Raw genomic sequence first — 534,123 nt, 5'->3', positions numbered from 1 at the left:
CGACCGTGGATATCTAAGGAAATAAGGGAGAGTGTCAAATTGAAGGAAAAAGCATATAAAGTGGCAAAGATTGCTGGGAGATTAGAGGACTGGGAAATCTTTAGGGGGCAACAGAAAGCTACTAAAAAAGCTATAAAGAAGAGTAAGATAGAGTATGAGAGTAAACTTGCTCAGAATATAAAAACAGACAGTAAAAGTTTTTACAAATATATAAGACAAAAAAAGAGTGGCTAAGGTAAATATTGGTCCTTTAGAGGATGAGAAGGGAGTTTTAATAATGGGAAATGAGGAAATGGCTGAGGAACTGAACAGGTTTTTTGGGTCGGTCTTCACAGTGGAAGACACAAATAACATGCCAGCGACTGATAGAAATGAGGCTATGACAGGTGAGGACCTTGACAGGATTGTTATCACTAAGGAGGTAGTGATGGGCAAGCTAATGGGGCTAAAGATAGACAAGTCTCCTGGCCCTGATGGAATGCATCCCAGAGTGCTAAAAGAGATGGCTAGGGAAATTGCAGATGCACTAGTGATAATTTACCGAAATTCACTAGACTCTGGGGTGGTCCCGGTGGATTGGAAATTAGCAAACGTGACACCACTGTTTAAAAAAGGATGTAGGCAGAAAGCAGGAAATTTAAGGCCAGTGAGCTTAACTTCGGTAGTAGGGAAGATGCTGGAATCTATCATCAAGGAAGAAATAGCGAGGCATCTGGATAGAAATTGTCCCATTGGGCAGATGCAGCATTGGTTCATAAAGGGCAGGTCATGCATAACTAATTTAGTGGAATTGTTTGAGGACATTACCAGTGCAGTAGATAACGGGGAGCCGATGGATGTGGTATATCTGGATTTCCAGAAAGCCTTTGACAAGGTGCCACACAAAAGGTTGCTGCATAAGATAAAGATGCATGGCATTAAGGGTAAAGTAGTAGCATGGATAGAGGATTGGTTAATTAATAGAAAGCAAAGAGTGGGGATTAATGGGTGTTTCTCTGGTTGGCAATCAGTAGCTAGTGGTGTCCCTCAGGGATCTGTGTTGGGCCCACAATTGTTCACAATTTACATAGATGATTTGGAGTTGGGGACCAAGGGCAATGTGTCCAAGTTTGCAGATGACACTAAGATGAATGGTAAAGCGAAAAGTGCAGAGGCTACTGGAAGTCTGCAGAGGAATTTGGATAGGTTAAGTGAATGGACTAGGGTCTGGCAGATGGAATACAATGTTGACAAATGTGAGGTTATCCATTTTGGTAGGAATAACAGCAAACGGGATTATTATTTAAACTATAAAATATTAAAGCATGCCGCTGTGCAGAGAGACTTGGGTGTGCTAGTGCATGAGTCACAGAAGGTTGGTTTACAGGTGCAACAGGTGATTAAGAAGGCAAATGGAATTTTGTCCTTCATTGCTAGAGGGATGGAGTTTAAGACTAGGGAGGTTATGTTGCAATTGTATAAGGTGTTAGTGAGGCCACACCTGGAGTATTGTGTTCAGTTTTGGTCTCCTTACTTGAGAAAGGATGTACTGGCACTGGAGGATGTGCAGAGGAGATTCACTAGGTTAATCCCAGAGCTGAAGGGGTTGGATTATGAGGAGAGGTTGAGTAGACTGGGACTGTACTCGTTGGAATTTAGAAGGATGAGGGGGGATCTTATAGAAACATTTAAAATTATGAAGGGAATAGATAGGATAGATGCGGGCAGGTTGTTTCCACTGGCGGGTGAAAGCAGAACTAGGGGACATAGCCTCAAAATAAGGGGAAGTAGATTTAGGACTGAGTTTAGAAGGAACTTCTTCACCCAAAGGGTTGTGAATCTATGGAATTCCTTGCCCAGTGAAGCAGTTGAGACTCCTTCATTACATGTTTTTAAGGTAAAGATAGATAGTTTTTTGAAGAATAAAGGGATTAAGGGTTATGGTGTTCGGACCGGAAAGTGGAGCTGAGTCCACAAAAGATCAGCCATGATCTCATTGAATGGCGGAGCAGGCTCGAGGGGCCAGATGGCCTACTCCTGCTCCTAGTTCTTATGTTCTTATGTTCTTGTATGCAATTCTTGATCCAGGAGGTAGTGCCTGCCAACTCTAGAAGCAGACTGAGGTGACCACCAGGGAAGGCGAGCGCTGAGGTGGGCTTGTTACAAGAACTCCCTCAGTTCACTGGGACTTTTTCCACAGTTTTAAACGTTAGGACCTTCATGTCCACTCACCTAGTATGCATTATGTATAGAAAAATTAGTCATATAACAATGGAAATGATGAATGGATAAAAACACCCATTCACAAATCTGCTTTGAAAAGATTTCAAATAAAAATCAAAAATATTTGAAAAGAAAAACTGTGATTCTTGCAACCCTATAAAGTGTCAATTGGATAACTGTGGCATCAATAGCAGAAGCTTTTCCTCACTTCACACCTTTTAATCTTGTCCAAATAAACATAGACCGACAAAACAGAACACAGAAAGAACTTCAAAAGATGTTAATCAATCAAAGCAAACCCTCCGTTTCCATCTGTCAAAACAGAGCACCTGCTGCTGAGGTAACCCATTTCTTAGTCTTGGAGCTCAGCCAAGCATTTTTGATGAGGCCATCTGGAAATGGTATAAACAGAGACATGGCCAGACACCTGTTTCTCAAAATGGAGATTCTGACTGGTAAATACTTCAATTAGCTTCTGCAATGCATGCTATACAGAATAGAAAATGTTTGCTTATGCAGGTTCTAAGATATTTTGTCCCATATTTTGCGATATCCTTAAGATTCCGGGGTATCTGGCATCTGTTCCTATGTTTCCTATGCTTCGCTGTTATTAGTTTTGACTCTAACATAGTTTAACTAGATTAGCCAACCATGTTGTGAAATAAAGCCATTTATAAATGGCTTAGATGAAGAAATAGAGAGCCATATATTATGTTCACTGATACAACATTAAGTGATATTAGGAAGCACGTCACAGGTGAAAAACTTGCTACGCTTGCCACCGCTCACCCTACAAAAAAGGTGTTAGGCGAGGTCAATTGAAACCTTCAAAGCAGGTAAATTATTTAGAGTCCAGTAAAGGTATTAACAGTTACAAAATCAAGGGGCACGATTCAACTAACAAAATTCCAAGTGTCATTTTGGGTGAGTTTGGTTGGGTGTTTTGGGTGAGATCCGGACTGGTATTCACCCCTACTTAGTCATTCTTTGGGCCTTGGGGAGTTTTTCAGCAGTGGGGAGCTGAACCTGTCGGCAAGATTGGCTCCTCCGAGATTGGAGCATCATTTTGAAAGGGTGCCCCAAACCCAAAGTTAGCTTGAGGGTCCCCCACACAATCCTCCATGGGCAATGCAACCTCGGCAGACATGGGCAATTCCCTTAAGTGAAGCCACCCTGCTACGGGGTTGCTGAGGATCTCGCGGTTCATGGGCCACCAGTATTCCATCTCCAGCAGCAAGCCAGATGCAGAGATAGGCATTGTTATTGTCAGTGCATACATATGCCATCAAAATTTGTAAATCAAATCTCCATGGATATGCTGATGGACTCTCTACACCACTGTTTTCCAAACTTTTTTTCCGTGCATCCATTTTTGCCAACCGGCCAACCTTCGTGACCCACGCTGGCCGACATTCGAGACCCACCATTTTATCTTACCTTTAATGTGATAGGTGAGTCCGCTTGGTCCTCACGATCTCACTCTATCAGGTTCACAAGAGGAGAGGGCAATGCACATATCGGGTGCAGGATTCAGCCGGTTCCTTTGTGCCATCTTCATCTTTGTGAGGTTGGAAAATCCAATCTCGCACGTGTAGGTCATTGTGAAGGACAAAAGCAACAAAATGCTTGTTTTACTCCGCTCCGGATACTTCTCGGCGACGCTGCTCCAGAATGCTGACAGTTTCATTGACGTGTGCCATGTTTTTAATGTGCTGTCAACGCTGAGGTGCAGAAGTTCAGTCAGCTTCATTTGGAGTCAGGCTTGCCAGTCCATTTACAGTTTCCTTACTAATGCTGTTTTCTTCGATGTGTCGTAGCAGTGTGGGGAACATGTAGTAATTTTGGCTTTGCACTCACAATTGGCAAATGTTCAATGACTTTTGGAAAGCTGCGATTTCTTCACAATGCCGAAAGCAATCATCATCCTTCCCTTGCAATTTGAGGTTCAGTTCATTTAGAATTGAAAAGATGTCTGCAAGGTAAGACATAGTTAGCATCCAAGCTTCAGCAGCAAACGAATCAGCCAGAGAGGACAATTTCTCTAGGAGGAAAGTGTGGATTTTGTACCTGAGTTTGTAAACTTTGAGTACCTCCCCTGTTGACTGATCATTACAGTAACTCTTCAAGCGGATGAAGTCTACCATTATTGGGATTGGCTGGTCACTGTTTCAATTCAATGCTTTAATGTACTTTAAAAGGTCAGCAAAATAGATTTCTGGTGGCAGCCAGGAGGAGTAGGTTGCACATTTGATAGCTCCCGCCTGTGACGGTTTTTTGGACCTTTTTTCCCGGATTTTATGGGATAAATCGGTAAAGAGTGTGACAGTGAGAAGAAATCCCCCTCCAGTGTATGGTGAATTGGACCAGAAGTGGCCGTGTGAGATGACAAGGTCCTATAAGGAAGACACGAACCGAGCTGGCAACTCGGAAAAGCATGGCGGAGAGCAAGGGCTGCGGGGAGACAGCACAGTGCAGCTGGTGAAGCTTCTCGAACATTGCTTTGCCAAGCTGATGAAGGACATGCTGGACCCAATTAAGGCTTTGATTGATCAAGTTATGCAGAATCAAGAAACCCACGGGAGAGCGATCCAGGTGGTGGAGAAAAAGGTGTCCAAGCATGAAGAATACATAACCGTGCTGGAGACCAAGGTGGAGATGATAAATGACCGCCAGAAAAGAATGCTGGAAGACCTGCAGAACAGGTCCAGGAGGCAGAATCTTAGAATTGTCAGCCTCCCTGAATGCAGTGAGGGATCGGATGCGAGGGCTTATGTGATGGACATGTTGGAGAAGTTGATGGGGGCTGAGGCGTGCCCTCGGCCTCTGGAAGTGGATAGAGCGCACAGAGCCCTCGCGAGGAAGCCCTGAGTGAACGAGCCACTGAGGGCGATGGTGATACGCCTTCACCAATTCCTGGACAAGGAACACGTTCTGCGGTGGGCCAAGAAGGAACGGAGCAGTAAGTGGGAGAATTGTGAGCTGCGCATTTATCAGGACCTGAGCGCGGATTTGGCAACACGGCAAGCTGGGTTTAATCGGGCAAAACAGCCCTCTTTAAGAAGGCGGTGAAGTTTGGGATGTTGTACACAACCCGTTTGTGGGTCACACATGAGCAATGGGACTTCTACTTCGAAACACCAGACAAAATATGGACTTTAATAAAAAAGGCTGGAGGCGAACGAAAAGACACTGAAGCCTTGGAGAGTACTTTGGCAATTTGTTGTGCTGGACTGTATAAATATAAGTAGTCTTATGTGTAATAAGGGGCTATTTTGATGGCTAACGTTAACTTTGACTTGCAGGGGGGTGGTCTTTGGGGCTGGTTCTGCTTTTGAGTGTTCTTTTTTTCTAAAGTGGCTGTTTCTTCACTGTTTTTTCTGACGTTAGTTTATTGGGGAATGTGATGCTTTTAATATATTTGTCCAAGTGGGGGAGAGGGAAGAGAACAATGGGGAGACATACTGCTTGGTGCCATGGGCGGGCGCTGTCCAGTCAGCATGGGTCAGCTGACCGACAGAAGCACAGTGGGGGGTGAGCAGGTGTTAAGCTGGAGCTTGACTTTGGGGGTTGGGTTTCTAATGCTGTTGCCAGGGTGGGAGGGGGGGCTGCTTTGCTGACCGTGGAGGAATGGTTACTAGGGGACAAATGGGAGATCAAGAACGGCAAATGCCCGAAGGGGGGGAGGTCTCGAGGAGGTGGAGGGTGCGTGCTAGAGGCTGGCCTTAAAAGGGTGATGGCTAGTTGGCTGGGGGGGGGGTGGGAAGCCCCCCGACCAGGCTGATTACATGGAACATCAGAATGTTGAATGGGCCAGTCAAGAGGGCTTGCGTGTTTGCGCAGTTGAGGGGGCTGAAGGTGGACATGGCATTGCTACAAGAGGCACACGTATAGGTTATAGACCAGACGAGACTGAGAAAGGGGTAGGTTGGCCAAGTATTCCATTCAGGGCTGGATTCTAAGATCAGGGGGTAGCAATCTTGATCAATAAATGAGTGGCATTCGAGGCAGGGAGAGGGGTAGGTACATAATGGTGAGTAGGTAAAGGGGTAGGTACATAATGGTGAGTAGGAAGCTGGAGGGGGTGCGGATGGTACTCGTGAACATATATGCTCTGAATTGGGACGATGTTGGACCAGTCAAAATCCAGGACAGGGAGGAAGCTGGCTGCGGCAAAGGAATTGAAGGGGTTTATGGAACAGATGGGGGGAGTAGACCCATGGAGATTTGCATAGCCACGGGCGAAGGAGTTTCTTTTTTCTCACATGTCCACAATGTGTACTCGCATCAACTTTTTTGTTCTGAGCAGGACGCTAATGCCAGGGGTGGTGGATACTGAGTACTGGGCAATCGCAGTGTCGGATAATGCCCCAAATTGCACGGATCTACGAGTTGGTGTGGAGACTGGATGTGGGGTTGCTGCCGGACGAAGCAATCTGTGGGCGGGTTAACAAGTCCATCCAGAACCACCTGGAATCAAATGATACAGCGGAGGTCTCTGCAGCGACGGTTTGGGAAGCTTTGAAGGCAGTGGTCAGAGGGGAATTAATCTCGATACGGGCCCACAGAGAAAAGGAGGAACGGGCTGAGAGGGATAGGTTATTGGAGGAGATATTCCAGGTGGACAGGAGATACTCTAAGACCCCAGACGCGGGGCTACTGAGGGAGCGGCGGAGTTACAGGCAGAGTTTGGACTGCTAATACAAGGAAAGTGGTGGAACAGTTGAGGAAGGCAAGAGGGGGCGATCTATGAGTACGGGGAAAAGGCAAGCAGAATGTTAGCACACTAGCTCAGGATAAGGGAGGTGGCCAGGTAGATATGGAAAGTAAAGAGTAGAGGCAGGAATACTCTCCTGGATCCAGTGGGGGTGAATGAGGTGTTTAGACTTTTTACAGTAAATTATATGAATCAGAACCCCCGGCTGGGGTAGAGGGGATGAGGCAGTTTTTGGAACATTGAAGTTTGAGGGTAGATGAGGATCTGGTGGAAGGGTTGTGAGCCCCAATTGAGATTGAGGAAATAATCAAGGGGCTGGAGGGCAAGCAGTTGGGCAAGGCCCGGGGCCTGACAGCTATTCGGTGGAATTCTATAAGACGTTTACAGAGATATTGAGCCCACTGCTAGTGAGGACATTTAATGAAGCAAGAGAGGGGAGTCCTCCCCCCAACAATGTTGCAGGCCTCGATTTAATTGATCCTGAAATGGGAGAAGGATCTGGAGCAATGCGGGTCATACGGGCCAATTTCTCTACTGAATGTGGACGCCAAACTGCTGGCTAAGATACTGGTCACAAGGATAGAGGACTGTGTCCTGGGGGTGATAGGGGAAGACCAGACGGGATTTATAAAGGGCAGGCAACTCGAGGCCAATGTTCGAAGGCTTTTAAATGTTATTATGATTACCTCAGGAGAGAAGGTGGAGGTGATGGTAGCGATGGATGCGGAGAAGGCTTTGATTGGGTGAAGTGGAATTACCTGTGGGAGGCACTGGGAAGGTTTGGGTTGGTGAGGGCTTTATTGACTGGGTGTGGTTGCTCTATCAGGCACCAGTAACGAGTGTGCGTACGAACCGGCTGAGGTCGGGGTACTTTAAACTACATCAAGAGATGAGGCAAGGGTGCCCTCTCCCCGCTACTGTTTGCTCTATCCATAGAGTCATTGGCCATGGCGTTAAGCACCTCTAGGAACTGGAAAGGGCTGGTTCGGGGGGCGGGGGGGGGGGGGGGGGGGGGGGGGGGGGTTGGTGGAGCACCGGTCTCGCTTTACGCAGTTGACCTGCTGTTATATATTTCAGACCTGTTGGAGGGGTGAGAGAAGTATGCGAACCCAGAGGGAATTTGGCAATTTTCCGGGATATAATTGAACATGGAGAAAAGCGAGATGTTCGCGATCCAGGCAAGAGGACAGGAGAAGAGACTGGGAGAGCTGCCGCTTAGCATGGTAGAAAGGAGCTTTCGGTATCTGGGAATCCAGGTGGCCCGGGAATGGGAGACACTGCACAAGTTAAACCTATCCCGGCTGGTAGAAAAAATGAAAGGGGACTTTAAGAGATGGGACATGCTCCTGCTATCACTGGCGGGGAGGGTACAGACCGTGAAAATGACGGTCCTCCCCGGATTTCTGTTTGTCTTTCAGTGCCTCCCCATTTTCATCCCGAGGACCCTTTTTAACCGGGTGAATAAAGTTATTTCGGGCTTTGTGCGGGAGGGTAAAACCCTGCGAGTGAACGAAGTGTTGCTGGAGCGCAGTTGGGGGGGAAGGTTGGTTTGGCGCTGTCGAACTTCTGCAACTACTACTGGGTGGCTAATATAGCCATGATTAGGAAGTGGGTAGTGGGTGGGGTCATTCAAAGACACAAGCTTGGGAGCACTGATAACGGCACCCTCTTCTGTTCTCCTCGCCAGGGCCAATACTCCACAAGTCTGGTGGTGGTTGCGGCTCTGAGAACTTGGGGCAATGGAGGAAATATAAGAGATGGAGGGAGCATCGGTTTGGACCCTGATTTAGAATAATCATCGGTTTGTACCGAGTAGGCTGGATGGTGGGTTCCGGAGATGGCAAAGGGCAGGATGATGCACGATCAACTTGCACAAAGACGAGAGTTGGATACAACTGAGGCTTTATTGCTCTAAGATGTGTGCCTCCCACAGCAGCTGGCGAAATGGCTGCAGCAGGATGCCACGCACATTTATACTCCTCCTACTGGCTGAGCCAGCAGGCAGGGACTACCAATGTACCTGTAGTACAGGTCCTACCTTACATCACCTAATCCAGATGCAACAGTGGTTTACCACATTCACCCCTTGTTAAAATTGAGTCCGGCCGTGGATGGTGAGAACTATGTACCAACAATAAATTTACATTTACAATATTTGAGAGAAACAAAAAATGTCTCGAAAGTCCAGTGGACCAGTTAGAGGTTTAACTGGTCCGGGGCCTTGCTGTGCCGCTGGGAGCGACACAGTGGTGGTGGTGGCGATGCCGATGCTGGGTCTGGTCTTCAGTGACTCCGGGAGCGTGCGAAATCCTCTTCATCTTCGGGCGTGAGCAGTGGGAGGACGGTTGGTCCTGGAGGGTTGCTGCTGGAGCGCTGTGGGAGGGGAGGGGTGGCGTCGGTCCGGAGGGGTGCATGTGTGTAGAGCCTGCTGGTGCCAAGTCCCTGAGGGAGACCGTATCCTGGCGGTGTCTGGGTACGTCACGGAGGCATCTGGGGGTTTGCATGGAGCAACTGCACCCTCTCCATCAACGGGTCCGCCTTGTGAAGTCGGACGTGCCTACTGAGAAGGACGGGTCCTGGAGCTGCGAGCCAAGTCGGGAGCGACACCCCGGATGTGGACTTCCTGGGGAAGGCAAAAAAACCGTTCATGGGGGTGTGTTGTCGTGGCAGTGCACAGTAGTGACCAAAATGGAGTGTAGTGCAGCAGAAGGACCTCCTGCCAGCGGGGGCCGGAGGGTTCCTGGACGTAGGCCAATTGGAAGGCCCTCCCTACCATCCCATTCTCCCTCTCTACCTGTCCGTTTCCCCGGGGATTAATAATTGTCGTCCTGCTGGAGGCGATACCCCTGCTGAGCAGGAACTGACGTAGCTTATCACTCATGAATGAGGATCCCTGTCACTGTGGGATGTAGGCTGGGAAACCAACAGAGCGAAGATTTTGTAGAGGGCTTTGATGGACGGTGGCGACGTCATGTCGGGGCATGGGATGGTGAAGGGAACCTGGAGTACTCATCGACCACACTGAGAAAATACATTTACGGTCGGTGGAGAGGAGGGGCCCTTTGAAATCCACGCTGAGGCATTCAAGGTGGCGGGAGGCCCTTCACCAGGCGCGTGCGGTCCGCTGGTCGAAGTGGCGGTTTGCACTCCGCACAGACATGGCAGTTCCTGGTGATTGTCCGTACTTCCTCGACGAGGCTCACACAGTGAGGGTGGTTGGGACCTGCCGAATTTCAGGGTTAGGCTCTGGAGGTTACACTGGAGTCCAGGCCAAGTGTAGGGCAGCGCAGAGATTAATAGGGAGGACGTAGAGGCAGAAGCCGTTGAATTCTACGCCCTGACCGTGAGTGTGACCGTACAGTACCTCTGGATTGCCACGGAATGGGATCCGGAGGCCAGGGAGTTTCTTTGGTTGGCAGGGTGTACCACGAGGGAGCAGCGCCTGACCGTATCCGGGTGAATGAAGCTTTCGGTGCTCCCGGAATCCAGCAGGCAAAAGGTCACGTGACCATTGATCCTCACGCTGGTTGATGCGGTGGCCAGGTTGTGCGGACGAGCCTGGTCGATGGTTACTGAGGCGAGTCGTGGTTGGTCGTCGCTGGTGTCGGATGATGGGGTGCCCGGGGGACACGGGTCCTGGATCGCTGGTGGTGCCCATATGTCATGGGGAGACAAGATGGCAGTGCCTGAAGGTCTTGGGAGACAACAATGGGCAGGCACCCATAGGGCCGCAGGTGGCGGGGGTTGAAAAGATGGCGCGCCCATGGGGCCGCACGTGTCACATGGAGGGGGAACAATGGCGGTGCCCACTGGCCGCGCTTGGTCTGAAGGGGAAGAAGATGGGCGGCGCTCACAGGGCCACGCGTGTTCTGAGGGAGAGATGGCGGAGGACAAGATGGCAGGCCGCCCACTGGCCCGCGGCTTGGTCTGAGGGGGAGAAGAATAGCGGCGCCCACTGGCTGTGCGTGGTCTGAGGGGGGATGAGATGGGGTGCCACATTGTAAACGGGGTTGGGGCGGATAGCGCGATCTGGCGCGGGCCGGGCACACCGCGGCAAAAGTGCCCCTTCTTACCGCAATGCCTTACAAAGGGCAGCGGGGGCCGGTGCAGCTTTGCTCGGGCTGTTTCGGCTGGCCGCAAAAGTAACATCGCCGACCCCCGGGGTTTGCTGGCCCTGCGCGTGGGCAGGCGTAGTGGCTGGGTGAGGCCCCCACTGGGACGGCCGTCTGTGGGGTCCACGATGCGTAGGAGGGGTGGGCCACACAGATGGGGGTGTAGGCCTGACCATTGCGTGAGGTGATCGTCATAGAGCGTGCTAGCTTCTTTGTCTCTGCGAGATCGAGCGTGGTCCCCTTCAAAAAGTCTCTGGCGTATGAGGTCCGACTCAATCCCTGAAACAAAAAGCGTCCCGCATAAGGAGGTTAGAATGTTCAATGGCCGTAATGGCCTGACAGTCACAGACCCGGACTAGTGGGATTAGGGCCCGCCAGAAGTCTTCTATGGACTCACCAGGGAGTTGAGAGCGAGTGGCGAGCACGTGCCTGGCGAAGAGCGTGTTCGTCTTTTGGGCGTAATTCTCTTCAAGTAGCATCATGGCTTCGGCGTTGTGGATAGCACAATTGCTTCACAGCTCCAGGGTTCCAGGTTCGATTCCCGGCTTGGATCACTGTCTGTGCGGAGTCTGCACATTTTCCCCGTGTGTGCGTGGGTTTCCTCCGGGTGCTGTGGTTTCCTCCCACAGTCCAAAGATGTGCGGGTTAGGTGGATTGGCCATGCTAAATTGCCCTTAGTGTCCAAAATTGCCCTTAGTGTTGGGTGGGGTTGCTGGGTTATGGGGATATGTGTGGACCTTGGGTTGGGTGCTCTTTCCAAGAGCCGGTGCAGACTCGATGGGCTGAATGGCGGCCTCCTGCACTGTAAATTCTATGATTCTAACCTCGAGCGCAGTATCTGAACAGGGCTTGGCGCCGAGTTAATGTACGCCTCCAAACAAGCTCGCCAGTGCTGAAAGTCCTTTTTGGCATTGCTTGATTGCGGATCCACCTGCAGGCGATCCGGTTTGATACGGAGGTCCATCTTCTGAAAATCTTAGAGCAATAAATTGACGCACGATCAATTGCACAAAGACTAGATTTGGATACAACTGAGGCTTTAATTGCTCTAAGATTTGTGGCCTCCCACAGCAGCTGGCCGAAATGGCTGCAGCATGGATGACATGCACATTATACTCCGCCTACTGGCGCGGAGCCAGCAGGCAGGGACTACCAATGTACCTGTAGTACAGGTCCTACCATACATCACCTAATATAGGCACAACAGTGGTTTACCACACAGGAATTAGAAGGATGGGTATCTATTTATAGACGGGAGCTTCCCCAGCTTGAAAGCCTTGGTGGATACATTTGAATTGCCAGCAGGGAATAGGTTTAGGTATTTGCATGTGCGAGACTTCCTGAGAAAGCAGGTTCTGGCCTTTCCGCTTGCTGCTGGCCATGTGGGATACAGAGTAGAGTATTCTCCAGTACCTGGGTTGGAGAGGGGAATGTATTGGATATTTGCCAGGCACTTTCGGAGGCGGAGGAAACGCCGGTGGAGAGCTTAAGGGCAAGTGGGGAGGACGAGCTAGGAGGAGAGATAGAGGTGGGTCTGTAGGCGGATGCCCTAAGCAGGGTTAATACATCCTTATTATGTACCCAGGCTTAGCCTGTTACAATTCAAGGTAGTCCGCTGGGCGTACATGACAGTGGCCCGGATGAGCAAGTTTTGGGGTAGAGGACAGGTGTGTGAGGTGCACGGGAGCCCAGCAAATCATGTCCACATGTTTTGGGCATGCCCGAAGCTTAGAGGGTTTTGTCAGGGGTTGTGCTAAGGCAATGTCCACGGTACTCAAAACACGGTTGGGGCCGAGTCCGAAGGTAGTGATCTTGGAGTGTCAGAAGTGCCGTTAGTTCAGGGGGGTGAAAGAGGCTGACATCTTGGCCTTCGCCTCCCTGGTAGCCCGGACACGGATCTTGTTAATGTGGAGAGACTCGATGCCCCCAACTGTAGAGACCTGGGTTAGTGACATGGCTGAGTTTCTCAGTCTCGAGAAAATAAAGTTTGCTTTAAGAGGGTCAATGGTTGGGTTCACCCAATCGACAAACAGTTTGCCACCTCTGGATGAACCCAAACATGACCCTCTGAAGGCAAACTTAATTTTCTCCATACAGAGAAAGCTAGCCATGTCCAATAGCCAGGTCCTGACTTTGGGGGACTTCCCTCCATGCCATGTCTGGTCCTCTGGGCTACCAGGGAAGCAAAGGCCAGAACATCTGCTCTTTCTCCTCCTGGATTCCCGGCCTTCTGACACCACCCAAAAATCGCCACCTCTGGCTCACGGCACCCTTGTTTTTACCTGGACGTGAAATCCACAACCCCCTGCCAAAATCCCCTAAGCTTTGGACACGCCCAGAACATGTGGACATGGTTCGCTGGTCCTCCTGTGCATTTTGTGCAACTGTCCTCCACCCCAAAGAATATGCTCATCCAGGCCACTGTCATGTGAGCAAGATGCACAACCTTAAATTGAATCAGCCTGAGCCTGGCACATGTTGCGGATGCGTTTACTCTACTCAACGCGTCTGCCCATAGACCATCCTCTATCTCACCTCCCAGCTCCTCCTCCCACTTGCGCATCAGCTCCTCGGTCTGCGTCTCTTCCGACCCCATAAACTCTTTATAGATGTCCGAGATGCTCCCCCCCCCCACCCACCCTCTGGAAATTTCCCTGTCCTGAATCCCCCTCAGCGGTAGGAACCGGAAGGTTGACACCTGTTTACAAAGGAAGTCTCGCACCTGCAGATACCTGAATTTGTTTCCCCTCGCCAACCCAAACTTTTCCTCCAATGCCCTCATACTCAGAATGCTCCCCACTATGAACACATCCCCCATCCTCTCAATCCCCGCTCTCCGCCATAACCAGAACCCCCCATCCATATTCCCCACAGCAAATTGGTGATTATCACAAATTGGGGCCCAGACCGAAGCTCCCACATGTCACCTCCACTGGCCCCAAACTTTCAGGGCCGCCATCACCACGGGGCTGATGGAGTACCGCGGGAGCGCCAGAGGCGTAGTTACCAACGCCCACAGACTGGTGCCCTTACAGGAAGCCGCCTCCATACGCACCCATGCCGACCGCGCACCCCCCCCCCCCCCCCCCCCCCCCACCACCACCCACTTCCTGATCATGGCTATATTAGCCCCCCAGTAATTGTTGCTAAAATTTGGCAGCACTTGCCCACCCTCTCCCCAACTCCGCTCAAGCATTACCTTCCTTAGCCGCAGGGACTTGCCCTCCCAGACGAAACCCGTGATCACTCTGTTGACCCGCTTAAAAAAGGACCGCGAAATAAAGATGGGAAGGCACTGAAATACAAATAGGAATTTCGGGAGGACCGTTGTTTTCACCATTTGCACCCTACCGGCCAGAGACAACGGAAGCGCGTCCCATCTCCGAAAATCATCCTTCATTTGGTCCACTAGCCAGGCCAGATTCAATTTGTGCAGCTGGTCTCATTCCCACACCACTTGGATGCCCAGGCACCTAAAACTACCCCCTACTGACCTAAACGGCAGCTCTCCCAGTCGCCCCTCCTGTCCCCTCGCCTGAACCACAAACATCTCACTCTTTTCCATATTTAGCTTATACCCCGAAAACCGTCTGAATTCCCCTAAAATCTTCATGGTTTCTTCCATCCCCACTACTGGGTCCAAAAAGTACAGAAGCAGATCATTCACATAGAGGAAACCCTGTGCAACCCCCCCCCCCCCCCCCCCCCCACACCCCCTGGGCCAGTCTCCTCCAGCTCTCAGAGCAATTGCCAACGGCTCTATAGCCGGCGCAAACAACAGTGGGGAGAGGGGGCATCCCTGTCTCGTCCCCTGGTGCAGTCTAAAATAGTCCGATGCTGTCCTATTTGTCCGTACACTCACCACAGGAGCCTGATACAGTAACCTGACCCAGTCAATAAAGCCCTGCCCGAATCCGAACCGTCCCAGTACCTCCCACAGATAATCCCATTCTACCCGATCAAAAGGCTTTTCTGCACCATTGCGATCACTACCTCCACCTCCCTACCTTCTGGGGGCATCATGATCACATTTAGCAGCCTTCTTACATTGACCACCAACTGCCTTCCCTTAACAAACCCCATCTGGTCCTCCCCATAATGTCCGGAACACAATCCTCGATCCTGGAGGACAACATTTTGGCCAGCAACTTAGCATCCACATTCAACCGGGAGATCGGCCTGTAGGACCCACACAGCTCCAGGTTCTTGTCCCGCTTAAGAATCAGCAAAATTGTTGCCTGTGGCATCGTCGGGGGCAGCACCCCTCTTTCCCTTGCCTCATTGAACATCCTCAATAACACCGGCCCCAATATCACCGAGAACTTTTTATAAAACTCCACTGGGTACCCATCCGGACCCGGGACCTTACCCGCCTGCATAGGCTTCAAGCCCTCCACTATCTCTTCCAGCCCAATTAGGGCCCCCAGACCTTTAACCCACTCCCCGTCCACCGTTGGGAAATTCAGCCCCTCCAAGAAGCGCCTCATAGGGGTTCCGACCTGTACAGCCTGCTGTAGAAATCCCTAAACGCCTTATTCACCCCTACTGAATCACCAACCAGGTTCCCATCACCGTCCTTTACATTCCCTATCTCCCTAGCTACCTCCCTCTTCCTAAGCTGCTGTGCAAGCATTCTGCTGGCCTTCTCTCCATGTTGTTATTATTATTACAAAAACTTTAAAATACCTTAACAAAAATATATATATTTTTTTTAAATAATTTTTATTCAAATTTTTCAACAACAAATTTTCTCCCAACAATAAAGTAAACAAGGTGTCGAAATAAACAGAAAGAGAAATCCCCCCAATACAAAGCAATAGATTAATAACTTAATAACAATACAAAAAAGAAGAAAATAGCAAACACACCGTCGCAAAAACAAACCCCCTTAACGGATTGACCACCCTCTAACCCTCCGCCAGAAGATCGAGAAAGGGCTGCCGCCGGAAGAACCCTTGTACCGACCCCCGCAGGGCAAACTTAACCTTCTCCAGCCTGATGAACCCGGCCATGTCATTAATCCAGGCCTCCGGGCTCGGGGGCTTCGCGTCCCTCCACTGTATGAGAATCCTACGCCGGGCTACTAGAGACGCAAAGGCCAGTGTACCGGCCTCTCTCGCCTCCTGCATTCCCGGCTCCGATGCTACCCCAACGATCATGAGCCCCCAGCCTGGCTCCACCCTGGAACCGACCACCTTGGACAAAGTCCCCGCCACCCCCTTCCAAAACCCCTCCAACGCCGGACATGCCAAGAACGTGTTGGTGTGGTTCGCCGGACCTCCCACACCTGTCCTCTACCCCAAAGAACCGGCTCATCCTGGCCCCAGTCATGTGTGCCCTATGCAGTACCTTCAGCTGAATTAAGCTGAGCCATGCGTAAGAAGAGGACGAGTTCACCCTCCCCAGGGCGTCTGCCCACGTCCCAGCGTCGATCTCCTCCCCAGCTCCTCCTCCCACTTCACCTTCAGCTCGTCCACCGAGGCCTCCTCCCCCTCCTGCATCACCTGATAAATTGCCGAGATCCTACCCTCACCGACCCACGTCCCCGTGAGCACCCGATCCTGCACCCCCCTAGGCGGTAGTAGTGGGAACTCCGCCACCTGCCGCTTAACAAATGCCCTAATCTGCATGTACCTGAAAGTATCCCCGGGGGGAGACCCCACTTCCCCTCCAGCTCCTCTAAAGTCGCAAACTTCCCGTCGAGGAAAAGGTCCCTCATCCGCCTGATACCTGCCCTGTGCCAACTCAAAAACCCACCACCTATTCTCCCGGGTGCAAACCGGTGATTGCCCCGTATCGGGACCCACACTGAGGCCTTCACTTCCCCCCTATGCCGCCTCCACTGCCCCCAAATTTTGAGGGAAGTCACCACTACCGGACTCTTAGAGTACCTTGCCGGGGGGAGTGGGAGCGGGGCCGTCACCAATGCCTCCAAACTCGTACCCACACAGGACGCCACTTCCAACCTCTTCCATGTGGCACCCTCCCCCTCCATCACCCACCTACGAATCATTGCCACATTCGCAGCCCAGTAATACCCACACAAGTTGGGCAAAGCCAAGCCGCCTACCTCCCTTCCTCGCTCCAGGAATACCCTCCTCACTCTCAGGGTCTTCCGCGCCCACACGAACCCCAGAATGCTCTTATTCACCCTCTTTAAAAAAGCCTTCGGAATCAATATGGGGAGGCACTGGAAAAGAAACAAAAACCTCGGGAGCACCGTCGTCTTAACTGACTGGACCCTACCCGCCAAAGAGAGTGGCAGCGCGTCCCACCTCCTGAACTCCTCCTCCATCTGTTCTATCAGCCTTGAAAAGTTTAGCCTATGCAGGGCCCCCCAGCTCCTAGCTATCTGGACCCCAAGATATCTAAAGCTCCTCTCCACCCTTTTCAACGGGAGTTCTCCTATCTCCCTCTTCTGGTCCCCCAGGTGCAGCACAAACAGCTCACTCTTCCCCACGTTGAGCTTATAGCCCGAAAAATCACCAAACTCCCCAAGTATCTTCAACACCTCTGGCATTCCCCCCCCCCCCCCCCCCCCCCCCCCACCGGATCTGCAATGTACAACAGTGAATCATCTGCGTACAATGACAACCGGTGCTCCCCCCCCCCCCCCCCCGCACAATCTCCCTCCAGTTCTTCGAATCCCTCAACGCCATGGCCAAGGGCTCAATTGCTAACGCGAAGAGCAGGGGAGACAAGGGGCACCCCTGCCTCGTCCCCCGGGAAAGCCGGAAGTCCTCCGACCTCCTCCCATTTGTCACCACACTCGCTACCGGGGAGCTATACAGCAACCTCACCCAGCTAATGAATCCCTCACCAAACCCAAACCTCCTCAGCACTTCCCACAGGTAGCTCCACTCCACCCTGTCAAAGGCCCTCTCCGCATCCATCGATGCTACTATTTCCGCCTCCCCAGCCGCCGACGCCATCATCATAACATTAAGAAGCCGCCGTACATTGACATTCAGCTGCCTCCCCTTCACAAACCCCGTTTGGTCCTCATGGATAACCATCGAGACCACATCTTCCACCTCCTGGACAGTATCTTAGCCAACAACTTTGCGTCCACGTTGAGGGGCGAAATCGGCCTGCAAGACCCACACTGGAGGGGGTCCTTATCCCGCTTCAGGATCAGTGAGATTATTGCTCTAGACATCGTCGGGGGCAGAGCCCCCCCTCCCTCGAATCTTTCAGGGTCCTCATAAGCAGCGGGCCCAGCAGATCTGAAAACTTCTCATAGAACTCCACCGGGAACCCGTCAGGTCCCGGTGCTTTCCCTGTCTGCATGCTCCCCAGCACCTCCATCAGCTCCTCCATCTCGATTGGGGCCCCCAGACCCTCCACCCGCTCGTCCCCTACTCTTGGGAACTCCAACTTATCCAAAAAGCGGTCCATCCCGCCCACCTCCCTAGGGGGCACAGCCCGGTACAGCCCCTCGTAAAAGGATCTGAACACCCCATTAATGTCCCTGCCATGCCGCACCAAGTTCCCTCCTGCATCTGTGACTCCCCCTATCTCTCTCGCTGCCTCCCGCTTCCAGAGCTAGTGGGCCAGCATCCGACTTGCCTTCTCCCCATACTCATATACTGCCCTCTGCACCCTCCTCCACTGCGCCTCTGCCTTCCGGGTGGTCAGTATATCGAACTCCGCTTGGAGGCTGCAACGCTTCCTCAGAAGCCCCTCCTCCGGGACATCCGCATACCTCCTGTCCACCCTTAACATTTCTTCCACCAACCTCTCCCTCTGAACCCTCTCCCCCCTCTCCCTGTGTGCCCGAATGGATATCAGCTCCCCTCTAACCACCACCTTCAGCGCTTCCCAAACCACCCCAACTTGCACCTCCCCGTTATCGTTGGCTTCCAAATACCCCTCTATACCCCTATGGACCCGCCCACATACTTCCTCCTCTGCCAGAAGCCCCACATCTAACCTCCATAGCGGGCGCTGATCCTTCCCCTCCCCCAGCTCCAGGTCCACCGAATGCAGAGCATGGTCAGATATGGCTATCGCCAAATGCTCCGCCCCCACCACTCTCGGGATAAGCGCCCTGCTGAGAACAAAAAAGTCAATCCTGGAATAAGCCTTGTGGACATGGGAGAAAAAGGAGAACTCCCTGCCTCCCGGCCTCAAAAACCTCCAAAGGTCCACCCCTCCCATCTGATCCATGAACCCCCTCAGCACCGAGGCCGCCGCCGGCCTCTTACCTGTCCTAGACTTCAAACGATCCAGAGCCGGATCCAACACCTTATTAAAGTCCCCTCCCAAGATCAAGCCCCCAGTCTCCAGGTCCGGGATCCGGCTCAACATTCGCCGCATGAAGCCCGCATCGTCCCAGTTGGGGGCGTACACATTGACCAGAACCACCCGCTCCCCTTGAAGTCTACCACTCACCATTACGTATCTACCTGCACTGTCCGCCACCACACTCGACGCCACAAACGACAAGCCCTTGCCAACTAAAATCGCCACCCCTCGATACTTCGCATCTAGCCCCGAATGAAACACCTGCCCCGCCCAGCTTCTTCTCAGCCTCACCTGATCCACCACCTTAAGGTGCGTCTCCTGGAGCATAGCCACGTCCGCTCCCAGCCCCTTCAAATGCGCCAAGACCCGGGACCGCTTCACCGGTCCTTTCAGCCCCCTCACATTCCATGTGACCAGCCGAATCTGGGGGGTCTTCCCCCTCCCTCTGGGCCGGTCAGCCATAGCTCTCCCTCGGCTCACCACGTGCCCGCAGAACCCCCAGGCCAGTTCCCCACGGTGGCAGACTCCCCCCTCAACCCCTCCCTTCATCAGCAGTTCCCCTACGGCCCCTGCAGCAGCAACCTGGTACTCCCCCCCCCCCCCCCCCCCCAAGCTAGGGCCCCCCTAGCTGCGTAACCCCTTCCATTGCAGTTCCGTAAGTCAGCCGGCTCCTACTGACCCTGGCTGCTTCAGCCATCCCAACGACCCCCCCCCCCCCCCCCCCCCCCCCCCCCCCCGATGCAACACAACCACCATTCCCCCCTCCCTGTGCCGGCCGGCCCCGCCCACTACTCCTCCAGCGCGGGAAGAAAACCCGTGCTTCCATCCCAAACCCTGCCCCACGACCCAACACGTGGGAAAGATACGGGCACGTGACCCAGCGGGACCGCGAGCAGTTCCCCAACCCTCCACCAGTGAAAAAGCGAAAAAGCACCACAGTAAATAAATAACAGCCCCAAAAAGCGAGAAAGCCGAACAGCAAAAAGGCAACATCGAACACAGCCAATAAAACGAAAGGATACCAAGGAGGATAGAGCCTCCGGACTATGTACATCATTCCCCAGCCCCCCCAGTCCTCAGTTCGAGTCCAACTTCTCTGCCTGGACAAAGGCCCAGACCTCCTCCGGAGAATCAAAGTAGAGCTGGCGGTCCTTGTAAGTGACCCAGAGGCGAGCCGGCTGTAGCAGGCCAAACTGCACCCCGTTCCTGTGAAGCACTCCCTTCGCCCGATTGAAACCAGCCCTTCTCTTCGCCACCTCCGCGCTCCAGTCCTGATAGATGCTGATCTCTGCGTTCTCCCACCTGCTGCTCCTTTCCTTCTTCGCCAATCTCAGCACGCACTCACGGTCAACGAAGTGGTGAAAACGGACCAGCACCGCCCTAGGCGGCTCGTTCAGCCTGGGCTTCCTCAACAGCACTCGATGGGCCCCCTCCAGCTCCAAGGGCCCTTGGAAAGACCCCGCACCCATTAACGTGTTCAGGATCACAACCAAGTAGGCCCCCAAATTCGAACCCTCCAGCCCCTCCGGGAGATCCAGAATCCGCAGGTTCTTCCAACGGGATAGGTTCTCTATCTCCTCCATCCTTGGCAGCCATTTCTTGTGAAGCGCCTCGTGCGACCTCGCCTTCACTGCCAGGCCCAGGAGTTCGTCCTCGCTCTCCGAGGCGTTTTGCCCTAACTCTCGGATCTCCGCACCCTGAGCCGTCTGAGTCGCCATGAGCTTGTCAAGCGAGGCCTTAAACAGTTCCAGGGTCTCAGCCTTCAGCTCTCTGAAGCAGCGATGGAGCAGCTCCTGCTGCTCCTGCGCCCACTGCTGCCATGCTGCCGGTTCCCTGCCTGCCGCCATCTTGCTTTTCCTGTCTCGCACCTTTCTCTGCTCCAAAGCCGATTTTTTGACCGCTCCGCTCCTGGTCCAGTCCATCCACCGGCAGATAGGCACAGTGGATGTGTTCCCACCCGGGGAAAGATCCAAGCAGCACCGCTGCGGGCCCTTAAAAGAGCCTAAAAGACCAAAAATAGCAGGAGCTACCGAACGTACGGCTTAGCTCTGCATCACCGCAACCGGCAACACAAATATTTGTAAACAAAGGTCAGCAAAAAACATATAGCCACCCTTCAGTGAACAGAGGGCGACGATGTGATGATTTCCCATGGCTTTCATTATATCTCTTGCCAAACGTTCAGTTCTGTCCATGATTAAACCATGAGGAGTATATACTCTCTCCAGATCATTTGAGTAATGTTGAGGGATGCAAAACAGATCAAGGTCATAGCCTTGTTCATCATCAGTGATCACTACTCAGTTAGCCACCACCATACCGCGATCACACTTTGACCCCGGGTTCAACACTCCCGGGCCGCATGCGCAGTATGGCAGCATTTATTTTAGCTGGTTGCGGCCGCAATTTTTAACGCCATTCACAGCTGGCATTGTTAAAAGATGGCTGTTGCGCATGAATTCCCACGATCGGGAACGATGCAATGGCTGGCTCCACAACCCATCCGCAGGTCTCGACCCCCACTTTGAAAATGTCACCACCCTCTGTGTAAAAGAAAAACTTGCCTCGCTCATCTCCTCTAAACGTTGCCCTTCGCAACTTAAACCTATGTCCCCAAGTAATTGACTTTTCCACCCTGGGAAAAAGCTTCTGACTGTCTACTCTATCCATGCCACTCATAATTTTGCAAACTGCTATCGGGTCGCCCCTCAACATCCATCATTCCAATGAAAACAATCCGAGTTTATCCAACATCTCCTCATAGCTCATACCCTCTAGACCAGCAATATCCTTGTAAATCTCTTCTGTACTCTCTCCAAAACCTCCACATCCTTCTGGTAGAATTGTAGCAATAATCCAAGCATGGTTCTGTTCAGCTGCACCATGACTTGCCAATTTTGATACTCAATGGCCCGACCGATTAAGGCAAACATGCCATATGCCTTCTTGACTACCTTATCCACCTGTGTTGCCACTTGCAGTGATCTGTGAACCTTAACGCCTAGATCTCTCTGCCTGTCAATACTCCTAAGCGCTCTGCGATTATACTTCCCATCTGTATTAGACCTTCTAAAATGCTTTACCTCATATTTGTCCAGATTAAACTCCATTGCCCATTTCTCTGCCCAAATCTCCAACCGATCTATATCCTGCTGAATCTTCTGACAACCCTCATCACTGTCCACAACACCTTTGTGTTACCTAATGAGTCATCAATGAATAGTTCAAGTGGTACTATTTTCAATTTCAAAGAAGTCTTGTAACTGCAGAACAAGTTCAGAAGTATACCGGAAATAATTCACTTCCGTCAAAAGTTATGGACATGGTACATTGTGGCAAGACCCCATAAGCAAACCCAAAGTTGAAGCCATATGTTACCCGATGACCCGAAATATCCGTGCTTGCTGGCTGTCTCCTCTGGAGAATGAAGGTCATCATTCTGCCATTGTTTTTATTGGAGTTTTTCATTTATGACTGGTGAATCTTTGTTTCATATTGTTCCATCTTACAATTGTGTACCTCCTTACCGAGGTTATAAATAATTTACATCTCTTGGCTAGACAAGTGGTCAAAATTTACATTAGTGTTATCAAGACGTAGAGAACTTTGGGGAAAAAAACCACATGGAATAAACAAATGAGATGAAAATAAATACAGCAAAAATCGGTGATCTATTTACATTGCATTAACTGGCGTTTTTGCATAAATATAGACGAATGACTTCATTTCCTGAGCTTCTTTTAGGTCAATGCATTTCTTGAAACTATGTGCAGTTTATATTTTATTTGGCATATCTGTGTGGGACCTGTGCCCCTCGGTGCATGTGGTGCATGTATTATGGCAGCCATTCACCACTGTATTGCATTGTACGATGTTGTTGCCCTTGTGGGCTCCACCTATGGACCATTGTATTGTATTTTCTTTTTAAATTTAGAGTACCCAATTATTTTTTCCAATTAAGGGGCAATTTAGCATGGTCAATCCACCTAACCTGCACATTTTTGGGTTGTGGGGGTGAAACCCACGCAAACACGGGGAGAATGTGCAAACTCCACACGGACAGTGACCCAGAGCCGGGATCGAACCTGGGACCTCAGCGCCGTGAGGCGGTTGTGCTAACCACTAGGCCACCGTGCTGCCCTGCCATTGTATTGTATTACACTGCATTGTATCATGTTGGTGCCCTTGTGGGCTCCGCCCCTGGCTTCGCTCCCTCGGGGGACTTATATAGAGCTGCTGCCCTGCAGGCGGCTCTCAGTGCAGAGCAGTCGCAGGCAGGCACAGTTCCAGCTGATTAAAGCCACAGTTCACTTCAACTCTCCGTCTCGGGTGGATTGATGCACACACAGTGCGTAGGGCAGATTTTTCCTTTTCCTCGCTGTCGTGTGGGTGCTCCCTCTTCGTCCCCGCCCCGGTGCCTGACCCCTTCTCTGGTTGTTCCTCCCTTCCCACACAACCCCTGCCCCCCTAGTTGCTGGCCACGAACAGGCCTTCAAAGAGACTGGAGAATTGTTTCCACGTATGGTGGAATCCTTCATCTGATCCCCTAATTTTAGGAACTACTATAGGTCGGAGAGCCAGTCTGAAGCTCTGGCTGGTGCTGCCGACCTCCATTGAAATAGAAGTCTCCATCTGGCAATCAGGGAGGAGAGGGCCAGGACATTGGCCGCTCTCCTCCTAAAAGAGCTCTGGATGCCCCGAAGACTGCCACTGAAGGGCATGGCTCCATCTTTAAACCCATCACTCTGGCCATGGCCTCAAAGAAGGCAGTCCAGACACGCTGGATTGGGGCAGGACCAGAACATGTGGGTATGGTTGGCCGGACTCTCCCTGGCACCGCTTGCACCTAACCTCCAGGAAGACCCCACTCATGTGTGTCCGGGTTCGGTGTGCCCTGTGCACTCCCCTTTAGCTGTGTTCGGCTCAGCCCTGCGCCTGAGGAGCTGTTGACCCTGTGCAGAGCTTTGATCCAGTGGCTTCCCCCTATCTTCATGTCCAGCTCCTACCATTTTTGTTGTGTCTCATCCAGTGGGGCCCACACCTCTTCTAGCAATCATCTGTAAATTTAGCCACATTTACCACACCTTAGCTAGTCCTGGATGCTAGTAGCTTGTCCAGTACGGTGTGTCCGTTATCTGGGTGAATGACGTGGTCTCAATGTGGAGGAAGTCTCGCAACTACGATTACTGAAACTCATTCCCTTTCAGGAGCATGAACTTCTCTAACTCCTCCAGGATCGCTACTCTACCATCCGCATACATGCCCCTCACTGTCAGTACCCCTCAGTCCTCTCTCCGAGTTTTGAAGGTGGCGTCTATTTTTGCTGGAATAATTTTTTTTTTTAATAAACAATTTTATTGAGGTATTTTTGGCATTAAAAAATAGCAATATTATACCGTAGCGTACAAAAAGCAAATAAGACATAATGCAAGCATCGGCTCCCCTCTCGCAAGAACCTGCCTAAGCAACCCCCTACTCTAGGCTCCCCTAACCCCTCCCCTGCTGACGATTAATTCTCCCTGAAGAAGTCAACAAATGGCTGCCAACTTCGGGCAAACCCTGACAGCAATCCTCTCAAGGCGAACTTAATTTTCTCCAGCCCGGGAAAGCTCGCCATGTCCGAAAGTTATACTTCAGACTTCGGGGGCTTTGAGTCCGTCCATGCCAACAGTATTCGCCGCCGGGCTACCAGGGAAGCAAAGGCCAAGACGTCGGCCTCTTTCTCCTCCTGGATTCCCGGGGCCTCCAAAACCCCAAAGATTGCCACCTCAGGACTCATTGCTACCCTAGTTTTCAATACCCGGGACATGACGTCCGCGAATCCCTGCCAGTATCCCCTTAGTTTAGGACGCGCCCAGATTATGTGTACATGGTTCGCTGGTCCTCCGGAACATCTAGCACATTTGTCCTCCAGCCCAAAGAATTTGCTCATCCGGGCCACTGTCATGTGGGACCAATGTATGACCTTGAACTGGATCAGACTGAGCCTGGCGCATATTTCGGTCGTGTTTACTCTACTCAAAGCGTCTTCCCATATGCCGTCCTCTACCTCCCCCCCACCCCCCGAGCTCCTCCGCCCACTTAAGCTTCAGTTCTTCAGTCTGTGTCTCCTCTGCTCCCATTTGTTCTTTATAAATGCCGGAGACTCTCTCCTCTCCCCTGGAAACTACCCTGTCCTGGATCCCCCTTGGAGGGAGGCGTGGAAGGATGGGACCAATCTGCGTACGGAATCCCGCACCTGCAAGTACCTGAAATCATTCCCTCTCACCAGCCCGAACTTCTCCTCCAACACCCTCATGCTTGGGAAGCTCCCTTCCAGGAACAGACCGCCCATCCTCGCAACCCCGCCCTCCGCCATAATTGGAACCCACCGTCCATATTCCCCGGGGCAAATCGGTGGTTACCGCAGATTGGGGACCAAACCGATGCTCTCACTTCCCCTATATTCCTCCTCCACTGGCCCCAGATCCATAGAGCCGCTACCACTATAGGGCTTGTGGAGTATCGCGCCGGTGGGAGTGGCAGAGGCGCCATAACCAAGGCTGCCAAACTGGTGCCCCTGGACGAAGCAGCCTCCATCTGCTCCCAAACCGACCCTGAACCCACCATACATTTCCTTACCATGGCTTTGTTAGCTGCCCAGTAGTAGTTGTTAAAGTTTGGCAACGCCAGCCCCCCATCCCCTCAGTTCCTCTCGAGCATCGCCTTTCTCACCCGTGGGGACTTTCCCGCCCAAACAAATCCCAGGATAATTTTATCTAGTCTCTTAAAGAAGGACCGCGGAATGAAAATGGGGAGACACTGAAATATGAACAAGAATCTCGGGAGAATCGACAACTTCACCGTCTGCACTCTCCCCGCCAATGACAGGAGGAGCGCATCCCAACTCCGGAACTCGTCCTTCAATTGCTCCACCAACCAGAACAAGTTTAGCTTATGCAACTTACCCCAGTCTCGCGCTACTTGTATCCCTAAATATCTGAAGCTTTCCCCTTCCAGCCTGAACGGCAGCCCCCTCAGCCTACTCTCCTGACCTCTCGCCTGCGCTACCCACATCTCGCTCTTTGCCATGTTCAATTTATATCCTGAGAACCGACCAAATTCCCTCAGGGTTTCCATGATTCCGTCCATCCCCGCCATTGGGTCTGACATGTATAACAGCCGGTCATCCACGTATAACGAGACTTTATTTTCCGTTCCTCCCTGGACCAGCCGTTTCCAGTCCCTTGAAGCTCTCAGAGCAATTGCCAGCGGCTCTATAGCCAGCGCAAACAGCAGTGGGGAGAAGGGGCATCCCTGTTTAGTCCCGCGATGTCATCCTGTTCGTCTTCACACTAGCCTCTGCGGCCTGATGTAGCAACCTAACCCAGTCAATGAATCCAACCCCGAACCCAAACGTCCCAGCACCTCCCATAAATAGTCCCACTCAACCCGGTCGAAAGCCTTTTTGGCATCCATTGCTACCACTGCCTCTGCCTTCCTGCTCTCTGAGGGCATCATAATCACATTGAGCAGCCTCCTTAGATTGGCCACCAGTTGCCTGCCATTTACAAACCCGGTTTGGTCCTCCGCAATCACGTCCGGTACGCAGTCCTCAATTCTAGACGCCAAGATCTTGGCTAGTAACATAGCGTCTGCGTTAATCAAAGAAATCGGCCTATAGGACCTGATGGAACCAGCAATTCAGCGAACACGTGTAGTTGGATCTGAACAGAGGCTTTAATACACTTACAATAGAGCCAACCTATTCGCCGTTGAACTTCAGGTGAAATGGCAGGCTGGCTCTAAGGCACTGATCTTTATACATCGGACCCAGGGGGAAGAGTGCTGGGCGGAGCCAAGGCAGGAGCCCAGTACAAACTCTCGCGTACTCCCAGAGCGACTCCCCCCTGGTGGTCGGATAGTGCAACTGCACTTACAATGGGTAGATAACGAACATATATACATGGAGTGATATTGGCAACTATATGTAGTGTGAATCACATTCACCACAGGACCCACATGCCTCCGAGTCTTTATCCAGTTTCAGTATAAGTAAGATAGTGGCCTGCGACATCGACGGGTGTAAGACCCTTCTGTCTCTTGCCTCATTGAACACCCTGACCAGCACCGGCCCCACTATCCCGGAGAACTTTTTATAAAACTCCACCGGGTATCCGTCCGGCCCCGGGGCTTTACCCGACTGCATGACCTTCAGGCCCCCCAGTACTTCTTCGGTCCTAATCGGGGCCCCACCGGCCCTCGTCCCAAAGCAGGAATGGTAAGTCTGTCCCACCCAGCCCTTCCTTACTCGTTGTCGGTCCTGCTCTCTCAGGTGCGTCTCCTGGAGGAAGACTATGTAGGCTCTCATATTTCTTAGGTGGGTGAATACTCTGGATCTTTTCACTGGATGTTCCAGGTGACTATCCTGGTGGGGGGGCTTTTGTCCCCTCGCTCCTGTGGAATTAACCACACTTACCTGGTGGACACGCCCCTGCACTCCGGGGTTTCTCTTTGTTAGGGAGGCGTCCAAGGTGTCCACTATCACTGCCCTCCCCGGGACTTCCTGTAGCGGCGATGAGTGAGTGAGCCGCACATTCGGTGGCTCTCAGTCCAGCAGAATTTGAGAACCTGGTTCCCCAGTTTTGCGGGACTGTGGAGAGCTGAAAGGACGGCCACGGAGCGGGCAGAGCTGCATGGAACCACGGGAGGGCAGAAAGCAGCGAAAACGGGAGAGGAAGGGACAAAGGCAAGGTGCAGGGGAAGCTGACCCGGGAGCCAAGATGGCGGACCTACGGACCTCGGACCCGGCGATCCAGCAAGCGCTGGAAAACATGCTGCAGGTTATTAAAAACAGTTTTGAGTCATTGAAGCGGGATAACTTGGACCCACTTCAGAAGGCAGTGGATCAGCTGAACCAGAGACTGGATGCCCAGGACGAAAAAGTTAAGGAGCTGGGAGAGGCGGTGGAGGAGCAGGCGGATGCGCAGACGATTGCTGCGCTAGAAGTCGATGGATTGAAGGAGAGACAGAGAAGACTGCTGGACAGAGTAGAGGAGCTGGAAAATCTGAGGATCATCCCGGAGGGGGCTGAGGGAGCTGATGCCACAGCATTAGTGGCTGATCTGTTGATGCAGCTGATGGGGGCTGAAGCCTTTCCGCGACCGTCGGAGCTGGAGGAGGACGTATAGAGTACAGGTGAGACAGATGCGTCCGGGGGGTTGTCCCCCCCCCCCCCCCCCCCCGGTCTGATGGTGATCAGGTTCCACAAGTTTGTGGAGAAGGAGCAGGTGCTGCAGCGGGCAAAGAGCGCTAAGAGCAGCACGTGGAATAACAGTGTTCTTCGCATTTACCAGGACCTAAGCCAGGAGGTTGCCAGGCGGTGAGCAGACTAAATAGGCCAGTTAAAAGGCCACGTGTGTTCGCGCATTTGCGGACTCTAAAGGCGGACGTAATTATGTTGCAGGAGACACATTTGAAAGAGTCTGACCAGACTAGGCTAAGGAAGGGCTGGATCAGCCAGGTCTTCCACTCGGACTTGGATTCTAAGTTCAGGGGGGTAGCAATTATGATCAATAAGCGGGTTCAATTTGAGGTGGAGGGCGTAATCGCAGATGGCGGAGGCAGATTCCTTATGGTAAGGGGCAAGCTGGAGGGGAGATGAGTGGTGCTGGTGAACATATATGCTCCGAACTGGGACAACGTTGACTTTATCAAAAGAGTGCTGGGGAAGATCCTGGACCTAGACTCACGTAGGTTGATAATGGGGGGGGGGACTTTAATACGGTCCTTGACCCGGGGCTGGACCGGTCATGTCCCAGAACGGTAGACTCTCAGCAATGGCAAGGGAGCTGAAAGGGTTCATGGAGCAAATGGGGGCAGTGGACCCATGGAGAGCCAGACAGCCGACAGGAAGCGGCTACTCGTTTTACTCACATGTTCATAAAGTATATTCTAGGATTGATTTTTTTATCTTGAGCAGGGACTGTGTAGGGGAGGTAAAGAATATGGAATACTCGGCAATCACTATCTCGGACCATGCCCCGCATTGGATGAACCTGTAGGTCGGGGGGGGGGCAAATTACTAACGCCCACAATGGAGGTTAGACGTAGGATTGTTGTCGGAGGAGGGGATATGTGAGAGACTTCGTAAGTGTATGCAAAATTACTTGCAGGTGAACGATACGGGGGAGGTTTCAGCAGCGACCCTGTGGGAGGTGCTGAAGGCAGTAGTGAGGGGGGAGCTGATCTCAATTCGGGCTCACAGGGTCAGGGCGGACAGAGCAGAAATGGACAGATTGGTTAGGGAGATTTACCAGATAGACGAGGGACCCTGCCGCCGCCGATGTCGCGAAGAACGAGTTTCGGAGATGGGATGTACTCATGCTGTCACTGGCGGGGAGGGTGCAGACTGTAAAGATGACAATCCTCCCTAGATTCCTGTTCATCTTCCAGTGCCTCCCGATCTTTATCCCACGGTCCTTCTTCGAAAGGACTGGCAAAATCATCATGAGCTTTGTCTGGACGGGAAAATCCCCGCGGGTGAAGAAGGCATTGCTTGAAAGGAGCCACAGCGAGGGAGGACTGGCATTGTCGAGTCTGATCAACCAGTAGTGGGCGGCTAACATAGCCATGATAAGGAAATGGATGGTGGGTACTGCGTCTATCTGGGAGTGAGTGGAGGCGACTTCATGCAGGGGCACCAGTTTGGCAGCCCTGGTCACGGCTCCCCTACCACTCTCACCGGCCAGGTACTCCACCAGCCCGGTAGTGGGGGCGGCCCTGCGGATATGGGGCCAGTGGAGGAGGCATGTAGGGGAGGTAGGTGCGTCTGCCTGGGCTCCAATATGTGATAACCATCAATTTGCCCCCGGGAACAGGGATGGAGGGTTCCGAACATGGCGGTGGGCGGGGGTGAGGAGTGTGGGCGATATGTTCCTGGAGGGGAGCTTTGCGAGTCTGAGGGGTTTGGAGGAGAAATTTGGGCTGGTAAGGGGAAATAACTTTATTTACTTACAGATGCGGGACTTTGGACGCAGACAGGTCCCATTCTTCCCACGCCTCCCGCCAATAGGGATCCAAGACAGAATAGCCTCTAGAGGAGGAGGAGAGGGTAGAGTCTCAGATATTTACAAGGTGCTCATGAAGGGGTAAGAGTCCCAGATAGAGGAATTGAAACTCAAATGGGAGGAGGAGCTTGGCGGGGAGATGGAGGACAGGGTGTGGGTGGAAGCCCTGAGTAGGGTAAGCTCAACCGTAACATGTGCCAGGTTCGGCCTGATTCAGTTTAAGGTCGTTCACCGGGCCCACTTGACAGTGGCTTGGATGAGCAAATTCTTTGAGGTAGAGGACAAGTGCGCTAGATGCGCGGGAGGACCAGCGAACCACGTTCACATGTTTTGGGCATGCCCTAAGCTTAGGGGGTACTGGGACGGATTTACGGGGGTCATGTCCCGGGTGCTGAAAACAAGGGTGGCGATGGGTCCAGGGGCTGCAATTTTTGGGGTTTCAGAAGACCTGGGAGTCCAGGGGGAGAAAGAGGCCCATGTTCTCTTTAGAATAGGAGGGATAAATAGATGGGTAGTGTCTATGGGAGAGGAGCGGGTATGTGCATTATGGTTTGATTGAAGTATTGGCTTTCCGTTGATGTTTGCATATTTCTGTTATCTGTAACTGTTTACAATGCCAAAAAATACCTCAATAAAATAGTTTGTTAAAAAAAAAATCACTGCTCTCCCCATTCGCTCGGGTCCCTCTGCTCCGGGGTGTCCCTTTGTCCAGGGGGCACCCAACACAGCCGCCAATAGTGCGCCCGCTACATAGGTGGGCCCCTGTACTCCAGGGTCTCCCTTCGACCAGAGACCATACTGGGTGATTGCCTGCAGTGCTTCTTTGTTCCGTGACACTGGTTGCGGCACTATGAAGCCATATTATCTGTTTCGCTCCATTTCTGTCTCTTAGAGTATTAAATATAAGACAGGTATTGGATTGGATTGGATTTGTTTATTGTCACGTGTACCGAGGTACAGTGAAAAGTATTTTTCTGCGAGCAGCTCAACAGATCATTCAGTACATGGGAAGAAAAGGGAATTAAACAAATTTCAAGAAAATACAAGAAAGTACATAATAGGGCAACACAAGATATACATATTGATAAATCCAATAAGAAAATCAGGATTAATTTCTTCACCCAGAGAGTAAGATTTTCCCACCAGATGGCGTAGTTGAGCTAAACACTCATCTATTGTCGATGCACTTCAGGGCAGCTGGACAAGTGCTTCACAGTGTTTCAGTTAAGTTCTCATAAGCTTGAGGAACAGCACCCCCTCTTTTGATCAGGCATTTTTTTTTACAGCTGCCTGAACTCAAAATTGGCTTTGACAATTTCAGACTGTAAACTTTGCCCACTTTAGTTCCCATTTTTTGCACATTTCAATTATGTTCTAATTTTCTTGTTTTTGCTTTTGTGGCCAGCTGTTCATTGTTCTAAACACATTTTGTTTCTTCACGTGGCTCATTACTACTCCCTTTGATCTTGCACCACTAACTCTTTTGTCATTTGCTTTCTCCTGTCTCCACCCTATCACAGACCTTCCCTTGTGTTCTTTTTTCATCCTCCCCTCTTTCTCTTGATTAAAAACCCACAACATAGAACTCAGAACTCCTACAGTGCAGAAGGAGGCCATTAGCGCATCGAGACTGCACCAACCCTCTAAAAGAGCACTCCACCCAAGGCCACTTGTCTGCCCTACCACGTAACCCCATCTAACCTTTGGACACTAAGGGGCAATTTTCGCACAGCCAATCCACCTAACCTGCACATCTCTGGACCTTGGGAGGAAACCGGAGCACCCGGAGGAAACTCATGCAGACACGGGGAGAATGTGCAGACTCCACACAGACAGTGACCCACCATCAGAATCGAAACCTGGTCCCTGGTGCTGTGCTCACCACCATGCCACCCACATTTCTAACTTCTCCCATTCTGAAGGAAGATCATCAACCCAAAACGTTAACTCTGTCTCTTTCCTTCAAGTACTGCCAGACGAGCGGAGTATTTCCAGCATTTTATATTTTTATTTCAGATTTCCAGAATCTGCAGTAATTAACCTTTTTATTAATGGCATTTTTTCCTTTATTCTGTAGTGGGACGTGGGCATCACTAGGAAAGAACAGCAATTGTTGCCCATCCCTAATTGCCCTGGAACTGAGTGACTTTCTGGGCCATTTCAGAGGACAGTTAAGAGTCAATCACAACAAGAGAAAGGGGGCACCGGAGGTGGACGGGGCAAAGGGCAAACCAGCTTGGGCGAACGAGTCAACACGCGAAGCAGCGGGAAGAATGTATCGCCGCATCCAAAAGGGCTGGACGGGCGGGCAACCTCTCCCCTGGGGTTAGAGGGGGGCGTGAATTGGAAGGAAGCCATTGCAGAGGTGGTGAGGGAGCAGCTGCAGGCAATCAAGGCAGAGTTAAAAGCAGACACAGAGGCCGCAGCACAGGCAGCAATGACCAGGGCCATGTCAGGGGTGCAGCAGGCTCTGACCAGAATGGAGGAGAAAGTGGATGCCCAAGGGAGGATACTGGAAGCCCAAGGGAAGATACTGGAAGCCCACGGGGCAACCATTAAAGAGCTGGAGAAGGCAGCGACTGACGTGAGCGACCGGGTCATGTCCCTGGAGAGGGGAATGGTGAAACTGAGTGCAACACAGGGGAGCCTGAAGGGCAGGGTAGACGACCAGGAGATCAACTCGAGAAGGCAAAACATTAAGATAGTGGGCCTGCCAGAGGGGATAGAGGGTAGAAATCCCACAACATTCGTGGCTGCGATGCTGGGCTCCTTAGTGGGGCGGGAAACTTTTCCCACCCCACCGGAAATGGACAGAGCTCATCGGTCACTGCGCCCGAAGCCCAAGGAAGGGGAAAAACCGAGAGCAGTTATAGCCAGACTGCACCGGTACCGGGATAGGGAGACAATCCTGCGCTGGGCCAAGGAGAATAGAGCCTGCAATTGGGACGGGCACGCCATCAGAATCTACGAGGATTTTGGAGCGGACATAGCTAAGAGACGGGCGGAGTTCAACAGAGCGAAAGCAGCTCTCTATAAGAACAAAGTACGTTTTGGTATGCTGTACCCAGCAAAACTCTGGGTCACATACCAACACAAGGAATATTTCTTTACAGCCCCTGCCGAGGCGAATAGATTCGTTGAGGAGCACGGGCTGGAAAAACGCCATGGGAAGTAGGGACGAGGGGCTCATGGCAAGGAGATACGTCATGCCGACGGGGGGGTGGGGAGGGGCGAGGCAAAGCCAGCCCCCTCCCCCCTGGCAGGAGCACCCAGGAAAAACAACCCAATGCCCAAGGGCCCGCTCCAGGTGGGAGGCCAGGCCCCGGCACGAGGGAACGGGAGTACTGGAGAGGGGAGAGGGGAAGGGGGACAGCAACCTCCGAGCGGGGAGCCACCGTGCTAGCAGGAAAGCTAGCGAAGGGGGCGCGCAACAGAGCAGGGCCGCAGCGCACCCCCAACAGGGGGGAAGGCGCCAGGCAGGGGAGGGGGGGGATCACCCATCAAAGGTGGGAGAGCAAATGGGGACAGGAATGGGGGAGAGAGGGGCAATGGAGGGGTACACAGGGGTATCCCCGAAAGGGATAGAGCGGGGGGGGGGGGGCACTCGGGGGGCGAGAGACCAGGGAGGGGAAATGCAGGGACGAAGGGACAAAAGAGGCCAGAAAGGGAATAGGGCCACAAAGTGCCACAGACAAGGGCTCGAAACAGGGAACTGCTGCAAACACCCACCCAGTACGGTCTGTGGGTGAAGGGGCCCCCCGGAGTGCAGGGGGCTACCCGCGTGGCGGACACACAGTGGACGGCCATGGCGGGTGTCCCCGGGACAAGGGGGAACCCCGGAGCGCAGGGACCCGACCGCATGGGGAGAGCAGTGATAGTGGACATCCTGGACGGCCCCCTAACAAAGGGAAACCCCAGAGGGCAGGGGCGCGTCCACCGGACAAATATGGTTAACCCCACAGGAGCAAGGGGGCAGAAGCCCCCCACCAGAATAGTCACCTGGAACGTAAGGGGACTTAATGGCCCAGTGAAGAGATCTAGAGTCCTCACCCACCTTAGAAACATGAGGGCCGACATAGTCTTCCTCCAAGAGACGCACTTGAGGGAGCAGGACCAACTGCGGGTAAGAAAGGGCTGGGTGGGACAAACCTATCATTCCTGTTATGGGGCAAGGGCCAGGGGGGTGGCGATCCTGATTGGCAAGAGGACAATGTTTAGGGCGACAAAGACGGTTACGGACCCAGGGGGACGGTATGTCATGGTCAGCGGGGCCCTGGATGGGGCGCCGGTAGTCCTAGTTAACGTGTATGCGCCCAACTGGGACGACACGAGCTTCATCCAAAAGACCATGGCAGAAATCCCGGACATAGCGACGCACCGACTAATCATGGGGGGGGACTTCAACTGTGTACAGGACCCAACGACGGACAGATCAAACCCCAGAACGGGGAAAACCTCAAACATGGCAAGGGAACTCAGTCACTATATGGAGCAGATGGGAGCAGTAGACCCCTGGAGATTCGCCCACCCGGGGGAGAAAGAATTCTCTTTCTTCTCCCCAGTACACAACGTGTACACCAGAATTGACTTCTTTGTGGTGGGGAAAACGGTGCTTCCAGAGATAGACAAGGTGGAATACTCCGCAATTGTGATATCAGACCACGCCCCACACTACATGGATGTGCGGCTAGAGACGGGAAGGGCCCAGCGCCCCAAATGGAGGTTGGACGGTGCCTTACTAGCTGACAAGGCCTTCAGCGAAAGGATAGCGCGGGCCATAGCGGAGTACACTGAGATCAACCAAAACGGGGAGGTCTCACCCTCCACGTTCTGGGAAGCGCTTAAGGCCGTACTAAGAGGGGAAATCATAGCCTACAAAGCGCAAAGAGATAGGGAGGAAAGGGTGGCTAGGCAGAAGCTGGTCGACTCCATACTGGAGGTAGACCATAAATACTCCGAGGCCCCGACCGTAGAACTCCTGGCGGAGAGGAAAGAATTACAAAGGAACTTTGACCTGCTCTCCACCAGGAAAGCAGTACACCAACTCCGCCAGGCACGCGGGGCCCTATACGAACACGGAGACAAAGCCAGCCGCCTGTTGGCCCACCAGCTGAGAAAGCAGGCAGCCAGCAGAGAAATTGCGCAAATCAGAGATACCAGAGGCACGTTGGAAACAGAACCAGAGAGGATTAACAAAACCTTCAAGGCCTTCTACCAAGAGCTGTACACCTCAGAGCCCCCAACGGGGAAGGCTGGGATGAACCGGTTTCTTGACGGACTGGACATACCAGTTGTGGGAGAGGGCAGAAAACGGGATCTGGAAGCACCACTAGCACTGGGAGAGATCATGGACAGCATTAGCTCCATGCAGGCGGGGAAGGCGCCGGGACCGGACGGATTCCCGGCGGACTTCTACAAAAAATTTGCGACAGCGCTGGCCCCGCACCTGCGGGAGATGTTCACAGACTCGCTAGCTAGGGGCACATTGCCACCCACGTTAGCACAGGCCTCAATCTCGCTGATACCTAAGAAAGACAAAGACCCAACGGAATGTGGGTCATACAGACCCATATCTCTGCTGAATGCAGACGCCAAAATACTGGCCAAAATCCTAGCCAAGAGGCTAGAAGACTGTGTACCTGAGGTGGTCACAGAGGACCAGACGGGCTTTGTCAAAGGTAGACAGCTTACCGCGAACATCAGGCGCCTGCTGAACGTGATAATGACCCCCTCCGGGGAGAGAACACAAGAGGTGATCGTCTCCCTGGACGCAGAAAAGGCCTTCGACAGAGTCGAGTGGAAATACCTCATAGAGGTACTGGAGCGGTTCGGGCTTGGAACAGGGTTCACCGCTTGGGTAAAGCTCCTGTACAACGCACCCATGGCGAGTGTACAGACCAACAATACCAACTCCCAATACTTCCAGCTGCACAGGGGCACCAGACAAGGATGCCCACTGTCCCCGCTGCTGTTCGCACTAGCAATTGAACCGCTAGCAATCGCGCTCAGGGCAGCAAAAAAATTGGAGGGGGATCCGAAGGGGAGGTAGAGAGCACAGAGTCTCACTCTATGCGGATGATCTGCTCCTCTATATCTCGGACCCACAAAGCAGCATGGACGGAATCATCGCGCTCCTGAAAGAGTTTGGAGCCTTCTCGGGCTACAAACTCAACATGAGCAAAAGTGAGATCTTCCCAGTACACCCGCAAGGGGGGGGGGGGGGCAGCACTAAAGGGGCTGCCGTTCAATCAAGCCCGACATAAATTCCGCTACCTGGGGATCCAAATAGCCCATGACTGGAAAGGGATCCACAAATGGAACCTCACCAGCCTGACGGAGGAAGTTAAAAAGGACCTGCAAAGATGGAACACACTCCCGCTCTCCCTCGCGGGGAGAGTTCAGACGATCAAAATGAACGTACTGCCCAGGTTCCTCTTCCTGTTTAGATCCATTCCGATCTACATCCCCAAGGCCTTTTTCAAAGCGCTGGACAAACTCATCATGGCGTTCGTATGGGGGGGTAAAAATGCTAGGATCCCAAAGAAGGTCTTACAAAAAACAAAAACCAGGGGAGGGCTAGCCCTCCCGAATCTACAATTCTACCACTGGGCAGCAACAGCCGAGCGAGTAAGGGGATGGATCCAGGAGCCAGAGGCTGAGTGGGTGCGTGCGGAGGAGGCCTCCTGCATGGGAACCTCCCTCCGGGCCCTCGCCACGGCAGCACTCCCATCCCCACCCAAAAAACACTCCAGCAGCCCAGTGGTGACAGCCACCCTCCAATCCTGGAACCAACTGCGGCAGCAACTTGGCCTGACCAAAATGTCGAACAGGGCTCCCATCTGCAACAACCATAGGTTCACACCAGCACTGACTGACGCCACCTTCAAAAGGTGGAGGCAGGACGGGGGGACACTGACAGTCAGGGACCTATACACGGACGACAGGATCGCAACACTGGACGAACTGACAGAGAAGTTTCAGCTAGCTGGGGGGAACGAGCTACGGTACCTGCAGCTCAAAAACTTCCTACGAAAGGAGACAAGGACGTACCCACAACCGCCACGACAGACACTACTGGAAGACCTACTGGACGCAAGTATCCTAGAGAAAGGGAACTGTAGTGACATGTATGACCGACTGGTAGATAGGGACGACACCGTACTGGACGCAACAAGAAGGAAATGGGAGGACGACCTGGGGATGGAGATAGGGTGGGGACTCTGGAGCGAAGCACTGCATAGGGTCAACTCCACCTCCACGTGCGCAAGGCTCAGCCTGACGCAACTAAAAGTGGTACATAGAGCCCACTTAACAAGAACCCGTATGAGTAGGTTCTTCCCGGAGGTGGAAGACAGATGTGAACGGTGCCAAAGAGGCCCGGCCAACCACGCCCACATGTTCTGGTCTTGCCCCAGACTCGTGGAGTACTGGACAGCCTTCTTCGAGGTTATGTCCAAAGTGGTGGGAGTGAGGGTGGAGCCATGCCCGATAGTGGCGGTCTTCGGGGTTTCAGAACAGCCAGATCTATTCCTGGGGAGGAGGGCGGACGCCCTTGCCTTTGCCTCCCTGATCGCCCGCCGTAGAATCCTGTTTGGCTGGCGGTCAGCAGCACCGCCCAGAGCTGCGGACTGGCTGTCCGACCTCTCGGAATCTCTCCAAATGGAGAAAATCAAATTTGCCATCCGAGGGTCGGACGACGGCTTCCACAGAACGTGGGAGCCATTCATGCAACTGTTCCGGGACCTATTTGTGGCCAATGTACAAGAGGAAGAATAGTCGGGGGAAGGTAGCGGGAGGGGCTACAGGTTCGGTACGGGGGTTCGATGGCTAGCTAAGGCCCAAAACCAAACTAAATAAACATGTTGGGGGGGGGGGGGGGGGGGGGGGGCGCAGTTACTACTACGAAGATGCTTACCTGTAAATATGTATGTTAATTTTTGCGTGTTTGTTTGTTGTTTTTTTTTTTTTTTTTTTTTTTTTTTTTTGTTCTTTTTCTCTCCTAACAATTTGTAATTTGTTCAATATAAAATATGAAAACTGAATAAAAACATTTATAAAAAAAAAAAGAGTCAATCACATTACTGTGGCCTTGGTCACTGTCATAAGACCCACTCCTGTATATAATGAAGTGCAGACAGGCAGTGATTGACACACAGGATGACCAGTGAGCACACAGTGCAGCCAATCACCAGACAGGACACTACCACTATAAAGCCAGAGAGCACTAGGTTTCCCGCTCTCTCTGGACCCAGCCAAGGAGGTAACCCTTCACGGAAGTTGCCACCAAAGTCCATCTGAGGGTCACCTTCCCTCACACAATGCAAGACGTGCCCAATCCCCCCCCCCCCAACCCAGCCCTCCGCACTGCCCTCCCCCCACCCCCCAGCCAGTGACCCCTTATATAAGAAGACCCCCTAAATAAGGACCCCCCGAGACTCCCTAACTAAAGACTCTCCACGCATGACCTCTAAATGAAGAGGCCACCCACAGATGACCCTTAAATAAAGAGACCCCCAGAATATGGAGACACCCCCAGAAGAGAGATCCCTGTCAGGAAACACCCCCAGAAGAGAGACCCCTTCAGGAACCCCCTAGAAGAGAGACCCCTGTCAGGATGCCCCCTAGATGAGAGACCCCTTCAAGACCCCCCCCTCCCCCAGAAGAGAGACCCCTTCAGGACCTGCCCCGGAAGAGAGACCCCTTCAGGACGCCCCCCCTGGAACAGAGACCCCAATCAAGAAGCTCCCTAGAAGACAGACACCTGTCAGGAAGCCCCCCAGAAATGAGATCTGGTGGTGAGTGTGGTGTGAATGGTCGCACACAAGGCAGCACCTGCTTGATGGCTTAGAAAAGAGCTCTTTTTACCTGCAATCGGGTGCAACCTTGACAGAAAAATGTAACAAGATCGGAGGAGATGTTCCCCCCCCCCCCACCAGGAGTGGTGTCTGCTGGTTATTAAACCTGGCAGAAGGTGAAGGACTTAGCCAAGGAGTTGGAAGGGACCTGTGGGCGGCAGCCAGTGAAACGATGGCTGAGTGGGAAGAGCTTGTGGCAGTAGCAAAGCCCCAGAAGGAACAGTTGATGGCCTTGATCAAGGAAGAGTTCTGCCAGCAGAGGAAGGAGATGCAGGAGGATCCTCGAAGACCATCGAAGGGACTGTGGCACCCGTGAAGGCTCAGTAGAGAGGGTGGAGAAATGCTTGAGTCGCAGATCCGAGAGATTGAGAGGGTGTTGTTGGACCACAGCGATTGGGCTTTGGCATTGGAGGCAGAGGTAGGGTTCTTAGGAGACCTTTGCAAGACGTTGAGCAAAGGTGAAGGTGCAGGAAAATAGGTTGAGAAAGTAGAATCTGCATATGTGGGCCTGTCTGAAGGAGTGGAAGGTACGAGTGCCACGAGGTACATTTCGAGGCTGGTGGCAGATGGGGTTCTGGACAAGGTCCCATGAGGTGGGAATAGTGTGCAGGTTTCTGAGGCAAAAGCCTAGAGCAGGGGACCGCCGCGGGCAATGATCATGAAGCTCCACAAGTTCGTGAAGAAAGAGAAGATTCTCCAGTGGGTTAGGGAGATGCGGAACTGCGAATGGGAGGGCAACAAGGTCTGAATATACCAGGATATTGGGGCTGAGCTGGCAAAACAGCATGCGGGATTCAACAGGGCCAAGGTGCTGCTGTATCGACAGCGGATCAGGTTTGGGGTGCTCTACCCGGCTAAACTATGGGTGACCTATGCAGTCCGAGAATACTATTTTGAGACCCCAAAACCAATGACTTTATCAAGTCACGGTAGCATTGTGGATAGCACAATCGCTTCACAGCTCCAGGGTCCCAGGTTCGATTCCCGGCTGGGTCACTGTCTGTGCGGAGTCTGCACATCCTCCCCGTGTATGCGTGGGTTTCCTCCTGGTGCTCCGGTTTCCTCCCACAGTCCAAAGATGTGCAGGTTAGGTGGATTGGCCATGATAAATTGCCCTTAGTGTCCAAAATTGCCCTTAGTGTTGGGTGGGGTTACTGGGTTATGGGGTTAGGGTGGAGGTGTTAACCTTGAGTAGGGTACTCTTTCCAGGAGCCGGTGCAGACTCGATGGGCCGCATGGCCTCCTTCTGCACTGTAAATTCTATGTAATCAAGGAGCATACACTGAGGGTGAACTGAACGGTTTTGGGAGGTGGAGGTGTTGGCACTTTGAAGTAATTGAGTTCACGGGTACAGTGGGGGTTGGAGGTGGGGTTTCTTTTCCTCTGCAAAAGTTTGTGGAGAATTTAGAGAATGCGGAGGATTTTTTCTTCTTTTTACTGATGGGTCAACAAAAGGGTAGCAGCGTGAAACGTTTGTTAGGAGACGGCTGTCCCCACTCCCCACTGGCTGCCTGGGGCGGTGTTTTTTCTTTTTGTCTTTCTTCAGGGAGGTGACCTGTGGTTCAAGGTGAGTCTTTGTTCGGGTGGGGGAGGGGGAGGTCAGTGGGGAGCCTTCTTCACTGAACAGAGAGGTGAGGGTGGGGGGGAGGAGTCTTTGGGCAGGAGTTGCCACGCTGCCAGGTAATGCTGGTGAATGGAAGTGAGGGGGGGCGGGAGAAGGCCAAGATAGGTGGCCGTAGGGGGGGCAGAGGGGAGGGTGTTTTGGTGGGTGTGGCGCTAACAATTGCACACAAAGACTCGAGTGATGTACAAGAGAGGCTTTATTACAGTGAGATGCTATTCCTCCGGCGGCAGCTGTAAAATGGCATCTCAGTGAAACTGACAAATATTTATACAGCTCTTTGTGGGCGGAGCTAGCCGGCAGGGGCTTACCGGAGAAACCTGTAATACAGGTACGGCCATACTGCAAGCACACATATATACAGTGGTTGGATCACCACATTTACCCCCTGTAAAAAATGAGTCCAGCGGGGGTGACGTGGAACTATAATACATAAAGTGATCTATTTACAAAAGGGTAAAACACAAGAAAAGCAAGAGCCCATCAGGCAATCCGGTCACAGGTTGAGTCGGATCGGCGGTCGAACGTTCCGTTGCGAGTGACGTAGCTGTGGTGGCGACGTCTGCACAGGCGGCGTTGGTGACGACGGTGCAGGTGCTGGCAGTGTTGGTGCTAGCCAGTGGCGGGATGATTCCGGGAGCGAGCCGAAATCTTCCATGTCCTCCAGTGTGGGCAGGGGAACGAGGGATGGACCTGGTGGGGATGAATACAGGGGGCGCCGGGGAAAAGGAGGGTAGCACGGGGGGGGGGGGGGGGGGAAGGGGAGTGGGCATGGGATCGGCACCCGAGGGAGCCAGGTCCCTGAGCGAGACTGTGTCCTGGCGGCCGTCGGGGAACTCCACGTAGGAATGCTGGGGGTTCGCGTGGAGCAGGCGTACCTTGTCCACCAGGGGTTCCGCCTTGTGGAGTCTGACATGCCTACGAAGAAGGACTGGGCCCGGAGTCGTGAGCCAAGTCGGGAGCGACACCCCGGATGTGGACTTCCTAGGGAAGGCAAAAACACGTTCATGGGGTGTGTGGTTAGTCGCGGTGCACAGTAGTGACCGAATGGAATGGAGCGCGTCAGGGAGGACCTGCTGCCAGCGAGCGGCTGGGACGTTCCTGGACCGTAGGGCCAACTGGACGGCCCTCCATACCGTCCCATTCTCCCTCTCTACCTGCCCATTTCCCCGGGGGTTGTAGCTGGTCGTCCTGCTGGAGGCGATACCCCTGCTGAGCAGGAACTGACGCAGCTCATCGCTCATGAATGAGGATCCCCTGTCACTGGGGATGTAATCGGGGAAACCGAACAGAACGAATATGGAATCGAGGGCCTTGATGACGGTGGCAGACGTCATATCCGGGCATGGGATGGCGAAGGGGAACCTAGAGAATTCATCGACCACACTAAGGATGTGGGTGTTGCGGTCGGTGGAGGGGAGGGGCCCTTTGAAATCTACGCTGAGGTGTTCAAAGGGGCGGGACGCTTTCACCAGGCACGCGCGGTCTGGCCGGTAGAAGTGCAGTTTGCACTCCGCACAGACCTGGCAGTCTCTGGTGACTGTCCGTACGTCCTCGACGGAGTAGGGCAGATTGCGGGCTTTGACCAGATGGTACAACCGAGTGACCCCCGGATGGCAAAGGCTCTCGTGCAAGGCACGGAGCTGGTTCACTTGTGCGTTGGCACATGTACCTCGGGAGAGGGCGTCTGGCGGCTCGTTGAGCTTGCTGGGGTGATACAAGATCTCGTAATTATAGGTGGAGAGCTCGATCCTCCACCGCAATATTTTATCATTTTTGATCTTGCCCCACTGCGTGTTGTTGAATATGAAGGCTACCGACCGTTGGTCAGTGAGGAGAGTGAATCTCCTGCCGGCCAGGTAATGCCTCCAGTGCCGCACCGCATCAACGATTGCCTGGGCCTTCTTTTCATCAAACGAATGTCGAATTTTGGAGGCATGGAGGGTGCGGGGAAAGAATGCCATGGGTCTGCCTGCTTGGTTCAGCGTGGCGGCAAGGGCGACATCTGAAACGTCGCTCTCTACTTGGATGGGCAGTGTCTCGTTAACTGCGTGCATCCTGGCCTTGGCTATGTCTGAGCGAATACGGGCGAAGGCCAGTTGTGCCTCGGCCGTGTGGGGAAATTGTGTGGACTGGATTAGTGGGCGGGCCTTGTCCGCGTATTGTGGGACCCACTGGGCTGTTTTTGTAAATTCACCACTCTGTCTTAGAATTCCCCCTATACCAAAAAGGGCCGATAATCCAAATGGTGAACAGGGATTCTCACTCCCTGACTCCGATGCAGGCTTCGGTGGGTGCTATTCAGGTCAAACTATATTTCCAAGTTATTCCCCGGTATAACCCATACCTTCACCAAAGCATTTTACCTACTTACCCCTTAATAGCATCGATGTCCTGGGTCCTGCGTTATTAAGGAAGTGAAGTAAGCTAATAACCACTTTTTCAGGTTAAGTTATTTTATTATTATACTTTTTTTTAAAGTTGCAAACACTTTCTTTACAGAAAGGAAAAATGATTAGTGATTCTGGATGCTGCTGGTTTGTTGTAGGAACCTTCAGACTCTCTCTCTCTCTCTTGTAGTTCTCCTCCCCTTCTCTCCTGTTGCTGTTTCTCTGTTTTCTCTGTTCTCTGTGTTCTGTCCTCTGTCCTCCCCATTGCTGCTGGTTTGTTGTAGGGACCTTCAGACTCTCTCTCTCTCTTTTAGTTCTCCTCCCCTTCTCTCCTGTTGCTGTTTCTCTCTCTCTCTCTCTTTTAATTCTCCTCCCCTTCTCTCCTGTCGCTGTTTCTCTCTCTCTCTCTTTTAATTCTCCTCCTCATTCTTGCTGGCGTTGATCTTCGAGCCTTCCACCTCCTTGAGGGGAGCGGAGCTCCCCCGGGCCATGCCCCGGCCACCAGCTGTTGCTGCTTCACGTTCTGCTGCTCTCTGCTCCTGCCTCGCGCGTGGGGGGAGGGGGAGGACCGAGGGGAGCCCGCGCTTAGTGCTTTTTGGCGGGAGAGATCAGGACCTCTGATAGGGGATGGGCTACGGGGCTTAAAGGGGCATGGTGGGACACAACCAGGCCAATGGGTCCCCCTCTATTCAGTACATCACAATGTTTCAACACAGCACAAAGAAATCTATGCAAACTCTCTTTTTCTTTTTCCCTTTCTCCTGCTGCAGGTTGTAATAACAATTCTGACAGACTGAAATTGACTGCATTTTTGACAGAAGAGCTGGCCACAGTGTCTGCTCTTTTCAGCTGCCACCAACCTCTTGTGGGATCTTTCCCTGCACTCTCCCAGACCAGATATTGGCAGACTTCTATGTTTCAAATGACACATTCTGTATTTTCCAGAACACCCCGTCTTGACATTTGAAACATTACTATAATTTGGTTTATTTTCCTTATCATTGATGTACATCATACAATTAAGGCCTGTTAAGCCTCCTCCTTCTGTCATTGCACCCCTGAGTGAGAAATTGTGATACAATTTCTTTTGCTCCAGATACCATGCTTCTCTAATTCAACTGTATGTGTACCCAGAATCTGAACAATCTTGTCTTTACATTTTACAGCTTCACAGATTATTTTCCCTGCAGTCTCAGTGGGTAGCTTCACCCAAATTTCCTCTGTATTATCAATTGGTTTCAATATCTTTATTTTCTAAAGCTCCTTCTTCAAGATATTTAGCATTCTAAACATCATTATTTCTGCATATGACTTTGTGTGATGACTTTGTGTGATCACCAGGCACTAGGACCCTGCGGAGCCATGCAGTTTCAATTTCAACGCAGCAATTTCAAAGTCTGCAAAGCAGTTGACTGCTGCCTGCTGTTTATAACTTCCAATTTATGTGAAAATCAGCTTTACAAAATACAACATTTTTTTAAAAATACAAACATTAAAGGAAATTCACAATTCCTTATTAGACATACACACACACATTCATCCACTCAGATCTTGGATCTCTACTCTGTAGGATTTCACAAATCCTTATTAAACACACACATACACATTTATCCACTGAGATCTTGGACCTCTATTCTGTAGGGTTTTAGTTATTCTTAACAAAATTTTGAGACCCCTCCATGCGGTTAAGTTTCACTTCTGCAGGAGTTTTTTTTTGCCTCTGTTAAGCTTTTCTACTCTTGTTTCATTGTTTCAACTCTCTTGACCATGTTTCAGAGCAAGAGGATTATTCTCATTGCCATTTTTCGGAATTCAAGTTCTGTTCCTGGTTGTCCCTTTCAGTTGCAATCTGAAATTAAGGATAAGTACCCTTTCTGGGCCCTATCCAAGGCTGACTAAGGCACTATCTTCCTGTTTTAGTTAAGGGTCGATTGGTTATTGGTCTCTGAATTCTAGGCGTCCCCATTTTCCAGAAAATTTTCCGCACAGTCTGCCTTACTCTAAGGATGATTTATTTTTTGGCCTCCTTTTACCAGTAATGGATGCAAGATTTTTAGTGCTGTCACCAAGATGTCTTGCAGACTTTCACTCAGGGTCAGCATCTTCTAGTCTGCTGATTCACACCCAACCTGAGTTTCAGTCCCCTCGATCCACAGAATATCCTTTCCAGACTAAACTTGGCAGGTAAAGTCTGACTCACACATAGACCAGAAACTTCTAATATTCTAGCCTTTGTGCCGGTTAGAAACTTCTAATATTCCAACCGTTTCTTGGGAACTAGAAACTTCTAATATTCTAGCCCCTACTCTAGCCCCCATTCTGCTCAGCTAGAAACTTCTAATATTCCAGCCTCGCTTTACCTAGAAACTTCGAATATTCTAGGCCTCCATGCTGGATGCCATGGAGAAAGCAAAAAAAACAGGCTGGGCGTAATTATGGGCTTCTGCCCCACGTTGGGCGCCATGTTTTTGTAAATTCACCACTCTGTCTTAGAATTCCCCCTATACCGAAAAGGGCCAATATTCTAAATGGTGAACAGGGATTCTCACTCTCTGGCTTCTGTGGGTGCTATTCAGGTCAAACTATCTTTTCAAGTTATCCCCCGGTATAACCCATACCTTCACCAAAGAATTTTACCTACTTACCCCTTAATAGCATTGATGTGCTGGGTCCTGCGTTATTAAGGAAGTGAAGTAAGCTAATAACCACTTTTTCAGGTTAAATTATTTTATTATTATTATACTTTTTTTTTAATAAGTTGCAAACACTTTCTTTACAGAAAGGTAAACAGATTAGTGATTTTGGATGCTGTCTGGTTGGTTGGGGACCTTCAGACCCACCTTAACATTTTAACTTTAAATCCTAGCCTTCTTTAAATCTATTACAGTTTACACTCAGCTGCTTGCCTTGCCTTTCCCATGACCGAGTTCTCTCTCTCTCTCTCTCTCCTCCTCTTCTCTCCTGATGCTGGTTCTCTGTTTTCTGTCCTCCTTCCTCTGTGCTCCGTTCTGACCTCTCCAGCTGCTGCTCCCTCGCGTTCTGCTCTCCTGATGGCTGCTGCCTCGCACGTGGGGGGAGGAGCGAGGGGAGCCCGCGCTTAGTGATTTTTGGCGGGAGAGATCGGGACCTCCGATAGGGGATGGACTACGGGGCTTAAAGGGGCAGTACATTACAATGTTTCAACAGCACAAAGAAATCTATGCAAACTCTCTTTTTCTTTTTCCCTTTCTCCTGCTGCAGGTTGTAATAACAATTCTGACAGACTGAAATTGACTGCATTTTTGACAGAAGAGCTGGCCACAGTTTCTGCTCTTTTTAGCTGCCACCAACCTCTTGTGGGATCTTTCCCTGCACTCTCCCAGACCAGATATTGGCAGACCTCTATGTTTCAAATGACACATTCTGTATTTTCCAGAACAGGGCGTAGTAAGAAAAGAACCCCAGGCATCATTTGAGAGCCTTGGGGCAGTGGGGGAAGGGAAGCTCCATGAGGCGCATGCGGTCGGGATCGGGCCCCAGTAGTCCATTTTGGACAACGTAGCCGAGGATGGCCAAACGGCCTGTGCGGAACACGTACTTCTCCTTGTTATACGTGAGGTTAAGGAAATATGCGGTGTGGAGAAATTTAGCAAGGTTGGTGTCATGGTCCTGCTGGTCATGGCCGCAGATAGTGACATTGTCTAAATACGGAAACGTGGCCCACAGTCCGTACTGGTCAACCATTTGGGCCATTTCTCGTTGAAATACCGAGACCCCGTTAGTGACGCCGAAGGGATCCCTAAGAAATTGATACAGGCGACCGTCCGCCTCGTAGGCACTGTAGGGATGGTCAGATTTACGAATGGGGAGCTGGTGGTAAGCGGATTTCAGGTCAATTGTAGAGAAGACCCGGTACTGTGCAATCTGATTGACCATATCAGAAATGCGAGGGAGGGGGTACGCGTCGAGCTGCGTGTACCGATTGATGGTCTGACTGTAGTCCACGACCATCTTGTGTTTCTCCCCAGTTTTAACCACCACCACCTGGGCTCTCCAGGGACTGTTGCTGGCCTCAATAATACCCTCCCGAAGCAGCCGCTGGACTTCGGACCCGATGGAGGCCTTGTCCTGGGTGCTGTACCATCTGCTCCTGGTAGCGACGGGCTTACAATCTGCGGTCAGATTGGCAAAGAGGGAGGGAGGCTCAACCTTGAGGGTTGCGAGGCCGCAAACGGTGAGGGGAGGTAGGGGTCCGCTGAATTTGAGGGTGAGGCTCTGGAGGTTGCATTGAAAATCCAGGCCTAGTAAGAGTGATGCGCAGAGGTTGGGGAGAATGTACAGACGGAAACGGTCGAATTCCATGCCCTGTACAGTGAGTTTAACCAGGCAGAAGCCCTGGATCGGGACAGAGTGGGAACCGGAGGCTAGGGAGTTCTGCCGGTTGGCGGGATGGACCACAAGGGAGTAATGCCTTACCGTGTCCTGGTGAAGCTCTCGGTGCTCCCGGAGTCGATGAGGCAGGAGGTCACGTGGCCGTTGACGAGCACCGTCGTGGAAGAGGGTGCCAGGTTGCGAGGACGGGACTGGTCGAGCGTCACGGAGGCGAGTAGCAGGCGATCGGCCGACGAGTCTGACGAGTCCAACGAGTAGCGGCAGCGACCCGGGTCCCGTGGTCCCGTCCCGAAGGAGGACAAAATGGCGGCGTCTGGAGTACCTGTGAGGAAGAAGATGGCGGCGGGCAAGATGGAGGCGCCCATGGAACGCACATGGCGGCGGAGGGTGAAGATGGCGGCACCCACGATGCGCACATGGCGCGGTTGGCGAAAGATGCCGGCGCCCACTGATCGCACGTGGGCAGCGGACGGCAGGGCCCATTGTGCGATTGTGATCGGCTGAGGCGAGGGTGGGGTTATGGGCATGATAGCGGCAACCATCCGGGACTGGCACACCGCTGCAAGGTGGCCTTTCTTGCCACAAGCTTTGCAGGTCACGGTGCGGGCTGGGCAGCACTGGCGGGGATGCTTCTGCTGACCGCAGAAGTAGCAGCGGGGACCCCCAGGGTGCATGGTGCAGCGAGCAGCGCAGGCATAGTGCGCGGGGGCAGCTGCTGGGGGAGCCGGTGGCGGGGTCCATGAGGGGTAGGACGGGTGGGCCGGGGGGGGCGGTTGCGGGGTCCACGAGGGGTATGATGGGTGGCCGAGTGGCCAGCAGGGTAGGATCGCACGTTACGGGAGGCGGTCATCATTGATAGCGCCAGAGTCTTTGTAGCCGCGAGATCAAGAGCGGCCCCTTCCAGCAGTCGTTGCCGGATGGGGTCCGATGCAATGCCTGTAACAAAGGCATCTCGCATGAGTAAATCGGAATGTTCTGTGGCCGTGAGGGCCTGGCAGTCGCAGTCTCGTACTAGAGGTACAAGGGCCCTCCAAAAGTCCTCTATCGACTCACCTGGCTGTTGGACGTGAGTAGAGAGTAGATGTCTCGCAAACAGGGTGTTCGTTGACTGTGCGTAGTTCTCTTTGAGCAGTTCCACGGCACGGGTGTAGTTAGGCGCGTCTCGAATTAACGGAAACACGCTGGAGCTGAGTCTTGAGTAAAGAAGCTGTCGTTTCTGAGCCTCCGAAGGTGGAGGGTCCGCTGAAGAGATGTAGGCCTCGAAAACTGCAAGCCAGTGAACAAAGTCTTTCCTGGCGTGGGGCGACTGCGGATCCAGCTGCAGGCGGTCAGGTTTGATCCTGATGTCCATGGTGTAAGGAAAATCTCACTGTAATAAATTGTACACAAAGACTCGAGTGATGTACAAGAGAGGCTTTATTACAGTGAGATGCTATTCCTCCGGCGGCAGCTGTAAAATGGCATCTCAGTGAAACTTACGAATATTTATACTGCTCCCTGTGGGCGGAGCTAGCTGGCAGGGGCTTACCGGAGAAACCTGTAATACAGGTACGGCCATACATCCCCCTACTGCAAGCACACATAGTGGTTGGATCACCACAGTGGGAAGGGAGGGTGATGCGACGAAGCGAGGTTGGAGAAGAAATAAAGCCAGGTCGGAGAGGGGGGGCATCTTGGATGGACCAGGTACAGGGTAAAACTAATGGTGTTAGAGCTGATAGGACAGTAGAGGGCAATAAAGGCATACCTTTGCGCACCTAAGGATTTAAAAAGTGGAGGTAGTCTTTCTGCAGGAAATGCACCTCCGCATGAAGGACCAGGTTAGGCTGAAAGAGGAGTGAGTGGGTCTGGTTTTACACTCTGGGTTTTATTCAAAGTCACAGGGGGTGGCAATTTTGATGAGTAAGAAAACGGTGTTTGTGAACGTGAAGGAAGTGACGGACCCGGGTAGGAGCTACGTGATATTGAGTGGAGTATCAGAGGGGACACCGATGGTGCTGGTAAATGTGTATGCATCTAATTGGGACGATGTAGGTTTTATGAAGGGGTTGCTGGCAGCAATCCCTGACTTGACCACGTACCAGTTCATTATGGAGGAGATTTTAATTATGTCCTAGAGCTGAGGGTAGATAGGTCGAGTCCCAGGTCACTAGGTAGAATATGAATGGCAAAGGAGCTGGGCGGGTTTATGAAAAAGATGGGTATGGTGGACCTGTGGCACATCAAGAACCGAGGAGGAAGGGAGTATTCCTTTTTCTCACATGCCTGTAGGGTGTATTCAAGAATCGACTTGCCACCACATCTCTTGGGGTTGTTTAATGAGGCATTGGAGAAGGGGGAACTGCCAAATACCAAAAAATGGGGAAAGGACCTGTTGGAATGTTGGTCGTATTAAGTCCTCTCAATCTCTCTTAATGATTCTGTTACCACGGTTATATGGTCCAGTTAAGATATTCTAATCACTTTATTAGTATGAAAACAATGTAAAGAGAGCAGTTTGCAAGCCACAAAATGATCCAAATGGGAAAGCCAACTCACCAGGAAGAAAAATCAGCCCAATCTCCCTTTCATAAAATCATGTTGACTCTCTAATCATACCTAATAATGGATTCATGACTCATTTTGTGCTGTTTGGTCTGAACAGAGGAACATGGAAACAGGAGCATGAGAAAGCCCGCTTCACTATTCGGCTGGATCATGGCTGGTCTTCTACTTCAACACCACATTCCAGACTATCCCCATATCCCTTGATGTCTTTAATATCTAGAAATCTAGAGAATTGCAAATATTCACACCCTCTGGGTGAAGACATTTCTTCTCACCCCTGTCCTAAATGGCCTCTCCCTTATTCTGAGACTGTGTGCCCTGGTTCTAGACCCACCCCTAGCCATGGTGAAACATCGTTCTTCCATCTACCCTGTTAAGCCCTGTACAAATTTTGTACACTTCAATGAGTTCATCTCTTATTCTTCTAATCTCTAGAGAATACAGGCCCCGTCTCCTCAATCCCACCTCATTCGAGAGCTCTGCTATCCCAGGAATCAGTCTGGTGAAGCTTTACGGCACTCCTTCTCTGGCAAGTACATCCTTCATTAGGTTGGGAGACAAAACTGCACAAATCTCCACGTGCTGTTGCATCATGGTTCTGTACAATTGCAGCAGGACATCTTTCCTCCTGTACTCAGATCCTCTTGCAATAAAGGCCAACATACTCTTTGCCTTCCCAAATGCTTGCTGCACCTACATGCTAGCTTTCAGTAACTCATGAACAAGGACATCCAGATCCCTTTGGATATCAACACTTTCCAACCTCGCACCATTTCAGAAATACTCTGCATTCGTGCTTTTCCTACAAAAGTGGATAACTTCCCATTTTTCCACATTATATTACACCTGCATTGTTAATGGCCACTCACTTAGTCCATCTAAATCCCCTTTAAGCCTCTTTCCATCCTCCTCATAACTCACATTCCCACCTCGCTTTGTGTCATCAGCAAATATTGGAGATACTGGGCAGGATTCTCCGTTGGCCATCGCCGAAATTGGGAAGGTGGTTGGGTAGAGAATCGGTCACGAGACCAAAATTGTGGCCGGCGCTAGGCACCCGCCAGAATTCCATGCTCCGGTGCCTCATCAGCGGGGTCAATGCGTTCTACTCCACACGTACAGTGAACACTGTCTGCATATCATTAGAGTGCCTGACCAGGTATTCTCTGGGGCTTCTACGATGCTCCGCCTCAGCAGTGAGGAGGTACCGACGGTAGTTTCACTTGTGGTTTCAAAAATTAGGAAACAGATGCCATGGCTACTGAGGGAGAGAGAGGGGCTAGAGGATGTGTCCAACTGTGGTGTGCTGGCAGTTGTGCCGCTGGCCGGAGGACCTTCTGCCAGGACTGGGGGGAGTAGTGGGGGGGGGGGGGCAGCCAGGAGGTGGGCTGTGGGGTCAGGGGGGGACCAGCCTGGGACACCATTTCTGCAACCTGCAATAAGGCTCCACACAAAGGGTCAGTCTGCGCATGCCGCTGACTGCCTACTGTGAACTTAGTGTCATGGGCCGTGTGGGTGTCCTTCCCTGGCCACCCCCCTAGGTATCCTCTGGCCCCAGCTGACCCATCAACGGGATAGGCGCACTCCAGCACAATCAGTGCCATCTTGTTGGCTGGATGAGTGTGTGTGTAGGGGTATTGGATTGCTAATATACAGCTGCAGCTTGTCAGCCTCTCGAGTGCCAATCCTCACTCCGGCATAGCCAACACCATTTCTCATTGGAATCGCTCATGTCCATGTGGTGCCGGTGCTAGCCCATTAACAGTTGATGAATTGCTCTGGGAACGGCACCCATTTTGCTGTCGTAGAAGTCCACTGATTCTGTTCCGATGTCAGCACTCTGAAAAGGAGAATCTGGCCCATTATATTTGGTCCCACATCCAAATCATAGATGTGTATTGTGAATAGCTTGTGGAACCCCACTAGTCACAGTCAGCCAGCCCGAGACGGACCCATTTATTCGGACTCCATGTTTTCTGCCATTGACCAATTCTCAGTCCATGCCAGTATATTCCCCCCCCCAATCCCATGTGCTCTAATTTTGTTTACTGATCCTTTGTGTGGGTACTTATCGAAAGCCTTCTGAAAATGCAAATACACCCCATCCACTGGTCCCCAACTTATCTATTCTGCTAGTTACGTCCTCAAGAAATAGATTTGTCAACATGGTTTCCCTTTCATAAATCTATGTTGACCCTGCCCAATACTATGAATGTTCAGTTATCATATCCTTTATTATAGATTTAAGCATTTTCCCCACTACTGACTTAAGGCTGACAGGTCTGAAGTTTCCTGTTTTCTCTTTCCCTCCTTTCTTAAATACAGGGGTTACATTTGCTCATTTTCAATCTGCAGGAACAGTTCCAGAAACTGAAGCATTTTGGAAGATGACCAGCAATATATTCACCATCTCTGCAGCCACCTCTTTCAACATTGTGGGATGTAGATCATCAGGCCCATAGAATTTACTTTTACTAATACTAATTTATTTAAATTCCTCATTCTCGCTAGTCCCTTGGTCCATAGTATTCTATAGGTTCTAAATAAACTTAAACTTTACCATACAAGGGGCTGGATTCTCCCCTACCCGGCGTGACGGAGGGTCCCTGAGTAGGGGAGTGGCGCAAACCACTCAGGGGTCGGGCCTCCCCAAAGGTGGGGAATTCTCCCCAGCTTTGGGGGCTAGCCCCGCGCCGGAGCGGTCGGCACCAGAAGACTGGCGCAAAAAACCGGCGCCCCCGGCAGCGGGGCTGGCCGAAAGGCTTTCGCTGGTCGGCGCATGCGCCGGCAGTGACGTCAGCGACCAGCTGCCCAGCTGCCGCTGACGTCACCACCGGCGCATGCGCGATGTGGGTTTCTCTTCCGCTCCGCCATGGCGGAGGCCGTGGCGGCCGCGGAAGGAGAAAGAGTGCACCCAGGGCACTGGCCCGGAGTCTGATCGGGGGGGCCCCGATCGCGGGCCAGGCCACCGTGGGGGCACCCCCCGGGATTCGATCGCCCCCCCCCCCCCCCCCAGGCCCCCGGGGCCCGCTCGCGCCGCTGATCCCGCCGTTACAGAGGTGGTTCAAACCTCGGCGGCGGGAGAGGCCTCCCAGCGGCGGGACTACGGTCCATCCAGGCCGGAGAATCACCACAGGGGCCTCGCCAATCGGAGTGGCAAGATTCCCGCCACCGCCACTTCCCGGGTGGCGGAGAATCTCTATCACGGCGGGGGCAGGATTTCCGGCGGCCCCAGGCAATTCTCCGACCCTGCTGGGGGTCGGAGAATTTCGCCCAAGGTCAGAAAGATAAAGTAACTTACAATATAGAACATAGATCAGCACAGTACAGGCCCTTCAGCCCACGATGTTGTGCCAACCATTTATCCTAATCTAAGATCAACCTAACCTACACCCCTTCAATTTACTGCTGTCCATGTGCCTGTCTAAGAGTCGCTTAAATGTCCCTAATGACTCTGACTCCACCACCTCTGCTGGCAGTGCATTCCACACACCCACCATTCTCTGTGTAAAGAACCTACCTCTGACATCTCCCTGAAACCTTCCTCCAATCATCTTAAAATTATGTCCTCTCGTGACAGCCATTTCCACCCTGGGGAAAAGTCTCTGGCTATCCACTCTATCCATGCCTCTCATCACCTTGTACACCTCTATCAAGACACCTTCCCATGTCTCACCAATAAAGCTTTACTATTACTAATACATCTCACTGCTGTAATAAACCTTACTGACACTGATAAACCCTAACGATACTTAATGCACCTTAATAGTGGTAATAAGCCATACTTAAAATAGAAAACTCACCAGCTACTCACTTTTTCCTTTGTTGTTATTAATAATTAATATTTTTGATGCTTGTTAAACTTCCAGTTGTTTAGATTAATTGCCTGAACAGCCACACTCACCAGCCAATCAACATACAGGCTTCCTGTGGTGCCACTGTTCACTTTGTTTTCAAACTCAGGGCACTTCTAGACTTATCCACCTCACTCCCCAAAGGTAATTGCTGCAGGTTTCACTCCTCAGGCTTTATTCACTCCCTCACTTGTGTTTCTCCTTCAGGTTCTCTCCTCTCCCTGCCTCTCTCCCAGAGAGATGTGAATGTTCAGTTGATGTGCATATTCAAGACTGAGATGGATAGACTTTTAGTCATTAAGGGAATCGGGGAAAATGGGAATAGAGCAAGAAAGTGGAGTTGGGAGTTGAAGAAGGTCAGCCATGATTGGATAGTGAAACAGACTCTGGGTACCATGAGACACATTCAAACTTCTATTTCGGGCGTCCTTATTTTCCTAACTAGTCATCAACTTGAGCTGTTTGCCCCCAGAAAGTCTAGCCAAATAGGCTGAGAATATATATTTGAACAATCCATGCTAGCTTTTACTTTTGTATTATCTGTCAATGTTCTCTTTCTCTTGAGTAAAGAGTTGCTTTGCCCAGGCAGCAGCCACCAAGATCTTTGATTGTCATGAATTTCATAGAATTTACAGTGCAGAAGGAGGCCGTTTGGCCCATCGGGTCAGCACCGGCCCTTGGAAAGAGCACTCTACTTAAGCCCACACTTCCAACCTATCCCCGTATCCCAGTAACCCCAGCTAACCTTTTTGGACACTAAGGGCAATTTAGTATTGCCAATCCACCTAACAGCACGTCTTTCAGGACTTATGGGAGGAAACTGGAGCACCCGGAGGAAACCCACGCAGACACAGGGAGAACGTGCAGACTCCGCACAGCCAGTGACCCAAGTCGGGAATTGAACCTGGGACCCTGGAGCTGTGAAGCAACTGTGTTAACTACTATGCTACTGTGCTGCCCCCCATGAATGCCGCCCATATCATCATGATGGGTGTAAACATGCGAAACCTACGAGGTGAAGTGTCTGGATGAGGAGCCTTACAGTGTTTTGAGAATGGCTCAGAGCTTGCATCCTCTGGATTGCTGTTCCTTTAAGACGGAATCAACCGCACCTAATCTGAACAAATTAAACAAGTGGCTTTTACTTTGTTTTAATTTTAAAAAGATTTGTGAGCATTCAAAGCATTGTAAATTGTATTGATTAATGCATTGTAAATTGTATTGACGACATCATGCTGAATATGCCATTGAGCTCTTTTGGGCGTCTTCCCTAAACAACAGGGGAAAATGAAGCAAATACAGTTCTTCATAACAGCAGTATCTCTGGTAAAACTGTATGTTCAGTCACATAAATTTATGTGTTAGATTGTTATATAAATTGTGTTTATATATTTTGGAAGAATTTGGCACTGTATGAATAAATCCTTCACAGTTTTTTGACATCTTTAGACTAGTACTTCAAAAGATCAGTTATATAAATGTACTGCGTTTAGTATCACATTACTGTTTAGTTGTACAATACTTATATTATAAAACTGATGTCAGGGAATTTGAAGATGCCAGACTTTTACCCCAAATTGGCAACATATTCCTGACTATTTTTGAAAAATCAGCTCAAACCAATTGAAAAATGAAATGAAATGAAAATCGCTTATTGTCGCAAGTAGGCTTCAAATGAAGTTACTGTGAAAAGCCTTATTTTAATCTCCTTTTTGCCAGAAACTGGTGAAAATAAAAAAAATGACTTATTTGCCAAACTAATCTGATTAATGCAATAAAACTTTTAATTATAAAAATAGTTTTATAGTTTCCAAAATTTGAAAAAGTGTTTTGGATAAAGGTCAGATTTCATCATCAGGTGAAGCTTGCGTAGCCTGAGCTTGTTGAAGACAAACATCTAATTCTGAATTCGTTATAATTGAGTGTAAGGGTCGTTCCTGTTGATTCCCTTAGTTCGTCTTTCTTTTATTTTGCTTTTATCATTTTTTATCCATGGATCGTTAATGGTGACATACCTCTAAGTCGAGCGGAGTAAGGAATTCAAAGTGTCAAAATAATACACTATGTTATAACATTTTGCATTTTGGGCAGAAGAACCCAGACTTTATGGTACCTGAGAGATTGGAGAGGTTCATTTCAATTGGTTGGCTGGTGGCCAATGGATTGTCCAGGGACTGTATTCTGCCCGGCAGCAGACAGTGATTGGTTCCTGTCAGGTGGGATTTTTCAGAGCGAACCTAGGAGAAGCCACTGAACTCTCAAGGTGGAAGCAGCTCTCTCTCTCTCTCTCTCTCTCTGTTCTGCTATAGATATAGAGAAATACAGCACAGAACAGGCCCTTTGGCCCACGATGTTGCGCCGAACTTTTGTCCTAGGTTAATCATAGAATTTTGGACAATTTTTCATGGCCAATCCACCCAATCTGCACATCTTTGGACTGTGGGAGGAAACCGGAGTACCCGGAGGAAACCCACGCAGTCACGGGGAGGATGTGCAGACTCCACACAGACAGTGACCCAAGTCGAAATCGAACTTGGGACCCTGGAGCTGTGAAGCAATTGTGCTATCCACAATGCTATTTACTGTCTGAAGTCAGAAACCTCTAAACCCTAAAAGGAGAACACGTGAAATTGGACCCGGGCCCCCAGGAGGCCATATTCGGGGTGTTGGACTAGCCAGGGTTGGAAGCGGATGCGGAGGCAGAATTTGTAGCCTTCGCCTCGTTGATCGCCAGAAGGCGGATCCTGATGGATTGGAGAGCAACCTCTCCACCCTGTGCCCTGGAGTAGCGGGGGGACCTGTTGGAATTCTTGACTCTTGAGAATGTTAAGTTTTAACTGAGGGGAAGGATGGAGGGGTTCTACAATTCATGGGCATTATTCATTATGCACGTTCAAGAACTGGATAACATTGAACATTAATGGGGGGGTGGGTGGGAGGGAGGACTGGGGCGGAGGGGGGGCGATGGGTGTTAATGGTGACTATGGGTGATTCCTGATTCCTTTTTGTCATTTGTCTATGTGAACATGTGGGCTAATGGTTTGGTGGGAGGATGGGATCGTTGTTATTGATATGGGGATTGACATATTTGTTACTGATTATTGTTTATTGTTGGTGGGTGTAAATTTGGGAGAAAATGTGAAAAAGGAGGAGAATAAAAAATATTTTTTTTAAACCCTAAAAGAAGAAGCTGTCTCTCTCTCTCTCTCTCTCTTGAAGGCTGGCTGTCTGCTATTTCTGTGAGTCTACAGTGAGAACCATTACAAGCTGAAAGAAAGATAATATCCATCTGAAGGCCTAGACTAAAGAAGCTAACTGGAAGACATCCATCTGAAACAAAGACTTTTATCCTTTTGCTTTCATCATTATTTTACACCCCTCTTTCCCCTCTGTGTTTGTCTGTCTGTGTGTTTGTATAGAGGATGGGTCAAGTAAAAACAGGTGGAGGAGATAGAGATTTAACAGTAGTTAACCAGTTCTATTTGTTGCATATTTAATTATAGTTATTGTTAATAAGAAAAAGTTAATTGTGTTTAAATTTACAAACCTGGTGATTGATGTGTTGGGTGCGCTGGATCCGTGGAACACATACAGGCCACCAACACTTAAAATAGCACAACACTATTTTATTAAACTACAAACTGTTGAACATACTCTAACTGTGGGTTAACATGATGTTAGATTAAACTAAAAACCTGTGCCTATCCTAACCAGTCTATTCACTCAGCACATGGTGAGGATCTGTGCTGTAAGCTGTAAGCTCTGTACTTCTGAAAAGCTGCATCCCAAATGAGCGGGAAAACTGATGCCCTCTGTCTTTATAGTGAGTGTGCTCTAACTGATGATTGGCTGCGGTGTTATGCATGTTGATTGGTCCTAGTGTATGTCCATCAGTGTGTGTGTCTGCACCATGATATACTGGTGTATATTATGGCAGTGATAACTTTAGTTATTGGGCAGCCAATTAAAAATAAAAGTTAATTCAACTGTTGCGACTCAGATCAAAATGGGGCTGAAATTGACCGTGCACTTGTAGAAGTGGATTTCATTTGGAACTTCGCTGATAGGGTTAATATAACAGTTCTGAAAAGCTCTGTGAAAGAGATGTCAACAGGTCAAGGGATGAAATAAAGGGAGTGTGTCTGACCGTATCTGTAAAAGCAAAGATGTCAGAAGGTTATGGGATGGAATATAGGGAGTGTGGCATTGGTACTAATTAATGTTCTGACCCGTATCTGTAAAAGCAGAGAGGTCAAAAAGGCAAAGAATGGAATGAATGGGAACCGTTACTTTATTGCAGAGATAAACATAATTAAGCTCGTTTGACCAGTTGGAACAATTAAACATTGAAATGTAAGGGGGACTGTCTTTGGAGTGAGTTGAGCCATATGGCCATGGGATACAAAAACCTTTGTATTAATATTGATAGTGACTTGTGCTAATGATTATGTCAAAAATAACCTCCCGACCTCGAAGAATAATTCCATATATGTACATGTTCTGGATCCTTGCAAAATCATAGGTGTATCTAGGAATTTAAAGGGACCACCTCTAAGCTGTGATTGTATAAAGAGACAGTCCATATTTTGGACTTTGGCACTTCTCGAAGGTGGTTACCCGACTGCTTAGAGATTTGTCCCGGCCGTAAATAAACGAATATTCGTTACTGACGTGTTCGAGTGTTTTACTTCTGGACTGACGATCAGATACGTGAAAGCGCAATTCACACACTCACGCAGGGTGTTGTATCATGAGTCTGTGCTTAAAGGTAGAACAGAGCAAGCCAGCAGAGTCCAGATCATACATAAAAGCTAGAGGGGCCGCTACTGCCTTCCATTGTTATGTGAAGGGATAAAAGGGCGGAAGTGGTGGTGTTCGCTTACCTGCAGAGACAGAAATTGATGAAACCTTGGTGATGTTCAGATCCCACTACTCCAATCTGAACATCACCAAGGTTTCATCAATTTCTGTCTCCTGAATGAATGTGGAGGAGTAAAGTTGCAGGGTATGAAAGAAAGACACGAGATGTGCAGGTTAACATGGAGTTATACAATAAAAAAGTTGCATGGCAGATAGTGAAATCTGGAATTAAGAGTCCAATGATGACAATGAAACAATTGTTAATTGCCGTAAAAATCTATCTAGTTCACTAATGACCTTAAGGAAAGGAAATCTGCCATCCTCAGCTTGTCTGGCCTAAATGTGACTCTAAACCCACAGCAATATGGTTGACTCTTAAATGCTCTCTGAAATGGCTTAGTAAGCCACGTGGTTCAAGGTTATTAAGGGATGGGCAACAAATGCAAGCATGGCCAACATGCCCACAGCCCATGATTGAATTTTTAAAAACTATTATTGGTGTTTAGAGGACCAAAACAAAAGTGCAGCTGTGATTAACTCCATGAGCATACTTGCAGAACCATCCATGATGTCCATGATGCAGTTTCTGGTGACTGATGTCTGAGCTTCCATTGCAGCTCCTTCAGAAGGTGCACAGTGTCTGGGTGCAGTAGCAGAGATCTATAAAGTAAGGTCAATTTTCTGCATGATGTGGAGATGCTGGCGTTGGACTAGGGTGAGCACAGCAATAAGTCTTACAACACCAGGTTAAAGTCCAACAGGTTTGTTTCGAATCACTAGCTTTCGGAGCTAGTGATTCGAACCTGAGGAAGGAGCAGTGCTCCGAAAGCTAGTGATTCGAAACAACACCTGTTGAACTTTAACCTGGTGTTGTAAGACTTCTTAATTTTCTGCATGGAAGCTCATCCCATTGTTTGGTGCCACAATGGCTGCAATTGCCGGCATTCAAAGGAGTTTACAGAATGTCACAACCATCCAACAATCTGTTCTCCAGAGCATTACAAGGGTTGCTGAGGCAACGTCCTGGGAGAGTGGCCGTACTTCCGTAGAGGACAAATTTGCCTTCCTGTCTTAGCATTCCAACAATTGTTCTCGCACCACTGCCATTCTGCAAGGTAATCTGATTGGTGTCCTGCAAAAATCTGTTTGGGGTACCCCAATTATTTACTGTATTTATAAACGACTGATATTATGGGATAGAAAGTCACATATTTAAGTTTGCAGATGACACAGGGACAGGTGACAGTGTAGATACAAGTATAAAATTGCAAGTGATATTAATAGGTTAAGTGAATGGACAAAGCCTTTTCTAAATGATAAAAAGCTAGAAACAACAGAAATTTAAAGGGTCATTAAAATCTTATGAACAGGTACAGAAAAAAATCAAAAGAGATGGTGGGATGCTGGCCTAGGGGACCAGCATGCAATTGGGTTGAAGGCATGCTATCACTTTACAAAGCACTGGTGTATTGTGAACTGTTCTGCTCGCCACATCTTAAGAAGAATATATTTCTCTTGGAGGACGTACAATGCAGATTTAGCAGAATGATACCTGGATTCCAAGGGTTAAATTACGAGGAGAGATTACATAAAAAAGACTGTTTCCCCAGGAATTTAAATGGTTAAAGGGATGATTTGATCAAGGTCAATGGAAACAGGACTTCCGGTAACAGCCATAGAGTGGTCGCACGTTTGGCAGCTCTCGCTCGAGGTGGCTTTCCCCTCGCTTGTTGGGTGGATCTTTCGGTGATAAAAGGTGAAGGAGTGACTGAAGAAAGTTAAACTCCACTGGTGGATGGATCCATGGACCAGAAGTGGGTCGAGAAAAGGGAGCAGTTAGAGCAAGGGGATCTTAGTGCACCACAGGTCAAGATGACGGAGGATAAAGGGTCAGCCCTGCCTGCCCAGTGGTCAACTTCTTAAACAAGACATTCAGCCGGCAGAGAAAGGAAGCCCAAGAAGACCTAGCCAAGGCCGTGGAACCATAAAAAGTGGGAATTGACCTTGTGGAACAGAGACTGGCGTCCCACGGCCAGGCTGTTCAGGTGGGGCGGACGGTGAGGGAGCACGAGGACCAGCTTGTCTCTTGGCGGCTGAAATAGGAATGATGTGGGAGACCCAGAAGCAGTTAAGGAGAAGGTGGAGGATCTGGAGAATCGCTCCCGGAGACATTGTGGTGATGTCTGAAGGCATCGAGAGAATGGACGCTGGCACGTATGTAGCCAAGATGCTGGAGACATTGATGTGGGAGTGGGCATTGACCAGCCCTGAAGCTCGACAGGGCTGTGATGCCGAAGCCGCAGGTGAACGAGCCGCCGAGGGCGATGATGGTGCGTCTCCACCGATTCCTAGATAAAGAGAAGGTATTGAGATGGGCAAGGTAGATGGGAAGGGAACGAGCTTTGGGTGTACCAGGACCTGGACGTGCACCTGGCGAAGAGGAGAGCCCTTTGAAAAGGGGGTGATGTTCAGGATGCACCTGGGTGACTTTTATCAGCCGAGGACATTATTTTGGGACACCAGAGGAGGCGATGGAGTTTCTAAGAGACAATGGATGGACAGGAGAAGGAGGACATTAAACTGTGGAGGGGTTTGAGCAGATGTTTGCTTTTTCTGTCTTTTTTTTGTTTGTTGGTTGTTGAAGAACTTCTCTCCTTGGAGATGTTTTGTTGGGTTTGATGGCAGGATGTTTGGGGAGCATTGAGAGTTGGGGGCACCTGTTTTCATGTTCCATTGTTGTTTGTGTTATGGAGGCAGGTGAGCGGCGGGGGAGGCGGATCAGTGGGGGGTAGGAAGCTCAGGCACCTTGAGCGGGGGCTGCCAGGCTAGCTGGGTGGGCTAGTTAATGGGGGCGCAGTGGGGGGTGGCCAGGGTATTCGTGTAGTAGAGGGGGCTGGGGTTGTTGTTTTGTTCCGGGGAGGGGGATGTTGTTGACAAAGGTGTGGCAGCTGTGGCAACAGGGGTGGTGACGGTGGGCATTCGTGGGTGGGCCTGGAGGGTCGCGTGACATGTGCCAGGGGCTGGTCCAAGAAGGGATATTGTTGATTGGCAGGTGCCTGTGGCGGGGTGCCCCCGACCAGGTTGGTCACATGGAACCTGAGAGGGCTGAATGAACCAGTCAAACGGTCACATGTGTTTGTGCATTTGAGGAGCTTGAAGGCTTGGGGGACTTTAACACGATCATTGAACCAGGTTTGGACCAAGGTCAGGGAGGGTATCAGCAGAGGTGAGGGAGCTAAAGGGGTTCATGGAGCGCATGGGGGGGGGGGGGGGGTGGGGTGGACCCATGGAGGTTTGGGAGGCTGAGGGCAAAGGAGCTCTCATACTTCTCCCATTTGCACAGGGTGTACTCTCGGGTTGATTTTTCTGTGGTGGTCAAGATGCTGCTGGTGGGGTACTCGACGATCATGGTTTCAGACCACACGCCACATTGGGTGGACTTCTTGTAGACCCGAGGGGGGCCAATATTCCAAATGAGGCCTAACTAAGGTCCTGTACTGCTGCAACATGACTTGCCAATTTTTATATTCAGTGCCCCGACCATTGAAGGCCAGTATGCCGTATGCTTTCTTGACCACATCCTACCGCCTGATATTGCTAAGTTTCTGGCCTCGCTAATCGAGGACTGTGTGCAGGGGGTGATAGGGGAAGATCAGACAGGGTTTGTAAAGGGGAGGCATCTGTTGGCGACTGTTAGGAGATCACTAAACCTGAAAGTGATGCCCCCGAAGGGGCAGGAGGTGGAGGTGGCTGTGACAGGGGATACAGAAAAGGCTTTTGATCGGGTGGAGTGGAAGTATCTGTGGAAAGTGTTAGGACGGTTTGGGTTGGGGCAGGGGTTTGTGGACTGAGTCCAATTGTTGTATAGGGTGCTGGTAGCGTGCATGCGGACACATTGGATGAGCTTGGGGTACTTCGCACTACACCATGGGACAAGGCAGTGGTGCCCACTCTCCCTATTGCTTTTTTGCCTCAGCAATGATGACAATGGTGCCGAGAGCTTTGAAAAGCTGGAGAGGCATTGTGTGGGAGTTGGGGTTGAGCACAGGGTTTACATTTCGGAGGTGGTGGGGACGAGCTTCAGATATTTCGGTATCCAGGTGGCGCAGGGAGGGGAGCCTACCCTTTAGAAACCCTGTCTGATCTTCCCCTATCAGCCCCTGCACACAGTCCTCGATTCACGAGGCCAAGACCTTTGCCAGAAACCTAGCATGCACAAGTTGAATCTGGAGCGGTTGGGGGAACAGATGAGGGCGGCACGGTAGCACAGTGGTTATCACTGTTGCCTCATAGCTCCGGGGTCCCAGGTTCGATTCCCAGCTTGGATCACTGTCTGTGCGGAGTCCGCGCGTTCTTCCCGTGTCTGCGTGGGTTTCTTTCGGGTGCTCTGGTTTCCTCTGGCAAGTCCCAAAAGACGTGCTTGTTAGGTGATTTGGACATTCTGAATTTTCCCTCTGTATACCCGAACAGGCGCTGTAGTGCGGTGACTCAGGGATTTTCACAGTGACTTCATTGCAGTGTTAATGTAAGTCTACTTGTGACAATAATAAAGATTATTATTATTTAAGAGGTGGGTGTGCTGCCACTGTCGCTGGTGGGGTGGGTGCCGACAGTGACAATGATGATGCTGCTGAGGTTCTTGTTTGTCTTTCAGAACCTCCCGACCTTTGTCCCAAAATAATTCTTTAAGAAAGTCAATACTTTGATCTGGGGGTTTGTGTCTGGGGAGGGCAAGCCCACGAGTTAAGAAGGTGCTGTTGGAACGGGGGCAAGATGGGGGTGGGGTGGGTTTTCCTTGACAAATATAATGAATTATTACTGGGCAGTGAATATCGCCATGGTAAGGAAGTGGGTAGTGGGGTGGCGTCGGAGTGGATGGAGTCAGCCTCTTGCAGGGGTACAAGTCTGGGGGCATTGTTGACGTTGTCTCTGCCTTTCTCACCGGCTAAGTACTCCACAAGCCCAATGGTGGTGGCAGCCCTGTGGGGGACAGTGGCGGCAGCATCTGAGGTTGCAAGTTGCCTCGGTGTGGGCACCAATTTGTGATAATCACAGATTTGCACCGGGGAGGGGGTTGGACACAAGGCTTCGGGCAGAGATCGAGTGGTTTGGAGACCTGTTTGTGGGCAGCAACTTTGCCAGTATAGAAGTCTTGGAGTAGCAAAACGAGCTGCCCAGTGGGAATGGGTTCAGATACATACAGATTTGAGATTCTGTGAGGGAGCAGGTGACGTCCTTTCCCAGTTTGCCGCCCTTGGGATGACAGGGTAAGGTTCTATCGAGGGGAGGGCGTCCAACATCTGTAAGGAGCTAATGAACTGGGACAAACCCCGAGAGGGGAAGTCAAAGGGAAATGGGAGGAACTTGGATGGGGGGAGGGGGGGAAATGGAGGCTGGGTTGTGGGATGAGGCTCTGAAGAGAGTGAATAAGTCCTTGTCATGTGCGAGGCTCAGCCTTATCCAGTTTAAGGTAGTTCACAGGGCGCACATGATGGTGGCTAGGATGAATAGGTTCTTCGAGGGGTTAGTGGACAGGTATGGATGGTGCGCAGGGAGGCCCACGAACCGTGTTCACATGTTTTGGCCATGTCCAAAACTGAAGGGGTTCTGGCAGGGGTTCGCGGACATAATGTCCAAGGGGTTGGGGGTGAAGGTGGTCCTGAGTCCTGATGTGGCGATGTTTGGAATGTCGGAAGACCAGGGAGTCCAGGGGGCAAGAGGCCGATGTTCTGGCCTTTGCCTCTCTGATAGCCTGGAGGGACTCTCAGCCACCGAAACTGGGGGTGTGGGTGAGTGACCTGGCGGAGATCCTGAGGTTGGAAAAAAATCAAGTTTGACTTAAGAGGGTCGGTTGATGGGTTTTCCCAGAGGTGGAAGCCGTTCATCGACTTCTGCAAGGGGGGGGGGGGGGGTGTAGATAAAGGGGTTAAAATGGAGGAGGCAGGACAGGAGGAAGGGAATGGCAAGGGTTTGGGGTGTTGTTTAGATAGTTATTTATTTAATATAATGTTCCTGTTGTTCTTGCTCTTGTGTTTGTTTGTATTTGCTGTTTATACATATGCCTTAAATAAAAATATACTTTTAAAAAATGTTAATGGACACATTTGGTTAGGTGGAGACAAACTATTTCCATTGGTTGCTGAGTCTAGGACTCAACCATATTAGATGCAGACCTGTTGGGAATGGATGAGGAAATATTTCTGCACACGTAGGGTGATAGAAGTTTGGAACTTTTTTCTGAAAATGGCGATTGCTTGTTGATCAATTGTAAATTTTATATCTGAGATTAATATATTGTTAAATGAAAATATAACGGTGCAAAAATGGGTATGTGGAGTTAGGTTGCAGATCATGATCTCATTGAACAGTGGTGAAACCGGGCATTTTGATGCTTGAACATGCTCCTGTTCTTGTCTTCCTTTGCATAAGAAAGGGAAGTGTATCAGTGAATGTGGGGCAATCTGTTTGTGAAGTGTGGTTGTTAATAACCAGTAATGTGCACAAGTTGTGAGGTGATAGTGTGAAGACTGCAGCAGTGCTAAATGTGTGAGTCCGAATTGAAACTGTGCATGTTCAGTATGAGTTCTGATTGATAGATATATTGTTAGGTGAGAGGTGAGTGATGGGGCTGTTGTGAATTGAGCAGATTTGCAAGGCTAGTGGTGAAGTTGGCATTTTAAGATGCATTCACTGACCTTGCCGTTTAATGTGAGGTGATTAAATATTTTGTGAAAATAATCAAAACAACTAAATACCTAACCACTGAACTATTTTCGAAAAAGTCGATGAACAGCTGCCATCTCCGGGCAAACCCCTCCACAGACCCTCTCAAGGTGAACGTTATCTTCTTCAGCCTGAGGAACTCTGCCAGGTCACTCACCTAAACCAGCCCCAAGTCCTGCCATTCCAATAAGATCCGTCTCTGGGCCACCAGGGAGGCAAAGGCCAAGACATCGGCCTCTCTCGCCCCCGGACTCCTGGGTTTTCTGACACTCCAAAGATCGCCACTTCTGGGCTCAGGACCACCTTCACCCTCAAGATCTCCGACATAAGGTCGGCGAACCCCTGCCAGAATCCACCAAACTTCAGACAACCCCAAAACATGTGGACATGATTCGCAGGCCCATCCGCGCCCACCCACACCTATTCTCCACGCCCTCAAAAACCCTGCTCATCCTGGCCACAGTCACGTGTGCCCTGTGGACCACCTTGAACTGAATAAGACAACGCCTAGCACACAAAGAGGATGCATTCACCATCCTCAAAGCCTCCTCCCAAACCCCAACCTCCACCTCCCTCCCCAACTCTGCCTCCCACTTACGCTTCACTATTCCTATCGGCTATCGGAGCTCCTCCCTAATCCACCAACTCCTTACAAATTTCCAACACTTTACCCTCACCTACTGCTGCTTTTGACACCGTCTTGTCTAACCCCTGGGGCGACAGCTGGGGAAAGGATCGTACCTGCTTCCTGACAAAATCTCTCACCTGTAAATGCCGGAATCCATTCCCAGCGGGCAACTAAAATTCCTCCATCAGCCCCTCCAAGCTTGACACGCTGAATCCCTGCCATTTGCCACCCCAAAACCCTCTGTCCAGCGAGCAAACTGAATATCGGTGCCCAAACTGAGGCCCACTCTGCAGCCATTGTTCCCAAATCCTCAGGGCGTCACCACGACCGGGCCTGTGGAGTATCTGGCCAGCGAGAACGGTAAAGACGCCGCCAACAGTACCCCTAAACCCGTGCCTTTACAAGGGGCTGCCTCCATCCGCTGCCATACCAACCCCTCCCCCGCTACCCATTTCCAAACCATTTCTATATTCAGCGCCCAGAAGTAATTCAACATTTGGAAGAGCTAACCTCCCCCCCCCTCCCCCCTCCCCCGGCCCGGCGGGCTTCAATCCAACAGCACCTTCTTCACCCACGGGACTTTGCCCGCCCAAACAAACCCTGCAAAAAGTGAATTCACCCTTCTAAAAAAAAGCTTCAAGAATGAAGATCGAGAGATCCTGGAACACAAGTAAGAGCCTTGGGAGATCCATCATCTTCACCGATTGTACCCCTCCAGCCAGCGACAGCAGGAGCACATCCCACCTCCTAAAATCCCCTTCATCTGTTCCACCAACTGATCCAAATTCAGCTTGTGGAGTTGCTCCCATCTCCACGCCACCTGAATGCCCGAATACTAAAAGTTCCCCTGCAATACTCTAAACGCACATAGATTTTATCCTAACAGTATGACTGAAAGTGATACGCACATGAAGCAAGGGCACATGAAATAAGCTGCTTTCTGACTGCACACTACATTGACTGTGGGAGTTGAGCACTCCCTCTGCTTCTAAACAAAGTGCACTGAGTAGTGTGTAATTAAAGTAAGCATAAATATTTATTTTATTTTTGCCATTTGAAATTGATTACAGTTCAATTAATATATGAATAATTAAGCATTTTCAACAACTCATTATTCAGTGTGTATTAAATGTATATAATCTTGTCCATGGTGAAGGACATGACAATTTCAATCATGCAGCTCACTGAGAGCTGTACATGTGGCCCATTCACTAGCATAGGTTGCCTTTCACTGATTTATACTGTACACTGATTATTAACATTAATAAACCCACTTCAAAACTGAAAGCCTTCTGCTACAGTGACATAGAGCACTGGTGATATTTTCATTTTACTTTTTACATAAATATTAGCCATTGTCTCTTTTGCTAATCAAAATGAGATGTAGCCATGTTAAGTAATGGAACATTTTTCTTTTTTTAAATAAATTTAGTGTACCCAATCATTTTTCCAATTAAGGGGCAATTTAGTGTGGCCAATCCACCTAGCCTGCACGTTTTTGGGTTGTGGGGGCGAAACCCACGCAAACACGGGGAGAATGTGCAAACTCCACATGGACAGTGACCCAGAGCCGGGATCGAACCTGGGACCTCAGCGCCGTGAGGCCGCAGTGCTAACCCACTGCGCCACCGTAATGGAACATTTTTCTGCGTTGCAACCAGTATCAAGGATTGCTAATTAATGATGAAGTGTTGTATGATTGGAGAAAAGAAAAACAGTTAACAAACTGCATCCTCAATTACAAGCTGAAGAGTCATCCAATAAATTGAATCCTGTCTCAAAAATCTAGATCAGTATGTGATTTTATTTCCCATCAATCACTTTATGAGTTGAAAAGAACTCTTCTGATAATTTAAGAGCAGAAGAAGCTATCCATAGGTAGAAAGATGAGTAGATTCACTTGCATGTGGAATGCAACACACATCGGATTAGAATGACAGGGCACTTTTACCACACTAATACGCATGCTGACTGCCAGAAGGAACCGTATTGTTGAAGGAAGTATTTTCAGATTTAAACACAATTTTCAGATTTTTGCTCTCATTGTGTGATCTGAAATACATGCATGCATTCACATCAGACAAACATCAAGAAAACAGATGATCTTTGTTAATTGTTTCTACTTCTCATCCAGCCCTTTGACTGTCAATCAATTAATAGCATGCTGTGGACATACCATTTGATTGGTCGATTTTTGCTTAGGTTTAGTGGGAAGAGCTATGTGGAGAATGAATATTCTTCTAAGAGAGAGTTTAAGAAATCGGGTTTGTCCACCAGGCGATTCAGTGTGTGTTTTACCAGGCAGCCTGACTTTTGAAGCTATTTTCAAAGAACAAGACAACAGATCTGAAACAGAATAAGCAAAGAGGACTTCAAGGTGTTACGACAAGTGCTTTCTTAAATTTGTCAACAGGCAGAGAAACAAAAGCAGATACAAATGAAAGCAACACTGCAACAGAAGTTTGTAGTTGATGTGCCAGAACAAGTACAGTCACTTTCTGCAAACAGCTGATGAACACCAAAAAGGTCCCCAGCTTTCAAGCACGGGTAATTTCTTTGATATCTTTGGTACATCTAATTTCATTTAAGATACAGTAACTATTTTAGCTCTGAGAACTTAATAACTTTGCCAGTTCTGTGAACAAAGTTCCAGAGTTCGTTTCCAATGGGAAAGTGATTACTGAAAACGCCTTTACAATCTTGTTTGCAAGTTACCCACACTTACTTTCACATTGTCTTCATTATTGAACCTTTTGAATGATGAACGTCACAAGTTTAATTCCTATCGGAACATTGCCGCAGGACATTACATCCCACTGGTTGCCAAAGAGTTCCAACAGTTCATACAATGCATCCACTTTAAATTGTGAACCAATCAGTATTCCGGAAGAGATTTTCTTAACACTTGGGATTGTAAGTTTGGTGGAAAATATTCTGGTTATCGTGGCAATTATTAAAAACCGAAATTTGCATTCTCCAATGCATTATTTCATTTGTTGTCTGGCTGTGGCAGATATGTTGGTCAGTTTGAGTAATGTAATAGAAACAATTGTTCTTATTCTAATGGCGAGAGGAGCTTTGACTGTACGGAACCATGCTCTTAAGCAAATAGATAATCTCATAGACGTGATGATCTGTAGCTCAATGGTATCCTCACTCTCCTTCCTGGGTGCCATCGCTGCTGACAGGTATGTCACCATATTCTATGCCTTACGATATCACACCATTATGACAACTCGACGTTCCATGATCATTATTGCTGGAATCTGGGTCATTAGCAGCATCTCAAGCATCTTGTTCATCTTCTACTCAGAGAATAGTGCAGTTGTCATCTGCCTCATTTCCTTCTTCTTTGTGATGCTGGTTATCATGGGCGCCTTGTATCTCCACATGTTTGCTCTCGCTCGAATCCATGCCAAGAAGATCACAGCCCAAAAGAAGAACCGAGCTGGTCATCAGGCCACCAACATGAAAGGAGCTATTACGTTGACAATACTGCTGGGCCTCTTCCTGATTTGCTGGAGTCCTTTCTTTCTTCATCTTCTCCTCATTATCATTTGCCCTAAAAATCCCTACTGTCTGTGTTTCACTTCTCATTTTCACATGTTCCTGATACTCATCATTTGCAATTCAGTCATCGACCCAATTATCTATGCCTTCAGAAGCCTGGAACTCCGGAAAACTTTAAAGGAACTTATTTTCTGTTCTTGGTAGTAAATGCAATTTTGGGGAAAAAATGATTTATTTCAAAAAAGTAATTTGTGATTGAGTTATTTCCTCCTGATTCCCCATTTCTAACACTAAAGTCTCTTGGATTACTTATTTTGTTCAAAGTGTTATCTTCCCTTGTTGTCAAATTCAAGAATACCTTCCAACATCAGAAAATCCCCAAATGTTTTGGAATGGGTGCAGATTAGGAATGATATTTATTTATTTTCTGTCAGGTAAATGAGATGTTGCTTCTGTGTCCAGCCATTCAGACACTCCCCCCCCCCCCACCCCCCCTCCCCGTGCGCGCCCCCCCCCCCCCCCCCCCCCCCCCCCCCCCCCCACCCAATCTCCAACCTTTTTGGGCTTTGGGAGCTATAATAGGAATCACATCTCTGGGTGATAATCATTAAAACTCCTATTCACCATGCGCCCCATGAATTAAATATGTTAAAAAAACACACCTGCAAAGAAATTGATCGCAGTAGGAATTGTGCTTTTTCTCCTATGGAATGAATAAACTGTGATTTAAGTGTCTTTGGGAACCACAGAAGCAGCAAAGCAAAATTAAATGGGTTTAAATTTCTTCTATTTATTTCAAAGGAGAGCTATGAAATGAGGATAATTGCTTTGATTATTAGCATTCCACTAGTTCTATCTTTAATCACAAGAAATTTTGAAAATATTTTGATATGACAAAATAAAAGAAACCCTCGTATTTGTAAAGCTGGAAGAGTCATTTAAGTATTAAATGAACAGCAACATAGAAGCATGTGTTTGTTGCAGCAGCTCAGGCTAACTCAATTTTTTTATTCCTCCATGAGATGTGAGTGTTTCCGGTTAGGACAGCAGTTATTGCCAATCCCAATTGCCCTTGAGAAGGTGAGGGTGAGCCACCTTTTTCAACTTCTGCAGTTCTTGTGGTGCAGGTACACCCATGATGCTGTCAGGGAGGGAGTTCCCGGATTTTGACCCGGCAACATTGAAGGAACTACACTTTTTTCCCAAGTCAGAACAGTGTGCGGCTGAGAGAAGAACCTGCAGATTGTGATGTTGCCACATGTCTGCCATCCTTGTCCTTCTAGAAGATAGAAGTTGCAGGTTTGAACGGTGCTGTTGGTGAGTTACTGGAGAGCATCTTGTTCATGGTGCACACCTCTGCCACGATGCAACATAGGGAGGGAGTGATGATGTGCCAGTCAAGTACTTTGGCTTGGATAGTATTGAGCTTCTTCGGTGTTATTACAACCACCCTCATTCAGGCAAGTGGAGTGTATTCCATCAGACTTGTGCCTTGAAGTTTGTGGATAGGCTTTGTGGAGTCAGGTGGTGAATTACTTGTTGCATAATTCTCAGCCCCCCCTCACCCGCTCTTCAGTCACAGTATTTATATGGCTGGGCCAGTTATATTTCTGGTCAATGGTAACTGGGGGAATTCAGTGACGATAATGTCATTGAATGTCAAAGGGAAATGGTTAGATTATGGCTTGCCTGAAATGTGACACAAATGTTATTTGCCATTTATCAGTTCAAATATAAATGTTGTCCAGGTATTGCTGCATGTGGGCACAGACTCTTCGTTATGAACTGGGGAAAATGAAATTGAGATAAAACAAGTTATTGGTACAAGTTATAGCTAAATGGGGAACCGGTCAAGATGTTGAACTGAGCAGATTTCACTTTTGCTGAAACCGAAGACAGTTTTCCCAAACATGGCCAAATAACCTGTGTGTGGTAATTAACTGCTGGATTTCACTTAAAGACTTATATAATATTGAATGTTGTTTGGGGAAAAAGGGGCATCTCACAGTTCAGGAAATGTAGGTCATTGGGAACCAAGGGGTAATTTCATGAAACACTGTGTGTGTATAGCCATCAGTGTAATAAGTGTATTATAGTCCTTGTGTGTTTTTTTTCTTTTAAGATAATAAATATTCTTTATTAATTGATGACAATGACTGGACTATTCATCCCTGGCTTGCATATATTTTCTCACAGTATACCAAACTAAAAATATATACCACAAAGACCCAGGGTTCCACGTTACCCTTCTGAGTTTTCAGATACCCTCGCATTTTACATCAGAGAGGTTCTCAACACTCTTTCAGAATATGGGGAATCCTGAATGAGACTGAGCACTGTGCCATCATCCATGAAGATCCTCACAATGATTTAATGATATAAATTGAATTCAGAAAAGAATTATCCCTTGCATTCTCAGTCAGTATACTTTACAACCATACTCAAATGTTGGGCAAGTCTTAATTTTCTATAGTGATCAGCTATACAATCCAACCCAACCAGAAACAATCTAAGGGATATCTTGGCTATGCATAGCAGATATTAAAAGCTAACTACTTCGGAGCTGGAATCCACCCCTTTTCATTTAGGAGGCAAACTCAACCATATTAAATGGTCTAGAATTTTTTTTATTGTCACTGGGATATATTTGCGTCAATACAATTCTCAGTATAAATTAGGGAATTCCAGAATTTTGACCCAGTAACAATGTCGGAGCAGCATTATAAGTAGGGTAGTGTGTAACTTGGCAAGAAAGTTGGATACTCCAATTAACCAAAGTTACAGCGCAATACTTGCAGTGTGAACTAATACTCGGAAATAGAGACCAGTATTCCTTTTACTTAATATCCTCAACAGTATGTGAAAACATAAATTAAAGTATAAAATAATACAGCCTACAAGTGCGGGTTCTGAATAATACCATAATTGCTTCTGGTTGGTAAAGGGACGATTTGTAATAGGGAACATCAGAAATTCTGGTTAGTAGAGAATTCCATTTGGGAGAGTGCCGGATAATACAAAGGTTACTGTATTTGATGATAAAAGAGCTGATAGGAAATGATAACGGAATATGAATTGTTACATAGACAACTGAGCAAATGAAAAGAGATAGGAAGTACCGTGATGAACAATAGTCAAAGGAATACTGGTAATTAAAACTGCTAATGTTTCTTTAATCGTAAAGCTTTAAATTATGGTAAGCAGTGTTTTGAGTCCAATTTGTATTTGGTATATTTACTAAATTTGTGTAAGATTTGTTATGCATCTCCAATAGCAGATATTGGGCTGGGTCTTGCTGGACTGGGTTTTTTCCATGCCTTCTTAGACTTGTTTACTCACCCTTCATCTCCAAATCTTTTTGCATTGTAATTTAATGGTGCAGCAAGTGCAAAGGGGCATCTGCAACCTCAGTGAAAGGCAGGACCGACAGAGTATCCATATAAACAATTAGATTTAAGGATTGAGAAAGAACAGGAGCAATTGAAAAGGCGAATTAATTAGATTCAAATTAGGCACTGAGAGGGAAAGGAGGATAGAATTAAGAGAGAAAGAACAGAAAAAAACATGAGGATAAAATTCAACGTTTGACCTTTTGAAAATCTCTAAGAACAATTTACCACCTGAAGGAAGAAAACTCCACAGATTAAATTGTTCAATATCTGGGTGTGAGAGATTGATTGGGATTGCATCAAAAATGATTACATTGTGAAAAAGGTTAATTACTATATGTAACTTTCTGAGCGGAGGTTAAAGGGCAATTAATGTGCAAATCTAGCAAGTTTTTATTATAATGTTATAATGTAATTTGATCAGTTTTTTTTGCACAGATTATATGCTGTAAAGAAGTATTTAGGAATATCTACTGATATACCATGTTGCTGTAAAAATAGATTTAAATATTATATTGTGCCTTGGAACACTCAGTGAGGGAAAGAGCATTTTGCCTCACGCAGTTATTACCTGGATGTTTTCGGGAAATTTGAGGTCTCTTTAAATTTTAGGAGGTATTTAAAGTGAATGAATGTAACAGAGTATAAATTCAGTTTGAGCAGCAAGGCAAAACAAGTGATAGCAAATGAGCTGCAAACTGTAGACTTTGCTCAATGTTCTTCCACTGATGTCAATATAGCCTATTCTGCGCTGCTAAGCAAAGTTAATTTACATTCAAATGTTTTTCCAAAAATGTAATTTTGCAGTTCTGGAAAATTCAGTGCATGTGCTTAAGATATAAACAATCTGCCTGACTTCTATAATGACTCACTTTATTCGTTAGCTGTAGTATATTGGTGATTGATGTGTTTTGCAACTGTAACAGAGCATTTATCTAATAACATGTATTGCATAAGATGCTGTGATTTTCACTGAACGGTGGATTTTATATTCCCCAACCAATGTTTACCCTAATCATGCATAAACAATCTTGTTGCAAGTGTGACTTTGTTTTTCATGTGATACTTTTATGCCTCTATACTGACCTACATGTACTATGTTGAAATAAAATCTCAAATTTCAAACCTAAGGATGTTCACTAGTTAATTCTTTCCCATTCAACAGACCTTTGTGTCTGTATGCCACTTCAAAGGCTGCACCTCTTCTATAAATTGAAGAATATAGTTCACGATATGTACAGTAAGAGCTCATTCACATTCCTATTAATTGTACAGCGGTTGTTGAGCAAGAGAACCTTCAATGAGAAGTAGATATCAATGAACATTTTTAAAGTTCTGACTCCATCAACAACCAGCATTAACACTGGTTGGAAGCTCGGAGATGTACTGAAAACATCAACTCTTTTTAGATGTCCTTGTCATCCCATTCATTGGTTTTCATCCTTCAGAAAGTGAGATGAATCCCTCTACTGCATCCACCCGCTGTTCGGCGGGGATGAGGGCCCAGAGGTCCACCCGCTGCTTGGCGGGGGTGAGGGCCCAGAGGTTCACCCGCTGCTTGGCGGGGGTGAGGGCCCAGAGGTTCACCCGCTGCTTGGCGGGGGTGAGGGCCCAGAGGTCCACCCGCTGCTTGGTGGGGGTGAGGGCCCAGAGGTCCACCCACTGCTTGGCGGGGGTGAGGGCCTAGAGGTCCGGGGCACCACCTCCGGTCTTCTCCGCTCCTTTCTGTTATGGGCTGTCTTTTCCTCGGGGACACATGAAGGACATGGTGAGACACATGGTGGAGAGTTACACGGGGTTGTCTGTAGCTGGTGGCATGTAAAATCCATACAATCCCTACAGTGCAGAAGGGGGCCATTCCACCCATCGAGTCTGCACCGGCCCTTGGAAAGAGCACCCTACTTAAGCCCACAATTCCACCCTGTACCTTTAATCCATTAACCCCACCTAACCTTTTGGACAGTAAGGGACAATTTAGCGTGGCCAATCCACCTAACCTGTACATCTTTGAACTGTGGGAGGAAACCGGAGCACCCGGAGGAAACCCACGCAGACGCAGTTCAAACTCCACACAGGCAAGGCCATATTACCCAAGGCCAGAATTGAACCTGGGTCCCTGGAGTTGTGAGGTAGCAGTGTGTGTGCAAGGTACCTGGCCAAAGAGGACAATACAGGTGTTGGAGTTTGGTGCAGGGTGGGAAGTGAGGGAGATACAGGCAGCTGGGATTTGATTGGTCTTTATGGGAGTGGGGGTGTGGTGTGAGGAGTTAGGGACAGGAGTGATGCCAGGGGCACAGAGGTGGTGGCTCACCTGAGCTGCCCCAAGGAGGTCGTTCATCTCCCTGTGGCACTATCCACCTGATGAGCCTTACCATGCTGAGCGCCTCGGCCACCTCTGCCCAGATCCAGTTAACGACCGCTGGCGGTAGCCTCTTGTCCCTCCAGGGATGTCTCGCCTTTCCTGCAGCTCATCCAACATTCTCTCAAACTGCCCGTCCACAAAGCGCGGTGCTGCTCTACAGCGGAGGCATCTTCTTCACTGGAATGAGAGTGTGTGCGTGTGTGCGTGTGTGTTGGGGGGGGGGGGGGGGGTGGAATGCTTATCAGCAGCTCCAAATATCAAGCTCTCTGATGCTAATTCTGGCCCCAGCTAATTCGACACAGTCGGGAATGAGAATTGCTTTAGATTCATGTGGGCAGAGTGCTGGCCCATAAGCCTTTGTACCAGAAATAGCACCACCCATGGGAACGCAAACTGCACGCAACTCAGTCCCAGCACCAACACATAGCTTCCCAAATGGAAAATCTCGACCTAAGACTGATAAGATTTTCATGATGAATTTTTCTGCATTTACTGAAAAGTAAAATTGCTTTATCAGTTTCCTTGGCTTTCCTGCAGCGGTTAGATTCTTCCCTGAGTGATTTGCAACAGTTAACCAAAGTTAGATTATTGGCATTGCCAGAAAAATTGAGTTAAAATCAAGGATAAGAAAGCAGACATTGTTGATGTAACGGCACAGCATTTCGAATGAGAACAAAAAACGCCTGAAACAGATTTGGCACAGCTTCAGTTGCAGATGAAACATCTTGAGATGGAAAGAGATAGAAAAAAGCAAAAGCTTTTAATGAAAATGACAGTATAAAGGATAAAAGTGATGTGGTTGGTTTAGCACAGGACTAAATCGCTGGCTTTTAAAGCCGACCAAGGCAGGCCAGCAGCGCGGTTCAATTCCCATACCAACCTCCCTGAACAGGCATTGGAATGTGGCGACTAGGGGCTTTTCACAGTAACTTCATTTGAAGTTTACTTGTGACAATAAGCGATTTTCATTTCATTTTTCATTTTTTCATGAAGAAAGAAACCAAAATGCTTTTCTTGCCATAAGACAGAGCATATAAAAGCAAAGTGTCAGAAGCAGAATTGTAAACCAATGGCTATAACAAGTACACTTAAGGAAAAGGTCTGCAGAAAAGGTTGTACCAGAAAAGTCAATGTCACTTGGTGCAAGTGACAGGAATTTCCACAGAGAATGATGCACCGGTAAGTGAAGGTTGTGAGAAACTTTTTGTTTCTAATATTTTTACAGTGGGGATAGGTAGGAATGTAAAGGATTATAAGGAGTTGATGGCTGAAGAAGTCATTCCATTTTAGTCCAAGCAAGTGCCTAGAAAGCTTGTTATCCTGAGAGATACTGGTTTGACTCAATGCGGATCATTAGCATAGTGTTACAAACAGGAGAGAGACAGCAACTTGTATTTATTTCCTCTCGCTGCCTGTCTGTAAATAGAAGTTGTTTTAAATCACTTTTAATCTATGTAGTGACATATTATCCCAAATTTTCAGTTTGTGTGATCCAGTTTACTAATAACCCACAGCAAACTTGTTATGATTAACTCAGGTTAGTTGATTTCACATTCAAAACCCCGTGGAGGAGTATTTACACCTCCCATCCCACTTGTTTAAAAGTGATTTAAAACTACTTCTATTTACAGACAGGCAGCGTCAGTATGGGGGTGACCTGACCTGTACCTCCCCCATGAATCCCTAACTAGGGAGACCCCCCCCCCCCCCCCCAGTGATCCCCTTAGTAGGGAGATCCCCCAGGGATTCGCTTAATAAGGAGACCCCTCCAAGGGACCCCCATAAAAGGGAGACCCCTCGCCAGGACCCCCTTAATAGGGAGACCCCCTCAGGGACCCCCTTAATAGGGAGACCCCTCCAGGACCTCCGAACTGATGGAACCCCCTACAGGGACCCCCTAACTAGAGTGATCTCTGCAGAGATCCGCAACTAAAAGAATCTCCCACAGAGATTAAAGGGCTTCCTGACAGGGACCCCCTGACTAAAGGAACCTACTTCACAGAGCACACCCCCCTCCCTCCACCCCAGAAATGAGACCCCTGTCTGGAAGCAAGAGAGCAGTGAAGGGACAGTTTAAAAAGTACATTTGTGACACATAATTGGAAGCTCCATATGTTAATTCCTGGAAGGATAACAACTGTGACCAGGGTTTCAACCCCGCAAATCCATCAGCTGCAAGCCATTATTCCTTTCTAGTAGTGGGCTGTGATTGACAGCCACAACATACCAGCTGCATCCTTGATTCATTCATTTCCCTTCATGGATGAGTGATTCTAAGTGCTGAAACCCCCACTGGTTACAAACAGCAACTACATCAAAGAACGGTAAGTGCATTCCAATCACTAAGTGCATTCGAAGCACTCCTTAAGGAGTTATCACCTTGGCCCACTGTGAGGTCCATCATGTCAGGCTCACGTTTGGTAAGACCTATGATAATCCCCGCCCATGTGATTGAGCAGAATGCTTCTGCAACAGGCTGCAGAGGTCATCACTCACTCTGCACCATCCATCAATTAATCCTCCAGGATCAGTAAACCACTTTCACCTGTCATATTCTTTTCTTATCTATTTTAGCTAATACGTCATATCCAAACCATTGCTTCTTAATTAACTTAACACACTACCTCAAAATCACCACATAAAATTCTGAACCACCTATGCTGGGTGATCTGTGACTCCTAAAGCCTAAACCTTACAAACCAGTGTCAGGAGCAGAATTCGCAGTGAGTGAGAGATCATTGGTTTGAAATTTGTGAAGCAACAATCTTAAATTGTGTTCAAACTTGTGTAGAATAGTTCTTAAGTGAAGTCAGGAGTCAGAATGGATTTGGCTCGGGGAAAGACTGATAGAGGGTTTGACTGAGAAAGCTCTTGACTGAGATATCTTGGGAGCTGTAGAAGGTTGTGTATGTATTCTTAATAGGCTTTCCAAAGAGGTTCAGAAAGGCAGGATTAAGCTATAGAAAGTATGCAATCAATTGTCCTATATTGCATATATGTGTGCATTACAGATGAATAAAGAATACAAAGAGTTAAGGGAATGGGTAAATAAGTCGCAAAAGTTGGAAACTGTTGATTAGCAGGAGAACATTGCTGTTCTGCACAATTAGTCACACTGTGAACAGAAAGCACATGATAGTGTATGTTAGACAAGGATATAACTAGACCTAATACTGGAACAAAATATTGATTTACAGACAGAAAATACCAGACTAAATGAAGACATGCAAGGGAGCTCTGAGGGAGTTAACTTGACAACAAAGATTTGCCTCCCTGTTGCAGACCACTCCCCGTGTTTAGCTAAACCTTCACCTTCAGGCACAAATCAGTAATCAGTGGGCACTTGTAGTTGCTCTCTCCGAAACCAGGACAGGTGGCCTCAACCTTTGATGGAATAATATAGTTGAAAGTACTTCCCCCTTTGCTCTGCCTCTCCTGTTGGATGTGGGAATGTCAGTAGGTGTAGTCACATGACTACATGTGTCAACGACAGTTTGTCAAAGAAAGTAGTGCGTATCTTCCTCAACCGGAAACCATGGCTTAATCGGGAGATTGATTCCATATTGAAGGCCAGGTCTGAGGTGTTCAAGTCAGGCGAACCTGACCTATACAAGAAATCCAGGTGCGACCTGGATCATCAAAGTCATCAGGGGTGCCAAGAGACAATATAGACAGAGCTAGAGTCATAGACTAGCGTCACGGACTCTCGTCAGTTGTGGCAAGGCTTAAACAACATAACGGGCTACAAAGCGAACCTGAGCAGAATCTCCGGCAGCAGTGCACCCCTCCCTGATAAACTCAATGCATTCTATGCTCGGTTTGAGCAGGAAACCAACAATTCGCTGTCAACTGCCCCAGCAGCCCTGGACGTACCCATGCCCACCGTCACAACTTCCAAAGTCAGATCGGCATTCCTGACTGAACCCTCGGAAGGCGATGGGTCCTGACGGGGTCCCTCGTCGTGCACTCAGATCCTGTGCGGACCAGCTGGCAGATGTGTTCATGGACATCTTCAACCTCTCCCTACTCCGTTCCGAGGTCCCCACCTGCTTTAAGAAGACTCCCATCATACTGGTACCAAAGAAGAACCAGGCAATGTCCCTCAACGACTGTCATCCAGTTGCCCTGACAGCGACCATAATGAAGTGCTTTGAGAGGTCATGAGGCACATCAACGCCATACTCCCAGAATGCCTAGATCCACTGCAATTTGCATACCACCACAACTGGTCTACAGCAGACGCCATCTCCCCGATCCTTCACTCATCCCTGTAGCATATCGATAACAAAGACTTCTACATCAGACTCCTATTCATTGACTACAGCTCCGCCTTCAACACCATAATCACAGCCAAGATCATATCAAAGCTCCAAAACCTAGGACTTGGCTCCTTACTCTGCAACTGGATCCTCAACTTTCTGACCCATAGAGCACAAAAGTAAGGATAAACAACTTCACCTCCATGATAATCCTCAATACCGGGGCCCCGCAAGGCAAGTACTTAGCCCCCCTACTGTATTCCCTATACACACACGACTGCATGCCAAAATTTGACTCCAACTCCACCGACAAGTTTGCTGATGACATGACTGTAATGGGTCGGATCTCGAACAATGGTAAGTCAGAATACAGAAGGGAGATAGAGAACCTAGTGGTGTGGTGTAACGACAACAATCTCTCCCTCAATGTCAGCAAAACGTTTTCTTTAAATCTTTATTGCCACAAGTAGGCTTACATTAACACTGCAATGAAGTTACTGTGAAAAGCCCCTCGCCGCCACATTTTGCCACCTGTTCGGGTACACAGAGGAAGAATTCAGAATGTCCAATTCACCGAACAGCATGTCTTTCAGACTTGTGGGAGGAAACCGGAGCACCCGGAGGAATCCCATGCAGTTACGGGGAGAACGTGCAGACTCCACACAGACAGTGACCCAAGCTGGGAATCGAATCTGGGACCCTGGCATTGTGAAGCCATAGTGCTAACCACTATGCTACCGCGCTGTCCTGATGGTAATGCAAGCAACCCAGAAACGTTGAGAATTAAAGCGCAGAATGTTGACAGTTCATAGAAACATAGAACTTTATGCAGAAGGATGCCAGTCAGCCCATTGAGTCTGCACCAGCCCTTTGAAAGAGCACTCTACCCAAGCCCATACCTTCACCCTATTCCCATAACCCCACCTAATCTTTTTTGGGGGGGCACTAAGGGCAGTTTGAAGTAAGGTCTTCGCCCTCTGAAGATCAGGCTTCAGTCACTCAGATCATTTGTCATCTTGCAAAGTGCTTGAGAATGGGAGATGTGGGGCGGGATTCTCCCACCCCCCGCCCCGTCGGGGCAGGGAGAATCCCGCTCGAGGTCGCTACCTCCAGCATGACTGCAATCACTTCTATCTCTAATGTAAAGGCAGCATTTCAAATCACCAAACCTGAGCATAATTGTTTCTGAAATTATCAAAAAAAAAGTTTATTTTGGGAACAATGGAGTGCACCGGGGTAAGCAATGCAAGGTTATGCCCACTGCTCTCCTATGTTCTTGTGTCAGTAAATGTTTGCTTTGCACAATGTCCATTTGCAGAATGGAGCAGCAGCAACTACTTTGTTTCCTTAATCCTCATGCTGTTTGTCATCCATCAGATGGATCATCATCCAGAGCAGTGGAGAATCCGGATGGTCCACCATTAACCTCGGAGGAAGTGGTGCCCTCAGATATTGCTGTGTCACATCTTTGCGCCACACCTCGTACCACCTCACACACTGGCACTTTGGTGGGCTTGAGCGTGTCAGTACAAAGAGTTGCACACACTGGGGAAATGATCACGGGCTGGATTCTCCAAAAATGGGGCTATGTCCCCACGCTAGAGTACAAACGCTGGTGTTTCACTCTGGACTTCCGTTAAGAAAGTCCTGAGCGATTCTCTTACCTGCAGGGGGCTGGCAGGGCCCTGGAGTGCTTCTCGCAGCTCTGGCTGCAGATACGGGGTCCTGCACTTCCGGTTGGGAGTCCGCACATGCGCACGGCGGCGACCTCCAGCGGCCGGCCTGTGACATGGCTGTCTCGGATGGCGGAGCGGCACAAAAAATGTAGGCCACCCCAAGATTGCGAGCGCCAATGGGTCCGTGATGCCTGATCGCTCCCCTGGCTGTCTATGAGACCCCCCGTGTGATCGATCCCTCCGCCCCCCCACCAGGGCTACCGCGGATTGAGTCCGCAGCCACCACCCAACGTTCCCGATGGTCAATAGGTGGCTAGCACCATGCCGTTGTGAAATTGGCCAGTTTTGCGGGGAGAATCGTGGGGGGAGGGCCTTTGTCAATGGCCCCCTATCCGTGCCGTGTAGTTCGTGCGCGAGAGACCTCCGAGCGATTCCGGAGCAGCGTCGGACCTAATTTCTGGGTTGGCGACTATTCTCCGCCCCCGTGCTGAATGTGATTTCGGTGTGGAGGCTCAGAGAATCCAGCTCCACATTCCCCTGAGCCGCTGCTGGAGACTGAGCTCCCAGGCCTCTGACATCCGAAGTGTTAGAGACAAGGAAGCTGCAGAGCCCCAGGCAGATGCTCATTGTCAGTCCATCAGACAGCAAATCCAGTATGATGCATGGGGAGATCTGGTCAAGCTTCCAGATGGTTTGCGTGCCATACTCACAGAATGGATTAGTCCATGTGGAGCATGGAAACTGTGGTCACATTCAGCTCTGAATGCACAGCATCCTCCATCGAGAGATTGGTGTTTCTCACAATGTGCCAGCTGCAAGAGCTCAATCAAGGGTTTCTGGGTTCATGGGCTGTGGGCTATTATTTAACTGCAGCTTTTCAATGATGTGGAATAGGGATTTTGGAAACCTACTGGAAGCTCCTTTAAATGAGAGCTTCCCTGGTCCTAATAATAATAATAATAATAATAATAATAATCTTTATTGTCACAAGTAGGTTTACATTAACACTGCAATGAAGTTACTGTAAAAATCCCCTGGTCGCCATATCCCGATGCCTGTTCGGGGACACGGAGAAAGAATTCAGAATGTCCAAATTATCCAACAGCGCGTCTTTCGGGCCTTGTGGGAGGAAACCGGAGCACCCAGAGGAAACCCACGTAGACACTGGGAGAAAGTGCAAACTCTGCACAGACAGTGACCCAAGCCGGGAATTGAACCTGGGACCCTGGCGCTGTGAAGCCACTGTACTAACCGCTGTGCTACCGTGCCACCCTCCCAGGTCTTCCTGGCTCCCAAAGGCTGCTGTTCCTCAACATGGTCCTGTGGCTATGAAGGTTCTTCCTCAGAGTCTGTGTTGGATTCATCCTCAAACATTTGTGACTTAACATCTTCCTCCTCCATCTAATCTCTCTGTGAGAGAGCCAGATTTGGCAGGGCACAGCACATAACAACAATGAGTGACATGTGATTGGTGCATATTGAAGAGATTCCCAGACTGGTTTAGGTAACAGAACTTCATTTTGAGCAGGCCAATCACTTTCTCAATTATGTTCGTGGAGTCATGGCTTCTATTGTACCTCTCTTCAGTGGGCGTTAGTGAATGTCATCAGCCATATTTTCAGATGGTATACGTTATCCCGCACCAGCCAGCCATCCAAGTGTGAGAGGGTTGGGGGGGTGAAAAACCAATTGGAACCTGGGAGTGTTGGAGCAGAGAAGAGTCATGACATCTCCCAGAATACCTTGCACAAACTTGGGGAATCTGTTGATGATGATCATACACTAGCTGGACATTGAGCAAACGGAAGCCCTCACAATTTCTGGGCAGCACGGTAGCATTGTGGATAGCGCAATTGCTTCACAGCTCCAGGGTCCCAGGTTCGATTCCAGCTTGGGTTGCTGTCTGCACATCCTCCCCGTGTGTGCGTGGGTTTCCTCCGGGTGCTCCGGTTTCCTCCCACAGTCCAAAGATGTGCAGGTTAGGTGGATTGGCCATGATAAATTGCCCTGAGTGTCCAAAATGGCCCTTAGTGTTGGGTGGGGTTACGGGGTAATGGGATAGGGTGGAGGTGTTGACCTTGGGTAGGGTGCTCTTTCCAAGAGCCGGTACAGACTCGATGGGCCAAATGGCCTCCTTCTGCGCTGTAAATTCTATGTAAATTCACAAAGGCTCCCAGCTCGCCAGCAGTTCTTGATCACCACATGAGTATAATCAATTGCAACATCAATCTTTGGGAAGGCTGTGTTGTGTTATGCTGCTTCGGATAACACAGGCTGCTACTTGATGCAGTCTTAACTAAAGGATGCTCCAGACTCTGAAATGTGTTCAACGTGTTTATTGAACTATAAACATAGTTCTCAAATGAGTTCAACTCTCTGCTAATCTAACTGTAGTAACTCAGTCTAACCGAACCAGCTTGGTCTAAGCCACGTGCTGGGATGTGATGCTGCTGATCAACCCTGTCTAACTCTCTAGATGTCTGTCTGTGGAAAGAGGCAGGGCGTGAGTGCCTCATCCCTTTTATAGTATTGATGTCATGCCCCCTTGTGGTGATGCCACCTCTGAGTTTCCTGACTGTCCATTGGTTGTGTCATATTCTGAGTGTTTATTGGTTGCATGTTTGCATATCATGACAGGCTGCAGAGTTGAAAATCCTCTAACACGCTCTGCCTGGATACCCTCATCTGTTCTGAAATATGGGAAGGCATTCATCCTTCTGAAGGGTGCATCTGTGACTAGCTTTATGGAGCTGTGAGCTGTGGATTGTGACACACTGCAGAAATCCGACAGGATCATGGTAGGAATATGGAGCATAAACATTGAGAGTGACAGTCACTTTCAGTGCCACAGGCATTGGGTTACCACCCACACAGTTGGATGCGATCTCCAGACCAATCAATTCACAGATGGAAGTCACTATCTCTCTTGAGAGGTGCGGATCCTTCTTTTGCACTGTACATTGTTCGGGTCCAGATAGTTGAATCTAACGTACAGCAGGGCATCTATCCCTTCTCCCTTGCAAGCCTCGCTGGGCTTCAATCCCTTCAGGGTGTGCTGCTCTGGCGGACATGCTGATGGTGCCTTACTGACCTCCCCACCCACCTTCTCCTCTTCTCCTCATCTCAGGCAAAGCCTCCACCTGACTCAACAATTCCCATTTTTAAGCTGCTGGATTGCTGAGGGTGCAGACTTAATGTTGCTTTGGGCAGTAACCTTTTATTAGAAACAATTATTATAATTAAATAGGTAAATATACAACTGGCTCTCTACTATCTGATTCACAACACCCCCTTTCCAACCACCCCCCCCCCCCCCCCCCCCTCCCCCACTCTCCACACAGGTAAACAACAGAGGGAAAAAACAATTGAGAGGTAAAGAAAATATTAATTTAAAAAAGGCTTTGATTCAGATGGATGTCTTACAGTTAGTCTCTTTCTCACAGCTAGGCCTTCAGTTGGGTGCTTTCTTTTCCTTCAGTTTATAATGATCTTCACCGCAGACTCACAGAGATAGTCGGCAACCAGCAATAGAGAGAGGGAGGAAACATAACCCCTCTTCCTTCGAAGGTCTCAAGGCCTCTACCCAGGTCTCACAAAAAGCAGCACACAGGAATCAAGCATTTAAAAAAAATTTTTAGAGTACCCAATTCATTTTTTCCAATGAAAGGGCAATTTAGCGTGGCCAATCCAGCTAGCCTGCACGTGTTTAGGTTGTGGGGGTGAAACCTATGCAAACACGAGGAGAATGTGCAAACTCCACACGGACAGTGAACCAGAGCTGGGACCTCGGCGCTGTGAGGCAGCCGTGCTAACCACTGCGCCACCGTGGTGCCCAAGGAATCAAACATTGACTGTAGTCAGGCTCATTTATTCTCGTTATTCTCCCAGGCTCGTTCCCAGCTCTGGTTCACAGTCCGTGTGGAGTTTGCACATTCTCCTCGTGTTTGCATGGGTTTCACCCCCACAACCTAAACACGTGCAGGGTAGCTGGATTGGCCACGCTAAATTGCCCTTTCATTGCAGTAGTTGCACAGTTCTGTATGTAATGTTCTTCAGAGTTAAAAATTCACTGTTGTGGTTTAATACTGCCTCGTTGCTTGCCTCGCAATATAACTTTGGCTCTTAACCTATAAAATTGACTAAATTCCACCCCAAATCCCCTTTGAAAACCAGCTGAAAAGGGCTTAAAACCAAGTTCTCTGGCGGAAGCCACCTCATGTGCGACTGGTCTCTACATGTACCAGCCTCCCCGAACAGGCGCCGGAATGTGGCGACTAGGGGCTTTTCACAGTAACTTCACTGAAGCCTACTCGTGACAATAAGCGATTTTCATTTCACATGTCACCACCGGAGGTCCGTAGTTGAACAACCCTAGAAAGGATCAAAACTGGTTAACCTCCTGAGGAGGAGGTGCCTCTGTGATAGCGTTTATCTTCGAAGGAGATTTGTGAAGGCTCGTGGCATCGATCACATGTTCCAAATACTCAATAGAAGACTGGAAGAACTCACACTTGTCCTTGTGGACTCTCAGTCCATAGTCTTCCAATCTTTGAAGGGTGGCATCCAAATGCGGGAGATGTTCCTCCTCGTATTTTCCAGAGACTAGGATATCGTCCAGATAGCACTGGACTCCGTTTAGTCCACTCATGATCTGATCGGTTGCTATTTGAAACAATGCCAGAGCTGATGTGATACCAAATGGCAATCTTCAGTATCAAAACAAACCTTTATGTGTCACAATTGACGGAAATTCCTCTGACTTCCGGTCTATATCCATCTGAAGTATACCTGGCTCTGGTCGACTTTGCTAAATGTTGGCCTCCTGCAAATAGGTCTTTGGTGTGCAGCAATAGATAATATTCCACACACAACATTGGATGAAGGGTGATTTTGAAGTCTCCGCAAATCCATACAGATCCATCTTTTTTATGATTAGTGTAGCCCTTTCGCTCATACTGACAGGTTCCAAGACTTGCGTCTTCACCAATCGTTCAAAGTCAGCCTCCATTTTCGGCCTGATAGGGTAGGATACAGATCTTGCCTTAAAACATTTTGCTTGGCTTCCTTCTTTAATCTTAAATTTAACTATAAAGTATTTCATACTTCACAGTTCTCCATCAAACACAACAGTATGCCTCTTTAGAGTTCTTGTAAGGCCTGATTCATCATTGGTCACCTGGTTGAATTGGACCCAGTTCAGTCAAATTCGGCCCATCAATGCTGGAAAATTGCCCTTTACTACATGGAAAGACAAATCTGCTGTTTGTCCATTCAGTTGAAAAGCTACGTCAATGCGGCCTTGCAATGCAACCACATCACCAGTGTATGTCTTCAATACTATTCTTGAGGGTATTAAGGGAATGTGTCTGAGTTTTTTCTTACCTCTGACAGCAGTGAGACTGCCATTCTTACTGGCTATCCATCCAGTAGTGGAGTGGCCCAGTATTTATTTGTAGCACCAGCAATGGCTAGCATATTCAGTGACAATTTGGCTCCGGACTCCAACTCGTCTTGTTTCTCTCGACCCTTTTTGCACGATATGAACACATCGTCTTTTGTTCTGTTTACATGCTATTTTGGTTCGTGCCTGCTTCTTATTATTTTTGCTCGTAGCTTCCTTTTTCTTCCAGTAGGCATGCTCTGGATGACCTTTCTTTCCACAGCTTCTGTATATTAAATCCTCGCACCAGCATTCCGTAGCTGAATGGCCTGGCTTTGCATATCAGTGACATGTACGAGTTTTAAATCTCTTAGGTGTTGATTCAGCTGACATTTTGTGTATCCGAGTATTCAAACTCAGTTGCTGCGCTTCGTTCGTAGCCAGCTCCATCGAAACAGCAATTTCCATGACCTTTTTCAGAATAAGCTTACTCTCGGTTAGCAACCATTTCTATGTTACCTCACTTTGCAGACCACAGACCAATCAGTCCCGAATTGTATCATTCAGCACATCACCAAACTCTCAGTACTCTGCAAGTCTTTTTAATACAGCCACGAATTGAACAATTGCTCCCCCCTCTTCTTGATGCCTTTTGTGGAATCTGAAATGCTCTGCAGTTATCAAAGGCTTTAGCGAATGGTGTGCTTGCAGAGTCTCTACAATTTGCTCATATATTTTAGTGCCTGGCTTCTCCAGCTGCATTAAACGTCTGAGGAGACTGAATGATCCCCCGCCACCCCCCCCCCCCCCCCCCCTCCCCCCCCCCCCCCCTCCCCCCCCCCCCCCCCCATCAATGTGGGAACTCTAATATATTTGGCAATTTTGTTTGCCTGCGAAAAATAGTCGAAATAGACGCCAGCGCGGCATGGTGGCACAGTGGTTAGCACTGCTGCCTACGGCACTGAGGATCCGGGTTCGATCCCGGCCAAGGATCACTGCCTGTGTGGAGTTTGCACATTCTACCCATGTCTGCCTGGGCCTCACCCCCACAATCCAAAGATATGCAGGTTAGGTGGATTGGCCACACTAAATTGCCCCTTGAGTAGAAAATAAAATAATTGGATCCTCCAAATTGGTAAAAAATTAATAAATAAAAATGAGCTCCGTTGCTCCAAATTGTCATCGAAGGATTCCACGGCGCTGAAACTCCTGCCATTTTCTTCCTAATGGAGGTTCCCCATATTCACACTTCGCAATGTGTTTTCAGTAACTACCTTACTTTTCCCATTTAAACAAGGCAACAACCCGAGCTTCAGTCTCTTTTTTTAAACACCCTAGCTTTATAATTGCTCTGTGGAGGGTCGCTACTCACATCTACATTGCCCATTTGTTCCAGAGAACACACAAGAGCTCTTCTAAGTTTTCTTTTCCAACCAACTTTCGTTAATTCCCCCCCCCCCCCCCCCCCCCGCCCCCCACCACCAAAACAGGTGGCTATCAAGCATCATTCAACGTCCTTGTCGATGTAATGATATGTAGATAGACAAGTTAGTGAAGGGTTAATTATTACATCTCAGTGTAATTCAAACACTAGAGGGCACCACCGGTTCTCAATATAAATATCAGACCTCGGGAATGCTGGGAATGTTAGCAAACGAGAAAGCCTGAGAACAGCACGAGGAGTAGTTTCGGTTAGAGAGAGTTAACACGAGGATATCATCAGCGACTTCTAGATTATTGATTACTGCTCGACAGATTCAATATTACTTTATTACTAGTTATAGCTCAGTAGTGTGTGCAAACCTTATTTAATTAATCGTTATCCAATAAATTAGTTTTTTTCATACTAATGATTTTTCCAAAAAATATTTTTATTCTCCTTTTTCACATTTTCTCCCAAATTTACACCCACCAACAATAAACAATAATCAGCAACAAATATGTCAATCCCCATAACAATAACAATGATCCCATCCTCCCACCAACCCCCAAACATCAGCCCGCATGTTTACATAAACAAATGACAAAAAGGAATCAAGGATTACCCATAGTCATCCTTAATACACACAGCCCCCCTCCCCCCCCAACCCTCCCACCCACCACCCCCCGCAACTAATGTTCGATGTTATCCAGTTCTTGAAAGTGCATAATGAATAATGCCCATGAATTGTAGAACCCCTCCGTCCTTCCCCTCAGTTCAAACTTAACCTTCTCAATGGGTCAAGTATTCCAACAGGTCCCCCCGCCACGCCAGGGCACAGGGTGGAGAGGGTGCTCTCCATCCCAGCAGGATCCACCTTCGGGTGATCAACGAGGCGAAGTCTGCGATATCTGCCTCTGCACCCGTTTCCAACCCTGGCTGATCCGACACCCCGAATATGGCCTCCCGGGGACCCGGGTTCAGCTTCACGTGCACCACCTTGGAAATGACCCTAAAAACCTCCTTCCAGTAATCCTCTAGCTTTGGACAGGACCAAAACATATGAACGTGATTAGCCCCCCCGCCCCCCCGCAACGCTCGCTCACATCTTCTACTCCTTCAAAGAATTGGCTCATCCTCGCCCTCGTGAGGTGCGCTCTGTATACCACCTTCAGCTGTATCAGCTCCAACCTCGCGCACGAGGTGGAGGCATTTACTCTCTGGAGAACCTCACACCAGAGCTCCTTCTCCATATCCTCTCCCAACTCTTCCTCCCACTTTGCTTTGATCCCTTCCAGTGATGCCTTATCCTCTTCCAAAATAGCTCCGTACACCGCTGACACTACCCCCTTCTCCAGTCCTCTTGTCAGCACCTCCTTCAGCAATGTGGAGGCCGGTTCCTCCGGGAAGCTCTGTATCTCCTTCCTGGCAAAGTCCCGAACCTGCATATACCTAAACATTTCTCCCTGCTCCAGCCCATACTTCACTTCCAGCTCCTTCAATCCTGCAAACAGACCCCTAAGAAACAAATCTTTTAACGTCTTAATCCCCTTCCCCTCCCATTTCCGAAAATTTCCATCCCACCTCCCTGGCTCAAATCTGTGGTTCCCCCGAATTGGCATTTCCCTTGACCCTGCCCCCAACCCGAAGTGTTGGCGAAACTACCTCCAGATTTTCAATGAAGCTATTATTACCGGACTCCCTGAGTATTTCCCCGGAGCTATCGGGAGCAGCGCTGTTGCTAGTGCTTTCAGTCTCGACCCCCTGCATAAACTATCCTCCATTTTGACCCACTGGGAATCAACCCCTCTGACCCAGCTCCGCACCTTCTCCACATTCGCCGCTCAGTAGTAGTACATCAGGGTCGGGAGACCCAAACCCCCTGCCTGCCTTCTCCTCTGTAGCAGCACCTTTCTCACTCTGGCCACCTTCCCTCCCCATATTAATGAGATAATCCTTCCCTCAATCACCCTGAAAAAAGCCTTTGGCAGGAAAATCGAGAGGCATTGAAAAATAAACAGAAATCGCGGCAACACATTCATTTTAACCGCCTGTAGCCGACCCGCCAGTGACAGAGGGAGACCATCCCACCTTGCCAGATGGGCTTTCACTCTCCCCACCAAACTAGTGATATTGTGTTTCATTCTAATGATTGGTGGTTTCTTTGTCATTAACTCAACGGACCATTCTGGATCAAAGTACCACCAAAGGTAATATAATATGGTACCAGGGTATCTACTGTACCTAATTAGTTAATTTAGTAAGGATCTGATAAGTAAAACTCAGACGCAATTTGAATTTCAAAGCACCAACCTTTCACTGCAGAACATCGACAAATCCAAGAATGACGGACAAAGCTCACGCTCTACCACAACTCCGGATCACCGGTAAACTTGATGTTCACTAGAGAGTGTTCAGGCAGCAGTTTCAATTGTATTTAAATGCTTCAGATTTAAATAATTCGAGTGATGCACATAAATAGCTCAGCTTCTAAGAGTAGCTGACCCACAAGCCATCAAAATCTATAACTCTTTTCAATTTGCGGCAGATCAAGATAAAACCAAATTCGAACCAATCAGAGCAAATTTTGATCAGCATTGCAAAATTCAATACATTTGAAACTTTTGAGCATTTTATTTTCAAAAGAAGAATGCAAAAGAAGGGTGAATCAATTATTTCTTTGTAACTGATCTCAGACTGCTAGCTCAAACTTGTAACTTCTCCGTGTTAATGATTCAATGATCAGGGATCAAATAGTTTTCGGTATAATTGATGAAAAGCTCAGGGAACAATTGCTGAGACAGAAAAATCTCACGCTTGAAAATGCGATTGAAATGTGCCGTTTACAGCAATTATCCAGAAGTCAGTACAATTAATTTTTTGAGCTGGTAGTACTTAATAAGAATTTTCCTCAAGGTGGATACAGGTGAAGGGAGTGCTGGATGTTAATTCCAAAAATTGTACGTTGAAGAAAGAATGAGTCTGAAGCCAGCCTGTACTTTAGGAGAGTTTTATCTCCAAACCTGCTGAGTAAAGATGCAGAAATCCAATCCTCACAACACCCAGCGTGAACATCTTTTTATAATCTTGTAATGAAGACGTAATACCTCCCCAATTGTGGGCAGTTGCTCTTACATAATAATACATATACATAGAACATACAGTGCAGAAGGACGCCATTCTGCCCATCAATTCTGCACTGACCCACTTAAGCCCTCACTTCCACCCTATCCCCATAACCCAATAACCCCATATAACCTTTTTGGACACTAAGGGCAATTTAGCATGGCCAATCCACCTAACCTGCACGTTTTTGGACTGTGGGAGGAAACCGGAGTACCCGGAGGAAACCCAGGCAGACACTGGGAGATCGTGCAGACTCCGCACAGACAGTGACCCAGCGGGGAATCGAATCTGGGACCCTGGAGCTGTGAAGCCACAGTGCTATCCACGTGTGCTACCGTGCTGCCTCTTAATTACCGGCTGAAAGAATATAGTGTATTGCTGCACAATTCCAATATTAACACCGGAGAATCTTTTAAACCCGTGCATAACCTATTGCCTTAATTGTATGTATTTCTGTACTAATGGTCTAGAATACGCTAATAGCTGAGAATAAAGAATATCATTCAGTGAGGTGATCTGCAGGTGGGAAGTGTGAATCTAATCGATCATAGTCAGATAATTCTAGTAGCTTTAGCATGTCTTCTACATTATGTAATAATTGAATCCGCGATAAGTAGAACGCATGGACGATAGTAGAAATTACAAACAAGGTTTATTTCAATACAATTCCAATAGCCCTCTGCTCCCCTAAGAGTCTCCTCCCCAGACCTGCACCCAGGCCAGGGTTTTTATACAGATGGGGCTCTCCTTGTAGAGGGGAAGCCCTGACTCTTAAAGGGGAAGTCCCTTTCCCCCCCTTAAAGGAAAGTTCATATTCTCAGGAGGTCATGGGAAATCGTATTGTCCTGATCCCGGCACCTCCATTGGGGTTACAACAGTAATCAAGAAAATGGGGAAACAAGCTTATACTTTAGAAATAACTAGATTAGCGAAAAATTAGTTGTGAAAATCATTAAGGAAATCTCCTTCTCAAAAGGGAGAACTGTAGGAAGTGGTGTATTTAAGAATGTTATAGAATTAGCAGGCATATTATTGTGAACCTTGTTCAGAAAGTCGGATACTTTTTTCTCTCTCTGTCTTCAGAAAGAACGTTCTTAGTAGCCAGGGACTGAGACAAAACAATGATGTACACGCTCCTGAACTGATAGCAGAGAGACTTCTGACACCTTCTTTACCCTCTTATCTATAGAAGAACACAGGAAAGAGAAGATGGAACACACTAAGGGTCCAGCTCAGTGATCATTTATTCCGCTGGCACCAAAAATCTCAGTACACTCATGAAAAGCTCATGCACAAGAAATAAACTCCTTCCACTGGATGACCATCATTTGGCATTATAAATCACAGAAAAACTACTGAGAACGCCTCAAATCAACAGCGTTGTGGTCTTAGAGTCATCGAGGTCTACAGCACAGAAAAGGCCGTTTGGCCCATCATGTCTGCGTCAGCCAAAAACAACCCCCAACTATTCTCAGCACTTAGCCCAGAGCCTTGTATGCCTTGGCATACTTACTGGTATGTCTTGGTATAAATTATTTGTAAAACAATGGGAGCCAGAATGCCTTGTGTTCATCAGGACTACCAGATGATGATCCCAAACCTTTTCTTTTTCTCTCCTATCCCAACTCTTTGCAAAACGTGTCTAGGCTTTAAACTGGATTTGAAATGCAGCAGATATGTAACATTGAGAGGTGGCGCACTTTTGACTCTCCTTTTGCTGGTTTCTCTCGACTATGTGAGCCAGATTGCCATCCAAACTACGAATGGTATTTCCAGCTTCTCAATGCTACTCAGACTCATGGTGATTCTATGCCCTCTGGACCATATTCTTAAGTCTCTAGCAGCTGGATGCCCACTCCAGTTCCCTTCACCTGGTCTCCAGGCCCTGACATAGGGCTCGGGTGATCTCTCCGGTTCCTACCCTGCATGCCTGCTCACACTCCAGCAGCACCCCCCCCCCCCCCCCCCCACCCCATCCTGAGGCACCTTCACCTCCATCCCATGCTCGGGCTTACTACTTCTGGGTCGGGTGCTTTTTGGCGCCGCCTTTTTGGCCCCGATCTTTTGGCGCCGTATTTTTGGCGCTAGTTGTTATGGCGCTCATTTTCTTGGCCCACCACGGTTTGGCGCCAAAATCAAAATTAAAGCATGTAATAAACCTCCATTAGTAACCTCGGAAAGCCCGTGTATGTGCCCCACAATAGGCAGCCCCCCCCCCTCTCTCGCACAGGCGCCCCCCTCTCTCTCACAGGCTCCCCCCCCCCCTCCGTAGTCCTTAGAAGTCTGAATAGTCTATAGAATCTAGTTATTTAACTTCAACGCCGAAATTATCAACGCCGAAATTACAATTAGCACGGCGGCATATGAGTGTCACGCCCAGTGACACCAGGTGATATTGAAGGCGGGCGGCTGGAAAGGTGATCAGAAGAATCTTAAAGGAAGCGAGATAAGCAGAGAGGTTCGGGGCGAGGGGGGGGGGGTGGTCCCAAAGATTGGTGCCAAGGCAGCTGGGGGCGCGGCCGATGGTGAATCAATTTATATCGGGATGCTGAAGAGAGCAGGAATAGATCTGCAGAGACATCTGGGATTTTACACGGGGCACGGTGACCCCTGAAGGGTTAAACGGTTCCGCTTTCCATTTTGAAAGTTTCATGAGCTACCTTCGCATTAAACGTTCGCAACTCTGACCCCAAAGGGGATCCTCCATTAATTAAAACTTTCTTTAAAAAAATAATAGCGCCTGCTGCGAATCATTTCTTCACTGTGCGATGCAATGTTTAACTCTGCTCCTGGAAGCCGTTTGACTTTCTAACCTCCTGCTGATGGCGAGATTCAGTAAATAGACACACAGCCTTAAAGGCACATTCACCTCCACACCCACACTTGGATTGCGGGGCAACCTTTTAGCTCACGTTTCAAAAGATGAAAAAAGCAGGAAGGTAGATATGCATTTATGTAGCCTTTCAGGGCCTCGGGGGCAACCTAAAGCCCTTTAAAAAGATAATGAAGTACGTCGGAAATGTTGGCGGCGCCAAAAAGGCCAGCGCCAAAAAAGGCCAGCGCCAAAACAGGTGAGTGCCAAAAGGTCGGCGTCGAAAGGTCGGCGCCAAAAGGGCGGCGCCAAATAGTGCCATTCCCCTTTCACAGTCTCCTTCCACTCCAGAGGCTCCTCCCACCCCCAGAGGCTCCTTCTACCAACCAACGCTTCAGCCCCTACTTGTGGCCTTCTGCTCCACCCCTGTGAGCCCACCAAAGATGTGGCTCCCACTCCTGAAGGTACTCACTGGGGATGAAGAATTCCCCCTACCCGGTGGCCTTCTCCACCATTGCCACCTGCTGGTGTTAAGTTCTAACAACCATAGGCTGAAGCAAAATGAGAACATTTTGGTAATGTATGGTTCTTCAAGATTCACAAAACAGGATTTGGTGGACACTGAACCTCAGGTAAAATATATTGGCCTTGGAATGTGTACAGAGTTATTCATCAGCATAATATCAGGTCTTAAAGAATTGAATTATCATGGTTGGTTCTATTAACCTGTTCCCTTGAACTTAGAAGGTTAGAGGATGATCAAACCAAGGTGTTTAAAATAATAAAGATATTTGAGAGTAGATAGAAAGAAACTGTGTCAGTTGGGGGGATGTGGGAGGAGGGGGGCATCAAAACAAATCCACACAGCCTCATTATTGCAGTTTGGCCAATCATGAAGCAGTTTTCTTGTGAAGAGGTGAAAATCTGGAGTGGTGTCATCAAAAGGTTATGAATGATTTGGGCAATTTTCAACTCTGCGATAGATTTATGATGGGCGTGAATCAAAGACGAGTGAATAGAGTTGAGGTACAGAGCAGTCTTGATTTAATTTTTTTAAATTTAAAGTACACAATTCATTTTTTTTCCAATTAAGGGGCAATTTAGCATGGCTAATTCACCTAACCTGCACCATCTTTTTGGGTTGTGGGATGAGACCCACGCAGTCACGGGGCGAATGTGCAAACTCCACACAGACAGTGACCCAGGGCCAGGATCGAACCTAGGTCCTCGGTGCCGTGAGGCAGTAGTGCTAACCACTACGCCACTGTGCCACCCCAACTTTGATGTGATGGGTTGGTAGAACAGGTTGGTGTGTCCCTGGCTGTATATTCCTTTGCTCCATCTGCTATTAGACTCTACAAAAATCCACACTATCAATAGTGATAGAAGAAGGAGCTGTTCCTGCTATTAAGTCATGACCTGCATCAATGCAGTTATTACAAATCTTACTCCCTGTTCTGTGACAATGTCAGTAACCATTGCAGTCATGAATATACCCAAGGTTTTCCATGGTAATAAGACACACTAATGAGTCCCAGATTATGAAATCTGTATTAGTTTAGTTATGTTTTAGAAAAGATAGGGGTGTTTTGCTCTTCCGTTTTTGGGGGCAGGATCACCGGAGGGAGCAGAAATCCCATGGGAGTATTTAAACGTGGCTTATGCCAGCAGAATTCCCATTCTGATTGTCCTCAGAAGGTATGTGGTGATCCACACTGTATATATATGTGTGTGCCTGTATTAGGGGATGTACAGCAGTACCTGCTATTACAGGTTTGTCGGTAAGCCCCTGCCGGCTAGCTCCGCCCACAGGGAGCAGTATAAATATTCATGAGTTCTCCTGAGCTGCCATTCTACCAGCTGCAGTCGAAGGATAACATCTCACGGTAATAAAGCCTCTCTTATACCGATTCGAGTCTTTGTGTGCAATTGTTGGCGCATCAATTTATTACCGTGAGATTTTCCGCATCATGGACATCAGAATTAAACCCGACCGCTTGCAGCAGGATCCGCAATCGCCAAACGCCAGAAAAGACTTTAACCACTGGCTGGCTGTCTTCGAGGCCTACATCACCTCAGCGGACCCTACACCATTGGAAGCTCAGAAAATTCAACTCCTCTACTCAAGGTTGAGCTCCAGCAATTTCCCGCTGATACAGGACGTGCCGAATGACGCACGCCCCATGGAACTTCTCAAAGAAAATTACGTCCAGTCGATGAACGCTCTGTTTGCGAGGCATGTACTCACCACTCGCGTCCAGCAACCGGGTGAGTCGATTCAGGACTTCTGGCGGGCCCTTATCCCTCTAGTACGGGACTGCGAGTGCCAGGCCGTCACGGCCACGGAACATTCCAATCTCCTCAGGCGAGATGCTTTTGTGATGGGTATTGCATTGGACCCCATCCGGCAACGACTGCTGGAAGGGGCCGCGCTCGATCTAGCGGCGACAAAGACTTTAGCGCTCTCAATGATGGTTGATTCCCGTAACGTACAATCCTACCCCGCCCACCGCGCGGCCTACCTATCCTACTCCTTGCGGACCCTGCAAACGACCCCCCCACCCGACTGGGGCCGCTCCCGCGCAGTATGCCTGCGCTGCTCGCCACACCGCGCACCCTGGGGGTCCCCGCTGCTACTTCTGCGGCCAGCAGAAGCAACCCGCCAGCGCTGCCCGGCCCGCGCCGCGACCTGTAAATCCTGTGGCAAGAAAGGCCACTTTGCAGCGGTGTGTCAGGCCCATGCAGTTGCCGCTATCGCGCCCGAACTCTCCCCCTTTCCTCAGCCGATCGTGCAATGGGCCCCGCCATCCGCTGCTCCTGGGGCCACATGCAATCAGTGGGCACCGCCGTCTTCTCCCCCCAGGTCCATGTGCGGTCAGTGGGCACCGCCATCTTTCGCCGTCCCCGCAATGTGCGCACCATGGGCGCCGCCATCTTCCTCCCCCGGGTCCACGTACGATCAGTGGGCGCCGCCATCTTGCCCCACCCCCACAACGTACGCTCCATGGTCTCCGCCATCTTGCCCCACCCCCACAACGTGCGCTGCATGGGCGCCGCCATCTTCTTCCCCGCAGGTACTTCGGACGCTGCCATTTTGTCCTCCCCTCAGGACTGGACCACGGGACCCGGGTCGCTACCGCTACTCGTCGGACTCTTCGGACGATCGGCCGCTACTCGCCTCCATGACGCTCGACCAATCCTGTCCTCGCAACCTGGCTACCGCTTCAACGACGGTGCTCATCAATGGCCACGCAACCTACTGCCTACTTGACTCCGGGAGCACCGATAGCTTCATCCACCCGGACACGGTAAGGCGCTGCTCCCTCGCGGTCCATCCCGCCAACCAGCGGATCTCCCTGGCCTCCGGATCCCACTCTGTCCCAATCCGGGGTTTCTGTCTGGTCAAACTCACTGTACAGGGTGTGGAATTCAGCCGTTTCCGCCTGTACATTCTCCCCAACCTCTGTGCAACACTTTTACTAGGCCTGGATTTCCAATGTAACCTCCAGAGCCTCACCCTCAAATTCGGCGGACCCCTACCTCCACTCACCGTTTGCGGCCTCACGACCCTCAAGGTTGACCCTCCCTCCCTCTTTGCCAATCTGACTGCAGATTGCAAGCCCGTCGCCACCAGGAGCAGACGGTACAGCACCCGGGACAAGACCTTCATCAGGTCCGAAGTCCAGCGGCTGCTTCGGGAGGGTATTATCGAGGCCAGCAACAGTCCCTGGAGAGCCCAAGTGGTGGTGGTTAAAACTGGGGAGAAACACAGGATGGTCGTGGACTACAGCCAGACCATCAACCGGTACACGCAGCTCGACGCGTACCCGCTCCCTCGCATATCTGATATGGTCAATCAGATTGCACATTACCAGGTCTTCTCAACAATTGACCTGAAATCCGCCTACCACCAGTTCCCCATCCGTAAATCGGACCGTCCCTACACTGCCTTCGAGGCGGACGGTCGACTGAATCAATTTCTTAGGGTTTCCTTCGGCGTCACTAACGGGGTCTCGGTATTTCAGCGACAAATGGACCGAATGGTTGACCGTTACGGACTGCGGGCCACGTTTCCGTACTTAGACAATGTCACCATCTGCGGCCAAGACCAGCAGGACCATGATGCCAACCTTGCTAAATTTCTCCACATCGCATCTCTCCTCAACCTCACTTATAACAAGGAGAAGTGCGTATTCAGCACAGACCACTTAGCCATCCTCAGCTACGTAGTCCAAAGCGGACTACTGGGGCCCGATCCCGACCGCATGCACCCCCTGATGGAGCTTACCCTCCCCAACTGCCCCAAGGCTCTCAAACGATGCCTGGGGTTCTTTTCTTACTATGCCCAGTGGTTCCCACAATACGCGGACAAGGCCCGCCCACTTATCCAGTCCACACAATTTCCCCTCACGGCCGAGGCACAACAGGCCTTTGCCCGTATTCGCTCAGACATAGCCAAGGCTGGGATGCACGCAGTAGACGAGACACTGCCCTTCCAAGTAGAGAGCAATGCTTCAGATGTCACCCTTGCCGCCACTCTAAACCAGGCTGGCAGACCCGTGGCATTCTTTTCCCGCACCCTCCATGCCTTCGAAATTCGACATGCGTCTGTTGAAAAGGAGGCCCAGGCTATTGTTGAGGCGGTGCGGCACTGGAGGCATTACCTGGCCGGCAGGAGGTTCACTCTCCTCACTGACCAACGGTTGGTAGCCTTCATGTTTAACAACACGCAGCAGGACAAGATCAAAAACACCAAAACCTTGCTGTGGAGAATCGAGCTCTCCACCTATAATTACGAGGTCAACGAGCCCCCAGACGCCCTCTCCCGAGGTATATGTGCGAGCGAACAAGTGAACCAACTCCGTGCCCTGCACGATAGCCTTTGCCATCCGGGGGTCACTCGGTTGTACCACCTAATCAAAGCCCGCAATCTGGCCTACTCCGTCGAGGAAGTACGGACAGTCACCAGAGACTGCCAGGTCTGTGCGGAGTGCAAGCCGCACTTCTACCGGCCAGACCGCGCGCGCCTGGTGAAAGCGTCCCGCCCCTTTGAACGCCTCAGGGTGGATTTCAAAGGGCCCCTCCCCTCCCCGTCATCAAGGCCCTCGATTCCATATTCGCTCTGTTCGGTTTCCCTGACTACATCCACAGTGACAGGGGATCGTCATTCATGAGCGATGAGCTGCATCAGTACCTGCTCAGCAGGGGTATCGCCTCCAGCAGGATGGGGGCTACAACCCCCGGGGAAACGGGCAGGTAGAGAGGGAGAACGAGACAGTTTGGAAGGCCATCCAGCTGGCCCTACGGTCCAGGAACCTCCCAGCCGCTCGCTGGCAGCAGGTCCTCCCTGATGCACTCCACTCCATTCGGTCACTGCTGTGCACCGCGACTAACAACACATCCCATGAACATGTTTTTACCTTCTCTAGGAAGTCTACATCCGGGGTGTCGTTCCCGACATGGCTCGCAGCTCCAGGGCCCGTCCTACTTCGTAGGCATGTCAGACTCCACAAGGCAGACCCTCTGGTGGACAGGGTACGCCTGCTCCACGCAAACCCCCAGTATGCCTACGTGGAGTTCCCCGACGGCCGCCAGGATACAGTCTCAGGGACCTGGCTCCCTCGGGTGCCGATCCCACGCCCACACTCCTCCCCACCCACGCGCCACCCTCCCTTTCCCCGGCGCCCCCAGCATCAGCCCCACCAGGTCCATCCCTCGTTCCCCTGCCCACACTAGAGGACATGGAAGATTTTGGCACGCTCCCGGAGTCATCCAGCCACTGGCCAGCACCAACATTGCCACCACCGATGCCGTCGACGCCGACACCACCTGTGCAGACGTCGCCACCACTGCTGCGTCGCTCTCAACGAACCGTCCGACCGCCGGTCCAACACAACCTGTGACAGGCACCGGGTTGCAAGATGGACACTTGATTTTTTTTCCCCTCCCCTCTGTAAATAAATCACGGATTATGTATATAGTTTCACGTCACCTCCGCCAGACTCATTCTTAACAGGGGGTGAATGTGGTGATCCACCACTGTATATATATATGTCTGTGCCTGATTAGGGGATGTACAACTGTACCTGCTATTACAGGTTTGTCGGTAAGCCCCTGCTGGCTAGCTCCGCCCACAGGGAGCAGTATAAATATTCATGAGTTCTCCTGAGCTGCCATTCTACCAGCTGCAGTCAAAGGATTACATCTCACGGTAATAAAGCCTCTTTTGTACCGATTCGAGTCTTTGTGTGCAATTGTTAGAGCATCAAGGTAGTAGTATGCCTTCTACATATCCTCTTGTTATCCTTCTGATGATGGTATTAGGTAAGGATTTCAAGGATATTGGCCCAATGATGATGAAGTAACAATAAATGTGTTCATGTTAGGATAATGTTATTTGAAAGGTGATAGTGTTGTCTTGTCACAGGGGACAGATGTCCAGTTGAAGCAACCCTGATTAGTTGGTGCATTGCAGTTGGTGGTAGAGGGGTGAATGTTGACTCCAGGGATATTAACCAAATGAACTGGTCTGTCTTGCATGTTGTTTAGCTTCTTGATGCTCTATAAGTCAGTTCCAAATAACTACAAACCTCTTGTGCAATAAAGTATGACATCAAAGCACATTCCATTTTATTACAAGAAAGTCCAAAGTGAACACAAGACAATGAGCGCTATTCACCGGCCTCCTTTCTCTCGAGTGTGACAAGTCCACTGAATAGCGGGAGAGGCAAAAAACAAGACCCGCACCAGGTGCCAAACCGTTTGCGATGCAATCAGCCGCTCCTGCAGGTGAAATTGGGATCCCACCCTAGCCGCCAACCAGCCGCTCCTGCAGGCGAAATTGGGATCCCACCCTAGCCGCCAACCAGCCGCTCCTGCAGGCTAAATTGGGATCCCACCCTAGCCGCCAACCAGCCGCTCCTGCAGGCGAAATTGGGATCCCACCCTAGCCGCCAACCAGCCGCTCCTGCAGGCGAAATTGGGATCCCACCCTAGCCGCCAACCAGCTGCTCCTGCAGGCGAAATTGGGATCCCACCCTAGCCGCCAACCAGCCGCTCCTGCAGGCAAAATTGGGATCCCACCCTAGCCGCCAACCAGCCGCTCCTGCAGGCGAAATTGGGATCCCACCCTAGCCGCCAACCAGCCGCTCCTGCAGGCGAAATTGGGATCCCACCCTAGCCGCCAACCAGCCGCTCCTGCAGGCGAAATTGAGATCCCACCCTAGCCGCCAACCAGCTGCTCCTGCAGGTGAAATTGGGATCCCACCCTAGCCGCCAACCAGCTGCTCCTGCAGGTGAAATTGGGATCCCACCCTAGTATGGCGAGAAACCAATAATCACCACTTAAACCCTGTTTCCATATAATTAACGGGAACTACCCCATAGCCAACAACCTCCCATGATCAGGCAGCCTCCCCAGCAAATGGTCACGCCGGCGCCAATTAGTACTTCTTTTGAAAAACGTGAACCAGGCAGAAGGGTTGCTGCGGAGACCCCTAACAATAATTGTAGCCATCTGGGATGGCTACTGACAAAGGAAGTATGGATACTTGCAAAGACTCAAGGGAAATATGGCCAATACAGGATTCAGGCAAACCCAGAGCCTAAATGTATATTTGCTGACAGAGAAGCAGACAGTATCGAAAGCCCTAGCCAATTTGCATTCTAATGACCCATTTCCCCAGGACAAAGGACTGGTGCTCAGGTATCAGATACAATTCCAGACACATCGACGCCACTCCCTTCACCCAGGAAGCTAAGGATCAATGATCGCTCAGGACACGCTCAGCCATCAAGGCACCCGCCCCTTTATTGGCTCAAATCGAAGGCAGTGATCGAAGCCTGCCGAATTATTGGGTCCAAAGCGAAGGACCACCCAAAAGGGCACAAAACCCCAAAGGATAAAGAGAGACACTGCCACGTGTTCCATCTCTTTTGGCCCTGGCACACCGGCACTCTTCGGCCCGGCCTATACCTGAAGCCAACTGCAGCACCACGACCAGAAGCAAGTTCAAGATCAACGATCGCTACCAGACGGATAAGCCCAGCAGAACCAAAGTCACTTCTCCAGACCCAGCCACTCCAGATCCGAACAAAGGCCTTGTTCCTCTGCCAAAGCCGGGTTCCTGAAGTTAAGTATAGGTTGTTATAGTGTTAGGTGTAATTTAGCTTGTAGTGTTTTTATGTTGCATGTGTGAGTTAATCTTGTGTGTAAATAAACTATTATTGAACTTGAACTAACTGACTGGTTGATGGGTCTTTGATCGATATCCGGTTGAACCTTGTGGTGGTATCATCTGATACCTGGTGACTCTGAAAGCAATATCCTCATTAATAATGGTCAGACTAGTATCTGACTAAAGTAGATAGCCCAGAATTGGCAACATTATAGGTATCGCTGGTGGGATAGTATTCCACTCATTAAAATGACCAACATTATTGGCGTCTCCGGTGCCGATTGGCAACATTATTGGCGACCTCTGACGGGACTTGACCTAGAAGGGATTTTGTCACACCGAGAGAACCCATAAAACATTAAATTAGAAACCCAATTGGAAAAGTGAAAGAAATCACATGTGTAAGACCTGTATTGATCAAACCTCCAAGATTCGGAAGTGTGGAGTAATTTGCATGCGTACTAACAGGGATATAAGCTAAACTCGTTAGATTTTGTTGAGTAAAAACTATCGGGGGTTTTGTGAACCAGAAAATAGCTTAGGCCATACCTGCTGTTTGCGTCGCCGCCCTATTCCCCCCTGTCCCAAATTTAGGATACAGAAAAGAGATACTCGTAGAAATGGCAGCAAAGGCAATGGAACGCCTTATGAACCCGCAGGAACCCGAGGTCGCAGCGACCAGTAGAGCACAGCAGTGTCCCGTATGAGAAGAGGAACTAAAGAAATACTTAAAGGGGAAAGGATGGCCCCTTTGGTCTGAGTTTTGTTTGAATGAAGAGTCAAGTCCTGGTAGTATAGGACAAACTTGGTGGGACAACCTAACCGAGATACACAAGAAGAGTTTAGGAAAAGTTCGTAAGCCGATGGCAATCGTGTCCTGTCTGGCACAATTGCGAGACACCGAGGAGGTCATGAGGACACTATGCAGACAGCTTATAGAGAAAGAGAAGAGTGAGGGAAACGTTAGCAAGTGTGAAAAAGTTAATGAGCAACTCCGAGAGCAGCTAGCAGCAAAAGACAAGGAGATGGCTGATGTCAAACGGGCACACCAATCTTGTTTAGTTCACCTAAGCAGCTTTCAAACACAATACGATAAGATCTACCAAGATACACAACGCGCAGTTTTGGTAAGAGAAGAGACTGAACAACAGGTAGAACAGTGAAAGAAGCAATGCGCAGACTTGAAGGCAGCTTTACGGAAGGAAGAGTTCAGTAGACCACGCCAAATGCAGGCAGCAAATGTCAAGGCTACAGTCACTGCTTTCAGTGCAAAATGGTTTCAGAGGCACCTTTAGACCAAATTTAGACTAGGAAAATGGCCCCGATTGGCAGGAACTCAATGAAATTGCCTATAAATATGTAGAAGACACTGAGAATCAGAATAGAGCCCCCCCCCCAGGCCCCGAAAAGGAAAGCATCCGCACCACCGACTGCACAGGTAGCACACAACCCCATGACTCCTGTCACCACGCAGCGCAAGTCACCGATTCATGATGAACCCCCGATTTTGTGTACACCACCCCACTAACCGTCACACAATTGAGAGATGCCTGCACCAAAATTGAACCATTCCAACCCACAGCAGACCCGCATCATTTCTTTGAGCGAGTAAGACAACAGACAGTTATGTACGGTCTGGACGAACCAGAGTAAGTGAAGCTTACAGTAATGAGCCTTGACTCATCTGTTAGTTCTGCATTACCCGATCCACAGAATGTAGGAGGAGGAAGCCTCCAGGACATGACGGCAGTTATTCTAGATGCAATTGGTTATAACAGAGGAGATCCCTTGGAAGGTCTAAATCGCTGCAGACAAAAGAAGGGAGAGCATCTGACTACATACGCAGGACACCTTTGGGTACACTTTTAAAGCGGTATTTGGATATTTAGTCCGCGCACACTTAAATGTCAAATATGAATCCAGTAAGGACAGATCAGGACCTCGCAAACGAAGGTTGACATGACGGAGAGCACCACAGAGCACGGGATGCTATAATTGTGGACAAAAAGGGACATTACACCTGTGAATGCAATGTCCCCCCCAAACCAGCAACGGAATCAGCAAGTGAACGCCCACACAGGAACAATGCCAGGCCTATACACAGTGTTAGCGCCCACCCAGACAATTCTGCCATAGATAGCACAGGTTGATGGTATTCAGACTCCCCAACTTGGGTCTGCGACACACTTTGGGACAAGTCAGGTACAATAGTAGTCAGAGGCACAGTCCGGGGACACCCCGTAGAGTTCCTTTGGGACACAGGAGGGTCCCGCACCACTTTAAACTCCTCCACAATGTTTCGGCGAGATAAATGGCCCACTACAGACACTATCATTCTTAGTGGATTTACAGGACATATCCAGCAGGGATATATTAGGGCCCCCGTAGATATTCAAATTGGAAACATTAATACCAAGCACCCCGTTGGTTGAGTAGATTTGCCCCGAACAGCAGAACACATTTTAGGAATCAATTTCACGAGGCTTGCAAAATCTTACCAACTGTCCAGGCTTGAGACAATTTACACCTCTTTAACCTGGGATTACTCCTCTCTCTGGATCTGTAAAGATTTAATTACCTGCAAATGCTCGCATTCAAAGCATCATCTTGCATCTTTGATTTTGTCTATATATATATATATATATATATATATGTTTCACCTGAGGACAGAGCTGCGCTCCGAAAGCTAGTGATTTGAAACAAATCTGTTGGACTGTAACCTGGTGTTGTAAGACTTCTTACCATATTTAGCACTTCATTGAATCATTGAATCAGAGAATCATAGGCCATAATTGCAAGCCATTTGGCCCATTTTACCTATGTTGGCTCATTCGCCTGCTCTTTCCCCATAGCACTGCATTGTTTCCCTTGATGTATTTATACAATTCTCTTCATTCTAAACCTTTTTTCCCCACCTATCATTTTATTAATCAATCTCAAATGATAATTTAGTATTTCTAAAGTGTCCAAAGAAGAGGCAACATGATGGGAGCTGCCTCTTCACTGCCCCTGCTACCAGGAACTGTGGGCGGAATTCACCCATTTTGAGACTAAGTGCCGTTGCAGGGGCAGGGGCGTCGAGTGCAGAGACGGGTGGGGAAACCACGCCAAATCTCCCAGCCCAGACCTCATTAATTATGCACTTGAGTGTTTTACCGCCGTATTCAGTGGAGGGGTAATGCTTAATTGATGGTGCGTAATCTGCCATCCAATCTGGGCAGCGTATTGAAAAGATGTCCAACATCGCTGACCCACTATTGAAGAAAGGAGGTGGACCTCCTGAGAATGAAGATGGATCTCCAGGAACATTCTGAGGCTGGAAGATGAACCCACTCCAGGACACCAAATGTGGAAGGCCCAACTGCAGATGCCCACCTGACCCATTGCTGTGGTGTTCCAGGGTCCAGGGTTGCAGGCAGCCTCCATCCTGAAAGCTGGAGGCAGTCCCAGGGCATTGTGCGGAAGAGTCTCCACATCTGCACGTTATGTTGTTCAGAACGTGTTTCATGCCAGATGTTTTCCTGCCGGCTTCTGGTTTGGGATGGGGTCCTTCATCAGCATCCCATCAAATAAGGTTCAAGCCAGCCTCTGGTTCATTTTCCATCCCACCATGACAGACACCAGCGGAAGATCCCACCGATGACTGGGCTTCCCACCATATTCTACCCCCACACCCACCATTGAACCCATCACCCTGTGTCTTGTAATGAAATGAAATGAAAATCGCTTATTGTCACGAGTAGGCTTCAATGAAGTTACTGTGAAAAGCCCCTAGTCGCCACATTACGGCGCCTGTCCGGGGAGGCTGGTATGGGAATCGAACCGTGCTGCTGGCCTGCTTGGTCTGCTTTAAAAGCCAGCGATTTAGCCGAGTGAGCTAAACCAGCCCCTAACCCTCAATAGCTTCCTTCCTCCAGAGCCACAACACCCAAAGAAAGGGTCAAAATAGGCAAGCAGAGGGCCAGAGAAAGATGAGAGAGAAACAGCAGAAAAAATAAGCAGGAGAACAGTATTAATTGTCTCAATCGAAGCTAAGTACAGTTGGAGGTCATTGATTGGTTGGTTACTTGAGCACATATAAAGAGACACATAGGGCACGATTTAACAAAACATTTCTAAATGTGATTTTGGATGCAATTGGCAGGGTGTTTCTCCATGGCCGTGTTGGCGAGATAGCAGCCCGTGTTTAATGGCAATTAGTGTGAGAATGAGCCCCCACGAGCTTCTCGTGCTGTCTGATTTTCCAGACCTCCGCCTCAGCACCTTGCCGCTAACAAAGGGAAGCTGTTTAGAAACGCTCCCTCACCACTCATTCCCAGTCAGTACACAAGCATGGCAGCTCCAGACCTGCTCCTCGCTTTGGGGATGCCAACCTGGCCAGGTTTCATGATGCTGTGGATGTGAGATGGGACATCCTGTTCTCCTGAGAGGGTCAGAGGACCAGCAGCAGGGTCACCAATACCATCTGGGAGGCGGATGCAGCCGCTGTCAGTGCGGGCAGCATGTGCAGGAGGACCCCGTCTAATGTCGGAAAGAGACCAACAACCTCCACCAAGCTGCAAGGGTACAATGCCACCTCGCTCCTGGCATCAGTTCCATTTGCCAGCCCTCAATTCCACCCCGCTCTCGCCAATTCACTTGTATGTCTTACTACCAACCGGTGGGTGACTTGAGTCACGTGACAGATCTCTATCGCCACCAGCTGGTTGGAGGTTGCATTGCTAACTATATGCAACGGGCACTGGCAATGACTGCCATGACGAGAGAGCAGTCATCAACAGCGAGGTTAGCCTACACCACACAGCTAAGGTGAGCAACACTGCCCCATCATCCAGATGACCTGTTTCAAGATGTTCATGTCAGACAAAATGATCCTTCTCTGCCACTGACCACATGTCCATTGTCTGACAGGATCTCCACCTGATGGGGCATGGCCATCTGGACTCCCTCCACACCCCACCCCCCCTCCGCAGACCCCCCCCGGACAATGTGTGCTGACAATGCGTGGCACCGAGGTCAACACTGCCAGAGTTGAGACCACAGTGGAAAATATGGAGCACGACAACAGTGTTTACAGAGGTGGTGCCCAATGCAGTCCTTGACGACCATGGCTGAGGGCCTTGACATAATGATCCAGTGGCTGAAGTACGTGTCCCATATGCAGGTGGACATTGTCGAGACACTCCAAAGCATGGCCCAGTCACTGAGGAACATCGCTGAGGACATTGGCACCAAGGTGCGGACAATGGGAAGCCACCAGAATTGGCAGAGCCAATTAACTCAGAGGCCTCTGGAGCTCACTCATGTACTTGGGTGCAGGCTGCCCAGGGATCAGACTGCGGGGGGGCCTCCACGACGGCCAGGCCCGTTGTCGGGGGTACTGATCGGCGGGCACTCGCAATCTGGGGGGGGGGCCTACCTTCTTCCGTGTTGTGCAGTGCCAGGGCGGAAACGGCCACCACGCGCATGCATCGGTGTGGAAATGCCTGCTCCCCGCATGCATGGACCCACGCCAGCACTGCAGGGCTACGTATCAGTGCCGGAGCTGTGTCAAGCACTCCGGCGCTGTGCTGGCCCCCTGTGGGCCACTGAATCACTGGGCCAAGAGGCACATTGACGCAGGCATGAAACACTCCGGTGTTTATGCCGGCGTCAGCACTTAGCCGGGATTTTGGAGAATCCCGGCCCATGATTCTAATTAGCACCTGGACTTGGGCCATCCATGGCGGAGAATCCTGCAGCCCAGGCACCTTGGTGAGCCTGGTATAACTCAGTGTTGATAACGTCTGATGCCTGGAGATACAGAGCATCCGTGACCTCACGATTCACTTGTGGACTGTACCTTGGAAAATATGCACAGGTCCCCGCTCGAGCCCTGGAATTAACCAATTGCATGGAGGTTCAGGGCTGTAGTGACCTTCATGGCCACTGGGAGCGGATGTCCTCCTCCTCAACGGGGTACCAGGTCCGCAAAGACATAGCACAGGTGCCGCACTGTCTCTTTGTTGAGACGGAGACTCCTGCGGCACTTGCTGTCGGTCATCACCGAAAATGACCAAAACCTCACTCTGCACACTCATCCCCAGCCACAGCAGGTGCCCCTAGACTCCAAACCTTTGCCAGGAACATCAGGGAGATCGTTCTCAAGTGTCCTCCCCTGATCCACACACTCGCCCTATGGTCGTGAGGATATCCCCAGTGATGAAGCCGAGTTCTTGAGTGTTTGATTGTTGGCCACTGCCTTTATGGTGCTGACGCTTCTAGAGTTCAGGCAAACTGTTCAGAGTTCAGAGTTTGCTTGAAATATGATGCAATAATCATCACCTGAGACATGGCATGTGTTCCTACAGCAATCCACTTGAATAATATTTTATTGGCAAATATAGCAAGAGCGATTTGAAAATCAACAATAGAACATTCCACAGATCACACTAACCATTAAACAACAAGGAAAAGGCACCGTTCCACATTGGTAACAATACAAAACTACATAAGCTAATTTTCACAAAAAGACAAACACACAGTTTCACCCCTCGCAGGTTCATTAATAGAATGATAGAATGATAGGATAAGCCTGAGAATGTGTTACCATGTTCAAAACTTTTCTGTGGAAATGGTCTGCCCATCAATGTGTTACTTGTTCCACGTATCAATGACCATTGTCTGTCCAGGAGCCATAGCTGTGCAGGCCCCTCCCACATGGCTCAATCTCACCGGAACCAAACCTTGGCATCCACATATCTTCCAGGAACTCAAGGTGCAGTTGAACATCCTTGACTTCCAACGTGTTTAACCTGTTGTGTATTGCCAGTTACATGCAGCATTCACCACACCAGCAGCAAAAGCATCAGCAATTGTGAAAGTATCTCTACAACGGCATCATCAGATGGCTCATTTAGAACAAAGTCGTGTATCATGTCCCGTAGTGTCGTCTTGCTTCAAATTGGATTGCCTTCTGAACTAATATTTCCCCCTGAGCCCGGTCTTCCAGGAGCCAGGTATCTGAAAGAAAAATTGTTCTTCTTTCCGGCTACAGAAAAGGAAGGAAACAGCAACAGCAGCCTCCAGTCATCTGCAGCCACCAGCAGGAGCAGGAGCAAGCAGCAAACACAACCTATAGTAGGTGTATGGTGGGACTAATAGGCAGCAACAGTAATTGCTCCTGTTATGGTTATCCACAATGTTTAAAGATGGCTTGAAGGCCTCACGCACGCATGGTCTCACCCCCTCCTCAGCCCAGGGGAAACCCCCAACCTAGAACAGTTCAGCCCCCTGACCAAGCCCAATGCGCCCGAGGGGGTCCTGTCCCCCTCCCCCTCCAGTGCCCTTGAGCTGTATGCCGGAAAATGGAAATGGCTACTCACCTCCTCACTTCCCCTCAGCAGCCATATGACGTTGCATTCAACTTCAGCTTGACTAATGAGATGGAAATTAATGCAAATGAGGGTTAATGATATGCTCGCCATTTTGGGGTGTGATCTGGAACTTGCTATTGTGAGTAGGCCGGTTAGATAGTAAACTGATTGGCACCCGGCGTGAATCTCGATTTTGGCCTTCCCTGCTTTTTAACCAGCGCGTCCTGATCCGGGCCGGGCGGTGGTTAAATCACACTCATACTGATTTAAAAGTTAAGTGTATTCAGGAGATATACACCAGTAATAGCTCACACTGAATAAATCTACCCCAAGTAAAGATTGAGTATAGATTCTTCCTTCACCAACTCATACAGTAAAACAAGCAATAGCCCATAAAGTGGCCAAGAGACAAGAAGGAAGTCCACATTCCATGACTCATCAAGTTTAATGACATGACACAATATAGACATCTATCTACTCGTTTTTTGTTAACAGTGATATTGGAAAAGGTGACAGTGGTTAATTCAATTTTGCTGCTAATGGCATGTTTGCAACATTGGTAAAAGTAATGAAACAGCATCTAATGAGTTTTGTGGTCCTATTACTAAATGCTTGTCTAATAGTTTCAGATTTCTTCATGCTCCCTTGTGATTAAATATTACCTGCATCCTATTGCTGTCAACATAGCGCTAGGCATCTTATTCAGTAATTGGCGATTGGACATCACTGAGCTTTAGATCTAAAAGATTCATTATAATCACATGGACTTTAGTTTTGCAGCGAGGACCACATGACATGAGGAGTGGAAATACCAAAATACAGAGGAGATTGTTTCACTGCCTAATTGAATGATTTCTTGGTGCTCGAATCACGGGATGAAGCCAACAAAGTTTGTTTGATGGTTTTTCAGAATATTTATCTCCAGATGGGAATCAAAAACTGGTCGATAGTTTACTTGATTTTAAACAGATCGTCCACACTGTCTCTGATCGGCCATGGTCAGCTCAGTTATTTTGGGAAAGTAACTGCTTTTGTGGAAAATAAACTGGGGTCTAGTGTTTTAAGGAAACAGATGCTTTTTTGTGTTAAGGTTAATTAACATAACAAGTTTAATGTCCATACATAGCCCTTTACACAGGAAATACTGTATCATGCCTCAGTAAACAGACAATTCAGACCAATTTATATGGAGCATACATCTTAACTGATAGTCAGTACTAATTTATCAATAGGCACATTAAGATTTTAGAGATAATGTGAATGGGAAACTTCTGGACAGACATTCTCCTTCACTCTACCACCCAAGGTTAGGTGGTGAGGCTGAGCAACATGTTCTCACTCTGACTTTGATTTCCCTTCCCTCCTTATTAGAAAGTCACTGGTCACCCCTTCCCCACCGGCAATACCTCAATGGCCAGAGAAAGGCAGTGTCCATTTTCCTGTTTGCTAATGTGGCCTCAGTCAGCACCTTAATTCACAGCATGAAGATAGAGCTTTAGCTATGTTCTCGGAATTTCTTCATATGGGCTCGAAAAAGCTTTTTTAGGCCTCGATCTCATTGGAAATTCATGGCCTCGATCTCCCATTCAAACCATGCAGGCCACTGCAGGCTGTCACTTCCCCTACAGCCCCCATCCCAACCTTTGCCCACCCTGATGCTGGCTGGTGCTGCTGTCAGATATGCTGGGTGCGATTTGGTAACCGCATTGAACCTGGCGCGGATCAGGGGCCCCGGCTCCACGTGCGGGTCCTGGGCGCCGCCATCTTGGGACCCCGACTCCACGTGCGGGCCCTGGGCGCCGCCATCTTGGGCCAACTCGGAAGGCCCTGCAAGTGACTACTCTGCCACCGAGGAGGATCTGGAACTCTCACCACGACTGGCTTCCATCAAGCTCGACCAGTCGCGACCTCGCACGCTTGCCAAGACTACAACAACGGTTCAGCTCAACAGACACAAAACAAGGTGCCTGCTGGACTCCGGGAGCATGGAAAGTTTCGTCCACCCCAACATGGTAAGACGCTGCGCGCTCCCCATCCACCCAGTTAAACATAAAATTGAATTGGCCTCAGGTTCGCATTCCGTCCAAATCACCGGGTGCTGCATAGTCCACAGTCCCGCCTCACAGTCCAGGGGAGGATTTTCAAAAATTTCAAACTCCTCATTCTCCCCCATCTATGCGCTCCGGCACTCTTGGGCCTGGACTTCCAGTGCAAGCCGCAGAGCTTGACTTTTCAATTCGGCGGCCCTATTCCTCCTCTTACTGTTTGCAGCCTCGCGTCCCTCAAAGTGGACCCCCCTTCCTTGTTTGCTAATCTCACCCCAGATTGTAAACCTGTCGCCACTCGGAGCAGACGATACAGTGCCCAGGACCGGACCTTCATCGGGTCTGAGATCCAGAGGCTCCTTAAGGAAGAAGTTATTGAGGCCAGCAACAGTCCCTGGCGAGCCCAAGTGCTGGTAGTTCGGACTGGGGAGAAAAACCGGATGGTCATCGATTACAGTCAGACCATCAACAGGTTTACGCAGCTGGACGCGTATCCTCTCCCCCGTATTTCTGACCTGGTTAACAGGATCGCAAAGTACAAAGTCTTCTCCACGGTGGACCTTAAGTCCGCCTACCACCAGCTCCCCATTCGCGCGAGTGACCGCAAGTACACCGCGTTTGAGGCTGATGGGCGCCTCTACCACTTCCTCAGGGTTCTATTCGGTGTCACAAATGGAGTCTCGGTCTTCCAACGGGAGATGAACCGAATGGTCGACAAGTACGGATTACGGGCCACCTTCCCGTATCTCGATAACGTCACCATCTGCGGCCACGACCAGCAGGACCACGACATCAACCTCCAAAAATTCCTCCGAACCGCAAAACTGCTTAATTTAACTTACAATAAGGATAAGTGCGTGTTTAGCACCGACCGTCTAGCCATCCTTGGCTACGTAGTGCGTAACGGAGTGATAAGCCCTGATCCCGAACGCATGCGCCCCCTGATGGAACTTCCCCTCCCCAACTCCCTCAAATCCCTCAAACGCTGCCTGGGCTTCTTCTCATACTACGCCCAGTGGGTCCCCAACTACGCCGACAAAGCCCACCCCCTCATCCAGTCCACCTCCTTTCCCCTGTCGATGGAGGCCCGCCAGGCCTTTAGCCCCATCATAGCGGATATCGCAAAGGTCACGATGCATGCTATCGACGAGTCCCTCCTATTCCAGGTCGAGAGCGACGATGCCCTATCCTGCGGTACCTGCGCCAGCGCGTAGATTGACCGCCTCCGCTCCCTCTGCCATCCAGGGGTCACCCGTTTCTACCATTTTATTAAGACGCGCAACCTGCCCTACTCCGTCGAGGAAGTCAGAACCGCACTTCTACCGCCCCGAATGAATGCATCTGATCAAGGCTTCCTGCCCCTTCGAACGTCTCAGTATAGACTTCAAGGGTCCCCTCCCCTCCAACAACCGTAACACTTATTTCTTGAGTGTTATCGACGAATACTCTCAATTCCCTTTCGCCATTCCCTGTCCCGACATGACCACAACAACCGTCATAAAGGCCCTCCTATCCATCTTCTCCCTGTTCGGTTACCCCGCGTACATCCACAGCGACCGGGGGTCCTCTTTTATGAGTGACGAACTGCATCAGTTCCTGCTCAGCAGGGGCACTGCCTCTAGCAGGACGACCAGTTATAACCCCCGGGGTAACGGTCAGGTCGAGCGGGAGAATGGCACCATTTGGAAGACCATCCTGCTGGCCCTACAGTCTAGAGATCTCCCTATTCCCCGTTGGCAAGAAGTCATTCCCGACGCCCTGCATTCAATCCGGTCTCTTCTCTGTACTACCACTAATCAGACACCTCATGAACGTCTTCTTGTTTTCCCCAGGAAGTCGTCCTCAGGATCTCCTCTCCCGACCTGGCTGGCACCCCCGGGCACATTTGCTCTGGAAGCATGAGCAGGTGCACAAGTCCGACCCGTTGGGTGAGCGAGTCCAGCTACTCCACGCCAACCCGCAGTATGCGTACGTGGAGTATCCCGACGGTCGGCAGGATACGGTCTCGCTCCGGGACCTGGCACCCGCCGGCGTGCGGCCTTCTCCTCCTACACCAACACCTCCCCCCCAACCCCAATTCCCCCCAGCGCCCCCCCGCGCCCCCATGTCCCAGCGCACATGCCCCCTCTTCCCCGATTACAGCGTCTCCACCACCGGCCCGGGGTACGGAGACACATCTACAACCAACGCTCACGGAGGCAAGGACGACCATCGGCCCGACATCACCGGCTCCACTGCGATGGTCCTCCAGAACACCACGGGCACCCGGCAGGCTGATCGTCTCCATCTGATGCGGCCATGGGACTTTTTTAAAAACATTTTTGTGTTATTCTGTTCTTATTAGTAGTAGTAGTATTGTTTTGCCACGAGCCAGTGGGCAGCTCACCCCTATTGATTTTCGCTGCTCATACCATCAGTCCTCGGACCCCCCCCTTCTTTCTCCACAAGGGGTGAATGTGGTGGTATGGATATGAGCACTGCCATTGGGGAAGAGCACTGGCTTCCCATTGGCTCTGGCTGGTCATGTGCCTCTCGTCCGATTGGTTGGGACTAGTCATGTGACTGCTCTCCAATTGGTCGAGAGGCAAGTAGGCCCCGTCTCCGAGGCGGGGTATAAGTACCCAGAGTTCCCGGCGGTCGGCCATTCTCTGTAGTCGACCACCGGGCTAACAACTAGCTGATTAAAGCCACAGTTCGGATCGTAAATGTGTCTTGAGTCGAATTGATGGTACATCACTGCCTTTGAAATTATCTGGAAACCTCCCTCCAATACCCCTCCTGCTTTGAACAGGACCAAAACATATGAATGTGGTTTGTGGCCCCCCTCCCCCCCGCAATGCTCACAAACATCCTTCACCCCCTCAAAGAGTCGGCTCATCCTCGCCCTTGTAAGGTGCGCTCTATGCACCACCTTCAGCTGTATCAGCCCCAACCTCGCACACGAGGTGGAGGCGTTCACCCTCCGGGGCACCTCACACCACAATCCCCTCCTCCATGCCCTCTCCCAATTGTTCCTCCCACTTTGCCTTAATCCCCTCCAGCAGTGCCTTCTCTTCTTCCAGAATCACCCCGTAAACCACCGATACTATCCCCTTCTCCATTCCCCCTGTCGTCAGCACCTCCTCCAATAGTGTGGACGCCAGGGCCACCGGAAAGTTCTGTATCTCTTTCTTAGCGAATTCTCAGACCTGCATATACCTAAATATTTCCCCTTGCCCCAACCCATATTTCATCCCCAGCTCCTTAAATCCCGCAAACCGCCCCCCAGAAACAAATCCTATGATGCCCTGACCCCCTTCTCCTCTTTTCTCCGAAAAGCCCCATCCCAACTTCCCTGGCTCAAATCTGTGCTTCCCCCAAATTGGCATTTCCCTTGACCCCGCCCACAGCCTAAAGTGCTGGCGCGACTGCCTCCAGATTTTCAACGTCACTGCTACTACCGGACTCCCTGAGTATTTCCCCGGTGCCATCGGGGGCGGCGCTGTTTCCAACGCCCTCATCCCCGACCCCCTGCACAGACTCTCCTCCATTCTCACCCACTGGGAGTCCTCCCTCCTGTCTAACCCATCTCCTTACCTTCCCCGTGTTTGCCGCCCAGTAATAATATAGTAAATTGGGAAGACCCAACCCCACCCCCGGCTGCCATCCTCTCTGCAACAGCACCTTCCTAATCCTAGCCACCTACCTTCCCCCCTCCTTATAAACGAGCCAATCATCTTTTCAACCTCCTTGAAAATTGCCTTTTGGCAGGAAGATCGGCAGGCACTGAAAAATAAACAAGTCTGTGCAGGTCGTCTGGGCTGAGGGCGTTGGCAACAGCGCCACTCCCGATGGCCCCGGGGAAATACTCAGGGAGTCCGGTAGTTGTAGCGACGTTGAAAATCTGGAGGCAGTTGTGTCAGCACTGGTGAGATTCTCCAGTTCCTCAGCACTGTGTTTCTCGGCCACGCACCGTTTGCTGGTGGCATGATTGTATCTTCCCGTCTCTTGTCAATGGGATTTCCCATTGAAACCACCCATGTGAAACCTGCTGGTGAGCTGTGCTGCCAGCAGGAAAAGTGAATCCTGACAACCAGAGAAATCTGGCCCCATCTCAAGTTTGGAGATATACAGAATGATCCAGTGACGGGAAAGGTGATGGACTTGGTCCAGAAAGGAATGCTGTCAGATATTCATAAGAAAAATCCAGACCTCAAGCCCTACATCACACAAAGACTTGAATTGACTGTACAGAATGGAGTTCTATTGTGGGGAATCCATGTGATTATTCCCCCGTGCTTACGTAGTAGAGTCCTTGAGCAAATGCCCGAGGGACACCCTGGTGTGGTAAGGATGAATGAATTAGCACGCAGTTATTTTTGGTGGCCAGGATTAGATGCTCATATTGAAGAGAAAGTTAGGCAATGCCAATTGTGTGCAAAGTTATAGAGTAATCACCATTACAACGATTGCATCTGTGGAATGGCCGACTCAGCCATGGCATAGAATACACCTTGATTATGCTGGAGGGTCACATGTTCTTGGTGATTGTGAACAAAATATTGGCAAGATTTGGAACACCGGAGCAGATTGTCAGTGATATTGGGAAGCAGTTTACTAAGAAGGAGTTTGAGGACTACTTGAAAGGGAAGGTTATTCACCATGACAAGTCAGCTCCCGATCATCCAGCAACGAATGAACTGGCTGAACATTTTGTGCAATCATTAAAGCATTCTATCAAAAGAACCAGGAAACATTATCAAGAAGAGTAAACTAACTCTCAAGGTCTTATCGGAATACTGTACATGCTACCATGCAATGTTCACCGGCAATGCTGTTGTTCAAGAGCAAACTAAGAACACAGTTTGATTTGTTAACTCCACCCTGATACTTCAATTGTCAAATGTCAGCAACAAGCACAAATTGCTAGGTGGGAGAAAATCTTTAAAAAGCGAGTATTCAACCAGGGAGAACGAGTGCTATCTAGGAGTTACACCACCAATGAGAAATAGGTACTAGCTATGATCCCTGCAAAGATAGATCCAATATCATACACCGTACGGACGGATGATGATAAAACAGTTTGGGAACATCATGCTGATCAGCTACTTGCTTCACAAAGTGAGTTCACAGAAACTTCTCAAGAGGTTCTTCCCTTGGAAAATCTCGAGAGCAATACTTTGGAACAGAGACCAGACACAGTGATGAGTTCAGATTCTAGTTTCTGAGGACTTTTCAATACCTAAAGTGACAGATCCTGAAATAACTGTTCAAGAAGCACCATCTACAGAAAGGTATGAGGACACTTCTGAGGTCGCAAGTAGCCGAGTTCAAGAACAGCGTAATCCACCAAAAAAGGATAGACGTCCACCAGAGCGACTGCCTTATTGAATTGTATTTATGTACAGAAATAACTTGGCAGGGGACTGGTGTATAAATGTTAATTGTTGTCATCGCACTAATGAAATGAAGAGGGAGGGGGTGTTATATATCTGGGAGTATATTCTTGCTGGTTATGCGTCACGTGATGTGTTGTGACATCAGTGTCATGATATGCACTCATGCCCATAATGGGATACAGACAGGCAGTGACAGACACCCAGTACAGCCAATCAACACACAGGACAGAACACAACCAATCACCAGGCAGAACACTAGTCTCCCACTGTAAAAAACCATGAGGCATCAACACTCTGCCTCTTTCCACTGGTGACAACTGTAGTGACAGTCAGGGTGTATATATCAGTTAGCACCTTCTACACCTGGCTCAGAGCTAGTCTGGTCTAGTTAGTTATAGTAGCACGCTTAGATTAGTAGAGTGTCAAACCCACAGCGAACTGTGTGCACTGCTTAACAAGTTCAATAAAGCGTATTGAACTAACATCCAAGTTTGGAGTTTACTTTCAAGTACAACTGCATCCAGTTGCAATCCGTGTTGCCCTTGGGTGATTAACATGACATGGTACCAGTAGTCTACTATCTCTAAGTGGTTTACCGCGAGTGATTCCGTGACGACCAGCAAGTGCATTCCAGCGGCATGGAGAAGATCCAGGCCCCTCCACAGCTACGGATCTCCGACAATCTCGGCGCCAACTGGCGGGTCTTCAAGCAAAGGTTCCTTCTCTACATTGAGGCCCCAGACCTCGAGGAAGCGTCCAATGCCAGAAAAATCGCGCTGCTCCTATCAACTGCGGGGGACCAAGCCATCCAGATTTTCAACTCGCTTAATTTTACCGACAGCCAAATTCAAGACCGTTTTGGAGAAGTTTGACAGTCACTGTGAAGTCGAAACAAACGAGACCTTTGAGCGCAATATCTTCCAGCAACGCCTTCAGGGTAAGGATGAACCTTTCCAATCCTTTCTAGCTCATCTCCGTATATTAGCGGAGTCCTGCAATTATGGTGCAACCACTGATTCCATGATCAGGGACCAGATTGTGTTTGGGGTGCACTCCGATTCCTTGTGGGAGCAACTCCTCAAAATGAAGCACATGACGCTGCCAGTCGCAATCGAGGCGTGTATCGTGCACAAGCATGCGAGAAATCGGTACTCCCGTTTCAAATCAGCAGAATACTAAAAACTTGCCTCCCACGAGACAGAGAGTGTACAGGCCATCGCCCAGATGCAGCGCCTCAGTAGTGATGAAAGCGGCCATTTTGTGCACTTTTCCCAGGGCTCCACACATGCGCAACATGAACGGGAGAATGAGGCAGCCGAAAACCAAACTGCGCAGGTGTGGACATCGGCTGACCGCATTGCGCAGGTGTGACAACGCACGGAGCGTAATGACGTCAACATCATGACGTGCCCGAACTGCGGTACCGCCCACTTAAAGCGGCAATGCCCTGCAAAAGGCAGGCAATGTTTAAATTGCGGGAAGCCTGGACACAATGCAGCCTTGTGCAGGTCTGCACCACCAGTCAAGGGCCAGTGATCTCAATTTCAACGCAAGCGTGTTCGATGTGTACAGCAAGGTTTACTGGATTCTGATCCTGGTAGCTCTATGGATCCAGAGGCTGACTGCCTGGAATCCCCCTATCGTGTGGGCATCATCACTACATGTGAGTATGCCTCCTCAAATTCAGCAAGATGCCTATCTATCCTCAATGTGGATTCCGCGAACGAATGGCGTGCTATCATACAAGTAAATCAATGCAGCATCCAGTTCAAGCTGGACACTGGTGCTTCTGCCAATCTCATCTCTCAAGCTGATTTTGACCGCATTAAAAAGCAACCCAAAATTCTTCCGCCAGCTCCTCGATTATAATGGCAATGCTATAACTGCACTAGGATCTTGTCATATATTCGTCTCCAACAAGACCATCAATGTCACACTGCGATTCGAAATCGTAAAGCCTAATAAGGCATCCCTGCTTGGTGCCCATGCATGCAAGCTACTCAACCTCGTACAGCGAGTCCATGCCATGTCTTCTTCCAATGTCGATCTTCAGGCTGACATGGATGACATCCTTGCTCCAGCCATACACTTACCAGATGTGGATCTCCTCCCAGTGCTGCAAAAGGTGCAGCAACGCAGGGACTGGCAAAAGCTGACATACGATGCTCATGCTACCGATTTGCCTGTGTTATCTCCGGAAGATGCTGTTCGGATCAAGCTACTTGATGGAGGCTGGTCAGCTCCAGCTGTTGTTGTTCGACAGGCTGCTCCCAGATCGTTTGTAGTTCGGATGGCTGATGGCTCCATTGTCAGGTGCAACAGAAGGGCACTGTGCAAAGTTGCCTGCCCACCACCAGATCCTCCTTTTCCATGTGTTGTTATGCCTCCTCCGGACACCTCGCACCACGAGGCCACCAATCTGGTAGCAATCCCGCCTGTCAAGTTAACGTCGTCCCCACCTCCACCTCTCAGGCAGTTGACAAGGATCAGACGCAAGCCCCAAAGATTGGACTTATAGACCTTTATCTTGTAAATTTTGTTCTGTATCTGCACGCTAGACATCTGTTATGTATATATTCATCCACTCGCTTTCATCCACTCGCCATCTAATGTAAATAGTTCTACATGTAAATACAGTCGCATATGCTCCAAGCAACCAACAAGATGTCATGATATGCACTCATGCCCATAATGGGATACAGACAGGCAGTGACAGACATCCAGTACAGCCAATCAACACACAGGACAGAACACAACCAATCACCAGGCAGAACACTAGAAGGTGGTCCCGCACTATAAAACACATGAGGCAACAACACTCTGCCTCCTTCCACTGGTGACAACTGTAGTGACAGTCAGGGTGTATATATCAGTTAGCACCTTCGACACGTGGCTCAGAGCTAGTCTGGTCTAGTTAGTTATAGTAAGCATGCTTAGATTAGTAGAGTGTCAAACCCACAGCGAACTGTGTGCACTGTTTAACAAGTTCAATAAAGTGTATTGAACTAACATCAAAGTTTGGAGTCTACTTTCAAGTATAACTGCATCCAGTTGCAATCCGTATTACCCCAGGGTGATTAACCCGACAATCAGCAGAGTGTTTGCGTGGCTTTTGAGGAAATCACCATCTTGATTGTATGAGCAACTCCCTTAATCTATCTCTCATTGCATTTTGCAAGAATCCAGAGTATGGGCACCTCCATACCTTTCCTCACATACGAAGATAATGGGCACAATTCAGCAGACAAACATTAAAGTCTGCTTTTAGGCAGATTTAGTGGGGTGTTTCTCGGTGACTGTAGCGCCAAGAAAAACCCCGCTATTCAACTGAGTTTCTCTCCACTGAGACCACATTTAGAGTGATTTCCTGCTGGCGAGCTGATCTCACCAGCAGGAACGGGGCTTCATAGATCGGGGCGGCACTTTTATCGGTAGACCTGACCTCCCCCCCCCCCCCTCCTTTCAAGCACCCCCCCCCCCCCCCCGCTTTATCAACCCCCCCTCAAGGCCACTGGGAACCCCGCTCATTTCCCCCTCCAACGTTCAAGGCCCCGAATCATGGCAGTGTCAACCTGCCATCCAGGTACTTTGGCACTGCCAGCCTGGAACTCTGGAAGTTCCCCTGGCAATTTTGCAGTGCCACCCAGGTACCAAGGTGCTACCAAGGTGCCTGGGTAGAATTTCCAGGGTGCCAGGCTGCCAATGCCAAGGTGCCCAGGTACCAGGGGGAGTGCCAGGGTACCACCCTGCCCTGTCACTGACCACCCAGGTATCTCCAATGGCCACACTGGGTGCAACCGGGTCGCTGAATCATACCCAGTGTTTAGTAAAAGGTGATTTTAGTCTTTTGTTACATTAACAGTCTTAAAATGTGAAATCTTATGATGTCATCCTTTCAACTTATAACTGAAAGTTCAAATTTATTTTCAAAACTTGTTGTTATCTACGTAGAACATAGCATAATTTATTAATTCATATAATTGAATGGCAGTGCTGAACAAATTATAATTTTTTGTGAACAGGCAGCATCAGCAAAAACCTGCCATCCCCAAGTTTTCTACCTGGGTTGTAGTCAGTTCTGCTTCAGGTGCAGCCACATTTGAACCAGTATCAAAATCAAATATAAGTGGTTTTGGGACATGACCCATGTTTTAAATTCTGTTAATTTGTTTTGTGTTGGTTTGGCCAACTCCGCAAAGTTTTCACTGATATAACTAGTGGAAATGCAACCCGCCTGTGCTTACCACAGCATGAAGACTTTTGAGGTGTTTTTATTTTCAATTTTCAGCAGTTCTAATGAGTTTTAACATTGGTTGTCCAAGATAAATAAAACTGTCGAAAGCTATATAGAAATGGTTAGGACCAAGTTTAAATTTTCACCCAGTTGCTCACAATAGGGTTTATTGCTTTAATTTATTTTTCTGTAAACATGAATGTAATCAACTCTACACAGTCAGCACTCTGACATAATATTAGGGCTATTTGAGTTTCTGACAATGCTAAATTAGAACTGCAAACATGTGGATTATTCCTAATGTAATAAGTGACCAGCTGATTGAGAATCATTGCCGAGGATTTTGAGTGCTATGTAAAGGTATTATACTGTTCACATTCTGCTGGGGGTTTGGAGAAGGCTTTTAAAATAACTCAGGAAACGTCCTGGGACAATTTGGTAAGACTTCACCAACTCTTATTGTGGAAGGGAAGTTAATGAGTTACCAATTTAGAAGCATGCTGGGAATATCGATGATATTTTAACACTGCCTTTGAGCGAAAATAAGTAGGTCAAGTAATGTAAACTAAATACTGCTTAGTATTTTGTACTCGGCCTTATTATGATAATAAGTTGTTCTTCTGAAGGACAACAAAATGCGTACTCGAATTGTTTTTAAACCAAGGGCAAAACATTCATATTTCCTCTTGCGTATGTTCCCAAGCTTTATCTCTTCAAAGTTGTTTATTTCACACTATAAATATAATGGTTTTCGACTGTATAACTCAGAGTGCAGTGCACTGGCTTTTGCAGCTGGAACACTCTCTCTCCACAAATATATTTGTGTCAATAAATTTCCTTAAATCGAACCTCGAGGAATTTGTCTTTATTATGATTTCCATGACAAATTGGCGTAGTCGTTGCAGTTTCCCTAATTTAACGGGAAGTGAACCCCGAAATGAATCTCTAAACAGGACTCTCTCAGCTGAAAGGGAGAGAGCCATAGCGCGACCCCAGCTGAAAGGGGGGTCTGTGGCTCGGCAGCCTTAATTAATGGCCAGTGACTCATGCTAGGAGAGCTATCTTAATTAATAAATTAATGATAGCTGCATGGGAAGAAAAAGGTGCCTTAGAGACTAAAATTTTAAAAAAAGACTTTGAGGTCCGTGAAAGGATAAACACCGGTGTGCGGTCCCTGTAGTATTTGTAAATTATTTCCGCGGTTGTTGTTATTGTTATATATATGCTCTAAAGTATTTTTCAGAAGGAACAATGAGCAATGAACTCGATGCCCCCTCACAGGTCGTCCCAAAGCCTCGGTAAAGATATCCAGAGCGAGAAAGAAGACAAATAAGGAGGTCAAAATGAGTAAGAAAATGAAAAGAAACAATCTTAAAGCAACGGAATGAGGTAGCAAAACCTATATGTCCTGCATAGGAATCTAATGAAGCTGACTCCCCCTCGAAAAAAAACAGGGGAGTAGAAGTAAATAGAAGATTAAGGTAAAAGCGAGATTTGTCTGTAGCGGTGAGATAAGGCTAACGGTTAACTATGATATTTGTGAGCTGTGGGAATCTGTGTGTTTTGTTTAACCAATTAATTTTAGTCAAAACATTAAGTGCTAAGTGGATCGTCTTTTTTATCGTCTGTCATTGTGAGTCAGAGTCAGAGATTATAATTTAAGTGATTTTGGTTGAGATTTCTCTAATGAACGAAAACATTGGAAATTACGATCAGTTTAAAAGAAAGTGCCTTTACGATAAAAGTAAGTGAATATGAATAAGTTTTTAGACTACGTGAAAAGACATAAATGGCATCATGCCAAGTTCTCCGCCCCTGAGATTCTGCAGGAAACATTAACCATTTCAGCAGACAGTTGCGGCGAGATTCTCCGCAAATGTGGAGAATCGTAAAGGCTGCCGTGGGACAGGCCGTGACCCACGACAGCCTTCACGCCCACTTCCAGGGCCGATTCACCCCCCCCGGGCGGGGCTAGGAGCGCGGCCCCGTGCGTCACGGTGGCGCGGCCTTGACGACGGTCGTCAAGGCCACACGTCAAGCGTCACGCCGGCTGACGCAAATGCGCAGTTGGCGTCTTTTCCCTCAGCCGCCCTGCAAGACGTGATGGCTTGATCTTGCGGGGCGGCGGAGGGAAAAGAGTTTGTCTGTTACGGATGCACGGCCCACGATCGGTTGGCACCGATCGCGGGCCTATGCCCCCCTTGGCACGGCCGTGGTACTGCCATGCCAATCGGGCCCCCAGATGCCCCAGACGGGCATCTGGCACCCGTTTCACGACGGCAGCGAGCAGGTGTGTTTGCTGCTGTGTTGAAACGGGAGTGAAGGCCCGGCCCATCGGCCTCGAAGAATCGCCGCTCGCCGTAAAAAACGGCGAGCGGCGATTCGTGGCATGGGGGGGGGGGGGGGGAGAGAATAGCGGGAGGGTGTGAAAAATGTCGGGAGGCCCTCCCGCTATTCTCCCACCCGGCGTGGGGGGCGGAGAAACGCGCCCGTGATCTTTTCTGAATTGACAAAGAAAAAATATACGTCTCTAAGAATATCTAATGCCTATAACATCAATCATTGGAAATTGACATGTGTGCTATTTATAGCCCCCTCCCAGGGGATGTTTTGCTACTTCTAAAATACTCTTATGGTCCATCTTTGTCAGCTTTGGGATTGCAGTCCCACCCGGCATAAATGGGGCTGGGTTCCCAATAATGATAATCATTTGAATGAAGGAAATGAGTCCCTCGAACACTGGTTAGCAAATAGAGGTTATCATGCAAGGGGCCAAGGAGCATTTAGCCCTCAGGAAGGATGTACCGCAACTAGCAATACCTGACCCTATTAGGCAGACAGCCTTATTATGATAATAAGTTGTTCTTCTGAAGGACAACAAAATGCGTACTCGAATTGTTTTTAAACCAAGGGCAAAACATTCATATTTCCTCTTGCGTATGTTCCCAAGCTTTATCTCTTCAATGTTGTTTATTTCACACTATAAATATAATGGTTTTCGACTGTATAGCTCAGAGTGCAGTGCACTAGCTTTTGCAGCTGGATCACTCTCCACAAATATATTTGTGTCAATAAATTTCCTTAAATTGAACCTCAAGGAATTTGTCTTTATTATGATTTCCACGACACTTATCAACATTGATTCATTATCTATCAATATTAATTTGCCTTGCCCCAGACCTGTGGAGTACTGGACAGCCTTCTTCGAGGCTATGTCCAAAGTGGTGGGGGTGAGGGTGGAGCCATGCCCGATAGCGGCGGTCTTCGGGGTTTCAGACCAGCCAGATCTATTCCTGGGGAGGAGGGCGGACGCCCTTGCCTTTGCCTCCCTGATCGCCCGCCGTAGAATCCTGTTTGGCTGGCTCTCAGCAGCACCGCCCAGAGCTGCAGACTGGCTGTCCGACCTCTCGGAATCTCTCCAAATGGAGAAAATCAAATTCGCCATCCGGGGGTCAGACGACGGCTTCCACAGAACGTGGGAGCCATTCATGCAATTGTTCCGGGACCTGTTTGTGGCCAACGAACAAGAGGAAGAATAGTCGGGTGGCCAAGAATCAGGGGAAAATGGACGGGAATCGGGGGAAGGTAGCCAACTGTAAATAATTGCCTATAAACATGTGCCTCGGCCATATTGGGGAATGTAAAATATGTATGCTGGCTAAAGGGGGCGGCCACAGTTGTTATTATGAAGATGCTTACCTGTAAATATTCATGTTAATTTTTGCGTGTTTTTTTTTCTTCTTCTCTAATAATTTGTAATTTGTTGGATATAAAATATGAAAACTCAATAAAAAACATTTTTAAAAAAAATATTAATTTGCCTACGTATTTTGGCGGCCACTCTGAGCCCGAGCACATCAATCTATTTACATTTTTGCTGGGTTTTTTAAACTTCTTTTCTCTTTACCCCTCTTAGACTCTCTTCCTTGCCATGCCTCTTTTCATTTCTCCACTCTCAGATAGTCTGCCCTCGCAATTTACGATCTCACTTCCAGTGCTCAATCTTCCTGCTCTTTTGCCACCATCCCAGGATTGACTTCATCTTAGTTAATCCTCCTCATCCTTGGTGATTTCAAACTCCATCTCAACCCATCATATTCTCTGTCCTCAGAGTTCATTGTTATCCTCCCTAAATCCCTCCATCCATGTAAACTTCTCAACCCATATTCATGGCCACCCCTTGATCTTGGCATCTCATGTGGTCTTGCTAGTCCCATCATATCAATTTCAGAAAAGGCCATCTCTGATCACTTCCTTGTATCACTCACCACCCACATTCTCCTTCCATGCCCTAACCCTAGCTCTCTTTCTATGCTTATCTTGAGGAGGGGGGCGGGGTGTGTGGAAATGGTCCTCAGTTCACTTACCACTGCATTTTCAGAGTCCCATTCTTGTCTAACTTTTGTCCCTCCACACACCACAGCATTTCTGCAGCTTTTGATTTCCTAGTTCCCAGTAAAATCATTACTTTCTCTCAGCCTGGCCAATGCCCTGGTACATCCCTCATCTCTGCTCCCTTAAGTCCAAGGGACCCAGACTTGAAAGAATATAATGAACAACATATTTAGAAAACACTATTGGACCACTGAAGTTGCTCACTATTCCAGGATCCTGGAATTCAAATACACTCCAAGCTTCCTTTCTCTACTGCATACTGTCTTCTGAAATTTCTGTCCTCTATCCCCTCTACATTACCTCCAACAGGTAAGAGATGCTCATGGACTTCTTTGTCACGAAAGTTGAGACCATCCAATCATCTGCCTCTGCTGCGTCCCTTCCGTCTACCAGCTCACTAGGCCAAACATCTTTAATGCTCTCCATTTCCCTAGCCCCAAACTGGCATATTTCTCTAGTTTCTCTCCTGTCACCCCTTTCAGCAGAATAATAATGGACTATAATTTTCTCAGAGTGGTAATCAGCATCTGATTGGCTCCCCGTACCCACTTAGCTGTGCTAAATTTCTTCAGTGCTCATCTCACATGACCTTCCTGACTCAGGCCAGATGGGATCCAGGCTGCACAGCAGATCTCCGGGTCCAGCGGTGGAGTCAAAAAGAATTGGGGCAGCAGGGTAGCATGGTGGTTAGCATAAATGCTTCACAGCTCCAGGGTCCCAGGTTCGATTCCCGGCTGGGTCACTGTCTGTGTGGAGTCTGCACGTCCTCCCCCTGTGTGCGTGGGTTTCCTCCGGGTGCTCCGGTTTCCTCCCACAGTCCAAAGATGTGCGGGTTAGGTGGATTGGCCATGCTAAATTGCCCGTAGTGTCCTAAAAAAAAAGTAAGGTTAATGGGGGGGGGGGTTGTTGGGTTACGGGTATAGGGTGGATATGTGGGTTTGAGTAGGGTGATCATGGCTCGGCACAACATTGAGGGCCGAAGGGCCTGTTCTGTGCTGTACTGTTCTATGTTCTAATTGCAGCGAAATGGGACAGGCCCCTATTTTAGAACATAGACCATACGTGCAGATGGAGGCCATTCGGCCCATCGAGTCTGCACCGACCCACTTAAGCCCTCACTTCCACCCTATCCCCGTAACCCTTCCTTACCTTTTTGGTCACCAAGGGCAATTTATCATGTCCAATCCAATCTAACCTGCACGTCTTTGGACTGTGAAAGAAACTGGAGCATCTGGAGGAAACCCACGCAGACACGGGGGGAACGTGCAGACTCTGCACAGACAGTGACCCAGTGGGACCCTGGCGCTGTGAAGCCACAGTGCTATCCACTTGTGCGACCGTGCTGCCCATTTTACAGAGTTAGCTGCCGTAAAGCAGGTGAGTTTAAAGGTCTCATTGAAAATAATAGGCCAGGGAGAAGGTATGTGTCTGAGGCGTGAAAGGGATTTGAGTGGTGGGGGGTGGGGATTGGACATCGAGAGGGGGTCAGACATCGGGGTGGGCAGGGGGGGATCTGGTCGGCTGATGGTGGTGGGGAGGTTCAGCCGGTTCGAGTCAGGTCGATGGTGTGGGGGGGGGGGGAATCTCACCAGGTTTCGCTGGTGAGGGGTTGGGGGGTGCGAATGACTGGTGGGCAGTCAGGGGTGGGGAATACCATGGAGGGGTTTGCTTAGTACTAAGGCGGGTGGGGTGGAGGGGGGGAACAGTCCGCTGTGGTGTCAGGGAATGTGGGAGGACTGGTCTTGGTGTTTGTTATTTCTTCTGAATGTTTTCAGAGTAACTATCAGCGTAGTCCTGGCACAACCATCTGAAGTTAGCGATTTAAATCGCTTTGCCAGATGGTTTCCAGCACAGCACAATTGCCCAGGGGAAATTAACGCTTATGGACAATTGCTGCGTAAACCCACCTGGGAACACCTGAGAGGGATTCCCCAGCGCATCTTTGGAGTACTCCGAAATCCGACACTTAAAAGCCAGGAAGTAATGGGCCAATGTGTTTGTTACACTGTGTATTGTTTCTATCCATACAAATAGAGCATTTCATTTCCCCTTTTCAATAATGCCATGAGATATTTACTAGCTTAAATGGATAATGCAGAGCCAAAGGCAATCAGAAACATAACAAAAACATTGATCAGGCCATATTGTGCAATGAATTGTCTAATTCAAGCCCAGAATGATTGATCTTCTGCCAAATTTCTTTAAATAACTTTTTTCCAGTGTTGCCATCAAAGCTTTTTTGTTATCAGCTAAATCCCATGAATTTGTAAGTAGCCAAATATAACATCATTCCTGTGATGTTCATAAGATATAGGAGCAGAATTAGGCGATTTAGCTGCGCCGGCATTCTATCATGGCTGATACATTCCTCATCTGTTACCTGCAATGCTGCAGTCAAGAGCTGGATTGCAAAATCAGCCAGAGCATCTCCTCCCTGGAACACATGAACCAGGAGCAGGAGTCGGCAATTTAGCCTCCCGAGCCTAATCATTGCAACTTACTGTCCCACTTATTTTGTTTCACAATTTATTGTAATAAACTGTCTTTGACACTCAGTTAATCTGAAGTTAGTGATAAATTTGAAAATACGTTTGAAAGTCAATATATACAGTCATTCAATTTTGAGTACCGGTAAATTGTTTTCCACCTAACGGTCTGTTGCAGAAGCTATAGGTGGAATCTTTGGATCATACAGCACAGAGGCCATTTTGTCCATTGATTCTTTGAAGGAGCTGTCCCATTTAGTCCCACATCCCAGCTTTTGCCCATGACCCGGAAATGTGTCCTCTTTAAGTACAACTTTAATTGCCTTTTGAAACTTCCTATGGAATCTGATTCCATCACATTATCATACCGTCCGTTTCTGTACTTAACAATTCTCCTTTCCCCTCTGGATATGTTTTTTTGAAAATATTTTTATTTCGGTTTTTAATATTAAAAAATTTTTTTTTTTTGTTCATGGGTCATGGGCATTGCAGGCTGTGCCAGCATTTATTGCCCATCCCTAATTGCCCTTGAGGGGCAGTTAAGAGTCAATCACATTGCTGTGGGTCTGGAGTCACGTGTAGGCCAGACCAGGTAAGGACAGCAGATTTCCTTCCCTAAAGGACATTAGTGAATCAAATGGGTTTTTTTACGACAATCAACAATGGTTTCATGGTCATCATTAGACTTTTTAATTCCAGTTTTATATTGAATTCAAATTTCACCATCTGCAGTGGTGGGATTCGAACCCATGTCCCTGGAGCATTACCCAGTGTTTCTGGGTTACTAGTCCAGTGACAATACCACTATACCACCACCTCCCCTATTTTAAACACACAACACAACAAAACAAAAACAACAAAGACCCCAGACCCCCACCCACCTTCCATTAACCCGAAACAAAAGCCCCACCCCCCCCCCCCCCCCCCCCAACAGCTGACAGTAACCAATTCTTTAAAGTGGAATATAAACAAACCCCATCTCTTGTGGAACTTCTCACTCGCATCCCTCAAAATGAACTCAATCTTCTCCAAATACAGGAATTCCATCAGATTCCCCCAGCCATACTGAGGCACAGAGTGGAGAGGCTGAACTTAACCCTGCAAGCAATCAGCGAGGCGAAGGCTAAAACATCTGCCACACTCCCGTCTGCTCCGCAAGTCGATACCCTAAATATGGCCCCCAGGGGACTGGGCTCCAAATCCATGTGTAAGATCGGAGACATAGTGCTGATAAACAACCTCCAAAATTTCTCCAACTTCGGGCAGAATCCGAACATAAGTACATGATTGGCCAGGCCCCTCCCACACCGTTCACAAGTATCCACCCCCTCAAACAACCGACTCATCCTCGACTTCGTCAGGTGAGCCCTCTGTACTACGTTTACCTGTATCAGCCCCAGCCTCACGCACGAGCGTGAGGCATTAACTCTGCACAACACCTCACACCACAACCCCTCCTCCAGCACCATCCCCAGCTCCTCCTCCCACTTGACGTTAACCCCTTCCATCGACACCCTATTCTTCTCCAACATCCTCCCATAAATCGGCGAGATGACCCCTCCAACTCCAACAGCGATGCCACCGGAAAAGTTGGGGAAACATTCTTTGCGGAATCCTGTACCTGCATATACCGAGAAAAACTTCTCCCTCAACTCTTTCAAACTTGCAAGCCACCTTTCTGAAGTAAGTCCTTAATTCCCAGCACCCCACTCCTCATTCTTCTCATCATCGAAACCTAGCATCCATCCTCACTGGCTCAGACCCATCATTCCCTTGGGTTGACATCAAAGCCAACCCCGCTCCTAACCTAAAGTGCTTCCGAAATTGCCTCCACCTTCAACATGGCCACCACCACCAGACTCCCCATATATTCCCCCGGGGCGAACGGGAGCGGCAGCATTGCCAGTGCCCGCAACCCCAACCCCTTACAAGAGCCTGCCTCCATCCTCACCCACAAAGCCTCCGGTCCCTTACCCTAACCCTGCAGCTTCCTGCCATTCGCCACCCATTAATAATACAACAGGTTTGGAAGGGCCAGACCCCCCCCCCCACCCCCAGCCCCACTGCAATTGCCGCCCTCTCTGAAGCACCATTTTCCAAAACATTGCTACCTTACCTGCCCACACAAAGGTGAAATCAACCATTCCACCCCCATAAAAAATGTTTTCAGCAAAAAGACCGGTAGGCACTGAAATCAAAATAAAAACCATGACAAAATTTTCATATTTACCTCCTGCACCCGGCCTGCCAGTGATAGGGGAAGGCTGTCCCATCTCAGTAATTCCGCCTTCACCCTACCCACCAAGCTCGTGAAACTCAATTTAGGGAGTCGGGCCCAATCTCCAGCCACCTACACTCCCAAGTACCTAAAGCGGGTAGTTGCCACCCAAAACATTAACCTTCCAAACCAGCTCTCGCTTCCCGTGAATGATGTGTTGGGCTGGCTGGGTCGATGTGGACTGCACTTGATGCAGTGTAGCGAGAGACAGACTTCCAACACTTGATGAGATGCAACATGATTTTATTTAACATCTAAACTATAATACATGTTCAACTGTGGGTTGACACTATGCTGACTTGAATGGAGACCTGACACTAGCCTGACCAGACTTACTAGCTACCACATGGTGTTTGCACTGGCTAGCTCACAAGCTCTGACCGTCTCAGAGGCTGGGTCCCGAGAGAGTGGGAAAACTGGTGCCCTCTGGCTTTATAGTGGTCGTGTCCTGTCTGGTGATTGGCTGCTCTGTTCTGTGTGCTTACTGGTCATCCTGTGTGTCAATTACTGCCTGTCTGCACTTCATTATATACATGGATGTATATTATGACATCTCCCCCCCTTTTCTTTTTACATGGTTTGTGTTCAGATAATAAATAGTAAGGTGCATGTGCGTGTGGGCGTGTATATGTGCGTGACTATATACAGAATGTGCTAAAATGAACTTATATACATAGGAAGGTGTCGGTAGTGCAGATATAGGGCACGTGAAACGATAGAAACAATATTTAGAGGTCAAAATGATGAGGTAACAAAATTGTGCAAAAGTTGAGTCTATAATTTTAGTCTTTGTGGCGGGCGACGAATTCTGGTTGACCGCCTCAAGGGTGGATCGGGGCTGCCTGCACTTGGATAGGTGGGACTGTCGTCAATGCGGTGGTCGCAGAGGTCGGCAGGATTGCTGGTAGATCGGTGGCCTCGTGGTAGGGCACATCCGGAGTAGGCATTGTGGGAGGCGGGACATCACGGTTGGGTGGCGGGCATGGAACTCTGCGCAGTGCCCGTCTGTTGCGTCGTAGGAAGGAGCCATCAGCCATGCGGACAAGGAACGATCTCGGGGCCACTTGCTTGACCACCACAGCTGTGGCGGACCAGCCGCCGTCAGGCAGCTGCACACGAACACGATCATTTGGGAGCAGCTCGGGGAGATCCTTGGCATGAGCGTCGTATGTTAATTTCTGTTGGGTCCGAGACTGCTACATCTTTTGTATGACCTTGAGGTGGTCAAGGTCTGGCACATGGATGGCTGGAACCGTGGTTTGCAGAGTGCAATTCATGAGCATCTGCGCTGGAGACAACCCAGTGGACAGCGGGGTCGCTCTGTATGCCAACAGGGCTAGGTTGAAGTCGGAGCCTGAGTCTGCGGCCTTGCATAGTAATCTCTTGATGATATGGACCCCTTTCTCGGCCTTCCTGTTTGACTACGGGTAGTGGGGGCTGGAGGTGACATGATGAAAGTTGCATAGTCGGGCAAACTCAGACCACTCCTGGCTGTAAAAACAGGGACCGTTGTCACTCATCACCGTGAGCGGTATCCCATGTCTGGCAAATGTTTCTTTGCACGCTTTAATCACTGCCTTCGACGTGAGGTCGGACAGTTTCACCACTTCTGGGTAATTGGAGAAGTAGTCGACCAGGAGGACATAGTCACGCCCCTTGGCGTGGAAAAGGTCGACACTGACTTTGGACCATGGGGAGGTCACTATCTCATGTTACTGCAGAGTTTCTTTGGGTTGAGCGGGCTGAAATGTTTGACATGTAGGGCAGTTGAGGATCCTGGCTGATGCCCGGCCAGTAGACTGCCTCCCGAGCACTGCGTTGACATTTCTCGACCCCCAGGTGACCCTCATGGATTTGGCCGAGCAACACAGCTCGCATGCTCTGCGGAATCACGATTCTGTCGAGCTTCATGAGGATGCCGTCCACCACCGTCAGGTCATCCTTGACGTTGTAAAACTGGGGACTCTATCCCTTCTGCCATCCATTCGTGAGGTGCTGCATCACACGCTGTAGCAGAGGATCCTTGGCCGTCTCCTCACGAAATTGAACGACCCTCTCATCAGAGGCTGGAAGGTTGGAGGCACACACTTGCTCCTGCGCATTGATTTGGCAGACAAAGTCAATTTGCTCACACGGTGATAGACCTGGAAAGGGCATCTGCAACAATGAGTTCTTTGCCTGGCGTGCAGGCAAGTTCAAAATCGTAGTGGCGTAGCTTGAGAAGGATTCATTGTAACCAGGGTGTCATGTCGTTTAGGTCCTTTTGGATTATGTGGACTAGTGGCCTGTGGTCCGTCTCAACCGTGAATTTTGGGAGGCCATACACATAGTCGTAAAACTTGTTGATTCCCGTTAGGAGGCCCAGACATTCCTTCTCAATCTGAGCGTATCGTTGCTCAGTGGGTGTCATGGCTCTGGAGGTATACGCAACTGAGGCCCAGGAGGAGGAGTCATCCCGTTGGAGGAGCAACGCCCCGATACCGTCCTGGCTTGCGTCAGTGGATATTTTGGTCTCCTTGGTAGGATCGAAAAATGCCAGAACTGGGGCTGTGGTGAGTTTTGCCCTCAGCTCACACCATTCTTTCTCATGAGCGGGCAGCCACTGGAATTCCGTCGACTTTCTGACGAGATGGCGGAGGGCTGTGGTGTGGGAAGCCATGTTGGGAATGAACTTCCCGAGGAAGTTGACCATCCCTAGAAAGCAGAGGACCGCCTTCTTGTCCTCTGGGGTCTTCATGGCGTTGATCGGCGAAATCTTGTCAGCACCTGGCCGCACGCCTTGCTGCGAGATGTGGTCACCAAGGAATTTGATTTCTGATTGACAGAACGAGCACTTGGCCCTGTTGAGTCAGAGGCCATGCTCGTAGATTCTGTGATACACCTGCTTGAAGCGATCGATGTGTTCTTGAGGAGTTGTGGACCAGATTATGACATCGTCAACATACACGCTTGATACCCTCCATCATCTGTTCATGATGCGGTGAAATACCTCTGAGGCAGAGATGATGTCAAAGGGCATTCGGTTGTAGCAGTAGCGACCGAACGGGGTGTTGAATGTGCACAGCTTGCGACTGGATGCGTCCAGCTGTATTTGCCAGAACCCCTTGGAGGCGTCCAGCTTCGTAAAGAATTTGGCATGAGCCATCTCGCTGGTCAACTCTTCTCGTTTTAGTATGGGGTAATGTTCCCTCATGATGTTGCGGTTTAGATCTTTGGGGTCGATGCAGATTCGAAGCTCCCTTGATGGCTTCTTGACGCAGACCATGGAACTGACCCAGTTCCGTGGGTTCTGTGACCTTTGATATGATGCACTGGTCCTGGAGATCTTGCAACTGCTGCTTGAGACGGTCCTTGAGGGGTGCCGGCACCCGACGCGGTGCGTGAACCACAGGGGTGGCGTTTGGTTTGAGCAGGATTTTGTATCGGTATGGGAGTGTGCCCAGTCCGTCGAACACGCTGTGGTACTGCGTGATGATGTCATAAATTTCAGCCTGGAAGTTTTCATCAGGTGAGGACGTCGCCTGTGAGGATGACATGGTGTGGACTCGCTGAACCAGGATCAGGAGTTTGCAGGCCCGTTACCGAGCGAGGATGCTCTGTCAGGTCCTACAATCCCAAATTGCAGTGTCGCTTTAAATGATTTATTGGAAACTCCGAGTTGGCATGAGCCACTAGCAGCTATGGCATTGCCATTGTCGTCAAGGAGCTGGCAGGCCGGTGGAAGAATGCTTGGTTTGACGTGGATAGTGTCGAGATCGGATTTTGAGATGAGGTTCGCCAATGCGCCGGTGTCCGGTTTGAACCGGATGCGAGCCTTGTTGACTGTGAGGACAGCACACCACTCGTCGTCGGGATCCACGCTGAGGATCAGGAGGTACGTCACTATCTTGGAGAGAGGCAGCGCATGCTTCGTAATGATGCCCACCCGGTATGGGGACTTGAGGCACTCAGCCTCAGGATCTGTGGGGCTGTCGGGGTCGGAGTCTGGCATGGCCTGCTGTATGGAACGGACGCTTCTGTGCCGTGGCTGGGATCGCTGGATGCTGGGCAGCGGAGCAGATCTGCAAAGGGCTGCGTAGTGGCCAAGCTTGCCACACTGTAGACACCGTCGCGATTTTGCCGGACATTGCCGCTTTAAATGGGTGGAGCCACAATTCGGACAAGTCATGACGCCAAAGTCAGCGCGTTCCGTGCGCCAACGCGCATGCGCAGTGCGGTTGAACGACGTACGCACCTGCGCAGGCTGGTCTTCTGCCTCTCCGTCCCTTCGGTCGTGGCGCGCATGCGCAGGAGCCCGGGAAAAGCGTGCAAAATGGTCACTCTCGTCGATATTTAGGCCCTGCATTTGTGCAATGGCCTGTACCCGTTCCGCCTCGTGGGAGGTTAGCTTTGCCGTTTCTGCCGCCCTGATGTGGGAGTACCGATTGTTAGCATGTTCGTGGAGAACGCACGTTTCGATGGCGATGGTGAGGGTGAACTGCTTGACTTTCAGGAGCTGCTGGCGAAGGGAATCGGAATGGACCCCGAAAACGATCTGATCCCGGATCATGGAATCAGCTGTCGAGTCATAGTTACATGACTGCGCAAGGATGCGGAGTTGGGTCAAAAATGATTGAAAAGGTTCATCCTTACCCTGAAGCCTCTGCTGGAAAACGTACCATTCAAAGCTCTCATTCACCTCAATGTCGCAGTGGCTGTCGAACTTCAGCAGGACTGTTTTAAATTTCGTCTTGTCTTCGCCTTCAGCGAATGTAAGGGAGTTGTAGATGTGGATGGAGTGGTCCCCTGCTGTGGAGAGGAATAGTGCGATCTTCCTGGCGTCCGATGCGGCCTCGAGGTCGGTGGCTTCGAGATAGAGTTGGAACTTCTGTTTGAAGATCTTCCAATTTGCACCGAGGTTGCCGGCGATGCGGAGCTGCGGAGGAGGGCGGATGGTTTCCATGTCACCAGACGGCTGTTTACTGGTCAATGCTGATTCACTGAAGGTAGGTCCGTCAATTTTCATCATACCTGGTACCATGATGTGTTGGGCTGGCTGGGTCGATGTGGACTGCACTTGATGCAGTGTAGCAAGAGACAGACTTCCAACACTTGATGAGATGCAACACAATTTTATTTAACATCTAAACTATAATACATGTTCAACTGTGGGTTGACACTATGCTGACTTGAATGGAGACCTGATACTAGCCTGACCAGACTTACTGAGTACCACATGGTCTTTGCACTGGTTGCTGCTCACGGGCACTGGCTGTCTCAAAGGCTGCATCCCAAGAGAGCAGGAAAACTGGTGCCCTCTGGCTTTATAGTGGCCGTGTCCTGTCTGGTGATTGGCTGCTCTGTTCTGTGTGCTTACTGGTCATCCTGTGTGTCAATCACTGCCTGTCTGCACTCCATTATATACATGGATGTGTATGATGACAGTGAAGACATCCACAAATACCCACTCTTTTCCAGATTCAACTATAACCTGAAAAAGCCCCAAATATCCTTAGCGGTCCGATTATATCCTCCCACCGAAGAACCCAGGTTGGAGATGTACAGCAAGAAGTCATCAGCATACAGAGACACCCTGTGCTCCACCCTCACCCTCACCTCATCTAACAGGAGGGAGACAGGGGAATTCCTCCAGATATTTTCCCAATTATTTTAAATCTATGACCATTGGTTACTGTTCCATTTGCCAGAGGAAATCGTACCTGTTCTATGAAAAGCTAGTGTAATTTTGAAAACATCTATTAGGTCACCTTTTGACCTTCTCTGCTCTAAGGAGATCAATCCCAGTTTTTCTAATCTGTCCATGGAACTGAATTCTCTTATCTCAGTTAATCCTCCTCTATACCTTCTCCCAGACCTCCACGGCGGGGGTCGCCAACCCTTGACTCCTCAGGTGGGCAATGAGCTTTTTGATGATTTTCCCGTTAACATCAACCACATAAGACGTCGACCCTCACTCGGCCTCAACCAGTCCTTCTAACCAAGGCAAATCGGAAGCAACATTTCAGACCAATTCCGGGTTCCCACCCGGAATGACCCGTCACCTCTCTGCTTTGACCAATAAGTCTGCTGGGAGACCTGTTGTGCCTCCACCCTCCCCACCAAATTTGGAAACACAAGATACAATTGGGTTCTGAACCGACAGCCCTTGAGCAGCTCAGTTGGTCTGAGACCCCCGTGCTTGAATGAGGGGTTGGGTTGAACAACTACAAAACATTAGTCAACCTCTTGCGAAGTGCTTTATTGGATTTTTTTTTTTAAATTACAGTACCCAAGAATTTTTCTTTCCCATTAAGGAGCAATTTAGCGTGGCCAATTCACTTGTCCTGCACATCTTTGGGTTGTGGGGGCGAGACCCACGTAGATACGGGGAGAATGTGCAAACTCCACACGGACAGTGACCTGGGGCTGGGATCGAACCCAGGTCCTCAGCGTTGTGAGTATTGGATTGCTTTTTCATGGCATTCTTGAAAATGTGTATGACCCTCTTAGCCAGATAGTTTGACGATGGGTGGCAGGGGGCTGTCCTTGTGCGTCGTAAGCTATTTGCTCTCACAAACCACTGGAATTCATCAGTGGTGAAGGGGTTGCCATTGTCCAAAACAATGAACTTGGGAAGCCCATGAATGGCAAGCACTCGGTGAAAGGCATCTATAGTGGCTGCTGAGGTAGTGGTCCCCATCTCTTGAACTGATAACCACTTTGAACAGGCATCTATCAGCACCAATACATTTTGCCTAGAACCGGGCCTGTATAATCAACGTAGACCTGGTTCACCGTCAATCTGGCCATTCCCAGTGGTGAAGGGTGGTGGAAGGTGGGGCTCCCCGGCCTGAGGTGAGATGACCACCCATAACCTCCACAGAATCTTGCTATCTTCACATATCAACCCGTCTTGACGAGTGAAGTAGGGCTTCAGCTGTTCAGACGCCAGCCAGTCTGTTTCATTCATTTGACCTTTGAGAAAACGGGGTCTCTTTGGGTGCAGTTGCGGATGTGCCACAGACACTGACAGAGTGTCTCGGAAGTTTAGGGCTGGAATGATCTCCTGGTGGTGGCAAATGTTCTTGAGTCGGAGCAGGTACTTAAGACATCCGTCTTAGCAATTTGCATCCCAGACCGGTTTTGAAAAGTATAGTTGTAAGCAGGGCCCAATGTAGCACCCTCGCCAAAGCTATGGGCGGTATGGGCTTATCTACCCTTAACAATAATGGCCTGTGGTCAGTCATTTTGTTGAACCGTCAACACATACTGGTGGAAGTTCTTCACATCGTTGGGGCAGCACGATAGCATAGTGGTTAGCACAATTGCTTCACAGCTCCAGGGTCCCTGGTTCGATTCCCGGCTGGGTCACTGTCTCTGCAGAGTCTGCACATCCTCCCCGTGTGTGTGCGTTGGTTTTCTCCGGCAGCTCCGGTTTCCTCCCACAGTCCAAAGATGTGCAGGTTAGGTGGATTGGCCATGATAAATTGCCCTTAGTGTCCAAAATTGCCTTAGTGTTGGGTGGGGTTACTGGATAGGGTGGATGTCGGCAAACTAAGTGGGGTCCTCTTTCCAAGAGCCAGTGCAGACCCGATGAGCCGAATGGCTTCCTTCTGCACTGTAAATTCTATGATTCTATATGACCGATGAGCCCTCCTTCTCAATCTGGCATAGCTTCATTCTGCTTCAGACAAGGCTGTTGAGGGAAAGGCAAGAGGGCGTTCCGCGCCATCTACCATCTTGTGGGACAAAATGTCTCCTATATCGTAAGAGAAGGGGTCAGATGCCGCATATCAGCACAATTGGTTTTCTTGGATCAAAATGCACCAAGAGGTTTGACGACTGTAATGCTCACTTCACGACTCGGAAGGTTTCTCTTGAGGCTCCCTCTATTGCCACCGCTGATTCTTCTGCAATAGCTGGTGTAACGGTGCCAATCATGTGGCTAGTTTCGAAATAAACCTTCCATAATAATTGACTAAATGCACATTCTCCGTGTCTGCGTGGGTCTCACCCCCACAACCCAAAAGATGTGCAGGGTAGGTGGATTGGCCACACAAAATTGCCCCTTAATTGGAAATTTAAAAAAAAAAATTGACCATACCAAGAAAAGACTTTAGCTCACTGACATTTTTGGGCACAGAGATGTGTCGTATGGCCTTACCTTTCCTTCCACGGGTGCAACCCTGTTGCATCAACACAAAATCGTAGATCTGTCACTTTCACAGGCCTGAAAAGTACATCTTTCACCTTTTTAATACTTCCTTTAGGCTGGCCACATGTTCTTTTGGGGTAGTGCTGGTGACTAGCATGTCATCAAGGTAAACCATCACCGTGGGAATTCCCTGGAGGGGATTTTCCATCATGCGCAGGCTGAAGAGATGCCGAACAGCACTCTGGTACACTGGAAGAGGCCTTTTTCGGTATTGATTGTAGCAAACCTCTGAGACTCCTCATACAACTTTATTGCAGGTAGGCATGGCTGAGATCCAATTTTGAAAAGGTGAGGCCCCTCACCAGCTTAGCGTAGGTGTCTTCAATTTGGGGGATCGGATACCGGTCGACGTGGGCAGCTTAATTTATTGTCAGCTTATAGTCCTCACAAATCCTTATCGACTGATCAGGTTTAACAACAGGGACTATCAGTGCCGCCACACTGAAAACTGAACTGGCTTGACTATATCCAGCTCTTCCAATCTTTTTAGCTCTTCTTCAAGCTTCTGATGCAATGTGCATGGCACTGGTCTGAATAACCTTGTTGTTGAATCCAGATAGATATATATCTTGGCTTTTATGTTCTTGATCCAGCCCAATTCTATGTGGAAGATGGCTTCACACCTCCTTAAGACATCTTGGAGGACGTTGTCAAATATTTTGAAGATTCCCAGCCAGTCGAGCCTAATCTTCTATAACCAGTCTCTTCCCAATAGATTAGGCCTACGTTCTTCAATGACGACCAAAGGCAGATTGGCCGCCTGCCCTCTGTAGACCACTGGGATCTTTGCTGTTCCGAGGTTTTTCAAAATCTCCACAGTGTAAGTCAAAAAGCTTGGCTGTCGTACTCTTCAAGCTTAAAGATTGTGTTCCTGTTTGCATATATTGAAAGGTCTGCTCACCCTCTATTAGGACCGAAGCCCTGATGTTAACCCTTAAGACAATTTAAATCGGAGCCATCCTATTCAGTTGGACTGCATTCAACCAATGTACTGCATGTTCTTTTTCAGAGCTCTTCTCCACCATGTTCAGTGGCAGTGTGGTGCTGACGCTGCTGCTGGTGCTGCTTTGTTTTGCATTGGTTCACTTTGCCTCACGCAGCAACATGCTTGAATGTTCCCCTTTCGTTTGCAATGGAGGCATACAAACCCCCGAACATGGCAGGTGTCCTGAGGATGGTCTCCCCACAACGATAGTCCACCTCGGATTCAGTTTGATGCCCCGATTCCTTCCCACTCCTTGGGTTCCTGTCCTGTACTGAGGACTGTGTCTGACTCTGAGCTGTGCCTGTTGATCACTGCAGACCTCATCCCACACACAGTTAATCCCCCTTTCAGACGCGCTTTGAAGCTCAATGGCACCTTTTATGGTGCACCCTCTAGCCTGAGCTATCTCGATCACTTTTTTCAATGCACTTCAATTCAGCTTCTTCTGGATATTAAGGTTGTTGATCCCACAAGCCAGCCGATCTCACAACCTGTCGCAGAGTGCGGTCCTGAACTCACAGTGCTCAGCAAGCTGGCGAAGCCTGGGTATGAAGACTGAGACACACTTCTCATGGTCCCTGACTGCAGAGTTAAACTTATAACATTGGAGGATAATCGAGGGCCTTGGGTTGTATTATTCTTTCACCAATTTTACTGTCTAGTCAAAGGCCTTTAGATCAGGTGCTTCCAGGGACGTGAGGTTCCTGATCAAATAATACGTTTGGGGCCCGCAAACCATCGGAAGTATCACCCTCTGCTTGTCCTTGCCTGTGATCTTGTTCACAGTAAAGAAGAAACAGAGTCATTCGATGTACTGACTCCATAACTCAACCCCTTGGTCAACTGGGTCTAGTTTCCCAATGATCGGCATTTCCACGCACAGTTTAAGTGGGCGTGATTCTCTGACCCCCCACCGGGTGGGAGAATCGCCGGGGGTCAGCGTGAATCCCGCTCCCGCCATCCTCCCAATTCTCCCGCCCCCAAAACCGGCCCCGCGTGAGTCGTGCCACCCGCCTCGGAGAATAGCGGGGTCCGGCACAACTCAATGGGCGCCGGGGCCGCCCGAATTCTCCGGCCCACGATGGGCCAAAGTCCCGCCTGTCTGTAGCCGGTCCCGCCGGCGTAAATTAGAGTATGTCCCTTACCGGCGGGACCTGGCGGCAAAGGCGGGCTCCAGGGTTCCTGGGGAGTCACGGGGGGATCTGGCCCCGGGAGGTGCCCCCACGGTGGCCTGGCCCGCGGTCAGGGCCCACTGATCCGTGGGCAGGCCTGTGCCATGGGGGCACTCTATTACTCCGCATTAGCCGCTGCGGTCCTCCACGATGGCCAATGCGGAGACGAACCCTCCCACGCATGCACGGGGATGATGGCAGCACGCGCTGGTGCTCCTGCGCATGTGCCGACTCACGCCGGCCGGCGGAGGCCCTCCGGCGCCGGTTGGCGTGGCGCCAGGCCCCTATCCCGCCGGATGGCAGGGCGCCAACCACTCTGGGGCAGGCCTAGCCCCTGAAGGTGCGGAGGTTCACGCCACTTCGTCCCGCCGGGACCCCCGCCCCACCGGGTACGGGAGAATCCCGCCCAGTGATTCCGACTCTTGCTGGAGTTTCTCTACTTTCTCAAATGTTCCTTCCTTCCCCCCTTAATTCACAATGACTGTTGGCTGCTATCGAAAACTTTTACTTCCTTGCCAATGTGGTGGCCCAAGACATACACTAGAGGCTTCCAGCAGTAAACAAAAGGGGTTTACTGATGAAAGGCAAAGGCAATTAGACAATAGGCACAGAACACTATACAACAGATCTTTACATTTCAGCCCCCTGGTCCACACTGCCCAGAGTCCTCCTTCCAGGGCCCAGCGCAAACTCCCCATTGGCTGGTGTTTGTGTGCTCCCGCCTGCTCCCGAGCCAGTCAGGGGTCCATGGAGTTCATCCCCTCATAGGGGCCACAGGACCACATCATGGCGTTCCAAAATGGTTTTCCGACACGCCGCTCGGAGAAACGCGGGCCGCCGTTTTTCACGGCGGCCCGTGATTCTCCGGCCTGGATGGGCCGAGTGGCCTGCCGTTACCGACCTGTTCACGACGGCGGCAACCACACCTGGTCACTGCCGTCGTTAATATGGCGCGCCAGGTAAGTGTGGGGCCTAGGGGGGGCGGATCGGGGATCGAGCACCACGACCGTGCTCGGGAGGGGACTGGCCCGCGATCGGTGCCCACCGATCGTCGGGCCGGAGTCTCAAGGGGACGCACTCTTTCCCCTCCACCGCCCTGCAAGATCAAGCCGCCACGTCTTGCAGGGCGGCTGAGGGGAAATACGGCAACCATGCATGCGCGGGTTTGAGCTGTCCAACCCGCACATACGCGGCTGACGTCATTAGGCTCCGCCGCGGCGGCGTCATTTTTGGCGCGCCGGGCCTTGAGGCCAGGGACAAGGCCCTGCCGCCGGGTTTCCCGGTACGGCCCGCGTATCCCCCCGGGTAGGGGAGAATAGGGGGCCGGGAGAGGCTTCCGACGCCGTTGTGAACCTCTCCAGGTTTCACGACGGCGTCGGGCCTTGCAGAGAATTCCGCCCAGAGAGTTTTGTTTCCTTTTTTAAAAATTTTGAGTACCCAATTCATTTTTTTCTAATTAATGAGCAATTTAGCGTGGCCAATCCACCTCCCCTAAACATCTTTGGGTTGTGGGGATGGAACCCAAGCAAACACAGGGAGAATGAGGAAACTCCATACGGACAGTGACCCAGGGTTGGGATCGAACCTGGGACCTCAGCGCAGCAGTGCTAACCACTGCACCACCCTGTTGCCCTGGTACTCAGCGGGTTAATTGGGTTTTCATGCAGTGATTCAAACTTGAGAAGTGAGTACAAGTAGACAGTATTGGCAGGGGCAGCTCTGCCGACTTAGTAAGGGGTGCGATCCTCACTCAACCGTGCCACTGTGGGCGGCACTGTAGCACAAGTGGCGGCACAGTAGCACAATTGTTAGCACTGTTACTTCACAGCTCCAGGGTCCCAGGTTCGATTCCCGGCTTGGGTCACTGTCTGTGCAGAGTCTGCATGTTCTCCCCGTGTCTGTGTGCTACCTCCTTTTGCCAGTAACCATAAGCTCTTTGTAAGTCTAATTATTACATGAATTCAGTCTGTCCCTTAGCTGCTTTTATTGTTGGCTGAAATAAGTCTAATAAAAGTATTTGTGAAAAAAGCAACTTAATTAGGATTTTATGTGTTCTATCAAACTGGCCCTAGGCAAGCAGTTAAAACATAAAAGCATCATTAATGCTATTATATCTGTTACATTAATTACAGACCCACTATTTTACTCATTGAGTATTTTTTAAAAATGTGCTTGAAGGTTAAAACAGGGGCTATTAGCATAATTCAGAAATGTATTCCTTAACACGTGTATTTTCCCAAATTTCAGAATACATTGGATTTCTGCTTTGAGGGCGGGATGGTCTATTGTGGAATTTGGATTGGGAGGTGACCTTGCACTGATCAGCTTTTTAGATATATATGCACGAGGAACTCAGTAAATCTTGCAGAGGGGCAGGCAAGAAGTTATCATAGAATTTACAGTGCAGAAGGAGGCCATTCGGCCCATCGAGTCTGCACCGGCTCCTGGAAAGAGCACCCTACCCAAGGTCAATACCTCCACCCTATCCCCATAACCCAGTAACCCCACCCAAAACTAAGCAATTTATCAATTTATCATTAGGCCAATCCACCTAACCTGCACATTTTTGGACTGTGGGAGGAAACCGGAGCACCCGGAGGAAACCCACGCACACACGGGGAGGATGTGCAGACTCCGCACAGACAGTGACCCAAGCCGGAATCGAACCTGGGACCCTGGAGCTGTGAAGCAATTGTGCTATCCACAATGCTACCGTGCTGCCCTGAGAAGTTCTTTCACCCGCCCTTACCTCACAGGCTCAAAGGTCCAGGCGCCATATTTAAAAGATGCCCGAATAGCTATCCCCACTATCATTATTCAGGAGATTACCATGGACCAGAAACTGAACTGGACTAGCCATATAAATACTGGGCCTACCAGAGCAGGTCAGGGGCTAGGAATCCTGTGGTGAGTAATTCACCTCCTGACGTCCCGAAACCTGTTCACCATCTACAAGGCACAACTCAGGAGTGTGATGGAAAACTCCCCACTTGCCTGGATGAGTGCAGCTACAACACTCAAGAAGCTCGACACCACCCAGAACCAAGCAGCCCACCCACAGGCATTCACTCCCTCCAGGCCGACAACAGTTGCAGCCGTGCCTACCATCTACAAGATGCACTGAGGAAGTCACCAAGACTCCTTCGGCAGCACCTTCCAAACTCACAACCACTACCATCTAGAAGGACAAGGGCAGCAAACACATGGGAACACCACCACATGGAAGTTCCCCTCCAAGTCACTCACCATCCTGACTTGGAAATTTAATCCCCATTCCTTCACCGTCATTGGATTAAATTCCTGGAACTCCCTCCTTAACAGCACTGTGGGTGTACCCACACCAAATGGACTGCAGCAGTTCAAGAAGGCAGCTCATCACTACTTTCTCAAAGGATGGGTAATAAATGCTGGCCTAGCCAGCGACGCTCGCGTCCTTTGAGTGAATATTTAAAAAATCAATGCTGAGACCCAGGCTATTAGAATAGATGGCATTGAGGTGCGTAGGGAAAAAGTGTTGGCAATTCTGGACAAGGTGAAAATAGTCCCCGGGGCCTGATGGGATTTATCCTAGGATTCTCTGGGAAGCCAGGGAAGAGATTGCTGAGCCTTTGGCTTTGATTTTTATGTCATCATTGGCTACAGGAATAGTGCCAGAGGACTGGAGGATAGCAAATGTGGTCCCTTTGTTCAAGAAGGGGAGTAGAGATAACCCCGGTAACTATAGGCCGGTGAGCCTCACGTCTGTTGTGGGTAAAGTCTTGGAGAGGATTATAAGAGATACGATTTATAATCATCCAGATAGGAATAATATGATTAGGGATAGTCAGCATGGTTTTGTGAAGGGTAGGTCATGCCTCACAAACCTTATCGAGTTCTTTGAGAAGGTGACTGAACAGGTAGACGAGGGTAGAGCAGTTGATGTGGTGTATATGGATTTCAGTAAAGCGTTTGATAAGGTTCCCCACGGTCGTCTATTGCAGAAAATACGGAGGCTGCGGATTGAGGGTGATTTAGAGATGTGGATCAGAAATTGGCTAGTTGAAAGAAGACAGAGGGTGGTGGTTGATGGCAAATGTTCAGAATGGAGTTCAGTTACGAGTGGCGTACCACAAGGATCTGTTCTGGGGCCGTTGCTGTTTGTCATTTTTATAAATGACCTAGAGGAGAGCACAGAAGGTTGGGTGAGTAAATTTGCAGACGACACTAAAGTCGGTGGAGTTGTAGACAGTGTGGAAGGATGTTGCAGGTTACAGAGGGACATAGATAAGCTGCAGAGCTGGGCTGAGAGGTGGCAAATGGAGTTTAACGTAGAGAAGTGTGAGGTGATTCACTTTGGAAAGAATAACAGGAATGCGGAATATTTGGCTAATGGTAAAATTCTTAGCAGTGTGGATGAGCAGAGGGATCTCGGTGTCCATGTACATAGATCCCTGAAAGTTGCCACCCAGGTTGATAGGGTTGTGAAGAAGGCCTATGGTGTGTTGGCCTTTATTGGTAGAGGGATTGAGTTCCGGAGCCATGAGGTCATGTTGCAGCTGTACAAAACTCTGGTACGGCCGCATTTGGAGTATTGCGTACAGTTCTGGTCGCCTCATTATAGGAAGGACGTGGAAGCTTTGGAACGGGTGCAGAGGAGATTTACCAGAATGTTGCCTGGTATGGAGGGAAAATCTTATTAATAAAGGCTGATGGACTTGAGGTTGTTTTCGTTAGAGAGAAGAAGGTTAAGAGGTGACTTAATAGAGGCATACAAAATGATCAGCGGGTTAGATAGGGTGGACAGTGAGAGCCTTCTCCCGCGGATGGAGGTGGCTAGCACGAGGGGACATAGCCTCAAATTGAGGGGTAATAGATATAGGACAGACGTCAGAGGTAGGTTTTTTACGCAAAGAGTGGTGAGGCCGTGGAATGCCCTACCTGCAACAGTAGTGAACTCGCCAACATTGAGGGCATTTAAAAGTTTATTGGATAAGCATATGGATGATAATGGCATAGTGTAGGTTAGATGGCCTCTAGTTTTTGACTTCCCATGTCGGTGCAACATCGTGGGCCGAAGGGCCTGTACTGCGCTGTATTGTTCTATGTTCTATAATAGCTGAGCATTCTCTTTTTTTTTTTAAATTTAGAGTACCCAATTCATTTTTTCCAATTAAGGGGCAATTTAGCGTGGCCAATCCACCTAGCCTGCACATCTTTGGGTTGTGGGGGCGAAACCCACGCAAACACGGGGAGAATGTGCAAACTCCACACGGACAGTGACCCAGAGCCGGGATCGAACCTGGGACCTCGGCGCCGTGAGGCTACAGGGCTAACCCACTGAGCCACCGTGCTGCCCAGCTGAGCATTCTCAAAGGGCCAAGTGATCTACACATGCTGCTCTTTCCCATGTTCCTATGTCTTTGAGTCCGCAACACAAAATTCCTTGGAATACATTGTCCCCATTTGTAACAGGTGTCAACACGACACGGGTGCATCCCTGTTGAATTCAGGCTGCAGGTGCGCTCCATTATGGCTTGCAGCAGCCAAGGGACAAGTTTACTTTTAACGTAAGAACATAAGAACATAAGAACTAGGAGCAGGAGTAGGCCATCTGGCCCCTCGAGCCTGCTCCGCCATTCAATGAGATCATGGCTGATCTTTTGTGGACTCAGCTCCACTTTCCGGCCCAAACACCATAACCCTTAATCCCTTTATTCTTCAAAAAACTATCTATCTTTACCTTAAAAACATGTAATGAAGGAGCCTCAACTGCTTCACTGGGCAAGGAATTCCATAGATTCACAACCCTTTGGGTGAAGAAGTTCCTCCTAAACTCAGTCCTAAATCTACTTCCCCTTATTTTGAGGCTATGTCCCCTAGTTCTGCTTTCACCCGCCAGTGGAAACAACCTGCCCGCATCTATCCTATCTATTCCCTTCATAATTTTAAATGTTTCTATAAGATCCCCCCTCATCCTTCTAAATTCCAACGAGTATAGTTCCAGTCTACTCAACCTCTCCTCATAATCCAACCCCTGCAGCTCTGGGATTAACCTAGTGAATCTCCTCTGCACACCCTCCAGTGCCAGTATGTCCTTTCTCAAGTAAGGAGACCAAAACTGAACACAACACTCCAGGTGTGGCCTCACTAACGCCTTATACAATTGCAATATAACCTCCCTAGTCTTAAACTCCATCCCTCTAGCAATGAAGGAAGTTACGGCTGCACACTGTTGTGTCGGTAATATTGCACGTATTTGGCGCACGGGGAATGTCTGTCCATACAGATGGAGGCAAGCAAAGGATAACACTGCCAGGAGAGCTAATGTGAAATTGTACTTTTTATTTGAACCAAGATAAAGCAAGAAGTCTTACAGCACCAGGTTAAAGTCCAACAGGTTTATTTGGAATCACTAGCTTTCGGAGCGTAGTTCCTTCATTAGGTGAGTGACGGAAACTCACCTGACTCACCTGATGAAGGAGCTACGCTCTGAAAGCTAGTGATTCCAAATAAACCTGTTGGACTTTAACCTGGTGCTGTAAGACATCTGACTGTGCCCACTCCAGTCCAACACGGCACCTCCACATCAAAGATAAAGCAAGATCAATGAAAGTTATCCATAATGTTCACCCCCAAATAGGGATTCACAGCCTCCCAGCCAGCAGAGTATCAAAGTGTGAAAGGTAAGTATGGATAGCTCACTCGGCCTGGAATCTGTTTGCTAACATCCTGGCCCCTGCGCCATCATCGCCTTTTCCTTCTTTATCATCGGATGAGACATCTCGGTCCTCCCTCTCAACCACTTCAAATTCTCCCTATTGTTGCGTCAGGCAGTGCAGGACACAAGTACCACAGTGATGTGGGACACACTCTGTGGGAAATATTGAAGTGCTCCACCTGAACAGTCCAAATGTCTGAAGATCATTCTCAGCCGGCCTATCGTCTTCACTGCTGGCCTCTGTGGAGGGATGTGCGGTGCGGCTTTGTACCTTTCCTCAATGGCACTTTGTGGAATCTGCACTGGTACCTGGGAGTATGTCTTATCTCCAATGAGCCAGCCCTGCAATCAGCACAGTGAGTCAAGACATCTGGCACGTGTAAAAGGTTGAGAATCTCAATTGAGAATGGAGAGAACTCTCTGATGCACGATCAATTACACAAAGACGAGAGTTGGATGCAATCGAGGCTTTATTACACTAAGATGTGTGGCCTCCTACAGCAGCTGGCGAAATGGCTGCTGTACGGGAGCACACATATTTATACTCCGCCTACTGGGCGGAGCCAGCAGGCAGGGAACTACCCCCGTACCTGTAGTACAGGGCCTTACCAAAAAACACCTACACCGACATCCTCTATATACAATATATACATCAGTGGTGACTACCACACTCTCTAGGTAGTATATACAAACACGTGTGCAGTCTATAGCCCCTTGCATTGGCAGCAATCTAGCAATTACTGCAAACTCCAATGCCCTGGCCAAACGCAATTTCAAACATTCATATGCACTTCTGAGGAGGGCATATGTTACTTTCCAGGTGCACTTGTGTGTCACAGACTGGGGTCTCCCTCAGTAGTCCCCAGGCGGGCCCTAGTTGCCCTTCTGAAGGTGATAGTGAGTTGCCTTTAACCTCTGCAGTCCATGAGGTGCAGGTACGCCCACTGTGTTTGGGATAGCCTCCCATGGAAATAAGTTCTCCACTCCATCTTTCTTCCTGCTCCCAGTAGCAGCAGCAGAAGATTCCACCCAAAGAATTTGGTTCCTTATTTTCCACCCATGACACAATTAAAGAATCCTTCTGCAAATTGGCAAAAAGTCTTTCAGCCTCAGTCAGTAAAGAGGCAACTCTCCACCGTCCCCCCGTCCCCCCACCCCTTCCATCAACAAACCAGTACATTTGTTACATTTCTGCCAGGTGTAAAGTTGAAGGCCCCCAAAAAGCAAACAGAAGGAAGCACAATCAGTTGTGATTATCCATGGATAGCCCAATACTCCGTCGTTGCTCTCGAGATTAGAGATAAAAACAAATGCACCACAGGAGGTTCATGTAATGGCTCAATGGTTAAATCAAATCAGCGTTGGGCAGTCTCCTTGAGAATTAGAAAAGCTAATTGTTGAACAGAGCACACTATATATGGAAGTTAATCAGCCAAAAAGTCTCAGTAGCAATAATATGCAACAACATGCAGCTATGAAAAGTATTATTGGGTTAAACACAATGTGATATTTCTATATCAGCTCCAGCTCAGATAGAAAAACCTTGCTGTTGTAAAAAAAACTTTAAGGGCGAAATTCTCCGACCCCCACGACGGGTCGGAGAATAGCGGGAGGGCCTTCCCGACATTTTTCCCGCCCTCCCGCTATTCTCCCCCACCCCCCGCCCAACTCCCGACCCGAATCGCTGCCGCCGTTTTTTTACGGCCGGCAGCGATTCACAGCTGTTCGATGGGCCGAAGTCCCAGCCCTTTACGCCGTTTTTACGAACGGCAAACACACCTGGTCTGGCCGTTCGTAAAAACGGCGTCACAAACTCGCTTTTCATAACAATGGCACCGATTGGCACGGCAGTACCACGGCCATGCCAAGGGTGCCATGGGCCCGCGATCAGTGGGCACCGATCGCGGGCAGCGGGCCCGATGCCCGCGCACTCTTTCTCCTTCCGCCGCCCCGCAGTATCCATTCGCGGGGCGGCTGAGGGGCAATCCGGCCCGCGCATGCGCGGGTTTCGCGCAAATACGCGATGACGTCATCCGCGCATGCGCGGGTTGGAGTCTTCCAATCCGCGCATGCGCGGCTGACGTCATATGACGCGTCAGCCGGCGCTAACTCCGGCAAGCGGGCTTAACGATATTCGTTAAGCCCGTCTTGCCGGAGCCTACGGCGTCGGGCTGCTAGCCCCGACCGGGGACCAGAATCGGTTCCCGGTCGGGAAGGGGCGCGCTGGCGTCAAACCCGCCCGGGTTTGACGCCAGCTTTACGATTTCTCCCGTTTTGGGAGAATTGCGCCCTAAATTCTTTTGAAAAGAGACCTAACGTTTCATGGCATAGGACAAAAACACACCATAAAACGTGGTGCAACTTCCAAGTAAGTTATTCCAACACATATTCTAACAATACAAGGATATCATAAAATGCCCATGTGAATTCCAGGACAGGTTTTTTACTCTTGTGCATTCAGGAGTTTATATGTGATAGTATGGGGTGAATTATCGGAAGTATTGGGAACATAGGAACAGGTGTAGCAATGGTTTCAGTCTATTTCTTCAATGACTTTGTAAAACCTTAGAAGAGTCGCAGCAAAAGAACTAGATTGGAAATAAAACATTAGCAAAGAATGATGTTAACATTATTGGACTGGATTCTTCACCTCATGCAATCGGCAACTAGAATTGTATTTGGGCAGAGAATAGCGGGTAATGCAAAAATCGCGATTTGAGCCCATCGCCAATTCCGACGCCTTTGTCCTCCGCTGGCGGTGTTAGTGAGGTTTGTACCGCGTGTCAGTGAGCCCACGCAAATCTACCATTTGCATGGATTTCTATGTCATTAGTAGGTTGGGCACCGCTTGCTGCACCCCTCTGCCACTCTCCACCCCTCTCAGGCGGGAGTGTCATGTGGGCGTGAATTAGCTTAAGTATTTACAAGCGGACCTGGATGCCATGGCTGTTGAGGGAGAGTGAATGGGTAAAATAAACTCTGAAAAACGCTCAAAACCTATCAGGCTTGCTGGGGTTGGCTGCCTGGGCTGCAGGGAGTAGCAGAATTACTCAGTGCCAGGTCCTACACTCAGGGTGTCCACCTCGGGATCAGGGTGGCCTGGTTCAGACTGCCATTGCAGCACTATGTGGATTTACACGCACCCCTTTAGTCCTGACTGTTCACACTACTGACTGCTCACTGTGTCCTGTAAATGTTCATAAACACTCTGGTCCTGTGGGGACTCAGCCAGCCCGACCCCCACCAAAAACCTTCATACTCCAGCAGCATCATCACGGGGAGCGGCTGGCACGGCCAAGCTCAGTCGCTAGCCCACCAGGTGTTGGCACTCCTCAGCTCCACTGCAGTGGATGCAGGGGATTAGCAGAGCCCGCCCCAACTAAAGGACACCTGCACCATGGCCATTGAAGAGTCCCTGGTTCTCTTCCCCTCCCAGAGTAGAGGCCTCACCAGTGACACCCACCCCTCAGGATCACGGGCTGTCTCCTCCTGGCGAGACTGACTGTCTCTGCCACCATCTCCCAGGCCCTATTCAGGAGGGCGGGCTTGAGTTTGCAGCCCACCCTGGGGAAGAGGGTGCCCTTCCTCTCCTCAATGACATCGAGCAGTGCGTCCACTTCGGATTCCCAAAAGCAGGGGGGCAGGTCTTCTTTGAGCCACCTGGAATGCGAGTGGAGGATGTATCAGCAGCTCCCACTTATCAGGCTCTTTAATGCAAATTCTTGTCCCAGTGAAGCTGCCGACAACAGGGAAGGGGATCGCTTCCATTTCATGCCGACAGAGTGCTGGCCCATGTCCTGAAGCTTGGAACAAATGGGGCCCCCAATGGGAATGTGAATTGCAAGAGATTCAGTTCCAGCAGGAACACTTCCCAAATGGAGAATTCAGCCCGTTAGATTTATGTTTTTCCGATCAATTCCTGTTATCCTTTGCTTGAAATTTTTATGAGAAAATGTCGGCACCATCACCAGGATCATGGTTTGAAGAACTTAGAGATTGACAAGGATCTGAATTATTGTAAATGTAAAACAAAAATTGTCACCACGGTCGCAGTGGCTGATCCCCCCCTTTGAGAGCTGACTGGTGGTGATTTAGCCGGAGGGTCAGCACACCTCAGACCAGGGGCAAGGTTGAGAAGGTGGGGCCTTCGTGGATAACCTCAGCCGGTGCGGGAATAGAACCTGCGCTGTTGGCGTAGCTCCACATCACAAACCAGCCATCCAGCAAACTGAGCTAACCGAGCCTCCCCCCCCCCCCCCCCCCCCCAACCTTCTGAATTATGAGTTGAGATGCAATCAAACATTTATGATGATTCTGATTTAACTGTGTATGTTCATTCAGCTCTATGCCTGCACTGTGCTCAGTAACCCTTTCAAAGCAATACACAGTACTCATCTGTTATGTCTGAATAAACAGTTTAATTGTTGCAGTAAGCAATAAATACCCAGTCACATGCCGAGCAGCAGCCTCTGTCCCGAATGCTATTTCAAGAACTCTAGCAGACATGAGTCTAGTTTCTGCCAACTTTCTTGTGTACAGGCGATTCCTGCAAACCGCAAAGTGCTCTTATTCAATCATCACGCCACCCAATTGTTTTCTTCAAATAAACACTTGATTTGGTATGCTACTAACTACTAACACGAGACTTTTACTTTCCACTCCTCTAGCACATTCCACCAAAGAATAGCAAAGTAAAACAAAGACCAAACTTCATCTTCCAGCTTCCCCCATCACACCCAGGGTTATCACAATGCTGGATGATCACATTTCTCTGATTGGTCCTGTCAGTCACCTGTTCGTCTGGCATTGAAGTTTCTTGCCAGCGCATCTCTCCATCTGATCTTCGGACTTCCTCGTCGCCTTCTACCTGGCAGCCCCATCTCCATCGTGTACCTCACCACATGTCCTCTCGCAACAGATAACCAGACCTTTTTAGTTACTTGCTTTAATGCTTTCACAATCTTCACTGACCCCCTCTGATATGCTAGTTCCGGAGTTGTCCTTTCTGGTCATTCCACATATCCATCTCAGCTTCCACATCGCATTAGTACCTAGTTGTTGGTCACCTCTTTTTAATATCATGGAGCAATATTAACCTTATTAAATATTAATGTATTTAAACCCCTCAGATCACAGCCCGCTAAGAGGAATTAATGAATGGCTTTCAGCCAAAGGATCGGAGGGTTTTAAACACAGGTCACTGCTTTTCTCTTTCCAGGAATGGGCAGGTGCTTTTTCTATCTGAGCTAGCAGGTGTATTGCCCAGTAGCTTTTGTCACTGCCCCTGTCTGGAGTGCTCGCTAGCTTCCAGACAGGGCTCTCTTTTCTCGGGGGGTCCTTTTAGTTAGGGGATCTCTGTGGGGAGGGGGATTCCCTTTAGTTAGGGGCTCTTGGTGGGGGTCTGTTTAGTTAGAGGATCTCTGTGGGGTTTAGTTTAGTTAGGGGGCCTCTGTGGGGTTTACTTTAGTTAGGGGGTCTCTGTGGGGGGGGGGGTCTGTTTAGTTAGGGGGTCTCTGTGGGGGGGTCTGTTTAGTTAGGGGGTCTCTGTGGGGGGGTCTGTTTAGTTGGGGGGTCTCTGTGGGGGGGTCTGTTTAGTTGGGGGGTTTCTGTGGGGGGGTCTGTTTAGTTGGGGGGTCTATGTGGGGGGTCTATTTAGTTGGGGGGTCTCTGTGTGGTTTACTTTCGTTAGGGGGTCTCTGGGGGGGTCTGTTTAGTCAGGAGGTTTCTGTGGGGGGGGTCTGTTTAGTTGGGGGTTTCTGTGAGGTGGTCTGTTTAGTTAGGGGGTCACCGTGGGATTTACTTTAGTTAGGGGGTCTCTGGGGAGTCCCTTTAGTTAGGGGGTCTCTGGGGAGTCCCATTAGTTAGGGGGTCTCTGGGGAGTCCCTTTAGTTGGGGTGGTCTCTATTGGGGTCTCTTTAGTTAGGGAGTCTCTGTGGGGTTTACTTTAGTTGAGGGGTCTCTGTGGGGTTTACTTTAGTTAGGGGGTCTCTATGGGGGTCTGTTTAGTTCGGGAGTCACCGTGGGGTTTACTTTAGTTGGGGGGTTTCCGAGGGGTTTAGTTTAGTTCGGGAGTCTCTGTGGGGAGTCCCTTTAGTTAGGGGGTCACTGCGGGGATCTCTCTATCTAGGGTGTCCCCCATTGAAGGGGTCTTGGGGGGGCCCCTATCCAGGAGGTCTTTGGGGGGTCCCCCTTTTCAGTGGGTCTCGATGGAGGTGTCCCCATCTAGGGAGTCTCTGGGTGGGGGAGGGGTTCCCCCTACACAGAGAATCTCTGAGCTGGCCCCCATATCCAAGGGGTCTCGGGGTGAGGCCCTTATCCAAATGTTCTCAGGGGACTCTGATCCAGGGGAACTCAAGGGGTCCCTCTCTCCAGGGGGTCTCGGGGGATACTCCGATCCTGGGGGACCCGGGGAATCCTCCTATCCAGGGGGTCACGAGGGGGGGGGTCCCGCTATCCAGGGTGTCTCGGGGGTCCCTCTATCCAGGTGTTCTCAAGGGTCCCTCTATCCAGGGGGTCTCAGGGGGTCCCTCTATCCAGGGGGTCTCAGGGGGTCCCTCTATTCAGGGGGTCTTGAGGGGTCCCTCTATCCAGGGGGTCTCGAGGGGTCCCTCTATCCAGGGAATCTTAGGGGTCTATACAGGCGGTCTCGAGGGGTCCCTATATCCAGGGGGTCTCGAGGGGTCCCTCTATTCAGGGGTCTCGAGGGGTCCCTCTATCCAGAGGGACTCAAGGGGTCCCTCTATCCAAGGGGTCTCGGGGTCTTGGTCGGGTCACCCCCGTATTTGGAGGACCCAGAAAATCTGGGGCGGGCTCTTTGCGATGTGGGGTGAGGTGGGTGGGAGATGCTTTGCGATGCTGGGGGAGTTGGCCAGCTACGGCCCTAGCTATTGGGCTCAAAATGGCTGAGCCGATAGTCGGGTTCCCTCGGGAATCCCTTGTATTCCTCACCATGCATAAATTTGCATGGCAAAATTTACTTCCTGAGCGGGGGGGGGGGGGGGGATTAGTTCCAATTCACCTCTGGCGGGAGAATCCTCCATTCCCCGATTTCGTAATCAGCAATCGGGCGGATAATCCCTTTTTACGATGGAATCGGGACCGGCGCCTGTTTTTGGATGCTCTGCCCCCTCCAAAACAGCATCATCGAGGAGCTCGCCGCACGCCATTGAGACGGCCTCAGGATGTCACCTGAAGACCCTACCCCGATGCTCCGCCCCCGATGGGCCGAGTTCCCAACCACATGGTTGACTCATGGTGTCAGAGTTCGGGAACCCACCGTGACACCTGCGGACTGTGTCCAGCACCGTCACAGTCTGGCGGGAACCGTGCTGCTGGCCGGAGACACTTCGGCGAGGGCTGGGGGGACTGGTGGGGGTGGCCAGGAGGGCACTATCTGGCAGGTCGGGTCCGCGCATGGCCAGCGCCATGTTGTATGGCGCGACCACTGCAGGTCGTCGCTGTGCACATCCGTAGCCACGGACCCGGCAATTCTCCGGCCATTTTTGTTGTGGAGGAAGGCCGTTTTACGTGCTGCAGATGCTAGCCCCTCACCGGTCAGAGGATCGGTGCTGGGGCGCTGCTGATTTTTTTGACGTAAAACGCCGCGGATCCTCCGGACAAAACCTGAAAATCGGAGAATCCAGCCCAGTATCTCCCAAACGGAGAATCCCGGCCAATGGCTTCAGACTTCCTAATATGTAATTGGAGAACATTTCTGCTCATCCAACACTGGATGTTATACAAACAGCATAGCAATAGAGACAATGAAGGCACCCAGAGAGATATTGATAAGGTAGAGCTTGGAGTTGTTAGCATATGTGGAGTACCAATGAGCAACATGCAATTGGGAAATAAGACTGGGTCAAGGATAGACCTTTGGGGGAGCCCAGAGCTATTAATGAATGAACAGGAAGATAGATAGGAAATTGGTTGTATTTTAAATCACCAATAAATTGGTCGCTGTAAAGAGGGAAAATTGCATCATCCAAAAACACGGACTCATATTCTCTAAGAATTCTGATAACGTACATGTTAACCTGTCCATCAACTTTCTCTATCCCTCTATTTCTTCCATCATCATTATCAGAACATCAGAACTAGGAGACGTTGTAGGCCATCTGGCCCTTCGAGCCTGCTCCGCCATTCAGTAAGATCATGGCTGATCTTTTGTGGACTCAGCTCTACTTTCCCGCACGAACACCATAACCCTTTATTCTTCAAAAAACTATCTAACTTTATCTAATGTGGTGAACCACTGTGTGCACCTGTATTAGGGGATGTAAGGTAGGGCCTGCACTACAGGTTCGCCAGTAGCCCCTGCCGGCTAGCTCTGCCCACAAGGAGCTGTACAAATATGCGTGTCCTCCTTCTGATCAGCCATTTCGCCAGCTGCAGTAGGAGGCCACGCATCTTACTGTGATAAATTGATGCACGATCAATTGAACAAAAGACTCAGATTTGTACAACTGTGGCTTTATTACAGTCAGATGCGAAGGCCGAATGGCTTCTATTTTCTACATTTCAATGTACGCTTAACATTATCCTCCAAAATTAGTATGACCCCATGGACTCCTGCTGAGGAATGGGAGATGGAGAGCCAGAATTCAATATTGCATCAGAAATGCCTTGAAAAGACTGTTAAAGAAATACACAGACAAAAAGAGTATTTTAACCTACTTCTGAACAGATGCAATTTTTGTTGTTTTCCAAGCACTGTGCTCCCGTGGCTGTACAAATATCTTGGTTGTGTATTCCATTTGTACATATTTCTCTGTTAATTATAGACTATATGAAACTTGGGCACACGTTTCCCCCCTGAGCACATATAAAGGCCCCATTAGTGATTCATCCATGCTGAAGCGAACTGCTTGATTTTTTTCACAGTGCGCACAAAAGAAAATTATCAGGAGAAAGGGCCAAACCATAACAGTGTCAAGTTAGAATTAGCAGGTAACCAGCAGTAACATTGCTGACAGTCAGACAGTGGGGCCAGAAATGTTTGCTTGTCCTGCAATGCCACCTTCTGCCAGTGTGGGGTGGACATGCACTATGGAAAATAATTTGAAAATAATGATTTTATGACATCCTCTGCTGGTAGAAATTAGAACTGCGGGGTTAAAAGTAATTGCTGTTTTAAAAAGAAATATCAAATTCATATTTCAGTGCTGCTCCTTTAAGGAGAGTGAAAACAAGGACCAATCTCATCTGATGTTCTTGTCATTATTAGTAAATTTTATCCAATTTATTTCTCAGATGCAGATTTTGAACTGTTTTGATTCATGTAGATGCTAAAATTTGGCAAGTCTGCACCTTCAATTCTGTCACATCATGCAGAGCAGGTTTGTCCAACGCCCTGCCTTGCGCTGTGAGACAGCAGTGCTAACCACTGTGTCACCGGGCTGCCCGTATCTCGAAGGTGAATGCTGTTTCTGACATGAATGTTGTGGTGCTGCAATTCCAGAGGCTGTGGATCCGAAGGTTCCCCATCGGAGACCTTCAGCATGTCCACCTGCAAGTCTGAGTCCATGACCTCCCCTGGGGTTCTACTGTGGCCTGATCAGGCAGAAGATGCAACTTTAGAAGACGTTTCCGTGGACGAGAAACTTTCCAAAGAAGCGGGTGCCTGGACCCAATGTGGTCAAGGGTCTTCCGCATAATACCACCCTGGGCTTGCACCTGGCAAGAAGCCGGCCCTGTTTGGTGGAGGATAATGCCGGAGATACACTGGGCACCGTTGGTGAAGTTTCGAACAAACACCAAGTCACCTGGTACAAAGTGCCTGGAAGGTTGACGTCAAATGGGCCAACACCCTTGCTGCTCTTGGTTGTGGCGCACTTTCCCACCTATATTTGGAAAAAATCATGCTAAGGCGGCTACAAAGTCTCCAGCTCATCAGTAGTTCCACGGGACAACTCCAGTCACTGCTTGTGGAACGGTCCTGTGGCCAGCCTAGTGTCCAGCGAGCCTGAAGATTGTTCCTTGAGGCTCCGTTTAAATGTTTGCACCGCTCACTCTGCTAAACCATTCAAAGCCGGGTGGTACAGGGCGGTACGAATGTGCCGCACCCCATTTGCCTTCAGGAACCCAGGGAGCTCCTCCCTCGTGAAAGTAGTGCCTTTATCAGTGACATGTACTTCTGGGAGGCTGTGTGTGCTAAATTATGAGCATAACTTCTGAACGGTTGCCTGGGACGTGGTTCCCGCCATCTTGTGCAGGACAAGCCACTTCAAATGGGCAGCATCTACACTGAACTCAGACACTTTGGAGGAAAATGTCCTTAACTCGCCCAGGTGCTATGGATGCTGTCATATATGCTAACATATAGCCCTGATCTTTGTCATTTGTGTGTACATGTGGTGATTTTAAATTGTGCTCCGAAACCAATTGTAAATTTATCCATATCTCAGACCAGCATCGATAGACTCTTTTTCGTTCTTCCCTCCAGTCCAATTACCGTGAACCATAGCTGTAGCTGTGCATGAAGGTAACACAATGGCTATATCCGTGTGTTCCAATACCTCCAAAGCATTTTACTTCCTTGGGGTAGCAGCATGGTAGAAGCTTCTTCATGTCCCTTAGAAACAGCATACAACTCAGTCCATCAGTAACCAAAGGGTCTTTGTCCATTACTGGCTGTCTAGTGTCCCATTTTTCCGTCATCCAAATTGCTTTTGTTTCTCATTGGAATGGTAAATTAAGATATCATGTACTATCCACTGATTCCCTTCCTTCATTAATTTAAAAGGTTCAATTGATCCTGCTTCTATTCCAGACTTCCACATTAATGCCTAACATTGTCCTGAACCATGTACGTCTGCCAGCCCTGGTTTACATGAGACAATAACTTTCTGCTAAGTTTCCTTCAAATCCCTTTCGTCCGCTATCATTTCCCTTACAACATGAAGTGTACATTTGCCATTATAACATTTGTAACATAATAAGCCAACAGTAGTCGCAAAACCACCCCTACGGCATCAGTAGGCACATTTAATACATTCAACTTTTGGGGTTACAACCCAATTGAATCCATACATAACAGTCCCTAACAATTTACAAGACATTTATTCCTTAATAACTATTACAGCTCTCCAATGCAATATTGTTTGCTGCATTGGAGCATGTAGGGGTTCCTCGTCAGTTGCTACTGTCTGCCGAGACCCTTAATAACTCTACCGCGTATTACGTGCCCACCCTTATTACTTTAAATTAACAATGTCCCAAAGCCTATACCGGCCGTGCGCTACTGCCCACGTTCCCGTTCAGCTTGCTTGGAGGTCAGAGAGGAGAGGGTCTGTAAGCCAAGCAAATCACAAATATTCAAATATTGGTTTCAATCGTCACCTGGGTGCGTTTTGAGTTGGGTCAAATGTTTCCAGACCCCTTTTCCTCTAATTCTATACATGCACAAGTATCGCCACTAATTATAACCTGGTCCATTTAGGGGCAAAACCAGGTTTTGCAGGTAACGTTTTCACCATTACTGAACTCCCTGCAACAGGGACGTCAGGAAGTCTCTCAAGTTCTCTCTGTGTGTCTCATTGTTTCTGACTGTCTTTTACTGATTTACGCAACTCTTTAAATTGGGCGCGCAGTTCCAGTAAGTAACATCTGATTCTATCTTTCAGCGGACCTACATTGGCCCCACCAGTGATAATGTTCTCTGGTAGTTGCATCAACCTCCCAGTCATTAATTCATACGGGATCAAACCAGTTGTACGGTTTGTTGTAGCCCTTAATTTCATCAGGATCACGGGTAACACCTCAGTGTTAACCTTAACGCTAACGGGTCAGTCCATGTTAATTCCAACGCCTGAATAGCTTTTGCCAAAGCATTTTTAAGAGTTTGTTTCCTTCATTCTACCATTCCAGTGCTTTGTGGATGGTAGGGGATGTGGAATTTTTGTTTTATACCCATGAGTTGGCACACTGTTTTTATTACTTTCCCAGTAAAGTGCGTTCCCTGGTCGGAATCAATTTGTAGCGGTACTCCTCATCTCGGGATGACCACTTCTGCCAATATTCTGGCCACCATGGTGGCAGTGCAATTCCAAGTAGGGAACGCTTCCATCCACCGGGTAAATTGATCAATAATCACCAAACAGTATGTCTTCCCATGGGATGGTGGTAGGGGTCCTGTGAAGTCTATCTGCAGATGTACCCATGACCCTTTTGGCCGGGGCTAGTGTCCCATTTTTATTTTTATGGGTCAACCGGGATTATATTGCACACAGGTCACACATCGGTTAGCAGTACCGTGCTATGTCTCTCCCCATACCTTTCCACCACCATTCCCTCTATGGACTCCGTTTACTGTCCATCCCTCTCTCTCTTTCTGAGATGTCCGTGTGCAGCTTTCGAATGTCTATTTTGTTTCCTATTGGGTCTTCTGCAGCTACTGGGAGTTCATCAACTAGCTCTTGTTCTAATGCGAATTGTGCTGCTCTATCTGCAGCTTGATTGCCTTTAAATTTTGTCCACTCAGGGTCTTCCTTGGCGTGAGACGATTTCCTCCCTTAACAACCAGTCTAAGGCTGTATGTTAGGGATCAGCACTTCCTTGTCCATAGGTTAACTCAGGCAGTTATCATTCTTTCAGTCACTGAACCTTTCATGAATTGACTCAAGTCTTTACCAATGTTCGGTTATTCTGTCCCGGCTCTCTCAAAGGGGTGGCCAGCTGCTTTAGTCAGGAGACAGAATCCCATCCTCGTCGCCAATTGAAGTGGAAAATAACTTATTCACACCAAAGAGTTGAGTCAAGTCAATTTATTGGCAAAAGCTTTTGGGAGAAAGCCAGGCACTACGCAGTGCTCGTGGTCACCTTCTCCATTGTACAATGGCTATTAGCCTCTTTTATACATGTACACACTTGGTTAGTTCCTAATTAGCTTGGGGGGTTACATACATGAACAATTAGGCCCCCCTAGCAACAATTAGCTTCCAATCCCATTCCTCTGAAACCATTAATTATCTAATGCTCACAACTCCTTGTCCACAATTACAAGGATAACCGGTGTCGAATAGTTAATGGTCAGTTTGTCAGTTACAGAATGACTCAGCAATTAATCGGAACGTGGCAGGTGTCAGAAGGTGACTGAGAGAATGACTCGCCAGTAACGGTATACTTATCAGGTCATTGCAGAATTAGATTGCCATGGTGCCATGGTAAGTAAGCTAGTATAGAATGACTATTGCAGGCATAAGCTAATAATTAAATATAATAAAATAGAGAGATTCCTAATGAATAAATGTCTAATTTAATGTAAATGTCCCTCAACAAAAGCATGAGCAAAGACTTATGGTCTATAACAATAGTGGAGTTGGAGTGGAGGCCATAGATGTATTGGTGAAAACATTTCACTGCGAAGATCACTGCCAGACCATCCATGTCGATCTGTGCATACTTTCTTTCTGCTTTAGCCTACGTGTGGGAGGTGAAGGCAATCGGACATTCCCTTCTGACATTACTATAGGAGGAAGCGTTGCATGTGACAAGTAAAGGTTTGACAGGATCATAATGGATCAGTAAACCAGAAGATGACAATTGCTTCTTCAAATGGCTCCAAATGACTGAGCTCCATTTCCACCTTTTTCAGCAAGGCAAAGTGAACCAGGGCTTCCGGGTCAAACTATCTGTGGCCTACGGCCCCTTATATCTTCCCCAGTCCGGGTTGAAACATCCCTTTGGGGTATTTTCCCAACACCTCGCCCAATCCACTGGACCCTATCTGGAGGATGTGCTGCCAATGCAATTGCAGATGGAGCAATCAATCAAGGCCCAACTGGCTGGGCACGTGGTCCTTTACCTATCCCCCTTTGTAACCTCCTTACGTCCTTCTTCACAATTTACTTTCCAACCTATCTTACTGTCATCAGCAGATTTAGCAACCATACTATCAGTCCCTTCATCCAATTCATTTATATACATTGTAAAAAGTTAATGCCCCAGCACTGATCTAATTGACATACCACTCATCAGAAAAAGACCCATCGGGCAGCACGGTGGCCTAGTGGTTAGCACAACTGCCTCACGGCGCTGAGGTCCCAGGTTCGATCCCGGCTCTGGGTCACTGTCCGTGTGGAGTTTCCCTTAATTGGAAAAAATAATTGGGTAATCTAAATTTAAAAAACAAATAAATAAATTAATTAAAATTTAAAAAAAGAAAAAGAAAAAGACCCATCTATGCCAACTCTGTTTCCTGTTAGCTAGCTAATTTTTAATCCGTGACAATATGTTACCCCCTGCACCATGAGCTTTTATTTTATGTAATAACCTTTGATGAAGCATCTTACAAAATGCCTTCTGCAAATCAAAGTACAGTACATCCACTGGTTCCTCTTTATCCAAAGCACATGTGACCCCTTCAAAAAACTCCAATTAATTGGTTAAATATATTTCCCTTTCACAAAACCATGTTGACTCTACCTGATTGCCTTGAATTTCGCCAGGTGTCCTGCTATGGGCATCTTTAATAATGCCTCTGACATTTCCTTCAGACAGATGTTTGGCTAACTGCCCAGAAGATTCCTGCATTCTTTCTCCCTCTCTTTTTGAATAAAGGAGTTACATTTGCTATCTTTCAACGAATGAGATCTTCCACGAATCTAGGCAATTTTGGAAAGTTAAAACCAAAGCATTAACTATCTCATTAGAGACTCCTTTCAAGGCCTTAGGGGTGAGTTCATCTAGACCAGGGGATATGTCAGCCAACAGACCCAACAATTTTCTCAATACCACATCCCCAGTGATTGTTATTTTTCCGAGTTCCTCTTTCCCTTCCATTTCCTGATTTAGCTATTTCTAGGATGTAACTTGTGTTCTCCATTAAGACAGATGCAAAACAGCCCTATTTTCCCCGACCAATTCCCCAGATACTTTTTCTACAGGATCAATGCTTACTGTCTTCACTTTTTTCTGATTTAAATATCTATAGAAACTGTCCATCTTTATCTTATTGACCAAATTTCTCTAGCACTCTGGTCTTTCCCTCTTGATCAATATTCTTGACACCCTTGATGCTTTTTACATTCTTTCCAATCTTCTGACCAGACACACTTCTTTGGGCAAATGCTTTTTTGTTATGTTTAATATTGCCTTTAACGTTTTTGGTTTGCCACAGATGATGGCCTCCCCTTGGAATTTTTCTTTCAAATTGGACTGCGTCTACCCTGTGTATTCCAAAATATCCCTCTAAATATCTGCCACTGAACCTCTATTGAGCATCCCTTAAATATATTTGCACTTTCATAGGACCTTCATTATTGAGTTTAAAATAATCGTCTTGGACACACTCTTCTCCCGCTCAAACTCAATGTAAAATTCAATCATATTATGATTGCTATTACCCAGGGGCACCTTCACTGTGAGGTTATCAATTAATCCCATTATATTGCACAATATCAGGCTCAGTATAGCCTGCCCTCTGGTTGGCTCCAGAATGTGCTGTTCCCCGAAACTATCCCAAAAATATTCTAGGAACTCTTCATCTTCACTATCTTTGTCCAGCTGATTTCTCCAGTAGATATAGATTAACGTAGATTAAAATCCCCCATGATTACCGCTGTACCTTCCTGACAAGCTCATATTGGCCCCTAACTTCCTCAGAGTGACAATCTCCAGCTGACTGCCACTCTTGATGGGCCAACCTTCGCTGAGATTCCAAAGTCCCTGGGCTGGATTCTCCATCAGCTGATGCTGGAATCGGGAAACGCGATTGGGCAGAGAGTCGGTTCTGACGCCATAATCGGGGCGGCCGCCAGATTCACTCCAAATCGCAATTCTCCGGTACCTCGACAGCGGCGTCAATGCATTCCATTCCACACATACAGTAAATGGCGTTGGCACATCATAATTCCTTTTTTTTTAAATTTAAAAGTACCCAATTATTTTGTTTTCAAATTAAGGGGCAATTTAGCGTGGCCAATCCACCTAACCTGCACATTTTTGGGTTGTGGGGGTGAAACCCATGCAGACATGGGGAGAATGTGCAAACTCCACACAGACAGTGGCCCGGGGCCGGGATTCGAACCCGGGTCCTCAGCTCCGTAGTTCCAGTGCTAACCACTGCGCCGCATGCCGCCCCCTGGGGGAAATTCCTGACGACGAGGTGCACTTGTGCTTTTAATATTCAAGACACAGGCGGCACGGTGACGCAGTGTTTAGCACGCAAAGATGTGCAGGGTAGGTGGATTGGCCACGCTAAACTGCCCCTTAATTGAAAGAAAATAATTGGGTACTCTAAATTTATGTGTTTTTAATCGAGAAACAGACTGATGAGATAGAGAGAGGAGGTCGGACACGGAGAGGAGCGGCCATGGGCTGCTGAGCTGGATACTGGCCGAGCTGACTGGAGGAAGCCCTGCCAGGGGTCGGGTGGTGGTGATGTGGGGATGGGCCGTGGAGCCTGGGTGACCAGGCACGGTCCGCCATTGGGGGGGGGGGGGGGGGGGGGGGGGTGTGGGAGCATAGGGGGTCCCTAAACGCCGATGATCTGCTGCTGAATATTTCGGAACAAAGCATGTCGGTGGGAAGTAAAATGGCAGCTGCTTCCGAGATTTGGGATGTTCTCGAGTTATGAATTGAAATTATGAAAGAGCGAGTATTTTATGGTCTCCCCACTGGAAGTAGGACGGAGGTGGTGGGGGGGGGGGGGCTGCCATTCCGCTTGGTGGCAACCCACTTTGGGAATTTGGGTGTGCAGTTAGCCCGGGACTGGGAAGGGCTCCGGAAATATAGGGCCGATTCCCCGGAAAGATTTCCATGTGCTTTGGCAAGTGGGAATTGCTGTGAAGTTCCCCAGTGCTCGGCCGGCAAGGCCGGCAACACTATTCAATTGGTCCACTTAACGAGGCCTCACGGGCTTCCCGCCCCGAATGCCGGCTCACCAGCTGATTCACCGGCACTGCGTTCGCCAGCCACCCCGCTAACTACGCCGAGCAATGATTAGGCTGCACTTGCACAGCCAGCCCCAGCCAGCTCGCAACAATGGCGCCGAGGAGACTCGGGGGTGCTGACCTGGGGAGGCTCCTGGACATGGTGGAGGCCATGTCCCATTTCCCCGAGGGTCCCGGAGGGTGAGCCGCAAGGCAGCCAGTGCTCTTGGGACGAAGTGACGGTAGCTGTAAGCGCCGGGATTGTGACCAGGAGGACTGGCCTCAAGTGTCAGAAGAAAGTCAACGACCTACACCGGGCAGCCAGAGTGGGTAGACATCAACGTCCCACCCTGTCAAACCCTCCAAGGGAGCATCCCCCCCCCCAGGTGGCCCCCAACCCTCCCTCCATCCCCCTCCCCCTTCAGTACTCCCTCCACCCACCCATTCATCCCTCCCCTCCCTCCACCTCAACCCTCCCTTCATACCTTCCCCCCCTCAGAACTGTGAACCACAAGTGTGGCTAATAATATCCTCTCTGTACCTCCTCAGGAAAAGCTCTCCCACAATCGGCGGGGGAGGGCCCAGAGATGGTGGGGTGCCAGACTTGAGAATCCTCACCTCCTTCGAGGAGCGGACCCTGGAGGTGATTGGTGTGGCCGAAGACAGGACGATCACCAACGCAGAGGCTGGCGGACGCCGCAGAGGTGAGGGACCACCAGCCTCCACCCAGAGGACCTGCCAAACGTGAGTTGTTATTGCCTTACTGACTGACCCATCCCGCCACTGACCACATGTCTATTCTCCCACAGGTCCTCCAGCCAACGGCCCCGGCCCATCCCAGGCGGCCCCTCTCCTGAGCTCTGAGGAGAACACCTCGGAGCAGAGCACCAAGAATGCAACTGTTACAGTCACAGCACAGCTGTCATCCCCACCCTCCACCAGCGCAGATACACACACCTCGGTGGGATATGTTAGTGGTCAGGCTTTTGGGGCACAATCTGGTGAGCACCACACTGCTGCTGATGTAGATCATGTGGAGGCTGGAACCCCCAGTGAGACAGCAGTCGGAGGTCTGCTGGATCCCAGGACCCAGCTGGGTCCCAGCCTGATGCTGAGCCTCTGGAACAAAGTTACCCAGAGCTGATGAAGACAATAGGAAGCAGCCGGAACATTCAGAGGGAGATGTCAGCATCACTTCAGCAGATCCATAGCTGATTGGAGGAGTCCCAGAGGCTACGGGCGCAGGAGATAGCGGCAGCAATGAGTGGCACCGTGAACAACACTGTGAGGAAGGCGACCACAGTGAAGAACGTGGTGCACGACGTCGGCACCATGAGTGAAGGTGTCCAAGACATCACGCAGTCAGTGACAGCCATGGCTGAGGGTCTCGGCAGTATGTCTGCCGCACTGGGGAATGTCACCCAGTACCAGGCCGACCTTGATGGGGTTCTGCGGGACATGACCCGCTCTCAGATGGGAATGGCCGAGGCACTGCGGAGCTTGTCCCTGCCACAGGCGGGCATGGCTGAGGCACTGCAGAGCATAGCCCGGTCACTGGCCGATGTATCCCAGTCACTGAGGAACATCGCCGAGGGCGCCGACATGATGGTGAAGAGCAAGATGGTGCAAGGGGCAGCTGGGGCCCGAACCAGCTGCCCCTCCGACCCAAGGTGAACACCAGGGCCCTATGGGCGTTGACTGGGAGGAGGGGCGCTGAGTGCCAACCCAGACTCGCACCCATCCCATTGGGCGGCGATGGTAGGCACTGTTGTGATATGTATATATGATAGTATACAAAGAGTTAACAACTACATCGTAGTAAGATGACCACTAGATGGCAGCATTAGATTCATGTACAATAAGTGAACTCAAAACAATCTTGGGTCTCTTCAAACTAGGAGTGACTAGACAGCAGTTAGAGAAAGAGATATAGCATAGTTAATACTTATAGTTAAATATAGTTAACACTTATACTGATTTACTTTATCACCAGTTATAGTTCTGTAAGAGTGAACGTTATTCTTCAGGGGGATGGACAAGTTGATCTCCTCACTTATTAAGACCATAAGACATAGGAGCAGAATTAGGCCACTCAGCCCATCGAGTCTGCTCCGCCATTCAATCATGGCTGATATTTTCTCATCTCCATTCTCCTGCCTTCTCCCCATAAACCCTGATCCCCTTATTAATCAAGCACCTATCTATCTCTGTCTTAAAGGCACTCAGTGATTTGGCCTCCACAGCCTTCTGCGGCAAAGAGTTCCACAAATTCACCACCCTCTGGCTGAAGAAATTCCTCCTCACCTCTGTTTTAAAGGATCGTCCCTTTAGTCTGAAATGGTGTCCTCTGGTTCCAGTTTCTCCTACAAGTGGAAACATCCTCTCCACCTCCACTCTATCCAGGCCTCGCAGTATCCTGTAAGTTTCAATAAGATCTCCCCTCATCCTTCTAAACTCCAACGATTGCAGACCCAGAGTCCTCAACCTTTCCTCATATGACAAGCTCTTCATTCCAGGGATCATTCTTATGAACCTCCTCTGGACCCTTTCCAAGGCCAGAACATCCTTCCTTAGATACGGAGGTGGGATGAGAGGGAGATTAAGATAATGAGGATTTGTTCCTTGGGCGATTTGGGTGCTCAGAGGGGTTGAGAGAGCTACACACTCCATGAATGGGTCACGCAGGCGTGAATTAATGCAGGTATTTTCAAGCATGGCCCTGGCATGGTGGACGCCATGGTGGGGCAAGGGGGTAAGTGCCTAATGTAGGTGTCCCCAAAATCCATCGGAGGGTCCCGTCTAACCACAATGCAAGATTCCCCCCGCCAGCCCCCCCCCATCCAACCTCTTCCACCAGAGTCCCCCAGCTCTGCCTACCACTATCAGACCCCCCCCCCCCACCAGAGAACCCCATCAAAGGCCCCCCATCAGCATAGGCGGTGGTGACAATGTCCCACACTTGTTAAGCAGGAGGGAGCAGAATTTGCATTGTGGAGGGTACAGGAGGCTCCTCAGTTATGCACTGACCCCCTTGACCCACCTCAGGTTTCACCATGTCAATGCCATGCTCAGGAAAACTTGTACCAAAGTCCGTCTGGAGGATTTCCTGCTGCGAGGGTCAACACATAACTAGTGGGATGGCTGGGGAATTGGCTTCCAGTCCAATAATCAAATGGTAATGGGTGCAAATCGGTGATTTGCATCCTCCCTCCGGAATGGGGCAGGTAGCCGCTGAGGCCACAAGTGGGGGATCGGAGCATCACAAGGGGAGCCAAACCTCGATGCTCCATTCTCCACTCGATTGGGAATCTCGCGACCAGCAACGGACAATGGAGAATCCACCCATTATCTTTTTATTCCCTGTCCTCAGCCTGCTCTGAGGTTACAGATTTGCCTGCAACAGGTTTAGATTTCACTGCGCACCTCCTTCTTAAAATGGAGGCTTTGTGATCACTATTCCTTGTTTTTAAAAAATAAATTTAGAGTACCCAATTCTTTTTGTTTCCAATTAAGGGGCAATTTAGCGTAGCCAATCCACGCTAAATTGAGGCCCTGTGAAATCCAGCCATTAAATAGCTTATTGGACCGACACACGAAATGCGTACTTTACTTTCTTCAAAGGATTTCTTTGGTTATCTACTCCATTTGCTGTTATTCTTTGTGTGAAACAATCATTCCTGAACTCTCAGTTCTCTTCTAATTTCTAAACTATATTCCTCATGTCATGAATCTGCCTGGAGACAGCAGTAAACATTCAAAGGGCCTCAATTGGTATGCCTCTCCCCCAGCAACGAGTTTAGAGTGGCAGTTTAGAAAATAACCAAGTTTGCAAAACTTATGGAGGAGAAACAGATTATAGACGATTGGGAAGGTCCCTGAGACATGCATATGTTAATGCATTGGCAAGGAAGTTGAAGAGGCAGAAAACTGAACGAGCGATTCAAGGATGGAGTCATTGTGCCGTTTACAGAAATGGCTTAGTGGTGTTCAGCCAGAAGTGGGAAGAGCACCTACCTCACATAATGGAACTGTTTGACCGCTAAGACAGAACCAACCTTCTGTCTTAGAGGAACTGAACTAAAGCGAATTTGCTAAGTTCCCAACTTTCATACCTCGGACACATAGTGGGACATGGTCAAATGGCACCACAAGATGCAAAAATACAGGCCATGTGTGACTTCCTGGAACCCACGGACCAGAAAAGGCCATGCGTTACAGCATTTCAAGATTGATGTTGCCAGATACCCAGCACAGACAATCGCAGTTACAGACCACAACTTCAGAACTTTTGGAGAAATTTCAAGATCGGATCATTCCAATCGGTTATTCTGATGGAGTTTGCTTTTGCAACTACGTAACTTAAAAATCTTTCATGTGGCTGTGAGGGAAAACATCATTACGGACATTTTATTCTAAATATCTCTGATAATGCATAAAGGGGGTGTCCAGAGATGAGTCAGCTTAAAACTGAATAGCTAGGATAACACTAGAATAGTTCTATATAAATTAGTTTATTAAGGATTGAGATTAATCATAGAAAGTCTACCCAGTAATCTTTATTAACCATTAAACAGGTATTTTTAGGGCATAGCAGTAATAAGCATTTAAACTCTTGCTACAAGCAGTGGCCACAATGCATGATGGGATTTAAGCTAGCTATTTTGCCCATGTTTTTCAGACAAACAGGGATATACAGAGGTAGTGTAGTCAGCAATAACACGGTCAGCTCAGTAAACAGTTCCTATCAGTGCCCCCAATATCCTGTCTCAGACAATCCATGGTGTAAAGAGGAATCCAACTTTGGCATCCTGCTTCTAGATGAATAATGAGGTGGGCAGGAACTGACTGTGACACATAGGATGAGAATGTCAGAAAAACAACTTTATAATGGACACAGGATTTTAGTAAACAAACAGGTGGCAGGATCGGGTTAAATCATGAGCTGATCACAAGTCATCATTTTTCTTAAATTAAATTTTACTGGACAATATAAAATTGACAGCTCCAAGGATTGGAACAAGTCCAACTGGGATGGGCTATTGATTTTTGGGAAACTCTATAATTGGTATGTTTGTACCAGTGTCAGACAGAGTGATTTTGGCATTTATCCAGATCGCTCTCCCATGTACATGAATCAAGCTTGGAATAATAAAGCCGTCTTAACCAGGTTGATGTGTGTCTGCAGATCTGTGTTCAGCTGAGCTGTAACTAAGAGTGAGGAACCCCACATAAAAGCTAGCTCAATACTCAGACCTTGGAAACGCTCCTACAATGAATGCTTTGAATTTTGTAATATTTAATAAGATAGAACAAGAAAACAGAAGGGCTGAGAAATGAAACGTCTCTCAAATTAAGACGTTCATTTTTAAAAAGGGCAGCAATGTGGCACAGTTGTTAGCACTGCTGCCACACAGCACCAGGGGCCCGGGTTCAGTTCCAGCCTTGGGTGACTGTGTGTAGTTTGCACGTTCACCCCATGTCTGCGTGGGTTTCCTCCAGGTGCTCTAGTTTCCTCGTACAGTCCAAAGGTGTGCAGGTTAGGTGGATTGGCCATGCTAAATTGCCCCTTGGTGTCTGAAGATGTGTGGGTTGGGTTGGGTTGCAGGGGCGGGTGGGGAAGGGGACCCAGGTAGGGTGCTCTTTCGGAGGGCTGGTGCGGATTCGATGGGCCGGGTAGCCTCCTTTTGCACTGTATGAGATTCTGTGGAAAAGGGGGGCATGTCATGAATCTGTAATAGACCGTATTCAAAGGGACTCAATTGGTATGCATCTCCTGGTAACAAGTTTAATAGCAGTTTAGATAATATTCAAGTGTGACTAGTTTATAGAGGAGAAACCGATTATAGACGACTGGGAAGGCCCCTGAGATATACATATGTTAATGTATTGTCAAGGAAGTTGATGGGGGCAGACAGCCGAATACACAGAAGGCATAATCAAAGAACAACAAAGGTATAATTGCTCAGACCTTGGGAAGCCAGGAGGGGCAGTTACCATCTCGCATGTTTATTGTTCATTGATAAAATCTGTCACATGTACCAAGGTACTGTGAAAAGTGTTTTTCTGCATGCAGACCTGACAGATCACTCCATACATATATACATAAATACAACATACAAAAAATAATTACAACTGTAAAAAGGAAAATGCTTAAAAAGATCAATTGAACATATAGGCGGACCATTCAAGAGTCTAATAGCAGCAGGAAAAGTACTGGGTGGGATTCTCCATTCCTATGACTAAGGACAGGATTTTCCGTTCCTCGATGCTGATTTTATAATCGGTGACGGGCGGAGAATCCCTTTTTATGATGGAATCGGGGGCGGCACCTGTTTTTGGATGTTCTTCCCCCTCCAAAATGGCATCGCTGAGTGCGCCGTACGCCATTGGGACGGCCTCAGGACATTACCTGAAGGTCGTCCCCTGATGCTCCGCCCCTGATAGGTCAAGTTCCCGGCCGTGCGGGGGCCGTGTGGCCTCAGCAGTCGGGAATCCGACGTGGTGACTGCGAACTGTGTCCAGTGCCGCCAACAGTCAGGCAGAAGCTGTGCTGCTCACCAGGGGGCTTCAACGAGGATTGGGGGTGTCCACTGAGACACTATCTGGCAGGTTGGGTCCAGGCACAGCTGTCGCCATGTTGTACAGCGTGACCGCTGCAGGTCGTTGCCATGCGCATGCATGACCACGGACCTGGTAATTCTCCAGGCGTTTATGTCGGGAAGGCCATGCGTTTTGCGTGGGGCGGCTGGCAGCCCATCAACGGTTAGAGGATCAATGATGGGGAATTGCCGATTTTTGCCACATCCTCCGGACATAGCCTGGAACTCGGAGAATCCAGCCCTGCGTCCTGACACAGGGACAGGATTCGTGGACTTCTAGGACAGGGTCGATTCAGCGACCGTGGAAGGGCCAGCATTTGCGCCATGTTGTACACAATTGATTCCAATGAAAAACGGTGTGGGATTCGCCGGTCCATGATTGACACTCAGGCGGCTGACAAGCTGCAGTCGCTAATACACATTACACTCCCCCCACACACCATTCCAACAAGATGGCACTGGTTGTGCTGGAGCACGCCAATCCCACTGATGGGTCGGCTGGGGCCAGAGGGCACCTAGGGGGAGTATCCTGGTGACATACCCATATGACATGTGGCCCTAAGCTCACAGTGGGCAGCCAGCGATGTGCGCAGCCGCATTGCTGCCTTGCTGGTCACGGAATGGTCTGGTGCTCTGTTCCTGTCCACCCCCACCCCACGGCACACCTCCAGGCCACTGTCCTCTACTCCCTCCAACCCCTCTTGGCCCTGGCAGAACATAACTTTCAGCAACATATGGCGATGTTGGACCCCCTCTCTCCCTCACGCCTGATTCACAGTTTGTATAAGCACAAGTGAGCCTTGCCGTTGGGACTTGGCCTCAGTGGAGACGGAGAATCGCGGAGGCCCCGGAGAATAACGAGTCAGGCTCGCTGATGATATGCCAAGGGCATTTACTGTAGGTGCGTTCTGAAAAGCATTGATGCCGCTGTCGAGGCACCAGTGAAACCGGCGCCTGCCACAATTCTGGTGTCAAAACCGATTCTCCACACAATCGCATTTCCCGATTCCGGAGTCTGCCGGCAGAGAATCCTGCTTGCTGTTTTTGAATCTGCTCGAATGAGTTCTCAAGCCCGATGGAAGATGTTGGAAAAAACAGGAACCAGCATGGGAGCGGTCTTTATTTGTGTTGTCCCCTTTCCCAAGGCAGCGAGAAATATAGGCAGAATCAATAAATGGGGGGGGGCGCAGAGTGGCGCAGTGGTTAGCGCTGCTGCCTTGTGGCTCAAAGAACCCGGGTTCGATCCCAGCTCTGGGTCACTGACCGTGTGGAGTTTGCACATTCTCCCCATATTTGCTTGGGTCTCACCCCCACAACCCAAAGATGTGCAGGATAGGTGAATTGACCACACTAAAAGCCCCTAAATTGGAAAAAGATGAAGGGCGCGATTCTCCGCTCCCGCGCAGCACCGGGAAGGCCGTCATGAACTCGGCCGAGTTTCACGACGGCGTCGGAGGCCGCTCCTCGTACCCTATTCACCCCCCCCAGGGGGCTAGGAGAGGCGCTGTGAGAAACTCGGCCGCCAGGCCTTGACGCTTGCGTCAAAGCGGCGCACCGAGAATGACGCGACGGCGGCGCCTAAGTGACGTCAGCAGGTTCCCATCTTCCCCTCCGCTGCCCCGCAAGACGTGGCAGCTTGCTCTTGCCGGGCGGCGGAGGGGAAAGAGTGCGTCTCTTGGAGACGCCGGCCCGATGATCGGTGGGCACCGATTGCGGGCCAGTCCCCTCCCGAGCACGGCCGTGGTGCTCAATCCCCTCTCCGCCCCCCCACAGGCCCCAAACTTACCTTTCGCGCTATGTTCACGCCGGCAGCGACTAGGTGTGGTTGCCGCCGGCGTGAACAGGTCGGGAACGTCAGGTCGCTCGGCTCATCCGGGCCGGAGAATCACCGGTTGCCGTGAAAAGCGGCGAGCGCCGATTCTCCGAGCAGAGGGTGGGAGAATTGCAGGGGGTGCCAGGGCGGCGTGTCTTGATTCGCCCGGCCCTCCCGCGATTCTCCCACCCGGAGCGGGGAGCGGAGAATTGCGCCCGAAATGTATGGTTCAAATTTTTTTTTTTTTAAATGAACAGATGGAAGCTGGGTTTGTGTGTTGGACTGAGCTGTGTTCACAATTGTCTGTATTCTCTTATGATATTGTGCCAAGCTGTTGCCATACCAGGCTATGATGCAACCAGATAGAATACTTTCTATGCTGCATATAGAAATTGGTAAGAGTCATTGTGTACATGCCTATTTTCCTTAATTTCCTAAGGATGTAAAGGCTTTGTTGCGCTTTTCTAATCGTAATGCTGACACAGGTGAACTAGGACAAATTGTTGGTAATATTCACACCTGGGAACTTCAAACGGTCAGCCATTTCCACCTCAACATCATTGATATAGAGAGGGGCGTGTGCTACACCTCGCTTCCTAAAGTGGATGACCAGCTCCTTTGCCTTGCTGACATTGAGGGAGAAATTGCTGTCATTGCATCATGCTACTAAGTTCTCTATCTCTCCCCTGTATTCTGACTCGTCGTTACATGAAATCCAAGCCACTATGGTCGTATCATCAGCAAACTTATAGGGCGAGATTCACCGTCGGCCGACGACAAAATAGCGAAACGCGATTGGGCGAAGAATAGCCTCCGATGCCAATCGATGCAATACACCGTCGCTGATGGTCCGAGTTCCCGACGGCGCGGTTCACTTGTGGTCTCAGCGGTGGGGAACCCGGCGTGGCGGCTGCAGACTGTGTCCAGCGCCGCCACAGTCAGCCGGGTTCCATGCCGCTAGCTGGGGGGGGGGGGCTTCTGCAAAGGCTGTGGGGAGCTGGTGTGGGGTGGGCGGGGGCAATATTTGGCAGGTCGGGTCCGCTCACGGCCAGCGGCATGTTATACGGCGCGACTACTCTACAGCCATTTTTGTCATGAGATACGGGAGTATTACTCAGCGCGGCTGCCAGCCCCTCACTGGCCGCAGGATGGGTGAGGGTTCGGCACCGATTTTTCCATCATAAAACGTCACAGTTCCTCCACTGGCGATGACACAACCTCAAAAACGGTGAATCCAGCCCACAGATGGAGATTTGAGTATCATATTTGTGTGGTGTGGTGACTGCAGTTGGTTACTCAATTTGGATGTTGTTTGGAGAACATGGGAAGTCTTACAGAGTTCAGGTATTGTAGATGTATTTGGTAACAAGGGGTGCATTCTATATAACATAGAAATATAGAAAATAAGACCAGGAGGAGGCCATTCAGCCCTTCAAGCCCGTTCTGCCATTCATTATGACCATGACTGATCATCCAACTCAATAGCATAATCGAACATTCCCCCCGTTCCTTCAATCCTCGTCGCCCAAAGTGTTATATCTAACTGCTTCTTGAAAACATACAGCGTGGGATTCTCTGCAGCCCGATGCCAAAATCAGGATTGGCGATTGGGCAGAGAATGCACTCCGACGCCGGATCCAAGGCAGGCGCCGGTTTGACGGCTAGATTACGATGCTCCGCCCCCTGCAAACCGCCATCATCACACTGTGACCCCCGGTTCTGGACACCTTGGTTCTGGACACACCCAGCATTGGGAACATGCTTCCTGCATCTACCCTATCGAGTCCTGTTAGAATTTTATAAGTTCCCCCCTCTTTTGAATTCCAGCAAATACAATCCTAACCGATTCAATCTCTCCTCATATGACAGTCCCGCAATCCCAGGAATCAGTCTGATAAACCTTCGCTGCACTCCCACTGGAGCAAGAACATCCTTCGTCAAATAAGGGACGGGATTCTCCGACCCCACTCCGAGTCGGACAATCGGCGGGGTGGGGGGCGCCAATGGCGCCTGCATCGCCGGTCCGGGGCCGCTCACCCCCCCCCCCCCCCAAGCGATTCTCCGCGCTCGACGGGCCGAATGCCAGCAGATTTCAGCCGAGTCTCTCCGGCGCCGTCCGCATGTGGTCCTACACAGCGGGACCTCAGCGTTCATGCTGCGGGGGCCGTCCTGGTGTGGGGGTCGAACGATCCGACTCCCCGAGGTGGGGGGGACTCCACCGCGGCCAGGCCCGCGATCGGGGCCTTCCGATCAGCAGGCGGGCTTATCCTGGGGGGGGGGGGGGGGGGGGGGGGCTATGTTCCTCCGCGCCGGGTCCCCGCCATGTTACCCGGGGGCTAGCATGAAGACGGCAACCCACGCGCATGCACGAACTCGCGCCGGCCGTGGCGCACATGCGCAGACCCGCACCGGCTGTGCTGGCGCCCGTATCAGCTGGCCCGCTGGGCGGCGCAGGATCGCTGCTCCTCGGGGCCAGATGACGGCGTCGTAAAACACTCCGGCCTTTACGACAGCGTCAACACTTAGTCCCAGGATCGAAGAATCCCGCCCAAGGAGGCCAAAACTTCACACAATATTCCAGGTATGGCCTCACCAAAGCCCTGTATAATTGTAGCAAGACATCCCTGCTCCAGTACTCAAATCCTCTTGTTATGAAGGCCAGCATACCATTTGCCTTGTTTACCGCTTGCTGCACCTGCATGATTATCTTCAGTGACTGGTAAACGAGGACACCCAGGTCTCGTTGCACAATCCCCTCTCCTAATTTATGGCCATTCAGAAAGTAATCTGGCCTTCTTGTTTTTGATAACAAAGTGAATAACCTTGCATTTCTCCAAATTATACTGCATTTGCCATTCGTTTGTCTATTCATTCAACTTGTCCAAATCACATTGAAGAATCTCTGCATCCTCCTCACAGCTCAGCCTCCTACCCAACTTGGTGTCAGGTTGGATGGGCACATAGCACCATTGCTGCAGCCTGCAAGACAGCCATGCAGCTGTGCATGCCGCTGACTGCCACAGGTCATATGGGTGTCCCCCCAGGCCACCACTGCGAGATACCCTCTGGCCACAGCCAACCGATCAACAGGATGGGCGTGCTCCAGCACAACATGTGCCATCTTGCTGGCTGGGTCAGTGTGTGTGGGCAGTGGAGTGCTGATATCCAGCTGCAGCTTGTCAGCTTCTCAAGTGTCAATCCCGACCCCGGCGAATCCGACACCATTTTTCATTGGAATAGTTTTTGTTCTATGCATGGCGGGTGCTAGCCCATTAACGGATCTTCAATTGCTCCGGAACCGGAGCCAATTTTGCTGTCATAGAAGTCCACCAATTCTGTCTCAGTGTCAACACCCTGGGTGGGATTCTCCATTGGCTGATGCCGAAATTGGGAAACGCAATTGGGCAGAGAATAGATTCCAATGCCAGAATTGCGGCAGACGCCGATTTGTCACCAGATCGCAATTCTCCAGTACCTCGACTGCAGAGTCAATGCATTCCACTCCGCATGTACAGTAAACACCATTTACATATCATTAGCGGGCCTGACCCGGTATTCTCCGGGGCCTCCGCGGTTCCCCGCCTCGGATGGGCCGAATTCCCGATGGTGCGGTTCACTTGTGCTTTTAAAAATCGTGAAACTGGCAGCATGCCTGCTGAGAGAGAGAGAGAGAGGGGGTACGGTAAGTGTCCAACATCGCCATAGTTTGCTCATAGCTGTGCCACTGGCTGGGAGGCTTCTGCCAGGGCCGTGGTGGTGGTGGTGGGGGGGGGGGGGGGGGGGGGAAGGGGGGGGGAGTAGCGGGGTGTGGCCAGGAGGTGGGCTGTGAGATCGGGGTGCACCGGCACAGAACACCATTGCCGCAGCCGGAAAAGCAGCCATGCAGCTGCACACGCCGCTGACAGCTCACTGTGCACTTAGGGCCACAGGTCGTATAGATGCCCACCCCCCACCCCCCCCACCCCCAGACCACCCCCCTTCCCCTCCAGCTGCCCTCTTCACACAGCTGACCCATCAGCTGTATGGGCACGCTCCAGCACAACCAGTGCCATCTTGTTGGCTGGGATGAGTGTATGCGGGGAGTGTCATGTGTATGTGCGGCAGCAGCTTGTCAGCCTCCTGAGTATCAGTCACGGATCCAGCGAATCCAGCACCATTTTTCATTAGAATCGGTCACGTTCCACGTGGCGCCGGTGCTAGCCCCCACCCACGGTAGCTGAATTGGTCCAAGTTTGCCGCCAGTTTTGCTGTCATGAAATTCCACAAATCCTGCCCTGGCATCAACACTAGTCTCAGGAACGGGAAATCCCGCCCAACATGTTTTACATCAGCTTATCAGCCTGGAAATCAATGCATAGAAAGCATCGACATTACATCAATCTTTGGTTACATGAAAACATCAGGCTTCGGATGTATTTTACTAATAGTTAGAGACTAAATAGGTTGGTTAAAGTAATATATTATCGAGTCTATTAAAAGTGTTTTATATTGCATTAATAGAATGTACAGCACAGGTCATTTAGCCTGACTGGTCCAGGCATTACACAAACCTCCTTGCCTTCTACTCACCTCCTCAGCATAACCATTCATATACGTATTCATGAGCAAATGTTTAACAAGCTTTTGGTTCTCAAACAAATGATGTAAAAACTAAACAGTTGAAATGCATGATCGTGCAAGTCTGCTCTAAACCATGTAATAATGTCAAAAATCATGCTCTCGGCTTTTCTTCCCTTCTAACACAAACATTACTACAGGCCATCTTTTAATGAGACAGTGTGGCTTTGACTAACCTGATTAAATTCAGCTCCCAGCTAGACTGAAGGCAGTCACCTTGTTCAAAGATCCAGCAGCATTCAGGGATAATGGAAAAAAGCAAAAATATTTTGTTCCTTTTTAAAAAATAATTATCTAAGAAATGGATTGCATCTACTAGCCAGATATCTAGTATTACATAATTCCACTGGTAATATTTGCTAAATTGTGCACTTTATTTCCAATTAACTTAATAAAATTGTACTTTGATTAAATGTCTGTTGTTATTAGGCTTTATTTAGTTTAAGGAATGTAAATGAAATAAATCGATTTGTATGATTGAGATTTTTTTCTCTCGATATAGTGAAGGCTGCAATAAATACGGAACCTTATTTTATAAAGCTATATTTTATTTTATTTCTGAAGACATCCTGTGGTGTGCCCATGGTGGACACTAGGTGAGTTGGCATGGTAGTTGTAAGGACAAAGGGTGGTGGGTGGGGGAGAATGGGTTAGTATGAGTTGCCACTGTTGTCATTGGGGCTATCATGAAGGGGGCGGTTGGAGGGGCATAAGGAGTAGGAAGGGCCATGGGGGTGAGTGGCGGGCATAGATTGGCATGGAGGCATGAGAGACCGTGGGTTGGCATGGGAGGGGACAGGATAGTTTGTGGGGATTGAGGGAAATGAGGGGTGATGGTTGGTGCGATCTTTATTTTTAAACTGTGGACATCCAGGCAGGCCTATCTATCAGCTCACTGCTGCACCCAGAAGCCACCTTAGTTCTTCTGGGGTTGCTTCAGGCCCCTCCCTCCTCCTCACTCCCTACCGAGAATCTGACACCAGGGCAGCTATTTTCATAGGTCAGGTACTGTCACGATACCCTGCGCCAGTCCCACTTGACCTGGAGTCACAACACAGGTGAAGTTAGATTTTATTTAAAATATGCAAGGTCCTTAGTTGAGCCCAATAAACTACAGTCACAGGGATGTAACATTAAAGCACAAGTGACCTTTCATTACGTACGGTATTACAATTAAATGGACAGAAAATGTAACCGGCTATCTACTACCTCTTTCCCAACTCCCCATTGCTAACTCGCCTCACTCTCTACACACACAAACAGACAAACAACACCGAGGGAAAGGGTGGTGGAATGGGAAAGAAAATATTCATGAAAATGAAAAGGATAAGGATCTCTGATGCACTGGGGTGACATCCAGTCAATGTCTCTGAACTTCAGGCTTTTGTTTCAGTACTTTGTTATTCCAGGCTTGAGATGATTTTATCTGGTAAGGTTGTCTACTCTCTCTGCAGACTCAGCATCATTTCAGGTTCACAGTGAAGGATGTGCCAGGCACTCACTGCTATCAGAACAATGGAGCAGTTATTTCATTTCAGCAAGCAGGAGAGAGAGAGAGAGAGACCGTTCCTTTCACTCCCGAGATCGAAACACTTCTTCCCAAGTTCTCTGAGAAAACATCATGCAGGAACCAATCACTGGCTATTGTCAGGCAGAACACTGTCCCTGGACAACCCACCAGCTGCCAGTTAACCAAGTTGATTGACTCCCTCCAAAACCGGTTCCTAAGATCCACTCGGTGCCAAAGAGCCTAGCTTCTCCCTTCCAAAATACAAAACCGGGGAACACAATTTCCTGACAAGCAGTCTGCACCAACTTTGAGTCTTCTGCTTACAGACATATCCCGATTATGGATCCACAGACCAAAATAATAACAATGATTTTTTTAAATGGGAACAAAGGAAATACACATGAAAGAGTCTTATAGTATGTGGAGGCTGGAATTCTCCTGTCTCTGTGCGCTTGACCCTGGAGCAAAAGCAGGGGCTTATGCGTTAAACCGGCTGTGACATTGGAAGCAGACTGCAGTTGGCATGTGTGACAGTCAATGGGCAACATAACCAGGCTCAACTCTAATGCCCTTATAGTCTAATACATACTAACACAGGACAAACAACAACACGTCCTGTGTGGCAAAATTTGGCTCCACTCCATCTACAAGTTTGCTGATGGCACGACCGTAGTGGGATGGATCTCGAACAACGATGAGTCAGTGCAGGTGGGAGTTAGAGAACTTAGTGGCATGGAGTAATGACAACAATCTCTCCCTCAACGTCATCAAAACTAAAGAGCTGGTCATCGACTTCAGGAAGCATCGTACATACCTCTGTTTGCATCAATGGTGCCACGGTGGAGAAGGTTGACAGCTTCAAATTCCTAGGTGTGCACACCACCAATTTATCCTGGTCCACCCAAATCGATACTACGCCCAAGAAAGCATAACAGCACCTATACTTCCTCAAGAAACTAAAGAAATTCGGCATGTCCATATTGACTCTTACTCATTTTTACACCACAGAAAGCATCCTATCTGGCTGCATCACAGCCTGTAATGGCAACTGCTCAACCCAACACCCTAAGAAACTACAGAGTCGTGAACACTGCCCAGTCCACCGGACCCTCCTCCCATCCATTTACTCTGTAGACACCTCCCACTGCCTTGGGAAAGTGGGCAGCATAATCAAAGACCCGGCTTATTCACTCTTCCAACCTCTTCCTCAGTCAGGAGATACAAAAGTCTGAGAACAGGCACAGATTCAAAACTAGCTTCTTCCCTGCTGTTACCAGACTCCTGAATGACCCTCTTACGGACTGAACTGATCTCTCCACACATCCTCTTTACTGAGCAGTACTACACTCGGTATGCTTCACCTGATGTCTATACATTTACATTGTCTATTTATTGTATGTCTGATGCACTATCAATTACGACGAGATGAGAGTAGAATGTAATCGAGGCTTTATTACATAGAGATGTTCCTACGGCTCCTACAGCATCTGATGAAATGGCTGCTGTACTGAGAGCACACATATTTATACTCTGCTTACTGGGTGGTGCCAGCAGGCAGGGATCTACCCCCCTACCTGTAGTACAGGGGCCTTACCGTAAAACCCATATATACAGTATAATACATCAGTAGTGACTACCACAATATCCTATGTTTTTCATGTATGAAACGATCTGTCTGGACTATACACAGAACAATACATTTCACTGTACCTCGGTACACGTGACAATAAACCCACGTCCAAACCCAAACTTATCACCTTTTCTATGCTTCTTACGCTTTTGTCAATTCATGTTTCCCACTATAAACTTTTCATTCTTTCACATATAAAGAATGCTCCTATAGGCAAAACCAAAATGACAACAGATCAAACACAGGCTAAAGTTTTACAAAGCTTGAGCAGGCGTGCACGCAGCCCGAACTTGCGTGAAATCACATAAGAAGATGTTGGGCATGTATCCCAATGCATGGCACACTCATGCAATATTTTGGTTAGCAGACCCACGTAAAAGTTGGAAGCATGCTCACCAACAATTTAAAGAGCAATTAAGCTCAGAAATTATGCGGTTGGCCCTAATTTAATGTGCAGTTTGATGCTTGGCGCACGGTCCAATTAGCCAGACGCGTTCATATTTTCTCGCCATTTCCGATCGAGGACAGGATTAAATGTCCGGGATGAAATAAAATAAAATGCTTGAGGGTTGAGGTTTATGATGCCAGTTGTTTGATTCTGCATGACAGAGAGGGTTTGCAGCATTTTTCTGGTGAAAATGTCACTGGAACAATACTGCAGCTCCCTGAGGCAGCTGTCAGCTTTCGGGGAGCTCATTGGAAACACTTGCCTACATCATCATCCTCTCGGTGCCCACCCTCCCCGGCAGAGCTTAGCCTTTCAGATCGACTGTTTCACACTGGCTGGCCGTTAATTGACCAGTATTCGTGAAATCGTGCTCTGGGGCTGATCACAGCTGGAAGGGCGCTTCCCACCTGCTTCCAGGCCCACCAAGTGCACATGGCCAATGAGCGAAAAATTCAGGCCACAGTGTTGGATGAATAGAACATAGAACATACAGTGCAGAAGGAGGCCATTCGGCCCATTGGGTCTGCACTGACCCACTTAAACCCTCACTACCACCCTATCCCCATAACCAAATAATCCTTCCTAATCTTTTTTGGACACTAAGGGAATTTAGCATGGCCAATCTATCATACCTGTACGACTTTGGACTGCGGAAGGAAACCGGAGCATCCGGAGGAAACCCACACAGACGCAGGTAGAATGTGCAGACTCCGCACAGACAGTGACCCAGTGGAGAATCGAACCTGGGACCCTGGTGCTGTGAAGCCACAGTGCTAGCCACTTGTGCTACCGTGCTGCCCCTGTTTAGAGTCCACCATTTGCATCAAGTCTTTTGGTTTGGGCCTTATGGGTGTTGTTTGATATCCAAAACATGTCGACCAGATATCATATTGATTTCATTTGTGAGGGCACAGTGAATTGGACAGTGGATGTATGCAGACTGGGGATCATTCTTCATCACTGACTTAATGTCTGTGCTGCCACTCTGGAACTCAACACTTCTCTTAACCTCGCACGTGTTCAGCAAGGGAAGGATATCAACTACAACAGCTTGGTTGCTGATTGATTTCTTCTGACTATTGCTTCAATTCTGCAAGTATTTTTGGAGCCTTCCAAAGTTGTTTTAAAGTTGCAAAAATCTACAGGTGCTCAAGTTGCATAAATCTGGCAGGTGTTCAAGTAATTTTGCTGACTTTGAGGTTTCTGCACAAACCACTTGTTCCCAGCTTTGGATGCATTAGTAGGATGGACAAAAGCCATGCAGAACAGGGCAAGCTGCTGGAAGAGAGGAGGGGAGAGAAAAGGGCAGGCGAAGGAAGATGGGCTCTGAGCAGGAGGCCATATTCACTCAGAGTATACAATTCTGCTACCTGAACCTCAGCAAGGAACAGTGTGTGTGCGCTGTCATGATTATGTGTCACTCATGCACATAATGAGATACAAACAGGCAGTGACAGACACATAGTACAGCCAATCAATACACAGAACAGAACAGAACCAATCACCAGGCAGAACACTAGAAGGTGGTCTTGCATCATAAAACACACGAGGCATCAATACCCTGCCTCTTTCCACAGGTGACAATTGTAGTGACAGTCAGGGTGTATATATCAGTTAGCACCTTCTACACGTGGCTCAGAGTTAGTCTGGTCTAGTTTGTTATAGTAGCATGCTTAGATTAGTAGAGTGTCAAACCCACAGCGAACTGTGTGCACTGCTTAACAAGTTCAATAAAGCGTATTGAACTAACATCAAAGTTTGGAGTCTACTTTCAAGTACAACTACATCCAGTTGCAGTCCGTGTTACCCCAGGGTGATTAACACGACATGGTACCAGCCGTCTACTATCTTTAAATGGTTTACCTCGAGTGATTCCGTGACGACCAGCAAGTGCATTCCAGCAGCATGGAGAAGATCCAGGCCCCTCCACAGCTAATGATCTCCGACAATCTCGGCGCCAACTGGCGGGTCTTCAAGCAAAGGTTCCTTCGCTACATTGAGGCCCCAGGCCTCGAAGATGCGTCCGATGCCAGAAAAATCGCGCTGCTCCTATCAACTGCGGGGGACCAAGCCATCCAGATTTTCAACTCGCTTAATTTTACCGATGGCCAGGACAAGACCAAATTCAAGACCGTTTTGGAGAAGTTCGACAGTCACTGTGAAGTCGAAACAAACGAGACCTTTGAGTGCAGTATCTTCCAGCAACGCCTTCAGGGTAAAGACGAACCTTTCCAATCCTTTCTTTTTTTTTTAATAAACAATTTTATTGAGGTAGTTTTTGGCTTTGTAAACAGTTACAGACATCAACAGAAAGAAAGCAAAAAAGGCAGAAATGTGCAAACATCCATGTACTTTCAATACTTCAATCGTAACATACTGCACAAGCCCGCTCCTCTCCCACCGGTACTACCCGCCATTTTATCCCTCCTACTCTACTCTACTCTACCCACCCCCCCCACCTCCCCCCCACCCCCTGCTGACGCTCACTCTCCCGCAAAGAAGTCAATAAATGGTTGCCACCTCCGGGTGAACCCCTCTACAGATCCCCTCAAGGCGAACTTAATTTTTTCCATACCCAGGAAACTCGACATGTCCGCAAGCCACAACTCAGTTTTCGGGGGCTTTGAGTCCCTCCACGCCAATAGTATTCGTCGCCGGGCTATCAGGGAAGCAAAGGCCAAAACATCGGCCTTTTTCTCCCCCTGGACTCCCGGGTCTCCCGAAACCCCAGAAATTGCCACCCCTGGACCCATCGCCACCCTTGTTTTTAGCACCCGGGACATGACGTCCGCAAATCCCTCCCAGTACCCCCTCAGCTTAGGGCATGCCCAAAACATGTGAACGTGGTTCGCTGGTCCTCCCGCGCACCCAGCGCATTTGTCCTCTATCCCAAAGAATTTGCTCATCCGAGCCACCGTCATATGGGCCTGGTGAATAACCTTAAATTGAATCAGCCCGAACCTGGCACATGTCGCGGTCGAATTTACCCTACTCAGGGCCTCTGCCCACAGCCCGTCCTCCATTTCCCCGCCTAGCTCCTCCTCCCATTTAAGTTTCAGTTCCTCCGTCTGGGACCCTTCCTCCCTCATGAGCACCTTATAAATACCCGAGACTCTACCCTCCCCTTCTTCCCCCCTAGAGACTATTCTGTCTAGGATCCCCATTGGCGGGAGGCGTGGGAAAGATGGGACCTGTCTACGAACAAAGTCCCGCAACTGTAGGTACCTAAAATCATTTCCCCTTACCAGCCCAAATTTCTCCTCCAAGCTCCTCAAACTCGCAAAGCTCCCTTCCAGGAACATATTTTCCAATCCTTTCTAACTCATCTCCGTATATTAGCGCAGCCCTGCAATTATGGTGCAACTGCTGATTCCATGATCAGAGATCAGATTGTGTTTGGGGTGCACTCCAATTCCTTGCGGGATCAAACTCCTCAAAATGAAGCACATGACCCTGCCAGTCGCAATCGAGGCGTGTATCGTGCATGAGCATGCGAGAAATCGGTACTCCCGTTTCAAATCGGCAGAAACCGAAAAACTTGCCTCCCACGAGACAGAGAGTGTACAGGCCATCGCCCGGATGCAGCGCCTCAGTATCGATGAAAGCGGCCATTTTGTGCACTTTTTCCGGGGCCCCACGCATGCGCAACACGAACGGGAGAACGAAGCGGCCGAAAACCAATCTGCGCAGGTGCGAATGTTGGCTGACCGCACTGCGCAGGTGTGACGATGCACGGAGTGTAACGACGTCAACATCATGACGTGCCCGAACTGCGGCACAGCCCACTTAAAGCGACAATGCCCTGCAAAAGGCAGGCGATGTTTAAATTGCGGGAAGCCTGGACATAATGCAGCCTTGTGCAGGTCTGCACCTCCAGTCAAGGGCCAGCGATCTCAATTTCAACGCAAGCGTGTTCGATGAGTACAGTAAGGTTTACTGGATTCTGATCCTGGTAGCACTATAGATCCAGAGAACGACTTCCTGGAGTCCCCCTATCGTGTGGGCATCATCACTAAATGTGAGTATGCCTCCTCAAATTCAGCAAGACGTCTATCTATCCTCAATGTGGATTCCGCGGACGAATGGCGTGCTGTCATATACGTAAATCAATGCAGCATCCAGTTCAAGCTGGACACTGGTGCTTCTGCCAATCTCATCGCTCAAGCTGATTTTGACCGCATTAAAAATCAACCCAAAATTCTTCTGCCAGCCTGCCAGCTCCTCGATTTTAATGGCAATGCCATAACTGCACTAGGATCTTGTCATCTATTCGTCTCCAACAAGACCATCAATGTCACACTGCGATTCAAAATCGTAAAGCCTAATAAGGCATCCCTGCTTGGTGCCCATGCATGCAAGCTATTTAACCTCATTCAGCAAGTCCATGCCATGTCTTCTTCCAATGTGGATCTTCAGGCTGACATTGATGACATCCTTGCTCAATACCCAGATGTGTTTGATGGAATGGGCACTCTGCCATACTGCTACAAAATCCTACTCAGGCCTGATGCCACACCTGCAATCCATGCACCACGCCAGGTCCCGGCTCCTCTGAAGAAGCGTTTAAAGGCAGAGCTACAGGAGCTCCAAGACCAGGGCATCATCTCCAAAGTGACGGAACCGACTGACTGGGTCAGCTCGATGGTCTGTGTGAAGAAGCCCTCAGGAGAGTTGCGGATATGCACAGATCCCAAAGATCTTAACCAGAACATAATTGGAACACTGCCCAATCCCGAAGCGGGAGGAACTGACCAGTGACCGCCAAATTCTTCACGAAGCTAGATGCAGCGCGTGGTTTCTGGCAGATACAACTGGACGAGTCCAGCAGGAAGTTCTGCACGTTCAACACACCATTTGGCAGGTACTGTTATAACCGTATGCCGTTCGGCATTGTCTCAGCCTCTGAAATCTTCCACAGGATCATGGAGCAGATGATGGAGGGCATTGAGGGTGTGCGTGTCTGCGTAGATGATGTAATCATATGGTGCACGACCCCAGAGGAACACATATCTCGTCTCAAACAAGTCTTTTGACGTGTAAATGCAAACGGCCTCAAGCTGAACAAGGACAAGTGCTCCTTTGGCATGTCAACCATCAAGTTCCTGGGCGACCAGATATCCCAGCAGGGTGTGCGACCAGATTCGGACAAGGTCAAGGCCATTAACGCCATGAAGACCCCGGAAGACAAGAAGGCGGTACTACACTTCCTTGGAATGGTGAACTTCTTGGGAAAATTCATTCCCAATATGGCCTCACACATCACGGCTCTCAGGCATCTGGTGAAGAAGTCCACTGCATTCCAGTGGCTACCCACACATCAAGCAGAATGGCTCGAGCTCAAAACAAAGCTCACCACTGCTCCAGTACTAGTGTTTTTTGACCCAGACAGGGAAACAAAAATCTCCACGGACGCCAGCCAGGACGGCATTGGTGCGGTGCTCCTCCAGAGGGATGACTCCTCGTCCTGGGCTCGAGTTGCTTATGCGTCAAGGGCCATGACTCCTACTGAACAGAGGTACGCCCAAATAGCAAAAGAGTGCCTGGGCCTCCTAACCGGCATTGTAAAGTTTCATGGCTATGCCTACGGTCTACCAACATTCACAGTGGAGACTGACCACAGACCCTTGGTCCATATCATTCATAAGGACTTGAATGACATGACACCCAGGCTTCAGCGCATTCTCCTTCGACTCCGAAGGTACGATTTTGAGTTAGTATACACACCAGGCGAGGAGCTGATAATTGCGGATGCCCTGTCCCGCTCCATCACCTCGCCCTACAAACAGGTTGACTTCATCCGCCAGATTGAGGCACAGGGGCAGCTGTGTGCCAGCAACCTCCCAGCCTCAGATGAAAGAGTGATTAGCATTCGTGAAGAGACTGCCAAAGACCCGCTTGTGCAGCGTGTAATGCACCACCTTGCAAATGGCTGGCAAAAAGGGCAAAGCCCTCAGTTCTTTAATGTGAAGGACAACCTGACAGTCGTCAAGGGGATCCTCCTCAAGCTAGATCGTATTGTTATTCCTCACAGTCTGCAGAGCTTAGTGCTCAAACCAATCCACAAGGGACACCTAGGTGTTGAAAAGTGTAGGCTCCGGGCCCGGCAGGCTGTCTATTGGCCTGGAATCAGCCAGGATATATCCAACATGGTCTCAATTGTGTGACCTGCCAGAGGTTCCAGCCTGCTCAAACAACAGAAACACTCCAGCAACACGAGATTGTGACCTCTCCGTGGTCCAAGTGGGAATCAACCTTTTTGAGACCAATGGGCGTGACTATGTGCTCATCATAGATTACGTCTCAAATTACCCGGAAGTTGTGAGGCTGTCAGACCTCACATCAAGGACGGTCATCAAAGCCTGCAAGGAGACATTTGCCAGGCATGGTATTCCACTCACTGTCATGAGTGACAATGGTGCCTGCTTCCACAGCCAAGAGTGGTCCAATTTCGCCAAGTCTTACCAATTCTACCACATTACCTCAAGGCCACACTACCCGCAGTCCAACAGGAAGGTTGAGAAAGGGGTCCATATAGTGAAGTAACTGCTCTGCAAGGCTGCGGACTCTGCTTCTGACTTCAACCTTGCGCTGTTGGCGTACAGGACAACTCCTCTGTCTACCGGTATGTCTCCGGCACAACTCCTCATGAATAGAGACTTGCAGATGACTGTTCCAGCCACACACTTACCAGACCTGGATCACCTCCCAGTGCTGCAAAAGGTGCAGCAACTCAGGAACCGGCAAAAGCTGACATACGATGCTCATGCTACCAATTTGCCTGTGTTATCCCCGAAGATGCTGTTCGGATCCAGTTACCTGATGGAGGCTGGTCAGCTCCAGCTGTTGTTGTTCGACAGGCTGCTCCCAGATCGTTTGTAGTTCGTATGGCCGATGGCTCCATTGTCAGGCGCAACAGAAGGGCACTGTGCAAAGTTGCCTGCCCACCACCAGATCCTACTTTTCCATGTGTTGTTATGCTTCCTCCGGACCCTCGCACCACGAGGCCACCAATCTGGCAGTTATCCCACCTGTCAAGGCGGCGTCGTCCCCACCTCCACCTCTCAGGCGGTCAACGAGGATCAGACGCAAGCCCCAAAGATGGACTTATAGACATTTCTCTTGTAAATGTTGTTCTGTATCTGCACGCAAGATACCTCTCATGTATATATTCATCCACTCGCTTTCATCCACTCGCCATTTAATTTGAAATAGTTCTACATGTAAATACAGTCGCATATGCTCCAAGCAACCAACATTTTTTTTAAAAAGGGGAGATGTCATGATATGCACTCATTCACATAATGAGATACAGGCAGGCAGTGACAGACACCCAGTACAGCCAATCAACACACAGGACAGAACACAACCAATCACCAGGCAGAACACTAGAAGGTGGTCTCGCACTATAAAACACACGAGGCATCAATACCCTGCCTCTTTCCACAGGTGACAACTGTAGTGACAGTCAGCGTGTATATATCAGTTAGCACCTTCTACATATGGCTCAGAGCTAGTATGGTCTAGTTAGTTATAGTAGCACGCTTAGATTAGTAGAGTGTCAAACCCACAGCGAACTGTGTGCACTGCTTAACAAGTTCAATAAAGCGTATTGAACTAACATCAAAGTTTGGAGTTTACTTTCAAGTACAACTGCATCCAGTTGCAGTCCGTGTACTCCAGGGTGATTAACACGACATGCGCAACATCTATGCTCCAGTATGATTGTCCTGATATCTATCATCAGCTGCAGCTAAAACTGCAACATCAGAGCAGGTGAGGACTGCATTGCCAATATCTGCGATGGTGATCGTGGTGATGAACTTCCAGGATAAAGCTGGAAAGATTTGCAACAACTTGTAGTTTGCCATCCACTGCTGCATAACAGATGTCGCTCAAGCTCTTTATGCATTGACAACTAACTGCATTTCAGTCTCCCTTGCTTGAGTAAAGCAGACTAAGCAAGCACACGCCTTTATTAGGGTTGCAGGAGGTGTCATTGACTGCACACACATTGCTTTGCAGGCACAGCACGTCACCTCTACACCAGAACTGCAATTAATTTCACTCCCTCAAAATTCAGCTGTTGTGTGGCCACATCAGCGAATCATGCAGGTCAATGCCTTAGTATCCTGGCAGCTGCTGTGTTATCATCAATCTGTGGCAGTCTGCTGTGCCAGCTGTATTTAATAACCAGAGTAAACCAAAGGGTGGTGATTAGGGGGAAAAGGCTGTCCGTTGACAAAATGGCTGATGACCACAGTGTACAGCCCTTGTACATGTACACAGCACATATACCATAAAAGCCATGCTACCCATGTTATCTCACCTTCCACGTTATGGGAGGCTCTTAAGGGGGTCTTCACGGGGTAAATTGTCTCCTCCAGCGCGCATTTTCTGAGGACAACAAGCAGAGTCTGGTGTACTCAATTCTTGAGGTAGATCACCAGTACCCGCTTGATCCTACTCCAGAATTACTGCCAAGTAGGAAAAAACTGCAATCACAGTTCAAACTCTTGTCAACTAACTGGGCGGTAAGTCAGTTACGACACTCAAGGGGCACATTTTATGAATATGGGGAGAAGGCCAGTCATCTTTTGGCTCACCAGCTTGAACAGCAGGCGGTCTCCCGGGAGATTACAATTCGAGCGGCAATCTCGTTTCCACTCTTCCTCAGATTAATGCAGCTTTTGAATCTTTTTACCGTGTTCTTTATAGATCGATTCCTCTTGCATGTCTGACTTTCTGGATGGTCTGCCATACCAACGGTTGAGGTGGATGGGAGCAGTGAAATGGAATTCTCATTCCACCCATCTAAATCTATCTATTTTTCTAAACTCCGAGAATACACCATCCCCAAAACAACATCCCATGGGTTTTAACATTATCCAGCCAATAAGTACCACTTAGGAACTGTGGCTTTCTTTGGAGGATATTTTTTCTAGTTTAGGGTATAACATATGGGGTCTCACACAAGCAGACTTCTCCTGCTTTCTTTTCTGCACAACAGCTTGATTCTTTGATAGAAAGCTCTGCATTGTACTGGGTGTGACTATGATCCAGGTTCCACCAGTTGCCTCCACCATTTCCACCACCTCCTGTGTTATGCCACCACCAACCATAATGTCACCTACCCTCTCCTTGCAGCATTTAGAAGGGGCCATTCCCTCCAAAATACCCTGGTTCACTCTTCAATCACCCCTACTCACCGCACCTTTCCGTGAAAATGCAAGAGATATAACGCCTGTTCTTACCTCCTCCCTTCTCACCATTCAAGATCCTAAACGCTCCTTGCAGATGAAACAACAGTTTACTGGTACTTCTCTCAATTTAGCATACTGTATTCACTGCTCCCCATGTGCTCTCCTCTTCCAGTGAGGAGACCAAACGCAAACTGGGTGACTGCGTTGCAGGACACTTCAGTTCAGTCCTCAAGCACGACCGCGATAAGCTTCCTATTATTTTAACTTCCCACCCTGTTCTTACTCAGGTGTTTCTGCCTCTGACCTGCTGCAATGTTCCAAAGAAGCTCAACATAAGCTCACCTTCTGACTGGCCACTTTCAAATCTCAACACTGAGTTCAGCAATGTTAGATCATTACCCTGCCTTCTTTTTGTTTAGTTCTCGTTTTTCCCATTGATCTCTTATTGCTTTCCAGCAGTAGCTATCTTATTCACACGTCCTCTAGACACATATTTTGTTTATTTACTTGCCCATTATTCCTCCCTTTAACCTTTTACATTTTGTCATTTCATCTCCCCTGCCCTCCACCCTATCACCAAGTTCTGATGAGGTCACAGACCTGAAATATTGGATGTGATTTAACCACCGCACTGCGCCTGGTGCGGATTGAGGAATGCTGGGTGAATCGCGGGAAAGGCCAAAATCGAGATTTACGCTGGGCGTGAACCAGTTTGCAATTCACCTGCACGGCTCCCAATGACAAGTTCCAGGTCTCGCCCAAAGATGGCGAGAATATCAGTAACCCTTATTTGCATTCATTTCAATCACATTAGTGAGATTGAAGTTGAATGCAGCTGCCTCCTGGGAATTACCCAACGCCACAGCAAGAAATCACATGGGTGTTGTTTTGTACTCCTTTTCAAAACATCAATGGTTGCTGAGGGGAAGTGAGGAGGTGAGTAGCCATTTCCATTTTCCGGCATGTAGCTAAAGTGCTCCGGAGCTTCTGCCCCAACGGTCCGGGAGCTGGTGGGGGGGGGCTTTGCATGTGAGAGACCTTCAGGCCAACTGGAGGCCCATAACAGGGGCAACTACAACTGCAGGCTGCCTGTCCTACCAAACACTTCCAGGACAGAGTCCTGTTGCAGATTCTATCCTGAAATTCAATTTCACACCCTCTGACTGTGAGCAGCCCCTAACTTCACAGCTGAAAGCTATTTCAAATGAGGAATTAGTCTTGTTAGCTTTGAGAGCACTTCATGCTCCTCAACTCTCAAGTGTCTCCTTCAGGGCACGCGTGCCATGACTCAGGATGATTATTGCATCCATGTCCAACAACGTTTGATGCCCGAACAGTGTACCTGAACTCTAGAAGTGTCAGTACCATAGAGGCAGCTGCCAACAATCAAAGAGTAAAGAGCAGGGCTTCAGCACTAGGGATCTTCTCACAACCAAAGGGTAAGTGTGTGGATTAGGGGGAAGGCGCCTGAGCACGGCTTTCCTAATATTCCAGGGATGATCTGGGGTCTGGAGTCTGGAATCTCCTTATGTGGCTGGGGTAAGCGTGCAAAGCAAGGTTTTCCAGCACAACTGGCTCACTGGATGGCACTCTGAGAGAAGGTGGGACACGCAAGGATGGGGAAGGCTTGGGGGACTTGAGGGTCCCGGGATGGAAGCCCTAACTGACTGTCAGTCTCTCTCCTTCTCCAATTCCTTACAGATATAACGATGTTTGCTGGTGTGGATCACGCAGAAGGCAGCAGCGACGGCGCATGGTGGAGGTGGCACCACACGTACAGGAGGCCGTCACACACCATGAAGACCCGGCCACCCATCAGGCTGAGGAGAGACCCAGATGGGGAGGCCAGCGATGGCTCAAGGTGTACAGGCAACGTTAGTCATTCAATGTGCTGATGGACACAGAGACAGTGCAGCACCTGTGCCATGTCCTTGTGGACTTCACACCCTGTGGAGGAGTAGAACACCTGCTCCAGGTGGCCATGATGGCACCACAGCCCTCAAATTTTATGCCACTGGGTCATTCCATTGCTTGAGCGGGGTCCTGTGTGGCATTTCGCAATCTACAGTCCACAGGTGCATCCGGGAGGTGACGGATGCTCTGTATGCCCAGACATTCCAACTATATCACCTTCCAACTGGACCAGTCCCACTAAGGTGTCTGGGCTGCAAGATCTGCTGCCATCGCCGGGATGCCCCAAGTACAGGGGACAATTGATGGCACACATGTTGCCTTGCGCGCAGTGGGGTATCAGGGAGTGCCCTTCATTAACACAAAGGGATTCTACTCCCTGAATGTTCAGATGGTGCACGACCACTGCCTCCGTATCATACACATGTGTGTTCCCTACACAGAATGCATGCATGACAGGCAGTGACGCAGTGGTATTGTCACTGGACTAGTAATCCAGAGAACCAGGGTAATCCTCTGTGGAGCTAGGTTCAAATCTACCCACGGCAGATGGTGAAATTTGAATTTTAAAAAAAATCTGGAATTAAAAGTCCGATGATGACCATGAATTGTCGATTGTTGCAAAGACCCATCTGGTTCATTAATGTCCTATAGGGAAGGAAATCTGCCATTATTACCCTTCTGGCCTTTATATAATTCCAGACCCACAGCAATGTGGTTGACTCTTACATGCCCTCTGAAACGGTCTAGCAAGTCACTCAGTGCAAGGGCAGCTAGGGATGGGTAATAAATTTTGGCCCAGCCAGCTACACCCATATCCCATGAACAAATTTTTAAAAACATCCTGGGGCACTTGGAGATCCCAGGTATCTTTGAGGATCACCCCAGGATGACAGGTTGACTCATGGGGGACAAGGGATACCCACTGAGGTCATAGCTGATGACGCTGGTGAGGAGGTCTGAGACCGAGGCGGAGATGTAGAAGCCAGCTATTTTCTATAGGTAAAAGTGATAGGTAAAAGATAGCTATTTAGCATTAGGCCCCAAGTCTATTAAATACCATTTTAAAACTCGCTCATAACCTCAGGTCATTTCAAAACACATATTCAGCATGCAAAACATAGCTTCAACAGAACACAGAAACAGATAGATTAAAACAGCATTCTTATTCAGCTAACAAATACATTTGCAAGATAAAGTGACCAAGGACAGGGCAGGCTCCATGACAACAGCATAGAACCTAAAGGAGCCCCCATTGTCTTAACAGTCAAGTCAGCAATAATCCAGTTCAGGCTGCTTGCGATAATGGCACGGAATCACATTCCAGAACACATACAAGAATTTATTTATGAAACATTTCAAGTTAATGTTGCACATTAAAGACAGACAGCTAACCGTCAAATCAAACTTATTTGATTCTAACCCAAACCAATTAGGATTACATAGGGGTATAGCTAGATGGCTAAAGACTGATATGATTTAGTATAACCGTGATAGTTTGTACGCCATATTCCATTCCGGAATCAATCTATACTTTAACTTAACTATTCGCTGTCTCTCTGTCTTTCATAATTCGCTTTCTAACTCTGACTTTTGAAGTTATTGCAAGCTGTTTGCCGTAAGCAAAAAAATCATTTCTGTATTATTTGAAAGTTGAATTGTCTACAAAATTGCTTCTCTTTGAGTCCATTTGCTAACCGGACTGACCAGAGAATAAGATTTATATGATTCTCAATTGTAATCAAATAGGGACAAATAAAACGATTCTTATTTGCACCCGAGAAGTGTTAACTCAAATTTCGACTGAGTTTTAGTGTTCATAAGTGCCACTAAATCTACACGGTAGATCTCAACAGGACGCCCGTTATAATGAGACCCGCGTTGCCACCCGCGCTGTCATTGACCAGTGCACCGCACTGTTGAAAATGCGGTTCCAATGTCTGGTGCCCTACAGTACACCCACTAGAGGGTCTCCTGCTTTGTGGTGGTCTGCTGTGTCCTCCACAAGCTGGCACAGAAGCGGGTCAGCATGATGGAGGAGGAGAGACATGCGGCCTCATCTGAGGAGGCAGACCAGGAGGGGTTGCCGAACACGCCGGAGGAGCCAGAGGATGGAGGACTGACGGTCAAGGGTCCAACATGCCTGAAGAACAGGGAGGCCCTCACCATTAGTAGATTCTCATAGGATGAGGTTGCGTCCATCAGCTCAACCTTCCTCCCCATCCCCCAATATTTCCCACCTTTCACCCATCCTCCATTCCATACATCCCTCCCTCCCCATTCCCTCCTTTCCCCCAATCCATTCCTCCCCCATTTCCCTCATTCTCCTTCCCTCAATCACTCCAACCCCTCCCCCCAACCTTCGCCCCCCTATCCCTCGCCTCCCCATCACACCACCCCCTCCCCAACCACCCTGTTCCATCCTCCAAGGGTCTGTGTAACATCACTTCAGGGTGATGGGTCTGTGTCAGCAGATCACTATACAAAGCAGAAGCGAGATGATTACTCATTATGAGGAAAGCTCTGGTGCTCCTCATTTCCTGTAAAAGTCTGACTCCTGCCTTTCTGCTGACCACCCACTCACACCCATCCCCTTAATGGGGCCTGCATCGGGGGCTTTTTATCTTGGAGTAATGTGTCCGTGGGGGGGGGGGGGTTGCGTGCGGGGTGTGGGTGGAGCAGAGGGCAACAGGTGGCCGGGTGCAGGCAGGCCCGCTGTGAAGATTAGCGTGACAGAGGCTTCACATATATGAGGTGTGATGTTTTACTCTGACAGATTTCCGTTTCCTCTAGCTACAGATAGTGACCCCACCAGTGCCCACTCAGTGCTCCTCACTTCTTTCGTGGTCTACTGCTCCGTCGAGGTGTATCCCCAGGATGCATTTAAAAGGCAGAAGCTTCTGTGCCCTGTGATCTTTGATGCCCTTGGCGGTGGTCCTCTGGACCCGGAGGGGCTCCAGCCTATTTATCAGTGTAACTGGTGTTGCCGTGCCACCCTGTTCTACCTGCTGCCCTTGACATCAGCTGGTGTCAAGAGTAAATGATTCGGTAGAACTGGAGACCGCCGTCGTCTCTTTGGTGGCAGGGCCTATGTTGGCCTCCAGCACATCCTCCTTCCTGATGGTGCCCATCAGGGCCCTGCGGACTCTATGGGATGGAGCGGTAGGTGGAGTGTGCTCCAGAGGCCTCTGAGTCATCTGGCACTGTCAGTCTTGGAGGCTCCTCATTTTCTGTACTATGGTGTTGGCACCCTCGGCGATGGTTCTCAGGGATTGGGCCATGCTCTGCAGTACCACGGCAATATCTACCCGGGTCTGGGATATGTCTCTCATCGACTGGGACATGATGTCGAGGCTCGGTCATGGTAGTCACAGTCTGAGCCATGGTTTGGGTACCACCACTCAATGTGTGGATGTCATGCTCCAGGTTTTCCACTGCAATCGTCATCCTAGCAGTGTTGGCCTGAGTGCCATGCATTGCTGGCACCATCTCCTGTGTCCAAAGACTTTGGGACTCCTCCAATCAGCTTTCCAGTTGATGGAATGTCTCTTTCACCTCCTGAATGTCATGGCTATGTCCTTTCATCTGCATCAGCTCTGGGAGTACCTTGTCCAGAGGCTCAGCATCTGACTGGGATCCAGCTGAGTCCTGGGATCCAGCAGGCCTCTGACTGCTGTCTCCCTTGGATGTGCCTGTCTCCACCTGATGTGCATCAGCAACTGTGTGGTGCTCAGCAGATTGTGCCCCAGAAGCTTGTCCACTAATGTCACCCACCGTGTTGTGTGGCTCTGTGCTGGTGGAATGTGGAGGTGGTAGCTGTGACACCTCAATGATGGTTTCCTCACAGCTCACCTCTGAGGTGGTCTCTTGGGTGATGGGGGGGGGGGGGGGGTTAATGACTAAGGATGGTCTAGCCCCATCAGAACGGAGATCCTACAAGACAATAGACATGTGGTTAGTGAGAGGGAAGGATCATTTTGTCTGACATGAACAACTCCAGAGGCAGGTCATCTGAGTAAAGGGACAGTAAATCCTCACCTCTGTGGTGCAGGCCAATCTCGCTGTCAGTGACTGCTCTCTCCTCAGACTTCCAGGGCCCATTCCTCATAGGAGGTGAGAACTCGGACCTCTGGCATCCCGCCCCCCATATTGGTCCTTTCCCACTTATGATGAACTATCTTCTCCTGCGGGGATAGAGAGGACATTGTGAGCCACATGCTTCATGGGTTGAGGGTGTCTATAGCAGGTGGCAAGTGAGGGCACCGTACCTGTACATGAAGCGTTGGGTGCCAGTGGGTGCTGAGGAACAAGCATGAAGAGCAGATGTGGGATTTGTGTGAGGTGTCAGCCAGTGATTCAGAGGGGCGGGGAAGGGGGGGGGGGTGTGGATTGAGGGGTGTGGAACTGATGCCAGGAGAGAAGTGCTAATTTACCCTTGCAGCTCAGTGGAGGTTGTTGGTCTTCTTCCTACATTGCATGGCGATTCTCCTGGTCACGCTCCCGCACTGACAGCCACTGCCTCCCAGGCGGTGTTGTTGACCCTGCCGCTGGTCCTCTGACCCCTTTGGTGAACAGGGTGGCCCGCCTCTCCTCCACAGCATTGAGAGGCCTGGCCAGGTCAGCAAAGCGAATAGCAGGTCTGTGCATTGCCATGCTTGTGTGTTGACTGAGAGTGAGTGGTGAGGGAAAGTTTAAAAGCAGTTCCCCCTTGTTAGCAGCAAGAAGCTGAGGTGCAATTCAGGTGAAGTGGACGGCGAGGGAGTCAATAATGGCGAGAACCTCGTGAGGGCTAATTTTCGGCACTAAGTGCTGTTGAATACGGGCCGTGATCTCACAGCACGGCCGTCGAGAAACACCCTGCCAAGTGTGGCCAAAATGACATTTGGAAATGTTCCTGTTAAATCACACCCGGATTTAAATCAAGCCAGGATTTAACTCTGTTACTTTCTCACATGTTGCCCACCCTGCTGAGTACATTTCTAACATTTTCCGACTTTGTTTCAGAAGGGGCTGGTTAGCTCAGGGCTAGACAGCTGGTTTGTGATGGTTTAAACAAGGCCAGCAGCGTGGGTTCAATTCCAGTTTACCCAAACTGGAGTGTGGTACTGGAATGTGGCAACTAGGGGCTTTTCACAGTAACTCCATACTTGTGACAATAAAAGGTTTTTATTATTATATATCCAGTGGGGCAGCATGGGTGGCGCAGTGGTTAGCACTGCAGCATCACGGCGCCGAGGTCCCAGGTTCGATCCCAGCTCTGGGTCACTGCCCGTGTGGAGTTTGCACATTCTCCCCGTGTCTGCGTGGGTTTCACTCCCACAACCCAAAGATGTGCAATGTAGGTGGATTGGCCATGCTAAACTGCCCCTTAATTGGAAAAAAAATCTGAATTTATTTTTAAAATCAGATATCCAGCACCCATTTTGCTTTGGTGTCTGCATTTCCATTGTTTTTTTTCCAGAAACTGTTTCCAGTAATGCATTACAGGCGTCTTTTTTTAAAAAAATATCCAACGGGTCGCAGAATTTTGCAACCCTGGTATTTTCTGACAAATTTTGTCACAGAGGTCTGCTTTGAGTGGATGGTGAATTCGCAGTTGGCCATCCTGCCTTTCGCTTTGCCCTTTCGCTTGCAACATGGCGAACACAATCGCCTGGGCAGCAGCATCTGCAGCAGGGGCGATGCATTGGGTGGGCGGCCATCCTGGCGTTGCAGGGGATGGGTGCAGCGGTCCTCAGATCCTGATTGGCTGCCGAGCCTGGCCTCCCGGGCCACTGACGTAATCCCCGCCTGGAATCCCGCCCGGCTTGGCGGCACTGATCAGCTGGTGCGCCGGGCTGTATAAAAGCGCAGACAGCACCGTGCCCCCGCCTTCCTTCACCAGCCAGGAGCGGCAGCTGACACCGAGCCACACACTCGAGAGGCAAAGCAGCGAGAGGATGAGAGAGATTGTCCACATCCAGGCTGGCCAATGTGGCAACCAGATCGGTGCCAAGGTAAATTTCAGTCGCTATCCAAGCATTTGTGTGACTCTGACCAGTGGTCCTGTGGATGGAGTGTGCCTGGGCAGAAAAGCTGAAGAAAAAAATGGACTTAAATGTTTATAGATTATTTTGTGAAATAAAAGCCAGGATTCAATAAGGTGCCTTGTTCGCGATAAATAAAGGGCATTGTTCCATATATATATATATATATAAGCTTCTGATTCAGTGTTGGAATTGTGCGATGCCATTCCTTCTATTCAGTCACTAAATGGAGGTGATTTGTAATTCCATTTCCAGTCATTGTCTTATGGTTAAAACCTCGTCGTTCTTTTGTCACATTTTCAGTTCATCTGTGGAAGGTTTGCTGTGGAATGAGCGCCTGTGTTGGGCAGCTTTGCACCGAGATGTGTGTGTGGGAGGGGAGGAGGGGGGCGCTGCAGGCAGCCACGCCCCGGCACTGCAGATACCAGGGGAGAAAGGGATTAGCCCAGCTCTGCCGCACCGTCCACAACACCACCCCGAGCAAACCCTGGGTCGGGCCGAAAGCACCCCTCCTGTCCCCGATTCCAGAACAAGGAGACAAAAGAGCCTCCCCCTGCGAGAGTGGGCATCTGAAGTGAAAACAGTCGGAATATTCGGCGTGGGTCATTGTCATCTCCCGTCTCCATCCACGTCGAGGACATGTTAACATATCTTTTCAAAATAATTCCCAAGGAAATTCTTAACGATAGCATTCGGTCGAAGGGGTAATGTACAAAATTGTTCCCATTCGGTCGAAGGACAATACCGCTGGGGCAATGCACAACATTGTTTCAATTTAAACATTGTCACTCTGTGCAAACCCCACCCCCGCTTTGTGCATTTAAATTGCGGCTAACCAGACCGGGCAGCTCTAATCTGTTGGAAGGAGAATCTCTCCTGTCTCCGTTAGTCAAATCCAACCAGTCTGTGCAAAACAGGGAATCAGAATAAACACGAGAGAGAGGAGTTTGAAATGTGAATGGAGGCTGAACTCATGCGCCCAGGAAAATCACATTGCATCGATGGTCACGTTAGACGGTCTGGGCTCTTTGTTCCAGTGTTGAATGGTTATTGGGATTGGTTAAATATGGCACCGAGGTTATTGCCAACATAACGCACGTGGCTAGACTACGAATGAAGGCAGAGATGGGGGGGGGAGGGGGTGAAAATATTGGATCAGTCTTAAATATAGCATCTGTCGACTGGTCCAATCCGCAGGGACTGGGACATGGTTATTTGTATTTAAATCCCTTTCTGGGTATCGGCAGAGTGACAGTCTCAGACGATTACGTGAGTGGGATCACAATGCCCAGGGCTTCTTCACCAGCCACGCCATTAAGAAGAATTGGGGGTTAAACACGGGCGTGGCAGGTTTTGATGCATCCAGGGCTACTTACTGCCTTTAAACCGTGGCATCGCCCCGTCAAAGCGTTATTTTCCATCTTTGCAGCCAAGTAAAATCTTTCTGATGATTATCATTTAGAGCGAGTGGAATTAGATCTTTCTCAACCAAAATGGGTCAAACAAAGCCAGAGGACAGTCTTTCTAAACCTCTGGTGAGATTGGACGAACAAATCGATACAATGATTTTTGTCAGAATTTAAAAAATGGATAGTTACATCCTCCTGCACTTCCCTCAACTTCCAAAATTTATTTTACAAATAAAATATACACATGCCATGTCATTGTGGCTGCTGTTCCAAACAGTGTATGTGGATAGACTGTGACGTCTGGCCTATTAAATTGCAGTATAGCACAATGAATCAGTATAAATGTCATTTTAAATAAATAATAAAATGTTAAATGCAGAATTGAAAGGAAAATTTGCAAAATTGAAAATGTGAAATAACAACCAAAAATGCAAAATAGGGGACTCATATCTCAAATAACAGAACTAATAGGTTAACATCCGGATTGTAATTCTTGGGTTCAGATAGACTTTCCAAATGTAAAGTTTTGTTCCGTTTTTTGTGATCATGCAACTGCATCGGGTATTCACATGTTAGGTATTCACATGCCAGTTGTTAAGGGGGGCAGTGACACAGTGGTATTATCACTGGACTAGGAATCCAGAGTCATGATCCAGGAACTCAGGTTTGAATCCCATCATGCCAGATATTGAATTCAATGAAAATCTGGAATTAAATGTCTAAAGGTGACCTTGAACCCATTTTCATAAAAACCCATCTGGTTCACTGAGGGAAATGAGTCATCCTTATCTCGTGTGGCCTACATGTGACTCCAGATCCAGAGCAATGTGGTTGACTCTTAAATGCCCTCAGAATGGGCAATAAATGAAGGAATAAATAAAAGTTACAATCTATTATTTTGGGTCAAATCTCTCCTGTCCTTAATACCCATGTGTGATTATTCATTTCTGAAATCAGACATGACAATAAGCTCCGGGAATCTGGTCCAAGTTGGATCATGTTGCAGGAAGCCGTGTATGGTGGGCTCAGGCCTACTAGGTACTGGATCCACATCAACTTCCAGCCAGCAGAAAGAGGAGGCTTTTGTCTGGTCAGTTTAGCTAGATTTGTTGCTTGATGAACAATGTACTTTAATCTATATCATTGCTATATATTCCCTTTAGAAAGCATGTAATATATGCCAGAATTTTATCAGACAAAGTCATTTTAAAGCTGCACCTGATACCTTTTAGAAAGATTAAATATGAATATGTTAAATATTCAGAGGCATATGGGTTTGAGCTAAATGATAGAATTGGGAGAAAATAGAGTGTACCCAATTTACTTTCTGGAAGGTGGAAGAAAGAAATTAAATTGGCCAGTCATACCAGCTGGTGCTGAAAAGTAGGTGAGCTTATGATGAATGAGACAGTGGGAAATTCAGATTTATTGGACAGCTGAGGGCTTCTACTCAATTAACTATACCCCCAGGAGATGCAGAATGACATTAAAGCTACTTTGTGCACTCAAGCAACCAAATCAATCTCAACAGATTTGTTGGGGTTAAAATATACCATATGATAATCCTGGCACTTTCAGTACCATGGTCAGCTGCTGGAGGAAACATAAGGACCTCTTGCAGATCAAATTTAAACACTTTGCAAAGAATGATCCCTTTTTTAGAAAATGTGTAAAATAACAATGCAGGTGAAACTGTATACATTGCTGCACTGTTTTTCCTTGGGAAAAGAATAGCTTCACATGCATGAAAAACCCAGAAAATACAATTCATTTGGTAGCTGTTAATAATGATAAAGTTACTGGGCCCTCTTTTATAGGGTGGGTGTTAGCAATTAGTCTGCATGTAGCTTTTAAAATACAATAATGAAGTAATTCTGCTAATGGATATACAATTGCTCCCTTTGACTTTTGAGTTTGTAATCATGCTACTGATTTTATTGTGAAGGAGAAACGTTTCTATTACTTTTATTGAAATTGTACTAGTTTTTAAAAAACATATTTTGAGAATGTCACAGGTTTCCAATACAATTTAATATTAGATATTTTATCGATTTTCCAAGTCAATTATGTTTAGAAAATATATTTAGTTTGCAAAGAAAATAGTAGAAGCAACCTGGCACAAGCAGCAAATGCGATTGATATGTAAAATACGTTATCCACTGAAAATGTTCTGTTTCGTTTTGAACCTGAACACATAAATCATAGTGTGAAACGCAATGTAATTTGTTTTTACTCGCTGTCCCCTCCCCTGCTATTTCTGATGATATGATAATTACTACCTGCCAGCAGACAGATACTTTCTTCAGGCAATCATCAGCACTAGAGACCAAGAGTACTTTAGATCTTTTTAATCCATAAAAACAATTTTTTTTGTTTCTTTGGAAATCAGGTGCCAGCTTTATTTGGGGATAGAGGGGGGAAAAAAGATTTTGGTATTCCAATTGAGATCAAAATGAATTGCAGGAATCCTTTTGCAGCTTGGCTGGGGCAAAGCAAAAATGTAATTTTTATGAAATGAAAGACTTGATCACATTAAAATAGTCATAAGTAGGGACATAGAGCCAAACAAAAAGAGTTAGATCTCCTATATATTTGCCTGGGTTGAAGCCAGCATGAGTGGTGCACTGTGCTATTGACCAATGAAAATAATTGACCTGCATCCATCATTTTGTCACATTAGAATTATTAAACACACACTGAAATCCATACTTTGATTAGATCAGTTATTTTCCCTTTCTTCCATATATATTCACACTGCATCTGGCTTAATGGTAATTAATGTGGCTAGAATCTTGTATTTCTTTATCTTCCTCCTTTTCTTCTCAGTTTTGGGAAGTCATCAGTGATGAGCATGGAATTGACCCCAGTGGAAATTATGTGGGTGACTCAGACCTGCAGCTGGAGAGAATCAGTGTCTACTACAATGAAGCATCTTGTAAGTAATGCAGAGCTACATAATGTCAAGGTTCATTGGGAACTGTGTGATGTCAAAGGGAAACTACAATTTGAATGAAGTACCTTAAATAATAAAGTGCGATATTTTTGGTCCAAACACTTAATTGAATTTTAAATAATAAAGTGCATGAAATAGCAAAATGTTTTAAAATATATTTAATTCCAAACACCCTCAAAACACATCCACATAGCGCCAACAAAACATATTCCATGCAGTTTGATCAATTTTTCTCCCTTTTAATCCCCAACACCCCCCACCCTCCCTGCGACAAACAAATCCTCAAACATGGACAGAAACAACCTCCACCATATTACAAACCCCTCCTCCAACCCCCTGAGGGAAAACTTAATTTCCTCCAACCTGAGGAACTCATAAGTCCCCCAACCACGCTGTGACTCCCAGTGACACTGCCGACTTTCAATGTAAGAGAATCCGTCGCTGGGCAATCAGAGTCGTGAAGGTCGCAACATCCTCTCCGGCACCTCCCCAACCCCAAAAATCACCACCATAGGGTCTGATGTCAGCTTCATCCCCACAATCCCCTACAGACTTGTGAACAGCACCTTCCAGAAGCTGTCCAATTTTGTGCACCTCCAAAACACGCGAGAGTGGATGAAATATCAAAATTATGCAAAAATCCATTTCTGAGTGAATGTAGATCCTAAAAGATCCTCAGTAAAAGTTAACTTTTGTTTCCCCATGACAAAATTTTAAAGCATTTGAAGCAGAAGCTTGACACTGTCTAATCACTACACCTTGATTTAATTTGTTAAAATCTGTCTAATGTCCTTGGCTATTCCTCTCAGTTTCTCAATAATAAAAAAAGCTACTATCTCACATTTGGCCCAAACATAGCAGTTGTACTCTTACAACATCCCACACATGGAATAGCATTTTGGGTTGTTATAACAGGATATTCTCTTGGGAGAGAATAGGGATAGTGCCTGGGCTATACGGGTGAAAGCTTTCTGATGTGGGAATGTATACATTTGGAATAACTCCTTAATTGTACTCAATTTCCCCGACACAAAAGATAAAAAACAGATTTACTGACTGTCTGATTTTGTTCTCTTTGCAGCTCTTAAATATGTACCCAGAGCCATTTTAGTGGATCTGGAACCTGGCACAATGGACAGTGTCCGATCAGGCCCCTTTGGACATCTTTTCAGACCAGACAATTTTATCTTTGGTATGTAATAGCCACAAACCAGGAAAAATGGGAAACGATAAAACTAATATTTTCCAAAATTACTGACAGTTAAATAATTTTGATTGCACACTTGGTGTTAGAAATCAGCCTTTATTGTCCTGCATGCCAGATGGAAAACCAGGGCAGACATGACCCATCTCTCCAAGGTTGTCTGAAATATGCTCAACATCATATTGGCCTGGGAGGATTTTCAAGCATCTAGACGTTACACAAAAAGGAAATTATGCCCCTTGCTAATGAGAGGCTTAGCACCAGTTTCAGATCACCTCAGATAATTTGAACTCCCCGGGGAACAGGCATTGAACCTTATCAGCTCAGGTTTTCAGGGTTGGGATTCCCTCCTGAAAGGTTGTTTAATGAAAACAAAGATTGTGGAGCCAGGTGAGTAAAAAGAGCTCCTCCTGGCTTCACAGCACTCCTGAGAGTTGTGATTGCCCTGCCCTGCCCCACCCTGGCAATTATTCGCCAGCTGTTGTTGGTGAGATAAGCAGACAGAAATTTGTGCTCTGCAATGAGTAATTTGCCGTTGGAAATTATTGAACCTAAGTTATTGAAATGAAGTAGGATGGCCCAGTTTTGGGCTAGCCTGTAACCTTGCTGTTGGGGGAATGCGCCGTTTGAACAGTGCTGTCAATGGGTGAAAAGATTAGTCTGGACAAATTTCTACCCACTTTTATGTCTACTATTTTTCATTATAATTTCCTCTGTCCGCATATATATTGTGCAGTTATGGGTCTCTTGGTAGCAACCTACCAACGCCAGCTCAATTGTCACATTGTTTCTTTTGTCTGAGGACATCCCCACTCCGCCCCACCACCATCACCACATCCCCACCCAACACACTATGGTGAATGAATCTTGAATTTAATTTGAAGGATTAATGTGATCTTCACATCATTTTGAAAACATTTTTAAAAAGAAATTTAATGCCCAATTATTTATCCAATTAAGCAGCAATTTGTCATGGCCAATCCACCTACCCTGCACATCTCGCACCAGCCTCCCCGAACAGGCGCCGGAATGTGGCAACTAGGGGCTTTTCACAGTAACTTCATTGAAGCTTACTCGTGACAATAAGCGATTTTCATTTCATTTCATCTTTGGGTTGTGAGGGTGAGATCCACGCAGACACAGGGAGAATGTGCAAACTCCACACGGACTGAGACCCGGGGCCGAAATTGAACTCGGGTCCTCAGGGCCTGAGGCAGCAGTGCTAACCACTGTGCCGCCCATCTTTACATAATTTACATACATTCAGGAACTCTGCTTCAATTTTTATATTAGGATTTTGTCTACCAAATGTTACATTCATGGTTTATCCATCTCTGGCTCATTCCCAGCCACTGGAACACCAGTCCCATTCAAGCTATTGTTGCTCTCCATGTCAACCATAGCATTCTGACACAGAAATAGTCTATCACACTGCAACCTGTTGTTGCCTATTCTCAATGTCTGGTACATTTGGGCCTCAAACCTGAGCTTTCACCTAAAATTTTGCTGGTTTGCACCTCAGTTCAAATATTCGCAGCCTGTTCAGGCTATGACCCCTATTTTCCTTTCTCTTCATCTTCCTCATCCTTGGCCCATTCAGATGTAACTCCCTAAGTGCAATGACATGACAAATTGATTATTAATATTGTTACAATCCCAGTTGATGTTCTAACTGGATGGGAAAATTCCAGAATGGAACCCTGGCTCAAAAGACCATGGGTGGGATTCTGTGGTCCGCTAGCTGTGTTTTCCAGCGCCACACGCTCCTGCCGGCAGCGGGATTCTCCATTCCCACAGCTGGCCAATGGGTTTCCCATTGTCGCCACCCCATGCCATCGGAAAAGTGTGGGCATAGGTGCGCTGCTGGCGGAATGGACGATCTCACCAATGAAAAATGCCACTGCATAACTTTCACTTTTCTTCATAAAACGTGGAGGAACAGAGACACGGGACCACTAATTAATTTTAACAACAAGGAAAAAAAATTATTAAACATGAAAGAATTGTATTATGGTACAGTACACCTTTACTTCTCCCCCTTAGCTTAAAATATGCACACTGATTTTAAGAATTACACTGATTACTAAATATATCTTAAGGTACAGCAGTATCAGTAACACAACATCCTTTAAACGCACAAGATGGCTGTGGTCAAATACACTCTTTACTCTGAACCTCCAAGTAAATGTCAGTGGATTTCTCCTCCGAATTCCTCCAGACGATTGTCATGTGAAAGTTTTCAAACTCCACTCCCAGATATAAAACACACTTCAAAATCTTATTTCAAAACAGTGTTTTCCATCAGCAGTTTGCATTAAAAATCCATTTTCAGGTTTTCCAACTATACTGTCAAACAAGACTTCAGCTCCACTTTTAACAAGGATCCCAGTACCAGATTTTCCACTTCTCCTTTCAGGTTTCCTTTCCTTTAACTACTTTTACACAAACTCTTAGATCCAACCACCGGTTTCCATAGTTATTTCAACTCACTTTCCACAGGTTGCAGTACAATCTGACAGAACTGAAAATCACCAGATATCTTTCTGGCATCTCAGCCTTCTTCTCAGCTCTATCTGTATTTACTGAACAGTTCTTTGTTCTAGTATGTCTTGGAAACCTCTATTCATTTCTATAGTTTCCTTAACATTCTGTTCCTCAGATCTCTGAACTTATTTTCTTAAACATTACTCAACAGAATGGCTTTTCGTCCAGCAAAGCTGAGAGTGATGATCTCTCTCTTGCCTTCAAAACCAACTGCTTCTATCAGAGCTATGAGAGCTGCTTTCTCTCTCACTACCTATCTCCAACCACAATCAAATTAGCTAAATTAAAACTTAAAAGCTTCTCAACCTTTCAAGGCCCCAAGTTGCTAAGCAACGCCCACCTATCTCTGCTAGACTACTTTTCACACATAGCTCTCTCTAAACTCAATCGAAACACAGTTAGAACTTAACCAACCCCCACACATACAAACACCTTTGTCCAGCATGAATCTAACTATGGGCTTTACCCTTCCAGGTACAGAAACATTAAATGAAACCAATTTAAAACTATACCCCAATACAAATATAAATCCCTTAAAACACTCTTGTTTTCCTGACAATATATTAAAAATGTTTTGGGCAGCACGGTGGCGCAGGGGCTAGCACTGCTGCCTCACAGCGCCGAGGTCCCAGATTCGATCCTGGCCATGGGCCACTATCCGTGTGGAGTTTGTACATTTTCCCCGTGTTTGCATGGGATTTGCCCCCACAATCCAAACATGTGCAGGGTAGGTGGATTGGCCACACTAAATTGCCCCTTAATCGGAAAAAAAAATTGGGTACTCCAAATTTATTTATTTTTTAAAAATGTTGGGCGGGATTCTCTGCCCCGCTACACCCATTTTCCGGTGCGGCGCACCGGCAATGGGCCAAAGGGATTTTCCATTGTGGGCACCCCCATGCTGTCAGGAAATCCATGGGCGTGAGTCTGCTGCCACCGACTGTTGTGCCTCTGTGTCCCTTTGTCACTTATATACTTCTATAAATGTAGATGCAGCTATCTTTAATGGAAACTGCCTATATTGGTCAATCTGAAATTACATTCTCTCAGTCGGAAATATGCTGCACCAACATGATTGGTGAGTTGAAAACACAGAATGATATATTTCCGTAGACAATTTCCCATTATAAATATAGGTGTGGGAACTTAACATAGAGGAAAAAAAAGACCTAACCTATGATTTTAAAATCAGAACCTAATTATATCTGGCTACATATATTTCTTGTCCAGCAATTGGAACATGCATAGGCCAAATTAATTCCTCAAGCCTCTTCATCCAACAAGAGCATAGCTAATTTGTGATCTAACTCCACATACTTGCCGTTGCTCCATAGTCCCTTAATACCTTTGTTTAACAAAAGATCAATCAATCTCAGTTTTAAAATTGATAATTAACCTAGCATTCAATGCCATTTACAGAAAAGATTCCTAAACTACCAAATTCCTTTTGTGTTTCCTGTTTCACTCTAATTTTTAGACTCTTCCGCGAGATTTAGTCTCCCCAATCAGTGGAAATAATTTCTCTCCCTCTATGCAATCAGATCCCCTTAATATCTTCAATTTAGATCATATAACATCTTAACCTTCCAGGGAATTCAGCCCTAGTTTGTAAACTTACCCTATAATTTAACCCTTGGCATCCAAGTATCACTTTGGGTAGGCTTGTGCTTTGCTCCCTCCAATCTTTCCTAAGGATACTTAGAGGTCAGCAAAGTAGTCCAGATGTGATCTAACCAGGCTCGTTTAGCTGAAACATGATTTCCACCCACAGGTATTCTAGTTCTCTAGATATAAAGGCTAGAATTCCATTAGTCTTTGTGATTATTTTCCATACCTGCTTATGACAATGTAATGATCTATTTCCCTGGAAACCCCACATCTCTTTGGACCCCACTGTTTCTAGCTTTTCACTATCCTTTTTAGGTCACCTGACCTAACGCATTGTTTAATGTAGTCAACGCCATTTGATTTTGACTTCCCATGTGCAACACCACAAGAGATTGACCACCTTGCAGATCTTACTGTATATACTCATGTAAGTCGGATTTCTAAGACTACATTTTCAGCCAAAATGTACGGGGTCGACTGTTACACGAATAACAGTTTCAAAGGGTTTAAATCCATTCTCTCCCCATCATCTTGCTATCAGAGTTGCCAGGGCGAAGAATGTTCTTGCCGCTCCCGCCCACAAAAGGAGCAAAAAGTATTTTTATTACTGATTTTTTAATTATAAATAATAAATAACCTCCATGGGGTCAGACATTAGATTGTGTACAGTAAATTCATTCTACCATTCTTTCTTGACATTGTTACCATTTTATTATGGTATTAGAGGGTGGGATTTGTGGGAAGGCTGTCCACACCAGTCAGGACGCAGCCTTGACATTGGGTACTGATGTGCGCAGACATAAGAAGCTGAAAGCCATCTTCACTGATTTGCTACTCTATGATTTTCCATCAATGAGTAGGTTCGCTACTCTATGATTTTCCAAGAATGACTAGGTGTGCACTAGCCAGTTTGACTTCAGCAGTGAGCGGGAACAAAGAGTTTGGATTTTTTGGCAAAAAAATCAGGTCAACATATACATGCGGTCTGTGAAAAATTAGTTACTTTTGCCAAAATTAGGGGTCGACATTTACATGAGCGAGACTATTACAGGAGAGTATACAATAATTCCATTTTGCTGTTGCAATTCACCTTGAGTAACATGCATTTTAAAATTTGAAGTGTATTTAAAACATTTATAAAATTCTGATTTGGGAAAAATAACATTGATTGAAGGAATCATCAGGGTAGAAGAAATAAGACCGTAAGACATAGGAGCAGAATTAGGCCATTCGGACCAACGAGTCTGCTCCGCCATTCAATCATGGCTGATATGTTTCTCATTCTCCTGTCGTATCCCCATAACCCCTGATCCCCTTATTAATCAAGATGGGGTACTAACTTTGATAGTCTCCTCATTGATCACTGACAGTAGCTACATTTTGTTGTCTATGTACTGATACTAAATATAATCACCAGAGTGAGAAATCAAATTAAATGTTTTCTGTACTAAGATGTTTATCTTAGAAGAAATCCATTCCAGAATATTCCACAAGTGGCTATTTAATTTCATATTTACACCTTGCATGTTCACTGTTACTCGTCTGTTTAATGTTTATGAATATGTTTGACATCCTTTTAATCACAGGACAAAGTGGAGCCGGAAACAACTGGGCAAAGGGTCACTACACAGAAGGTGCAGAGCTGGTCGACTCAGTCCTTGATGTAGTGAGGAAGGAATGTGAAAATTGTGACTGTCTGCAAGGCTTTCAGCTTACTCACTCCCTGGGCGGAGGCACAGGGTCTGGCATGGGAACCCTGCTTATTAGCAAAGTCCGGGAGGAATACCCTGACAGAATCATGAACACTTTCAGTGTTGTTCCTTCTCCAAAAGTTTCTGACACAGTGGTAGAACCATACAATGCCACCCTCTCCATCCATCAACTTGTAGAAAACACAGACGAAACCTACTGTATAGATAATGAAGCTCTCTACGATATCTGCTTCAGGACCCTCAAACTGGCAACACCCACCTATGGAGACCTTAACCACTTGGTATCTGCTACCATGAGTGGGGTCACCACTTCGCTGAGGTTTCCTGGGCAGCTTAATGCCGATCTGAGGAAGCTTGCGGTGAATATGGTACCTTTCCCACGCCTTCACTTCTTTATGCCAGGATTTGCTCCACTCACAGCCCGAGGAAGCCAACAGTACAGGGCGTTGACTGTTCCAGAACTTACCCAACAGATGTTTGATGCCAAAAATATGATGGCTGCTTGTGATCCTCGGCATGGTAGGTACCTGACAGTAGCCACTGTCTTCAGAGGCAAGATGTCCATGAAGGAAGTCGATGAGCAAATGCTGGCTATCCAGAGCAAGAACAGCAGTTACTTTGTGGAATGGATCCCCAACAATGTTAAAGTGGCTGTTTGTGATATCCCACCCCGTGGACTTAAGATGTCCTCCACGTTCATTGGAAACAGTACTGCTATCCAGGAGCTTTTCAAGCGTATCTCTGAGCAGTTCACAGCCATGTTCCGCAGGAAGGCATTCTTGCACTGGTACACTGGTGAGGGTATGGACGAGATGGAGTTTACTGAAGCAGAGAGTAACATGAATGACCTGGTGTCTGAATACCAACAGTACCAAGATGCCACAGCAGAAGAAGAAGGAGAGATGTATGAGGATGATGAGGAAGAATCTGAAGCACAGGGTCCAAAATGAAAGTTGAATCACTCATCACCCACTGAGATGATTTGAAAACACAGTTTATCTTCGATCTTCTCTTCCCATGCTTTTACTTGTCTTTACTACGAGTTAGCTCAGTCCTAGATTTCTTGCTTCTGGTAGCCTTACCTTGTTATCCTCTTTACACTCAGTACTGGTCAGCAACCAATTCTTTATAAGTTCTAGATATTGAAAACTCCCAATTTTATTCTCATAACATGAATTCCTGATATTTTATTTTTTACTGTTCTGCCAACTTATTTTTTGAATATTTAATAAATTATTGCTGTGAAACATTTTCTGATGTTGACATTTTATGGAATACTTTTGATTTAAAGAATTTTCCAAATTATTTAGGATCCAAAAAAAACGTGTTTAAAGCCTGGCTGAAAATCTCTGCTGCATCACTGTTGTGTTTATCTCTTAAAATCAGTATTCTGCTGCTAAAGAATGATACCCGCACGTACATGAACATTATTAGGGCCAACTCAAGCCTCCCAGGAGCTTACTGTAGGCTCCACATTAACATTACCGTAAGGTTTCAATACTTTGATGAAGTTTGAAGCTTTATTGTCTAGTTTCCTGCATTCTCTACTTATTCCACTTTCTTTCTTCAGTTGCTGCTTCTAAACCTTAAATTTTCATCCTCTGTCCAACTGTAATCTAATCTCATGGCCATGATTGTCTACAGTCTTGCTTTGCTTTGTAATTGACTTTGTACGGTTTGCATTATGTAACTTACCTTGTAAACAGTTCTTTCTCAAAACCCCCTCTTCAAATCTATTATTGTAACCTCCCTTCAACTGTAATCTAATCTCATGGCCATGATTGTCTACAGTCTTGCTTTGCTTTGTAATTGACTATTTGTATGGTTTGCATTATGTAACTGACCTTGTAAACAGTTCTTTCTCAAGACCCCCCCCTTCTTCAGATCTATTACTGTAACTTCCCTTCAACTGTAATCTAATCTCATGGCCATGATTGTCTACAGTCTTACTTTGCTTTGTAATTGACCATTTGTACATTTGCATTATGTAACTGACCTTGTAAACAGTTCTTTGTCAAGACCCCCCTTCTATTATTGTAACCTCCCTTCAAAAAAAAAAACATCTGACCCAATCTCGCTGGGTCAGAACCATGTGCGTTCAAGCTCCAGGCCAGAGACTTGAGCAAATAGTCCAGACCAACACTTCAGTGCAATACTGAACAAGTGCTGTACTGTCAGAGACACTGTCCTTGGGATGTGACATTAAACTAGTGTCCCATCTGACCTCTGAGTTATATATAACTATCCCATGGCACTATTTGAAAAAGCTAGATGTTCTGGCCAATACTAATCCCTCAACTAACATCATGAAAAACAGATTATCTGTTCATTATTTCATTTGGCAGTGGGACCTTACTCTCTTCATATTAGCTGTTGTGTTCCCAATTTACAACAAAGAACACACTTCAAATGTACTTGATTGGCTGCAAATCACTGGGACATCCTGCAGTCATGAAAGGCACAATATAAATGCAAGTACATTTCCCCTTTGTTGAAAAATGCACAGGAGGAAAGTAATGCAAAATCAACTCAATGCAAAACAATAATTAAGAAAATAAATATATGTTAAACTTTGGAATCGGCAAACACAGTAGGATACAGGGTGTGATATAACCAAAATATTGCTCATTTTGGGTGAGTTTGACGGGATGTTTCTCATCGGCCTTTAGGGTGAGATCCACACTGGTATTCACACACACTTATGGTGGAATGTACTGGCTGTTCACGCTGGCGGGATATTCTGGTCCCACTGATGGCACACGGGTTTCCCAGCGGCGAGGGGTGCAGTCAACGGGAAACCACGGCACCAAATTGGGTGTGTCGAGGCCGGTAAATCGCGCCCCCACCCCCAACGGGAAATCCCATTGACAACAGCGAGACCAGAAAATTCTGCTGGTGGACCGGCTCCACCACTAAAAAACATGCGGTGGGCTGTTCAGTAAGTCTTGCCCTTAGTAATTCTTTTGGGGCCTTGGAGTTTCTCCCCGGTCTAGCCCACACTTAGAAATTGTTGCAGCAATGGCAAGACTGACTCCTCTGAGATCGGTCTGCCATTTTGAAAGAGTGCCCCGATCTGAGTGAACTTGAGGCTCTCCCATAGCTCCCATCCACAGGCAGTGTCATCCCCCGCACGCATGGTAATTACCCCCACCCCCAAGTGAGGACACCCTGCTATGGGGTCTCTGAGGGCCCCCTCTTTTAGGACACCCACACTTCAACCCCCAATCTGAGGCTCCTTCATACCCGCCCTTCACCCACCATCCTTCATACGCTCCCTCACCCCCCCTTTCATGGCTTGGCCCCTCAGGCCCCAATCCTTGGCTGTGCCACCCACGCACTTTGGCAGTTCCCCTGCCACCTGGCAGTGCCATCCAGGAACCTTGGCAGAGCCAAAGTGGCGGTGCAAGTTTGACAGTGCCAGGGTGCAACCCTGCCCTGTCCTCAACCACCCTGGGGTTTCCAAAGGCCTGGGAAACCCCCCAGATGCCATTATGCCTGTTCCATGTTTGTGTGGAACAGTACTAAACGGCATTGGGTTGAGGCCTTGCTGGGGAGGCCGTTAGTTCCGGTCGCCGGGCAAAATCTAGCGCATGCATCTTTAAGTAAACGTGATGGCTCATTTAATATGCTGATCTGGATTCACCCAGCGTGGTTCGGTTGATTCTTGCTTACGGTTTGAGCCTCTCACAAGATTCATCGGCCTTGTCACGTCATAAAAGCAAATTACTGCGGATGCAAAGCTGCTTTGAGAAAGGGTCATCTGGACTCGAAACTTTAGCTAATTTCTCTCCCTACAGATGCTGCCAGACCTGCTGAGATTTTCCAGCATTTTCTCTTTTGGGGCCTTGTCACGTCACCAAGTCAGGCATGACGAGGATGGTAAATCGCTCCCACCGTCATTAACCATTTTCTTTAGGCACAAATGCCCCATTGGTGAAAACTTTATTAAAAAAAAACACAATGACATGAATTAGGAGCAGGAGTAGGCCATTCAGCCCCTCAAGTCTGCTCCACCATTTAGTAAGAAATGGCTGATATGATTGTAAGCTCAAATTTGCATCCAGCTACACCCGATAACCTATAACCTCCTTGTTTACCAAGAGTCTATCCACCGCTGAATTAAACATATTCAAAGACTCTGCTTCCACCACCTTTTCTAGGAAGAGAAATCCAAAGACTCACAATTCTCTGTGAAAGAAATTCACCTAATCTCCATTTTAAATGGGCGACCCTATAATTTTAAACAGTGACACCCAGTTCTAGATTCTCCCAGAAGAGAATCCACCCTGTCAAGTCCCCTCAGGATCTTTCATGTTTCAATCAAGTCACCCCTTACTCTTCTAAACTTCAGTGGATACAACCTACATAGTGATACATAGGATGCATAGCGATTCAGCTATCCTGTGGGCCAATGAAATAAAAACAACTGGGTAGTCTTTGCATTGGGTGGTTGCTCTCCGGTGCACAACATATGACACTTCAAAAATGGCAACTTACATTCTGACTCCAGCAAAGTCTGTCTCATCTCTTACCTTGTTGCTCTCCAAGGATTTCCTATCACTCCTTCTTACTGAATTCAAAAATTTCATTTACAAATACATATATATCTTGTCGCATTCCACCTTTGGAGCTTCCTTCAGCCTGTGTCCTCCACTATTCTAACTATGCTCTAGTGCATGACCCCTCTCCGCTTCATCATCGGGGGCAGTCTTTAGTTATTGAGCCTGTACTCTTGAATTGTCTTCCTAATCTATTGTCTCTTGTTACATTTCTCCCAGATATCCAGGTTGTGGATGCCATTTATCTTTGCAAATGCTGGAAATTACCTTTGCCGGTTTCTGAAAAGTAATCAGTCAATCTTGCTGTGACCTGTTGCCATTTACAAACCCGTAATGTTCACCTTTGTGTGCTGAGGTAGATTACACCAAGTACAATGATAATGCAACGGGTGAATTTTCTGGCAAGTGATGTCTTCCTGCCAGATCCACCTCCACCTCTGCATTTAAAAAAATTGTTCTTTCAATGTGGGTGTCACTGGCAAGGCCAGAATTTATTATCCAAATTGCCCTTTTATCAGGTGATGGTGAGCTGCCTCCAACTGAGTGGCCTGTTAGGCCAATTCAGAGGCCAGTTAAAATTCAGCCATATGGCAGTGGGTCCGGAGTCTCATGTAGATCAGACTAGGTAAGGAGGCAGATTTCCTCCCCTAAAGTACATCAATGGACCAGTTGGGTGTTAAGAACAATCCTGTTCCATGATTAATGAGGCTAGCATATTATTCCAGATTTATTAAGTGAATTTAAATTCCTTCAGCTGCTGTCTCCAGGGCATTGCTCCAGTAGGTCGCATAAAAGAGGTGGCACAATTTCATGACCACCTCCATGATGAGTTTCAGACACAGGCTAAAATGGAGGCAGGAGAGATGCTCTATAAATTATATATTAATTGTAAGTGAGTCATGGGGATTCATTTGTGCTCGTATAAATAGAAACAGATTGAAATTGCAGCTGTGGGGTTAGGAGATGTATGTTTGTAAAGTGCATCTCTTTAAATAAGTGATTATTAAAGTGTGCAAAAATTGGCTCGAGTTCTGTCCTTCACCAGCTGGCTTTCTAGAACACTCCGTGAAAATGCTTGGTGGGAGGGCCTTTGGTGAAAACTCCTCCCTCCCCTCTTTGCATAAAGCATCTTGTCTCTGCAGCCTCTGCACTATTTGTTTGATGTGTTGCCGAGCCAGAGGCACTCCAACCACAGTCTGCTCTCAGCATGCTGCAAAAGTCCTTGCCAAATTCAGCAACTCATCAAATCACCTCCAAAAAGACAACTCGGTACTTTCACAAATTTTTCTATGGCATATGTAAGGAATATTTCAGCTGCAAAATGGCAGTTCACATCACAATATGCCCACTGTGAAATCTTCAAAAGCGTGCAAGATCGCCTGTGCTTGTCTTCTTCCCGTCAACTGAGCCTCACAGGCCACACTTAAAATGATCTAAAACACTGCTTCACTTTTAAGGTTGTATGGTGCTGGCACCGCTAGTGATTCAGAGCCCACTTTCAGTGCCCAGGCGTCAACTTGCTTATCATCGAGGATGTAAATAATTGTCCACTCTATCTCTATCTCAAGACTGCCTTGCTATCTTGCATCACAATGTAGCCACAAAAATAAGCCAATGGGCACAAATCACACATCCTGCCACCCACATCCTGCACCTTAGCAGAAGCAAAGTGGCACCAACAGCTAAATTGTAGCCTGATGCATCAAACCCCAGAACACCTAGCAAATAAACAAATTTAACCATTATGTACAGCTGCAGTAACGATTACAAATTAGAAATAAAAATAAAACAATCATTTTTTATTATAAATTTAGAATACCCAATTATTATTTTTCCAATTAAGGGGGCAATTTAGCTTGTCCAATCCACCTACCCTGAACATCTTTGGGTTGTGGGGGTGAAACCCACGCAGACACGGGGAGAATGTGCAAACTCCACACAGACAATGACCCAGGGCCGGGATTCGAACCCGGATCCTCAGCGCTGCAGTCCCAGTGCTAACCACTGTGCCACCCTGCTGCCCTTAAAATATAATAATCATGATATTAAAATGCATCTTAAGGTTATGCAGGCAGAGAGGAATTGGGTGACTACCAGACATTCAAGGCGGACCAGACAAATTGTGGAGAAGAACATCTTACTCTTCAACTGGCATCAAATTCTGAATACTGGTGAGAGCAATGCTCCCTCTGTGAAGTGCAGCCAGAGTCAAGTCCATGGCATGGTAGGCATCGGGAAGACTAGAAAAGCAAAAGTGACGGGATTCTAGCCTCAGGGAAACAAACATTTCTGTGGCCACTGGCATGATTCCAGGATTGACCCCCTGGTGCCAGGGTTAAGGATGTCACTCAGTGGCTACAGAACTCTTACCAACCCACTAGACTTGACATACTAGCCATCTTGATGGTTTAACTTCTTAAATATTGACTTATGGATGTGGGCTTCGCTAGCTAGGCCAACATATATTGCTGACATAAAGTCATGACACGATTGTCCCCGCACTCTGCCAGTGATGTAACAGAAATGCCAATGTTGAAAGTCAGGGTCTCCATTAGAATAAATTAGCATCTGATTATCAGGTCTGGTCTCTACACCTGATACCTCCCCCCCATTACATTATCCACTCACATTGGTGTATGAATTATGACAGGTCTCCGATGGACCTGGCAAGCAGACCCTGCCAGAGGAGTTCAGGTGAGTGAATCGCTCACAGTAGAGAGGGTCATACACTGCCCCCAGGCAATCTTTAAAAAGCTATGTTGCTGGCGGGGAGAGTCTGATCCGCCAGCATTATTACATCATGGGGCCTGCCACACCTTTTCTCGACAATCAGCTGAACAATATGGCGGAGAAAGCTGCCAGTGGGGCTTCAATGCCATTTTTCCCATCAACTACGACATTGCCAAAAATGGGAAAATCCTGCCCCTGGTCTCTGACCTGCTCTTGTAGCCACAGTATTTACGTGTCCAGTTCAGTTTTTGGTCAATGGTAATCGTCAGGATGTTGATAGTTGGGGATTCAGCGATGTTAATGCCATTGAATGTCAAGGGTAATGGTTAAGATTCTCTTTTGTTGGAGGTTGTCATTGCCTGGCATTGTGTGGCACAAATGTTACTTGCCAGCCCAAGCCTGGATATTGCCCAGGTCTTGTTGCATTTGGACATGAACTGCTTCAGTATCTGAGGAGTCACAAATGGTGCTGAACATTGTGCAGTCATCAGCGAACATCTCCACCGCTGACACTATGATGGAAGGAAGTAGCTGAAGGTGGTTAAGCCTATGGCAACCCGACATGTGGTCTTAAAACTACAATAGGAGCAGGATGACCTGGACAATCCCAGATAGTTAATGTGATACTGCTTGGGTGCTTCCAATGTTCTGGCCTCCTATTACAAATACTCACACCTCACATGGGTTACAGCCAGTATATCTGCTAATTGCTACTTATATTTGTCTGACTAATCTCTGATGTTACCACAAATCCTTAGCTGATAACACACTGGTATATGACAGACTTTGATGATACACAAGCAAATTCTGACAGGGTATATGTGCACAAAGTATTGAAGGTGCAGCAAGGTAGGTTGGGAAAGTGAAAGACATGCAGGATCCAGGGCTCTATAGAAACAGATGACACAAAAGCAAGGAAGATGTGGCGAACTCTTATAGGAAACTGCATTGGCCTCAAATGGAACATTGCGTCCAATTCTGGGCACTGCACTTTAGGGAGTATGCAAAGGCTTCAGAAAGGGTGCAGGAAAGATTTAGGTTGAGAGGACATTTGACAGAGGTGTTCAAAACCCTGAGGGGTCTGGACAGGGTAGATCGGGAGAAATTGTTTCAATTGGTGGAAGGGTCAAGAACCAGAGGACACCTATTTAAGGAAAATGGCAAAAGAACCAATGGTGACACGAGCAAAAGCTTTGATACGCAGTTAATGGTTAGGATCTGGAATGCACCGCCTGAGAGGCTGGTGGAGGCAAATTCAGTTGTGATTTTCAAAAGGGAATTGGATTGGCACCCAAAAAGTAAAAATATTCCAGACTATGGGAAAAGGATGGGAGGTGAGACTAGCTGAGTTGCTAATGCAAAGAGCCAGCATGGGCACAATCAGCCAAATGGCCTCTTTCTCTGCTGTAACCATTTTGTGTTTGTTCTATATCCTAATGAAGAGTTTGTCATATGAGGAACGGTTGAGGACTCTGGGTCTGTACTCACTGGAGTTTAGAAGGATGAGGGGGGACTTTTGGTAGTGGCCATGGACGAGTAGGGTGCACATTTGATAGCTCCCGCCTGTGATGGACTTTTGGACCTTTTTCTCCCATTTTTTCCCAGATTTTATTGGGTGAATCGGTGGAGAGTGAGACGGTGAGGAGAAGTCCCCTCCAGTGTATGGAGAATTGGACCAGAAGTGGCTGTGTGAGGAGACACAGTTTTACAAGAAAGACGCAAGCAGAGCCGGCAACGCGGGAAGACATGGCAGAGAAGCAGGGCCGCGGGGAGATGGCACAGCGGGCGACGGAGCAGCTGGTGAAGATTTTTGAAGAATGCTTTGCCAAGCTTAAGAAGGACACGCTGGATCCGATCAAGGCTTCGATTGATCAGGTGGTGCAATCCACTGACGGCGATCCAGGTGAAGAAAAACCATCGGTTCTGGTCAGATGGGCTGAATAGTCTTCTCGGATCCTGAATATTCCCATGTTCTTACTTCTTACATAGTTTGCTGAACAGACTGTGTGGGGCACAGGTAGGGCTGCACTGTATCCAGAGGGACTGTGTGGGGGCACAGGTAGGGCGCACTGTATCCAGAGAGACCGTGTGGGGCACCCGCAGGGCTGCACTGTATCCAGAGAGACTGTGTGGGGGCACAGGTAGGGCTCACTATATCCAGAGAGACTGTGTGGGGCACAGGTAGGGCTCACTGTATCCAGAGAGACTGTGTGGGGCACAGGTAGGGCTCACTGTATCCAGAGACACTGTGTGGGGCACACGCAGGGCTGCACTGTATCCAGAGAGACTGTGTGGGGCACACACAGGGCTGCACTGTATCCAGAGAGACTGTGTGGGGCACAGGTAGGGCTCACTGTATCCAGAGAGACTGTGTGGGGCACACGCAGGGCTGCACTGTATCCAGAGAGAGTGTTGTGGGGCACAGGCAGGGCTGCACTGTATCCAGAGAGACTGCACTGTGTCCAGAGGGACTGTTGTGGGGCATAGGCAGAGCTGCACTGTATCCAGAGGGACTGTTGTGGGGCACAGGCAGAGCTGCACTGTATCCAGAGGGACTGTTGTGGGGCACAGGCAGAGCTGCACTGTATCCAGAGGGACTGTTGTGGGGCACAGGCAGGGCTGCACTGTATCCAGAGGGACTGTTGTGGGGCACAGGCAGGGTTGCACTGTATCCAGAGAGAGTGTTGTGTGGCACAGGCAGAGCTGCACTGTATCCAGAGGGACTGTTGTGGGGCACAGGCAGGGCTGCACTGTATCCAGAGAGAGTGTTGTGTGGCACAGGCAGAGCTGCACTGTATCCAGAGGGACTGTTGTGGGGCACAGGCAGGGCTGCACTGTATCCAGAGGGACTGTTGTGGGGCACAGGCAGGGCTGCACTGTATCCAGAGGGACTGTTGTGGGGCACAGGCAGAGCTGCACTGTATCCAGAGGGACTGTTGTGGGGCACACACAGGGCTGCACTGTATCCAGAGGGACTGTTGTGGGGCACAGGCAGAGCTGCACTATATCCAGAGAGATTGTTGTGGGGCACAGGCAGGGCTGCACTGTATCCAGAGAGACTGTTGTGGGGCACAGGCAAGGCTGCACTGTATCCAGAGAGATTGTTGTGGGGCACAGGCAGGGCTGCACTGTATCCAGAGGGACTGTTGTGGGGTACAGGCAGGGCTGCACTGTATCCAGAGAGACTGTTGTGGGGCACAGGCAGAGCTGCACTGTATCCAGAGAGACTGTTGTGGGGCACAGGCAGAGCTGCACTGTATCCAGAGAGACTGTTGTGGGGCACAGGCAGAGCTGCACTGTATCCAGAGAGTTTAGGATTAGAGGGAGGTAGATCACACTGAGGCATGCCTGAGGAGAGGGGAGGGGTTTAGAACATGAGGGGGGGAGGGGGGGTTGCAGACATGATTGGGGGAAGAGGGTGCTTTGATGGAACCAGGAGGGTAAGTGACAGTCACTCACATGAATCATATCTCATTGGACCTCATTGACAGGACGGGAAATCTCAGCCAGTCCTCAGCCCTGTGAACCATGCTACAGCATTAGCACGACATGCACATTGTGGTGCCAGTCTTGGACTGGAAGGCCTATCCGTACTGCATGGGTGATCAGTGCCTCATCCGCGGGTACTGGGTACATGGCTTGGTACTGGGCTGTAGAGGGTATTGTCATGGGCATGGATGGCATCTTCAGCCTGTAGATGGAGAATCTGTAATACTGGGGGATACTCAAAGCTGTGATGGGAGTGGTGTCTGTCTGTGACAGTACACATGGCATGAAGGTGGGGAGAACCTCCATATTCACTGGGGCATAGGGACATTGACAATGATGTGTTCAGGGGCGTGGATAGAAAGTCCACAATTATTACAATGGGCTCCAGAGGTGACTGGAGGGGGGGGGGGGGGGGGGGGGGGGGGGTACCCACACATTGCAGAGCTTCGAAAACATTCAGTGGGTTCTCCACGGTGACACGAGGCGGTCGGATGCTGGTCTCAAAGTAAAAGTGCAGCACCACCAAGTTGACTATTCCATGGAAGGACATCATTAAAAAAGTAAGAAGTCTTACAACACCAGGTTAAAGTCCAACAGGTTTGTTTCAAACACGAGCTTTCGGAGCACGGCTCCTTCTTCAGGTGAGGAGGCAAGGAGCCGTGCTCCGAAAGCTCGTGTTTGAAACAAACCTGTTGGACTTTAACCTGGTGTTGTAAGACTTCTTACTGTGCTCACCCCAGTCCAACGCCGGCATCTCCACATCATCATTAAAAAAGACCCTCAGTAAGAAATGACTTTCAAGGCACAAGGCTTCCAGATTCCAAAATTGGAGGGCTGGGGTTTCTTCAAATCCAAATGAAGCAGCCTCGCCGGGCCTTGTACTCTGAAATCACATGCCTGTGCTCGACCCTCTCCAATCCCATTTGTAATTGTGCTGTCAAGTTGCCCAAACAGACAATTAGCCACAAATGGGGCTGGATTCTCCACACCCCACTGCCAAAATCGTGTTCAGCACCGGGGCAGAGGATCCAGTTTCCGGCATGAAATCAGGACCGAAGGGCAGCACGGTGGCACAGTGGTTAGCATTGTCGCCTACGGCGTTGAGGACCCGGGTTCGAATCCCGGCCCTGGGTCACTGTCCGTGTGGAGTTTGCACATTCTCCCTGTGTCTGCGTGGGTTTCACTCCAACAACCCAAAAGATGTGCAGTGTAGGTGGATTGGCCACGCTAAATTGCCCCTTAATTGGAAAAAATAATTGGGTACTCTAAAAACAATTTTTTAAAATGAAATCAGGACCGACGGCGGTTCAGCGATTCTCCGCCCCCCGAAAAGCGGCATACTCGGGGAGCACGGTCCGGGTCGGGCACACGGCCGATTGGGGGCACTATTTCCGAGGTCCAGGTCTGGGGTCTCAGTCTGCCCTGGAGCACGCGGCCGCCGCCATGCGCATGCGCAGGCTCTGACCCGGAAGTGCGGGCGGGGGGTGGGGGGTGGGCGTATCGGCAGCCCACGATAGCTGTCTGCTAGCTCCGTGCAAGGAGGTGAATCTGTGGCCTTTTGACCCCAGATTTCCTGGCATAAAAGACCACAATTTTCATGACGGCGTGGGGACATAGTGCCTGAAACGGAGAATCTAGCCCATGATCGCTGAACTTTCACCTCGGCTGCAAGGGTGGAACTGGGAATGGCACATATGTAATGAACACAGCCCAAGGGCTTCACACTGGTTTTTAGCTTTTGAGTGGGCGGTTGATCATTGTAGGATAAGCTGCATTCATGTGTTTGATCTATCTGTCCCGAGGAAAGAGGAGTGCAGAATGGAGGCTGTAGTCATTTCTGCCAACTAAATGGCTCTGTTTCGAATAAGGAGAGAAGTACAGCATCTGGCAGGGCTTAGAGACCTGAGGTTCATAGTCCTGGGAGGCCCAGGAACAACCAGAGGCTGCGAAGGTGAGACCAATCCCATGGGGGCGATTGGTGTGACCCAGGGTGAATGAAGAAGACTCTCATATTTGGAGATGACCGAGAGAGGGTGTCGCAGACAGGTCTAGTTGTCAAGGGATGTGACAGCTCACATTTGCCACATTCTTAGGGAAGATCTGACATTGCACAGACTGAGAGGCCGTCTCGTGGCAGTTGCTTTAAAGGTGACCGCCACGCTCAATTTACTTGCAAAATGCTTGGGTCAAGGATCCACTGGGAACCTATCTGGCAAAAATGTGTAAGAGAAGTTATGGCTGCCCTTTACCGTAAGGCACATCATTACATCCAGTTCACAATGGATGAAACCAGCCAGGCTGCGAGATTTCTGAGATTTGCAGCAATCTCCAGCTGCCACAAGTGCAGGCTGTCATCTTTGCACATATATCTCTTTCAAAGCTCCATAGCAGCAACAGCAGCAACTGATCTTCATCAAGAGGAAAGGGTTCCACTCCCTCAATGTACAGCTGGTGTGCGATCATCAGGAGAATGTCATTTATCTTTGTGCCAGGTTCCCTGCATGATGTTGTGGTGAACCACTGTGCACCTGTATTAGGGGATGTACGGTAGGACCTGCACTACAGGTTCGCCGGTAGCCCCGCCGGCTAGCTCCGCCCACAAGGAGCCAAATAAATATGCGTGACCTCCTCCTGATCAGCCATTTCGCCAGCTGCAGTAGGAGGCCACGCATCTGACTGTAATAAAGCCACAGTTGTAGCAATCTGAGTCTTTTGTGCAATTGTTCGTGCATCAGATGTGAAGAACCCATTCATCCTAGCCTTAGTTAGGTGAGCCCTATGTACCATCTTGAGCTGAATCAAGCTGAGACACGTGCTGGAGGAAGTGGAGTTCATCACACGAAGGGCCTCACACCACACATCCTCATCCAAAATTGGTCCCAGCTCCCCCTCCCACTTCGCTCTCAACTGGTCAAGTGACATTCCATTGGCATGATCTGCTGGTAAATATTTGAAATGCTCCCCTAAGACCCCGCCAGCAATAGGATTCTCCCCAGCAACGATAGTTGCGGGGCTGAGGGAAATGTAGGACAAGCCTTCTGGACAAAATTGCGTAACTGGAAGTAGCGGAACAAGTACATCCCTGATAGTTGAAAGCTCCTCCAAACTGGCAAACCATCCTTCCATGAACACATCCACAAAATACTCAAGGCCCTTTCCTTCCCATGACTTAAACATCGCATCCAAACCCGATGGCACAAACAAATGGTTGCCGCAGATAGGGGCCAACAATGACATGGCACTCAGCTTGTAAGACTGCCTAAACTGCTTCCATATCCTTAAAATAGAGATCACCACCGGGTTGGAGAAATACCTCGCTGGGGAGAGCAGGAGCAAAGTTGTTACCAAAACCTGTAAACTCGAGCCCCCACACAAACTCACCCCCATCCTCTTCCATTTGGAATCTGACTCAATATTGGCCGCCCAATAATAAGGGCAGCACCGACTGGTTAGAACTGTGGCTTCACAGCTCCAGGGTTCCAGGTTCGATTCCCCGCTGGGTAACTGTGCGGAGTCTGCACGTTCTCCTCGTGTCTGCATGGGTTTCCTCCGGGTACTCCAGTTTCCTCCCACAGTCCAAAGACGTGCAGGTTAGGTGGATTGGCCATGATAAATTGCCCTTCGTGACCAAAAGGTTAGGAGGGGTTATTGGGTTACGGGGATAGGGTGGAAGTGAGGGCTTAAGTGGCTCGGTGCAGACTCGATGGGTCGAATGGCCTCCTTCTGCACTGCATGTTCTATGTAAGCGAGCAAATTGGGTAACGCCTGATTTCCCGACTGCTGGTCCCTCTGAAGGAACACCCTATGAATTCTTGGTGACTTACCCATTCAAATAAAAGAGGTGATTAACTTGTTAACCTTGGTAAAGAAAGACTTAGCAAGGAAAACAGGAAGACATTGAAACAGAAATAAAGACCTGGGAGAATGTTCATCTGAACTGTCTGGACTCTGCCCACCAAGGCCTGTGGAAGGTTATTCTACTTCGATAAGTTGGGGCTCGCCCTACTCACCAGACTTGTATAGTTTAACCTATGAAGCATCGGCCAATCATGGGCCACTCGAATACCCAGATACCACAAGCTACCTCTGGCAAGACAAAAAGGCAATACCCCCAGATTAGTTCTCCTCCCTAGGGGAATTGGGAAATATTCATTCTTTTCCAGGTTCAATTTATATCCAAAAAGTATCCGAAGCTCCTCAGTAGCTTCATTATTTCGTCCATAAAGGATACTGGATCATAACATGCAAGAGCTGGTCATCAGCATATAGAAACACCCTATACTCTCTCCCTCCCCAGCCTTATCCCATTCCATTCACCCAAATACCTCAATGATATGGCCAAAGGTTCTATGATTAGCGTAAGGAGGAGCGGTGACATAAGCACCCCTGCCTCATTTCCCTACACAATAGAAAATACCCTGAACTCATCGCATTAGTGCGTTCACTGGCTGTATACAATAGCCGAACCCCTGAAATGAACTTCTGCCCAAATCCAAATCTCCCAAACACCTCATAAAGGTATTCCCACTCCACCCTGTCGAATGCTTTCTCAGCATCCATAGATATAATCACCTCTGGTTCGGGGGGGGTTGGAGGGGAGAGGATAACATTCAGCACACACCGTATATTAGCCGATAACTGCAGACCCTTAGCAAAGCCTGTCTGGTCTTTTGCAATTACATCTGGTACACAGGCCTCCAATCGCAGTGCCAGTGTTCGGCACCCACATTCAAAAGAGAAATGGGCCGATATGATCAACATTCTGTGGGGTCCTTATCCTTTTTCAAAATGAGGGAGATAGAGTCCTGCGCAGGTGTTTTGGACAAGGAACCCCGTGTCAAAGAATCATTGAACATATCAATGGCACCAATTGGCCCGAAAACCTCTTCTAAAATTCAATGGGAAACCCAACTTACCTATTTGCAACAGCCCTTTCAGTAAATCCTCAGGGCTTAACGGAGCCTCCAACTCCTCCCTTCTCTCTCTCCACCATAAAGGACAACCCATCAATGAACTCCAACATGTCCAATCCAATCCCCGGGGGCTCTGATTCAGACAGATCCCTGTAAAAAACCGCAAACGCTGCATTGATTTCCCTCGGGGCGGAGACCAAGCTGCCACCCGAATCCCTAGTCTCTACCATCTCCCGGGAAGCGCGTGCTACCTCAGCTGCTGAGCTAAAAGACGGCCTCCCTTCTCCCTGTACTCATAAACCACCCCTCTCAAGTGCTGCAGCAGGCCCGCCCGCCTTCCCCGTGGAGACCAGATCAAACTGCTTTTGCAGCTGCTTCCTCGTCGCCAGCAGCTCTGGAGTAGAGTCCTCCCAAATAGCAGCAATCCATCTCCAAACCAAAATCACACCCACCAGTCGCTGCCGCTCCGCTCTCAGTCTAATCTCAAAGCGCCTTATAGGCGATGACCTCCTCTCTTACAACCGGCTTAAGGACCTCCCACAGTGTGGAGGGAGAGACCGGGTTGTTCCTATTAAACCTAATATATTCCTCGAGAGTCACAGACATGAGCTCAAGAAACCTCTCTCTGCTAGTAACGCCACATCTAACCTCCACGCCGTGGAATGGGATCCATGTCCAGCATCAGGTCCACAAAGTGTGGAGCATGATCAGAGATTACTATTGCCGAATATACCACCCTTTTAATCCACGGGAGCACGGACCAGTAGAAAGAAGTCAATTCTAGAATAGACCTTATGCACATGGGAAGAGAATGAAAACTCCTTATCACATAGGTGCAGAAATCTCCATGGGTTCCCCCCCCCCCCCCCCCCCCCCCCCCCCCATCAGCTACTCTATAAAGGCTACTCTTGGCCATTCCCGATAGAGCCAACGATTTAGGCCTGGTCCGGTCCACTTAGAATCTAGTATACAATTAAAGTCCCCTCCCAGAACCAACTGGTACGAATCTAGATTGTGAATGGAAGCTCACAGGTTCTTAATAAATGGCAAATCATCCCAGTTAGGGGTATAGAGATTTACCAGTACCACCAATGTACCCGCCAGAGACCCACTGACCACTACTTATCTACCAGTAGGATCTGCCACGATCCTGGTGACAGACAAGGGGACCCACTTATTAACCACAATTACCACACCTCGGGCCCTTCCATTAAAGCCCAAGTGAAACATATGTCCCACCCGCAGATTTCTGATAGAACAGAATTATAGATTCCTTACAGTGCAGAAGGAGGCCATTTGGCCCATCGAGTTGTCACCGACCCTTCAAATGCGTACCCTACCTGCGCCCAATCTCCTGTTCTACCTAACATTTGGACACTAAGGGGCAATTCCAATGACCAAACCACCTAGCCTGCACATCTTTGGACTGTGGGAGGAAACAGGAGCACCCGGAGGAAATCCACACAGGCACAGGGAGAAAGTGCAAACTCCACACAGACAGTCACCTGAGGTCAGATTCGAACCTAACCACAGTGCCGCCCACAGACCTAGTCTGGTCTGATCTCTTAACCACAAGTGAGTCTTATGCAAAAATACCACATCAGCATTTAGATTCCTTAGGTGTGCAAAAGCTCTAGACCTCTTCATTGGGCCACCCAACCTTTTATGTTTCAGGTGACCAACCAAATTGGGGGTCCCCTACCCCAGAATCCACCATTAGGGGCTACTAAGTAAAAACCCAAAAAGTACAGGCCAAAGGCACGCCCGAGATGGCCACCAAACCCACCCCCAAAATAAACAAAGGATATCTACCATGAGCATCAGCAAACTAACCCCCCCTCTCCCCCCTCCCCAATACACAAACTGAAACCAAATGTAAGATCCAAACACCTTCCCTCCCAAGCCCCAAAGCAACTACTCAGCCCGCCAAACTTGACCAAACTGGGTCAACGGCTCCACCTTGCTCACATTTGCTAGCCTTGATAATTGTTAGTGGGGCAGGATCCCCCCTCAAGGACAAAGACAAATACAACAACATTGCCCACCTCGGGGATAAAATGTTCCTCGTAGTACAGTCCCCATCATAAAAATCCCCCCAACCCCACAAACAGAAAAACAAATTCCATCAACAAATATACAGGATATATATAGGATACAGCTACATACAGGATATCCCAACACCCTTCCCATGGGCAGCACGGTAGCACAGTGGTTAGCACTGTTGCTTCACAGTGCCAATGTCCCAGGTTTGATTCCTGGCTTAGTTCACTGTCTGTGTCTGCATGGGTTTCCTCCGGGTGCTCCCGAAAGTCGTGCTGTTAGGTGATTTGGACATTCTGAATTCTCCCTTGTGTACCCGAACAGGTCGTTCACTTCCTCGCCAGTTCAGCCCTCACGTCCTCGTAAATCCTCACAAAGTTTCCTTCCCACTGTGAGTCACGGTGCTCTTTGTCCCACTTCAGGACCCTCTCCTTCACCATAAAGCTCTGGGATCGAATAATGATCGCTCGAGGTGGTTCATTTGGCCGAGGCTTTTGCCGAAGTGTCCAATGAGCCCTGTCCAGCTCCGGAGGATACGTGAGGCCACCCTCGGGCATCATCTTCCCAAATGTCTGCGAACGATATTCCGTGGGATTCAGGCCCTCCAACCCTTCGGCAACCACACAACTCTGACGTTCTGCCTCTTTGTCCGATTTTCAAGATCATCGACCGTAGCTTTCAATCTCTTATTCACATCGACCACCACCGCCATCTTGGCCTCTAATAACGCAAGCTGCTCACCTTGCCTTATCAGCACCTACTCCACACCCTCTAGCACCTTGCCATGCTTCTTTACTGCCTTGGCCATCTTATCAAGTTTCACCCAGACAGGGCCTTTCACCTCCTCAATCGATTTCCGTAGACTTTCTGACACCAACTTCCATTGCTTGTCAAAGTGTTTGTCAAACTCCTTTACGAGCACACCCAAGAGCGTGTCTGCTGTTATCGAGGTGACCGTTATCGACAATGCTGCCGCCACCATTTTCTCTGCTGAGGAACTGCCTTCTTTGGTTTTAAGTTTCCTTTTCTTTTTGACATGTGTTCGGTGTGGGAAATGTGTATTACCGATCCAGAATGCTTTTGTGCAAAAGTCTCCTAAAAATTAGGCAGAAAGGCCTAAAAAACGCAGATCCTGGTCGGAGCTATATAACGAGTGACCTCCCCTCACATGCCACCACCTGAAGTCTCTGGTTGGCTCTTAATTACCCTCTGAAATGGCCTAGCCAGCCACTCAGTTCAAGGACAATTAGGGATGAGAGGGGATTCAGGAAGGAATGAATAAAAATGAATATGGACTGAGTAGGCAGAGTGCCTGATATACTGAAAGTGTGAGTCCAGAGTGAGGAGAAGCTTGACTTACCATTCCTGCACCACAGAGTATTTATTTTCTGTGTGCCTCCCTGGCGACCTACTACCAGGCCGGTAAGATCAGATTGGTTGCCCTCCTGCTTCCATCCCTCGGGAATAGGGCACCTTGGCATTTACACACGACCTGGAGGAGAGTCACCAGCAAGTGGCGGCTGAATTGAGGTGCAAAGGGCTTGTTTCTTCTGGAGGTCATGTTGTTCAACCACACCTCACGGCTGGCCTGCAGGGCATGAATATCTGTTTGGCGCAGCTTGAATATGGCACCCGGAACTTCAATACCATTAGGTAATGGTGAGTGGCTGAATCAGTGCCCACCTCACTCCGTGACTCAGCCAACAGTTTAGAAAATGAATTTGTTTTCAAGCAAAAGATAGGTTGCGAGGACCCCCCCCCCCCCCCCCCCCCCCCAAATCAGCAGGAAAGTTACCGTCTATCTCACCTGTCACCACACTTATTCTGCCAAATGGAAAGTTACGTCCATAGTGTATGAAAAATTATATGTCATATCTCTTCACTCCTATCAAGGGCATTTTGGGGTTAGGACTAGCTCTTTGACAGTGGATGGGGCCCTGGGACTTCACAGGTTCATGGAAGAGGATTCAGGAAGACTGTACATTCCAATTAAAAGAAAGGAAGGTGTAACTAATCAGATTCTTTTTTATTCATTCATGTGATGTGGGCATCGCTGGCTCGGCCATCCCTAATTTGTTGCCCATCCCTAATTGTTCTTGAGAAGGTGGTGGTGAGCTGCCTTCTTGAACCACTGCAGTCCATGTGGCGTAGGTACACCCACAGTGCTATTGGGGAGGGAGTTCCAGGATTTGACTCAGCGACAGTGAAGCAATGGCAATATATTTCCAAGTCAGGATGGCATGTATTCCAGTGACGCTGTTCCCATCTGTCTGGTGCCCTTGTTCTTCCAGATGGTAATGGCCATGGGTTTGGAAAGTTCTGTCTAAGGAACCTTTGGAATTTCCTGCATTGCATCTTGTAGCTGGGAGTATTGAGAGTACACTGATTCGCGGGTGAGACCCCAATTGGTGAGTTGATGAGGGTGTGGACTCTGATTGGTGGGTAGATGAGGGTGTGGACTCTGAATGGTGAGTTAGAATTAGAATTAGAACAGTACAGCACAGAACAGGCCCTTCGGCCCTCAATGTTGTGCCGAGCAATGATCACCCTACTCAAGCCCACGTATCCACCCTATACCAGTAACCCAACAACCCCCATTAACATTATTTTTTTAGGACACTAAGGGCAATTTATCATGGCCTATCCACCTAACCCGCACATCTTTGGACTGTGGGAGGAAACCGGAGCACCCGGAGGAAACCCACGCACACACGGGGAGGACGTGCAGACTCCGCACAGACAGTGCCCCAGCCGGGAATCGAACCTGGGACCCTGGAGCTGTGAAGCATTGATGCTAACCACCATGCTACCCTGCTGCCCACAAATGAGATTGAGAGTGCGGATTCTGATTGGCGGGTTGATGAGTCTGTGGACGCTGATTGGTGGGTTGATGAAGGTGTGGACTCCGATTGGTGCTTTGATGAGAGTGTGGACTCCGATTGGTGGGTTGATGCGGGTGCGAACTCTGATTGGTGAGTTGATGAGGGTGCGGACTCTGATTGGTGAGTTGATGAGGGTGTGGATTCTGATTGGTGGATTTATAAGAGCGTGGACTCTGATTGGTGGGTTGATGAGGGTGTGGACTTTGATTGGTGGAGCCTTGCCGGTTGGGCTTGGCCGCTGTTGCGGACTGGGGTGTAGCTGGCGTGGGGAGATACGGCGGGGCAACATGTCGCTTTGTGTTGATCCAGTGCTTCGGACTACCTGATTCACGCCACCTTCTGTCCGGTTTCTCTCCCGTTCACACCGTAACGATGAGGTACCGTGTCCGAGTGCTTTCTGTTATGGTGATGTATCCATGCAGCAGTGGTTACATTCTCGGCTGAAATGAATACAAATGATCCCCTCCCAGCCCGGGGATACAATGATGCATTTCCCTGAGCCCCGCTCCGGCCCTGGGCCCAGCTCCTCTCGCTACTATCCACTGATGTCAGCTGGAGTGATTGTGTGATCCTACATTCACTCACTCAGTCTGATGTTACTTTGTTGCACAAAAAACAAAGTGGGAGGTTCACGAGTGCGATTTTGTGCATTTTAAAATAATCTTCAGTGTGGAAATTTCATTGTGGACTAGTTGCTATCCCAGTGCCATAGTAATTGTGGATTTAGCTGCATTCACAATTCCTACCGATGCATTTCAACCTCGTCGTTTTGTTAGCTAAACGTGTGAATCATTTCATTTGAATGAGGCAAATTGGAAATGCATTACTTTAAAACTGAATTATCAGATCGTTTGAGCCAAGTGACTTGAAGAGTAAGGGAAGAGATGGGGGGAAAATGCTGAACCTTGTTTTTGTGTGGCTGTAGGAAGTGCATTGCCTGTTAGTGTGACAGACTGGATGAAGTTTGAATGTAAATGCAGGAGACTGGGGATGGGGAACAGAAGACATTTTGGAGAAGAGTTTACGCTGGTTTTATCAGCACCATCTCTGCGAACTGGGTCAAACCATCACGCGGAAGATGAGGGCAATTTAAACACCAATGACATAAAGTGTAAATCGACTTTCTATTATCTTTAACGCTGGTTTGAAAATGTTACCAGAAGCAACCACACATTGCTTCTTTTGTTATTGTTTGAAGGAGGTCTTCGAACTTAGTTGGGTTTCTTCGCGCATTTCAAAATATTTCATTTGCTAAGAAACAAGTACATTGTTCAGACACGCTTATTACAAAATATTTTTTGCTGTAACCCATTTTCATCCGTATTGATAAAACTGCACTTTTAAGCGCACCAGTTAATATTAATGCAAAGAGCCCAATGTGCTCTCTCTTATGTTGGCCAACTGTGTTGATTCAAAATATTTTGTTTGTGATTATACAATTGCATTTTAGCGGGTTCCTGAATCTCGACCGAGTAAATGCAATTTGGAGCGCAATTTGTGCCCAATTCCTTGATTGCACAAAAATTGGAAATGTGCTCCTTTTGCTTTTATACAGAAGAATGGCAGTATGCAGTACCAGAATTGGTGATTGAAGAGGGACCATTCAATATTTAAGTTTCAGTTGGATAGAGGGTTGAAGGAAAGGGCGGTATTGAGATCAGGGAACATGGGTTGAGGATATAGGACTTGGACCATTCATCCCTTTGAACCTGCTCTGCCAGTCAAAAATATCATGGTAATTTGGTTGTGGTCTCAGTTCCACATTGCTGTCTGCTCCCCCCCCCCCCCCCCCCAAATAACCCATGATTCTCGTCAATCAAAGATCTGGCCAACTCTGCCTTGAATAAATTGAAAGACTCAGCCTACACTGCTCTCTGGGGAAGGGAATTCCTCATACAAACAACCCTCGGAGAGAAAACAAATCTCATCTCCACCTTAAACGGTCAGCGTCTTTCTCCCACAAGTGAAAACATCCTCCTGCTGTCAAATCCTTCAGGATCTTTGTGCTTCAATAAGATCACCTCTCGTTCTAAATTCCAGTGGGTGTAGGATCAACCTGTTCAACCTTCATAAAATAAGCCCCTCATCCCAGGAATAAGTCGAGTGAGCCTTCTCGAAACTGTTCTAATGCAATTATATATTTTTTCAAATAAGGAGACCAAAATTGTACACCGCATTCCAGATGTGGTCTCACCTAGCCCCCAGCTGCAACAAAACCTCCCCACTATTATGAAAGTAAAATATTGTGGGATGCTGGAATTTGACACAAAAAACAGAAAATGCTGGGGAAACCCAGCAGGTCTGACTATCGGTGGAGAGAGGAAGAGTATATGGGCAGCACAGTAGCACAAGTGATTAGCACTGTGGCTTCACAGCACCAGGGTCCCAGGTTCGATTCCCTGTGGGTCACTGTCTGTGTGGAGTCTGCATGTTCTCCCCACGTCTGCGTGGGTTTCCTCCGGGTGCTCCGGTTTCATCCCACAGTCCAAAGATGTGTAGGTTAGGTGGATTGGCCATGAAAAATTGCCCTTAGTGACCAAAAAAGGTTAGGAGGTTGTATTGGGTTACAGGGATAGGGGAGGGCTTAAATGGGTTGGTGCAGACTCGATGGGCCGAATGGCCTTCTGCACTGTATGTTCTATATATACAGACTCTAAAGATGAATCCTGTTTTATCTCTCCAACAATGCTGCCAGACCTGCTGAGATTTTTCCAGTATTTTCTGTTTCTGTTCGCAACTTTTATATTCTATTCCCCTTGCAATAAGAGCCACCATTTCATTTGCCCTCTGGTAGGGCTGGGTTGCTACTGTGTTGCAAGTTTAATGTAATATATGAAATAACAATATATTCAACATTCAAAGTTTACTGGTCAGGGCAACTGTTGCACTTTTGGTATCAGCTTTGTTCCAGTGGCAGACATGCCAACCCCACCATCTCGTAACAATCAGGAGATTTGGCATAAATATCATGAACTGTTTTTGTTTCAAACATAGGCAAATATAGACAGATGATTCAAAAATATCATTAGTGGTTTACTTAACCTCTGACCGCTCAGAAATACATATTACTTCATGTGAAAATGTTTAAGTATCCTACCTGCTATCAGTCATGCATTCAGTCGCAACAGATAAAGGACTTTGTTTCTCACTGTAGTATCACTGGTTTGTGGATTTGGTGAATAATGTAGGGTTATGATTATATTCAATTTTGATTGATCATTCTGTACCCAGAAACTTTCTAAAGCTGGGCTTCTCTCTAATTTGCCCATGCTGTCCGCTTCCTACCCGTTTCCTGCTCCTTGTAACAGTGTGGATGTGAATGCTGCAATCATCTGGGAACCATGTCCCCAACAAATGACCTCAGTGCACTTTGGGAGAAGGATCTCCTAGACTGCCTGAACTGGAGTGTGCATATGTTTTACTGGAATAGTCAAGTTGCTGCTTGGAGTGGGTGAGTGGCTGTTGCCTGGTCCAGTGCTGGAACTGGTGGTCTCTTGCTGTGTCATAAAGTTAATTCTGTTTGCTGCAATTCTGTGTTAGTTTGTCAGTTTTTTTGCTGCAGTGCAGAGCCTCCTTTGGCGGTACTGGTAGTTTTGAAGGATTGCCGGCATAATTCATCCAGGAGAGTAGCAGCCTACAGATGGTGCATTGACAAGGATGCCTGTGAAAAGTCATGAGATTTGAGGTCTCTTTGTGAGATCATTAAATGAGGCCGAATTCGTCCTGTGATTAATTCGTAAGAGTTGGCATGTTAGTAGTAGTAGCACACTCGCTTTGAGTCTGAAAGTTGTGGATATGAACCCTACCCTATTCCACAGCCCCTCAAATTGATGTGGTGGAAAAGACATTTCTACAGATCCATTTCTGTCCTAACCATTGAAAGTGACCTTTTTCCAGCTACCATGTTCCATCATTTCAGAATTTTAATCAAATTTAACAAATCATGCCATCCCATAATATTTTTTTGACAAAAACAATCCCAATTTTTCATATTGATATTTCCTCAGACCAAACGACGAATCTGCGCTGCGTCCTCGTTATTGTTTCAATATTCTTCCTTTAGTATGGAGTCCAAAACTGTACACAAGGTTCCAACTGATCTTCATTGGAAATATATCATCAGATCTGATTTTATGTTCTACACCTCTTTCCAAGTATTCCAATATTTATTTTAGTCTTGATGGTCTAATCCAGGGGTGGGCAAACTACGGCCCGCGGGCCGCATGCGGCCCGCCAAAGGTCTTTATGCGGCCCACCAAGTCATTTAAAAAAAAAATAAATACATTTTTTAATAAATTTTTTTTTAAAGGTTAATGGGGGGGGGGGGGCTGTTGGGTTACTTACTGATATAGGGTGGATACGTTGACTTGAGTAGGGTGATCATTGCTCGGCACAACGTTGAGGGCCGAAGGGCCTGTTCTGTGCTGTACTGTTCTATGTTCTATATGAGGCGCCCAGAATCATAACCGGGTGAAGTAATTATTTTACTTAATATACTATGCGGCCCTTTAAAATTGTGAATTTCTGAATGTGGCCCTTGCACGGAAAAGTTTGCCCACCTCTGGTCTAATCACTTGAGCTGCTGCTCCTAATGTCTTATGAATCTGATTGCCCAAATCCCTCTGCAGTCTTCTCTATCACCCAGATTCTCACCAATCAACGTATAATTGTTTTTGCTTTTGAGTTCAATCTGCCACTTTAAATACCCATTCCACCATCTTAGCCTTTGGTCTTCAGAATTCTTGACTTTTTGTAACATCTGCGTTTATTTGGATATCACTAGCACAATGTCCTCCCACTTCTGACATGATCCATAGATAATCCTGGCATATTGTCTTCCTTCAGCGTAATTAACTTCTGTAATGCTTTCCTTTTATTGCAATAACACTTTTCTTCTTTTTAACTCATTCAGGAGTTGAATCATTCTCTCCATATTTATTCCATTACCCATTCGTAATTTTAAAGATCACCTATCAGGACAAAACCCCCCAAAACCTGTGAAGCCTTTCAAGCAATGCAAGGCATCATGAGTTAGGAGTTAGCAGATTTTGTCTTGAAGCATTTTCAAAGTTTCTATCCTGGTTATGTATGGACCTTTCATGTTGCACCTGTTTGATAATTGTCTTAATGGATAAATGCATAATATATAAAAGTTTAATGTCATGACTGTGCAGTTCTTTTTGGAGGACAATAACTATTTGGGTGGTGATATTTTCAGACGTGTACATTAAAGGCAAACACGCTCTTGCTGAATCTGACCTACCCAGCAGCAACTTTGCACTTTTGTTCCTTGCTTACATCTTGTACACTTATCAGGGGAACACTCTGTACTGTGCAATGCAGTGAGACTAAGGAAGTTGTGAACTAGGTTTACGTAACTGAAGTCTTCTGTTGACGTGCATGGCCAAATTTAAGTCTCTAATGTCCCAGAATTAATAATTTTTTTGTCTGCCCCTGAAAAAGTGCTTTTGCCTCCTCCATGTACACATACTTTAGAGAGGTTGTTTTTATTCCCCTTTCCCCTCTTGCCTCTGCCACCCGGCCTCTATTCCCATCACCTCACTGAGGTAGTGGTAGGTTCCGGAGAAACCTCATCCATTTTCTTTGAGTTTTAAAGTTTCAACTCATTTCACCAAACTTTTCAACTTCCAATCCGATCCATACAGTTGGCATAAAAATGTGATCAAGAGAAACAATACTTGGCCTTATTAAACATAAAGAAAAAAAATGCTAGAAAAAAGGCTTTCATAAAGTCTGGTTGCAATGTTGAGACTTCCAATTCTCTCTCTTCTGCGCTGCCCCTGTCCTCTGCTCTAGCTGTGTCCCCATAAAAATGGCTGACATTCTAAATTGCATTTTCTTTTAGTACACCAATAAACTTGCCTTTTATTTTTGGTACAGATCCCCTCCATTTGATTTTTTTTTAAAGTCTGTATTTGTATCTATGTTGACTTCAGGGTTTTGCCAGCCTAAACCTTTTTTGTCTTCGTGTATGAGAGCGTTGTTGACCTGCGTTGAAATATAAAATGTCCAAAATCGACAATGGTTGTTGGTTTGCATATGACTGATTATTGTGAAACATCTGTCTGGTAAATGAAAACTAGTCCATTAGTGGGACCACATGACCCATGCCAACTACTGAGGCAAATGATGTGTGATTTCATCCAAATATTATTTAGTGTCAATTGTGGTTCTGTTGGTAGCACGATGGCCTCTGAGGTAGTAGTTTGTGGGCTCAGTCATACTCCAGGATTTGAGCTGAATAAATAGGACTGGGTGCTGTTGTGAAGAATGGTCAGACTGCTGCATTGTCAAAGGTGTTGTCTTTCAGTTGAGATTCCAAACTAGGTTTTCCTGCTGGGGTGGATGTTAAAAGGTCCCATGGTGAAATTCTGAGGAATTCTGCCTGATCAACTCTCTTTAGCAAAAACATTCTATGCTCCTAAAAACTGTTTGTGTACTTTTATTTGGGTCTAGCCTCCTAACCATGTATAGTCCTAGTGTTTTGTTTATAAACTAATTTTTGCAAGGGTGCCACTCTTGCTGTGTAAATGATTGCTCCCAACCTCTGTCACAGAAGTTGTAACAATGATTTGAGTTGTTCAAAGTGGCCTGAGAGGATAATTCCAATTGTCTTATCTTTCAGCATGCTTAAGACTTATAAAGGCCTCATTGTTTTGCTTTCGATGGGAAATAAATTTGTATGGTCGAAGAATACAGTAGAACAGAGGATTATTGCCTTCATTGTTAACCCATGCATCCTCGTTGTCGAGCCACACGTTAAACCAACTGATTAAACTTTGTGACCGGTTTTCAAACACGCTTATCTGCATAAGCAAGCAGCACGTTGATGGGTTCATATCTCAATCAGAATGCATTTTCCCTACTCATTAAGGTCATACTTGTTAACTTAGATTATTTTACAAACGTTCACATGTGAGTATTGGCATAAAAACTCTGAATATTAGATTTTCATTTTTAGCTGACTACAATGGCTTTTAAAATTTTCAAATGGAGATGTGTACTACAGTAAGTTTTTAAGGAGCAGAGAGGACTTTGTACTAGCTCTACCTTGATTATACTGGAACCAAATAATAATTTCTAGTGTGCAACAGGCATTCCATTTTACACTTGGGAGGTTGAATGGATGTTGCAGCACCCCATGCCTTGGAATAACAAGACATAGATTCAGAACCACATCTCCGTTCCTGATTTTGGGGCCATCAGGAAACGCCAAGGAAAAATCACATTCTTCTCAATCAGTGATTTGATGGTGGTCAGCTGGTAAAAGACATTTGTAGGTTTGGGAACAGCTGACATGGCTGGGGAACTAGCCGCTGTATTCGATCAGTTAATGTGTTCAGCAAGGGTTAGTGATCAATGAACAAGTCTTCATGTCAATCCAACTGCAATAAAGTTTACAGTTGTGGTTCAAACTGCCAACCCTTTTCTTGCAGCTCTTGTTTGCACCAAACTGCGTTTTAATCTTAATTTGGTGATTCTGCAGACAGCTCAAATGCACATGGCCACCCCCTTGCATAAATTCTGGTCTAACACCAAGATAAAGAATGTTTTAATTTCTGCTGCTTTAATTTATCATTTCTGCTAAAATTAATTCATTTTTCACTTACTATCTGAGGGATATAAGTATTGAAAAAAAAATTCATGTCAATGGAATATGTAGCATTTTCAAATTATTCTACCTATTCAGGTCAGACTGACATGGAATACGATGAAAAACTGGCACGATTTCGACAAGGTCATCTCAATCCCTTCAATAAAGGTCCAGGTGAAAAGGTGGAGAAAGCCGGCGAGGAAGAGGGTGATCTGTCAGTAAAAGGTCAGAGCAATGAACATTAGATCTAGATGGTGGTGCCATTTTGTTTGGTTGCTATTTTAAATTGTATCATTGCTCAGGGTGCTGTATGCACTGACCCAGGACTAACATTTCCCAAGGATTAGAGAAGAGACCGTTGAAATTGGAGTGGAGGCAAAAGATATTGAATCAATGGAAGTTGTACAATCTACCTAATAAGGGTGACACAGTGGTTAGCACTGCTGCCTCACAGTGCCAGGGACCCGGGTTTGATTCTGACCTCGGGTGACTGTCTGTGTGGAGTTTGCCCTTTTTCCCCGTGTCTGCGAGGGTTTCCTCCAGGTGCTCCGGTTTCTTCCCACAGTCCAAAGATGTGCAGGTTAGGTGGATTGGCCATGGTAAATTGCCCCTTAGTTTCCAAAGGTTAAATGGGGGTTAAGGGGATGGGGCAGGGGAGTCGGTTCTGGTAGGATGTTCTGTCAGAGGGTCAGTGCAGACTCGATGGGCTGAATTGCCTCTTTCTGCACTGTAGGTATTCCATGATTCTAATAACCATACTGTTTTGGATTTCCTCTGTGTGCTGAATATAGATATAATATAACACTTGCATATTCCCTCCTGCGCCACCCTCTATCTGATCTATAGGGTAAAAGAAAATGTCATCCCTTGACTCCTCCTCCTATGTGTTTTACAATTTTGCTCAGAGTGTGGGCCAAAGCTGCCACTTGTTCAACTGACTGGCAACTGGCTGCCTGGTGTCGGGCTCCTGTCCCTTAATGGGCGAGATCATACCGCCAAGAGCTGCGGGTCAATTTAAAGATCCAAGACTCTTTTGTCCCACAGTGTTAACAGAAATTCCACAGCTTTGTTAAGGTGATGGGCACTCCAACTGCTCCCTCTCAATCCTCCAGGCACGCCGCCAACCTTGCAACCCATTCCCGAGGGCCACATTAAATTCTGTGTTATAGGTTTGGCGCTGGGGCAGCCAAACTTCCCAAACGTGTTCAACAGCCAACGCTGTGAATCTGAAAACTGACACCGAATCATAGAAACCTTTACAGTGCAGAAGGAGGCCATTCAGCCCGTTGAGTTTTACTCGCTCACTGAAAGAACATTCTACCTAATCCCACTCCCTTGTAACCTGCACATTATTTATTTTCAGATAGCAAAAACTGCACTTTTTGAAATCCATCTGCCTTTAGCATGGGAAGAGTCTGGCCCAAGCCATCACTAACCTTGCTGACCGCACCAACACCAACCTCACTGACCGGACCTGACCTTTATCCTGGGAAGTCACTGATCTGAGCCGACACTAATCTCACTGACCTGACCTTTATCCTGGGAAGTCACTGATCTGAGCCGACACTAATCTCACTAACCGGACCTGACCTTTATCCTGGGAAGTCACTGATCTGAGCCGACACTAATCTCACTGACCACACCTGACCTTTATCCTGGGAAGTCACTGATCTGAGCCGACACTAATCTCACTGACTGGACCTGACCTTTATCCTGGGAAGTCAACTGATCTGAGCCGACACTAAACTCACTGACCGGACCTGACCTTTACAGTGCAGAAGGAGGCCATTCAGCCCGTTGAGCTTTACTCGCTCACTGAAAGAACATTCTACCTAATCCCACTCCCTTGTAACCTGCACATTATTTCTCTTCAGATAGCAAAAACTGCACTTTTTGAACTCCATTGGCCTTTAGCGCGGGAAAAGTCTGGCCCAAGCCATCACTAACCTTGCTGACCGCTCCAACACCAATCTCACTAACCGGACCTGACCTTTATCCTGCAAAGTCACTGATCTGAGCCGACACTAATCTCACTGACCTGACCTTTATCCTGGGAAGTCACTGATCTGAGGCGACACTAATCTCACTGACCGGACCTTTATTCTGGGAAGTCACTGATCTGAGGCGACACTAATCTCACTGACCGGACCTTTATCCTGGGAAGTCACTGATCTGAGCCGACACTAATCTCACTAACCGGACCTGACCTTTATCCTGGGAAGTCACTGATCTGAGCCGACACTAATCTCACTGACCTGACCTTTATCCTGGGAAGTCACTGATCTGAGGCGACACTAATCTCAGTGACCGGACCTGACCTTTATCCTGGGAAGTCACTGACGGAGCTGACACTAATCTCACTGACCGGACCTGACCTTTAGCATGGAACCTCACTGACCGCACTGACACTAACCTCGCTGACCGCACCTGACCTTTAGCACAGGAAGTCACTGACTCGAGCTGCCACTAACCACGCAGACCAACATCTGACCTTTGGGGTGGGAAGTCTGTGACCCGAGCTGACACTAACGCAGGGTGACTGGGGTAGCATGGTCGGTGAGGCAGGGGGGTGCGACTGGGGTAGTGTGGTCATCGGGGAGAGAGGGCAACTAGGGTAGTGTGGTCGTCAGGAGTGCGACTGGGGTAGGGTGGTCATCGGGGGGGGGGGGGACAACAGGGGTAGCTTGGACATCAAGGGATGACTAGGGTAGGTGGATGTCGGGGGGGGGGCGACTGGGATAGCGTGGATGTCGGAGGGGGGGCACTGGGATAGCATGGATGTCGGGAGGGGCGACTGGGATAGCGTGGACGTTTGGGGGTGGGGGGGCGACTGGGGTAGCATGGGCGTTGGGGGGGGGGGCTAGGGTAGTGTGGGCGTTGGGGGGGGGGGGACTAGGGTAGTGTGGACATCAGGGGGGGCCACTGGGATAGCATGGACGTCGGGGGCGACTGGGGTAGTGTGGACGTCGGGGGCGACTGGGGTAGCGTGGACGTCAGAGATCCCACTGGTTGAAAGGTCTGTCCCACTACACCTCATTCAATTGGAATTGCATGTCTGGGAATGCTAAAATGGATGGTTTAGTAGGTCAGTGTCCCACATGTAGTAGAACCATAAAGGCCAAGTGGTCCTAGGTTCAATCCTGAATCTAAAACTAATTTATTGATCTCTGGGGCAGTATTGGCGGCCTCTGTGTCCTCTGAATAGAAAACCGAGAGTGCAACAGCCAAGGTTCCTGCTCCTAATCACTCTGTCCTCTCTTCAAAAATATGATGTTCAAATTTTTCCAATTATGGGGCAATTTAGTGTGGCCAATCCACCTACCGTGCACATCTTTATATGTTGTGGGGGTGAGACCTACGCAGACATGGGGAGAATGTGCAACTCCACACAAACAGTGACCCGGGACTGGGACCGAACCCGAGTCCTCAGCGCCGTGAGGCAGCAGTGCTAACCACTGTGCCACCATGCTGCCCTAAAAGAATGCAAATATGTGGCGCTTTTTCCATAGAATCACTACAGGGTGGAAGGATGCCATTCGGTCCATCAAGCCTGCACCAAGCCTCTAAAAGAGCACCCTACCCAAGCCCACGCTTTCATGCTAGTCCGTAACCCTACCTAACCTACACATGTCTGGACACTAAGGGGCAATTTAGCATGGCAAATCCACCTGACCTGTGTAACTTTGGACATTGGGAGTAAATTGGAGGAAACCCAAGCAGACATGGGGAGATTGTGCAAACTCCACACCCATGACCGGAATAAAACTTTGGGGGGGGGGGGGGGCTCTTGAGCAGGCAGTAGATGGAGGGGTGGTGAAAGAGTGCATCTGGGATAGACGGAATAGAATTCCCAGAAGGCCGGGCAGAATGGAAAAGTGTTTGCAAGTGAAATTATGATACTGGAAGCAGGTGGAAGGTGTTCTAGCGAATGCAGAGGCTGGTATTTGAGGTGAAGACCAGAAAGATTGATTACAAGGAAGGAACAGCGGAGTCCTGCTGGAATGTATAGTGCTGCAACCCAGAATGAATCCCGTCTTGGAGGGGCTGGTGAAAACTGGAAGACCTAAAAATTTGAGATCACTTCTTAAAATTATATAGTTGGATTCTGGTCAAGTTCAACATTCGATTGTGCAAGCTTCATGCATCAGCAAAGTGTTTCACTTTGTACGTCAACTGGCCCAGTTGTGTGCAATGTGAGGAAGAGGCATGTGACTGCTGAAAGAGAAAGCTACTGCTGGAGTAACCAGTCTTGTGACTCCATGAAAAATGGGAGGTACAATTGCATAGTGCATATCTGGGTGAACAAAAGCTTTTGATAACAGGAGTCAACTTGGTTTGTTTGTTCTTGAGTTGAGTCCATTGAGTTAAATTAATTTAAAATAAAAGATATGACTTGAGTCCAAAATGTTATTTTAAGCTTTTTTGCTGATAAGTTTTAAAAATGGGAAGGATTTAAAAATGAATCGGGCATTTTTGCAGTTAATCCTCTGCAGTGAAATTTGTATAAAGCTGACTGGAGACTATCGCGTAACGAGTTGGGGCTGCTAGCAAAATTCTGAGATCTGCTTATGTACTTCTGGACCATTTTTCCTTTCAGTAGTTCATATTTGCATTAACAAGTACAGTTTTTCCCAATCTAGGGCTATACCCAGACTCTTTGTACAGAGAGGTCAACGCACATGCAGACCGTGTGATGGATCTTGGCCTGGCTGAGGATCACTTCTCTAAACCAGTGGCAAGTATTGACTCTTTATTTAAACACAAACAAATTGTTAAGTTCCAGCCTTAAAAGAGAAGTAGTTAATTCCTCGACGCAAGTCTGTTTTCACAAGGAGTGAAGCTGAAATATCCATTTTCAAACATTATTTTCACGCTCTTCAGCCCAGTTCTGATGCCAGTGAAATAATTTTTGTCCCAGTACAGATCTGTCTGCCTCGAATGTGGTTCCTTTATGTTCTGTATTGTAATCTTCTGTGGAATGCCATTTGAATTGGGGTTAAGATTGTTTATGTTGTGCTTCATGGTGACTCTATTCTTTGAGCATGAATTCTTTATTCTTCAATGAATATAAAACCTGGAATAAAAAGAGAAACCACACAGTCAATCCAAAACATCACTCGGGTACTGGTGAGTGTGCATCCAGCACACTCTGTTGCACGTTTTACTATGGGCGTAAAACGCGTTTATTGGAGTGTATTAACACGCCTCCGAGTTCGACGTGTGCTTAACACTACTAGGCTCTGTTCTATGTAATTATTTAGCTCTGGAGTCGCCAGTTGCCGTATAGGCAACGTCACAAGTATTCCGAGGTCAAGTTCAAAGTAATAAAGACGATACACCGATTAGTAAAGTTCAAACGATCAATATTTATTATACAGTTATAATAAATACTCATGCACACACTAAGAGACTAAGCTATAACTAAACTTAAGTGAACAGAATACTTATCTAACAGGAACAGGCAAGGTCAGAGAACGAGGCCTTCGTCCTGGTCTGGCACTGCAGCCTTCAGCAAGCGTTCTGGTACTTGGGAGTCTAGTGGGCTTGGATCGCGTAGCGAGCGTTGAACTTACGGTTTCGGCGGCTGGTGCTCAACGGCTGGAGTCAGGATGCAAGATGTCAGTCAGAGCCGGAGCACGGGTTTAACAGACCGGGGCTCTGTGGGGGATTTGCTTTTATACCCCTCTCTAATGTCCTTGCCCCCTTCTAGGCGGGCTCTACCTTTCGGTACCGATTGGAACGTTTCCAAACGGCTACCTTCGAAATCCTCCAATGCGGGGCTTTCCTCGATGTTGGGGGGTGGTTTCGATATTTGTTACTCTGGTGCCATCCTGTCTACTCCACCAATTAAGTGCTACATTGAGATGGAAATGTTGCCATTGTGTGTGTCTGGATCTGGGCCGCCTCATCAGAATGTTAAGCGCTTTGCCATTAACACCTTTGGCTTGGAGATCTGCACCTGGCCAGAAAACTGGTTTGCTGTTTGCAAAATGCTAATTAGTTGAGAGCAGGCTGTCTGTTCTTACTAAACAGGCTTTCCCTGCTGCCTTCCATTTTAGTTTGGCTCAGTGTCCATTTTGCGTGGCCAGCATGGCTACATTCCCTCCTTGTGATCCTCACAATCATACTATTGTGAAGGATCACCTATGTACTTTGCCTTCCTTGTGTTCTGACCTCTTGCCAGTTCCTGTTCTACTCTGTTCCTAAACTATGGGAAGAAGAAAATTTTTTTTTAACTAACATCTCTACTTGGCCCTATGTCAAAAGGGACATGCATTACTACAACTGGGAACCTCTACCTATCACTATTAACCTTAACCTTAACTTAAACATTTAATCACTCTAAAACCTTAACCATTCACACCACAACATCACACTTCCCAACTCGGCAGTCGAGTATGGAACAATATAATACATGGCTGAATTTTTATTTACAGAGTGTTGTAATCAGTGAGGGGTTGAGGGGTTTGGTGGAATCCGAAGATGGGGGATTGAACTCTATAGATGGGTGAGGTGCTGGAACGAGAGGCTCTCCTCTTCCATTTCCTCAACCTGAGGGTCTGCACTAGGATGATGAGGATCGCGATCACCAACAGTGATTCGATTATATAGGACATGGAGTACCACGTCATGAATTTAGTACACCAGGTCTGAACCTCGCTGATCAGAGCTGAGCACTGGGGGTTTGCTGTAATTGAAACATTTACGGTGGGGGTTGTGGGGGAAACGTGTCTTGTTCCACACATATACATATGACATTAAACAGTAATAAGTGGGCTTCCATCATTTTGCTGTTCTTCTTCTTTCTCTTCCTTCTTCCTCCGGTATTGACAATCCTGGCTTCGACCTCTGTCTCGTCCTTTGAAACCTTTGGGATCAAGCACAGTATCTGTCAATACACAGTTTAAGACCTTTACTTGTTAGTGCATCTGTCTTTCAAAACCCAATTGACCCTTTAAAATGACTGGCTAAGTCACACCCTGTGACTCCCCTCATTTTTTTTTTCAAAAAGCGAATTTAAAGACCAGCATACACCTAACAATCCTTCCTTCTGCGAGCCGTCTCGCAGGCTTTGCTGATTTACCATCCGAATGTTCCCGGATGTAAATAGCATGTGGGATGGCGGCCGAAGGGCTACCTAACGTAAAATGAAAACAAACTTTGAAATAAACATCCGAATGAGTTGCGTATGGGCCGCGACGGGTACGAGTTGGATGGAATCCCCGGGTAGGGCGTGCTGTGCCATACCCGAGCTTGGCTGACCAAGGGTTGGTTCTCAGACAGGGCGGGTCCTCAGTGCCGTTTGTCCACTGCCTGAGTAACCTGGAAAAAACGGGTACGAATGTGTTCACCATGACTTGCAGCCTCTATTTCGCCGAATAGAGGGGCACCTAAAAAACCAAGGGAGCCGAGATGCTCCAACTGAGGACATCACTGAAGTTCTCAGAGATATCTGCGGACAAGCTATTTGGCGGGTGGCCTTACAACTTTGGAAAAGATCTCCAATCAAACCGAAGTTCTCAAAAGTATCTGCGGACAAACTAACGTGTATGTGAGGTGGTCACAATCTTTTCAGCTGAAAAGAAGATGTCCATCCTCCAGCTGAACAATGTACAATCCTGAGACAAACAAACATAAAACGAAGACAAACATACGTGCAGGTTCCATCAGAAAGGACATCGTTTCCCTCAAACGATTCCTATCTTACATCATCTGGACACCTCACTTTGATTCTGCCTCTGTGAACAGGGTCACAAAGGGGTTGCCGTGTCGGGAGTCAGACACCGTGTCGTCCTGCTCTCCCGGATCCCACACCCTTGTGTGGATCAGGCATGCTATTTTGGAATTGTGTGACCGGGGGTCACTTTCATCATTGCGGACAAGTCTGTAGGAATTGTCCCTGTGCCATTGTGTAGTGTCGAGTGTGTTGTCGGGGTATTCCGGGTCGGGTGGTGGTTCTGGATATTTGAGGTAGGTGACTTCCATGGGGTCACTGGAGTCGGGGTCGTAGCTGGTGCAGTGTGGGCTGTATGGCTGTGTGCTGTCGCTGTCTTCAGAGTCAGTGTCAGTCCTGCTGTCTCTGCTGTGGCAGCTTGTGGGCGTGTCGGGGCGTGGTCTGTTGTGGTCTGGGGGCGGAGTCTTCGGCGAGTCCGTGGATGAACTGGTCTGTGAGGGGGATGGTGGAAAAGTGTCTCTGGTGGGCGGGGTGAAGTGTTCTGCTGCGTCTAGCAGGACATGGTGAGCATGGTTGGCCTGTGTTCCATATGCCTTTAACTGGTTTATATGGAACCACGCGGTCTTCCCATTAGGATACTTTATCCTGTAAACGGAGGGGCTAATTTTGTCCGAAATTGAGTAGGGACCGGAATATTTTGGAGCCAAAAACTGCTGGGGTTATAAACAGATAACATTACCTGTTGCCCAACCTGGAATTCTGTGGTGTGGACGGTCTTATTGAAACAGGCAGTACGTTGCTGTCGGCGTTTCCCTAGCTGGACTGCGGCTGCGAGCTGTGCAGACCTCACAGTCTCAACTAGATCTTTAACTGCCTTTTCATGTGTGAGGGCCGTCACTTCGGGGCTTGTCATGTCCAGTCCTAAAAGGAATTCTGTGCCTTTCATAGGGCGTCCGGTCATGAGTGTATGTGGTGTGTATCCTGTAGATGTGGAGACAGTGTTCCTTATGAACATAAGTGCAAAGGGGAGCACTGAATCCCATGTGGAATTATTCTCTTGAACCATTTTCCTAAGGGTAGTTTTTAGGGTCCGATTCATGCGCTCCACAATCCCGCTGGACTGTGGATGATACGCAATATGGAAGTTCTGTTTGATTCCGAATATTGTCAGGACGTTCCTCATGACCCGTCCTGTAAAGTGAGATCCCTGGTCCGAATCGATACTTCGGGGTAAACCCCATCTCGTGAAGATGTGGTGGGTCAGGATCTTTGCAGCTGTCTTAGCTGTGTTTGTTCGTGAGGGAAATGCCTCTACCCATTTGGTAAAGGTATCTATCACCACCAGAACGTATTTATAGCCATTCCTACAAGGGGGCAAGGACCTATAAAATCGATCTGGAGGTTTGTCCAAGGGCCGTTTACTGGGCGAGTATGCCGAAGTTGTGCTTTCTTAGAATACCTCTCCGGGTTATTCTGAGCACAAATCAGGCAATTCTCAATGTAGTGCGTTACATCAGTCCTGAGATTAGGCCACCAACAGAGTTGCCTGAGGTGCCTCGTTGTTGCATCAATTCCCTGATGCCCGTGTCCGTCATGGAACAAGGCAATCATCTGATTCCTGTCCTGTTGTGGGACCACATAAAGTTGGTCCTTAATGATCACACCCTCATGTGTGGTCAGTGTGTGTTTAAAGTGCTCGTATGCAGGCACAAAGTTTCCCTTGAAAACCTCCCTGAGGTCTCCGTCCTGTTTCTGTGCTGCCACGAGATCTTTAATATCAGTCTGTGAGACTTGGACTGCGCTCACAGGGGCGCTAGCTGGTGCGCTAGCTGGGGGGGTGCATAAGTGTCCTCTCCTGGAACCTGCCTTAGCCAATGCGTCGGCTTTTACATTCCCAGGGGGTGATGACCTATGGTGGCTGCGAACTTTTATAATGCCGAAGGTCCTGTCCTTCGCTTTCTCTAGGATGTGCTGGAGTAAGGGGGCTGATGGAAGGGGTTTTCCGTCTGCGGAGACAAAACCTCTTGTCCTCCACAGGGGCAGAAAATCTGTTAGGCTATTGCATACATATAAGCTGTCTGAATATATGTCTGCTGGGCTGGGGAAAGAATCGGGGTGGTCCACTATGTACGCTATGGCTGCTAGCTCTGCTGCCTGCGCGCCTAAGTGACCTGGTAACTTAAGAGCTATCTCTTCGAGAGCGCGCCCCTGCGCGTCCTCTACATAGATGCCGCATCCTGTGATACGCTCACCATTTAAAACTGTGGAGGAACCGTCTACATAAATCCTCAAGGGTCCACACGTGTCTGTGGGCTGGGGGCTTTGTTTTGGGTTCCCTATCTTCCTGGGGGGTGTTTTTGCTAAAAAGGGTCCTGTGTTATGCAGGGGAGCTACAATTTCACAGTCATGGGGCTGTCCGGGATATTGGAGGTTGTCTGCTAAATATGTGTGTGTGCGTGTCCGTTTTACAGTAATGTCCCGTCCTTGTAAAAGTAGGGTCCACCTAGCTGCCCTAATCTGGCTAACTGAACCGTCCTTCAGTCGACCGTCTAGTAGTAGCTGTGTGGGTGTGTGTTCGGTTAGAATGGTGATGGGGTTTAGTCCGGTTATGTATGAAAAATACTGTACTGCCCAGAAGACAGCAAGGAGGTGCCTCTCACAGGCTGAAAATCCTTGTTCTACCGGGTCTAACAGTCGGGAGGCATAAGCCACTGGTCTTAGCTGCTCGTGCCGTTCCTGAAGCAACACGGCCGAGAGGGTCAGATCTGTGCTAGCTACCTCGATTGCGTACGGGGAAAGTTGGTCGGGGACTAGCAGCGCGGGTGCTGCACTAAGGGCTCGTTTTAACTCTTCCACAGCGCCGGTATGCTGCGGAAGCCATTCCCAGGGGGCTCCTTTCTTAAGGAGGTCTGAAAGTGGGGCGGCTTTTGTCGCGAATCCGTCGATGTGGTTCCGACAATAGCCAACCAGTCCTAAAAACGACCGGAGGGCTGAAACATTCTGGGGAAGGGGCAATTTGACGATCGAATCAATTCTTTTGAATTCGATCTCGCGTTTGCCGTGCGTGATGACTGATCCCAAATACATCACTTTACTTTCCAATATTTGGGCCTTTTTCGGGTTAACTTTACAGCCAATTTCAGTTAAGAGTTCCAGGAGTTCGGCCAGAAGCGAAATGTGCTCTGCCTTTGTGTCTGTCTGCAGTAGTAGGTCGTCTACATACTGTACCAGACATTCGGGTCGGGAAAATTTCTCTAATCCACTTGCCAGCTGTCGGTGGAAAATGGAGGGTGAATTGTGGAATCCTTGTGGGAGGCATGTCCACGTGTACTGCTGAGTTTTAAAAGTGAATGCGAATTTGTATTGGCACGCTTTTGCCAATGGTATTGACCAGAATCCGTTACTGATGTCCAATACCGTGAAGTACTTGGCGTTGAGACCCTGCTTGAGCATGGTCTCGGGACTAGTAGCTACCGTTGGGGCTACTGCGGGGGTTACTTTGTTGAGTTCCCGATAATCGATGGTCAGACGCCATGATCCATCGGGCTTCCTCACTGGCCAAATAGGGGCATTGTTGGTGGAGGCTACCGTTCTCAGTACACCTTGGTCCAACAAGCTAACTATAACCTTTTCTATTTCCACCTCTGCCTCGAGGGGAAATCTATATTGCTTTTGCGGTCGGGGGTCCTGTCCGGTAACATGAACTTGTCCAGTCATTCTGCCACAGTCATGACGGTGACTTGCAAATGCTGTCCTGTGTTTGTTTAGTAGGGCCTTAATTTGTCTGTCGGTGTGGAGTGTAGTCAGGTCGAATGAGTACTCTCCCACTGCGCTAATCCGATTAGCGTAGTCTCCTACTGTGAGGGTGGCTGGGGCTCTGTCTGATCTCGCCATTCGCCAGACACACTGGTTCACTGGGTCGAACGACAAGCTATGAGCGTTCATAAAATCTATCCCCAGGATGTGTTCTGCTGTCCGGGGAAGATTTACTAAAACTACGGGGTGCCTTGTGCTAATGTTCCCTAGCTGGATCGCTACGGGTGCTGTGATATGTCCCTGCTGCGAGTGTCCGGTGAACCCGCTAAGTGTGATGGTGGAGGTGGTCGGCCACGTGTCTGAGTGTGCCGTGGTTGTGGAGTTAATGGTGGTGCGGGATCCTCCTGTGTCCCACAGTAACTCTATGGGCTTCCCTTTGACTTTTGCTGTGACTACGGGCCTCCCTGATGAGTCCCATAGTGTGTCACAGACCCAAGTGGGGGAGCCCGAACACCGTCAGTTCGTCTCGTCCACATTGGTGGGTCCTGACTGTACTGCTACATTGTGGATGGGTTTTGCCTTGTTGCGGTTCAGAGTGCCTGTCTGCTGGCCTCTCTGAGATCGCTGGTGTGCATTACACTCTTTTGCCCAATGCCCTAACTGTCCACAGTTATAGCATTCCTGTCCTTTCTGCTGAGGGCTGCTCTTGCCTTCATTTACCCATGCGGGCTTCTGGTGCTCTCTGACTGCTTGGATATCTGCAGCAGCCTGAGCCTCTTCTGGGGATCTAACTTTTCCTTTTCCCTGAAGCGATTGCTCCCAAGCGCGGGACAATCTTTTCAGGACCCATTTTTCGTTATGGGCCTCTTCTGAGGGGTCGTAACTATTGCAAGCGCTCTGTCCTGCTTCTGTTGCGTGTGAGATAATTGTGCGCGTCCACTTAACCATGTTTTCGCGGGTTAAATGCGCTCTATCTAGCTGTCCGAAAACTGCGCTGAAATGAATCCACAGCCTTCCTGCGAATGCTGTGGGGTGTTCGGATCTCTTCTGCCTGCACTTATTCAATCCTTCTACGGGGTCACCTCTATTGTACCCGATGGCATCTAAAATGGCGGTGTGCATCTCCTCTAGGCTGCCTCCTGCCACGTTCTGTGGGTCGGGGAGGGCTGCTACTACGCTCTGGTCTAAGCTCAGCACGGTGAGCTTAACCTGCTCTCTCTCATCCAGGCCGTACATGGTAGCCTGCTGTTTTACTTTAGCGAAAAACTGGTGGGGGTCTGCGGTGGGGAGGAACGGAGTGATCTTTTCACAAGCGTCCCTTAGCTGGGTTACTGTTAAAGGGGTGGTGTAGGTTATGTCTGGGGCGCCTTCTGATTCGGCTTTTCTCTGCGTGGTTACGGGATTCATGGGTGCGGTTATGGTCTGAGCTGTGGGCGCACATGTTCCCTGAACATAACGCTGCGCTGTCTCGCTTAATTCCTGCCAATCTGGGGCGTTTTCCCCATCTAACTGTGCTCCAAAGGTGCTTTGGAAGCCATTCTGCACCGAAAGCAGAGATTGCAGTTCCGCAATCTGTTTCCTGCATTTCGCGTGGTCAACTGTGCTTTGTCTTTGTTCGGTCGTTGCAGCATGGAGTGCTCTCAAAGCTGCTTTGAGATCGGAACATTGCCTCTGCAATGCCTCCACCTGCTTCTCCGATTCCTGTCTTATCAGAACGGCACGTTGCACGTCCTGATAGGCTTTCTCATACTGGGTCTGGGAACTGTTCAGATGAGCTAGACAAGACTGGTGAGCCCTCTTGGCATCATCCACCTCTCTACCCTTCTCTGCCAACTTCCCTTTTAATTCCAGGTTTTCTTTCTCGATGTCCCTGACATCGACCTTACTCATCCTATTCCTCTCTTCTAAATCTGTCCGGAGCGTCCTGATGACCTCCTCTGCGCCTCGCAACTGTGCCAAGCAGGACACAATCGCCATCGGCTTGCGTGCTTTCCCTAAATTCTTTTTGTGTATCTGAGAGAGGTTCTCCCACCAAGTATGACCTATACTCCCGGGACCTGTCTCCTCATTTGCACAAAACTCTTTCCAAAGGGGCCATCCCTTTCCTTGTAAATGTTTGCGGAGTTCCAGCTCCCACGTGGGACACTGGCCTACTCTGCTACTGCTGCTGGTCGCTGCGACCACAAACTTTGCTGGATCCATCAGACGTTCCATTGCCTGCATGGCCATTTCCTCTGACTCTCTTTTTATAATTTGGAACAGGGGGTTGCTGGGGTGGTGTTTCGAGAAACGGGTACGGCTTACGCTATGTTCCGTTAACACAACTACCGAAAGTTTGTCGCAACAAAAAGCTTTCAGTTTTACCTTACAGCCCTGTTAGTACGCATGCACTAAACACACTTCCGAATTTCGCTTATTATTTTGAACACCTTGAATACTTGTGATCTCTTTCTTTCTCTGCAATTTGGAGTTCTAATTCAAATTTCAGGGTCCTGGACACTGTGGTGTTTCCACTTACAACAGGGTCCCGGCGGAGTCGCCACTAAATGTTGCACGTTTTACTATGGGTGTAAAACGCGTTTATTGGAGTGTATTAACACGCCTCCGAGTTCGACGTGTGCTTAACACTACTAGGCTCTGTTCTATGTAATTATTTAGCTCTGGAGTCGCCAGTTGCCGTATAGGCAACGTCACAAGTATTCCGAGGTCAAGTTCAAAGTAATAAAGACGATACACCGATTAGTAAAGTTCAAACGATCAATATTTATTATACAGTTATAATAAATACTCATGCACACACTAAGAGACTAAGCTATAACTAAACTTAAGTGAACAGAATACTTATCTAACAGGAACAGGCAAGGTCAGAGAACGAGGCCTTCGTCCTGGTCTGGCACTGCAGCCTTCAGCAAGCGTTCTGGTACTTGGGAGTCTAGTGGGCTTGGATCGCGTAGCGAGCGTTGAACTTACGGTTTCGGCGGCTGGTGCTCAACGGCTGGAGTCAGGATGCAAGATGTCAGTCAGAGCCGGAGCACGGGTTTAACAGACCGGGGCTCTGTGGGGGATTTGCTTTTATACCCCTCTCTAATGTCCTTGCCCCCTTCTAGGCGGGCTCTACCTTTCGGTACCGATTGGAACGTTTCCAAACGGCTACCTTCGAAATCCTCCAATGCGGGGCTTTCCTCGATGTTGGGGGGTGGTTTCGATATTTGTTACTCTGGTGCCATCCTGTCTACTCCACCAATTAAGTGCTACATTGAGATGGAAATGTTGCCATTGTGTGTGTCTGGATCTGGGCCGCCTCATCAGAATGTTAAGCGCTTTGCCATTAACACCTTTGGCTTGGAGATCTGCACCTGGCCAGAAAACTGGTTTGCTGTTTGCAAAATGCTAATTAGTTGAGAGCAGGCTGTCTGTTCTTACTAAACAGGCTTTCCCTGCTGCCTTCCATTTTAGTTTGGCTCAGTGTCCATTTTGCGTGGCCAGCATGGCTACAACTCCCTGCTAATTGCTCCCGGAGAACACCAGGAGAGGAATCGGCTCTGTGTCGCGTTGTATCCTGTCACTGGTCTGAAATTTGAGCGCACGCGAACATGGAAGCAGAGAACACAGATTTTAGAAGTGATTGACCAAAGAAGCGATGGTGACATGAGGAAAATCTGTTTTACACAGCAATCGACTCTGATCTGGAATGCACTACCTGAGAGCACGGTGGAGGTGCATTTCAGTTGTGGCGTTCTCCAGGTCCGGGCACAGACATGACAGGCTGAATGGCCTCTGACTGTTCTATAGCCATTCCATATACTCAGAGATTTTTGTGCTGGCTTCTTTCTGGTTCACTTTTGATGTGTAACCATATGAAGAATCTCATGTTCTTCACCTTTAATGGTTGTCTGCTTTGTGTTTCTATTATGCAGGGATCATTTGTGGCATTAGACATTGAAAATCTGAAGCATGCAATCGATGAGGTGAAACAAGTTATACTGGATTTGCCGGAACACTCAGAGAAGCAGAAAGACGCTGTTGTTAAACTTATTCACCTGCGACTTAAGCTACAAGAACTGAAGGTTTGAAATGTACAGTGTAAAAAAAATTTTTTGAATTAAAGAGAGGATGATCTACAGAAATGCATACAAGTGGCGTAATCTGATGGCAAGATGTGTTACCATTCAGAGAGAGAGGTGAACATCAAAAATATTTTAAAAGCCAATTCAGTGGTAAGGAGGAAAAGTGCTAATAAATATTTGTTTTTCTTCTCGGCAAATAACATTGACAAATGCTTCAAATGAGCTGTTTGCATGGTTGGCCAAGTATATTGCATCATAACCACAGGCCAGTCAACCTAATGTCACTGGCAGGGAAACATTTGGAGGCAATGTGAAAACACAGTAAGCAACGAGAAAGATAGTAACACATTTCAGCAGGATGGAAACAGACTAATGAAATGAACAGACTCGTGTCAGATGAAGTTTAATGCTGAAATGTGTGATGTGATTCATTTTAGTCGGAAAAATGTTCAAAAATGATACAATTTCAAAACATTTTTGTCCCAATTAAGGGCCAATTTAGCATGGCCTATCCTCCTAAGCTACACATCTTTTGAGTTGTGGGGTGAGACCCATGCAGACATGGGGAGAATGTGCAAACCCCATATAATTTCCTTTTTCTAAAAGGAATGGTGGGATAGAGCAACTCAGGATAGATGAACAAGCCTTTAAAGGTGGTAGTACAAGTTGGGAAGGCTGTTTAAAAAGGCATTTCGGATCCAAGACTATAAATAAGAGGCATTGAGTATAGACTAAGCAAGAAGACTGTCAAATCTTTCTAAAACACTGGTTAAGCCCTAGCTGGAGCATTGTGTCCATTTCTGGGCACTATGCTTCGTTAAGGGTGTCAAGACCTTGGAGAGAGTCGAGAGGAGATCACTAGAATGGCACCAGAGATGAAAAACATCACTTGCAGGAAATGGTGCCAACAAACCATTTCATTTCCAGCATTCCCCACTGACAACAATAGCTTGCATTCACTTCAGAAAAATGTCCTAAAGTGCGTCACCTGAGGCGGAATAGAAAAAAATAGACACCAAGCCAAAAAGTGGAGATATTGGGAGGACTGACCAATAGCTAATTTGATGAGATGGGTTATAATGGAGTCTTAAAGGACGAGAAAGAAGTGGGAAGGATTTAGAGAGGAAATTCTTAACTATGGAACTGAGGAGGCTCAAGTAACAACCAATAATAATGGGAGTGTGTGTGGGAGGATTAACCTTCAGCAGCTGGAATCAGAAGACCAGTTTATTGCAAAGGTCGGAGGGGTGCGTGGGTGCTGGAGGGAGCGTTGAATGATTTACTGATGACAAATTAGGATTTTCAATACAAAGATGTGAATTTTAAATTTGTGACCTTGAGGGACTAGCAGCCAATATAGATCAACAAAGGTGGAGATGATCAGGAAGGTTTAGGATACGATATGGACATTTGCATGAGAGAGAGTGATGGATCATAACCTGACTGTGTAAGCATTAGAATAATGGTGGAGTGGATATGGTTTTACTCTCCTCAGCGTTTAGCTAGGGGAAATTGTGGTTCCTCCAAGACTGGGGGCGCGATTCTCTGCAACGGCGGAGAATCGGGAAGGCTGCCGTGGAAGAGGCCGTCACCCACGGCAGCCTCCCCGCCCCCTCCCGGGACCTGATTCTCTCTCTTTTCCCCCCCCCCCCCCAATCGGGGCTAGGAGCGGGGCCCCGGGCGCCTCGGCGGCACGGCCTTGACGACGGTCGTCAAGGCCGCGCGCCAAGCATGACGCCGGCTGACGCGCCTAAAGAGCAGTTGCCATCTTTTCCCTCAGCCGCCCCGCAAGACGTGGCGGCTTGATCTTGCAGGGCGGCGGAGGGAAAATAGTGCGTCCCTTTTGGACGCAAGGCCCGCGTTCGGTGGGCACCGATCGCGGGCCTGTCCCCTCGGGAGCACGGCCGTGGTGCTCCCGTGCCAATCGGGCACCTAGAAGCCCCAAATGGGCTTCTGGCGCCCGTTTCACGACGGTGGCGACCAGGTGTGGTTGCCGCCGTCATGAAAAGGTCGGAAACGGCCGGCCACTCAGCCCATCGGCCTCGGAGAATCGCCGTTCACCGTGAAAAACGGCGAGCGGCGATTTGGGGCGCGGAGAGAGCGTTTGGGGGGGGGGGGGGGAGAATAGCGGGAGGTCGTAAAAAATGTCGGGAGGCCCTTCCGCTATTCTCCCAAACGTTGTGGGGAGCGGAGAATTCCGCCCAAAGATTTTCAGTAAGCAGTATAAGCACTTGCAGGCAGTTATGAGAGGTGATGAAGAGTAGAGCTGGAGATGGTGAAGACGGTCACCATTTCTTCAGATGATGTTGTCATGATACATCACGTAAATAAGTTATTCGGCTAAAATCGGAAGCTTGTGGGTTGTTTGTCATTGAAACATTGGTAAGTTAATGTCTCTGAACGTACCCAGAAATATTGGGGGAACAGGGACTGTGTTTCTAATGTCAGTTTTAGAAGTTGGCAAATTTAAATTGAGAATTTAGATTGTAGACACAGGATTTGCTCTGAAACCTGCCAATATTAAAATTGGGTATAACTATTATAAAATTTAGAATATGAACTTTTACTGATGGGTTTTTTTTTTTGCTGACCAGATCATTGATTACTATTTCATATTTATCCTATGTGCACATCATCAAGAAATTTCAAATCTTTGATTTGCAGTCTATTCATAATCAATAGTTCTGTCTGGAGGGTAATTTTGTTTTTGTAAATTGTAATTGTAGATTTCTTATACTGCAGAAAATGTCAGGAATTGCTCCGACAGACAACTGCCCTTCCTCTTTTTATATGAACCTTGTTCTTTGGGTTCTCGGAGTGAGGGATGTGTCATTTAGGACTGAGATGAAGAGAGGGAGGATGATTAAGTTTTGGAATTCTCGGCCCCAGGGGGCTCAAGAGGCTCATTCATTGAGTAGGTTCAAGACTGAGATTGTTGGGCTCAAAGGGCTGAATGGCCTACTTCAACTAATTCTTGTGTGGTCAACTTCATCCAGGTTAGGTATGGCAAAATATGAATGCCTGTAATCTCTTTAGCGACTCTTCAGGTGACAGGTACAGCATTTATATATCTGAGCCATTCGGCAAGAATGCTTTACTATTTTTTTCTCATAATATGAGAGACTAAAGTCCAGACTGCAGATGTTTTTTAAAAAAACCTTGGAGATTTTTCCTGGACTTTCCATTTTTCTCATGTAGCTCATACTGTGCCATTAACATCCCTTAGTTGAGTAAAAGATAAGGACGTTACAGTTGTATAGGGCTTTGAGTAAACCATAACTGGAGTACTGTGCACAGATTTGATCTCCTTAACTAAGGGAGGATCTATTTGCCTTTGAGGTGAAAATTGTCTAGATTCGCTAGATTGATGCTTGGGATGAGAGGGTTGTTCTGTAATGATAGGTTGAGTAAATTGGGCCTATGGCCCCAGGCTAATGCTCTGGAGATGCAGGTTCAAATCCCACCACGGTAATATAATGAGGACTTGAAAATTTATAGAATCATAGAAGTTGGTGGAAAACCTTGATTACACACATTGAATAGAAATTCTGCAGTTGGCTTAATGTAAAAATGTAATTGTTAAATAGATATTTGACCATTTTATTTTTCTGGCTTTCTTTATAGGATCCGGATGAGGATGAGCCAAATATTCGAATTTTGCTTGAACATCGATTCTACAAGGAGAAAAGCAAAAGTGTCAAGCAGTTTTGTGACAAGTGCAGCACCATTATATGGGGCTTGCTTCAAACCTGGTATACCTGCACAGGTGAATGCATTGGTGTTTGCCCTGGCCAAAATCTATTTCGAATAAAATCTACAAAGAAACATCCCATTAATTAGTATAAGAAAATCTAATTATCATGAATTTTTGAATGGCCACTGGAATAATTCATTTGAATAAAATATAGATATAACAATTTATCTTAGAACTACTGTAGAGTTTTTCTTGCATGAAGGCTTGTTATGTTCAGCAGGAGGAAATGATCCAGTGAAGTCAGTAATTTTTAAATTTTTTTGCAGCCTAATTGTTAGTTTAATTTTTAAAGTGTTACATTTCATAGAATCTGCCATCGTGAATTTGGGGTTTGAAGTTTTGTTTGGATCAAAACTAGCATTTGAATCGTCATAAAAACAGCTGTTGAGCTAAGAAATTGTAACTTCATAATAACGCCCCGAGGCTTCATTTTTTTAAAAGGCAAAGTTGCACATCTGCAGGATCTGTTGCACTAAGATGTTTAACTTTAATTGGAAATATTTTATGCATTTCAAACTACTTATAACATGACAATATATAATGCATATTTGCAACTTTTTTGTGGTCAAATACTCAATAAGAGGAAACTGGCAGCCAGAGGATTGGCTCAGACCTAAATGAGTAATTTTGTAACCATCCTCACCCTTGAAGTACCGAACAGATTGAGACTGGCTCAGCAGGAGTCCTTGAGACCATGACACAATGTTAACTATTGGGATAAAAACCTTGTGGCATTCTGTGAAAAGTGGTATTATTGTGAGTGTCCCTTATCTGCATCTGTTCAGCATTAATTTATCTTTACCGAAAAATAGCCCATTGTTTGATTTTAAAATGCAAAGCTTTTATAGTTCCATAGCTGCTGGGTATGTAACAGTGGTGTTTGGGGGCACATATTTGTACAATAAAATGTTACTTCAAATTCCTTGTGCTCTATCCAGCTTCATTGACCCTTCAGATCAGTAATTATAATGGCTCTCGATGTACTGTTACCACAACGTTAGCTGTCCAACCTGGAGGAGCCGCCCCCCCCCCCTCCGCACTATGTGACAGAAGGGCAATAGCAGCCAACAATATCAAAAAACACATTGTTGGTCTGTACTGATGGACAGATGGTCTCCCCAAGGCCAAATCCAGAATGGTTGACAAAGTTCCCACATTAGCTCCATTTTCTTTCCACTGGTGCTGTCAGACCTGCTGATATTGTCCAGCATTTTCTATTTTTCTTCCAGAATATTTAACCTTTGTGACTCTGTTTTTTGTTGTCTGTGCTGCCTGCACTTGGAAATATTTGGTGATGTAAATATTTGGTGATGTTAATGAAAAACAAAATTGGTAATTTATTCTGCAGAATTCCTTTTAACAGAGTACTGTGAAATACAAAAGCTAGCTTGTGTCCCGTTATTGTCACATTCATTCATGTTTTGTGTAATTTTGTGCAACTTACTCGTTATTTAAGACGTGCTTCTTTGCCTTCTGGCTTCCAAGCATTTGTTTTTTGCTCACTTATCGAAAAGTTAGAAGGGGAATTTCTCTAATTGTTGTGGCGACAGTTGCATTTGGTCATTTGCCATATTCCAGGCCTGAGTGGCTGGCTGGCTCTGATCGTAATGTCTAAGCCAGTATGAAAGCGTCTCGTAAACAAACCCTCTGATCTTGACATTCCGGGTTCAGGCTCTCTTAGCAACACAAAAAGAACATCATGCCAAAAAATACTATTAATTTGGAATCGTTATCCGACGTCTTGCAACCATACTTCCAAAAAGTTGAATCTCCTATTTTTCTCTTGCCTCGCTGTTAGTACATTTTTCATCATGGGTCATAGTTTTCTGTAGGTATTGCAGCCTCATGGAAGTGCATGAAAGAACTAGTCCCTTTCCTGATGCATTTTTGAACATAATTTCTCCACAAGAGGTAGAAATTTCTTCCCAATAATCGGGTTCCCAGGCTTCAGAAAATTCTTCAGGTTTCTTATGACAAACTCCTTGCAGCATTTCTAGCATCAACTCATTTTGCACACAACTTAACAAAAAAGAAGCATTTTTGAAAAGATGCTCACATTTTCAAAACACTTTTTTTGTTATATTGTGTCTAGCTAATATACACCCGTCGTTTAAGAAGATGCACAGAAGGAAAAAGCTGAAGAAATTATTTGGTCCATTTAGTGACTTTTTTTTCTCCTTTTTAATGAATGGAACAAATAATTTGATTGCTCAGTTTTCTCATCACTAATCCTGTTTAGTTATTAGCAAATTTGGTTTGTACATATTTCATTGATGAAATATGTCACTGGTGAAATAAGGACTTGAGTTAATTTTGTCCAAAACTTGTAATGAAGTGTGACACGATAAGACAGTTATTGAATGAAAAATGTTTCAATTGGGTAAATACTTAATTCATGAGGGGTAGAGTAACATTCTTCTGGAATAAAAAAAAAATGAAACTGTTCCATTGTTTGCACTTTGAAGGGTGTTTAAAGACTGGTAGAAAAATGTAATGTTTGACTGAATGATGCCCAGCACTTTGCAAATTAAAGATAATTAGTAAATAGTGCAATGTTATAAACTGGGTTGAAAGGGATTCTCAGATGATGCTTTAATAAATAATATAATTCAATTACAATATAACTTGATACTAATTCAATTTGAGAAAACATAAAATGTTTTGTTTTAGTACTTTATTTTTTGAATTCCTGAAACACTAACTGAAACCTTATTGTACACTTTTGTAAAGTCACTCTTACTTCAAAAGGAACATATTGTCAAGAGGGTAAATAAAATAAACCGAGAAGCTGTCATTGATTTATGCCTCTACTGTTGCATGTCACCACTTTTTACTGAGTTTAGTTTCCATGTTGACAGGTTGTTACTACCGGTGTCACAGTAAGTGTTTGAACCAAATCACCAAATCCTGTGTAAGATCAAAGGTCAGCCACCAGTCTGAATTTGAACTCAACATCTGTCCTGAGGTGGGACTGGATAGGCAAGATTATCGATGTGGAGAGTGTCGTCAGCCAATTTCTCTACGTGGGTACACTGTCATTTATTTTGAAACATAAACAGTTTTCATGCTAATTTATACTTTAAACTGGCAGGATATATTTTCTTGGTAAAGGTGAAGAATGGGGAAGGATTACATTAAAATCTGGTTGCCTGTTTCATTAACAGTGATGGAAGACATTGATATTAGTAATTTGGTCTGTATTTAATGAGTCTTCTGTATACCTTTTTTTTAATAAATATTTTTTTCTCCTTTTTCACATTTTCATCATATTTACAACAACATATAATTAACAATAACAAATGCAATGGCAATCCTCTCACCCCATCCATCCTCAAACAGCTCCCAGCATTTTGAATACAAACACCAATGAAAAAGAATCATCATTAATTTATACATCCCCCCCCCCCCCCCCCCCAATGTTCGATTGTATCATTCAATTTGTGGAAATGCGCGATGAACAAGGCACATGAGTTGTAGAACCCTTCCATCCTCCCCCTCAACTCAAACTTTACTTTCTCGAGTGTTAGGGACTCCAGCAGGTCCTCCCGCCACATGAGGCACAGGGCGGAGAAGCCGACCTCCATCCCAACAGAATCCGCCTTTGGGAAATCAGCAAGGCGAAGGCTAAGACATCTGCCTCCGCACCCGCTTCCAACCCTGGACAATCCGACACCCCGAATATGGCTTCCAGGGGGCTGATTCAAGTCTCGCATCACCTTGAGATTACCCTAAAGACCTCCCTTCAATACCCCTTTGGACAGGACCGATACATATGGACGTGATTTGCGGCCCCTGCCATAGCGCATCTTCTGTATAACTTAGTGCTTTCCCATGTCTATTGGTACAGTAGGTCTTGACATCATAATCAAATGATTACGAGAGCTTCATTAAATTTTTGTGAAACCGATATAGAGGTGTTATGACTGGATTACAAAACAAAACTAGGGAACTATCCCGTCACAGCAGCTGGGAGAACGTGGGATTACACTAGCAGCATACATGGGGAATCTGCACCGAGCAGGAAGTCTCCAGGGAACGTGACTGGGGGAGGCTAACATCATTTTTGGCTTATGAAGGGCTGAATATGATAGATTAGAAATTCTGATAGACCGGGCTATGTATTTTTAAATTAAAATGCATTTTTCTGAATCACTTTCAGTGTCTGGACCAAACAGATCTGAAAAATGTGTTTTGCATTGGGTCAGATATAATATTAATGAAATGTAAATGAAAATGATGCTGTCATTGGAGGTGTTCAACCTCCTATCAACGAGCACACCCACACACACACCTGCATACTGATAGTGGAGCAGCATGTTACTGGTATATTACCAGTAAGTTACATTACAATGCATTGAAGACCATATCAACGTCCAACCACCTTCTGTCTATTATGAAGAGGGTGAATACCATACGGTCAAACAAAAACTAAAGCTCATCATTAGATTTATTTCTAAGTATATTTTTGTTAACAAATAAGTACAGTAATGGTACTAAAGATAAAACCCCATTCATAAGGGGTCAAATACCCTCTTCTGGACAGTATTTCCTACACTGTTCATTATATGATAAGATTTTTGGTCAGAAGTCTACTGCAGCTGCATGAAGACACATTGAGTTGATAAAGGTGATCTCACCCACCCCCCTCTCTTACAAACACAAAATATACCACAATACCTGTATGTATAATTCACAAATGAATTCATATAGTTCAGAAATGTCGCTCAAAATGGGGAAATCCCATACATCTTCAGTCAGGAAAGTGGGATAATGCTATCTCCACGACCAGCCTCATTATTGTAATATCAAGATTTTTTAAAAAAGTTTTGCGTCTTTCACTCGTAATCTTTTCAACTTGATTTTGACTTTACACTTCAGGTGGTGTGCCCAGTGAGGCGCGCATGTGTGACTACACAGGACGATATTACTGCAGCAGTTGCCACTGGAATGATGCCGCTGTCATCCCAGCACGGGTCATACACAATTGGGACTTTGAAACCCATAAAGTGAGTGTCATGGATGGGGGGAAAAAGTGATGTTATTCCTGTTTGGGAGGGAGAACAATATGCGAACAGATCTGAAGCATTCTCCATATCTAACCTCACTTTCTCTCTCCTCCCACCCCCACCCCCCCCACCTCCAGTGCTGCCCCTACCTCACCCAGCATCTATGTACAGAAATCTTGAACACTGTTATTACCAAACCAAGTTCTGGAGATGCTTATAAAATTGTCAAAAGTAAACCAACTAATTTAAAATCTACTTTTTTAAAAAAAGGTCTTCCATTAAGTGGTTATAAAGCTGTCAGGACAGTCAGGAGGTATGAAAATCCAGCCTATCGTCTTTGATGAATTTAAGATCTGTCTGGTTTAAAATCTTGGTAATAAACTGTGTGAAAATGGTACCTGTGTGGGATGTTTTGATGCATTACTTGGAAGAGTGTGTGAATAAATTTAAATGTGAGCCTTCTATAGTTAGGAGACTTGACACATGCAGATTCTACCTGAAGTTGGGTCTTTGCCTGATTTTGTTTTTCCTTATTTACTTACCATTAGGTGTGTCGTTATAGTATGAGGTACCTCACGCTGATGATTTCTCGGCCAGTGCTAAAACTTAGAGTGATTAATCCACTTCTCTTCAACTATGTGGAGGAACTGGTGGAAATTCGGGTATGGCTAGATCCAGGATATACTCTACAGCTGAACATGTGCAATAAATAAACCTGCTTCGTATGTTACTAAAGATGTTAACACCAGAAATTAATGTAGATATTAGGGAGAACTGTACAGACCCTGTAATACAAACCAGTGATTTGACATATGATTTAAAACATTGCACTTGTGTCGATATTCAGAGGTCGATATGAGAACTACTTTTTAAAAAAAATAATGACCCGGGCTTGCGTATCGATGCATCATTTCAAAGTTTACAGCTGAAAAAAAATCTCAAATGTAGTAAACATTGAGGAGGATAATAACGGACTTTAGGAAGGCAAAGACAGACTGGTGAGCTCGCCAGATGCAAGGCTAATGAAATTTCACAAGTGTGAAATAATGCATTTTGTTTGAAAGAATGATGTTTGGAAGAAATGAGGAGAGGCAATTTGAATTAAATGGGGCAATTTTAATGGGGTGCAGGAACAGAGACCTTGGGTGTGTACACAGAACTTTTAAATCGGCAGGGGAATTTGAGACGGCTGTTTTTTTCACCCAGAGAATGGGGGAAATATGGGTCATGCTGCCTGAGAAGGTGGTGGAGGCAGGCACTCTCGTAACATTTAAGAAGCATCTGGACGAAGACCTGAAATCGTCACGGTTAGGCTATGGATCAAGCGCTGGGAAATGGGATTAGTATAGATTAGTATTTGATGGTTGTTATAAAGCTGTCAGGACAGTCCGGAGGTATGAAAATCCAGCCTATCGTCTTTGATGAATTTAAGATCTGTCTGGTTTAAAATCTTGGTAGTAAACTGTATGAAAATGGTACCTGTGTGGGATGTGTTGATGCATTACTTGGAAGAGTGTGAATAAATTTAAATGTGAGCCTTCTATACTTAGGATGCTTTTTTCTGTGCTGTGACTGAAAGCACTCTTATTGTGTTCTGTACTAGGCACCACACTTCAAGAAGTTTGTCAGTGCTTTCGATAGGGTGCAGAAGAGATTTACTGGAATGGTATCGGGGCTGAGGGATTTGTTATGGCAACGGACTGGAAAAGCTGGGATTGTTCTTAAAGCAGAGAGATTCAAGAGGAGATTTGATAAGAGTTTTCAAAATCATGAATGGCTTTGATGAATTAAAGAAGGAGATACTGTTTCCATAGCCTCCCGTACCAGCCTCCCCGGACAGGCGCCGGAATGTGGCGACTAGGGGCTTTTCACAGTAACTTCATTGAAGCCTACTCGTGACAATAAGCGATTTTCTTTTCTTTCTAGTGTAAGAGTTCGCAACTAGAAGAAAAGATTAAGGTTTTTTGGCAATTCTTTTTCACAATTCTGAGTTTTGAGACCACGAATGAACTGCCTGCAAGAATAGTGAAAGTGGGTTCAAAAGTAACATTCAACAGAGAATTATTTAAATACTGAAAGTGAAACATTTGTCAGGAAGAGCAGCAGAGTGTGATTAAATAGATTTGGGCACTGTGGCTAACTGTGCTCCACCTGTGCTGGTATCAATTTATATTCCACAAATAAATAATCTGTAATTATTCATAAATGAATGTTGCCCCTTTGTAACAATGCTACCCTTTAAGACTTTGCACAATCCTGCTTTTAGAATTTTCAGAATAGCTACAGAATTTGACCTGGGAAAAATTATTTTTTAACATCCAGAATGCATGGTAGATCCAAAAAGCAGTTTCAGCCCTACCCTTTTCCCTTGGGGTTGGGAAGATTGAGAATTTAGCCTGCCTGAGCCCTTTGTCCTGGACATTTAGCAGAGTAGTTCATGAAATGCTAAACCAGGTAGGGTTCATTTGTGATAAAATGTTGCACTGTCCACTTATGCAAGAGCTTAATGACATATCCTGAAGGAGTGTAGCGCATGTAAAAATGGGATGTTTAGTTACATGCATTGTCTTTGGTTTCTGCCTGCAGAAACTCCGACAAGACATCCTGTTGATGAAACCCTATTTCATCACCTGTAAGGAGGCAATGGAGGCGAGGCTCCTGCTGCAGGTTAGTTTGTTCTGTCATTAGAGGCATGTCCCCAAGTGATATTGAATGTTGTGATATTGATTCAAATGGGAAAACAAAATCAACGTTTTGGTTCAATTCTGAAATTGAGGTTGCAATAAAAATTGCATTATATCCATCTTTTATGGAAGATATTTTCAGTGCTTGTCTAAATATTTGTGATTACAGTTACAGGATCGACAGCACTTTGTGGAAAATGATGAAATGTATTCTTTACAAGATTTAATTGACATTGCCACTGGGCGCCTGAGTTGCACTTTAACTGAAGTCCACACTACCTTTGCAAAGCACATCAAATTGGACTGTGAGGTACGGTCAGGCTTTTACGGTGAAGGAACCCTTTAAGATTATATAGTCTTCAAAATGAGCTAGATTTTTAGATGCAGGAAACACAGTCTTCAAACATGACCCTCTTCTTGCCTCCAATAGAAAAAATATAGCATTTTTATTGTGCTACTTTAAAGTGAATTACAGTATTGTTTCTCGGTTATGTTTTCATGTCACATTTTTTAAGAAAGCAAAGTAGTTTACATTTAAACATGTTTTTTGCTGTCCGTGGTTTTCTGTCACAGTATTCACTTGAGGACCTTGCATCCTACTACCCAGTCAGGCTTGCGTGGTGTGACTCCAGTTACACAAAAGTGTGGTTTTCTCGTGCTGTCCTCTGCAATGGCCAAGCAAACAACTCCAGCATGAAAACAAATTCTCCTCATCTCCATCTTAAATGGGAGATTCTTTATTTTTCAACTGTGTTCCCTATACAGCCCAATAATCAGACCAATCATTAACCATTAATTTTATTTAAATGTTCTCTGCATCAAGATATAACATTGTGTTTGCAACTTGCTTAATTTCCCCATGTATATGTCATAATTTTCACATCAATTAATACTTTCATGTGCTAAACAAAGTTTATTGACAATGTTCTATTTGGTAGCATTCCATGTTCTGTATCCGTAGGTAGACCATTATCAATCTCTAATCAAAGGCATCAAATATATAAATAAAATGTGACAAAAATTCTTTATCCCGGTGATTGTATTAAACTGTAGTTTTCAAATTATGAATTGGACCAAAATCAATCTTTTGATTCTGTGGCTTGTTTTATAGCGGTGTCAGGCTAAAGGTTTTGTCTGCGAGTTGTGCAAAGAGGGAGATGTGCTCTTCCCATTTGACAGCCATACATCAGTGTGCCAGGATTGTTCAGCTGTATTCCACAGGTTGGTATGAAGAACTCCGGCTAATGTTTGCTTCATTTCCTGGTTGGTGGAGGTGTTGGGTGCCAATTCCAGACTCTTAAATTTGAAGCTTGACTCAGGATAAATGAGTGACTGTCAATTTATGTGTGAAGTAATGAAGTTATACAGGACGGGTGCTTCATTTTCTTCTACATGAGAAATATATTGCAACTGTACACTAATAATGCCAACCCATGATCTGATTGAAGGCTGCTGCAGTATTACCACCCTCCAGAAAGAAATGAGCAAAGAACTAAAATTAGATTGGAGAAAATTGCACAACAAAACTTCAATAGAGGACATGAAACTTTAAAAAATATATATATAATGCTGAGCTTGTATGCTTAAAATAATCAAGTACAAATTAAACCAATATAGACTTGAGGATCACTGCTGTCTCGGTCTGTATAAATATTTTGGTTTCCAAAACTCAATACAACTCAGTCCAGTTTGCAAATGATACGAAACCAAGGAGACAGCACGGCAGCTCTGAAATTATCGTGTGTTGGTTAAAAGATATAAATGGGCAGGAAAATGACACTTTTTTTTTAAAATTGCTGGAAATACTTAGCGGGTCAGGCAGCATCTGTGAAGGAGAAAGTTAACATTTCAGGTCGATGATTCTTCATCAAGACTGGTCATGAAGGGTTATAAACCTGAAACATTGGGCGCGATCTAACCAAATTAAAACAGAGTGCATTTCTGTGCGGGGTTAGCGGGGTCATAGAGGTGGGAATGTGTCAATTATCTACTAGTGCTCTGTCTGGTTTTTGTGCCCGGGAAGGGAGTGCCACGCCAAGGCCGCACTTGGCCAATGGGCAGAGCTGTTCACGTCAGGAAGGGTTGGGACACTGTTTTTAAATGACCCCCGGACCCCAACTCACCAGTCAGAGGGTCCCCCACACCCCACCACATGAGGGCAGGGCAATCCCCAGCACAGGCACAATGCCATCTTGGCACTCGGCCTGGCAGTGCCAAGGTGCCCGAATGGCAGCAGCAGTGCCGGTCCGGAGGCCAATCACCTGGGGGGCCTCCGATCACGTGGGAGATCCACCCCCTCACCTCAGCCCCCATGGTACCATTCTGCCTGGTCCTCGTTTGTGGGGACCAGTACTGAATGGCACCTGGTTGGGGTCTCCCCGGCGAGGCCGGTAGATATCGGATGGCCGTTCGATCTGGTGAAGGCAGATGTAAGTCAGCGTCTCAGCCGATTTTGCTCTACGAGTTTTGATCCTGCCCGTTGTGGTCGCGATGCAGATCACGACGGGCTCACGAAGTGTAATGGCTATCTGGAAGTCCAGGGAAGCCTCGCCTGCGAGTGCGTCGTGCTCCTGTTCGGACGTAACATGGCTGGTAGATGGCGCTCATCAGCTTGGTTTCTCTGTAGAGGTGCTGACCTGATGCCACGCCCTGAATATTTCCATAATTCTTTTGATTTGAATTCTGATTTCCAGCATCTGCAGTATTTTGCTTCTGCGTTAGAGAAAAATGATATGAAGTTAATTTTGAAAAATATACGGCACACAGAAGAGATATAAGGGGATATGAACAGTTAAGTAAACTGGATGTTCAGGGCATGCCAAGAAATTCTTCAAATAATGAAGAAGAACAATGAGGTAAAAATTCTGCAATCATTGAAGACCTGCGAGGAACTCTATGTTTTAAGGTGGATGAATTACGAATTTGAATTTATAACGTCCTTGGACTTGTGTTCAGCTGAGATGTAATTTCTTAATGTAACTAATTCTGTTGCCTTCAGGGTTACTTAGATACATTTCTTAATTTGGTTTTCTTTTAAAGTTTACTTTAATTCATTTTTTAAAATCTCATTGCCCTAATGCCAGAAGGTAGGAACACCGATCGACATACCCTGTTCTCAGCTCTTCTGGGGCTATCCTTCCAGAGGTGCCAGAATGTGTACTCAAAAGTCCAGTAGGATCCCAACTATTTCTTTAAAAGAGTGGACATTTTTCCTTTTCATCAGTTTTATTTTTTTCATCCTTTCCGGCAGAGTGTTTTCTTTGTCAATCTTGTAGAATATTACACAGATGAGGCACAGGGCAGGGAAGCAACTTAAACTAAATACAGGCCTGTCGTATTGAGGAGCCATCCGTTACAGCATGCCATTAAACTTTTTTAATTTGAGTATCGAAAGAAAAAGGAGAGAGAGTATGATCTCAAACTGATATTACGTCTTCAGAAACATTAATAAAGGAGTTTGAGTGATTGATATCAGTGCATGGAGTATATAGTCCGAAGAATAGAACATAATGCAAGTAGTGAGTATGTGTAGATAGAGCAATATTGCAGCCCTCAAAAGTTTTATATTGTTGGGACATAACTGGTTTTGTGGAGCAGGTTAACTAAACCATTGCCGGGAATAGGATCTGAAGCTATGAGGAGGGAATGAAGGAAGTCAGAATGTTTACAGTGGAGCAAAGAAGGCTCGTAACAGATTTTCATCAAACCAATCTTGGAAACTGGTAAACAGACAATTTTATGCAACCGTGAACTCTGTATCCAGGGCTCCTGAACTCTACATGAAAAGGTGGAATATCAACTGCTTGATAGAGAATGGGACAGATTGCCCAAGAGAGATTTTAGGCGTGAAACAGATGTTATAGTTTGAGCTTTGAGACCTCCCTGACCACTATAATCCTCCCATGTAATTTAATGTAAATCAGAGACACCATGGGTGGGATTCTCCATCGGCGGGTTCCTCCGCTTCGCCGGCAGCGCATTCACGCCTGTGGATTTCCCGACGGCACGAGGGTGGCTACAATGGGAAACCCCATTGCCGGCTGCCGGGATGGAGGATCCCGCTGCCGGCAAGGGCGCGGCGGGACAAGAGAATTTCCCCCCCCCCCCCCATTGTGTTGTCTCTAAACATCGATTTGCAATAATGTGCATCTTTTTCTGTCACCAATATCTTACAATGCTGTTTACTTTCCTTATTTGCAGAGATTGTTATTACGACAACTCCACCACTTGCCCAAGGTGTCCACGGCTGTCGATGAGAAGGCAGTCTCAAATTGGGCCGACTCACCCAGACTGAAACTCAGCCAAACAAAGAATTGTCAACTGGGAATTTTGTAATCCTGTTCGTTTTGTTTCCCGCCGGCTAACTAAAGTGGGAAGATGATGTAGATGTTATCGATGGGAGTTTTTAAATTCCAATAGTGGACCAAATAAAATCTAGTATGAGGCATTGAAATCTGATTTAAGCGAAAATATAAGAGATTAAAAATTGACCCTGATGCTGGAAGTCTAAGTACAAACTGTGGATGAAAGGCTAAAATGATAGCTTTCCCAGTGAATCAAAGCAGTAGTTTTAGAAAGTAAAACCTCCCACCAGCATAATAACAGGAGCAGTGTACTTGTACACATTCCTTCCCGAGCATTGTCTGCTCAAAATGGATTTCAATTTTGTTATATGTTTGGTCCATCTCCTTCTGATCGACTGCAGAAACACTTAACTGAGTATTTAAAAGATTACAGGAAAAGGATCCTGGTCTTTGTGAGATTATTCATGGGGAAATAAAAGCTTGCAGCTACATCGCACTTTAATCATATTCTTGGGATGAAGACAAATGTTAGTAATGCTGCCCTCTTTAAAATTTCTGCTCACTGGCATCGGTCTAATCTTTAGAAAGGTAAAATTCCCAGTCTGGTAACTTGGTACTCTGTTAAATCTGCCTTTATGATTAATGAAACAGATGTTTAAATTGGCAATTAATTATAGATCTGGATTTATTAGCATTTCAGATTTTATCATTGTCAAATCCCAATTATTTGGTTTAAAACTTGAAACTGAACTGTGTGAAAAGAATGGGAATTGTGCCAATTGAAAACAGAAAAATGATTTAGGGAGCCAGTACCCTAGCCTATCGAGAGATAAGGGATCAAAATGCCTTCGTAAGTGAGCACAGTTTTTTAAAAAAGAATAATGAACCCCAGTAGAGGCAATGATAAATTGATGGTAGCAAATTGACAGCAAATGTCACTTTTACGTATCATTCTGCAGGCCACTGTTCGTCAGGTATGTGTCTTGACACCCAGAAAACTCATTACTGTGCTAAGCAAACTAAACCAAGCTACTAAGAAATCTACTCAACCAGTTGATTCTGCTGATTTATTGTATAGGGGTATAGCCCATTTCTGTGAGCTTGGAGTTTGACAAATCCCTATTATGCATTGGGTGTTTTACAAACTGAAGCCACGCAGCCCGCTAGTGCAAAGTGCTGGTAAGCTTTCTGTATTTGTCCAGACGGGATAACCTGTAGGGATATTTGCTTACAACATTATTTAAACCAGAGTTAGAATAATCTAGTTTCCAGTTTAAGGTTCAGTCCTCCATGGCCTATAAGTGATGCAGGGCTGGTTGGCCAATCAATAAGACTGTGTATGTATTTCGATGCTACAAGTCTGCCTGGTGCAGATATGGATTGACTGAGATTGGCAGATTGCCATAGTAATTTGATCTGAAATGGGCGCATGGATTTTAATTTCAGTCTTGTTGAAAATAATGTTCTGGTAAACATGCTGTTAAACAGGATACCCTGACGTTGTTGAACCAGTTGCATTTTTCAAGAAAAATAAAATAACTAATGTAATTCACGCTTTACTGCAATCCCCAATGTAATTCACTTAGTCGAATGAAAAACTGTGCCATATTAATCACAGTTGAACATTCAGAATTCAACTTTAGATCATCTATTTCTTTTTGGTACACAACTTTTCAGAAGTTTGAGTGGCATCCTACCAGGGATCATGATGATCACCCTTTGTTGCCTGTTGCATTTTTCGCCAGTGTTCTTTTGCTTAAGCTAAGGATCTGGTTATTCAATAGGAAAGAGGAATGGCATGATTTGGCTTAATATGCCTGATAAAATGTAATAACAATCAGTTCTATAATAGCTTTTCCATCATCTACACTGATTCTGACAATCTGATTTGAGATTGGGGGTTGTGGAGGTGAAAATACACATTGCATTGTGTTACAGGTCGATATTTCAGTCTGATGCTTTCTTTTGAATAGTTAATTAGTCCTCGGTAATGATGGAATTTGGCTTGTGGATAATTTCTGAGGAATTATGCAGATATCAACACTGAAAACAAGATCGAAAGGAAAACAGAAATACCTTTGACTCAGCACAAAGAGATTGTTATGGTCTGTCTTTCCCTTTCCTGGAGTATCGTGACTTTCTTGATTGTTTTAAAAGATGATCTCAGTGGAGGAAAGGGAGAGGAAGTAATTGACGCACCAATTGATCTCTCACGTCTTGATCCAGTGGCATATTCCCCCATTCTCAATGAACTCGTGAGGTAAAATAAGAATTAAATACTGTGCAGTCATTTGAATTCTTACCACCAGTACTATATATAGAATCATGCTGCTAATTGAAATTTTTGTATCAAAAAGCTGCATTTTGTAGCACTAAACATTTTTGTTATGCACTTTTTTGAAATAGTTTAAATTCCTAAGTATTACTATTCAGATCTCCTGCAGTAAATGCGCACTCACCATTTTATTCACCTCTTTAAAAATCATTTTGTCTATTAAAAATTCAAATATAACTTGTAGTCAATGGAAGCCAATCTTGTTTGGTCTTTGGAAGGCACATGCACCATGTCTGTGTCTTTTTGTTCTTCATAAAATCAGGCCAACAAGTCTTTAACTTAACCCTCTTACTAAAAGCTATCTGTGTGAAAACATATTCATGAAAGAAATGCAGGCCAGTGAATATTGATGGTATGACATTGATTCTGGTTCGATGTTGTTCTTCCACTTCGTTTGGCATTGAAAAGCTTGTAAATAAGTACAGAAATGCTGGAATGCACCAGCGGGTTGATCAGTCTTTTGAAAGAAAAAACACGGTCTAAGATTTATCAGAAAATGCTGCAAGTGCTTGCAGGTCAGGCAAATTCTCAAAGCGTTGGTTTATGTTTCCGAGCGATAAATCCTCCTTTGGGTTATGAGAAGTTACAGATATGAAATATTGGGTATGATAAAAGATCAAAGACCTGAAATGTTGCTTTAACCTCTGAAATATTGGGTATGATAAAAGATCAAAGACCTGGAATGTTGCTCTAACCATTTTTTTTTCTTCCGAGATGTTGCCTAACTTGCTACGTGATTTCTGCATTTTTGGTTTCTATTTCGAGCATTTTCAATATTTTTCATTGATTCACTGTTTAATTTATTGAGTGTAAAGTGAACAAAGCATTATTTTTTTTCTTTTAAAAGGCTGACCAACCTGTTGCTGATTTCCACCACTTGCATAATTTTCTTAAATCTTAGCATAAATATGTACACCCATATATACAAAAAATATAAGAACAGCAGAGGTACCAGTTTTTTAATTTGACCAAGAAAAAGTGATTGGTAATGTATCTACAATAGTGACATTTAGAAAATAAGATAAACAGCTTATTTTTTTGGACAGGTGCTTTTAAAATAACTCTTAAAATGTATTACAGATTTGCCTTTCCTCCCCTTGTTAGAAAATGATGGTGGTTCTTGGCATAATTGTTCATTATATATTTGTGTGTGTATATACACTACCAGGGATTATATATATTATATATATAAATAAATACACATATAGTTATTATGTAATTTGTACATGAATCATGAAACAAATAACACTTGTATACTGTCCATTAAGGTCACCTATTGACGTCTTGTGCTGTACCTTCTTAGACATTCTGCCTATGGTGCTTAAATTACACTAGTGACCATTTATTGTAATGTATAGAATAAATATTTAATAAATTATATTTCGAGGTTTGTTCATTTACTTGCATTTCTTTTCAAAGCTTTGAACATTTCCTATATTCTCTAATCTAAATGGAAATGTTTGACCACGACACCAAGTTACTAATTTTTAGGGTTTGTTGGTTGGTAACATCTGTGGATTTTACATTTAACCACCGTTTAAATTAGATGCTTCAGTTTGAATTCCTGTTAATGAGCGGATGGGCAGTCGAGGCTGTTGGAGAACAGGAAGGCTGTTTGTGACAAACTGTACTTCATGGTTTTATGACTTTGTTAATTAAGAGAGTTTTTAGATCAATTTTGAAGGAATAGATAAAAAGTAGTTTGAACTTTGGTTGACTTAAGCCCACACATTTATTAACTATATTTGTAGGGCAGAGCATCTATATTGGAGGAATACTATTCTTTCTGTTTTGACATTATGATAAATGTTTTAACATTTTGTTCTTAATGATTTTAGTATTTGTAGGAATGGGTTAGAATATGCTCATGTCCATGTTGACAATATTATTGACAAGACGATGTGACTTTGTGACTTCTGTATCAAAAGGAAATGTGTTATTTGTTTGCTATATACTCTCTGAAGAAATCGGTGGAGGACTTGTTGGTCCCGATAAAGGAGGCTCTCTGAAAGATGTTGGATATGGCATGGGAGCATGATGAGATGCTGAAGGGGGTGGAGGAAACACTGTCATGACAGTGGCCAGCTCGCCTCGCTAGAAACGGAGTTGCTGGAGGTGGAAGACAGAAATCGGGGCCTGGAGGCCAAGGTTGAGGACCTGGAAAACCGCTCATGATGGCAGAACCCCAGGATTGTCGGGCTGCCTGAGGGGTGGAGCGCTAGAGGCAGACTGAGCATTTTTCGAAGCTCCTCGCAAAGCTATTGGAGGACGAGAATGTCCTCTCTTCGAACTGGTCACACTGGCTGAAGCCATGGGTGCATGACCACCAAGAGCTGTGAGAGTTTGCTTTCAGTTAGCAGATGAAGGAGAAGGCCTTGAGATAGGCTAAGCAGAATTGGGGGTGTGGTGGGAATGCTGTAGTATTCGTATATGCCAGAACGTCACAGTGGAGCTGGTGAGAAGGTGCATAGCTTTAACAAAGCGAAGACCGTGCTTTTCAGCGTGTTTTGGGGTGGTCTACCTGGCGAAGCGGAGGGTCACGCATAACTCCAGGGACCATTCTTTAAGATGGTGGAGACGTTTATGAAGGCTGAAGGACTGGTTCTGAACTGAGATGGTCATTGGAACTTTGTTGTGCTTGAGATGAGGTGGATATATTCTGCTGTTTGTGCCCTTTAATTTCTTTGTACACAAGTTATGGTTAAAGTCAAATTTTGTTTGGGGTATGTTTTTGTTGTGTTGGTTGCCTTTCTCTTCTCCTGGGGCTGCATTGGGTTGGAGAGGATACATAGATGGAGGGGTGGGGAGTGACAGTTTAGGATAAGCGAGGGGGAGTTTCGATAATGGTTTGGGTGTGAGGTGTATTTGTTTATTTCCTTTGTTGTTGGGGGTGGGGGCCACCTCGCTAGCAAACTGGAGTTGGCTAGTGAACGAGCGCAAGGTGGGGGGGAAGAGGCCGCAGCAGGCTGAACCTGGGCAGTCAGGTTTTGGCTTGCCTCAGAGATGTGAATGATGGGGAAAAGGGGGAGATTGAAGAAAGGGTCTATTTTGACAGGAAGTGGTTGGGGAGTTTCTGGGATGGGAGGGGAGGGCAGTTGGCTCATGGTGACTGGGAATAGTTCTTGGTCCCTTTTTTGGGGTGGGGCTGGCAGCCATCTTGGGTGGGCATGGCTGATATGAAAGGGGTGTGGGGGGTGAGCGACTCCCGGTCCAGATAGTAACTTGGAATGTGCGGGGATTGGGAGGGCCCATAAAACAGTCGAGAATTTTCGCTCGGGTTAAGGGTTTGAAGGCCGATGTGTTGCTGCAGGAGAGCCATTTGTGGGTGAAAGACCAGGTAAGGCTTCATAAGGACTGGATAAACTAGATGGTCCACATGGGTTTTGAAAGTAGAGCCCGGGGTTGGGAGGATAGCAATACTGAACAACGAGAGTGTGATTTCGGATGGAGAGGGTGGTGGCAGATCAGAGGTGGCCGGGAAGGGGGGGGGGGGGGGGGGGGGGGGGTGCTTCAGCCTTCGCCTCGCTGTTGGTTCGTGGGCAGGTTCTGTTGGGGTAGAGGTCAACTTCTCTACCCTGTCCCTCAGTGTGTTTGGGGGACATAATGGAATTCCTATACCTAGAAAAAGTTAAATTCACCTTGAGAGGAGCGATCGAGGAGTTCTACAAAAGGTGGCAATCCTTCATTCGGTATTTTTAAAGAGTTGACTGCTAGGGAGGGTGGGGTGGGGTGTGGAGAGTGTGGGGGCGGAGAGTGTCTGGGTGGGACGGGGTGGGTTGAGATGCAGGGGGGTTTCTTTTTGTCTGGGGCGGAGTCTGCTTTTTGATTTGTTATATATAAATTGTTAAAATCTTAATAAAAAATACTTTTAAGAAAAAAAATTCCCAATCTATCACCATTTTTTAAAACGCTGTTTTTCCTACTGACGTGCCATGTTATCACATCCTTTATAATAGATTCCAGCATTTTTCCTTCTACTAATTCTGCCAACCAATCTATATAATTCCTTATTTTCCCCTTCCCACTTTTTTTTTAAATGGTGGGGTCACATACTGCCCCTCTCCAATCTCCTGGGACTGTAAAGACCAATGCATCCACTATTTAGATGGTTACCTCCTCTACTGCCCAGGGATGAAGATTATCAGGCCCTGGGGATTTATTGGCTTTCAGTCCCATTAATTTCTCCAGCACTTTTTTTACTAATACTAATTTCCTTCAATTCCTCCTCCTCACAATACCCTCACTGAGCATTTCTGGGAAGATAGAATTAAAGTAGTTGTTTATTTGCTCTGCCATTTCCTTTGTTTTCCATCATCAATTTTCCATTTTGGACTATACGGGACTTGCATTTGACCTTGCTAATCTTTTTCTTTTTACATACATATAAGAAGCTTTAACAGTCCAGTCTGCTTTCATGTTTCTTGCAAGTTTACTCTCATGCTCTATCTTGCCTCTATTATTCAATATTTTGGTCCACCTTTGCTGAATTCTAATCTATTCCCAATCCTCAGGCTTGCTACTTTTTCTAGCAACTTTATATGACTCCTCTTTGGATCTAATGCTAGCCTTAATTTATTTTGTTAATCATGGTTGGGCCACTTTGCCTGTTGTGCCAGAAAGGAATGTATAATTGTTTCAATGCATGCATTAGTTCCTTAAAGATTAGCCATTGTTTATTCACCATCATGCCTTTCAATTAAGTTACCCAATCTATCACAGCCAACTCCCCTCTCATACCATCATAGTTTCCTTTGTTTAGATTTAGGACTTTAGTTTTGGATTGGAGTACTTCATTCATTTTGTTTTCCTATAATGCTATGGTCATTCTTCTCTAACGGACCCCGCACAACAAGATTATTAATTAACCCCTTTTCATTGCATAATACCAAATCTAGGATAGCCTGTATCCTTCCCCCTCCCACTCTAGTTTACACATTCCCGACAGCATTAGCAAATATCCCAGTGAGGATATTGGCCCTAGTCTGGCTGGGTGCAACACATCCAGCTTGTACAGGGCCCATTTCCCCAGAATCGTTCCCAGTGCTTAAGGAATCTACAACTCTCCAGCCAAGCATTCTATTCTCCTATTTCTGATATTGCTGGCACTGGGAATAATCTTGAGATGACTACCTTTTGAAGTCCTTTTTAATTTATTTCCTAGCTCTCTATAGTCTGCTTCAGGATCTCGTCCCTCTTTATACCTATGTCCTGGCTATCAACATGGGCTCCAACTTCTGGCTGTTCACCTTCCCCCTTCAGAATGTCCTGCAGATGTTCAATGACTGTCACCAGGCTCTCTCACTCTTTAGCTCCCCCAATGGGCAACTGAGCCACTCGTGGTGCCATGGACTTGGCTTTCACTGTATTCCCCTGAGAAACTAACTTCCCAAACCGTATCCAAACTGTTAGAAAGGGAGATGGACCAAGGGGACCCCTGCACTACTTGCCTAGTGCTTTTACGCTGCCTGGCGGTGACCCATTCCCTTTCTGCCTGTGCACTCTTTACCTATGGTGTGACCACCTCACTGTATATGCTACCCACAAAGTCTGAGTCTTGTGAAAGTGACTCCTGCTACGCCAAATTTAAAACGTGGATTTCGAGTAGCTGCAGCTGGAAACACGTGATCGCCCTGCACACTAGAAGTGTCCCTGACTTCCCAAGGGGAGCATTCCGCGTGGCTGAACTGCCCTGCCATGATTTATTCTTAAATTATTCCCTTTATGTTTACTTCCTCTAGTTTGAAGAATATTAAACACGCTAGGGACCTTACCTTACTTCTTATACTTTAAATGCAACTTAATCTAAGCTAAAGATCAATTGTTACTTTTTTAACATTAATTTTTTTTAAATTTAAAAGTGCCAAATTCTCTTTTTCCCCCAATTAAGGAGCAATTTAGTGTGGCCAATCTACCTATCCTGCACACCTTTGGGTTGTGGGGGTGAAACCCACGCAGACACGGGGAGAATGTGCAAATTCCACATGGACAGTGCCCCGGACTGGGATCAAACCTGGGTCCTCAGTGCCAAAAGGCAGCAGTGCTAACTACTGTGCCACCGTGCTGCCCCAATCAGTTGTTACTTTAAAGACTGATTAGTAGAATTACTCACCTTGCCCCACTTCAAGGCCACTGCTCCTCTTGAGTCGGCTCCCGGTTCCACTCTATGAACTTGTATTTCCCCTGTGTCTCATCCAAAACTCATGCCCTAACCGATTTAAAAAGTCTTCTTCATCTATTATCTGTGTTTCTTTACTCGCATGGCTCCCAGGCCAGCGAAGGCTTGACATATCATCTTTGTTTTCAAATTCCACCATGGCCTCACCTTCTCACACCAATGTAACTTTCTCCAGTCCCACAAACTTCAAAGATACCTGCAGTTCCACTCCACTGTTTCTGGCCTCTTGCTCAATCTTGACTTTAATTGCTCCACCAATGGCAGCCATGACTTCAGCTGCCAAGACCCCAGCTTTGCAATTTCCTTCCTCACTCTTCACTTCTCCCACCTCCTTGACCAAGGTTTCAGGCATTCTTGGATGTTTTCTTCATCATCCTCTGAAGAATGGGAATCCCCATATGGCAGAGCTATTGATGGCATTTAGGAAACCAGGCACTCTCTGGAATATCATGCAGTTGAATCCCCCTTTGCTTTTTTACATACACGGTATTGATGTGTCAGTTCACTGTATTCCAGTTACCTAAACATTTATTTCATATAATATAAACCTAAAACTCGGACAGTTATCTTGCTAACTGCAAATATTCTCCCAGCACAGCAATGGCACGGTTTCTTCAATATCCTTCAAATTCAGGATTTCACCAGGATTATATTAATATTTTCCTGCACACTACTTCAGAAAGTAACGTCATGTACATGAAGCACTTTGGAGAAGTGTAGTATGAAAATTAGCTATATTTTGATGATGGTGTTAGATCTTCTGGGTAAATTATTAAAACAAAACCCTATTTGTCTGTTCAGGTGCCTGTTGGTCAAAGAAGAGTTATAGGGAGTTTTCCCAGTATCTGGGTCAATAATTAATCTCCAGCGTTCCCAAAACAGATACATTGTGGTAATAGACCTGAAATGTTAACTCTGTTGGTCTCTCCACAGGTGCTGCCCCCAGACAAGTATTTCAGCATTTTCTGTTTTTATTTCAGATTTTCAGCAGCCACAGTTTGTTGGGTCTTGCTGTATGCAAAAGTGTTTTTTTGAAGAGAAAAAAAATCTGATCCCAAATCAGCCCAGCCCTGACAGTGTCCAGTCCAGTCGCCTGAACCTCAGTGGCGGAACATAGCGGCCGGCGGTGCGGTGTTCCACCCGGAGCGCATTGGTTGCAGGACCGGGGGGTGAAGGAGGGGGTCCTCTTTCCCGGTTGCAGTTGTCACTCTGCTTCGTGTAAATGCTGAAAATATCAACTTTTCAGGAGGGAAGATAAGGAACGGGCAGTTTGTCCGCTTACGTCTGGCTCGATCGCTTTGATTTTGGAGCTGGTGGAAGAGTGTGAGCGGAGGGAGGGCCCCCCAAGGCCGGCCTGACATTGAGCCGGGGCCATGGCGCTCGCCTTCAGGCTGCAGCTCAGCGGCTGCCGGCGACTCTTCGCCTGGGCCCGGGGACTGTGGCCGGGACAGCGGGGCTGCTGCCGGGTGAGATTGGTGGGGCTGAGACACTGGAGGGTATCGGTGGGTGAATCTGTGTCCCGAAGACGCTCCGTCAGAGGAATTATAGAACCGACCGTATGACCTGGAGCCACATAGGGAGCTGGGTGGACCAACTCCCTCTGATACAAGTGGCAATACCTAGAGACCTGGGGAGTGCTGGCGCCCAATTTGGCCGGCGGGGGAGGGGGTTGGTTTAAAGGACTGGAAAGTTTTATGAAGAGTTTTAAACAATTTTATAATCGAGCTTTCGTGCATCTTTAAGGTGCCACCACCGAACTTGGGACATCCTAACTGGCCGACTCTCAGACCTTGCAGTCCCGCTCACATCACTCAACTAAGACTCAGCCGGTGGTCCTTGAAACTTGAGGGATGTGGAGTAAACATTCAAAATAAGAGGCAGCCCCTTAAGATGTGGAACGGTTGTTGGTCGCTCTGTTAGGGAGATAGGAGGGCAAGCGCCCAATACCTTGGTCAAAGAGGTGGGTTTTAAGGGAGAAGTGGAAAGATTGAGGAAGGAAATTCCAGAGTTTGAGTTGTTGGTAAGCTGAAGGCATGGCTGCCATTCGTGCAGCAATTAAAATCAAGGTCAGAACTAGCGGAGTGGAATTGTTGATGTCTTTGAATTTTGTGGGACTGGAGAAAATTATAGAGGTGGGAGAAGGCAAGGCCATGGTGGAATTTGGAAACAAAGAATATAAAGTCAAGGCCTGGAAGCAAATACAGGGATAATAGCAGAACACAGCTTTTTGTCAGTTAATGCATGGGCCCTAGGGTTTTAGATGAAGTTGATAGGTGCGAGGCCATGCAACAGAACATTTAAACAATCTCAGTTAACAAAGGCATAGCTGAGGTAGTGACAGAAAGGCATTATTATGGAGCAAGAGGTTGGTGGTCTTAGTGATGAGAGGGAGTTGGAAGCTCAGAGTCAAATGGAACACATGGTTGTGAACAGTCTGGTGTAGTCTCAGACAGTTGCTAGGGAACAAACGGCTTGTAATGGGGAATGAATACAGTGACTTTCTTCTAGCCAATATTTAATTGAGTACGATCTCTGCCCATGGAATACTGAATCTCAGGCAAATGACAAATCAGAAGCAGTGGAAGAGTCGGGAGAGGTGAGAGAAGCAGAGCTGCTGTTACAGCCTACATGTGGAACCTGATCTGTTTTCAGATGATGTAGAGGGAGAGCACATTAGATGTTTAATAGGAAGGGACCAAGCATAGTTCATTTGGGGAATGCGGAGGCAGTGGTGCGGGAACAGTCAGAGAAACCATTGAAGATGATTCTCTGGCTATGATTGGATGGATAATAGAACCAAACGAATGCAGTCACAGCAGCTAGATATCAGAGGTGAGGTATTGGAGGAGAACTTATGGTGTGTCTGTTAAAGTCTGCAACTAGGGCAAGAAGGATGAGGAGGAATAGTTTATGGTCATATTCAAACAGGATGTAATTTGAGACTTTAAGGACTGTCTCTGTTGTGGCAATGTTGGAAACCTGATTTAAATGTTCAATAATGCAGTTATGTTATTGGGAACAGTGGGCACAGATTTAAGAGATGACAAGATGTTCAAGAAATTTATGTGGTAGATTGTTAGGACAGTGGAGCCATTTTAAGGAGGGGGCTGATGACAAAGATTTGAATGGTAGGGGAACAGTGCCTTTGGAGAGCGAGCTATTAGCAATATCTGCTAATGTGTGAGCCAGGAAGGGAAGTTGGGTGATCAATAGTTTGGTGCGTATGGGATCAAAGGAGCTGAAGATGGGTTTCCTGAGAAAGATGAGCTTGGAGAGGGCTTGAGCAGAGATCGTGAAAGTTTCAGAATTAATAAACAGATTATCTTAAACTTGCCTGTCAGACACTGGTTTTACAGTAAAAAATAGGAGTGCTTAATTTTTAATAGTTTGGGAAATTGTGTAATTATTTCAAAAAAATTTGCACATATTTCTCCATTTAGAGACTGTCAGATCAAGCAGCTTAATTTAAAAAAAAAGCCATCTCCTGAATCAAAAGATTATTGGTTCAAGTCCCACCCAAGAGACTTAAACACATAAGGACAAGGGCAGTAGGCACATGGGAATACTACCACCTGCAGGTTTCCCACCAAGTCACTCACCATCCAGACTTGGAAATATATTGCTTTCCTTCAGTATCGCTGGATCAAAGTCCCGGATCTCTTTTCCTAGCAGCACTGTGGGTGTACCGACACCACATGCACTGCAGCGGTTCAAGAAGGCAACTCAGTGCCACCTTCTCGGGGGCAATTAGGGCTGGGTAATAAATGCTGGTCTCGTCAGTAAAGCCCACATACCATGAATTAATGTTTAAAATAATAATCTAAGTTGACACTTGTGTGTTACTGCGGGATGTTTCTTTGCAAGAGACATTAAATCAACACTACATCTGCTTTCGCATGTCACCATTTGAAGAAGAGCAGAGGAGTTCTCATCAGTGACCTGGCTAATGATCATCCCTCAATGAACATCACAATATCGTCATCATCTCTTTGCTGATGATGGGAATTTTCTGTGCACAAATTGGCTGCCATGTTTCCCACATTACAACAATATTGTTAGCTCAATGTTATTATGGGATATCCAGTGATAATGATAGGTTCTTATATAAATGCAAATTCTTTCTTTATTTTTGAGACCCAGTCGACTTTTGACACAAACTTCTGTAAACCAGCCCATGAAACTAAAACTTATTAGTTACAAGATGCTGTGGATTGCAATGGATTTTGCTGTAAATTATTTAATCTCTGTATTTGAAGAAAGGCTTTTGAGTGTCATTTTTAATATCGTAAACCAGGAATACTAGATGCATTATATGCTACTATGATCTTTTTCTTGTATCTCAGATTTTAGTCAAGGATTATAATCGAAGTACAGTTTGCTGAAAGATGATTGATGGAAAATAATTTTACATGGTTGAAGGAAACACCATTTTTAAACTAAAGATGGTTTAAAATTTTGTTTAACAAGCCTTGGTGCAGGTCTCTTTATTAATCCTGTTAGAAAACAACTGTATTTTGATGCTGATAGTGAGGGATCCCTCGGGCTGAATTTAATTGTTATTTTTTCTGAATCCAGTACATCAGACCATGTATTGACAGAGGTTCAGGATATCAAGAAAATATGCTGAATTTTAGATTGCTCACTTCGAAAGAACCAAAAGGTAAGTGTAAATGAATCTGTATTTCTTTATACCATAGCCAAACTAGTGATTTACAATGATTTGCTTTGTTATCCCTGCAATTTGTTTTATTGTTTCCAGAGTCGACGTAGCAGCTTTGAAGTCTAATAATGTAGCATGGTATGTGGAGTGTCTGCTGTAAAACACAGTGCAACAACAAAGTTTTGGCAGATTGCTGATGCCTCCCTCGGAGAGATTCTGTTCGATCTCCAAATGCTTAAATGGACATCAGTTAGAATGGCATTTGGGCATGTTGAATGTTCATTGGCTAATGCTTTGCACAATGCACTTTCAACATCACAAGGATTTTTCTCACTTCAAAGAAGGACGTTTTATTAATTTTCTTAAAATATTATATGTGGTACATGCTTCAGCAACCAGAAGAAACTGGCCAAAATTATTTCCTTTAGACTGGGTGTGTAGTGTTAAATGCAGGAATGGCACCAACATTGGGCCAATTTGGACTGATGTGACATCCATTAATACCTGTGCCACTACACTGAGTCTTACATGGTCTTTTTCTCCAGGATACCATTTATTTTAATTCACTTAACTAGGACTTTTAAGTTAGTGATAGAAATGGTATCATTGGGTAGTGTTAACATAGCGAATGAGGAAATGAGTTTTAGTTTAATTATTTCTTGTTTCAGGATTTGAGAAGTATTTCCCCAAAAATAAACAAGGAGCAGGACCAAAAGCTAGTGACATTAAAGGTAAAGTAATCCCGAGTTTTGATTCTGAAAATGTATTTCCTGATTAAATGGATCATCACCCCCCCCCCCCCCCCCCCCCCCCCCCCCCCCCCCCACCACCACAACCACCACCACGATAGGTGGTTTTGTGCAAGTAGCCTGCGACCTCTTCCATCTAGACGAACAAGGGCATCAGGTACATGGGAATATCACCACCTGCAGGTTCCCCCTCAAGTCACATTCATGGCTTGCAAATATACCACGGTTTCTTCATCATCATTATGTCAAAATTCTGGCACTCCTTACTTTTACAGTATCATGGAAGAACCTTTACCACATGGATTGCAGTGGTTAAAGAAGGTAGCTTACCAAGATCTTCTCATGGGAATTTGGAGATAGTCAATAAGTGTTGGGTTACCAGTGATACCTGTATTGCATGAATGAATAAAAATAAATACATTGAGGTAAAAGCTCAAACAGTCTCTCAATATTGTGCAACCTTTGCAGAAAATCCCAAGATGTCTGGAGGAGGTACTGGAGGTGGAACAAGAGGCAGTGGTAAAAAAGGTGGGAAGAAAGAGGAATCTTCCTGGTGGAGTCGGTTGCAGAAGGTTTGTTTTTGGAAATGTTAGTTCGCCTGTTGTTCACTAATAGACATAGCTAAAAAGGTGCAGCCAGTACTGTACCTTTAACGTTTGTGAAATAAAAAAATAATTTCTATCCATCGCTATTATGAAAACAGATACCAACAATAACTCTCAATATAGAGATGAAATCTACTAACAAGATCTATATACATAGAAAATCAAGTTAATAGTGAAGGGTTTATTATTAATGTTTAATGTTTCTAAATTAACAAATTGCTTCAATTAGCAATCGTATAATTTCATTATTAATGTGATTCCAATGTTTTTAACTTCAAACTTAATTTTTTGAGCATGAATTTCTAGTGTTTTGAATAAATGAGTACTGGAAAAAGCAATAGTTCCTTTTTTTTAAACCATCAAATGGGGCTAGTTTTAATACACTAACATATGACAATTGACTCAAGTGATTCCCTGAGCAAGAACACATTCCATATAGTAACTCAATTTGTTGAATAAGCTTGCCAGTCTCACTGTAAACTGATATTTAACTAGGATTTTAATCTTTATTTTCCGTCTCATAGTTTTAACAATTTAGTTCAATTTTTCACAATTGAAAGAAACTTTATATTACAGGTTGACCACCCCTTATTCGAAATTCAAAAAGCTCTGAAATCCGCACTTTTTCAAACACCAAAATCATGTTTCTCGTTTTAAAAAAAAAAAGACGTGGTGTTCACCCCAGATCCACTAGCTATGTGACGTTTCACAACTATACCTATACAGGTATTCCAAAATTCTGGAATTCGCAACACTCTTGTTCAAAGCATTTCGAATAAGGGGTGCTCAACCTGTAGAAAGTTAACTTGCCAAGAAATCTTGCAATAATTTGATTCAGTAGTTTCTATGGCTAATAATTCAGAGGCACTGAATGGTTGGTTGTTTCAGTAAATATTTTTATGTGACGTCTTTTACATTCTTTTTACTCAAGGGAGACCTTCCATGGGATGATAAGGAATTTCGATATTTGGCTGTGGGGATAGCTGGATTTATTTCTGGATTCATTTATTTCTACTACCGAGACCCTGGCAGGGAAATCACTTGGAAGGATTTTGTAAATTATTACCTAGCACGAGGTGTGGTAAGTCATTTTAATACCTATCTACCTTTCTAGGGAGTGTTGTTTGACAATATGGAATGTAATGTTGCATGTGTACAGCTTTTGGCTCCCTCATGGTTAATGATCAGCACATCATGAGACCCATACAGGAGAGGGAGACCCCAAATTCAGATCCTGACGAGTTGGGTGGTCTGATCTCGCATGGTTCCTGCTTCTAATTTGTGCTGGAAAGTAGAAATTAGACAAGGCTACAATATGGCTCACTGGAGCTATGGTGTGCTTTACATGAGTTTGCTCACAGTGTGAGTTCATGGGACCTTTATGGAAGTCAGATATGACACCCTTTCAAGAATTAAAAATGGATGTGGCAGGACAGAAAATCAGTAAAACTTTAATGAAAGCTGAATTGATGCAGGGAATAATCAATGATATATATGGAGGCAGGAAATGGAATTTGCTGCAAAGTGATGGAACAATGCAACAGAGGGCTCACCTTCTGTTTGGTGTGTGGCAGAATGGACGTGGTGTTGTGTTGGGTGGGCTGGAGGAGAGCCACCCAGGGCACACTCCTCGGAACATACTAATACAGCATGGTCAGGCTCCATGCTGTGAGCAGTTCCACACATGAACTGGGAACTGATGGAGAAGAGAGTGGCACACATTGAGGTGTTGCCAGGGTAAGCTCCTATCAACACCCCCAACCCCCTCTCAACACCTACCAATACATTCATAAACATAGTGACATTGGCACCTATGCAGATCCCCTGGTGCTAGTCAGTTGTAGATGAAAAAAATGGCACTTTATTCTGACCAAGCAACAGTCACTTGTTCCATACTTCTGCAGGCAGCGTATTGGCTGAAGCTGCTGATAATCCGTGTATTAGATTGGATGAAGGTGCAAACAAAAGATTTGAGTGTGCTGGTAATCTTGCCTGCCACTGACAGTGCTGTCCCTATGGTGCAGGTTGGGTGCCAGCATCCTTGCAGCAGATGGAGCAGATATGCAAGCAGCTGATGCGGAGGCTGCAGAGCCAATACACTGCAGTCATTGACAGGTAGGTGTACCAGGCCTGCAGATATTAGCGAATCATTAGATTTTGCAGCACCGAAGGAAGCCATTCAATCCATTGCACCTAGTTACCTTTGAACAATCTAATCCATTGCCCGCCCTTTTAAATGGAATCGTGGGCCTTTCATTTTGGATGGTGGCATGGTGGTGTTTTGGACAGGAGAGAGAGAAAAACTATTACTTTATCCTCTACCCTTCCGTCCGCTAGCCAAGGTGTTTTTGAATAATTTTTGAATTAGATTGTGGCGTTTTTCCTTTAACCCTCTGTTTGTGTGGTCCCATTTAATAATGGCGCGCAGCAAACGCAAGTTATGATTAATGCAGAAGGTTAGTTTATTTGGATTCTGATTCAATCCCAGAGGTGGGAAGTATTCACAATACAGTATGGGGGAACTAGATAGATGAGAAGAAAATTAATAATTACGGGCAACAACAGAAATGAATATTAGCTCATGTCCGAGAAGTTAAATTCAAGAGGGCCTTTCTTTCAAGGCAGAGTTCTTTCCAGCTGAGTTGCTCACATCGTTGCAAAGAATGTTGATGTAGCACAAAGGACTTTCAATGCTTAGACCACTTAGCAGGCAATAATTGGAGACTTTTAAAACCAAGCGGGCTTCAAGGAGTTGAGAGGTGGTGGGCTGGCTGCTTGGGGGCTGGCTGCTTGGTCAGCCAGGAACTGGTGGTGTTCTTCCAGATTGATGTTAAAGCAGCAGCCTGAAATGAGAGGCTAGAAGTGCAATGTTAAACGATCCAAAAGGCAAGGAGCTTATGGTCATGTGACATGGCCCATTACTGAGTTAATTGCAGCCTCGCAAGCAGTTTCTGTGCTTCTGGCCAAAATCCGTTGTTTCCCTTAGCAGTGAAATTGTAGCTGTTAACACTTCTTCACCTATAACGAATCTCAATGTCCTCCTGTTTTTGTTATTTTTTCCAAGTTGGGGAATTCAGTTCATCTATTAGTCATCTAGTTTCGTGATTATAATATGGCTTTACAGTGGGGTGTGAGATTCCAGAAGGATTTTGTTCTTGTAATTTTTGTTGTTAGCTCCCAGAACAGATGACCGTCATGTCACCTGTAGAAGCCATTTTGTGGTTTAGCAGGATATGAACAGTTTGTTTTCTTTCCATGTCTTATTGACGGTCAGATTTGTCCTGCTACTGCCTGATCTCTTTGGCATGCCTACTAGTATTAAGTGCCACTTGAAACATGCTTTCAATGCAAACCTAGCATTAAGGTAAAAATGATTTGTTAAGGACAATGAATTCTAAGTGTGTTTTAGGGTACACCATGGGTGAAATTAATGTTGTACTATGGGTGATACTTAACAGATCCCATCTTTAAGGAGCACCTTGTTGTGCAGAACTCTTGGAAAGTATTTCTGTTCAGTAAGTTTCACTGTGAATTGGAAATTATTCTTCTGCTCTGATTAGATATACATTTTCCTATTATCTGCTTCAGAAAAGCAGAGGAAACTTAAAGAAATCTTAAGGTGAAGAAATTACAGTCATAATGCCAGACCTATATAAAGGCCAGACTTACATAAAAATACACCAAAGGTTTTCTTAAGATTACGTTCAGATCATAACGATTAGCCCAAAAATGCAAAATCTATAATTAAAATAAATGACAACCTTATTTCCTTCTGTTCCTTCAAATGTCCTCATTTACCATCTTCATTTAACGTTGTGTTATAATGGTGGGGGGGAATGGGGGTGAGATCTTGTTGTGTGGATCACTTGTCTAATGATTGCGCACTTCCTTGGGCTTGTTATGCTGAATATAATTGTGTGTAATGTAAGCATGCTTGTATAATTAGTCTATTGCTCACTGAGTGGGGGAGAGGTTTTTGGCTAAGTATCTTGAAATAGAAATCTAGTGTGGCCTATTTGAAAGCAATTTCTCAGTCCTCAGTCACCTGAAATCTGCCATTAGCAACGATACTGCTGGGCTTTCTGGGCTCTGTATTAAGAGCTGCTTAAAGGGCAGAAAATTGGGACTGATAAAATGAGTAATTTAGTCCAAATATTAACTATTACATGTACAGGTCTGTACTCCGCTAGTTGTTGTTGTAGTACTCGGTTTCTATCCAGGTATGCCAGGTGGATTTAACCATGGGGCTGTATGCAGCCTCTAAGACTTGGCTATGCGACCCTCAAAACTTGGTGAGTTTAGTCCTATTTATGCTTACAACTCTTAATCAAAAGTTTGTACTGTTTAGATTTTCTAGCCTGGAGGTTGGGGAAACACATTTCTAATTTTGCATCGTTGCCTTGTTTGATGAAATCCAGAATCAAAACACCTAGATCTGCAAATACCAACAATTTTGATATCAATGCATGTTGATGAGAAAGTGGATTTAAACTTTATACGTGACCTCTTGAGGTACCATCACTTGGACATACCATGGGAAGACATAAGCTTGCCCACCCTTTGTGTAAGCTATTAATAAACTGAAAATATTGCAGTAACCTCTGCTGGCTGGGATATTTTACTACTACAATGTATTTACAGTAATAGAGGTTTACAGCATGAAAACAGGCCCTTTAGCGCAACTTGTCCGTGTCGCCCAGTTTCTATCACTAAGCTAGTGCCAATTGCCTACATTTGGCCCATATCCCTCTACACCCAGATTTCCCGTATAACTGTCTAAATGCTTTTTAAAAGAAAAAATTGTACCCGCCTCTTACTGCCCCAGGCAGCTCGTACCAGATGCACATCACCCTCTGAGTGCAACAATTGCCCCTCTGGACCCTTTTGTATCTTGCCCCTCTTACCGTGAATCTATGCCCTCTAGTTTTACACTCCCCTACCTTTGGGAAAAGATGTTGACTATCTACCTTATTTATGCCCCTCATAATTTTATAGACCTCTATAAGATCACCCTTCAGCCTCCTATGCTCCAGGGAAAAACGTTCCTGTCTATCCAGCCTCTCCTTCTAACTCAAACCATTAAGTCCCGGTAGAATCCTAGTAAATCTTTTCTGCACTCTTTCTAGTTTAATAATATGCTTTCTATAATAGGGGACCAGAACTCTACACAATATTCCAAGTGTGGCCTTACTAATGTCTTGTAAAACTTCAGCAAGTAATCCCAACTCCTGTATTTAATGTTCTGACCAATGAAAGCAAGCATGCCGAGTGTCGTCTTCACCATTGTGTTCCTTATTGTATTGAAAATGCTAAGGTACGAGAGGTACAGTGAGCAATACTACCGTTGCCAGGTCAGTGGACAAACCAGCCAGCAGTTTGGGTATTCTCTGAAACATGGAGCCTGGCTGCTCATGTTCAGGTCCCCACTTGGGTAATTTGTGTTTCTCTCTCCAAATCCTTTCCAGCACATTGAATTTCCAAAGACACAAGCTGTGGTCAGTTTATGGGCTTTTTTCACTTCGTTGCACATGCTTAGAGTTGGAGAGAGGGTTGCATTTACTGGTAGGTTTCCCAATGTTCATTGTAACGTGGGTTGGGTCTGAGTGTAACCTATCCAAGTTTGCTAGCTATATAAAGTTAAGTAGGAAAGTAAGCTATGAGGTGGATGCAAAGAGGCTACAAAGGAATGCAGATAGGCTGAGTGAGTGGAAAAGAGCAGACAGATGGAATTATAGAACACTACAGCGCAGTACGGGCCCTTCGGCCCTCGATGTCGCGCCGACCTGTGAAACCATCTGAAGCCTATTTGACCTACACTATTCCATTTTCATCCATATGTCTATCCAGTGACCACTTAAATGCCCTTAAAGTTGGCAAGTCTACTACTGTTGCAGGCAGGGCGTTCCACACCCCTACTACTCTCTGAGTAAAGAAACTGCCTCTGACATCTGTCCTATATCTATCACCCCTCAATTTAAAGCTATGTCCCCTCGTGTTATTATCCGCTTTAGAAGAAAAATAAAAAAGGACTTTTTTTTTGTAGGACGAGAGACTGGGAAATGTTTGCTTTCAGAAACTTGACTGTCATTGTACACAAATTGGAAAGTTAACGGGGGTGATTCTCCGAGCCCCGCGTCGGGCCGGAGAATCGCTGCAATCGCGCCACGACGCATAAGAACTAGGAGCAGGGAGTAGGCCATCTGGCCCCTTGAGCCTGCTCCGCCATTCAATGAGATCATGGCTGATCTTTTGTGGACTCAGCTCCACTTTCCGGCCCGAACACCATAACCCTTAAGCCCTTTATTCTTCAAAAAACTATCTATCTCTATTTAAAAACATTTAATGAAGGAGCCTCAACTGCTTCACTGGGCAAGGAATTCCATAGATTCGCAACCCTTTGGGTGAAGAAGTTCCTCCTAAACACAGTCCTAAATCTACTTCCCCTTATTTTGAGGCTATGTCCCCTAGTTCTGCTGTAACCCGCCAATGGAAACAACCTGCCCGCATCTATCCTATCTATTCCCTTCATCATTTTATACGTTTCTATAAGATCCCTCCTCATCTTTCTAAATTCTAGCGAGTACAGTCCCAGTCTACTCAACCTCTCCTCGTAATCCAACTCCTTCAGCTCTGGGATTAACCTAGTGAATCTCCTCTGCACACCCTCCAGCGCCAGTACGTCCTTTCTCAGGTAAGGAGACCAAAACTGAACACGATATTCCAGGTGTGGCCTCACTAACACCTTATACAATTGCAGCATAACCTCCCTAGTCTTAAACTCAATCCCTCTAGCAATGAAGGACAAAATTTCATTTGCCTTCTTAATCACCTGTTGCACCTATAACCCAACTTTTTGCGACTCATGCACTAGCACACCCAGGTCTCTGCACAGCAGCATGTTTTAATATTTTATCATTTAAATAATAATCCCTTTTGCTGTTATTCCTACCAAAATGGATAACCTCACATTTGTCAACATTGTATTCCATCTGCCAGACTCTAGCCCATTCACTTAACCTATACAAATCCCTCTGCAGACTTCCGGTATCCTCTGCACTTTTTGCTTTACCACTCATCTTAGTGTCGTCTGCAAACTTGGACACATTGCACTTGGTCCCCAACTCCAAATCATCTATGTAAATTGTGAACAATTGTGGGCCCAACACTGATCCCTGAGGGACACCACTAGCTACTGATTGCCAAGCAGAGAAACACCCATTAATCCCCACTCTTTGCTTTCTATTAATTAACCAATCCTCTATCCATGCTACTACTTTACCCTTAATGGCATGCATCTTTATCTTATGCAGCAACCTTTTGTGTGGCACCTTGTCAAAGGCTTTCTGGAAATCCAGATATACCACATCCATTGGCTCCCCATTATCTACCGCACTGGTAATGTCCTCAAAAAAATTCTACTAACGACTTCCGGTGGCGGCTATGAGGGAGTAAGTTGCGCATTTGGTGGCTCTCTTTTTAGACCTTTTCCCCTGACTTGTTGAACTTTTGAACGCTGGAGTGAAAAGCAATAGCACTCTAGATCTGAATCCATACAGAGTTGTATGGACTTAAGGAGCAGAAGGGAGCGAAAACAGGCGAAGAAGGGGCCGAACAAAGGTGGTGTGGAAGCTCAAGTGGGAGGAAAGATGACCGATGAACGGACCACGGAACGGACGGTCCAGACAGCACTGGACAACATGCTGAAGGTCATGAAAGAGAGCTTCGCAGCACTGAAGCGGAATAATTTGGAACCGCTCCAGAAAGCGATGGAGCAACTGGACCAGAGGTTGGACGCTCAGGATAAGAAGATCCAGGCACTGGAGAAGACAGTGGAAGAGCAGGTGGATTTCCAAACGGTAGTGGACGTGGAAATTAGAAAGTTGAAGGAGCAACAATTAAGGCTGATGGACAGGCTGGAGGACCTGGAAAACGGGGGGGGAGAAGATGATCTGCGGACGAGGGAGGGAACTCAAACAGGTAACAGAGAAGAGGTCGGGGGTGGGAGCTGCCAAGAGGCGGACCAGGGGAGGCATGGCACATGGGCAGTGGGTGGGCCCAAGAAGGGGGATGGTTGATTGGCGTGGGGGGTGTGCCCTCCAACCAGGCTGATCACCTGGATTGTTAAGAGGGTTAAACGGGCCGGTCAAGAGGGCACGTGTGTTCGCGCACTTACGGGCTCTGAAGGCGGATGTAATGTTGCTGCAGGAGACACATTTGAAAGTTGCGGACCAGATTAGATTACAGAAGGGCTGGGTTAGCCAGGTCTTCCATTCGGGGCTTGACGCTAAGACCAGAGGGGTCGCGATCATGCTTAACAAACGGGTTAAATTTGAGGTGGACAGCACAGTTGCGGATGGGGGTGGTAGATTTCTCACGGTCCGGGCAAGCTTGAGGGGGTAAGGGTGGTCCTATGTTTACGCTCCAAACTAGGATGATGTGGATTACATCTAAAGGCTGCTGGGGAAAATCCCCGACTTGGATTCGCACAAGTTGATTATGGGTCGGGACTTTAATACAGTCCTCGACCCCAACCTGGACCGGTCGTACTCCAGAACGGGCAGGGTCCCAGCAATGGCAAGGGAACTGAGAGGGTTCATGGAACAAATGGGGGGGGGGGGGGGGGGGGGTAGACCCTTGGAGAATCAGCCGGCCGACGGGGAAGGAGTTCTCGTTCTATTCACATGTTCACAAGGTTTATTCTCGTTTGACTACTTTATTATGAGTAGGGACTTTTTGGAGGGGGTGAGGGATACAGAATATTCAGCGATCACTATTTCGGACCATGCTCCATATTGGGTCGACCTGCAGGTCTGCAAAGAAAGTTACCAGCGCCCACAATGGAGGTTAGAGGTGGGATTGTTGGCAGATGAGAGGGTGTGTGAGAGAGTGGGGAAATGCATGCAGGACTGCCTGCAGGTCAATGATATAGGGAAAGTCTCAGCAGCGGTGCACTGGGAGGCGCTGAAGGCGGTGGTGAGAGGGGAACTGATCTCAATCCGAACCCATAAGGACAGAACAGACAGGGCGGAGATGGACAGACTGGTGCAGGAGATGATACGGACGGATAGGGAATATGCGGAGCCCCCAAGGGCAGAGCTACTTGGGGAACGACGGAAACTGCAGGCGGAACTGGGGGCGCTATCCACTGGGAAGGCCGTAGAGCAGCTCAGAAAGGCCAGGGGCACGGTGTATGAGTATGGGGTGAAAGCCAGCAGACTGCTTGCACTGCAACTTGGGACGAGGGAGGTTGCCAGGGAAATAGGGACGGTAGTGGACGGGGCTGGGAACCGGGTTGGAGACCCGGCAGGATTGAACAGGGTATTCAGGGACTGCTACAGCAAGCTGTATACCTCGGAACCCCCCCACGAGGGGATGAGGCGCTTCTTAGCTGTGCTGACCTTCCCAAAGGTGGGCAGGGGGATAGTAGAGGGGCTGGGGGCCTAGATTTAGAGCTGAAGAAGTAATGGGGGGCCAATGGTCCCCAATATGTGACAACCACCGATTTGTCCTGGGGAAGATGGACGGTGAATTTCGAGCGTGGCGGAAGGCGGGGGGTGGGAAGGATGGGCGACTTGTTCGTGGAAGGGAGCTTCGCGAACATGAGGAGAAGTTCGGGCTGGCGGGGGGGAATGACTTTCGGTACTTGCGGCATTTCGTATGTAGACAGGTCCCGTCCTTTCCACGCCTTCCACCAAGGGGAATCCAGGACAGGGTAGTTTCCAGGGGTGAGGTAGGAGAGGGGAGAGTCTCGGATATTTATAAGGAGCTTATGGGAGCGGAGGACACAGGGACCAAGGAACTAAAACTCAAGTGGGAAGAGGAACTTGGTGGGGAGTTGGAGGGAGGCGTATGGGCAGACGCTCTGAGGAGAGTAAATGCAACCGCAACATGTGCCAGGCTCTGCCTGATTCAGTTCGAGGTAGTTCACTGGACCCACATGACGGTGGCCCGGCTGAGCAAATTCTTTGGGCTGGAGGACAAGTGTGCTAGCTGTGGGGGAGGACCAGCGAACCATGTCCACATGTTCTGGGCGTGTCCAAAACGCAGGGGATACTGGCAGGGATTTGCGGACGTCATATCCCGGGTACTGAAAACAAGGGTGGCGATGAGTCCAGAGGTGGCAATTTTTGGGGTGTCGGAGGACCCGGGAGTCCAGGAGGGGCTAGAGGCCGACGTTGTGGCCTTTGCTTCCCTGGTGGCCCGGCGACGAATACTGTTGGCCTGGAGGGACTCAAAGCCCCCAAAGACCAAAGTATGGCTGTCGGACATGACAAGCTTTCTCGGCTTGGAAATAAATCATGTTTGCCTTACGAGGATCACTATCGGGGTTCACCCGGAGGTGGCAGCCATTCATTGACTTCTTCACGAGGAACTAATCGTCAGCGGGGGGTGGGGGGGGGAGCGGGGGGGGGGGGTAGAATAGTGTGGAGTAGGGGGGAAGAATAGGCGGGTCTATCTGCGAGAGTGGTACTGTTATTTGCACTGTCTTTGTAATTGGTATTTTCACACTAATGTATATTGTTACTGTTTACAATGGCAAAAATACCTCAATAAAATTGTCTGTTCAATAAAAAATAACAAAATTTCACTAAATTAGTTAGGCACGACCTGCCCTTTATGAACCCGTGCTGCGTCTGCCCAATGGGACAATTTCTATCCAGATGCCTCGCTATTTCTTCCTTGATGATAGATTCCAGCATTTTCCCTACTGCCGAAGTTAAGGTCACTGGCCTATAATTACCCGCTTTCTGCCTACCTCCTTTTTTAAACAGTGGTGTCACGTTTGCTAATTTCCAATACGCCGAGACCACTCCAAAGTCTAGTGAATTTTGGTAAATTATCACTAATGCATTTGCAATTTCCCTAGCCATCTCTTTTAGCAATCTGGGATGCATTCCATCAGGGCCAGGAGACTTGTCTACCTTTAGCCCCATTAGCTTGCCCATCACTACCTCCTTAGTGATAACAATCGTCTCAAGGTCCTCACCTGTCATAGCCTCATTTCTATCAGTCACTGGCATGTTATTTGTGTCTTCTACTATGAAGACCGACCCTAAAAACCTATCCAGTTCCTCAGCCATTTCCTCATCTCCCATTATTAAATCTCCCTTCTCATCCTCTAAAGGACCAATATTTACCTGAGCCACTCTTTTTTGTTTTATATATTTGTAGAAACATTTACTATCTTTGTATATTCTGAGCAAGTTTACTCTCAAAATCTATTTTACTCTTTTTTTATAGCTTTTTTAGTAGCTTTCTGTTGCCCCCTAAAGATTTCCCAGTCCTCGAGTCTCCCACTAATCTTTGCCACTTTTTATGCTTTTTCCTTGAGTTTTATACTCTCCCTTATTTCCTTTAGATATCCACGGTCAATTTTCCCTCTTTCTACCGTCCTTCCTTTTTGTTGGTATAAACCTTTTGCTGAGCACTGTGAAAAAGGGCTTGGAAGGTTCTCCACTGTTCCTCAACTGTTTCACCATAAAGTCTTTGCTCCCAGTCTACCTTAGCTAGCTCTTCTCTCATCCTGTTGTAATCTCCTTTTGTTTAAGCACAAAACACTAGTGTTTGATTTTATCTTCTCCCCCTCCATCTGTATTTTAAATTCCACCATATTGTGATCGCTCCTTCCGAGAGGATCCCTAACTTTGAGATCATTAATCAATCCTGTCTCATTACACAGATCTAAGACCGTTTGTTCCCTCGTAGGTTCCATTACATACTGTTCTAGGAAACTATCACGGATACATTCTATAAACTCCTCAAGGCTGCCTTGACCTACCTGGTTAAACCAATCAACATGTAGATTAAAATCCCCAGTGATAACTGCTGTACCATTTCTACATGCATCAGTTATTTCTTTGTTTATTGCCTGCCCCACCATAATGTTACTCTTTGGTGGCCTGTAGACTACTCCTGTCAGTGACTATTTTGCCTTACTATTCCTGATTTCCACCCAAATGGATTCAACCTTATCCTCCATAGCACCGATGTCATCCCTTACTATTGCCCGGATGTCATCGTTAAATAACAGAGCTACACCACCTCCATTACCATCCATTCAGTCCTTCCGAATAGTTTTATATGCTCGGATATTTAACTCCCAGTCTTGACCATCCTTTAACCATGTTTCAGTAATGGCCACTGACACCGGTGCGCGATTCTCCAAGGTGTGGAGAATCGGCGGCATTTGCGCCGGTGCGGTAGGCGCGGCGCGGGTCGCTGGAATCGGCGGGGTCGCCGATTCTCCGGCCCGGATTGGCCGAGCGGCTGCGCGGATACAAAAGAGTCCCGCCAACACCGTTCACCTCTGGTCGCTGCCGGTGGGAACTCTGTGCGAACAGTCGGGGGGGGGGGGGCTCCGATGGGGTCTGGCCCGCGATCGGGCCCCACCAATCAGCCCCCCCCACCTTCCTGTGCGGCCGGCCCCTGAACACCAACGCCATGTTGAGTCGGGGCTGATGTGCTGAAGAAGTCCCCCACGCATGCGCAGGTTGGACTGGCCCAACTGCGCATGCACAGGTTGGCGCGGTGCCCATTTGTCGCCGGGAAGGGAGGCTGGAGAGGCATGAACCGCTCCAGCGCCGTGCTGGCCCCCTATGGGGGCCAGAATCGGTTCCTGTGCCCGTTTCGCGCTGTCGTAAAACGCGACGGCGTTCACGACGGCGCGAACACTTGGGCTCCATTTGGGAGAATCGCCCCCAACATGTACGTACACTTGGCAATCAGGAGGAAAAACATTGTTATCATTTTTGCACTTATTTGGAGTATAAGTAAATTCCTGCAACTATACAGGGTATTGGTGAGGTCAAGTCTGAACTACTGTGTACAGTTTTACCTCCTTGCACAAGAAAAGTTCACTAGACTAATTCCTGGAGGGCAAGGGTTGTCCTATGAGGAAAGTTTGAATAGTCCAGATCTCTATTCCCTGGAGTTTCAAAGAATTGAGAGGTAATTTAAACATATAAAGTTTTTTAGGGTTTGACGGGAAAATCTAAAACACAAGATCCTGGTCTCGGGATGAAGGGTAGGTCATTTTGGACTGAGATGAGGAGAAAATTTGTCAATCCAAGGGGGTGAATCGTTGGAATTCTCTACTGCAGAGTTTTGGATGCCCAGTTGTTAAATGTATTCAAGACCGATCAATTTATCTTTGGATACTAAGGGAGTTGAAGGATACAGGGGTAATGCAGGAATTAAAGTAGAAGATCGTCATGGTTTTGTTGAATGGCCGATCCAGCTCGAAGGGCCGAATGGCCTATTTTAGCTCCTATTTATGCTTTCAAAAACAAGCCACTGAGACAGGTGGTCTTAATGAGAGGTGTGGAGCAACAGGGTTGGACTGCGTTTCAGTTGCTGTACAATGGGATTGTTATGGAATTTCTATTCAAGATTTGTTTACCGATACAGAAAAGAAGCACAAAAGTTTTACAAATGCTACAGAGTAACATTACCTAAATAGGGAGCAAATAAATAACTTTTCAGTGGCACCTGTCCATCTCTGCAATTTCTTCAGATTATTTTTGACGATTTCCCTCGCTTTTAAAGCAGCCTTTCCCTCCTCTCTCCACCCAAAAAAGTCAAATAAATTGTTGTTTAAAAAACAGATTGTTTTGCTAAAACTGAAGTATGTAATGGTGTATAGACAATAATTCCTTTAGTGTTTGGTTGATTTAGCAGATTGTTGACACTACAAGTGCTGCCACTGAATTTACTGTTATTAATTTGTCCCTTTCAATCTGTTATTGAGACCAAAAGCGCTAAATTTCATAATTAATTATATACCTAGCAACTGTTTATTTTGTAACTGATTAAACAGTTGTTTATAAACAGTAAGTGGGAAATTGTTAATTTTCTCCATCGCGTAAAAACATTTAACAGAGTTTTATATTAAAGTAACCGTCTGCTATTACTTTTGTTTATTTTCCGGACCATTTGAAATGCCTGCGTTTATTGCCCATCCCTGGTTGGAACTGAGTGGCTCACTCGGCCGCTTCAGAGTGAGTTAATATCCAACAACAGTTATTTGAACTTCAACTTTACAGATTTAATATGAACAGATTGAAGGGGAGAAGCTAGCCATTATGTTTCAGCAATACAATCTCAGTTTTGAGGAAATATCTCTGCTGAAGATATTAGCTCCGTTTCGTCTCTGATGACTCACAGGAACTTGGGGAAGTGTGAATTTTAATTTGAAGGCTATGTACTGGGTCTTATTGTATATTTACTGTGCGATCAAAACTTCAGAAACTGTAACTATTCTCCGTAGTGTTAAAGTATCACCTTTTCAGAGCTATTGATAAAACACATTTCTAACTTTTGCTGACACAGGACTTCTCTGCATTCTGTATATTTGTCGTTTCAGGTTGATCGCCTAGAGGTTGTCAACAAGCAGTTTGTACGGGTGATTTTCACTCCAGGGACTACAACTGATGCTGTAAGTCTAAACTAACCAACACTTTTTTTTGCTTGGGTATCGTGAAAAATCCTTTTGGATGAATGATTCTGATAAATGCCCATAAACTTGAAACATTGCCCCTACCGTCTCTCAACAGATGCTGCTTGACCTGCTGAGTTTTGCCAGCATTTTGTTTTTATTTAACTTCAAATGTGGGACTGACCAATAGAGGGCACTCCTGTTCAATTTTCAGTGTACTCAGTAGCAATCGTAGTGAGTACACATTGAAGCTGTAATAATCTCTTAGCTGCTATGGATTTTAGATGTAAAGAGCAAAAAATATTTGGCAATTCTTTTGAGGAATACATTAGGTAAAGATTCACATAGACTTGTAATGTTTCAGAAACTGCATTTGAAGTGTGTTGTATATATTTTAAAACAGTTGATATTTTTTTAAAGTGTCATGATAGTGATATACTCTGGATTTTCAGCAGAACATATGATTGCTGCCTCCTTTTTAATCCTGCTCTGAAGCCAACTGTTTGCTGTATGTATTCCCTTCACCAAACTAAGAAGCAGGGACCCATGCTGAGTTGTAATTCTGCTTCCTTATTTGATGCTACATTAAGGGAGTACATTAAGCACTTGAAGTTTAGCATCTCCCCATCACGTAACTTAAAGTTCAAAATAAGGTTTTATAGCTTTTGAGATGACCATTTTGTACTCCATTATTGGCAGGTGTGTAGTACCCTTTCAGAACCATGTTGATGCTATCCAAACACATTTCACATCAAACAATACATTTGAACTCCAGTCTCGAGTCAAAGGACAATATGTAACATTTCAATCCATTCATCTCTCAAAATCCTGTAGTGTTTAAATGTTGAATTTTTGTGGGGAAAAAAATCCCAATGTTGAAGAGTGAATGTATTTAAATTTGTAAATAAAATATTGAGTTTTAATTACAGGAAAAAATTGTTGCATTATTTTGAAAAGAGTATTGTAGCATCTATATTTATCTGTGCTTCCTATCATTATCCCCAGAGAGAAATAATCTGTCTCCTGCCATCGCAAGATGGCCACCAATACCTGTTGGGACATTTGCAGAAAATCAATTATGTAATTTGCAGGAGACACACACAGCCTCTTCCTACCCTTAATAGTCCAGACTGATTTATATTCACTCCATCTGATATTTCGGTCATCTGATGTTTCTGGGGATTGGGATGGGGAAGGAGGGGCGGCTTCTGATCCACCTGGTGGTTCCAGGGCTTCTTCCCGCTGACGGGCCCGGGTTAAGGAGAAGAGGCTCCAGAACATAAGATTCAGAAGCTGTGGGGAGGCCGTGCATCGACTGCCCACCCGGTTCGAGGCTCAGAAATTGGGTGAATGGCTTCATGATCCAAATAAGATCCATCTGGCAGAAATCATGGGGCTGCAAATGTGGGATATGGAGGTTGTAATCTGGAATTGCAACCATCACCGAGTGGATCAAAAGCCTCCTCTCCTTCCCCATCCTGATCCCCAGCTCCATTCCTCCCCTCTGCTCCACCGGCTTGGAGAAGGTGAGGCTTTTTAAGTAACTGTTTGCCGAGCGTCTCTGCTCCTGGTCACTGACTACTCTACACTCGCAATGACGTCATGGAGTAAAACAGTACAACTGTGCATGCACAGTGTTGGCAGCAAACAATAGCAGCCAATAATCTGTTTATTTAAGGTTCAGTTTCTGGAAATTTAATTAGTGCTCCAGGGAATTTAGAAAACATCTCTAGATATAAAGTTAGATATTTAATGTTCAAGTAAAATGTTATTGAATTACCCAATTTATTGCTCAACATTACAGAATAAATCTAGGAATATAGATTACTGGATTGTTTATTAATTTGGCACTCTATCTCCTTTCCACTTAGGGCTATGTGTGGTTTAATATTGGAAGTGTAGATACGTTTGAGCGCAATTTGGAAAACGTGCAGCAGGAGATAGGAATAGAACCAGCAAATCGTGCAGCTGTGGTGTACAACACCGAGAGTGATGGGTAAGCAGGGTGTGTGTGTACTTGTGACCTTTTTTTAAAAAGAGAATGGGCTTGTGTTTAATGTACATATAGTGACAATATCTCTGAGCTGGGTACTTGGATTCAGGAAATAGGGACAATCTTGACTTGTAGGAGTTACTGATCTCACTGGCATTAAATCCTGTTTGTTTTTCTAATAGATATATATTAAAGTAGTATACTGCAGTAATAATACCACTTCAACTGCATGTAATTTTTTCCCCCACTGTCTACATCGGTAACTCCAAGCCAGATTTCCTGAAAACCAGCGATTCCATTTTTTATTAACTAAGCACTCCCCCAGAATAAAGTAGTCAAAAACCTCAGTGATATTCTGCAAATCATTTAGAGATTTTAGAGGGTGCGACTTAATTTTTAGTAATTTACTCTGATGTACAATATTGTTATTGGGTAGCAATTACTGCTATATTTTTTTTAATAGCAAGAAAAGTCAACATGTGAAACTGATAAACATATTGTAAAATTGGAGGCATACATCACACCGATGTATATTGGATTTTCAGATCCTAACATAATTTAAACGGCTTTCAGACATAGTACAAAATAAATGTACACGGTGTCCAAGGGGTATTGTCACTGGGCTAGGATGCACTGGGGGGCCCAGGTTCGAATCCCACACGGCAGATACTGGAATTTGGAATTCAACCAATAATATCAAATCATTGTCAATTGTCGTAAAAGCGCATCTTGAGATCCCCAACTCTTTTTTTTTATCTTGGACGCACAACTGTTTAAAACCTGCCATTCTTGCCATTTTTCTGGAGCCTCTCAGTCCATCGCGTGCTAGGACACAGGTTGCTGCCATTTGTAAACATTTTGCATCTTCTTTCCTGTAAAACAGTCACAGTCCCTTCAATCTTTAACAATCAAACCACTCAAGCTTACCCTCCAGCAGACTTCAGAGTAGGTCACATTACCCCCTTCATTTTACCTTAAATTAATGTTACAGTCCCAAAACATAACAATCTTATAAACCTTACAATTTGTAACAAAGGTCCTTGAGTATTCCTGTCCCATTCCCCATGCTGCTTCTCCTCACACCGTAAGAGTCTCTCTCCCATGTAACCAACCTTCACATTTGCCAGATATATTTCTGCCACCAAATACACAGTCTCATCCCGACTCTGCTTTCTAGAGGGATCGTTCTCTCTATGACACCCTGGCTCACTCTTTCACCATTCTTGCTTTCAGAGGGAATTCTTGCCAACCCACCACCTCTTGTGCATATATCTGGACTGCCAAACACTACTCCTTGATAAAATTATCAAGTATATTGAATTAACTTGTTGGGGTGAAATCCTTTCTATGCTGGTGAAACCAAACACAAATTAGGTACCAACTTTGCTGAACAGGTCTGTATTGCCCACATGTGCAACAGCGAGCTACCAGCGACTTATCATTTGGCTCCTTGTTCCATTCCTACTCTGACCTCATACACTTTGGAGGTCTTTGGAGCTCTTGTTAGGCTTCAAGTACATATCTCATTTTTCCCGTGGGCACGCCACAACCTTCTCACCTGAGCAGATAGATCAGATTTTAAATGTTATTCTCACTTTTAGCTCTGATTTAATTTCGTACTTGACCCCTAAGCTTTGCACCTCTACCCCAGGCCCCTCAACTTCTTCCGCTATTTGCACATTGTTTCTTTAATGATTTAACACTCATGATTCTTCTCTGTGTTTGTCTCGATAATATTTCCAACCCGATCTTCATCTTCTGATTATATCAATTTTCTTGCCTACGTCTTGATTTTCAGTTCCAAGGGTTTGCATCTGTAATGTAAATGTATATGTTTTCTTTACAGATACTGATTGCCCTGCTATATGTTTCCTGCACTTTCTGCTTTTTTTTAGTTCATTGGCAGATTTGTACGGTAACATGGTTGATGTGGTCATTTTATCTCCTTTTGTTCGTTCAAATGTTTTTTTTTCTATCTGACTGCAGTTCGTTCATGTTAAGCATGTTCCCCACACTGTTACTCATCGGCTTTTTGCTCTATACACTGCGCCGAGGGTCTATGGCAGCAGGCCGTGGGGGGCGAAGTGGTGGACTCTTCAGTGTTGGGGAAACAACAGCAAAAATACTGAAAGATGAGATTGATATCAAATTCAAGGATGTTGCAGGATGTGAAGAAGCTAAATTAGAAATCATGGAGTTTGTCAACTTTCTGAAAAACCCGAAGCAGTATCAGGATTTGGGGGCCAAGATCCCAAAGGTATGGAAACTATATGCAAAATTATATTGAAAATCTGAAGTTTGTTTCGTGATAGAAGCAATAGACGAAAGTGTGGCATTTTCATTGCGAGTTTTCCAACTATGGTGCCTTAGCATATGGAATATTGCAACCAAAATATACATAGTGCTAGAAAACCTTTGAAATTGTTTCATTGTGCAACAAATGTCTTTCTTTCCTATTCCACACATTAGTTGTGCCGTGTATGATATTACAAACTCAGTAGGATAAGAATATCCCAACATTAGAGGTGAACAGTGCAAAGCTTCTGAAGTATTTCATTGGATGTAAGGCACTGTGAGATGTCCCAAGATCATGAGAAGTGCTGTATAAAAACATATTTGTTCCTCCTTTCACTTTCTTCATTTTGCTTGTACTTTCTTCGAAAGGTTGTTACTATGCAGAATATTTACTCATAACGAGAAACAAATAAAATAAATTTAATTGGTTGATGTGGTTTTACTTATGGGTTAAATATACAGAGTTTCAAACTGTAAGAAAGTTGGGATGTATAGATTATATGCAGACCCAGTTTATGTTGCAGCATTTGCAAAGCAACATTAAAAACGATGGGCAAGGTTTTCCATGCCCTCTGTGGCGTATTTCATGGAGGTGGATCTTCTGATCCCGTCACCGTCAATGGGGCTTCCCGTTCTATGCACCCCCCTGCTGCCGGGAAACCCGTGGCAGGTGAGAATGACCGGAAAATTCTGGCCGTGTCTTTATTTTAATGCTATGTGTATTGGAAACTTGTTCTTTTGCAGATTCTAAACATATCCAATACCTGCAGTAATGATTTCTCATTGGTTACAGGGTGCCGTCCTTTCTGGACCACCAGGAACTGGGAAAACCCTACTCGCTAAAGCAACAGCTGGGGAAGCAAATGTTCCTTTTATAACTGTTAATGGATCTGAGTTCCTGGAGATGTTTGTTGGTGTTGGACCAGCCAGGGTAAGAAGATGAGATGCAGTCTGTTGCCTGAAGTGATTTGTATCTTAGCATTGTTTGACAACTAACTCCACCAAAGCACATAGCAAATCTCGTGCAATGGGACATCCAACTGACTGCTAAACATAATGAGTGATTGTATCCATTTTGAATAACTGATTTGGTGAAATAGCTGTAGAATCTTTTATTCTTACTCCTCGACTTCTTGGGGCAACTAAGTAAGACTTCAGTTCAAAAAATAGGAAAATGGCAGTCATTGTCTTGTTACAGATCTTCAGTTTTAAGTTTGACACTAGCAAAAGAGGAACAGTTATTGTATGTGTAATATTTTATGAACATTCTAAGAATGTGAATTATATCTGTTGAACCCATTTTTTGATCAGGTTTTCCCCCCTGACTTGTTTTCTTGTTCCATTGATCCTTTTCAACTACTGTCAAATAGCAATTTTTATTTCTGCCTTCAGTTTTTGTTATCTTTCTTTCGTGCAGTACCCTTCCTTAAACATGGGATGAGGAATCTTTGATCTTTAAGTCTTTTGTCCTCATTCCATTGTCATATCCGACTCAAGGTGGTTGAATTTCTGATTTTGTTTTCTGCACTATTTGTGAGCAACACGAGGGAATAGCTTGCCAAAATTCGAGCCTGATCTGCTCCTGGCTGCTTTGGCTGCCATATTGATCGGGTGAGTTTAAGTCACCCCGGCGAGTCGCCTGAAAAGAGCCCAAGCAAAATCAGGATATTTAAATAAAGGTCTCAAACCTATTTTAAGATTGTTCTGAGATCTTCTAAGTCGTGCAGCACTTGATCTGTTTGTTCTTCAGCTTGCCCAGAAAATCAAAGTGACACCGGTCAGCAAGCAGGCTGCATTAGCTGAATTTGAAGGGAGCTTCGCCTCCTCTAACCCTGGCTAGTCTTTATAGGCTGCTGGTGTACAGAGAGAATCATCCAGAACTTCTGTGTGGGTTCAACTTGTGCCTCTCCGATGGAGTCAATGCCACTAGAGATGCTGGAGTCCAGAATCAAGATGGCAGCAGATTAAGCTCCCATTGAAGTTGTCATTGTTCCCACCAGAGGCACCATCGCTCTGATCTGAATATAGTGTTCACAGACATGACTGCCTGTTTCTCAGTTGACTGCATGCATTCAAGGCTATGTACCAAGACTCCGAGTTATAACCGATCTACTCCATTATTTTTTCCTGTTGTTCACGTAGAAGTTTCTGGTGTATAGCCTTCAGTCATCTTCTAAAGGCTGTGTCCCGAAGTCTGCAATTGTGCTCTCTGCAGCAGTGCAAGCTCACCCATTGAACCAGCTGGTTCGTTAGACCCTCTATTCCCCTACCCTTGCTCCTGCGTATTGCAAAGTGAATCTCCCAGTCCAGGTTCCTCTAATTTACTCATCTGAGATGCCCATCTCCAAACTGGTGGGTTATGGTTGAATGTTTGTCTACCTCCTGGGGATTGTTAGCTGGCGAAGAGGCTCAGCAGTTGCTGTGCTTTTGACGTGGCTCCTTCCATGATCGTCGCTTCTAGTGGGAACAGGACATGGATTGACGGTGGCCCTGTCCTCACCTGCTCCCTTTTTCTGTGTGCCTTTGTGTCCTGCAGGAGCAAAGACATTGAGTTAGTTGTTCATTAATGAGATTTATAGAGGACTTCCACATCATTGTAGAATACTGTGGATGGTGTATGAAAGATAGCACCAGTAGGGGGAAGTAATTGTGAGGATAATCACAGATACAAAGTGTGTCAGCAGCAGATGCAGGAAATGAAGTGTGCTGCAGTGAATGGAAGAGATTGATGGAAAGTCAGAGGAAGGGTTCTGGGGAGATTAAGCAGAAAGTAAAGATAGGTTTGCATCTCGCTTTTTCTTCTTCCACAGGATGTGGGTGTTGCTAGCCAGGCCAGCATTTATTGCCCCTCCTAATTGCCCTTGAGAAGATGGTGGTAAGCCATCTTCATGAACCGCTGCAGTACATGTGGTTTAGATACACCCCCAATGATAGAAATTGATTTCCAGATTTTGGACCCAGTACAGTGAAGGAGCAGTGATATTTCCAAGTCTGGATAGTACATGCCTTGGAGCCTGAAGCCCTTGTCAGATCGATAAACTTCTTCTTTCATCACAGCCAGCTCTTTGGTGCAACGCTTCTTGGATTAATCTGCTCTTCTTTCGGCCTACTTTGTGAGCCATTCCATTGCAACATAATCAAAGTGCAACTCCCATTTAGAATCATAGAATTTACAATGCAGAAGTGGGCCATTCGGCCCACTGAGTCTGCATCGGCCCTTGGAAAGAGCACCCTACTTAAGCCCACACCTCTATCCTATCCCAGTAACCCCACCTAACCTTTTTGGACACTAAGAGCAATTTAGCATGGCCAGTCCACTTACTGCACATCTTTGGACTGTGGGAGGAAACCGGAGCACCCGGAGAAAACCCACGCAGACACGGGGAGAACATGCAGGCTCCGCACAGACAGTGACCCAAGCCAGAAATTGAACCTGGGACCCTGGAGCAGTGAAGCAACAGTGCTAACCACTGCGCCATACAGTCTGCCTTTAATGGTATCAGAGATTCCTGATTTCTTGCCACCCCTCCCGTCCTGTCCTGCAGAATGGGTGAGCTATTGATAAATGGTGTGAGTTGCGCTAACCGTACATCAAGTTTAAATACGAGGCATGAGTGCAATACTGCTCTTGCCTCTTGTATTTGTGATCAGCCATGTAGCACGGTGGCGCAGTGGTTAACGTTGCTGCCTACGGCGCTGAGGACCCGGGATCGAATCCCGGCCTTGGCTCACTGTCCGTGTGGAGCAGGGGTGGGCAAACTTTTCCATGCAAGGGCCACATTCAGAAATTCACAATTTTAAAGGGCTGCATAGTATATTAAGTAAAATAATTAATATTTAAAATAGCCAAAATAAAAGGTTTTAAAGAAAAAAAAACAATTAATTTTTATTAATTAATATTTTAAAGTAGAAACTTTACATGAAACACATTTATTTGAAAAACAAAGTAATTCAGTTTAAAGAAAAAAAAGCAATTAATTTTTATTAATTAATATTTTAAAGTAGAAACTTCACATGAAACACATGTTGTGCCGAGCAATGATCACCCTACTCAAGTCAACGTATCCACCCTATACCAGTAACCCAACAGCCCCCCCCCCCCCTCTCTCTCTCTCTCTCTCTCTCTCTCTCTCTCTCTCTCTCTCTCTCTCTTTCTCCCCCCCCCCCCCCCCCCCCATTAACCTTTTAAAAAAAAAAAAATTTTTTTAATGACTTGATCTTGGTGGGCCGCATAAAGACCTTTGGCGGGCTGCATGCGGCCCGCGGGCTGTAGTTTGCCCACCCCTGGTGTGGAGTTTGCACATTCTCCCCGTGTCTGCGTGGGTTTCACCCCCATAACCCAAAGATGTGCAGGGTAGGTGGATTGGCCACGCTAAATTGCCCCTTAATTGGAAAAAATAATTGGGGACTCTAAATTTATTTTTAAAAAGTATTTGTGATCAGCCATGTAGAGCTCTCATATTACTAATTTCCCAACCATCTCCTGTCAGTTTTGTCACCATTGAGCTTTGTTAATGCACCCGCTCATTATATTAAGAAATTCCTAGAAAAATTTGGAAATGTTCTGTTGTTAAACTGGTGCCACAGAACCGAACTATAATGTAAAATTCTGATAACTTGATATGTAGGATTATAGAATGTCTGAGGGTTGCACACCTGCCCATTGCTAGGAAGACCACCTACTTTAACAGTTGCATGCTCATTCTGTATCTGTTTTACCTCCATCCTCTTTCATACACAAGTGCTTATGTTTTGGCTTTGCAGTTTAACACTGTCTATGGATTTATGTACTCATTTGTAATGCATGTTTTTCTTTTGTCTCAGTGGGTCTGGGTTGGATTTTGTTTTAGGGATATTAAAACATTTCTATTTTAACATGGTGTTAAAAAACCAAGAGTTGGAGACTTTGCTATTTGCCTATTTTAGGTGAGGGACATGTTCGCAATGGCACGGAAAAATGCTCCATGTATTCTCTTCATTGATGAGATTGATGCTGTTGGAAGGAAACGGGGCAGAGGAAATTTTGGTGGACAGAGCGAACAGGAGAACACCCTAAATCAGCTACTGGTTGAGATGGATGGTAAGTGACCAGGGTAAAAGGTGGCGTGATTGGTATTGGGATAGTACAAAAGTCAATGCAACATTAACTAAGAATTTAAAAATATTAAGCATGCATAATATATCTATAACATTATTTGATATAGAACATATTGTCACAAAATTCCGTAATGCTTTTCTGTACACTTGAATAAGCTCAAACTCGGTTCTAGGTTACATTGAAGACTTGAAGCTAGTTAGTGATGTACGTTCTCTGCTGGATTAACCCATTGTATTCGTGACTAAGATCAGCAAACACGTAAAACATTGAAAACTGGATATAGGGCTAGAATTAGGTTTGGGGGGTGGGGGCGGGGAGATGGAACCTCAAACCAAATATGACTGAAGCTCAAGACCTGTATAATTATCTGCAGTCACCAGTATATCAAGTTGCCTAGTTTCAGTCTACTACATGCCATCAATCATGAGGTTCATCATCTCATCAATCATGGGCTTTAAAAAGGATGCAAGATCAATTAAATAAATGATAAAGCAATATTTAAAAAATAATTCATGGTTTTCACCATAGAATATAATATCCAAAATAACAAAAAATTATAGAATACTATCTTTGGTTCAGTGGTAGCACCCTGCCTCAGATTCAGAAGGCTGTGGGTCCCACTCCAGAAACTGAAGCACACAATGTGGGTTGACATTGCAGTACTGAGAATTCTGTTCTATCAGAGATGCTGGCCTGGATTTTCAACCTTGTGACTGGTAGCAGGAGCTTGAAAAATTCCAGGCTCAGCCCTCCCGCCTCGGGAGAAAGTGCCTACAAGGACCGGATCTTCATTGTTGGGGACGGGTGCGGGCTGAAATAGGCCTAGCTTACCCAGGAAAATGTTGGGAGGCAGATGTCAAGGCAGACTGTTCAAATGGCCAGCCTCGGTGCTGTGGGGCTTCAAACCAGTTAAAATAAAGACAGAGCGGCCCTGTAGTCCTCACCCTTCGGGCTCCCTACCTGCCCCTCATTGCTTCTGCTAAGCTGTAGCACTTTCATGCCCATTGACCCCCAATAAACTGTATAGACTAATTAACCCTATAGTGACAATAGGATATGTTTTTTTAAAAGGTATTTCATTCATTATACTATGTTTAAAAAGTAATTTTACTAAAAGGCAATAAAAGTGTCAATCATCCAGACCCTTTAACGTTTCAATAGCTGAACTGCGAGCATTTGAAACCTCTTAAACGCGTGTAAATAAACATTGCGCAATTGACGGCAGGGATAAGAGAGCCAGAGCTGTCAATTAAGCAATGTTTTCTCTGGGGCTCAGGTGTTTTAGTACTCTCTCATTGACGAATGAGCTGTCAGCCAAGAATACATAATGAGGCTTGGCAAGGAGCCCAGAATCTGTTGAAACACCTGAGCCCCAGAGAAAATATTGCTTGATTGACAGTTTTGATCTCAGGGGTGCCTTGAACCACAGCTCGTTCGATCAACAGCAAGTATCTTATTAGCTCAGGATTCAGAAAGTCATTGGCCTTGGGTCGACTTTGGGAATCAAATTTTTAAAGAAAATCAGTCAGTCCGTAAATAAACTTGTTCATGTAAGAGTAATCAGCAATTGATTTTAAGTATTTCAAGAGATATATGCAAGCAATCTAATTACACTAGTGTTCTCCAATACATTAGCCATCAACCACATGTAGTGAATTGGAAACCCAGATGTGTGAATTACATTGCTGACTGCTAAATTAAGGCATGAGTAATCAGCATCCGTACAGTACGTGCATGTATACTTTAACTATTTGTACGTTTGTAAAGTGGGGAAAGGGAGAACAAAATGTGCTTGTGTATTTGATCAATTTGTGTGCCCTACTTCTTTGCTTGCCACATATTGGTTATTGCTAAAATGGTGGCATAACATTGAAATCATGGAAGCACCTGCAACATTGTACAGAGAGGAGAACTGTCATTGTGGTCATCAACCAATGAAATATATGCTGTAGACCAGCAAAATGAGGCAAGTTTAATCAATAAAGAGCTGTTCCAACAGTGCATGTCGTTACAAAGGAAGCATAACATTCTTTCTTACGAGAGAGAAAAAATTGAAGTTTGATTAGGCTTGCGAGTGGATAGAATTTCAAAGAAATGGGAAATGGAGGTTTCTGAAAATAGTTCTTTTGGAGCTGATTGCAATAGTGGAGCACCTGTTCAAATTCATTTTAGAATGGCCAAAAGTTGTCTGGAAATTTTTATGTTGAATGGGGGTGGGGGGGGCCGTCTCAGTTCACCTTTGTGGAAAATGATGAGAGGCAACTTCGCGTCTCATACACAAAGTTGACTGCTGAGAATTTTGAACAAACAGTTTGACTTTGTGCACTCTAGATTTAACAAAGTGTTGAATCTAATGGCGCAGCTAGGTTGGCTACTCCATCAATCGTTATGGGCAGGAGAGACAGGCAAAGTGAACATCTCACCAAGCAGAAGTTGTTTTGAATTATTTTTTAAGTAAGCTGTGACGTGTTTTCCCAAACCCTCAGTTTGTGTGATGATTAACTCAGAATGTTAGTTTATTCACATTCAAATCCCCTTCATATTGTCAGACTCCACCACACGTGCACGTGCACAGCAAGGGGGGGGATAGAAAAAAAGTGTTTTACAACAATGGATAGTAACAGTACAAGAAATGAATATTAGTTCACGTGATTATTAGAGTACAGAGTCGGTGTCCAATGGGTTATTGTTTCATGCGGGAATTCAAGTTCAGCTGGCTGAAAATCGGGGGCAGAGTTCACTTGACAGTGGGTGCTGATGCGCAAGATAAAGTTGGTACATAGCGATTGGGTCAGTTCTGTAGGCAACAATAGGAAATCTTTCAGCAGAGACAGGCTTTGAGGAGCAGTCTGTTGTTCAGCCTGGAGTTCTGTTCTTTGGCATTCACCAGTTGGATGCTAAACAGCAGACTGGGGATTTCTCTATTCTCCAAGGAACAGTTTGCAAAATGGTCACTTGAATCAAGTGACCTTTCTCCAAGCTAATTTCAAAAGGGATGTCTGGGATTGGCTTTGATTTTAGCTTTTGAAAGTGTAACCATCCATATGGAGGGAATGTGGCAGAAGGCCATTGTCTCGGCACACCCTCTGACACCCTGAGAGGGCTAAACGTATCAAGGTGCTAATGATATGCAATTCCCCTTTTGAAATGGACCTGGATAGTGCAGGTGTGAAATGAATCTGTTAATGGGTCTGCAGCATAACTAGTTTCAATATGCAAGTCCCCTGGTTTTGTGATTATAATGCCTAATAATGAGGTGTGCGATTCCATGATGATGAGGAAGTATTATTTGTTCGTAAATCCTGTGAGTAGCTTCTGGAACAAAGGGTCAATCCTGTGGTCATGTGACTTGAGCAGCCATATCAAAAAGAATAAAAGTTGGGACACGTCTTGCCTTTCTATTCATGTTATATGCCGTAATATGGGCCCACTTGTGAGCAGCCAGATTTTAAAATCATTGTCAAAGGCTGGGGAAACTGCAGAACTATTCAGTAGCTTCATTGATGTTCACTAATCAATTCTGTAGTAATTTTTTTTCAGATACGAAAAAACTTTTCAAATGTGTCAGTGTGCCTAAGAAAATTAATGCAATTTGAAGAGCCTGCTTGCAGATTTCACAATATTCGTACCATGTTTATATTGGTAGCCACCTGATGGTACATTTATTTAACAACTTGATTTTTATTCTCCTTTTAGGATTTAATACAAGCACCAATGTTGTTGTCCTGGCAGGAACAAATCGACCTGATATCCTTGATCCAGCACTGATGAGACCTGGGCGATTTGATAGACAAATTTATATTGGTAAGTTAATAGCTAATGAATTATGCTGCCAGCAAAGTTCAGACTCACTGAGTGAGTTGCCAGAAGGTGGATATAGACCAGGTTATTGGCTTTTATCTGCAGCAGCTGAGTATGATTGAAGTTCCTAATATGGCATGATTTAAACTATGATAGTGTGAGGAAAATACTCTGCTGCCTTGCCGCAAGCTACGTACTGTTTGTATATTTTAACTTTCTGCAATGTGTTTCAGCTGGTTATGCACCCAGATTGCAGCGCAATCAACCAAACCTGTGCAAAAGGATTTTAAACATGAGTAATGCCCAAAAACAACCTTGCATTTTTGTTTTCTGCGATCTTTTATGCTGGTTCAAAATTCAGCTTGCCTCACTTCCGGTGATGGCGGGTGGGAGGCAGCCGCACAATGGAGGGCTCCCGACAGGGAACGCCATTTCTGGGTCTTTAAGCCCGGTACCAGGGTCCACGGAGGCGGCAAAAGCAGAGAGGAGGCACAGTGAAGGCACAGTAAGGGAAAATGTCGAGGGTGAGCAAAATAAACGGCCGTAAAAAAAACAGCTGAAGGTCCGTCGGGGAGTGGAAAGGTCACCGCGGGGTTACCAAGGAAAATGGAGGCTGGAGCACCAAGGGAGGCAGCGTTGCTTACGGCTGAAGAAATTACTTTGGTGATGGCTGCGGAATTCGAAAGGCAGTTTACAAACGTACCTTGATGGGGAAGGAGATGCCGAAGGTGATAGAGATTAACAAAGATATGCGAGGAAAAATGGAAGACCTGGAAAACAGATGCAGGCGACAGAATTTGAGGATTGTGGGGCTGCCCGAAGGACTGAGGCCGACTGAGTATTTTGCCGCGATGCTGGCGAAACTATTGGGGGAGGGGGAGGATTCCTCCCGATATGAACTGGATCGGGCTCATCGGTCATGGAGGCCTGTACCAAAGGCGAGTGAACCGCCAAGGATAGTGACTCTGTGCTTCCGTAGGTACAGTGTGAAGAAGAAGGCCCTGTCTGGGCTAAGCAGAAGCGGGTAGTGCAGTGGGCTGGAGCTGGTATACGTGTATACCAGGACTTTACGGTGGAGCTGGCGAGGAGGCGGGCTGCCTTCAACCGGGTGAAGAGGGCACTGTACATTAGCAAAGTGCAGTGCAGCATTGTATATCCAGCGAAGCTGAGGGTGACTTACAAGCTCAAGGACTTTTATTTTGGAACGGCGGAAGCAGCGGAGGAGTTTGCAAAGGCAGAAGGACTGTGGCAGAATTGAGAAATGGCCATGTGCCGATGTGACCTCATGACTGTATTTTCTTCTTTTTTGTTTCACTGCGTGCGGGTGTATGGGCTAAAGGAGCCAATGTTGTATATATTTGGACACGGGAAATGATGGAACTTTCACTCGAAATGAGGGCTCTTTGGGGTGTAGGTGGATAGATGCGGGGTTTGTGTGCTAAAAGGGGATTTCTGGGCTTTCCTAGGGCCAGGCAAGGGGGAAAGGGACCCGGGCGGGGGCCTCCACGCTGGCCGGTTTAAGCCGGCCAGTGAACAGGAGTGAGGTGGGGGAGGGGCTGCGGCCATCGGAGCCTGGCAGAACAGGGTCCGAGGGGTCTAGCCAGGGTGGAAAGTTGGGGGGAAGGAACCGAGGTTGGGGGGAGGAGTTTTTCAAGAGGCAGTGGAGGGGAGGAGTAGGGGGGGGGGGGTTTACAACTCTTGGGTATCATGTACGGTACTCTTTCAGAGGTTGGTTGGCATTGAGTGTAGGGGAGTGGGGGGGAGTGGACTCTATAGGTTAATGGTGACCATGGGCAGTCCCGGACTCCTTTTTCTTTTTCTCCTTTGTTTTTTGTTTCCCCGTGGGAGGGTTTGTTTCATTGGATGCATATATTGACAGGTGGGCTGTTGTTTGGGGTGGTGGGAGGATGGGAGGTGTAAATTTTGAAGGAAAATGTGAAAATGGAGAATAAAAACATTTTTTTTTAAATTCAGCTTGCCTGAATCTGGCCATGCTTATAAAATTGACCCTGTCCTGATCAGAATTGTGAGAATCTGCTGGAAGACTCTTCAAATTGCATTAAATTTCTGAGGCACACTGGCGCATTTTAAAAGTTTTCTCTCAGAAAAAGATTGACCAGCGAGCATTGATGAAGCTATTGAATGGTTCTGTAGTTTTCCCAGTCTTTTTTGTTGATTTTTAAATCTGGCTGGTCGCAAGTGGGCCCTGATTAAAAATTCTTATTTTTGGATTCACCCACTTTTAGCTGCAGTAATAAAACGGAACAAGATTACCACTTAAATATATCAAGGAATATTTTGGAGGAAAAAAACAGAATCAGTGGCATTCTATTACATTGCATTTGTACAGGGACTATGTTGTTTATAATTATTCAAGCATGCTTTGTGCACCATTTCTCAATTGTGCTCGACAGAATCTCTACCCCACAAAGCTCAATATCCTTCATCATCTGATTTTTTTTTTAAAGAAGTCTTTCATGTACAATATAAATTTACCTGGAGTGTCATTTAAAAGTCATTTTTTTGATGGGTGATTCCTGCTGTTAACCTTGAAGGTCCAAGAGAGTAATTAGGGAACTTAAAACTGCAAATGTCTTGTACAGCAGCAGGAGATTTCTCGTGACGATTAATTGTATTGTTTCTAATAATAGAAATTGCTAGCAAGCCTATGTCCAAAGAATATTAAAACAAGAGTCCTGTTTTAAGTTGCTCAGTCTTGCTGCCTTTAGTGTTAAACCAGATATATAGATAGTTTAAGGAACAATCTTGGGTTGTTTTCCCACATTAAGATTTAAAAATTTCCTTCATTTTCGTAAAATGGATGTAATGCCCAATTTTGCACTATTGTTTCACAACTGCTTTAATGTAAAGGGGATGAGGGCATGTGATTATTTAAAGCTATTGCAGATGACATGGGTAGCATTTATTCCACAAATATATTCATTTAAATTTGTGTCACAAATAGGGTCCTTGCCACAGACTGTTGTTTCCAATTAAACAATTGACATTACTAAACCTAAAATAGAAATAGAATATGTAATGCATATTTTTGTGTAATCAGAAAATAGTGCATAATGTTTTACAGGATGTAATTTATGCTTAAATATCATTCGTACACTGTGAAATCAGCCAGCTTTATCAGAATTTATCTAAACTTTGGCTTGATTTGTTTTGACTTGCAGGTCCTCCTGACATCAAAGGACGAGCATCAATTTTCAAGGTTCATCTCAGTCCATTGAAGATGAATCCTAGTATCAGTAAAGAAACATTGGCACGTAAGCTGGCTGCACTCACTCCTGGATTCACAGGTGAGTATCAGAAAAGGATAGAGAACTCACTTATATTGCTGATCTGATGTAGTGTACAGCTGGTTACCAAATTTATAACCAAACCTTTATATTTCTGAAAACGAGACAGAAAAAGGTTAAACAAGTTTTGCAGTTTAGACCAGTGTAACAGTTTGACAAATTACGCTGTCACAGTAAAGTTATGGGTATACGTTAAGGCTATTTGACAAAGAGTCATCCAGACTCGAAACATTAGCCCCTTTTTCTCTCCACAGATGCTGTCAGACCTGCTGAGATTGTCTAGTATTTTCTGTTTTTGTTTCAGATTCCAGCATCCGCTGTTATCTTTATGCATATGTCCGGTATTGACTCGTAACCATTATTTAGATTGACTGAGTGATTTGTGAGTTTGCACACTATAATGTCCAAAGATGAGCAGTTAGGTGGATTGGTCATGCTAAATTGTCCCTTAGTGTCCAAATATGTGCATTTTCGGAAATAGGGCAGGGGTGTGGGTCTAGGTAGGGCGCCCTTTCGGAAGATCGGTGCAAATGGCCTCCTTTTGCACTGTAGGGGTTGTATGGATTCTAATACACTTTCTGATATTGGGTTTAAAACTGTGACATAGATATAATACACAAACCTCCCAATTGGATAGCTATCTGAAACCAATATAGGTCGCCTTCATCTAGTTCTTAGTAACACTAAATCTGATGATTTACTATTAATTTGTCAGGTCAAAAGTTCTGCAAGGAGAGATCCCGCGTGAAGATTGTGCCGGTATATAAGTAGTTTTATCTCTCATCTGATTATTGATCTATTTGTCCTTCAAGAGCTTGAATATTGACAGCTTATAGAAAAAGGCAAATTTTTATTCCTAATATTAGCTGCCACTCCCGTCATCCCAGAAAATGTAAGACTTTTTATCATTTGTATTAGAGGCTGATGCAGCTCATTGTTCTTTTCAGGCGCTGATATTGCCAATGTATGTAATGAAGCTGCTCTCATCGCTGCTCGGCATTTAAATGAATCAATCCATGTGAAGCACTTTGAACAGGCAATAGAACGGGTGATTGGAGGTGAGGTTGACTTGAAGAGTGCTTGTTGTGTGTTTAGCATCCCAGTTTTGTATCTGCTTATTACTATTTTCTATGATTTCTCAATCTTGAAAATGCAGGATGCTGATAGTCCCCAGTGATGGTGAGATCTGTGGATCTTTCACTGGTTTTGGGTGCAAGCAAGTTATGATTTTGAAAGACTGCAGGTAAAACTGCAAATTCAGTAGATCTTTTAAATTCTGGATTCTGTGCTGCTCCCAGCTCTTATAGTGCTTGTGAAAAATCACCCCAACTTTTGTATCTGTGAAATTAATAATCTTATATTCACCCATAGGACAAATGTAACCTGAAGGCAAACTTTTGGGGGTTTTTTTCAGGAAAAAGCTGCATACTGATAGTAACGATCTAGGCATGTCAGTCTTGTGCTTTTTTGCATCTGTGTCACTCACAACAAAGATTGCTGACAAGACAGTATTTCCCTCGTAGGCAAAATGCATTACCACCTAATAGATATTGATGAAGCTTTCACAGATGAATTGTTCAATTTCCTGCTCTAGGTTTTTTGTACAGCACGTCGAGCAAATTAAGGGATAATTGCATGTCAGTAGGAAGCCTGAAGCACATGTATGTCACCATGATAAATAACCTCTATTTTTGCGTAGAACGTACAGCACAGAAATATGTCATTGGGTCCAACTTGTCTGTCGAATAAACAAAAGTATTGACAAGTCTCACACCATACTATCTATCTGATATCAGTCTTTCAGCATATCCATTGCCTTATGATCACCTAAATTGATCTTTTTCAACATATGTGCATGAATTTTAATAAATCAATATTTTCCTGTTTGATATCAATCAACTAAAAAACTTATTAACTTCCTAAAGGGCAGCACGGTAGCATATTGGTTAGCACTATGGCTTCACAGCGCCAGGGTCCCAGGTTTGATTCCTGGCTTAGGTCACTGTCTGTGCAGAGTCTGCACGTTCTCCCACTTTCTGCGTGGTTTCCTCCGGGTGCTCAGCATGGGTAATTTTATAATTTTGGCTGGAACCTGCGTGGACTGAACTAAAACCACTACAAGAACACAAGAGGTCGGAGCAGGAATAGAGCATATGGCCCATAGAGCCATCTCCTCCATTTAATATGATCATGGCTTTCCTTGGACCTCAACTGTTAGGTGACAATCCAGGGATTATTACTTTTGGGCAGCGTTTTCATTTGACCCCTAACTCAAATTTCCTTTGTGGAACATCATTCCTATTAGGGCAAGGAATTTTAATTAACCGAGGAGAAGAAACTGGGCAGGGTGGGGACAGGTGCTGAATGATGCATATAGATAGGTTCTTGGTATCCTGGGAGCCATTTTGATAGTGAGCTTCATTTTATAATTCCTGACCTGTTGTAATTATTTTTTATCCTGAAATTTAGTTTTGTATCTGTATATACTTTGTAGGTAATGAATATATTGCCTTAATTGAGCAATTTCTAACTGTACATCAACAATTTGCATCTATATAATTTAGTCTTACCATGCATACCTTTTAACTCCAATTGTCTCTCTCCGACAAGGCCATTCTCTGATCACTTCATTGTACATCTCAGCACTCCCATTAACATCGCAAATCTAAACCAGCGGTTCCCAACCTTTTCCTTTATGCGGCCCATAGATCGTCATCAAAAGCTTTTGCGGACCACAACGAACACAAACCATTTTTAAAATTATTTTTTACGACGTCTATGGCTGGCAGGAGTCCAACTTGTATATCTTTTTTTTAAATTATTTTTATTCAAATTTTCACATTTTCACAAAAAAGAAAACAGTAACAGAAAATTCAAAGAACAAAAAGAACAAACCCCCCCCTCCCCATATATACAAAAGAGAAACAATAAATAAACGCCCATCATTAGCGAAGATTCAACCCAAATAAAAACAAAGACCCCCCCCGGGTTGCTGCTGTTGCTGATCTTTTGATTTTACCATTCTGCCAGGAGATCTAGGAATGGTTGAAATCTCCTGAAAAACCCCTGCACTGACCCCCTTAGGGAAAATTTCACCTTCTGCAATTTAATAAACCCCGCCATATCGTTGACCCAGGCCTCCACGCTTGGGGGCCTCGCATCCTTCCACTGAAGAAGAATCCCCCGCCGGGCTACTAGGGTCGCAAAGGCCAGAACACCGGCCTATTTCGCCTCCTGCACTCCCGGCTCCATTGCAACCCCAAATATTGTGAGTCCCCAGCCTGGATTGACCCTGGATCCTACCACCCTCGATACCGTCCTTGCTACACCCTTCCAAAACTCCCCCAGCGCTGGGCATGCCCAGAACATATGGGCATGGTTTGCTGGGCCCCCAGAGCACCTAACACCTGTCCTCACTCCCAAAAAACTCAACTTGTATATCAACGGTATTAAAAGTGTATCTATTTCTAATAGTTTATGATGCATAGTCAAATACATTATGGATCATGTTACACAAAGATGTTAGTGATGCAAATTACATTGCGAATAATAATGTAACATGAATTATGATCCAAACGAGGTACACGTAAATGTATTATTTTTTTTACATGGACCACCTGCAGTACTCTCCAACCACAGGTTAAACCAAGTTATCACCGAACAATCCCATCTGTTAAATAAGCACCATTCTTTGGGGGGGTTTAAACTAATTCAGCAGGGGCATGGGAACCTGGATTGTAGTTTTGGGGTACGGGAGAATGAGAGTATAGAGGTCAGGAGCACAGATTTGACTTTGCAGGAGGGTGCTGGTGGTTTGAAGTGTGTCTACTTCAATGCCAAGAGTATACGAAATAAGGTAGGGGAACTGGCAGCATGGGTTGGTACCTGGGACTTCGATGCTGTGGCCATTTCAGAGCCACAGGGATAGAGCAGGGACAGGAATGGTTGTTGCAGGTTCCGGGGTTTAGGTGTTTTAGTAAGCTCAGAGAAGGGGACAAAAGAGGGGGAGGTGTGGCGCTGCTAGTCAAGGACAGTATTACGGTGGCGGAAAGGATGCTAGATGGGGACCCTTCTTCCGAGGTAGTATGGGCTGAGGTTAGAAACAGGAAAGGAGAGGTCACCCTATTGGGAGTTTTCTATAGGCCACCTAATAGTTCTAGGGATGTAGAGGAAAGGATGGCGAAGATGATTCTGGAAAAGAGCGAAAGTAACAGGGTAGTTGTTATGGGAGACTTTATTGACTGAAAAAGATATAGTTCGAGTACATTAGATGGGTCGTTCTTTGTACAATGTGTGCAGGAGGGTTTCCTGACACAATATGTTGACAGGCCAACAAGAGGCGAGGCCACATTGGATTTGGTTTTGGGTAATGAACCAGGCCAGGTGTTAGATCTGGAGGTAGGTGAGCACTTTGGAAACAGTGACCACAATTCGGTGACCTTTACGTTAGTGATGGAAAGGGATCAGTATACCCCGCAGGGCAAGAGTTATAGCTGGGGGAAGGGCAATTATGATGCCATTAGACATGACTTAGGATGTGTAGGTTGGAGAAGTAGGCTGCAAGGGTTGGGCACACTGGATATGTGGAGCTTGTTCAAGGAACAGCTATTGCATGTTCTTGATAAGTACGTACCAGTCAGGCAGGGAGGAAGGGGTCGAGCGAGGGAACCGTGGTTTACCAAAGAAGTGGAATCTCTTGTTAAGAGGAAGAAGGAGGCCTATGTGAAGATGAGGCGTGAAGTTTCAGTTGGGGCGCTTGATAGTTACAAGGAAGCGAGGAAGGATCTAAAGAGAGAGCTAAGACGAGCAAGGAGGGGACATGAGAAGTCTTTGGCAGGTAGGATCAAGGAAAACCCAAAAGCTTTCTATAGGTATGTCAGGAATAAAACAATGACTAGGGTAAGAGTAGGGCCAGTCAAGGACAGTGGTGGGAAGTTGTGTGCGGAGGCTGAGGAGATAAGCGAGATACTAAATGAATACTTTTCGTCAGTATTCACTCAGGAAAAAGATAATGTTGTGGATGAGAATGCTGAGACCCAGGCTATTAGAATAGATGGCATTGAGGTGCGTAGGGAAGAAGTGTTGGCAATTCTGGACAAGGTGAAAATAGATAAGTCCCCGGGCCCTGATGGGATTTATCCTAGGATTCTCTGGGAAGCCAGGGAAGAGATTGCTGAGCCTTTGACTTTGATTTTTATGTCATCATTGGCTACAGGAATAGTGCCAGAGGACTGGAGGATAGCAAATGTGGTCCCTTTGTTCAAGAAGGGGAGTAGAAATAACCCCGGTAACTATAGGCCGGTGAGCCTTACGTCTGTTGTGGGTAAAGTCTTGGAGAGGATTATAAGAGATACGATTTGTAATCATCTAGATAGGAATAATACGATTAGGGATAGTCAGCATGGTTTTGTGAAGGGTAGGTCATGCCTCACAAACCTTATCGAGTTCTTTGAGAAGGTGACTGAACAGGTAGACGAGGGTAGAGCAGTTGATGTGGTGTATATGGATTTCAGTAAAGCGTTTGATAAGGTTCCCCACGTTCGTCTATTGCAGAAAATACGGAGGCTGGGGATTGAGGGTGATTTAGAGATGCGGATCAGAAATTGGCTCGTTGAAAGAAGACAGAGGGTGGTGGTTGATGGCAAATGTTCAGAATGGAGTTCAGTTACGAGTGGCGTACCACAAGGATCTGTTCTGGGGCCGTTGCTGTTTGTCATTTTTATAAATGACCTACAGGAGGGCACAGAAGGTTGGGTGAGTAAATTTGCAGACGACACTAAAGTCGATGGAGTTGTAGACAGTGTGGAAGGATGTTGCAGGTTACAGAGGGACGTAGATAAGCTGCAGAGCTGGGCTGAGAGATGGCAAATGGAGTTTAATGTAGAGAAGTGTGAGGTGATTCACTTTGGAAAGAATAACAGGAATGCGGAATATTTGGCTAATGGTAAAATTCTTAGCAGTGTGGGTGAGCAGAGGGATCTCTGTGTCCATGTACATAGATCCCTGAAAGTTGCCACCCAGGTTGATAGGGTTGTGAAGAAGGCCTATGGTGTGTTGGCCTTTATTGGTAGAGGGATTGAGTTCCGGAGCCATGAGGTCATGTTGCAGCTGTACAAAACGCTGGTACGGCCGCATTTGGAGTATTGCGTACAGTTCTGGTCGCCTCATTATAGGAAGGACGTGGAAGCTTTGGAACGGGTGCAGAGGAGATTTACCAGGATGTTGCCTGGTATGGAGGGAAAATCTTATGAGGAAAGGCTGATGGACTTGAGGTTGTTTTCGTTAGAGAGAAGAAGGTTAAGAGGTGACTTAATAGAGGCATACAAAATGATCAGAGGGTTAGATAGGGTGGACAGTGAGAGCCTTCTCCCGCGGATGGAGGTGGCTAGCACGAGGGGACATAGCCTTAAATTGAGGGGTAATAGATATAGGACAGACGTCAGAGGTAGGTTTTTTACGCAAAGAGTGGTGAGGCCGTGGAATGCCCTACCTGCAACAGTAGTGAACTCGCCAACATTGAGGGCATTTAAAAGTTTATTGGACAAGCATATGGATGATAATGGCATAGTGTAGGTTAGGTGGCCTTTAGTTTTTGACTTCCCATGTCGGTGCAACATCGTGGGCCGAAGGGCCTGTACTGCGCTGTATCGTTCTATGTTCTATGTTCTGCTAATATTTTACTCCTGTTTCATTTTAGGATTAGAGAAAAAAACACAGGTTTTGCAACCCAATGAGAAAAAGACTGTTGCCTATCATGAGGCAGGACATGCAATCGTTGGCTGGTTCCTGGAGCATGCAGACCCTCTGCTTAAAGTAATGAATTAACTGTTATCTTTATATGTTTGGAAGAGAAGTCGTGTGCATTAAATATTTTGACACTGATTACGATGTGAGAACTCCGTAGCATATTGCAGTGGAGTAATAATTTGTGGAAAAGAGTGTCACTTTGCTGGTTTTGCACTGATTTATCCAGGCCAAAAGTTGTTATTCCCAGACTGTTTACTTAAGAACACAGGACATGCGAGCAGGAGTGGACCATTCACCCCTTTGAACCTGCTCCACCATTCGATTAAGATCATGGCTAATCTGATTGTAGTCTCAACTCCACTTAATTGGAGTACTAAATGAGACAAGTTGGTTCTTTCAAAGAGGTGGAAGAATTTGAAAAATAATCTGAGAGAAGAACTGAAGCAAAGTACTATAAAAACAAGTGATGAACTGATAGGAAACTTAATAGCAATAAGTTTATAACAATTTATTTAGCATAAGCTATATAGCCCTTTATATACTGCAACAACCCAGAAAGAAGTTAAAAGGTTAATTTTATAGCTCTCCACTTGTGTGAAGGAGCTTTATTTTAATGTCACAAAATAAATGTATAACCTCAAAATGACTCGGGTATCGATGAGCAATGCATAATACCAATTCTTTAGAATACATTAAACATCGTTATTCCTGAATTATCTGCACTCCTCGTTTTGTTGAATTTCAGATTGTGATTGCACCAAACCAATTTCTAGCTACCGAGTTAGAAAAATACACCTTTTCCCCTCGTATTTATTTTTGATCTATTTTTCATCACCAAGAAAGCCTTAGAGGAAATATATTTCTGTTGTATACTGCTGATATTTCATGGTGACGATAAAGAGATGGAAGAATCCCAAGTGGAAAGCTTTGTTATGGTCGATCTTTTTCCTTTTGAGTGCATTCAGAGATTTCTGACACTTCAGCTGTTGAGCTAGGTATAGCGTAAATTTTAAGTCAGATTTTATGTAATGTGTATTAAAATTTATGAATACCTTAATGTGTAACTCTTTCTGCAGGTGTCTATTATACCTCGTGGGAAAGGTCTTGGCTATGCACAGTACTTGCCCAAAGAGCAATATCTTTACACAAAAGAGCAGCTTTTTGATCGCATGTGCATGATGCTTGGCGGCCGAGTGGCCGAAGAGATATTTTTTGATCGTATAACAACTGGTGCCCAGGATGATCTGAAAAAAATCACACAGAGTGCTTATGCTCAGGTAAATCCTCATTCATATCTAATTGTCATCTTGATTGTTTTTTTGGACTTGGAAGTGTGTTCACTCCAAAACTCAAGGATACTCATCCAAAAGACCAGAGTTTGAACCTCAATTTGATCTGCGATTCACTTGAGGCTTCTTGTAGAGTTTCTCAAGCTCCAAATGATACACTCACAGAAGGATAACTCCCTCCTTGCACTACACAAGCCTTTTTCTGGGACAACCAAAGAAATGTTTTGTTCTTTTGCATAACATTCTTTCCACCTGGTGGGATAGAGCCTTGTAATATTTTTTTCAGCACTGAATGGCTACAGGAGGGGCAACCATGAACGGGAGTCTAATAATTGAGACGCCATTCATATTTTTTAACTAAACTTAATAGTTTGACGTGGATATAGGTTTTTCTCAGTCAGTATATTTTAATTTAAGCTATTTGCTATTTAAGGGAAAAACATTTTCAGTGCAGCGCAATCTGCATGACCTTGCCAAGTGATTCATTATTATCATTTGTAACCTGCACTTTTTGTATTCCATTCAACTCTGAATTAATGGTCATTTTAAATTCCCTAAACTTTTCTCTCTCTTTGTAAACCTTCTGACCAAAATTCACGTTCATTGCTCTAACCTTGCCATGTTCACTGGCATTGATCACCAACTAATATCCAACAGTCCTTACCACACACATCTCTTTGCCATTCTTTTTTCTACATCCGTCCCTGGAAAAAATACTCCTCCAGATTGCTTGCAGGGCCTTGCTGTGTGACCTTTGGCTGTTCATTCACCATTAATTACCATCTCAAAAAATGCCTCTGCTTTGCCCATTCCAAACTCCCTCTGGCAACAAATTCACCTTAGATCGTAGCTTTCTTTGTCGCCAAGGAAGAGACCAGGCAGCCTTCTGCCTCTGCTTCCCCATGGCCCCCAAGCTAAACCTCCCTCCTTCATTTTGAAACTATTCTCAAGCCTGAACCTTTGTCTTGTCCCTTCTTCTTCCACACTCTCCTGCACTCCCTGTTTTATTTTCATTCTCTCTTCCAGGTGCTCTTGTGTATCCCTCTGGCCCCCCTACACCCCATCTTCTCAAAGCTCATTTCATCTATGTAAAGTACTCAATGCTCCATTGATTCCATTCCCACTAAAATTCTGATTACTAAACTTCCCTTCTTAACTCACATTTTGCTAATTGTCAAAGATCTCAGCTCTTTGGGCACTATCCCATGGCTGGGATTCTCTGAGCCATTGCCGGTGGTGCGTGAGAATCCCACCAGGCCGCTCCGACGCCAGGCTGCCGATTCTCAGGCGACTGGAGAATCGTGCCTGCATGGTCGCCGTACGCCGGTCGGGGCTGTTGAAAGCTGCCCCCGCAGCGATTCTCCACGCTTGATGGGCCAAGTCCCGCCAACGTGGTTTACATGCCGATCGGCGGGCACGCTCATTCCGAGGGGGGTCTATGTTCCTCCGCGTCGGGCCCCTGTAGAGCTCTGACATGTTGCCCGGGTCCGGCATGGAGATAGCAACCACATGCGTGCGCCGGCACGGAGACGGCAGTGACGTGCATGTGCGGACCCGCGCCGGCCATGTAGGACGCCGGAGCAGCACACAGCAGTCCGGCGCCATTCTAGCCCCTGAGGAAGGGGAGAATGACTGAGCCTGGAGGCCCGTTCACGCTGGCGTCGCTTGCGCCGGTTTTGATGCTGGCATCAACACTTGGCCGGGATTTCGAAGAATCCCAGCACACATGTTTAAAAATATTTATTACCATCCCAGAGATTCTGGTCTTCAATAGTAACTCTCTGATCTCCAGTCATCTTAAAATATGTTTTTATCTCCTAGAACCACACCTGTTTCTCCTGTAACATTTTTTTAGTTTGATAATTCTAATGAAGTTGTGTTCCACTAAAGAAAGTCACGCCACATTCCAACCATAGCCATTATATTTCTAGCAATGGTTTCTCTGGCCACCCAACATCACCTGAAGAATCCTCCAAGGGAACTCTTGCCTATCAAGTTGTATCCAGAGTTGGTAGAGACTTCTCTTACGGCATCCACGCATTTACCTCTTGGTGATCCTATCTGCATGCATGGAATCGGCTTCCACATTTGAACTGATGGCACTCAGCACTGCTTCTTGACAAACCGGTTGCCCCACATCCAGTCTTCAGTTATATATGATATATATATATATTCAGCTCCCACTGTGCACTCGACCTTCAACTTTTGTTCCACCCCTCTCTTCCTGAAGCTGATATCATCATACAACAATCTGAAATTATCTTATGGTTATGGATACATTTGCATTGGTGTAGGTGTCTCAGTAAAGTACTTTTGGAGGAGTAATAGGAGTTATGGGTGTTCTGGTATCTCGGGCACACGTTTCTGTCCAATGAAGCCATCACTAAGCGATCAATGTTGACTCTTGTCTATTGATACAAAAACAATGATAATATGTTCTTATGTCCAAGCACTTTGTTTTACTCAGTTAGCTATTAATTATTTAGTGAATCAGCTCAGTAGTAAATAACTTGTCACACAATTCTGTAAGTGGTAGACTCCATCTGTGGGATGTTTCTCTCTCTGAATGTGCATCGTTATCAATTCTCATGAAGCTGTTGGAAGAGCTCAGCATCTAATCAGCTAACTCGGCAGAAACTGGAAACTGAGCTTTGCCACTTCTGCTTCACTCGGTCAGCTATTCATTTGGTGTCCTCACTAACTGGGAGTTATGACCTGTTTTATTAATCCTGTTTTATTTTCTTGTTTGTCAGATTGTTCAATTTGGTATGAGTGAAAAACTTGGGCAGGTGTCCTTTGACCTTCCACGACAGGGTGACACTCTTGTTGAAAAGCCGTACAGTGAGACCACAGCACAGATTATTGATGAAGAAGTTCGGGCTCTTATTGGTACAGCATACCAAAGAACCTTGGCGTTATTGAGAGAAAAGCGATTGGAAGCTGAAAAAGTGAGTGATTGTATTGTGACTGGAGTATCAATTCTGCAAAGCAAGTCCGCCTCCTTTGCTGTAGAAATCCTTGGTGTTGGTTCTCATCATTATCCTTTCAAATTTTCTGTTGGCTTCATTACTGCCTAAATTTGTTATATTTTCATATTTCAGTTCTAATTAATGCAAATTTGAAAACATAATTTCAGCTGACATATATATATATAAGATAGGGACCAGTGAAAGATTACAAATTATCACGTTTACAGTAAATACTGAGCAGAGCCCGCTGTTACTGAAGCCATTTAAATGGATTACCACTGTGTAACTGACTAGATTTCATCATAACCTTTTCACTAACAAGTGAGCAAGAAGAAAGTGGGATTAACATTCAAGAAAATTCCTTGTAGCCTCTTCATTGATTTGTAGTCTGTATTGCTGACATCGCGAATTATCACTTCCTGTTGCACGTAGACCTTGCCAGTGTGAAACTTGTCAATGTTGATATTCACAGAGACTTGGCTGGGCTTGTATATGGAACACCAAGTTGGTATGCAGGTACAGGAAACAGCATGCTGGTCTTTATTGCAAGCGAATTAGAGGACTAAAAAAAGTTGTGCTCCGGTTGTGCAAGGGTTTGGTGAGACCATACCTAGAATATTGTGTGCAGTTTTGTGGTCTATATTTAAGGAAGGGAATATTTGCTTTGGCGGCAATATAGTGATGTTCACCAAATTGGTCCCTGGGATGAGGTGGTTGAGAGAGGCGGAGTAAATTGGGCCTATGTTCTCTGGAGTTTAGAAGAATGAGAGGTGACTTCAATGAAGCAGACAAGATTCTGAAAGGACATGATGGAGTCGACACTGAGCGATTGTTTCCACTGATTGGAGAATCATAGTCTCAGGATAAAAGGGAGGGATAGACATATTTTTGATGTCTCACGGAGTCATGAGATATAGGGAGAGGTTAAAAAAAGTGAAGTTGACGCCCTCGATCAGTTGTTGACTCCAATAATTGTGAAAGAATTAGTCAGAAGCTTTCTTTTCCCTTTAGCAAGTTTATTCTTTTCACAACTCCGTAGCATGGCAGCCTCCTATTGCTTCCCCGCACCAAACTGTTGCGGCTGTCTCTATTTAAACTCTTATTTTTGAACAAATCAACTAAATGAAATCAGTTAAACTGAGGGACAAATTAATGGGGTCAGACTCTTAAAGAGATATTGCCTTAAACAAAAAACAAATCCCAAATGAAACTTGAACATTAACCAACAAAATTGTTAAGATGGTCGATTAAGGTGGTTGACAAGACACCCCAATCCCCGCAGTGTCCACTGGGCATGAAAGGTCTTAGCGGTGCTGGCTGATCTGTGATTTATATTGAATGGTGGGGCAGGCTTGACAGGCCATATGGTCGTCTTGTGCTCCTATTTCTTGTGTTCTTACCGACAATGTAATTAAATCATGTGTTTGTTGTTTTCTCCCTACACGCTTTCAAATAAGCCATATCACAAAGGATGGGGGAGGCAACAGCACTGAACATAGTTTCTGATAAAATTATAACATGAAGCTTCAAAACAATGTTTTATTTAAATTGTTTGAAGTAATGGCCTTTCTTGACAATACCGTCTCATTCCTGAAGACATATGGCACTAAAACAGCAGCTTTGGAGTCAAGCACCACGTTTTTATGCGAGGTTTCTTACTTCCCACATGTGGAACATTTCCTTTTGACCCTACTGAATTGAGATCCACAATTTTGTGTTTGTTTCTCATGTCAGGTGGCTGAACGATTACTGGAGAAGGAAGTACTTGATAAAAGTGACATGATTGATCTTTTGGGACCACGGCCGTTTTCAGAAAAATCCACATATGAAGAATTTGTTGAAGGTACTGGCAGCTTTGAAGAGGACACCACCTTACCTGAAGGTCTGAAGGACTGGAACCAGGAGAGGGAGGAGAGTAAAGAGGAACTGCCTGAGAAACAATTAGCATGAAATATATTAAACACCTTTTCTACTTTGTCAACTGGATAACTTGGTGCTGGCCAAATTGAAAGGTTTGCTTTGCTGAGATAAAATGAGAACGACTGCACTGTCATTTGGAACAGTTCTCACATCAGTAGGCCCTTGGCAATAATGGGCTGTATGATACTTTACCATGTTACACGACTGAATTGAAAGTGGTTTGGACTGAGCCTGCAAACTTCTAAAATTGGGCTGAATCTGATAAATCCATTCTCTCCCTGCATCTCTGGAAGGAATACTAAATCTATTTATTGGCACTCGATTGAACAAAAGTGAACATAAAGGAATGTTCAAAAGTTTCATCAGCAAATAGATAAATTCTTAATGGTTGTAAGCTGAGAATTTAAAAAAGATTGGAAGTTTCTGCAAGTATGTGAGAATATTCACCTCTGAATCCGGAGGATGTTCACTGATATTACAAGTGTCAATCTTTTACTTTTGGTTTTCTTTTATTCTCACTATCTACAGAAATTAATTCAGCTACTTGAAATGTTAAACCGCTATTCCAAATCCATTTAATTTTTAATTGTGTGTTCACGTCAAAGCTGTCGAGTGTCAATATATTTGAATAAATTAACAACCCAAAATTTATTTCAGTGCCACTAAAATGCATTTGAAAGCACCATAACGTATTGCTGTCTTTCATATAAAGACCTAAACAAATGCAACCTGATTTTCGGCACTTGAATAAGAATGTTACCGTTTCTCAAAACCGTACCGTTACTGTTTTGAGAATGTATTTATTTTTTCAAACTGATCATGTTTCAAAGTTGATTGTTCTCCTGTCATCATGGACACTGCGATGTGTTTATTATTTAGCTTAGATATTCTTTTGGGTTCATTGTACTGGTCACTCCCATAAGCAATCTTGAGTGTCTAGTGTTTAGAGACGTGTATGTGCCGCCCAATATTTAACTAAATGATACTGTTATTCAGGGGCATAAAACTTTGATCCCTTTGTGACTTGAACTGGATATTATGTTTACACGCTTGACTTAGTGTACTGCTTAATTCTTTTCAACCGTGAATTGAGAAACACTTACCGATAAAAGGCCACCTATGAATCGTTAGGCAGCAAGTGAACATAGTGAATAACAAGTCAGGTTCCACTTACTAACTCTCAAACCTACATCTCTCCTCTTAAAGTGGGAACAATAATAAACACTGTCACTGCACTGACTTATTTTCTTTTGTCATCACTTAGTGGCACAGTGGTTTGCACTGTTGCTTCACAACGCCAGGGACACGGGTTCAATTCCCAACTTGGGTCATTATCTGTGCAGAGTCTGCACGTTGTCCCTGTTTCTGCGTGGGCATCCTCTGGGTGCTCCGGTTTTCTCCCACAAGTCCTGAAAGACGTGCTTCTTGGGTGAATTGGACATGCTGAATTCTCCCTCTTGTGTACCCGAACAGGTGCCAGAGTGTGGCGACTAGGGGATTTTCACAGTAACTTCAATACAGTGTTAATATGAGCCTACTTGTGACACTAATAAAGAGTATTATTATTGCCATTCTGGGCAACTTCTGCTGCAAACGACCTTTTATCTTTTGCATTTTATGTTTGCAGCTGCTGCTAGCCCTAGGCTTACAGCCTGCAGACTCTTGTTTCCTTTTTAATCTGACTAGCCATATATTCCGAAGTGTCTTCAGAAGAGAGGTTGGGGTGAGAGGTATACAGCTGATTTTTATCGCCATGGTAGACCTGCTGATAAAAGTAACTACTAATTTCATTTTGTGGTTTCAATTTAAGAAGACTTGAATAAGGTCATTTTGACTAATTAGCCAGGGATCAGGCAAAATTGTCTCTTGCTGTTGTGAATTTCACACACTACCCCATCTAGCTTCAGTGCACGTAGATCGGTGCCTGCAGCATGTGACATTTTTAAAAACCCATATAAATTAATTTGTTTCAAAATTCAAACCTTGAACATAACTAAATCCCAAATTTCTTTTCATCAAGAAAGAATGGCCAAAATCCTGAAAAGATGCCTTATTAACTGGACTGATCTCTGATAAGGAATTAATTTGTGCCAGATTTAACTGTGCTCCATTGTTGACACTTAAATATAGTTCATTTTATTTCCTAATATGTGATTACAAAATTAATCTTTTTCGACATTGAGTAGTCTGTCTGCCTAATCACCCAAAAGATAAGGTCTTCATTTCCATTGCTTTATGTATTTCTTGAGTTTTTCCATCATTAAAGTTAGGTTTAAGCACCAAGCTTTATAGTGATAACATGTATTTGTTATTGAGATTAGGTTAATTGTTCTTAGGTTAATTTCCTTCATCTGCATCAATCCTTCCAAAGAGACCAATGGCCTCATTCTTTTTTCCAATTAAGGGGCAATTTAGCATGGCCAATCCACCTAACTGCACATCTTTTTGGGTTGTGAGGGCGAGACCCACATAGACTTGGGGAGAATATGCAAACCCCACATGGACAGTGACCTGGGGCTGGGATCGAACCCAGGTCCCTCAGTGCTGCGAGGCAGCAGTGCTAACCACTGCGCCACCGTGCTGCCCTTAACAGCCTCATTCTACACATCACAAATGTGTGACTGCTAGTAACTGATTGGATTGAAATTTCAACTTGCATTATTTGCAATCGTTGAGCACTGTTTTTGCCTCAGATGTAAGATAATTAGTTATAACGGAATTTGGCATGTAAGATCATCGAGGTGCAAAGTAAATAATATGTGGGAAAAATGATCTTGTGGATTTCAGTGTGTATTCAAAGTGTTGGCACAGTCTTGCAAAATTGAAACCAAGTTGGAAGATCACCAGACTCGAATCTCAATCAGGGGTGACCTGACCTTCACTTGATAAGTCATTGAACTGTAAACCATTCATCTTGTGTTGCTTTTATGGCCACCCTCAATAAATTGTTTTTTTATTTAAGTCTGGTGGGGATTAAACTTGTGGCTTAAGCTACCCACCAGTTAAAGCTTGAATATTGCTGTTTACTTGAGAAATTCCTGAGACAAGATGATTTAGTATTCTGTATATTTTAGCATCTTTCATTATTTGAATTAATTGTCAGACTCTTTAATTGGTTTGGTGAGATTGGATCCTATGTGTTGTTTATTGAAAACATTCGTAGTCAATATTGCTGCATGTTTCTAGATATATGGCTGCAGCAAGTAGCTTATTACCCACATATCTTTTGTAGAGAGAGGATTTACGCTGAACAGATATTTTAAATTCTGTATGTTCCTATGACTTTTATACAAAAAAAGTTTGATATTTTTTCTGCTGTATTTAATTATTCCACTGGACTTTTGTAATCATTGTGCCTTACCAAATGTTACATTGGTCAAAATATTTCTTGTTCTTGGCAGTGGAAAACTACTGGCCACTGAATTTCAGTAATTATGTTGTGATTTATCTATTGTGTTGTGATAAATTCTTATAAGGCTGAGATTTTAAGATAGGAAGATCAGCAGCAATAAGGTATTAAAAAGTTAAACTCTACATTGTCCAGTTAAATGAATGCCTATATTACAATCTTAAGACTTGATGCACTTTTGTGAAGAAGTAAAAATGTATACAAGGTAACCTGTAACCTGAACAGTTCACAACTGATGAATCCGTTTATTGCCCTTGAATAAGATTGTGTAGTATTAGTAACAAACACAACTACATTTTTTTGTATTGTTATGGGAGAGGTGTTTTCAGAACCCCAAAATGTATCATGGAGTCCAACCAACTTTAATGGATTGTTGCCTTTGAAGCACACGGCTTGTTCCCTAGGTGTGGTATTACAATTATGGACACGTGGTTTTTAAAACAAAACAATGTTTATTCCATGAACTCAACTTAACCTTTTAAAATAAACATTGGATCTCTTAACACCCCTTACTTCAAAGATAACCCCGAAAATAACACATTACTACCCAATCCTGCACACCGTTCCTATACACATCCAGACGACTTCAACCCTTCAAAAATAGGAGCACAACAGGTTACATTCAATATATTTATAGTCTTTGGATTTGCAGAAATCACCAGACCAGCTCTTTCCCTTCCTGCAGCTCTCTCAAACTGAAACTAAAAACTTTTAAATGGTTGAGCTAAAACCCAGCTCCACCCACACTCTGACATCACTGCATTTCTTAAAGGAACATTGCTTAAACATCCATTTCTTAAAGGCACTCTCACATGACAGTATCAATTCTTTGTCATCCTGGATGTTAGAACGTGCTCTTGTTATCAGTTATTCAGCACTGCTATTGCACAAATACCCATCATTGCTCTCTATACACATGGCCCTATTTCTGTATTGAATATGTGCCATCATTTCCAGCAAAACAAATTCCAGAATTGCAAAACCCAGCCAGTATGACTTAGAATTCCCTTTTTTATTTATCCAAGGGGCAGTCTGGTAACTCGAATTGTCAGTGATGTGACTGGGTCAGAAAAATGAATTTAACGATGATGGATTAATGGATTTACTTTCACTTACCCTTGGGCTCTTTGTGATTATTTGCAAGCTGCTGTGTTGGTATCGTTGGGATGATTGGCAAATGGTGATAAAAGGAGTAGGGTCTGAACATACGCAGGAAAGATATTTTGGAACATTACTGATTCCTGAAACACTCAACAGCAACTTGTATTTTTATAGCATCAATGTCAAGAGGTGCTTCATGAGATCAGTGACGCACAAGAAGACAGAATTGGAGATGTGCATGCATGTCGAGGGTAGGGGGTGGTGGGTAGGAGGAGACCACTGATCAGGAGTGACAAGGATTGAAGGAATTTGAAAACAACGATGAGAGTTTTAAAATTGAAGGGTTGCCAAACAAGGTGTCGTTAGTAAACACAGCTGGTGAGTCAGCAGAATTTAGTCAGAGTTAAAACATGGACAGTGGAGTTTTGCATGAACTCGGGTTTATAAAGGGTAAAAGAGGGAAAATTAAAATAGTTAAGTCTTGAGGTAAGACACGATTGCAAAGACTTTGGTGAGCATTTCTTATTTTTCCAATTAAGCGGTGATTTACCAGGGCCAATCTACTTACCCTGCACATCTTTGGGTTGCGGGGATGAGGCCCATGCAGACATGGGGAGAATGTGCAAACCACACGAACCGTGATCCAGGGTCGGGATCGAACCCGGGTCCTTGGTGGCGTGAGGCAGTAGTGCTAACCACTGTGCCACCCTGCGTTAACGTTTCTGCAGCAGATCATTTGATGTGCGTTTGAGATGGGTATTGTTACAATGGTGGAAGGAGGCAGTTTCGGTGCTGCTGTGGGTATGAGATTGGAATCCAGACTCTAGATCAAATAGGACGTATGGTTCATCTTCAGACTGGCATGTAGAGGGCAGGAGTTTGTGCCAAGGGTAAAGTCAATGGGCAGAATTTTCCCCAAATTGCACAAGATTACTGGATCAGGCCAGAAAAGCTGTGTGAAACCCGCTGGCTTCACAGATGTGTTTTCTCACCTGATTAAGCAGCACACAATGCAATTATCAGCCAACTGAGGATTGGGCTAAACATGCCAACATGTCAGGATTCTAAGATCAGGGCAGTTACAGGCTCCCCTCTTTCCACCCCCGCCCCGCAGCTCTCCAGTAGAAACCCCCACCCTCCCAAACCCCCCCCCCCCCCATCCACAGCAGGGCAACCACCTTCACCACACAAAGATTAGGAAACCTACCCATACAATCATTGGGGCAAGCCCCCAACCCACCCACTCACCAACATTGAAGCACCCCAAATTCCCCCCCCCCCCCCCCCCCCCCAACTTCACTGGTACCACCACAATCAAACCTGGTAAGTATATGTAGAAATCTTTATGGAAATCTGGTTCTGGCCTTCAACCTGATCATGTTGCCAGTGGGGAACAGATCTCGCCATTGCAAAATGTGTTTTGCCCCTCTCACATGATTTAACGGCCATAAGGGGGTTTGCGCCCTCGATGAAAGGGCCTGCTATATCCTGCCGTGCCAGGAATTTGTGCTCCTGTTCGCATTGGGTGTGAATGGCGACGCAAGTGCAAATTTTTGAGAGAGAGGCAAGATTACACACCTCAGCATTTCTCCTCACCCCTACCATTCACCTGAGGAAGGAGCAGTGCTCTGAAAGCTAGTGTTTGAAACAAACATGTTGGACTTTAACCTGGTGTTGTAAGACTTCTTACTGTGCTCACCCCAGTCCAATGCCAGCATCTCCACATCATGGCTATCAGTGATGTAATGGGGTTCCTGTCCTTCAATGTTGGGTGCCCCAATTGAACAAATTTAAATCTAAGTGTCAGGCTTCTGCACCTCATAATAGTATTATACACCTACACAAATTATGATGGGTGTCCTACGGCGTGTACCTGGTGGAGGAGTGCGGGGGGGCAATCCTAGAGGGGATTGTTCCACTTTTACTTGTATGGGGGGTGCCCCGATCTTTAATAAAATAAGTTGCTGGTGAGATGGCCTCTGATTTGTGGGACCCGCCCCTTCTAAAAAGATGACCCAAGTCAATAACAATAGTGGAGAAAGCCGCCTTTGGAGCTGGTGACTTCAACACCACTTTTCTCATCCGCTGAAACACACTGCAGAAACATGGAAAGATTCCACCTGGGAGCTTCAGTTCGGAGAGCATCAGGCTCTCCTGATTTTGAACAACATTTTGTATTGTTTGCGATATCCAGGTAATGAATGTCTCAACATTTTCATTGGATTAAACATGATTTGGGTATAGTTTTTAGCGTTTAATTCACAAATAGTTTTTTTAATAGATTTGAAGAACCCAATTATTTTTTTCCAATTAAGGGACTATTTCGCGTGGCCAATCCACCTACCCTGCACATCTTTGGGTTGTTGGGGTGAGACCCATGCCGACATGGAGAGGAGGATGTACAAACTCCACATGGGCAGAGATTTGGGGCCAGGATCAAACCTGAGTTCTTGGTGGCATGAGGCAGCAGTGCTAACCACTGTGCCACCTTTAGTTCCCAAATTTATGACTAATTTAAAAACTTAGGCAAAAATGGATATTACAGAAAGGTCTGAAAATTGACGTTATAGTCAAGCTACAGCTTCACAAATTTTTAACACTATAATGAATGTTACAAATATCATTTGGGAGATGCAAAGTTGATTTTGCAAGAGACTAGCAAATAATATCTAATATATTAAAAACATTGTGAATGCTTGCCTACATTCTCATCGTAGGTTACTATGTCCATGTTTATAATGCAAGCTTCCTATGTCAACTTGGTAAGCTGTAATTGTACACTCTTCAAATAAAGAGGTTGCTGCATCATCACTCGCTAGGTTTGTGCATAATTAAATGCTTATCTAGGCAGTTTCCATTATAAATCTGGGCTTGGAAATTTGTACTGCAAATATGAAAGTATGATTTTAAAATGAGGACTGAACTGCTCTTGTAGCGTGCCATGTCCAGTTATCATCAGCTTTTAAATCCTGCTCATCCTGAAGACCACACTTGACACCCCATGTAGAAATCAACCACAGCAGGAAATTACACATGGGAGAGGTGGGGAGGGGGGACATATTATAAATAGTTCAGGATTTAAACATCATCAGCCAAGTAGAAAAGCTCGGAATGGGTCATTTTAATTGGCAAGTGCCTGGGTCATTGTGCCCCTGACTCATTGCAATTCCATTATAAGCTTTGTGCAAAACAGCCCTACATTAGACAGACAACTGATTCAACCTAAGTTGAATTATGGAAGTGCTCAGGTTAGTATCTGGGTAAAATTTGAGCTGGCCACATGTATATGTAAACATCATATTAGTTAACTTTTTTTTTTAAATGCCGTCATTGTGGTTAGCGTAGAACACAGCTGCCACTATATATGGGAAAGAAGTCATTTGAAATCCCCCTTAACGTATGCTGATGATGCTGTGTTTGAATGCCAGGGGGTGGGATTCTCCCAGCCCAGCTCCGGGCCAGAGAATCCCCATAACCATGCCGCGGAGAATCGGCGCCGGTCACGGGCAACTCTACGCGGCCGGGCTGCCGATTCTCCTGCCTGGATGGGCCGAGCAGCTGCTCTAAAAAGGCAGAGGCCTGCCGGCGCTGTCCACACCTGGTCGCAGCCGGCTGGAACTCTGCACGCAGGGTTGGGGGGGGACGTCCGATGGGGCCTGGCCTGCGATCGGGCCCACCAATTGGCAGGCTGGCCCCTCACTCCCCGGGTCTATTTTCTTACGCGCTGGCCCCTGAACTCCCACGCCATGTTGCATCGGGATTGGCACATTGAGGGAGGCCACCGCGCATGCGCGGGTTGGCGCGGCGCACGGTTCGCGCCGGGATGGGAGGCTGGAGTAGCGTGACCTGCTCCAGCACCGTGCTGGCCCCTATCACTACTCCCAGCGGCCCGTTCACGCCATCGTGAAACGCGACGGTGTTTCCGACGGCATGGACACTCTGCCGCTGAATGGGTGAATACCCCCGGGGGATTTGGGGTACTACTGATATATTTTTTCCCCTAAAGATGGACAGATTTTCTACATGGTAATGTATCTTAAGCGTCCTGTCACCTGATTCAAATTTCCCAACGGAGGTCGGCAGATTTAATGACTGCCCCGGGAATGTAGCTTCTCCCTTTTTGGGAAGCATATGTTCTCCTGATCTCACTAATGGCCCATTTATGTCTACGTGGTTCAATTATTTTTTTATTGAGGACCTTTAATTAGCAATACATAGAACATAGAACAGTACAGCACAGAACAGGCCCTTCGGCCCTCAATGTTGTGCCGAGCCATGATCACCCTACTCAAACCCACGTATCCACCCTATACCCGTAACCCCAACAACCCCCCCCCCCCAATGGAATGGAAGGTTTCTGAGAACCAAGCATTCTAGTTATCAATGTGTTCTATCAATGTTGCATGTCTCATTGGTATGATCCGTCAATCTGTTCTAGGATCACAAAGCTATGAATCTCTACCTTTTTTCACCTTTTCTTTGATCTTTAAAATATGAACACAGCATCACTGAATAATTACCTCATACTATATCTTCTCCATGTATCTTGGTCCTTACTCATAATAGCCGAGTTTTAGCTGACACTGGTATTTAAAGTTTGTTCCATGTCCTAATTATTTTGCTTTCTAGGTATTAAGTGGGAGAAGAGACATTGAATAGTGTTTATATGGAGAACAAATGTGCTAACTCTTCATGTGTTAACTTTTCATGTTTAGAACCACAAATACATATGTATGAAAATGTGGGGACAAATGTAACATGAATAATGAGATTACACATTTTAAACAAGAAGTCTTCCATTTTATTCTTTTACATTCAGGTTACTATATGATAAATGGCTTAAGCTGATTTGCTACCAAAGTATTATAGTACAACGTTAAAGTAACATACAGGTTGACTAGAATTTGAGGGTTATTTGCCAGTCTGAAAAGGTTAATTTAAAATTTGCACATAACATTGGAAAGAAGTGATGAACTAAGGCAGCAAATCACTGTGTCTTCATGACATGTATCAATGAATGTTATCATATGCTTTAAAATAATCTTCATTTGATACAACACCTAGTTCTATCTACAACATTCAAATTATATCTTCAGCATCAATGGTGGGGGGGAAGCTGGCATCCTTTTTGAGAGAAAATAAATGCTGCTTTCTGGTCACAAAGATAAACCTCAGGTTAACTAAGATTTGGCATCAGATTTATATCATTCAATTTCATTGTTAGTTTCAGGTAGTGCAATATTTTAGTTTTTAGAGGTAACGGCTTTTGTACAACAGGAATTAAAGCTGCACTCCGTTTCTTTCTCCTGTCATGTGGAATCAGATTTAGTATCTTGGCTCAGCTGCAGCTTTTTCACCTTGAATATGTTTTTCGCAAGTTTATAGACATGTAGGACGATGCATTTAAATCAGGGGAAATGATAAACATCCGGAAAGAAAATACTGCTTCCGTACAAATTGAGTTTTGGAACTGAAGAAGAAAATTTGTGATTTTACTTATGCTGCTTTGATTCCATATAATTTCAGTGCTAATAAAATGCAAAAAAGATTTATAGGAACTATGTATTGTGTAGAAATTCTGCTTTGAGCTGCTGTCTGAGAAATGCAGACTAGCTCTTAGTGTCTCACTCCAGAAAATATAATGGACGCACATCTTTCTTCCCTTGGAAGATTTCCTCTACATCCATATTTGCTTCCATTTGTATTGATTTTATTTTCTGTGCACATTCACTACTTGGACTTCATCTTTCTCCCACTGGTTTTACTGTGAAGAGCATGTTGCAGACTGTTAGATTTGAGCCTGATGTGAGGTGAAATGGATAATATAAGACTTTTCCACTATAGCAGCTGACTTAGAACAAGCTTTCCCAGTTGAACAGGGATCAACTGCAATTGCCCAGAAATCTCTAAAACCACAATATGGCTGTTTGTTGCAAAAAGTGATAAAGGCATCTGTCTGAGTTAACTCGAGGCTATAAAAAGTTCCTGTACTTAATATATTTCAATATAATGTCTTCAGACGGTCACAGCACAGGCCACCAAAAGCATGAGAATGGACTATGATTGGTACTTTGATTTTCATAGCTTTCATGACCTAGGGCAGGGGTGGGCAAACTTTTCCGTGCAAGGGCCATATTCAGAAATTCACAATTGTAAAGGGCCGCATAGTATATATATTAAGTAAAATAATTACTTCACCCGGTTATGATTCTGGGCGCCTCATATAGAACATAGAACAGTACAGCACAGAACAGGCCCTTCGACCCTCGACGTTGTGCCGAGCAATGATCACCCTACTCAAGTCAACGTATCCACCCTATACCAGTAAGTAACCCAACAGCCCCCCCCCCCCCCCCCCATTAACCTTAAAAAAAAAATTAAAATTAAAAAAATTTTTTTTTAGAAAAACATTTTTTTTTTTAATGACTTGGTGGGCCGCATAAAGACCCCGTAGTTTGCCCACCCCTGACCTAGGGTAAAAATCCCTTCACTGAAAGCATGAACGTTATGTAATTAATTGACTGCAGGGACAGTTGGTGAAAATCTACTGAATTACAAATTGAGAATGAGGGAGGAGAAGAACAATTCTGAATGGTGCAGCAGAACTATTCAGCACTGTACATTTACTGAAGCAAGGTCCAATTTTGTCCTAGGGTTTTTTGTGTGTTTCAACTGTGTGAAAATGATCTGACATTTCCAGTGGAACATCTGGATCGCTTGGGTGCTTCCTCTCCCTGCTCTGTTCACTCTTGGCTCTTGTCCATGAAGGGGATTTTAAATGTGTTCCACATGAGATAATCGGGTACATCAATGGTTGGTTCAATTCTATAAAATAAAATGTTAACAATCAGCTGTGTGATAAATCTTTAGACTTCAAGACATAAAATATAGCTTGATGATTTGCTAATATCAGGATGTTTTATTTACTGATTTGTTTAACTTTTAAAAATATATAGTTTTTTTTGGATGTTTTAGTAAAGTTCAACAGGGATGAAAACGTGTACTCAACTACAAGGGACCCATCCTTTTTTTTAAATAAAGTTAATGCACCCAATTCATTTTTTTTCAATTAGGGGGCAATTTAGCGTGGCCAATCCACCCAGCTTGCACATCTTTGGGTTGTGGGGGTGAAACCCACGCAAAAATATGAAGAATGTACAAACTTGGGCAGCACGGTGGCCTCGTGGTTAGCACAGCTGCCTCATGGCACTGAGGTCCCAAGTTCGATTCCGGCTCTGGGTCACTGTCCGTGTGGAGTTTGCACATTCTCCCCGTGTTTGCGTGGGTTTCGCCCCCACAACCCAAAAATGTGCAGAGTAGGTGGGCTGGCCACGCTCAATTGCCCCTTAATTGGAAAAAAATAATTGGATAATCTAAATTTTAAAAAAAAAGAATGTACAATCTTCACACGGACAGTGTGCCGGGGTCGAACCTGGGAGCTCAGAGCCATGAGACAACAGTGCTAACCACTGCACCATCGTCCTGCCCTGGGACCCGTCCTTTATGAAGTAAATGTGTAACGTTCGTTTATTTCATGTGATCAGTGTCACCTGCTCCGATTACAGATGATCAGAATGTCAACAATCCGAGGTGGTAAACCCTCATCATCCACCAGACCATGCCCTGCCTTAAACCATTTTGTACACTATTGATGTTTGCTGATTTATGGGGCTGAATTTTTCCAAGTAACAGGTTATCCCAATTAAGAGGCTGCTGCAGGGCTCATCGTCCGATTGGGGATAGCAGTCTACTTCTCAGAGCTACCAGCCCAAGATGTAATCGATTATTGATTACTTAATTAATTGGTCACATGCTGAGTAGAGGCATGTAGCTGTACTGTGACCATTACTGCCCTCGAGAATATCCCATGGCGACTGGAGGACAATGGTCGCCATCAGTGGATCAGATCTAGGTTCTCCATTCCTGACACATTCAACTATGAATTGTGGTGGACAATTAAACAACTAAGTGGAGAAGGAGGCTCTACAAATATCCTCAATGATAGGGGAGCCTAGCACATCAGCGCAAAAGACAAGGCTCACCATTTGCAGCCATCTTCAACCAGAAATGCTGAATGGATTTTTCATTTCGGCCTACAGCAACATAAATGTCAACCTTCAATACATTTGATTTACTCACGTGATATCAACAAACAGCTGAAGGCACTAGATACTGCAAAGGCCATGGGCCCTGACACCATACTGGCAATAGTACTGAAGTCTTGTGCTCTAGAACTAGCCGTGCCCCTAGCCAAGCTATTCCAATACAGCTACAGCACAGGCATCTACTCTGCAATGTAGTAAATTGCCCAGGTACATCCTATACACACAAAGTGGGTAAATCTAACTGGACCAACTGACAGTCAGTCTAATCTTGATCGTTAGCAAAGTGATGGAAGGTGTCACCGATAGCGCTATTAAGCAACACTTATTCAGCAATAAATAACCTGCTGTTGACTCCCAGTTTGGGTTCCACCTGGGTTTCACGACCCCTGACTCATTACAGCTTTGGTTCAAACATTGAACTTCACAGAGGTGAGGGGAGTGTGACTGCGTTTGCTATCAAGGCAGCACAAGGTGGCATAAAGGAAACATAGGCAATTTGGGCAGCACGGCGGCACAGTGGGTTAGCACTGCTGCTGCATGGCGCCGAGGTCCCAAGTTCGATCCCGGCTCTGGGTCACTGTCCGCGTGGAGTTTGCACATTCTCCCCGTGTTTGTGTGGGTTTCGTCCCCACAACCCAAAGATGTGCAGGCTAGGTGGATTGGCCACACCAAATTGCCTCTTATTTGGAAAAAATTAATTGGCTACACTAAATTTATATTTTAAAAAATAACTAAGTAATTAGGAAGTAAGGATAAAACTCCACTGGTTGGAGTCACACCCAGCAGAAAGTAAGATGGTTGTGGTTTTTGGAGGTTCAGCGTCTCTGTCCCAGGACAGCACAGCGTTGCAGGTCTCCCTCAGGGTAGTGTCCTAGGCCCAACCATCTTCAGCTATTTCAGTAATGACCTTTCCCCCAGAATGGCAGTGGGGATGTTCACTAATTGCACAATATTCAGCACCGTTCATTCTCCTCAGATACTGAAACAGTCTGTGTCCAAATACAACAAGGCCTGGACAATATCCAGTCTTGGGCTCATAAGTGGCAAGTAACATTTGCGCCACACAAAATGTCAGACAATGGCTATCTCCCACAACAGAATCCAACTATTTCCCCTTAACATTCAATGGCATTACCATAGCTGAATCGTCCACTATCAAGATCTTGGGGTTACCACTGACCAGGAACTGAAATGGACTAGCCATATAAATACTACGGCTACAGGAGCAGGTCAGAGGCTGAGAATTCTTCAGAGAGTAACTCACCGCCCGACTCCCCAAAGTCAGTCCATCATCTACAAGGCGCAAGCCAGGAGTGTGACGGAATACTCTCCGCTTGCCTGGATGAGTGCAGCTCCAACAATACGCAAGACGTTCAGCACCATCCAGGACAAAGCAGCCCGCTTGATTGCCATCCCATCCACCATAGTCAACATTCACTCCCTCCAGCCCTTGGCACAGTAGCAGCCATGTGTACCATCTACAGATTCACTGCAGAAATTCACCAAGGCTCCCTTGACAGCACCTTCCAAACCCACAAACTCCAACACCTAGAAGGAAAAGAACAAATGTCACGTGGGAAAACCCCTACCTGTAAATTTTCCTCACAGCCACACAACATTCTGACTTGGAACTATATCGCTAACCCTTCACTGTCGCTGGATCAAAATCCTGGAATTCTGCAACCCCCCCTCCCTAACAGCACTGTGGGTGTACCTACACCTCAAGAACTGCAGCTGTTCAAAAGGCAGCACACCACCACCTTAGAAGCCAATTAGGGGTTGGCAACAAATGCTGACCCAGCCAGTGAGGCCCATATTCCACCTCTCAGTCCATGTTGTCCATTTTTAAAAATGTCCTCATAACATACCATTTACACAGCTGCTAAGTTTTTCTACAAAAAAAATACATTTAGTTCAAAAATGGATTGCTGCCTGATAAGTTTAACATTTCTTAAACTGAATTTTAGCCAAATTAAGAGAGGAAGGGCTGGCCATGACGGAATGGGCAATGGCCAATCAGAACAAACAGAATCATTCAAATACCTCTTTCAGCTACATTTAAACACTTGGAAAAACAAAATGAAATCCTTTTCACCTGAAGGCCTCCCTTCGGGGCTTCCTGTCAACAGTTTGTAAATAAGTGAGCACAGTGGGCTAAACAGCTGGCTTGTAATGCAGAACAATGCCAGCAGCGCGGGTTCAATTCCCGTACCAGCCTCCCCGAACAGGCGGCGGAATGTGGTGACTAGGGGCTTTTCACAGTAACTTCATTGAAGCCTACTTGTGACAATAAAGCGATTATGATTATTATAAACAGGTGAATCAGCCTGGATTAGAGACCAGAATAGAGTGGCCACATGCTAGAAAATACACAAAGTCTGAGATCTTGTAGAGATTGAGAATGGGATAGTGAGAAGAAACAAAAGTACACTTATATCTACAAGAAGATTACCATCAACTGAGTAGACTAAGCACCCATGTGATCAGAAAGACAACCTGAAAGGAGAACCAATAGTTAAGATTCATCTGCTACTCTACAGAGTGTCAGAGAGACATGGAGAACGTCAACCTTCAAGGGAGATCAGAACAAGGTGCTGCGTAGGGCAATGGCTAACATTGTGCCATAAGGCATGATGGGAAAAGAGGATAATGACTAACATTAAAAAAAGGCAAACAAGAGAAAACTGCAGCTCTTTGCAGAATTACTTTTATGGGAACCATAGAACAACAACATCACTGATAACACCTGTGTTTTTTGGAATGCTCGAATGGCGTCAAGAAGCTGAACGTTTTTAACTGAAACTTTATAAAATACAGTATCACTGAGATTTCAACATTGATAACCCAGGGGTTCAACCATTGTACGGGCAGACTTGAGTTTCACCAGCATGCACCCTTCAAAGCAAACCTGGCCAAGTTTTCTCCAATCGGGTAGCATATCTGTGGTGAATTATAAACACTAATAATTCACACTGTATTGTACAACATATGTTGAGCCTGTACCTTGTACTAGATCATGTGTAGTTGCGTGGCTCTACCCATAGGGGGAGATGAGGAGCTTGTACTGGGCTCCACCCTTGGCTCCGCCCATGGCTCCCCCCCCTAACTGGAAGTATAAAGGTTGCTGTTGTGAGCCTGCCTGCCAGTTCATCTAGAGTTCATCTCGTTACAGGCAGGCTCTGTTGTAAGACGATTAAAACCACTGTTCACTTCTCACCACGTGTCGCGTGAATTGATGGTCTCATCAATTTAATCGTCTTAAGAAACAGTAAGGAATGACCATGGAATCAGCCCTCAAACCTGATTGACTGGAACTCGACCCACAGGATGCAGAGGCGAAATAAATCTTTTCACACTAGCTCCAATGTTTTAAGGCCGACCTGGCTGAAGCAAGCACTACAGAAACGATGGAGGAGCAGAAACTCAGCCTACTGCACGCAAGGGTGAGCCATCGTATATCTACTCAACTTAATTGTACCGGCTCATATACAGAGGCCCTGGCCCTACTCGACAGAATGTACGTGAGGCCCGTCAATGAGGTCTACGCGCGTCACGTTTTTACTACTCGCCACCAGCGTACCACGGAATCGCTAGAAGAATTCCTAAGAGACTTAAAAACCTTATCCCGGGACTGTAATTACCAAGCTGTAAATGCTGCAGAACATAGGGAACTCGCTGTCCGCGATGTATTTGTTGCAGGCCTCAGATCCAATTACGTGAGCCAGCGGTTGCTTGAGAAGGGGGCCCAAAAATTAGAAGATACTGTAGAACTCGCCACTACTATGGAGGTCTCGTTCCGCAGCCTCACCTCGTTCCCCGCGGACTCCGCGACCCCGTCATGGGCCCCCGACCAGCGACTGCCCCAGACCTGCGCCACACGGCCACCCAGCCATCACGCTGCCCCAGCGTGCCATTTTTGCGGACAGCCCCAGCACCCACGGCAGTACTGCCCGGCCCGCAACGCGACCTGCAGCAACTGCGGTCGCAAAGGACACTATGCCCGGGTCTGCCTGGTGAAGAAATCCCCCCCTCCAAACTCTCCCGCAGCCCAAAGTACTCGCTTCCAAAACTCACAGGCCCGCAGGCCCCAAAATGCTGCAGCCTGTATACCGACTCCGCCCCCACCCGACATGTGCGACTCATGGGGGTGGCCATCTTGGCAATCCTCCTCCATGCGGCCGGCCATGTGCGACTCATGGGGGCGGCCATCTTGGGCTCCACCCTCTCCAAACTCAGCAACCCAGATCGAAGACTGCGACCTCAGTGGGCATTCATCACGGGGCCACTCCAGCACAGCTGATCGAGCCGCCGACTACCCACAACTCAGCACAGTCACGTTGGACCAGTCGCATCCAAAACACCTCCACAACTCCATGATGAGCGTTAAAATCACCGTGCCTCTTCGACTCCAGGAGCACCGAGAGCTTCGTACACCTAGATCTGGTAAGACGCTGTTTTTCCTACACGGCAAACTATCTCGCACGCTTCGGGCTCCCACTCTGTTCACCTCCAAGGGCGCACCGTCGCGACCCTAACGATCCAAGGCGCTAGCTACTCTAATTTTCAACTGTACGTCCTGTCCGAACTCTGCGCCCCACTTTTACTGGGACTCGACTTCCAGTGTAACCTCAAAAGTCTCACCCTCAGCTTCGGCGGATCCCTACCCCCACTCACCATCTGCAGCCTAGCCACGGTGCGAATCTCCCCCCCCCCTCCACTCTTTGCCAATCTCACTCCGGACTGTAAACCCGTAGCCACTCGCAGCAGGCGATACAGCCTGCAGGACAGGGTGTTTATCAGAACCGAGGTCCGGAGGCTCCTACGTGAGGGGATCATAGAGGCCAGTAACAGCCCCTGGAGAGCTCAGGTGGTGGTCGTCAAGACTGGGGAAAGATTCCGCATGGTCGTGGACCATTAATCGGTTTACGCTCCTCGATGCGTACCCCCACCCCAGGATTGCAGACACGGTGAAACAAATCGGCCAGTATCGTATTTTCTCCACGGTGGATCTAAAGTCTGCATACCACCAGCTCCCAATCCACCCGGAGGACCGCCACTACACGGCGTTCGAGGCCGATGGCCGCCTCTTCCATTTCCTCCAGGTTCCCTTTGGCGTCACGAATGGGGTCTCGGTGTTCCAACGAGCAATGGACCGAATGGTGGAACAGTACGGGCTGCGGGCCACATTTCCGTACTTGGATAACGTCACCATCTGCGGCTATGACCAGCAGGACCACGATGCCAACTTCCATCGATTTCTCCAGACGGCCCAGAAACTCAACCTCACTTACAACATAGAGAAATGAGTTTCCGCACGACCAGGCGAGCCATCCTCGGCTATGTCGTGGAAAACGGAGTCCTGGGCCCAGACCCGGACCGTATGCGCCCCCTCTTAGAACTCCCTCTCCCTCATTGTCCCAGGGCCCTCAAACGGTGCCTGGGATTCTTTTCATACTATGCCCAGTGGGTCCCTCAATATGCGGACAAAGCCCGCCCACTATTTAAGGCCACACTTTTCCCCGTCGGCTAAGGCTCGGCAGGCTTTCAACTGCATCAAGGAGGACATCGCCAAAGCGGCCATGCGGGCGGTGGATGAATCCGTCCCTTTTCAGGTTGAGAACGATGCCTCAGAGGTCGCTCTTGCAGCCACATTGAATCAGGCAGGGAGACCAGTCGCATTTTTCTCCCGAACCCTCTCCTCTTCAGAACTTCAAAACTCCTCGGTCGAAAAGGAAGCACAAGCCATTGTGGAGGCTGTACTTCACTGGAGGCACTACCTCGCAGGTAGAAGGTTCACCCTCATCATCGACCAAAGATCGGTTACCTTCATGTTTGACAACTCGCAAAGGGGCAAAATTAAAAATGATAAAATCCTGAGGTGAAGGATCGAACTCTCCACCTACAAATACCATATCATGTATCGGCTGGGGAAGCTCAACGAGCCCCCAGATGCCCTGTCCCGCAGCACGTGCGCCAGCGCGCAAGACAACCGCCTGAAAGCTATCCACAATGACCTCTGCCACCCGGGGGTTACACGGCTCGCCCACTACGTCAAGGCCCGAAATCTACCTTTCTCCACTGAGGAGGTAAAAGCCATCACCAGGGATTGCCCGATCTGTGCGGAGTGCAAACTGCACTTCTATAGACCAGACAGGGCCCTCCTGGTTAAGGCTTCTCGGCCTTTTGAACGCCTCGCCATCGATTTCAAAGGGTCAATTCCCTCGAATAATCGGAATGTGTACTTCCTGAATGTCATTGACGAGTTCTCCCGCTTCCCTTTTGCTATCCCGTGCCCCAATATGACCTCCCACACAGTCATTAGGGCCCTGGATAGTATCTTCACCCTGTTTGGTTTCCCCAGCTACGTACACAGCGACCGGGGTTCGTCCTTCGTGAGCGACGAGCTGCGTCAGTACCTGCTCGACAAGGGCATCGCCTCGAGCAGGACTACCAGCTATAACCCCAGGGGGAACGGGCAGGTGGAGAGGGAGAATGCGACAGTCTGGAAGACCGTCCTACTGACCCTCCGGTCCAGGAATCTCCCAGTTTCCCATTGGCAGGAAGTCCTCCCCGACGTGCTCCACGCTATTAGGTCCCTCCTATGTACCGCCACCAACCAGACCCCTCACGATCGGCTCTTTGTTTTTCCCAGGGGCACTACCACGGGGGCTTCGCTCCCCGCATGGTTGAAGACACCGGGCTCGGTACTCCTCCGGAAGCACGTCAGGGCACACAAAACTGACCCACTCGTAGAGAAAGTGCTTCTACTACACTCAAACTCCCAATATGCCTTCATAGAGTACCCTGACGGCCGTCAGGACACTGCATCCCTCCGGGACCTAGCGCCGGCAGGATCGAATCCCACTACTACCACTGCCGAGGAACCCCTCACACTACACCCCACCCAACACGTCGCACCCCACGCCCCCGCACCTACCGGGTCGCTACACATGCTCCGTGCACCCGCGCCCACAAGCTTCCAGCGCCCCCAGTCGAACCAGACGGGTGCGAAGCTCGGACAGAATCACCACCGGAGTCCGCCATCATATCCCAACCAACCGTGATCGTCCAGCCACCAGAAGAGGCTGCAACCCCGGTGCTCCACCGATCACAACGGACAACTCGACCACCGGACAGACTCAATTTTTATGCCATCACCCCCGCCAGACTTGATTTTTTTCACAGGGGGTGAATGTGGTGAATTATAAACACTAATAATCCACACTGTATTGTACAACATGTGATGAGCCTGTTCCTTGTACTAGATCATGTGTAGTTGCGCGGCTCTACCCATAGGGGGAGATGAGGAGCTTATACTGGGCTCTACCCTTGGCTCTGCCCATGGCCCCTCCCCCTAACCGGAAGTATAAAGGTTGCTATTGTGAGCCTGCCTGCCAGTTCATCTAGAGTTCATCTCGTTACAGGCAGGCTCTGTTGTAAGACGATTAAAACCACTGTTCGCTTCTAACCACGTGTCGCGTGAATTGATGGTCTCATCAATATCTTATGATTCAAGTAGTGAGTTTTGAAAAATATGTAACTGTTTAAATGAACACACAGCTTTAATAACTTGTATTAATTCAACAGGCATCGAATATTCAAATCTGACTGCATTCGTCAGCTGAGGCCAGCAGAGGCACCAACAAAGGTCAGGGAGATTGATGAAGCCACCACAATGCTTACCTCAGTGGCACAGAGCCTTTGGGCAGGGGGAAGATGGTGTTTAAAGAGTTAATGTTAATATGTAAAATGTCATAACCCTCATGAGAACCACAGGGAAACAACCGATCTCCCCATGGGACTCGTGGAGTATGAGCTTCCCAGATAGGGACGGAGGTCAACCAACTGGGTCTCGCATTGAGCAAGATATAAAAGCAGGCCCAACATAGGGCCTGGCCTGGTGAGACAAGTCCTCCCAGCTTGAGATGCTGCATTACGCAGACTAAAGTAAATGTAAATAAATCCATCTTCATTTACAGCAACTTTCCTCATTATACTGGCGACAAGGATTAACGGCAGCTCCAGGATTGCCAGTTGATTCGCATAGCTGCCGGAGGTTTGTTTACTGGGAGCGTTACGTCGCATTGCTTTAAAAGTTGTTCTTTAAGTGGTGCTCTCGGGTTCCGGTGCACCATTCGCACATGTTCTGGTCTAAGCTTATGAGCTTTTGAGTCTCCTTCTTCAGCACCGTGTCAAGAATTCTCGGGGTTGATTGGAGCCTTTCCCTTTGGAGCCTATCTGTGGGGTTCGAGATTTACTGGAACTGCAGGCGGGGCAAAGGCAGATGCTCTGACCTTCGCTAATGGCTCGAAGGCGACTGTTGTTTGGATGGAAGTCTTTGGTACTGCCCAATACCGCGGTGTGGTTGAGTGACCTGATGGGAGTATTTACACTTCAAAATAAAATGAAGTATTTTTGGACAGGGTTGACGGAAGTGTTCAGCGATGGCAGCCGTTTATTTCCCATTTCAGGGAGCTGGTCACCATCATATCGGGGAGATTGGTTTCCTTTTGGGTTTGGGGATGGGTTGAAATATTGTAATTGTTGTTTGAATATGGTTGTGATGGTGTTATATCTGAAAAACTTTTAATAAATCTTTTTTTTTTTAAATGCCACTGTTTGGAAAATTGGATGCCTTTGATGCAGGTCTGGAGGATTGGACTCTGTATGCAGAATGCATGAGGTAATTCTTCCAAGCGAATGGAATATTGAGGGAAGACCGACAAAAGGTTCTCTTCCAGGCCACCTGCAGGGTCCAGGCATTTGGGATCATCAAACGTTTGATGTACCCGGCTACACCGGATTCCAGGTCATTCGATGAACTGGAAGCAATGGTTTTGGGCCACTACGACCCCAAGCCATCTGTAATGATACAAAGGTGCCAGTTTAACAGGGCGGTACGTTCTCCTGGTGAGTCAGTTATGGACCTTCGAAACTCACCTGCAGTGCTTGGCTGAGCACTGCGATTTCGGGCCATCTCTCCGAACTGTTGAGGGACCGGCTCCTGGTATCAGTAATACGGCCACACAGAGGAAGCTGTTAACAGAACCGATGTTGGATTTAAGCAGACCAGCAAGCGTCCCCTCTCTTGCGAAGGGTGTTAAAGAAACTGCAGGGGCCCGTTGATTATGGTGAGAATAGTTTGGGCCGCCCTCCGTTTCGCACTCCATATTGGTCATGGATCGGTGTGGTTCCGGCCAGAATTCCTCCGATCGAGCAGCTCCCAAGGGAAGTCCATGGCAGAGTTCGGTTTCTGCAGCCCGGTGGTATACGTCGCCCGAGGAGGATGGGGAGAGCCAGCTGCCGTGCCACCATTGTGGCAGAAGGTCTCATGAGGATCAGGGTCACCTTGTGCAGCATAGGGCACATTGTTTGCGACGGCCGCCCAGTTTTTGCTCTGACCAGGATCGTGCACGTGGACACCCTGGTAGACAGTGACTGTTTGGAGCAATTGCACTGTCTCGGCTCTGAGGTTCACGCCAAGCCAGATTACTTTGCAGGTTAATCGATACCCAGTGCTGATGGAGATGGGTACGAGGGGTGCCATCTCCATTCTAGATCCCCGCACATTTTAACAGCTTCAAACCGGGGATCATACCGCTGACCTTGTGGGATATCAAGGGATGGTTAGCCACCAATACGGGAAACAGTTGAAAATCGTGGGGTCCGTGATGACGGTGACGTATGGACAGCAGTCTGTCCGCCTTCCCTTGCTGGTAGTATATGGTCCGGGTTCCAACTTAGTCGGAAGAGACTAGTTGTTAGTCCTTAGATTCGATTAGCAATAGGTCTTTCGAAATCTTTCTGATATGTTCAATAATTATTCAAAATGTGTTCCAGGAGGCTATCGGCAGCATAAAGGGTACCAGGGCCCACATCTATGTGGATTCTGCTGCTCAGCCCCAGTACTTCAGGTCAATACCTGTCCCCTGTGCGCTGCTGCCAAAGGTGGACGCAGAGCTACAACAAGATCTGGCGGCTCATACGACCCATACTGTTTGCGGAATGGGCCACACCAGTGGTGCCAGTGATGAAGCCTGATAAACCTTCCGGCTTTGTGGGGTCTTCAAGCTTGCTGTCAAAAGGACTTTGCAGCTGGACCGCTACCCAATGCCCTGGGTCGCGGATTTATACGCTTCGTTGGCCGGGGACCGATCTTTTACAATTACCTGCAGGTGCAGCTCACCTGGAGTCTAGGAATTTTGCCATTATTAACACGCACTGGGGATTGCTTGAATACATCTGCCTTCCATTTGGGGTTTCATTGACCTTCGCGATATTTCAGCATATGATCGAAAACCTCTTGCAGGGCCTGCCGAAAAGGCAGTCTATTCGGACAATATCCTTACCACTGGCACCACGGAGCAGGAACACATGGCGAATCTCCAGGAAGTACTCCGCCCATGTGGGCAACAGACTCAAGCACAGGAAGTATGTTTTCTGTGCCAAAGCAGTGACATACCTCAGTTACCAGTTGGACTCTGGGGGGCTGCGCTATTAAGGGGGGCCGCACCCCGCAGAACGACAGAGCTCTGGTCATTTTTGGGTCTGGTTAATTATTATGATGTATAACCATCCAACCTGGTCTCTCTGTTGGCTCCACTTTATGTGTTGTTGCGCAAGGATCAGGAGTGGTGTTGGGCCGTTTCTCAGGACAAGACATTCGCAGCCGAAAAGAGGCATCTATCCTCCAAACAACTCCTGTCGTCTTATGAGCCGACTAGGCCCCTGATTTTCACATGTGATGCTTCTCCTTATGGCACTGGCATGGTTCTGGCCCATGAGTAGGACGGCGGCACAGAACGCCCCATTGCGTTGGCCTGGAGGACCCTGGCAAATGCCGTTTTGTGCAGAAGGAAGATCTGGCGGTGATCTTCGGAATTAAGAAATTCTCGCAGTATGTGTATGGATGACCTTATGTTATCGTGATGGACCACAAGCCATTGCTCAGCCTCTTCTGGGAGGACAAGTGCATCCCATTAGCCAGCTTCCAGCATCTGGTGCTCGTGCTTACCGCTCAAGAATACACTTTTCAACACCGCCCGGGTACCAAGATTGCTCGTATGGACGCCCTCAGCAGTCTGTCTTCTTGCCCCTGAACGCCCCTCCCCATCTATTGTAGATGAGGTGATTGTGACATTGACTTTTATGCACACCTTACTGTTGATGGCTGCTCAGGTGCGTGCGTGAACACAGCGTGACCCGGTGTTGGTGAAGCGTCGTCTTGTATTACTCGAAAGCGGTTTTTTAAAAAAAGCCCTTGCAGTGACTCTTTGGCCCTTCGCTCAAAGGTTCTCCGAGCTGCGTTTGGAGGATGATGGTGTGATATTGTGGAGTGCATGAGCAGTCATTCCCCCACAGGGTCAAGAAGCCATGTTACAGAGCTTGCCCGCTGGTCTTCCCGGGGCATCGAAAATGGAAATGTTGGCCCAGAGCAACATTTGGAGGCCGGGTATCAATGGGGACATTGAGAGAGTTGCAAAAAGCTGCCTGACGTGCCGGGATTTCAGAATCTACCACCAGTAACTCCTTTCCACCCTTGAGAATGGCCGGGTCATCCATGGATTAGTCTTCATATGGATTTTGCAGGATTATTCATGAGACCTATGCTCCTAGTAATCGTGAATGCCCATTCTAAGTGGCTGGAGGTGTACAGGATGACTTCCACAACGTCCAGGACCATGATCAAGAAGCTCAGGTGATCCTACTGCATCCATGGGATCCCGGAAGTACTGGTAACGGACTCTCCTTTCATCAGTGAAGGGTACGTGATGTCTCGGATCGTGTTTTCCGGGTCCTTAAGGGGGAGGGGGAGCAGCCCCAAGTCGTAGTCCACATTGGCACTAACGACATAGGTAGGAAAGGGGACAAGGATGTCAGGCAGGCCTTTAGGGAGCTAGGATGGAAGCTCAGAGCGAGAACAAACAGAGTTGTTATCTCTGGGTTGTTGCCCGTGCCACGTGATAGTGAGATGAGGAATAGGGAGAGAGAGCAATTAAACACATGGCTACAGGGATGGTGCAGGCGGGAGGGATTCAGATTTCTGGATAACTGGGGCTCTTTCTGGGGAAGGTGGGACCTCTATAGACAGGATGGTCTACATCTGAACCTGAGGGGCACCAATATCCTGGGGGGGGAGATTTGTTAGTGCTCTTTGGGGGGTTTAAACTAATTCAGCAGGGGCATGGGAACTTGGATTGTAGTTTTGGGGTATGGGAGATCGCGAGTATAGAGGTCAGGAGCACAGATTTGACTTCGCAGGAGGGTGCCAGTGTTCAGGTAGGTGGTTTGAAGTGTGTCTACTTCAATGCCAGGAGTATACGAAATAAGGTAGGGGAACTGGCAGCATGGGTTGGTACCTGGGACTTCGATGCTGTGGCCATTTCAGAGACATGGATAGAGCAGGGACAGGAATGGTTGTTGCAGGTTCCGGGGTTTAGGTGTTTTAATAAGCTCAGAAAAGGGGGCAAAAGAGGGGGAGGTGTGGCGCTGCTAGTCAAGGACAGTATTACGGTGGCGGAAAGGATGCTAGATGGGGACTCTTCTTCCGAGGTAGAATGGGCAGAGGTTAGAAACAGGAAAGGAGAGGTCACCCTTTTGGGAGTTTTCTATAGGCCACCTAATAGTTCTAGGGATGTAGAGGAAAGGATGACGAAGATGATTCTGGAAAAGAGCAAAAGTAACAGGGTAGTTGGTATGGGAGATTTTAACTTTCCAAATATTGACTGGAAAATATATAGTTCGAGTACATTAGATGGGTCGTTCTTTGTACAATGTGTGCAGGAGGGTTTCCTGACACAATATGTTGACAGGCCAACAAGAGGCGAGGCCACATTGGATTTGGTTTTGGGTAATGAACCAGGCCAGGTGTTAGATCTGGAGGTAGGCGAGCACTTTGGAAACAGTGACCACAATTCGGTGACCTTTACGTTAGTGATGGAAAGGGATAAGTATACCCCGCAGGGCAAGAGTTATAGCTGGGGGAAGGGCAATTATGATGCCATTAGACATGACTTAGGATGTGTAGGTTGGAGAAGTAGGCTGCAAGGGTTGGGCACACTGGATATGTGGAGCTTGTTCAAGGAACAGCTATTGCATGTTCTTGATAAGTACGTACCAGTCAGGCAGGGAGGAAGGGGTCGAGCGAGGGAACCGTGGTTTACCAAAGAAGTGGAATCTCTTGTTAAGAGGAAGAAGGAGGCCTATGTGAAGATGAGGCGTGAAGTTTCAGTTGGGGCGCTTGATAGTTACAAGGAAGCGAGGAAGGATCTAAAGAGAGAGCTAAGACGAGCAAGGAGGGGACATGAGAAGTCTTTGGCAGGTAGGATCAAGGAAAACCCAAAAGCTTTCTATAGGTATGTCAGGAATAAAAGAATGACTAGAGTAAGAGTAGGGCCAGTCAAGGACAGTGGTGGGAAGTTGTGTGTGGAGGCTGAGGAGATAAGCGAGATACTAAATGAATACTTTTCGTCAGTATTCACTCAGGAAAAAGATAATATTGTGGAGGAGAATGCTGAGACCCAGGCTATTAGAATAGATGGCATTGAGGTGCGTAGGGAAGAAGTGTTGGCAATTCTGGACAAGGTGAAAATAGATAAGTCCCCGGGGCCTGATGGGATTTATCCTAGGATTCTCTGGGAAGCCAGGGAAGAGATTGCTGAGCCTTTGGCTTTGATTTTTAGGTCATCATTGGCTACAGGAATAATGCCAGAGGACTGGAGGATAGCAAATGTGGTCCCTTTGTTCAAGAAGGGGAGTAGAGATAACCCCGGTAACTATAGGCCGGTGAGCCTAACGTCTGTGGTGGGTGAAGTCTTGGAGAGGATTATAAAAGATACGATTTATAATCATCTAGATAGGAATAATATGATTAGGGATAGTCAGCATGGTTTTGTGAAGGGTAGGTCATGCCTCACAAACCTTATCGAGTTCTTTGAGAAAGTGACTGAACAGGTAGACGAGGGTAGAGCAGTTGATGTGGTGTATATGGATTTCAGTAAAGCGTTTGATAAGGTTCCCCACGGTCGGCTAGTGCAGAAAATACGGAGGCTGGGGATTGAGGGTGATTTAGAGATGTGGATCAGAAATTGGCTAGTTGAAAGAAGACAGAGAGTGATAGTTGATGGGAAATGTTCAGAATGGAGTTCAGTTACGAGTGGCGTACCACAAGGATCTGTTCTGGGGCCGTTGCTGTTTGTCATTTTTATAAATGACCTAGAGGAGGGCGCAGAAGGATGGGTGAGTAAATTTGCAGACGACACTATAGTCGGTGGAGTTGTAGACAGTGCGGAAGGATGTTGCAGGTTACAGAGGGACATAGATACGCTGCAGAGTTGGGCTGAGAGGTGGCAAATGGAGTTTAATGTGGAGAAATGTGAGGTGATTCACTTTGGAAAGAATAACAGGAATGCGGAATATTTGGCTAATGGTAAAATTCTTGGTAGTGTGGATGAGCAGAGGGATCTCGGTGTCCATGTACATAGATCCCTGAAAGTTGCCACCCAGGTTGATAGGGTTGTGAAGAAGGCCTATGGTGTGTTGGCCTTTATTGGTAGAGGGATTGAGTTCCGGAGCCATGAGGTCATGTTGCAGTTGTACAAAACTCTAGTGCGGCCTCATTTGGAGTATTGCGTACAGTTCTGGTCGCCTCATTATAGGAAGGACGTGGAAGCTTTGGAACGGGTGCAGAGGAGATTTACCAGGATGTTGCCTGGTATGGAGGGAAAATCTTATGAGGAAAGGCTGATGGACTTGAGGTTGTTTTCGTTAGAGAGAAGAAGGTTAAGAGGTGACTTAATAGAGGCATACAAAATGATCAGAGGGTTAGATAGGGTGGACAGCGAGAGCCTTCTCCCGCGGATGGAGGTGGCTAGCACGAGGGGACATAGCCTTAAATTGAGGGGTAATAGATATAGGACAGAGGTCAGAGGTGGGTTTTTTACGCAAAGAGTGGTGAGGCCGTGGAATGCCCTACCTGCAACAGTAGTGAACTTGCCAACATTGAGGGCATTTAAAAGTTTATTGGATAAGCATATGGATGATAAGGGCATAGTGTAGGTTAGATGGCCTTTAGTTTTTTCCCATGTCAGTGCAACATCGAGGGCCGAAGGGCCTGTACTGCGCTGTATCGTTCTATGTTCTATGTTTGCTATGGTTATGCGGTGGAGTGGCATTCAACACATCCTGACCGCACTGTATCATCCTTCCTCAAATGTACTAGCAGAGCGGATAGTAAATGGAGAATGAAGAAGCAATTGACTGGTTCTATAGACACGCAGTTGGTGCACTTCCTATTACCGTACAGTGCTGCATGTGACCACCAGAATCACGCTGGCAGAGATTTGGATGGGTCAACGGCTCAGGACTTAACTGAGTCAGACCTTTCCCAACCTCGGTGCCAAGGTCGAGCAGCATCAAGAGTCGCAGAAGAGACACTGGGGTGCTGTGTCTGTATTGTACATAGCTAGTATAATGTTCAATAAAAACTAGCGTTTATTAACAGCCTTGCCTCCAGCACATCTGTAAGTCCAGACCCATGACTACCAAGCCGAAGACCCACGACTATAATAACAGAGCACTCACAAAGTGGAAAATGCTGGTTGGTCTTCAGTTGGACCTTGAAACGGACAGGAACTGTCTAATCTGTAAAATTATTTAGTCAAACTGAATGACATCAGACTTTGTCTAGAATTGGGGGAAGGGTGTGTGTGTGTGTTGGGGGGGGGGGGGGGGGAGATATTATGTGAGATGTTGTTTCTACTAACTTCTAGGCTATTTTCAAATATGTTATGGTTTACAAATAAACTGTTGAAGAAGTCTATGATTCCCCTTCCTCCACCTCCCAACTACAAGGGATGAAGTGAACAACAAGCTTGTGGTTCTAAGTTCTGCAATTCTATTTTAATATTTAACATTGTGAAACCACGAAAAAAACTACAGCTGTTTCCTGTGAAGGCGAAACATTTCCCACATACCATTTAAGCCTGTGATGCAAAGTGGAATTTTATAGTATTAGTCATTCATAGAAGTAGATACAAATTGCCCCACAGAAAAATGTTGTCAGACCCAGTTTTGGTGTTCATTTCCTAACTGAGCAGTCATCCTCACTCTCACGCCTTTCTGTTCTCTAGTCCAACTTTCCTTCAACCAGCAATCTTTGTCCTATCCTTAAATGTTGTGCTGATTTGTGTTTCAATCCATAATTCTGTCTGTTCATTCTAGAGTCTTCAATCCTCTTTGGGAAAAAACATTTCCTTGCTGTCATAAATTATTTACACATTCAGTTTGTACACAACAGTGTTTATTAGACTCTGTAAAGTTGAAGAAAACTGCTTTAACTGAACCCGATACATTTTACCAAATGATCAAAGTAAAATACAAACAATTCAAATGGGACTGTATCAAATTTATACAGATCTTTAAAATCTTATTTATTAAAATTTGGAAACGACAATCATAAAGTGATGTTTCAAATTACTACAAGGAAGGATTAACAATGCGGTGAGCTATTTTTAAGCATTTCCTCCGTTAAATCCTCATTAAATTCCATAATACGTGTAACTCTGAACAGCAACAAATCCCAATGAGATTAAGAGGGTTGTATTCAGAGAAAAAATATATAGCGAGCCAAAAAAGGAGATATTGGAAATTAAGGAGTGTCTAGGAGGAGCAGAGGCAAGTAAATTAGAGAGAGGGAAATGCAGAACATGGGGCCTAAACAGCTGAAGCAAATCCATCAATGCTGGGGATGAACGAAAGGCCAGAGCTGGAGGAATATCTTGGAGAGATGCACGCCTGGAGAAGATCAGAGATGGGGAGACCGAACGGAAATTAAGGTCGGCAAGCTAGCTGCTAAAATCACACAGATGGAGCAGATGAAATCCCAGCTGAAGCTCTGAAACACAGCAGAGATCCACTCCTGGTACAGCTGCACAACCTCAGTCTTCAGCTGGGAAGAAATGCGCAGGTATGTTGTGACCATGACTATACTCAAGGAGGGAGACAGGTCCAATTGGGGCAGGTACAGAGGAGTTTCCCTGCCGTCTGCCACAGGGAGGAGCCTTGCAAAGATCCTCCTCGACTGCCTCCTCCCAGTGATCAAGGAATCCCTTCCAAAGTCATAATGCAGTTTTAACCCATTGCGGGGCACCAAAGGGGCGGGATTCTCCGTCCTGCCGGCAGCGGAATCCTCCGCTCCGGCAGCTGTCCAATGGGGTTTCTCACTGTGGGCACCTGCACACAGTTGGGAAATCCGCAGGTGAGTACGCTGCCGGTGAAGCGGAGGATCCCGCCGACAGAGAATCCAGCACACGGTGTTCACTGTGCGGCAAATTGCCGAAAAGTGCAAGGAACAGCACCGACTGCTGAACATGGACGGGCTGGATTCTCTGATCCCAGCCGCCAAAATCGCGTTTGGCGACGGGGCGGAGAATCCCCGATGAGGCCGAAACCGGGGCGCGGCGTCGCTTTCGCGATGCTCCACCCCCTGAAAAGCGGTGTACTCGCAGAGAATGCCGCAGACCTGTCCGGAACTCAGAGTGGCAGCTGTGGCCTCCGTCCAGCACAGTCAGGGGAGGGCCGATCCGCGGGCAGCGGTGGACATATTCGGAGCTGATGGCACTGCGGTGGGGTGGTCTGGGGCACGCGAGCCAGCCGAAGGGGGGGGGTGGGGTACTATTTCACGGGCCAGGTCCACGAGTGGCATCCGCCATGAAGGATGGCACGGCCGTTGCAGGTCGCCGCCGTGCGCATGTGCGGCCACAGGCACGGCAAATCTCCAGGCCGTATCGGCAGCTAGAGCCGGGTGCTCTACGCTGCCTCCAAACGGGGATTCGGTGGCCATTTTGCGCCAGTTTTCCTGGTGTAAAACACCATTGTTTTCACACCGGCATGGGGACTTTGTCTCTAGAACAGAAAATCCAGCCCGTCATTTCCAGACCTCACACTGCCTTTGACTCAACTGTGAAGGTCCTCCTCGAAACTGGCTGCCCTCAGAAATTTGTTACCATTCTTCCTCCCTACTCCATTGTGTTATGCCAGCAACGTAACCACCACAAACCCTGTCTCAGTGAAAATTGAGGTCCAACAGGCTGTGTCATTGCACCAATATTCTTTGCCATTTTCCTTGCTTCAATACTAAATCTGACCTCGAGTAAATTGCCAACAGGGGTGGGGATAATCTACAGAACGGACAAGGATATGTTCAATCTATGCCACAGTAAGGGTGCAACAGAATGCATTTATATTCCGGCATATACCTTGCTGTTCCTTACTTCTCTTTCATTTCAAAGTTCACTTGAGCTGGTCTATTTTTGGACCGTAGATTCTGTGGAATGTTTTCTTCAAACATTTTAATTTCCAACATCTGTTTTTAAAAGATACGGATCGCTGGCCATGTTATTTAAATCCTACAAATAAGTTTAATTTTAATTGCATCTATTTATCTCAAATCTTTTCCTTTTGAGTTATAGTCTTCATACAAATTTAGTTCCACTTTTAATTCAGTCATCAAATATGCAACTACAGTATTATGCTTCACGTCCATTTCCCGAATGGGAGCAGGGCTCTGAGCAGAGCTCACCTTCTCCTCAGCCTGTGCTCAGTGACACTGACCTGTACAGGAATCGTGCAGTGGATTCTCATCATCAGAATCAGCAAAAACTTCTGCAAGTTCCTGGTCGGACATGTCTGTGAGTTCAGTCAGATCCATGAGGTCAAAGTGCACCTCAAGAGACGAGACGCTGCTGAGAGGCTCTGTGAAAACAAAACACAAAGGAAAATGCTTGGAGGACCTCAGCAGCCAAGCTCACAAGTTACTGGCATCTATAAAACATTATGTAAAATGCAGATTTAATGAGTGTAACTGTGGTAGTATGACTAGGGAGATTACGGTACCTTAGAACCATGCTGCCATTGGGTGCAGAAGACTCGCTGACCATTGGCCCAGGCAAGTCATGTGCCTCTCTGCCAATTGGCTGAGGCTAGTCATGTGACTACCCACCGATTGGCTGAGAGGTTTATAGCTCCGCCTACAAGGCAGGGTATAAGAGCCCGTACCGGCTGGCAGTCGGCCTTTCTCTGTACATCTACTGCCGGGCAGACATCTAGTGTATTAAAGCCTGATGTTTGGAACTACTTCACGACTCGAGTCCAATTGATGGTGTATCAGTAACGTTGCTCACAGTTGATGCCTATGCAGAGTGCCGTGTTAAAACATGTCATAGAAACATGATTTCCAAACAGAATCTGCTTATTTTTTGGAATTATCTTACCCGTTCCACTTCCTGTTTGTGGGTTTATGCTGCTCTTCACTGTGATGGGTCTTCACTGTGATGGGAAACGAGAGGGGAAGTCTACCTTCTTGCAGCAAGTTGCACTATCATGGGCAGAGATGTGCTCTTCAGTGGGTAGTCCCAGGTCGGCAGGAGAATTACAGCACCTCAGATTACTGCCCAAAATGGTTCATAGAGGAAGTATGCGTACAGCTGCGTACCCTTCTGACTGCTCCTCTAATGGTCATTCATGGTGAGGCACCTTTGGGGTGCAGTATACCAAGTGTGTGAAGCTGAGCTGGTCCCCTGCTGCATGATAGTTGTGAGGGGCAGCCCCGATGCCACTCTTTCCATTTCTCCTCTATCTCATCACCCTACGTCTTGCTGCCAGCTGCTTCCAGATTTATACACCGCCTTTTGATTTAAGACCGGCATAGTGCAAAAGGTGGAGATGTATTTACGGGATTTTGTTCGCAAAGTTGCCACTCCAGAGGAGGTTGGATAGATCAGTGTATTAGCAGTGCTAATGGCTGCTGGACAAAGGGTTTAATTTGAAAGTAGCAGTATCTGTCATGCTGGGTGATGTACAATTTGCCCGTCAGCTATTGGAAGAACATAATGGTCTGTAACTTCCTCAAAGTGACAATCTCCAGCCGGGGGGGGGGGGGAAGCTACTTTGGAGTTGGAAGTGATTTTTTTTCCTCTAACCCTTTCAGAGTAACTATCAAGGTAAAACTGGCAGAACCATCCAACGTTCGTGGTTTAAATCTCTTCTGTTGGATGGATCCCAGCCCAGCGCAATTGTCCAGAGGACGTTAGCACATCTGTGCAATTTCTGGGTAAACCCTTACGTGGGAACCTCCGAGAGGGATTCCCCAGCACATCATTGGAGTACCCCCTAATAGCGATGCTGGGGAACCTGGAAGCTGTGTGTCAATATGACCCTAGTCGAGGAACTGGCCAGCCTACTGTGCTATTATCGCAATCCACTTATGGTGAATATACATTGAGTTGTGGTTCTATCATATTGGATAGGGGATCAACAATTCCCACAGGCTTGAATACTTACGGAGGAGATTAACCAGAAGAGTTCCAGTGGTGAGGAATTTTAGCAACAAGTGTAGGGCGGAGAAGCTAGAGTTTCTTGCAGCAAAGGGGATTTGATCATGATATACAAGATAATGACAGGTTTAGATACGATAGACAAAGAAGAGCAGTTCCCGTTAGCTGATGGAGCAAGGACTAGGCAACACAGATTTAAGGTTTTGTGCAAGTAATGCAGGTGGGATGCGAGGAAGAATAATTTTCCACAGCGAATTCTGTTGACCTGGAACATGCTGACTAGGACGGCGCTGGAAGTGGAGACCCTCAATGATTTTGAAAGGAAACTGGAAGAGCACTGGAGGGAAATAAACTGGCAGGGCTATGAAGAGAGAGCGCGGAATGGGGCTGACTGGATTGCTCCACAGAGAGCCAATGTGGACTGGATTGCTCCACAGAGAGCCAATGTGGACTTGATAGGCCAAATGGCATCATCCTGTGCCAGAATTACTCTGTGATTCTAAATGTCAGATTGTTTTTACACAATTGAGAAAGGAGAAGAATTGAAAGTGCCAAAATAGTAAGTGTGACCTGAGCAACACTAAGTTATAAAATATATCCAGGAAATTGACTGAGTGACAGGAGACAGAGAAGTTGTGAAAGGCTGTTTCTTTCCAAACTAGAGAAAGGGACATAGTGGGGTTCCCCAATGGTCAGTGTGAAGATCCCAGCCTTTCTTGATATATATTAATGATCCAGACTGGTGTGCGTAATTTCAAAATTTGTGAATGACACTAAACTTCAAAGTATTGTGAATTATAAGGAGGATGGTGATACATCTCAAGAGCACATAGGCAGTATGGTGAAATGGGAGGACAAGTGGCAGATTAAATCTAATGCAGAGAAGGGCGACATGGTATGGGATGAATGAAGAGAGGCAATATAAAATAACGGGTACATTTCTAATGTGAGGGGCCTAGGGGTATTTTCATAAAATATCAAAGTTGTCAGGGCAGGTTGAGAACGCAGTTAATAAAGCAAATGGGATCCTGGGCTTTGTAAACAGGGATATGGGATCCTGGGCTTTGTAAACAGGGATATGGGATCCTGGGCTTTGTAAGCAGGGATATGGGATCCTGGGCTTTGTAAACAGGGATATGGGATCCTGGGCTTTGTAAACAGGGATATGGGATCCTGGGCTTTGTAAACAGGGATATGGGATCCTGGGCTTTGTAAACAGGGATATGGGATCCTGGGCTTTGTAAACAGGGATATGGGATCCTGGGCTTTGTAAGCAGGGATATGGGATCCTGGGCTTTGTAAACAGGGATATGGGATCCTGGGCTTTGTAAACAGGGGTATGGGATCCTGGGCTTTGTAAACAGGGGTATGGGATCCTGGGCTTTGTAAACAGGGGTATGGGAATCCTGGCCTTTGTAAACAGGGGTATGGGATCCTGGCCTTTGTAAGCAGGGATATGGGATCCTGGGCTTTGTAAACAGGGGTATGGGATCCTGGGCTTTGTAAGCAGGGATATGGGATCCTGGGCTTTGTAAGCAGGGATATGGGATCCTGGGCTTTGTAAACAGGGATATGGGATCCTGGGCTTTGTAAACAGGGATATGGGATCCTGGGCTTTGTAAACAGGGATATGGGATCCTGGGCTTTGTAAACAGGGATATGGGATCCTGGGCTTTGTAAGCAGGGATATGGGATCCTGGGCTTTGTAAACAGGGATATGGGATCCTGGGCTTTGTAAACAGGGATATGGGATCCTGGGCTTTGTAAACAGGGATATGGGATCCTGGGCTTTGTAAACAGGGATATGGGATCCTGGGCTTTGTAAGCAGGGATATGGGATCCTGGGCTTTGTAAACAGGGATATGGGATCCTGGGCTTTGTAAACAGGGATATGGGATCCTGGGCTTTGTAAACAGGGGTATGGGATCCTGGGCTTTGTAAACAGGGGTATGGGATCCTGGGCTTTGTAAACAGGGGTATGGGATCCTGGGCTTTGTAAACAGGGATATGGGATCCTGGGCTTTGTAAACAGGGATATGGGATCCTGGGCTTTGTAAACAGGGGTATGGGATCCTGGGCTTTGTAAACAGGGATATGGGATCCTGGCCTTTGTAAGCAGGGATATGGGATCCTGGGCTTTGTAAACAGGGAAATGGGATCCTGGGCTTTGTAAGCAGGGATATGGGATCCTGGGCTTTGTAAACAGGGGTATGGGATCCTGGGCTTTGTAACAGGGATATGGGATCCTGGGCTTTGTAAACAGGGATATGGGATCCTGGGCTTTGTAAACAGGGATATGGGATCCTGGGCTTTGTAAGCAGGGATATGGGATCCTGGGCTTTGTAAACAGGGATATGGGATCCTGGGCTTTGTAACAGGGATATGGGATCCTGGGCTTTGTAAACAGGGGTATGGGATCCTGGGCTTTGTAAGCAAGGATATGAAACACCAATTTAAGGAAGTTAGGATAAACTTGTAGAGAATGCTATGTCGGCATCAACTAGAGTATTGTGTCCAGTCCTGGGAGCCACACTTTAGAAAGGATCAAGGTATTGGAGAGAGTGCAGAAAAAGGTTCACAAGAATGGTTCCAGGGATAAGGACCATCAGTTACATGGAGCCGGCGGAGAATCTGGGGCTGTTCTTCTCGGAGAAGAGCATGTTGAGGGGTGATTTGATAAAGGTGTTCAAAATCATGACGGGTCTAGACAGATTAAATCGGGAAAAACTGTTACCATTGGAAGGATCCGGAACCAGGGGGCACAAATTTATGGCGACTGGCGAAAGAAGTGATGGTGACAGGAGGAAAATCTTTTATTACGGAGAAAGTGGTTAGGATCTGGAATGAGCCACCCGGGTGTGGTGGAGGCAGGTTCAATCGAGGTATTCAAGAGGAATTTGGGTAATTATCTGAAGAGAAAGAAAATTACCGGGTTACGGGGCAAAGGCAGGGAAATGGGCCTAAGTAAGTTGCATGTGCAGAGTCAGCATGGGCACGATGGGCTGAGTGGCCTCCTTCTGCACTGTAATTCTACCTATAAGTCATGTGTTGCAGAATAATATAGCAATTCTTCTTCGAGTTCTCGGCCTGAAGGCAGATTCGTGTACATCGACATGACCTTCACCGTGGGTAGGGCAAGGAGGCAGATCCTAAATCCACCCCTGTCGGAACGGAGATCAAACTCTGTGCCGTTGGTACCAATCTGATCCACATTCAGCAAACTGAGCTGACTGGTCCCCCAAGGAGTCTGAGGTGCTGTGGCGACATACACTACTCGTGTTGTAAAACTGGAGCTACGGATCGTGATGGTAGAGGCTCCAATTCTCTTTCCATCTTGCAGCTGCCCTGGAACCTCTCCCGCTTTTATTGCCTGCCATAGGCAAGTGTTGGAACCGGTTTGGTCACATGACAAATACACCTTCCTTGACCATCAAGCCCTGAAACTTCTGAGTCAGAGACAGGGACACCACCCACTGCGTGACAAGACCTCCTCACAGTGAGTATCCAAAAATTAATTTATCTGAACGACAAACATTCTAACGAATTTGACCTGAATAATTTACTTTTAAAAGCATTAATTAGACCTCAGTTGGAATATTATGTTCAATTCTAGGCACCACACTTTAGGAAAGATTTCAAGGCCTTAAGAGAGGGAGCAGAAGGTATTTACTCGGATAATGAAAGCAGAATACTGCAGATGCTGGAAATCTGAAGTGAAAACGGAAAATGCTGGGTAACCCGCAGGAGGTCTGGCAGCATCTGTGGAGAGAGAAGCCAAAGTCAATGCTTCAAAAACCTAGGGCTCTAAATATCTGCTGCATTTTCCCAGCATTTTCGATTTTACACGAACAAGGTCAGGACTTCAGTCATGTGGATGGACTGGAAAAGCTGGGGTTGTTCTCTTTGGAGCACGGAAGGTCAAGGGGAGGTTAGATAGAGGAGTTCAAAATTGTGAATGCTATCGATAGAGTAAGCAAAGAGGCTGTTTCCAGTGGGAAGAAGAGTTGGTAACCAGAGGACATTGATTTAAGGTGATTAACAAAAGGGCCAAAGGTGACTTGAGGAAGTTCTTTTCACACAATGAGTTGCTATGATCTGGAATGCATTGCCTAAAAGGATGGTGGAAGACGATTCAATGGTAACTTTGAAAAATGATTGAATTGATACTTGAAGGGAAAAACATTTGCAGGGCTACGGGAAAGGAGCGGAGGAGTAGGACGGGTTGGACAGCGCTATCAGACTCAGCATGGGCACGATGAGCTGAGTCGCCTCCTTCTCGGATGTACCATTCAATGGTTCCATAATCGAACAAGACGGGTTTGGAGTTTGCGCAGTGTCTACATGGGTCTCACTCCCACAACCCAAAGACGTGCTGAGTAGGTGGATTGGCCATGCTAAATTGCCCCTTAATTGGAAAAAAAAAGATATAAAAATGTTTCTTTTTATGTTTCCTACAATATGCAACCAATGGGCAGGCAGATCAACTATTCCCAAACATTTGTCAAAATTGGATTAATCTGCCTGCCAATTTTCCCTGGGGCACGATTCTCCGCTGCCCACGACGGGTCGGAGAATAGCGGGAGGGCCTTCCCGACATTTTTCCCGACCTCCCGTTATTCTCCCCCCCCCCCCACGGCCGCCCCACGACACGAATCGCTGCTCACCGGTTTTTACGGCGAACAGCGATTCTCCCCTGGCCGATGGGCCGAGTTCCCAGGCCTTTACGGCCGTTTACGAACGCAAACACACCTGCTCTCACCGTTCGTGAAAACGGCCGCAAAGTGCCGTTCCTGACAACCATGGCACCGATTGGCACGGCCACACCACGGCCGTGCCAAGGGTGGCATGGGCCTGCGATCGGTGCCCACCAATCGCGGGCAGCGGGTCCGATACCCGCGCAGTCTTTGTTCCTCCGCCGCCCGCAGGATCAGTCCACGGGGCGGCTGAGGGGCATGATGGCCCGCGCATGCACGGGTTTGACGCATATGCGGGATGACGTCATCCGCGCATGCGTGGGTTGGAGCCGTCCAATCGCCGCATGCGCGATTGTCATCATCGTGCGCGTCAGCCGCCGTGACGCTTGGCGCGCGGGCTTAGCGACGGTTGCTAAGCCCGCGATGCCGTGCTCCACGGGGCCGCGCTGCTAGCCCCGCCCGGGGGAGAGAATCGGGTCCCGGGAGGGGGCGCGGAGGCTGCCGTGAAACACGGCCAGTTTCACGGCAGCCTTTACGACTCTCCGCATTTGCCGAGAATCGCGCCCCTGGTTTCTGGTTTGATAGCACAGCACATCATTTTTCCAGGCGGTGAATTAGATTATACACCCACTGCTTGAAAAATTGGATGTAAAAGCCTCCACTGCACCAACTCATGGTTACAATATACAAAAATGTTAATGGATTTATTGGACACTGGAACATTACTGAAAATGTTTATAAACCAGAAGAACTTTGCTCATTTTGCAGCTAACACTATAATCAGATTCAGGATGTTATGGATGCATTTCTGGTAGCAGAAAAGCAAGTCATTTTATTATTGTAGTTAATACATACGCCTTCTCTCCACCACCTGCAGTAATCCTGATGTGGAAATTGGGATTCCGTCCTCCTCATCTGCAGGGGCAATGTGAGATTCTGAATTAGCAGACTCCTCTTGACCCTTTGCTTTCTTTGGACTCTGTTTGCTTTTATCAAACTCTCCTAGATCAGGAGAAATGAGAGAAAAAGAAAAATACATGACTTTAAAATTGCAGAAAGCATTTTTCCACCACTCCTCTCCTCTTTGTCGTAAAGTACCTTCTTGGTTCTCCAAAACATCATTTAAAATTCCTCATCCATGTCAATAATCCCTCTGTGAAAAGATTACATTGTGTCCATCTATATAAAATATGTAAGGTGCTTACATAATCAATATATTATATGTATAATTGTGTGTGTGTGTGTGGGGGGGGGGGGGGGGTCAGTGAAATCTGGGTGTATTTGTTGTGGAGTGTCTGAAAGTGAGCAAGAACACAGGCATATTTGATTATGTCTGGCGCTGTCTGTGAAGAGAATGCCATAAAATATAGGTGGTTCTTGGTAGCACATAGACTGAATTGATAATATGTGTGCCCATGTTGAATGCAAGTGCGTGTATGTATATATAATTAAATATATGCCTGTTCCAAGCTATGTATGTGCTTAAAGATCGGAGCTTGTATGGAGGGGCTAAATTGTATCTATTTTCAAAAGGGAGTGTTTTTATTTATGTTTATACTTTAATTGTGCAGGAAGAATATGTATGTCCGTGTTAATATAGAATGTCCATGTGGAGAGATTTCACTGTACAAACCATTTGTGTGAAGCAATTGCTGTTTAACTTCCTTCCATGTGGTAGGGGTGGTAACTATTTAATTTCTCAGCTCATACCTCATGAAACATTGACAGTTGCTTTGGCAGCAAGAGCACAATGGTGTGTTGCCAATAAATATCTGTACTACATGGCACGAGGAAAAAGACCAGATAGAATCCTCTCACATTTCAGTAATGATGCATTTTATAAGACAATTCAAAGAAACCACAGTAACGAGTATTCAATTATATTAAAGTCAATAGATGATAAATGCAGCAGCAAATAGGCCAAATGAAACCTCCTTCTGTTCTGTTTAATTTTTTAAAAACTTAAAAACAAAAATCAATCAGACATTATTAAAGCAAAGCTCCACTATCTTGGGTAGAAATTACCTAGAAAACTGACTAAAAACAACCACTCCTGTTTTGTCATAACATCAGAGATGGAACTTCAAATGTGCTTCAGAGCTTAATTAACCTAATATCACAGATGTAGAATCATAATCCTTTAGGAGTGCCTCATCTAAAGTCATGACCGGTAATTAGTAGTACTTTACTGTCAGTTTATTTGTAGTGAAAGGAAATAAATTGAATATTTTAAAATTGTGAAATTCTGGACAAACACCCAAGGTTTGACAACATCTGTGAAGAGAAAATACAGGTATAGGTCCTTGTCAGCAAATGTCTGAAATGAGCAAAAACCCATCGCCATATATGGTAGTCCCACAGTGCATGGGTAGAATTCTGTTTGACAGATATAGAATAAACTCATTCTCACAAAAGACATACCGTATTTATTTGCCTAAAATGTTCGCAAGTTGGAGTATTGCTGTAATCTAATTATGGGAAGATTTTTAACTCCCAGCAATGAGAATTGTCTCTCCAGATCACATTGGCTGGTCAATCATCAACAGTGTCCTGGGAACTGCAATTCACCTCATCCAGCCACCAGATTATCAAAGGTTTACCAGCAAGGGTTGACATGCTTTTTTACTTCCTTCTCTAGATCTGTTATTTTGGAGCCTTCTTAACCCCAAATAGAGCCCCCTTAAATCCTGTCCCCAAGAAAGACTTGGTTATTTGGTCATCAAATAACTTGGAAGTATGGGTTTTTGACCCCTTGCTAGTTGCTATGTGGTATTCCTGCTATCTGCCTGAGTGCATGGGGAGTTGTACAACTCATCATAAAACATGAGGGATTTATCTTCACCCTCAGCCCACAACATAGATGTGCAATAAATCCCTTTATACTGGGAAGCTTCAACGACCTCTCGGAAGCCCATGGTAATCACAATCTCCAGTGCTGACAAATGGGTCTACGCCCAAATTGTTAACTCATAGAAAAAACTCCCAAGTTACAACATGGAAATATGCCATTCAGCCCACACAGTGTGTGACAACATTTATCCTCCATACCAAGTTATTTCTTTTGGTATATATTTTTATTGAGTTTTTAAACATTTTATATCACAAATTTACAGGATAAACAAGACCAACACATAAGAAGAGGTTCCAACTGACAACTGTAACAATAGTTCCCCTCAACGAAAATATTTCTCTTGCAGACTTCACATTGCCAGACTTGGCCAAAACATATATTTACAGTGGTTCATGTACATTGTGGTTCAGGCATTAATTTGCCAGCAAACTGGTCTCTTATTGTTTCCCTCCCCTCTGCTGGTCTTCAGTGGTTCTCTTGACTGCGTTTGTCCCCCATCACCCCCCCCCCCCCCCCCCCCCCCCCCCAACTCCGTGCCCTTCTTCTCCCTCCAATAAGTAATTCTAATCACATTTATCTTTCTTGCTCCCATATCCCTTCATCCAGCAATCAGATTTAATCTTGAATGTTGACCTGGTTTCCATATCAACTGTTAATGCTGGACTGGAATTTTGCAGCCTCACAACACGGTGTAAAGTGAATTCTCTTGCTCTCGGTTCCAACTCGTTTACATTTAATCTTACATCCTTGGCCCTTCTCTCCAGACCACCCAAATTTTGGAAATAGTACTGGAAGTAGCACTGAGCGTACTTCCATTTAGAGTACGATGTTTGCTCTTTCACCAAAATTTATCGCCTCACACATACAGACACTGAATTCTATCTGTCATTATTTAACTCCTTCCTCATCTCATCACTATCTCTTTGCAGCTTCCATTGTTCGCACAACGACTAGACTGTTCCTCACAGGGTTGTACATCATTCCTCACATTATACAAACCCATATATACTATGAACTAGTTCCAAGTTACAGTTCTGGGTTTTGGGTGTGGATATCCCCACGTTTAACATCACCTGTATCCACGTTGACTTTGTCATTTTAAAAAAAATAATTTTATGGGATGTAGGCATCTCTGGCTGGACCAGCATGTATTGCCCATCCCTAACAGCCCTCAAAGTCAACCGCATTGGGTTGTGGGTCTGGAGTCACACGTAGGCCAGACCAAGTAAGGACGGCAGATTTCCTTCCCTAAAGGACATAAGTGCTGAAGGGGTTGGATTACAAGGAGGGATTGAGTAGACTGGGACTGTACCCGTTGGAATTTAGAAGGATGAGGGGGGATCTTATAGAAACATATAAAATTATGAAAGGAATAGATAGGATAGATGCAGGCAGGTTGTTCCACTGGCGGGTGACAGCAGAACTAGGGGACATAGCCTCAAAATAAGGGGAAGTAGATTTAGGACTGAGCTTAGGAGGAACTTCTTTACCCAAAGAGTTGTGAATCTATGGAATTCCTTGCCCAGTGAAGGAGTTGAGGCTCCTTCATTAAATGTTTTTAAAGTAAAGATAGATAGTTTTTTGAAGAATAAAGGGATTAAGGATTATGGTGTTTGGGCCGGAAAGTGGAGATGAGTCCACAAAAGATCAGCCTAATTTCATTGAATGGCGGAGCAGGCTCAAGGGGTCAGATGGCCTACTCCTGCTCCTAGTTCTTATGTTCTTAAGTGAGTTAGGTGGGTTTTTACAAAAATTGACAAGGGTTTTATGGTCATCATTAAACTTTTAATTCCAGATTTTTGTTAAATTTCTGCTGTGGTGAGATTTGGGGGGTGTCTCCGTCCCGCCATTGTGCCCCCGAGACTCTCCACCTCGCCAATGGGGTTCCCATTGTGGACACCCCCACACTGTCGGGAAATCCCATGGCTGCCGGCGCAACGGAGAAACCTGACAGTGGAGAATCCAGCCCCAGATCTTTCCCTGGGTCTCTTGATTACTAGCTCAGTGATGATACCACTACACCACTGCCTGTAAATACAAGTGACCCCCAAACTGAATCCTGTGGGATATCAAAATCTAACTCAAACATTGGAAAAACTGGCCAAGGGGAAATTGCCTTATCATTGAGCCTTCCATATCCTATGATTGTTAAACAGGCTTCTGGAAGGGCAGCTATGCAGATTAGTATTAAATCCATCAACAGGTCCCGACTGCAGTTTCAATTCCAACCTTTTTCTTTTAAATTTAGAGCATCCAATTCTTTTTTTGCCTAATAAAGGGGCAAGTTAGCGTGGTCAATCCACCTACCCTGCACATCTTTTTGGATTATGGGGGTGAGACACACGCAGGCATGGGAAGAATGTGCAAATTCCACATGGACAGTGATCCGGAGCCGGGTCCTCAGCGCCGTGAGGCAACAATGCTAACCACTGTGCCACCGTGCCGCCCCAGTTTTAACTCCAACCAGAGTTCGGAAGCCACTGCGGTTTCCCCACCTGGCTGAACCAGGTCAGTATAGCATCAGGGCATGACGATGTCTAGAAAAGTATACTGTTCTTTGCGAAGCTGCTAAAGCCCCAAAGGGAACGTTTAAGACTCTCTTTCCCTCCTTCCTGCTGGGAGTTAAAATCAGGGTTTTACTCTCTGTTCTCTCCCTTCTCAATAATTGAAATCCCGTTTTATATCCTCCCTCTAATTCCATACCCTTTACTTAATTTTCTCTCATGCTTCTCCATGTGATGCCTTGTCAAGGTTTTTCAAAAGATCAGGTAGAGTACGTCTACTACATTTCCCCCAGTTAACACATGCTACTACCACAAACAAAGAATGGGTGAGGCTTGTCATGTCTGACTGTTCATTTTGACAACTGTTCCGTCTACTTCTTTTCTTTTTACACATGCTGATGGACTACAATGACTTACCAATATTTACTGGGTTTATCTGGCTGCGATAGTGAACCGTCCATTGAGTTCCGCAATTACTGACACCTTGCAGCATCTTTACCTGGTCTGGCCTACATGTGACTCCAGATCCACAGCAATGTGGTTGACTCTTAACTGCTCTCTGAATAGCCTAGTAACCCACTCAATTCAAAGGGCATTCAGGGACAGGCAACAAATATTGGCCTAGACAGTGAAGTCCCCATCCCATTCAATACTTTTTTAAATATAAAATTGGGGAAGCTGTCCTTTGTAATGAAATTCTACACCAAATAAGGAAATCAAGATTTTCTTAAATCAAATCATGGAACATATAATTTGTCTGAAGTAGTATCTTAAAATATTACCCAGTTTATTGCCACCTTGTGTCAGCTGTGACTCAGTTGGTAGCACTCTTACCATTGAATTATAAGGTTCTGGGTTCAAGTCCCACTTCTGAGCTTGAGCACAAACAAATCAATTCTGACACTTGAGTGCAGTACCAAGGGAGCACAGCACTGTTGGAGGTAACACCTTTCAGATCAGATATTAAATCTTCATAGATGAATGGAGTATATCCCACGGTACTATTTCTAAGAAGAGCAGAGGACTCATCCCTGGTGACCTGGCCAATATTTGGTCACTGACAGATTGTTAACCACATTCATTTTTGTTTTATACATTTAGAGTACCCAATTCATTTTTTCCAATTAAGGTGCAATTTAGAATGGCCAATCTACCTACCTTATACATCTCTGGGTTGTGGGGGGCAAAACCCACGCAAACACGGGGTTAACCACATTCATTATTGTTGGCAGAATATAGATCTTAGGTCGGTGATGTCGACACAACTAAAGTCCAAAGATGCGCAGGTTAGGTGGATTGGCCACGGTAAATTGCCCCTTAGTGTCAAAAGGTTAGTTTGGGTTACAGGGATAGGGTGGAGGCGTAGGCTTAAGTAGAATGCTGCTCCCCAAGGGCCGGTGCAGACTTGATGGGCCGAATGGCCTCCTTCTGCACTGTAAATTCTTTGATTCTATGAAAGCAGAATTTTGTTCCTGTATACCTGGGACGGAAGGCTGCATGGGCCATAGTGTTTTCAGCAGATAGGAGACAAGAAGATATATTTTGTTTGTTAGACAGATTAATTGTCAATTGAAACCCCCACCCTAGTTTTCTTATTAATTAAAAAAAATTAATTTTACAGGATGTGGGTATCGCTAGTTAGGCCAGCATTTATTGCCCATCCCTGGTTGCCCTACAGAAGACGATGGCGAGTTGCCTTCTTGAACCACTGCAGCCCGATGTATAGGTACACCCACAGTGCTGTTAGGGAGAGAGTTCCAGGATGTTGCCCCAGCGACAGTGAAGGAACGGTGATATATTTCCAAGTCAGGGCGGTCGGTGACTTGGAGGGGAACCTCCAAGTGGTGGGGTTCCCAGGTATCTGCCGCTCTTGTCTTTCTAGATGGTAGTGGTCGTGGGTTTGGAAGGTGCTGCCTAAGGAACTTTGGTGAGTTACTGCAGTGCATCTTGTAGATGGTACACGTGGCTGCCCCACTGTTCTTTGGTATTGGAGGGACTGAACGTTTGTGGAAGGGAAAGCAATCAAGTGGGCTGCTTTGTGTTGGATGGTGTCAAGCTTCTTGAGTGTTGCTGAATCAGCACTTATCCAGGCAAGTGGAGAGTATTCCATTACATTCCTAACTTGTGTCTTGTAGATGGTGGGTCAGGAGGTGAGCTGAGCTACTTGCCATAGGATTCCCAGTCTTTTATTTGCTCTGGTAACCATAGTATTAATGTGGCTAGTGCATTTCAGTTTTTGATCAATAGTAACCCCCAGGATGTTGATCGTGGGGATTCAGCAATGGTAATGCCATTGAATGTAAAGGGGCGATGGTTAGATCCTTTCTGTAGGAGATGGTCATTACCTGGCACTTGTGTGGCGTGAATGTAACTTGCCACTCGTCAGCCCAAGCCTGGATAGTGTCCAGGTCTTGCTGCATTTGGACATGGAATGCTTCATTATCTGAGGAGTTGCAAATGGTGCTGAACATTGTGCAATCATCTGCGAACATCCCCGCTTCTGACCTTATGATGGAAGGAAGGTCATTGATAAAGCAGCTGAAGATGGTTTTACCTAGGACACTACCCTGAGGGAACTCCTGCAGTGGTATGCTGGAGCGGTGATGATTGACCTCCAACTACCACAACCTTTGTGCCAGTTATGACTCCAGCCAGCAGAGAGTTTACCCCCTGATTCCCATTGACTCCAGTTTTGCTAGGGCTCTTTGATGCCATACTTGGTTGCGGATGGATATAGATCGGTCGACTCAGTGGACAAAAACTGGCAGATGGAGTATAATATGGGAAAATGTGAAGTTGTTCACTTTGAAATGAAATGAAAATGAAAATCACTTATTGTCACGAGTAGGCTTCAATGAAGTTACTGTGAAAAGCCACAGTCCGGCGCCTGTTCGGGGAGGCTGGTACGGGAATCGAACCGTGCTGCTGGCCTGCTTTAAAAGCCAGCGATTTAGCCCAGTGAGCTAAACCAGCCCCTTTGGCAGGAAGAATAAAAAAGAAAGTATTACTTAAATGGAGAAGGACTGCAGAATCCCACGATGTGGATGGATCTAGGTGTTCTAGTGCACGAGTCACAAAAGGTTACAGTCTACAGATATAGCAAACAATTAAGAAGGTTAATGGAATACTATCCTTTATTACAAGAGGAAGTGAACATAAAAGTAAGGATATGCTTCAGTTATATAGGGCATTGGGGAGACCACGCCTTGAATACCCTGTGCAGTTTGGGTCTCCTCATTTAAAGAAGGATGTGAATGCGTTGGAGGCAGTTCGGAGAGGATTTACGAGATCAATATCTGGAATGAGCGGGTTGGACAGACTGGACTTGCATCCAATGGAGTTTAGAAGAGTGAGGGGTGACTGTGTTGAAGTAAATAAATCGTAAGGCGGATGGTGAAAAGGATGTTTCCTTCAGGGTAAGCCCAGAACTAGGGGGCATGGTTTAAAATTAAGGGTCACCCTTTTAGGACAGGGATAAGGAGAATTTTTTCTCAGATTTGTTGGACTTCGAAAATGGTGGAGATGGGGTTCATTGAAAATTTAAAGGTGGAGGTGGATAATTGCAGTTAGGCAAGGGGGTGGGGTAGGGATGAGATGGAAATGTGGAATTAGAGACACAAACAGATCGGCCATGATATTATCAAATGGTGGAGCAGGCTCAAGGGGCTGAATGGTCTAATCTTTTCCTCTTTTGCATGTTCATAATTTAACCCTAGATATTTCCACACATATCTTTACATCCAGCCCTTAGATTCGGTAACTCCCTAGAGAAAAAGGGTCCCGTGGATTGCAATACACTATTTGACCTGGCCTGTTGCTTCTGATGCAGCCAACACACTTACTTCATGCTGCCGGCTTATTTAAATGTTTGTAGCATGCAGCAAGTGCTACCTTGTTGAGTGGATGCACGCCAGATCAGGGAGAACAAAATAGCAAGGGGACTAGCCTGGCCTACTTAAAGCTAGCCTACAATTCTTAAAGGGGGTGGTGCACTCTGGCTGGAGTAGATGCTAGTACATTTAAAAGCTAGTTTATTAGAATAGAAAACATTACTGCTAGATAAGGATTTGTTTAATTGAACTGTGGTGTAGTGAATAAGACAGACTTGAGATTTCCAGGAAGAAGCTTTTGGCTGTAAACGATTGAAAGATAAAAGATGTAGTGCTGTTTTGCCATTTTCACGTAGAGAGCAGGCAGGTAGGAAGGTGAGAAGACACAGATAAGAGAAAAGATTATGTGCAGAATAACCTGGGCTTTAGTCCAGAGTGGAAATTACTGAAGGGGAAATATTATGTAAGGTTAGGTAGTAAAGGGAGCCAGTCAAGAGAAAGAAGGCAGACGCAAGCCTGCTAAAGGAAGAAGAATGGTACAAAAGGAAACATCTTGTGCTTTGAAACTAAATCGGTGCAGCCAGAGCTCGTGAGCTTACATGTGTTGGACGCTGATCTGTTGAACCTGCTTGGTCTGTAAATTGCTTCATTTCCTGAAGTAAGAAATGAAGGTATTAAATCTCTCAGAATTCTTTTGGCACTTTAATAAAAAGAAAGTATCCAGATGGCACGGTGGCGCAGTGGTTAGCTACTGCTGTCTCACGGTGCCGAAGACCCGAGATCAGTCCCGGCCCGTGTTGAGTTTGCACATTATCCGTGTCTGCGAGGGTCTCACCCCCAACAGCCCAAAGATGTGCCTGGTAGGCGAAATGGCCATGCTAAATTGCCCCTTAATTGTAAAAAGAAAAATCCATCTTTTTTACCAACATGGCCAGGAGGCCCTCCAGACAATCCATCCAAAGGCACTAGAACCATATTGTTGTGACAGCAAATGCCAGGAGTCTAGCCATCAGGACCTGAATGCAGTGCCACAGAAGTTCAATGAGTGGTTAAGGTTAGTGAAATGGGTTTTCAAATGCCACATCCAACTAACTGAACCACTAGCCTCACACATTGCTCAATGTACCATGCCTCTATCACTCCCCCTTCCAGCAGGTCGCCCTGCTATGTTGCCGCTGCTCATTCTTCCTGTCGTGCTGTGGCAAACTACTGCACCCATGGCTGCAAGCAAATGGCTGGTTCAGAAGTGTTGATTCCTGGACAAAGTTCTTCATCACGTTGCCAGGCCAGTCCCTGTAGACTTCAGCAACTTTAAACGACTCTGGAACCACAAAACACTTCTCTATTCCCAGCAAAAGCCAGTAGAAATAAATCAGCAATGAACTGGAAAGTAACTGATGTCTCCACTAAATACTCCAGTTTTTGGCTGAGGAGAAAGAGGGTGGGTCCCTTTATTCTTTTGAATGTGTGTTGAGTTGTGCAACTTTACAAGAGAGTGTTGGCTGGATTCGAAAATGGCAGTGCTGGCATCAAATTGGTTACAATCTGCATATTTCCAACAGACATTCCCTGTCCTCTCACCAAAACGCCTTTTGTTGCTGCTAGCACCAGGCGTGTGTGCGTATTATGAATACAGAACACTCATGGCATTGAAAAAACAGGTGTTCAGTCACCACATATTGTGGTCAATAACTCCTAGGAGCTGTAGTTCAAGTCTCAGCCCAATAAACATCTGCCTAAAGAACCTGCACAGAACAGCTTGTGATTTACCAGCCATTTCAATGTTCCAGGTGTCCAAGTCCAACATCTTGTACCAGGCATACTCATCTCCAACTGCTTAATCCCTTACATCAGAGATTTTAGCAAAAAGCAGTTACTTGGGAACAAAAGTAAAACACTGTGGGTGCTGAAAATCGGAAACAAGAACTGAAATGCTGGAAAAGCTCAGCAAGTTTGGCAGCATCTGTGGAGAGAGAAGCAGAGTTAATGGTTTTGAGTCCATGCGACTCTTCTTCAGAACTGAAGAGAGGTAGAAATGTGGTGGGTTTTGTGCTGAAGAGATGGGTGGACCAGGTGGCACAAAACAGAAGGTTAGGGAGATTGACAGAAATGTCATGGACATCAAGACAATGGGAATGGGAGTGATAGCGTTAAAGACTGAGGCATAGTTAATAGTGGGCATAAAGGTCAGATAGCAGAATGTGTTAATGGCAGAACAAGAGTCAGCACTCTCTAAAAGAAAAACTTTGGCACAAGGTATGGACTGGCACCTGTGGTAGGGGGAAAAAAGACGTTGGGAAACATTGCAGCCAGTCAGGGACAGAACTTTGGGCAGGAGATCAAGATGGTGAATTGAAATGGCAAGCAACAGGGAGGTCAGGGCTGTGCCTGGGGACAGAGCTGTCCCAGCCTAAATTTAGTCTCCCCACTGTAGGGGAGACAGCATTGTGAGCAGTGAATGCAGTAGACTAAATGGAAAGAATCTGGTGAATCTGGCTTTTATCCAGGATACTCACGGAAAGCTTGGGGTGGGCTGCAGGCCTCCATCTGTACAACTGTGTTGCCTTTTTGCCTGAAACCTAGAGTTGGATTTGGATATAAATACTGCACGTGTACCCAGTGTCAATGACTTATCAATAATACAATGGCAATCACTTTGTCAAATGACCATTAGGGTATTGGTCCACCTGATTAAGAGATTGCTCTTTCAATTTGTTCCTAAGTTTATTTGATTTAGTTTAATTGGTTGTTCGTTTTGCTCCTAAAGAGTATAAATGGGGACATTACTGATCTTAGAAACAAACACCAAAAATATAAATGGGGGACAGGTCCCGTACAATCATAGGATGCTCGGATTCTCAGACTTCCAAGATGCTTGAGTTTCTTTCAGGCCTCGTAGTTGCCTAAACAATTTGCTGCTTAATCGTTGGATGCACTTCAGTCCCACGCTCCTGATCTTCAGGTACCCGACAGAGAGAGAGAGAGAGAGAGAGGAGGGCCTCTTTGTGAATCTGGGCCTGGCCAAATTGACCATCAAAAGGTCAAGCAGTGGGCAATCAAAGGGGTCATCCGTCCTGACTGTCTGCCTCTCTTTCATGACCACATTTGCAGCTGGGTGTCCCTGGGGAGGGAGTGGGCACCATGGGGGCTGGAGTGCTTTATCAACCCCTGTTAACACATTTTGATTTCTGATTGTTTTTTGTTGCAGTTCCTCTTTAAGGGCCTGCCTCTTTAAATTGGCTGATTTGATCTTTTGTTAATTTGTCCCCTTTATTTGTTAATTTGATGCCCAAAAGGGTATAAATGGGGACAGCTGGAACACTAACAGGGAGGAGGAAGAAAAAGAACTGGGAGAGTTTATTATTGTGTTGTCTTGGAAATTAGTGTATTTTAAGGCACAGGCTTTCTTCAGGCGCATTCTTCCTTTGTGTACAATCATTAGAGCTAAGATGTAGGACTTATTTATTTGTGCTGTGTTGAAATTCTTTGTCTACTCTTCAATTAAACATTCAAGGACCAAAGTAGTCCATTTAGCTTGCTAAAGTTGGTTCTGCTCTTATTCTTCTACCTCAGCCAACTGCATTCTAAACACCCAAGTTATTTTTTTAAAACAATTTAAATGTGTGTGGTAGTATGACTTGGGTATTACGGTACCTGGGAGTGTGAGCTGCCATTGGTGCAGAGGGCTCGCTGCCCATTGGCCCAAGTATTGTGTTCTCTGTATTCCTATTGGCTAAGAGTAAGGTAGCTCTGCCTACGAGGTGGGGTAGAAGAACCCGTGTCCCCCAGCAGCCAGGCCATTTCTGTACGTCTGCTAACGGGCTCACTTCTTGCTGATTAAAGCCTTTTGTTTCGGACTTCACCTACGTTTCGTGTCCATTGATTGTGCATCAATGTGTCTTCCTGTTTTAACTAGCTGGATAGACTTTGAATTTTGGCAAAAATGCAGGTACAGATGGAGGTCCCCAGTCCATCCCAACCTGAATAAAAGCCAGTCTCGGGTACTCCCAATTGCTACTCCCAATGCAGAGTGCTTGACTGTTTTGTAAAACACTTTTGCCCTGTCTGCAAGCATAACCCTGACCTTACTGTCACTTGCTGTTTCAATTCACCATCTTTCTCTCGTGTCCATTTCTGTCCTTGGCCACTGGCCCCCCTGTAACTTGTTCCTATGTTGGTGCTATCAGAGTGCACTGACCCTTGTTCTGCTACAGATTCTGCCATCTATCCTTTCTGCCACTGTTAACACTCCCTTTGTCTTGTGTCCATAACATCTTTGTCAGGCAGCACGGTAGCATTGTGGATAGCACAATGGCTTCACAGCTCCAGGGTCCCAGGTTCGATTCCGGCTTGGGTCACTGTCTGTGCGGAGTCTGCACATCCGCCCCGTGTGTGCGTGGGTTTCCTCCGGGTGCTCCGGTTTCCTCCCACAGTCCAAAGATGTGCAGGTTAGGTGGATTGGCCATGATAAATTGCCCTTAGTGTCCAAAATTGCCCTTAGTGTTGGGTTGGGTTATTGGGATAGGGTGGAGGTGTTGACCTTGGGTAGGGTGCTCTTTCCAAGAGCCGGTGCAGACTCGATGGGTCGAATGGCCTCCTTCTGCACTGTAAATTCTATGATTCTATGAAATGCTTCCTGAGCTGCCACTTGTCCCTGACCTATTTAACTCCAGCCTCTCTCTTCAGTATAAACCCTCTCACTTATCCCTGACCTATTTAACTCCAGCCCCTCTTCAGTATAAACCCTATCATGTTTCTACCTCCTTCAGCTCTGAAGAAGAGTCCTATTGGACTCCAAACACTAACTGTTTTTCTCTTTGCAGATGCTGCCTGACCTGCTGTGTTTTTCTGTTTTTATTTGATTTCCAGCATCTGCAGCATTTTGCTTTTGTTTGTGTTTAATTCACTGTGACGACTCTGCAGTGATTTGCTAAGTTTAGCTTGTACGTTCAATAAATATAGCCGATACCTTGTAATATTTTTGTACTTTGAAAAAGCCAACTTATTTAAAATCAAATTTTCATAAATTATCCAAAGAAGAATTCCAGTGACCATTAGATATGAAGCTAGCAGTATCTTGCCAAGGGCCTATTTGAGTGAATGTATGTAGTTTTCTTTGCTATGATCAATGACCATAACAAAACTTTGCCTGTTAGGCCTGTAATCTTTCACAACCTCCTGTCCCAACACTTCATAGCCATTAAAGTGGTGAGCAAAAGATGTGGATTAAAGGATTAAGGAAAGTGGGAGATAGGGTGGCTTAGGGGAATTCTAGAGTTCTTTTTATCTTATTGGCATTTTTAAACAATTATGTACATTGTTGGCTGTGGTTATTCACTGTACAATACAGAAAGGTTTGTACGTTCCTTCCCTTAAGTTCCCCTATTTACATTCTGCAGCAGTCTGGCTTGATGTGTGGTCCCTCCTGCCCCCCCCCCCCTCTTGTGCCCCCCTCCCCTGTTCGGTTTGGGGGGAGGGGGGGGGGGGGGTGGTGTTTCTCCCCTTCTTTCTTTTCTTTCCCACCCTTCCTTCTTTTCTTTCCCACCCTTCCTTCTTTTCTTTCCCACCCTTCTTTCTTTTCTTTCCCCCCCTTCTTCCTTTTCTTCCTCCACCCCTTTATTTTCTTCCTCCCCCCCCCCCCCCCTTCTTTTCTTTCTCCTCCCCCCCCCCTTTCTTTTCTTCCCCAGTCAACGTCGCTTCCCGGCTTGGGTCACTGTCTGTGTGGAGTCTGCACGTTCTCCCCGTGTCTGTGTGGGTTTCCTCCGGATGCTCCGGTTTCCTCCCACGAGTCCTGAAAGACATGCTTGTTAGGTGAATTGGACATTGTGAATTCTCCCTCCGTGTACCCGAACAAGCACCGAAATGTGGCGACTAGGGGATTTTCACCGTAACTTCATTGCAGTGTAATGTAAGCCTACTTGTGACAATAAAGATTATAATTATATCAGCAACGAAGATTTAATGAGCTGAAGGTTAGAGGATGGGTGGCTGATGTGATTTTGTTTCTTTGCTCTTGGGGCATGAACAGTGTTTGCAGTGTCAGCATTTATTGCTCACCCCTAACTGTGCTTGAGTGGGTGCAGTAGTGAACTGCCTTGAACCACTGCAACCCACCTTCTGTAGGTAAACCCAAAGTGCTGTTAGGAAGGAGTTTCAGATATTTGACCCAGCGACCATGAAAGAATACTGACATACTTCCAATTTAGGATAGTGTGTGACTTGGAGCAGAACTTGCAGTTGGTGGTATTCCCGGTTTGTCTCTGCCTTTGGCCTTCCAGGTGATGGGAGGTCATGAATTTGGAAGGTGCTGTCAAACAAACGAAGTGAATATTTAAGATTATGGATAGGGTGCCAATGAAGGGGGCTGCTTCTTGGGTGTTGTTGTTGGAGCTGCACTCTTCCAGGCAAGCAGAGTATTCCATCACACTCCTGACTTGTGCCCTGTAGATGGTTAACAGGCATTTGGGAGTCAGAAGGTGTTTCTCTTCTGGGAGAGTCTTGGAACAGAGGGCATAATCCCAGAGTGAGGGGTTTCCCATTCAAGACAGGAGAAGAATTTCTTCTTTGAGGGTAATGAATTTGTGGAATTGTTTGCCACAGAGGGCTGTAGAGGCTGGGTCATTGAATGTGATCTGTGATCAAGGATAAATTAGAAAGATCTTTAACTCAGTAAGGAAATTGAGGATTAAAATCCCCTAGTTGCCACTCTCCAGCACCTGTTCGGGTACATGGAGGGAGAATTCAGTCTTTCGGAACATGTACTCTGCACAGACAGTGATCCAGGCCAGGAAACATACCTGGGACCCTGACGCTGTGAAGCAACAGTGCTACCCACTGTGCTACTGTGCGGCCCTAGAACAGCCAAGATCTCATGGAATGGCAGATCAGACTCGATAGGCCCAAAGGCCTACTACACCTAATGATCTTACTCACCACAGGGTTGCTGGCCTCTGACCTGCTCTTGTAACCACAGTGTTTATATAGCTAGACCAGTTATGTTTCTGATCAATGGCAAGTCCCAGGATGTTGATAGTGGCAGATTTAGTGATGCTATTGACTGCCAAGGGAGATCATTTGAATCTTAATTTTTGAAAATGGTCATTGCCTGACACTTGTGTGACGTGAATGTGACTTGCCATTTAAGCCCAGCCTGTATGTGTCCAGATCCTGTTGACGTGGGCCTGGACTGCTTCAGTATCTGAGGAAATGCTGAACATTGTACAATCAACAGTGAACAACCCCACTTCTGACATTATGAAGGTGAAGGTAGTAGGGTATAGGACACTATCCTAGTCAAAAGATGTGCAGATTAGGTGGATTGACCATGCTAAATTTCCCCTTAGTGTGCAAGATGTACAAGTAAGGTGGGGTATGAGGATAGGGTAAGGATGTGGGGATAGGGTACGGTTGTAGGCCTAGGTAGGGTCGGTGCAGACCTGAGGGGCCGAATGCGCTTCTGCACAGTAGGAATTCTATTCTTACCTGAGGAACTCCTGCAGTGATATCCTGGAATGATTGAAAGTATGGGTGAGGCATTCAATGCCTGAGGTAGGGGTGGAGACGAGTGATACAGAGTTAAGAAGACTTTAAATGGAAAAGTCATTGGGAATGCCAGCTCGAGTCAAACTGGAGTTGCCTCTAGTCTGATTCAACCTGATACATTTGCAAAAGAGGGGGAGTGGAGTTGATGGATGGCGTGTATGGAATTTGTGCAGTCAGCTGAATCCAATGGTTTCAGTCTTCCTAATGTGTGGCTAGAGGAAACCACAATTTCTTGAAGGCTGCCTGCCTGGCCACACCTCTAGCAGGAGAGGACAGTGCATTGGTTCACAGGTGTGCACATGCATGAACTCAGGGCATAGGGGGAAGTAAAACTGTTATATGGAAAAAGGGCATATTCTCCCTGCATTCACTTATACAAGGAGAGATCAATGCTTGCATACCGTTATGGAGAATTCAATCTATTTGTAGCCCTTTGGGCTGGATTCTCCGATTTGGAGACTATGTCCTGACGGCAACATGGGAACAATGGGGTTTCACGACCAAAAAAAGGTGGAAAACGACCACCGATTTCCCCCCGTCTGGTGGGGGGCTAGCAGGCAGGCAGCTTAGAGCACCCGGCTGTAGCTGCCGATACGGCTGGAGAATTGGCTGGTCCGTGCATGCCGGTAGCCAGCCGCGTGTGGACCCAGCCTGCTGAATAGTGCCCCCATTTGGCTAGGCTGGCCAGCCCTGGACCACCTCCCACCAGGGCCCCCAGCCCCCTCTTCCCCCTCCCCCCCGCCCAACCAGTGCCCCCAGCCCCCCCCCCCCGCCCAACCAGTGCCCCCAGCCCCCCCCCCCCCCGCCCAACCAGTGCCCCCAGCCCCTGCCAAAGCCCCCCCTGCCCGTGGATCGGCTCTCCCCCGACTGTGGCGGCGCTCGACTCAGTCTGCAGCCGCCACGCCGTGTTCCCAACAGAAAACAGCAGCCATAGTTAAACCCAATCTTCTAATTCTACCTCCAACTTCCACATGTGGATCTTCCAGCAAGAGGGAGGGAGGGAGGAGGAGGAGGGGGGGGGGGGGGGGGGGTCCTCTTATGATTTACTGGCTCAGTGAGTTTTGTCAGTGAGTATCTGAACCGCACAGAAAATGAATCCTAGAATTGGACTGGGTTTAATTAGTTGAGTACAGCTTGAATGGTTCCAATCTGCCTCAGTAGCTGTGGGTTAAAGGAGGAGAAAATCAGCCAACATTCCTCATGGGTCTTGCCATGTACCTTCTGGAAATGCGATGAGGATGGGATTTGGTCCCACTGCGGTGACCCACGTCTCTACCCTTAGTCAAAGTTCAGAAAAATAAGGGCAGAGTACTCGAGGCTGATAGTGGCGGTTATACAACCATAACCTGAGCAAGGAATCAGGAAAGAGACTATGGTGAATGTATTATGACAGCCATTCACCACTGTATTACATTGTACTATGTTGTTGCCCTTGTGGGCTCCACCTATGGACTATTGTATTGTATTACAACACTTTGTATCATGTTGGTGCCCTTGTGGGCTCCGACCCTGACTCCGCCCCCTTGAGGGGAGGTATATAGAGCTGCTGCCCTGTAGGCGGCTCTCAGTGCAGAGCAGTCGCAGGCAGGCACAGTTCTAGCTGATTAAAGCCACTGTTCACTTCAACTCCCCACTTCGTGTGAATTGATGGTCGCATCAATTTAATCAGCTACAACATCGCGATGGAAGCAGCCCTCAAACCTGACCGACTGGAACTCGACCCACAGGCCGCTGGCTCCGATGTTTCGAGGCCCTCCTCGCCCTCTGTCACTGACGAACAGAAGCTGAGCCTCCTCCAGGCATGGGTGAGCCATCGATCTGCGTGCAGATCAAGGAAGTGACCACATACGCAGACGCGATCCTGAAGCGGCAATACGTGAAGCCGGTGAACGATGTGTATGTGCGGCATCGCCTCACCAATCGCCGCCAACGCCCCGGGGAATCGCTGGAGGAATACCTACCCAACCTGAACGTACTCCCGCGAAGCTGCAACTACAAGGCCGTCACGGCCTCACAACACATGGAACTCGCCATCCGGGACACCTATGTAGCTGGAGTCCGGTCCAACTATGTCAGACAGCGCCTACTCGAGAAGGGCGCCCTTGACCTAGAAGAAACGGTGAAACTAGCCACCTCCCTAGAAGTAGCGTTTCAGAGCCTCAACGCTTTCTCCTCTGACAACGCGACCCCCTCGTGGGCACCCGACCAGAGAGTACTCCATCCTGTGCCGCACGGTTGCCCGCCCAACCCGGAGGGCTACCCTGCTATTTCTGCGGCCAGCACCAGCACCCCAGGCAGCGCTGTCCAGCTCGGAACACAAACTGTAGCGACTGCGGCAAGAAAGGACACTTTGCCAAAGTTTGCCTGGGCAGGTCCAGCCCGTCTCTCAGACCCCGCAGTGTGGCTGCGTGCCTGCTGGCTCCGCCCCCTTCGGACGCGTCACCCACCTCGTGTTCTCCGTGGGGGCAGCCATCTCCGACTCTACACAGCACGTGCGACTCACGGAGGCTGCCATCTTGGCCGCCATCTTCAACACCGCCCGACACGTGTGACCGATGGGGGCAGCCATCTTGGGACCACACCACCACCTCTGACCACGCCGGCTACCTGCAACTCGGCTCAGTCACCCTCGACCAGTCATGCCCAAAGCACCTCCGGAACTCCATGATGACCGTCCGGGTCAATGGGCACGAAACGCCCTGCCTGTTTGACTCCTGGAGCACGGAGAGCTTCGTACACCCAGACATGGTAAGGCGCTGTTCTCTCCAAACCTCCCCCATTTCAAACAATCTCCCTCGCTTCCGGATCGCACTCAGTACAGATCCGGGGTACACTGTCGCGAACCTCGCGATACAGGGCGTCGAATAAGCAAACTTTAAACTATGTGTACTCCCGATCTCTGCGCTCCTCTTCTGTTGGGACTTGACCTCCAGTGCAACCTCAGGAGCCTGACGCTAAAGTTCGGTGGGCCCCTACCCCCTCTCACCGTTTGTAGCCTCGCGACCAGCTCCCAATCCGCCCGGAGGACCGCCACTACACGGCTTTTGAGGCAGACGGCCGCCTCTTCTACTTCCTCCGGGTCCCCTTCGGCGTCAACAACGGGGTCTCGGTCTTCCAAAGAACGATGGACCGAATGGTGGGCCAGTACGGGCTGTGGGCCACATTTCCGTACATGGACATAGTCACCATCTGCGGTCACGACCAGCAGAACCACGACGCCAACCTTCAGAAGTTTCTCCAAACCGCCCAAGCTCTCAACCTCACTTATAACAGCGAGAAATGCGATTCCGCACAACCAGACTAGCCATCCTCGGCTATGTCATGGAAAACGGTGTCCTAGGGCCTGACCCCGAACGTATGCGCCCCCTCCTGCAACACCCCTGCCTCAAGGCCCTCAAAAGATGCCTCGGGTTATTTTCGTATTATGCCCAGTGGGTCCCCAACTATGCAGACAAAGCCCACCCATTGATCAAAGCCACCAACTTCCCACTGGCGGCTGTGGCCCGCCAGGCCTTCAGCCACATCAAGGCAGATATTGCCAAAGCCGCGATGCGCATGGTAGACGAGTCCATCCCCTTCCAGGTGGAGAGCGACGTGTCAGAGGTCACCCTCGTCGTTACCCTTAATCAGGCAGGCAGGCCCGTAGCCTTTTTCTCCCGAACTCTCAACGCCTCCGAGATTCGACCTTCCTTAGTCGAAAAAGCTCAAGCCATTGTGGAAGCAGTACGGCACTGAAAATGAAAATGATAAATGAAAATCGCTTATTGTCACGAGTAGGCTTCAATGAAGTTACTGTGAAAGCCCCTAGTCGCCACATTCCGGCACCTGTCCGGAGAGGCTGGTATGGGAATCGAACCGGCTGCTAGCCTGCTTGGTCTGCTTTCAAAGCCAGCGATTTAGCCCAGTGAGCTAAACCAGCCCCTCTGGAGGCACTACCTCGCTGGTAGGAGGTTTACCCTTGTCACCGACAACACACAGCGGGGCAAGATCAAGAACGATAAAATCTTGAGGTGAACTCTCCACCTATAATTACAATATTGTGTATCGTCCTGTGAAGCTCAATGAGCCCCCAGATGCCCTGCCCCGCGGCACATGAGCTAGCGCGCAAGATGACCAACTCCAGTCCATCCACAACGACCTTTGCCACCCGGGGGGTCACCCGGCTTCTCCACTACATCAAGGCCCGCAACCTGCCCTACTCCACCGAGGAGGTCAGGGCCATGACCAGGGACGGGTTAGGTACGTTTTGGCGCAGCCATTTGGACGCGGCCGTTGTGGCGCGGCCGTTTTGGCGCCAGCCGTTTTGACGACAGCTGTTTTGGCGCCGGACGTTTTGGCGCCGGACGTTTTGGCCATAATAAGATAATAACATTTCTTTATTTGTAAATTAGCCTCAGTTGAGTTGGCTGCTGGTGCGGGTCCGCTGTCACAAGTGTTTCGTTCTATCACCATATTTTTATATATTTTTTAACTAAACCAATTTGCATACCCATATGATGGCTGAGGAAGTATCAACGAAACTTGGTAAAGAAAAATTTGTTCATAACGGATTCCTTTACGTCTTTGACAAAACAAGCAAAGGTGACAGCAAAGTGAAATTTTGGCGTTGTGAGCAAAAAAACCGGTGCAAAGCACGGCTCCATACTAAAGCTGCAAACGTGGTGAGGCAGCAGAACAGCCATTCGCATGATGCTTCTGCTGCACTAGTAGAGGTTGCACTCGTGAAAACTAAAATAAAAAAGAGAGCACAGGAAACCCTTGAGGCACCGACTGTAGTTCTTAATGAATGTTTGACAGACATATCCCAAGCTAGTCTACCAGCCATTTCTAGTATATCTGCTTTGAGGAGAATGATAAGCAGAAAGCATAATTATGTATTGAACGCCCCCACCAATCCAAGTAATTTACAACAATTGATTGTGCCAGAATGCTGCAGGATATATGACCCTCAACCAGGAGTGGAAGAAAAATTTTTACTTTGTGATAGCGGACCAGGTCACGACCGGATATTAATCTTTGGAAGACAGAGCTGGCTACAGCACTTATTGACATTTGATATGTGGTTTGCAGATGGCACATTCAGTATTGCTCCCAGCCTCTTTTCTCAGATTTATGTAATTATGGTAAAAAAAAACGGAGGAGTTACTCCTACGGTTTATGCTCTTTTGCCCAACAAGCAACGCACCACATATGCAAGAATGTTTGCATTATTGAAAGAAATCGAACGCAACTTGAAACCCAGTTCAATCGTCTGTGATTATGAACAAGCTGCGCACAGTGCTATGAAAGACATATTCCCTGATGTTCAAATAAAAGGATGTTTTTTTCATTTAGCTAAAAATATGCATAAACATCTAGCTAGTATGGGGTTCCGTAGTTTGTATAACACTGATCCAGATTTTGCGTTAAAAGCTAAAATGATTATTGCCATTGCCTTTGTACCTTTGAACAAAATCGATGTATATCTGGATGCTTTAGCGACCCAACTGCCGCAAGAACATCAAGATTTACTCAACTGGTTTGAAGATACATATGTTGGTCGTCTGAACAGACGAGGAAATGGTAGACGAACACCTTTATTTCGCCCTGAGATTTGGAACCTTTATCAGAGAACATTAAACGGGGAAGACCGCACAAACAATAATGCGGAGGCAGCCCACCGTCGATTGAAATACGAACTTGGCATGCATCATCCCACCATTTGGATACTAATTGATGGCCTGCGTAAAGTACAGAAAGGTAGAGATGCATATTTTGAAAGGTTTCTAGCCGGCCATGAACCGCCACAAAAACTAAAAAAGTATAGAGATGCAGATGAATGAATACATTAAACTGTTCTTAAATTTGAAAACATGGATGCTATCGAGTACTTGAGGAGCCTTGCTCATAATTACCAAATGAACTAAAGGTTTTTTAACTTCGTTTTTAACTAAATGAACTAATTTAAGGTTTTTAACTAAATGAACTAATTTAAGGTTTTTAATTTACAATAAAGATAAAAGAATACATGAAAGTGTTCTAAAATTTGAAAACATGGATGCTATCGAGTACTTGAGGAGCCTTGCTCATAATCACCAAATGAACTAAACTAAATGAACTAATTTAAGGTTTTTAAATTTACTTGCAACAATTTGCAACAAGTTACTAGCCACAAAAACTAAAAGAATTTCTGTCGTCTGCGCCCAAACGGCCGCGCCAAATTGGCTGCGCCCAATTGTCCCATGGCGCCCAAACGGCTGCGTCCAAACGGCCGCGCCAAAACGGCCGCGCCCAATTGTCCCATCCCCCCAGGGACTGCCAAATCTGCGCGTAGTGCAAGCCGTACTTCTATTGACCAGATAAGGCCCACCTGGTGAAGGCATCCCGGCCCTTCGGGTGCCTCAGCATCGACTTCATAGGGCCCCTCCCCTCTACCAACCGCAATGCGTATTTTCTCAACGTCGTTGACGAGTACTCCCACTTCCCCTTTGCAATCTCTTGCCCCGACATGACCGCGGCCACCGTCATTAAGGCCCTACACAGTATTGTTCGGTTTCCCCACTTACGCCCACAGTGACCGGGGCTCCTCGTTGATGAGCGACGAACTGCGTCAGTACCTGCTCGGTAAGGGCATCGCCTCGAGCAGGACTCCCAGTTACAACCCCCGGGGAAACGGACAGGTGGAGAGGGAGAATGCAATGGTATGGAAGGCCGTCCTCCTGGCCCTACGGTCTAGGAATCTCCCAGTTTCCCACTGGCAGGAGGTCCTCCCCGAAGCGCTCCACTCCATTAGGTCACTCCATTGCACAGCCACGAACGAAACCCCTCATGACCACCTATTTGTTTTCCCTCGGAAATCCACCTCCGAGGTCTCGCTTCCGTCCTGGCTGACGACACTGGGTCCTATACTCCTCCGAAAACACGTGAGGAGCCTCTGGTCGAGAGGGTCCAGCTCCTTCACGCCAACCCCCAGTATGCCTACGTGGTGCACCACGACGGCCGACAAGATACAGTCTCCCTCCGCGACCTGGCACCCGCAGGATCCCGTATGACCATCACATACCCCCCCAACCTACACTGAACAGCGTCCCCGTCCCTACATGGCCTCCAACCCCCCTCCTACACACCCTCCCCCCATCCCCAACCTACAGGGATGAAAATCCAGAAGACACACTCCCGGAGTCCACACCCGTGCCTGCATCGACGAGTTCAACACCCGTGGCCACAACGACAAGTTCAACACCCGTGCCCGCAGCGAAACCAGAACTCAGGCGATCGCAGTGGACGATCAGGGCGCCGGACAGACTCAACCTGTGAGCCACTTCACCCCCGCTGGTCTTCAATTTTTTAACAGGGGGTGAATGTGGTGAATGTATTATGACAGCCATTCACCACTGTATTGCATTGTACTATGTTGTTGCCCTTGTGGGCTCCACCTATGGACCACTGTATTGTATTACACCACTTTGTATCATGCTGGTGCCCTTGTGTATCCGCCCCCTTGAGGGGAGGTATATAGAGCTGCTGCCCTGTAGGCGGCTCTCAATGCAGAGCAGTCGCAGGCAGGCACAGTTCCAGCTGATTAAAGCCACAGTTCACTTCAACTCTCCGTCTCGTATGGTCGCATCAGAGACTATTGATCGAGATAACGTGTCCATTCTCCCTGCCCCCCACACACCCCACCCCCACCATGGTTTCCTAATTAACTTGTTCAAACAGTCCATGTATTGTCGTCAACATGGTAATGGTACAAAAAAACACGCGCTGAATTAAACATTTTTAAGACGTGAACGCCGCAAAGAGTAGGATTAAAGATGCACATGCAGTAATGCTGTGTAAGGTATAACATTCCCTCTGTAGCTGTGTTATTTGTAAATTGTCACTAAATTATGAACAGTAGTTTTTCTGAACTAGATCTTGGCAATTATTGTTTGAAATTGTAAAAACAAACATGATATATGGATAAGATTTAAATATTTAACCAAGCCATTGAACATTAAATGCATAGCTCAATGCTACGCTACCATTAGGAATAAGTTTATGTTTGTAGTAGTTTTGTAATAAGTGAATGTTGAAAGAGGCAATGTAACTGGTTAGATGAACAATATTCCCTCGTTTTGGCCGCGCGCGAAACCGATAAGAGAAACAATTTATATGTTAAAATATTCTTGACTTTAGTCCCAATCAGTGCAAAAATCGCAATTTCAATCACGGTGACGTGTAACATGCTCGCCCAGCTCTGCAGGTTACAAAGAACTTCCAGTAAAGGGTTAACTCTTTTTGAGTGTGTGTGTGTGTATGTGTGCAAGATGCTTCTTACCCTGAGCCACTGCCCCTCCTTGTTTCTCCATCCAGACAGTCTGACTCGATCCCACCTTCTTGCAAGATACCATTGAGGGGAAGAGAAAGAGAGAAAAAGGCGAGCCTGTAAGAACACAGCTGTAGTGCCAACGACGAACAGCACCCGAAGCTCAAAGGCAGCATCTCATTTCAAAACCTGAGCATTGCGCCAGCACACACGCACACACACACACAAAACAATGCAATGCAAGCATATCAGATTGCAAATTGGGAGATTACAGTGCAAAGTAAGCATTGCATTGCAAATGAGGATGAGAGACTGCAGACAGTCTCTGGCTGTCAGCCCAGAGAAACTGACTGGGGTGTACCATTCAACACGCCAGCCAGCTCACTCAGTGAATCACATCATTCCTCACCGGTATTGCCAACAAAAACTGAATGAATTTAGTGACACATCGCGGTGTCGCACATGAATGGGGGAAATGATTTTCAACATTAAAAAAGAAACCGATCTCAATAATTCATATGGACTACACCATCTTTTGTTGCAACGTCCCACGGGGAATTTTTTTTAACCCAACATCGCCTCTTCAGCTTTTTCTGACTTTCTCTCTCTTCTCCCTCTCTCTCCTTCCCCCCCTCCCCGTTAAAGATATTAAGGTGTGTTAAGCGGAGCGTATAATCAGAGGTCATCCCATATCGCAATTAGAGCTGAAAGTCATGCACACTGTTTTCAATTGCCAGTGAAACATTTTATTAAAAATGCTCAATTTATTTCCGGGCTATTGCTACATTATAAAGTAGAGCCCTGGAGGAATGAGCATCACCATTCTACAAATAGCACTTTGGATGGATTGGACATGAACTCTGAACTACCCAGTGAATAGGTACAGTTCTAATTGATTGTGTAAGGTCTGGTTGAGGAGGAGGTTTGGAAACCTGTTAGAACATGAAGTGTATTGGAACATGTAATGTCAATTTCTACCCCCATTTCATCCTTTTCTCCTGCAAAAGAATTACTGTAAAGACTGTTTTATATTGCTGCACTTGTGTTTAAATGCAAATATCGTCAGAGGACCATAGGCTGCTCTCCCCTTTGGGAGCTGGCTGGTGGTGATTTAGCCGGAGGGTCAGCACACCACAGGCGAGGGGCAAGGTTGAAAAGGTGGGACCCTCATGGGTAACCTCAGGGCCGGCTCAAGGCACCGGCAACTCGGGCAGTCGCCCGGGGCGCCATGTGCTAGGGGGCGCCATGTGCTAGGGGGCGCCAGAGACTCGGGTCCCGCGCATGCGCAGTTGGGCCAGTGCCTCAGGGCGGCCCCCGCTCGGTCCGCCCCCGCTCGGTCTGCTCCCCCCCGCCCCCCCCCTCGGGTCCGTCCCCCCGCCCCCCCCCCTCGGGTCCGTCCCCCCTCCGCCCCCCTCGGGTCCGCCCCCCCAGCCCCGCCACCCCCTCTCGGCCCCGCCCCCCTCTCGGCCCCACCCCCCTCTCGGCCCCCCCCTCCCTCTCGGCCCCCCCCCTCCCTCTCGGCCCCCCCCTCTCTCTCGGCCCCCCCCTCGGCCCCGCCCCCCTCTCGGCCCCGCCCCCCCTCTCGCCCCCCCCCCCCTCTCGGCCTCGCCCCCCCCTCTCGGCCCCGCCCCCCCTCTTGCCCCCCCCCCTCTCGGCCCCCCCTCTCGGCCCCGCCCCCCCCTCTCGGCCCCACCCCCCCCAAGGGCGCCGAAGTTCAGTTTGCCCGGGGCGCCAGCAACCCTAGGGCCGGCGCTGGGTAACCTTGGCTACTATGGGAATGGAACCTTTGCTGTTGGCGTAGCTCCGCACACAAACCAGCCAACCAAACCGCCAAACTGGTGTCTACTGCAGCAGTAAGTAAAGGTTAATCAAATAAATAAATACTGCCAACATCCAAGGTATTCCTTCCTTCATGGCATTTTATTCGTTCATGGGACATGGACATCGCAGGCTGGGCCAGTATTTATTGCCCATCCCTAATTGCCCTTGAGGGGGCAGTTAGAGTCAACCACATTGCTGTGGGTCTGGAGTCACATGGAGGCCAGACCGGGTAAGGATGGCAGATTTCCTTCCCTAAAGGACATTAGTGAACCAGATGGGTTTATTTATTTTTTTTTAAATTTAGATTACCCAATTATTTTTTCCAATTAAGGGGCAATTTAGAGTGGCCAATCCACCTACTCTGCACATTTTTGGGTTGTGGGGGCGAAACCCACGCAGACACAGGGAGAATGTGAAAACTCCACACGGACAGTGACCCAGAGCCGGGATCGAACCTGGGACCTCAGCGCCGTGAGGCGGTTGTGCTAACCACTAGGCCACAGTGCTGCCCTTGATGGGTTTATTTTTAATGGACAATGGTTTCATGGCCATCATTCGACTTTTAATTCTCAGATTTTTTTTAATTGAGTTTAAATTTCATCATATGTTGGGATTCAAACCCGGTTCCCAGATCATTATCTTGGGTCTCTGGGTTATTCGTCCCGCAGCAATACTGTACCAGTGCCTCCCCCTGAGGATCTGTGATCAAAGTCTTTATGTCAGGTTAGTGTTTTTTCTTACATTCAGAGTAGTTTGTTCCGAATTTAAATAAGCTTTTGTGAAATTAAAAATAACGATTATTTATTGGCACAGACTTGGCCAGGGGGTTTAATGTGACATGTCACTGTTAAGAATTGGGGAAAATTAAGACAAAAAAGTGAAATTGGAATAAAATAAAAAGGGGAATTCATAAGGGCAGCTGTCTGAAGGTGGGGGGGGGGGAGTGAAACAATGGGGTAAAGAACAGGTAACTTCAAAGTGGAGAGACAAGAGAATTTGCACTTATATGTTAAAAAGCCAGATGCACAGGGTAGGTAAAGTCAAAGGGAAAAAATGATATATCCATAGGACAATAAGTGGAGGCTGGACAATAACCAGCAGAGGCAGCTACCATCACAGCCGCACCCAGCTGCAGAAAAGAGTCTCTCCTGAAAACAAGTTATTGCTAAAAGAGCAGCCGGTTAAAATCCAAAACTCGAACCAAGAAGATTACACCTTCGCTGAAGCTGAAGATGGTTTTCCCAAAGGTGGACAAATAACCAGTGCATGGTAATTCTCTGCTGGATTTAGCTCATATTGGATGTTGTGTGGAAAGAAAGGGTGTCCCAGAGTTCAGGAAATGAAAGTAATTGGGAACAAAGGGGTAACTTCATGTAATACTATGTGCGTATAGATAGTCATCAGTGTCGTTAAAGTGTACCGTTGTAGTGTATTATAATCCTTCTTGTCCTGTGTTTTCCTTTGAAAATAAATATTCTCAGACTGGACTATTCCTCCCTGGTTTGCATGTCTTATTTTATAAATTTAGAGTACCCAATCTTTTTTTCCAATTAAGGGGCCACCTAACCTGCTCATCATTGTGTTGTGGGGGTGAGACCCACGCAGACACCGGGGTAATTTGCAAACTCCACACAGACAGTGACCCATGCCGGGATCAAACCCGGGTCCTCAGCGCCGTAAGCAGCAGTGCTAACCACTGCGCCACCGTGCCGCCCTTATTTGCATGTCTTTTCTCACAGTAAACCAAACTGGAAATATACAACACTAAAAACATAAGAACGAGGGAGGAGTAGGAATAGGCCATTTCGTCCCTCGAGCCTGCTCTGCCATTCAATAAGATCATGGATGATCTCTCTGTGGACTCAGCTCCACATACCCACGCGCTCACTGTAACCTTTTATTCCTTTATGTTCAAAAATCTATCTATCTTTACCTTAAAAACATTTAATGAGGTAGCCTCAACAGCTTCACTGGGCAGGGAATTCCACAGATTCACCACCCTATGGGTGAAGAAGTTACTCCTCAACACAGTCCCAAATCTGCTCCCCCTTATTTTGAGGCTATGCCCCCTAATTTAAGAAGGGTAGCAGGGTTAATCCAGGGAATTATAGACCTGTGAGCTTGACAGCAGTGATAGGCAAACTGTTGGAGAAGATACTGAGGGATAGGATCTATTCACATTTGGAAGAAAATAGACATCAGTGATAGGCAGCATGGTTTTGCGCAGGGAAGGTCATGTTTTACAAATCTAATAGAATTCTTTGAGGAAGTGACAAAGTTAATTGATGAGGGACGGGCTGTAGATGTCATGTACATGGACTTCAGTAAGGCGTTTGATAAAGTTTCCCATGGCAGGTTGATGGAAAAAGTGAAGTCATATGGGGTTCAGGGTGCACCAGCTATATGGATAAAGAACTGGCTGGGCAACAGGAGACAGAGAGTAGTGGTGGAAGGGAGTGTCTCAAAATGGAGAAAGGTGACTAGTGGTGTTCCACAGGGATCCATGCTGGATTTGTGATATACATAAATGATCTGGACGAAGGTACAGGTGGTCTGATTAGCAAGTTTGCAGATGATACTAAGATTGGTGGAGTTGCAGATAGCGAGGAGGACTGTCAGAGAATACAGCAAAATATAGATGGATTGGAGAGTTGGGCAGAGAAATGGCAGATGGAGTTCAATCCAGGCAAATGCGAGGTGATGCATTTTGGAAGATCTAATTCAATAGCGGACTATACGGTCAATGGAAGAGTCCTGGGGAAAATTGATGTACAGAGAGATCTGGGAGTTCAGGTCCATTGTACCCTGAAGGTGGCAACGCAGGTCGATAGAGTGGCATCAAGAAGGCATACAGCATGCTTGCCTTCATCGGACGGGGTATTGAGTACAAGAGTTGGCAGGTCATGTTACAGTTGTATAGGACTTTGGTTAGGCCACATTTGGAATACTGCGGGCAGTTCTGGTCGCCACATTACCAGAAGGATGTGGATGCTTTAGAGAGAGTGCAGAGGAGATTCACCAGGATGTTGCCTGGTATGGAGGGTGCTAGCTATGAAGAAAGGTTGAGTAGATTAGGATTGTTTTCGTTGGAAAGACGGAGGTTGAGGGGGGACCTGATTGATGTCCACAAAATTATGAGAGGTATGGACAGGGTGGATAGCAACAAGCTTTTTCCAAGAGTGGGGGTGTCAATTACAAGGGGTCACGATTTCAAGGTGAGAGGGGGAAAGTTTAAGGGAGATGTGCGTGGAAAGCTTTTTACGCAGATGGTGGTGGGTGCCTGAAACACTTTGCCAGCGGAGGTGGTAGAGGCTGGCACGATAGCATTATGTTTCTATAAGATCCCCCTCATTCTTCTAAATTCCAATGCGTATAGTCCCAGTCTACTTAGTCTCTCCTCATAAGCCAATCCTCTCAACTCCGGAATCAACCTCATGAATCTCCTCTGCACATCCTCCAGTGGCAGTACATCCTTTCTCAAGTAAGGAGACCAAAACTGTACACAGTACTCCAGGTACAACATAACCTCCCTGCTTTTAAACTCCATCCCTCTCGCAATGCAAGATAGAATTCCATTTGCCTTCTTAATTACTTCCTCACCTGCAAACCAACTTTTTACAATTCATGCACAAGGACACCCAGGTCCCTCTGCACAGCAGCAGGCTGCAATCTTTTTACCATTTAAATGTTATTCCTACAAAAATGGATGATCTCATATTTATCAACATTGAACTCCATCTGCCAGACCCTTGCCCACTCACTTAAACTATCTACATCCCTCTGCAGACTTTCATTCTCCTCTGCACACTTGGCTCTACCACTGATCCTAGTCTCACTAGTGAACTTTGACGCATTACACTTGGTCCCCAACTCGAGATCATTTATGTAAATTGTAAACAATTAGTACATACATAGAACATACAGTGCAGAAGGAGGCCAGTCGGCCAATCGAGTCTGCACCAACCCACTTAAGCCCTCACTTCCACCCTATTCCCATAACCCAATAAGCTCTCCTAAATTTGCTGGTCCCAAAGGTCAATTTATCATGGCCAATCCACCTAACCTGCACATCTTTGGACTGTGGGAGGAAACGGAGCACCCGGAGGAAACCCACGCAGATACAGGGAGAATGTGCAGACTCCGCACAGACAGTGACCCAGCGGGGAATCGAACCTGGGACCCTGGAGCTGTGAAGCCACAGTGCTAGCCACTTGTCCTGCCCATGGGCACCAACACTGATTCTTGAAGCACACCACTAGTCACTGATAGCCAAACAAAGAAACACCCATTTATTCCCGCTCTTTGCTTTCCGGCAGTTAACCAATCCTCTACCAATGCTAATACATTACCCGTAGCACCATGTGCCTTGATCTTATGCAGCAGCCTTTTGTTTGACACCTTGTCAAATGCTTTTGGAAATCCAGGTACACCACATCCATTGGTTCCCCGTTGTCCACCGCGCTCATAATGTCCTCAAAGCATTCCACTAAATTAATCAAACATGACCTGCCTTTCATGAACCCATGCTGCGTCTGCCCAATGGGACAATTTCTATTCAGATGTCTCACTATTTCCTCCTAAATGATAGGTTCAAGCATTTTCCCCACTACAGAAGTTAAGCCAACCAGTGTTCCAAGTCACCCTTCTGGAGTTTTAATAATTAATCCTTGTATCAGCAGAGTTATTAATACTCATCGACACACATTTGAGATAAATGAAGAAAAAAAACAATATGATCACAGGTGGTAATTATTTCAGTCTTTTTCGTAGCAGGCCTGTAGTTTCTTTGATGAATTAATGCTTTGGCTGGAGTAGAGGATCCTCAGTAAACTGCAAGGCTCTTTGTAGTTGAATTGCCATGAAGTTTGCTCTCAGGTGAACTTGAAGATGGAATAATGCTTTGTCAAAGCATTGACGAAGAGTCATCCAGACTCAACGTTAGCTCCATTCTCTCTCCACAGAAGCTGTCAGACCCACTGAGTTTTTCCAGCATTTTCTGTTTTTGTTTCATAGTCCAGCATCTGCAGTAATTTGCTTTCATATTATTGAAGTTGGAATAGATTGGGGGGGGGGGGGGGGGGGGGGGGGGGGGGAAGGGGGGGGGGGGGGGGTTGTTTTGCAATTAGTTTGATGGCTTTTCAGACAGTGCTTCTGATCTGCACAGCTATTTTTTTAAAAACAGGTAGAAAATATGGCTGCCTTAATCATGTGACCAATTATGAACTCAAAGTCCTTCTTGCAAAAAGATAGCAGGTTGTTTTCACATCACGTGCCTTTTCCACAATTTTGCAGCCACAGCCATAATTGAATGATCCCATTTAAGTTAAATTACCCTTTTGTAGACCTTGCAGATAAGGCATTGAGTTTTGTTTTTATAACCAAGGGTGAAGTAGAAAGAGTGAGTCAGCTGGTGTGTGATAGTCTTGTTCTGTTGATAGCTATTTCTTAACAAAGGAACTTGTGAATTTCACAGCTGGCAGTAATTGTCCACATTTTAATTCAGTATATACTTGAATTTCAGGTCTTCCCGTCTTCCTAAATCCATGATATGTTTGGTGCTAACTATCTGTAAAGCTGTTCTGTCCATTTTTAAAATATGGTTGTAAAACGTGTAAATCGTCATGCCTGTAATGGGTGTTGCAATGAATTGTGGGTATCGAGCGAGTTGCAGGATTTTAGCCAAGTCACAATGAAAGTGCTGCAATATATTTCCAGGCCAGACTGTGTGTAATTTGAATATGTTGGTGTTCCCATACGCTGATGCTCTCGTCCTTCTTGCAGATAAAAATTGGAAGAGTTGTTGAAAAAGCATGGAGAGTTGCTGCCGTGAATCTTGCACTCTGCAACCTCTGCACTGTTGGTGGAGGAAGTAATGTTTATCTGGCAGGTGGAGTGCTGATCAAGCAAACTGCTTCCTCCTGGATGATGTTGGGTTTCTTAAGCATTGATGAAGCTGGATTCATCCAGGCAAGTGGACAGTATTCAATCATAATTCTGACTTGTGGTTTGTGGATGGTGGAATGACTTTGGGGGGGTCATGCGGTGAATGACTCGCTGCAGAATACACAGCCTCTGATGTGCTCTCTTAGCATAGTGAGCGGGATTCTCTCAGTCCGGGGCCGGGCCGGAGAATCCCCGCGACAGGCGCGAATCGCGCCACGCCGCCGGGACGCGATTCTCCACAGACCGGAGAATCGGCGCAATTGCCGCCGGAGGGGTTGGCGCGGTGCCGGTCGGGGCCGCTATAAGGGCCCCCCCCCCTCCCCCCGCCAATTCCCGGCCCAGGATGGGCCGAGCGGCTGTCGTAAAAAAAACAAGTCTCGCCGGCGCCATTCACACCTGCTCTCAGCCGGCGGGACCTCGGGGTGTTGAAGGTCCGGGGGCGGCCTGTGGTGGCCGGGGGGTCCAACCCCAGGGGGAACCTCCGATGTGGCCTAGCCCGCGATCAGGGCCCACAGATTGACGGGCCGTCCTCTCTGGCTGGCGGCCTCCTTTTTTCCGCACCGGCCCCTGTAGACCTGCGCCATGTTGCTTTGGGGCCGGCGTGTTGAAGGGAGCCACTGCGCATACGTGCGTTGGCACCAGTGCCATTGCGCATGCGCGAACCCCACAGCGTCCAGCTGGGAACATTTTCATAAATCTTCTCGGTACCTTCTCCAGTGCAATCACATACTCCTTGTTTTGCGGTGGATAGAATATATTGTAGCCTAACTAAATAGCTTTTGTACAGCTCCGGCATAATCTACCTGCTCCTATATTCTACACCTTAGCTAATAAAGAAAAGTGCCCCTTAGATTTTCTGAACCACCTTATCTTCCTGTCCTGCTACCTTCAGGGATCTATGATAATGTTCTCCAAGATCCCTCTGTTTGCTGCATTTCTCAGTACCCTATCATGTATTGTGTATTCCTTTGTCTTGTTTGTCCTCCCTCAATGCATTACATCATAGCTGTGGATTGAATTCCATTTGCCATTTTTCTGTGCACCTGACCAGCCCATTGATATCTTCTTGCAGTTTACAGCTTTTTAAAATCACTATCAACCATATCATCAATTTTTGTATCATCTGCATACTTTTTATAAAATATTTTTATTCAAGGTATCTAACAAAAAAACCCAGAATATCAGAAGAACACATCGACCCAGTAAACACCCACAATCCTCCAACTCCCCTGACACCAACACCCCGCCATGTCCCGCATTCCTTATATTAACTCCCTAACCACCCCCCCCCCACCCCCACCCCCGCAAAAAGACCCCTCCCCTTCCCCTTGCTGATCCCTCAATTCTCCTTGAAAAATCGGTGAACGGTTTCCACCTCCAGGCGAGCGTCTACCGACCCTGCAGAGCGAACTTAACCTTCTCCAATCTCAGGAATTCTGTCAGTTCGCTCCCCCACACCCCTTCCTTCGGTGGCTCCGGATCCCGGCCACCCAACAAAATCCATCTCCGAATTATCAGTGAAGCAAAGGCCAATACATCGGTCTCTCTCCCCCCGCCCCCGCCCCCAACCCCTGGACTCCCGGTTCTTCTGACACACCAAATATCACCTCTGGACACGGAATCACCCCCACACCCAGCACCTCGGACATCACATCTGAGAACCCCTGCCAGAACCCCTTCAGTCTTGGACACACCCAGAACATGTGAATGTGATTCGCGGGCTCCCTCGCGCACCGCCCACACCTATCCTCCACCCCTGCAACGAACCTGGTCATCCTCGCCACCGTCATGTGCACCCTACGCACCACTTTAAACTGGATGAGGCTTAACCTCACACACAACGAGGACGCATCCACCCTCCGCAAGGCCTCTGCCCACGTCCCGGCCACCACCTCCCCTCCCAGCTCCTCCTCCCATGTGCGCTTAATATCCTCCACCGTAGCGCCCTCCCTATCCATCAGTTCCTTATAAATATCTGACATCTTCCCCTCCCCTGTTTCATCCTCCGATAACAGCTTGTCTCGCAACACCGGAGGTGGCAGCTCCGGGAAGCACAGCACCTCTCTCCTCACGAAAACCAGAACCTGCAGGTACCTAAATCCATTCCCCTTGGGCAACTCATACAATTCCTCCAACTCCTCCAGCCCCGCAAATTTGCCCCTGTAAACAAATCTCTGAAATACTCAATCCCCACTTGCCGCCTCCCCCGGAACCTCGCGTCCAGCCCTGCCGACACAAACCTGTGGTTGTTGCAGATCTGCACCTACAACATATCCTCCCAGCCTAAAGTGCTGCCTTCCCTGCCCCCAAACCTTTTAACACAACCACTTGGCTTATGGAGTACCTGGCTGGCGAGAACAACAAAGGCACCAACAACAATGCCCTCAAACCTATTCTCCTACACAACACCGCCTCCACCCGTCCCCAGACCAATCTCACCTCCACAGCCAATTTCCTCATCTTCATAATATTTGCTGGCCAATAATGATTTATTAAACTCGGTAACGCCAGCAACCCTTCCCCTTCCCCCCGTCCCACCCCTCGCCCCCGTTCCAGAAAGGTCCTCCGCACCCATGGGCCCAATGGGTGTGTTAAAGGTTTGGGGGCAGGGAAGGCAGCACTTAGGCTGGGAGGATATGTTGTGGGTGCCATGGGGCCTTCCATGCCCACACAAACCCTGAGATCAGCCCATTGACTTTCCTAAAAAAGACTTTGGGACAAAGGCAGGGAGGTTCTGAAACACAAACAGAAACTTAGGCAGCACCGTCCATTTCACTGTCTGCACCCGCCCAGCCAGCGATAGCAGCAAAACATCCCACCTCTTAAAATCCTCCTTCATCCCCTCCACCAATCGAGCCAAGTTCAATCTAAGCAGGTGGGCCCAGTCCCAACCTAGGTAAATGAAGCTCGTCCCCACCACCCTATACGGGAACTCCCCTAATCTCCTTTCCTGTCCTCTATCATTGATCGGGAACACCTCACTCTTTCCCATATTCAATGTATACCCCAAAACTGGCCAAATTCCTCCAATACCTTCATAATCTCCCCAAATGCAGCCTATTGGGTCTGAAATATATAATAACAAGTCATCCGCATATGTGGAAACCCTATGCTTAACACTCCCCACCGACCCCCACCCGAATCGATCCCTCAATGCCCTAAGCGCCATTGCCAACGGCTCTATCGCCAAGGCGAAAAGCATCAGGGAGAGTGGGCAACCCTGCTTCGTCCCACGCTGTAGCCTAAAGTACCCCACACGGTTCATCCGCACACTCACCTCAGGTGCCTTGTACAGCAGCTGGCCGCAATCCACAAACCCCCGGCCGAACCCAAACCACCCCAGCACCTCAAACAAATATACTCACTCCACCCAATCAAAAGCCTTTTCCGTGTCCATCACCACCACCACCTCCACCTCCTGCCCCCCCTGAGGGTTTCATAATCACGTTAGGTAACCTCTGCACATTCGTCGACACCTGCTTTCCCTTCACCAAACCCATCTGGCCTTCCCTAACACTCTCGGCACACAGTCCTCAATCCGTGATGCAAGCACCTTCGTCAACACTTGGCATTGACATTCAATAATGATATTGGGCCATACGACCCACACTGCTCCGGCTCCTTATCCTTCTTTAAAATCAGGGAGGTGGAAGCCTGCGACAATGTGGGGGGAGGGGGGAGGCCCCCTTCTGCCTCACCTCATTATACGTCCTCGCCAGCAGTGGTCCAGCTCCACTCCTGACCTTTTATAAAACTCAACTGGGAACCGGTCTGGCCCCAGGGCCTTCCCTGCCTACCTCGCCCCCATACCATCCATCACCTCCCTCAACACAATTGGGACCCTCAGGCCCTGAAACCACTCCTTTTTTAAAAAAAACATTTGATTCAAACTTGCATCAAAGCAGTTACAGCAAATAAACACCCCAGGAAACATTCTTCCCAACAATCAGCAATACAGTTTGTACAGATTTTCCTCCTTTTTCAACCCACTCGCCCCCCTCCCCTCCGCTCCCCCTACCCCTCCCCTCCGCCCCCTCCCCCTTCGCTCCCTCCCTGCCTACCCCCCATCCCCCCTTCCCCCTCCTTCCTCCCCCCATCATCCCCACCTCTCCCCCTCCCCCCCACCTCTTCCCCTCTGCCCCCTCCCCACCTCTCCCCCTCTCCCCCTCCCCACCTCTCCCCCTCCCCCCTCCCCCTCTCCCCCCTCCCCACCTCTCCCCCTCCCCCCCACCTCTCCCCCCTCCCCACCTCTCCCCCCTGTGATGCTCAGTGGGAAGCTGCACGTGGTCAGAAACCCCAATAGCCGAATACCCCAAGTTGTCCACCCCCGCCAGCAGTGCCTTGTCCATCACAAAAAATCAATCCGTGAATACACTCAGTGCACATGGAAGAAGTTTGAAAACTCCTTCACCCTCAGTCTCCCAAACCTCCACACATCAACACCCTCCACACCCTCCATGAACCCTCTCAGCTCCCCCGTCACTGCTGACACCCTCGACGACTTGGGACTCGACCGGTCCAAACCCGGGTCCAGGACCATATTGAAATCACACCCCATAATCAACCTGTGCATGCTCAGAATCCACGTCATCCTGATTCGGGGCATAAACATCTACCAGGACCACCGGCATACCCTCTAGCTTCCCACTGAGCATGACATATCTGCCCCCCCACCCCCCCTGGATCGGCTATAATGCTCCCTAACTCAAACACCACCCTCTTGTTAACCAACACTGCCACCCCCCCCCCCCCCCCCCCCCCCCCTGTCTTCATAACCAGTCCCGAGTGAAACACCTGCCCCACCCATCCCTCCCCCAATCTTGGCTGATCCCACAACTTCAGGTGTGCCTCCTGTAAAAACACCACATCCTCCTTCAGACTCCTCAGATGCCTGAATGCATGTGACTGTTTAACCGGCCCATTCAGCCCTCTCACATTCTACGTGACCAGCCTGGTCACGGTGCTCTCCCCGGCACCCTCCCCTGCTGATCAGCAATACCCCTTTTTGAGACAGCCCCTGGCCTGCATCACACACTCCTCCGGACCTGCCCTCGGACCTGTCCACCGCCATCTCTCCCTTCCCAACTTTGCCACATCAGCCACACCCATGTCAGCAATCCACCCCCCGCCCCTCCCCACCCCCTTAAACAAAAAGCTAACATCATTCTCCCCACCATGCCTGCCTCCTGATAACCCCCAACTTAACTCCCATTAACTAGCCCAGCTAGCATGGTGGCCCTCGCCCAAGGCGTGTGACTCCCTCTCACCCCTCCGGCCCACACACCCCATCATACCACCCCACCACCGAAAAACAAAGAAAAACAAAAGGCACACTCACCATCGCCACTCCCCTGTCGAAACCCACCCAAACTAACCACCCCATACACTATACAATGAACACAAAGCTCCTCTCCCATGTCCTCAGACTCCTCCCAGCCCATGGTTCCTCATAAAGTCCATTGTCTCTGAGAATGTGAAGCAAGGGTTAATAGCTAGAACAAGCCAGAATTAATGGGACACATTAGTGGAAAGTTACAAATAAGGGAGTTGTTATTGAATTTGTGAGCCGACTGTAAGCCGAATAGCCTCGAGAAACAAGGAAGATGGCCGGATGATGGAATATGAAATGTGGGAGCCGTTGATACTGTGGCTAAACACCTGCTGTTTTTGCTAAAACTGCTATATACTCATGTGCCAATAGATAACCTCAAAGTCTGTAAAATCATGTATCGAAACTATGGCAAAAACAAGTTAATCATGTATTGGATCTATGGTTAAAAACAAGCTATGCTTTGTAATGGGGGCAAGCTCAAGTGAATGCAAGGGACAGCCCTCTTAAAAAATATATAAAGAAAGGATGTTTTGAGCAATATTTTGGCACTCTCAGAGGTGGACCTTTAGAATACCTAGAGGGCTGCCCCGATCGCAATAAAGAATATTCTAAAGTACGAACGTGTTCGAGAGTACTTTCTTCCGGACTGAGAGACAAGTGAATTAGAGATGCATTCACATCTCCCCTGGGGAGTCAAAATAAAACTCCTGTTTCTGATGTGTCTCCCATAATGGGGCAGGATATAAAACCCCAACCTTCACACCCTTCTCTCTCAGCCTCTTCTGGCTGTTCAAAACCATCCCCAACTCCGTCTCCAACGAGGCCATCCACTCCTGAAAAAATGAAATGAAAATAGCTTGTTGTCACGAGTAGGCTTCAATGAAGTTACTGTGTAAAGTCCCTAGTCGCCACATTCCGCCGCCTATTCGGGGAGGCTGGCACGGGAATTGAACCATGCTGCTGGCCTGCTTGTTCTGCTTTAAAAGCCAGTGATTTAGCCCAGTGTGCTAAACCAGCTCCTCATGCTCCCCCACCGCCTCCTCCGCCTTCTGAATCGCCAGGCCCCAAGCCTCCGGCCTCTGCTCCACTCTCTCAATCACAGCTCTGTGCAGCTCCACTATGTTAGCCAGATCTTCCAAAGCCTCTTTTCTCTGCTGCTGGAATTTTCTGCTCCTTCGACCACTGGGCGGGCAGCCCCCTTACCCTCCACCATCTTCACCTGTGGCACAGCACAAAAACCTTCCTGCTCCAACTGCCCTCTCTTTCTCGTGGCACTTCTCGTCCTCTGATCCATACACCAGGCTCACCAGAGGACTACTACCTTCCCTGGGTTTCGCACACTTTTGCCCTAATAAAAAACATGGGTGGGGAAGGACCAACAAAATCCAGCTTGAGCGCGAGCCACTGTGGTAGTCACCACTGTTGTATAATATCACATACGAGATGTAATATGGTAAGGCTCCTGTACTACAGGTATGGGGGTAGATCCCCTGCCTGTTGGCTCCGCCCAGTAGGCGGAGTATAAACGTGTGTGCTCACCGAGCTGCAGCCATTCCGGCAGCAGCTGCAGGAGGCTACACATCTCTGCTTAATAAAGCCTCGATTACACTCTACTCTCGTCTCGTCGTAATTGATAATGCATCAATTTATTAAGCAGAGATTTTACAACAATGGACCTCCGCATCAAGCCAGATTGCCTGCAGCTGCACCCTCAAGCAGACAACACCATGTCGGCCTTCGCCCACTGGCTAGCTTGCTTTGAAGCCGACATCCGAAACTCCAGATCCTGTATACACGGCTGAGCTCCGATATCTTTCCCCTCATCCGGGACACGCCCACCTACGCTGAGGTCATGACGCATCTGAAAGAGAACTACACCCAGCAGACCAACTAACTCTATGCCAGGCACCTCCTGTCCACTCGGCATCAACTCCCCGGTGAGTCTGTGGAAGATTTCTGCCGTGCCCTGCACGCCCTGGCGAGGGACTGCGATTGCCAGGCCGTTTCGGCCGTTGAACATTCCGAACTCCTAATAAAGGACACTTTCGTTACGGGCATAGGGTCGGCGTACATCCGCCAGCGCCTCCTAGAAGGGGCTACCCTCGACCTCGCGGCGACCAAGAAACTCACAATCTCACTAATGGTCGCCTCCCGTAATGTACAAGCGTACGCCCCCGACCGCACGGCGCCCCCCCTCCTGGACATCATGGACCCCACCAGCGAACACCCCATCGTGGACCCCACCAGCGAACACCCCATCATGGACCCCACCAGCGAACACCCCATCGTGGACCCCACCAGCGAACACCCCATCATGGACCCCACCAGCGACCACCCCCAGCCAACCCCAAGCCTGCGCCGCGCGGTAGCCAGCCAACCCCAGGGGACCCAAGTGCTACTTCTGCGGACAGACAAAGCACCCCCGGCAGCGCTGCCCGGTGTGGAGCGCGCTCTGCAAGGCCTACGGGAAGAAAGGACATTTCACTGCTGTGTGCCAGGCCCGCTCGATCACCGCTGCAACCAGGCCCACTGTTCCTGCACCCTCCACCTGCGACCCGTGTGCGCCGCCATTTTGGCCCCCGGATGGTGAGGGTGGCGGTGCGGAGATCCGGTACAACAAGAAGTGCGTGTTCAGCACCAACTGCTTAGCTATCATCGGCTATGTGGTGCAAAATGGAGTTCTGGGGCCCGACCCCGATCACACGCGCCCCCTCATGGAACTCCCCCTCCCCCACTGCCCAACGCCCTCAATCGATGCTTGGGGTTCTTCTCATACGACGCCCAGTGGGTCCCTAACTATGCGGACAAGGCCCACCCACTCATTCACTCCACCGCTTTCCCCCGACGGCCAAGGCTCACCAGGCCTTCAACCGTATCAAGGCCAACATCGCCAAGGCCCGATGCACGCGATCGACGAGACGCTCCCCTTCCAAGTCAAGAGCGATACATCAGACGTAACTCTGGCCGCCACCCTCAACCAGGCAGGCAGGCCCATAGCATTCTTTTCACGCACCCTCCATGATTTCGAAATTCGGCACTCCTCTGTTGAGAAGGAGGCCCAAGCCATCGTGGAAGTTGTGTGCAGCATTGCAGGCATTACCTGGCCGGCAGGAGATTCTCTCTCCTCACTGACCAACGGTCGGTTGCCTTCATGTTTAATAACACACAGCGGGGCAAGATCAAAAATGATAAAATCTTCAGGTGGAGGATCGAGCTCTCCACCTACAATTACGAGATTTTGTATCGCCCCGGTAAGCTCAACGAGCCCCTGATGCCCTATCCCGAGGTACATGTGCCAGCGCACAAGTGGACCGACTCCGGACCCTACACAACGCTCTCTATCACCCAGGGGTCACCCAGTTCTTTCACTTCATCAAGGCCTGCAACCTGCCCTACTCCATTGAGGAGGTCAGGGCTATCACCAGAGACTGCCAGGTCTGCGCGGAGTGAATGGAGGAGGAGTTTAAAAGGTGGGATATGTTACCGCTGTCGCTGGCGGGTAGGGTGCAGTCCATCAAAATGACGGTGCTCCCGAGGTTTTTGCTCCTGTTGCAGTGCCTCCCCATTCTTATCCCGAAGGCCTTTTTTAGGAGGGTCAACAGGAGCATCACAGGGTTTGTATGGGCACACGGGACCCCAAGGGTGAGAAGGGTGTTTTTAGAGCGGGGCGTAAGTGGGTAATGGACGGGGAGGGGGCAGCATGGAAGAGGATGGAGATGACGTCCTGTGTGAGTACGAGCCTGGAGGCGCTGGTAACGGTGCCGTTGCTGCTCCCTCCAACGAGGTATACTACGAGCCCGGTGGTGGTGGCTACCCTGAAAATTTGGGGGCAATGGAGACGGCATGGGGGGGGGGCTCGATGGAGTCCCCGATACGGGGGAACCACCGGTTTGTCCCGGGAGCGTCGATGGGGGGTTTCTCAGCTGGCACAGGGCAGGTATTAGGAGGTTGAGGGACCTGTTTGTAGATGGGAGGTTTGCGAGCCTGGGTGAGTTGGAGGGGAAGTTTGGGCTCCCCCGGGGAACATGTTCAGGTACATGCAGGTTAGGGCGTTTGCCAGGCGGCAGGTGGCGGGTTCCCTATGTTGCCCCCGCGGGGGGTTCGGAACAGGATGCTCTTGGGGGTGTGGGTTGGAGGAGGGAAGATTTCGGACGTGTACCATGTTATGCAGGAGGTGGATGAGGCCTCAGTGGAGGAGCTGAAGGGTAAATGGGAAAAGGAGCTGGGTGAGGAGATTGAGGAGGGGACGTGGGCGGATGCCCTGGAAAGGGTGAACTCCTCCTCTTCTTGTGCGAGGCTTAGCCTCATACAGTTCAAAGTGCTGCACAGGGCCCACATGACTGGGACGAGGTTGAGCAGGTTCTTTGGGGGCGAGGATAGGTGTACTAGGTGCTCGAGGAGCCCAGCGAACCATGCCCATATGTTCTGGGCATGCCCAGCGTTGGGGGACTTTTGGCAGGGGGTAGCAAGCACGGTGTCAAGGGTGGTAGGATCCAGGGTTGAGCCAGGCTGGGGACTCGCGATATTTGGGGTAGTAGCAGAGCCGGGAGTGCACAAGGCGAAAGAGGCCGGTGTTCTGGCCTTTGCGTCCATAGTAGCCCGGCGTAGGATTTTGCTTCAGTGGAAGGATGCGAGGCCCCCCAGCGTGGAGGCCTGGATCAATGACATGGCGGGTTTCATCAAGTTGGAGAGGGTGAAATTTGCCCTGAGAGGGTCGGTGCAAGGGTTCTTTAGGCGGTGGCAGCCTTTCCTGGACTTCCTGGTGGAACGGTAGGGAATTAGGCCGGCAGCAGCAGCAACCCGGGGGTGTGGGGGGGGGGGGGGGGGGGGGGGGGGTGGTTTGGTTCGGTGGGAGGGAGAATTGTGTACATGGGTTGGTTGGATGTGGCGGGTGTTATCTCTTTCCTTTTTGTTGTTTTCTTTTTTTTTGTTTTTGTAGTTGCTGGGGCGGGGGTTGGTTGTTGTTCTTTGGTTTTTACTATGGTTGTTTGGTTAATATTGTTTTGTTGTTTATATTTTGTGAAAATCTTAATAAAAATTATTTTTTTAAAAAAGGTCTGCGCGGAGTGCAAACCGCACTTCTACCGGCCAGACCGCTAGCATCTAGTGAAGGCCTCCCCCCCCCCCTTTGAAAGCCTCAGTGTCGATTTTAAAGGGCCCCTCCCCTCCACCGACCGAAACACGTACTTCCTGAACATGGTCGATGAATACTCCAGATTCCCCTTTGCCATCCCATGCCCTGATATGACGTCTGCCACGGTCATTAAAGCCCTCAACCACCATTTTCGCCCCATTCGGTTTCCCCGCCTACATCTACAGCAACCGGGGATCCTCCTTTATGAGTGAGCTGTGTCAGTACATGCTCAGCAAGGGCATCGCCTCGAGCAGGACGACCAGCTACAACCCCCGGGAAAACGGGCAGGTGGAGCGGGAGAATAGGACGGTCTGGAAGACCGTCCAGCTGGCCCTATGGTCCAAAAGTCTCCCGGTCTCCTGCTGGCAGGAGGTCCTCCCCGACGCACTTCACTCTATCCAATCGCTACTTTGCACTGCGAATAATGCAAACCCCGTGAACGTCTTTTTGCCTTCCCCAGGAAGTCCAGCTCCGGGGTTTCACTCCCAACGTAGCTGGCAGCTCCAGTTCCCGTTCTCCTCTGCAAGCGCGTGTGGCTCCACAAGGCGGACCCGTTGGTCGGGAGGGTACAGCTGCCCCATGCAAACCCGCAGTATGCCTTTGTGGTGTACCCCGACGGCCTCCACGACACAGTCTCCCTCAGGGACCTGGCACCAGCTGGTTCCCCACCCAACCCTCTGCCCTGGCACCACCCTTCCTCCCCCCAGCGCATCTAACCACAGCCCCCGCTCCAGGACGATCCGTCCTCCCCTTGGTCCCACCCGGGGATGAAGATGAGATCTATATGCTCCCGGAGTCACCGGCGACCGTGCCGTCACCTGCATTGCCACCAGGACTGCGAAGGATCAAGGCAGCCGATCGGCTGAATTTGTGAACTTTCCCCAAAATGTTAAACTTAAAATGCATGTAAATAGTTTTCCACCATCCCCGCTGGACTCTTTTTTAACAGGGGGTGAATGTGGTAGTCACCACTGTTGTATATATCACATACGAGATGTAATACGGTAAAGCTCCTGTACTACAGGTAGGGGGAAAGATCCCTGCCTGCTGGCTCCACCCCGTCGGCGGAGTATAAATGTGTGTGCTCACCAAGTTGCAGCCATTTTGGCAGCAGCTGCAGGAGGCTACACATCTCTGCTTAATAAAGCCTCGATTACACTCTTCTCTCGTCTCGTCGTAATTGATACTGCATCAGCCACCAAATGTGCGACCACTCACTGCATGGCAGCATAATTCTTAATCATGCTCCCTACATTTAAGTCTACATCATTGCTGTAAACAATGAAAAGCATGGGAGGTAGTACTGCGCTCTGTGGAACCCTACAGGAAATAGTCTGGCTTGTTGACTGGAAGGTGTGGTTCTGATTGATTGTCAGATTCCCTTCAACATTTAATTTAGCAAACGTGATTACATGAATTCATGGTTAGAAAAATCTGTCTCTTGAAGTACCAAACCATACTGACTCCAGTGTTATATTTAATGCTATTTTTTGTGGCATGCATCACTTGCTGGTCATTTATTTTTGTTCTGCCCTACAATGCTTCTTGGTTTGAATCTTTGGACAGAAGCATATTTCCCACCTAACTATTTCCAAACACGAGGTGGTATTTTCACCTTAGTTGCAGAGATAGATGAATCATTATAGCAGTGCCTTAGCACAGACTAAGCTGTTACCAATAGTAACAACACCATCCAGAATGTGGCAGACTGCAAATCTGTCAGAGTCAAGGACACTATTTGTGAAGAATTTGCCCAGTGTGGTTACTGTTGTCAGACTTTGTGTGAAGATTTAAATGCTTCAGAAATGAAAATGTCTGTGAGAAAGTGGCAAAGAGTTATTTTTGCTATCAGCTAGTCACAGGCGAAGGATGCGACTAAGCCCTAAGGCACTATTTGATTTTTTTTTTCCAAATTGCCCAATAGCCAGAGTTCAATTTCAAGCGAGTGTGAGGGAGTTAAAAACAAAAGGACAAAATCATTTACCAGAACAGGAAAGTGAACACTTGAAATAAAAATGTATCCAAAGTGAGGAGGTGTAGTAATTATATTTAAGCAACATTGTGCACCCAATGCTGTGAAGTAGGAGGACATCTAATTGTTGCAGTGATTTTCCACCACCTGTTTGACAAATTCCTGTGTGAAGGGCAAAGTAAAGTGACAGGAACAGTCTCTCACGCCAGCAGAGGTGTAACAGCAGCCTTACTGTTGCGGTGATGGCTGATTATATCTCTATGGTAACATTAGATTGGGGAAGCATTTGGAAATACTCAAAAGACTAAGCTGCAATCAGCAGTATTGTGCTTATTTATTTTAAAATTCTGCTATATTACCATTGGGAAGACTTTGCTTTGTTTTGGTTTATAAAAGCAAGAGCAATATTACATGCCAAGCAATATTTATTATTATTTATTTACAATCTGCTTAATAGTCATAATTAGTGAAACCTGGGCGACACGGTGGTACAGTGGTTAGCACTGCTGCCTCACGGTGCTGAGAATCCGGGTTCGATCCTGGCCCCGGCTCACTGTCCGTGTCGAGTTTGCAAATTCTCCCCATGTCTGCGTGGGTCTCGCCCCCACAACCCAAAGACGTGCAGGGTAGGTAGCTTGGCCACACTAAATTGCCCCTTAATTGGGGAAAAAACCCTCATTAATCCATGTGCCAAATTATTCAATATAATTTTTGCAGAACCAGCAGCACACAGTTCTTGGTGATAATTGAAATGGCATTGAGATTGATCATCTCAAATATCACATATTATAATTGGTGTGCAAGATATAGTTGTTCCTCTTGAGGTCAGGGTCCACATCATTTACCAACCATTAGTTTTCAATGTGTGCCCTGAATTTGTTGTGTTGACTGCCAAATCCAAATTCCTGATTTGCACCTCGCCTACGCCAACTCTGCGCTACGTGCACTGATCTGTCAAATTGAAATCTATGATGTGAAGGATACCCACAGTTTATGCTTAAGAATATAGTACTTTGGGGGCAGCATGGTGGCGCAGTGGTTAGCATTGCTGGCTCAGGGTGTCGAGGCCCCGGGGTCGATTCCAGCCCCGGGTCACTGTCCTTGTAGAGTTTGCACATTCTCCCCATGTCTGCGTGGGTTTCACCCCCACAACACAAAAAGATGCGCAGAGTAGATGGTTTGGCCACGCTAAATTGCCCCTTAATTGGAAAAAAATAATTGGGTACTCTAAATTTATATTAAAAAATATATAGTACTTTGCACGTCCAACCTATCTGTGGCAAGTTATATTGGAAGATATTGTGTGTGTTTCTTTGGCTGTGACATTGATTTATTTGTTTTGTATTTTGTGATCTGGAGGTATATTTTAATCCAGAACCAATAAATAACTCTGGGTTAACTAATTAGACAGGGTATGCAAATTACAACCTAATTAAGGTTAAAAATGTTTGCAGATACTATGAATCAGAGGGTAGCTTTCTGCTGCAGATTAAGATGTTATAGATGTGCATGTGTATGTTTATGTATAGACAAATTTATTTCTGGCATAAATGTTCTGTAGAAATATAAAATGTACAAAAGTCCTATTGATACAGCTAAAACTCTTAATGATTTAGACATCAATGTAATGCATTGAGAATAACTCAGCCATTAGCACTGGACACACTGCCTCTTTTGTACCTAAAATATCCATATCACTTGTGTTTAGCATTGGAGTCAAACCTGACTCGATGGTATTGCTCTTGTCTTTGAGAAAGAAGGTTCCAGGCCCCCACGACTTAAGTGCAAATTCTAGTTGGCACGTCAGTGCAATGGTAAAGGTGTGGTGCTTTTCAAATGCAATGATAACCCTCTAATGTCTGCCCCTCTGGTGGGACTAATTGAATAGCTCTTTCAAAGAACCAGCACAGACTTAATGGGCCAAACAGCCTCCTTTTGCACTGTATGATTCTATGATAATTCTTTTATTTAAAAAAAATATTTGGGCTATTCTGAGGATATTTATAAAGAATCATAGAATCGCTACAGTGCAGAAGGAGGCCATTTGGCCCATCAAGTCTGCAACGATCCTCTGAAAGAGCACCCTACGTAGGCCCACACCCCCACCCTATCCCCATAACCCAGTAACCCCACCTAACCTTTTGGACACTAAGGGGTAATTTAGCATGGCCAATTCACCTACCCTGCACGCCTTTGGGCTGTATAGGGGGCTGGTTTAGCTCACCAGGCTAAATCACTGGCTTTTAAAGCAGACCAAGCAGGCCAGCAGCACGGTTCAATTCCCGTACCAGCCTCCCCGGACAGGCGCCGGAATGTGGCGACTAGGGGCTTTTCACAGTAACTTCATTGAAGCCTACTTGTGACAATAAGCGATTTTCATTTTCATATAAAGCTCTATAAATGTGTTCCCCTTGCAGGAAATGTTAAATTAAAAGCAGTTAAAATCAAAACTAAAGTTACAGTTAATGAAGTCTATGAGATTTACATGTTCCATGCAAATATTAAATAAATGGGTTAACTATCTCGGCTCAAGAGGTGATTGTGATCACATCAGGGCAGAATAGCCCAAATAATTTTATTTTACTTGCAGAGTAATATCTGATTATTTACATGATGGCATCATTTTGCAGCTGTAAAAAATATTATCACTCAGACCCATCACAGACTAGATTTGGAATCAGAAAGGCTCATGTTGATCCTCCTGTTCTGAATTGAATCTTCTTTCAAGCAGTTGTCCCTTTTTCAATCTGAGTGATGGACAGACACATTTAATAGCACACACATTATAATGCATATGAGCTCTTTGTTACATCATAAAAATAGTTTAGATTCTTAAATTAACTCAGGAATGCTTGAAAAGATTCTATAAATTATAACAGGATTTAGTAGAGGCTTTAATTAGAAATCTGGTTTGAGTGAAACCTTTGTTGCCTCCACATCGGATACATATTCCAGCTGCTCCAGATTCAGAATTTGCATGCTGACGATTTAAACTGTCTGCTGGCACTGGCAGCTGATACCCCAGGTCTGCTCAGAAAAGAAAGGAAACATTGCAGTTTCCTCTTCCCACAGTGTACATCCTTAAAGAGGTGGAGTTTTGTCATTTCTCCAGCTCCCTAATCTTGGCTAGATCATCAGAAGACAGAGTAAAGTAGGTATTTAAACATTCCTGCTGAGAAAATCAGAGGGCAGATCACCTCACGTCGCTCTGAATAGTCACTGATGGTTACAGTCATCTGCGTATCCATTCAGTGGAGAAATAATGCATGACCCAGGGAAATCTAAGCATGAAATGGAAACAATCAAAAGGCTACATTCTGCACGATCAGTCATATGAATGCTGTTCTTCACAGTTTTAAAGACATTCAGGTTTTTTGCAGTAGAGATTAATACCAGTAATGTTCTGTTTTATGCTTGCAGGACTGATTTTACATTCTGGCCCAAGGGTGCACTTCTGTGATTGGCATGAGTACATAAATCCAGTATCGTCTGTTCGATAGTGGGCAGCACGGTAGCACAGTGGGTAGCACTGCTGCTTCACAGGTCCAGGTTCGATTTCTGGCTTGGGTCACTGTCTGTGTGGAGTGTGCACGTTCTCCCCATGTCGGCGTGGGTTTCCTCTGGATGCTCCGGTTTCCTCCCACAAGTCCCAAAAGATGTGCTGTTGGGTAAGTTGGACATTCTGTACCCGAACAGGCACTGGAATGTGGCGACTAGGGGCTTTTCACAGTAACATCATTGCAGTGTTAATGTAAGCCTACTTGTGACAATCAAATGTTAACATTTTTACAGTTAACACATAAGACCATAAGACATAGGAGCAGAGTTAGGCCACTCAGCCCATCGAGTCTGCTCCGCCATTCAATCAGGGCTGATATTTTCTCATCCCCATTCTCCTGCCTTCTCCCCATAACCCCTGATCCCTTTATAACATATAACATTACAAAACAAAATAAACCCAACATCAACCCTAAACCGCCCCCAACAACCTTCACCACCCCCAAGAAGTTAATGGTAACCAGCTCTCCGAGATGTAGTATGAACAAACCCCATCTTTTATGGAACCTCTCACTCACTCCTCTTAAAGCGAATTTCACCTTTTCTAAGTACAAGAGCGCCATTAAATCCATCACCTGCACCGAGGCACAGGGTGGAGAAGCTGACCTCCACCCCAACAGAACCATTCTGCAAGGGATCTACGAGGCGAAGCTAAAACATCTGCCCTCACTCCTGTCTGCAACTCCGGCAAGTCCAACACCCCAAATATGGCCCCCAAGGGACTGGGCTCCAAGTCCACGTGCAAGATTGCCGACATGGTGCTGAAGATCGACTTCCAAAATTTCTCCAACATCGGGCAGGACCAGAACATATGTACTTGATTGGCTGGGCCATTCCCACACTGCTTACCAATGTCCTTCATCCCCTCAAACAGCCAGCTCATCCTCGACTGTGTCAGGTAAACTCTGTGTAGCACCATTAGTTGTATCAACCTCAGCCTTGCACACCAGGTCGAAGCATTCACCCTCCGCAGTTCTTCACACCAGAATCCCTCCTCCAGTGTCATCCCCAGCTGCTCCTCCTATTTAGCCTTCCCCCGCTCCAGAGATGCCTTATCCTCCTCCAAAATCCTCCCATAGGCCTCCACTGCAAACCGCTTTTCCAAAATCAAGTCCTTCATCTCCATCACCCCTTGCTCCTCCAATCCTGAGTGTAACACCTGACTCACCCAGCCCTTCCGAAACTTGGTCCTTCACCCTCCGGTGGATCTGTTGCAGCAGCACCACGTCGGCTTTCAAGCTCTTCAACAGCGAGGAAATTCTCGCTTACTTCACCAGTCCTCCAGTCCTCGCATGTTCCACATCACCACCCGAACCGGGAGTCTCTCATCCCCCTTCTCTTATCAGTCATAGCCACTACTCCTAGCCCCATCCAGCAGGGGGAGACCCAGCCCTGTCCCTAATCACCGTCAACCCCCTTCCCCTCCCACTTCCCAGAAACCTCCAGCCGCTTCACCTTGAAACCAGTATTGTCCCCATCCCCACAACTCCCAGGCCCATTGTAACCTGCCCTTATTTTCCAATGAACGCAACCCCTCCCCCCCACCTGGCTTCCGTTAGAATCATAGAATTTACAGTGCAGAAGTAGGCCATTCAGCCCATCGTCTGCACCAGCCCTTGGAAAGGGCACCCTACTTAAGTACCCTACTTGACAAGAGAGTTGAGGGTTATAGGAGTAGACAAGGAAATCGAGTTGAATCAAACAGATCAGCCATGATCTCACCAAATAGCAGAACAAGCTTGAGGGGCTGAATGACCTACTCATGTTCTTAATTGTTATTTATTTTCTTGTGATATGCTGATGCACTTTTGGTAAAAGCAAAGAAGGCATGTGTCAACTCCATTCATTAGCCTGTTCTAAGGCCTATTCGAGGCGAACAGCGGCTAGGAAGACGGGTGGGGGAGGGGTGGAAGGCAAGGGAAGGCACACACAAGAGAAGGGGGCAGAAGGGAAAGGGGAGGGAAGGGAACCTGAGGGAAGCACAAAACAAAGCATGGGGCCAAAGGGATGGGCCATGCAACAATAAAAAGTAAAAGCCCCAGCAGAAAGAAGCGGAGCACAATACAGGGTGCCCAGGGCAGACAGCAATACTAAGAGGAGAACTAAACTACAAAAGAGGGGAGGAGAGTGGAGGGAGTGAAATGGGACGTTGTGTAAAAAAGACACAAACCTGTTTGTAAATACCAGATACACATGAGCTGTTTGTTACTCTGTAAAAATTGGAAAACACCAATAAAAATATATACTTTTAAACGTATAACTGAATTACAGACTGAAATAAGACGCAGCCCTTTCTAGCAGATTGAAAGGCTTCTATGGTGTAAACATTAAGGGCTGGTAACTTTGACGGACACCACTGCGACCCCCTCCCGTCAGATCCAGGGAGAACCTTGTGCAAATTGTCATTGTGCAAATTATAGATGGTTGTGGTGTATTTTGGATGAGAGGCTTTGAGACTATGATAAATAAAATAAATAACCTTTATTGCCACATTACATTAACACTGCAATGAAGTTACTGTGAAAAGCCCCTAGTCGCCACATTCCGGCACCTGTTTGGGTACACAGGTTAGGGGACGGTTTAATGACCACGCTCTGCCCGAAAAGTAGCTTGACAAGGCGCAGCACGGCTGATAAAAGCCAGGAGACCCCGCTCCCAAGATCTACACGGCTCGCAACACCTCACAAAATCTTTTTTTTAAAACATTATTGGAATTTTTTACAGAAAATATAACAACAAACAATGAAATGCAACAAAATAACTCCATAACTGTAACACCCCCCAAACCGTATCAAACCTCACAAAATCTAAAGGGTTCTCACAAGGCGTGGCGATGTGAATCCTGTCAGTTTTTAGCAAATCTGCATATTAATGCAAGACGTCCAGATTCCAGAGTTACCCGAGGCGTGGGATCAATCTCTTTCGCCTCGGAGACCTCGGGCGATCACCATTCAGTACAGGTCTCCACAAACTGGGACCAGATGGGACGGCTCTCATGGGAGTCTCCCAGGCGATCGGAGGCTCCCATGTGCATGCCTTTTGAGCAGAGTGGCACTCTGGCACTGCTGGTGCCACATGGGCACCCAGGCACTGGCACCCAGGTAATGCCATGTGGGTGCCAGCCTGTCACTGCCAAGGTGTGCCAAGTGGCACTGCCAGGTTGCCCCTGCCATGGTGCCAAACTGGCATTTTTTGCATGGGTGTGATTGGGCCGGAGGTGCCCTGGTTGGCGGGTATGGGGGGGGGGGGGGGGGGGAAGGGGGCGGCTGGGCATCCTCCCATAGAGTGTTGGGGTTCGGGAATGTCAGATTGGGGAGGGTCAGGGGTGGTACTACACTGAGGAGTTCCGGCGAGTGGAGCTTCCCGCTATACGAAACGTGACTCCCTTTGAAGCCCCTTACCAAACGTGAATCGTGTTTCATAGCCTGGTGTTTGTTTCTGGGCGAACACGTGGCTAAATGCGCTTGCTTTGGGATTTGTTACCATTTAATACTTTGAGAGCCCCTCCCCGGGGGCCGCTGAGTGCCGCGCGCGCCCCGGGGCAAAGACGTCAGGCTTAGGCCCCTCCCCCCGGGGGCCGCTGAGTGCCGCGCGCGCCCCGGGGCAAAGACGTCAGGCTCAGGCCCCTCCTCCCGAGGGCCGCTGAGTGCCGCGCGCACCCCGGGGCAAAGACGTCAGGCTCAGGCCCCTCCCTCCCCCCCCCCGAGGACAGCTGAGTGCCGCGCGCGCCCCGGGGCAAAGACGTCAGGCTCAGGCCCGTCTCTGCCCCCCAGGGACAGCAGAGTGCCGCGCGCGCCCCGGGGCAAAGACGTCAGGCTCAGGCCCCTCTTCCAGTCTCGGCCCCTCCCCCGGGGGACGTTGAGTGCCCGCGCGCCGGGGGCAAAAACGTCAGGCTTAGGCCCCTCCCCCCGCGGCCTCGGCCCCTCCCCCCGCGGCCTCGGCCCCTCCCCCCAGCCTCGGCCCCTCCCCCCGGGGGACGTTGTGTGCCCCGCGCGCAGTCTCGCGGGATTGTCGTCGCCATGCCTCGGGCGCGGTTTCCATGGTGCTGCGGGTAAACCGACGGTCCCAGTCGATCGGCCCGGAGCAGCAGCGCTGTCGCCAAGATGGTGAGTGTCACTGTGGAGCCGCGGCAAAGAAAAACGCGCAGAGTGAGGCGGAGGAGCTGGAATCGGCCCTGAGCTCAGAAACCGGCCTGGACAACACATCCTGCCCCCCGACCGGCACCCCCCTCCCCATACATACAAAAATCCACTAAACAAATTAAGAAGGAATGAACTTGTATTTTATCCCATCTTTCTGGGATCCCAAAAGATTTTGACCTATGCACCAACATATTTTGGATGTTGCAAGGTTCCCACAAACAGCAAAGGGATAAATGACTTGATAATCCGTTTAGTGATGTTTGGTGAATTATACAATGCATCCGCATCCCCCAGTACTACACCCAGTTAGCATCTAGGTTATGACTTCAAGCCTCAAAGTTGAACTTGAACTTTCACCTTCCACTAATGGAGTCAAGATGGCACTTGTTGTTTCATTTTGGTAGCAATCCTCCCTTGTAAAGTGAAAATCTCAAGGGGGGGGGGGGGGGGGGGATGGCGGCAAGGTGGCTAGCACTGCTGCCTCACAGTGCAAGGGTCCCAGGTTCAATTCCAGCCTTGGGTGACTGTGGTGTTTGCACTTTCTCCCTGTGACTGCATGGGTTTCCTCTGGATGCTCCGGTTTCCTCCCACAGACGAAAGATATATAGGTTAGGTGGATTAGCCCCGCTAATTGCCTCTTAGTTTCATGGCGCCGAGGACCTGGGTTCGATCCCGGCCCCAGGTCACTGTCCGTGTGCCGTTTGCACATTCTCCCTGTGCCTGCGTGGGTCTCACCCCCACAACCCAAAAAGATGTGCAGGGGAGATGGATTGGCTACGCTAAATTGCCCCTTAATTGGAAAAAAAATAGTTGGATACTCTAAATTAAAAAATAACTAAATAAATTGCCTCCTAGTGTCCAAAGGGTAAGGTTGGGTTTGCGGGGGAGTGGAAATAAGTAGAGTGCTCTTTCGGAGGATCAGTGCAGAATGGCCTACACCGCAGTGATTCTATGAATAAGTACATTTTTTAAAAAGGTGTACAATTCTTAAATGTTACAATAAATGACATGCCTATGAATGTTAGAAGTTTAAATGTGTATTGAGATGTGTAAAATGTTCAAACACTGGAATTTACACAGTTTTAATGAGGAAAAGATTTGAACACCATAATATTTTCTGTGTCTTAATTCCTCTTAGACTTTGTTTATTTGTATCTCTTATAAAAATAATGGGCCCGATCCTCTGGCCACGCTGCGCTGGAAAACAGCTCGACGAGGCCAGTGAAAGCTGGGAGATCCCGCTCCAGGGATCTACTCGGCTCGCAACGCCTCATGAGATTCGACGCAATCTCACAAATTATTGCAAGGGGAATCAAAGAACAGGAACAGGCCCTTTGCCCCTCCAAGCCTGCGCCGACCATGCTGCCCATTTAAACTAAAATCTTCTACACTTCCAGGGTCCATATCCCTCTATTCCCATCCTATTTGTCAAGATGCCCCTTAAATGTCACTATCGTACTTGCTTCCACCACCTCCTCCGGCAGCGAGTTCCAGGCACCCACTACCCTCTGTGTAAAAAAAACTTACCACGTACATCTCCTCTAAACCTTGCCCCTCGCACCTTACACCTATGCCCCCTAGTAATTGACCCCTCTACCCTGGGAAAAAGTCTCTGACTATCCACTCTGTCTATGCCCCTCAGAAATTTGTAGACCTCTATCAGGTCGCCCCTCAACCTCCTTCGTTCCAGTGAGAACGAACCAAGTTTATTCAACCTCACCTCATAGCTAATGCCCTCCATACCAGGCAACATCTTGCTAAATCTCTTCTGCTCCCTCTCTAAAGCCTCCACATCCTTCTGGTAGTGTGGCGACCAGAATTGAACACTATACTCCAAATGTGGCCTAACTAAGGTTCTATACAGCTGCAACATGACTTACCAATTTTTATACTCAGTGCCCCGGCCAATGAAGGCAAGCATGCCTTATGCCTTCTTGACTACCTTCTCCACCTGTTTTGCCCACAATGGCCGGGATCAGTTTTTGGAAAATTAGCATATTAGGGTGAGGCCGTAAGCCTCACTCTAATGTGCAGGTTTTGCCTGGGAAACCTCGGGCGTGCGCCGTTTGGCACTGGTCCCCACAAACGGGGACCAGATGAAAGGGCACTCATGGGGATCTCCAAGGGGATCAGTGGTCCCTTTGGGCAGGGTGGTGCCCTGGCACTGCTGGTGTCACCTAGGCACCCTTGCAGTGCCAGCCGGGCACCCTGGCAATGCCACCTGGGTGCCAACCTGGAAATGCCAAGATGCCTGGATGGCACTGCCAGCAGCACTGACAGGGTGCCAGGTTGGCACTGCCATGGAGGTTTTGGGGGGCCGTGGGGGACGGTCCCATGTTGCGGCCTGGCTGAGGGAAGGTCAGGGTTTTTTTTTAATGCCTCGGAGATCGGGCCGCCATTTAAAAATGGTGTCCCGATCTCTTGTTACAATGGGGAGTTATGGTGAGTATTGCTCTCCATTGTAAAAAAAACGGGGCTATGTGCAGCCTCAGCTGCCCGTTCCCTGTTTAGGATCCCTCAATCAAAACGAGTCGCGTTGAATAGCCATGTGTTTCTCGGCACTGTGAGTGCCAGGAAACGCGTGGCTAAACGTGCTCGCTCGGGAACGTTGGTCCCTTTTGGGAAGATCGGGCCCAATATCTTGAAGCTGCCTTTTTATCTGTAATTTTCATGCATACATACAAACATACAAATTAGGAGTAGGTTATTCATACCATTGAGCCTGCTCCGCCATTCAATAAGATATGGCTGATCTGTTTGTGGCCTCTTAATGTCTTAGTGAGATTTTTAAAATTTTCTTTAAAATGTTGAGATCTTGTTACTGTAACTCTGGGGAATGATAGGTCATTTTGGTGCCCGTTTGTTGAGGTTAAAAGGCTGTCATTGAAGTTTGTAGACGAGAGTAACCTGTCGTGCGACCGCTCAGCTCATGGCCGCCACCGGAAGTCTTTGTTACTGTACCTCAATTCCCCCTTCCATCTGTATCTTAATCTTCTGGTAGAGAAACAGAGGCAAAAGTGAGCCGATTGTATGCATCATGGTACCACATAGAATAGAGTACCAACAGTGCAGAAGGAGGCCACTCAGCCCATTGAATCTTCACTGACCCTCTGTAAGAGCACCCTACCTAGGCCCACTCGCCCGCTCCATCCCCGTAACTACACCTAACATCTTTGGACACTAAGGGACAATTTAGCATGACCAATCCACCAAACGTTTTTTAAAATACCCAATTATTTTGTTCCAATTAAGGGGCAATTTAGATGGCCAATTCACCTACCCTGCACGTCTTTTGGGTTGTGGGGGTGAGACCCATGCAGACAATCCACCTAACCTTTTGGACTGTGGGAGGAAACCGGAGCACTAGGTGGAAACCCACGCAGACAGTCACCCAAGACAGGATTGAACCCTGTCCCTGTTGCTGTGACGTAGCAGTGCTAACCACTGTGCTGTCCGAAAAATTTACACGTGTCTAGAAGCATTCATGTTTAGAATGCGATAGTTCTGCTACAGTACACATTGTAAGTAAAGTCCTCACAGTCTCTGATGACCTTAGGCTGAGTTCCCCTTTGAGAAGGAGAGTTGACTGGTGGTGATTTAACCTCAAGATCACCACACTTTGGGCGAGGGAAAGGTTGAGAAGGCAGGACCTTCATACGTTCATGAGATATAGGAGCAGAATTAGGCCATTTGGCCCATCGAGTTTGCTCTGCCATTCTACCATGGCTGATATGTTCCTTGTCTGTTACCTTCAGACTAGAGCTGGATTGCAAAATTAGCCTCAGCATCTCCTCCCCAGAACACATAACCTAGGAGCAGGAGTAGGCAATTTAGCCTCCCGAGCATAAACACCTTCAGAGTTATCATGGCTGATCTCATCCTGGCCTCAACTCCTTTGTCGTGCCTGTTCTCCATCACCCCTCAACCCATTGCTAATCATGAATAACCTCAGAACAGTACAGGAATTGAACCCAGGCTTTCGGCCTCACTCTGCATCACAACTGAGCTAAACTGATCCTATTGATTGATTGATCAAAAATCAGGGTCAGCTTGCAAATGGGATGTACCTTAAGCACATTGAAAACTATTAACTAGGTGGAGTCAGGAAATTTGCAGCTCCATTTATAGTTAAAAATATTTACCCACTATTATTTTGTAAAATTATTGGCAACATTAACCAACCTGTTGCCAAAAGTATGAAAAGAAGCAAAACTGCTCAATCTAAATAGTAAGAGTGGTGATCTCAGAAAACAGTATATTCTTGGCCTGAGAGTAAACATTACCAATCCTACTGAATTTTTATTTGCTTTAATTATGTACAGCAAAAAAAATATGATACTAACAAAAGTTTTCATTTAACAGGCGCCCAAAAAGAAGAAAGGGAAAGGAGGCAAGAAGGCAAAAACACCAACTGTGATCGATGGCCTTTCTACAGATGCAATGTCCAAGGAACAGGTAAAGTTCTTCTGTTCCGTGAAAATGAAGATTATGCATGATCTATATCTGTGGTGCATTTAGTCAGCATGTTGCAAAAGGTTGGTGGTTTGAGCTCATCTAGGGATGGGTCCTTCGAATTTATTTCAAATTAATTTTCTAAAGAGCCAGAGGGGGGGAATGAGACATTGTTTTACAATTCAGTAGTAACTTCCAAAAGGGAATTGGATAAATACTTGAGGAAAAAACTGCAGTGTGGTGAGAAAAGAGCATTAATTTGATAGTTTGTTTTCATCTTTGAGCCAAATAGCTTCCAGTTCCCTATGATTCTATATGTGTAGAGTGCTTCATGGTTCTCAGGTTTCAGCTGAAAAACTAATTATTCTTTTGCACACAGTTGGAGGAACACATTGTTCGGCTGCGTGAAGAACTTGACAGAGAACGAGAAGAGCGGAACTACTTTCAACTGGAACGTGACAAAATCCACACTTTCTGGGAGATTACAAAGCGGCAGCTGGAGGAGAGGAAGTCAGAATTAAGAAACAAAGACCGAGAAATGGAGGATGCAGAGGAACGACACCAGGTGGAAATTAAGGTAATAGGCCTAATTTGGCAATATCACTGCAGGTAGGTTCTTAAACCTGTTCCACTACTCAGTTATATAATAGTTGTGAAGTAAACATACAGGGCATTCAGTTGGCTTCATGACAGGTTTGCGTCGTTGGCCAGTGTGGGGAATGAAGCCACGACCTTGGCGTTATTAGCACCTCGCTCTAACCGTGTGAGCTAACTGACCAGAGCTAGATCATAGTTGACCCTGCATAACTTGCTGCTGTTCCACAACCGTTGTCATCTTTACTCAACAAAAATCTATCCCAGTATGGTTATAAAACGGAAATAGGCTATTTGTGCTGGCTTTCTGCAAGAGCAACTCAGCTTGTCCCACTCCCGCTCTTGCGTCATGTCTTGCAATTTCTTTCTCTTCAGGTGCTTACTCAATTTCATTTTGAAAGCTCTGATTATCACTGCTTCTGTCACCCTCTCAGGTAATACACTCTGGATCTTAATCACTCCTCCTTAAAAAGATTTTTCTTCATGTCACTGTTGGTTTGTTGTCCTCTGATTTTCTTGTCAGTGGGAAGTTTCCCCCTATCTACTTGTCCAAACCCCTCATGGTTTTGAACATCTCTAAAAAAAACTTCTTTCAACTTCTCTTCTCGAAGGTAAACTATCCCAGCTTCTACAATCTGTCCATTTTACTGAAACTCCTCAAAACGGAAACTATTGTAAATCTTTGCACTCATTCACATCTTCACATCTTCCCTGAAGTGTGGTGACCAGAATTGGACACAGCACTCCAATTGAAGCTAAACCAGTGCTTTATAAAGGTTCATTGGAACCTCCTTGCTCAATCTCAATCTTTAGTCATGAAAATTCCAATTGACCAAAGATGCACAGCCGAGAGCAAGATCGATTTCCACCACAGATGATGCAAAAAAAAAAGTTTCCTGATTTCACATCTACTTAGCCTGGCTCTCTTAGAACTATAGAAAAGTTATGGTGCAGAAAGAAGCTATTCAGCCCATCATGGCTGTGCCGGCCAAAAAAAAGACTTATTTTAATCCCACTTCATGTCCCTGGTCTGTAACCTTGCAGTTACAGCACTTTAGATGCAGATCCAGATACCTTTTGATTTGGTACTGTGGTACATTTTAAATGAATTGAGCAGTTCAGCCTCAGCCACCATCTTAGATAGTGAATTCCAGATGCCCACCATCCCTGGGTGTAAACGTTTTCCTCATGTCCCCTCTAATTCTTCTACCAATCACTTTAAATCTTGCTGCCTGGTAATTGACCCCTCTCAGCTCGTGGAAACAAGCCTTTTCGTCTAGCGCCATCTAGGCCCTTCGTAATCCCGAACACTTCTTGTTCTGAATTCCTCCATTAGTTCCTTTATAATTTTAAACATCACAATTTAATGATCAGTCAGCTCTCTAAATTCAAGGAAATGCAAACTAATTGTATGCACCCTATTTAAACCCTGCTATAATTCTGGTGAATCTGCAGTGCACCTCTTCCAAAAAGTCAATATATCTTTCCTAAGCGTTGGTGCCCAACACTCGAACCAGAATTCCAACTCTCAAGATAAAGGCTACATTTTGTTTTATAAAGGCTTCTGTTAATTTAATCAGTTTAATTACTTTTTGTAATCCAGGCACATGTGTTATGTGATTGGTGTACATAGGCATTTAAATTCCTTTCGCTCCTCCACTATTCCTACCGTCTCACCACTGAAAATGGTTCCAATTTGATTTTCTCAGATTGAAAATGAATAGTCTCATTGAAAATAGACAATCTCTCACTTTCGCATTTTGAATCTCATCTGCTATAGGTTTACCCACTCACTAATTCGGCCAATGTCGTTTTGCAACATCCTGTTCCATCTACACATCTTAACTTAAGAGTTGTCTGCAAATTTGGATATAAGCTCTCTCTTCCATTATCCAAGTCATTAATCTTAATAAAGCTTGTGTTCTTTCGAAGGACCGGTGCGGACTCGATGGGCCGAAAGGCCTCCTCCTGCCCTGTAAATTCTGTGAATTCTATGATTCTCTGAAAAGTGGATGCACAGTACAAATCCCTGGTCATCAACATTTGCTACATCCTGCCAAACATCTATTTTTAAGCCATGTCACAAGGTTGCAAACCAGATTAACCAGACACGACCTATCCATTACAAATCCATGTTGAATTTATTTGATCAGTGGATATTTGTTCAGTTGTTCTGTTTCTGATGATAGATTTGAGTAACTTTGCACAATTGATGTTAAATGGGCAGGTGTGTTATTACCAAGAATCTCATTCGCTGCCTTCTTAAGTAATGGAATGGGTTGTGCAATATTCAAATCCAATGGTGCATTTCTTGAATGTCAAGCCCATTGCAAAGTGACAGCTAATACATCTGAAATTCTTCACCTATTGCTTTTATTGGGGTGAAAACCAACCTCACCTGGAAATTTGTATACATTTAGCCTCATTATTTTCTCTATTACCATTTTGTTTACTTGCGGGACTGTCATATGAGGAGAGATTGACAAGGTTGGGATTGTACTCGCTAGAGTTCAGAAGAATGAGGGGGGATCTCATAAAGACTTATAAAATTTTAACGGGACTAGACAGGGTAAATGCAGGGCAGATGTTACCAATGATGGGTGTGTCCAGAACCAGGGGTCACTGTCTGAGGATTCAGAGTAAACCATTTCGGACAGAGATAAGGAGACATTTCTTCACACAAAGAGTGGTGAGCCTGTGGAATTCATTACCACAGGAAGTAGTTGATGCTAAAACTTTGAATTTATTCAAGAGACGGCTGGATATAGCACTTGGGGAGAATGGGATCAAAGGCTATGGGGAGAAAGCAGGATTAGGCGATTGAGTTGGATGATCAGCCATGATCGTGATAAATGGCAGAGCAGGCTCCACCTGCTCCTAACTTCTATGTATCTATGTATTCAATCCACTAACTTCCTCCTTTTAACTTAGTGTATTTTGGTACTCTTGTACTGTCAATATTTTACCCACTTCCTCCACTGTGAAAATGATACTGTACCCATTTAACAAGTCTGCTATCTCTTTATTATCTGCAATAGTCTCGCCTCCTTCTGCTTCCTTTTTTAACATTTTTAAAATTCTCCTTTTTTACATTTTCTCCCAAATTTACACCCAACAATAAACAATAATCAGTAATGAATGTAACGTCAATACCCATATCAATAACGATCCCATCCTCCCACCAAACCCCCAAACATTAGCCCGCATGTTAACATAAACAAATGACAAAGAGGAATCAGGAATCATCCTTAGTCACCATTAACACATACAGTCTCTCTCTCTCTCTCTCTCTCTCTCTCTCTTCCCCCCCCGCCCCCACTCATGCTCGATGTGATCAAATTCTCGAAAGTGCATAATGAATAACGCCCATGAATTGTAGAATCCCTCCATCCTTCCCCTCAGTTCAAATTTGACCTTTTCAAGCATCAAGAATTCCAGCAGGTCCCCCTGCCACACCAGAGCACAGGGCTGAGAGGTTGATCTCCACCCGAACAGGATCTGCCTTCGGGCGATCAACCAGGCCAAGGCTACAACATCTGCCTCCGTACCCGTTTCCAACCCCGGCATCCCCAATATAGCCATCCGAGGGCCTGGATCCAGTTTCACATGCACCACTTTAGAGATTACACTAAACACCTCCTTCCAGTAATCCTCCAGCTTTGGACAGGACCAAAACATATGAACGTGGTTTGTGGGCCCCCCCACTCCGCAACATTCACATACATCTTCTACCCCCTCAAAGATTCGGTTCATCCTCATCCTTGTAAGGTGCTCTCTATACACCACCTTCAGCTGTATCAGCCTCAGCCTCGCACACGAGGTGCAGGCGTTCACCCTCCGGAGCACCTCACACCAGAACCCCTCCTCCATACCCTCTCCCAACTCTTCCTTCCACTTTGCCATCATCCCTTCTTGCAGCGCCTTCTCCTCCTCCAAAATAGCCCCGTAAACCACCGATACTACCCCCTTCTCCAGTCCCCCTGTCGTCAGCACCTCCTCCAGCAATGTGGAAGCCGGCTCTACTGGGAAGCTCTGTATCTCCTTTCCGGCAAAGTCTCGAACCTGCATGAATCTAAATATTTCCCTCTGCTCCAGCCCATATGCTCCCAGCTCCTTCAATCCTGCAAAACGACCCCAGGAAACATCTTTTAGTGTCCTAATTCCTTTCTCCTCCCGTCTCCAAAAATTTCCATCCCACTTCCGTCGCTCAAATCTATGGTTCCCCCGAATCAGCATTTCCTTTGACACTACCCGCAACCCGAAGTGCTGTTGAAACTGCCTCCAAATTCTCAACTAAGCTATTACTATCGGACTCCCTGAGTATCTCCCCGGGGCTGTTAGGAGTGGTGCAGTCGCTAGCGCCTTCAATCCCTACCCCCTACCCAAACTCTCCTCCATTCTGACCCATTGGGAGTCAACCCCTCTGTCCCATCTCCGTACCTTCTCAACATTCACGGCCAGAATAATATATCAGGTTCGGAAGACCCAAACCCCATGCCTGCCTTCCTCTCTGTAGTAGCACCTTTTTAATTCTGGCCACCTTCCCTCCCCATATGAACGACACTGCCTTCTGTTTCTGATATGTTCATATTCCAATTCACCACTTTAAAAAAATTTGGTTAAAAAAACATTCATGTCCTTTGCAAATTGTCTTAGTTTTGTACTAGTTTTGTATCATTCTAAAAATACTTCTTTGAATTATCCCCACAGTTTCTTAATGGCTAAACCTAAAGATAGTTCAGCCCCGTTTAGTACGGTAAATTTATTTCTTCTTTATTTGAGGTTTGTCAAACTCGAACTGGAAACCTTTGCTTGAAATGAAAAAAAAGAAACGAAAATCACTTATTGTCACAAGTAGGCTTCAAATGAAGTTACTGTGAAAAGCCCCTAGTCGCCGCATTCTGGCACCTGCTCGGGGCGGCTGGTACGGGTCTCTTCCCTCTCCTTGAACCAAGCATCAAATTCAATCATATCGTGGCCACTATTTGCAAGATGCTTTCTTCACACCACATTGTTAACTAATTCTGGTTTCATTACTGTTCACTAAATCCAGCATGGTCTTCTTTCCTCTTTGTTTTAAGATAGATTATTACAGAAAACTGTCCAAAACACATTTTAGAAATTAAATGCTTACTTAATTTTTACTTTAAAAATTTTTTTTTCCAATTAAAGGGCCATTTAGCATGGCAAATCCACCAACCCTGTACATCTGTGGGTTGTGGGAGCACAACCCACGCAGACACGGGGAGAATGTGCAAACTCCACACCGACAGTGACCCGGGGCCAGGATCAAATTCAGGTCCTCAGCGCCGTGAGGCAGCAGTGCTAACCACTGCACAACTGTGTCGCACTAATTCAATGGTTACTTCAGATGCTCTGGGCGCGATTCTCCGCACCCGCGAAAAGTCGCGAAACTGTCGTAAAAAACGGGCGCGTTTTACGACGGTCGGGAAGGGTCCATTTCCCGACGTATTCACTTCCGGGAAATGGGCTAGTAACGCGGCCGCGTCAATCACGTGCGCGATGACGACGGAACGCGGCGATGACACGATCACGCCCACGTGACGCCGCCCGATGCCGTAAAAAGGCGCGGGTGAGCACAGAATCTGTCGGCCATGATGTCGGAGTCCAGGAGAGCTGCACCTCGTTTTGTGGAGGCCGATGTCGAGACTCTGCTCGATGCTGTCGAGCAGAGGAGGGGCATCCTCCGCCCGCGGAGAGGGCATCGCCAACCTGCCAGCGCGGTACGCCAGGCCTGGCGTGAGGTGGCCGCTGCCGTCAGTGCTGTGGGGCAGAACCCTCGCTCTGCAGAGCAGTGCCGGAAAAAGCTACACGACCTCACCAGGGCTGCCAGGGTAAGTGCCAAGAAGGTGCCCCCTGGTCACAACCATCTCCCCCCCCCCCCCCCCCCCCCTTTTACCTAATCACCCACCTCCCCCCCCTGGCACGGGGGGTGGAGGGGGATTGGGCCAGAGTTATTTGAGGATGGTTCACAAAGTTGTCACAGACCCAGCGCTCTGGCCCCGTGGAGAGATGCAATCGTCTTATGACAACTTGACCCCCAAACTGTGCCAGTATCTGAACGGACTGCTGATACCTGCCGTATTGTAATGATCTACCTATGTACCCTCCCCCAACAGGCCAAGTCCGCTCACAACAACCGTGAGCGGCACAAGACTGGAGGGGGTTCGCCCAACCTGCACCCCCTCACCACCTTTGAGCAGAGGGCACTGGACCTTGTTGGGGGGTCTGCCACCCGGGATGTCGCGCTATGCGAGGTTGGCGGAGCTGCAACAAGTGAGACAACCCTCCTTGACAAACACCCACCCCTCCCCCATCCTCTGTCCCATCACACACCCTGCCCACTGGGACACCTCCCCCATCCTCTGTCCCTTCACACACCCTGCCCACTGGGATACCTCCCCCATCCTCTGTCCCTTCGCACACCCTGCCCACTGGGATACCTCCCCCCATCCTCTGTCCCTTCACACGCTGCCCACTGGTACCGTCCAGCGGCCTGCCGAGCAAATCTAAATAACCCGTCTCATTCTCTTCCCTAGGACGTGATGCCGAACGACCAGGGCCGTCTGGCTGCAGACGGACACAGGCATCTGCCGCCACCTCACCCGGGGCCGCACGACAGAGGGTGCCCGATCAGCGGGGAGCCCCATCCTCCCCAACCCAATCTGCGGATCAGGACGCCCAGAGGGTGGCGAGACCACAAGCCACGGAAATGGCCAGGGATAACCCTCCGGACTCTGAGCGGCCCCACACCATTGAGGAGGGGCTAAATTGTGAAAACATCGGGCTTGCGGCACTGCTATCTCCCACAACATCCATCATCCCAGAGACACTCACCCCGGCGGGCCTATTTAGTGATGAGTCTCCTGGGTCACAGTCTGGTTTGCACATCACAGCTGAGCAGGTACAGCAGGTGGAGGTCGGAGCAACCGAGGGCCCGGACTCGCGGAGGCCAGACCAGGCCCAGGATGCAGCTGGCTCCCAGACGTTTTCGGAGTTCCTGGAGTTTCTCAACCCACCCGCACAGCCGATGCCTCAAGAAACCCAGGGAGACAACGACGGGATGAGGGCTTCCTTCCCGACTCTGCAGACGCTGTTAGAGGAGTCGAACCGCGTCCACGAGCAGGGAGTGGTGCCGCTCATGGCAGAGACCCAGTCCGACACCGCACGGGTGGCATCCGCGGTGGAGGCAATGGGTCAGGTGATGCAAGGCATTGGGGTTCATATGCACGCGTCATCCTCGGCCCTGGACAGGGTTGCCCTCTCACAGGCAGCCGGGGGGGACGTCCCTCAAACATCGCAGGGGTGAACGACTGCGCCAGTATGTAGGAGTCATGCACACTCCCTGGGAACCTTGCAGAGACGTTCATGATCCTCATGTAAGGGTCGCATACCACCTGGATATTCATGGAGTATGTCCCCCTTCTGTTTGTGAACACATCCCTGTCCCCTGCAGGCGGGTGCATGGGGACGTGAACACAATCGATTGCCCCCTGCACCCTCGGTATCCCGGCCATGCTGGCAAATCCACGAGCTCGTGAGTCTTGACTTGCTTGGTCCTCGGGAAAGGTGATGTAGCGGTCCGCGATGGCATAGAGGGCGTCGGTCACATCCCGGATACACCTGTGGACCAATGACTGGGAGATCCCGGAGAGGTCCCCGCTCGGAGACTGGAAGGAGCCGGTAGCATAGAAGTTAAGAGCGACCGTCACCTTGATGGCAACCGGGATCGCGTGTCCTCCCCCCGTTCCACGTGGGACGAGGTGCGACAGGAGTTGGCAGATATGTATCACCGTCTGCCTACTCAGCCGGAGTCTCCTCCTGCAGATGATGTCCGTCATTGTTAGGAAAGAGACCCGGACACGGTACACCCTCTGCTTTGGTCGTCGCCTCTGGCACCGTGGCTGCACCCTCACTCTCTCCTCTTCCTCTTCCTCCTCCCCATGCTGCTCGACGACTGGCAACTCCTCGGCCCTTCCCTCTGCTGCTGCAGCTGGCCCTGCATCCACTGCGGGTTGTGGGTGTGGATGCTGCTGCATCGCCAAATGCAGTGCAGCGGCCCCAACCACTGCGCAGAACATAGGCGTTCTGTTCACATACATTGTGCTAACCTACAGAAGGGTGGTGGGGGCAGAGAAACGGGACATGTTAGACGGAGGTTAGTCGACACCTCGGCAGCCGCCTGCCACGGGATACCTGTGTGTCCCGGTGGCCTGATCGCGTTGCTGCCACGCGGGCAGCCTCACCCCTGGTCACTTTCTGCATCCAACGGCCAGTAAACTATGTCCTCCTCACGGGTGCGCCAGTGGCCTGTGGCCGTAAGCCACAGGGCAACCAGTGGCCGTGTCCTCGTGACCGGCACGCCATGGCATGGTGGCAGACATTTTGTTACGGGGTTGGACGGCTCACTCGCTCATTCTCTACCTAACCCCCCCCACTCCCACTCCCCACCCGTCTCCCCCGCTCCCCCCCCGTCTCCCCCACTCCCCCCCCCCGTGCCCCCCATCTCCTCCACTGCCCCCTCCGTCTCCCCCACTGCCCCCCCCGTCCCCCCCACTGCCCCCCCCCCCCCCCCCGTCCCCCCCACTGCCCCCTCCGTCTCCCCCACTGACCCCGCTTTGGACCCCCTCTCCCGTTCTCAGGGATGCCTTCTCCGTTGTGGCCAGACTCGAGCGGTGCGCTGAGCGGTGCGCTCACCTCCTCCAAGCTGTCGTCAGCCAGCACGACTGGTTGACGAACTTAAATAGCAGGTGTGTTTCACGCCGTGCAAACAGGGCGCGATGATGTCAGGACTTTGGCCCATCCGGGACGGTGAATAGCGGGGGGGGGCTATTAGTGGCGAATCTGGTCGTGTCGGGGGCGTGAAGGAGGCGTTTGTCGGGAATGGCGACTCCGAGATTTTGCGGGGTTCGGAGAATAGCGGGAGGGCGTCGGAACAGCGTCGCCGTAAAAATTTACGACCCCCGCTATTCTCCGCACCGTCGTGAGTGCGGAGAATCGCGCCCTATGTCTCCCACATCATGGAAATGATCTCTTATTCCAAAAAAAAATTTATATTCTGGGTTATAGGACTGTCATGCGAGACAGGGGAGAGCGTAAAAGAGGAGACAATGGGCTCGATCCAACAAAATCCCATAGCGAGTGCATTTAGCCGTGTGTTTCCTGATGCTTGCAGTGCCAAGAAACACGTGGCTAAATAACGCAAGCCATATTGTATAAGGTGCCTCCGGGGGGAATGCATGTCCGAGGCCACTAATAGCCCCATTTTGTTTACTGAGGATCTCTACTTGCCGAAACTCCGCAGTGTAGCGAGAGGTCGGGAAGCCATTTTTAAATGCCTTTTTTAAAGCAGTGCCAGGGCACCACCCTGCCATACGGCATGCAGCTAGGGGCCTCTGATCACCAGGGAGACCCCAGATGCTCCATCCCAGGCAACATTCTGGTGAATCAACTCTGCACCCTCTCCAGTGAAATCACATCCTTCCTATAGTGAGGTGATCAGAATTGCACACAGTACTCCAGCTGTGGCCTAACCAAGGTTTTGTGCAGCTCCAACATAACCTCCGTGCTCTTATAATCTATGCCATGACTGATAAAGGCAAATGTCTCGTATGCCTTCCTAACTACCCTATTAACCTGCCCTGCTGCCTTCAAGGATTTGTGCACAAGTACCCAAAGGCCCCTCTGTTCCTCTGAGCTTCCTCGTGTCCTGTCATTCAATGAGTACCCCTTGTCTTGTTACTCCTTCCAAAGTGCATCACCTCCATTTTTCAGGGTTAAATTCCATCTGCCACTGACCTCCCATCTGATCAACCTGTCTATATCTTCCTGCAAACTGAGACCTTCTTCCTCACTCACTGTTAACCACCGTGCCAATCTTTAGAACCCCTGAAAAGACGATGGAGGCAGAGGTAAATAGATTTTTGGTAAACAAGGAGGAAATGAGTTGTCAGGGGTAGGCTGGATGCTACTATCAACCATGATCTTATTATATGGCGGAGCAGGCGCGAGGGGCCAAATGGCCTACTCCTGCTCCTTGTTTGTATGTTCGCGGGACACTAAAGAGTCACCCTATCTTCAGTTTGCATTGGTATATCTTTCTTTGATTTATTGCAAATATTTTTACAAGTTCCAGACCAATTTTGATGAGTATCTTTCCACATACCCCAATGTGCATTCTTGAGAATAAATAACTCACTAGTTGGGTGGCCTGAGTTGTGTATCGTTTAAGAGAAAATTTTCACAACAAGGTCCAAGCTTTTGACATGAAGTGGTTCATTATGAATGGGTGAATTTTTAGAAACGGACCTAATAGACTAAAAGCAAATCGTTTCTTAGAAATGTCAATTTTTCCTTTATTTTGCATTTTGTCCCAAGATGTTGGACACTGTCAGAACTACTTATTTATAATCCATCAGAGATGGGGCAAAAATACACTGCTGATCAAGTAGGTTCATCGGGAAATCTTTTTCACCAAATAGGAGTTTTTTTAAAACTGGAAATTACGATAGTTTGTATTTTCTTCTTTCCACAGGTCTACAAGCAGAAAGTCAAACATTTGTTGTATGAACATCAGAATAACCTTGCTGAATTGAAGGCAGAAAATACAGTAGCCATGAAACTCGACCAAAAAGAGCATCGTGACCAGGAGAATGATATTCGAAATGATATCAGAAACCTGAAGGTGCAACTGAAGGAACAAGAGCTTTCCAATGAAAACATGGTGAAAACCTTGAAACTGGTACGTTTATGTAGGGGCAAAGATGAAGTCAGGTTAACAGAAGGTGCTTGTCTTTAAAATTGGGCGATCACACTAACATAGGAAAGCGATGGCCTATTTGAATGGCAAAACTTCAATGTGCACTATTCTTGAAAACGGCACTGTAATCTCCAGTGGCTGAAGCTGCTTGGAGCCTGCTTCAAAATAGTTCCTGCAGGCCTCAGCGTAGTCAAACAGCATCAGATTCAGGTAGGCCTCACCCCCATTTTTACTGCACTAGCTGCCATAAAGCATGTACATTTGAAGGGCTCAGCGAAACTGACAAGCCAGGGGGATGGTAAGGATCCAACGTAAGTGGATGGGATTTGGATGGCCTGGAGGGTGGGGTCCGGGGATGCTGAATAACATGGCAAAAGTTACAGGAGGTTTCATTTCTTGTAACTTTATCTGAGTAACTAATAACATAACCCTGGCAGAGCCACCCATAGTTAGCGATTTAAATTGCTTTGTTAGATGGTTCCCAGCATAGCGCAAATGTCCTGGGGAACTTCCGGGAGGGAACTTCTTTGGGGTTTTCCCAAATCTGATGCTGGGGAGCCAGGATGTTATGGGCCATTACCAACATCAATTTCAGAAAGATATGGTCCCGCACATCAGCCTAATTTCTTTTTTGGCATGTGTGTATTGCTGGTAAGGCTAGCATTTAATGCCCATCTCTAATTACCCTTGAAATGGTGGGAAAAAAAATTTGTGCCAAAAGATAGATGGCAGACTATTGGAGTGGGGGAGGTATCAGAGTGTGATTCCCTTGCCTTTGGAGTTCCATAAGGGACAATTTTGGGGTCACTGTACTTTTGATTTTTCCAAATGATTTTGACAAAGTATTGTCATGGTGTGTAAGATTAAAATTTTGCTATGTATTGTGGAACTAAATTCTGAAAGTTATTTTGCTGAGCAGAGTATTTGAGAACTAGGAACCCAGTTTAAGTTCAAGAGTGTGAAAAGAAAAGAAATAGGAATTATTTGTTTTGCTGAAAAAATATTTGATTCATTAGGAAGTCGATAGAAAAATGGAATGCATTATCAACGGGATGATGAAACAGAAGACACAGCAGGTTTAAAGATGGACTAGATTAATCTCTGCTAGCAGTTAAGACTCAGAGCTATTAGTTCTAGCATCACAATTAGGAAAGAAATGGAAGATTTGGACACGTAGCCAGAATGGACCAATAATCGCCTGCCCAAAACGTTTCTGTTACACTGTTTATTTTGATGGTGGGTGGTGGGGGCGCTTCGTCCCATATTTTGATTCTTCTGTGCTAAGTACCATTCCTTCAGTAAGCTACAGGAGTTCATATGCTTTCTATTTTAATAATACTCCAGTATACTGTCCCACAAGTTTATTGGATGCCGAAAGATCAAGTGAAGATAGTTACATGAAATAGATTAACTGAAATCTATTTACACTGATGCAATTCGTAGATAAAATGAGAATATTGAAAACCAGGAAATCGGAATTAGAAGGAGAAAATGCTGGAACCCCCCCCCCACACAAGAAGTCCATTAGTAAGTGTAGACCCTTTACCCGAATCCATGGCAAGGCTATCAATGTGTGTAGGCCCATCATCAAGATTCCCATGAATTTTTAATTAAGACCTTTTTTTTCATATTCACGAACAGAAAAATGATGAAGAGATTACAAGATTGTGGAATGACTTTGAGAGACAAACACAAGGTTAGTCTGGCTTTTGTCAGTAGGAAGATTTTGAAATTAAAACTGCTATAATCAAAGCTTTCAATCCTGACTCTCACTAAATACAAAGACTTATTTGAAAAACTGAGGCATGTGTTTTAAATTGCCAGTGGAAGAGGAGGAATTTTGTTAGTATAATTGAAAGCTTCCATGGCAAAAGACTAGAATATGTAAGGAATATCCAAAAATAGATTGATCAGCACATTTTGGAGTATTCAATGCCACTTGGGCCAGATGATAAACAGTTTTGGACTTAATTGGGTGTAGCGTTCATCATGCTTGCTGCACAAAGTTTTAGCTGTAGTGCAGCCCAGAACGTTAGCTTTCATTTATTTTTTGTGAATTTGTAAGGAGCAGGAGTGATTCTTTGGGCTCCACAAAAACTAGTGACATTGCAGCTGGGTCATTCCCATCTGAGGAGATCCACCTTAAACCAAAATGAATTCCACTATTCAGACTTCCTTTGAATAGAATCCATAAAAAGGAGAAAAGCATGAAATTTGATAAACCTTTCTGTGCTTTCTAGCCTTTTCTAATTAATGTTTTTAGAACTTTTAGGACCACACTGCTGTTGGAAACATGACGTGGCAAGACTTCACTCTGCCAACATGTCAGATAATCTGACCCTGTCCCAAATTCCAAGAATGGGGTCATTGAGATAGGTGGAGTGCGATTGTGGAGGCAGAAAATGTGAGCCTCCTCGAGGAGGAGACAGAAAATTATAGCGACAACTTTCTTCCTCTGATAGAGGGAGCTTGGGTCTTCTCATTTTTCACTCATCTCTTCAGCCTCTTTATTAATGTTTCCCACAGGAAAACCAATGCTAACTCTGTTAGAAAATGAATTTCATCACGTTATGAAGGATCTGCCCAAGATTCCAAGTTTAATTCTTTCCTGCCTACTTCTCTGTGCAGCCCCCCTCCCGCCAACCCCCGAACAAAGCATCCAGGGAATTTCACGTTCTATTGTCAGAAGTCATGTAGCAATTTTTAAAACTGAATTATTCAATTTCAAAAGTGAAAACCAGAGGTTATTTCCTTTTGCTCTAGGTAATGCAGTGTGTGCATGACTGATTAGTTTCATTTTCTGTGAGAAAATCTTCTAATTGGACCTTCACCATCCTCAGATATCGAAGCTAAGTATCAAAGGAAGATGGATGTGCTGCGAGATGAAATGGAATTGAAAAGAAAAACAGAAATTCATGAAATTGAAGAAAGAAAGAATGGTCAGATCAACGCATTAATGAAAAACCATGAAAAAGCGTTCAGCGATATTAAAAATTACTACAATGACATTACTCTTAACAACCTTGCACTCATTAACTCATTGAAGGTTAGGATATTCCATGTTATTAAACGGATATGCTTTAGATGTTGGTGTATAGGTGCAAGTAAAATCACATGTCTCACAACTGCTGAGTGAAATAATCGCTGAGTTTCTACAAGGGGACTTAACACTATGGTGGGTTACTATACTGTTGTGTCAGCTCTGGATTTTGAGTTTAAATCAAACTCAGTTGTTTCTTCATTGTGGTAGTTTTAAGCATCTGCAATAAATAGATTTAGACAGTTTGGGCTCACTTTGTAGGGATCTGATTTCTGGGGCTTGAGGCTGCTCGCCATTGTCAGAGAATTTTCAAGTTTGCACAGGGAGGGGGCAAAATATACGAATCAAAATTATTCTCTGTGTGGCTGCTTCCAGACTTTCCTATCCTGCATTCCTTTCATTCCACCCTTCTTAGACCCAGTAGAAGCTTTGCTCGTTGAGACCATTTAGCTATACTACAACTTCAGCTGGACATGTTTGAATCTTTTATTTTCCAGCAGTGACATGTTTAAAAAATATATATTTATTTTATTGGAAGATTTTCATTTTAAGGCAAACATATCACCCACATAATCCAAATCCGACTATACAGTTGCTTCTGCCACAATAACAGAAATAGATAAATATAATACATCTTCAACATAGACACTATGCAATTAAACTATATACTTGTGGTAGGCATCTTGCCAGAGTGATTAATATTTAGTTTTTGACAGGTATGGTAGATTTATGGTTAAGTAAAGAAAGAGAGGGTGGCATGTGGTGCAGTGGTTAGCACTGGGCCTGCGGCACTGAGGACCCGGGTTCGAATCCCGGCCCTGGGTCACTATCTGTGTGGAGTTTACACATTCTCCCCATGTCTGCGTGGGTTTCACCCCCACAACCCAAAGGTGTGCTGGTTAGGTGGATTGGCCAAGCTAAATTGCCCATTAATTGGAAACAAAATAATAATTTGGTACTCTAAATTTATTAAAGAAAACGTAAAGAAAGAGAGAAAAAGAAAAAAAAGGGGGAAAAACCCAGATGTCACCTGAACAGTATGGCCAACCCCCTTGCCCTTGTGTTGAAGCACACCTGATATGTCTGACCAACCCAGCTTTTCTCTCTTGGGTGTGTCTGCTGAAGAAAGACTACATCGGCCCTCAGGTTTTTGAGATGGAGACCTTGGATATTTTCACTAATTAGTTGAGTCCCCTCATGTTCCAGGAGACCACCCTTTGTCCCCCTCCTGCAGGGTCAGCCATACTTACCTCGTGGATGTGCCCTTGCACGCCCGGTTTCCTTTTGTTCATGGCCCATCCAAGGTGGCCACCATCTCCTTCCCCTTTCTAGCCAACTGAACATGCGACCCGCTGTGACCAGCTTTCTATGCTTTTTCCTCCCACAGCCCCCCTGAGCCCCTCTGCTCCTGCACACCATCTGATGGGGGTTCCCCCCCCCCCCCCCCCCCCCCTCCCCAATGTCCTGTGGAGTTGGCCATACTTACTTTATGGATGCACCCTTACATACCCAGTTTTCCTTTGTTCATGGCCAACCCAAGATGGCCACTGTCTCCTTCCTCTTTCCAACTAACTCCACATGTTACCCGTTGTGGCCAGCTTTCTATCCTTTTCCCTCCCCTAACCCCCACCCCCCCCCCCCCCCCCCCGAACCCCTCTGCTCCTGCAGTTTTCCTTTCCTTTTCCCTGCTTCCCCATTACCCCCCCCCACCCCTTGCCTGATCCCCTTCCCTTGCCTCTCACTCCTTGCCCACTTAACTTTCTGCTGTACTTCTGCCAAGCGTTACCTCCCTCTCGGGAGATAAACTCTGCCTGGCACTTGGCCAGGTCGGCTCCAATGTCCTGATTAATGCAGATGGGTGTGTCCTTCCCATTTACATGATCGCATGCTCCTCACCCATTTCAGAACCCGTTTCTTGTTCTGGAATTGTGGAGTTTCACTATTATTGACTTAGGTTTATGTCTGAGCGACCTGTGGGCCCTGTCCACCTCTGGGGGCTCAATAAAGCCATCCTCCCCAACCAGATTTCCAAGCATCCTCGAAACAAATTCTGTTGGGTTCTTACCCTGTGTCCTCCCGTAGCCCAATGATTCACAGGTTCTTTCGACGGGATCTGTTTTCTTGGTTGTCTACCTTCCCCTTTAGCGCCTTCTGGGTCATCGGCAACCTTGCGAACTCGGCTTCAAGCAAGGCGATTCGCTTGTCCTGGTCAGAGGCTGTTTTTTCCAGATCCTGTAGCATCGCTTCTAGGCCCTCCAGTCTCTGCTCTGCTCTGTCTACTGCTCCCTTTATGGGGGTCAGTGCTTTTATCGCCTCTTGTTTTTGAAGCTCTGCGGAGATAAACTCCATCAACCTTTCCGTCGACGACTGGTTTGGCGTTGGTGGTTTTGATAGGTCCGCCATGTTCAGATCCGGTTCGCCTGGCAGGTCTCCCTGTCCTGGAGTTGGCGTTTTCCTGCTGATTCGTCGGATCTCAATCGGTTGAGTATCAAGTGGGGGGGTTCAGTTGGGGAACGTTTCCGTACTCTTGGTACCCGTTTGATGGGTTGAAAAGATCTAACGCGAAGTTCCCAGGAGGGTGCCACCTTTCATGTGACCGCTCAGCTCACACCCAGAGGTCCAGCACTGACATTCTTACATTCTGACATTATTCTTACCAAAACATATCCTACATGTTTATTATGGAAACAAGATAGCTGATATCTTTTGCGTTTGTGAAGATGTTAGTTATGCGAATCCTTAGTGCCATCAGTATTAACAATAATCTTTGTGTTGGTGCTGAGTAAAATAATTAAGTGGCTACTGAACTTTTTACAATGCACAAAATGTTCGCACCTTGTATTCCTTCACATAATAGATATTAATAAGTACATGAAGATGTATAATACAGTTCTTCTTGTGATTGATTTACTCCATATTTACATTTGAACTTTGTGGATAGAGTTTACAATAGCTAGCCATGATTTTCAGATTTTGCTGTCATTTCTCAGGAACAAGTGGAAGACATGAAGTTAAGAGAAGAACGGGTGGAAAAAGAAATGGCTGAGGTTCAGTTTCATAATAAGCGCCTGACAGAACCACTGCAGAAGGCACGGGAAGAGGTGGCAAAACTTACTAAACAATTGTCCAACTATGAGCAAGATAAAGGTTTTCTTTCAGTAAGTATCTTATTGAAATAAGTATCTTAGCAGTTAAATGATGCATACACTAGCTGGAATTTACTTTGCTTTGTTGGTTTCAGCCTTGTTTTGGTTATGTGAACAATAGATTTATTGATTTATGTTGGTTGTAACTTTCATTTGTATGTATGCTGACATAAGACATGTTACGATAAGGTGAAGTGGAGTAGAATGGCTCCCCTCTTTTCCCACTCCTTAACAATATGCTTTCCAATTTGGGATGTGTTTAACTGAGTTTAACTGACTGTAAAATTTCCTCGCAAGTTGATAAAAGAAAAAAAAACCCAATCTAAGTAAAAATAATATCAATATGTTCTGAGGCATGCTCTCACTTGTATTCAAGGGTTCATACATACCTGTGCAGGTTACAAAGTGGGAGAACAGGTAAAGTGGTTTTAAAAGTCCGTGGCGCACCATTTTGTAGATTGATGGCTTGGTGGTTTCATTTTATTTTTTTATTTTTTTCAATAAATTTAGAGTTCCAAATTGTTTTTTCCAATTAAGGGGCAATTTAGCATGGCCAACTCACCCTACCCTGCACATCTTTTTTGGGTTGTGGGTTGAGACCCACGCAGACACGGAGAGAATGTGCAAACTCCGCATGGACAGTGACCCAGGTCCGGGACCGAACCCGGGTCCTCGGTGCCATGAGGCAGCAGTGCTAACCACTGCACCACCATGCTGCCCCTTTTATCAGTGGTCTCAGAGTGGGCTTGTTGGTCTCTTGATTCAGCATCAATATAATTTAAAGATGTTGACAGACTATTTTCTAGAGACAGCAGCTGCTGGGTTAATTCTTATAACACTGTCTGTGACATATGGATGGCCATATAACAGGCAAGGCTTGAGCTTTCAGGATGGATAAAGCAAGAGAATGTACCCACCCAGGGGTCAAGCTCCTTCAGTGTCTCTCCTTCTGTTCAATGGCCTGGGGAAAAGCAGTTTCTTACACAAAAAGAGGGGATGTTAGTTGACTCATCACATGATCCCTGTTCACAACTGACCAGTTACCCAAAAATGGTGAACAAGTTAATTCCAAGTCCATGGTTCAGGCACGATTAGATTGTGACTGAGTGAGTTCCTTTCTCAGCCACAGTTCTATTGTCCAAAGTCATTTTCTCCAATGGCTTGCTCTCCTAGTTGAATGCATGGGTGATTGTCTGGTTTGGTGAATGGGTCAGGAGATGACCATTCATACTCCTTTTCTTTTTGTAACAATATTTTAACTGCAGTATAATTTTAGTAACCACTAAAATAATTAATTTATACATGTAGTATCACTAGTAGCTGTTGTATCAATTCTAGCAACCATCGTAATAGTTTAGCAACTGCAGTATCATTAATAACAATGGCTTTATAACAGCAGTAATCCATAAAGTTTGTCCAACTGCTCTGACAAAACTAGAGATTTTTTAATTAAATGCCTGGAGAAAGTCCATGTCTGTTTAAACTAAAAACATGTACAAATTTTTAATTTTCAACTAATTATGGGATTTGGTTGTCGACAATGTTAGCAAGGCTGATGTTTATTGCATATCCTTGTTTGGCCCGAGAAGGTGGTGATGGGCTATCTTCTTGAAACGCTGCAGTGTATATGCACTCCTATAAAGGGATTTTTACCTCACAATTAAGGAATTGTGATACCTCTCCAATAACAAGTGAGGAGATTATAGACATCATTGCCACTAACTGAGCGCATCTGTTCAGTTACCTTTCCCAATAAGTCAATATATTCCCCCTATACCCCTGTTTTAACCACAAAGCTGTATCTTTAGTTCCACTCTTATTACCCCTGTGTCCTCACCGAGGTCAGCTTGTTCATTAGCCTACCTCTGGCTTGCTTGATCCTAGATCTACTAAATTGCTGACCACCCAATTTCTCTTGTTGACCCGTTGCTAGCTGACATTGTAAATGCTTTCCCATTCTCAGGAACTGTTGATCCCCATCTCAAATTTGCCATCATCATCCTCCTCAAAAAAAACTTCATTGTAGACCCCATTGTAGAAATTATTACCCAAAACCAATTCCTTTCTTCTGTACGGCCCTTTAGCATATTGTTGTCTACCATATCTGTGTCCATTATTCCTGCAACACCGTATTTGATCCCCTCAAATCAGCATCCCGTCCTGCTACAACACCAAATCTAATCAGTCGTCAGATTTGTACTTTTCACCATGGTTCACTGTCCCTCATTCTTCTTCATCTGTCTGCAACCTTTGACATGGTTGAGTACACCATCACTCTTATCTATCCACCATTGTGCAGCTAACCATGTCTGGTTCCATTGTTTTCTTTTTGATCAGGGCCCCATCCCTTCCAGTCCTGCACTACTTTCTCTGGAATCATCCAAATATTTATACTTGATTCCCTCCAATGTCTCATGTGCGTACCCTCAGTGGCAGTATCTGAAGCGAAGACTTTTTTTAAATGTATTTTGTTACAAATGTATATAAAAAGTTACAACACATAAACAATTCTGGAAACAGGCTTCCCAACAAACAACTATACAGTTTGTACAAATATTTCTCCTTTTTCATGCCCCCCCCCCCAAACAAGGTCACGAACATCCCCCACCTTGCCTCAAACCTCTCCTCTGAACCCCTTAACTCGTATTTTATCTTTTCCAGCTGAAGGAAATCATCTAGGTCAACCAGCCAGGCCGCTACCCCCGGTGGCATTGCTGACCGCCACTCCAATAAGATTTGTCGCTGGGCAATCAGAGAGGCGAAGGCCACAACATCGGGCTTCCTCCCCTCCAGGAGCACCGGCTTCTCTGAAACCCCAAATATCGCCACCAAAGGATCCGGCTCCACCTCCTCCCCCACTATCCTGGCTAAGGCCGCGAACAATTACAGCCAGAATCTTTCCAACATTTTGCAGCCCCAGAACATGTGCGTGTGATTCACTGGTCCCCGCCCAAAACCTCTCACACTCATCTGCCACCCCTGGAAGAACCCACTCATTCTTGCTCAAGTCATATGTATCTTGTGTACGATCTTGAACTGTATCAGGCTATCTGAAGCCAAGATTTAGGTTGCATGTGTACTGACACGGATCATTACATCATCACCACCACTCTTGACCCCTCCCCTCTTCTGTGCTGTTACTGTCTCAGGCTGAGCCACACTGTTCATAACCTTGATGTCTTAATTGACCTTCTAGCGTGGTTTGGTTGTTAGCCTCTCACCTCCCAAGTAAGAAGATAGTGGGTTCAAGTACCACTCTTATGCTTGAACACAAAAGTTAAAGCTGATATTTCATTGCAGTACTGAGGGGGCACTGCACTGTCAGAGGTGCTGTCGTTCAGCTGAGGTGACAAACTTTGGCCCTGTCTGTCTGATCAGGTGAAGTTAAAAGATCCCATGGCAATATTTTGAAGAAAAAGAGGAATAATCCATGTCCTGGACATTATTTATCCAGCAATAAACATCACAAAAACAGATTAAGTGCTCATTATCAAATTGCTATTTGTCAGAACTTGCTGCAGATAAATTGGCTGCTGCATTTCCTACATTGCAACCGTGGCTAAATTTCATTGTAAGAAGTCTTACAACACCAGGTTAAAGCCCAACATGTTTGTTTCAAACACTAGTGAGGAAGGAGCACCTGAGGAAGGAGCAGTGCTCCGAAAGCTAGTGTTTGAAACAAACATGTTGGCCTTTAACCTGGTGTTGTAAGACTTCTTACTGTCCTCACCCCAGTCCAACGCCGGCATCTCCACATCATAAATGTCATTGACTGTAAAGTGTTTTGAGACATTCTGTGGTCATGAAAGGCACTATGTAAATTTAAAGTCTTTTCAATTTTTTTGGAGCTGTATTTCCAATTTTGTATCCTCTCGCGCAGACCTCAAACTCCCTTCAACTAGTAATCCATGTCTCAGCACAGTTGCTGCTAAAACCACTATTCATGTTTCTTTTGCGGCCATGCTTGACTGATCCAATGGTTTTCTCATTGGCTTCCCATCTTCCATTCTCTGCTCCCTATAGCCATCCGTGCATCAAATCCTCCTCACCCATTACCGTGCTCGAAAATCTGTATTGGACCCAGTCTACTAAATTTAAAATAGTCATTCTTGTATTCAAGTTCCCCTCATAATCTTTTGCTCATCCTATCCCTTTAAGTTCTTTATGTGCAACATCCCCTTAAACTCTCACCTTTCGTGCGTTCCATAAGACGTGGGAGCAGAAGTAGGCCACTTGGTCCATGGACTCTACTCCACCATTCAATGAGATCATGACTAATCTGATCATCCTCAACTCCACTTTCCTGCCTTATCCCCATAATCTTTGGTTCCCTTACTGATTAAAAATCTGTCTATCTCAACCTTGATCATACTTAATGGCCCAGCCTCCACGACTCTCTGCAGTAAAGAATTCCACAGATTTACTACCCTCTGAGAGAAGAAATTCCTCTTCATCTCTGTTTTAAATGGACAGCCCCTTACCCTGAGATTATGTCCTCTGGTCGTAGGCTTGCCCACAAGAGGAAACATACTCTCAGCATCTGCCCTGTCAAGCCCCCTGAGAATCCTATATGTCTTAATAAGGTCACATTCTGGAGAGACTGGTCCCGGTGTGCTGCAAGTGGAGGAGGAGTGGGGATCGCAACAAGAAACAGCCTGAAAGTCAGAATATGGAGAGGATAAGACAAAAAAATATATTTTTTATTCAACTTTTTTATCCTCATGAAAATTTTAAAAACTTTCTAAAAAAAATAACTTTCTTAAAAAAATTCCTTTTTATAAAAAAATTTGTTTTATAAAAGGAGAAAAAACCCTTGGGTTTTTTTCTTTGGGGGAAAAAAAAAATTATTTTTCGCATCAAAACCCAGGTAAAAAAGAGAAAGGCACATAACAGATATATGCCTGCAAATAATAATAAATCAGACTGGCCGCCTATTGGCTCACCAGCTGAGAGAGCAGGCAGCCAAAAGGGAAATAGCGCAGGTAAAGGATAGCAGAGGCAGACTGGTAACAGAACCAAAGGAGGTCAATCAGGCATTTGAGACCTTCTACGGAGGACTGTACGCCTCCGAGCCCCCCAACGGGGGCATGATGATGAAACAGTTCCTAGACAGACTGGAACTACCCGTTGGAAGGGAATCAGGAGAGGAGACAGAGAACACAGAGTCTCACTCTAGGCAGATGACCTGCTCATCTATGTCTCGAAGCCACAGGAGTAACTGGAGACAATACTGCAAATACTGAATGACTTTGGAACCTTCTCGGGCTACAAACTTAACCTGGGCAAAAGCGAGACATTCCCAGTGAACCCAAAAGGGAGAGGGACAGAGCTGAAGGGGCTCCCGTTCAAAACAGCCCAGAACGGATTCCGTTACCTGGGGATCCAGATAGCCAGAGACTGGACACAGATCCACAAGTGGAACCTGACCAGCCTGGTGGAGGAAGTAAGAAGAGACCTTCAAAGGTGGGGCTCACTCCCACTCTCCCTGGCGGGGAGAGTGCAGACGATCAAGATGAACATACTGCCAAAGTTCCTCTTCCTGTTTAGATCCATTCCGATCTTCATCCCTAAGGCCTTTTTCCAAAACGTCCAAACAGACACTGCAAAGGAGGAAACTGAAAGGGGGCTTGGCCTTACCAAACCTACAATACTACCAGCTGAGACAACGCTTAGGGATAGCCAAAATGTCCCCCATGGCTCCCATATGCGGCAATCACAGATTTCCCCCAGCCATGCTGGATACCACCTTCAAAAGATGGAAGCGGGACCGGGGCACACTGACGGTTGGCGACTTCTACGTAGGGCACAGACTGGCGACACTAGACAAACTGATGAGGAAGTGGAGCCTAGCAAAAGGACAGAAAATGAGACACCTCCAAATAAAACACTTCCTCTGCAAAGAGACAGTAGGTACCCCGGGGCCCCAGAAACCACACTACTGGAGGACCTGATAACCCCCCTTCTCGTTGCTTGTGCCTATGTAGATTGGATTGGATTGGATTTGTTTATTGTCACGTGTACCGAGGTACAGTGAAAAGTATTTTTCTGCAAGCAGCTCAACAGATCATTCAGTACATGGAAGAAAAAGGAATTAAACAAAATTCAAGAAAATACATGAGAATACATAATAGGGCAACACAAGATATACAATGTAACTACATAAGCATTGGCATTGGTTGAAGCATACAGGGTGTAGTGTTAATGAGGTCAGTCAATAAAAGGGTCATTTAGGAGTCTGGTGACAGTGGGGCAGAAGCTGTTTTTGAGTCTGTTCGTCCGTGTTCTCAGACTTCTGAATCTCCTGCCTGATGGAAGAAGTTGGAAAAGTGAGTAAGACGGGTGGGAGGGATCCTTGATTATGCTGCCCGCTTTCCCCCGGCAGTGGGAGGTGTAGATGGAGTCCATGGATGGGAGGCAGGTTCGTGTGATGTGGGAAAATATATAGACAGTTACTGGACAGAGCCCGGACTCCACTGGACGAGACCAGACAAAACTGGGAGGACGAACTGGGGACAGAGGTAGGATGGGGATTCTGGAGCGAAGCACTGAGCAGGGTGAACGGAGAAGGGGGAGGAACCATAGACCGATCCAGAGGGCAACAAAATGCACATAGGGTCAGTTATACGAAGGACAAAGTAAACCTCTCTGTATAATAAAGGAAATTAGCGTGGGAAAGATATGATGTGTATATATACAACTGTGTATAAATATGGGAAATGCCAATAAAAAGATTTTTTTAAAAATACGGTCACATTCTTCTATACTACAATGAGTACAGGCCCAATCTACTCAACCTTTTCTCATAAGAAAATCCCTCCGTACCCAGGATCAACCTCGTGAACCTGTTTTTCTGCCACTAATGGATTGGATTGGATTGGATTTGTTTATTGTCACGTGTACCGAGGTACAGTGGAAAGTATTTTTGTGCAAGCAGCTCAACAGATCATTCAGTACATGGAAGAAAAGGGAATTAAACAAAATTCAAGAAAATACATGAGAATACATAATAGGGCAACACAAGATATACAATGTAACTACATAAGCATTGGCATCGGTTGAAGCATACAGGGTGTAGTGTTAATGAGGTCAGTCAATAAGAGGGTAATTTAGGAGTCTGGTGACAGTGGGGATGAAGCTGTTTTTGAGTCTGTTTGTGCGTGTTCTCAGACTTCTGAATCTCCTGCCCGATGGAAGAAGTTGGAAAAGTAAATAAGCCGGGTGGGAGGGATCCTTGATTATGCTGCCCGCTTTCCCCCGGCAGCGGGAGGTGTAGATGGAATCAATGGATGGGAGGCAGGTATATGGCAGTATATCTTTCCTTAGACCAAAACTGTTCACAGTATTCTACGTGTGGTCTAACTATAGTTTTAGCAGGACTTCTCTACTTCTATACACCATTCCTTTTGAAATAAAGGCCAGCATTCCATTTGCCTTCAAAATTACCTGCTGAACATGTCTTATGAGATTTGGCACAAAGACCCCCAAATCCCTCTATGCTGCAGTTATCTGCAGTCTTTAGCCATTAAAATAATATTCAGCTCTTTTATTCTTTCTGCCAAAGTGCATAACTTCACATTTCCAGCATTATATTCTATCTGCCAGGTTTTTTTCCCACTCGCCTAACCTGCCCATATCCCTCTGTAGACTATTTGGGCACAATCCAATGGCCACGCTGCTCTGGAAAAGCAGCTCACCACGGCGCAGCGTGAGCAGGATCACTTCTTGGCAAATCTGCACATTCGAGAGTGACAGCCAGTCTCACTCTAATGTGTAGATTCCCGAAGGACCTGAGGCTTTGGGATTCATCCCCTTTGCCTCAGAGACCTCGGGCGAGCGCTGTTCAGCACTGGTCCTCACAAATGGGGACCAGACGGAACGGTACTCGTGGGAGTCTCCCAGGGCATCGTAGGCCCCATCTGCATACCCTTTCAACAGGGTGCTGCCCTGCCCTGCTAGTCGTTTTAGTGTTGTTGTAGCTTCATTCATCGGTACAAAGGGAGTACATTCAATCACACACCTCTTGACTTGTGCCTTGTGGATAGTGGAGAGATTTTAAGGCATTGGAAGGTAAGTCACTCGCAGCAGAACACAGAGCCTCTCACCTGCTGTACGAGCCACAACACTGACATGGCTCACCCAGTTAAATTTCTGTTCAATGGATGAACCCCCAGTATGTTGATGGAGAGGACTTGAAGATGAAAATGCCACTGAAGTCAGGGGGAGGTGGTTATAAGTTCTTTCTCACAATGACTATCATTTCCTGCCACTGGGTATATTGGGGAGGTGGTATTGTTTTTTGAGTATGACATCTGATGATTCTCAAATCTGTAAAAAGAAAAGTTAGTTATAGTTATACTATTAATATGCTATAGAATAGATATCAATTTTAATAGTAAATATTCATGTTGTATTTTTATCTGCTTTAGGGGAGAAAAATATACCTGATAGCCACTTTTCTTCCAAATACCCAAGTACTGTTCTATGTTCTACTCAGTTTTGAGAAGGATCAGTAGTTACAGGCCTGACAAACTTCCAGAGGGAACACAGCCCCATCTTGTGGAGGAAAAGCCATGTACACTCCAGTCAGCGATAAATGAAAATATATTAAAGTGCCTAACTTTGTATGATGCATATGTTCTTTTTAAATTTAAAGTACCAAATTCTTTTTTTTCCCCCCAATTAAGGGGCAATTTAGCCTTGCCAATCCACCTACCCTCCACATCTTTGCGTTGTGTGCGCTAAGACCCACACAGTCATGGGGAGAATGTACTAAATAATCTGTTTGAGCTACACGCAGAAAAATACTTTTCATTGCACCTCTGTACACGTGACATTAAACAATTCCAATCCAATGCGCAAACTCCACACAGAGAATGACCCGGGATCAAACCTGTGTCCTCAGGGCTGTGAGGCACCACTGTGCCACCGTGCCGCCCTGGATGATGCACAAGTTAATGGGAAAGGTGGAGGCAACAGGCTTTTGGAAAAGAATGCAACAGTTAACAGTTGAAGCCATTATGGTGACATGCCATTTCATTTTCTTTTTCACAGCGAGCTAGAGGAAATCTTAAACTTATGGACAAAGAAATGAAGCAGTTCAGGTGGGAGCATGAAGTACTTGAGCAACGTTTTTGCAAGGTAGGTTACAGTAAAACATATTTACTAAATTGCAGCAGATGGACACAGTTGTGACCTGCACGGAGGAGGTGCTTCGCAAAAATGCACAAGTTATTCTGGTTGGTTAAAGATGTGTTCTAATGCTGTGGTGGGAAATTACGAAGGCAATTCTTGTGACACAAGTCATGAACTGAAATCAGGCTCTAGGGACAGAAGTAAGCTATTCAGTCTTGAGCTTGCTCTACCATGGTTGATCTGTACCTCAAATGCAATTTACCCACTTTTGCTCCATTCCCATTGACACCTTTACCTAAAGAATCAATCTCAGTCTTGAAAGATCAGTTTGTTCCAAAGTCCATAGCCTTTCGGGAGAAGATTCCAGATTTCTAGCTAAAACTGCTTAAAAATAGAGAGATTAATAATAATGATGCTGATTAGGAATTTTAGTAGTGGGACATATTATGAGAGAAACAATGCCACAGTTACATTACTGGACTAGTAATTCAGAGGCCTAGACTAATAATAGTGGTGTAGAGTTCAGATCCCACCATAATAGTTGTGGAATTTAAGTTCAGTTAATTCAATTCAAAAGCTAATATCAACAATGGTGACTGTAACCACTGGATTACCATCTGGTTTGCTAGAGTCCTTTTCAGGGAAGGAAGTCTGTAGAGCTTGCCTTGTCTGCCCTATTTGTTTCTCTAGACCCACAGCAATCTGACTGACTGATTCTTTACTGCTCTCTGAAAGGGCCTAAAAAGGCATTCAGCTGCACCCAACCATTGTGACAACTGCTATAATAGGAAAGTTGGTTCAGCCACCTGACATTGATCCAGGTGTTGGATTTGGACACAACACCCAGCCCAGTCAATGCTGAAAGGTCCTCCTGACATCTGGGGACGTGCCAAAATTAGGGCTGGCCCACAGATTAATAAACAGCAGCCTGACATTGTCTGAAAGATATCATTCTGATTATGACAATGTCCTGGACTCCTCCATCATCATCTCTGAGTATGTTCTGTCCCACTGGTGGCATAGTGGTACAAAGTCAGGAGAGAGCTGCCCTGGGAGTTCTCATTGTTGGCTCTAGATGTCATTGTGGCCTCATATCAAACATGGACAAGGAAAGTTCCTACTAATGAAGGCAGCAAGAGCACAGAATATCCATTACCTTGAAAGCCTCGGTAGCACCACCAGGAGACCACGTTGGAGGAGAGCCCCAAGGATGCCACCATTATAGTCACGCCACAGCTGTCATCCCCACCCTCCACCAGCGCAGATACATACACCTCGGTGGGACATGTTAGTGGACAGGCTTCTGGGGCACAATCCGATGAGCATCACACTGCTGCTAATGTACATCAGGTGGAAGCAGGAACCCCCAGTGAGACAGCAGTCGGTGGTCTGCTGGATCCCAGGACTCAGCTGGGTCCCAGCCTGATGCTGAGCCTGTGGAACAGAGTTACCTGGAGCTGTTAGAAACGATAGGGAGCAGAGGGGGATCTCAGCGTCACTCCAACAGAACCATGGCCGCTTGGAACAGTCCCAGAGGCTACAGGTGCAGGAGATGTCGCTGGCAATGCATGGCACCAAGGCCAACACTGCTACGATGGCGACCGCAGTGGAGAGCCTGGTGCACGACATCAGCACCATGAGTGAAGATGTCCAAGGCTTCGCGCAGTCAGTGATGGCCGTGGCTGAGGGTCTCGGCAGAATGTCTTCCTCGCTGAGGGGCGTCACCCAGTACCAGACCAATCTTGATGAGGTTCTGCGGGACATGTCCTGCTCTCAGATGAAAATGGCTGAGGCGCTGCGGAGCTTGTCCCAATCACAGGTGGGCACTGCTGAAGCACCACAGAGCATGTCCCAGTAACTGAGGAGTATTACCGATCGCTTTCACACCATGGTACGGACCCTGGAGCGCCAGATGATGTAGGGCAGCCAGGGCCCAAACCAGCTGCCCCTCCGTCCCAACGTGAACCCCAGGTCCATATGGGCACCAACCGGGAGGAGGGGCCTGTCCCATGGAGTGGTGACAGTGGCCACCAACTCTCCCGAGTTCCACCCCTCTGATGAGGCTGCGTCTCACGGTCAGGATACGGGACAGGGCGGCACGGCTGTACATGAGCCAACATCGGGAGAGTGGGGACTTGTATTATACATTAAACACTCTTTTACACAGTAACTTAATTGCACAGTTAATGCAAGTCTACCTGTGACACTAATAAAGATTATTATTATTATTGTGCACCAGTATGATGCCTCTGTCACTTCCGCAATGCGGGACAACCTCTGAACCCTGGCCCATCTCTCCAGACATACCCCCGTCCCTGTGGCACTCACCCACTCTGCGGCCGTCGACATGTCCCTGGAGCAGTGTCCCATCCCTGGGTGTTTGGATGTTGGCTATCGAGTGTGTGGTGTTGCCTCTTGATGATACAGCTGGGGTATGAGGGTGTTCAGAGGTGTGACCTGGGTGGGCTCCCAGATATCCAGAGAACTTCTGAGTATTTAAAGGACACAGGCAGCATTCAGCTGTGTGAGCAGCCAGGAGCCTGTAAGTAGCACTTAAAAGACAGACTGTAGCAATGGCAATCTGAGCCAGGCCACCCTGATCCTGAGGGGACACCCCAGTCCGCAGACTTGGCACCAAGTCACTACGGAGCACAAACCTCATTATTTCCATCAGCATGGGGCCCGGACCATAGTGCCCAAACCGGTGGCTGGCGCAGATCTCGATCCGGACAGCTGATGCTCCACCCATTCACATTTGCAGGGTCACGAGGTGCAGAATTTCACCCAATATCTTAAAACTGGGCATTCATAACCATTGACCATAAATTTAACTGTAACTGCCCCATATGTATATACTGTGGCTACAGGACAGAGGCTGAGTATTCTGTGCCAAGCAATTAACCGCTTTGAAAATAGATCACCGTTCCTTCATCATCGCTGAGTAAAAATCCTAGAATTCCCTGTGTAATTGCATTATGGAAAAAGCCTTCACCATTTGAACTTCAGCGGTTCAAGAATGTGGCTCACTACCACCATCTTAAGGGCATTGAAAAATGGGCAGTGAATACTGGCCTTGCCAGCAATATTCACATCTGTGAATGAATTTTTAAATAAGAGAATGTCGGTATCAGGAAATCCAAGAAAAAGTGAAGAAAGAGACAGCAAGGCAAATGCAAAGGATAATTTTAATAAAGAGCATGGAATTAGGACTGATAAAGTAAGTTGAAGAATAACGGACAAAAGAGGAGGAAAAATTGACTCGTCAGTTATATGTGATAAATGATAACCAACTTATTTGTTTTCCCAAAAATATGAAGAAGTCATACGGCCAATTATAGAAATAGAGTAGTTAACACATATCCATTCCTATGATTTTTATAAACCACATAGTTAACAACTGACTAGGTGTAATACATATAACACTCAGTATGATATTTTTACAGGAAATAATCCAATTTGTATTCCGAATAGTGAAAAAAGTATTTTGTCTTTATAATAATTTCAAATAATGCCACATCAACGTGAATTACTTTTAATGGAATTGACATGGATGATTTTTTAATCTCTGCCTAACTTTACGCATTTGCCTAACTTTACGCATTTCTAATGTCTTGTGTTTTTTAATTGAGGTTCAAGAAGAGCGAGATGATCTGTACAACAAATTTGACAAAGCCATTCAGGAGGTTCAACAGAAGACTGGCTTGAAAAATATTATCCTTGAGCAGAAACTTTGTGCACTGTCTGACTGCTTGGAGAAAAAAGAAGCGCAACTGAATGAGGTCCTCGCTGCTTCCAACCTCGACCCAACTGCACTTAGTATGATCACTCGCAAACTGGAGGTTTGTATTCCTTCTCTCTCCATGTCATGGTGTGTTGACTCCTTATAATTTGGAGGTTGGGGTACAATTAGAAAAGTATATCCTTACAGGAGCTGTAAAATACAAAATTAGAAGGCTATATATGTCCAGAGGATAGATAAAATAATTTGTGAGATGACAACATATTACAATCATTTTATTTTGGTGTATATTTATTACCCTTATATAAAAAACTATTTTCCAAAAAAGCTGAGCGTTGACAGTCTAAACCTCGGACATTGTACTGGCGGACTGGTGATATAGTCAAATAAAAGTCAGCATCCACCATTTGCATTGATGGGCTAAGAATGCAAATCCCAGGCGGAGCAATGTGAATCCCCCCCGAAACAAGCATAAAGAAGGCTGAGCAACTGCAGTGCCCACCCATCTTTGCCAGCACAGGTTCCAAACCAAATTCAGGCACCGAATATGCACCCTGTTGTCTTTCTGACTGAGAATAGGAAATCCATCTGCTCTGTTTGGAGGGAGGAAGTGATGCCAAGGGGAAATGGGGCTACCCAAACAAGTGTCATGGTCAAAATGTTTTGGTGAACACTGGAGGACCACACTTACTTCCCCCAAGCACACAAAAATAAAAATTCAAAATCTCCCGGGCTGTTTTTTGAGTAGTCTCATTAGACCATTAGGTTGAATGGCAATTAGACCATTCAACATCTGTTATAACTGGCAGCAGCTGCTTGTAACTACTCCTACCAGGAGATCTGCTGTCATTGTATATCATTATCGTCGGTCTTGTGCCATTCTCACACATCTTGTATGAAATATAGAAATTACTTTTCTTTCAATGCCGAATATATTTTAGGTCTTACATGTGTATTTCTTTTTCAGGATGTCCTGGACTCCAAGAACAATGTTATAAAGGACTTGCAGTACGAACTGGCTCGGGTTTGTAAGGTATGGGTGAAATGTGAACCGATGAGTTCGACTGCTACATTATATCTGCTCCAAGTCACTCACCACCCTGATTTTGGAAATATATTGCCATTCCTTCACTGTTGCTGGGTCAAAATCCTGGAACTCCTTCCCTGACAACACTGTGGGTGCAGACTCGATGGGCCGAATTGCCTCCTTTTGTACTGTAGAGAACAGTGAAATTCTCTGAAAATATGACTATCCTCCACTCCACATCCCCATAACTCTTGATTCCCTTACTGATTAAAAATCTGCCTATCTCAGCCTTGTACATACTTAACCACCCAGCCTCTAAAGCCCTCAGTGGTAAAGAATTCCATAATTTCCCTATCCTCTGAAAGACAAAATTCCTCCTCATCTGTGTTAAATGGGTGAGCCCTTATTCTGAGATTATGCCCTCTGGTCCTCCACTGTCGCACAGTGGAACAACCTCTCAACATCTACCCTATCAAGCCCCCTTATGTCTCCATAGGGTCCCCTCTTGTTCTTCTAAACTCCAGTGAGTGCAGGCCAAACCTACTCAACCTCTCCTCATAAGAAAATCTTTCCATATATGGGATCAACCAAGTGAACCATCTTTGGACTGCCTTCAATGCCAGTATATCTTTCCTTGGCTAAGGGGACCAAAATTGTACGTTTTATCTTAAAGAGCCAGTGCAGACTCAATGGTCCAATTGACCGCATTCTGTGCTGCACTGTTCCATGCACAAATGTGGTCAACAATGTGCTGCACTGTTCTGTACAACAAATCTGGTATTGTGGCTGGGGTTTTCCTTCCTTTCTCCTTTTGACCCAGTATCATCACCTTAGCATACACTGCCAAATAGCCATACGCAGAGTTTTAAACATTAAGGCCTTGATTTAAAACAAAGTCCCATAGCGAGCGCGTTTAGCCATGTGTTTCCCGGCGCCCGCAGTGCAAAGAAACACATGGCTATACAACGAAGGAGCCTCAACAGGGAATGCATGGCCAAGGCTGCATATAGCCCTGTTTTGTACACTGGGGAGCTCCGCTCGCCTGAACTCCCCAGTGTAGCGAGAGATTGGGACGCCATTTTTAAATGGTGTCCCAATCTCTGAGGCCCCCAAAGCGATTACAACCCCCCCCCATCCCAAACGTACTATCAGAGGGTCCCTGCCCCCCCCATCCCAACACCCACACATGGCACCTTTGGCCTAACTGTGTGTGCACGTGTGCAGAAAATGCCAGAATAGCATCTTGGCAGTGCCAACCTCAGTGCCAGGCTGGACTTGCCAGAGTGCCAGGGAGGCACCAGAAGTGCAAGGACACCTCTCTGCCCAAGGGGCATGCAGCTGGAGGCCTCCAATCCCCTGGGAGATCCCTACGAGTGCTGTTCCATCTGGTTCCCTATTGTGGGGACCAGGGCTGAATGATGCTCGCCTGAGGTCTCCGAGGCGAAAGGGATGAATGCCAAAGCCTCCGGTCCCTCGGGAATCTGCGCAGTAGAATGAGACTAGTTGTCTCGCTCCAATATACAGATTTGCCAAAAAGTTGGATCTCACGAGGCGTTGCGAGTTAGGTAGATTCTGGGAACGGTGTCTCCAGGCTTTTATCGGCCACATTGCGCTGCAGTAAGTTGCTTTTCCGGCACAGTGTAGTCATTAGATTGCGCCCTAAGTATTTATTTTTAACAGAACTCTAGGACTTTCAAGTGGAAGCTCAGTATTCCTATAATTGGTAGGAAACCGATTGCTTTGCATATGCTATAAAACTATCATAGGGATTAATTATTCCCAGTTACAAAAGCCAGTTAACAATAATGACCAGTATCTCTGTTGTCTAATTTGTTGATAGCTAAAGCCTAAAATAAAGGGGTGGTATTTTTTATAAATTTAGATATCCGTCTGTATGGGTCTCACCCCCACAAACCAAAAGATGTGCCGGAAAGGTGGATTTGCCACGCGAAATTGCCCCTTAATTGGAAAAAAAATGAATTGGGTACTTTAAATTTATTTTTTAAAAAATTAGAAATCCTTGATAAATTCAAGAATTACACATTCTTTTGGCAGATCACATTTACAAACACATGGCTTAGCTGGCAATAATCTCACCTAGGTGTGGTCAAGGCTCTGAGTTTTATAGACTAGGCTAATGCGCCAATAGCGACACAACCAAGTGCGTGCTATACTGGTGGAAGGGCCAGTTTTTGGATCATGATAAAAATCTGTGACACATTCTGTTAATTCAGGTAAATGTTAAAAGTCCACAGTAGGATTTGAAGAAGAGCAGGTGCCATGGCCAACATTCCTCTTTCAACAAGCATTACCCAAAACAAATTAATGGTCATTCATCTCGCTCCTATTTGTGGGAGTCTGCTATTATCAAAATAACAGTTGCTGCATTTCAGAGCCGTTCATCATATTAGCATGCTTTGACACATTAATTAGAAATCTGAGACAGCACCATATGAATACGAGTCTGTCTGTTTACCACCTTTTCATAAAGTAAATATATGGTTGCAAAAGAAAAGATACTTTTAATGTAAAGCGATTAAAAGCAGATGTTTTCTGTCGGATTATAGAATAAAATTTGACTCTGCTTTTTAATTAGGCTCACAATGATTTGCTGCGAACATATGAGGCAAAACTCACTGCATTTGGAATTCCAGTGGATGAGCTCGGATTCAAACCACTGGAGACTGCATTTTGTGGACAGAAGATCGGACAGGGCACAGCTGGGCTAGTTGCTGCATCGACATAGGCCTCGGCTGTAAATTACACTTCCTAATGATATGTAGAAGACTTGGTTCTCAATAAAGTAGATTGGAAATGTTTCTAATTATGATGTGATACATTGTTCTCTGAAAACATGTTCAGGAAATTATTTTTTAATACTAAAAATGAATGAAGTTTGTAAATATTTCATGGCTTTGAGATTTTGCAATGTTTTTAAACTAAGAATAAATATTTAAAATATACATTTCAGGAAAAATCGCTTGCTTCATCAGAGGATGGGATTAGATTCCTGTGTACCTCAATAAATATTATTTTAATTTTTAAAAACAACTTTTTGCTGTTAACATGTAAATTATGCTGGTGACTGAACACCAGCGGTCACAAAATTGTGTTTGTAGATATGCTGTCATCTCCCTCTGCTTCACTCCATGTAACCAACATTTAAAAGTGTCCTAATATTCTTTGCATACTAATCATGCTGTAAGATTCTAAGAAGAATACAGTGAGGATTAAACTCGCCTTCAGTTACAGGTTTCTTGAATACGCAGTCGTTAGCACTGCTGTCTTAAAACGGCAGGGACCCGGTTCAATTCCAGCTGTGGGTGGCTGTGTGCAGTTTGCACATTCTCCCCATGTCTGCATGGGTTTCCTCTGGGTGCTCCAGTTTCTTCCCACAGTCCAAAGATGTGCAGGCTGGGTGAACTGGCTATGCCAAAATGTCCCTTGGTATCCAGGGATGTGCAGGTTACAGGGTTAGGGCAGGTTGTCTGGGGGAGTGGACCTGGGTAGCGTGCTCTTTCAGAGGGTCAGTGCTGACTCGATGGACCAGCCACGTCCTGCACTGTAGGGATTCTGAACTTAGTCAAACGTGCAAATTACAACCAATACCAGTGTAGGACAATACAAGCTTACAGCACAACAGAATGTATTTGGGCTGTCTGTGCCGGCGCCCTGTTCGAGCAATCCTACTTCCCCAGCCTTTCCTCATAAACATTTAAAACACAAAATAGAAATGTTAAGTTTTTTGCTGTTAAAAGATGCAATGGTCTGTGCCTCAATCTGCGGTTAAAAAAATATTTAATTCTTCATTAATTTAATTCTGTATAAAGGAATTTCTATAATGGGACATTGAAAACTGGCACAGACTGCTGTGTTACTGAACCATAAACAATGCTACCACTTACATGGCAACTAGTAAATTGTTTGTCAAAAAAGCAAACCGTCAGAAAGGTATTATTTTGAGGCTATTGTGTGCTAACTGCCTTCAACTGATTCCAGTCTGTTTAGAAATTAACATTTTGAGAAGTCTCCCAAGAATCGTCTTTTGAAATTTCAAACATGAAGTACAAAGCTAAGAGTAAGATGCTCTCACTTGAGGCAATCATCTACCTATATATTATTAAAATCCAGACCTACCTGCCAACAACCCCTACTTCGAGTTTAGCAAAAGTTTTTTTGTCCCATTAATGTTCTCTGTCAGCTGCCATGATGAGTTGCAGGCAACAAGTTTCTAAATTCTGGCTTCATGACTCCAATATTATGTACATGAAAAGAATTATGTTCCTCAATTAATCATGAGTAGTGCCCTAGTCAATTTAATACATTAAAATTGTTCAACTTATTTTGTCTATGGTACCTTGGCATGATGTTTTAGAATTTTGAGAAACATAGACATGGGCATTTCAATTACTTTTAAAAGTTAACACTCGCACTTGATTTTTTTTATTATTCGTTCACGAGACGTAGGCGTCGCAGGCTGTGCCAGCATTTTTTACCCAGTCGATTCATGGTTATCATTAGACTTTTAATTCCAGATTTTTATTGAATTCAAATTTCACCATCTACAGTGGTGGGATTTGAACCTGGGTCCTCAGAGCATTACTACTCTGGCTCACTAGTCCAGTGACAATACCACTACGCCACCGCCTCCCCTATCATTAGGGGTGCTGTGGTAAGTTGCTCCTGGGAAATTTGGCTTTTGCCAGTTACCAAGTCAGGTGAGTTTAAAATAAAATGCATTTGGGGCAGCACGGTGGCACAGTGGGTTAGCCCTGTTGCTTCACAGCTCCGAGGTCCCAGGTTTGAATCCCGGCTCTGGGTCACTGTGTATGACGTTTGCCCATTCTTCCTGTGTTTGCGTGGGTTTCGCCCCCCACAACCCAAAGATGGGCAGGCTAGGTGGATTGGCCACGCTAAATTGCCCCTTAATTGGAAAAACTGAATTGGGTACTCAATTTATTTTTTTAAAATGCATTTAAAATGGGGACGGGAAGCAGTTTTGCCAGCACTTTGTTGGGGACAATGTTAAGGGAAATGCCGATTCGGGGGAACCAGACATTTTGAGCCAGGGAAGTGGAATGGAAATTTTAGGAGATGGGAGGAGAAAGTTATTGGGACACTAAAAGATTTGTTTCTTGGAGATCGGTTTGCAGGATTGAAGGAGCTGGGAGTGAAGTATGGGCTGGAGCAGGGGGAAATATTTAGATACATGCAGGTTCGAGATTTTGCCAGAAAGGAGATACAGAGCTTTCCGGTAGAGCTGGCCTCCGCATTGCTGGAGGAGGTGCTTACGACAGGGAGAGTGGAGAAGGGGGTAGTATCAGCAGTTTACAGGGGGTATTTTGGAAGAGGAGAAGGCACCACTGGAAGGGATCAAGGCAAAGTGGGACGAAGAGTTGGGAGAGGGAATGGAGGAGGGGTTCTGGTGTGAGGTGCTTCGGAGAGTGAACGCCCCCACGTCGTGTGTGAGGTTGGGGCTGATACAGCTGAAGGTTGTATATAAAGCACACCTCAGAAGGGCAATGATGAGCCTGCTCTTTGAAGGGGTAGAAGATGTGTGTGAATGTTGCAGGGGTTTTCCGCAAACCACGTTCATATGTTTTGGTCCTGTCCAAAGCTGGAGGATTACTGGAAGGAGGTTTTTAGGGTAATCCCTAAAGTGGTGCACATGAAACTAGATCTGAGCCCTCGGGAGGCCATATTCGGGATGTCGGATCAGCCGGGATTGGAAACGGGTGCGGAGGCAGATGTTGTAGCCTTCGCCTCGTTGATCGCCCAAAGGTGGATCCTGTTGGCATGGAGAGCAACCTCTCCACCCTGTGCCCTGGAGGGGCGGACCTGTTGGCATTGTTGACTCTTGAGAACTGAGGGGAAGGATGGAGGGGTTCTACAATTCATGGGCATTATTCATTATGCACTTTCAAGAATTGGATTACATCGAACATTGGGGGGTTTGGGGGAGGGGTATATGTTAACGGTGACTATGGGTTATTCCTGTCATTTGTTTATGTTCACATGCGGCTGCTGTTTGGTGGGAGGATGGGATTGTTGTTGATATGAGGATTGACATTGCATTCATTACTGTTTATTGTTTATTGTTGGTGGGTGTAAAATTGGGAGAAAATGTGAAAAAGGAGTAGAATAAAAATGTATTTTTTTTAATATGGGGGGGGGGGGGGGCAGGGAGAAATCCCTTTCAATGTTTACCTTTCCTGTATCCCCACCCCCACGTTTGCTCTCATTTTTAGTTGCTACTTTTCCCAAACAAAACTTTCTGCCGACCAACACACTCAATTTCTGCCTCTTGCATCAAATTCAGTCTTCAGATCCACTGCATTGTTTGCTACCCTGCGTAGGGTGGAAACCCGCTGCTACCAGAACCTGGTTATTTTTTAAAATTCCTACAACCATTAGGTAAGCTTTTCTGCTACTTATTCAGTTTGCAGACCCTGCTTGTCACCCTAGTTTGACTCAACTTTTGGCCCTACTTGATTTAAACAAAAATCACAATCGATCAGTGTTGGCGCTTAGGAGCATTTGCATAAGATGTACTATGGTTATCAACTGCTTCACCGGTCGGGTTTTTTTCCTGCCTCACTATTAACCCTGAATTAATTTAGTTAAAATTTATCATGTTTCAGATGCAACATAATTATAAAATAAGAATGAATGCAGATTTGTTTTTTTTAAAAACCCTTTGAGAGTTGCATTGAACAAGTTTGATTTTCTTTTTTTGATGATCGGTGAATTCTTACGTTTTCAAGGTTTTTAGCATTGTCTTTCCTATTTCCCCCACCCTGTGTTGTACAATAAGTCAAGTTCTTAAGTGATCAATCTTTATGTGCTGATCTAATTAGTGACTGTTGCCAGGCTTCCTGTTACAGCACAGTAGCACAGTGGTTGGCACGGTTGCTTCACAACGCCAAGGTCCCGGCTTGGGTCACTGTGCGGAGTCTGCACGTTCTCCCTGTGTCTGCGTGGGTTTCCTCCGGGTGCTCCGGTTTCCTCCCACAGTCCAAAGATGTGCAGGTTAGGTGGATTGGCCATGCTAAGTTGCCCTTAGTGTCCAAAAAAAGGTTAGGTGGGGTTACTGAGTTACGGGGATAGGGTGGAGGTGTGGGAATTATGTAGGGTGCTCTTTCCAAGAGCCAGTGCAGACTCGACTGGCCGAATGGCTTCCTTCTGCACTGTAAATTCTATGTACAGAGCTCATGGTTCAACCTGATCCCCGTCACAATCCATTGTTTGGAGAAACTACTGGATAATGATCAAGTGCAGAAACCCGGGCTTATTTTCTTCACCATTGCCCAAAAGACCAAACTTCTGTCCATTTTAATACTATATGTTCATTTTCACACACACAATAACTCAATTATCACACATACAAGAAAGGAGATTATATTTTTTCATTACTCAATACATTTATGTTTTCCCAAAAAATGACATCTTTTTACGTTAGCACATTTTGACAAACTACTGACATTCTGATAAAACAGACTGAGGTTAACATCAACAAAGAGAAGGGCTGAGTTAATTGAATTATTGTGTCACAAACTGGAATTGGTTTAAGAATGAAAAAAGCAGTATTACACAAGCTAAGTTTCTTCAATGAATGATGTTTGCAAAGAATTTTGCTCAAGTGGAAAAATGCTATGAATTCAATAATGGGTGGTGCAGAATAAATAGCTGGAATCCACATGAATGTTGTATCAGATAATTACACAAACAGATCTCAAAAGGCCCACTGGGGGTCACTTTAAGTCACTATCAGAAATCCATGGGATTGGGTGGAATGGCATTTATATATCCCATCAAATGCTATTCTCTCCATTGTATTTAAATCAGCATTGCGCCTGATAGTGTCAGTTACCTGACAGGAGGGTTTGGTGGAAATTGCCCTTACTGTCTCCGTGACCATGCAGTTTACTACTGCTACTATATTCAAGCTAGGAACATTAGGAACAAGAATAGATCACCTTTCAGCTCTTGGTCTGTAGCTCTGTAGGTAACAACACCTCAAGCACATATCTGGTGTTCTTGATTAATAAAGAAATTTCTTGATTAATAAGGCTATCGGGTTATTGGGAGAAGGCATGAGAATGGGGATGAGGAACATATCAGCAATGATCTAATGGTGGAGCAGACTCAATGGGCCGAATGGCTTAATTCTGCTCCTATATCTTTTGGACCATTCAGCTCTTCAAACCTGCCTAGCCATTCAATTAAATCATGGTTGATCTGCACTCCATATCTCTGCCCATATCTAACAAAAATTCATCTATACCACTCGTAAACTCCAATGATCTAGTATGCACAGCCTTTGGGGGGGGGGGGGGGGCACAAAGAGAATTCAACCACCTTGTGTAAAAGATAGACTTCCTAATTGGCCCTGCTCTAATTTTAAGATTATGCTGCCTTCTTTTTCATTCACTGCTGGAGGGTGTAGCTTCTCAATCTATCCTGGGAAAATCCTTTCAGATTTGAAAGACCTTGATCGGACCATCCTTTAGAATAAAAGGAATATAAAGCCAGCTTATGTAGCCTGTCCTCAAAGTTTAAGCCCCAATATCATTGGGTGAATCTATGCAACACCATCTCCTAGGCCAGTATATCCTTCCTGGGCTGCAGTACCCCAAACTAATGCAGTATTGCAGATGACATGGAGCGGGGGCGGGGGGGGGGGGGGGGGGGGGGGGGGGCAACGTTCTATCGGCCTTTTGAATCCATCAATAATTTTGATCTCAAGTTGCTACATTCTAAACAGTGTAACAAAATAAAACATTGCGCAGCCCATGTCTTTGAATTTTACTCAAATCTAAACACTTATATGGTGATATTTCATTATACAGGAACTAAAACGGAGCTTGTAATCCATGTTAGTGCTGGTTTAGGATTCTCAGGATCCCCGATAGGTACTGTACGAGAAGGGAGTCAGGAGAAGAGCAATGTGGTACTTCTGACTTGCATCCAAGATGTTGAAAACAACCTGCGAGAACACAAAAAGACAGGATCAGCTGTAGATTCCAGCCAGGAAAATTCCTTGCTTTTGGAACACTGCGGGTAATTTTGACTTTGTGCAACAATGTCAAATGGAAATGTAAGTATAAGGAGCGATGTAAAATGGGCCACCCATTTTAATATACATTATCACACAAAGTCAAATTATCCCAATAAAATCTTTAAATATATACCTCAAAACTAAATAACAAGACACGTAATAAGAAACATCAATTACCAAAGGTCATTCCAAAGTTACGAGAAGGGTATTTGCTGCCAGTAGCAGTGCAAATGAAATACTTGTATCCCCATTACAATGCACTCCTGATGGTTCTGTTAGTCACATAGTAGAATCTCATCACGTTGGGACTTCAGGTGATGACGTTGGTCTGAGCAGTCGAATGTCAGGTGGCTCTCCTCCCTCGGATCCGTAAAACGATCACTTTTTAGCAAAAACTTACCAAAAAACCCAACGATTTGCTCCCCAGATGTCAACAGGACTGGGAAAGAAAGAAAGAGAGAGGAAAATGGCGGGCGGGAACTGGATGGCATCCCTCTCCGAGGCACTGAAGGAGCACTGGCTGGAGATTAAAATGGACATACAGGCCGCAGTGAAAGACATGGTGGCTGAAACAGATACAGCTCGCCCTGAGCAGGGCCAAAAAGAAACTGGAGGCCCAAGAAGCCACCATCAAGGACCTAGAAAAAGCCTCAACCGGCCCGAGCGATCGGATCGTGGCACTTGAGAAGGAGGTGGCGAGGCTGGTCACGACACAGGGCTACCTGAGGGGAATGGTCGAGGACCAAGAGCATCAGTCCCTTTCATGCAAATGAAGACAGCAGCAGAGAAAAGGCAGAGTGACAATCAGGACAAGTGTAGGGTAAGACGGGGAAAGAACGGGCAGGAATCACAGAAAGCGGGCAGGAGGAAAACGGGACAGTAACTCCCGGGAGAATAGTCACCTGGAATGTCAGGGGACTTAACGGTCCAGTGAAAAGATCCAGAGTCTTCACCCACTTGAAACATGAAAGCCGACAGAGTCTCCCTCCGAGAGACACATCTGAGAGAGCACAACCGACTGTAGGTAAGGAAGGGCTGGGTGGGACAGACCTATCATTCCTGTTACGGGATGAGGGCCAGAGGGCTAGACAGCTGAGGCGGCATTCTCCCCTACCCGGCGTGACGGAGGGTCCCGGAGTAGGGGAGTGGCGCCAACCACTCAGGGGACGCACCTCTCCAAAGGTGGGGAATTCTCCCCCCTTTGGGGGCCAGCCCCGCGCCGGAGCGGTTAGCACCAGAAGACTGGCGCAAAAAACCGGCGCCCCCGGCAGCGGGGCTAGCCGAAAGGCTTTCGCCAGTCGGCGCATGCGCGATGTGGGGTTCTCTTCCGCTTCGCCATAGCGGGCGCGGAGGAAAATAGTGCAGCCAGGGCACTGGCCCGGGGTCTGAGCGGGGGCCCCGATCGCGGGCCAGGCCAGCGTGGGGGCACCCCCCGGAGTTCGATCGCCCCCCGCCCCCCCAGGACCCCGGGGGCCTGCTCGCGCCGCTGAGCCCGCTGTTCCAGAGGTGGTTTAAACCTCGGCGGCGGGAGAGGCCTCACAGCGGCGGGACTTCGGCCCATCCGGGCCAGAGAATCACCGCAGTGGCCGCTCCGGTTGGAGTGGCAGGATTCCGCCGCCGCCACTTCCTGGGTGGCGGAGAATCTCTGCCACGGCGGGGGCGGGATTTTAGGCGCCCCCAGGCGATTCTCCGACCCTGCTGGGGGTCGGAGAATTTCGTCCCTGGTTTGTGATGCAGAACAAGAGCAGCAGTGCGTGTTCAATTCCCATACCAGCTTACCCGAACAGTCGCCGGAATGTGGCGACTAGGGGCTTTTCACAGTAACTTCATACTTGTGACAATAAAAGATCATTATCATTATTCGACGGGTCATTGGTAGTAGTCGTTTACGTGTAGGCTTAAACCAGGGACGACATAACGGGCTACAAGGTGAAGGCATGTAAAATCGTCGGCTCCAACGCACCCCTCCCTAATGAGCTCAATGCATTCTATGCCAGCTTTGAGCAAGAGATCAGCGAAAGCGAGCCCTCCACCCCAGAAGCCGCGGATGAACTTGTATCTGAGGTCACCACTGCAGATGTCAGAGCAGCCCTCCCGAAGGTCAACCCACGGAAAGCCACTGGCCTGGATGGGGTACCCGGACGAGCACTCAGGTCTTGCGCGGATCAGCTGGCGGGGGTATTCGCAGACATCTTCAAACTCTCTTTACAACAATCTGAGGTCCCTATTCCCTTCAAGAAGACGACCATTATCCCTGTGCCAAAAAAAATTCAATCAGCGTGCCTTAATGACTATTGTCCAGTGGCTCTGACATCCATCATCATGAAGGGCTTTGAAAGGTTAGTCATGGCACGAATAAACTCCAGCCTCCCAGATTGCCTTGATCCACTACAGTTCGCCTACCGCTGCAACAGGTCCACAGCAGACGCCATCTCCATGGCCCTGCACTCTACCCTGGAACACCTAGATAACAAAGACACGTATGTCAGATTCCTATTTATCGACTACAGCTCAGCCTTTAACATCATCATTCCTACGAAACTCATCTCCAAACTCCATGGCCTTGGCCTTGGCTCCTCCCTCTGCGACTGGATCCTGAACTTTCTAACCCACAGACCACAATCAGTAAAGATAGGTAACAACACCTCCTCCACGATCATCCTCAACACCGGTGCCCCACAAGGCTGTGTCCTCAGCCCCCTACTATACTCCTTATACACCTATGACTGTGTGGCCAAATTCCCCTCCAACTCGATTTTCAAATTTGCTGATGACACCCCCGTAGTGGGTCGGATCTCAAACAATGACGAGACAGAGTACGGGAATGAGATAGAGAATGTGGTGAACTGGTGTGACGACAATAATCTCTCCCTCAATGTCAACAAAATGAAGGAGATTATCATCGACTTCAGGAAGTGTGGTGGAGAACATGCCCCTATCTACATCAATGGGAACGAAGTAGAAAGGGTCAAGAGCTTCAAGTTTTAGGTGTACAGATCACCAACAGCCTGTCCTGGTACCCCCCATGCCGACACTATAGCTAAGAAAGCCAACGGCTCTACTTTCTCAGAAGACTAAGGAAATTTGGCATGTCAGCTACAACCATGAAGGTCTCGTTCAGCAGCCTCACCTCATTCCCCATGGACCAAGCGACCCCATCATGGGCCCCCGACCAGCGACTGCCCCCGGCCTGCACCGCGCAGCCACCCACCCACTATGCAGCACCAGCGTGCCATTTTTGTGGGCAGCCCCAACATCCACGGCAGCACTGCCCGGCCCGCAACATGACCTGCAGCAGCTGCGGTCGCAAAGGACACTATGCCCAGTCCACGCAATTTCCCCTCACGGCCGAGGCACAACAAGCCTTCGCCCGTATTCGCTCAGACATAGCCAAGGCCGGTATGCACGCAGTAGACGAGACACTGCCCTTCCAAGTAGAGAGCGACGCTTCAGATGTCGCCCTTGCCGCCACTCTAAACCAGGCATTCTTTTCCCACACCCTCCATGCCTCCGAAATTCGACATTCCTCTGTTGAAAAGGAGGCCCAGGCAATCATTGAAGCGGTGCGGCACTGGAGGCATTACCTGGCCGGCAGGAGGTTCGCTCTCCTCACTGACCAACGGTCGATAGCCTTCATGTGCAACAACACGCAGCGGGGCAAGATCAAAATCGACAAAATCTTGCGGTGGAGAATCGAGCTCTCCACCTATAATTACGCGATCTTGTATCGCCCCGGCAAGCTCAACGAGCCCCCAGATGCCCTCTCCCGAGGTACACGTGCCAGCGCACAAGTGAACCAGCTCCGTGCCTTGCACGAGAGCCTTTGCCATCCTGGTGTCACTCGGTTGTACCACCTAATCAAAGCCCGCAATCTGCCCTACTCCGTCGAGGAAGTACGGACAGTCACCAGAGACTGCCAGGTCTGTGCTGAGTGCAAGCCGCACTTCTACCGGCCAGACCGCGCGCGCCTGGTGAAAGCGTCCCGCCCCTTTGAATGCCTCAGCGTGGATTTCAAAGGGCCCCTCCCCTCCACCGACCGCAACACCTACATCCTTAGTGTGGTCGATGAATTCTCTAGATTCCCCTTCGCCATCCCATGCCCGGATATGACGTCTGCCACCGTCATCAAGGCCCTTGATTCCATATTCGCTCTGTTCGGTTTCCCCGACTACATCCACAGTGACAGGGGATCGTCATTCATGAGCGATGAGCTGCGTCAGTTCCTGCTCAGCAGGGGTATCGCCTCCAGCAGGACGACCAGCTACAACCCCCGGGGAAATGGGCAGGTAGAGAGGGAGAACAGAACGGTATGGAGGGCCGTCCAGCTGGCCCTACGGTCCAGGAACCTCCCAGCTGCTCGCTGGCATCAGATCCTCCCTGATGCACTCCACTCCATTCGGTCACTGCTGTGCACCGCAACTAACAACTCACCCCATGACCGTGTTTTTACCTTTCTTAGGAAGTCTACATCCGGGGTGTCCCTCCCGACTTGGCTCGCAGCTCCAGGGCTGGTCCTACTTCGTAGGCATGTCAGACTCCACAAGGCAGACCCCCTAGTGGACAGGGTACGCCTGCTCCATGCGAACCCCCAGTATGCCTACGTGGAGTTCCCCGACGGCCGCCAGGATACAGTCTCACTCAGGGACCTGGCTCCCTCGGGTGCCGATCCCACTCCCACACACCTCCCCACCCACGCGCCACCCTCCTTTTCCCCGGCGCCCCCAACATCAGCCCCACCAGGTCCATCCCTCGTTCCCCTGCCCACACTAGAGGACATGGAGGATTCCGGCACGCTCCTGGAGTCGTCCAGCCACTGGCTAGCACCAACACTGCCAGCACCGATGCCGTCGACACCGACACCGCCAGCACCAACACCGCCAGCACCAACACCGCCAGCACCAACACCGCCAGCACCTACGCCGTCGACACCGCCACCGCCTGTGCAGACGTCCCCACCACTGCTGTGTCACTCTCAATGAACCGTCAGACCACCGGTCAGACTCAACCTATGACGGGCACCGGGTTGCAAGATGGACACTTGTTTTTTTTTCCCCCCCACCCTCTGTAAATAAATCACTGCTTATATATAATAGTTTCATTTCACCCCCGCCGGAATCATTCTTCACAGAGGGTGAATGTGGTGATCCACCACTGTATATATATATGTGTGTGCCTGTATTAGGGGATGTACAACTGTACCTGCTATTACAGGTTTGTCGGTAAGCCCCTGCCAGCTAGCTCCGCCCACAGGGAGCAGTATAAATATTCATGAGCTCTCCTGAGCTGCCATTCCACAGCTGCAGTCGAGGGAATAACATCTCATGGTAATAAAGCCTCTCTTGTACCGATTTGTGTCTTTGTGTGCAATTGTTAGCGCATCAGGGATGAAACAGTTCCTCGACATGCCAGTCTTGGGGGAGGACAGACAACGGGGCCTGGAAGCACCGCTAGAATTAGGAGAGCTGATGGAGAGTATTAGCTCTATATAGGCGGGGAAACGCCGGGACCAGACGGGTTCCCGGTGGACTTCTACAAATAATTTGCGACAGCACTGGCCCCTGCAGGAGATGTTCACAGACTCGCTGGCAAGGGGCACACTGCCACCTACGCTAGTACAAGCTTCAATCTGGCTAATACCTAAGAAAGACAAAGACCCGATGGAGTGCAGTTCATACAGACCTGTCTCACTACTAAATGTAAACACCAAAATATTGGCCAAGATCCTAGCCAAAAGGCTGGAGTACTACGTACCAGAGGTTGTTGCAGAGGATTAAACGGGCTTTGTCAAAGGTAGACAGCTAACATCGAACATCAGGCGTCTGCTGAACGTGATCATGAATCCCCACCTGGGGAGAGAACACCTGAGGTGATATCTCCTTTGGGCGCTGAAAAGGCCTTCGACAGAGTCGAGTGGAAGTACCTCAGAGAGGTATTGGAGCAGTTCAGGCTCGGAACAGACTTCACCTCATGGGTGAAACTCCTATACAACACTCCCATGATGAGCGTACCGACAAACAACACGAGCTCCCAGTATTTCCAGCTGAGCAGGGGCACCAGGCAGGGATGTCCACTGTCCCCGCTGCTGTTTGCCTATCGATCGAACCATTAGCGATCGCACTCAGAACAGCAAAGAACTGGAGGGGGATCCAAAGAGGAGGCAGAGAGCACAGAATCTCGCGCATGTAGATGACCTGCTCCTCTACATCTCAGACCCACAAAGCAGCATGGAAGGAATCATCGTGCTCCTGAAAGAGTTTAGTACCTTCCCGGGCTAATAATAATAGTCTTTATTGTAACAAGTAGGCTTACATTAACACTGCAATGAAGTTACCGTGAAAAGCCCCGAGTCGCCACATTCCGGTGCCTGTTCGGGTTCACAGAGGGAGAATTCAGAATGTCCAAATTACCTGACAGCAAGTCTTTCAGGACTTGTGGGAGGAAACCGGAGCACCCGGAGGAAACCCACGCAGACACGGGAGGATGTGCAGACCCCGCACAGACAGTGACCCAAGCCGGGGAATCAAACCTGGGACCCTGGCGCTGTGAAGCCACAGTGCTAACCACTGCTACCGTACCGGCTATGAATGTTTTTTTTTTGCAGACACAGGGAGAATGTGCAAACTCCACACGGAAAGTGACCGGGAGTCGGGATCGATCCCGGGTCCTTGGTGTCGTGAGGCAGCAGTGCTAACCATTGTGCCACCGTGCTGTCCCTACAAACTCAACATGACCAAAAATGAGATTTTCCCGGTGAACCCGCAAGGGGGGGGGGGGAGGAGGGTGGGGTGGGGCGGGGGGGGGGGGGGGGGGGGGAGGTGGGCACTAGTGGGACTGTCGTTCAAACATGCCCGACACAAATTCCGCTACCTGGGGATTCAAATAGCCCATGACTGGATGGGGATCCACAAATGGAACCTGACCAGTCTGACAGAGGAAGTTAAAAAGGACCTGCAGAGATGGAACACACTCCCACTCTCCCTGGTGGGGAGAGTGCAGATGATCAAAATGAACATGCTGCCCAGGTACCTCTTCCTCCTTAGATCCTTCCCGATCTATATCCCCAAGGCCTTTTGGAACTCATTGGACAAATTAATCATGGCGTTTATATGGGGGGGGGGGGAAAGAATGCTAGGATCCCAAAGAAGGTCCCACAGAAACCTCCCAAACCTATCACTGGGCAGCGACAGTGCAAAGAGGGATGGGGTGGATAAAGGAGCCAGAAGCCGAGTAGGTGCGTGCAGAGGAGGCCTCCTGTAAGGGGACCTCGCTCCAGGCTCGCTTCATGGTGGCACTCCCATCCCCACCCAAGAAACACTCCAGCAGCCCAGTGGTGGTAGCTACCCTCCAGACCTGGAATCAATTACGGCAGCATTTCAGACTGACTGAAATGTCCGCCAAAGCCCCCATCTGCAATGATCATAGGTTCATGCCAGCACTCACCTTTAAAAGGTGGAGACAGGACTGGAGGGGGCATTGACAGTCAGGGACCTGTACACCAACAGCGGGCCACAACACTGTAAGAACTGATGGAGAGATTCCAGCTAGAAAAGGAAGGAGACAAGGACATACCCGCGACCATCACGACAGACACTACTAGAGGAACGACTGGACGTAGACATTCGAGACAGAGGGAACTATAGTGACATGCACGAAAGACTGATAGAGAGGGCCGACACCGAACTGGACACGACGAGGAGGAAATGGGAGGAAGACTTGGGGTTCGAAATAGGTTGGGACTCTGGAGAGAAGCACTGCACAGGGTCAACTCCACCACCACGTGCGCAAGGCTCAACCTCACGCACTAAAAGTGGTACATAGAGCCCACTTAACAAGATCACAAATGAGTAGGTTCTTCCCAGAGGTGGAGGACAGATGTGAATGGTGCCAAGGAGGCCCGACCAACCACGCCCACATGTTCTGGTCTTGCCCCAGACTTGCTGGGTGTGGTGAATGTAATATATGTTAATATATATGTTAATTCACACTGTTGTTGTAAGCGCAGTAGCGCAGTCCTACCACTAGCGGGAGTAGCGCTGGGAGCACTCAGGAACTTGTACTGGGCTCCACCCTTGGTTCCGCCCACGACTCCTCCCCCTAGTGCAGCTGTATAAGTACCCATGTCCAGAGTCAGCCTGGGTCACTATGGGTTCATCGACAGGTAACAGGCTGGCTCTAAAGTAAGTCGATTAAAGCCAAGGTTCACATCGGAAACACGTGTCTGGTGAATTGATGGTTCCATCAATTTAATCGACTTAAGAACAGTAAAGATCGATTATGGAATCGGCCCTCAAGCCTGGATGCCTGGAACTCAACCCGCAGGACGCAAAGGCTAAAGAAATCTTCTCCCACTGGATCCGGTGCTTCAAGGCCTACCTGGCCGAAGCGAGCACAGCCAAAACTACAGAGGATCAGAAGCTAAGTCTACTGCACGCGAGGGTGAGCCACAGAATCTTGACGCAACTAAACTCGGCCAGTCCATATACTGCGGCGCTAGCAGTTCTCGAAAAAAATGTATGTAAGGCCCATTAATGAAGTTTACGCTCGCCATGTGTTCACGACTCGCCGTCAGCGGCCTACGGAATCACTCGCCGAATTCCTAAGAGAACTTAACAATTTGTCCAATGACTGTAATTACCAAGCGGTTACCGCGGCTGAACGCAGGGAACTTGCTGTACGCAATGTTTTTGTAGCGGGCCTCAGGTCTAACTATGTGCGCCAACGACTGCTGGAAAAGGGGGCCCAGGACTTAGAAACGACTGTGGAAGCTGCGACCATGATGGAGGTCTCCTTCCGCAGCCTTAACTTGTTCCCCGCGGACCCCGCGATCCAATCATGGGCCCTCGACCAGCGACTCCCCCAGGCCTGTGCCATGCGACTGCGTAGCCACCATGCTCTCCCAGCCAGCCACTATGCTGCTCCAGCCAGCCGCTATGCTGCTCCAGCCAGCCACTATGCTGCTCCAGCCAGCCACTATGCTGCTCCAGCCAGCCACTATGCTGCTCCAGCCAGCCACTATGCTGCTCCAGCCAGCCACTATGCTGCTCCAGCCTGCCATTTCTGCGGCCAGAATCAGCACCTGCGGCAACACTGCCCGGCCCGCAACGCGACCTGCAGCAGCTGCGGGCGAAAAGGGCATTATGCAAGAGTGTGCCTCGCTAAAAGGGCCCCAGCTTCCAACTCCCCAGCGACTCGCAGTAACCGCTTCCCTCACTTGCAGCCCCGCGGGGCCCGAAACGCTGCGGCCTCTGCCCCGACTCCACCCCCTCCAGCCACGTGCGATCCATGGGGGCCACCATCTTGGAAAACCTCCACCACGCGGCAGGCACGTGCAACTCATGGGGGCCGCCATCTTGGACGCCATCTTCCTCGCCGCCCGCCACGTGCGACTCATGGGGGCCACCATCTTGGACGCCGTCTTCCTCGCCGCCCGCCACGTGCGATCCATGGGGGCCACCATCTTGGACGCAGTCTTCCTCGCCGCCCGCCACGTGCGATCCACGGGCCGGATCGGCATCTCCGCGCTCGGACAACTCAGCGGAGGAATTCGAACTAAACTATGAACTCAGAGGGCAGTCATCACGGGGCCACTCCAGCACAGCTGATCGAGCCGCCGACTACCCGCAACTCAGCGCGGTCATCCTGGACCAATCACGACCAAAGAATCTACGAAACTCAATGGCAGAGGTCCATATCAACGGGTACAAAACGCCATGCCTCTTCGACTCCGGGAGCACAGAGAGCTTCATACATCCAGACCTGGTAAGATGCTGTTCACACCCCGTTTTCCCCGTTCAGCAAACTATCGCGCTCGCTTCAGGCTCCCACTCGATCCAGACCCAGGGGCGCACCGCCGCGACACTCACAACCCGAGGCGTTAGTTACTCGAAGTTCAAACTCTACGTTTTGCCCAAACTCTGCGCACCACTCTTATTAGGCCTAGGCTTTCAATGCAACCTCAAGAGCCTCACCCTCAGCTTCGGCGGGCCCCTGCCCCCACTCACGATCTGCAGCCTCGCTACGCTGCGAATCCCCCCCCTCCTCTCTTTACCAATCTCACAAAGGACTGTAAACCCGTAGCCACTCCTAGCAGGCGGTATAGCCTGCAGGATAAGGTATTTGTCAGAGCAGAGGTCCGAAGGCTACTCAGTGAGGGGGTTATAGAGGCCAGCAATAGTCCCTGGAAAGCTCAGGTGGTGGTCGTTAAGACCGGGGAAAAATTCCGTATGGTGGTCGACTACAGTCAGACCATAAATAGATTTACTCTCCTCGACGCCTATCCCCTCCCCAGGATTGCAGACATGGTAAACCAGATCGCCCAGTACCGGCTCTTTTCCACGGTGGATCTGAAGTCTGCATACCACCAGCTCCCAATCCGCCCGGAGGACCGCCACTACACGGCATTCGAGGCCGATGGCCGCCTCTTCCATTTCCTCCGGGTCCCTTTCGGCATCACCAATGGGGTCTCGGTGTTCCAACGAGCAATGGACCGAATGGTGGACCAGTACGGGCTGCGGGCCACGTTTCCGTACTTGGATAATGTCACCATCTGCGGCTATGACCAGCAGGACCACGACGCCAACCTCCACCGTATTCTCCAGACGGCACAGAAACTGAATCTCACGTACAACAAGGAGAAATGCGTTTTCCACACATCCAGACTAGCCATCCTCGGCTATGTCGTGGAAAACGGAGTCCTGGGCCCCGACCCGGACAGTATGCGCCCCCTCTTAGAACTCCCCCTCCCCCATTGCCCTAAGGCCCTCAAAAGGTGCTTGGGATTGTTTTCCTACTACGCCCAGTGGGTCCCTCAAGATGCGGACAAAGCCCGCCCACTCTTTAGGACCACACGATTTCCCATGTCAGCCGAGGCTCGCCAGGCCTTCGACGGCATCAAGGAGGACATCGCCAAAGCGGTCATGCGGGCGGTGGATGAATCTACTCCATTTCAGGTAGAGAGCGATGCCTCAGAGGTAGCTCTTGCAGCCACGTTAAATCAGGAGGGAGACCAGTTGCATTTTTCTCCCGTACCCTCTCCGCTTCGGAACTCCGACACTCTTCAATCGAGAAAGAAGCACAAGCCATTTTGGAGGCTAACCGTCACTGGAGGCACTACCTCACAGGTAGGAGGTTCACCCTCATCACCAACCAAAGATCGGTTGCCTTCATGTTCGACAACTCGCAAAGGGGCAAAATAAAAAAACGATAAAATTCTGAGGTGGAGGATCGAACTCTCCACCTACAATTACGATATCAAATATCGATCCGGGAAGCTCAACGAGCCTCCGGATGCCCTATCCTGTGGGACATGCGCCAGTGCGCAGATCGACCGATTAAAAAGCATCCACAATGACCTCTGCCACCCAGGGGTCACCCGGCTCGCCCACTACGTTCGGGCCCGAAACCTGCCTTTCTCCAACGAGGAGGTAAAAGCGGTCACCAGGGACTGCCCGATCTGTGCGGAGTGCAAACCGCACTTCTATAGACCAGACAGGGCCCACCTGGTCAAGGCTTCTAGGCCCTTTGAACGCCTCGCGATTGATTTCAAAGGGCCACTCCCCTCAACTAACAAGAACGTTTACTTCTTAAACGTCGTAGACGAGTTCTCCCGTTTTCCATTCGCTATCCCGTGCCCCGACATGACCTCCCACACAGTCATTAGGGCCCTGCATAGCATCTTCACCCTGTTTGGTTTCCCCAGCTACGTACACAGCGACCGGGGTTCGTCCTTCATGAGCGACGAGCTGCATCAGTAGCTGCTCGACAAGGGCATCGCCTCGAGCAGGACTACCAGCTACAACCCCAGGGGGAATGGGCAGGTGGAAAGGGAGAACGCGACGGTCTGGAAGACCGTCCTACTGACCCTCCGGACTAGAAAGCTTCAAGTCTCCCAGTGGCAGGAAGTCCTCCCAGACGCGCTCCACGCTATTAGCCCTTTTGTGTATGGCGACCAACCAGACCCCTCACGAGAGGCTCTTCATTTTCTCCAGGGGCACTACCACGGGGGTCTCACTTCCGGCATGGCTGAGGACGCCGGGCCCCGTACTCCTGAGGAAATACGTCAGGGCGCACAAAACCGACCCCCTTGTTGAGAAGGCCGTCAGGACACTGTATCCCTCCGGGATCTGGCACCCGCCGGATCCAGCGCCCCCCCTACCCCCACAGAAGCATCTCTCACCCTACACCCCATGCTGCCGCCCCTTTGCGCTCCCGAGCCCACGAGCTCGCTCCACCAGTTCCGCGCCCCCGCGCCGGCCAGCCCCCAGCGCCCCCAGTCCCCGGTCGAACCAGGAGAGTATGAAGCTCGGATACAACCCTCCCTGGAGTCCCCCATCGTACACCAGCACACCACACCCATCCAGCCATCACAAGAGGCTGCAACCCCGGTGCTCCGCAGATCTCAGAGGACAATTCGACCGCCGGACAGACTGACTTTATAGACTTGACCACCACCACTGCCGGAGTTGATTTTTTTGAAGGGGGTGAATGTGGTGAATGTCATATATGTTAGTATATATGTTAATTCACACTGTTGTTGTAAGCGCAGTAGCACAGTCCTACCACTAGGGGGAGTAGCGCTGGGAGCACTCAGGAACTTGTACTGGGCTCCACCCTTGGTTCCGCCCACATCTCCTCCCCCTAGTGCAGTTGTATAAGACCCGTGTCCAGAGTCAGCCTGGGTCACTACGAGTTCATCGACAGGTAACAGGCTGGCTCTGTAGTAAGTCGATTAAAGCCTAGATTCACATCGGAAACACGTGTCTGGTGAATTGATGGTTCCATCACTGGGTACTGGACAGCCTTCTTCGAGGTAATGTCCAAAGTGGTGGGGATGAGGGTGGAGCCATGCCCGAAAGTGGCGGTCTTCAGGGTATCAGTCCAGCCAGATCTATTTCTGGGGAGGAGGGCAGATGCCGTTGCCTTTGCTCCCTGATCGCCCGCCGTAGAATCCTGTTCGGCTGACGGTCAGCAGCACCACCCAAAGCTGCAGACTGGCTGTCCGACCTCTCGGAATCTCCCCAAATGAAGAAAATCAAATTGGCCATCCGTGGGCTGGAAGATGGCTTATCAAAACATGGGAACCATTCACCCAACTGTTCAGGGACCTGTTTGTGGCCAACACATAAATAAATAAGTAGCCAGAAGCCAGGAATAAATAGCCAGGACAAGATAGAAGAGCGGAAAGTGAGGGAGGATCGTGGGACGGTTGGGGGGGGGGGGGGGGGGGGGGGGGGGGGGGGGGGGGGGAGCAGGATGAGGTAGCCAAACCCAGCAGGAAAGAAAGGGAGGTAGCAGTGAAGAAGGGGGGGGGGGGAGTCAGGGCAGGGAGGGAGGGAGAACAATAGAGGGGAGCCAGAAGGGGGAAAATATAAGAGAACACAAACGAGGGGAGAGAGCACAGGGGAAGACAATGGCTGCAACAACCACAGCACGGCAAGAGAAAGTAATAAAGAACGGGAAGATGAAACAAACAATTGCCGAGGCTGAGGAAACTGCACCGAAAAATGTAAATACCATTCGGAGCACCACCCAGGTGCCCCCTCCGCCCGAGTTTGTTGTTTTGTAATTTGTAAAAAGATTTTAAAAATAGAAGAGGAGAGGGGGGGGGGGGGGGGGGGGGGGGGGGGGGAACAGACCCCCTTTCCCGTTACGTGTTTCCTAGTTTGTGTTTTGTTTTTCAGGTATATACCTGCATTTATATCACGTACAAAACCAAATAAAAACATTTAAAAAAATAATCTTATCACGTTAATGATTATTTAATTAACCATGATTGAAGAAGCATTAGTCACCTGTAGATATCTGGGATGGATTCTTCCAGAATACAAAATGGACGCTCGCAAAGAATGTAGTGAACTTTTTTTTAAAAAAAGAATTTTTATTGGAATTTTTAAAAATAAATTAACAATAAGCAAATTAACTTAAACACTATCCCCCTAAACCCCCCCCCCCCCCTCCCCCCCCCCCCCCCGGGTTGACGCTGCTGCTGACCTAGTACCTTATCGTTGAGCCAGAAAGTCGAGGAAAGGCTGCCACTGCCTAAAGAACCCTTGTACCGACCCCCTCAGGGCGAATTTGACCCACTCCAGCTGAATGAATCCCGCCATGTCATTAATCCAGGTCTCCACGCTCGGAGGTCTTGCATCTTTCCACTGCAGCAACATCCTCCGCCGGGCTACTAGGGACGCAAAGGCCAAGACATCGGCCTCTTTCGCCTCCTGCACTCCCGGCTCCACCCCAACCCCAAATATCGCGAGTCCCCAGCCTGGCTTGACCCTCGCCATCCCCTTCCAGAACTCCTCCAGTGCCAGGCATGCCCAGAACATATGGGCATGGTTCGCTGGACTCCCCGAACACCTGACGCACCTGTCTTTGTCCCCAAAGAACCTACTCATCCTAGATCCGGACATGTGGGCCCGGTGCAGTACCTTGAACTGGATGAGACTAAGCCTCGCACATGAAGAGGAGGAGTTCACCCTCCCCAGGGTGTCCACCCATGTCCCCTCCTCAATCTGCTCCCCCAGCTCCACCTCCCACTTAGCCTTCAGCTTCTCTACCGACGCCTCCCCCACCTCCTGCATTACCTGGTAGATGTCAGACACCTTCCCATCCCCGACCCAGTACCCCCGAAAGCACCCTATCCCTTACCCCCCAGCAAAGGGAACCCCTCCACCTGTCGCCTAGCAAACGCCTTGACCTGAAGGTACCTGAACATATTCCCCGGGGGGAGCTCAAACTTCTCCTCCAGCTTACCCAGGCTCGCGAACCTCCCGTCAATAAACAGGTCTCCCAACTTCCTAATGCCCGCCCTGTGCCACCCCAGGAACCCGCCATCCATATTCCCTGGGACAAACCGGTGGTTACCCCGCAGCAGGGCCTCCACCGAGCCCCCCACTTCCCCACTGTGTCGCCTCCACTGCCCACAAATTTTGAGGGTACCCACTACCACCGGGATCGTAGTGTACCTCGTTGGAGGGAGCGGCAGCGGCGCCGTTACCAGTGCCTTCAGGCTCGTGCCTCCACAGGACGCCATCTCCATCCTTTTCCATGCTGCCCCCTCCCCATCCATTACCCATTTACGTACCATCGAGACGTTAGCCGCCCAATAGTACCCAGAGATGTTGGGCAGCGCCAGCCCCACTCTATCCCTGCCCCGCTCCAAAAAGACCCTCCTTACCCTCGGAGTCCCGTGCGCCCAAAACAAATCCCAGAATGCTGCTGTTCACCCTCCTAAAAAAGGCCCTCGGAACGAAAATGGGGAGGCACTGAAACAAAAACAAAAACCTCGGGAGCACCGTAATTTTAACGGACTGTACTCTACCCGCCAACGACAACGGCAGCATGTCCCACCTTTTAAATTCCTCCACCAACCTAGTAAAATTGAGCTTGTGCAGAGTCCCCCAGCTCCTAGCCACCTGAACCCCCAGGTACCAAAACTCCTCACTGCCCTCTTTAGCGGGAGCCTACCAATCCCCTCCTCCTGATCTCCCGGGTGTACGACAAACAGCTCACTCTTGCCCAGATTCAATTTATATCCCAAGAAACTCCCGAACTCAGCAAGAATCTCCATCACCTCCGGCATTCCCCCCACCGGGTCTGCTACATACAACAGCAAGTCGTCCGCATACAGCGACACTCGGTGCTCCTCCCCATCTCGCACCAAACCCCTCCACCTCCCCGACTCCCTGAGAGCCATGGCAAGAGGCTCAATTGCTAGCGCAAAAAGTAAGGGGGACAGGGGACACCCCTGCCTCGTCCCACGGTGGAGCCTGAAGTACTCGGACCTTCTCCCATTTGTCGCCACACTCGCCATCGGGGCCTCGTACAGCAACCTCACCCATTTAATAAACCCCACCCCAAACCCGAACCTCTCCAACACCTCCCACAAGTACCCCCACTCAACCCTGTCAAAGGCCTTCTCCACATCCAATGCCACCACAATCTCCGCCTCTCCTTCTGCTGCTGGCATCATTATCACATTTAGCAACCTTCACACGTTAGCATTCAGCTGCCTCCCCTTCATAAAACCCGTCTGATCTTCATGTATCACCCCCGGCACCCAGTCCTCTATTCTAGTAGCCAAGATCTTCGCCAGCAGCTTGGCGTCTACATTCAGCAGTGAAATCGGCCTGTATGATCCGTACTGCAAGGGGTCCTTATCACGCTTCAGGATCAGGGAGATTAGCGCCCGAGACATCGTCGGGGGCAGAACACCCCCCTCCCATGCCTCGTTGACCAACAGGGGGCCCAGCAGGTCCACATATTTCTTATAAAAGTCAACCGGGAACCCATCCGGTCCCGGCGCCTTCCCCGACTGCATGTGGCCAATCCCACTGACCAGCTCCTCCAACTCGATCGGCGCCCCCAGTCCCTCCGCCTGCTCCTCCTGCACCCTTGGAAATCGGAGCCTGTCCAAAAAGCTCTCCATTCCCCCTCCCACCACCGGCGGCTCCGACCGGTACAGTTCCCTATAGAAGTCCCTAAAGACCTCATTGACTTCTGCCCCCTGCCGCACCACATTCCCATCTCTATCCTTCACTCCACCAATCTCCCTAGCCGCATCCTGCTCGCCTTCTCTCCATACTCATAGACCGCTCCCTGCGCCCTCCTCCACTGTGTCTCCGCTTTTCTGGTGGTCAATAAATCAAACTTGGCCTGCAAGCTACACCGCTCCCCCAGCAATCCCTCCTCCGGGGCCTCCGCGTACCTCCTATCCACACTCAACAGCTCCTCCACCAGTCTCGCCCTCTCCCGCCTCTCCCCCCTCTCCCTATGGGCTCGAATGGAGATCAGCTCCCCCCTAATCACTGCCTTCAGAACCTCCCACACCATCCCCACCTGGACCTCCCCAATATCATTGACCTCGAGGTACCTCTCGATACATCCCCGAACCCTCCTACACACCTCCTCATCAGCCAACAACCCCACGTCCAGACGCCAAAGCGGGCGCTGGTCCCGCACCTCCCCCATCTCCAGATCCACCCAATGTGGAGCATGGTCCGAAATCGCAATAGCCGAATACTCGGCCTCTTCCACCCTCGGGACCAGTCCCCTACTCAAAACAAAGAAATCAATGCGGGAATAAACCTTGTGCACATGGGAGAAAAAAAGAGTACTCCCGAGCCCTCGGCCTCCCGAACCTCCAGGGATCCACTCCTCCCATCTGGTCCATAAACCCCCTCAACACCTTGGCCATCGCCGGCCTCCTGCCTGTCCTTGAACTAGAACGATCCAGTAGGGGATCCAGCACCGTATTGAAGTCCCCCCCCATGATCAAGCCCCCCACCTCCAGGCCAGGAATGCGGCCCAACATACGCCTCATGAAACCAGCATCACCCCAATTTGGGGCGTACACATTAACCAACACCACCCTCTCCCCCTGCAGCTTACCGCTCACCATCACATATCTGCCGCCACTATCAGCCACAACCTCAGACGCCTCAAATGCCACCCTCTTCCCCACCAGGATCGCCACCCCCCGGTTCTTCGAGTCGAGCCCTGAGTGGAAAACCTGCCCCAACCACCCCTTCCTCAGACAGACCTGGTCCGCCACCTTCAGGTGGGTCTCCTGGAGCATGGCCACATCCGCCTTCAGATGCGAAAACACCCGGGCCCGCTTAACCGGCCCATTCAACCCCCTCACGTTCCACGTAATCAGCCGGATCAGGGGCACCCCGCCCCCTCCCCCGTCGACTAGCCATAGCCCATCGACTGTTTCCCTCGGCCAGCACCCATTCGGCCCATTTCCCACGGCGATAGAACCTCACCCCGACCCCCCCGACCCGCACCAACTCCTCCCTGGCCAATCCAGCAGCAACCCGGTATCCCCCCCCCCCCCCCCCCCCCCCCCCCCCCCCCCGCCCGGCTAGGGCCCCTCCTAGCCGCGACTCTCCCTCCACTGTACTCCCGTGAGCCAGCTGACTTCTGCTGACCCCGGCAGCCCCCGCTCTAACTCTGACCCCTCCCGATATGAGGTCCCCCCTCCTCCCCTGCATCAGCTCCTTGGCACCGCTTCAGCGCGGGAAACCCGGTCTAATAACCACGCCCCTCGCCACCAGCTCCACCCCTTCGTCCCGCAGCGCGGGAAGCCAGAGAAAAGCCCGCGCTTTCACACTGCCCTACCCCACCAACGCAGCTCCCAAACCACAGTCCCAACCCAACCACCAACTCCGTACAAACAAAGACACAGATCAACCACAAACCCCAGTACCCCCCTTAGAACACAAAACTATAACCCACATCGTCCGAAAGCGAGAGAAAAAACAAAAACAAACAGAATTACCAGCAACAGCATAAACAATGATACAGAAATAGAAAAACTCCCACAGCCCCCAATCTCTAGTTCGAGTCCAGCTTTTCAGCCTGCACAAAGGCCCACGCTTCCTCCGGGGACGCAAAGTAGTGATGCCGGTCCTTGTAGGTGACCCACAGGCGCGCAGGCGGCAACATGCCGAACTTCACCTGCTTTCCATGGAGCACCGCCTTCGTCCGGTTAAACCCGGCTCTCCGCTTGGCCACCTCCGCACTCCAGTCCTGGTAGATACGCACTACCGAATTCTCCCACTTACTACTCCTCACCTTCTTGGCCCATCGGAGAACACACTCCCGGTCACTGAACCGATGGAACCGCACCAGCACCGCCCGCGGGGGTTCATTTGCCTTAGGCCGCCTGGCCAGTATTCTGTGGGCCCCCTCCAGCTCCAGGGGCAGATGGAAGGATCCTGCCCCCACCAGCGAGTTCAACATCACAGCCACATAGGCCGGCAGGTCCGACCCCTCCGGCCCCTCCTTGAGGCCCAGGATCCGCAGGTTCTTCCTCCGTGACCGAAGCTCCATCTCCTCGAACCGATCTTGCCGTTTTTTATGAAGCGCCTCGTGTATCTCCACCTTCCCCACGAGGGCCGAAACCTCCTCCTCGCGCTCAGAGGCCTGCTGCTGAAACTCGAGTATCGCTGCACCCTGGGTTGTCTGGGTCTCCAGCAGCTTACTCGTCGTCGCCTTCAGGGACTCCAACAACTCCCCTTTCAGCTCCGTAAAATAGCGCAAAAGGGCCGCCTGCTGCTCCTCAGCCCACTGCCTCCACTCCTCAGGGGCTCCACCGGCCACCATTTTGTCCACCTTCCCCCGCTTTTCCAGGGGAGCTGCTGCCGTTTTTCTCCTCGCCCCACTTCGAGTCCGCACCATAAATCCCGGGGGGTTTTGCTCCAGACCCCTTTATCCACTGGGAATCGTCGAATCAGCACCGTTTGGGGCCCTTAAAAAAACCCACAAGTCCTATTAAAGCGGGAGCTGCCGAACGTGCGGCTTAGCTCCGCATAGCCGCAACCGGAAGTCCTCAGAATGTAGGGAACTGTGGACAATGTTGGGAAAACAAGCAGGCACAGAGCCTGCATGCATATTGGAGAGACAGCTCCCAGACTGAGTTGAAACTATAGGTCAATTAACATATTGATGGCCCATCTCCGGGAACGAAGGAAAGACACTCAAGCAACCGATACTGCTCCAGACATCCCGGCGCCAGTTCCCCAAACCAAAAGCACAAACAAAGCCAGGCCAATGGCCACACGCCCAGCCAAATACCAGTGATCGAGAAGCGGCCCAATTAATTGGGGCCAAGTTTAAGGCCCGCCTAAAAGCGCGCAAAGCCCCTCCAGGTATAAGAAGAAACCCCCACGAGAGAATCGCTCTCTTGGATTCAGCTCTCAAAGCGGAGAGACCCATCCACCAGAAGCAAGTAAGTCCACGGTCAACGCTCGCTACCAGACGGACGACCTTAGCTGTTCTCCTGTACTCCTGCGAACCCAACAGCCTCAGATCCGGACAACGGCCATTGTTCCTCTGACTGAATGGGCACCCGAAGTTAAGTATAGGCGATAGCGTTAGAGATAGTTTAGTTTGTAGTACTTTGTGCATGAGTAGATATTACTGTGTGTGTAAATAAATAGTATTGTCTTTGAACTAACTAACTGGTGTATTGTCTCTTTGATCAGTATTTGGGTTTGAACCTTGTGGCGGTATCGAAAGATACCTGGCGACTCTAAAGCAAACATAATTAGGATTAAGGAAGGGGACCATATTGACCGCCATATTTATAACCAGAGAAACAGAGCAACACATCACCTTCTAATGTAAATGTTACATATTTGAAATAAATTCCACTTTTCTCCTGCATTGCATGATTTCTGTTGCACACAGAAAGTTAAAATCTTGGACATAGTTGTTACCTCTATGTATGGATAGAAACTGGCCATCTTTAATGATTGCCAGTACTCATCTGTTGCAAACTTCATCTTGTATATCCCAGGAACAAAGGTTTGTGAAGTAAGCAGACCTGGGCACCTGCCATCGGAGGTTGTGACCCTGCAGACAGAGAATTGCAGAATAAAGTCACAGCTTTTGAGTTCTTATATTTTGGAGCAGGCCAAAAGGGTGACTCCTTGAAATATTATTTTGTCTCAGTTCCTTTTCTTCCCTCCCTCCACTTTAAGCAAGCATCGCTAAATGGTATTGTATATTTTACACAGTAGCGATTTAAGAGCAAGAATATGGAGCAAACTGTTGTTCAGGTTTGTCAATAGTATTTGCACCGTGGTAAAAGTTGCAGTGACAACAAACCGATTCTTGGATAATGCTTCCTGCTATAAAAAATATATATTTTTGACAAAACCGCCAACTACTTCAACTTCAACATAGGAAAACATCAAAAGGTGCTGCACAAAAGGTGTAAATAAAACATGACATGTCAAGCCAGAGGAGATATTACCTGGTGACTGGGGGAAGGGGGGTCCCACAGCAGATGTTGTTGGTGAGTTAGAAGGGGTGACATTGGTAAGCTAGAGGAGGTTATATGGATGGGTAAGGCAATGAAGGGATGAAAGCACAATGAGAATTAAATTTAAAGGAATTGGGTAGCTAAATACAAAATACTTCAGCGAGAACGGGGTGAGGAGGCTTTAATTTTCACAGTAACTTCATTGCAGTGTTAATGTAAGCGTACTTGTGAGAATAATAAAAATTATTATAGGTTATTATTATAAACAAAGCTAGGATGTTTATGGAGAAGAGGCTGAGAGTGGCCATTAACTTGGGACCAGTTGAATCTGGAAGCAATAAAGGCATAGATCAGAGTTTCAGCAGCAGATAGACTACTTGGCTCAGTGGAAGTAATTAGTCTTCTTAATAGACAGGCTATGGATTGGAAGCCCCGTCTGCAGTCCAAAACTGTGGGATATTGAGGTTGCAAACATTTATTCAAACTGAGGCTGTGGTTGGGGACGAACATAGATGATCAATGTCCAGAAATATTTGAGTGCAAGCCAGGATTGATGAGCTGGCAGTCAGAATTAAATTCAGAATGCGTAAAGTTTAATGGCCTCTGCAAATTAGCATAACTGCCAGGTAAATTATTGGTTTCGTGAATTAGTTTGATGATTCATTTTTTTTTAAAGAAGTTAGAATCTCACTGCTGCTACCATTATTGTCATCCTTTGGGCTCTAAGCTTCTGATCGTGGATCCTGTACAACAGGCAACATTCCCAGAGTAAACCTGCTAGATATGGCAAGGCCACCAAGAAGTTTCAGCCAGTCCAACTTGTTTCCAATTGAGTTATTGCCCGAGCACCCCAGAGGAAACCCACACAGACACAGGGAGAACATGCAAATTCCACAAAGTCACCCAAGGCCACAATTGGAAGCCAGGTCCCTGGCGCTGTGAGACAGCAGTGCCACCCCTAAAAAGGGAATCCAGCTCAGAAAATCTTTAGAGAAAATGCACGGACAGTAAAGCACTTTCCCTTTTAGCAAGTGAAATAGTGACTGGTAATTATAGGTCTACCACTTCACCACACCTGGGAAAAGCAGGAACAATCAGTTAGCCCAACAAAACCACATAGATAACCGATTTTATTCTCATGTTCTACTTTAAGCGAACCTTCCTTTTAACCACTGGTGGTTAAATTTGACTTTACCCTCTTGCAATCTCTCTCCATGTCTTGTCCTCCACTCTGTAAACACTGACAGCGACATGAGCAGCAGGGACCCCCTGTGCTGTATTCAGTATGTGGGTAGTTAGAGGGCTCGGTGTCATCCTGCAGTCTGGAGAATCACCCTAGTAGAGAAGTTGTTCAATTAGTTAACATCTGATTTTTAAAAATTACTTTATCAGAGTTACAAAGTCAGAGCTCAGAGTGTGGACAGGGGCAAACCCCTAATCCAGCTCCTTGCCCGCTCCAAAACCAATTCAAATTGAATCCAATTCATGGTCCCCACAAGAGAGACATACAGGATCCAGGCATCACACCTGACCTCACACTCATCTTAGCCAAAAGGCCCAGAGGTTCAATCGGTTAACATCTGATATTTTATTAATCAAGCTGCATATCGTCTTTTACATTTAGATAGTTTACTAAACAGCCGATTCTCGCATCTTTGTCACTTTACTCTTTGTGTGGATTTAGACGGAGAAGTAACTGAAGGATTGCCGAACTGCTGTTTCATAGTTTCACATTTAGAAGTTTCTCTCCAGTGACAAACAAGCAACTTACATGCTAAATAACCCAATAACGCGGAAGTGCTGCAGCCAGACGCGTGTGATTGGTCCACTCTTCAAACTCAGTTGCTGAAGCTGTTTCTCGTGGAAACCTGGACGGGATATTCCTGCCTGAGTTACATAAACAGGAACGGCAAGTTTCCGAATCGGAGTTTTTCTTCCCCCAAGTCAACAGTGCATTCCTGACAGATGCATTTTTAAAGAAGTGGAACGTGGACTTTTTTTTAAATTAAAAATTGCTTCTTGGGATTACGGGCATAGCCAGCAAAACTGGTATTTAACGCTGATCTCTGGTTGTCCAGAAGGTGGTGCAAGCCTTCTGCAGTCTATTGCTAGAAGCACTGCGACAATTGTGTTTGGTGGGCAGGGAGTTTGATCCAGCCACCTTGAAGGGAGTGATGATATACCCCCAGGTTAGGGTGGGGTGTGACTTGGAGGGGAATTTTGAGTTTGTTGTGTTTCCATGTGCTTACTGTTCGTGCCCTTCTAGTTGGGGGTCACAGCCTGCTGTCCAAAGCCCTGGAGAAGGCATGGAGAAAAACTATCGGCCTCATGGGCAAGGGCTCAGTTGTGAAGAAGGGATTAGAGAGGTGGCTGCGGTTACACAGCAATATAAAACAGAACTCTTGATACATCCTCACAAAAAATATACACAATTTTCATGATATATAAGTACAACAGGCTTGACCGACATGGACTGCTGTAGGCAATTACTGTCCTGTAGCTGATGAAATTCTTTCATGTGTAGAAGGAGTCTGGTTGTTTCTGGAATGCGGGGAGATCTGTTGTACTCATAACATGAAAGTTGTGTATGTTTTATTGTGCGGATGTATCAAGAGTTCTGTTTTATATTGCTGTGTAACCGCAGCGACCTCTCTAATCCCGTCTTCACAACTGAGCCCTTGACCATGAGGCCTATAGTTTTTCTCCAATTTTCCTGTCAGTGCACTCATCTATAAAATGTACAACTATTTCTCTCTAGGGCCTTTTCACAGTAACTTCATTTGAAGCCTACTTGTGACAATAAGCGATTTTCATTTCATTTTCAGATATCCAGTTATTTTTTTCCAATTAAGGGGCAATTTACCGTGACCAATTCACCGACCCTGCACATCCGGGATCGAACTTGGGTCCTCGACTCGGGTCCGGGATCGAACTCGGGTCCTCAGTGCCATGAGGCATCAGTGCTGACCACTGCGCCATCGTGCCGCCTAATAAAATGTACAACTCGCTTGGGTATATAGGGAGAAGATTTTTGAAGTTTGCAGATGATATAAAACTTGCAAATGTAGTAAACAATGAGCAGGCTATCATAGAATCATAGCATTTATTGTGCACAATGAGGCCATTTGGCCCATCGAGTCTGCACCAGTTCTTGGAAAGAGCACCCTACATAAGCCCACGTCTCCACCCTATCCCCATATCTCAGCTAACCATTTTTTGGACATTAAGGGCAATTTATCATGGCCAATCCACCTAACCTGCGCATCTTTGGGTTGTGGGGGCAAACCCCATGCAAACACGGGGAGAATGTGCAAACTCCACACGGACAGTGACCCAGAGCTGGGATCGAACCTGGGAGCCGTGAGACTGCAGTGCTACCACTGCGCCACCGTGCAGCCCTTACATAGGAACTTTTAACAGGCAATTGGAGAGGGTTATGCGGGAAAAGGGAGTTGTGGAACAAAAATAGACATCTCTTTCAAAGAGCTAGTACTGGTACGATTGGCTGAAAGGCCTGATTCTGTATGATTCTAACATGATATAAATAAAAACAAGGAAGTTCAGAATCTCAGCAAAGTGTTTGATGCTGTCTGCACATCCTCCCTTGCATTAATTCTTTGATTGCCCTCTAACCTCTGAAACACTGCTTCACTTCAGTGATCCTCTTCATTACTGCTGTGCAGTATCTTTTCCCTTTATCATTACAGAAATTGTATAGCATCTTCAAAGGCACATCACAGGAGTGTTATCAAACAGAATTTGATACTAGTCACAGAAGGAGATATTAGGGCAGGTGACCAAAAGCTTGGCCAAAGACCGGAAGGTCTTAAAGGAGAAGAGGGATGTGCTGAGACAGAGGTTCAGGGAGAAAACACCAGAGCTGAGGACCCAAGCAGTTGAAGACATGCAGCAAACAGTGGAGTGATGAAAATCAGGAATCACCAAGAGTCCAGAACTGGGGAAGAACCATGGAGGGATTTGAAACCAAAATTCTGGTTTTGCAGACTGGGAATCAATAAAGGTCAGCACGGATCCCGGCCCCGGGTCACTGTCCGTGTGCAGTTTGCACATTCTCCCCATGTCTGCGTGGGTCTCACCTCCCACAACCCAAAAGATGTACAGGGTAGGTGGATTGGCCACGCTAAATTGCCCCTTAATTGCAAAAAGAAATGAATTGGGCACTTCAAATTTATTATAACAAATACAGGTCATCAAATAAAGGAGCGATGGATGAACAGGATTGGTGCAGGTTAGGGTCTGGGTAGCAGGGTTTTGGATCAGATCTAGTTTATGAAGGTGGATAGATGGAGAACAAAAGCACAGGATGAAATTGTACAAACTGTATGTTGTTGTTTTGCTGCATTTAATATTGTTCTTGTTTATACATGATTGGAACAAAATACATTTTTAAAAACTGACAGCAAGTCACACAAGGATATATTAGGTAAGATGACCAAAGGTTTTGCTCCAAAAGGGAGTGTGAGTCTAGGGAAGACTACAGAGATAGGAAACTGCCAGGCCATGAAGGGACAAACAAAATTGCATTTAAATAACATGTTAAATATCGAAAAACATCTTGTGGTACTTCACAGAGGGGTAAAAAGACAAAAAATGCTGGAGCCAAAGAAGGAGAAATTGGAGCAGGTGACTCAATGATTTGTGAAAGTTTTAAAAAGGGGATGTCATGATAGAGAGATATTAGGGACTTGGGTCCAGAAAAGGGGTCCAAGATGTAGCAGCCAATTTTGTGTTTAAACAGACTGAGGGAAAAGACTGCTTTCAGAAGAGTCCGAGGGATACACCTACAGCCTGAGTTACCTTGCCCCAATCAGATTTAACCTCATTAGTGGGAATACTCAGGAACAAAGAATAAAGAAAAATACAGCACAGGAACAGGCCCTTCGGCCCTCCAAGCCTGCCCATCTAATCTAAAATCTTCGACACTTCCAGGGTCCGTATCCCTCTATTCCCATCCATGTATTTGTCAAGATGCCCCTTAAACGTCACTATCGTCCCTGCTTCCACCACCTCCTCCGGCAGCGAGTTCCAGGCACCCACTACCCTCTGTGTCAAAAACTTGCCTCGTACATCTCCTCTAAACCTTGCCCCTCGCACCTTAATCCTATGCCCCATAGTAATTCACCCCTCTATCCTGGGAAAAGGCCTGGTTCAGCCAGGATGATCCACTCAAGATCCATTGGCATTTGAGACAACCTTGTTTGACTAGCCATTAGCCCATCACAGAGTCTGATGACCTATTTGTTCATCAATTGGAGGTTAGTTGGATATAAATTGCAGAACTCTGTTCTTTTGTACAAACGGAATGGAAATCAGACAGCCAAGATAATGATAATGGATTCAAGTCTGACCACCACAGGAGGGAACCTTTGTTTGAGGGGCTTAGAGAGAAACGAGAGAGAGAGAGGAAATTTAAACAGCTACAGGCAGAAGGCTATGGAATTTGGCCAGAGAAGTCATGAAAGTTACAAAGACTTTGGAAAAAGGTTCTGAACAAATATCTCTAACAGAAGAAAAATTGCTTCATAAATGCAAGCATTGCTTTGGCCTGTCTGTATAAGTGGAATAAGAGTGGCATGAGGGTGTTCATTGGGAACTAGTGTGTTAAGGTTAAGAAACTGCATGTAATCTGTTGGTGTTAGAGCTGAAGTAAACATTTAAATATTGTTTTCTTTTGTTTTAATAACATTTGTTAATAAAATAATCAAGCCGGAGGACGAGGAGGCAGGCCCGAATCCAGGGTGCAATGTAGTGGAGATGTTCCACATCGGGTGGCTCCTGCCTAGAATGTGTGTCTTTTTTAAGAAGTCTAAAGTCTGGTCCCAGGGGAATTTTTGAGGAATATAAAAAAGGAAAACAAAAAAAGTTTTGGAAAAAAAAATTTTTTTTTTGAAGGAGGAATTTATTTTGTTTTAAAAGTTTGAAGAAAGAAAAATCATGGTGGGGCCGCACTGCAGTTAAAAGCTGCTCGTTCTGCCCGGTTCGGAAGTGCACGCTTCTTCTGAACGAAGCTAAGGCCGAGTTTCCCCCTGGCAACTAGCACCATCGCACCCACCCACAGAGATCCAGCGTCATGGCCTCCACCTCGGAACTCACCTGTATCTACAGCGAGCTCATCCTGCACGACGACGAGGTCACGGTCACCGAAGACAAACTCAATGCCCTGATTAAAACAGCTGGTCTGACACTAAAAGGTTTGTTTCTTGGGGGCGGTTTGCAGGATTGAGGGAGCTGGAAGCGAAGAATGGGCTGGAGCAGGGGGAAATGTTTAGATTCATACAGGTTTGAGATTTTGCCAGAATGGAGATACAGAGCTTCCCGGTAAATCTGGCCTCCACATTGCTGGAGGAGGTGCTGATGGCAGGGGGAGTGGAGAAGCGGGTCGTGCCGGTGGTTTACGGAGCTATTTTGGAAGAGGAGAAGGCACCACTGAAACGGATCAAAGTAAAGTGGGAGGAAGAGTTGGGAGAGGGAATGGAGGAGGGTTTCTGGTGTGAGGTGCTCCGGAGTGTGAACGCTTCCACCTCGTGTGCAAGGTTGGGGCTGATACATGAAGGTGACATATAGTGCGCACCTCACGAGGGCGAGGATGAACCGATTGTTTGAAGGGGTAGAAGATGTGTGTGAATGTTGCGGGGGGTTGGGGGGGGGGGGGGAGCGCAAGTCACTTCATATGTTTTGGTCCTGTCTGAAGTTGGAGGATTACTGGAAGGAGGTTTTTAGGGTAATCTCTAAAGTGTTCGTGTGAAACTGGACCTGGGCCCTCAGGAGGCCATATTCGGGGTGTCGGACCAGTCAGGGTTGGAAACGGGTGCAGAGGCAGATGTTGTAGCCTTGGCCTCGTTGATCGGCGGAAGGCAGATCCTGCTGGGATGGAGAGCAACCTCTCCACCCTGTGCCCTGGCGTGGCGGGGGGGACCTGTTGGAATTCTTGACTCTTGAGAAGGTTAAGTTTGAACTGAGAGGAAGGGTGGAGGGGCTCTACAATTCATGGGCATTGTTCATTATTCACAGCACGGGCAGAACAGTAGCACAAGTGAATAGCACTGTGGCTTCACAGTGCCAGAGTCCCAGGTTCAATTTCCCCACTGGGTCACTGTCTGTGCGGAGTCTGCACGTTCTCCCCGTGTCTGTGTGGGTTTCCTCCGGGTGCTCCGGTTTCCTCCCACAGTCCAAAGACGCGCAGGTTAGGTGGATTGGCCGTGCTAAATTGCCCTTAGTGTCCAAAAAAGGTTAGGAGGGGTTATTGGGTTACAGGGATAGGGTGGAAGTGAGGGCTTAATGTGGGTCGGTGCAGACTGGGTGGGCCGAGTGGCCTCCTTCTGCACTGTATGTTCTGTGTTCCATGACTTTCAAGAACTGGATAACATCGAACATTAGTTGGAGGGTGGTTGGGAGGGTTGGGGGGAGGGGGACTGTGTGTGTTAATGGTGACTATGGGTGATTCCTGATTGCTTTTTGCCATTTGTTTATGTTAACATGTGGGCTAGTGTTTGGGGTTTGGTGGGAAGATGGGATCGTTGTTATTGATATGGGGATTGACATTATATTTGTTACTGATTATTGTTTATTGTTGGTGGGTACACATTTGGGAGAAAATGTGAAAAAGAAGGAGAATAAAAATATTTTTTAAAAAAAATAAATAAATAATTAAGCCCTGTGTCTTCTATTATCACTCCTGGAACAAATCGATCTTTCTGCATTACAACTTAAAAAGGTTATGGCCAGGGCAGCACGGTGGCCAAGTGGTTAGCACAACCGCCTCACGGCGCTGAGGTCCCAGGTTCGATCCCGGCTCTGGGTCACTGTCTGTGTGGAGTTTGCACATTCTCCCCGTGTCTGCGTGGGTTTCGCCCCCACAACCCAAAAATGTGCAGAGTAGGTGGATTGGCCACGCTAAATTGCCCCTTAATTGGAAAAAATAATTGGGTAATCTAAATTTATTAAAAAAAAGAAAAAAAAAAAAAAAAAAAGTTATGGCACCTTGTCCAGTCGCTTAGCCACTGTTGAGAGCTGACCAAGTCTCTGAAACGGTGTTTAAAGGAGGTGCTGGGTGGAGAGTCAGAGGTTCAATGACAATATGAGGGGCTATGTTCTAAACTTTAACCTGTCTTTAGGAAAGTGACAGAATGTAACCTAAACCATTTACCTGATTTTTCAGATACCGACAAGAGAATTGACTACCAAAATATTAACTTGCCATTTCTCTTTTTGGATGCTGACGGATGATTCATTTCCATTGGTATCTGCTGTGGTTGTTACTGTATGTGTAACAGGAGGCCAGAATGTAATCAATTAAACTTAGGGCACTCTTTAAGGTACATGTGTAAGGTAAATTTATCATGGAACACTTTGCTGAGGAAAGTTGCCTTGGGACAAGGAAATACATCTTGATTTCCATTTACTTGAGCTAATCAAGCCATGAAATCCCTTTTCTTAATTTAAGTTTCATGAATACTTAAGTGCAAATAAAAATATATTCCTTGTATTAAAAATGTTGATTATCAAAGATTGTGTCTGCCTGTGATAAATGCAAAATGGAGAGGCTTGAGGTTTTGGGGGTAAAACTTTTTCCAAGCCAGTGATGAAATGAAAAATGAAATGAAAATCGCTTATTGTCACGAGTAGGCTTCAAATTAAGTTACTGTGAAAAGCCCCGAGTCACCACATTCCGGCGCCTGTTCGGGGAGGCTGTTACGGGAATCGAACCGTGCTGCTGGCCTGCCTTGGTCTGCTTTCAAAGCCAGCGATTTAGCCCTGTGCTAAACAGAGAGGTGGTTACAACCTGCTGCCCCAAGCAAAAAGGAGGGAGCAGATTAGTGTCTGTAACATGGTTTATAGGGTGAGGTGGAGGGTGTTGAAGATATTGAGTGGAATTTTACCATAGCGTGTAGCTCTTCAGCTGCACAGACCAGTTTTCTCTCCAGATCTGAGCCTCTGAGAGAAAAAGCGAGTCGGTTTGGTTGACACCATCGCTCTGACAGGGCGGGGGCTGATAGAGCTGACATCTGGCTCCACAGAGATCAAGGCGCTATCTCGAAAGGGACACGGAACAGCACTGAACTGGAACTCATGCCTCCCCCCCCCCCCCCCCCCCCCAGGAAAACTATCAGGGGCTTCGCGTCCCCCCCCAGCACTGCGGAAATATCACCAGCGTTTCAGCCCCCCTCCAGTGCCTGTTCCCCTTGTGCTGGAAATGATATTCAAATTAAATTAAATCAAATCCATTAGAGTGAGATCCTTGTCCTTTGTGGGCGTGAACCTCGTGACGTCACCTGCGAGGGGCTGGGGAATCAGCAAACACGATCACTCCGGAGGGAGTCACATTTCCCGCCCGATTCTCTCCGGATTGTCCGCTGTGTTTCTGCCTCATGGCAAAGTCAGGCTGGAAATCATCCCCATTGAGTGGCATTTCTTATTGTCATGATCCTAATAAAACGATTGTACTAATCACTAGAAAAGAGTTAGCAGAATATTTAGTCCAATAAAGAAGATGAGAACAATTAAGTTACTTTCCAAACATTTAAGATGTGACAACATTTTTAACCAGGTCTGTAACCATTTACTGTAGGTGTAGCAAACGCGTGTTTTCAGAAATCCATACCACGGCAAATCATTAAACCTTTCCAAAGATCCAACTGCAGAATTCCTACCACTGCCACCACCTCTTGTACCTTTGTAGATCTCACCATCTCACCTTTCTTATATAGAGATGATCCTGAATGTGCTGAAGCCGCTGGGTAATCATTTAACCAAATGTCCCTCTGAGATATGGGCTGTGCTCTCAGGCAGCAGATTGGACTTGAAAGAGAGTAATTTCAGCGTTTTGGGATTTTACTTTTGTTATGGCCTTGAGACTGTTCCTGTTAAATCCAAAATGTTTGCCTTTTACACAATGGCAGCTTTTGTCAATACCCATGTCCTTGCCCAATCCTTCACATTAGGAACATACTGTATCTGGCATTTTCAGTGCGCAGATAAACCTAGTTAATATTTATTTTTATCAAAGTGGACAGTGAAAGATTACCAATAGGGTGAGGTTTTGTGACAGTGGGTGGGTGTTGGTGAGGGTAGGGGGAGGGGGAGGGTCCAGTTGCTCAGTGAACCTATGCTGGCAGTGAGAACACTGTAGATTCGGCTTTATGCAGGGGTCAAATAGAGAACCATCCATGAGTAATTAAGCCCTCCGGTTATGAAAAGGTTCAATTTGGAGGACATTTTGTGGGCAGTTATATTCAATAGGAGGAAATGTGGATTGTACAACAGGCAAACAGCACTAAGCAGAACTATTACTTTTATTCTGATAACTGTGTAGCAAAAATATGAAATAAGTTCTACAGATGTGGACAAGATGTTGAAATAATGCAATAATTTGGCAGGCAAGTGAAAGATCAGGGGCTGGATTTTCCATTTGGGTGACTATATTCTGGCTGTTTGCACTGGTGCTATAATCAATTCGCTCTCCCCAGCCATGCAAATTTATGCATGGTGGGGATAAGGGATTCCATCGTGAATCCCATTATTGGGCCACCATTTTGAGCAGGCGGCCTGAGAGCAAGGTCTGGCACCTGGCATCCCACCCCACCCCAGTGACAAGTAGGGGCATCCTCTCTCTCCCACCCCCCCCTCCCCCCACAGTACGCGTACGCATGCATGAGGGTGACCCACCCCCACCCCCTCCCTCAACAACTGCCACCAGACCCTCCCACCAGTGACTCCCACCAGAGGACCCACATATCAGAGATCCCTACACCAGAGACCTCCCTTATCAGAAAACCCCTTAATTGTAAAAATAAATTTAGAGTACCCAATTCTTTTTTTCCAATTAAGGGGCAATTTAGCGTGGCCAATCCGCCCAACCAGCACATCTTTGGGTTGTGGAGTGAGACCCAAGCAGATACGGGGAGAATGTGCAAATTCCACAACAACAGTGACCCAGGGCTGGGATCGAACCCGGACCCTCAGCGCCATGAGACAGCAGTGCTAACCACTGTGCCACCATGCCGCCCGAGGAAACCCCTTATAGTAAAGACCTCCTCATAATCAGAGACCCCACCAGAGGCCCCTGCTTGTCAGTGAGATTTCCCATGGAAGCCACCCCACACCACCAGGAAACCCACAGGCGGGAGTGCGCTGCCGGCAGGAAAAGTGGATCACAATGACCGGAGAATATCTTTCCTTAAAATGAGGCAACCAAAACTGCTCACAGTGCTCCAGATGTGGTCTCACTAGCACCTTGTACAGTTGCAACAAGACTTTCCAACTCTTATACTCCAACCCCCTTGAACTAAGGGCCAATATTCCATTATCCTTCCTGATTACCTGCTGTACCCGTGTGCTAGCTTTCTGTGCTTCATGCACAAATACCTCCCAAGTCCCTTTGTGTTGCAGCTTTCTGCAGTTTTTTTTCATTTAAATACTTTGTTCTTTTGCTCTCCCTTCCAAAATGAACGTCACATTTTCTCACATTTTACTCCATTTGCCAACCTTTTGCCCACTTACTTAACCTATCAGTATCTCTTTGTAAACTGTTAGTATCCCTCTCGCAACTTGCCTTTCCACCTATTATTGTGTTGTTTGCAAATTTGGCTACAGTATATTTGCTTCCATCCTCCAAGTTATGAATATATATTTGCAGTCCCAGCACTGATCCCTGTGGTTACAGGTCGTCAACCTGAAAAATAACCCCTTATCCCCACTCTCTGTTTACTGCCCATTAGCTAATTCTCTATCCATGACAATTATATTACCTCCAACACCATGGGCTCTTATCTTACGACTTAACCTTTTATGAGGTCCCTTGTCGAACACCTTCTGGAAGTCTAAATACAACACATCTACTGGTTCCCCTCTATTCGCTCTGGTTGAGACCTCCTTGAAAAACAATTAGTCAGATGTGATTTCCCTTTCATGAAGAATTGACTCTGCATCATTGAATTATAATTTTTCAAATGTGCTATTTGTTGCTCTTTAAAGTCGCCAATATGTTGTTATGTCCCAACAGAGTCGCCAATACTGTGGGTTTTTCTATTTATCTCGGTGAACCACAAGTCTTTCCCTTATATCGGTCAAATGACCACACAACCAGTTAGTCAGTTCAAAAGATGGTTTATTTACACACACAAGGATTACTTCGACATGCAAACACAATATCTACTATGAGTTAAACTACACCTTTCAGCTACAATAACCTATACTTAACTTCAGGGCAACCAGCACTGTGCAGATGGATAAGGCCTTTACCTTGATCTCACATGGCTGGTTTGAAGAAGTGGCTCTGTCTCTGCTGGGCTCATCCGTCAGGTAGCAATCATTGGTCTTGAACTTGGCTGGTCGTTATGCTGTGATTGGTGCGGGCACAGGCCGATCCCAAAAGAGGCTGGCACAGGCCGGGTCCAAAAGAGGCAGAACACATGGCTGTGTCCCCTTTTATCCCTCTGGGATTTTGCGCTCTTTGGGGCGGTCCTTGATCTTGGACACAATAGTTCGACAGGGCTCTGATCACTGCCTTCGATTTTGGCCAAAAAAGGAGCGGGTGCCTTGGTGGCTGGGCGGTCCTTCTAATTTATCACCCAGCTCCCTATGTTTGGCTTTCATGACCTCATCCCTCTTGTTGCCTGCATCATTGGTACAGACATGGACCACAACTTCCCTTTTCAGAATGTCCTGCAGCCACTCAGTGAGTTCTCCCAGTGAGCCAGAGAAGACACAGCCAGGAGTGAGGCACAGCAAAGAGTGAGTTTGGGAATTTGAAGCTAGGAGGGAATTCGAAGCTGGGTGGGGAGGAGGTGCTTTTTATCCCTGGTAAGTGACTGGTAAGTAGTTTTTCTTTTCATTCTCTATTTATTTATTTATTTTATTTTGTTTTTTGGAATTGTAGTGATATAAGTTAACCCAAGGTTTAAGACATGGCAGGAGATCCCAGACCCGTGTCATGCTCCTCGTGTGCGATGTGGGAGCTCAGGGACATGTCCACTGACTCTGGCTCCTTCATGTGCAAGAAGTGTGTCCATTTGTAGCTCCTGTTAGACTGCTTGACTGCTCTGGAGCTGCGGATGGACTCACTTTGGAGCATCCACAATGCTGAGGACGTTGTGGATAGCACGTTTAACGGGTTGGTCACCCCGGAGGTGAATATTAATGAGGGAGATAGAAAATGGGTGACCAAAAAGTCAGAGCAAGAGTAGGAAGGCAGTGCAGGTGTCCCCTGCGGTCATCTCCCTGCAAAACAGGTATACCGCTTTGGATACTGTTGAGGTAGTTGGCGCACCAAAGGAAGATGGCAGCAGCAGCCAGGTTCATGGCACCATGGCTGGCTCTGCTGCACAGCAGGGCAGGAAGAAGAATGGCAGGGCTATAGTGATAGGGGACTCGATCGTAAGGGGGAATAACAGGCAGTTCTGTGGACGCAATCGAGACTCCAGGATGGTAAGTTGCCTCCCTGGTGCAAGGGTCAAGGATGCCTCGGAGCAGCTGCAGGACATTCTGGGGCGGGGGAGGGTGAACAGCCAGCTGTCGTGGTGCACATAGGCACCAACAATATAGGTAAAAAATGGGATGAGGTCCTACAAGCTGAATTCAGGGAGTAAGGTTTGAACTAAAAAGTAGGACCTCAAAGGTAGTAATCTCAGGATTGCTACCAGTGCCACGAGCTAGTCAGAGTAGGAATGTTAGGATAGATAGGATGAATGCGTGGCTCGAGAGATGGCGCAAGAGGGAGGGATTCAAATTCCTGGAGCATTGGAACCGGTTCTGGGAGAGGTGGGACCAGTACAAACCGGATGGTCTGCACCTGGGCAGGACTGGAACCGATGTCCTAAGGGGGGTGTTTGCTAGAGCTGTTGGGGTGGGTTTAAACTAATGTGGCAGAGGGGTGGGAACCTAGCAGGAGGTCGAAGGGAAGTAAAACGGGGCCAGAAACAAAAGGCAGGAAGGGGGAAAGTGTAAGGCAGAGACGCCATAGTCTAAAATCAAAAAGGGCCACAGTAGAGGGTACATTGACTGAGGAGAGTGTGAAAAGGGAGGTAGTCATTGCAGGATTGAGGGTGTTGTACCTAAATGCACGCAGTATACGGAACAAGGTAAACGAGCTTGTTGTGCACATTGAAATTGGCCGGTACGATGTTGTGGGCATCACAGAGACGTGGCTGCAAGGGGATCAGGGCTGGGATCTAAATATCCAAGGATATGTGTCCTATCGAAAGGACAGGCAGATGGGCAAAGGGGGCGGGGTTACATTGTTAGTAAGGAATGAAATTAAATCGATAGCAAGGAGCGATATAGGATCAGAAGGCATAGAATCTCTGTGGGTAGAGTTGAGGAATTACAAAGGTAAAAAGACCCTGATGCGAGTTATGTACAGGCCCCCTAGCAGTAGTCAGGATGTGGGGCAGAAGATAAATCAGGAGATAGAAAAGGCATGTAAAAAAGGCAACATTACAATAATCATGGGGGACTTCAATATGCAGATGGACTGGGAAAATCAGGTTGGTAGTGGATCCCAAGAAAAGGAATTTGTGGAATGTCTAAGAGATTTTTTTTCGAGCAGCTTGTGACAGAGTCTACTAGGGAACAGGCAATTCTGGATTTGGTGATGTGTAATGAGGCAGACTTGATTAGGGAACTTAAGGTGAAGGAACCCTTAGGGAGCAGTGAACACAATATGATAGAATTTACCCTGCAGTTTGAGTGGGAGAAGCTGCACTCAGATGTAATGGTATTACAATTAAATAAGGGTAACGACAAAGATGAGGGAGGAGCTGGCCAGAGTTGATTGGAAAAGGAGCCTAGCAGGGAAGACAGTGGAACAGCAATGGCAGGGGTTTTTGGGGGTTATTAGGGAGGCACAACAGAAATTTATTCCAAGGAGGAGTAAACATGCTGAGGGGACAACAAGGCATCCATGGCTGACGAGGAATGTCAAGGACAGGATAAAAGCTAAGGAAAAAGCATACAAAGTGGCGAGGATTAGTGGGAAGCTAGAGAATTGGGAAGCCTTTAAAAGCGAGCAGAAGACAACTGAACAAGCAATAAGAGGGGAGAAGATGAAGTATGAGTACAAGCTAGCTCGTAATATAAAGGAAGATAGGAAGAGTTTTTTTTAATATATGAAAGGTAAGATAGAGGCAAAAATAGACATTGGACCACTGAAAAATGTGGCTGGAGAAGTAATAATAGGAAACAAAGAAATGGCAGGCGAACTGAATAGTTACTTTGCATCAGTCTTCACGGTGGAAGGCACCAGTGGGATGCCAGAGCTCCAGGAGAACCAGGGGGCAGAGGTGAGTGCAGTGACCATTACTAAGGAGAAGGTTCTGGGGAAACTGAAAGGTCTAGAGGTGGATAAGTCACCTGGACTGGATGGACTACACCCCAGGGTCCTAAAAGAGTTAGCTCAGGAAAGAAATTATAGGCCGGTTAGCCTGACTTCGGTCATTGGTAAGATTTTAGAGTCTTATTAAAGATGAGATCACAAAGTACTTGGAAGTGCATGGTAAAATAGGTCTGAGTCAGCATGGCTTTGTCAAAGAGAGGTTGTGTCCAAAAAATCTGTTAGAGTTCTTTGAGGAGGTAACAATAAAGTTAGACAAAGGAGAACCAGTGGACGTGATTTATTTAAATTTCCAGAAGGCCTTTGACAAGGTGCCACATAGGAGACTGTAAAACAAGTTAAAAGCACACGGTGTTAAGGGTAAGATCCTGGCATGGGTAGAGGATTGGCTGACTGGCAGAAGGCAGAGAGTGGGGATAAAGGGGTCTTTTTCAGGATGGCAGCCGGTGACTAGTGATGTGCCTCAGGGGTCTGTGCTGGGTCCACAACTTTTTACAATATACATTAATGATCTGGAAGAAGGTACTGAAGGCACTGTTGCTAAGTTTGCAGATGATACAAAGATCTGTAGAGAGACAGGTAGTATTGGGGAAGCAAGGGGGTTGCAGAAGGACGTGGACAAGCTAAGAGAGTGGGCAATGAGGTTGGAAATGAAATACAATATGGAAAAGTGTGAGGTTATGCACTTTGGTAGGAGGAATCTAGGCATAGACTATTTTCTAAATGGGAAAATGCTGAGGAAATCAGAAGCACAAAGGGACTTGGGAGTCCTTGTTCACAATTCTCTTTAGGTTAATGTGCAGGTTCAGTCGGCAGTTAATAAGGCAAATGCAATGTTAGCATTCATGTCAAGGGGGCTAGAATACAAGACCAGGGATGTACTTCTGAGGCTGTATAAGGCTCTGGTCAGACCACATCGGAGTATTGTGAGCAGTTTTGGGGCCCGTATCAGGGAGGACGTGCTGGCCTTGGAAAGGGTTCAGAGGAGGTTCACAAGAATGATCCCTGGAATGAAGAACTTGTCGTATGAGGACTGGTTGGGGACTCTGGGTCTGTACTCGTTGGAGTTTAGAAGGATGCTCCATTAAAGAAAGGCTAGACTTCAGGTAGAAATTAACTCTTAATTTAACTCTTTAATTGCCTCAGTCACCAAACCCCAAATTTAGCACTCTACTGTAGTACAAAGCCACACTCCAGTGCGGACCACAAAAGTGTTAATGAACTGAATTCGAGTGTCACCAGTTACTGTGGTGGGATTTGAACCATGTTCCCAGACTTGGGCCTTTGGATTACTATCATTTCATCGCTGTCTCCCTATAGGTGAAGGTGGTGCTCCTTTGCTTTTGCTTTTTGTAACTTTTCCACCCTGTAGGGATTGATTCTTACTCTTACCGCAGGGAAAGGAGCTTGCTGTTTGGTGAGTATCTGGTAGGTGCTTCAGGTTTATTCCAGTCCTAAAGCTTAAATTAGTAACAAACTGGTGGCAAATTTAATAAAATATTTAAGAAAGGAAAATAAATAAGTGAATGATATAATTGAATAACTAATTAAAATACATCAAGGATGGCAGGTAAGGTGATATGTCAGCTGCAGCATGTGGGAGCCCCTTGACGCGAGTGTGATCCACAGCAAATACGTCTGCAGCAAGTATTTGCAGCTCAGGGGGCTTCGGCTCATATTCATTGAACTGGAGGCTGAGCTGCAGATACTGAGACACATCAGGGAGAGGGAAAGGTACCTGGATGGTTTGCAGCAGGAGGCAATCACACCAGAGTTTTCTAATTTGGTTAGCGGTCAGGGAGAGGGAGGCGTGATTGAGACAGGAAAGGGGCCCCAGAGGGCAGAAGCGATAGCTTTTTCAATTGTCCAGTAGGTTTGAGTCTCTCTCAGCTTGTTTGGATGAGAGTGGGGGGTAGCAGGGAGAATGAGCTGACTGATCCTGGCACCACGGTTCTGGTGGAGGAGAGGAAAAATGAATATTGCGGTAGTTGGGGCAATATAGAGAGGGATACTGTTCTCTGCAGCAAAGAGTGCCAGGGTTTGGAATACATGGTTTAAAACTGTTGTGGGCAAAGGGGTTCTGTTTTGTGGGACACTGGCATTAGAACTAAGGAAAGTGGAGACTACCATTGGGACAACTGAACCATGCCAGGACCTGTGTTCGAGCGAACTGCATAACTTGAGAAGTTAGAGGGTTCGTAATGACCTCCAATTAGCATTATTGGTTGGCCAATTGGAGTATGAGCTCCCTCAATGATAGCTCATTGGGGGGGCCCATTAAGCACCTGTGTAGGCTTTGTGAGCAGTCTTAAATTGACTGGAATGCTAGCAGCACTGTTTGGAGCTGCTCTTGTATCTAGTTATTGGCAATAAATATTGGTGTGGTGACGGGACTCCTGCCTCCTGTGGATTATTACAGTTCTAATAACAATAATAATCTTTATTAGTGTCACAAGTAATTTGTAATTCAAAAACATTTCAGCTTAACCAAACTCGAAATAAATTGCTTCTTTATATCTTTGATGTGGAGATGCCGGCGTTGGACTGGGGTGAGCACAGTAAGAAGTCTTACAACACCAGGTTAAAGTCCAACAGGTTTGTTTCAAACACGAGCTTTCGGAGCGCAGCTCCTTCCTCAGAAAGGAAGAAGGAAGTCTCACCTGAGGAAGGAGCTGCGCTCCAAAAGCTCGTGTTTGAAACAAACCTGTTGGACTTTAACCTGGTGTTGTAAGACTTCTTACTGTGCTCTTTATATCTTGATTGATAGTTCTCTGTATAGCCTGGTCTGAAGTGGGATTATTAGAAATTAGGAACTATCGAAATAAACATTATATTGATTTTGGATTTGTATTGACAACGCTGCAGCTTTCAATTGACTCACTGTATTCAATACTTGGTTCATAGGCTGCTTGAAATGCTGAGTTCTGCTCCTTAACACAGAGGAAGCAAATGGTTGTGTAAAATGAGCACTGTTGTATCAGGGCAACACTTCCATTAACAGTTTTGAAATGTGTTTGGAATGCCTTTTTATCTTTGATGGTTTCTCCCATACACTGAACGGCTCATAGTTTAGCAGACTACCACAGCAACTTGCATAGAACAATAGAATACTTACAGCGCAGAAGGAGGCCATTCAGCCCATCGAGTCTTCACCAACCCTCTGAAAGAGCACTCTATCTTGGTCCACACCAACCCCCACTCCCATAAACCCAAACCTAACCTTCACATCCTGGACCTATGGGCCAATTTATCATAATCAATCCACCTTACCTGCACATCTTTGGACTATGGGAGGAAATCGGAGCACCCGAGGAAACCCATGCAGATACAGGGAGAACATGCAAACTTCTCGACAAATACATGCCTAGGATGGGTCTAGAGGGACACGGCACTAGGAAGTGCTGAGGCTTTTGGCCAAGGGTGGTATCATGACTGGCACAGGCCTGAAGAGCCGAAGGGCCTGTTCCTGTGCTGTATTGTTCATTGTTCTCACACAGTCACCCAAGGCCGGAATTGAAACCGGGTCCCTGGTGCTGTGAAGCAGCAGTGCTAACCACTGTTAGCACTTGCATCACAAGGTGCTTTGGCGATACATGGAAAGAAATATTTGCTCAATCAAAGGGGGATTTATTAGGAGAGGCACAAAGTCTTGATCATAGGCATGGGTTTTAAAGAGTTTGAAGAAAGAAGGCAGTGGAGAGGGAGGGATATTCTAGAAAATGGGACCTAGATTTCTGAATACAATTCAATGAGGGTTTACGTTTGTGGTATTTAGGGATCAAGGACCAACTTAGTTCAGCAAGGACCAGGATGATCGATGGATAGGCCTTGGTACAGGGTAGGATATGGTGCAGGGCAGCATATAGGTGAATAGACCTTGGTGCAGGGTAGGGTATAGGTGGGGAGGCCTTGGTGCAGGGTAGGGTATAGGTGGAGAGGGCTTGCTGCAGGGGAGGGTATAGGTGAAGAGGCCTTGGTGCAGGGTAGGGTATAGGTGGAGAGGCCTTGCTGCAGGGGAGGGTATAGGTGGAGAGGCCTTGGTGCAGGGTAGGGTATAGGTGGAGAGGGCTTGCTGCAGGGTAGGGTATAGGTGGAGAGGCCTTGGTGCAGGGTAGGGTATAGTGGAGAGGCCTTGCTGCAGGGGAGGGTATAGGTGGAGAGGCCTTGGTGCAGGGTAGGGTATAGGTGGAGAGGGCTTGATGCAGGGTAGGGTATAGGTGGAGAGGCCTTGGTGCAGGGTAGGGTATAGGTGGAGAGGGCTTGATGCAGGGTAGGGTATAGGTGGAGAGGCCTTGGTGCAGGGTAGGGTATAGGTGGGGAGGGCTTGATGCAGAGGAGGGTATAGGTGGAGAGGCCTTGGTGCAGGGTAGGGTATAGGTGGAGAGGCCTTGGTGCAGGGTAGGGTATAGGTGGAGAGGCCTTGCTGCAGGGGAGGGTATAGGTGGAGAGGCCTTGGTGCAGGGGAGGGTATAGGTGGAGAGGCCTTGGTGCAGGGGAGGGTATAGGCGGAGAGGGCTTGATGCAGGGTAGGGTATAGGTGGAGAGGGCTTGATGCAGGGTAGGGTATAGGTGGAGAGGCCTTGCTGCAGGGTAGGGTATAGGTGGGGAGGCCTTGCTGTAGGGGAGGGTATAGGTGGAGAGGCCTTGGTGCAGGGTAGGGTATAGGTGGAGAGGCCTTGGTGCAGGGTAGGGTATAGGTGGAGAGGCCTTGATGCAGGGTAGGGTATAGGTGGGGAGGCCTTGGTGCAGGGGAGGGTATAGGTGGAGAGGCCTTGATGCAGGGTAGGGTATAGGTGGAGAGGCCTTGCTGCAGGGGAGGGTATAGGTGGAGAGGCCTTGGTGCAGGGGAGGGTATAGGTGGAGAGGCCTTGATGCAGGGGAGGGTATAGGTGGAGAGGCCTTGGTGCAGGGGAGGGTATAGGTGGAGAGGCCTTGCTGCAGGGGAGGGTATAGGTGGAGAGGCCTTGGTGCAGGGGAGGGTATAGGTGTATTGTTCTTCCTGCCAGATAGGGACAAGGAATCCTGTGGCAAGTAACTCACCTCCTGAATCCTCAAAGCTTGTCCACCATTTATAAGGCACAAGGCAGGAATGTAATGGAATACTCTCCATTTGTCTGGATGAATACAGCTCCAGCAACATTCAAGAGACTTGACACCATCCAGGACAAAGCAGCCCATTCGATTGGCACCCCATCCTCCACCTTAAGCATCCACTCCCTCCACCACCACTAACAGTAGCAGCCGTGTATACTATATACAGGATGCACTGCAGCAACTCACCAAGGTTCCTTTGACGTTCCATACCTGCGACCTCTGCCACCCAGGAGGCCGTAGGGCAGCAGACACATGGGAAAACCACCAACGAGAAGTTCCTCTCCAAGTCATTCACCATCCTGACTTGGAAATATATTGCCATTCTTTCACCCCAGGGACTGCAGCAGTTCAAGAAGGCGGCTCACCACCAACCTTCACAAGGGCAGTGAGGGATGGGCATCAAATGCTGGCTTAGCCAGCGAACCCACATCCCATGAAATAATTTAAAAAAATTAATGCTCAGGGAATTGCAAACTAGACCGCCTGAAAAGAAAACCATCTATTTGTAAGGACCTTTGGATTAAAGGATCATTGACACTCTGGAATAGGAAATAAATGTTGATATGTCTCCTACGCAAAGCAGGAACTTTTCTTTGTGTCTTTTTTAAACACAGCTTTATACAACTAGCTCACCAAATGCTAATGGGGATCAGTGAAATTCAGGATGCTGTCCTTTCTACTTCATGTATAATGGAAAATGTTACCAAATCCACTGCTACTTCAGAGTTTCAAAGGGAACCCATAGGAAACATTAAAACTTGGAAAAATAGAAATGCTTCTTCAATGAGCCCAGTCAGCCCTTTACTAATCTTCACCAGAAAACCCCCTTAGGTGTCCTAATGCACAAATTTCAATGTATCTCCTTGCACACTTTGTTAAAATATAGGCATCCTATATTTCCTGTAATTCCATTCCAAATACCATTAACATTTACTGGTCAGTTCACATCATTAAAATGCCATTAGCCTGCAGATTACTTTAAACTGCATTAAGGCCAAGTGCTGTGATTTACTGACATCGTGGCCAGGGCGGGAGAGGATTTTAGAAAACATTTACTCAGATTCAAATAAAACACCCAACTACACCCATCAGTTCTGCACAGTCTGCATATACATTTCAGTGTGGTTGCTTCAGGACAAGGTCCTTAAAATAGCTCACTTAATCACGCAACAGGCTGAATTCTTCCAAAAAATGGCTACGGATGCGATTCTAACACCCCATTGCATCCAGCGCACCTCCCGCTATTCCTGGAGAACAGCAAGAGAGTCCCTAAACGGGGTTTGCACCGGGTGCAGGTTGGAACGTGATGCTCCTGGCCCGCAGCACCTTACGCAATCTGGTTCACGCCCTTGCTGGGCGTAAACCAGGCTCACTTATTTCAATGAGTTTTCAAACTTCGGGCGTGATTCTCGAATGAGAGCACAACGCGGCCGGAGAATCCCGGGATAGTTCTCCAGCGGGCCTCCCGGCATCCTCCGCACCTGGCGGGATTCACCCAAGTCCTGCGAGATGTCGGAGGCAGACTTCTGCCCAAAAGGGCCAGCACCAAATGACGCCTGCGGACCTAGGTGGTAAATCTATTTAAGACCTTCCGGCCTGGGATCCACCGGCCTCCGTTGATTCTCCGGCCTCCCCAGGGAGGCTGCAGCTGGGCGCCATTCAGCACTGGTCCACACGAATGTAGACCAGGTTAAATAGCACCTGGGGGGTCTCCCGGGCCATTGGAGACCCTTGGCTGGTTAGGGTCAGTGCAGGATGCACCCCTGGCCCTCCACCGGAACACGGGCACCTTGGCACTGCCCAGCTGGCACCTTGGTACTGCACCCCTGGCCAAGGTGCCCGGGCAGCACTGCCAAGCTGGCAGGAGCACTGTGGGTGGCAGGGTGGCAGTGCAAGGGTGATCGAGTGCCAGGGTGGCACTGCCAAGGGTCAGGGGCCGAGGGGGGGGCATGCCCATGAAATCAGGATGGAGGGCAGGTTTGAAGTGTGGGGGAGTGCAGGTCAGGTAAGAAGGCCCTCCAGGAGGTTGGGGAGTGACGGGTGGTGGTCCTGGAAGGGAAGGGGTGCTGTAAGCAGGCTTGAGGGGGCCTGAAGAGGGGGGCCACCAGGGACCCCATTACGGGGTGTCCTCACTTTGGGGTGTGGGGTAGTGCCCATGAGTATGGGGAGGTGACCTTGGCCATGCATGAGGGGTGTGGGAGACCCACAAGCTCACTTAGAGATCGGGGCATCCTTTCAAAACGGCGGCACGATCTCTTAGTTCAGCTACCCAGTGCTAAAAAAGATTCTAAGGTCGTGATTCTCCAGAAAAATTTCCAAGTGTGGTAGCGAGCTTCCCGGCGTTTGGCCCGCAATGTAATTCAACGTTAATTGGTCCACTTAACGAGGCCTCACAGGCATCTCACCGCAAATGAAGGCTCGCCAACTGGTTCTCCGGAACTGCGCTCACTGCTAACAAGGTAGAGCAGCACTTAAACTGCACTTGCTCAGCCAACCCCAGCCAGCTTGCAACAATGGCACTGAGGAGACCGGCCCTAAGATTCAGAGATGCTGACCTGGCGAGGCTGCTAGACGCCGTGGAGGCCAGGAGGGATGTCCTGTCTCCCGAGGTTCCAGGAGAGGCAGCTATAGGGCAGCCAGTGCCGCCTGGGTGAGGTGGCAGCAGCTGTCAGCTTGGGGAGTGTAACCAGGAGGACAGGCCTCCAGTGTCGGAAGAAGGTCAACGACCTACACCGGGCAGCACGAGTGAGTAGACCCCCCCCCCCCCCCCCCCCCACCCACACACACAAACAAACACGGGAACATCTACTCCCCATGCGACTGTGACGCCCAACCCTTCCTCCACCCCCTCTCCCCCTTCAACCCCCCTCCCCAACCCTCCCTTCACACCCACTCTCCCACCACTGTGAACCACGCGTGTGGATAACGATGTCCTCTCTGTGCCTCCTCAGGAAATGCTCCCAGAGTGGCGGAGGGTGCTCGACTTAAGAATCCTCACTCCTTTCGAGGAGCGAGCCCTGCAGGTGACTGGTGTGGCCAAGGACAGATCGGGCACCCATGCGGTGGCTGGCGGACGATGCAGAGGTGAGGAACCACCGGGCTCCCCCCGGAGGACCTGTCAAACTTGAGTTGTTATTGCCTTACTGACTGACCCATCTCTCCTACTGACCACACGTCTATTCTCCCGCAGGTCCAGCAGCCAATGGCGCCGGCCCATCCCGGACGGCCCCCTCTCCTGACTCCGAGGAGAACACGGAGAATGCAACTGCTATAGTCGCGGCACAGCATGTCGTCGCCACCCTCCACCAGCGCGGATACACACACCTCAGTGGGAAATGTTAGAGGACAGGCTTCGGTGGCACAATCTGGTGAGCACCACACTGTTGATGAAGTACATCAGATGGAGGTAGGAACACCCAGGCAAGACAGAAGTCGGAAGGCTGCTGGATCCCTGGACCCAGCTGGATCCCAGGCTGATGCTGAGCCTCTGGAATCAGAGTTACAAAGAGCTGATGGAGATGTTAGGGTGCGGCCGGGACATTCAGGTGGAGATGTCAATGTCAGTCCAGTGGATCCATAGCCGATTGGAGGAGTCCAGAGGGTAGGGTGCAGGAGATATTGCCGGCAATGCGTGGCACTGAGGCCAACGGTGCTAGGGTGGTGAGCGCAGTGGAGAACCTGGTGCTCGGCGTTGGCCTCATGAGTGAAGGATACACCCTGCTGGAGCGACTGCTGCTTCCGGATGTGGAAGGGGAGGGAAGAATTGGAGATCCCTGGGGGGGGGCGGGGGGGTCTCCCTATTTAGGAGATCTCTGGGGGGGTCTCCCTATTTAGGAGATCTCGGGGGGGGGGGGGGGTCTCCCTATTTAGGAGATCTCGGGGGGGGGTCTCCCTATTTAGGAGGTCTCTGGGGGGGTCTCCCTATTTAGGAGATCTCTGGGGGAGGTGGGGGCGTCTCCCTATTTAGGAGATCTCTGGGGGGGTATCCCTATTTAGGAGATCTCTGGGGGGGTCTCCCTATTTAGGAGATCTCTGGGGGGGGCAGGGGGGTCTCCCTATTTAGGAGATCTCTGGGGGACGGGGGGTCTCCCTATTTAGGAGATCTCTGGGGGAGGCAGGGGGGTATCCCTATTTAGGAGATCTCTGGGGGGGGGCGGGGGGTCTCCCTATTTAAGAGATCTCTGGGGGAAGCAGGGGGTCTTCCTATTTAGGAGATCTCTGGGGGGGCAGGGGGGTCTCCTTATTTAGGAGGTCTCTGGGGAGGCAGGGGGGGGTCTCCCTATTTAGGAGATCTCTAGTTCCTGGTTGGTTCCTGGTTGTTCTGGTTGATCCCAGGTAAATGCTGGTTATTCCGGTCAGGATCTGACCCGGTTACAACTGTTTTTCCTTTTGGGTAGCTGTGCAAGGAGGGGGGCAAGGTAGGGCGAGGGTTCATGATGGTAGGCAGAGGGGCAAGGAGGTGGATGAAGAAGACAAACAATGGAAGACAGAGGGAAGACCAAGGGGAGGGATGCTGGACCCCGACAAGGCTGATGAAAAGCTCACAAACAAGGGGATCGAAGAGATACAACACTGTTCACTGAAGGGGGATGCACAAAGATTCCAGAGGTGGTGGGTTGAGCTCCAAGTCGGCCTTGAATGCCTTGTCATTGATGGGCCTGGGGTGAAAGAGGTTGAATGACTTTCTCTTGAGGCTGTTAGCCTTTTCCCTCTGGGTTACTGACATACTGCACGATCTGGTGAAGCCACGTGGGCTGGAGAGAGTGACGTGAGTGTGCTGGACTGCTGTTTAAATACTGTGGTGGGACCTTTGTACCTGCCAGCTGATAAATTACATAGTTTCATATTGTTGAAAATATGATAGTATACTTGTATGTGTAGTATAAAGGGTTGTGTAGTATAAAGGGTTATCAGATAGGAATGTATGACGTAGAAGTTGATGTAACCACTGACAAGAAGGTTGGTTTACAAGTGCAACAGGTGATTAAGAAGGCAAATGGAATTTTGTCCTTCATTGCTAGAGGGATGGAGTTTAAGACTAGGGAGGTTATGTTGCAATTGTGTAAGGTGTTAGTGCAGCCACACCTGGAGTATTGTGTTCAGTTTTGGTCTTCTTACTTGAGAAAGGATGTACTGGCGCTGGAGGGTGTGCAGAGGAGATTCACTAGGTTAATCCCAGAGCTGAAGGGGTTGGATTATGAGGAGAGGTTGAGTAGACTGGGACTGTACTCGTTGGAATTTAGAAGGATGAGGGGGGGTCTTATAGAAACATTTAAAATTATGAAGGGAATAGATAGGATAGATGCGGGCAGGTTGTTTCCACTGGCGGGTGACAGCAGAACTAGGGGACATAGCCTCAAAATAAGGGGAAGTAGATTTAGGACTGAGTTTAGGAGGAACTTCTTCACCCAAAGGGTTGTGAATCTATGGAATTCCTTGCCCAGTGAAGCAGTTGAGGCTCCTTCATTACATGTTTTTAAGGTAAAGATAGATAGTTTTTTGAAGAATAAAGGGATTAAGGGTTATGGTGTTCGGGCCGGAAAGTGGAGCTGAGTCCACAAAAGATCAGCCATGATCTAATTGAATGGCGGAGCAGGCTCGAGGGGCCAGATGGCCTACTCCTGCTCCTAGTTCTTATGTTCTTATTAGACTCTCAGGTGAGAGGCTGGAATACCATGCCTCGGAATAACATGCCTCCACTGGGTGCCATTTTCCCACCGCGCTGTGCTTGGCATTGATCCTGTTCACCGGGTCCCTCACGGGAGAGACCCGCAATGGGCGCCGAGTCGGATTCGCTACGCCTGGTGTGTTCTGGATCACACCCTCACTGGGCGAGATACAAATAATCATATTTAATTGAGGTGGGGGCAGGGAAGGGCAGTGCCCGGGTACATTTTGATACTGAGAAGGAGTGGGGCCAGAGGAGGACCATACCCGTGAAAGGGGGGGTGAATGAAGGATGGTGGAGTATGAAGGACAATGGATCGGTGCGGAGCCAGGTTACCATCATGTTTGGGGTGGGGGGCTCGCTCTAACTTTTAGTGATGGGTGGGAGATTGCTCTTCGGGGGTTGAGGGTTGGTGGTGTTGCCCGTGTCTGCAGGGGCCGCACTGTCTGTCAGTGGTGGATGAAGGGGAACCCCCGATCTGAAGAGCAGATCTTGCCAGTGAGTTTAATTTCCCACTGCAGAAAGATTTTGGGGATTTACCGGTGAGAAATTCCCCAGCTCAAGACTAATGTGGGTGGTTACCAGTCTGGATTTCACCAAATAAACCAGTGCGAACCACCCCACCAAACTCACCCAAAATGACACTTGAGGCGCAATTTACCTAAATGGGGATAGAGACCCTTAGCGTGCAAGATTAGCTGGGTGCTTACCAGCACTCAGAATCTCAAGAAACATGCCGCTATCTAACAGTCCCCTGGACAAACAGGCTGCCCCCAACCCCCCCAACCCAGCTTGACCAGCGCACATAATGCCAGCTTGGCACCTTGGCAGTGCCCTGTAGCACCTTTGGCACTGCCAGGGTGCCAGGCTGGTGGTGCCTGGGTGGCATGAGCAGTGCCAGGGTAGCACCCAGCCCAAAGGGCATGCACCTGGAGGCCTCCAATCCCCTGGGCCGTTCCGTCTGGTCCCCACTTGTGGAGATCAGTACTGAATGCCGCTCGTCCGAGGTCTCCAAAGCGAGGGTGGGGTGGGGGGGGTTAGATCCCACGGCCAGGGTAGATCTCGGGAATGCAAATTAGAGTGAGACTAGCTGTTTCACGCAATATGCAGATTTGCCAGAAAGTGATCCCACTCAGTGGGCGGGATTCACATCGTGACATCTTGCGAGATGGCGTTACAGCTCGCAAGGGCGTGGCGAGTCGGGGAGTGGGATTACCCAGCATCTACCAGTCGTGCTGTCGCACCGCGCTGCAACGTGACCGGTAGATCCCGACCTTGGTCAATGTTTGGGAGAATCGCGTCCACTGTAAGCTGTTTAGAATTGTACGAATAAACAAATGTTAGGCAGATAATGGAGTGTGACGCCAGTCTGTCTGTTAAGCAAGCAAGCTCCACACCTAGAGCAGGGCGACACTGTTAGCACAAGGGCGGCACAATAGCACAGTGGTTAGCACTGTTGCTTCACAGTGCCAGGGACCCAGGTTCGATTCCCGGCTTGGGTCACTGTCAGTGCGGAGTCTGCACGCTCTCCTCGTGTCGGCGTGGGTTTCCTCCGGGCGCTCCGGTTTCCCCCCACAAGTCCCGAAAGACGTGCTGTTGGGTGAAGTGGACATTCTGAATTCTCCCTCTGTGTACACGAACAGGCACCGTGGTGTGGTGACTGGAGGCTTTTCACAGTAACTTACTTCATTGCTGTGCTAATGTAAGCCTACTTGCGACAATAATAAAGATTATTATTATTAAGAATCCACAGACAGGCATTATCCCTGAACAACTGTGACGTCCAGTTACTGTAACAAATCTCTACATAGAAGTGTTCTGATGTCATACCCTACCCTACCCTACCCTATTCTGGCTATGCAGCAGGAACGATCCTACTGAATTTGTGTACAGTAGTACTGTAACAGAACCAGAAACAAAAACAGGAGTAGCTCCATTATCTCAATTATCAGGGATCATTGAGCAACCTTTGTACTCTTTGAGAACAGAAGGAGAAGTTGATAAGCTGTTGAAGAAGCATTTGCGATCCTTTGTCTTTATAAATAGAAGCATAGAATGCAAAAGCAAGGAAGTTAGCTGAACCTTTATAAATCACTGGATGGGTCTCTGTTGGAACAGTTCTGGGCACCACCCTTTCAGAAATATGTCAGGGCCTTGGATCAGTACGGAGGCATTTTACCCAGAATTATGCCAGGGATGAGGAACTTCAGCTATTTGGCGAGGCAAGCAAAAAATGAGATTTGTTCCACTTCCGGCAGAGAAGGTCAACAGGAGATTTATGATGCGGGATGTTGATAGAATAAATAAGGAAAATCTATTTGTACTGGCGGGTGAGGCTGGCAAAAGAACGAGAGGAGCGATGATAATTTTCATTACATAGCAAGTTTTTATGCTCTGAAGTGCCTGGCTTGAAAGGGTGGAGCAAGCAGATTTTCTGGTAGTTTTCAAAAGGGAGTTGGCTGTATACTTTGTTTTAAATAAATTTACAGTGCCCAATTATTTTTTTCCAGTTAAGGGGAAATTTAGCGTGACCAATCCACCCAACCTGCACATCTTTTGGGTTGTGGGGGTGTAACCCACGCAGACACGGGGAGAATGTGAAAACTCCACATGGACAGTGACCCAGAGCCGGGATCGAACCCGGGTCCTCAGCGCCGTAGGCAGCAGTGCCAACCACTGCGCTGCCCAATGCAAGTATATTCTTAAATGTGGAGATCAAAATTGCACACAGTACCCTAGGTTTGATCATCCAAAACCCAGTACAATTGTAACAAGACTACTTTATTTCTGTGCTCCAATAAAAGCCAACAGGGTATTTGCCTTCCTAATTGCTTGCTGCACCTGCATGCAAACTTTCTGCATTTCCTATACATGCTCACCAACGACTCTGGGCATCAACACCTCAACGTTTAAAAAATATTCTACCTTTCTATTACGACCAAATTGAATAACTTCGCACTTCCCCCCCATTATACTCCATCTGCCACCTTGTTGCCCATTCAGTTAACCTGCCAATATCTCTTCACAGTCTTTCCATGTCCTCTACACAATTAACCTTTCCACCTAGATTTATATCATCAGCAAACATTGATATTACTCTCTGGGCTCGATCTACCGGCCACATCACGCCCGAAAAGGAGGGCGACACGGCTGGATGATGCCCGGAGAATCCTCCCGCAGCCCACATGGCAGCCAGTACGCCTCGCGGGATCTATCCAGTCCTCATGAGGTGCCACTATCAGGATCCTGCCCACAATGGGCACGATCAATCCGCGCGGGCCTAAGCCAGTTTTAAACCTACTAAGGTATATTCACCTGGGATCTATCGGCATCTAATGGCCTCGCCAGGGAGTCCACAGCTGGGTGCCATTCATACTCATTCACACACACGTGGAACAGCTCCGGGGGAGCCCCCAAGCCATGGGAGGCCCCTGGGTGGTGAGGAACAGGGTATGGTGATGCACTGGCCCTCCCCCTGGAATGCGGACACTTTGACACTGGCACCTTGCCACTGTCATCATGGCGCTGAGGTGCTCAGGTGCTATTGCACAACTTGCAGGTGCACTGCCAGGGTGGCACTGCCAAGGCACTGGGCCCGGGAGAGCTACGTCCATGACGCTCCTCAACGCTGTCGATGCGTGACAGGACATCCTGTTTCCCTGAGAGCGCGGAGGACCAGCAGCAGGGTCAACAATGCCGCTTGGGAGTCCATGGCAGCAGCTGTCAGTGCAGGCAGCATGACAAGGAGAATCGCAGTCCAATGTCGGAAGAACATCAACATCCACCCAGCAACAAGTTACCATCTCTCTCCTGGCATCAGTTCCACCTGCCACCCCTCAAATTCCCAGACCCTCCCTCACAAATCACTGGCTGGCACTCGCACCCTCCCCACATTCGATCCTCCCACTTGTTCCTCAGAACACTGGCACCCACCAGTACAATCCCTTCAAGGCCTGGTGCGGTGCCCAGACATGCCACCGGCGATAGACCCCCTGACATAATCAAGCATGCGGCTCATATTGCCCCCCCTCTGCAGGAGAAGATGGCCCATAATAAGCGGGAAAGGGCGAAGACGGGAGGGGGAGGGCAGCAGAGTCCCAGAGATCTGAGTGCTCACCCCCCTATGATGAATGGGCCCTGGAAATCGCTGGGTTGTCCGAGGAGACAGCAGTCACTGACAGTGAGGTTGGCCCGAGGAAGGGCAGTCACTGACAGCGAGGTTGGTCCGAGGAAGGGCAGTCACTGACAGTGAGGTTGTCCCAAGGAGACAGCAGTCACTGACAGCGAGGTTGGCCCAACGAGACAGCAGTCACTGACAGCGAGGTTGGTCCAAGGAGACAGCAGTCACTAACAGTGAGGTTGGTCTGAGGAGAGAGCAGTCACTGACAGCGAGGTTGGTCTGAGGAGACAGCAGTCACTGACAGTGAGGTTGGTCTGAGGAGAGAGCAGTCACTGACAGCGAGGTTGGTCCAAGGAGACAGCAGTCACTGACAGCGAGGTTGGTCTGAGGAGACAGCAGTCACTGACAGCGAGGTTGGTCTGAGGAGACAGGAGTTACTGACAGAGAGGTTGGTCCGCGGAGACAGCAGTCACTGACAGTGAGGTTGGTCTGAGGAGACAGCAGTCACTGACAGCGAGGTTGGTCTGAGGAGAGAGCAGTCACTGACAGCGAGATTGGCCCTAGGAGACAGCAGTCACTGACAGTGGGGTTGGTCTGAGGAGAGAGCAGCCACTGACAGCGAGGTTGGTCTGAGGAGACAGCAGTCACTGACAGTGAGGTTGGCCTGAGGAGACAGCAGTCACTGACAGCGAGGTTGGCCCGAGGAAGGGCAGTCAGTGACAGTGACGTTGGCCTGAGGAGACAGCAGTCACTGACAGCGAGGTTGGTCTGAGGAGAGAGCAGTCACTGACAGTGAGGTTGGTCTGAGGAGAGAGCAGTCAGTGACAGTGAGGTTGGTCTGAGGAGAGAGCAGTCACTGACAGCGAGGTTGGCCCGAGGAGACAGCAGTCACTGACAGTGAGGTTGGTCTGAGGAGACAGCAGTCACTGACAGTGAGGTTGGCCCGAGGAAGGGCAGTCACTGACAGCGAGGTTGGCCCGAGGAAGGGCAGTCACTGACAGCGAGGTTGGCCCGAGGAGACAGCAGTCACTGACAGCGAGGTTGGTCCGAGGAAGGGCAGTCACTGACAGTGAGGTTGGCCTGAGGAGAGAGCAGCCACTGACAGCGAGGTTGGTCTGAGGAGAGAGCAGCCACTGACAGCGAGGTTGGCCTGAGGAGAGAGCAGCCACTGACAGCGAGGTTGGTCTGAGGAGAGAGCAGTCACTGACAGTGAGGTTGGTCTGAGGAGACAGCAGTCACTGATAGTGAGGTTGGCCCGAGGAAGGGCAGTCACTGACAGCGAGGTTGGCCCAAGGAGACAGCAGTCACTGACAGCGAGGTTGGCCCAAGGAGACAGCAGTCACTGACAGCGAGGTTGGTCTGAGGAGAGAGCAGTCACTGACAGCGAGGTTGGCCCAAGGAGACAGCAGTCACTGACAGCGAGGTTGGCCCAAGGAGACAGCAGTCACTGACAGCGAGGTTGGTCTGAGGAGAGAGCAGTCACTGACAGTGAGGTTGGTCTGAGGAGACAGCAGTCACTGACAGTGAGGTTGGTCGGAGGAGACAGCAGTCACTGACAGTGAGGTTGGTCTGAGGAGACAGCAGTCACTGACAGCGAGGTTGGTCCGAGGAGAGAGCAGTCACTGACAGCGAGGTTGGTCTGAGGAGACAGCAGTCACTGACAGCGAGGTTGGCCCAAGGAGACAGGAGTTACTGACAGAGAGGTTGGTCTGAGGAGACAGCAGTCACTGACAGTGAGGTTGGTCTGAGGAGAGAGCAGTCACTGACAGTGAGGTTGGTCTGAGGAGACAGCAGTCACTGACAGTGAGGTTGGTCTGAGGAGAGAGCAGTCACTGACAGTGAGGTTGGTCTGAGGAGACAGCAGTTACTGACAGAGAGGTTGGTCTGAGGAGAGAGCAGTCACTGACAGTGAGGTTGGTCTGAGGAGACAGCAGTCACTGACAGTGAGGTTGGTCTGAGGAAGGGCAGTCACTGACAGTGAGGTTGGTCTGAGGAGACAGCAGTCACTGACAGCGAGGTTGGCCCAAGGAGACAGCAGTCACTGACAGCGAGGTTGGTCTGAGGAGAGAGCAGTCACTGACAGCGAGGTTGGCCCAAGGAGACAGCAGTCACTGACAGTGAGGTTGGTCTGAGGAGAGAGCAGTCACTGACAGTGAGGTTGGTCTGAGGAGACAGCAGTCACTGACAGCGAGGTTGGCCCGAGGAAGGGCAGTCACTGACAGTGAGGTTGGTCTGAGGTGACAGCAGTCACTGACAGCGAGGTTGGTCTGAGGAGAGAGCAGTCACTGACAGCGAGGTTGGCCCAAGGAGACAGCAGTCACTGACAGCGAGGTTGGTCTGAGGAGAGAGCAGTCACTGACAGTGAGGTTGGTCTGAGGAGACAGCAGTCAGTGACAGCGAGGTTGGCCCGAGGAGAGAGCAGTCACTGACAGCGAGGTTGGTCTGAGGAGACAGCAGTCACTGACAGTGAGGTTGGTCTGAGGAGACAGCAGTCACTGACAGTGAGGTTGGTCCGAGGAGAGAGCAGTCACTGACAGTGTGGTTGGTCTGAGGAGACAGGAGTTACTGACAGAGAGGGTGGTCCGCGGAGACAGCAGTCACTGACAGAGAGGTTGGTCCACTGAGACAGCAGTCACTGACAGCGAGGTTGGTCCGCGGAGACAGCAGTCACTGACAGAGAGGTTGGTCCGAGGAGAGAGCAGCCACTGACAGCGAGGTTGGTCTGAGGAGACAGCAGTCACTGACAGCGAGGTTGGTCTGAGGAGACAGCAGTCACTGACAGCGAGGTTGGCCTGCGCCAGAGAAGTGAGAATCCACTGCCCCTTCACCCAGATGATTTGTCTGATGTGAGTTGTACATGTCAGACAATGATTCTTCCTACCTACTGACCACATGTCTGACAGGATCTCCATGTGATGAGGCCGGCCCATCCGGAGTCATTGTCACAGCTATCATCCTCACCTTCCACAAGCGCAGGGACACACACTTCGGTGAGCGGCATTAGTACACAGGCTTCTGGGGCACAACCTGGGGAGCACCACACAGTTGCGGATGCACATCAACTGGAGGCAGGAACATCCAAGGAAGATAGCAGTCAGAGGTCTGCTGGATCCCAGGACTCAGCTGGGTCCCAGTTAGATGCCGAGCCTCTGGACAAGGTACTCCTAGAGCTCACAGCAGTCACATTCAGGAGGAATTGGAGGAGTCCCAAAAGCTATGGGTGCAGGAGATGATGCCAACAATACATGGTACCATGTACCAACACTGCGAGGATGGCGATCACAGTGGAAAGATTAGAGCACGGAGCCCGAATCTTGATGGCCAAGGCATGGCTCAGTCTGCGGCGATCATGGCTAAGGATCCCGACATGTCCCAGTCGATGAGGGACATGTCCCAGATGCAGGTGGATATTGCCGAAGCACTCCAGAACATGGCCCAGTCATCGAGGACCTTCACTGAGGGCGTCGACAATGGGGAGCAGCCAGGACTGGCAACGCCAGATGACTCCGAGGCCCTGGAGCTTAGTCCAGCTGCCCCTCCATCCCATGGAGATGGGTGTCTTCAGGGAGAAGGAAGCACTGGAGGCCAACCCAAGGCCTCCCACCAAGGAGAAGACAGAGGTCACCAATTTTTCCGAATGCCCCCCTCCTGATATCTCAAGGACAGCGGGCAGAACAAAGTGGCACTGTGATACCCATTGCACTGGTAAGTCAGCCAGGGCCCTCTGTCTTCAGACCCTCCAGATGACGTCCACCAAGGGCATCAAAGGCCACGGGCCATGGAAAGCAGCAGGCTGACTCCATCTCTGACGTGCATTCTGGGGACACGCCTAGACGTAGTATTAGACCATGAAAGATCAAGAAGAGTGAGGAGCATTGAGGGCATGAGAGGGGTGGGGTCACTTTCTGAAGCCAGGGGGAATGAAAATGCAAATGTTCAGTAATAAAACATGGTATACCTGATAAATGTGAAGCCTCTGTTAGATTAATCTTCACAGCGGGCCTGCCTGCATCCCCCCACCCCCTGTTGTCCTTTGCTCCCCGCTCCGTGGGCACAGTGGTCCAAGATCAAACGTTCCTGATGCAGACCTCGTTCAGAGGAGGGAATTAAGAGCAGAAAGGCAAGAGTCGGACTTTGGTGAGGAGCACCAGAGCTTCCATCACAGCAAGTGGTCATCACTCTCCTGCCTTGCATATTGACCCGCTGACAGTGCTGCTACAGGCCAATCACCCTGGAGTGATGTTACACAGACCCATAGGGAAACGGTGATGGGGAGGGGGCGGTGTGTGGGGGAGGGTGGGCGGCGAGTGGGGGAGGATAGGTAATGGAAATGAAGGGGGGAATGAGGGAAATAGGAATGAAATGAAAATTGCTTATTGTCACGAGTAGGCTTCAATGAAGTTACTGTGAAAAGCCCCTAGTCGCCACATTCCGGCGCCTTTCCGGGGAGGCTGGTACGGGAATGCAGGAGGGGGAAGGAGGGAAATGGGGGGAGGGGGATTGAGTGGGAGGGGGATTGGGGTGGATGGAGGGAAATTGGGGGAGCTGGTTGAGCTGACAGACACGGCCTCACCCTGTGAGAATCCGGTGAGGATGAAGGCCTCCCTGGTTCTCAAGGCGTGTGGGACCCTTGCCGCTTCCTGTCCTCCATTCTCCGGCTCTTTGTGTGACTTACAGCACATAACCAAGAACAGGCTCTGTCCTGGAAGTGTTTGGTGGGACAGACAGGCTGCTGCTGGGGTTGTCCCTGTTATGGGTCTCCACAATATTTAAATATAGGTTGAAGGCCTCATAGATACAAAGTCCCTCCCCCCACCCAGTGCCCTTGAGCTGTATGCCGGAAAAGGGAAATGGCTACTCACCTGTCACTTCCCCTTGATAGCCATTGCGGCAGCTTCAGACTTTTGAAAGGATGTACTAAACGCCACCCACCCGACTTCCCGCTGGGGAGTCAGTTAATTCCTGGGAGGCAGCTGCATTCAACGTCAATCTCACAAATAAGATTAAAATGAAAGCAAATGAAGGTTAATGATATGTTTGCTATTTCGGGGTAAGATTTGGAACTCACCATCAGGAGCGGGCTGGGTAAAGTGCAAACTAGATCGCCTCTGGCCCGATTCTCGATTTTTGGCTTTTTCCGCTTATTTACCCAGTGTGCCCAGATACGCGGTGGGCACAACTCCAGTGGTTACATCGCACCCGTGGTCTAAATCAGGAATTAAGAACAACACAGTTGGTGCCGAGTCTCATTGTTCTTTGGTGTTAGATCAGGTCTTAACTCCATATTTACATTACAGCCAAGTGGGGTAGATTTTCATGTGTCTGATTGCATCTAGGGAGATGTGTGTGGTGATTTGCATGTGCACATCAATGTATATAGTTATCTATCCTATAGTTATCAGTATAACCTCCGACCAGCAGGTGGTGATGGAGATCCATGATGTGACTGGAGAGATTCAGCAGTTGGTAGTAAGTCGTACTGGAGGACCGTCGCATTAGAGATAGCTCCAGGAGAATTCACCGAATTCATTTATTAGTTACCATTTTTATTATAGTTCATTAGTTATCTTTCCACATGTTTGTTAATAAATCATCTTACTAGTTACAGAACTAGATATTCTGTGTACCTCATTAACACGGTGATAACACAGAACACAACATGGTACCAAGAGTTCAGAATAATTAAAGATAACAATGGAGAAGACAAGATGAAACAGGCTGAAGAAAGAAAAAAGGTAATTCTTCCACCTACCTGGTAAACCTGGTAGGGCAACTGGAACTCAATTCATGGAAAGACTGTGAAGTTAGAGATGGAAGGTTTGAAGGCATCCCACCAGCTTCAAGCCAGCGGTAATGTAGATGAAAATTGGCGGATTTTCAAGCAACAATTCAGACTCTTTGTTGCAGCCCTTGGCCTGCAGGCACAGCCTCATGATAGTTGTATTACGTTGCTGCTCACGGTAGCACGTCATCAAGCAATAGAAATATACAACACCTTCGCCTTCGACAGTGAAGAGGAAAGCAAGAGCTTTGATGAAATAATAAAGTACTTGATCAGCATTGCTCTCTGAAGAAAAATTAAACGTTGAACGTTGTATATTTCGTAGGCGTAACCAAAAAGCAGGCAAATCTATTGATAGTTTTTTAACCGACTTGTGGTTGAAGGCGCAGTTGTGCAATTTTAGTATTTTGAGTTGTTGATGATCTGCGATCAGCTAGTGTTCGGGATAGCAAATGACAAGGTGCGTGAGAGGTTACTGAGGGAAGAAGAGCTAATTGGAAAACATTATCAGGATTTGTCATGCAAGTGAGCTAGCTGCACAGCAGATTAGTATGCTCAACCTGAATCATTTTGGCGCCAATCTGGAAGAAGATGCCAGCGCCATAAGCACTGTGACACAGTCAATAAAGAAATGTGGTTTCAGTGCAGGTGGCCATCTTGAGCGGTTGACTGGATCCGCCATTTGATGCCAGCAATGCGGCAATCGACATCTGCCATGGTGATGTCCCGCAGTAGGAAAGGTGTGTTTACAAATCACTTTGCTAGGCAATATCTCCCACGTCCAATAGTTGACCGAACAGGACCAGTTAACGTAGATAATGAGATATGCACCAACGACCTGGCTGCTCTGGAGATGATTGTGACGGAGGATGTGAATAGTCTGACCAGCCAAAATGGCAAATTTTTCCTCAGCATTTGCAGCCATGGTGATGCGGATGCGAATACCATAGAAGATAGATGGACGATTCTGTTGATGGTTAATTGCACGTTAATCAGATGAAAGTTCGACACAGGAGCGAGGGCCAATTTGATCACTTTGTCAGTGTTGAAAGGGTTAAAAATTAAAGCAAAAATGGTTCGAAGGACTATAATGGCCATCAGATCACAATGTCAGGAGCATGTAAACTCGCTGTAACGTGTATAATTACATTTGCCATAGTGGAGACCGAGCACGAATTTCCCATAGGAGTGGAAGCGTGTGAAGCGCTTGGGCTCGTTAAGTGGGTTTTCAGTGCAGAAAGCATGGTACCCCGCCAACATGCAGCCATATAATCCATCATAAAAGACTTTCCGAAGATATTTCAAGGCTTTGGCACCCTGTCTTTTATGTACCACATCCAATTGAAGGAGAATGCGAAGCCAGTCGTACACGCGCTGAAACGTTTACCAGCTCCACAGAAGGACAAATTGAAGGCTGCGTTAGACAGAATGATGGCTCGAGGAGTCATGAAACGCATAGAGGAACCTACAGACTGGGTTAACTCTGTGGTGTGCGTAAAAAAGAGGAATAAATGACATGGGGATATGCATGGACCCCAAAGACATGAACCTTAATATCAAGAGAGCACTACCGATTCCAAAGAGGGAGGAAATAACATGTGAGATGGCTGGAGTGACATGTTTCAGCAAGTTGGATGCATCACAAGGCTTCTGGCAGCTTAAGCTAGACAAAGCGAACACAAAGCTGCGCATGTTTAACAGACCCTTTGGGCGCAACTGCTTCCTGAGGATGCCGTATGACATAATTTCTACGTCTGAAATTTTCCATCGGGCCATGGAGCATAAGGGTTACCAGACATCCGAGTCTATGTGGATGACATAATAATCTGGGGGTCCATACGCGATGAGCATGACAGAAGGCGTCTCAGAGTTCTACAACAGATGAAGAAAAATAGCCTGTAGCTCAATAAAGCAAAATGTCTTCTTCTTGCAGGACAGGCTCTCTGCACAAGGTGGGCAGCCAGATAATGAGAAGATAAAGGCTATTTTGACAATGCCAATTCCACAGATAAAATAAGCATCCTACAGATACTAGCGATGATCAACTATGTTGGCAAATATATTCCCAACCTAGCATCTAAAACCTCTCAACTCTGAGATTCAATGAAAAAAGGACGCAGTGTTCCAATGGTCTCCCAGACACGAGGAGTGTCAAGCATTACGTATCTCATTGACTACAGTGCCAGTTCTAGCGAAAAAGACCAAAATTTCCATCGATGCATCTAAGGATGGCCTGGGAGTTGTGTTACTGCAGCAGAAGGCAGCTGGCTGCCTGTGACATACGTATCCTGAGCAATGGCCTAGACGGAACGCAGGTATGCGCAAATTGAAAAAGAATGCCCCTGGTTAGTCAATGGTTTAGACAAGTTCCACGACTATGTCTATGCTTCTGACGTTTCTTGTGGAGACTGACCACAGGCCACTTGTCTCCATTGTGCAGAAGAACTTATGCAAAATGTCCGAGGATCTAGCGCACGATGACGAAGCTCCAACGCTACGATTTTGATCTAATCTACACACCAGGCAAGCATCTCATTGTCGCTGACATGCTTTCCCGAGCCACGGGCATTAAGGAGATACACGTGGTTGATGAGGATGAGCAAGTCCATGTTAATCTCCTCACTGCATCTCGTCCAGTCTCTGAGAAGTCATGCCTAATAAGGGAAGAAACAGCCAAGGACATAGTCCAAAAAAAGTAATAAAGTTTCTCCACGAGGGATGGCCTAAAGGTTCCTGTTCGGGCTATTACAATGCGAGGGCAGAGTTGAGTGAGGCAACAACACAGGATTGTGCTTCCACATTCCTTGAGGCCACTCATTCTCAAGAAGCTCCACCTGGGCATTGAAAAGTGCAAGCACAGGGCTAGGGATAAAGTTTATTGGCCAGGGAAGCACAGGGCCAGGGATACAGTTTATTGGCCAGGAATCACTCAAGACATTGCACTCATTGTTGATAACTGTGACACCTATCAGACGTTCCAATGCAAACAGAGCAAAATGCCGATGCACACGGGTGAAATCACCACAACTCCTTGGCTGAAGGTGGGCATGGATCTTTTTCACTTTAATGGAAAAGAATACCTTTTGGTCACTGACTACTTCTTTAATTATCCGGAGATTGCACAGTTAGCGAACTCGACTGCTTGGTGTGTTATCCAACATGCTTGTCATGTGAGAGTACCTTTAAGAAATGGGTGTTTAAGAAAAGTACCTTTAAGAAATGGAGCTGCTCATGTTACTGGAGTGATGTCAGAGTGTGGGTGGAGCTGAGCTCTACTTCTGCTCTTTAGTTTCAGTTTGAGAAAAAGCTTGGGTGTGTCTGTGTTTTTCAGTGAGCTACAGCTGAAGTAGAGCTGTCCTGTTGATCTCTGCCATCCAAAGACTATCTATGGATCACTTGGTGAACCCAGAATTGTAAAAGGTCTCATTATTGAATGTAAACCTAATGTGCTCCTGTTTGAAGGTTTGTTAAGTCTGTGGGATGTTAAAGGGACAGCATTCAGGGTTACTTAGTGTTGTAGTCTTTGGGGTTGTATTTGAATTAATGGTTGCTTAGATGTTCACTGTTTGTTTTAAAAAGGCTAACTTGCGTTCATAGAATAAACATTGTTTTGCTTTAAAAAATACTTGTCCATTTTCTGCTGTACCACACCTGTAAAGTGGGCTGTATGCTCCCCATACCACAATCTATTAAAAGTTGTGGGTCAGGTGAACTCCATGATACACTTTGGGGTTTTCTGAACCTGACCCATAACAATGCTAAACATTTTTGTCCAGCCTGGCATACCAAATACTGTTATGTTTGACAATGGTCCTTGCTTCAAAAACTGAGTGGACTGCATTTGCTGGTCATGATGACTTCAAGCACATTACTTCAAATCCTTTATATCCCCAGACAAACAGGAAGACAGAAATGTTAAACATTGTTAAACAGCAGCTTAAAAAAAGCCACTGACAGCCAGGAAGATATCTATCTGGCGCTTTTGAGCTATCGGTCTGCACCACTTGTCAATGGGCTGTCACCAGCTCAGCTGCTGATGAATAGACAGCTACAAACGACCCTGCCTTCCATTCTAACTCCCCCTGTCGATGGAGGACTGGAGCAGAAACTGCTTCTGGAGGCAGAAAGAGTTCTATGATAAATCCACAAGGAAGCTCCAACCAGTGCATCCAAGTGACACGGTTAGACTGGAAGATGTCACTGGATGGTCAAGTCTTGCAAAAGTACTACAACAGACAGGTCCATATTCGTTTCTCACCATCACTGAGGATGGCCCAGTCTTGCAGAGAAACTGAAGAGCGGTGTTGAAAGTTCAACGTCCTTTCATTTTGAGTCCATCAGAAGAGTTGGTATGTAATCCCAAATCACTTGAAGAGGATACAAACCACCCATCAGAGACAGCAATCAGAGAAGCATCCGCAGCAATAAATACAGAACAAGCAGGAACATCAACAACAAATGAAGGTGGAACACAATCACCTATTCAGCCATTGCTCCTGAGATCAACCAGGTTACGTTGTAAACCTGACAGACTGAACTTGTAGTAAATTGTGTACAGTGCATGTTTAAACTTATCATGCATATCATATTAACACTTCCAAAGGAAGGAGGATGTGGTGATATGCATGTGTATATAGGTATCTGTATGACATCTGACCAGCAGGGGGTGATAGAGATTCACCATGTGGCTGGAGAGATTCAGCAGTTGGTAGTAAGTCATACTAGAGGACAGTGGCACTAGAAGTAGCTCCAGGAGAATTCACTGAATTCATTTATTAGTTACCGCCTGTATTATAGTTTGTTAGTTATCTTTCCACTTGTTTGTTAATAAATCACCTTACTAGTTAAAGAACTAGATGTTCTGTGTACCTCATTACAACGGCCATAACAGAGGACACAACAAAGTGGTGTTGAAGCCCTACTGCCAGTTTGATGGAATTGATTGGGAAAAGAGAATACAGAGCAGAAGGATTATGTTACTGTGCATCTGCCTTTGTGCATTCCACATGCTGCTACTTCTGTATTGTTCGCTGTTAGAAAAGCATAGTCCCTGGGCAGCATGGCACAGTGATTAGCACTGCTGCCTGACGGCGCCGAGGTCCCATTGTATTGATGTAAAATGTGCAGCGTAATTGCCCTATAATAAATCATTTGAGCATGCTCTTCTGTAGCAAGATTGTGGCAACGTGAGATTCTGGGAAAGGAAACTCAGTTGGAATAATGGAAGTTTCTGTGATGCAGAGAGCACTGACAGATTGCATCGTGAAGTAAGTTTGAACTCTTTTGTTTTTATTAAATATGTTTTTCTCCTTAAAGGTTTGTGGTTTCCTGCATTGTACTTCTAACGGCATCAATTGCACTCTGGACCTTGCTTAAGTAAGCATTCTGTGTGCCTTGACCATGAGTGTTGGCATCCTATTCAGCAGGATGTACTTGAGTCTGGAATAGAACATAGAACATTTAGCCCATCGAGTCTGCACCGACCCACTTAAGCCCTCACTTCCACCCTATCCCCGTAACCCAATAACCCCTCCTAACCTTTTTGGTCACGAAGGGCAATTTATCGTGGCCAATCCATCTAACCTGCACGTCTTTGGACTGTGGGAGGAAACCGGAGCACCCGGAGGAAACCGGAGCAGACACGGGGAGAAAGTGCAGACTCCACACAGACAGTGACCCAGAGGGGAATCGAACCAGCGACCCTGGCGCTGCGAAGTCACAGTGCTATCCACTTGAGCTAACGTGCTGCCCTGTTCTGGAACCATGCCTAAATTCTTTCGGAAGCAACTTTATGTTAAACAAATGCGGAATAGAGCGACTTTTTCTCATTTAAACTTGTCTTTAACCTCTGAACTACACCTATTTGAGGATGAAACCACAAATGATAACTTCTAGTTCTGCCTGTATGTCCATATGTCTCCTCTCCTAACATAAAGGTGACATGGCCTCCAAAATACTTGCCACAAGTTAATTGCAGATTAATCATTTGGTCTGTTCAGATCTCTTGCCTTTTCTTGCCCATCTGAAGGCAGTGATACAGGCCGATCGTGTACATTTGCATGAGGAGGACCTAGAAAATGTAAAGTAATTGTACTCCCAAAAGATAATTTTAATAGTCTTCATACGGGGTTCTGGGGAGCCCCTGGGAATGTATGGGTGAGTCTTGGGGTGGATTTGTAATCTTTATAATCTTTTAGTAGTGTCTCAAAAAGGCTTACGTTAACATTGCAATGAAGTCACTGTGAAAATACCCTAGTCGCCACACTCCGCCTGTTCGGATACACAGAGGGAGAATTCAGAATGTCCAATTCACCTAACAGCATGTCTTTTGGGATTTGTGGGAGGAAACCGGGGCACCCGGAGGAAACCCATGCAGTCACAGAGAGTATGTGTAGACTCCGCACAGATCCAAGCCAGGAATAGAACCCTGGTCCCTGGCGCTGTGAAGCAACAGTGCTAACCACTGTGCTACCATGCCACCAAATTCACCAAATTACCAATTTGAAGTATTATTTTTAAAATAAATTTAGGTACCCAATTCATTTTTTCCAATTAAGGGGCAATTTAGCGTGGCCAATCCACCTACCCTGCACATCTTTTGGGTTGTGGAGGCGAAACCCACACAAAGGCGGTGAGAATTTGCAAACTCCACACGGACAGTGACCCAGAGCCGGGATCGAACCTGGGACCTCGGCGCTGTGAAGCAACAATGCTAACCACTGTGCTACCGTGCCGCCCATTTCACCAAATTACCAATTTGAAGTATTATTAAAGGCCCAGGAGATTATTAGTTGGACGTCACGTTTCTTCTTCTCTCCTATAATTGGGGTACATTTTTACTGTTGCCATTAGAGAAATGATACAGCTCCCAATTGACTTTCCTTCCTGACTGTGGCTAAACAGTGAATAGTGACACACTGAGGGTGTTGTGACCATGGTCAGTCCTCTCCTTACCTAATGTCTGCAAGTAAATGTCTTTAGTTGTGATTGATCGGAGAACTTTTAGCGAAACCCTGGCACCACAGGCATGCCGCTGGGGAGGGGTGGGAGAGAGCGCTGGTTCAAGTCATCTGACGCAGCACAATCAGGAATCATTCCATCGACCGCCATGGCACATATAATGCATTACCATTAAGCCATTGTGAGAGCTCCCACGGAGCCTGCTTCTAAAGTGCTTGTTCCTTTAAAATAATTCCATCCTTTGTTCTTTCGGAGCTGATTAATCCAACCTCATGATTACCCACGAGAACCATAACTGTTGGGATCTGAAAGTCCTGATTGCAATCCTCCTGCTGCTGTAATTTGAGGACCTCCACCCATTTTAAATTATAGGACACCTCACAGTACTGCAGAATTGGCCATTTTTCTGAGTGCTGTTAACTGAAAAGTTAATCAATTCTGTTTACAATACATGCTGACCACACCGGTAATTGCTAGTCTCTGTAAATCTTTTAACAGCAGAACACTGCAGGTGAAGTAAAAAGATAGTTGGAAGCAATACAGTGAACGATTCAGGCAGAATTTACCAGCCACACCTGTATTGAGTAACGTGGATAGTGGTTTTCACAATGGGGGGGGGGGGTGGCCTGGGGCACACAGGACATTGTTCAAATCAGCTTCAATCGTAATGTTGCAGCTGAATAGCATTTAAGAAGAATTTTGCTTTCTAATAACACTGACAGAAAAATGTTGCTAACAAGAATATTCTTTTCTGATCCATTTACATTTCTAATTCTGGTAAAGCAGAAATAATTTTTTTGCTTTAATCTAAGGTTCCTTGTTTAAAATGAAAAGAACGTGCTCTCTAAGGCTACTAAAGCACTTCCTCCTTCAACATTATCTCTAGTTTGCTGGAGAATTGGAAAGACAACAACATCTTTGCAGTTGCAATATACCAAAGGTTAGCTGACTCACCCTTTTAGCCCTAAGCCTCACTCACTGCTCCCACTCACTATTCCTGGTCCAGGTGTGCGAATACCTGCCTCCAGGTGTTTCTGCGTTTCATGGCTCTATTCTTCCATCACCCTGTTCAAGCCACTGACTCTCTAATGTTGCTGTGTTTTATCGAATGTGTTTCTGGATATCAAAGCATTGTGAGAAAGTACCAGCCTGTCACACAATTAATACTGCAGACTGGATTACATCTCCTGGCTGTTACTGTCACAAATACTGTGTCTAGCATCACTACTATCTTTCTGGCTGTTGTAATATACTGACATATTCTTATCAAATTCACTACTGACATTTTGTTATGTGACTGTGACCATGTAAACAATTCCTTGTCATCATTCTCTATCTGCAGTCTTCAGGGCCAGGGCGGCACAGTGGCACAGTGGTTAGCCCTGCTGCCTCATAGCACCAGGAACCCAGGTTCAATTCCGGCCTTGGGTGACTGTCTGTGTGGAGTCTGCACTTTCTCCCTGTGTCTGCGTGGGTTTTCTCCCACAGTCCAAAGATGTACAAATTAGGCGGATTGGTCATGCTAAATTGTATCTAATGTCACAAAGATGTGCAGGTTAGATGACTGACCGTGCTAAATTGCACCTTAGTGTCCAAAGATGTGTAGGTTAGGTTACTGGGTTATCAGGATAGGGTGGGGGAGTAAGTAGGCTTAGGAATATTTAATTAATATGGACATAGATGAGGGTACGCTACAGTCTACCATGGAATTCACACACCTCTCATTTAAGGAAGGGCGAACACAAAAGTACTGTCTCCTTGTTTCATATTGGACAAAAGGGAAGATCAAAACTCAGTTTGTGTCAGATGGACGTGAATAACCAGCCTCAACCTCCCATTGTATAACAATAGCCTCCCTCATCCAAACAAAGCTGGGTTGGCATCAAAAGTATTAACCCACAACGTAAGGGCTGGAATCATCATGAACACCACACTTTAGGTGGGAACGACCACTGACTTGTGAAAAGCCACATGATGAAACAGCCATGGTGTCTTTGTTCAAAAGACCATCTAAGAGCAGCTTGCTGATCAGGTCCATCAGTAATCAGCCGAGAGGTAGATTCTAAAATTAGCTGGAAGTCATCCAGCAGCCAAAGTACTTAAACCCGTTCTAGTTTCAAAGTTCACCTGAGAACCAACCTCCTAAATATCTGACCACAAGGAACCTCACAATCTGATGCAAACTCTTTGCTTTATAAGAACACCAGTTCAATTTTAAATAATTGAATCTGTTCAAGAAACCACAGGCCTGTCATGTGTGAGACCAGCAATGGTATATCAAAGACTGAATTAATTGTAATCTGTAAAATTGCACTATCTTTATCTGTATCCAATCTTTGTGTGTGTAAGTGAGAGACAGTTTGTTACGTTGTGTCGATTCAGGGGAAGTATATGAGAATAAATAACCTTTTTTATTTTAAAATTCATGAAAGCTTGCTGTTGAATTATTTAATTGGAATGTACACTTAACATGTAAGAGAAGACACATCTCTTTCCACACAAAATATGCTGATTATGGACAGCACATGACACATTTACAGAAACACCTTTGGCAACAGTCACTGAATTAAGATCTAATAGGGGTGAGAACCCTAGTTGGTATTTTGGCTGACTTTAGTACTGTGATGTGGAACCCAATTGTAGTATCTCTATCGCTCAGTACACAAAACGGTGCCCAGAAATTGAACCTTCCTGATATATTTAAATTGTCCTGATATATTTAAATTGTATCTCCACTTACCCATCGTGGCACTGAGAGAGATTTGCATTGATATTCCTTTGTTTTTTTAAGTTCACTTGTAGCTACCACTTTCCTATGTAACAGGAGCCATTGAACTTCCAACACATAATAAAACTGCCAGCATTAATCACATAGTAAACAGCAGCAGATCAGAGTCTACTAACTGACCTTGGCTCTGGGCAGGCTTTGGCTAGTGGTCAAATCTTTATTCTTGAGCTGACAATGGACCTACTGCAATTTATCATTTGGATATGAAACGTATTTTCAATTAAACATCACCAGTCATGTCCTTCTGGTTAAAGCGTTTGGCTGAGCCAACTCTTTGATGTTTCATTGCAGCCTATTTTAATGCTACAATTCCATCTAAACACGACACTACAACTGGACTCACCTCAATTGCTCTGTGGGTGAAGGTACTGTTAAAGACACTACAACTAATCCAAGCATTCCCTGCCAAGGCATGGAAAAATAATTGAAAAGCCACTCCTAATTTCTGACTGTTTACTTTTGCTTAAGTGTCTCAACTTTGAGGTCAGGCTGAACACTGATGCACCTTGCAGCTTGTGGTGAATGTAACTTGGTAATTCACACTGTATCTTTGTAAGCGCAGTAGCGCTATCCGACCACTATGAAATGAAAATCGCTTATTGTCACGAGTAGGCTTCAACGAAGTTACTGTGAAAAGCCCCTAGTCGCCACATTCTGGCGCCTGTCCGGGGAGGCTGGTACGGGAATCGAACCGTGCTGCTGGCCTGCTTTAAAAGCCAGCGATTTAGCTGAGTGAGCCCCCTAGCTGGTTTACCTAGGGCAGGGATGGGCAAACTACAGCCCGCGGGCCGCATGCGGCCCGCCAAAGGTATTTCTGCGGCCCACCAAGTCATTAAAAAAAAAAAAAAAAAAAATTAAAAAAAAAAAAAAAAAATTTTTTTTTTAAAAAATAATTTTTTTTTTAAAAGGTTAATGGGTGGGGGGGGGGGCTGTTGGGTTACTTACTGGTATAGGGTGGATACGTTGACTTGAGTAGGGTGATCATTGCTTGGCACAACGTCGAGGGCCGAAGGGCCTGTTCTGTGCTGTACTGTTCTATGTTCTATATGAGGCGCCCAGAATCATAACCGGGTGACGTAATTATTTTACTTAATATACTATGCGGCCCTTTGTGAATTGTGAATTTCTGAATGCGGCCCTTGCACTGAAAAGTTTGCCCACCCCTGACCTAGGGGGAGTAGCTCTGGGAATGCTCAGGAGTTTGTACGAGGCTCCACCCTTGGCTCCGCCCATGACTCCTCTCCCTTGTGCTGCTGTATAAATACCCTTGTCCAGAGTCAGCCTGCAGTTCACCGAGAGTTCATCAACGGTTAACAGGCTGGCTCTGTAGTAAGTAGATTAAAACCACTGTTCATATCGGAAAGCACGTGTCTGGTGAATTGATGGTTCCATCACATCTGAATAAATGTTTGATATCGGTTAATCTGAGGCACAAGTCCTGGTCATGTGCTGTGTCTCACTGCTTTCTGAAGAGCAGGCACGGATTGGCTAGAAAATGGAAAGTGGTACTTAATTAAAACATGGTAACAATACCTCACTGTGTAGATTCCAGAACATTGTTTTCTTTACATCTGCAGTTTAAAGGTTGACAAGCCAGTGTCTCATTGTACCATTAGTTACCCTCATACCATAAAGTTATACTTAGGGCACTTTAAATTGGTCAGTTTTTGCTAGTACAGATTTCCAGGGCTAAGTATAGACCAGCATGAATCAGCATTGCTATGGCAATGTATTGAGAAAGATTATTTTATGCTGGAACAATATTAGATGGAATGTGATAAGGGGAGGGTGCTAATAATGTCACACTCTTTATTACTCCAAGGTACCCTCTTGAAAGGACAGCAGCCTACAGGGCCGGCTCAAGGCACCGGCAACTCGGGCAGTCGCCCAGGGCGCCATGTGGTAGGGGGCGCCAGAGACTCGGGTCCCGCGCATGCGCAGTTGGGCCGGTGCCAACCAGCACATGCGCGGTGGCAGCCCTCCCATGTGGTCCGCCCCCCCCCCTCGGTTCCCCCCCCCACCTCGGGTCCCCCGCCCCCCCCCCCTCGGGTCCGCCCCCCCCGCGGGTCCGCCCCCCCCACGGGTCCCCCGCCCCCCCCTCGGGTCCCCCGCCCCCCCCCCCCCGGGTCCCCCGCCCCCCCCCCTCTCGGGTCCGCCCCCCCCGCTCTCGGGTCCGCCCGCCCCGCCCCCCTCGGGTCCCCCGCCCCCCCCCCTCTCGGGTCCGCCCCCCCCGCTCTCGGGTCCGCCCGCCCCGCCCCCCTCGGATCCGCCCGCCCCGCCCCCCTCGGGTCCGCCCGCCCCGCCCCCCCCTCGGGTCCGCCCGCCCCGCCTCGGTCCCGCCTCCGCCCCCGCCCTCGGTCCCGCCCCCCCCCCCCCAAGGGCGCCGAAGTTCAGCTTGCCCGGGGCGCCAGCAACCCTAGGGCCGGCGCTGCAGCCTACCATGCAATGTCTCAAAGGGATAAAACGTATCGTGTTATCTATTATGAGGCCAATTTTCATATTGACACCACACTGTTAGTGCTCACAAATGTTGGACTGAAAGAGCTTATCAATATAATGACAACTTATCTCTAAGCCCATTTCAATTTTCAGAAGGACCTCAACCAAGCTGGCTAGAGTTCTTGAAGAAACTGTCTGAATGTGTGAATTGGGTTCATATGGTGCAGTTCGGGCCCCAATGCCATTTTGTCTCTGATCACCTGTGTTTGCAGATACTGTCCGTGCGGAGTCTGCACATCCTCCCTGTGTGTGCCTGGGTTTCCTCCGGGTGCTCCGGTTTCCTCCCACAGTACAAAGATGTTTCAGGTTAGGTGGATTGGCCATGATAAATTGCCCTTAGTGTTCAAAATTGCCCTGAGTGTTGGGTGGGGTTACTGGGTTATGGGGATAGAGTGGAGGTGTGGGCTTGGGTAGGGTGCTCTTTCCAAGAGCCGGTGCAGACTCGATGGGCCGAATGGCCTCCTTCTGCACTGTAAATTCTATGATTCTATGAATGTTTGCTCCTTTCCTACTAAGTATAGGTGAAAGAAGTGTTGGAAAACCAAATGCACATTTTTACTGAATTCACTTGTACAGTCAGCTGGAAGCCCCACTCCTATGGGTCCTGCATAAATGTTGTTGCTTTAAAATAATGCTCCCTTTAACTCCCAGATTTTCAACACCTTCCCTTTAATTTATGTCAGACAAAATGGTCCTTCCCTCTCACTGACCACATCTCCATTGTCTCGCAGGACCTCCATCTGATGAGGCCAGGCCACCCGGAGTCTTTACCCCACCACCCAAGAGACCACCTCAGAGGAGAGCTCCGAGGAGATCACCATCAAGGCATCACATCTTTCACCTGCACCTTCCATTAGCGCAGAGACACACACCTCAGTGGGTGACATCAGTGGACAGGCTTCTGGGATACAATCTGGTGAGCACCACAGAGTTGTTGCAGCACATCATGTGGAGCCAGGAACATCCGAGGGATTCTGCATTCGGAGGTCTGCTGGATCCCAGGATTTGGCTGGATCCCTTCCAGATGCCAAGCCTCTGGTCTGATGCAGATGATAGGGCAAAGCCGTGAGATTCAGGAGGGAGTGTCAGGGACACTACAGCATCTACGAGGCCTATTGGAGGAGTCTTAAAAAGCTGCAGACGCAGGAGATGGTGCCAACAATGCATGGCGCCAAGACCAACACTGCTAGGGTGGCGACCACAGTGGAAAACCTGGGAAACGACATTGGCGTTTTGAGTGGTGATGTCCAAGGCATGGCTCAGTCTGAGACTGCCATGGATGAGGGCCTTGACATGATGTCAGAATCGCTGAGGAACGTGTCCCAGTCGCAGGTGGACATTGCGAAGCATAGCCCAGTCACTGATCAGCATCGCTGAGGGTGTCAACACCATTGTGCAGACAATGAGGAGTCTCCAGGACTGGCAACGCCAGATGACTCCGAGGTCACTCCAGCTGCCCCACCAACTTATGGAGTTTCCCAGGGCCCTACAGAAGGAGGAAGCACTGGAGGCCGACCCTGGGCCTGCCACCTCCTGACACCAGCGCATTTCAAATGCAGTGGGCAGAACATGGTGGGACGGTGATGCCAGACCCCCAGTTCCAATCCCTCCAGAGGATGCCCGCCAAGGGAATCAAAGGCCACAGGACGCGGAAAGGAGCTGACTGCCTCCATCTCTGATGTGCATCCTGGGTACCCACCTAGAGGTAGCAGTAGATTGAGAAGAATGAGGAGCACTGAGTGGGCACTGGTGAGGTCACTGTCCATAGCTAGGGGGAATGGAAATCTGTCAGTGTAAAATGTTCATTAAAAGGTGTAATACCTGATACATGCAAAGCCTCTGTCACATTAATCTTCACCGCAGGCCTGCCAGCACCCTAGCCCCTTGTCCCCCCCCCCCACTCTCCCCTCTCCCCCCCCCCCTTCTTATTTGAAATAACCTTTATCTGTGAAGCTGGAGGCTGGTCACAGTCAAAAGGAGTGACATTGAATTTCAGGATAGAAGTAGCAGCAGGACTCCATCCTGGAAGTCTCTGGTAGGCTGCAGCTGTAGTTGTCGCCCCCTTCCCCGACCACCAGCCCCCCACCCCCCGGCCCAGGGGCGACTCCCGACTCAGCCCCCTTACCAAGCCCAAACCTCCCCCCACCCACCCGAGGGG

At 47.4% G+C, this 534,123-nt stretch overlaps 7 protein-coding genes across 15 annotated transcripts; 5 read left to right on the top strand and 2 right to left on the bottom strand.

Moving 5' to 3' along the window:
- The first annotated feature begins 68,508 nt into the window (after positions 1-68,508).
- Positions 68,509-69,926, top strand: mc1r (melanocortin 1 receptor). The gene has a single exon (XM_038806474.1). It carries the CDS (start codon positions 68,930-68,932, stop codon positions 69,884-69,886), a length of 957 nt encoding a protein of 318 aa, XP_038662402.1. The 5' UTR covers positions 68,509-68,929; the 3' UTR covers positions 69,887-69,926.
- Positions 69,927-197,939: 128,013 nt separating this feature from the next.
- LOC119971222 (tubulin beta-3 chain) lies at positions 197,940-210,808 on the top strand. The gene is made up of 4 exons (XM_038806473.1): positions 197,940-198,097; positions 202,363-202,471; positions 203,571-203,681; positions 209,432-210,808. The coding sequence occupies exons 1-4, from the start codon at positions 198,041-198,043 to the stop codon at positions 210,505-210,507; spliced, it is 1,353 nt and encodes a 450-aa protein (XP_038662401.1). The 5' UTR covers positions 197,940-198,040; the 3' UTR covers positions 210,508-210,808.
- Positions 210,809-230,391: 19,583 nt separating this feature from the next.
- Positions 230,392-272,758, top strand: def8 (differentially expressed in FDCP 8 homolog). The gene is made up of 12 exons (XM_038806472.1): positions 230,392-230,547; positions 237,882-238,010; positions 242,426-242,520; positions 253,134-253,283; positions 256,908-257,049; positions 259,896-260,060; positions 261,916-262,043; positions 262,592-262,705; positions 264,630-264,710; positions 264,897-265,037; positions 265,839-265,948; positions 268,928-272,758. Exons 2-12 carry the CDS (start codon positions 237,893-237,895, stop codon positions 269,019-269,021), a joined length of 1,338 nt encoding a protein of 445 aa, XP_038662400.1. The 5' UTR covers positions 230,392-230,547; positions 237,882-237,892; the 3' UTR covers positions 269,022-272,758.
- Positions 272,759-278,670: 5,912 nt separating this feature from the next.
- Positions 278,671-328,443, top strand: LOC119971220 (AFG3-like protein 2). Of its 2 annotated transcripts, none has more exons than XM_038806470.1 (17): positions 278,671-279,007; positions 282,117-282,201; positions 282,870-282,932; positions 283,419-283,522; positions 284,487-284,636; positions 297,918-297,989; positions 299,861-299,985; positions 301,969-302,239; positions 303,071-303,208; positions 307,204-307,357; positions 311,072-311,179; positions 314,359-314,484; positions 315,432-315,542; positions 321,182-321,297; positions 322,308-322,508; positions 325,274-325,468; positions 327,224-328,443. In XM_038806470.1, exons 1-17 carry the CDS (start codon positions 278,915-278,917, stop codon positions 327,437-327,439), a joined length of 2,328 nt encoding a protein of 775 aa, XP_038662398.1. In that variant the 5' UTR covers positions 278,671-278,914; the 3' UTR covers positions 327,440-328,443. The 2 variants fall into 2 exon arrangements, with proteins under 2 accessions (XP_038662398.1, XP_038662399.1); XM_038806471.1 differs by lacking the exon at positions 278,671-279,007 and adding an exon at positions 279,071-279,501 and having other exon boundaries at positions 327,224-327,439.
- Positions 328,444-338,331: 9,888 nt separating this feature from the next.
- dbndd1 (dysbindin domain containing 1) lies at positions 338,332-417,359 on the bottom strand. Of its 4 annotated transcripts, XM_038806467.1 has the most exons (6): positions 417,227-417,359; positions 415,996-416,035; positions 390,078-390,135; positions 365,907-366,053; positions 358,637-358,777; positions 338,332-338,744 (listed from the first exon to the last, which is right to left on the bottom strand). In XM_038806467.1, the coding sequence occupies exons 3-6, from the start codon at positions 390,106-390,108 to the stop codon at positions 338,569-338,571; spliced, it is 495 nt and encodes a 164-aa protein (XP_038662395.1). In that variant the 5' UTR covers positions 390,109-390,135; positions 415,996-416,035; positions 417,227-417,359; the 3' UTR covers positions 338,332-338,568. The 4 variants fall into 4 exon arrangements, with proteins under 4 accessions (XP_038662395.1, XP_038662394.1, XP_038662396.1 ...); XM_038806466.1 differs by lacking the exons at positions 415,996-416,035; positions 417,227-417,359 and adding an exon at positions 390,595-390,670; XM_038806468.1 differs by lacking the exons at positions 415,996-416,035; positions 417,227-417,359 and adding an exon at positions 390,475-390,577.
- gas8 (growth arrest-specific 8) lies at positions 397,834-456,840 on the top strand. Of its 2 annotated transcripts, none has more exons than XM_038806463.1 (11): positions 397,834-397,853; positions 422,330-422,422; positions 422,799-422,996; positions 433,569-433,775; positions 435,435-435,489; positions 436,634-436,839; positions 439,824-439,991; positions 449,031-449,117; positions 452,741-452,950; positions 453,818-453,883; positions 456,474-456,840. In XM_038806463.1, the coding sequence occupies exons 2-11, from the start codon at positions 422,408-422,410 to the stop codon at positions 456,621-456,623; spliced, it is 1,362 nt and encodes a 453-aa protein (XP_038662391.1). In that variant the 5' UTR covers positions 397,834-397,853; positions 422,330-422,407; the 3' UTR covers positions 456,624-456,840. The 2 variants fall into 2 exon arrangements, with proteins under 2 accessions (XP_038662391.1, XP_038662392.1); XM_038806464.1 differs by lacking the exon at positions 397,834-397,853 and adding an exon at positions 417,771-417,931.
- A 5,770-nt stretch (positions 456,841-462,610) lies between these two features.
- Positions 462,611-529,538, bottom strand: LOC119971217 (5-hydroxyisourate hydrolase-like). Of its 4 annotated transcripts, none has more exons than XM_038806462.1 (4): positions 529,419-529,538; positions 484,901-485,040; positions 483,158-483,293; positions 462,611-462,863 (listed from the first exon to the last, which is right to left on the bottom strand). In XM_038806462.1, exons 2-4 carry the CDS (start codon positions 485,017-485,019, stop codon positions 462,774-462,776), a joined length of 345 nt encoding a protein of 114 aa, XP_038662390.1. In that variant the 5' UTR covers positions 485,020-485,040; positions 529,419-529,538; the 3' UTR covers positions 462,611-462,773. The 4 variants fall into 4 exon arrangements, with proteins under 4 accessions (XP_038662390.1, XP_038662386.1, XP_038662389.1 ...); XM_038806458.1 differs by lacking the exon at positions 529,419-529,538 and adding an exon at positions 493,421-493,606; XM_038806461.1 differs by lacking the exon at positions 529,419-529,538 and adding an exon at positions 485,477-485,504.
- Between the last annotated feature and the right edge of the window lie 4,585 nt (positions 529,539-534,123).

Source organism: Scyliorhinus canicula, chromosome 9 (assembly GCF_902713615.1).
Source record: "Scyliorhinus canicula chromosome 9, sScyCan1.1, whole genome shotgun sequence".
NCBI lineage: Eukaryota > Metazoa > Chordata > Chondrichthyes > Carcharhiniformes > Scyliorhinidae > Scyliorhinus > Scyliorhinus canicula.
This window is presented reverse-complemented; position numbering and strand designations above follow the sequence as displayed.

What these genes read in the sequence shown, in the direction of transcription:
- mc1r (XM_038806474.1), top strand. Translation starts at nt 68,930, where the DNA reads ATGATGAACGTCACAAGTTTAATTCCTATCGGAACATTGCCGCAGGAC.
- LOC119971222 (XM_038806473.1), top strand. Translation starts at nt 198,041, where the DNA reads ATGAGAGAGATTGTCCACATCCAGGCTGGCCAATGTGGCAACCAGATC. An exon ending in GCAACCAGATCGGTGCCAAG is followed by an intron (nt 198,098 to 202,362) that starts GTAAATTTCAGT and finishes TTTTCTTCTCAG; the next exon opens with TTTTGGGAAGTCATCAGTGA. An exon ending in CTACTACAATGAAGCATCTT is followed by an intron (nt 202,472 to 203,570) that starts GTAAGTAATGCA and finishes TTCTCTTTGCAG; the next exon opens with CTCTTAAATATGTACCCAGA.
- def8 (XM_038806472.1), top strand. Translation starts at nt 237,893, where the DNA reads ATGGAATACGATGAAAAACTGGCACGATTTCGACAAGGTCATCTCAAT. An exon ending in GGGTGATCTGTCAGTAAAAG is followed by an intron (nt 238,011 to 242,425) that starts GTCAGAGCAATG and finishes TTCCCAATCTAG; the next exon opens with GGCTATACCCAGACTCTTTG. An exon ending in ACATCAAATTGGACTGTGAG is followed by an intron (nt 265,038 to 265,838) that starts GTACGGTCAGGC and finishes CTTGTTTTATAG; the next exon opens with CGGTGTCAGGCTAAAGGTTT.
- LOC119971220 (XM_038806470.1), top strand. Translation starts at nt 278,915, where the DNA reads ATGGCGCTCGCCTTCAGGCTGCAGCTCAGCGGCTGCCGGCGACTCTTC. An exon ending in GGTGGAGTCGGTTGCAGAAG is followed by an intron (nt 283,523 to 284,486) that starts GTTTGTTTTTGG and finishes TTTTTACTCAAG; the next exon opens with GGAGACCTTCCATGGGATGA. An exon ending in ATTACCTAGCACGAGGTGTG is followed by an intron (nt 284,637 to 297,917) that starts GTAAGTCATTTT and finishes TTGTCGTTTCAG; the next exon opens with GTTGATCGCCTAGAGGTTGT.
- dbndd1 (XM_038806465.1), bottom strand. Translation starts at nt 390,150, where the DNA reads ATGGTATCTTGCAAGAAGGTGGGATCGAGTCAGACTGTCTGGATGGAG. An exon ending in GCAGGTGGTGGAGAGAAGGC is followed by an intron (nt 358,778 to 365,906) that starts GTATGTATTAAC and finishes TTGTTTTCACAG; the next exon opens with AGCCTCTCAGCAGCGTCTCG. An exon ending in ACTGCACGATTCCTGTACAG is followed by an intron (nt 338,745 to 358,636) that starts GTCAGTGTCACT and finishes TTTATTTTATAG; the next exon opens with AATTGAACCAACCATTGATG.
- gas8 (XM_038806464.1), top strand. An exon ending in TTGAGCAACGTTTTTGCAAG is followed by an intron (nt 449,118 to 452,740) that starts GTAGGTTACAGT and finishes TTTTTAATTGAG; the next exon opens with GTTCAAGAAGAGCGAGATGA. An exon ending in AACTGGCTCGGGTTTGTAAG is followed by an intron (nt 453,884 to 456,473) that starts GTATGGGTGAAA and finishes CTTTTTAATTAG; the next exon opens with GCTCACAATGATTTGCTGCG.
- LOC119971217 (XM_038806458.1), bottom strand. Translation starts at nt 493,471, where the DNA reads ATGATTACCCAGCGGCTTCAGCACATTCAGGATCATCTCTATATAAGA. An exon ending in TGGAGAGAGATTGCAAGAGG is followed by an intron (nt 483,294 to 484,900) that starts GTAAAGTCAAAT and finishes CTCTGTCTGCAG; the next exon opens with GGTCACAACCTCCGATGGCA. An exon ending in GTTTCTATCCATACATAGAG is followed by an intron (nt 462,864 to 483,157) that starts GTAACAACTATG and finishes GTGTTCTCGCAG; the next exon opens with GTTGTTTTCAACATCTTGGA.